Source organism: Paralichthys olivaceus, chromosome 22 (assembly GCF_024713975.1).
Source record: "Paralichthys olivaceus isolate ysfri-2021 chromosome 22, ASM2471397v2, whole genome shotgun sequence".
NCBI lineage: Eukaryota > Metazoa > Chordata > Actinopteri > Pleuronectiformes > Paralichthyidae > Paralichthys > Paralichthys olivaceus.
Genome location: NC_091114.1, coordinates 7,294,842 through 7,729,237, shown reverse-complemented (window position 1 = coordinate 7,729,237; position 434,396 = coordinate 7,294,842). Strand labels below are relative to the sequence as shown.

At 41.9% G+C, this 434,396-nt stretch overlaps 23 protein-coding genes and 9 non-coding genes across 70 annotated transcripts; 9 read left to right on the top strand and 23 right to left on the bottom strand.

Moving 5' to 3' along the window:
* Positions 1-2,863: 2,863 nt before the first annotated feature.
* prox3 (prospero homeobox 3) lies at positions 2,864-13,330 on the bottom strand. Of its 2 annotated transcripts, none has more exons than XM_069518816.1 (7): positions 12,927-13,330; positions 10,359-10,451; positions 7,235-9,087; positions 6,971-7,084; positions 5,766-5,878; positions 5,088-5,193; positions 2,864-3,185 (listed from the first exon to the last, which is right to left on the bottom strand). In XM_069518816.1, exons 3-7 carry the CDS (start codon positions 9,083-9,085, stop codon positions 3,012-3,014), a joined length of 2,358 nt encoding a protein of 785 aa, XP_069374917.1. In that variant the 5' UTR covers positions 9,086-9,087; positions 10,359-10,451; positions 12,927-13,330; the 3' UTR covers positions 2,864-3,011. The 2 variants fall into 2 exon arrangements, with proteins under 2 accessions (XP_069374917.1, XP_069374918.1); XM_069518817.1 differs by having other exon boundaries at positions 6,971-7,078.
* trnai-aau (transfer RNA isoleucine (anticodon AAU)) lies at positions 4,011-4,084 on the top strand. The gene has a single exon. It is a non-coding gene; the product is annotated as a tRNA-Ile (tRNA).
* A 7,466-nt stretch (positions 13,331-20,796) lies between the features above and the next one.
* snx15 (sorting nexin 15) lies at positions 20,797-25,772 on the bottom strand. The gene is made up of 7 exons (XM_020095457.2): positions 25,570-25,772; positions 24,632-24,788; positions 24,152-24,267; positions 23,627-23,933; positions 23,374-23,541; positions 22,787-22,984; positions 20,797-21,373 (listed from the first exon to the last, which is right to left on the bottom strand). The coding sequence occupies exons 1-7, from the start codon at positions 25,666-25,668 to the stop codon at positions 21,234-21,236; spliced, it is 1,185 nt and encodes a 394-aa protein (XP_019951016.2). The 5' UTR covers positions 25,669-25,772; the 3' UTR covers positions 20,797-21,233.
* Positions 23,132-23,213, bottom strand: trnal-aag (transfer RNA leucine (anticodon AAG)). The gene has a single exon. It is a non-coding gene; the product is annotated as a tRNA-Leu (tRNA).
* A 1,102-nt stretch (positions 25,773-26,874) lies between the features above and the next one.
* On the bottom strand, positions 26,875-73,641 carry plcb3 (phospholipase C, beta 3 (phosphatidylinositol-specific)). Its single transcript, XM_069518815.1, has 34 exons — positions 72,997-73,641; positions 60,335-60,421; positions 46,834-46,902; positions 43,626-43,763; positions 43,226-43,305; positions 43,072-43,125; positions 42,677-42,749; positions 41,217-41,317; positions 40,458-40,624; positions 39,286-39,432; positions 38,999-39,156; positions 38,622-38,704; positions 37,906-37,990; positions 37,069-37,216; positions 36,717-36,818; positions 36,554-36,627; positions 36,369-36,465; positions 36,139-36,223; positions 35,598-35,722; positions 35,185-35,336; positions 34,944-35,105; positions 34,710-34,809; positions 34,375-34,479; positions 34,061-34,146; positions 33,740-33,866; positions 33,025-33,066; positions 32,743-32,852; positions 32,483-32,589; positions 31,827-31,986; positions 31,499-31,575; positions 30,709-30,798; positions 30,515-30,572; positions 30,198-30,284; positions 26,875-29,490 (listed from the first exon to the last, which is right to left on the bottom strand). The coding sequence occupies exons 1-34, from the start codon at positions 73,093-73,095 to the stop codon at positions 29,185-29,187; spliced, it is 3,741 nt and encodes a 1,246-aa protein (XP_069374916.1). The 5' UTR covers positions 73,096-73,641; the 3' UTR covers positions 26,875-29,184.
* Positions 73,642-83,212: 9,571 nt separating this feature from the next.
* Positions 83,213-182,482, bottom strand: slc8a4b (solute carrier family 8 member 4b). 4 transcript variants are annotated; one of them, XM_069518202.1, is made up of 18 exons: positions 182,342-182,482; positions 180,038-180,129; positions 126,696-126,943; positions 125,614-125,753; positions 124,877-125,029; positions 124,555-124,782; positions 124,024-124,437; positions 121,362-121,472; positions 120,811-120,963; positions 118,578-118,674; positions 118,214-118,405; positions 117,351-117,543; positions 97,120-97,226; positions 94,420-94,544; positions 93,621-93,656; positions 92,654-92,753; positions 91,934-92,206; positions 86,505-88,953 (listed from the first exon to the last, which is right to left on the bottom strand). In XM_069518202.1, the coding sequence occupies exons 3-18, from the start codon at positions 126,862-126,864 to the stop codon at positions 88,574-88,576; spliced, it is 2,871 nt and encodes a 956-aa protein (XP_069374303.1). In that variant the 5' UTR covers positions 126,865-126,943; positions 180,038-180,129; positions 182,342-182,482; the 3' UTR covers positions 86,505-88,573. The 4 variants fall into 4 exon arrangements, with proteins under 4 accessions (XP_019951211.2, XP_069374303.1, XP_069374304.1 ...); XM_069518203.1 differs by having other exon boundaries at positions 180,046-180,129; XM_020095650.2 differs by lacking the exons at positions 180,038-180,129; positions 182,342-182,482 and adding an exon at positions 167,660-167,798.
* Positions 173,821-185,967, top strand: badb (BCL2 associated agonist of cell death b). 2 transcript variants are annotated; one of them, XM_020095653.2, is made up of 5 exons: positions 173,821-173,967; positions 181,174-181,463; positions 182,123-182,275; positions 182,362-182,582; positions 183,205-185,967. In XM_020095653.2, the coding sequence occupies exons 3-5, from the start codon at positions 182,131-182,133 to the stop codon at positions 183,340-183,342; spliced, it is 504 nt and encodes a 167-aa protein (XP_019951212.2). In that variant the 5' UTR covers positions 173,821-173,967; positions 181,174-181,463; positions 182,123-182,130; the 3' UTR covers positions 183,343-185,967. The 2 variants fall into 2 exon arrangements, with proteins under 2 accessions (XP_019951212.2, XP_019951213.2); XM_020095654.2 differs by having other exon boundaries at positions 181,174-181,483.
* A 492-nt stretch (positions 185,968-186,459) lies between these two features.
* On the bottom strand, positions 186,460-190,337 carry LOC109634774 (glyoxal reductase). Of its 3 annotated transcripts, none has more exons than XM_020095464.2 (6): positions 190,207-190,337; positions 188,784-189,067; positions 188,338-188,483; positions 187,116-187,255; positions 186,875-187,033; positions 186,460-186,786 (listed from the first exon to the last, which is right to left on the bottom strand). In XM_020095464.2, exons 2-6 carry the CDS (start codon positions 189,032-189,034, stop codon positions 186,607-186,609), a joined length of 876 nt encoding a protein of 291 aa, XP_019951023.2. In that variant the 5' UTR covers positions 189,035-189,067; positions 190,207-190,337; the 3' UTR covers positions 186,460-186,606. The 3 variants fall into 3 exon arrangements, with proteins under 3 accessions (XP_019951023.2, XP_069374308.1, XP_019951022.2); XM_069518207.1 differs by lacking the exon at positions 190,207-190,337 and adding an exon at positions 189,738-189,870; XM_020095463.2 differs by lacking the exon at positions 190,207-190,337 and adding an exon at positions 189,703-189,824.
* LOC109634775 (uncharacterized) lies at positions 190,015-205,061 on the top strand. Of its 3 annotated transcripts, XM_069518205.1 has the most exons (11): positions 190,015-190,046; positions 190,213-190,320; positions 191,613-191,658; positions 191,790-191,853; positions 192,179-192,289; positions 192,503-192,531; positions 192,677-192,813; positions 195,287-195,350; positions 204,065-204,197; positions 204,544-204,728; positions 204,818-205,061. In XM_069518205.1, the coding sequence occupies exons 2-11, from the start codon at positions 190,220-190,222 to the stop codon at positions 204,920-204,922; spliced, it is 975 nt and encodes a 324-aa protein (XP_069374306.1). In that variant the 5' UTR covers positions 190,015-190,046; positions 190,213-190,219; the 3' UTR covers positions 204,923-205,061. The 3 variants fall into 3 exon arrangements, with proteins under 3 accessions (XP_069374306.1, XP_069374307.1, XP_069374305.1); XM_069518206.1 differs by lacking the exon at positions 190,015-190,046 and having other exon boundaries at positions 190,207-190,320; positions 191,790-191,865; positions 192,713-192,813; XM_069518204.1 differs by lacking the exon at positions 190,015-190,046 and having other exon boundaries at positions 190,207-190,320; positions 191,790-191,865.
* Positions 205,062-207,139: 2,078 nt separating this feature from the next.
* Positions 207,140-209,957, bottom strand: LOC109634803 (glycoprotein hormone beta-5-like). The gene is made up of 3 exons (XM_020095498.2): positions 209,825-209,957; positions 208,737-208,941; positions 207,140-207,469 (listed from the first exon to the last, which is right to left on the bottom strand). The coding sequence occupies exons 2-3, from the start codon at positions 208,938-208,940 to the stop codon at positions 207,281-207,283; spliced, it is 393 nt and encodes a 130-aa protein (XP_019951057.1). The 5' UTR covers position 208,941; positions 209,825-209,957; the 3' UTR covers positions 207,140-207,280.
* Positions 209,958-211,050: 1,093 nt separating this feature from the next.
* On the bottom strand, positions 211,051-245,812 carry ppp2r5b (protein phosphatase 2, regulatory subunit B', beta). The gene is made up of 13 exons (XM_020095782.2): positions 244,468-245,812; positions 228,763-228,959; positions 227,412-227,513; positions 226,704-226,796; positions 226,176-226,306; positions 224,637-224,696; positions 221,448-221,556; positions 218,258-218,311; positions 217,763-217,813; positions 217,544-217,663; positions 216,820-216,947; positions 216,585-216,686; positions 211,051-215,702 (listed from the first exon to the last, which is right to left on the bottom strand). The coding sequence occupies exons 1-13, from the start codon at positions 244,658-244,660 to the stop codon at positions 215,480-215,482; spliced, it is 1,563 nt and encodes a 520-aa protein (XP_019951341.1). The 5' UTR covers positions 244,661-245,812; the 3' UTR covers positions 211,051-215,479.
* Positions 245,813-247,747: 1,935 nt separating this feature from the next.
* batf2 (basic leucine zipper ATF-like transcription factor 2) lies at positions 247,748-254,778 on the bottom strand. Its single transcript, XM_020095470.2, has 3 exons — positions 254,077-254,778; positions 252,905-253,024; positions 247,748-251,333 (listed from the first exon to the last, which is right to left on the bottom strand). Exons 1-3 carry the CDS (start codon positions 254,164-254,166, stop codon positions 250,368-250,370), a joined length of 1,176 nt encoding a protein of 391 aa, XP_019951029.2. The 5' UTR covers positions 254,167-254,778; the 3' UTR covers positions 247,748-250,367.
* Positions 254,779-255,366: 588 nt separating this feature from the next.
* On the top strand, positions 255,367-260,487 carry LOC109634794 (dynein axonemal intermediate chain 2). The gene is made up of 11 exons (XM_020095490.2): positions 255,367-256,392; positions 256,594-256,755; positions 257,054-257,175; positions 257,264-257,406; positions 257,482-257,595; positions 257,673-257,812; positions 257,922-258,044; positions 258,941-259,164; positions 259,244-259,379; positions 259,476-259,622; positions 260,067-260,487. The coding sequence occupies exons 1-11, from the start codon at positions 256,210-256,212 to the stop codon at positions 260,253-260,255; spliced, it is 1,683 nt and encodes a 560-aa protein (XP_019951049.2). The 5' UTR covers positions 255,367-256,209; the 3' UTR covers positions 260,256-260,487.
* A 1,053-nt stretch (positions 260,488-261,540) lies between these two features.
* On the top strand, positions 261,541-263,962 carry arl2 (ADP-ribosylation factor-like 2). The gene is made up of 5 exons (XM_020095453.2): positions 261,541-261,765; positions 262,002-262,112; positions 262,549-262,711; positions 263,388-263,468; positions 263,598-263,962. The coding sequence occupies exons 1-5, from the start codon at positions 261,701-261,703 to the stop codon at positions 263,730-263,732; spliced, it is 555 nt and encodes a 184-aa protein (XP_019951012.1). The 5' UTR covers positions 261,541-261,700; the 3' UTR covers positions 263,733-263,962.
* Positions 263,963-265,559: 1,597 nt separating this feature from the next.
* On the bottom strand, positions 265,560-265,630 carry LOC138406708 (small nucleolar RNA SNORD31). The gene has a single exon (XR_011240042.1). It is a non-coding gene; the product is annotated as a small nucleolar RNA SNORD31 (small nucleolar RNA).
* A 184-nt stretch (positions 265,631-265,814) lies between these two features.
* On the bottom strand, positions 265,815-265,887 carry LOC138406707 (small nucleolar RNA SNORD31). Its single transcript, XR_011240041.1, has one exon. It is a non-coding gene; the product is annotated as a small nucleolar RNA SNORD31 (small nucleolar RNA).
* Positions 265,888-266,044: 157 nt separating this feature from the next.
* Positions 266,045-266,168, bottom strand: LOC138406710 (small nucleolar RNA SNORD22). Its single transcript, XR_011240044.1, has one exon. It is a non-coding gene; the product is annotated as a small nucleolar RNA SNORD22 (small nucleolar RNA).
* A 389-nt stretch (positions 266,169-266,557) lies between these two features.
* On the bottom strand, positions 266,558-266,627 carry LOC138406706 (small nucleolar RNA SNORD30). Its single transcript, XR_011240040.1, has one exon. It is a non-coding gene; the product is annotated as a small nucleolar RNA SNORD30 (small nucleolar RNA).
* Positions 266,628-266,911: 284 nt separating this feature from the next.
* On the bottom strand, positions 266,912-266,975 carry LOC138406704 (small nucleolar RNA SNORD29). The gene has a single exon (XR_011240038.1). It is a non-coding gene; the product is annotated as a small nucleolar RNA SNORD29 (small nucleolar RNA).
* A 651-nt stretch (positions 266,976-267,626) lies between these two features.
* On the bottom strand, positions 267,627-267,695 carry LOC138406705 (small nucleolar RNA SNORD27). The gene has a single exon (XR_011240039.1). It is a non-coding gene; the product is annotated as a small nucleolar RNA SNORD27 (small nucleolar RNA).
* A 2,237-nt stretch (positions 267,696-269,932) lies between these two features.
* Positions 269,933-275,059, bottom strand: LOC109634713 (cilia- and flagella-associated protein 251). Its single transcript, XM_020095404.2, has 3 exons — positions 274,609-275,059; positions 272,353-273,147; positions 269,933-271,396 (listed from the first exon to the last, which is right to left on the bottom strand). The coding sequence occupies exons 2-3, from the start codon at positions 273,055-273,057 to the stop codon at positions 271,247-271,249; spliced, it is 855 nt and encodes a 284-aa protein (XP_019950963.2). The 5' UTR covers positions 273,058-273,147; positions 274,609-275,059; the 3' UTR covers positions 269,933-271,246.
* Positions 275,060-277,389: 2,330 nt separating this feature from the next.
* b3gat3 (beta-1,3-glucuronyltransferase 3 (glucuronosyltransferase I)) lies at positions 277,390-281,733 on the bottom strand. 2 transcript variants are annotated; one of them, XM_020095558.2, is made up of 9 exons: positions 281,526-281,733; positions 281,031-281,133; positions 280,317-280,497; positions 280,038-280,221; positions 279,789-279,950; positions 279,586-279,672; positions 279,298-279,501; positions 278,797-278,889; positions 277,390-278,265 (listed from the first exon to the last, which is right to left on the bottom strand). In XM_020095558.2, exons 2-9 carry the CDS (start codon positions 281,122-281,124, stop codon positions 278,260-278,262), a joined length of 1,011 nt encoding a protein of 336 aa, XP_019951117.1. In that variant the 5' UTR covers positions 281,125-281,133; positions 281,526-281,733; the 3' UTR covers positions 277,390-278,259. The 2 variants fall into 2 exon arrangements, with proteins under 2 accessions (XP_019951117.1, XP_019951116.1); XM_020095557.2 differs by lacking the exon at positions 277,390-278,265 and having other exon boundaries at positions 278,385-278,889.
* A 300-nt stretch (positions 281,734-282,033) lies between these two features.
* Positions 282,034-293,668, bottom strand: naa40 (N-alpha-acetyltransferase 40, NatD catalytic subunit). Its single transcript, XM_020095560.2, has 8 exons — positions 293,293-293,668; positions 290,167-290,262; positions 287,575-287,627; positions 287,300-287,395; positions 286,647-286,805; positions 286,487-286,570; positions 286,201-286,278; positions 282,034-285,731 (listed from the first exon to the last, which is right to left on the bottom strand). The coding sequence occupies exons 1-8, from the start codon at positions 293,296-293,298 to the stop codon at positions 285,584-285,586; spliced, it is 720 nt and encodes a 239-aa protein (XP_019951119.1). The 5' UTR covers positions 293,299-293,668; the 3' UTR covers positions 282,034-285,583.
* Positions 293,669-294,878: 1,210 nt separating this feature from the next.
* trnal-aag (transfer RNA leucine (anticodon AAG)) lies at positions 294,879-294,960 on the bottom strand. The gene has a single exon. It is a non-coding gene; the product is annotated as a tRNA-Leu (tRNA).
* A 7,583-nt stretch (positions 294,961-302,543) lies between these two features.
* On the top strand, positions 302,544-314,936 carry rcor2 (REST corepressor 2). Its single transcript, XM_020095550.2, has 14 exons — positions 302,544-302,766; positions 305,620-305,745; positions 307,950-308,006; positions 308,575-308,655; positions 309,061-309,113; positions 309,269-309,430; positions 309,541-309,665; positions 310,049-310,115; positions 310,339-310,578; positions 311,390-311,467; positions 311,763-311,820; positions 313,219-313,286; positions 313,519-313,680; positions 313,792-314,936. The coding sequence occupies exons 2-14, from the start codon at positions 305,622-305,624 to the stop codon at positions 314,140-314,142; spliced, it is 1,626 nt and encodes a 541-aa protein (XP_019951109.1). The 5' UTR covers positions 302,544-302,766; positions 305,620-305,621; the 3' UTR covers positions 314,143-314,936.
* Positions 314,937-318,651: 3,715 nt separating this feature from the next.
* mark2b (MAP/microtubule affinity-regulating kinase 2b) lies at positions 318,652-366,010 on the bottom strand. Of its 23 annotated transcripts, none has more exons than XM_069518217.1 (21): positions 364,649-366,010; positions 350,256-350,426; positions 348,694-348,747; positions 346,636-346,684; positions 346,417-346,482; positions 345,955-346,025; positions 345,615-345,671; positions 343,561-343,797; positions 342,199-342,318; positions 340,078-340,207; positions 339,856-339,968; positions 339,237-339,311; positions 338,858-338,915; positions 338,343-338,494; positions 337,055-337,149; positions 333,655-333,798; positions 328,905-329,171; positions 326,278-326,304; positions 323,220-323,258; positions 322,418-322,527; positions 318,652-321,599 (listed from the first exon to the last, which is right to left on the bottom strand). In XM_069518217.1, the coding sequence occupies exons 1-21, from the start codon at positions 364,697-364,699 to the stop codon at positions 321,250-321,252; spliced, it is 2,436 nt and encodes an 811-aa protein (XP_069374318.1). In that variant the 5' UTR covers positions 364,700-366,010; the 3' UTR covers positions 318,652-321,249. The 23 variants fall into 23 exon arrangements, with proteins under 23 accessions (XP_069374318.1, XP_069374320.1, XP_069374326.1 ...); XM_069518219.1 differs by having other exon boundaries at positions 323,220-323,255; XM_069518225.1 differs by having other exon boundaries at positions 339,273-339,311.
* A 3,540-nt stretch (positions 366,011-369,550) lies between these two features.
* On the bottom strand, positions 369,551-374,523 carry krcp (kelch repeat-containing protein). 2 transcript variants are annotated; one of them, XM_020095362.2, is made up of 13 exons: positions 374,147-374,523; positions 373,729-373,890; positions 373,190-373,271; positions 372,722-372,781; positions 372,304-372,538; positions 372,035-372,133; positions 371,797-371,928; positions 371,527-371,714; positions 371,234-371,430; positions 371,016-371,110; positions 370,785-370,839; positions 370,586-370,683; positions 369,551-370,353 (listed from the first exon to the last, which is right to left on the bottom strand). In XM_020095362.2, exons 1-13 carry the CDS (start codon positions 374,506-374,508, stop codon positions 370,118-370,120), a joined length of 2,001 nt encoding a protein of 666 aa, XP_019950921.2. In that variant the 5' UTR covers positions 374,509-374,523; the 3' UTR covers positions 369,551-370,117. The 2 variants fall into 2 exon arrangements, with proteins under 2 accessions (XP_019950921.2, XP_019950922.2); XM_020095363.2 differs by lacking the exon at positions 373,729-373,890.
* A 2,236-nt stretch (positions 374,524-376,759) lies between these two features.
* On the top strand, positions 376,760-382,078 carry cct7 (chaperonin containing TCP1, subunit 7 (eta)). Of its 2 annotated transcripts, none has more exons than XM_020095783.2 (12): positions 376,760-376,834; positions 378,081-378,164; positions 378,255-378,324; positions 378,411-378,517; positions 378,606-378,784; positions 378,904-379,075; positions 379,234-379,398; positions 379,490-379,678; positions 379,806-379,903; positions 380,007-380,139; positions 380,930-381,136; positions 381,263-382,078. In XM_020095783.2, the coding sequence occupies exons 1-12, from the start codon at positions 376,829-376,831 to the stop codon at positions 381,488-381,490; spliced, it is 1,638 nt and encodes a 545-aa protein (XP_019951342.1). In that variant the 5' UTR covers positions 376,760-376,828; the 3' UTR covers positions 381,491-382,078. The 2 variants fall into 2 exon arrangements, with proteins under 2 accessions (XP_019951342.1, XP_019951343.1); XM_020095784.2 differs by having other exon boundaries at positions 376,831-376,983.
* Positions 382,079-382,583: 505 nt separating this feature from the next.
* On the bottom strand, positions 382,584-394,757 carry hspa12b (heat shock protein 12B). Of its 2 annotated transcripts, none has more exons than XM_069518751.1 (15): positions 394,578-394,757; positions 394,372-394,462; positions 392,501-392,564; positions 392,022-392,104; positions 391,598-391,722; positions 391,323-391,509; positions 390,876-390,980; positions 390,587-390,703; positions 388,833-389,010; positions 386,029-386,115; positions 384,896-385,000; positions 384,558-384,816; positions 384,317-384,420; positions 384,010-384,200; positions 382,584-383,936 (listed from the first exon to the last, which is right to left on the bottom strand). In XM_069518751.1, exons 3-15 carry the CDS (start codon positions 392,544-392,546, stop codon positions 383,463-383,465), a joined length of 2,061 nt encoding a protein of 686 aa, XP_069374852.1. In that variant the 5' UTR covers positions 392,547-392,564; positions 394,372-394,462; positions 394,578-394,757; the 3' UTR covers positions 382,584-383,462. The 2 variants fall into 2 exon arrangements, with proteins under 2 accessions (XP_069374852.1, XP_069374853.1); XM_069518752.1 differs by having other exon boundaries at positions 394,372-394,497; positions 394,578-394,716.
* A 5,618-nt stretch (positions 394,758-400,375) lies between these two features.
* Positions 400,376-412,602, top strand: paip2b (poly(A) binding protein interacting protein 2B). 2 transcript variants are annotated; one of them, XM_020095656.2, is made up of 4 exons: positions 400,376-400,655; positions 409,072-409,238; positions 410,286-410,468; positions 410,582-412,602. In XM_020095656.2, the coding sequence occupies exons 2-4, from the start codon at positions 409,083-409,085 to the stop codon at positions 410,636-410,638; spliced, it is 396 nt and encodes a 131-aa protein (XP_019951215.1). In that variant the 5' UTR covers positions 400,376-400,655; positions 409,072-409,082; the 3' UTR covers positions 410,639-412,602. The 2 variants fall into 2 exon arrangements, with proteins under 2 accessions (XP_019951215.1, XP_019951214.1); XM_020095655.2 differs by lacking the exon at positions 400,376-400,655 and adding an exon at positions 403,164-403,392.
* A 1,594-nt stretch (positions 412,603-414,196) lies between these two features.
* Positions 414,197-419,443, bottom strand: nagk (N-acetylglucosamine kinase). 3 transcript variants are annotated; one of them, XM_069518755.1, is made up of 11 exons: positions 418,536-418,781; positions 417,294-418,464; positions 416,853-416,937; positions 416,596-416,694; positions 416,325-416,466; positions 415,835-415,945; positions 415,649-415,761; positions 415,484-415,571; positions 415,318-415,415; positions 415,146-415,224; positions 414,197-414,875 (listed from the first exon to the last, which is right to left on the bottom strand). In XM_069518755.1, the coding sequence occupies exons 2-11, from the start codon at positions 417,320-417,322 to the stop codon at positions 414,673-414,675; spliced, it is 1,047 nt and encodes a 348-aa protein (XP_069374856.1). In that variant the 5' UTR covers positions 417,323-418,464; positions 418,536-418,781; the 3' UTR covers positions 414,197-414,672. The 3 variants fall into 3 exon arrangements, with proteins under 3 accessions (XP_069374856.1, XP_069374855.1, XP_019951015.2); XM_069518754.1 differs by having other exon boundaries at positions 417,294-418,443; XM_020095456.2 differs by having other exon boundaries at positions 417,294-419,443.
* A 205-nt stretch (positions 419,444-419,648) lies between these two features.
* On the top strand, positions 419,649-431,994 carry dok1b (docking protein 1b). The gene is made up of 5 exons (XM_020095380.2): positions 419,649-419,782; positions 427,913-428,236; positions 429,231-429,330; positions 429,447-429,619; positions 429,765-431,994. The coding sequence occupies exons 1-5, from the start codon at positions 419,726-419,728 to the stop codon at positions 431,136-431,138; spliced, it is 2,028 nt and encodes a 675-aa protein (XP_019950939.2). The 5' UTR covers positions 419,649-419,725; the 3' UTR covers positions 431,139-431,994.
* Positions 431,995-434,396: the final 2,402 nt, after the last annotated feature.

Below are 434,396 nucleotides of genomic sequence, written 5' to 3'. Positions count from 1 at the left end.
AGGTCCATCCAAAAGGCAAACTTCACATGAAGGCCTATATTAACACATTTATTTGTCCTCATATGGGGCCAACTGTTGATAGAACAGTATTAAATGTATAGTATAATATGCAGTGGACTATCATGTGGCTAGACTTATAGTCAAAGGTTGAGCTACTAGAGGATTTAAAGATATCCTTGAATTAGTGGTGGCTACTGTCTAAGACTGGTAGCTCCTACATTCCCAGAGAGCTTAATCAGACCTTGTGACTTATGTCATACGACCGTGCCACTTTCTGTGTGGCCCCCGTCGCCGCTTCGAGGCTATTAAATTCACTTCTGCAACTGAAATACCAAACCCACAGAGTGTGCGACAGCATTTCAGTTTGACCAGGTTCTGCATTTATACAGGAGCTGTTGTATTATTACAGTTTCCCTCAAGAGCTCATCAGTTATCTTATTATCTTCTGGAGAATCTGATGGTGTGCAGTCGATAGTAAGACTTAAGGTAAAAATATATATTGTATGGTGCATGAAACACCTCAAATTAATTACATTTCACAGACAAAGCACACACACAAATGCACAGATCTCAGATAAATAAAAGTAGGAGTTTTCCGAGTACAGGAACAAGAATTATTTATAGGGCAAAGTAAATATGAACAAATAGAGCTGTAGCTAAATTTTGCTTTGTAAAAGTATGAAAATCAATGATGTGGTGCATTTCCCTGCTGTGATTGATTTTTCTCAGGGGGGGTGCACAAAGTGATGTCACGACCATATTCAAAGAGGCCTTTTTATTCCAGAGCTTTAACGCCAGTAACTGCTGTACAAATGAATTGGTCACAAAGACGGTCAAAGAATAAGCCAGTTAAGGAACATTTGCATTTATATTTATGATTCGGCTCTGGTGTTCGTATGTGGAACCTTTTCATCTCAAGATAAATACTAAAATACCACCAGGTCCAGTGATAAGACTCCTTTTCTAACATGTTTGGGGGTTTTCTGCAAGAATCTTGTAGTTTGGATGCATTTCTAATATACCAGAGAAACTGTGTGTGTGTGTGTGTGCCGTCTCAGGTGGTTAGACTTTGTCCTGCGCTGAGCCTCTTACAAAGCCATCGTCCATGTATTAGCATCAATGTGCATGTGAATGTGTGTGTTACTATGGTTGTGTTAGATTAAAGGATTAATGTATGATGGCATCAGTGTTGTCTACCAGGAGATAGTGCATGTGTGTGTGTGTGTATGTGTGTGAGACATCACACCAACAGGAGCCTGCCATCACTTTAATTCACTGTTTAAACATCAAAATTCACCACAGCTGGATTGAGGCACAGATATACGATAAAAGAATACAAGCGTGTATGTACAATATAAAAGAGAGAGAGCAATAAATGCAATGAGAGAAACGCACAGGGTTACAATACAAAAGTCAAATATAGGAAACATGCATTTGAAAACAAATCACAAAGAGTTTACATATGGGCTTTTATAATAGACTGAAAGAGTCCTCCATACCTTCTGGAAACAAATATTGATATATACTAAATGTGCAACTGACCTATCAAGTTTAGCTTCACGTTAAACTTATACAAAAGCATAAGTAGTTCAACTGCAAGAGTACATCAAGGAAACAACAAAACATTCATTTTAACCATTTGAAATTCAATATATTGTCCCTCTCTTAACAGAATTTTAATTACAGTTAGATTACATTGTACAAAAGCTTTACAAAGCTCTATAATAATAATGAAATATTAAACTGAGACTGATACACAAGCAAAATAAACCCACTGATGGAACCCACTGACCTGTGACTTGAGGTTTTAAAAATGATTATTTATCGATGTAATGTAAAAACCATGAACACTCCTAATGGAGGGTAATACTTAAATTTGTGTGACTGTTAGGTTTGTTGGTGATTACGCGGCAAATTAGTGAATTTCAGTGCACATGGCTGCGTTCATGTGCACTGAAAGTGAAGATGAGGGAAATGGGACCAGTCACCTTATGGGAGACACTTGTTAGGTTCTTAGGCTGTGGACTTGGTTTGATGGCTGAATCAACGCATTAAAAACAGGTCTTTCATGATTTGTTATAATTTACAATACATGTGCAGGGAATGTATTCAATGACGTGAACAGGGGCGTCGCAACAGGGTGGGGAAAGAGGGCAAATGCCTGGGGAGAACCCCCTTTGATTCTATGATGGATTATGTACAGGAAACTGCAATGACACCATGATCAGAAACCCCCGGATGAGATCCCATTAGCTTCCTGCCAAAGGCTTTGTGATTTTAGAGTTTTGGATGAAGTCGAGAACGTGAGTTTGCACTTAATCAATACTACATTTGCTATTAGTTATGTGTGTGCACTTTGTTAATAATTAAGAAAATAATGATGTGTTTTGGTCGTCATATGTTTCTTGGGGGTGGGGGGGGTCAGCTTTGCTTTTACCTGTGGCCCCCAAAGTCCCTTGAAATGCTCCTGGATGTGAAACCAATGCATGGCTCATGGATTTGGACACATCTGCCAACTCGTGGTGACACACACCATGTTACTGTGACTATATATGTTGACATTTTTTGAATGATATTGGAATTAAAACCTGTCTGTGTTATCAAACCTGAGTCGCAGCTCTATCATTTCACAATCCAACTGATGGCTGGAGAACGTTTGGAAGAGAGGGAACTCCTGCTCGGTCCATTCATACCGGTTCAATGGTATGGTCCCATTCTTTGATAAGTGCAGTCACAAGACTCATCCACAGCACAGGGCTGCGAGTGTGTCAGTCTGCTACAGTCCACGTGTGTCGCTTCCTGTACACTGTCACGCAAACAACATTTTATTCACCTAAATGAGTTTTATTTTTCTACATGAATGAATTATGAGGAACCAAACTGTTCAAATGTTTCCTCACAGTCTGGAATTGTACGGTTTGTATATGGTTGTATGTTGTTCCCGTCTTTCAGTTTGTTTGTGATTGGGCATGAATTTGTGCTTTTGTACCAGATCATTGCAGTCCACTGGGTCAGCCGACAGGACAGCCGGGCAGTCTGAAGGCGTCCGGCACGGGACTATCGAGTTTACAGATGATTTTATAAATGCCTTTCTTCCAGCAGGGGTCGCTGTCTCTGCCAGTCCAAATGGCTGAGTAAAACTCCCTCAGAGCCACCTCGGACACCTCGATGAACCTCTCAGGGACCTGCACACAGGAATCTGGATGTCAAAGGGCAACATACATGTGCGTCTACAGATAAGGACTGGAAACGTATGCACACACTCTGAGATAGAAAAAAACTGTTCCAGTTATATTTTAGGAAAATGTGTCTCCTGTCAACTCCAATCTTTACTTGTAATATTAATATTACGTTGTTATATAAAAGCAACATATTGTTATTGTAATTGTCAAAAATACTCTGATGTACTGAACATATAAACTTATGTTCTGCTGTGCGACTTGTTTCCATCCAACATTTTTAGCCCTGAGTTGCTGGAAAAAACTATACACACATCACAAGGTGCAAAATAAAGCCTGCACACTTCACAATAAAACACCGTTTACGACAGATACATATAAACAGATATATATATAAACATATATATATAACACTACTCCACTGCTCCATTCATCTTTATTGTGTACAGCCCCTCACATTTAGAAGATCGTAGATGTATATTTAAGACAAAACAAGTTTATTCAGTTTTCATAGAGGTTCATGCAGGTTATTGAACAATTATACTACTACCACTACTACTACTACTACCACTACTACTACTACTACTACTACTACTACTAATAATAATAATAATAATGATGATGATGACAATCATCATCATCATGAAGTGAAACTTAAAGTTACAATGAAAAATTGAGCAGAATAAAAACAATAATACGATTAATATCCCAACGCTCGTGTGTGTTGAAATTAAATATGAAAATTAATTTACTGAAAATATATCCAATCTAAAAAGAACAGTCATTTCCATGACAACGGTAAGTTCCTGCCTCAATGCCTGGCGACGTCATGGCCGGTTAGCTCAGTTGGTTAGAGCGTGGTGCTAATAACGCCAAGGTCGCGGGTTCGATCCCCGTACGGGCCACATTGTTTTTGAAGGTTGATATGACGCCAACATTCTACACGATAGAAACTTCATCTGCATACGGAGAAAGTTTACATTTCTAAACTTTGATAATTAACATGTTTTATTATTTATTTTAACATTTAATAAATACTGAGGTGAGCTTCTATATGAACTATTTTCTTCATTCGGTTTAAACTCAGTTCACATTGACAGGATACATTAAACAAGAGCTTAATTTTCACCAGTGGTGAGATGTAACAAAGTACATTTACTTAGTTACTGTATTTAAGTACATTCTTCATGCATCTGTAGATTACTTAAGTAGATTTATTTTCAGGTACTTTTTCTCCACCACAAATATCTGTACTTTCTACCACACTACATTTCTTCAATGCACTGTGGTTCACGTTGTTCTTCATATTTTTAAAAGTAATCAATAACAAGAGGGGAATTGATCCACAGATTTCAGTAGCATCATCTGCAGCCTCTTCATTAATATGACAGTCTGTATTATTCTTGTATTAAACCGAATATACAGTCGGCACTGTTAATGATGAAGTAGACTGTTGCTAAATACTTTAAGTACACAATCAAGTACGTACTAGAAAAGTTAGCTGTGGGGCATTTCCTTTTTACTTGAGTGCAATTTTGTCTATTTATTTGTACTTATCCTCAGGTAAATGTTAGAGTACTTTCTCCACCAGTGATTTTCATACATGTTCAAATGCAAGTTAGCCTGCCTTAGAAGGTCATTTCATTTAAAACAGCAGTTAGAGCTTGTACATCCTATTGATAAATTATTATATACATTATAAAGCATTGATGACATAGCACATATAACCTTGGGGTGATCCTGTGTTCACAAAAAATGCTCTGACCTTCTGCTATTAAAGAAAAATCAAGGTTCCCACTCCATGAAATAAATGCACTGTACTTGCAGCACTATGAGGCTTAAAGCAGCCATCCAAGGACGATATGCATAAATACAAATATGTAGCTGAAGTCCACACACAGTCCATACCTGGTAGATGTTACTTTTATTGTAGTGCATGTTGAGGATGCGGTACAGCTCCGTGTCACGGCCCACTCGCAGCTGAGTCTCTCTGCTCAGACGAGGTGCTCCTTCCCTGGAATACACGGAGAGCAAATTCATTTTAATTGAGCTATTACAAAAATGCATGCTGCAATAGTGTTAATTTCTATGACTTATAATTAACATTTATGTTAAAGGAATTATTAACTGACTATTTTTTACCTCTACATTCACAGTGGTTTAAATTAAACTGGTCTAATAATTACAAAGAAAATATATGTTTTCTGTTTAACACATTCAAAAATAAATTCAAAATGATCTTTAATCAATGTGTCACAATTAACATTAACCTAACTATGACAAATGTCAGCCTCTATGAAAACTATGAGATAAAATGGAAAAAAGTGATGAAGCACAGCTGCATCAGGGAGTAAACCATGATGCTTCACTCTGTTGCATAAAACAGGAAAAGCTAGAACATTAAATAACTGTTTTGTAATGATTTAGCAATTTGTAAAAACATTTCTACAAATGTCCAAATATGCAGGGCAACAAATGCACAGAATCAAATGCATAAATGAAACAGAATCAGCACCAGCGTGTGAGCAGTGGACTATTTTTTGCAGCAAATGAGTTTAACATGAACCAGTGCCAGGCTGAACCCACCGGGTGAGAGCGTCGCGGACAGCCTGTCGTGCGAAGCGCTCCATCTGGATGTAGAAGAACTCCCTGAAGTTACTGAACCATTTAATCATCTGGGAGGTCACGCAGCGGTTAAACTAGACAGTGAACAGGGAAACAGCAGGGGAAGAAGTGAGCGGCTCAGGACAGCAGCAGAGCGCTGGGGCTCGTTAGTTGAATTCATTTCAGCATCAACAGTGACTCGTCAGTTTGATTTCAAAAAGTTACATTTCCACCCTGTAACATTCATCGTAATAAACCAAATATTATTTTCTGTTTTTTTCTGAGAATCATACTATGGATTGTGATTGGTTAAAAAGACACAAGCACCTCTATGACCACACTCTTTATGAGTCACATATCAATAGGCTGGTTGACAGCAACAGCTGGAAATAAAGTAAATATATTGGTATTATCATATGTTTAAAAAAATTGCAGCACACAATTTTTATTTCTAAAGACTACATGTAATGTATTTTTGACCATTTCCTCAAAGTAAAGTTTTAATATATTTTCTTGCTATTACTTACTATTATTTATAATATTTTCTCTTATAATTAATTTTATTATTATTACATTTACAAATCTACAGGCTTACAGATATACCCCCTTTGTGTATTCTCTATTTCAGTCCCTGCACTTCATCGGTTGCAGTGACTCTACAGTATATTGTTTATTGAGAGTGTCAGTAATGGTTATGGACAGATTGTCCTTCTAAGTTGTATGATTTCTGATTAAATTGTCCATCTAAAGTCACATTAACATGGCTGGAAAATGCACAGTATAATCAGTAAAATTACATTTAATGCATTGGTTATGGATACTAATATATATTTTATATAGTTTTTTTATCCCATTATATTTTTTGTTTTCGTTGAAAGTAATTAAACCTTTTTTAAATATGTAACTTTTTTCACTTAAAAAATTTACAGTTACATAGTGAAATTCACACAGTTAAAGTAAACTGTTATACATTATATCCAATATATAGTATGTCATTAAATAATGTCATGAAATCTTTGTAAAAGCATGAATATTGTCTGAATCAGTCAAACTAAAAGTGTCCAAGCCATAGATTCCATTTAACGGTGGCATGGTGAGCTGTAAAAATGTGTTTAGTAAAGGGTAAAACATGGGTTTGAATGAAATGCAGCTCCATGCTGGACAAAGTGCTGCTCCATCATACACACCTTGACATCAGGGAAGTACGTCTTGAGAGTGTTGGAGCTGGGATAACGTGCGTAGAAGAACATGAGCTTGGCTTTCTTCAGATGACAGGGAGACAAGCCCTCCTGGGTGTATACATGAGGCCAGTCAAGGAGATACACACATTACACATTACACACACACACACACACACACACACACACACACACACACACACACACACACACACACACACACATGCAAACACACATGCAAACACACACACAAACAGACACAATAAAGGATATTCCCCCAGCTGTCAGGTAGAGCTCTCCTCCGTCCATCCCTCCGCCTCCTCTCATCCCCCTCTCCCTCTCCCTGCCTCCGTGGGCGTGCCTGGCGAGGGCGGGGTCCAGGTGGCCGAGCAAGGGGAGTGGCGGGAAGGAGGGGTGGGACGAGGGGTGGGAAGAGAACTCCAGGAAGGGATCAGTGTTTAGGTAGTCCTTCCGGGGCGGAGGCATGTGGGGGAGCTGTGTGTGGTGGAGTGCGCGGGAGAAGAGTTGCTGCATGGAGTAGTGCAGCAGTGGGAGAGGGAGAGGAGGAGGGGGAGGAGGAGGAGGAGGGGGAGGCGCGGGGAAGGAAGAGGAGGAGGAAGAGGAGGAGGAAGAGGACGGATGGGAGGAGGAGGGGTCCTTGGCCTGTGAGGTTGGAGGTAAGAGGGGAGGGTGAGAGAGAGGAGGAGGGCGAGGTAGTGATGGGTGATGGAGGGAGAGGTTTGGGTGAGAGGGATTCAGGTGGGAGGAAAGAGGTGGGCCAAGGAGTGGGTGAGACTTCCGTATGTCCGGTGAACGTTGAACAGCCAATGGCATCGTCAGATCTGACGGCTCGTTGCGGTGCAGCTGCCCCTGAGCCTCGACGCCCCCGTTCCTCATCTTCTGGAGCTGCTTCTCTCTTTCTCCCTCCTGCCCTCCCATCTTCTCCTCCTTACCCCTCGTCTTCTCCTCCCCTCTACCTCTCGTTAACAGTCCCATCCACACTCCCCTCTCCCTCCCTCCGTCATTGCCTACATCAGATGGGAGGAAGGAGATGGCAGCAGGCGGAGAGGAAGGAGTGAAATCTGTCGTTTCAGTGTAGAGGCGGAGAACTCGGTCGATGACTCGGGCCACGGCGCTGCCCAGCTCCAGCTTCAGTGCCTGAGCGAACTTCTGCCCGCCCTCCTCACCCTCATCTTCCATCCCTCCATCCCAGTCTCCTCTCACCAGTCCTCCACAATCCAACCACAACCCTGCTCCCTCCATTAGGCCCTCCAAGTGCAGTCCTCCTCTTCCTCGCTCCACCCTCCTTTCTTTCTCCTTTTGCCTCTCGTCTCTCCGCCTCTGAGTGTGGAAGTTTTCAAAAGGGGAAACAGAAAGAAGCGAGAACGACTCCTTTTCAGTCTCTCCATCGTCAATGTCCTCTTCATCATACATCCCATCTGTTATGTCCTCCTCCTCCATCATCACCACATCTCCATCCGCTGCTCCTCTGTTTCCATTCCTGCACCTCCTTTTCTTCTCCTCCTCTGCCATGTGCTTTTCCCCAAAAGCCCTCCATACTTTCTCCTGCAGGAGCTGCAGTCTCTCTCTCGCCTCCTCCAGCTGCTCTTTCAGCTCTTCCCTCTCTCGTCTCCTCCCCTCCCTGCCTCCCACGTGTCTCCTCCCTCCCTCATCAGCTTCTCCATCAGCCTCTCCATCCCTCTGCCGACTCTCCAGTTTCATCCTCTTCACTTTCAACACATCTTGGCTCCACTCTGCTGCAAGAACGGCATCACTGTGCCTCTTCTTCACCTCCAGCAAGCTCTCCTCTCCCTCCAGGACCCCTTTCTCTCGTCCTTCAATCCCCCGCTCCACCTGTGCATTCCTGTCTTCCTCCAAATCTCTGTCTTCCAGGTGTCGGTGTGTGCTCAGGTTTGTGTTGAGTTGTGCTCCACTCCTCCTGGATGCTCCCCCTGGCTGATGGAGGTGGTGAATGAGGGGAAAGCTGGGAGGCCTGAAGGCAGGAGGAGGTCGACCTGCGCTAGGCTGAGGATGGACTCCGGGGAGGTCTGTGGAGTTGAGAGTGGGAGCGAATGCATGAATCTGGGAAGCAGAGTCACCGAAAAGATCTGTGGGTGAATCCATCGCTGAGGGAGAGAGACAGAGAGACAGACAATAATGACTCTTGTTGCTGAAGTTTAAGTTGTTTTGCAGAAGCTTTGAGTGTTTTGCAACCAATTACGTGCAACAATTTCACTGGTACAACTTGGTTCGAGTACACTTGAGTGGCCAGTTCAGCAAAATTACAAATAATAGGTTTACTTTGTGATGGTCTCTCTGTAGTCATGCAGATAGTTTTGGTTTTACTTGGCAAAACATTTTTGTGCTACACAAGATTCAGGGAGAGAGAATGGGGGAGGACAAGCCGCAAAGAAGTTGGGTGGAACTGAACCTATATGTGGGGCTCACCAGGTAGAGCGGCCCTGTCCCTGTCAGTCTAGATAATCCAGAGACATCAATGTGAACAGTTTAAAGAAACTGAAATTGATAACAGTTGATTCTGTGGGTTTGAATTTCTAATTCTGTCGAGGAGGTTATGTTTCTACCTCTGTCTGTTTGTTTGTTTTTCCGCTAAATTATAAAAAAGGTACAATAAAAATTTAATAAATTTCAATTCTGTAGCACCTTTCAAAACTCTGTGCTTTTCAAAGTACAATAAAAGTTACCAATTCATAGAAAAGGCTAGATCCGACTCAACAACATAATAAAACAACTCAGAAAAGATAAAAAAAAGAATACATCCGTCTATACAGGTATGATTTCAACCACTTTTTAAACTGAGGCAGTGATTATGCTGCTCTGATGTTGAGTTTCCACCATGAGGAGCTAAAACCATAAACACATGATCCCCTTTGGTTTAAGCCTGGATCTTTGGGATTTTAACAGCATTTAATTCTCTGATCTCAGGGGTCTCTGAGCAGAGTAAGGGGTTAAAAGTTCTGAAATATAAAGTAGACCTACTACTGAACATATATCAACAAAACGTAGTGGAATGATAAAATAACCCTTTAAATAGTAGGCCTCGGATCCAGGAATCTTGTAACTTTCTTTACCATGATGACACAGGACATTTTTTAAATTGATTGGCCGGGAATTAATTCATGGATCTTGATGAAATAAATCTGATATTTTTAGTGGACTGATATCTATGGGTGTTTCCAATTTGGTGCAGCTTGATTGACTTAAGGGTATCTTGGGCCCTGGTGGGGATATACGCTCTGCTGAGAGCCATTCTAGTTTTCAATTTAATTTTCTGCGCTATGAAATATAAATAATTTAATATAAAGACTCTGTATGGCAACCAAAACCACACAAAAGAATAAATGCATCATATGTCTGGCACATGACTTCTGCTCACCTGGACAGCAAAACAGGTCACAGTTTTATCGAAGGACGCAACCACTTCCACTTTAATATTGAAGAGAATGATCTGCGGCGTCCGTGCATACAGCTGAAAAATATATAAGCACACACTGTGAAAGAGAACACCAGTGAAATTAAGTTAAGACAAGGAACGAAAGGGTGATCTTCTCCTCCCAGTCCTTCAGACTTGAAATGGAGTACTGCAGCTCTGATCAAAAAATGATGGAAGACAGGGAAGGGTGTTAGTGCAGGTCAGCCGACCGGGGACCGGGCTATGTGCTGGTGGAGCAGTAGGTTAACATCTGGCTCATGATCTTTGTCACATATCAGCCTGGTCTCTTTACGCTGTCTTTCCTGTTTCTCTCAATGATGTGGTGTCTAAGAAAGCATCATCGTCACAAAAATACATATAATAAAATGGACGAATAGAGCCACATCAAAGGTCTTAGTGTAATATACAATAATAAACGTGTGGATTCTGGCACTGAGTATAATAAATAAAGGGTACAAATCACTGAACATTAAGAACAGCTCTAGTGTTATTGGATATTTTAGTGTTTAATTCTGCATGGTTTACCTACAATACCTGGAAAAGCTTGTAAAACTAGTTCATTTCACTATTTAACCAAGCTCAAAAACACACATCCCCCATTCCATTTTCTTTTTTCAGTACGTAACCTCCTTTCCCTCTGGACGCCCCTTTCCCCCCTTTCCTTCCTCTCTATCCCTCTCTCATCCTCTCTTCCTCTCCTCCCTCTGTTATCAGTTCGGGCAGCTTGTTAAGCACTGTTTGATCAGAGTATTTACCATCAAATACACACTCTCCCACACACACAAAATCACACATGCATACACATTCGCACAAAAGCGAAAGAGGCTTGAGGGAGGGCTAACAATGGTCAATGGTCCTTGGGGAGTGAAATGGAGTGAGAGAGCAGCATGTACGTTTGCAACCTTGTGTGTGTGTGTGTGTGTGTGTGTGTGTTCGTGTGTGTGTGTTAACAGTAGTCCTACTTAGCTTTGATAACACCCCTAATCCACTTCAGATGGATACACTACTACTCATCCAGCAACAGAGAGATGGCTGGATGGATGATGAAAATGGACAGATGTGAGGACAGACTGAGAGAGGTGCAGTCAGCGGACAAAATTACAGCAAATGGGAACATGCGGGTACACAAACACAGAATTAAAACACACTTGATTTACACTGAAAGCTATAATAATTTATAAGATAGATAGATAGATCAATCGATAGATGGATAGATAAATAGATAGAGAGATAGAGAGATGGACAGATAGATAGATTGACAGATAGAGAGATAGACCAGTGCATAGGTCCCCTGATGCAACATGAAGAGAATAATCCTCCTATAAATAGCTAAATATCAATTATTCAAATGCCCTCTCTTCTCCACTATAATACAGCCCAGATGGTGAGCCGGCCAATGCGCTTATATCAGGGACAGATTAGCTTTTCAAAGCCAGTGGAAAGCTGCACCAAATACAAACACACAACCAGCAACCAAAAACGAAAGCTGTTAACCGCTAGATTATGATTTAAGGACGGTGCACTTGGACAGCTGTGGAGCTGTCACTGGGCGGACAGGAGAGGGGGACGAGCGCTGAATTAAACACACACAACTTACTGGTATTAAATAATGTGTGTTAGTAAATTCTTTTTTTTCCCCAAATTCTAATCTGGGTTTATGTGTTGACGGAACATGTGACCAAGACATAGGCCAAAAGAGGGAAAATCAGAGGCTAACAGTTTACATCTCTAATCTAAAAAATATTGGGCTTTTAGGACTATTTGCACACTTTTATTATATATTACATATATAATAATATATCAACATATTGTCATGTAAATACACATACAAATCATGGAAGTAGACTCTGTGTTTCTAAAATATTCAATAATCTGTCTGGGTGTATAATAGGTCACTCAGCTATATCTATGATTTTGATATCGATTAGGTTATATTGTTCAATCAATCAATCAATTAATCAATCAATCAATCAATCAATCAATCAATGTATCCATCTATCTAATTGCTAATAGCTATTTTGCTATAGCTGTTTAGAGTAGGATTATTGTCTTCATGTTACACTATTTTGGTATTAGGTTATATTGTTCTTTCTTTCTTTCTAGCTATTTATCTATCTCTCTATCGATAAATCTGTCTAATTATCTATAACTCATATTTAGTTATTTATAGGATTATTCTCTATTTGTTGCATGATCTATCTCTCTATATAAATGAATGAATGAAATAACAAATGTCTGAAGCCTGCGCGTGGCAGCATCTGCCGGCTCTGCCACGCGAGAGGAATCCACTGTGGCTGCTCTCACGCACGAGCTGTCACTTTGTGTGCGAGTGCGTGCGCGCGCGCCCGTGTGGCGTCCTGTGACTAATTGGAAGCGGTGGACTAATGTCGCAGAGCAACAAACACACACGGACACACGGACACGGACACGGACACGGACACACACACACACACACACACACACGGATGTTGGCACACATGAAGCTACTTTAGAAGAATAAACAGAACTCACTGTGAGGCGCGGACAGGAGCTCCAGCGGTGTCCACTCACCCCCGCAGCCTTCCACTACCAGCGGCCGCTCTCTGCGCACTCTGCCTCGGTCACTTCAGCAGGCACCGGCCGGGCTTTGGAGCTCAGTGCGTTCAGAGCGGAACCAGCCCCCCTCTCTCTCTCTCTCTCTTCTCTTTTATTTCTTCTTTGTTCCGCAACTCTCCCAAAATGTGACCCCCCCCCCTTATTTACCTTCACGCACCTCTTCTTCACGAGTTGTGTCACTGTGCGGGTTTTTCTGCTTCCGCAACAATCCCGTGTTCATCCTCACGCGCCGCTGCTGCCATCGGTGTGGAGTGGGGTGGCGCGCGGTGGGCGGGCGAGCGCGAGAGCTGTGTCCACTTGACGGTCCGGTCCCTCCCATGCTGGCATGACACACACACACACACACACACACACACACACACACACACACACACACACACACACACACACACACACACACACACACACACACACACTGGAGTCATTCTCACAGATTTCAAATGAACTCTTTGGATAATTCCTGGCAGCAACAGTTTGTTACAGATGGCTGCTGCTTGCTCACCAGATCTTTACAGTAGAAACATGAACAACATCACCTGTCATCCAGATGCAGATTTCTTTTCCTACATCAGGGGCCACTCATTTGTCATTGCTGCTCCCTTCATCTTTATCAGACATATTCTACATGTACAAATACTTTAAACATCGACTTTATCTTTATGTTACAAACTGTTTCTTCTAATCAATCAATGTTATTTTGCTGATGTGTTCAGTTGCACGTGGCTTCTATTGCACTTCTCTCCGTCCTGGGAGAGGGATCCCTCACATTTGGCTCTCTCAGAGGTTTTTATGTTTTTCCCCCATTAACAGATTTTTTTGGTAGTTTTTTCTGACTCTTATTGAGGGTTAAGGACAGAGGATGTTGCACCTTGTGAAGCCCTAAGAGACAAATTGTGACTTGTGATTATGAGCTATACAAATCAAATTTGATTGATGACAAGTTACACAAGCTGTGTCTCAATTCTGCATCGTTCACCGGCTGCATTCATAGGCCTGTTGTGTCGCAGCGGTGCGACTATATTACCAATTCAAAGGCTCGACCAATGCAGCCGACAAATGTGTCCTTCCAGCCCTGAGCAACGAAGGCTCCACAGGGTGAGTCTGTCCCAGCCCAACATATCCCATGATTCATCGCACTTCAGAAATGTTTTTCAAAGAGGTAATGGTGGCAGAAAGTGAGGCGAAAATGTCAAACAGTGTACCGAACAGCTAACGGTACACTTTTTCAACATTTTTAATCAACCGAACAAGATTTTAGCTTTGTTGCTAGGCAACGGCTGTAACGGCGGGACAAGCTGGTGACGCAATAGGTAGACCAGACCATTTAATTTTGGAATGGGCTGCGTGAACCAGGTGTAGACTGGGTCCTCTGCATGGACACAGCTACAGAGGGACCTGTTATATGTTAAACATCCATGCAAAATTCCTGATTCAGAGAGACGCACGTTTACTTTTACCTCTAAAGCTTGGGTTCAAAGCCATGCATTAGTGAATATACCTTAATTGTACATTGTGTTCTTCAAAAAAGATTTTTTTAAATTAACACACTGTTATAATTAATGTTAGCACTGTGATTAGTGAGTATACTGACAGGACAGGGGCACCTCAGGGGGCAATCAGATTTCAGCTCGGCCAGTGAGCCCCCTCCACCCCTGGATCCGCCCCTGCTGTCCATGTCCACTGCTCAAGGTCCAGCAGGGTCTGTCACTGTACATTCACCATTGAGAGGGAGGTGGTCATTCATTAACAGGTTTATCTCACCACAGGAATTTACTATGAGATACAGCACACACAAAATACACACAGTTACAGTATCTTCACACGTCGAAAGTTTTTTTGTTGCAAAAGCTGTATTTTTAACAAAAATAGTTAAGATGGACTTTATTATTCCCAAAGGAAAGATTACAGTATTCAATAGATAACAAGATAATTATACAACAGAGTATTGAGTATAAAAAAAATTATAAACTGTATGATAAGTGAACATACACTATAAAGAGTGAACTTTAAAATACAGTAAAACCAGTGTCTAAAAGAACCAAAGTTACGGGAAACAGTAACTAAACTAAAGTATCAATAATGACAATGATAATACAAGTCAGTGATATGGAAGTAATATTGTGCATGATATTGATAATTAAACTAATAACAAATCACCAGTAGTCTAATCTAATCTGATTCTACAAAAGATCTACTACTGTTAATAAATATGTTTTAAGTTGCATATAGATCTACAGGTGATATATGTGTTAGACATTTGGCAAAATGAGTGAAAAGATGATTAAATAAATATGTTTACCTCCGCTTGTTTGATTGTTAACAGGATTATTCAAAAACTACTTTGACAGAATCCCATGAAATGTTGTGGAGGGGTAGAAAATGAGCATTTTTCATTTTCTCTAATATTATAAGAAAAACATATTTCAGGAGACTGATGTTTATGAGTCAATGCAGTTTGGTGCATATCCAAATTAAAATGGGCCTTGGCAGAGGTATGCACTCCATTGAGTGTGATTTCAGTTTATTACTGAATTTCAACCAGTAAGTAAAACCCTTGGACTACGACATGAAGGTAAACAGCATTCTACTGCATATATTAAGTTTTGAGAGTAAATGGATTTTAAATCAGTGCAAGAAAAATACCCTGTTGATCACAAGCTTTCATTAAAACTAATGAACTTCACAGAAACATTGTGCTTCCAGGAAAACACTGAAGTGGATACTTGACCTTGAGCAGTGCTTCGTTACCTGTTGCAGGGAATGTGTCACTATGAGACCTGCAGGGCCACTTTCCTCTCCTCGCTTAATTCGGTTGCTCTCTCTTCTTATCTCTTTTTGAAGATCATTATTTTAAACCATCCGATGCATCACCTGAAACACCTCCGCCTCCCTGCCCCCCCCTCTCTCTTTCTGTCTCATCACATCTCTTTCTTTCTCTACTTCTGATTAAAAACGGTTAGGCAGTGACTGAAAGGTCGCAGTTGTTATGGAAACGAGGCTGGTAACAAAAGCTGGACACACGGGTACAGAGTGAGGGAGTGAATGATAGAAAAAAAAAAAGAGAGGGGGAGAGATGGTGACAGAGAGAAAAAAAAAGAGAGGGAGTTGGGTCTGCATAAACATAAACATGCAGACGGGAGGAGAGGGCGGGAAAGGGAGAGAAAGTGAGAGAGGTCTGAATAAATCAAACAAACAAAGCGTGCAGCAGTGGGGGGGAGGGCGAGAGACGGCGAGGTCATGAAATGATGGCTCCATCTGCAATAATAAATAACAAAAGATAATACCAGGTTTTTGTCATTCTAGGAAGACTGTCGAGCCACAAAGGTGTGTGTGTGTGTGTGTGTGTGTGTGTGTGTGTGTGTGTGTGTGTGTGTGTGTGTGTGTGTGTGTGTGTGTGTGTGTGTGTGAATGTCAGAGTGGGAGAATGCAATTGATAGATAATACATGGATCTGCTGCACAAGCTTGAGAATACTAAAAAGCACAAATGTTCAAAGAGGCCGAACCAAAAAACCCCAAAATGTGTTCAAATGTGTTAAAGTGTGTGTGTGTGTGTGCGGGGACGTCATCTCTCTAAGGGCCTATATTATGTTAACCACTTAGACCAACATCAAACACTCTCGCTCGCTCGCTCGCTCTCTCGCTCTCACACACACACACACACACACACACACACACACACACACACACACACACACACACACACACACACACACACACACACACACACACACACACACACACACACACACACACTTCAGTAGAAGCATGAAGGTGCCAGCCATATAAATAGGATATCCCACAGCGAGAGATAGAAAGAGAAAGGGACAGACAGAGACAGAGACAGAGAGGGTGAAAAGAGATTATAAATTCAAAAGGGAGACAAAAAAAAATGTGAGAAAAAAGGATGCGGGGGAAAAAAACGGGTATAGAGTGGAAAGTGAAGAGACAGAGAGAGGGCAAGACCAGGAGGGGGGTGAGGACAGATAGATACAAAAAGGATCAATAAATGGCATAAAGTGTATGTTCATTGATTTACTTACATGGCGAGAGTGATGGGGGAGACAGGGGGTTAGAAGGGGGGTTGGAAAAAGCAGGGAAAATAGAAAAGAGCAGAAAGAGGCAGAGCAGGGCACGGAGGAATAGTCGGGTAAAGAGAAGAAGAGCACAATCCAGGAAAAGCCACAAACAAGTCAGAGGTGATGGAGCATGTGAGGCCAAGTTAAAGCTGCGTTAATCAATAGTTTCATATTAACAACGGTTCAGATGACTGTGCATAATGTGAGAGGGGTCGCACACAGTTCTGATACCACAGAGAGTTACACAAATAAAAATAAAAGTACCACATTAACTGTTCTGCTTTACTTAAAGCATTAAATGTGAAATGATTTGCAGCGTGGCCTATGTGCAGTGTCCCTAATGCAACAGTGGAACGCTGCAGAAGATTCTACCAGAAACTCTCTTTTGAATCCATTTCAGGTGTTTCTTCTTTGCCAGCGATGCTTCTGTGCAAGAGGCAGGGTCAAACGTTACGTAACTTCTATGATTGGATTACTGGACCAATTCTCATGATTGATTACATTTAAAAATATGAAAAACAATGTGAACATGTGACACAATCATTGTAAAAATGTGGTGGAGTAGAAAACACAGATATTTGCTGATATATGTAGAGGAGTAAAAGTACCTGGAATATGTTTCAACATTGACTTTTAAAGAGTGTGATTATGAGCACGGTGTGATTCTCCTTGCAAAAACACAAAACAAAATACTGCTTAGTTCATTCTGCATCATCAACATTGGAACCGATTGAAAGCTGAGACTAACTCACGATTCGCTGAGTCTGTGTATCGGCCCGGCCTCGCTACCACGGGTCCATAACCCGATCATCACTGCACACACTCCAAATGCGCAAATGGCAGCCGCGTTCATGTCCGGGACATTTTGGCTTCATTTCTGGTTAGTGGGAGGAAGTGGAGACACGTTGTTCACCTGTATATACAGTCTATGAATCAGTTGCATTAAAAATAACACTGATTATAGGCTACTTACCAGGCCCACAGTGTCAAAGGGAAACAGACACTCAGAAACAGATAACATACGTCAGGCAGAAACAGACAGAGGGAGAGAAACAGATTGGACGAGAGTGCGAGGGTAAGACAGACAGAGAGAGAACGAGTGTGTTTATGTGTGTGTGAGAGGGAGAGATGGGGGTGTGAGAGAGCAACAGAAGTATACTCGAATAGCTGAGGGCAAGGTGACAGAGAGAAACAAACGGACAGAGAGGGATAACAGGCTCATAGAGGGGGGGACTGTGCGTGTGTGCGTGTGTGTGTGTGTGTTAGAGAATGAGATAAAAAAGGAAGAGACATAGGGTGGAAGGGGAATGGAGGAAGTTGAGAGAACAAAAACAAAAATAGTGAGAGAGTGAGATAGAGAGAGAAAGTGTGTGTGTGTGTGTGTGTGTGTGTGTGTGTGTGTGCATTCAAAGGTGTCAGAGTGTGCTATTTGGCTTAACGATGACCCACTGGGCATGTAGGTCATAACGGTTTGTGTCTCAAAGCCATGACTGTATGCCTGTGTGCATCCATTAGTGTGTGTGAGTGTGAGACAGCTTGTATGTGTGTATAAACAGAAGCTAACTAGACACACACACACACACACACACGTAAAGTGGGTCTCTTAACGTGGATTTAAGAGTGTGTTTGGTCAGAGGTTGGAGAAGCAGTTTTTCTAGCCGGTAGGACTCAAAAGATACTTGCGCACACACACACACACACACACTCATGTGCACCCACACTCGCAGTGGATCCAGTTTTGGCGTCCACACTCACACCAACAGCTGCCCTCCATGTCATACATGCACACGTAATGCACCATGTAAAGCACTAAATTATGCACAAATACACACACACCCCTCTCTTTTTATCTCTCGTGATAACGCACACACACACGTATACACACAAAAACACGCACAGACACACACACACAAGGGGAAGCTATTATGCTCTCAGGCTGGAGTGTTTTGATGGTATAATTGCAGTGACCAGTGAGGAAAAAAGAGACAGAGGGAGGGAAGGAAAGAGGGATGGCGATGGAGGGAGAGAAAAAAGAGGAGAGTGCCGACACTCTCAGCATGCTAATGTTGTGAGCCCCCCTTTCATCCCTCTCTCCAACCCCTCTCTATCTCTTTGTCTCTCCATCTTCCTCTCACATCCTCTGCGTTTCACAGGTGCGGCACTGGAAAGAGGGATGGACAGAGAGGTATAGAGAGAGGAGAGGGAAAAAAAAAAAGAGGGATGTATAACAGGATGGACCAATGTTATCTCTCGCTGTCTCCGTCATCCCTTCATCCTCCACAATGCAAAACAAAGCATGTTTGAAAAAAAAAGAGGTATGAGGGGATGAAAATAGAGGAATAGGGAGGGTTAGTTTTTTCCACCCCTTCAACAATGGAGGGATGATCTCTGCTTATCCACTAATCACATCCCTCCTTTTCTTCCTCTCCTCCATCCTCTCTGTTATCTCTTGCTCCCCGCAAACCCTCTTTTTCTCTCATCTGGTGAGAGAAAGAAAGGGTAGTTTTTTCCTCTCGCAGGCCTCCTCTTTTTTTTGTCGCCTCTCCATCTGTTTGTCCTTCCAGTCCTGCCTCCATCCCACTCTGCTCTCCAGAGAAGGGATTCTGCTGCATGGCACTGATCTCTTTCCTCTTTTTCCCTCTCTTTTGCATCCCATTTGTCTCTCCATCAGCCATTCTCCCGCATTGTTTGAATAGTATACCAAAACTTAAACAGTCAGATTGGTCCGACTCTAAAACTCTAATCTCTAAAGGTGAGCAGTTGATAAAATGGATTATTATCTATTACCAGGAATACAGTGTCCATGTGAATTTATTAAATATGTTTCAATCATCAATTAACATACTATCAATTGCAATGAAACGGTTTAAAGGGTTTTAAGGGTGGAAAGAGGAAACAGCTTTATGACCACAATTGGGGAAGTAAAGCAGCACAAGCACAACAAATGGATGATAAATAACGGATAGAGATAACGTGTTAAACTACCATCAGTAATGAACAGATTGCAGAAGCCTGATAGACATGTTTATGATGTTATTTTAACTTTAACTTTCCATTGAAGGACGCTGTTTTACATACAGAACATTTAACACAAGGAAAAAATAGGTGCAACTGTGTTAAGTGTATTTTAGTAACTACATTTGAGATTGAAAAAAAATTGCTCTGCTGGGGAAAGTAATATGAATATGTTCAGAGTTTTAAGTGTTAACACAGATGATGAGGAGTTTCTGAACTGTAGCGTTATCGTTATCATCTAATGACCAACAGCGCCTCTCAGAGGTATTGCCTTGCTACTGCAAATCTGCAACAACTGCTGAATCCTATTGCGAGGCCACTGAACAGTGACATGGTGGCAGAATAATTTGAATTTTGATTACTGACTACAATAGAAAGAATAAATCTATCAGCTGAATAGTTTCAAGTGGATAATTTTCAGATCGATAGCTTCTTGCCTCACGTAAACATACATTTAACTGCAGGTTGAATAACACAACACTATAATTTGTCATCAAAAATAAAATTCTACAAGTTGTATATGGATAGTGATCCTGACTGATGTCATGTCTGACCCCTGTCTGGGCTCAACCTCCCAAAATATCCCAGCCTGTTATTTTGATCATCTGATAACGTTATGCAACACTCTTACCGAGGTTTGGGTGAACCAACTGCTCTTTATAACTTTGACGTAGGAAACAGATATGCTATTCACTTAAATTCAAATCAAATTTATTAACAAAACATTTTTGTGCAAAACGCAAATTAAAGTAATTACAAAGACATTACTGTATTCAACAAGAGACTGTTGTAAAAGGAAGAATTTAACATGAGAAAAAGAGAGAGAGAGAGAGATGAAGGATTATTATTGATTAATCCATTAGGTTTACAGTCAGTTTCAGTTTCCAGCTTTTTAGATTTTGTAAATCAGATTTTTTTTCACTTAACAAACGCAGCTAAAGAAACAGTCTGCAGTGTAATGAGTACTTCAGGAGTGTGTGCTGTAGTTTGTATCTGAATGAGCTGGTGTTTGTGGTCCAGGTGATCTCACTGTGTGTATGTGAGTTTACATGTTGTATCTGCATGTGTGTCACAACCCTGAGCTTTATCTGTGATCCGCCTTCCTTGTAGGAGCAGTGTATATAAATACATCTAGGGTCCCTGTGCATTTGTGTGTGAAGACGTGAGAGTGTGTGTGGGTGAGGAGTGCCTGTCCACCAGCATCTCGGCGTGTTTCAGATACTGGGCGGTCCTTCTCATCACAGACTCCCTGCGCACTGGATCTGGGTCTCCTTAAAAAAAAAAGACAGGAGGATAATGGTGAATATTTCCAGTGTTATTATCAAGTAATTGTACCAGGGTGCCTAATCGGATGTTACTTAATCATGAACTTCAGAACATTTTAAATAAGACCTTGTCATAAAACTTTTTTAAATGTTTATCTGGCAGCGGTGGGATTCAAACCCACGCCCCCGAAGACACTGGCCACACTTCCACATTTCTACTATGTTTTACACTGCCAGACAGCTCACAGGGGAGGGTGGGTTGACTCTGACTCTGCCAAGAATAAATCTAGTCAACGTAAAAAAATATAAATAGACAACACACAGTGAGACAGCACAAAGTACAAATAGATAAACCAATAGAGAGGTGGTAGTTATTAGCTGAGCAGCAGATAACATGCAAACGTTTCAGATATATATACGTCAGAAGGTGCAGACTCAATTTTCAATTAAGGAATTTTCCATTCTAGCTCTTTTCAGAAGTTGTGATCTGCACATAAACTGCTTGTAATGCTAATCTGTTTGTATATCTTTTTCACCTGTCCCATCCAATTGTGATTGGTTCTCAGAGAAGTAATTGTTAGTTATGAATTATAACTCAGTGTTTTACTTATTTCATGAGAAAATTCGCTCAGTTTCTTTAAAAATACAAGACAATACAACTGTTTTTGAAATATTGAAATTAAAATAAACTGGGATAAAGCTGGATTCAAGTGCTCGGACAAAGGTAGTAATAATAATGTACTGTAGATTGAAAGACTAGTCAGAAACTCTGCTGTGTGTTTTCTCAATATACATACTTGTGTCACTATAAAACACTAGGATTCAAATCCATGCCGCAGGAGAGAGTGGAGCCTTAATCCAGCACCTTGGACCACTTGGCCATGCTACCATATTGATTTGATAAAAGAGCAGACTGACCTAATGAGTCATCCATTTGTGACTCAATAGATTTACAGCAGTCACGTTTACCCTTGCTAACGTGGGACAGTACATGCTTAAACAAAATGGCGTTGATCAATTTACTATGAGGTCTAATTCTGACACGCCACGTTTGCTTTGGTGAGCTCAGTCCGTCAGCTGTGCACAATGCATTTATCATGTATACACAGCACATCAGAAGAAGTACTATAGAGTGGATATGGTCGACAGGGCAAACTGCTCTAAACTTAAATGCACAACATAAACACTGCTGATGCATTATTATTTTTTAATATTATTCTGCAGGAAAAATACCAAATTTAACCAACTGGATGATTATGAGCAGCCAAAAAAGGTTCAATTGGCCTTTTACGCTTTGTTAGCGTGTACATCTTTCATCAGTGTTCTGGAAACATTACTATATTATTAATGAACTGAATACTTTAAGATTCCCCCTTCCTTTTTTCACTCGCCCATGTTTCTTAAACCACTCACTCTCACCCTGTACTCCTGTGATCAATATATCCACCGCCGTCCTGTATCCGTGAATGGCAGCGCTAAACTCTCCCTCCTTCTCCCGCTCCATGGCAGAAGTCAGCCGAGTGGCCGCTTGGTTCAAATAATCCTCGTCGCCTCCATGTAGACCGGTTGGCGGCAGTGAGAACAATTCTGAGTGGTCACAGGAGGAACTAGATCTATCTGAAATAGAGAAAAGAGAAAGAGGAGAAAACTCGAAGTGACCAAAGGCACATGTTTTTACAGGAATATATATAATTTGGAATTTAAGACCTTTTCAATGTAATCTACACTTGCAATTACATATTAAACAAGCTTGAAAAATATCCTTGGCAGCGGTGGGATTCGAACCCACGCCTCCGAAGAGACTGGAGCCTTAATCCAGCGCCTTAGACCGCTCGGCCACGCTACCTGTTACTTCTCTAGTTCTGTGAGGAGAATTCGGGCACTGAGCGGATTAAGAGGTATTTGGGAATTAAGCCGGAAGGTGTGTAAAGTCAAAATTACAGAATCTTCACAAAACATTCAGTTTAAAACAAAACTACATGTACTCATTCGTATTTTATTTTCACCTTGTTTATAGCAGGGATCAAAGACGGCCAAGTCATTGTCAGACAGTGGAGCTTGATCTTCTTCCTTTGGGGATGGAACCTGCTCTTCCGCCACAGAGTCGAACAGTGAATCAAACTCTTCTATGGAGTCTTGTGATTTGTGGTTTCTGGCTGGGTCAGGAGATGGCACTGTTGGTAGAGACATGGACCAAAAGGTAAAACCGAGGGAAGACAAGAAAAGGAAAGTACAGACCTTGGTTAAGATTCTGTTTACCTCTGTTATCCAGCTCTGTATCGCTGAGCTCCTCTCGCTCCTCTTGCTCCTCTTGCTCCTCTCGCTCCTCTTCCCTCGGAGAGCCTCCCATCTCACTGTAAGCCTCGGCTGCCACCTCGGGTTCTCCCACCTCTAAACCCAGGTTGGTGCCCAGGTCCTGTGGTAAAGTGGGAGCCTCCCTCCCCTCCTCCTCCTCTGCGGGCTCACAGTCTGAGGCCCTCCGTTTTGGGAGGGGGATGAGAGGAGGAGGCAGAGGCCCGGCGGAGGACAGCGGGGTTGGATCGAGAGGTCTTGTGACCTCCCCGCCCTAAGAGAAGGGAGAGGCATGTGAAAAGTAGAAAGAGTGGACAGATAAAGCAAATGGGCACATGGGCTCACTCTGATATTTTCCAGACACATTGTAAGGAAAAGTTCCAAAAAACTGACTTGGACATTAGGGTTCTCACATGAAGCCGCTCTGGAAAAATTCAGGAAAATGCCCAAGCTTCAGTGCATGTCTGAAAGCAACTTATGAGAGCGTCTTACTCTGAAGAAGTCCTTTAGCTGTGGGCTGTTGTAGAGAGCGGGTATGCTGGTCGTGAACAAGAACATGGCTTCTGCTGCCTTTCTTCTCTCTTCAATCACAGCGTTCTCAAACCTTCCTAAAGCAGAAATACACCACACAGAAACCAATACATGACAATTCAGAGGAAGGTGCTCGTATTCACTATAAAGAAAAAAAGATATAAATGAAACAACCAGCAGAGAGAGAAGTAAGTTAAACCTTACATGTGTTGTTCAAATTATCTATCAACAGGATAACTTCATAAAAGACTACAAACACTGGCGTCAAAATTGAGCTGAATTAACGTCTCTGACATTGTAAAAAGTTTATTATGCTTTTCTGTTATTTATCTAGTCCTTGCAGCTTGCCAAAAAAAACTCAGTTAGTCAGTGATCTTAGCATTTGTGACCATGCTGTGCACCTAGCATCTATAGTGTATCAAGATGTTTGCTTCATATTACCAAACATTTGTGCTCGTGGAAAAGATGGGAACTCCTCCTGTCTTCTGAACAGATTCCTGTGCGTATAGGCCAACTCCCCATGAAGCTTCTTCAGCTCCGAGAACCTCCTCCACACAACCACCTCCTTCACATCTTCGGGATGGAGCTTGGACACAAACTACAAAACAAAGAGGAGAGATTTGATTTTAAGCACAAGACCAGGACTGGCCTCCCGGTGCCAACCAGTTTGAAATTCAAATGAAGGGGCCACTGTGTCAAATGCATATGTAAGTTAAGTTGTCAGAATAAACCTGCGTCGGCTGCAGGATCCCAATTGATGCAGCGGACGAGTTTCTCAGTTTGTGATTCGTAGCACAGGATTTGTGCAACTGCAATGAAGAATTAGAGAGGGCGTACCTGCAAGTTTGCAACTCAAAAAAGCATTTTTCCCCATTGACACGCATGTGAATGTACACATTCCACAAGTGCTTAAGTTGCTTTGCACCAAGAACAACGTCAAACCTGCTGCACAGGTCACGGGTTGGTTCAGATGTCCGATGTCAGAGTACCTTGTGTGTACAGATGAGGGAGTTTGACTAAGCCTTGAATTAGAACCACACAGATGTGATCGTCTTCCATTCGATATGAGACTCGAAGGCCTGTGTCATGGGGCTCAATCACAAGTTGTGTGTTTCACTCCCTGTTCGCCACGGCCTCAGAGAAAAGAGCCATTGTGCATTCATCTGTCTGTGAGAGCTGCAGGGTGCTCTCTGAAATCACATTGTGTCATAAGCTAATAACAACACAAAGGAAGCTACTTTTGATGAACTGACAATATAACAGAGGACAACAATAATGCTCAGGCTAGCTATAGCAGAAAGAAAAACGTGTGAGCTAACACGAGACAAACCATAACAACAACTATGCTTCGTGTTGGGGGTGAAAGAGTAGAAACCAACCCGCGCTGACACTTTGTACTCGGTGTGTCCCTTCTCGTGTGTCCGTGGCTCGGTGACGGAGAAGAAGCGGTGATATTCCTCTTTAGGTTTCCGCGACATGTTCCCTGTTGTTGATAGAAACAACACAAAATAAAAAGCGAAGCTGTCATCAGCTGCCGAGTCCCCCGTGCCGCCCTCTCCTCCACTCACTTCCGGGCTAGTGACGTCGGGGAGTGCGTGATTACGTAGGGTGTTGAACGTCAATTATTTCATTTCATCAACAAATTCAATTTAATTCAATTTCCAATAATATTATTTTAACCTAATTGCTTATTAGCTGTATTCATATATATTAAAAGTCTGCAAAATCAGGCTCCGTGTGAAAAGTCAAGTTTAATAATCCAGTTGCCAATTATTTAGATGTAAATACCACATACTAAAAAACCCTGTGTTATGACATTCAAATGTATTCTTATTTAGTGATGGAACCAACATAGAGGACCGAATCTTGACAACTAAAGCTCATTTTTGGTGTCAATGTTTGCAGAGGAAATAATAATTACTTTGTAAGAGTCTATGCTGGAATTTTGGGAGTTTGGGAGCCAAATTATTGATTCAGGTGAGTAACACTACAGGTGGATTTTAGAAGTAATGGTGGTTAATCTTAAATGACTAGAAGAGAAAAAGGATTATATACACATCTAAAAAACAAAAAACACTCGTTTTGCGTTAACTTGAAGTCGTGTTTTTATTCTGACTTATGCTAAGTCCAATGATAGCTCTTCTTTTAACTCTGTTTTGGTCACCACAAAATCTTGAGGAAAACGTGAATGTTTAGCTGCTAAAGTACCTCTGTATGTTAACCAGCTAGTTGCGACCTGTGTCAAACTAGTGAAGAGTTTGTTGATCAAAATTCATGCTGAAAACATCAGCAGCAGGAGGGACATTTCTGTTTGGTCCAATAAAAGAGTAAGTTTAACACCGGTTTTCAGTAAACCTTAGTGGGAGTTGCATATAAAAGAGATGCTTTGGCTCTACAATTAATTTTAGTGTCTTTTTCTTTTTAATTGAACAAGTCATGATGTCGAATGATCCACTATTATAAGAGCTCATTTATATTTGAGTACTGCTTTTCAGTGCCAGACCTCAGAGCTGCATGCTGATGAATCTGGTTTCATAAAGGTCAAACTCCCAAAATATCATTGACGTCCTTTTACATGAAACAATACAACACTCCACAAAGGACCTGTGGTACATCTAAATACATCAACGTATCCAACTTTCTAAATTTAAAGCCCCTGGCAGTTACCTACAACCAGCAATCAGTATTTTTTCAGTGTGTTTATTTGAGTCAACAGGTCAAAAGATTGTATGTGTATATATATTCATTCATATACAATAGATATTTTTCTTATATTTTGGTCTCCAATCTATTGATTTTTTTTCTGTCCATGTCCATTTGAAGTCCATGTCACAGGAACACAAGGTTTTTTACAAGCAACAAACACAGAGAGTTCTACAAGTGCATTTAAACATGAGAAGACAGCTGAGACAGGATCTGACACCTTAAAATAATGAGGAGTAACTTCTGATAATGTACAAATCGTGTTTAAATACAGACGGTGTTACTTTAAATACTCGCCACTGGATTTAGAATGGCTCGGACATTTGGCAAATAAGCCTTTGGATGTTAGAGGACACTTCTATGGAGGTCATTTCTTGTCTTCATTCAAGAGCGTGGTCTTTACTCAGCGATTTCATGTTCACAGATTAAGTGACACTCAAAAGCCTGCGCTTGCACTCAAGTATACCCTGCTTGTGCTTAAATTTCATCTGCTTGCACTCAGATACTTTGTTGGAAGTGTGTAAGTGTTTACAGGACTCTGCAGGTACACTAACGCACCGACAATAAGGGCCGGGCAATTTAATTTCTCTCGAGTGAGCGCATTAGAAAATCTGAACACGATATAAATACAACCTGCTCTCAAACTTAAAGATTGAGCTCTAGAAAGATAGGGGGTGAAAAAGATCAAGAGGACAAGAGAAAGCACTGCCCCCAGTGGTTGTGTGTTGTTGTTGAGGTCCTCGTGATGAAGACCTACAAATGAAACACCTTTCATAACTGCCCTTAGGCACAGTAAAAACACAATCTTAACTTGTAAGGTGAAAAACTTTTTGCACTGCGAATAATTGAACGCAGCATGAGTTTCAAACCTTCTTCCATCCACAAAAAAACACAATAGAAGGAAAGTTGTTGAAATTCCATTTAAATAGATAATAGTTTACAAGGGGGTATGTGTGCGCGCATATACGAGGAAGAGGGGGGGGTAATCAGACAGACAGGCAGCCAGTGCTCATCGAAAGGAGGGAGGTGACGGAGGACAAGACAGGAATCTCTCAGGTCGTCCTTAACCTCCCCCGACCTCAGCCCCCCTTGTGGTCAGCACTTGTGGTCAGTAGTAAAATTCACATACAGCCAAACATATACACACAATACACAAAAATAGAGTGCCAACAGTTTACCCCTCAAAGTGGACAAGAATGGAAAAGCAACAACCATTTACATCATTTAAAAAATTAAAATAAAAAGCAGAAAAAGGTTTGATGGAAATAAAACCACAGATTTTTAAATTAAGTACCTAACACACTTTTTAAAAAGCATATTTACCCTGATGTTAAATGTCCATATGTTGTTCCTATGTCGATTCTGGAAACAGGAGCTGAACTACAGTTTTCCACGATGGCAATAAGAGGGAATGCTTCAAATTTGGAGGATTGTGAAGTCAAAGCTTGAGAAAAGTGGGAGGTTTGCGAACCTCGAGAAAATTCTTTCTCAAATTGAGTTTGGAGACTACTCCCTATTCAGCCTTGATTTAAGATTAATGGCCAAAAGCTTGATCCTGACCAATGATGCTACAAATCCTGGAGAGGGATTGAGGTGCAGTATAACAATTAAACTAGATGAATGGGCAGCTCAAATCACAGAGGTTGCAGCACCACTTACTGGTCACATACTGACATTACAGCTATAACTTCTGAAACCCTTTTTAAAATCTGGTTAAAACTTTCTTCTTGATATTTCATCTCGGGAACATATTTCTATAATCTTGATCACTTGTGGATAAGATGTTTTGTTCCTGTTTTATTTGTCTGAAGGGGAAGGCATTTTATGAATTGATGACAGTGGTCAGGTGTCGCTACAAGCAAAATATTGCAAGAGTTATCTTTTCTATTACCTTTTCTAACCCTGCTCCTTTCACAATTTAAAAGCTTTTGCAAAGAGTTCAAAACAAATCTGTGTTGTGGCAAAACTGTAGCAAAGCTTACTGACCAGAACAACAATAGAAATGATGCAAAGAATAGGGTATGACAGGATAGAATGAAAAAACAAAAAATTTAAAAACAAATGCTCGGTTATGATTCTCATGAAATCTTCCAACTAATGGCATGATGTGTCATCTGACTGCAAAATTAAAAATATTAAAGCTCTGTAGACACAAATAAAACAGTCTGTAATAAAAAGGAATAATAAAAGGAATAAAATTAGTAAATAATCTATATCATTACTATCCCACATATTAATCATTATAGACCCCAGTTGTATTTTCCTTTTTACACGTAATAGTTTTAGTCACTTCAACTGAACGACATCTCCACCTCCGACAGGCCGGGAGTGGTGGACGAGGACGTCGAGTCGGCCAGCGAGGCGGTGCTATTGTCCATGCTCCTGTTCCAGGTGTTGGGCGTCGAAGGATAAGAGGGTGTGGAGCAGTTGGAGGGCGGCCCGGACTTGGGGGTGGAGCTGCTGTTATTGGAAAAGGGCGAGAACAGGGTGTCCTTGCTGAGACCTTTGTTCTTCAGCTCCTGCTCCAGGTGCTGAAAGATTTCCTCCGGCAGTTGCTTGTACTCCTCCTCCAGTTCCTTCTCTAACTGGGACTTAAGCTGCATATGGCACAACAGGAAAATAAGAAAACATGTTCAAGTGTTAAAGAGGAACAGTTTGAGATTTGTGGATATTTACTTATTTGCTCTCATGCCAAATAAATAGAAAAGTTTTAGGACGCCAGCCAGAGTCTTAACACAAGTACAACCACCTGAGGATGCTGGCAGTCTGTCTCCATGTTGGTTTTTATCCTGAGGTCAAATTTGTTCATGCAAGTATCTGTGAGTTCCCCAGTCCCTGGAATAACCAAATCATTTCTTGAAATGGCAAGTGCGTGGTCCTACACTGTGAGGTTACCTAAAGAATTTCAAACTAACGTATTGCATGCAGAAGTATTACATATCTATAGTATGACTCAATAAAGAGCTGGATAGTTGATATGCTTCATATGTAAACAGTAAACTCATTCTTTGTGCATCATCCATATTTACAAAAAAATGGATGATGAGCATCTTTCTTTATTTTACAAAAAAAGAGAGTGCAATTTAAATTAAAAGCAGATCCAAAATGAAACCAATTTCTACATCATTTACATGAAATATTGTAAAAAAAACATGCTTTTCTTCTTCTAAATCAATGCAACTGATTTAACAGAGTGTCAGTTCAGTAAAATCATTTTTCTCAGTTCAACAGAACTACTTCTGCTCTTAAATGGGTTCAATGAACTGTGGTTGTAGTGTGTGTGAGCCCATGTGTTCTGCCTCACCAGTGGGAGCTCCTCATCTATGTGCTGCAGCACCTCCCGCTGCCTCAGCATCAACTTCTCCTGTCTCCTGCTCTGAGCCTGCTCCAGCTGTAGGGTGAGGAAAGAGAGAAGAGAAGAGGGGGGAGGGAGGGAAGGAAGGGAAGGTTTGAAGAAAATATGGCGGGGAAAAGAGAAGATGCAGAGGAGAATGTTACTCAAGCCATAATGTGCTATAAAGTAGGTACATAGACATTCTCAACGACTGCCAGAGTGTGTGTGTGTGTGTGTGTGTGTGTGTGTGTGTGTGTGTGTGTGTGTGTGTGTGTGTGTGTACTTGCCCCGCGGATTAAGGCAACAGAGTCTTGAATATGTTTTTTGTTGATCTCATTCAGTTCCCTACAGAGTGAGGAGAAAGAGCGAGAGGAAGAAAAGAAAGACAGAAGTGAGTTGTTTAGGCCCAAATATTCAATAATCTAATACTCCAATAAACCTCTGCTCAGCAACACAAGCAAACAAAATGCGAGTGTTTTACGTTTCAGCCTTGTCTTTGTCGCGGCTTTTGGCTTCGCAGATGCTGTTTTGTCGTTTCCTGTCCAGGATCTTCTGGAGGTCTTTTTTCTCCCTGCAGACACAGTTAAACACCAGCTTTACGTCCAAGAGAAGACCAGAGCAACTTTTTATATTTCAGTAAATATTAATAAAAAACTATGAAAGCCTTATTAAAGAAATTGAAACTCTAAGATTTCAAGAAGTACTATGTGAACTCATAGTTTAATCTCAAAACAGGCAAGATATTTTTCTTACATAATAGTCGCAATACTTTGCTTGTAATATTACCACTTTGTTAATGGGATATCACGACTTTATTATCATAAATATTGAGTTTACAATTAGAATATTATGACATTATTATTGTTATATTATGTCTTTATTCTCATGATATTACAACTTTATTATGGTAACATTACTTTTTCTTGTAGTATTACATCTTCCCTATCATGATATTATGATATTATGACTTTATTCTTGTATTATTACTTTTTCTCGTAAAATGACTTTATAGTCATGAATTATGACTTTATTCTCATAATATGGCTATTGTTAAATTATTACAACTTCTTTATCAGAATCATACGACTTACTATCCTAATATATGACTTTTTTTCTTGAATGTCCAAATTTCCCTTCAAGTTCAATTCTGGTAAAGTCACCTGGTGTAAAAAGATCACTTAAAAAAATCTATAAAAGACTCATTATGACAAAAATGATTCATAATAATTAAAAGCAGAGAGCGACTCTGGCAGTGAAGCGTCCTCACTTACCTCTCACACAGCTCCCTGAGCTTCTTCAGCTGAACTGCCTGGCATTCATTGGCTGTGTCCTTTAACTTCTGGAAGGTCTGAAAACACACCACAACAGACGACCACCTGTCAGCCAATCAGTGTGCAGGAGTACGGGAGTGCCACAAAGTGGTGAATTCACTTTTTCCGTCGGAGCGTATGAAAAGTGGAATTCACAGGACGGAGGCCACTGCTGTTCCAAGTGTCACCTTGAGTATGTATGAGGGTGCAAAGTTTGGGTCTCATACACAGAGGTGTGTGTGTGTGTGTGTGTGTGTGTGTGTGTGTGTGTGTGTGTGCGAGACGTCACCTCTTGCAGATGTGTTTGTTGCTTCTCTCTCTCCAACAAGTGAAGCTCTTGTCGTAGTTCCAGCAATGCCTTCAACTGCCACTCCCTCAGCTGCACCTTCTCCTTCTCCAGCTCCTGATCCAACTCCTTCAACTCACGCTGCACTGGCTCATGTGGTTCACTGATCACACACACACACACACAGAAAGACACAGACACAATGAAGGCAGGTGTCACGAGTCACCAGCTTCTCCCGCCCTCTCTCCCTTCCCTTCCTATTTGTCTCCCTTTCTCCCTCCCTTCCCTTCACCATCCCTTCCTTCTCCCTCCCTTCTTACAACAGTATCTATCTCACTCGATATTTTTATCTCTATCAAGGTGAGAGGGAGGAGCCCTGTCGGTTTGTTTGTTGGTTAGCAGGTATTACACAAAAACAATAAATAAGATTTCTGGAAAACTTGATGGAAGGATGGAACATGGTCCGAGAAATTGAGAGATTCTTTGACTGTCACCAATTTCCCAGGAACTAATTCATGCATCTTGATGACACAAATCAGGGATATTTAGATGACTGATGTCTATGACTGTGAGACATTTGGTGCAGCTTGATTGGATGTATGGAAACTGTTTTTTCCATATTTCTCTCTTTACTCTCCCACATATCCCCACATGCTTACTTTTTCTTAATGCTACGTTTGAGATGTTTCTCCATCTGACTGCGTCTCCTCTCGGTGTCGGACTGAAGCTTGCTACTCCGATTCTGCTCCTTACTGAGATTCCACACCTGGATACACATATGAGCAAAAAACAATTTGTTTTGCAACAGGAAGTGACTTTTCTGTATCAAGGTCCAAGAGTTTCTTAACCATCAAATGAAAAATACACATGGTTCTAAATCTGCGTATCCGTTCTGTTGCGTATCTGCCGGAGTGAGTACCTTCTTGAGGTGTTTCTTCCGCAGCTCTTTGAGTTCTTTGCTCTGCTTCTTCAGCAGCTTCAAATAGGACTTCTGCTGCCTCAGCTCCTCGATAGAGTTGACATTGACGTCTGAGACACACAAACAGGAAAATCATCTTCCGCACAAACAGACACTTCTGACCTTTCCCTCCGTACTAAAGTGACCTAACAAATGTTTTACACACAACGCTGCATGTAAAACGTGACACGCAAATGCTTTCACTCATTTGTGTGTGAAATGGATGTGCTGGGATGACCTTACCTGTCAGAACGTTGGCTATGAGGTCCTCCTTCTGAGTTGGTACTATACACATGGATGATGGAGAAAAAATGTCATGAAATACAAAAATGCTCATTGGACACATACGTTTTAAATCATGAAAGTGGGACATTGGGGGACTCACAACACAGTGAAAACATAATGTGCCATTTTTGGAGTGAAAAACATATTTAAACACATTATTGCATGAAATAAATAATGGTCAATATATAATTTATAAAATAATATAGAATAATTGTGCATTAAAGAACACCTACATAGGCATATCACATTATAAACACACATACACTTACATTAAAATGTAACATTTAGGTTTTCATTTCATATTTAGAATTAACATTGACATTATCTTTTGAGAAATAAGTTTACAAATATTGCTTTAAATCTGGTAAAAATTTGAGATTCAAAAATACACGCCACTTTTAAAAAAAAGCTAAATACGGTGAAATGTTATTTTCAACATGTGCCACTTTACAACCAGAACCATGTAGTCATCACAGGCTACAGACTTCATTAGTGCAGCTTCCTTTCATGGAAAAAGATGAAATAGCTCTGGAAATAGAAACTAGTTACAAGAAAGTCTCTAATTACATTTAGGAAAACAAGTGAGTTCAAATACAGATAAGTGGCAGGTGCAGGAATTTAAGTATTTACTCATGTTACGTCGAGGCTGTGTATTGCTCATGGCTGTCTGTACCTGGTGGAGGAGATTTGAAGATGTCGCAGGGTTCCTCCCATGGGCAGGGGGGGGAGTTGTGCGAAGGGGAGGGAATGACTTCACACTCTTTCTTGCTCTCTCTGTCTCTGGGCTGGTTGGGGACATGCTGGGAGAATAAGACCCATTGAGAATATTTACTCCACGTTCAGATATGTAAAAAAGAAAAAAAACAAACTAACTAGAGGGTGTAGGGAAATGCTTTGTTCTTCACACATACACACCTCACATACATTCTGACATCTCAACAAGATTTTATTTGTAATTCTAGTTTGTTTTATTCAACACACAGATGTGTCTTACCTCACTATTGTCCTCTATAAGAGCAGCCAGCTGTGTCTCCCTCTTTTGTACATGACTGATGGGGTTGGCCAGAGCATCCATGTAGTCTGAGAATTAACACACAAAACACAAAAGAGCACCTTAATGTCATAGATATCATCAGGTTCCTTTTTCAAATTTATTATATTTAAGAACATTTAGACAGTGTCAAGTCCCATGGAAGATTTCATACTGTCAGACATCTAAAAACGAACGTAGACTCTGACCTGTGTTACACTGGATGTAAAATAAGTCAGTAAGTGTGTGGTGTGATGTGAGCGTGTTGTTCTTCTCACCCTGGTGCTCATTAGGGATGTAGTCCTTAGCCTCAGTGTAAACCAGCAGGGATGGCAGGAGGAGCGGCTGGTTCAACTCCGTCTTCAGGTTAACGTAGTGGTAACCTGGAAGGAAGCAAGGAAGGGAGAGAGTGAGAGAGAAAGAAAGAAGGAAAAAAGGAGGGAGGAGGAAAGAGGGAGGAAGGGAAGGATGGAAGGCAGAAAGGAATAAATAAATTGCTTCAGCAACGTAGAAAACAACAAACTGCTCTAAATGTGTGTGTGTGTGTGTGTGTGTGTGTGTGTGTGTGTGTGTGAGAGTGTGTGTGTGTGTGTGCGAGTGTGCGTGTACTGACCAGGTCTAATAGCCGACACCGGGAGGATGCGGTGACCGATAAACTTGCCGTTTTCTTCAAACACTGCTATCCTCAGAGAGGCCAGCGTAGGGAGGACCACCTGCAGAGAGAAAGAGCCGGTGTTAAAACCAAATGTTTGTGCTTAAAACAAAAGACAGAAAATGATGGAAGTCGACACAGTGTATGCACGTGTGTGTGTGTGTGTGTGTGTGTGTGTGTGTGTGCACGAGTTACCTTAGTGAAGATAAATACTTCATCATCCCACACGGGGTCCAGTGAATTCCCATTGGACGTTTTGGTTCTGTACTTCCTCTTTGTATCAGCAGGAAGTCCAAATATGTCCACTTCCACATACACGCCCACCTTTTTGTCTGCCAGGAACTGACCTGAGACCACCTGGTGGAATTTAAATCCTCCATGGTTATTAAATCAAAGGATCCCGTCAAACACACGGTGACACATATGAAACACTTACTTTAATTTGGACTGTGTTGGCGACGATCCCGTCCACTATGTCCTCTGTAAAAGGGTCAAACTGTTTGTCTGTCCTCATTAACTCGGGTTTCAGTAGGTAGCCGCTGCGGCCGTTATACTCAAACACCCCCATGTTTAGCTGCATGGGAAGATCTGAGAGGGAGGAGGGAAGGAAGGAGTAAAAAAGGACAGGGGGAGAATTATGGATGGCGATGCTTTAACTTGGCCTCTGTGAGACTTTAAGTTAGTATTTGACAGCGTTAAAAAGACAGACTTTATATTTTTATGTTTATGGTTGATTCAAATTCAATCAAATGCTTGATTTAAAAGCTATTTAAAAAAAATTGGGAAATAAAAACAGTGCATCTGACCAAAACCTCCTTGGTTGTCTGAGAGTAAAATAACAGGACTAACCAAGAGTTTGAAAGTTTAGCGCCACCATCTGGCAACCGACATTCCAGAAGAGCTGAGGCATGTAGTTGGAGCTGTCCACCCGCGTGCCTTTCGGGTAGATTCGGCTCAGCTGGTTCTTATTGTACCTGGAGGAGAGCTGTTGAGGAACAATGCTGGATGTAGATGAAGTCAACACCTATACAGGAGTGTCAAATATGTAAAGCGTCACCCTGCATTCTATTCGTTGGGGGATTTGGACAGAATTGTTGCATGAAAGAATCCGAGAGCAGACATTTCACGTACATACAGTGTGAGATCGAGGAGAAGAGCTGAGCGGAGGTTGTCCCAGCAACAAAATATCTGAGTGCACAGTTTGAGCACAAGCAGAGCAAAACTAAGCACAGGCAGGGACTACTTGAGTTGAGTGTGAGCGCAGGGTTTTGAGTGAAAGCCTTACAAAACCTGAATGTGAAATCAAGAACTGCTGCCTTCGAAGTGAAAGAACAGGCTCTTGAATAAGAAGAAAAACGTTTTCAAGGAATGACAGAGCCTCAAAGGATACTCAACAAACTCGAAAGGGGAGCTCTTCAGCGTGTCCATGCCTTTGGTTTCCACGAACGATGACATCTCAAAGAACTTTTTCCTCTCTGGTGAGAACAAAGACAGAAAATGTGATTATAGGAATGAGGCGGTGTGACGGCACTGATCATTAACTATAAACAAGTCTGTTGTTATCGAGGCGTTGAGGCATCTTCCCATCAGCCTCTCTTTATCACTCCCAACCACACTTACTGGCTGCCACCTCGAAGCTCTTGAATTTGACAGGTTCGATGTAGTTGACGAGGGTCGACATCTCCTCTGTGGCGTTCACCTCACTGCTGGCCGTGCCCTAAAGGAGGCATACACTTACTGATCCATCAATCATCCCATCAGCCAGTCAAACACTCCCATCAGCACCTGCTCCTCACGGCTCTTACCTCGTCAGTGTTCGGCTTCTTAGGCTCTGTCACCGCTTCATCCTCCTCTTCTTCCTCGCTTTCCCCCTCGCCTCCTGGGAGGATGCGATATAAAAGGAAATTATACAAAAGCGGCAGCGAACTCGCAGCCTTTCTAGTCATCCACTCTTCTTTTTCAACCCACCGATGGACTTGCGAGGCTCCAAGTCTCTGACCATCCTCTCAGCCAGCTTCTCCTCCCCGTTGGACAGCAGCTGGCTCCCCTCGCCATCTGTCAACAGGCCGTCTACAACACACACAGAGCAAAGTACCAGCTTTGATTAGATGCCGTTAAAGCCTCTTGTCTTTGCACATCAATGTGTAGCAGCTACTTTAAGCTTTTGTGTATCTTCCAAGACGTCTGTTTCGTACATAAGAATAAAACGTTTGTACATAAAAAACAGATGTGCAAAAACTTGCTTTATCTTAAAATACTAAACCCCACTTTTAACATAGTTTCCTACAGCCCTCCTTCAACTACTGATGTGTCCGAGTACCAGTGTTGGGTAAAGACTCCTCCTCCAGCTCCCTGCGTCGTATGCTACTGCTGCTCGAGGGTCGGTGGTGGTGGTGCTTCTTCTTGTTTTTAATGAGGATCTTCCCCATCATCTCCTGAGGCGACGGGAGCGGCTGACCTGGGACCAGCTAAAGAAGAATAACAAAACAAAGAAGATTTACATTTATTGTCAGAGAGACGAGCAGGGACTATTCTCTGACTAGATTAAAAAAAAAAAAAAAAACTGTGATGTGACTAGAAGGTGGGAAATGTTTAAACAGAAAAGATAAAGGAATAAAGACGTTGACTAATTCAGATAAATAACTTGTACCATGAGGCCCTGGGAACAAGGTCACAGTGGACGCACAGCCACAACATCCAGATTTAATGCTCGCAGGAGTCAGAGAAAACCACAGGGTTCCATAACTCAACTTAAATGTCCCTGAGCTCGCTTTGAATCAACAACAACTTTGTTGTCCTCAAACTTTGAAGTCGGAGACTTCAAGAAAACAAGAAGATAAAGTATTCCTAACTTCTTACAGCGGCATAATTCATCATCTTGTCTTGACCTTTTACCTTGTGTCTGTGTCGGGGGTCAGGGGTATTTTTATCAGCTCTTTATTCTAACATTTGAAGAGCTCATCTGCTTATTGCAGTGTGTTTGATCATATTTGACACTCTGTTTGATAACAGCAGAGAGACGTTCCTTTAAAATGCATTTAGAGCAGACTGAAAAATGAAAGTAGCACATGGCATATGTTGAAAAGGATACATTCCAACAGGAGTGTAACACTGACATGAGACGTGAGATCACGCCTATCAGTTCCACCAGTCTTACCGGATATTTCTCCAGTGGATCGATGAGCAGGGCGTCTCCGAAGATGGTCCGGCAGTACTCAGCCATCTTGGCCTGCTGCTTGGCCCTGAGAGGAGATGAGACATAGGTTAGTGTCTGATTTACTTTCAACAAGGGCCTAGAGAAATGTATTTTATTTTATTGTTTTTATTCATTTTATAATTTATGCTATAAAATGTATCCAAAATGCAGCAGCCTCACTAAATCTACCACATTACTCCGATATTTGCTTCTCTTCATTGGAACAATCTTATTTAAATCACTCTATTTACTCTCTCTTTAAAGACTCATTCTTATAGGTGTGCTGTCTCCTAGTTCTGACTTTAACTATTTTTATCATTTTATAATGTTTCATATTGTCTTGTTTATCTGTTTATCTTGCATTTTAACTGTTTCCTATTGTTTGCCTACAATTTTTTAAATTTCTAACTTAAAAAGCACTTGAAAAGCAACATCAATTATCTACTTTTACTACTATTATTTTTATAATGTCATCTTCTTATTTTGATATTATCCATCTATATGTATTCATTCTTTTTTTATTTTCACAATCAGAACTTCTCATGTTATTTATTCTTTTTTCTATTTTTATAAAGCCCTTTACTGATCAGTTGCACACTTTCTAGGAAATATCTCATTCAAATCCTTGAAGTATAGCATCCAGGCAAACACACATGTATGCTGCTTGTGTGACTTACGAATCGACGTGGTTTTCAAAGGAGAGGATGACGGGGTACGGCGAAGTCTTGAAGGCGCTCTCCGCGATCGCTTCAATCACCTCCTGCAGTCAGTCGGACGAAAAAGAGCGAGCAAATTAAAACTGAGCAAAACTTCTCATTACATGTTCTCTGATTATTAGCCCCTGAATTAGTTCTGAAAATATGAAAAATGTGAGAGCAAATTAAACAAGGGGATACGAAATGTCTTAGTAAAACCTTGGAGAGCTCCATAGAGAATTGTATTAAAGATAACAATAATGAATAGAAGAGTATAATATGTACGTATTTGTATTTAAGAAATGAATCTGTCCTTACAAAGGGGACAAACTCTGCAAACTAAATGTAGTTTCTCTGACCTTGAAGGGGATCTCCGTAGTCATGGTGAAGCCGTGGGTGATGTACGGCTCCTCGTCTTGCGGTCGTCCCTTCCAGCAGTCCAGCTCCACACAGCGGCAGCCGGTCAGAAGCACCTGTCTGTACATCTCCACTGACGACAGACCGGTCAGCTGACCGACTGAACACACAGAAGGAGGGAAAAGATGGTTTTCAGATCCAAAGAAAAAGAACTATAAATGGGTAGATAACAATGTGAAGCATTGGATTTGCATTTTTTTCCCCTTGGACCTGAGGTGTGTGCTTTCACCTGTGAGGTACGTGTTGTGTGAGGAGTTGATGAAGTAGTGTGACAGCGGTTGGTTCATATCGTCGATGATGTCCAGCTGCTCTGGAGGCACGATGCTGTTTTCCTCTCCTCCCAGGTACTGGATGAAAGCCTGCAAACTGATCTGGTCTGCAGGAGACACAGACGACAGAGGTTGACACTTTAACCATAAAATGATGAATTATAAAACAGCGAAACGTGTTTTTTAAAGTTTGTTTAACTGGACTGACCAGCATCTAGGTTTTTTCCAGTTTTGTAATATAAAACTTGCAGCTGTGATAAGACCAACTTTATAAAATACGGAATAAGCTATTTGTTGTGTTAAGAGTCATTGTTCATATGCAAATATGTGCTCAACTCAACTTTTACACCTCCAACATCGATTTATGTTCGACAGGAAGTCCAACTTCATGACATAATGGGGAGATTCGAGAGCTTTTGGCAATGAGGGCCGATGCCTGTGTCAAAGTGCTGTAAACAAAACAGGTGATTTCAGCTGCGGAATTCATCCGTCATGTCCTCTTCTCATGCACCACCCCTCATCTGAACGCTGGGAAAGGTTTCCTTTAGTGGTGAACAAATCTGAACCCGACAATCTCCAGCTGTGTTTTTCATATGAGAAAGGTCAAATCTGGGTGATGTCCAGACATTATTCAGTGTTCATGTCTGAAAACGGCTTTCGAGGGCAGAGCTCCAGTTTTGGTCTCAACATCATTGGCTTCTTATAGATTTTTGGCTTGACAGTTTCCGAGCAAAGCTGCAGACGTTCCCAAGTTTCACACGCATCGGCGGACGACCAGGGCCGGCACATGTAGATGATTCCAACAGAACTAGAAACAGCCTCGATCTGGTCATGGCCAAGATTTTTAGAGGAACGCAACCTGTGCTCCACTTTTGCTGTAATAAAAGTCAAAATAAATTACACCTATAAACCTATAATGATCCACACATTCGCTGCTGATAAACTTCGATTTAGGACGCAAATTATAAGAAGATACAGCAGGTTGGTGCATCCTGGTCACTTCCCTAGAGAGAGATGTTCTGGGATCGAAATAAAGGCAAAAGAACCAGATGCTGAATCACCGTCTCCACAAATGAAATTCACATGTGCTCTGGATGTAAGTATATAAACGCCTTGAATGTAAATGACTAACCTCTATCCAGCTGGCTGTAGTTGGTCTCGTATCTCTCCATGATCTGTCGGACCTGCTCTCGTTTCAGCGGGGGGTACAGCACCTCGTTCAGTCGGGAGTCTCGCTGCGTGTGGTTGATGAAGTCCGTCAGCTGGTCCAGGGAGATGAACGGCTTCTTCTTCGAGCCACTGGAGCGCAGAGAAGAGCGTATTTCAAAAGAGCAAATGCATTGTCGCTTCAACAAAAGGTTATGAGTGTTACTGGGAGACTTTTGAATTTGAACTTCCTGAATTTTATTCAGGGAAAAAAGGGATTAAACATTGATGGGAAAATCACAGTGTGTGTGTGTGAAACTATTATTTACTAGTTCAGCATCTGTTCTAAACCTCCAGAGCTACTGGAGTCTTCCGCGAATAACTCAGTGAACTGGTGTTATTTTTTTTTATACATTACATGCCGGCTATTACCGAGGTCTTCTGAGCAACGGACACAATCTTCAAATTCACAACTTCTCAAAATATATAATTCAGCTTGATGTGAAGCATTGCAGTAACAAAACATATGTTGTGCTTTTAATTTGAAGACAGAAAAAAAACACTTCTATAGTTTTAAGGACATAGAGGGAGACATGTTAAACTCGTTCTGTAGACTGAAGCCACACTGCCCCGCCCCACTGACTGCTACAGAGCACTTGTCACCGGATTATTCACATTGTATTGATAGTGAAAGTAGAACAAGTCCAAAACACACACAGTTTGTCAGATTGGGCACATACTGCACCTTTTCTCGAAGATGCTTTGTATCTCAGGCCGGAGACAGAGGCTGGTGAGAAACTTCTGGAAGGCCTCCCACGTGAAATCATCTGGCTTTAGTCCCTCAGACTGCAGAGAGGGAACACAGAGGAAGGGAAGTGAAAATAAAATGACCAGACTGAGGAATGCAAAGTTAAACACATGTTGCATCAAACATGCCGAATTAAAAATTATTTCTGGTCTCCACTACTGAGTGTAAAGACATTAAACTCCTGCTTTGTTGTTGGATTCCCTCAAAAACAAGTGGAGCAAATTGCTGCTGTTTCCTGCCTTCTTTTACAGACTTTTTTCTAGTTCAATTTTCAGATTTAATGTGTGTGAAGAGAGACAAACGAAAGTGAAAAAACTAATATATATGAAAAAGTATTCTTAACATCAAAGAAAAAAGAGCAATACAATGTCTTGGTGCAATATTTCAGTGTATTCAATCTATCCATCTAATAACACAAAGCTCAGATCTTTCTGTTCCCCCTGTGCATGTCTTCTTCTGATTGACCAGCAGAAGGCAGAAGAGTATGACACACAGAGAAAGGCTGACAGTGCAGTTTGCACAATCTGCTCTCTCATTCAAAGGGAAATGTCTTGTGACTCCAAACTGATTTTTTACAAAAGATCGCACTGACTGATAAAGACACAAGAGACCTTGTTTCACCTACTACACCACAACCCTATGGTTCCTTACTCTGCAAGTACCAGCTGAGGACTTTGACAATACAGTGGATGAGAAGTCAAACTTTGGGAAGACTCATAACCTTTTTGCAATAAACTAATATTAAAGTCATTACAATAATAAAATAATTAACTTATTTATTAGGTCTTTTTTCACACAGTCATATTGTGAATATTTGTTGTTCACTTATATTGTATCAATGTATCAATATATCAAAATAATTTTCATAACAGTTGCTCCTGAGTGAAGGTTGTGCTTTAAAACTCATAAATCTGATGTAGATGAATTACGGTGATATCTCCTCAACATGTTTACACAAACTATTACCTTGTGTTTCAACCACTTGTTACTTTTGAATTAGACCTGCTGTTGACAATGTTGATCTAATATTCATTAACGGTATTAATTTTAAATGTTTGTCCATCAATTGAATATGAAGCCAGGACATAGTTAGCATAGCATAGTGGAGACACAGCGTGCGTCTCTGAACCTCATTATTCAACATGCACAAAAATGTTTCTCTCTTGTTTGCGGTTGATTAAAATGTAAATTTTTAGATCTTCATGCTAGACCCCGCCCCATAGAAGCATTCTTTTTTACCTTCCTGGCAAAGGCATGTGAGGAATGCAACACCTTAGGGTGAGAGATCTGTTGCATTTGTTGTCATGTATGGACACACACACACACACACACACACACACAACACACAACACACAACATAAGTAGCTGTGTGGTCAGATACTGCTTGTGATGATTACTTTGCTATTGAAGAGGCCGCACTGCTCCAGAGCTGTCTCCACTTTCTTCTTATCTGAAAACATCTTGAGAATGCTGAACAACAGAGAGAGAGAGAGAGAGAGAGAGAGAGAGAGAGAGAGAGAGAGAGAAAGAGAGAGAGAGGTTTCCGGTGAGAAAACAACATCGGTCAGTGAGTTTTTCAATCAAGACAGTTAAAAAAGACAAAATACTTTCATTATGCTATCGGATCATTGTTCACAACATAAAAAAAAGGTTCTGAAAGGGTCAGATTAACATGATGGAGCAAAAACTAGAGGCGAGATGAAGACGAGACCAGAGAGAAAGTGGAAGAGAGACTAGGAAGAGGAAGTGAAGGATGCTGCATTTTTTTACAAGTGGTTGGTGTGTTTCTCACTTCTTCATCGGAATCTTCCCATCCTGATTCAACTGCAACTTTAACTTTGTGTACCTGAAACGGACGGATAAACACAGAAACAGTGTATGATCAAAAAATTTAAAAATGACCTAAGCTCTACAGCTGCTCGTGTTGAGACACAGACACGTCTTACGCTTTGAAGAGGAAGGTGTTTCGTGATGCATTCTGGGAAAGTATGTTTGTGGCCAGCTTGAACAGCTCCTCCGTCCACATCTGGAAATGCACACACAAACAAGAGCGAGCTGATAAAACACGAGTTGTTTGACTGTTTGCCTGATGTCAAAGCGAAGAGGAACAGTTTCTATATACAACACACACACACAGGATATAATCCCTCTTTACGACTCCTAAACATGCATGCCTCTATCTCAACATTGTAAAGTAAGTAATCAACATATGGCCTGAGGAAAATCTCAAAAAGACGTGAGGAAGGGGGAAGAGAGGACAGAACACAGGGAGGAAGAGGAAAAAGGAAGAAATATGTAGCATAATATAATTTGAGTCGATTATGTTATCTTGGTTTCCATGGTTACCTTGGCTGTATCTTCATGGATCGCCTGGAAGTTGAGGAAGGAGATGTTGACCAGGTCGTTGCCATGGACGATGGTTACCAGCCTGCCTTCGAGGTGGTTCCCCCTACCCAAGCCGAGAACCTCCCGCACCTTCGGGTCCTGACACACACACACACACACACACACACACACACACACACACACACACACACACACACACACACACACACACAGGTAAGTAAACTCTTTGGGATATTGAATGTAAAATGACACACAAACATTAACACTGGTTTGACATGTATATTCTCCATCCTACATCCGATGGTCGTCCATCTCTCCATTGTCTCTTGAGAACAGTAAATGTGATGCATGTGTTGCAGCGCTCTGATCTCATTAACCAAACGACTCTTTCCTCTTTCTACCACCGACTCCACCGGACACCCTTTCTGTCATGCCTCTGTTTCGTTTCAATTAAACAAATGAACAAGGATGGCTGATGCATCATCTTTAAAAAGCAAGTGAGACTTTAAAGGATCCATTTTACACAAATGTTTAACAAAACAAAACCAGCAGCAACCTTTTTGATTCTGGCCTTTGTTTTTGTTGTGTTTTCTCCAACTAAAGTTCTTTTCAAAGATGAAATCCTTCGCTACGGTTGAAGACTTTCAGAGGGTTGTCTGTGCCTTTAAATGTTCCCTGCTTTTCTCTAACGCCCTCTGTACCAGCCTGGTGACACAATCGCAAAAGTGATACGAATATAACAGGTCAGACTTCACCAAAGGGGAAAGCCACCCTGCGATTTGCATGTAGTTCAACTTTGGTGAACTTTGACCTGTGATATTCGCTTCACATGCGTGTGTGTGTGACGGGGCCCCTACCCAGGCATCCCTGCATCATCTTCAACTGGTTCAAAATGCTGCTGCTGTTAGGATTATTACTGGTTTAAGAAAACGTGACCACACAACACTGATAATTGCCTCACTACATTGACTTCCTGTTTCTTTTTGCATTGATTTTAAGATTGTATTGACAATTTACACAACTAAGCCCCTGTCTATATCAGGGGGTTAATTTTTTTTATAGACAGACTAGTGACTAAGAGCCATCACACTTTTCCAGTACAGGCCCTCACACTCTACATAATACATATAACATCTGTTGCCATAGTCTGCTTTTGAATGCTTTTTTAAATGTACTCAATTTACTTTCATATTTTTTTTTTCACTTATTTTATGGTTTTACACTAAAATTAAGATTTTTAATGTCGTTATTGTACTGCTCTCTTAATTTGTGTGTTCATATAAAACCTGACTGTGCCTATCTATCTATCTTAAGATAATCCACAGACCAAACTATCAGCCATTTTTTATCTGGAACCCTTTCTATCCAGGAATGAATCCTTGTAACTGTTGACAGTGTTCTGCGTGTTTTTTTCCCTTTATTTTAATACTTTTTAACCTGCGTTAACTTTACTTTTAACCAACAAGGTGAAAGAAATGTATACATATATAAAATCTTAAATAAATGTATATGGTGAACTTGTTATTACACAAAACAACTAAATTCCCACCAACATTCACTCTGATCTCTACCAGCTGCAGAGGCAAACATCTGGCTGCTCCACTGTGTTCACCAGATAATCGCCAGCATCTGTGTTCTGTGTGGTGCTGGGCAGGTAGCATACAGTCGCTTAATGAGAGCTTTCCATTGAAAACATCTGCCTTCCGCGGCTGGAAACAAAGCTAATGAGATCAGCCAAAACAGCAAAGTTGCAGGACGTACAGCCAAAACAAGAAGTTGAAAGAAGCTGAAATGCATCTGTGGAGTCGGGTGATAATTGTCTGTGGGTTTTGACATTAGACACATTTTTGATCCATTATTAAATAGGACACGGACCGCTTCAGAACCCGTAACTTCTTTTTTATCCCTTTGTGAGATTAGACGTTTTTTTTACTTTTCTACCGATTTCCCAAGAACAAAATCATGGTTGATTACATTCAAGAGACGCTTGGGCCATGGGGGACGTCCTACATTATCTCTTGAAAGCTGTGTTTTCAGCGTAAAACTATTTCTGTCCACACAAGCTTCTGGCTCTGTATCAGTTTTAATCCCCGTCCATACACGCACGCCTGAAATCGCACATCACCAGACCACTCATGTACACTGGGCATGTGTGCTGGTGCCAACACAATCATAGCTTGTGTCTGACATGTCAGTATGTGTACTGTAATAAAATGTAGAATTTAACTGCACAACAGTTGTGAGCACAACATGGTCAGCAACACTTGTAACTGATTATCCATGTTGCGTTCTACACTGGTATTCAAGGACAATGCTGGGGGTCATGTGATAAGAGCCTGACGAATTAGGTTACATCATGACTGAAAATTGATTTGAGTGTCTACATAAGCATCGTGAGTGTAAAAGTCTCAGTTTCTGCTCGTCCAGACTAAAACACAGCGCTGGAGTTTTCAAACCTAAAGGCTGAGGCGGATATTTCATCCCATGAACTGTGCAAATCAATCCAAAGTGATCTGTACAGCCACATACACTAGTGATAAGCTGTTTAGTTTTTCTGCTCTTCCGACTGCTGCATTTCATCAATTAGTCACATTTCATCACCCCTACACGTCACACAGTCGTCCTGAAAGTTCAATTTTTCATGCAGCGTCAATAATTTGTTGTTTATCACTTTTATTACAGATCATAGCATGAATGTAAAAGCTCTTGTGCTGTGACATACTGACCAATGACTCAGTTCTTCTTTTACAATACCAATCAACATGCTGACACTACGCTCAGCAGAGGACATGCTCTGGAGCCGTCATGCGTTTGAACCACTAATGTGCAGCAGCTTCATATGAGTGTCTCTGTCACGCTCTTACACAATGACTTCCTCGCCAACAGCCACTGGTTATATCACTTCCTGTGTAATGGCCCATCTGTCAGTGGGGCTCATTAGTGCTCCGTCACCTTTGCACCATCACTTGGGAAAGGAAACCCACACACACAGAGGACACACATCTTATAGTGACAGTCACACTTGAGCATCACATCGCTGCTGGTCAGAGGACGTTAGAAGTTATCAACAGCAGGAGCTGACAGCTTCTTTTCTCTCACACGCACGCGCACACGCACACACACACACACACACACACGCACACACACACACACACACACACACACACACACAGACACAGGCAGACAGACACAGACACACATCACAAACCTTTGGTAGTTTGGCGTACTTTCCCGTCCTGGTGTCCCTGATGGTGCTGATGTCCAGAACCTCCACATCCTAAAACACAGAGATACCAAAAGATGTCAGAGTGTGTCACAGAATTTCAACATTAGCATCGGTAACTGCTACATACATGAATATATACGTATTGTTATTATCTAGCGTCACTGTTGACAATTAGAAGAAAGAAAAGATTGAGATTATGGCACATACAGATATCTAACTTCTGAAATGTTTCCTTTATCATCTTAGAGAAACTGGAACAAAGCAACTGAGCAGTTTGCATGTATAATAGCATTTAGCACAAAACACCGTGTGATAAGTTTCAGAATCTGAAATACTTTATTGATCCCAGGGGGGAAATTGTGTTTGTTAGAATTTCCCATAAACTTCTACAGAAACTGACCAATGGAGTCGAACAAAACAGTTTTTTTAAACAGTCTTTGGTGCTGTCATGGAGCTGTAAGCAGGGCTGTAGAAGAGTCTATTTGCAGGAGACAGACTGAGTCGGTGGATATTTTGACAAATAAATGAACAGAAAATGCACTTTTACTTATGACAGGGACAAGCATGTTAAGAAACACAATTGCCAATATAATTCTCTGCCGTTTTGTTTTGTGTGTGAAGCACAGATGGAACAAGAATCAGTTTTTAGACAGATGAAAACAAAGGCCTGTGTTAAAGCTAATTCCTCAAGCTGAAAGCTTGTCAAGGCCTTCTCCTCCTTCCATTAAATCCTCTTTATTTATCTTCCAACAGACACAGACATAAAACACAACCGCTAACTTATTAACCCTGTGTGTGTTTGTGCGAGTGTGAGCAAGAGAGCCAGCCACACACACACACACACACACTTTTGACACATCGTTTATCTCTTGGGGTAAATTTGGATGAGGGATACAGAGATAAAAGTTTGAATATCTGCTAATACATGCGAACAAGCCAAACACACAGACGACAGCACCCTCAACCTGGGGGTTAGGGATGAAAATGGACAGGAATGGACAGGAGGTGGAGAGTGTGGCCATAAACACAGAGGACGCACTGTAAATATGTGTTTAGCTCTACATTCATTCTACACGCTGTTACACTTCATCCACGTCTCCGTGTGGCGTTGCTGTGGAACTTTATGCATTTTAGGCCCAAATGTAATTTTGTTTCATAAAATGTGAAAACCTTCAGTGTTTACGTCATTCATCCTGTTATTCTGCTCACATTTCCTTTCCAGAAACAACCGCAGAGACAAACTCATAAAGTCACTTTCCTTTGGCTCATGTGTTGAAATGTGCATCTTCCTCATTCCTTCTTTCTTTACTTCTCTTCTGCTGTGAAGTCATCGCCCTGCAGGCTGTCTGCTCCCGTGGGATTGGTCGCGAGTAACAAAGGTCAGAAGAGTTAGACCAATTGGATTAAACTCTGTCTCAAATTTTCACCTCCCATTGGCCTGTGGAGAGAACTAACTTCCTGGGGGAATCAAGTGCTTCTGGGTCTATTGGCCGCGCACGCACACACAGTCACACACACACACCTCCACTCCCACAGGCCGTGGTTTCATTCTGCTATTGCCATGGTGACTCCTTGGAGACGACAGTAATGAGACTATAACTGTGACGGCCACCTATGTGTGTGTATGTGTGTGTGTGTGCCATTGACGGTTAGAATGTTCTCATTGCCTAGTGGTGTAAAATGCACACACTAACAGATGCAGCAATATTCACACAGACATATCCTCGACATGCAGGCCTTAACTTGTGAAACATCCTGACCTGTTGAGCAAGATAGGGTGTGTGTATAAATCCTTGTATATGTACATCATGAGTGAATCTTCACCCTAGACGAGTACAAATGTGTCAGCGTGCTATCGGAGCCGCGTGTGAACCTTGTGTGAACGTGAAGTGGAATGTGTGCGGTTTTTTTGCACATAGTTGTTGTGTATCCGAGCACACAACGTGGTGCGTGTGTCCGCGTGAAGGTCGTCATCTCCAAGAGCACATTCCTCACATATTCTGGCCTTCTGCTCAGTTAGCGCATGTGTATCTGTGTGTTGCAGTGTGTAATATTTAGCTAGTCATGGCAGCTGTAGCCTCCATTCATCTCTCGGTGCAGAGCCTGGCTGCAGGCTCCTCATGCACATTCCTAAATTTCCCAGTATGCAATTCTATTCACATTAGTGATCTAGAGGTGCGTTCAAGATGACCTCAGACAATAGGTTATTTCTGTACCGAGTGAGTCAACGCATTGGACAGTACCCGCTTAGTCAATTGCGCATTTAACAATTAGTTGTGGATTTAGCTTGTCCATCTATTCATTAGCAATGATGACGATCAAAGCAGCAATACAACACATCCTGTTCAGGACAGGTATCAGATTTTTACTTTCACTGCAGCTCATACAATAGCTATAATCGTGGTTTATCATTATCATTTTTTATGTATTGTGCCTTAGACGCTGGTACTAAGTTCCCAAAGCAGGATTCAGATATTCCGATTCTGTGTGAGTAAAATGCAGCAGTACTGGAGGACCCTGGATCGCACATTGGGGTTTATCAAAATAGATAGTGGCTAATCAGGCTCCTGGAAATAAGATACAAGGTTGACGTGTGCAGAGATGTTAAAAAGAACGATATACATGTAATAGCAAAGGAGTTGACAATGACAGATTTCTCTCCTCTCATGATATAAGTTGATGTAAAACCCAAATGCAGAATCAGAGATGGTAAGTCATTATTGCCACGAGAATAATGCAAGTTAACATAATCAGCCCCAAAATGCAAAACTTCAAGAAACAGATTTGTATCTTTAACACACGGGGGAAATAAACCTTCCAATACCCCTCAGGTCATTCAATTACAGTAACTTGATTGTTTAATCTGAAAAACCAGCAAGTTAAGAGTTTCCTTCCTCCAAGAAATCCCATAAATACATTCTTTTTCTTTACACTTTGTTTTTATATGGATTATTAAAACAAGATAAAGGCTATAACATGTAATGTAGACACTGTAGAGGTGCTGTAGGGGGTTTGTTTGCTTCCCCCTGCCTTTAGCCATGACACCAAGCTGAATTGGCTCCCGGCTGGAGCGTCATATTTATCTGACAGACATGGGAGTGGTTTTCATCTTCTAATCTTACTCTCTGCAAGAATAAAGTAAACATATTTTACAAAATGCCAGCATATTGCTATGAATAACATGACATTTTCTTACACAGCATGTGCATGCATAGGTACGTACGTTTGACCCAACAAAAACCTGTTAAGTTGGTCTATATTTAGGCACAGGTTTAAGTACAGTAAATGTTCCTCTCTCTCACTTCCTCTCCTCCCTGCTGGCCCGCCGCTCTACTCACATTCATTTTCTCGAGATTAGAAAAATATGAAAGGGCAACTAAACAATCAAGAGAGCACCACTCCTTTCCTGTGACGCGCCCATGTGTGTGTGTATGAAAGATGACCAGGGCTAAATATGTCTCAAATGACCAATCATGGCTCCTATCAAATGGCACACGATGACGGCATATAGAAAACCGATCCTCACGAAAACACACACACACAAACACACACACACAAACACACAGTGTCAGGACATCTCCACCCTCTCTTGGCCTCAGGAGAGGGGAGGAGAGGAGACAAGATGAGAGGAGACAAAAGGAGATAAGTGGTGAAGAAGGGAGATGAGACAAGGAGGTGAGACGAGACAAAAGGAGAGGTGAGGTGAAGAGACGAAAGGAAACAAGAGGAGACAAGAGGTCAGGGGAGGAGAGGAGATAAGATGAGATGAAAGGAAATGAGATGAGGAGAGGAGAGGAGATGAGAAGACAAGACAAGAGTAGACAAAAGGAGACAAGGAGATGAAATGAGAGGTAAGGAGATGAAAGGGGACAAGAGGAGATGAGAGGTGAAGGGAGGAGAGGTAACAAGATGAGAAAAGATGAAATAAGATGAGTGGTGAGGAGATGAGATAAAAGGAGACAAGACGAGACAAGGAGGTGGGAAAAGACGTGAGGTGAGGTGAGGGGACATGAGGAGACGAAAGGAGACAAGAGGTGAGGGGAGTAGAGGAGACGAAAGGAGATGAGTGGTGAGGAAAGGAGATGAGACAAGAGGATAGGAGAGGAGGAGACAAAAGGAGACATGACATGAGAAGAGATGATGAGACGAGAGGAGAGGTGAGGAGACAACATGAGAGGAGACAGAAGGAGATGAGACAAAAGGAGACAAGACAAGAGGAGGAGTGAGGAGAGGAGATGAGAGAAGACGAGACAAGATGAGATGAGGAGACGAGACAAGTGGAGATGAGATGAGACAAAGGGACACAAGATGAGAGGACGGGAAAGAATACAAAAGAAGAGGAGATTTTGACAGAAGACTTTAAAAGGACACAGAAACATGGAGGAACAAAGAGAACAGTTTAATGGCTTCATTGGGAGAGTCGGTAAGGTGTTTAGACAAAGAGACGGATGGAGACACTTAATACCCCTGTGAAGCATAGGACGACCCTATAACACTCTGTCTCACCTCGTAATATTTCCTCTGTATCAGTATAATGTCAGTCTCTCTTTCTCCCTCACTCCCTCCTTTATCTGTTCATCTCCCCCTTGTTCTTTTTCTTTCTTCCTCACTCCCTTGTTTCATATCTCTGGGCTCTGGAGAGAATGAAAATGATGAGGGTAAACACGAGAGCCAATTTTTAGCCACTAGAACTGCTCTGGAGTCGGGTCGGTGAGAATGTGCACAGAGAAGAGAGGGTGCGAAAAAGATGGAAAAGGAAAGAAGGAGAGAAATAATAAAACATGAAAGAGAAATGACATCCAGATGGATGAGGACACCGTCATTTATGAGAGGAGAGGCGAAAAAGAGCTGAGCTCCAATAAAATGAGCCGACACATCGACAAAACAGTTCCAGCAAATTTCTAACATGCAAATAAATACAGGGTGAACAGGGCCTAGCTCACACACACACACACACACACACACACACACACACACACACACACACACACACACACACACACAATCAAAATAGTTGAGGGAATCGTAAATCTTTCACATAACACCAACACACAGATCAGTCGGGGTGAACTCACAACATGAGGCCTGTATGTGCAGATGCCCACAGCCCACTGAAACTTTTCTATTTCCAGTTTTAGTACAAGGTTGTCTCTATTATTATTTTCTGTTACGACAACTTTTTAACTCTTTTTAAGCATTGTAATATTAGCTTAATAGATCTGGAAAGACACGGACAACACCAAGGCAAAGTTCAACAGGAGAGAGAAACATGGCGATCAGATCGGTTTAGACAGATGATTTAAACCACTGAATATTCCTCAGCTTCTGTATGTAAGGATTGTCTGTGGTTAATGTTTACAACTGACAACTTAGTTGTGTCGTCCAAGTACATTCAGTTAATCCACAAGTTTATTTACCGCTTGTACAATCGCACTGTCTCGTCTGACATGTTATCATGACGCTGTGTTTCCAGCTCTCACCGTTATTTGTTTTGATCATGATCACCAAATCTGTGAAGATAAGACGCAAGTTCTCAATAATCTCTTAAAGTTAAGAGGATTTTAGAGAATGCAGCTGATACACACACTGTGGCAGCTACATTAGTTAAGCAGAGACAATAACCCGACACTGTGCCGTGCATACACACCCACACAGAAACACACAAAATATGGAGGAAGCATCTGCTTAAACTATGGATTTGATATCACACAGTGTCTCAATTCGTCTTCCAGTGAAGAAATGAATGTCTGTGCTGTGTCTATGTGTGTGTATGAGGAAGAGAGAGAGTGTAAATGAAGACCGCTCTGTCATGTGCACAAACCGATAGTGTCAACAGAAAATAAATGTGACCAAAGAACTGAAAGAGAGGAGAGAGAGGGGAAACTGTCACATTATCGACTGACACCCTCAACTTCCCCTATCTGAACCGCTCACTGGGTGGGTGGGTGTGTATGTATGTGTGTGTGTGTGTGTGTGTGTGTGTGTGTGTGTGTGTGTGTGTGTGTGTGTGCAGGAATGACCTCTTGCATATGTGTGTGTTATGTAAACCCTTATCCGAAGTTAATTCCTTCTGGGTGTTTGACTTGAGCCAGGGAGATAATCTCTATTAGATCTCTACTTATACCTGCCAACAATCATTCTACTAGCAATTCAGCTGGCTTATTTTTACACACACACATGCACACATACGCACACACACACAAGCACAAGGTTCTGAGTAGCACAAGAAAAACTTTAAGACAAGCTTCGCAGCCTGATATGCCCACAGACACAGTCTGAGGACCCGGTTCATAAGCAGTTTGGATGGTTGGATAGTTGGATGGATGAATGGATGAATGGACCATTTGATAGAGTCACAATAACTTTGCCCCTGGTTCCAGAAAGAAATAATCAGTTTATAATTATCAATCAATACAGAAGATTTAAAATAACCTTGTTTAAGTGTAGGCAGATGGATGACATGATGGCTCCAATAGCGAAGCCAAATCATCTCGATCGCCCCCTGGTGGCTGGCTGCATAATAAGGTCATAAACCCCACCTCCTACATGTTAGTGAAATAGACAGGAACCAAACTAATATGTGAAAGAACACATCAAATATGTTTTGCTCAAAGATGCTGCTTGTCATCTTAAGTAGATTTTTATCACACAGATGTTTGTGTTATTTTTTCTGGTGCAGTAGGTTTTAATATAGATATAAAGAAATCGTTGACAGCTGAGACTAACTCCCAATTGGTCGAGCGCTTGTATCTGTGGGATGTCAATACCGCAGCTCCACTCCACCATCACTACTGCGCAATAACTAGCTGTGTCTCAATTCAGGGGCTGCATCCTTCAGAGGCTGCATTTAAAGACCGATTGCTCTACAGCGGCATGACAGGACTGTCTTACTTTGAAGGCTCCCTCTTGTCGTATCCAACTTCAGCTCTGGTGCTACACAGCTGCAATTAAGGTGGGAGAAGCTGGTGACGATTAGACCGTTTCATTTTGGTTTGGCATTTGAGTTCAATGCTGCCCGTGAAGACCACCTCCTTCACAGGCTGCATCCTCCCCGAAGAATGCAGCCCCTGAATTTAGACACAGCTTTGGCTTCAAATGACTTTAAGACACCCGTAGTCCAGATAGTTTAGCTTAATTTTTGAGGAAGTGGAGGCATCAATGTTTACATACAACCAATTGGTGAACGTCAAACAGCTCACACTAACGTTACACTTCACCTCATATTGAACTAAACCACATTCACTCCAGCTGCTCCAGTTACACAGAATGTGACGACACTGGATTAGCCCCCTGGGGTGTTTGTTAAAATCACGTCACAGCTCATTCACCCCTCACACACTTGAGTATTTGTTTGTGGTCTATGTGTTTGTGTGCTGCCACCCAATCTGTTCAAGGTATGTGAAATCAATTCCACACAATTAGAGGCTAAATTGCAGCTCAATTACATCCCTGGAGACGAGTGTCTAAAAGCCCAGGTGTTATTGACATGACCTGCACACCTTCAGGGTAGGAGGGAGACCAGATTTCAGGGAAAAGGGGAAGAGGTATTTGAGGAGTGGGAGAAAGAGGAGGCATGAACCCCCCCATCTCCTTGTCTGAGCAACTTCCTGCCCACTTTCCCACGCGGAAAGAGAGAATGAGGGAGATTAGAAGTGTTGTTGCAAGAAATTAGGGGGCAATAACTCCGGGGGACCATGTAAGGAAAAGCACTGATGAGAAGAAGAAGAAGTAGAGGGCTGAAGAAGAGAGATGGAGAAAGAGGAGCATGGGAGAAAAAAATGGAGATGCAGAGGTGGAAGACAAAGAGCAAGAGTAGATGGAGACCAGAGAGGGAGGAAATGTCATCCTTCAGTTTATATTAGAGGAAGAACCTTTGCCTCGTCTCCCAGACGGCTACCAGCTGCCCTGAGAAGAGGGAGAGGAAGAACGGGTAAGAGAAAAACAAATTGAAGGTGGATTGGCAGTGTAGAAACATGGCAACAGCTGATGGCAAAAAGTGCAAAAGAAAAGATAGCTAAGTAAAACGGAGCGAGGGGGAGGATTGCTCGTGCTGCCAGGTGCCTCATCTGTGGCAGGTGAGGCTGCAGTCGGCCTGGAGCGGCTCCACAGCACTGAATCAAGCTCCTCTTTGTTTATTGTAAACTACATTTGAGCTGACAAATCAACTATGCTGGGGTGGGGGTGGGGATTAATGCACAAATGTTCTACAAGGTCCCATGAGAAAGATCTGTCGTGGTTAGTACTGTGAGGCTGTGGAAACCAGGCTCTACATGGAGCTGCTTTTAAAAACCGCATGAATCATGGAGGGAATTTTGGAAAGCGAACACCATTCTTCCGATTTTAAGATGCTAATTTGTCAGTAGTCTTCATCTTTTATTTGAGAAATATTCATCCTGCAGCCTTCTTTACCCACGAGAATGTCTGTCAAGACACCTCAAAAGTCTCAAAGTCAGTTCGTCTGAAGGAGAAAGGACAGTGATGGGACAAACACACGGCAGGATTAAGCAGGAGGGTGCAAGCATATGTTACAACAGATGTGTGGATTTGGGATGTGCATGAAGAACTGGTGTGCTCATTGGTTTTAGTGTTTTGGCCTCGGCTGGGCCAACAGAGATGTATTGTCCGATTGGTTTTCGGACACTTGGGCCTTTAACCTGATCATACACTGCAATGTCAGCCCGTTATTGACGCACAGCTGAGACCACCTGTTGGATGCTAGCATGTATTTCTGACGTGTCAGCCATCTGCACCTTTGATGCCCACATCTTCCAAACCACCTGCATGGCAATAAGCTGACGCATCTCTATTTGGACAGTTTGACACATATGATGGAGGCAGCATGTTTCTCCCTTTCAAATAAACTTTGACTCTACAAAACTGTCTGAAGCAGGCCTGGAGGAGCCGACGGCAATGTACAGCGTGAGCACATAAATCTCAATTTACTTGTACAGTGTGAGGGGAAATTTAACAAGAACATTTGTAAAGTCGTGCAGTGTATGTCCTGCTTTAGAGGAAATTGAAGTGGTTACAACAGCTCCCAACCAAAGTGAATAATAGATATCTAGTGTTTATAGATTAACACAATAATAGACTGTATAAACTTTTTAAGTTCATAGAAAAATTGTGTACAACAGCTCAGTTCATCATTATATATTACTGTATATCTTATATCAATAATTGTCTGACCACAATGAGGGCAGGGAAATGCAAGCGGAAAAGAAGAGCATATCTTTGTGGGCAACAAGCAGGAGCCATTTGAGTGCGAGCGCAGGGTTTTGAGTGAATGCGTTACAAAAACTGACATGAACTGACGTGAAAGTCCTGCTCTCAAACTGAAAGACCACATTCTTTCTCTTTTTTAAGATAGACTGTATGTTAAGCTCTATTTTCCTTCTTTATCAAATGGGTCTATGTTACACGAGCACCTTCACAGATTGGGAACTGGCGAATATGCACTGTTTACATAAAGCTATACCACTTGAAGCAAAGCTCCGAGCAGACTGCATGAAGTCACAGTGGAAGAGACTATCTCTCCTTGTCTCTACATCAAATAGTGTCAACCATGTTACACTAACACTCGACAGGGCCGGTATGTTATTTTAGCGGCTCCTGCTGTCATTGCTCTCAACCCCTGTGGACCCCACTTGATTTATGGCTGCAGAACACCAATTATAACTTCTATAAATCCCAAGAGTGCAGCTCAGTTAGATTCAGTTGAACTCTTTTAAGTAAAAACAGGATCGTGTTCGCAATAAGTTTATCTCAAAGAGCGGACAGGGAAAGAAGAACAGTGAGTGAGCGGAAAAGAAAAACAGTGGAGACTGGTGTGTGGTGGGGTGTGTCTCCATCGATTTGCTGCCAAGCCACTCTGTGTGTGTGTGTGTGTGTGTGTGTGTGTGTGTGCGTATATGTCAGCAACAGTTGCTAGTTATCGCCAATGACTCAAGCATTATGGGAAAATCTCACAAACACAGACACGTCAGAGGTCTTGTAAGCTGAGGGGGAGATAACTGACTGAAAAAAGGAAAGGAAAGAAGTTTGGAGGAAGGGAGAGAGAGGAGGAGCAGGAAGAAGACTGTTTAAGGAAAAGGTTGAGAAATCCTGTTCTGACAAAAAAAAGACAGAGACAAATGAAAGACTGGAAAAGATGTAAAAAGATATTTAAAGGAAAATGTTAAACAAAGTGAGGCCGGGGAAGAAGGTGACAAGAAACAGACGGAGATGAGTGAGTGGGGAGAACATAGATGGGAGGATGGGATGAGGATGAATATCCAGATTGATATACACTAGGGGAGTGAGATTAACCAGATTTAAGAGGAAAAGTAAAAGAAATGTAAAAGAAAAGGTGAGAAGAGGGAGACAGGTGATGCAAATAAAGTCAGAGAGGGAAAAAATGAGGCTAATAGACCAATGATGGATGGAGGAAGAGAAAAGGAGGGAACATTTCAAGTGAGTTGTTTCTTTCTTTCTGTTTTAATTGTACACACATATAATAATAAAGAGTGTGTTTCTCCTCCATGTGCTGAGTCCCTCCAAACTCAAATCCACAGGGGCTGAGGTTTAAACCCATATTTATCAGTGTCCTATATAAAATGCCCTGTCACTACTATGTCCCTCTCCCTCCTTCTGCAGTGGGCAGTACTTTCTATCCTCTTTTCTCAAGTTCAGTGCGGTCGCAAAAGTGCTTTTGACGTTTTTAGGTTGCAGAGTTTTGGACATCCTTGCACGTCTTTGCTAGAATACTAAAAATTGCTAAGGAAAAGCAGGACGACGCAAATCATGCACAGAATGAAGGGACTCTCAGATTAAAGCCCATTTTCATCTAAAAGTAATAAGAGCAGCGAAAAATAAAAACCACACCGGAGATCAAATATTTTTGGGCACCTCTATTCAGAGAAAATGGGTTCCATCCAGAATACCCTTGTCATCCAGCAGTACGAGCTGCTCTCATTAATGAGTGCTTGGTATCTGTGTTGCCATGTCCTCTTTCTTTTCAGCTCTGGTTAAAAAAAAAAATCTCCTGGGGGAGCCACGACGCTGAATTCAAAAACCCCTGTGGATCTGCATCAGGGGGTTAAAGCAGGTTTCACAAATAGGAAGCTCAGTGATTTGAACCCTGGCTCATCCAGTTCACATGTCAAAATGTATATGAACCCCATGACCATGAACGCTGCCAGAGATCCTCCAAGAGGGCCTTACGTTTTTCTTATTGCAAAGTACTTTGTAACTTTGTTTTTGAAAGGTGCTATATAAATAAAGTTATTGTTAGAGAAGTGGTGTCCACTTGCCATTTTCTTCGACACGATACCGCTCTAAAGCCACCGCTGTTTGGAAGAACATATTTTCACCTTACAGCGATTCAGAGAAGCGTCAAAAGGAGGTTTTGTGGACGACATGTTTCTCTACGTCTACTTTCCAGATTATGACCAGCGTCATTGTAGAAACTCAGTACACAGAGAAGCTGAAGAAAAAAGCCACACCGCTTGACTGACAAGTGATCTCTGGGAAATACAGTTCAAAAACACCACAGTAATGCCTGAGGGTAAAATACTTTAAAGCAACAATATATACACTATATGCATGTCTTTTTTAGCATTTGAATAAAATACCCACAATTTCCTTCAAAATACTTTGGACGTCTTGTGGCACATTCAAATGCTGCATTCCCGCTACTGAGGTTAGAATTGCGAACATGAACCAGCTGAGCCATGCCAAAATTAACAAAGATGAAAAGCAGTGGAAGAAAAGTCAAATATTGTGGCACCTAAGGCAACAGAGGAGGCATTGTCACTGCTATTTCCCTGCTTTTTATTACTATTATGAATAGATCTAGATTTCTGTCATCACACTGTATCCGAAATAGGGATCCACCGTCCAAAGGTGACATGTTTTCAACAAAATCGCTTAATTAGTTGCATTCAGACATGCACTGAATCCCTGACATTCTCCAGAGGGGCTATATGTGAGAAGGCAAATGTCCGAGTGACAGGCTGCAGACTTTCTTCTGAGTTTCTCCTGTTAGCCCCCTACTAACAACTATATGACGTACAAATGAGCCGCTGTGAGAAAACAGGAGATCCCACAGGGGATTGAGCGAGTGGGGCAGTCGTTGACATTTCTGACACAAGACACAAAACCGAAAAAACTAAAACATCTCAGGATTATAAAGCGGTGCCATAGACGTAGAAAAGTCAAACTCTCGAGATTGTCTGGACCCAGTTCTCAGGAACTTCTCCGGAGTTCATGTTTAAAACAGTTTTTGAGTGCACTAACATGGGGATGTTAGAGCGGAGTAATGGTAAACATTGCTTGAGGACTCTTAAAGATGACCTGTGTTCTCTTTCTGTATCTATAACCAACAGACTGGTCATATATACATGATGTGACAAGTGAACAACCTCTTGTTTCCAGTAATGTGCCTTAATAAAGCTGTTTGCAGTCAGAGTGTAGAGACGTCTAACAATTATAATGAAAATACAATTGACTCTGCGAAACAGTGTCACAATTGCACCTCAGGCAACTGATGGCCTATTATTGTCATACCACACACACACACACACACACACACACACACACACACACACACAGTATAAAATGAGTATTTAAAGTGTGTTATATGAAATGAGAGTGACGTGTGCTCTGGCCCACATATATCAATATGCACAACATGCCGCCTGCACATACTTCCAAAATATGATCATACATCAACGGGTCATTCCATACGTGCCTTTTGAATAAATAGACAGCCAGAAATAAAGAGAGAGACTGCGTGTGTGTGAGGTGGGGAGTTAATTGAGCTGCTATGTATTGTAATTCGATCTGACACACACGCACGCACGCACGATGTTCATGAAAACCTTTGCAAATTTCTCAAGATTGACAATTAAAATGTAGTAAGACAAGATACATCAAAATAAAACACTCAATAGATCTAATAGCACTTCACTAACTACAACAACAATCAAAATGTGGAAATGCTGCTGACTAGTTACATCGCCTCACTGCATAAAAACGAAAACATTACGACACTGATGGCTTATAAACACGAGAAGATTACAAAAAGAGGAGGAGAGGATTAATGGGAAATATACGGACAGATAAACAGATTGAGAGAGATATTAAGACCACAAAGACATCATGGGAGAAGCAGGAACAAGGAGCGGGGGGAAAACAACTTGATAAAACCCATATTGGCTGAACTAATGGACTGGATAAAATCATAATAAGAGACAAGAAGACACAAAGAGACAGGATGATGAGACCAAACAGCTGGATGAAGATGGAGTGTGGGGAAGTGGTAAGGTTAAAGCAAACAGAGAACAAGTGTGATATACATATCCGCACTTAACATGGTGCATTAAAAACCACTGTGGTCTGCTATAGAGGGGCCCATTTAGATTTGATCTCCTCTACTTTGTGATACTTGGCCTACTTTGACACCTACCAGTGTGTGTGTGTGTGTGTGTGTGTGTGTGTGTCTTACCAGGGAGGACCCTCCAGTCCAGTAGAGGAAGAATCCATCTGGGTCAACTCTCAGGGTTACCAGGATGGGATTCCCGCTGTTGGGCTCCTAGACGACAACAGAAATAGAGATGTTAGAACAGGACACAAATACAAGATCCATCCAACGGACAGATAAACATCTCACACGCACACACACGCGCACACACACACCTAACACATTACACAGATGCAAGTGAAGAGAAAGAGTGACCTCCAGTTTTAGAACCAGTAGCCACAGCACAAAATATGATGGTGCCGCAGACAGACGGTCATTTATGGGTTGCAAACAAGCAAGCACGCTTGAAATATCTGTAAGAAAGCATTGCTGTGTGAAAGCAGTGAGCATACCAACTCAGAAACCAATCTTTTAACGTTAGTTTTTGTTTTCCCCTCAAAGTACAATCCTGTCTGATTGTCTGACTGCTCATGTTTCTTTCCCGTCTGACTACTTTTCTTTTTTTTGCAATGTGTCTGTATGCAAATGACCTAGTGAGCACAATATAGGGATGCCAACAAAAAATGAACTTCTGCTCTTATGCAGGAACAAAATAAATGTTCAGTTTGTAATTATTTCAAGGGACACTCTATAGAACATTAAAAGTAAACTAGTTTTGAGTTAGAGACAGTTTTAATTTACTCTGTGGTGCAGCTACAATCTATCTTGAAGTCTCCTGTGTCCATATTGAAAGACAGTGTGGTGCAAAATAGGTCACTCATAACAGCAGTGGCTTTACATGCTGTTTTAAGGTGCCCAATCATGATGAGATTGTAGACAGACTGACTGTGCCTGTGTGCACCTGTCGTTCAGCAGCTGTTTTGATGCTGGACAACTCCCAGTTAGGCCACGATGAAGTTCTCATTTGTGTGTAACATAATAACGCAACATGTCATTAGCATCATCATCATGTAGTCATACGCAAGATGCCATGACGGCACACACACACACTCACGCACACAGGCTCTGTAATTACAGTGGTCATACTCTGGTCCTCCAAACATATCGTCCAGACTTTTCCAGATTGTTTCTTACTACAGCGACAGATGACTCAAGTACACGTCATGAGCATCATCAACGACATCTGATGGAAAAAGCGAGACAGGTTGTGTCTGGCAACCCACGAGCCACCCAAACATACTACCAGAAGAAAAAGGCCGACAAGAACGCTTCACACAAACACTGAACCACTGAGCACACACTCACTAATTCTTATGTGATGTGGGGTGGATGGCGTTCACGTGGTTTGAACAAAGCAGATGTAAAAATGGCCATAGCTTTTACTTTTTGAAACATGAATCACTGCATGAATATGATGCAATTTAATTTCCAATAAAGTCATTGAACTAAAGCCAAGACACATTTTCCAGGACTCCATGAAGGGCTGTAGTGAATGTTACAAATCATGCCATAACAGGAGGGATAACCCATTAACAGCTGTATATAAAACAAACCCAAAGCATTCTTAGTTGTATAACCTTATTAAAATATCAGTTACAATGATGTCAAACTAAGTCATTTCTATGCTTTGAAAGTGCTGGTTTTAGATTTAGCTTTTTATTTTATTGTATTTTATACTATTCTTCATTCTATGTTTATGTATATTATCAATATATTGTATTGCTCTTTGTATAGCTTAGTTTTAACTTTATTGTTAAGCACCCTGTATTGCATCTTTGCCTTTAACGACAGGCGCTATATAAATACAACTTGATTTGATTAGTCCCGTAGTTTTCTCCAAACAAACACAGACAAAATGTCAGACTTATTCCTGAAAGAAGTCCCCATGGTATTATTTCTTGGGGAAGTTTAAACATACCTTAGGTTTAGGCTCCGAGGTTTGCTAACACAGAAAAGGTTTGCAGGAGGATTGGGATCAGGAAGAGAAGAGAGGATGCGAAGAAGATGGAGAGGAGTGGAGCATGAAGAAAGGGTGAGTGTTGAAAAAGCAAAAGAAACAAAAGGTCAGGGGTAGAAGCAGACATGCTGGTAAATGTACAGAGAGTTATTTGACACTTGACTCGGGGCCAACAAAAATGAAGTTACAAAGATTTGTTCGTATAAAAACCCGGTGCAACGTCGGCAGAACTTTAAACGTGTGGTGGACTGGACAGCTACTGTAGATGACTGAACTTGTGAGGAGTGCTTACTCGCTGGAACCAGTGGAAAACTGTCCAACTCCAATTTCATGCTGTGATTATCTCACGGCTGCGACCTGATGTCAAATGTCAGCACCCAACAGTTCTCCACAAACCGGCAGTGAAACCCAAGCTCGCAAATCTGCAGCCGCAATGACTCGTGTCTGTTTATCTTGTGTCTGCAAGGTTTAATTCTCGGCAAACAATAGAAACTGCGAATAGTCCAGATGGTTCCGCTTCCAAAGTGATACAAACAGAACCAACTGCAAAATCTTATAAGCAGAGATAACTGTGCTTTTTATCAAATGCATAAACAGCGAAACATCTGCATATCATATTCCTGGTTTAAAACTACTGGGTAGTAAATGCTACATTCACTAAATAGTTTGGGCTACATTATGCACATTCCTCTGGCAAATTCAATTTAACCAATCCATTCAACAGGCCAGTTTCCATTCAACTTGTATTATTTACAGCTTGCAAACAGAACAATTACATTTGTACCTCTGTTTGATGTTGAGTTTTAATTTGGCTACGCAACATTAAAATGTTTTGAAATGTTATTCCGGTGGACAAATTATGGAAGCAATGGCTATTTTGCAGCAAACGCTTCGTCTGCTATTTACAGTAAGTCCAGTAAATCAACAGGGAAAACGTAGGAATAGAGAACCAGGGAAAAGAAAGATACATCGCGGTCATAAGGTCACGTTCGCCAAAGAAACACATCCCACAAATCCTGTTTTAACTGCATGATAATGAATATGATTTCAACCCAGAGTTTAACCCATTCATACCACACATGTGTTGATGGCACCTGGTAAATGTCAAGACCTGTAACTGTAGACCCACACACTGCACTGCACTGTATCATAGTACGGGACCCAGTCTGGAATTCTAATACAATATTAAAGCCTCACTTGAGATTCAACAGTCAAGTTCACCTGAGATTGATGAAAGAGCGTATTGTATGTGCTTTTAATAAGTATTTAATAATTTTGGATTTGTAAGCTGCTTTTCCTGCAGAAACGTCCTCTCAGAGACAAACCAGAGGAGCTTATAGCAGCTCTATCCAGTTTTGGCATACATGTACAAGTGCATTAGTAACAAATACAGATCTTTAGAAGAGTGAAGATACGTTATCAATAGTGTTTGTGTGTGCAAGAACAAACAAAAATGCTTTAATGTTAAAATAGTGTTGACACAGCTGTCAGGTAACACAGTATGTACCATACATAGGGTATCATAATCTACCTGAGCAGGTTGCCAAGCATGTTTACATGGACAACAATATTCTATATACCTATTTACATGTATCCCTCCCTTGCAACTGGTTATAGATCCACTTCCGATACTGTCACAACACTTAGATGGGGAATTCCAGTTGAACCAGACTCACAAACAGAGGAATGTGATCTACAGACTCATGTGACCAGTTATATAACAACCCATCCACAATCACCCATACACCTCTGTGGCCGCAGGGATAAAGACACCATCATCACTCATATACATGTATTTGCATGTCATGCCTGCAGAGTTTTGCATACCTGCCAGTTACTTTCGAGTGTTGCCTTAAGCTACTGACACACGGAAGTCTATGACTGAATCATACACTCTATCAAGTCCCTTTTATTTTAAAAAATTGATTAAATATATAAAACATGCAATAATGCAACATTTGCTGGCTCTAGCATCTCATCTATGAGGAAGTACGCCTTTCTTGTATTTCTAAACCTGATGTCAAAAAACTGATTTGCAAACGTCAGTCTATCATATCACTGCCCTCCCTTCTCAGTGACAGAATACTCGTCTTCTCCCTGCTCACGTGAAAGGAAAAGAATACAAATATTTCTGGCTACACATAAAAGACGAAGATGTCAACATGAAAAGACGACAGGGCTCTAGAGCTTTTGGCGAGAAGTGCCGACACCAGTGTCGATGTGCTGGACACAAAACGACAGTTCTGCAGCAGAACTGTTGGTTGGACAAAAGAACAATTTGAAATAATCACAAAAACTGCTTTCCTTATTTGACAACATTCTGTCAACCAAACAATTCATAAAAATGTATCAAAAAGGTTAGTTTTAGTTCTACGCCATGTTTTCATCCACTTCTTTCTTTCTAAGGTCAATGTAGCTCCTGTGTTTAAATGTCTTATCGCATAAAAGGTCACTTCAGTTTGCAGTTGAAATTAAGTGTAAAATGTCATAAACCTAAACAGGAAATCATTAGCACATGCCCTCAACACTCATGCACGCACACACACCTTATGTACCATGAACATGCACCCTACGGTGTGTTTTCTGTTTGAGAGTGGGTGGTATGGTCTATAATTGCACCTCACCCCACTCCCTAATTAACCGCCATATGTAGGCACCTTCTCCCTCTCTCCTTTCATTCTTCCTCTCCATGTCAGTTCTCTCCATCACTTTCTTTCTCCTTAATTGATTGATTGTCTCCCACTCCAGACCCCCTCCAGATGCCCTGACCCTCATTACCCGACCACAATGTCTGTCACACACACGCACGGTCGATGGACCACCCTCTGAGGCCGAGGTCAGACAGCCACTTCTTAATGAGACTTCTTGAAAATCATAATCTATGAGAGCATAAACGTGTAGAGAGACCAACATCTATCTTCCTACATCCTGTCATCAACACAAATTGATGTGTGTGTTTTATAGTAAGATATCAGTCAGAAAGCCATGAGTGAGAAATTGATAAAAGTGGCCGCTCCGAGTGTACCTTTGGTCGGCTGTGCTGTGTGTGTGTTCAGGGACAGCTTGTAGGAGTGGTGTGTGTGTGTGTGTGTGTGTGTGTGTGTGTGCGTGTGCGTGTGCGTGTGTGTGTGTGTGTGTGTGTGTGAAAAGAAGGCCAGCGTGCACTCGGTGCGAGGGTGTTTGAGCTGCTGCTTTGGCAACATGGTAAAAGTTGATGACAGTAGGTAACCTTTGGACTCTGGAGTGAGGAGTGGGGCCAGAGAGGGAAAAAGGCTATAGAATATCATACAAAAAGGCACCGTCTATAAACCGTTAGACACAGACATATCCTGCAATTACAACCTCCTACATTTTTCTTAGTGTGATACTTGAATTTGTGCTTCAAAGTCACAATACGCCCTAGTTAGAAATTCCCGGGAAACTTTGTTGCGCAATATTATATTATCAGCATGGTGAAGGCTGAGCAATCCAGATCAATCTTACACTTATTAGCTAGTGCATCACAAGGAGGGAGATAAAAGTCAGACGAAACATTTGCCTGCTTTGAATTTTAAATTTAATTTGAAGTGCAACTGGATAGTATAGTAAAACTGACTGTTAAGAATAAATAAAGTGCTGCTGGTCAAAGAAAAGCACCAAATTAGATTTGGAATTTTTCACAAAATCTAAAAAATCTTATTATGATTCAGAAAAGCGAATATTCCAAAGGTAATGTGGAAAAGCGTTTACTGGTGTGGCTAATTAATTGTACCTCTGCATTGCGGCACACTGGCCCTCATCCACTGGTCAAAAAAACCCATAAACACCCACTAACATTTGGCTTTTGTCTGCAATAGGATTGGAAAAAAATCAGCATTCACTCCCTGGTCAAATGACTCTGTAGACAAGGGTTTTAATTGGCTCCAGTCAGCAGTGATGGAAACATGACACCAGGGTAAAAGCAAGACAAGACAGCGAGAGAGCACCAAGTTGTCGGTGCATTTGTGATGTCGGACTTGACGCACAAGGTGAAGAGTTAAATATTCTCTGGCTCAGGCTTCACAAATGTGAGGATTAGCTGCTTTTCTCCATGTTCTATTGTTACAAAAAAAAAAGCAGGTCTTATCAAACCAGACCCGGCAGACACCAGAAAAGAAGAAGAGGTATAAAGAAGTCGACACGGCAGAAATCAAAAAGTCAAAATCAAAGAGGAAGTGAATCCAAACAGATGGGAAGCAGACAGACACAAGCACAGACAGGGAGAGAGAGTGCTGGAAAGATGAGATATGATTACATGTAGGTTGCACACATCCAATGAGGCTACATGTGTAGTAAATTGAGGTGAAATTGTGAACAGAGCCGCAGAGGAGGAGCGGAGATGGAGCCGTCCAGATGTCAGGCCCACACTTCACATGTGGCTGCGGTTGACCTCCCACCTCTCTCCTCTCCCTGCCCTCCCTCCATCCAGCCCTTGCTTCTCACTACTCTGTCAGGATGTCAGCGGTGTTTCTCAGCATGGCGTCACAACTTCGCACAAGCCCGAGCTTTCTCCCTCCTCCTTCTCTATCCCTTATCTCCAACACAATGGTCCACTTCTTCCATGTATCTAACGTGAAACTAAGCTAACCACTTTATAAAAGCACACATGCACAAGCGGAATGAAAGCAGAGTCCATTGTGCTATCCTGTAAAAGGTCAAAATGACAAAGCACGTCTACTTAGGACAGAGATCCGTTTCTAAAGAGGACAATGGGCTGTCACGTTGCAGGTGTAAAGTGCTGTTATGAAATCTTCTTGCCATTAATCCGGACTCGTGAACAGTGCAGAGGTTATTGTTACCTGCTTATGATCTTTCAAGGCTGCTGCAGTGTCTGTTTTGTCGGGGCCATAAGTTAAAAAACATAAGACAGCAAAAAAGCAGCTGCTCAACACGTCCAAACATGCAGAGGACAAAATATAGAGGAAAACATTTGTAAGAGGGTATAAGTGATGTGTACGCCAAGGCTGTATATTCCAAAATAGTTGCATGTGAACAAAAAATATGACCTAAAATTGTTTCAGTTTACGCAACATAACAACATTAACTCCCATTTTCTAACATTTTACAAATACTGATAAAAGGTTGTTTTTGAATTTTATGACATAAATCAGCAAACTTAAGCGACTCAGTCCAGGCCAAAGCCTTAGGGGACAATCATGAGGGGGTGGAAGGGGGCTTTTCACAGCACCCCAGTGAAATGCTAGCATGGAGGAGTTCATAGCAAAGAAATTTGGGAATAATACGGGTTTTGTCTTAGTTATAATAAGTTGTTAAAATTGCTGTTGGAAAAAAACAATCGTCTCAGTTTGAATTTGCTAAAACACATATCTGACTGTGGAGAGGTGCTGACAGAGGCCGTGGTCACTTAGACTTATTCAACAACCTGGCAGCAGTGCAGAGATATTTCCCTCTGAACAAAATACACAATACACAAACGCGCTTATTCATCTTTTAGATTGGATATGGGTGATGAAAGCAGAAGCTCAGAAAACACCTCGTCAAGTCATTCGTGAAAAGGGGAAACAAGTATCTACCGGCAGTCTGGTTTGACAACATATCACTGATAAACACTGGTGGACAACAGAAATACCCCCAGCGTCCTCAGGTGAAGCCTGGAGCTTCCTTCTAAGGTCCTGATGAAACGATCCCAGACCTAATGACAGGAAACAAGCCTGAAATTCTACATTTTATGGTCTGTCATGTTTCGCTCACGTTTACAGGGGAGCTGCGGCGGTGCCAAAACTTCTACTCTCGAAGATTCGCAGAGCTCCATCAAATAAATGAGCAACTTATGAGGCTGGGCGACTCTATTCAAACCCCCCTTTTTTTTTTGTAATTGTGCAATGTGAACGGAAACAAATTTAAGTACCGAAATGTGGAGGGGGGGGAGGAAATGCTTTTCTCAGATGATTCTGACCAAATAAAACATGTAGGAGTCTCCTTTTGCTTTATAACTGCAAAAAAAGGGAATATAAAGTGCTTGGTTTGATAGAATCTTCATGCACGATGCTCAGTGGAGTGGCACAGCAGCTTTCTGCACAGTGGCTCTGAATGGAAAAGTGGTCTCAGATGGTATAATAATAATGCAAACACTCCGCAAAGCAGGCAAATGTTAACGTTATGTGTTAGGATGATTATTTATTTGACTTCTGTGTACTCTTTAAGATTTGTATCAAAGCACTTCGAGGCACGCTTGACAGAGAGCCAGGCTGCTCTGTAGACAAACTGTCTGTCTGTGTTTGTTTAATTGGTTGTTTAGGAGGAATTTTAACTGAATTCCAGTTGGAATTTGTCTAAATTGAATTGTGGCCGAGGCCGCAGAGGGCGGGGCGGAGCGGCAGTGACTGAGGGAGGGAGGGAGGGAGGGAAATGGTTGGGCTCCGGAGCCTCGCAACAAGCTCCAACAGGAAGTCGTTCAACGTTGAAACACACACCCAGAACAAAACAACCACACACACACGCATGCATATGAGCACACATGTGTACACAAGCCGGAGAGCAGGAGAAAGAGGGTCAATTTGAACTGCATTCCTCCTCCCCCCTATATGAGTCACTGTGTGTGAGTGTGTGCATGAGTGTGTGCATGAGTGTGTGTGAGTGTGTGTGAGTGTGTGCATGAGTATGTGTGTGTGTGTGTCAGTTGATGATCCTCCAGTAGAATTCCCAAGGCCATTGAGAAACAGAGGTTTTGTTGTGAGACCAACAGATAAGACGGGTGACATCGGCTGCTCGATGCAAGAAGAGTATAGGCAACAGGAGAAGAGAAGGATGAATGACGGAAGGAAAAAAGAGAGCATGATATATAAAGGGACTAGAGGTGGAGGACAGGAGATGAAGGAATAAAGCCACATGGAAGTTGGACATAGTGATGGGGAAGAGGGGGAAAGAGAGGGATGGGGTCAGAAGTGGGGTTTTCATGTAAACAAACAGCACTGGCCTGAGGCACCCTCTGGTGTGTGTGTGTGTGTGTGTGTGTGTGTGTGTGTGTGTGTGTGTGTGTGTGTGTGTGTGTGTGTGTGTGTGTCCTAATTCTTTTCTCACTTTGCTAAATCCTTAAAGGAACATAACAAGTTTTTCTGACAGCAGCCCATCTTGGATTATCTAAAATAACCACTCTGTTCCCACCTCTGGACTTACTCCTACACAAACTCTCCTCTAAGGGTTTTACTAGATCACAGTTTGATCAGGTAAGCAATTCATCTTGAATATCAACTATAGTACATTCTGAGCAAATCAATGTGGGAATAAAAACTATTTATACAAGCACATTTGGCTAAAATCTGTCATGCTTCATTTGAAATAGATAACTTTCAGTGTCCCCAGGGTGTCTTCTGGAAAAATAAGGAATTTTAGTTCTATGCACCATTTGTACAAAAATAAAAGTTTCCTAAAGACTTTGACTGTTTTAGGCTAAAAAATAATAACATATAATAACAAGTCTTTTATGAGTTAATGCATGTTTAAGTGTCAGGATGGACCCAAGCAGCAAACGCTCTACTTTCAACTGTTCTCTGCTCATAATTTAACACAAGTTATTCATTGATTGGGTTGAATTTTAATCAAGATAAACATGATTGAATAAGAAAGATAGACTTGTCATAATACAGCGTTTGCACTATTGAATTGGCAGGAAATCCACCGGATTGCTTACGAAACAGTAAAATATGCATTTTTTTAAATAAGCTTCTGTTTGGGACAGTAGCAAGAGGATTAACAGGTAAAGAAACATTAACTGCTGAGTCCATGACATATCAGAAAGTAGAACATGTCTCTTCAAGATGCTTGTTTGGTTCAGCTCACAGTGCAACACTCAAAATATATTTAATTTGCAATGATACAACATGGAGAAAAGCTGTTGTGTGCTGTGTTCTATTGATTTGTTAATTAAATAATATAATAATATATCGATAATATCAATCAATAGTGACGATATCATGGTCTAAACGACTTTAGATAAAAATTGCAACATATGAGCCTTTCAGACATATCGTATTTATCTTACAAGGTAAATAGTGCAGAAAATGTGGATTTATGTTTTTAATTTGGCGCAAAAACAATTAAACTGTAAAATATCAAGCCTCAGTTAGATTTGATAATGACATCTTAAGGATAATCAACAGTTTATGTATATCTATATACAGAAAGATGTATGTATCTGCCAACACATTGGTATACGAAATATTTTACTCTTCAATATCGGTATTTTACACTTTATACTTCAAAATTCCATAGCCCTGGGGCTCTACATGACATCCTGTTATCATACTGATAACTAAATGCTTTATCTCAAGTCACTACTGAGAGAAAATGGGGATGTAAAAGTGAAATAATAATCTCAATCACAGCATTTCTATTACACTGTGGAGTGTACAGTTCCTCTGTGAGTTTGCTCTAAGTTCAGGCCAAGTAGAAGCAGTGTTTTCACAACAGTCACATTCAGAATTTATAGAGGATGTGAATCTGATCTCATGGCTCAGGATGACTGCACTGAATGAACTGCACCTTTCATTTTAGCTCGAGCTGAATAAAGACCCAACTGGATGAAGATCAAATCTGTATCATCTCAGCCATGCATTTCATATAGAACAATGGAGCATTTTGGCATCTACCTTCCAACTCAAAAGTGTCTTTGTTTCTTTTTCTCTCTCATCTCTCCCACAATCCTCCTACCCTGAACTTGATCCCTCTCTCTCTCTCTTTCTCTCTCTCCCTCCCCATTTATCCTCCATAAAACGTTTGTGTATTCTAGAGGAAAAATGGTAAATACAGGGGGAAGACGGGATGAAAGATAGACAGGGAGAAAGATTGCACATGTTTTCAAGTGTTCACACACTTAATCACCAGCATAACCATTTCCTGGGAATTCCCTTTGAGAGAGAGATGGAGAGAAGACAGAGAGGGCTGGTGTGCATGTTAGAGAGAGAGAGAGAGAGAGAGAGAGAGAAAGGAAATCAAAAGGACATGGCATTCACTGTTTGCGTGACAAGCCCCTTCTTTGGAGGCCAGACATACACACTAGTGCACACACATGCGCATCGCGTCATTATTGCAATGTGTGGGGCTCTGCTGCTGAGAAGTTATTTACTTCCAAGTACTTAAGTTGTCCATTTCTTAATGGCCCTTGGCAGCAGTTTGCATGTCTGTGTATTTTGTGCGTGCGCATGTGTCAACACAACACCTGACCTGATATCTGCCAAGTTGATTGTAATAGCTTTATTTGAACTACGCAGACCTCTCCCTGCAGGATTGTGAAGATCCACAGGCATGAACACTTGATGGCACGCACATCTTGCATGTGTCTCTGTTGTAAATCCACAACAGGGCTTTCCAAATGGAAGACACAGGAGTCCAGTTGGAGTCCATCAGCCTCTGAGTTAATCATTGATGGACACACACACCTACTTTCTCTGTGGAGAAGAGTGGCCTTGTGCCCTGTCTGTGTAACAAACACACACACACAGTGTGCACAACTATCCTTGTTAGGACACTGCATTGCCTTTCATTCATTGTGGACAGCCAAACCAAAACCTTATCCCTAACATTAACCTTAAGTTTTGCCTCATTACTTACGTTTACGTCATTATTGTTTCTCTGATGATTTTCCATTGCAATAAATTTTCAAATGCTGATTTACTGTTGTATTTGTTGTCCTTGGTTTTAGATTATATCACTTGCTGTCTGTTTTTTTATATTATATATTATTTTGCCTGTTGCTTCTGGTGTTTTGTATTATTGGATTTATAGATTTGACCTTGTTGCAAAGCAACAGTTGCTTTGAAGGGTGAAATACAAACACAACTATTATTATTATTACCAGGCTTTTGTCCCCATGAGGTCTACTGGTCCTGACAAGGTCAGTGTTTCTACTGGGCAAAGGTTTCACCAGGTTTATTATGGTGAATGACACAGGCAAGTGCATGCCAGCGTTGCTGGACAGCTTCTGAAGCAATATGCGGAAGAACCAGTAGAGAAAAACAATTATAACCTTTAAAAAAGTTTGTACAAAAAGGTGACATTTCTGTGCTTGTGCCATAAACACACGGACTTTTCCCCATACCCAGTTGAGCAGGTGTTTTCTACTCTCCATAGTCCACCAAGGAATGGAGGCACAAACACAGAGGGACAGATGAGAAGGGAAAGAAAGGAGAGTGTAGGAGCTCAACCTGAGACTGAAGAAAACCGGCTTGACAAGAATTCAACACAACACAACACACCACACTACAACACAACACAACACAACACAACACATTAAAGCTGCTGCTGCTGCTGCTGCTGCCAACTACAGGGGAATTCTACTGCAGTATCTGATCAAAACACACACACACCCATGCAAATATAATGGGGCACCTGTGTTCAAGGCACACACACCTGTACACTGCACACACTCATCTCTCTCTAACACACAAACAACCACAAACACACACACATCTATCTCTCTCTCTCAAACACACAAAAACACACTTTTCTCTCTCTCTCTCACACACACACACACACAAAAACACACTTCTCTCACTCACTCACTCACACACTCACACACACACACACACACACACACACACACACACACACACACACACACACAGAGAGAGATCTCGCGTGTCACTTCACAACACCGGGCCTAAACTGTCAAAAACAGGCTGTCACGCCTCGTGTTGACTTTGAATCAAAGGCTGGAGCACTTCTGGATCAATAAACAACACTCTGGCTTATTTCAAGAAAGCAAACTGTGTTTTCTGAGCTGAGGACCAGTTCCAAACATGTCCACCCTCACCTCGTCCCACTTGATGAACTTCCCTCCCCTCTTCAGCGCTTCGTGGACACACACGGGCTTGAGCTGCAGCGCATGGACTCCCGGCTTGGCCCCGGCCATGGCGAGGGACTGCCTGCCCGGGCGCCGACGCCTAAACTCCGGCTGCGGCGAGCTAGACTCCTCGGAAGGAACACAAAAGTCCTCTCTTCCCTCCTTCCTCCACTGCCGTCCTCGTGTCTTCTTTTCCGGGGAGAGGGTGCTGGCAGGGACGCAGAGGCACAGGGGGGGGAAGTTCTTCAGACACCGAGAAGTTGAGGGAGCCTCGCCGAGAGTTTGGAGAACATGAGGAGTGAGACCCACTCAGGACTCGGCTGCTCCAGCGCGCACCGCCGCTATCTTGTCCGCGTCCACGCACCGCGGCGGCGCGCCTATAACTCGCCTTTTATTCTAGGCTTTGATTCATATATTTGTTTATTCATCTGTCGCGGCACTCGAGCGATCCTGTCCTTCCTTCCTTCCTCCCATCTGCTCCTCTCCCCTCTCTCGCGCTCCTCTACCAACTTTCCCCGCTTCCTCGCTCTCTTTTCTCCTCCTCTCCTCCCTGCATATTTTTTTGCAAAGGAGGGAAAGACGGAGAAGATTCCAAGAGGAGAGGGAGAGAGAGAGAGAGACGGCGTCAGATTGAGCTGAGTGAATGAGGGAGGAGGAGGAGGAGGAGGGTTGTCAGAGTTTGTGAAGAAGGGGTGTGTTTTAGTTCAGTCCTCTGCTCGCCTGCTTGTCTGTCTCCTCAGATTTGCACTGACAACTAATGTGAACATGATACTGCAGTGTGCACATGTGTCAAATTTGTTAAATATCTACACACACTTTTCCTTATGCAATCAAACTTTGAACTAGAACATACAGGGTAGATCCAGTTACTGAACATTTTTACTTCTCAAACGTTCAATTGAAAGATAAAGTCAATATTAAAGCAGCAGAGGTCAAAATATCCTGACTTTTGATGAGCTCCTACACTAACTGAAGCCCATGCAACTCCGACAGGCAGTTGGTTTATTGTGTCCTATTTGATGGTTACCTATTTGATGAGCCATTGAGCACCACAGCCTTCAGCAGAAAAGATATGAAACTCAAATATAGACTGCATATAAAGATTGACGACACGTCCCTGCTTCCTACCACTGTCCAGAAATGAAGCCAAAATATCCCGGACATGAACTGCCATCTTGCTCAACTGGAGCCGGAGCCTGTACAGTCATGATCGAGGGATGGAGCACTTCACCAATCATGAGGCAGTCTCAGCTGTCAAAGATGTTTCACCCACATTTTTAAAAATGAACACTTTAATGACTTTAATAAGATGAACTACTTTAAATGACAGACATCATCTTTAAGAAAAATGTATTTGACGTTGTCTCACTTTTTAGTTTAGCCCATGCCCCATCTGCTAACATGGAGGAGATTGAAGGGATTTACTCCAACCGAGATGCTTTTGGCTTCACTTAAAGTGGCACATGATATCTGCTTTTTTTGGAATGTGCAAGGAGTTATGATCACCTCTGTTGTTTCCGATCATGATGCTAAGCTAAGCCAATCAATTGGCCAGACAGATAATTAACTTACCCACATGAGCGTACTAGAAAAATGTTGGGAACCACTGAACCGTAGCATAAATGACATCAAGGTGCATTACTGCCATCTACTGTGTCTTCTTCTTCTTCTCTGCTCGGCCCACCAGTGAAGGGGGCCCGTTTTTCTTCTTCTTCTGTTTGGTTTAATTCGTGGAGTTACTGCCAAACCATCGATTTGACTGCAGGGTGCAGGAGTGTTATCAAATGGCTCCTTTAAGTCTTTGAATCACTTTTAATGCTTTTTAGTTGTTTTCCCGGTTGCTGACAGTGACAGATTACTGCTGCAGTCGGAAATTGTTATTAAAAAATATGTTAGCTGTTATCACAGTTATTGGAAACCACTAATCTGCTTAGAGTTCATTTCAAAGCGACAGGCAGTAAGTGCTAGTGCTACTCCGGCAGCCAGATCGTGAGATTAAAGTCGTATTTTATGAATGATAATGTGAAATTGTGAATTATATAAAGAGGATATCATCCAGACTGGAGGCTCTCAGGAAGTCATCCAGAGTCATCAGGTAACTTTCCCCCAGTGTCAGTGGCAGCGGATCAAGTTTTTAAGAAGCGTGAGAGCTAAGGAGGCTGCACAGCTACAGTCTGATCCCGTCCAAATCCCACTGCCAAGCAACATTACAACTTGGGCTTCTCATAAAGAAAAAAATCACTATGGAGCAACAGATTTTTTGGCAGCCGCTCTCGTTCTCCGACTCCCCTAACTACACCCAGCAGGAATGTCTGCAATGCTGCAGCCTGCTGACTGACTGATGGAGGGACTTACTGTTGGTTTTTCCTTGATCCGAACCATAGAGTGGAGGAGGAAATAAAAAGCACAGGATTCAATCAGACATAATTCATTGTATACACATACATGGTTTGAGATGGGGATGAGCTGTAACTGAGTCCCACTAGACTCTCTGATTAATCTGATCTGGACCCACCACAGGCACAGACACGCACAGACACACAACCTCTCAGGTGACAACAAACAGAAACAAGATGGGCACATGCATATGCATACTTTCAGTGGTGCGGCACACACGCATCAAGCTAGGATATTGTGTTTCTCTGGTGCATAATAAGATGCACACGCACACACACACACCATGTTGGGGTGCATCTGAAGTGCAGGCACCTGTCGTGTCAATAGGCACTGTCCCTGTCCTCCACTCACCCCACTCTTTGTTTCTCTGTCTTTTTTAACAAATACATTCTTTTTCTAGCTCCCTCTATTTCATCATCTACACAAACACTGTCCCTCCTCTGTGTTTTTCTCATGTGGTGTCTCATTCCAACAGGTGTCCCTCTCCTCTGGGACATAAATGTTGCTCATGTGCAGAAATATAAAGTGAGGATGGAAACGATTTTAGATTTTGCATGCTACGTGTTGCTGATTGTATTTTAACAAAAAGCACGCTGAGTGTACCAGTTGTGAAATGTGTGATATGAATGAACTTTGCCTTGATTTCTCACACAGCTGTAGTCGGGGGGGAGGAAAGGGAGAGAAAGTGGACAAGCAGAGCCTAAGGAAGTATCATGCAACACAAAAACCTACACTGGAATGAATATGAGATCTAATCATGGTCGGGCATTTACTTGTTTGTGTTCACTGTGACAAGGAAGCCACTTTATTTGGTCTAAGCGTTAAACGTGTGGAAGCAAGAAAGAAAAAGAAAAGTGAAAGCAGAGGTGGAGAGAAGGAGTTTAGAAGAAGAGTAAGCTCAGAAAAAACTAGACTTGTACTCTGTTTAAAAAAGAGACAAAAGGGGGAGCACAGAGGTTAAACTTGGAAGAAAGCAAGGGACGGAGACACAGGGAAGAGAGAAGATCTCAAACCCCTCCTCTATCCCTCCAATATCTGTCTCCTTCCCTCTTTCTCTCTCTCTCTGGAGTAACAGCCAGATCTTTCTCTCCAACGCAAAGCCAGGGACTCACAAAGACACATTGTATACAGACACACAGGCATATTCACTGCCCCCTCTCCACACACACACACGCACACACACACACACACACATGCACACACACGCACACACACGCACACACGCGCACACACGCACACACTCACACTGGCTTTAATGGGAAGGGCCTGACTCAGTCAACAGCAGCAATAAAAAACCTGATCAGATTACCCTGCGTAGCCCTGCTGAGATGTCGGCCTGGAACCACTGACAGGTCACTGGAGACAGGACCCATCTGTCTCCTCAACATCTCAGGGACATCCCAGGGTAACTGTCAATGTGTTGGGGAGAAAAACTGTCATGTGGGCATCATGCAGGCCAAAAGCTGATTCCAGTTATACCCAGAGGACGATTTGGACTGACATGACCCAAAAAACCCGATTTACTTTCATGAGAGATCCATTCATTAATGTCAACTTTGTCCAAATCAGTTTACTCTTTTCCACTGAATCACTTAATATTGATCATTGGTTATTACTGTTTTGATGCCTTTGTGTGGCTGCATCACAATCCTGTGCTGCTCTCTGGTGGTAAGATGCTCTGACTACATCCCCTGTATTCAGAGCTGGCGAGATTGTGCAAACATCAGGAATGTGGATTCAGTAAGATTTGGCTGCTGCAAGCACTGTGTGTGTGTGTGTGCGTGTTTGTGTGTGTGTGTGTGCGTGTTTGTGTGTGTGTGTGTGTGTGTGTGTGTGTGTGTGTGTGTGTGTGTGTGTGCACTTATCACCAGTAGAAACCTGTGTTAAGTGTGTTTGCAGAAGTGAATCTAATGTACTGTATCTCATTACCTCCCTGTTTTCATCTGCTTTTGTTTGTTAGTTATTTAACAGGACTGAACAGAGATTTCTTTCCACTTTCTTTAACATTGTGAGGCGTTTTCAACATTGTCAACTCAAACAATAATTTATGGATGTTGATGAAAAGAATCAGGTATGTGTAGGGGGCTGATATTTACAAGAACTTTTTTGTGGATTCAAGTAAAAATCTGGATTTAGTGGATTTAAATGTGGTCTCATTCGGGGACTTTTGGGCCTTGGCAGAGGGATGCACTCTACTGAGAGCCACTCCAGTTTTATAGAGTGTTTATTTTGTTTCAATGAGGCCCATTGTGGTTCCCTCCCCAACATTCATTAGATTTCATCACAATTATAATAATTTCATGATACTGTAGAAGGTCAAATTTAACTATATTATCCAGATTTAGACCATTTAAGGGTATGACATAAGACATAATGATTAATTATATTCTCAGAGTAATGTTCATCCATGCCTTTAATATATTATTGACATTTTCCACCGAGGAGCAGTTGTTTCAATATGATACTTTGATTTCTTTTTCTGTAACTCAGTCATTTAACTTTCAGCGTATGCTTTAGACCTGCCCCGACAGAGAGTGCGTCTACATTTGTGGATGTGGAACTTGGCAAGAAATAATATCAAATTAATGATAAATTAAAGCAATCCTGTTGTTGTCACTGTAATCACGGGAACCAAATACAAAGTTTCTATTGTTAAAAACAGAGAAAATGTCGTCAGTTATGAAATTATAATATATCATTTTATTTTTTACGCTGAAACTTGCAAGACCAGATGAGAGCAGGTTTCAGGAAACAGTTCACAGAAAGACCAGATTTACATCTGTGTCACTCCCAATCTTATATAAGAAATACTTCACTGATGAATCAGCTTAAATGACACTTCTTTAACATTATTTGTGAGGAGGCACCTTTGTGGCTAGGATCAAACCTTCTTCCAGTCAATATCACCAATTTAAAACATTTTGTGACTGTATTCATTATCTAGATTGTATATTCAATCAACTCAAATCGTAATTTTTGCAAAATAAATTCCAACATCTCACCAAAATTATATGTTTACATTTCTAATAAATAAGTCCATACAATATTCTTTTGAGATATTTATACATATAGATTATATTGCGAGTAAATGAGAAGGGGAGATGCAGGCCGCCCCTGCACTGACACAAGCTTCAGTTTTCAGTCTCAGTTTAGGCAACACTCTCACTTGGGTTAAAGTTTTGGGAAGAATTGCAGTTTGGGTCAAAATAGATCATTTCGTAATTCTGGTATGTGCAAGTGCTTTGTTGCAGAAAGCCTTGAAGGCAAACCTCTCTCATGGAGCTGAGGCCTCTGGTCATCAACACTAAAAAGGAAAAGGGATGTCTCATCTCTTATTGATTAGTTCAGGAGTATTTTCTGCAAGTTTAATTTTTACGATGATTTTTACAGTCATTTCTCTTGAAGCCAACAACGTCCACGCTCAACCAAGTAAACTCCATTGAGCGTTAGATTTAATAGCTGTGTCTAGGAATTCATTTACACACACACACACACACACACCCTCACTGGCTGCTGTAGACCCCAAGAACTGTCTTTTTGTAATAATCCATCTTTATCCTCAGCCCTTCTTTCTATTTGCTTTGTCCACGTTGCTGTTGCTGGGCAGGGTTCATCTGGAAGTATAATCCATCACAGTTTTAATGATTACCTGCTCAAATCCTCAGTAACCAGAGAGACAGCAGAGTCTCGGAGGAGTCAATTGGTCTGGGAGATTATGTGCGTTTAATCCCAGACGCAGCAACGTGTTGCGAATATCACCTGCGTCTTTTCCAAATGTCCATAACCTCAGGAACAAATCTGTTGGATGTGTCTCTTTTTCACAAAAGCTTTTATTCTCTAATCCGTTCATCATTTCACAAAATTTTACTTCAATTCTTCTCTCCCGTTTTTTGCATTTCATGTCTGTCCATCGGTGAGGGCATCTGTCCATCTGTGCCTTAACATAGTCAAAAGTTCTAACCTTCTTATGCCTCATGTGATTATTTTATGCACTATTGTAGTTTTTTTCTATAGTATACATCATTTAATGCCTCAATGCCTTAACGACCCTAATGACCTCAGTGTGGAAACAATGCATCTGGTTCACAACTGAACTAATGAGACCACTGGGAAACAAAACATACATTAAAGTAAATAACAGGGGGCTCTCACCATGGGGAGATTCTATCACCACGTCAGCACCACTACAACTTACACTGACTGGACAAACACGCCTTCACAATGCTCAAGTGACCACCGCCCCCGCAGGCGCCACAACTACTCCCCGCAGGTCGTCCTGCCGCCTGAACAAAAAAGAAAAAGATAAAAAGAACTAGCAGCACAGAGAGAGTCAGTGAGTTCAGACTATAAAAGGGAAGTCAATAAGATCCCAGAGAATCTGGAACTCCATCAACAAAAATATAAACACTTTTCTTTTCACTTCCATGAGTTAAAGTAACCACAGCACCACTGAGAGTGGCTGGCTCCGTGCTGTGGCACAAACAGGGGAGATGTGAAAGCTGTGGTGTTATTATTTCTATGTTAAAGGTTGAATAAAAGAATTATCCCATGAGGCTACAGAGAAAAGCTCAATCTGGATCAGGCCACACGACAACCAGATGTACAAGACACCATCTACCAGGCCTCAGACAGAGAGACGGTGTCGTGTGTTGTGTGATCTGAGCAAATCATCCACATGTTGCTTCTTCCTGTTTCAAGCTTCCCTTTTTGCCTGTAAAGGACTGAATGTGAACTTTCCTCCCTCGATTAACAGCCACACTGTGTTTGGTGAACACTAAAAGGAAGTTGTTTGCAAAAAGCTGCAGAGCCAATTAACCAACTAAGAAGTGTCAAAACCAGTTTACACGCACAGACAAACATTTGGACCCAGGAGAGGTGAGGCGATCAATGCAGCGTGTCACTTCCTGTCTTCTTCCTCATCCCACAGGATGAATTTGTGTCTGCTCCACCCTCACTCTTCCTCATGTCTCCATTTGTTTATTACTCTCTGTTTGCCTTTCTCCTCTCACACTCTGCTACTCCATCTTCCTCTCCTCTGTGCTCCTCCTCTCCTCAGTCTCTCCCACAGGACCTCTGTGTTTACTCTCCGTCTCCTCGTCTCGTTCTTCTCCAGTGGAGGATGGAGACGAGTCTTGCTGTCGTGGTTACTGTGGGGTTGCCGTAGGAATAACAGCTGCCACTTTGTTGTTTGGAACTGACGGAGAGGAACGAGGATGGGGAAGAAAATGCATCAGAGTTTTTTTTTAAAAAGGTGCAAAACATAGATTGTTTCAAACCTCTAAGTGAAACTTTGGTTGTTTTTTTTCCTCCTCCTTATTCAATTTTTGGAAGTGGAAGTATGGAAATAATCTCGCCTCCCTCCACTGTCCACTGCTCCCAAAGGATCAAATCAGGGAACCGCAGTTTAATATTTTCATCAGCTGACTCAGCAACCCAGCGGTTGTGCGGCTCAGGTCCCAGGTGTTTGCATCTGTTTGTGTGCGTGAGAGTATAAATCTCCAGCAACCTTTCCCCTCTGGCCCGAGCTATAAATATGCTTCTTATGTTGCCAGGTTAGAAAACAGATTTAAAGACAGTCAGTGGTGAACGCTGGAGAGATAATTAACTGTGAGGCTGATCATTAGTGGTGAAAAAGAAATGCACAAACATAGGGAGTTTGCAGGTTGACCTCATTATGCATTTCATAGAGTTTTGTTATGAACGAGCCACAAGGCAAAGCTTTCCGTGTGCCCGTCAATAAACAATTCCGACCCTGAACAATAGAAAGGAACTCTGGGTAAGGACGAGACCACAAATACAAACGAGTAAAGGTTTTCACTGTCATGTGGCTGCAGGGCTCGGCCTCAAGAGATAGAGTGAGGAGTTCGGACATCCGGACATCTGGACATGCCGACGTCCGGAGTAGAACTGCTGCTGAGGTGGTTTGGGCCTCATCTGATCAGGATGTCTCACGCTCTACACATCCCATCTGGCCTTGGGATACCCCAGGAAAGGTGTCGCTACAGAGAGGGACGACTGGAATATCCTGCTTCGTCAGCTGCCTCCACTCCCCAGTCTTGGATATATGCAAACTACTGCAGGCTTAATGCAAGTAGTTCATTTACATGTTCAGCGGATCATCACGCTCCTTTGCACTTATGGAACAACACTGCAGTACAACCAGGACTCCATCATCTTTATGTGCTTATACAGTAGTTGCAGACGTTATATGCTTCACTTGAGTCCATAATCATTTCCAAAATGTCTTTGTAAAAATACTACATCCTCTGTAGACTGTGAACTTCCTATATTAGTTATAAGAGGCCTGACACAGAGGTGGTATGATGCAGTGTTATGATTTAACGTTGCTGCTTTAAACTTGGATTAAGCACTTTTCTTTTTGACCACAAGGGGGCAGCATATGAATGATGAGGTGCAGGAGGCCCTGTAGAGGTGCAGTAAGCGATTAACTGCTGTAGACTTCCAAGGTCACCACATCTGCACTGGTTTTTTTCATGGCCCGTATTCACAAATCACAATTTGGCTTAATAATCTGTTCGAGACATGGCAACCTCTGTTCTTCTGACAAGGGCGAAGAAAGTCTTTTAACGGAAGGACAAAAATATAGAAACCTGGGGGACAAGTGAGGGATCCTTGGACAGAGGTGGGAACATGTGAAACCTAGTTATTGTTCAAATGAACTTGGTATCTTCTAAAAGTTAACGTCTCGTGAGCGTGACATTTCTGCTTTTTCTGTTTATGACAGCTTTTCCCCCGCTGGGCTGAGATGGAGGGAAACACAAAGAGGACATTTCACACTTAAAAACATTTAAATGAGCCGGAGAGCGGATGTGGCTGCGTGGTTGAAGCCCCCAGCAGCTGCACCTCTGTGTGGCTGTGGTTCACTATGCAGACCAGTCTAATTGCAGCACTGATGTTTAATGTACCAACATTTTCCCGGGACGGTTCCAAACACAGATATAAGCCAGGACTAAATTACACACTGACTAATCCATTCAATATAAATACAATTCCACATTTGCTAATTATGTGAAATTAGATTCTTGATTAAGAAAAATATTCCCTGGGAGTCAAGACTTCATCAGTAGAAACCACACGCACACACACTTCGGAGCATTTGCCAGTCAAGTTTTATTTCATCTTGGAGGGGAAAAAAAAGAGCGAGAGAAAAGAAAAGTTCGGTCTTTGTAAACATCTATTTCATTTTTCGTGTCATGTCATTTTTCGGCGTTTAAAAATACTTAAACTCTGTACTACCACATTTTCCAACATCAACACTGTATTTCAGAATGAGTTGAATTCATGCATCGACACACTCATGGATGGAATGATATGAAGAGATGCACGTGTCCCCACACACACACACGCAAACACACATACACACACACAAACACACGAGCGCACACACACACACACACACTGTAAAAAGGTTAAGAGCACACAGTTTATTTTTTTTCTCTGCTAATTTCCTGTTCTACTCTCTGAGGGATCTTTTTTTACAAAACAAGTCACCATAACAACACAAAACAATGAAATACACCAAAAAGTACAATAATAATATAACAAGAATAAAATAAATGGAAAAAAGTATAATACCAATTATTTATATCAAAAGCACTTTGTGACCTCATAAATAGGACTGCGTGATAAGTTAAAAATAAAATAACAGCTTTAAGTGATAAAATATATAGATTTGTTAGGTAGACAGCAACAGAGTGGCTCTATAGAGAGAGAGGGAGAAAGGAAAGAAAAGAAACATGCTGATCATTATAAAGAGGCTGGTTTACACACACACACACACACACACACACACACACACACACACACACACACATACACACACACACACACACACACACACATACACACAAAGCACAAAAATGTGAATACTGAATTTGTTCAATATTTCCTGTATTCAGAAGCCAAATTCTTTACATAAAAGTCTGAACATCTAATAAACAGCAGCAACAGCTCTAAAGACGTGACCTCATCACTGTGTTATAACCACCTGATAATGTTCATGAATGTATTTGAGTTCACATTCAGCTTCACTTAGAAAATCAGTCCCACGGAAACATGCAAATTGATTTCATGATTATTTACAGTGTAAAAATGTCTCTTGTTACTAATGCTGCCTTCAGGTTTATCTGAGTACAAATACTTTTAACAAACAATCTCTAAGATTCAGTTACATTAATGTCACCCCCCCCCTACACACACACACACACACACACACACACACACACACACACTAATATCTACTCTCACAGATATTTCATTTACATGCAGTTATGTCACAGTTTGACTTTTAGACCTTATGGAGTGAGGATGTTTTGAGCGGGCTGTTTTAATTATTGACTCAATATAAAGACGGACAACACCTCTGCTCTTCCTCATAAAATCCACAAATAAGGACAAAATATCTCTGAGACAGACGCCAGCATCTTGTGAATTTCGAGTCTGTGCAGTAAGTGATCAGAGGACGGCAGCGAGATCCGGCCGATACACACTCTCAACCAATCGTGAGACGATTCATCCAGTTTTATAGCATCAAACGACTAATTCAAACCAAACATCAATGTGATAAGAATGACTTCAAATGTATTTGATGTGTATTTTGACTTTTTAGTTTGGTCCAATGGGGCGAATTATAACCTTTACTGCAGCCAGCCAACCGGCGATTGAGCGTGTTTACGTAATTCCATTGACCGACTTGAATATCCATCTCTTGAGTGGATAAATGCATGTGTATAAAAATGTGTAAATGTGAATGTTATTAGTTATAACAGTGCCTCACATACTGTGTGCACACACACACACACACACACACACACACACTTTCTCATCTAATCTTATTCAACAGGTGCGCACGTATGAATCCAATTTCCGGACATTTTGGCATCTAATTCATTAATCTAGCGTATGGGACTCGGCCAGGGACTCACCGGGTGAGCCCTTATAAGGAGATTACTATAACCAACACACAGCAACACACAGACACACACAGACACAATGCATGTAGGCGTGAACACAAAAGAGTCACATGCAAACAAGGGGGGATGAGGAACGCTGTATGATGAGGAACATATGTTGATAATGACCTGCAGAGAGAGAGAGTGAGCGAGAAACTATGTTTTCACATTCAATGACAGAAAGGGCAAGCAAGAAAAGTAAGACACGCACGCGTCTCACACACCAGCAACAGTCAAGAAGACAACGGCTTGCAGATAGATGGTCACTAAGCAACAGGCAAGAGACTAAAAATATGGTTGCATTTCTACACTCACTTAGAGAGCATGCACACGCACAAAAACACACACAGACACACAAGCTCACACACACACACTCAGCTGTCCTCCAGCAAAAGGCTTATCAACCTTTAAAAAGACGACATGTCTAAATCAGTCGTGGCGTTCTTGTGTTCCTGTGGCGTCAGCAGCACTATTATCCTGCCCACTCATTCTTAAACTGGCAACTGTTACACAGACGCTTAAGTCATTGAGAAAAGGAGTCGGGCCTGGCAGGCGTCTTTGGCGTCTCCGTGGGCCAGGAGCCATGACAACATGTGTGTCATGTCAAAACTTGCAAGCCGGCTGATGACCTCCGTCGTGTGGGCTTTTGCTCCTACGTTTAAAAACAGAGGATCTGAATACATCTAACATCTATCAGCAGCCAAGACCGTAGCAACCAGTGAGAAATCTGAGGTCATATCCTGCTCATTTGGACATTTAGAGATTCTACAATTAAAACTTATTAGAATCAATTGGAATACTTCAGTCTGATTTCTCTGCAAGACACTGAAACCATAGTACATTATACTTCCTGTTTACATCCCTACTTCTCAAACTTTCTTTCGGCTGTCATGGCCAAACTCTTTCAAAGACGGTTTAGTTGCGCTGGGGGAGGCCTGGACCTCAGTATTTTAAAAATCCTTGCTTTAGTATCCCTAGGAGCTCAAAGCCAACTTCTCTGTGAGGTGGGAACTTGTTTCTAGACAGCGATGTTAACGAAGAAGTTCCTTTGAAATAGGGCAAGAGCATCATGGCAATTGTCCAAACTCCTTTCATCAGTGAATTGAGGCGTTTTAAGGGAATCACAGAAATCTTCATTGATTTTCTTCAAAAGAAAAATGTGAATATTTCGCTTTCTTTTCTCTTCCATAGCTGTCAGAAAGTGAAGGGAACTGTTGTGACATTTGAGGAAAAGGGTTCAATGCATACAGACGTTGTCACTCCCATGGATCAATGCACCTACGCTCTAAATCCCTGTTTTTTCCACATATTTGCACAAGCGTCGACCTTGACGAGGCAGCATCAGACAAGCCGGTGTCTGTTAATCCCGGTCACGGCTGAGCACACTTTGTAAACACAGCATTTCCATTGGGCTGAAAGCAGCCGGTAATTTGTGCATATTAAACAAGCGGGGACGGTGGGCAGGTAAATTCTTGTTTTCACTCCTCTTTTTCTTCTTTGTGAACAGCAGTAAAACAAAGAAACAAGCCTAATTATTGTTTTCTCTTGGGAGGACTTTCCTTCAGCTTTGCAATCGGCATCGTGGGCAATTGAGAGAAAAAGAAACTGCTCAAACCCTGCAGTTATTTTTCCTTCTATGGCGTCTTTATAACAATGCATTTAATAATAATCTGCACTGACAAGCCGTCTGCTGTCCATTCTGTCCAGCTGCAGTCTTTACCCCTGGGGCAGGACAGGAGGAGTAAGACAAACATACTGTAAATGTGGCTTCGACAATTACTCATACCTCTTTTACACTGAAACTACATGCAGGTTTTTTTTAAAACAAATAACCCCAAAAAAGGTGATTGACTCCCTTCTGATTGCCAGTGGAGGACTTTGCCTTTCAGTTGTTTTCCGCGTGTGTCATGTTAGACGTCGATTAAACTGAGGTGCTCTCCGTCTGCTCTCTCAACAAATTAGCACGTTCTTCCGAGTGTCAAGTCAGACTGAGGATCGGAGTTGATTTAAACATCTCTACTGACAGAAGCCAGATGCTAGCATCTTTTTTTTCTGACCAGTGGAAAAGAGGGCGACAGACAAACAAAGACAAAACAGATGATTTCATATATATATGTGGCATAAAATTATAGTTTCCAGCTACTTGGACTTTCACTTTTTACACACACCATGCCTGGATTAATTAAACTTTCACAAAAACAAAATAAATAGAACATATTTCTGATAAAAGACTCAAACCCATAAAAAAATACCTATGGTCGAGCATGTTTAGCTGTAACGAGAACTGAAATGTACCTGTTCTTTCCAACTACAGCTTGTGGTAACTGCACACTGACAAATAATGGCTGTCTACCTGTGAAGTGATCTGCGACAATGTTCTTCTATCAAATCTTTGGATAACAGAGACTGGTGTTTTTTCAAGAGTACAAAGAAACGTCCCAAAGTTACAACAGCTGCGGAACAAGACACGATATTTCAGAGCTGCCATGCTTTTCCCTCAGAGGACTCGACTCCTCTCTCTCCGTCTGTGAGTCATCTCTGTTTTTATGTTTCTCCGTCGATGGATTTTCCTTAAAACTTCTCCTTGAACTGAAAAAAGGGTCTGAGGGCATTTCTTATCTTCCTCTGGGGGGGGGGGTTTCCTCACAAAGAGAGCGACGTAACATAAATGAAATATCAATGTCTTTAAATGTTTCTAATATCATCATGTACAACTAGAAACACTAGGTCGTCGTTATTCATCATCAAGGTCACAGCCAGTTCTGATTGGTCCTTTTTGTTACATCATTTCCTGCTTTGCTCCAGTTGTCCAGGGAACTGCAGCGTGTAAACAGCATACGTCACAACGTGTAGCGCACAATGCTTCGTCACTGCAGGACAAAAAGATCTTCTGAGGCGGAACTTCTCTAACGTTTCGTCCGTTAAGCCATCCTCCCTTTCTTCCCGGTGCGAATCCAACATCCAACTGCTCTTCTCGACAACTCTCTTCCTCCTCGTAATTTATCTCGTCACACTGTATTAATACTTTTGTTTTTACAATTGCACGGTAACAACATCAACACGTGACGCCATTGAAAATTTAGGGGAAAAAAGAGGGGAGGGGAGGGGAGGGGACAGGGTACGTTTTTGTTAACAACACTTGGCGTTGGCGTTAAGAGGAGAAGGGGCTCGGGATTGGCTCGACAAAAAAAGAGGCTCGGTGCGTGGTGACTACGGAGTTTCATTATCACAACTTTAAGACAAAATCCTACAAGGGGAGGTAAGAGTAAGGCAAGAGGGAGGGGTAGAGGGGTGTGTACAGTCTGTTTGTGAGTGTTTGTTGGCGAGGAGGAATTGGAGTGTACAGTGTATGTGTGTGTGTGTGTGTGTGTGTGTGTGTGTGTGTGTGTGTGTGTGTGTGTGTGTGAGTGTGTGTGTGTGTGGGATGAAGCACAGTGTATTCCAGAAGAGATGGAATAAAGAAAAACAAAAGGTTGTCTTCTGTTGCAGAATCAGTCTATATAAGTGTATATGTTATGTGTGTTGGCAGAGGAGAGGTTAAAAGTCATAAGTCACTGATAGAACTGGATAAAGTTTAACGGGCATCATGGGAGAATCCAACTGTTCCCGCAACAACGAGACACAGTTACGACACAGGGAGCGAGAGAAAGTGAGGAGGGGGTGTAGAGTGTTCTTGCCAATCTACTCTTCATTTCTCTAATCTCTCCGTTCATGTACAGACTTTCAATTTGATTCAGTTTAGTTGCCTCTTGTCCTTCCTCCCTACTTCAACTTTCCATTCAGAGCCTGACTGCGTCTTCTTCTCTTCTACTGGTTTGGCAGTATACTGAAAACAAAACAAAAAGCGCTCTTTAAAACCTACGATTTAATATCAGGTCTTTAGATTATTCTTAATTTAGAGGGTTGATGTATCCCAGACGTTTGGGGTGGGTCTCCATGTCTAAAAGAGTGATGCTAACAAAAATATTTATTATGGACACTGGAGTTTTTACTGGTTTACTGTCAAATCTATTCAAAAGAAAAAAAAAGTTCATGTGTAGATCTGCTAATTCTATAAAAACTACCGTCGCATAACCAGCTCTCTTTCATTCCTTCGTTTGAACATTCCTCCCTCCTCTCTTTCTCTCTTTCTTCATATTGGCAGTAGGTCTCTCTCCCTCCCCCCCTCTCCTCTCCGTTTAAAACTGCGGTAGATGGCAGTAGGCCTCCAGCGAAGCCAGCAGGATGTAAATGAGCCACAGGGAGACGAACAGCAGCGACGTGACCAACTTGCAAGTCCGCGGCCCGCCCAGCTCCCCGCCGGCCACCGTCGCCCTCCGCCGGTACAGCAGCGTCATCACGCACACCACGGCCATGATGGTGAAGAGGGTGACGGAGAAGGCCAGGTTCCCCGGGTCCACCCGGAACGGTTTGCCCCTGGTGCGCCAGGCGACGGCCGCGATGGTCCACGCCACGCCGATGCCGAGGAAGACGTTGACAGCGTTGGAGCCTGTCACATTGCCGATGGAGGCGTCGGCATACTGGTCCTGGATGGCAGCGACTTTGCTGGCGAAAGTGTCTGGATGGGAAAGAATATGAATATTCTTCAAATATACTTCATTATCTTTTATATATACTTTTATCTAGCAGTGGATCAGTGAAGCACTTGAATAGTTCAAGTGAGACAGCCATAAGAAACAAGAAAGACATTTCAACAATGGTGTAACTTCTGAGATGAGATGGCGTCGATATACTTTATCCAGACTTTCTTAAGATGTACATTTTGAACCTTGTATTTTTTTTTTTTTTTAATCAAGTTAGGATATCAAACTAACTAACTAAATGATTCCAAAAGCAGTGTAACAAAAATTAAAACAGGACAAAAGACATGAAAACACTCCCAAGGTTAGAACAACACAAGGAGACAATGTAAAGCAATGGTATGGAAATGAGTCTTATATGAAGAATGTTTTGCTTTTTCACAGCCACTGAGGAAGTATTTTTCATTTCAGTTACATCCACTTGGGTTAAATATATTTTCTACCCATGTTCTACAAATGACACATATAAATCAGATCCTTTTCCAGAAAAGTCACAACTTGACATCAACCCATCATAGAACAGATGTAATAAATACTGCAGGCATACACGAGTGAAGCTCTTTGGTGTGAGGATGATTCAGATTTTTTTTTAAAAGGCAGCGACTACACAACTGAGTTGGCAGGAAACACCAGGGAAACAGCTGCCAGTAATTGTGCGCCTGTCTTGGCTTATTTCTATTTTTAGAAGAGCTGGTGAGATGAGTCTCAATTCTCATTTCAATGTCAGTGAGATTAATCGAAATTCATGAAAATTATCCTCCAAACTTTTCTTTCTTCCGGGCAGTCCTGCCGGTGACAGACCACACAAAAGAAATGAAAAGCGTGCGTGTGTTGTTGACACACAGGCACATGAGATGTGGGTTTTAATCTGAGTGATGAAGCTGCAGCTGACAACCCCGAAGATCATACCCAAATTTAGAAACCCTCAGCATCATAGTTTTTCCTCACAGCCAGAAACATTTAATGGTTCAGAGCCTTCAAAGCAAGCATCCGATCAGCGTTTGCCTGTAATTGCCTGAATCTGCAAATCTGGTGTAAATTGGCTTGATAATCCTTGAGTGCGTCTCTGATGTAATAATGCAGAAATGCTTTTATAACATCTGGAGGAGGTGCACACCAGAGACTGGGGGAAGCTGCAGTAAATGTTTCCAACAACTTTTAAGAGGATCACAATCACACAAACACACTCCGGAGCACGCACTCTCAGTGGAAGTTAGAGTGACCTGCTGGACTTGTCGCACACAAACTTGCATCACCTTGGCCGAGCATACACATTCTCACCCAAGCACACACCTGGGTATGATGGATGATACAATCGTGGAAACACAACAACCCTATAAGAGGATAGAAGAGAGAGAGCGAGAAGAAAGAGGTACGAGAGCAAGTGTTACAGATAAGTGAGGTGGAATATAAGAGTGTGAGGGAAGAACGGATAAAGGCTCGGGAAAAGAAAGTGAATGTGATGAAAAATAAAAAAGATTCAGAGAAAGAAAACGAGAAAAAGAAAAGATACAACGCAGACAAAGTATCGTCAATGTATCTTGTGACAGGCCACACACACTAATGGATATCAAGCCTGGATTTACAGCCTCCAATTGCAACACACAATATAATACTGCTGTTGGAGGAATTGATTCAAACGCTAATTTCCAGAGACCTTGCACCAAGGCAGCAAAGTTATCACCTGCAAGAGTCGCAAAGGAGCTATTTCTATAAATCATACTGCGGGCTTCAATAAAACAGCTGACGAGAGGAAAGACGGAGGGAATTGAATTAAAGCCCTGGGACGATGCTTCCCCTTCGGGTGGAGACAGGCTCTGATGGAGCCGGGGTTTTACAATACAATTTTGATTTGAAGCCTCCACACAGATGCCGGCTGCAGATGAAATGAGATGGAGGAGAGAGGATCAGGGCCTGCTTCTATTTGTTTACTCACCTGACTGTCGCCTCAGAGATTTGAGGAAAATGTGCATCTTATATTACGTTTACTTACTGTTCAATTTTAGTGTGAGGAAACATAAGTTACAATACTGCAGCTATGGTGCATCACTTTTCATTCCTGAAAAGAGGATACAGTTTTGGACATATCTGTGGAAACACCTTCTCAGCTTTATGCTCCAGGGCTGGGATTATCCATCTCAACTGCTAAACGGTGTTTTGAGAGCAGGCTTTACTAAGAGATTCCTTAAAATTCTGCGTTGACTGCTAATAGGTGCATGTCATGGGTTTGTAGCCCACACACGTTGATAAAAGAGTTTTGTTCGGCCTGCAGCAGCTGTTGTAACCATAGACTGCATATGAAGATGGACGACATGACGGCTTCCCAAAGATAACGTTTTTAAATTGCCTCCTCCATATTAATGCACAGGACTTGGATCAAACCAAAAAGTAAAGATTCATGTCAATTCCATTTTTCTCAAAGATGGTTTCTGTCAATTGAGTTAGTTTTCATCACAATGATGTTTACATTTTTCTAGTTTGGTTTTAATAAGTTAGTTCATCACGTCACGATTGACAGATGAGACTGACTGACGATATTCGTTTAACTATTTGTATTGAGACGAGCTTGTACTGAGGCTCCATCCCCTAGTCATCACATTTCTATCCAGGATACTTGACTGAATTTCTTGACAGTGGGAGGAGACATGTGGACCATCTGTATGCACAGTCTATGTTAAAGACTATTGAGATTTGTGTGTGGTTGCATTCAGAGTTGTGGAGGAATGTATATAGTGCTCACAAAGACGAGATTGACAAACAGCTGGTTAATCCTCAGATAAACCATTTAGTCCCCCATACACTAATCAGTGTGACAGTCCCATGGCAGAAAGGCAGAAAAATATAAATGCATATTTCTTTTTTATGTTGTAGAAGTACAACAATGTATTTTGTTTCACTCTAGTGCTTCCTGAATGCTAATAATAAATATTCACACTATGTACAAATATACTTATTCACCTGGCACTGATGTTCCCAGCGCCACAAACACCACGGCGGTCACAGAATCCTTCAGGCCTATCGTGCAGCCGAAGTGTGACGCCAGATCGCCGGTGACCGCCGTCAGGACGCCGATGAGTGATATCGAGACGATGAAGCAGGCCCAGCCGTTCCAGTACTCAGTGGGCGGGACGAAGGCGAACAGCACCTTCCAGAAGACGGTGAGGAAGTGCATGATGTAGTCGAAGCAGGACGGCAGCCGCTCCTCGCCACTCTCCTCCTCATCGTCATCACCTTTCAGGAAGATGGCAAGTGAGACAATTGAAATGAGGAGGAAGAGACAGGGGAGTGGGGGAAAAAAGGAGACAAGTAGTTTAAGATTGACTGAACTGACAGCGAGAGACATCATTTTAACTTGAGTATAACTTTATCCCAATGCTGTAAAAGCTCAAAAGATTGAAGAAATAGTTGAACTAGGTATTGTTCTTCTCAAGTGAGATAGGGCTTTAGCCTTGGCACAGGTTTGCACTCTGATATTTACTCATCACACCTCAACAAACTCAATAAAGTGTTTTTAGTGGGCAGAAAAAACTGGTGAAAGCTGTTTATAGATAAATTTAAAAATAAATGAATTCAACAAATTTGACAAAATGTCGTTACACATTATCAATCGTCTTTTCAAAATAAAGTAAAAATGGATAGAATCGTGTGTGTGTGTGTTTGTGGGAGAGAGAGCTTTACCTGCACTGACAGTAACGGCATTGACAAACTGCTCCCTCCAGCTGCTGCTTCCCACCACCAAGGCCAGGTTTGTCTTCTTGATCAGCTTATCTACCGTACTCTACACACACACACACACACACACACACACACAAAAGTAAACATGCAAGTGCATACACACCAGGCAGAAGAGGAAAGACACAACCCTCAAGTGGTTAATTCACTCGCAGCCACACAGATAGAGGAAAATGCTGATTTCAAGCCTTTCAATTAGCCTCCACGTTTCTACGATACATTAAAAAAAAAAAATCATAACGCTGAGCATTCGAGGTATAGGATGAGCTAATTAATACGATGCTGTGAAATTGAAAGTTCCACTGATGCTCCCTGTGAAATCTAGGGGAAAGCCTTCAGGCAGACCAGCTGAGGTTTTCTTATATTCAAAGCAGCGAGGAAGAGGAGTTGATGCAAAACAGCTTATAGAAGCTACGGAGCATCACACCCGCAGTCGTTATCATAACTCAGCTGACAGGGCTTTGTGAGGAGCCTGCATGGTTTACAATCTAATAAGTGAAAAGCACCATAGAAAAAAAGCCCACCACAATATCAGCACTTTCAATAAGAGAACTTCCAGAGACAACAGATTGTTATGTATTGTCCAATACAGGGACGTGCACAGACATTTTGAGGATCATTGCTCTAACCTGAGTAAAAGGCAACACCCCCCACCCCCCATGCAAGTGTAAGTTAATACATCAGTGCCCACAGGATATTGTTTCCTGTAAAGAAGTTTAGATTTGATTTACTCAAACTTGAACTACTATTAAACTGCTCATATTTATGCAGCCACTAAAATAAAAGGTTTTCTCTCCAGCTCAGCTAAACAGGGAAAACAGGCAGTTGCCCATGCAATTGTATCCATGGTCCAGTAGCAGACAGAAGAGGTAGACATGCAAAGGGAAATTAAAGAGGGAGAAAGATAGTTAACCTTTTCAGCGCTTCTCAAAAGCGTCTTTACTGCTTTCTGCATACGCACACGCACACACACACACACACAAAATGTTAGAAACGGACAAATGCACAAATTAAATAATGAAGTAAACCATATGGTATGATTGATGACATTTAAAGGCACAAACAAAATGATAGATTACACACAAAGAGACTGCAAAGTCATGAAAGCTGAACATGGAAGGCTCTAGCAGTGCAACAACTCTCCATGGCGAAATCACAAGAACCAAATTCTGAACACTCAATAGCTGCAATATTCATTGAATGACTAAGTCAAAATAGTTTTTAATTTACTGGTCGACTGTATCAGCAACTAAGGCCCGTTGTGTACTGGAACAAGATAACAGCTCACTTTGAATACATTATTTTTTGCCTTTTTGCATCATGATGACAAGCTTCTCATTAGAGACTCCATTACAAGCTAACAAAATGATTAATTCATCCTCCCGACTGGGGCGGCTGACATTTACTTTAAATCATTTTACAACTGATTTGCATTTCAAGTCAACTTTACTCTATAGGGGATATTCAACACAACTGATTTGATGGAGACCAAACTGGTGAATGTTGTAATTTCATCAAGACTTGAACTTTATAACAGAAGAGCTGCTAAAATATCCTGAATAATTTCACATTCACTCACATTTATTTTACCATACCTGAAGTGTAGATACACACACACACACACACACACACACACACACACACACACACACACACACACACACACACACACACACACACACACACACACACACACACACACACACACTTACCTTGAACTCGTAGGACTCTTCTATGATGACCTCTACTTGTGTGTGTTCACCCAGACTGGGACAGCCCATCTTCGCCACCTCCTCCTCCTCTGCTCCCACTAATGGCTTGTTCTCATTGGAGTCGCCTGGGAGACCACAGAGATTGTGGGTTAGCAGACTTACGGTGCAAAACTCTCAATTTATTTACTCACACTTATCCCATAAATATGCTCAATACAGGGCTCTGGATTTTATTTTTGAAAATATATGCAATCGGTTGTTAATAATGGTTTCACAGACTACTTGACTACTCGACTAGTCAACTATCAAAACCACCACTCGACATATAACAGACAGGTCGTTCATCTGTGGTTGTAGCTCAGTGCAGTGATACAGCAGTGGCAGTGGCAATGCATCTACAGCAGGGAGTGCTGTTCTTCTTAAAAAGCAGTTAGTGAGTCATCAGCCAAGTTGTCATGCGTGACATTGATGTCGGAGATAAGGACCGGTCACATATACATGTAAAGTAAATATTGCTGGTCAAAGTTCACCATGCTAAGTTACGCTGGGATTTGCCTCGCCCCAGGAAGTGAATGTTATATTCCTCAAAAGCTGATGTGCCACACGGGAATCCGAGCTATCAAGCATCCCCTGCAAACACAAATCCGCATACACAAGGAATTTTATCTATTTGACCCTCGAAACGACCATTCCATATGTCTTTCTCACTCAGTCAGTGACAGTCTTTAATTGAGTCAGCTGTTATCAGTGCCGACCAGCTGTAAGTGAAAACACTGTACAGTACGTTATACAGTGTTTGTGTGTGTGTGTGTGTGTGAGAGAGTGTGTAAATGTCAATCCAGCAGCTCAGTGTCACAAAACTAATTATATTTCTCTGTAATGAAACATGCCCTCTTCATGTCTGCCATCTAGAGTGTGGACCCACCAAGAGTCTGCATGTTAAGAAGGAGACAGATAAAAAATCAATTGTCGACCACTGTGCAGAATGAGGTTTCAAACTCAGCCTGTAAGTGGAGGCTCTATTTAACAGCCACTGCTGTACACATGAAGGAATCTGAAAAGTGACCATAACCTTGTGAACAACCTCTACTGCTCGAAAGAGTAGTGACTTGAACCTCCATGTTGGCAGGTTAACAGAAGTGGCTGGCAGATTCATGTCTATTGGAATAAGCATTCGGCTGTTCATACGCTGGCTACCTGTCGAGAGTGTATCCCGCCTCTCACCTAATGTCAACTGGGATTGGCTCTTTCGGGACGATGCTGCCTATTGTACGACAAGACGTCAACCACTGTGAACACTTTTTAATAGCAGAGCACTGTAAATTATGACAATACCATGCAGTGGAGTTAGTGCTTTAGTATCTGTATAAGCTGTTATCCATCATGGACAATCAAGTGCACCCTCTCCACCACCACCATCTATCTAGTAATATTTGCAAACTGCCCCTTGACAAATAATGTTAATCATACAATGTTAATAGACTCTGGCCGACACTATTGGTGGTAAATCATCTGTTCCAAGTTTACATCAGTTTACAAAAGAAACTCCTGGCCTATAGAGGAATGAGAGAATAACTGTCCAATTTTGTGAGGAAGGACAAAGGAAAGGTTGACTCAAAATGCATAGTAAGTAGCTGCCTCACCCTTCAGGCTGTGGGCCAGTATTGATGCAAAATCTGCATCAGAAATTAAGTGGCAATGTGCAAATACTATTTGCCAAAGTAAATATGCAGGTGTAGTCTTTAAATTCATGACGTTTATCATTTACTGGACGGGTCGCTTTGAAAATCACCACTACATCACTGGACAGGACTTGTATAGGTTTTGCAGATATTTTATAATAAGCCAAAGTTTTGAACAAACTGAAAAGTTGACATGATGATGACACTTGGGGAAAAATTACAGTGTCACCAGTTGTTATAATGCACCCTGAAGGGATGAGTGTCATACCCAAAGAAATTTCATGGCAGTCGATTCAATAGAGAAGACATTTTGCTGAAGACCACAAATGTCAAACTCACAGTTGCAGTAAAGTCAGGGGATTAACCAGCCAGTGTCCTGTCCATCCTTCATATGTTCGGCGTCAACCTTTAATTCAAATGTCACTAAATGCTGATTATCTCTAAAGTCGTGTCAACAGTAAAGAGACAGATGACACTGTACTGTGACAAAACAATTTGATATTTCATTTTTACAGGGCTGAATAGATCTTTAGGCAGGAATGAACTACATATTGTTCATTCTGCTAATTTCTTGCTGCTTAGCTCAGTGAAATCTTTACAGTTATGACCTCAGTACACAGGGAGTGTATCTGGCTATTTGTAAACTGTACAGGATATCACTTATTTATATAAAGTCAGTGGCAAGATATTGAACCAAATACCGATTGGAACAGGTTATTTTTCCAGTGAGATCCAAGTTATGACGATATGTTGATGTTATGTTAAAAATTTCACATTTTGAGTCTTTTAAATCCAAGCCAGGTCCTTAGTGGTTCAAGTAAAATGTTTCCCAACTAAATCTGAGTTTAGATTGGAGGCCTCAGGCAATCGATGCCGGTCTTGCCCTGTTTATAGGAGATAGGCGTGTAGGAGGCCTGGGACTCTGTTGTGTCTGTCACACTCATCAATTGTTCCTGTTCCTGCTCCTGAATTCTTGATATCCTCCTTGAACAACAGCCACAAACACGCACACACTCACCGTGTTTCTGTCCTATCTCCAACAGAACCGGCTCTCCCAGCTCGATGATGAAAGTCTTATTCTTCTCGTACTCCTCATCATCAATAATCTTCACCTCGATGATCTTCCTGTTGTAGAGAGAAATGAGAGACGAGAATGAGTGCATTCCAGATCGTTAACCTTTTTTGTTTTGTGCGCTCCCTCATAACAAAAAGTCATTCACAGCAAATGGGTTTTGTACAACTTATCAAAACACTGAAAGTTTCCTGCCGTCACTCTTTAGTCAGAGGTCATTTCTGCTGCTCAGACACAAAACACAGCAACAAGAGTTAGGTCTTCTACATGACACATAAAAAATGAACAGATTAAATCTGCTCTCCTCTGTGTCCAGGAGATAATAAGGAGTCTCTGCAAAGATGAAGGCTGAAGCCCAAGCCGACATGGCTCAGTGAGACACTACACCAGGCTGCTAATTTGTCACCGGCTGACAGTGATGCCACGCACAGCTCAACCACATTTTCAATTAGGAGCACCCAGGAGAGAGGCTCAAAATGCAGCGCTGAGAGTTTTGAGGGGATGCATGCCATGACCAAATCTTAATAGGTCAAGTGAGAAATAAAGAGGAGCGCACACTGACTGAGAAATGTGATGATACGAGTACATAATATTGAAATATTCTTCAACGAATGTAATATTAAATGTTGTCGTGCTGTTCATCATCTACAAAAGATCTAAAATATTATTGTCGAACTGTATATTAATCACTTGCAGAAAGGCGCATTTGAAAAACAGCATGAAGAAAGATGACATCATTATTTCAGCTCAGTATTCTTAGTATTCTTCCTGAGTCCCATGATGCTTTATTCCTTCTCCATGAAACATTTAAAGAGCCAGTGCTATAAGAAATTTCAATCACACAATGTTTACATCCATGTTGGCAGGCTTGGTGTGTTCCGAGCGTGACGGCCGGCTCAGTGGTGGGATGGAACTGGACTGTGAGGAGGTAGTGACTGAGGTTGAGGGAAATATCATGTTCCACCCCTCTCATCCCCTGAACTGAGGCAGCTCAGGAGCCGTTCACTCACACTCTAAATTGCACATTTTTGAACAAACAGCCTTGTGTATATACAATATTAAAAATTAAAAATGTCTCCCTTGAGCTGCTACTTTCGCATGCTGTTGCGTGATTTCTAAGGAGGATACATCCAAGTATACATCCTTATCTTAATTTTAAAATGTTCATTTTAAATGCGTGTGATATATGAACCATAGTGTTGATGCTTCTAAATAACTCTCATTAATCTGGTGTCTTTCTCGCCCGTTTCACCTCAAGTGTATTGCATCTATTGCACCACTCCATCTGTATCTGACAGACAGAGAGTGTTCATTTCCACCCGGTTGTGTCATCATATGCTTCACTGTCAGCCATGTTGACTCTGACGCCGCAAATAAGCCTCGGTTCAACAGAGAAAAACAGGAGGGAGAGGTGGAGGGAGGATGGGGGCGTGTGTACCTGGGAGGACGTGGAGATGGATGTGAGAGATGGAGGTGTAGAGAAGTGGAAGAACATTGTTTTCATTGGTGAGCTGTCACAGCAACAGTGGATGAAACTGGATGGATTTGCTATTTCTGGCGTCACGTCGACTCCAGGTAACGTTGCAAATGATATCAAAATATTGTTTGGTCAGATGGGAAACAGAAGAGGAGAGAAGCACTTTACAACTACATGCAAACTCATGATTCAGGGTTGTTAGAAACACTACCATTAAATTTGAGCATTCATGTGTTTTGAGCCCATTTATCAGAGGGTTGCTGAATCAACTGGAAACATTAAAATGTTAGCGTATGTTCACACGCGTATGTGTGAGTGTGAGTTTGGAAAGGAAATTCAACACAGGAGAAAATGCTGAAAGAGGAGTATGAGTAATGCATAGACATCAATGAGATTTAGGAAGGGTGATGAGTCAATACACAGTTTCATTTCATTCAGGGAGAACAAGGAGTACGTAAACACACACACACACTGAAGCATCACAATTTATCTTGCCTATTCAAACACAGACAAATCATCTACAGTGATACACACACATGCAGTGGATACTTAGCCTTATTCAGTGTTTTTCATTTTGCACATCGTACTCATTATAGAGATTGTGGTTTGTATGACAGCCCGCCACCCCCACATGTACTCATGCTTCACTGGTGATACAAAAACACACACAAACGCAAACAATTCGGCTCAATGTACACAAAAACACATGTAAATGTGTTCCAACCAACGCTTGGGGGATTCATTACCGTATGTGTGCACTAATCTAGCCAATTTACACATTGCAGGCGACACACACTCACACTCTCTCACTGACTGTAGAGCTTTCATTATTCATACTTGGTGCTGGCTGTATAACAGCACTCCCATCTGTGCCTCCCTCTCTCCATCTTTGTCTCATTCCTCCTTATGCCTCTTTTAGCCCCTTCCTCTCCTCCTCCTTCTTTCTTTTTTATTATTATTTTCTCTTCCTCACATGAACACAAATCTCTCTTTCCCTGTCTCTTATTTGTTTGAGCCATAGATTTCAATATACTTGCAGCTGATGTCAAGGATCTTTGTTTCGGCTAAAACAGGAAGTGTTTGGATGGATTCGGGTGCTTGTGAAAAGCTCCAACATCCCTGACTTTGAGCGTCAGCAGTACTGGTCCTGGGGATTATCAGTGATGGTCCACAGCTTTGTGAGGCTTTGGCTTTAGATGCCAAGTATTAAGTTTTATTTTGAAGTTTTTAGTTTTAGTTTTCTCTAGCAGCTGCTAGTCCTTTAACAGGTACTAATAAAAGCAAAACATCACTCCTTTGAATTCAGCTTGAGTCTGGTTTATAGTCCTGTTAATGTCCATCATTATTTTACTTTATCTTTTTTTCACTTATCTTCTATGACACATTTTATTACTTCTTATCTTTCATCCATACTGTCGTTGCCTTCCTTTGCCCTGATTATATAGCACTGTTGTTTTTATGTGCTGTAGCATCAGCTCATACCCGACACAACCCCAGACCAACTTGAGAAATCCGCCGTTCACTTTTGTGTCGTACCCACAAGGTGTTTTCAGTCTCCACTGCTGGGTAGGCAACAATTTCAGTAAGATTATCACTATAAACAAAACAAACACGAGATGCTGTGAAAATGTAAGTGCACACAAAAATTATTGCAGAATTGGACATGCACCACTTCCTTCCACATATTTATAAAATCCGCTGACATTCAATGATCCAAAAACGGCTTTAGCATCCCATAGAATAAGCACCTGACAAAAAGAGAAAAAACCAGAGAGAAAATATGTAGAGCGCAACCTTGTAACTGTTGAATTTATGCTGTTCTTCCAGCAGAAACAATCCTAAATGCAATAGATCACATCACTCCCACCTCTCTACTATCCCTGTGTCTCTCTGCGTCTCTATATTTCTACCTTGTTACTTTTTGACACCTGCTCCCACAGAAAGTCCTCAGTTGGAGGGTAGCCTCCGTGCCCTGATCTGTCAACAGACTGACACAAAACACACACACCCACACACAACAGCTTCACTGAAGACAGAAATAGACACAAAGAAATGCTCTGGAAAAAAAAAGTGTGAGAGAGTGAAAAAAGGTCAGCAAAAGGCACTGATGATTGAAAAACCCAGAAGAAAATCAAGAAGGCTGTAAATAAGTTTAATGGATGCATTTCATATTGCTGTGCAACGTATGTGTGTGTGTGTCTGACTTTAAACTTCTCACAGAGGTGAATGATTGAATGACATTTTGATTTGGTTAGTGGTGACCTCATCGCATTACTTAATGGACAAAACCTCTCTTTACATTTCAGTCTCCGTCGCTTTCCATTTTCTTCTGGCTCCAATTCTACCTTTGATTTACAGCCACTAGATGCCCTGTGTTTATGTGTGTGCGGCCATTTGTGTGTTTTCAAGCAATGGAAGACTGTCCACTGTATTTTTAGGTGAGAGAAAGAGAGAGAGAGAAATCATCTTAGAGAACCACAACAACAAACAATTCATTTTTTCTCATTGAGTGACACTGATTCTCATTTATATTCATTTTGTTTTGCAATTTCTGCTTCTAACTGAGCCTCTAAATCACACACACACACACACACACACACACATTTTTTGTCATATGGTAAAGCGTCATTCTCGTTCTATTGAGTAAAAGTAAGTAGTAAGTAAATGAGCTTCACCTTGCTTGAACTTAAACAGTAAAATGCTGTTCCACAGTAACTACAGTCGCTATCTATCAGTCTGAAAACTGCTGACGCTAGAATCAGTGGGATTCTGAGCTACAGCCGCTTTTTAGTATTTAGAGATTATATGAAGTGGAAATTGGCAAAATTACAATATTAAGATCAAATATGAAAATAAAGAAAAATTTGATTTTTTTCTGTCTTTGTCGCACACATATGCCCACACACACACTTCAGAAGGAGCAGGTAGGCTGAAAGAAATCCTTCACTCAGCTCTTCTCGTCTAAGCGGAGGCGACACACAAAACAATTTGAGGGAGGCCAACAGAGAGAGCGAGCGAGATATAAAGCTCTTAAGAGGAGAGATATTAGCCCTCTTAATCATATCATGGAACTCAAAATGAGAAACTCCACCAAACACACACTCTGTGTCACCCACAAACACACTCGTGCTAAGTGGTCTCCTGCTGTGGTGACTAATAAAGTTGTGTCTCTGGTGTGTGTGTGTGGGAGACAGAGATGGGTAGGTGCAGGAGATGATTTGAGGCAGAAGAAGAGAGAGCGAGATATGGAAATAGGAGGATTAGGATGTGACAGAGAATGGGTAAGAGAATAAGAACAAAAGGAAGATGAGGAAGTGGCCGGGATATGAAGTGAGCAAGAAAATGCTGTAGAGGTGTGAGTAGAAGAACAAAAGATAAAGAGTTCTCCTGCCTCTCACACAGAAAATTCAATATATTCAGGGGTAAAGGTGACCCTCAGTTAAAAAACAAACGAATGACACTTTTTGCTTCTCCACCAGGTTGCGTTCTTTATATATGAAAGGCAAACTCCAGAAAATGTCTGGAACAAATGTTGCTGACATTTTCCAGACTTCATGCCTGAAAACGGCTTAGCACAGCTGGTGTTTGTTTGAATGGAGCAGATAGGGGGCACTTGGCTGCAAAAATCTGATTGATGTACACAGACAATCAAAACTGAAATGACAGAACATGACATGGAAGTCAAGAAATATGTCATCAATCAGCAAAATCATCTGAGGATCATTGATGAGCCAGCTGCTTTTACACAAGAGACCAAAGTTGGAGCAAAATGACGTGACCCCATCCACTGGGGAGGACGATGCCATGTGATTGACAGCTCCAGACACAACAGGAAAATTGGACCTAGTGAACTGAAGATTTCATGAAACTTAATATCACATTTTTTAAAACTTAAATCTATGTTCTTGCCAGTATTTCAGTGGGTGTTTTCAACTTGTTCTAAATGGTGCAGAGGTAAACCAATAGGTTTCTGAATAGAACTTTGTCAACAAGTGATAACTGGTTAAAGCAGTCTGAAAAATACAGACAAGAAACCATTAAGCCAGTAGACTGCTGCTTTGCTTAATTTGTGTTTTAGAAAAATTGCACGCAATGTTAATGTTATTTGTCATGTAAATATCTTCCAGCAAAGCCACTGTGAGGAACAATGCTCATGAGAGTTTGAATGCTCAACATGACCTAAAAATATATGAAACAGTCATCTCCGGTATGAAAAGACAATTAGTGTGTGAAACCCTGCGCTGAGCTGTAATCCAGTAGATGCATAAGAGGCTCTAACAGAACAGCAACACCTTGATGGAGAACATAAATCCAGCTTCACTCTGACCAACAAAATGTGTGACTTGGAGGAAGTTCCTTTGCGAACTTGACTCTCTGTTGTCGGGATGAGCGGATGAGAGGACGAGGGGATAAGGGGATGAGGGGATGAAAGGATGAGAGGATGAGGGGATAAGGGGATGAGGGGATGAAAGGATGAGAGGATGAGGGGATAAGGGGATAAGGGGATGAGAGGATGAGGGGATGAGGGGATGAAAGGATAAGGGGATGAGAGGATGAGAGGATGAGGGGATGAGAGGGAGCTTGTTAGAAAGTTAGGGAGCTGTATGGTTGGCATGGAAACCATTGAGACAGGTAAACACTGAGTATCATTGACCACTTCTACACCTCATATATCGTACATGTGTGTCTTCGGATCAGCCTTGGATACAAAGTGTGTGCATGCTAATGCCTTCCTCTCTGTATGAGGTTGTGCAGGATTAAGCAATGTCAGAAATCACATGCATATTACCACACACACATGCACGCACACCAATCTGCATGATGTACTGTAATCCAGAGGAGCTACTGCGCTGTTTTCCACTGGGATAGAGGAGAGAGAAAAGGGGGGATGTAGGAGAGGATGATGAAGAAATGGTAGCAAGAAATGGCCAGAGCAAAACAGGGAAGAGAAATGAAGGGTAAGAAATGAGAGGCTCAGATAAAGAAGACGAGCGGCAGAGAAAATGACATGGGTTACGAAAGAAGTAATGGGATAAAAAAAAGGAGGAAGGGGGAAGAGATAGGAGAAGGGGGAGGAAAGAGGAAAAATGGGATTATGTGTGGAACGGAAATAACGAGAAGATGGAGAAACTCTGGTTTTGGCGAGAAATGGGCGTACTGATGAGGGTTGATGCAAAAGATGGAGGTTGAGAAAGCAAAGAATAAGCATTACAGTGACTTCTCCCATCGGGTTAAAAGGAGAGTGGAACCGATAGGAACTGACGCACAGTGTACATATAATGTACATTACACACGCAGCATAGCACGCAATCTGCACGTGAGTGTGTAAGACCGTGTGTGCGCAAAAACACACATTTATATCCTCTTTGATCAAGATCTCTCCCCCACAGCTACTCTCGCTCTATTCATTCTAATTCAAATACGCCCCATTTGCAAGAATGGGTACTGGGTGATGCAGGAGACATAAACATATGACATAGAGTCTATAAATATTTGGGTTAGTTCTGGTGCCACATTTTGATCGGGAAAGTAAAAGAGGCAGCTCGAATCTGCTGATTTCTGTGGCCTAATTGAGAATGCTGCCCCCCCCCCCCCACCACCACTCGTTTTGCCTCTGTATGAATGTGATGTTACTTGGGGAGGGTCTCATGAGGAAAAGACTGCACTTAGCAGTTTTCAAAGGAAGCACAGAAACACATTCATTTACACTTTTCATATTCTATTCATGGGGGAAAAAAGCGGAATTTCACGCTCGCAGTGTGGGGAGTCAGGAATGAAGGCCCGGTGCGGCTCAACATTTGAGGCTCACGACTTCAATCATACAGACCCACAATCCTGCCACTTCTACATGGCACTTTTCCCTCCGAGAGAGGAAAGTATTAGGATCCCAGGGATATCACGGTGTTTTGGGCAGGGAGAATCACTGCATGCCTTTGCGTCCGAAGGGATTCGCTCACTGACTTTCACGAGAGCGCATGAATCCGCAAATCAGCTGAGAGTCTTTTTGATGCGGCTCGCTCATCATGGGTCAGGGGGTTTTGACTGAACACTTTGACTTTATGTAATGGTTTATGTAACAGCTTGTGTTGACAGCCATTTTGTCTCCTTCCAAGGAGGAAGCGGTGAACAGTTCAGTCGTGGAACATGGTACGATCTGAGAATAAGGCGGGAAACCTTCACCTGAACAGGAACAAATACTGTTGCTTGTCATAAGTGAACTAAAATTTAAGATTCTATATTTGTAAAATAAATTGTCAGAGTTTAATAAAAAAACATCAATTTGACAATAAAACTGGACTAAATCTTACTTCACAACAACATCATTAATCCCCAACTATTTCACTTGACAGCGTTTCAACTTTACCCCATCATTTGGCTCTTGCCATGGCGATGAACAAGATGCACAATGGTCATAATGTTGTTCAAACGTTAACGGATGTCGGTTCCGCTCATCCGCCTGCCACAAACCCTTTCAGTGGTGTTCAATTATACATTACCGTTAGTTTCTTTTTTTATTACCGGGCGCTGAGATGCACAGAGATGTGGATGGATGGAAATGTGAAAAGAGAGGAAGAGAAAGAGGGGTTCAGGAGAGAAAACAAAAATGGAAATTGAGACAAACAATATGGAAATATAACAGAGGCAATCCAGTGAATGTAAAGATGAAGAGTGGATTAGTTGATAGGTATGAACAGATGAAGAGATTAGAGCGAGGAAAGTGCAGGGGGGGGGGAAATATTTCAAAGAAAGTAGAGGCTACAGAGAATGCGTAAAAAATTAGAAAAAACTAAGAGAAAACACATTTTATCGTAAGCACTCCATAGTCCTCCTTTCTTTCTTTCTTCCTCATGGGTGGAAAACAAGCAGTGTTGAGGACAAACAGACAAAGACAGATAAATGATTGACAAGCACACATTCTTTTTGATCCCCCCTCCTCTCGCTCTGTTTCGTCTTCTCTCCTGTCTCGTCTGTTCTCATGTATGTTTTAACAATTGTCATCAGATATTTATGTTCTTGTCAAATAAGGGGCTGCCACGCAGATCCAAGCTGTTTGAAGAATGTCGAAACGCACAGACAAAACCTGGTCCATAAGCTTCTGTACTGTTTGTAGCAGACATTAGGACATTTAGTTTTCTTCTTCTGCTCCCCCTTAATAAATCTGTAAGGCTTTAAAATTGTAAGACATAAAAAAATGGAAAATATCCAGAAAATTTGGTCCAGACACTTTCCAGAGCTTGTATGTCACATATAAATCGCAGCAGGAGAATATCTGGGTCCGACTCATTTATAACATAAGGAAAATAACAAGAACATTCAGACAAGGGGTGGTGCCTGGGTAGAGGAAGCATAATGCAGGACACACTGTTTAAATTACAAAAGGATGGTGTGAGAAGAAACGACTGACAAAGCCGTAATATTTATTTTTTTATTGACAACATTACTACAAGCATTAGGATCCGGAAATCAGGTGATATACAGTTTTGCATCTTTTACGAATTAGAAACTTGCGTACTTCCTTGCTTTCATTGTTGATTTTACAATTGGGCTCATTTGGACATTTTCTTGAAATTTGAATGGGGGCTGACAAGAAATGTTGAAAAAAACATGCTGAGAAACTGACTGACATTTGTTTTCTCACAAGCAGCACTTCCGGATAACTTCAGGAATAGTTAAGAATATGCTACACGTAATTCTTTTAAGATATTTGAACAAGCTTTCAATTAAATTAGCACAGATCACTAGATATTCACATAAGCCTGGAGCTTTGGGCCATGGGCCAGTATCCCACTTTGACCAGCAGGAACCAGTCTTGATCGACTAGGATTTAAATTAAAGTTCAATGCTTTGCAGGAGTTTGAGAGAATGAATAAAATTAGCTGTGGTCCTCACAACTATAGACAATCTGCTTTGTGCATAATGGCACCTTGGTTTGATTGACTGACAGTAGATCAAGGTGAGAGCCTTTAAGCAGTGGGATATATATATATCGTCATGCCAACCGCTGCCAAGGCCGCATGTGGCAGACTGCCAAAGGCTTTCACTCATTCGCATGCACACACCCTAATTCTTTCACTGCCCCTGCCACAGTCAAAATTACCACCCCTCTACTTCCCGCCCCTCAATCTTCCTCCACTCGTTTCTCATTTCTCTCTCTCCCTCGTCTCATCCCTCCATTCACCACCCAGGGTACCAATGCTTTGCCTCACCAAATATGAGCCGTTCTCTTCCTCCATTGTTTCTTCCATTTGTCCACCTGCCCCATTTGTTTTAATTCGCCCCCTCCTGCCATTATTTGCTCCTGTTCTTGCTCTCCACCGCTCTCCACCGCTCTCCACCTGCCCTTTCTTCCGCTTCTTGTTTTTTCTCCCAGTGGTTAATTTGACTCTGTTTCCCCTGACTCTGCCTCTGTCTGTCTTTCTGTCTCACCCCCACTCTATTGTCCATTTGTCTTTCTCTCTCTCTCTCTCTCCATTTTCATTTACTGACTGTTCCCAGACCTATTCATCTTCCTCTGACACCTTCACTCTCCTCCTGTGTCCCCTTCAGCCAGCTTTTTTTCTTGCATCACCCACAACACCTGCACTAGTGTGTTTATAACTTGGAGGGTTTTTTTTCACAGACCATCAGGGTGACAAGAGTGAGTGAACCACAAAAAATTATCACTGTGCATCAAGTGGTCATGTAATATACATTACATAATTCACAAAACTTAATGCTATTGACCCCACAAAATATTTTATACTTGTTGGACTCAACAACATGTTTAGTATTAGGACCATATTGAAGACAATCAAGTTAATTTAATGATAAAAAAGTGGTTATATTACAAATAATTTTTTCTTGAGAAACTACAAAGCCCCTTTCAGAGTCAACCAACGATAACCTTACAGTCAACGACTACCAACGATTCCTCCAAATCTGTGTGGTTCCTTCATATAGGCACTTAGAAAAATCTTCACCCTTCAGACCACACCAAGCTGCATATTTGTTAATGTCTTTCTTTCCCTTTCATGCATCTCTCTCCCCAGTTTACGCTTCACCTGCCATTCTCCCCTTTACAGCATTTCTATTTAAAGACCTTTAGAAATGAAAGTCGTCTCTACACTCAGCTTTATTGGCAATGCATTTACGGCACACTAAAGAAATCAATAATCACAACCTGTGCACCCATGCACACACAGAACAGGTGTGTGTATTTAAAGTCATCCCAGAGTTGACCTTTACAATGTGCAGGACAAACTATCTTAATTCCTCCCCTTACTCACTAACACACATTATTCAAACTTCTTCACTCACAGAAATACACAAAACATATAAAGAAACGATAAAGTGAAGGATGATGAAGATGGTGGGTAAATGATAAAGTGGTCTGAAGCAGTGATGCAGTGGAGGAAACAGCAGAGGAGGTGAGAAGGAGCGGATCGGTGAACAATAAGACGGTGACTGTAAGGGATGATATATCCTCCTAAAAAAAGGAAGAGGGAGACAGAAAAGGTATCAACAGATATTAATAAAGGAGAGGAAGGATGAAGTGATAGGCAGATGGATGTTGAGGAATGAGGGAGGGAGATCAGGGCAGAAGAAGAAGAAGAAGACTCTACTGGAAAGAGTACAGAGAGAGAGAGTGAGAGATGTGAGTTGAGATGGAGAGCTTGTGTAAGTCACAATGTCTCCTCCGCAAGCTATTACTGATTTAATCACTCTGACATGAGTGTGTGTGTGTGTGTGTGTGTGTGTGTGTGTGTATCATACCAGATTACCCTGAGCTAGTGCAGTCAAGAACTGGCTCATCACTCTTCCACGGCAGCGTGCATTCATCATGTCAGTTGAGTTTCTCAATCTCTGGGCCGAGACCCCTAACAGGTCATAGCTGCTTCTGGGTGGGTCTCCACTCGGCTGATGTAAGCTCTTACTAACCTATATATCCTCTGTGGGACATTAGCAGCGTGATAGAGCTCAAAACTGAGCTAATACAGCAGGGTTGTGGTGATTCAAATAATTCACTTCAACATGCAAATTTGCAATGAGGACAAATATCGAGCGATCCCTAAATCAGTGAATCACGACTGACGTTGATGATCGCTGCACAGTTATTGAAATGCCAAAATGTAGCTAAGGAATAAAATCAATGTGATTGAGAGACTTGATTGAGCATTGTTATTGTCACCACCTACAATCAGCATATACCTGCTTTTAGAGACAACATATAGCAAATCATTAATATCCAACACCTTTTCTTTTCAAATTAAATAAATAAAAAGCTGATATCTTAACGCTCATTATCTGATTGCACTTGCTACTCAGATAACATTCACCACTTCTGATGTGTTGTAAACTGAGTTTGAGGCGTCATCATCACCTCACTTCACTTCATTAGTTTGACACTAGAGCAGAATCCAATCATGCACAAACAGAGGATACTGCTCTAAGTAAATTGGAAAAGGCCCTCTGACCAATTAGAGGGGGGGTAGTTGAGTAATATAAGGCCATGCATACAATATGTCAGCAAAGAGGATCAATGGAACAGGAGTGAAATGGAAAAGTGGCTTTAGTTGGCAAATTTCTTCAGCACGTGAAATCGAGTCAAATGTGAATAAAACAGTTGGAACTTTAAGCTAAAACAATTAGTTGATCGACAGAATATTGTGTGTGTGTGTGTTAGAAGTTTGTTCAAGTTTGACACAAACATTTAAGATAAAATATTAAGGGTTTGTCTTTCCAACGACATGAATTAAAACACTGAGTCAGACATCTGTCCTATCAGGTTACATTTTTCTGAATACAAATCTGAAATTGGGGGAGAAAACTGTCTACCTCATGGACTGCATTAAGAGACGGAGAAGAAAGAGGGTGCTGTTCTTTACATGCTTTGAGCCCTTTTCAATGGCAGATGGTGGAAGCAGTGACGAACTAATTTAAAAACCACAACCCACATGTTTATCCTCTCACACAGACCGAACATTGGATTTATGGGAAACCTAGTTTTCTTTCAAAAACAAGAGCGCTGGTGTGAAGCTGAGGCCAGTCGCTGCAAAAAAGTGGTACATTTTCTAACGGGAATAATCACAGGGTAATAAATGAATTTATAAAAGCACCACCATGCTCTGCGTGCAACTCTTCACAGTAGCTGATTCAGTCAGTCTGGTGAAAGAGCGTTTTAAAACTTGCGGTCAGACAAAATAAATGAAAGAGCGGCACCCAGGCTGACCCACCCTGAAGCTTCCACTGCACCTCTTTGGTCAATGAACCCAGCACTGAGGCCTTTTAATGTGGTCTCAGTGTGGCAGGGTGGGCCAGCTGAACAGGGAGGCCCCAGGGAAGGAGGGTGTAGCAGGGGGGGTATAGTGGGTATCTCTCTCCCTTGTTGAGGCTCTAATCATGGGCATGGAAGGGCAGAGGACCAGCAGCCTGTTGCTGCAGCTCAGGGTGGGTCTCTGAGCCGTGATTACAGGGTGTGTGTTGCAGCCTACAGGGGTTTGATCACAGGGATATGCCGGCAAGAGTGTGCGTGTGCTTCTGTGTGTGTCGTGGTGTGGCCATGGAGCTCTGACCATAGGGTGTATTTGTGCAAGTGTGTGCATGCTTGGCAGAGAAAATTACTGGGACTGCAGGGCTAAGAAAACAAACACAGGGCTATAAGAAGTACAAAAAGAGAAGACGCGGAAAGGCTGGAGGAGAACAGAAACAGGGAGTGACAGGGATGCTAAATGGCAGAATTGTGTGACAAAGAAACAGAGGCATGGAGGGAGGGAGGAAACAACAACAAGGGAGGAAAAAAGAGCAGAGAGGCAGAGGCAGCAGGGTTACAGCTGTTTTGTATTCATGCATAGTGACAACTCTACCTTTCAATACCCCTATCTAAACCACAGCAATAAATCCTTAACTGCAACTTTAAGTGTCAGGTCGCTGGCTTCATCTTAGACGCACAAATCAATAGACTTCTAAAACGGCAACAATGCAAGACAAAAGCAGAGAGGAGCCAGAAGCAGGGATTAAAAATGGGTAAAAATTGTGTTTAGAAGAAGCCAGAGGTGCTGTGTATGTGTGTGTCTGTGTGTGTGTGATTTTAATACACATCTAGAGAACAACACACACACACACACACACACACACACACACACACACACACACACAGAAAAGCTTCTAAAGTTGTTAAAGATGTTGACTTAAGCTACTTAAATTTGACTGCTCCGACATTAGAGGAGATGAAGAGAAGGGGGAGAGGGTTGAGGAGAGAGAAAAGAGGAGAAACGAGGCCGGGCAGGGAGGGAGAGAAGAGCACAAAATTATTTTTTTCTTTCTTTTCCATCCTTATCTCTTTCTCTCTGCCAGGCATTGTCTCATCTTCTATTCATAATCCATTTGTCCAATGAATGTTTTCCTTTAAAAATGAAAGAACAAAAAATAGACCTGTACCCACGCACAAACACACAGTAGCAGATGTTTTTTGGGTCTGAATAGAAATGTTACAGAATAAAAAAAATAAGAGAAAACGAGAGAGGAGGAAAAATGTTTGGTATAAAATATGGATCTCAATATTTAAACTTTCAGCACGGACACATGGCAGCAGAAAACAAATCTGTAGAAGAAAAGCACAAATCAAACACAACAACTAAGCTCCCTTTTCTACTCTTGTAATTATTCTCTTTGATTCTTTATCTTTCTTCCTATTTTCCCGTCCCTCTCTGTCGTCTCCTCTTTGTTGCGCCTACAATGGTGCGGAGGGATCAAAAGTTGCTAAGGCAACAAACGGAGAGAAGAACGGAAAAAGAAAACCCTGTCATCCATACAGAGATGGAGGAATCCTGACGCTCTGCAGTGGAACGAAGAGAAGGGGTGAAAAATGGAGGGAGACAGAGAAAGCGAGGGAAGTTGAAAGTGTTTATCTGCCCATTAGCAGGCTGCGTTTTCTGAACCTGAAAGGATGTGGGGTGTGTAGGAGAGACAGGAAGACATCAGAGGAGGAGATTCTACGGCAAAGTCCTGAAAAGCTCAATGAAAAACTATGTTCCTACTGAATGTCGAAGCTTCAGGTGCTGCAGCTCTAGACTGTAAAACAGGAATGATGTGTAGGATTTAACGATGTGATCCTCCATGTGACAGGAAAATAAATGTGTCATACCTAAACTGGCCGCTGCAACGTTAAGATATGAGCAACATGCACACATGCTGTATTGGAGGATGGAGAAGTGGTTAGTGGAGTTAGACATTTGAGAAATTCGAAAATGAAAATTGTGGAAAGCACACACACTAATGCATCTATACGTACACGCACCGAAAGACACACACTTGCACACACGGTGTCACACACACGTACAGTGCTCGGCTCTTGGGGGATTTGGAGTTCAAAGAATGTTTTATTTTGGGAACAGCTTTGGGTTAGTCACCCTACTCTGGTGACAGACGGAGAAACAGGTTGCAAATATCAAACACTTTACAAGCAGCGCGACACGCACGCACACACCCATGCACGCTCACACACACAGGCTCACACTCTCACTTTCCTTGTATTTCCTCCGTCTCTCTCTTAATTCCAAGAAACCTCTCACCAGAGAGAGAATGGGCTCTTTAAACCCTACGAGTTGACTTTTTCTTCACCAGCAGCTGATGTACAATCGCAGCTCCTCTGACAGCGGTGTCAAAAACAATAATGCTTTGTGTGGGCTTCATTAACATAACACAACGTGGCAGGATGCTGGGATTACAACAACAGTAGATAATACCCCCTACATCAGAAAACATTATTACAGAGTCTGTCTCACTGAGGGTTGCCTACTGAACTGTGTTGTTGTTTGCATTGCATGAGATTTCTCTATAGTTGAGCATTCATACTGCTTAGCAACCATCACTAGGCACAGCTTGCCATGTGTGGATGGGGCTGTATCTGAGCAAGTGGAAACCCATGCGTCAGCCATTTGAAGCCTCGATTTTGGCATTTTGGCCAGCGCAGTTTTGCAACCCCTTGGCTACAATGTAAAGTCGCCAACATTAATAGTTATTGCAACACTCTTGGTCAGCATGGTTTATCCTCAAGTTCAATTAGGGACACATAGTAAAGGTTAAATGCAGCATCACTTCTTCAAAAACATCCAAAAAGCTGGAGATGGTTTGCAATGTAGGGAGTGCATGCACACACTTATACATGCACACCTGTTTGAAATTTGTAATGAGCAGCCAGGGGAGAGAGCCACGCACACACACACACACACACACACACACACGCACGCACGCACACACCTAACTGTCTGTGTCTTGGCTGTGACTCTGACTTTCAGGTCAGACAAAGGCTAAGAATAAACTGGTCCTGCTGAGCCTCTCTCTCTGTGTCACACACACACTTAGTATACAACACACACTGCTCACTTTGCCTTTGGCTTCTACACGCACAAGCACCCACACACACATATATGTTTTCCCTCCGATTCTTATCCTTCGCTTTACAAATCCCTCGCTTATCCTCCTCCTCGACTCTGTCCCTAGCTTGTTGAAAAAATCATTTATCTCTGGGAATTGGGATGTCCAATTCTATCCACGTTTTAAGGCTCACTTATTTTCAACATACCTGCACTACTTTCCCTGTAATTTGACGGACGGGGCTGCGTGCTGCTTAACAAGCAGTGTTATATGTTTCTCAATGCTTTTAATCTTAGTTACCTAAAGGAGTTGAGACCCTCTTGACGTCAGCTGTCTGTGGTGCCGAGGATAATGGATTTAGAAATATGAATAACAAACAATGAAAGCTTTAATAAAACATTTGGTTTGCTGTCTGCAAATTCTGGACTACTTAGGCTCTAAAACTCACAATTTGGTGGGAGGCACTCATCCATCTACCTCTAAAGGAGACATATTAAGCTATTTCAATTTCATTCTGTCCTCTAATGTATTATAGTTTTTTTTGTCCTTAAATGCACCACAATTGCATAATGCATAGCCACTAATCTTATCTAACCTAATGCCCCCTCACGAAACCTGGTAAAGCAATAGTGGATGGCGACATATCCGACATGCACTGGAACCGGCTGACCAATCACGACAGAGCACACTGGGCTTTAGCGTCAGGTTAATGTATCAGTTGTTAACCTTAACATCCTGTTCACTTCCAATATGTGAGAGGGGGCGATTAAAACATTTGCTTCCTGTGGAGAGGCAAATCACTGGGTGGCTTCACCTGCAGTTCAACTTTGGTGAACTTTGATGCATGTGTATGTGTGACTCGACCCTATTGGGAGGGGGGCCTTAAAGAGACATTTCTGACAGAGGCTGAAAGGCGGAGCTGCAGCAAAGAACAGTTGATGAAAGAGGGTATTAAACCAAATTACAATTATGAACCTGAATATGAGTAGAATATGTAATCTTTAAGAGAATCTTCATTATGGTGCTTTTGGGAAGCATCTATTAACTTTAAAAATGTACAGGTAGCACTTCACTGAAACGGGATCTCTGACCCCTGAATTTATAGGAGTCCTTTTCCTTCTCCACTTCCTTCTCCTCCCCTCAGCTCTTGTCAGTTAAGCTCCAGTGACTTTCAGCTTTTCTCCAAGAATGTTCAGCATCACTTGGCTTACCCCCACCAACCACCACCACGCTGCAGTTTTCTCACACTTTTAAAAAAGATTGTTCCAAAAGTTAATTCCAACAGACAGAATAATCAAGTGGCAGAAAAATATTGGGTTGCTTTAATGGACAAAAAGTAATAAATGAAAGGATCCTGGATGAGTGACATACTGTAGGAGGGACGGAACTGAGTGTAGGGAGTGTGTGGACATTGAGTTATGTCTGGGTTGTGATCCAGCTAAATTACCTTGGCAGTAGGTCCCTTCTGTCTGAGTAAAGAGTTCGACAGAGATGGATGGATGGAGATGATGAGGAGAGGGATGAAAGTGCAGAGAAAGATGGTGAGGTGAGAAATAGAAGGTGGAGAAGGTGAAAAAGTGTAAGGTACGCAGAGAAAGGCAAAAGGGAGGAAAGGGGTGAGGAAATGTCTGTGGAAATAAGTAAAAGGTGGCAGGCAGAAGGGAGGAAGATGCAAATGAAGAGCAGTCACGGGTTTGCAGGAGCGAGGGGTGAGGGAGGGGGAAAGACAGGAGATGACAGGGAGGTGAGGGTAAAGGAGAAGGTGAAGAAAGGAGGGAGCTAGGGAGGAGTGGAGAGGAATGATAAAAACTCAGAAGAAAATCTAAAAATATACACCCACTGAAATGTGAGGGATAGGAGAAAGAGATGAAGGGGAGAAGAAAGAAAGAAAGAAAGCACAAAGCAGGAGCAGCAAGACAGAAAAATAAAGAGGGGAGAGATTTCACGAGAGAGTGCAGACTGAACGAGTGGAGGGAGACATTGGAGACATGAGGGAAGAGAGATGAGGCAAAAACGAGGGGAAAAAGCTTGTGGGATATTTGATAATGAGAGAGGTAGTAATCCACCTCAAGCCTTAATTCAGGAACTGATTGGACCTCTTGGGAAACAAAAGTGGATGGATGGATCGATGGATGGATGGATAGAGATGACAAGGAGAAGGATGAAAGGGTGTAATGTACAAAGAGGAAAAGGGGGAGGAAACATCTGAAGGTGTAATGGATGAATGGAGTGAAATGATACTACAGCATGGCAGGCTGTAAAAAGATGGAGAGAAGGTTAAAAAGAAAAGGCATAAGCATAGATGAGAGTTGACGTGTGAAAAGGGGGAGTTCACACGAGAATGAAGAACAAGGGACAAACAGAGCACTGTAGAAAAGGTGGACAGGGGGAGGGAAACAACAGGAAAAACTGCTAAAGGTTACAGGTGCACAGTGGGGAGGTCCTCCCACTACGCCCACACTCGACCAATCATGAGTCAGTCTTTCAATTAAAACCAAATCAGAAAAAGAACACTTGAGTAGACATCAGTGTGCGACGCTTATCTCCTTAACAAGACGGAAACCATCCGAAAACCATTGAGAAAATGTATTTCACATGTACTTTGACATTTTTCAGTTTGGTCCATGTCCCATCTCATTGTTTACTCTCGACCCACAAACCTTAACTCCATTTGGGGTAAAATATCTCCATAATCCTTTTGTAGCTAACGCTGCAACAGTAGTTTCACTTTCAGCTAATCTAATCGGCTGCAATCTCCACTCCGCTCACATCAGCCCTGTATTTAGTTTCCTGTAGTGACACATAAGCGGCGGACTCTTACTGCGGTACCTGAGGGCAGCCTTGATCCTGCAGTATATCTTCATCTTATCTCCCCGTCTCCTCCCTCCCACTGTAGCTCCTGCTCGCTCCGTTCTCAACCCCTCATGGCCTCACTGTTCACTCGCAGCAGTGATTTCATCAGGAGTAGTACGTGATTACACACACACACACACACACACACACACACACACACACACACAGACACACTGCCCTTGTAATGACACTTCTACCTAGAGGCTGGCTGGTATCAGATGAAGAACTTCTTGTCCATGATGCCATTATCTGAATTTTTGTACGGCACAGACACACACTGGTATACTGCTTTACTTGTGAGGACCCTAAATGACATAAAGAATGTTCAAAGTTCATAACTAGAGTATATACCTAATCCCATCTCTTGCACATAGAGTGTGTATTTTGTATTTTTGTACTTACTATTGAATCGTAAACTATTGTATCATATCTCTCTATTTATCTATCCATCTGTCTTTCTCTCTGTCTATCTATTTATCTATCTATCTTAAACCTAATGCCACACTCACACAATCTTGCAATCAACACATAAAACTAAAAAATGGTTCTTACAAGAACTGCGGTATAAGATTATACACACACTCCATCTTCTTAGTCTTTCTCCGAGGGCGAGCCAGAAACAAACTTTTTGAACAGCCTTGCCAACATTTGCTTCCCCTAAACCCCCAAGCACATAATGTATACACAATAACACACACATCTATACCATTATACTTGCAAGGATGCTCACGGGCATAAATGTGCCGACCATCGTCATGTCATAAGAATAAAACACTTAACAGTGTTCACATGTCCTAACACTGACTTTAACCTTGTGAATCAGACAGCCCCTTGAGGAAGTGTGAAATGTCCTCACTTTGCATGAACACCCTCACTTTTACCTTCTGAAACTCTTAATTGATTCCCATGCACAGAGATGTACAATTCCACACACACTCTCACACATGCACACAGAACACTTGCTTTACGGGCCCCAGGAGGCATTGAGTAAAACTGCGTTCCCGACCACTTTATGTATTGGTCAATTTAACACCGCTAACATCAGCATATTAAAAATGCATGCGCCTAAGGATGCAAAAGCACCTTCGTGTGTGTGAGTGTGTGCAAGTGTACGCACACGCGCTTGCAAGAAGGAGAATGCAGAGTAGCCTATCTTGTAGAGTGGCAATATTACACTGTTCTCTACATAATTGAGCTATTTACTCTGTGAATTCATGTTAAAACGCTCTGTCAACCTACAAGGTGTTTGTTGAACGGGTGGGAATCAGACAGGTAGCACAGAGAAAGGGGATTGTATCATTTGTAATAAAAAAAAACGTTTTTCAGTATTACAAAAAACATATTTTTAAATTGAAGGTGAATTGAGTTTTGTACCGTGTAGACGTGCATTATAGAGCAACTAGGGATATCATGCAAAAAAAAACTTTCTTTAGTTTAATCAAACACGTTCTGGATTTATATCTACAGCTACTGACAACATCTCTGTACTCACATCGTCTCGTCGTTCTGAAACTCCAGCTTGCCAGATGATAGTTCGTAGTCCTCCCCTCCTTTGGCGGTGCCATCCAGCGTCCGATAGGTGACGGCTACGAGGCCCCGGGCCCCTGAAGTCCTGAGCACCTTCACCTCCATCACACCTACACTCTCGCTCACCCTCTGACTGGCGCTCTCAAAGGTAAAGATACCTGGGAAAGAAGGAAAGAGAGAGAATGCATTACTTCCCTGGGGAAAAGCACAGGAGAGATTTGGAAGATGAGGCTGCTATCACCAGCTTGCACTCCAAGGTGTATGGTATATATAGTGAGAGGCTAATAGATTACCACCCACTCTCTCTAGATAAAAGATAAAAAGCATTAAGTGAACACCCACTCATCCTCCCCGCACTTCCATTCTCTTTGGATGTTATTAAAGTCCTGTAAATGAAAAAGTGGATTGCGAGCTGGAACTCTTTAAACATTCCTGTGATACCTTTTGTGGATGTCCTGGGACTACATTCTGTAGCAAAGTGATACAACCAAGAGGATATGACACAAAGCTGAAGCAACACAAAGAAAGCCAAATTATTTATCCATTATATACCCCCCATAGTAATGTTATTAAATTATAAAAAATTGTAATATCACTTCATCAACCTTCTGTTGACAATTTTGTGTTTTGCCAATATAAATCTAAAATTTAAATATAAAGTAATGAGGGCAACTTTACAAATGAAAGTTATTAAAGTTATAGTTTAAGCAAATACTCTGCTAAGTTTAAAATGGCATTGAATATTATTTCTTTACTCAGCCGAGCAATTTCAAGTTTGTGTCATGATTCCATTTAAGTTAGAGGAATTTCCTCTAACATGATTCTTACCTGCATGATCGTCATCGTAGATGGTCACTGTGGCGCTGTGGTTGTTGCCCAGCACAGCTTTAGGGGTGACACTGTTGTCCAGAGGGACGGTGCCGATCTCCGGATAACCAACCAATCGAGGGTTACTGAGGTGGACGTAGAAATACTCATCCTCCTCAAAGATGTCGTCATCAATCACTCCGACTGTGATCTCTGGTAAGATAAATGTTTAGTTATTTGATTTCAACAATACATCCTCAAATCATATTTTTGTTAAGGCCAGCAGTAAAAGATATGCAGTTGTCCACTGCTACTTGAGCTTCAGGCTCAGTGAGATGTTTTTTGAAAATATGCCATGACTCGTTGCTGTCAGTGTTGTTTTTACCTTTGAGGGTCTCCCCAGGCTTAAACATCAGCGTTCCCTCTGCGAACTCATAATCTGAACCTGCGTTTGCTGTACCGTCCTCTGTGCGATAATCCACCTGAGGGAGATAGCGACGCAGAGAGATGGGAAGAAAAAACGAGCCGTCAAAGATGAAACAGAAAAGTTAAAAGGTGTTAAAAAGACCAGATAAGCACAAAGGAAAGAGGAGAAAAAAGATAGAGGAGAGGCATTTTGGGAAGATGGGAACAGAGGGTGAGAGAGAGAGCAAGAAAAACAGCTTCATTAAACCGAGCCCTGTGGTCAGATACAGTCTGATAATAATGACTTTGAAGATAGTACAACAAAACTTTCCCTGTATCCTCTTCCTCCTGTCTGTCCTCTCGCCATCTGCTTGGTTGTTTACCCTCCTCCACCGCACACAGAGCCTTACAAACATATCTACTTTACCTCTAGTCAGGAAAGGGCCATCACATTCTGTCCTCTTTCTTTTAACATTTGAAAAGAAAATCTGTTTGTAGAAAGAGCTGAATCTGCGTTCAATGTTATTGCTGCTATTGTGCTCATCGTCATGCCTCCACTCGATTTTTAGCCCTTCATGAAATGTGCATAAAGGACAAAGCTCTTATAAACTTATTTTGAATACAGCCATTAAGCTGGCTGATATCTCTGAGACTACTGTATTACTGTATACCGTGGCTCCATTGAATTTAAAATATATCACAAGGATTGTCGAGTGATTTTAAATTACATATCAAAGTTACATTTTCATATGATTTAAAAAGTAAAAAGATTATAATAAAAAAACTGTTCCATTAAAAGTGATGTGGATATGGATACATCCACCGATCCACCGATGACTGTGTGTTTAAATGACAGACCGAGTTGTTCTGTTCTGGGATAATCTGCTCTAATTACTATTTACTATACTATGTATGAATGCACATGACTTAAACTACAAAAAAATGCTTTCAAAAGTGTTGTAAGAATTAAAATTGGCTTTGGCTCGACTCTCAGATCGCTATCCACAGATTCTGGTTAGACATCACCAGTACAATATGGCAACACTTACATCCTTTATATTTTGGCTTGTGGGAAGAAGTGTACACATGCTTTCCATCTTTATATTGAGACGTTAGTTCCAGCAGACAACTGTTTTCAGTGACATATCTCCAAAACCCCACAGTGCACTGCCTGCCCTGCAGCAGGCAATGGAATAAGAAACTAGTTAGTTAACGGAGAGGCACATTTAGCAGCTACAGATCTTTCCCTTAGGAGTTCATGGAGTGCAAAACAAAGTTTAAAGGAGAGACAATATTGCAGATTCATCAGGTGAATCCAAATTGAAGCTAGGGCTGCTGAGCGTCTGCTGGATGTGCATATATACTGTACAGCAACTTTCCCTTAAGAGATGACTATTATCAGAGTTGTATGAACAGCTTGTTTCCATTACTACAAGTTACCAAAAACTAGTTTAAATTAGTAGGACCACTTCTTTAGAATTTCACTTTAACAGAGGATAAATTACTATGTTTATTTCTTTGACCTTCATTTGAGGGCATTAAAACAATTCTGTGATTGTGGGTAGATTGTTGGAAATGTTTCCCAGTTCAAGAAGTTGGCCACTGAGTTCATGTTGCCTTGTTGGGTAATTCTGCTGGGAGCATTTCTTCCTCTTTAAAGCGCTGCTCTGACACCACGCCTGAGGAGCCTGTGCCAGGGCTAAACAGGCCACTTGACTTGGCAGCTAGAGCCTTCAGAGGGCACCACATTCAGGCCACGCCATCAGCGCAACTCCACAGACAACACTGATGTTGCAGCATAGTTTCATTTGAATACAAGGGGAGGAATACAGGAGATAGCAAATCCCCTGTAGCAATAGTGAGCAGATCAGCTATCATTCCACTGACACAGTCCATGGGAGGCTTAAAGAAAAATATGTTATTCAGTGTATCAGCCTGCTGTTAAAATCCTGATCAATGAGGCTCTGCAGAAAGATGTGTTGTTTGAGATAAACCAAGAGAAAAGCTGGAATCCAAAACTCTCTAAGGTTTTTTCTCCCAGTTCTCCTCTATTCACCTCTCACCCACTTTTATCCCTTTACCAGCATCACACCGGAGTGTCAAGGCGAGAAGATGATTTGATTAAGTATGATCAGAATAAAAGTGCAAAAGAATAGCGCCCCATTCCATATCTCCCTAATACGTACACTGTCATTCATTCATTCCACACGCACCTTGACGGTAACTCCGGGGTCACCTCCGTGTCTGCCTACGGTCAGTTTCAGGGAGCCACAGTTTTCGAAGCACTGGTACAACGAGGGTTCGAAATCCAACCTGATGGTGTGAGGGTCGTCCTCTTGGGCTTGGGTCTCATGGCTGCTCACCACCTGGAAAAACAACACAGTATCAGTGTAACTGCATTCAATGTCTTTTTTCTTTGATATTTTTTGTTACCATATCATTCATATGATTTATTTTTCAGAACAGTGGTCTGCATTAAAGGTCTGATACAAGTGTTTGCTTATTATGTACAGTGTCATATATTTGAACAGTTCAACAGGGTGATGTGGAGAGAAGCTAAGACAAATAAATCCATCAGTGACAGAAGAACTACAATGACGTGTATTTCCTGGAGGGAGTGATAAACAGATTCAGTGTGGTCTCGTGAATTTTCAGTTAAATGTAGAATGGAGGAATATTTACATTACAGGCTTTTATCGAAAACGACTGAAGATATTGCGTGTGTTTGTGTGTTTGTGTGTTTGTGTGTTTGTGTGTGTCTCACCTTGCGAGCCTGGTCGGCGGCATGCTTCTTGAGGATGTTGCCGGCTCCAATCATCATCCTGGTTGCCTGGATACGATAGAACGCCCTGCTCTTCTGCTGCTGCATCAGGACCTGATCAACAAAACACACACCAAAACAAATTTATCAACAAAGTGATTTATTGTTCCTATCGTTTTAATTTATGACTTAATTTGTTTTCCCTGACTTTCAAACTGTCAGAGGCAATTGAAAGGTTAAGCAGTGAATCTCTCGGGGGAAATTCTGCTCATGCCTCCGCAGGGAGGTTTGAGGTCCAAGGTCACCTACAGATTCACTGAGTTAATTAAGCAAACTTCAAAAGGGTTGAGCCCAGTTGCTGCACTTGGAGATGAGCCATGTGTATTTATCTTGTGGTGTTTGAGCTTGAAAAGGTTTAACGCTTTGGTTTCTTAGCAATACGCTGCCAAGACATAGAAAATAAATGAGTACATGAGTGGAATCAAGCTGAAAAAGAATAATTGGAACTTGTAGAAATCCACTTTCTCTCAGACTACACTGCGAAACACACACTGGACTGTATTCCTCTGGCAAACTTGAAATCTAATGAGCCTTATCAATCTATACTTAATGATTTCAATAAAAAAGTATGGGTGACTAGCCATTTGATATCCTAATGATCCGCCAAATTGAAAATGAAGAAATTGGCCACTCTAGCTTTGGAGATCATTAGATTACATCTGGCATCGGAGCTGGGGAACACTGTGATCTATTTAAATTAAAAGGAAGTGAGCTGGAAACCTTCAAATCTGCATCTCTTTAGATGGAAGGAATCGATAATTACTAGTGGAATTAAAACTTGATCTGTTTTTTTGCTGACCAAGCTGCTCTATCTAAGTCCAATTCCCCCTGACCCCTCAGTGGGGAAAAAAAACCCACTACTTAAATTTTTACTCAGCATTCACCATGACCACAAGAACCTCAATTTACCTTGTCAGGTTTAATCTGTAGGGCGGCTGTCATTCTTATTTAAAGCTCAAGGGAGGAGCTGGAATAGGGAGGAAGCTCTGAATTGCGCTCTTTTTCCTCCCTTCTTTCCTTCTTTTCTTCTCTAACAAAAACTGAAGACCCAGCAATGACTCATGGAGAGGATAAATGAGTAGAATACACACTTCTCCAAATTTAAAGTAACTGTAGTAAAAGTTGCAACATGGTACGACAGCTATATAATAGTAGTTACTTTCTTTTCAACAGATTTTATTCAGATTAGAGCCAAATAACCAAGAGACGATTAATCACTGTGAAACAGACCATTAAACCCTAAATAAGCTAATGCCAAATGTAACCAAAATTACATTTAGAACAAAGCAAGGTTTCGTCACTTGTGGATATCATTAACAAATCAACACGTAACTTGAGGTCCACTTCCTGTAGCTTTTTGCAAAGCTTTTAACTGCATCTCATTTTAAAGCCTTCACTGCCTTCATACATTTTGTGAAATGCAGATGAAAACTAAGACGAAAGGCAAACTTGTTAACCTCAAGTGATTTTTTTCTTCTCAAGCTATAGCTATATTATATTATTTATAAGTAACAGTTCACATCAGCATGTTAGTAGATTGTTAGTGTAGTACTGTGTCCTGCTTATGGTTCATGATGAAGAAGTGGAGTATGAGGAATATCCACAAAAACAACTCCTCTGTGAGTTTGTTTAGATCATTAGGGACTTACTCAGCCAATTCAATTTCTCCACTTGCAGTGGCCGACATAAATAGTGAGATTAATTCTATTTACTGATGCAGTCATGCAAAGATTAGCCAGTGGAATACAACTCATTTGTTAACAGCTCGAAAGTTGCACGGTAACATTTTGAATGTTCTCTGTATAGCAGCTCTACTGTCACCTTCAACAACTGTCACCTTGTTAACACCTCATTGTTGTTACCCTCAGAGGAGTCAGATATGAAAAGTGATGCATGACGTTGTGGCTGCGACTAATTCATTATGTAAATATAGAACTCGAGAAGCTCGGAAACTCTGCGAAACAAAACTTTAAGAGTGAAGTCAACAGAAGTGGAGACAGTGAGTTGAGTGAAATGAAGAGTTGTGTTCAGGTGGCTCATTTTCTTAATTTACAGCGAATCAGCTGTAAGTGCACAAGTCCACACATCCTTTATAAGCTGACACTCCAAACAGGCAGCTCCTCTGATACTCATTTTCACACTGTGCTGCTGTAGCTCTCTCGAATGTCCTATTCAGTTTTTGGTCTCATGAACTCCTACTGCCCATTTGTTTGTGAAGGGAATAGTTTGAAACAGCTTGTCTAGCGCTCTTCAAAATAAAATCAACTGATTTGTGATAGTGAAGCCATTTTCAGACATGAACTGCTCATGTAGGAGAGGAGCAGGAGATTGTCCTGGTGAGACACAGTCACTGCTGCAGGAGAAGTCTGTATTTGCCGTCTTCTACGTGTATGCACCTCCTTTTCATCCTGAGATATTCATCCATTGTGTATTAGAAACATAATCAATCACCTCCAACAACCAGCTTTAGCTCCACACAAACATGAGAGTGGTGTAAATCTTTTCAACAAAAAAAAGTGCATAAGCATATTTACCTTAACGTCTTTTATATTTCCCTAAATCCAAAAGGCTAGCATGTGTTGGTGTGCATATGTAGCCACCTAACCTGATAATTAGCCATCTCAATTAGCTGCTCCATGTCTTTATCCGGGTGCCTCTGCTTCAGCTCCTTCAGCGTCCTCGCCATGTCCCTCCTGGCCTCGTCCTCCTCGTCCTTTGCTCCTCCTTCCTCTGTCATCCCTCCGTCCATCCCGCCGTGACAGTTCAGCGCCATCTGTCCGTCCAGCTCCAGCATGTCCATCTTGGTGAACCCACCTGGACCCAGCGCTCCTCCTCCTCCTCCGTCCATGCCCCTGATCCCTACGTCTGCCCCGCCCTCCGTCTCGATGATGATGCCGCGGTTCTTGTCGGCACGGTAGCGCTTGCGGACATACTTGTAGATGAGGAGACGTCGGTCAGCCACCCAGGCCTGGACCACGCAGAGTGGGAAGTAGAGGAAGGTCAGCACCGCCTCCCATACCTAGAGGAGAGAAGAGATAGGGTTCACACCTTTTTTCCATCCTCTCTTTACTTCCTTACCTTCCCTGCAACACAACTTTCTTATTTTCCAAAAAGCTTTTCCTCTTTCTATCCTCACCTCCACCTCCCCAGGCGAGAAGACACTCAGGATTAAGTAGAGCCAGATATAGGCAAAGATACTCCAAGCTGCCGTGACGAAAAACACCCGAAGGTGTTTGATTTTGCGTGTCTCTCCGTCGGGAACCACATGCACACACAGGGCGATGATGATGAACATGTTAAAGGCAGCACTGCCCACGATGGTACTGGGACCCAGGGAACCGGCCTCGAAATCGTGGCCGCACACCTGCAGGTGCCATAAAAAATCAGATTAGCGAATTCTCATTACATTCTGTATCTGTTAATCTAATGTGTAACCACCCGGGTCATATTGCACCAACCTCAATAACAGACAGCAGGATCTCCGGGGCGCTAGAACCCAAGGCCATTAGAGTGAGATTAGAAACGGTCTCATTCCAGATCCTGACAGTGGTCGTGGTCGTCTCACCGTTTGGCCTCTTAATGGTGATTTCCTTCTCTTGAGAGGTTATGACCTGCAGAGAGAGAGAGGAGAGGAATACATGGAAAAGGAAAGAAAAAAAGGAAAAGACATGTGTCATAATAAATAACATTTATTGTATCAGAAATACAATGGACATCCTAACGTATGATTATAAGTTATATGAGTGATGTGATATCATGTAGAACCCAGAGACTGTACTGTACATCTCCAGTTTCTCTTGTTGTTTAAAAAATGAAGCCAAAACATCACAGACACAGGCGGCACCATCTTGCGCTATTGACATCATATGGAGTCAGAGACTGCGCAGTCTTGCAGATACACACGCTTGACCAATCGTGAGTCTCAGTTGTCAATCATGATGTTTCATCCTGTTTTTTATTTCATCAAATAACTAATTAAAACCAAACTTAGCGGAAAAATTATCACTTGAGCAAACATCAGTGTTATAAGAACTACCTAAAATGAAAGAAACCATATTCGAGAAAATTGTATTTAAAACCCAATATATGACCTTTGATTTTCTTAAAGGGGGACTGTCACGTCCTCCATCCATGTATTCAGTCTATGGGAGAAACCTACAATGGAACAGTTAAATACTAAGCATGTTTTGCCTACCTCTATAGACGACATGAATCGGTCGGCTATAATGCTCATGCCGAGGAACATGTAGATGAGCGCTACGAAATAAACAATGGCCCGGGCCACTTTGTCCCCTACAGAGGGGTTCTGAGGGTTCCACACGGGCAGCACCACTCCTGAAAGGGATAATCAAACAAGAGTTTTGTAACAAAAACATGATTTGGTTGCGACAATTTTATGTAATAATCTCACTAATCCCCCCTCTCTGAGCTCTGTATTGTGTTTTATAATGCTTTAGCACCTGGCAGTTGGCAAATAAATCTGTGTCCTGTTGTTTCCACAGCTTGTGGACAGGTTGCACAGATTAATCTGGCAAAATATAAACTGGTACACTGGTACCACATGATAAATTTACAGCATAGTCGAGTTAAGCTGTGGAGTAAATCCAAAGCATGGTTCTGTATGATATCCATCCATCCCTCCATCTATCCATTATCTACCACTCATCCTGTTAAGGGTTCTTTATGTTTAATAAAGAAACATAACAAATTGGACTGTTTATATCATAAACAGTCCAATTTATTTTTCTCTTTCTGTTGTATATGTAATCGTGGATAGTACAACCTAGAGGGTGGAGGCTATTAAATCTGCAGGGTACTATCAGTGACTAATTTTTAATTCAGTAATGCGGTCCAGCAATATGATTTAATACATCTACTGCATACATTGTAGCATAAATATTACATTAAATCATGAATGTCATGTTTAATCATTGTTTATTAGAGAAGGCGTAATGGAGATTATTGAATAATACAGTTTGTTCATTCAAGAAGGGAAGATGGTACTGATGCATTGTTTCCTCTGAGATTATTCTGTATGTTGTGTTTTTAATTAATATCAATACTAAAGGTGAACTTAACAGACTTCAGACATCATTATGTTTTGTTCTCATGAACGTTGCTGATATCCATTACATAGCTGGTACACAGCTTTTAACCCATTCTCCTACTTAGCCAAACTACACTAGCTGAAAGGGTTAAGCACAGAAATCTATCCTATGTAATTGTGTTAATCCCTCCTTTGTGCATTAAACTGCTCACAGATAAGACCAAACCCACCTTCCTGACAGGCGTCTCCACTGGCTGAGCAGTTTTTCTCTGCTGAACTTGCATGGACAGATGTGGGACACGACAGGAGCAGGAGGAAAGACAGGGAGAAGAAGAGGAGGGATGAGGAGAGGCGGGTGGCGGGAGAGGATGGAGGAGCAGACATGGCGGCCGCAGCCATTTCTGCTGATGCAGCCGGGCCCTCACTGGACTCTACTGGTTTCTACTGGGTCGGCTCGGTGTGGGGTTACGTCCAAGTCCTGGAGATGAGAGAAGAGCAAAGTCAACACTTCAATCATACCACATTTAATTAAATGTATTATTACAAAAACACCTTCTGGGGATGGCACAGCTATATAGAGACATATTATCAGTAATATTAAATGCTCTGTAACAGGCATGATTTTTGTATTCATATTAATGCCACATTTGACATCAGTTTTTGAACATTTCACACCACAGCAGACATCCTGTATTTCCTGTATAACAGTTCACACACAGAATGCAGGTTTATTCCTCATCAGAAGACACATCGATGCTACACAGGTATACGAGGAATTAATGCCAGTGGAGATATGCCTACCATGACCCCCCTAATGGTAGCTGGCTCCAAGAGCAGCGACATTAGTTCTGTTCTCTAAAGATCTTTGCTGTTTGCCTTTGGGGTCATTATTAAAGAAATCAGAAATTGTTTTTTGAGACATAGCTGTGAAGTGCCGGTCACCAATATCTCTAATCCTTCAAACCCATCAGACACAGAAAACATCCTACAATGAAAAATGAAATCAAGTATCGTTAAAAAGGTTTTAATTTAATTCTTTTTTTCTTTTATCTTGTAGTTAGAGCCCCTGCCACTAACTGAGAGAGCTGCAGCAAATGCGCCAATTTCCAGCCTCCTTGCCTTCTGCTAATTTTAAATAAGCTCATGTTCCTCCAATTACAAGGAGGAAAAACAATCCTGGACTCGGTGGCCCTGTCAGCAGAGCCCTATTCTTCATTTTTAGTGGATTTCAATGAAACATGATTGCAAAGTGCTTCGTGGTGGATTAAAAAGCGATCAGAGGGAATGAAAAAGTAATAAAAGGCAATAATTGAAGGTCATTACATCATAGCAAGTCTGAGAACTGGTGATACATGTATAACCAGCATCTGTAATAAAGTTAAGATAATAAAGTCTGTAATGAAGCTGAAGGAGATGTAGCAGGTCCAAGCTGCTCAGGAGATGGGATAAAATCAATCCATCCTGTTTTAGTCCAGACGGGAGAACAGAGAATACCTTGTTTTTTTAACTGGACCACAGAGCAGGCCGAAGACGCACATTCTTAAAGTGGACTTATAACCTTTATAATTGTTTTTGTCTTTTTTCCAGACAATCACGTGGTGTAAAAATCTCGTTTTGTTTCTTAAACTGTAAAATTGTCTTAAACTTGTGATGTAAAAAGGGAACATTGTCGCAGTAATCTAGACATGGTGGGTTTTATAATTGTCTAATAGAGTAGCTCCACATGAAGACTAATGGTACGTGGCCACTTGGTGAGATTATAATACTCCTTTTGCAAGGACAGCTCAGATATTAACTCAGATAGTGAACTTTCTGTACAGCTCATCAGCCAGACCAGGCTGATGACTTAATGCATCCAGTATATAAATTGAGAACCCCAGAAAAACGTCATTCCTTCTCTTGGGAAGATTTCCCTCACAATATAGTTGTGTTCACTTTGCCAAAAAGTTGGTTTATGCAGGATTAAGAGTAGTATCAATAATGTAGTGTGGTATAGTGGGGTCGTCTCTTGCTGTCAGTCCAGATGAAGAAACAGATTCAATATCTGGCCTACGAGGCTGAGCTCAGGGCTACAAAATCCCCGGTGCACGATAAGTGCCTCTTTTACCTCTTTTAACATGCTCTCATATGAACACAAACAGCAACAACAATACAATTTAAACAGATTTTTTCAGTGCTCCCACCATTCCCTAGTGGAAATAATGGCCTTGAATCAAGTGTTTCGTGGGTGAATAATGACACTAGTCATTACAGACTTCTGCGTGTGTGTGTGTGTGTGTGTGTGCAGCCAGCTGTAAATGCTGCGATGCCAGTTTGTCAATAAACGTGAGCTGAGCCGAGAAGAGGCAGCGATGTGTTTCCACCACGAGGAAGCAGAGATAATACGACGCGAGTGACATGAGACTGAAAACTTGGTGGAAGGGCAGTTTGTGTTGGGTCAAATGAAAGGAACAGCAACAGACACACACCAGTGGACACACACACACACACACACACACACACTAACACAACATAGAGACAAATACACAAACTTGATGTTGCTGACCATGTACTCACGCACACTTTCCAAATGCTGACACACACACACACAGACACACTCAGGGTTAGTCAGCCTTGGACGAACAAATTGCTGACCCCATCTTCACACAACAGGCACACACACACACACAAGTACAGTTAGTGTTAGGGGGAGTTGTTGACCCTGTTGTCATCCATCTTCCAGGGTCTCACTACAGTGACAACAACCTGTCACTTCCATACTCGGCTCGCCTTTCTCCTGCACCACCCATCCCTGCTACCAACTCTCCTGTCTCCCTCTTCTGCCTCAGTCTCTCTCCTCCATCCTCCTTTCTTTCTTTCTTTTCTTCTCTTCGGTCAGAAATCACACTTCACTCGTATCACAAACTATTACTTAGACTGTAATTTAAACAATGTGGTCAGGGATCAACTGTTTAACTCAAAAAAGTAAGTAGAAATTAATGTTGGGCATCAAGGTCCAATTTTCATCTATGCTCTTCTGATGTTGGAAAACAAGATTTATTTCTTTGGATCTAATCATCATTTTGATAATCACGCAACAAGAGATGCAGAAACGATCAAAAATGCTTTTATTACCTCATGCCTCCATTACGGCAACAGCCTTTACTCTGGTCTTAATCAGAAAACAGCTATCTAACGATTGCAGTCTGTGCAAAATTCAGCAGCTCGGCTTTTCACTCGAGCTAAGCAATATGAGCTCACTGTTTGTTGGAGGATTTATTTAAAGATTTTATTGATCACTTTTAAGGCTAGTGATGGTCAGGCCCCAGACTATATATATATAGTATATATACATATATATATAAAGCTCTGAAATATCTATATCTCAGCTTTTAATTCCCTATCCATATACCTCTGCACATCTTTGGGCAATGGTCTGCTCTCACTTAATCTATAATCTTAACTCGGGGGGTGGGGGGGAGACAGAGCGTTTGCTATCAGGGCCCCAAGGCTCTGGAATAATTTTGCTTGAGAAAACAAGGCAATAAGGAGATCAGAAAGAAGGAGATAAAATGTTAATCTAGGTCTGGATTAGGCATTTTCCTTAATTTACTTGAGGTGCCAGGTTATTACTGTTCTTTTATCTCTATTATTTTCATATAATTATTTATTTACTTCCTTCTGTATTTTAACCCTTTGTTTTCTTGTTGTGCAGGACCTTGTACTTTATGTTAAACAGTGCTCTTTAAATAAAGTTATTATTATTAAAGTTATTATAATCATCAGTTTGCAAAATCAATGAGGAGACATTGATGATGCTTAAAATGCCCCCTCTCCTTTTTCCTGTTCCATTCTTATTCTCTTGTCTCTTTCCTTCTCCATCTACACCCACTCCTCTGTCAGCCTCTTTCACCTGCTGCTCATCCTCCTATCTCCTCTCCGTCTCCCTCTACGTGCATAAGTTAAACCGTCGTCGCCCTCTGTCTCTTTCTCTCCATTTGTCCGCCTACGCACAAGCTCACCACTTCACGTCTCTAGCACCTCTCCATATCCACCCGCTCAATCTCTCTTTTCACACCTCCTCTCGGCCGGACCTTATCGCACCTAACATGTCGCCCTCGTCTGTAAACAAATCTGGGGCCCTTGTAGCGTACAATATGTGTATTTTCTGGCACAAATATAGTTAATGGTAGTAAAAGGGAATAATGTATTGTACTGGAAAGGTAGTTGTGAAGTATACAGTGTAAAATCATGGATATAGATCCATCCATTCATTATCTCTACTGCTTAGCCCTCGAGGGTTGCGGGGGCCTGGCATTTGGCGAGAAGCAGGGTACTCCCTCGACATGTCAAACCATGAATTCTGAGAGTAAATACACAAATGGCGACAGGGTGCACAGTGCTTTACATCAACGTTGCCAGATTTATGCTACAAACAGCGATTAGTCTGAGTTTCAGAGCCAAGTTAAGAGCAACCTTTAATGACAACACTGCATTAATGGAAGATGCACCATTCATTGAGCAAATTAAAACCAGAGGGAAACACTGAAGGCAGCAAAATGAAAGTTTCACTGTAAATCTGAACATCAGCACAAGATGCACCACTGAGTCATCATCATAAACTAAAGTGGAACATTTGTCGAAGATGGAGCACGTGCTTATCTTGTGAATTGATCCATCCACTGAAACTGCACACTTGATAATACAGAATTCACGGTCTGGACACATTTATTTATTATTCCCTTTTTCAAACCAGTGACTTTAAAGCTGTGTCTTAATGATCCTTGCACATGTATGTATCTATGTATGTGCGTGTGTGTTCCTTACAACAACAGGGCTTTATCTTGTAAGACGTTAATCATCGTGACAGATCATACATGCACACATGCCATGACCTGTCCTGACTTTTCTTGACACTAACAATGATGCTTAGGCACATGTAAGCGTGCGAGCAGACATGTGTGTTAACTTGTGGCTGCACACACACACACACACACAAACTGTGCGACAGCTGCGATCGGGATTTTTCTCTGCTTTCGATCCAACCGACAGGTGTTCAGATCAGAGTGTTGAGCGTGTTTGTGTTGCATCAGATAATTTGATAAATGAGTGCTGCATGTTTACAACACTGTCTCTGAAGCTGAAATGCTTGAAGATATCAATATAATGAGCAGGAAGAAAAGGAAGATGAAGAGGAGAGAAAAGGAGGGATGCTATTGAGAAAGAACTACAACACCCAGAGATATTACACAGTATACATGTCACCAAAACATGTCTTAAGCATTACAAAAAAGTGTCAAATGAACGTTAACATGATATAAACGACCTAAACCTATTTAACCTTGTATGCTATATTTTAACGAATGTCAGAAAAATTTCCTTTCAATTATTTAATGTTAGACCACTGAAAACCTGACAACAAGAACCATACAGAGAAATTACAATCTGTTATTTTTCAGCAATAAAAAAACAGAAAAGACGCCTAAACAATAATCAACAGTGTTGAGGAAAACAAATGAGCTGCCCAGAAAACAGTCGTTAAATAAACCAGACTGATAAAATTCGCCTCTAAAGTGAGTTAGGACACTGTTGAGTGTAGTGTGTGCCAGAGGCGCGGGGGGATGAGATGAAGGCCGACAACACACATATTCACACCCACTGTAAAGCACATCACACACACACACACGCACAAGCTTCGACCCGCTTATTGAAAGCAGTAAGGGCACTGCCCATGGTTGTTGATTCATATCACATCAGCAACGCTTGGCTGTCATTTGGCGCCATGAATCACCAAACTCAAACACACACACACACACACACACACACACACACACACACACACACACACACACACACACACACACACACACACACACACTGCAGAGTCCTGATGATCGTCTCAGGGTTAAATGACATTTGATTCATAACATCTTCACAGGCTCACCTACTCTCATTCGTCCGTCCTGCCTTTCCCTCTCTTCTCCCACCTGTCTTATCCTTTCACACGTCAACTTCTGCCTTCACAAGTCATACGACCTCTGCACTGAGTTGTAAAAAGCTGAATGGAGTGAAGTCAAGTGCGAACGCATCACTGTTTTCACTGCGAATCACCTGCAACCCCCTGAACACCCTGAGGAAAGTGTGAGTTGAAGAGTGCAGGTAGTGTTTTGGTTTTTGTAATATCCCATCCCCCTGCAGATAAAAACATTTTATCTAGCTACAACACAGTGGTGGCTGGACCTGGAGTTATATACGCCCCAAAGACTGCACATTTATCTTGTCATTGCCCAACTGTGAATCGGCACTTCTGTGAACAAAGGAATGTGGAGTGACCAATTTCTCTCACTTGGATTAAGTGTGTAAAACAAGCTTTATATTAACCCATTTATGATCATTTAAATTCCCCCTCTCCTTCTCTATCTCCTCCATCTTCCCTGTCTCCATGAGTTCCTCTTTCTTCTTACCGTTCCAGCTCATCATCTCTCATTTCATCTCTTCCTTCCCCCAGTTGCCTCTTTCCTTCCTCCTGCCTCCATCCCTCCATCTCAAACAAAATGATTGTCTCTGCTCCACAGAGAGTGAGAGCGAACAAGATAAAGCCAGTGTGACTGATCTTGGTCATAACTTTAGTGTGTGTGTATGTGTGTGTGTGTGTGTGTGTGCGGACTGTTCCTTGCGAATTCACTGGAGCTGTGCTGTGTGTGTAGAATTTGCTGGGTGTGAGTGTATGCATGTGGTGTGTGTGCATGCACATGCGTGACTGATCTTTGGCTACAGCTTTGGAAGCTCCAGGCTCGGAGGGGGTGGATTGGTGGTTGTGTGGTAGTGGAGGGGGGAGGCAACGAGGCAGGGAGGCAAACCCAAGAGGGAGCAGTTATTGTGGGGAGAGGGTAGCAGAGTGGCGCTGGCTGCCTGTGGCACACAGAGCTCAAAGAGCTTGGTTTACTTGGTTAGGACAAGATTAGAGGAGAGATGAGGCGAGGGGAGGATGACGCAACACACACAGAGGGGGACAGAAAGGGGGAAGGGAAATAAAAGAGAAAGGTAATGGGGAAAAGAAACGAGGGGCTGAGATAAAAATCCGTGAAAAGGAGGAGATGCACAGAGATTGAGAAAAAGAGGTGGAGAAAGAGAAGCAGAGTGTGAGGGTGTGTGGCTGCGGGATTACAGCTATCGAGCGGCTGAAGAGCTGATGAGATGTGTAATTAGGCAGATTTAAGGGCGATAGTGAACGCGCCCCACTGGGCCGAGGATACAGCTGTCCGAGCATGTTAGAGAGTGCTGCGAAGTGCTGCCTGCGCTCGGGAGCACAGTGCAGATGAAGGCGATGGTAAATGAAGCTCAGTGGAACGAAAACAAAGACATCAGGGATGCGGCCCGGCTGTCCCCTCCGAACACTGTTAAAAGTGGCTGCAGAATGCTGCACATGCATCAGTGCGTTTACGATTAGTGTGTGTGTGTGTGTGTGTGCATCTGAAGAGCAGAGTGAATACGATCTGCAGACAGACTGACAGCTGTCTGTGACACTGACGTCATGTTGAGATGTAACACCCAGAATTAAGAGCATTTGTGAACGTTTTATTCTCATGTATCTCGTGAAACATTCAGGCATTTCTGGTTTCAGTGGATGCAACCCAAAGACGGAGAGACTGGTGCTTGTGAATGCGTCCCACTTGATGCACTTGTTCCTTTACCTCGTTTAACTAAACTAAATAATTAAACATTAAAACATGTGCATTTAAAGACCCATTTGCACCAATGTTGGAACAAAAATGTGTTACTAGTTTCATACAGTTGCAAACTGTCTGCAGTGTGTGCGTGTGTGTGTGTGTAAGTGTGTGTGTGTGTGTGGTCAGTGCCTTGGTGGTCACTCTGTGTTTCTCCCTACAGCAATGTGCTCATCATTGATTGGCCACTGGGCTCATCCATCACTCTGAGAACAAACAAACGTTTTCCCTCATCAGAGATCACAGCTGTTAAGACACAAACATGCGTACAGAGTAGCTGTGTCTCAGGGGCTGCATCCAGGAGGCTTCTTTTGAAGACTGATTTCAACAAAGCGGCGTGACTAGGCTGTCCCATTTCGAAGGCCCCTTCAAATGCGTCCAACAAGCATGTCTTCTTATTGCAGGGAAAAGAAGGACCAACAGGTGGATCCTTCCTGGCCAAATCTGGCCGTTTTTTAAATAGACTATGGTGCCTGCAAACATTTAACAAAAAACCAAGGGGCATTCAAAGTTTCTCGTCGGGTCCAACTTCAGCTCTGTTGCTCGGCAACAGCAATAGGGGCGTGACAAACTGGTGACGCCAAACACGGAAAGCGCCTGCAGACCAGACTGTCTCATTTCGATTTGGCTTTGGACCACGTCGTCAAAGGGAGGTGGCCCCTGAATTCAGTCACAGCTTGTTACTCAGCAAACACAGTGCACAGACACACTTGCACACGCACATAAACATATATGCATGCAACAGTGCACCCACAAATGCAGGTGTACTGTTCAAGCATGCACATTCGACAAAACCTTCTGTGCAGAGCAGAGAGGAGTGTATAGGAGGGGTGACCTTTAAATAGGGAAACTAATCCCGGTTTGACTTATATAAGCCCAGTCTCATTATTTAATAGCGATCCTTCTTATATGCTGTAGTACTGAATATGCTGCGGGCGCGTGTGCGCACACACACATGCACACACAGAATTGCATGTAATGTTTCTACGTCAGATTGAGTCATATGATGTGCAGAAAGTCGGATCAAGCCTCCAGCCAAGGTCACAGAGGTTAAGACTGAGAGAAAGTCTGTATAATTACACAGCTTTTCTGTCACAACATCTCTTCTTCTCCTTATTCCTATTTAAGCTCCATCTCATTGAAAAAACAGTTTTTCGTCATGAGGCTGCACCCCAAGATGGTTTTGTCGTCCCTGGAAAAATGTGAGAAACAAGAGAAGGTGAAAGGAAATAAATGAGCAGAGAAGTCTTGCTGTTCTCTGCTCCCAAAAGAGTCTGGCTGGTTCATTGGCAGCATACAAATCCACCACAGGGTCCCCAGTAAGTGTGGGTTAATATTGTCCTGCATCCAGAGATAAAACTCAACTCTGGTCCTCTCCCTTTACGTCTGTTTCTCCCTGTGTGTAAATCTTTTTCTATGAGGTGATGATCTGAAATGTTTCACTACTGAAACCACAACGCTGCCGTTCTAAAGCCAAAGTTCGCTCTCTATCCTTTTATTTAAAAATAGCTTATTTTTCCCTGTCTCTGCCCCTTCGTCGTCATGCTGCGTGAACATGTGAAAGTTTGTGTAGGCGAGGACATCACTCAGATGGGGTTAAAAGGGTTTTAATGGGCTGTGACATTAATATGGGAGATGATGCATGATATGATGCGGTTGGCTGTGTGCAGGGTTTGAGCACGTGTGTGAGTGTGTAGGTTGTGTGTGTGTTGTGACTGTGTACTGGCTTTCTTTTTAAGGGTGTTGAGTGTCAGTGGCCGGAGGCATAAAAATCTCTGGAGGTGGAAATTTATGTTGTGATAAAAATAAGTCTGATTTTTGCCAGTTGGTGTGCAAATATGTGTTAGGAAATGTGTGCGCTATACAGGACCTGGAAGTCTGGACCATGTTTCGAACCAAGGTTCATGTCTTTGTTACTTTGTTTACATTTGATTTAGTTTTGGTCATACATGAGACTTTTCTAAGACATACATACGTCCTCTCATCACCTATGTGGGCTGTACTCGACACCATTTTGTATGACAAGCCGCTCTATCACCTGAGCCACAGCCGTTGAACTGGAATTTGATCAGGACCGAGACCACCTCTTTTGGTCGGACTAAATTTTCGTCCAGCCAACCGGATCGTGGTCCGAGGCGCCTTTTACGCTTGTTAATTTTGTTCCGACTAAAGGTCCAAAGGTCTGGACCATACAAGGGAGGTGTGAAAGGACCTTATTAAGTCTAGAAGAATCTGCAAGAAGACTCAGGTGTAGATTAGAGCCACTGTACTAAAAGGTCAATTGGAAATATTTCTGATTATGTTGTAACAGTATGAACTAAAGTTACATATTCACAGCAAATGTGCTTGTGTGCATATTATGAGAGTGCTCAGGCAAAATAAGTGTGAGCACCCACAGGGGAAAATGATACTGCTGAGAGATATTATTGGGAGAACTGTGCATCATCAGGCGATGACAGATTGGATCAACTTCTGATCTGTTAAATATCTGACTCACGAAGCTGCTATGTGGATTTTTATGTGCAGATTCATGTTTCAAGCGGCTGCAGGGAAAACAAAAATACATCACATATTGTTGCAAGTGATAGTGAGTAGTCTCATTATCTGCTCTGCACCAGCAAATAAACCTGGACTGAGTTACTGCTGCGGTGGAGTGGTGAAGCTGATAATGAACTCTGCTCTTAACTTAACAATGGAACAATGGCTCAGATTACGTCTGTGGCAACATCTGGCCAACAAGAAGCACATGAGGAGAATGTGTGTGTGTGTGTGTGTGTGTGTGTGTGTGTGTGTGTGTGTGTGCGAGCCAAAGTCACTGAGGGTGAAGAGTTTATCATCGCAAACATCCCCCTTATCCTCTGGGCTTCTATCAGACGGGTGATGCAAGTCCTTCTCTTGCTTCCCTTTCCTTTTTATTTCCCGCATCTCCCACAATCACTTTTGTTCATCTTTGTCCTCTCCTGCTGCTCTCTTTTCCCCTCTCATCTTTTCTCTTTCTCTCTTTACTCTTTTTTCATTTCATTAATTGTACATTTCCATGTGTACAGCCCTTTCCTCGTCATTCACCGAATCTCATTCATCCTCAATCCTCTCTTCCTCCCTCCATCCCTCTAGTGTGTCAAATAACATCAATCTTAATAAAAATGGCTAAAGAAAATCCCCTTGTCACTGAGAGCTTAGAGGAAAGAGAAGGATAGAGAAGGAGACAGGTCAGTCCGTGAGTGAGGAAGAGGACAAGGAAGAAAAGAGGTGGAATAAAGACAGAGAATGCAAACACGGTAACAATAATTGGAAGTTGCATTAATCCCTCCTAATCTCTCTCTTATATTAATAGTGGGTAGTGATGCAGGCACACACACACGCACACACACACACACTTTACCTGTCAGTGCAAACACACTCACCAACATTTTTCCACTCCATCTGCACAAGTACTCTCACTCGTTAAAACACAAACACACACACACACACACACTCATCTGTATCTTTTCACACACTCATAGCATCACCCACTCTTCATGCCATACAGGGATAATAACTTATAGTATCCCATTAGTCACCATGGTAACGGCCAATGTTGTTTTCCACATTCTTCTCACTGTCACTTTTCATTTCTCCCTCTACAAATATATATATATATATATATATATATATATATATATATATATATATATATATGTGCATTATTTTCTCTGTTTCTCCTCTCACCATTGAGCCTGTCATAAATGGATGGATCACTGAAGTGGCACAACCACAAAGATGCAAAACTCACTCCATGATGCAAAACAACAACAAAGCCGCGACAAAAAGACTCAAATTGAAGAGAGAGCATCTCAAAGCAACAACAGGTAGACCAACAAATAGAAAAAGGTGGAAAAATAACCAAATGAAGACAGAACAATGGAAATGACTACAAAGAGGGGCTAAATGACCAATAGCTACAGCTGTATATTAATGAAATTCTTCAGCTAAGGAAACATTCAGCAGAAAAAATGTGAATTTGCATGTGGCCAAAGTGGTCTCAGATTCAAATTTATATTCTTGTTTTATCTTGGTTTTCAGATTAAAGCTGTAAGATTATTTTTCATTTCTTTCCCTTTTTCTCATTTATTTGAAGATCGTCTTTGGGCCATGGAACAATGCAGCCTCTGTTGCTGAGGTGTGGAAGGATGCATGTTGGCCAAATTGAAATGAGACGGCCTGGTCTTCTTATTGCGTCAAAAACTTGTCCCACCCTGACAGCTGTCGCCTAGCAACAAAGCTACGGCGAAAGAGTTCTTGGGTTAATTAAAAATGCTGAAAAGTTTTTTTTTTTTAACATGTGTACTGTTACCTCTTAAGTTGAATAATGTAACCTGTATGGAAGATTGTATATGCTTTGTACTATTTCCTGTTATACTGGGGTGTTGTTTGTTAATATAAGCCATCACTGTTTTCTACAATACCCCACATGTATGTATTGTGTCATTTGTACTAATGTTGTGTGGAATAAACTACAGTAAGAATAATAACTAAGTATGGGAGACTCATAATGCAAATATTCAGTATGCCCAGTCATAAACACTTATTTCAAGATAACATGAGGAGCACAAAGTAGATGTGGAAGGTAAACTCAATCTTTAGGAAGAGATAATCAAATGTGGATGAAGCAGAAAGCTGTGTGCACAGTAATATTTTTGCTCTCAGGATTCACAAAATAAAATGAAAAATTCATGCAGCTGTAACGCAACGCAGCGGAAACCCCCTAATTTCGATGCTGCAAATCTTTGGGCATTAATACCGACCGATGCACTTATTTTTGATTGGAGTGCAAATTGAGCTAATCTGTCGTGTGTAGAGTTGAAAGAAGGGATGATCGGAGAGAAGAAGAAGGAATACAAAGAGAGAGTAGAGAGCAGAGGCAGGCCTGTGTGCTGTTGAGGTGTTTCCACAGTGATTAATGATAAAGGAAAGTTATTATCGTTGTCATTAAGGGTATGAAACGAGTGGGTGATGCACTCTGCGTGTGTGTGTGTTTGTCAGCCAGATGGAGGAAACAAGAGCCTAATGTCAGCAGATTATTCACAGGGAAAACATTAACTGAACCAATTAGATAAGAGGGTTTTTCCGCATAAATCAGACTGTTAAGTGGAGATTACAGTAACAAGTCACTACTCAAACTGGATTTCCTAAAATAAGGACCATTACATTGAGTAGTTGTATAGTGATCCAGTCTGGGCTCTGCTAAGTGCTAATAACTACATTATAGTGTGTTATTAACAGTTTATATATGCTACTTATACATGCTTCATAAGGGAACACATACTCAACAGGTGGATTTAAAGTTTTTAGGTACAGTATGTTTCAATTCACAGGTCCTATGACTACAAAAGTCTTTAATAATCTTTATTTATAGAACACTTTTCATGTATTTGTGTATTTTGGGGATATACAGTCTACAAGTGCGTAAGACCGCGTGAAGTAGTTTGTCTCCTGATCCAGCAGAGGGCGATTACTCTCAGTTTGACCTATTGCATGCCCTCTTGTTTTGTGAGTCCTGTCAAATCCGTTCCAATAGCACTATTTAGCACCATAGGATCAAGTATATGTTTAATTGGTATAACTACCTAATTCATTTGATAAAATACAGCTTAAATCAAAGGCTGCGCTGTAAGGAGTTAGCTTGAGCTGTGACATGCACGCACACAGACACACACGCACACGCACACACACACACACACAAACACACACACACACACACACATCAGCTTCTATGTCCTTCACATGCACAAGTGCAAACAATGACTGTAAAATGCAAATGAATGTGGAAAGACCTTCGCTGTCACAGCTGTAATGACTGGGACAGTGAAGCAATGAGGTTGGCGAGAGTTTTAACAGTTGCAATTAGTGGAGACACACTCCTATAAACACACTGTGGCACAGGCTTAGCCAAAGATGAGCGAGGTTGACAGTTAAGTGCAGTCGGACAGAGGACTTCACGGTCGGGAAGGAAGGGGCGAAGGGAAGGAGATGGAAGTGTTGAGAGAAAGAGGAGACAAAAAAGCGAAAGGGGGAGAGGTTTAGATTCGGAGGGGGAACGAATTTCGTGCTTGGCACTGAATCCTTTCACGGCATTACCAGCGGCAACGCCAGGGAGGTCTGGCAATCAACAGCTGAATGGACCGCCTCAGCTCAAGGTCACACACCTACGCACAAAGATTGAGGACACAGCGCTGTTTGTGGGGACGCACAATTCCAACCTGCTGTCTCACACTCCCCCTTGAATGTTTCATCTTCTAAATAATGTCAACAAGCTCATTTCTACACATCTGGTATCACCACAGTTTAGGGGGTGGTCCGCTCCTCACTTTGTCTTTATTGACTATTTGGGGAGCTCAATGGGGGGGATCAGCCTGGTTAGAGAAGAGTGCAGGACTTTAAATGAGATTCTTACACCCAATTACCACTTTAGGTCCCACTGCAATTTGAACGGGACACGTTAAATACCCATCTGGATGATTCTTAGCTCGGTAAATGTTCCACATTAGCAGTTAGCTCTATCTGATTTATCAAATCTGCACCCTTTTAGCCTAAATGGTGCGAATTGCGGAAAAACGAATAAATAGAACATGTTGCTAAAGCGACTGAATGTCACGTCACAAGATTTTCTGTTAAATCTGATGATGGGCCAGGAAAGTTTTGGATCTTTCTCCGCTTGACATTCTGCTGACTCTGTAAAACATCAGTGGTGTGAAGCTAATACAGCCCTGGAAGACTTTTTTAATTATAAGTGGACTTAATTGCATAGTTAGGGAAAGTAAAATGGGTCATTTTGGAGCAATAGCAATGCTCAGAAGAAATGTTTTCATCACTTTTTGAAGTATGCACATAAAAAAAGTCTTGCAGACAGTGAAGTGGGATGAAAAAAGTTTGATAAAAAAAGCTCATAAATCCCAGATCGCCAGTACAAATTGAAGAGAGTCTTTGGTTTGTTTCTTTTGCAATTATCTTCTGAGGGAAGAAGATTCTGGGTGCCTATCTATGGCCACTTTCAGTCTCGAGAAGAAAAGTGAAGCCAAACTGTCTTGGTTGCCTCCTGGTGGCTGGCTGCAGTATAGGTCATCATGAGGGGCAGCTGCCGACTTTTTGTATTGTATTCTGTGTGCAGCAATAAAATAGCTGAGATCACAGCTCTGTGTCATGTGTGGTTAGTCACGAGATAACCCACCATAGTAAAAATCTGTGTATCAGTCATAAACCCGCTATGAGCAACCATGATCTCACTTTTACTTGCTGCCGTGAAACTGATCTGCTCTCTAGAAATGCACAAAATGAGTGTTGTCTTCTTGTGTTTCACCAGTAAGCTACTGCTAACATGAAGCTGCAGCAGGAGGAAATGTTTGCTTTACATTAGCAGCAACTTAATACAGCAGAATTTTAATTGGAATGTTGCCACAGACACAAAGATGTTATTGCAGATATATAAATTGCATAACTGCAATAATTTCATTAGTGGGCCACAGGCTCAATCAGCATTGTGTTACCTCATTATGCGACAGATAATGACATAGTTAGTTGCAGTTATAAAAAAAGGCAAATGTAAAGGGAGCAGAAATGAAGAATGGCCACTGCTTCTTGAGGTTCATTACCACCTCTACATTCAAATGTAGTTTAAAAATAAACACAGTGAATTTCTTTGAACACACTCCCAGTGGGTTAGGAGCCGTCAACAAAGTAGTGCATCAGGATTTTGCATGTGCCTGACCACGCACTGTTCACTAATAATTACATACGGGATGCCACTTCAGATGAGAAATGATTTCTCAGCAACAACTCAAAAACCAAAGGGCAAACTCTCTGGAGGTCTTCAAGAAATCATAAGCTAACTTCTGTGAATAAAGGTTTTTCTGCAATTCAACTTTAACTGTTATAATCCCTTATAATGCTGTTATGTTTCATATTGACGATAACTTACTGTTTAGACAGACGTGGAGCTGGAGAAAAGCTTTACAAAAGCATCAAACTTGCACATATCTCCAGTAATCTGGATCCCACAAAACTAAACATCACGCCACCAAGCATGTCAAATTTCATGAAGGTGAGGCCCAAAAGTTTGATGATTTGAGATGGACGGCCCATATGTGAGGGGAGGTTAAATTCATTAACTCAAACGTAAGACAGATACAGTATGAGCAAAGTCACTTGTTGGGACACTGAGCTTCAGGCATTTAGTTTAGAGGCCGGAGTGATTCCTGACACGCTGACGAGATGAACTGTGCTCGGTGTGAGGTGCTGGAGCCTGAACTGGCTGACCACTGCATCACTGGATAAACAGCAGGGTGTGGGACAGGGTTCTCACTCACTCACTCACACACACACACAAACACACACAAAATGTCTCATCTCCCCTTTAGAAAAGCTTTATTTGTTAGACATCTCTGACACATAAGCCCCAAAACGCTCAGGAAACTCCCCCCTTTGCAGCAGAACTGGCTATTACTGCAGGTATACATTACTGTAGCTGCAATCTAGATCGGATCAGCCCTCCAGTGTGGTCTGAGCACAGTCTGATTATTCTGACCTCATGTCTGAAGGTCTGTTCAGAAGCAAAGCAAGAGGATGTTTCTACAACTGCGACAAAGTAATCAGTGTTTGAATAAATTCTGTTAATTAACAGGGGAAACAATCGATAGAGGACGAGGCAGAGGGAGGAGAGGAGATAAGAAAACAACAGCTCATATTTACGATGCGGCTGACAACAGGAGAAGCAGCAGAGGGAACGAAGGATAAAGAAAGGAGGAGGAGGTTCTAAAGGATCTGAAGGAGATATACAGCCTGACTAATATGGACAGTGTGCATTTCTTTTTTACACTTTAGTCTTTTTCTCAAGCATAACCACAGAATCAGTAAGACACAGGCCTGACTCATATATATATATAGGCCTCTAGTGAGATGCACAGAATACGTAAAACCCTCCAATCATCTGGGGTGTACGTGCAGACAGACGATTCGAAACTAGATGGACGGATGCAACCTAAAAGTTCATGATCCTCTTGTTGGCCCTCATTTGTGCTTTTAGGAAACGAACTGTTTCTTGCAGAAGCAACAGCGGTTTCCTGTGGCAACCAGACTATAGGTGGCTTCAGCTTTCATGCTGTCGCTTATGTTTCCTGTTTATCACACTGTATATAAACCTTCTTCTTTCACTATTCGAGGTCCCACTCTGAGCGTACATGCTGAGTGTGAAACCCCACTGCAGAGCTTTACCCAAAGACAACTCTGGTCTGAGAAGCTCTTTATTTCACATCTCGAGATAACTTTCCACCGCGCAGGCTTGGAGGACACGAGCTGTTATATTTGACATCTGCAGCCTTACGTGGCACATGGTACATGGATACCCAGTGCATGCCAGTGGTTATGTGATATGCGTTAGTATGCACAGGGATTAAAAGTGATACGGAGTGTAGACAGAGATCATTTGTGATTAAAAGTGCCGCTTGCATGTAGCCTCATACTCTATACTCTATAACAACACTGACATAAAGAAAGAAAGTGATGTATGGGGAAAATAAAAAAAAGAATATTTGGTACTGGTGTGCACGGGTGTGCAGGCAGGGATGAATTTCAGCCACAGCCGTGCAGCACTGTTTGGCCACAGCCCCTCACAGCAGCTCCATTAGCCCAGACCAGAGTAGTGGGACAATTTCACCCAATTTGTCTGGCCTCTAATGCATTCATCTCCAGCAGGCGAGCTTGCAATGTTTAATTTTCAAATGCACTCCATCTCAGATTACAGCATTTCACCATGGCAAAGTGGAACTGATACTGTAGCCGCAAGTATGATAAGATAACCTGTAAGTTACTTTTTGGACGGCTTGAATTCTGACAGCTCAACAAGTAGATAAACAGCTACACCTACAAAAACTACCTGTCTGCAGGGAAACAGGATAAAGGCGGGGGCTCAGAGGAGCACCGTTCAGGGGTTTATGCAAAAAAAAAGGAAACACAAAGGCTGTCAAAGGTCAAAAGTGAAGGTAGAGGTAGAGAATCCAGACAGGGCAGCGACAAGTCTTAAGACAGAGTAACAAACACAAGGAACATGAGGGAACTGAAAATGTACCAAGGAGGTTATGTTTTCAGAGCTGAAGCACAACCTGATCCTGTCTAAGTAATATCACCATTTCACTGTTTTTTAGAGAACTGAAGAATTGAACGAAATAGCATTTTATATAACCTCGACACAGATCTTTGTATTAGATCTTATATCTTCTTGTGAATTTTGAGACAATTGATTTAACAACACTGAAAATGGCTTGAGTCATTTGAACCTTTTGTCGATGTTTTCCCAAAATTGGTCTGCTTTATTTAAGGAGACTTTTTCATGACCCTGGGCTCCAGACAAACCATTGGTGATGTCCCGAAAAAAACATACAAAATTGCAGCAAAACCTATTTTGTACAAATTACCAAAGTAGCCCCCATCGAACCTGCTTATTATGGTCTCCATTGTGAGAGAACATCCTCTCAGAAAAACACAGAGCAGAACTAGTTGACTTTGAGATCAGCCGAGTTTTCTGCCGGACACTCGACGATTCCGAGACTAATTGTCCATTATGTAGGTGGGAGTGTCTGATCCCACCTCGTTCTTGTAATGATAATGGCTTCTCGCAGTTAGCTGTTAATTACTGCTGCTGCCCGCATGTGTCTGAGAGTGTGTGTGTGTGTGTGTGTGTGTCTTTGCTCGTTATGCTGAGCACGCTCGCTTGAGTGTGTGCAGCCATGGGTGAAACCGCCCCTCTGCTGCGGAGAGACGAGGAGAGGGGAAAAAACAGGAGAGATAAAGTTAGATTGAAAGTCTTGCGAACAGGTGGGGTTCGTCCCTGTGTCACCCTGACCTTCTGATTCGTCCACTAGCACGCACACACACAAACACACACACACATTGACGAACACACATACAGAGTGTGTCTGTGGCCTGGTGGTGTCAGAGCAGGTGATTTCAGCAGTCTGCTCTCGACACCACCATCTGGCTTAACTGCAGGGAGCCACTCACACACAAACACACACACACACTATTTATGTCAGAAATAACTCACTTAAACACCATTGCTGACGCTAACAGCACACAGATTGAGAATAAGCACCCTGACGCACGCTCTGTTTCTATAGAAACACAGAAGAAACATTTACAGTAATTACAATATCTCACAGCAGCTTCAAATGCACGAACAAATTCCGCCGCATGAATAATTAATTTATGTTCACATAAATTTAAAAATATATCCAGCCTCAAATCAATTAGGATGCAGATGCCCTACTCTCACAGCTCCCTATATCTCCTCGGTGTCACTGTGCCTTTGCCCACCAGTAAAATATACGAGTCTCCGGAGCTCCTGACCAGGCCCTGCATTAAATTACAAGCACTGAAATATTAAACACAGCCGTTTGAGAGAGTTGTTGCGACCCTGAGCTGCTTTTCCCCAAAATCACTCAGTTAATCAGAGTGGGTGGGAATGGCACATCCCCCCATTTGGCTTTGTTTGGTGTAACTGCTCATTCTGTCTCCCCGACACTGTAACCAAATATGTATCTGACATCCATACTGCATACTAATGGCAAGCAGGGTTTGAGAATGTACTGTAATCACACTGAGGAAAAGACACTCAAAGATGAGGTCCCCTGTATGCACATAAATCTGCTTGTTTTTTGATATTTATATCAAGGATATAGGGAAGTTATTTAATATAAACTGCTAATGGTGGTGAAATTGATACATATAAGCAACTGTGACATACTGGGCTCTGTTTTTAACAATCTAATGGACTAAAGTGCATAAAGGAAGTGCATTAATGGTGTGTCCAAATCCACTTTTACTAGTTTAATGGGGGAAAAAAAGGTTTCAGTGTCTGGTGCATTGTTCCAAATGGTTCAACTGAGTGCCATTCCCTTTAAAGCAAAACTTTGTCACTTTTGACCTTAAAATAGCAGCTTCACATTAGTTTGATGAGTCAGTGACTTAAGGTAGAAAGAATAGCTTCACTTTCACACACCCCCTCACCCTGAATGTCTGTTCTTGCTCTATGTAACTTTGGTGAGCGGGTAGGATCTTCCGTGTCAAGCGTGTAATTGAATGATAGTCGCAGTTTAAACTGCCAGAATCAGGCGAAGCAAGTACAAGAGTGATGCTGAACTGTAGATCAGTTAAAAAGATTTAGAAGCCATTAAAAACCAGAGTTCATCTCCAATATTCACTGAAGGACAGTTAAAATATGAAGAATTCTAAATAGAGTTTGGTGGATTCATTACAGCAGCAGCTCCTTAGGTTCAGGATGCTAAGGATCATGGGTAATACCCCCTGTTTAGTTGCGTTTCAGTTGTCTACTTACAATTGTAAAAGCACACATACTTGTAAAGCAAGTTACTAGTACAGTAAGTAAACTCTACACATTGTGTCACCCACCAGCTCAGAGTTCAAACTGAGACTGAGACCTCGTTTCAGCCCCTGATGTAGATCTTTCCTAAGTGTCACATTAGATGAGACAGCATGTCTCCGACACTCCCATGGCACTGATGAGCAGAGCAGAGTGGAGCAAGGTCGAAACACACCAAGGGCAAGAACAGAAGATATGTGCTGCATGCCAACCACACACACTGACATAAGAAATTCATGGACTGAATTAAAGGCCCACCGTCCGGCAGCTTTTGAGACATTATAGTTGCTTGTATGGCTAAAAATTCTCACTTTTCCTTCTTTCGAGTCACTCTGTCTTTAAAAAAGCCCTTCATGTTTCTATTCCTGAAAGAACTTACTTCAACACACTGTCTTCCAGTGAGTGAAAGAACACAATCATGCCCAAGGGTAGAAGACCTAGGGTTGACCCAGAACTCGAGAGATTACATATCCGATCTGGCCTGGGAACGCCTCAGGATCCTCCAGGGCGAAGAACGTCTGGGATGCCCCACTTGGCCAAGCCTGGATAAGACAATGGATGGATGGACCCAGTCTTTCTTCTCCACTGCCTATTATCATGGATCACTCATCTTTCATTTTATCATGTTTATTTCTCCTTTTTAACACAGCTTGTTTTCCCGGCCAGTTTGATATCCATGTCCATCCATCGCTTCTTTCTTCTTAATATTTCTTTTTTGTCCTTGTTTATTCTCCTCATCGCCTTCCTCTGCTTGAGCTTCATTCAATCTGCAACAACCTTTAGCAGGATTTTCCCCAGAAATAATGACCCTGCTCAGAATCAGTGTTATTGTTCATTAAAGAGCTGGTCTGTCTCCGTTCTTTATCTCCAACATAATGGCCTCCATCTATTCGTTTCACCTTACATCATTACAGTGCTCTAATTAGGTTTCATCTTTTCCTACACACCATAGCAATCATCAATCCATTCTCCACCTCCATTCCTCCTTTTGCCACTTCTCACCCCCCCTCTTCACCACTATCAGGTCTTCAGCTCTTCCAGACACATGTATTTGTTCTCCAATGCTGGACTTCATCCCTCTCTTCCTTTATTTTCATGTTTCTTCTGGCCATTCCCCCGTTCATCACTCATCCTCCATTTCCTATTATCTGTCTCTTCTCTGAATGACAAAGTTTTCTCGTAACCTCTCCATCTTGGACATTTCTTTGTCATTTTAAACAGCCCACTTGTCTTTTCCTTCTATTTTCTTTAACCTCACTTCTCACAAGTCTCCTCTTCCTGGCTCTATTGATTTATACATTCACCAGTGCAGTAAAACAGCACCATCTGCACACATCAACGTCTCCGGAACATATGGCTACAAATGAGACGGCGCATACGTCAAACTCAGCAAAACTAATCATGTCAGCACTGGAATTAGCCGCCTTGTTTAATGATTTAGCACCAATCAAGTAATTTCTAGAAAGAAAGATAGAAAACTTGGCATAACCAAATTTCTGGCGCTTTTGGAAAATAAATTCTTAAATCTGCATCAACATTTTATGGGTTGTTCCCTGACACATATCACATCTCTCCATCAAGTCACGCGGTAATCCATCCCGTCATTTAAGTGTAATCCTGCTAACTAATAAACAAACAAATGCAGAGAAAACATAACTTCCATGGTAAAGGGAATCAAAAAACACAGCATATAACTGAAGCAAGAACCAAAAAACATGAGGAAATAACCAACTAATAAGAGAAAAAAAAACAACGTGACCTCATCCATACTTCTGAGGTTAGCCGCTAATGAAAAAGACATTTTTAATTATTCTGGCCCAGGACATCCTTTGAACCGTACTAACCTCTCGTGGTCTTTGAGAATGCATTTCAATTACCTGCTCATGTATTCCTTATTGATCCTGTGATGGACGAATGCCCGGATTCAGATATTGATCTGAGCCATGATCCATACACACAAAGCGAGAGGCCACTCATAGAGCACATTCAACAGGCATTAGAAAGCAGTTTAAGGGTTATTTCATTAAAACTGTGACTAATTAAATGACCTTTGACCTCTGGGCTATGAGCTGGACTGACAACTCTATTTCCATTTCTCTCCCTTTTAGTGTTTTACTTTAACTTGATTCATGACATCGCCATAAATTATACATGAATAATATCAAAAATCATACAAATTCAACCACCAAGTGAAACATTTATGACATTTCTTGCTCTCGCTCTCCCCCTTTCTGATTCTCTCGGGGTCTGCACAGTACACACACACACACATACGCGCACACACACTCACAGAATGACAGGTGTGTGTGTGTGTATGTGTGTGGACCTATAGCAAAGCAGCAGCGTGCGGACCAAGATTTCCAAAGGTCATACAGGAATATGGAGCTTACTGTCAAATACAAACACACATGTCTGCAAACACCACGCACGACACACACCTTTCTCATGCAATACAACACAGAGACACACAAGATTTAAAAAAACACACACAAAAACATTGGGTGAAATGTGAAATGCATTTTCATTTACATGTACAGGACACTAACACATATAGACACAGATACACACACCTCAGAGTGAGTTGTGGCCCTAATGGCACAATATTGAGTCGTGGGTGACTGATTGACTAACTGACGCAGCTGCCTTTTGCTGTCTGCATTGACAAAAGACAGAGCGATTCAATAATGTTTGTGGAGTCACACACACACACACACACACACACACACACACTGGATGGCTGGGCACTAAAGGTGTTTAAATCGTCTGTACGAGGACATTACACACTTTTCCAAAATGAAAACTTTACACGTAAAAAGAATATACATCCTTGAGTGCTCTTAACTTATTATTTATGATGAAGCAGTTTTACGGTGTATCCAATTCACCTACATTTCTCCCTCTCCTTATCACAATTCAAAGGTTTACACGTATTCACTGAGAGAAGACGAAGAGAAGATTGTCAGCACTCTCATGTCTGTTGTTCGGAAATTATGTTGTTTATGGACTGAAAGACTGAAAGCAGCTATAGCCACATCTAGAAAATCTTTGAAATCATTAGAACACATAACTTCTCCTCAAACCACAACAAGTCCTTTTAAATTTATTTTGGGCCTTAAAAGGGCACAACATGTAAATCAGTGCATTTTAGTAATATTAGTTTTGGTATATCATACTTTGGAGCTTTGGCTTACAAGGCTGGGGGCTTCTCTCTGCCTCTTGTCTACATGCCAAGCAACAAAGGCCCCAATGGGTGGATCCTTCTCGGGGCTAACATGTCCCAAGATTCATTGCCCTTCCTACACAACCCAAAATCCACTCAGACCATAACCACAGAACTCACCACTCCAGGGTGAACTCCCTGGGGATGTTACATGTAAGAAAAACGTGCAGTTGCAATCGTGACTACATAGTAACAACAAATCAAGCTGTCAAATACTTTCTCTGAGCCCTTTTCCTTTCTGCAGTTGCACCATTCAGCCCCTCCTCTTCCCATTTGGCCTCTGGTGCCCCGCAGGAGAGCTCAATATCAGCAGCAAGGCCTGTCTGCAGATGACAGGTCTGACTGCAAGTCATGTAGAGTAGATGTCTTTGCTTCAACTAGACCATGAGGCTTAGCTGCCTGACAACAGGACTCTCACTTTCTAATCACACAGACTTGACAAATTTTTCTCTGAAGACCTAAAAGGGGTTTAGTCTCTAGCAGTGGTCATCGCGTGCTTTGTGCTGTCAGAAGAGGATGGCGATCATGCCTTGGGCACCAATCACGTCAATAGTGTCATACTGTCAGCGGCAGAGCCAGACACAAAAGTGTCACGTCACAGCCTCAGCTTTCTTCAAACATGTCTGTGCAGTCAGACAGAAAAGTAGAAGAAAAAGTTCAACAAACAACAAAAAACAAACTGGGTTAAGTAATCACAAGGTGAACCAGTCACACCAAATGATGAGTGAGTAAGTAGGTTACATTTTGTTTCAAGCCTGTGAGCTGGTGCACTTTAAAACAGAACCCACATTCCACCTTAACGACACCGCTATGGAATTATTATTATAGAGTCTCACGTCCTCAATCCCTGCTGAGAGCAATATACCCCCCACCCAGCACCTTCAGGAGTGCTTTGATTTTTTTTCAATGTGGTGCAGCAGGTGAGTATCTCAAACTATTTTCAACCAGAGCACATGAGCTCAAAATCAACACTGAAATCTGACAGGAAAAACAGCATCAAAGAGGCTGTGCATACCCTGCAAACTCTGTATATACCCTAATCAGGCACTGGTCACTGCTGCTTATATATGGTAATAATGCCATTTCCTGACATCATCAAAATGGATACCATCTAATGATGAATGATTGGTTACTCTAAATAACTTGTAATTCCTGTCTCTAATTCTATTGACTGCAGAATTTAAAGCATTACTTTGCTATATGATGTCATAGTGATATCATGATGAAGTCATTCCTACCATATACTGTATGATGATGTATTATATATATATATATATATATATATATATATATACATATGTGAGCTGCAATGTTAAATTGGACCCAAGTGCAGAAAGCACACCACAGCCGTTATATAGCATGAAGTCTTCTGCCAAGAGAGCAAAGCAACTTCAACTGACCAACAACATTTGGCAACTACAACTGCCTTACACACAAATCTCTCTCCCACCTGCTGAAGTGACAGGACTGACTGAGCTGATGGCTTCTTGGCAAAAGGACCCCAGAGCTATAAATGATGGGTTAACAAGTAAAAGCACAGTGTTTATCATCTGCATTAAGGAAAACTATTAGAGCATATTGAGTAAAAATGATCTAACATGTAAACCTCACTCATGATGCTGTGTGGTGTTCATTAGTGAGGCGAACAGTGTCATTTAAAGGCTGTTGTTTGTGTTGCTGCAAGAAGACACTGTTTATCACAGTTTACAAGGTCCTGTTGTGATGAAAAAGGAAAAGGGGAGAACACTTAAGTGCAGTGTCTTGCTGCTGTTTAAATGATTGAATATAACTGTCACTGCTTACATACTTCCACCAGTCCTTCACATTGGCATGGTTGTTAAACAATGCATCCATTAAAGGTATCATTAGGCTTTCAGAAGCCCTGCACAAATACGGATAAAATTAAGTCAGAGTACGGACAGAGGGCTATGTAAATTTCTGTAGTATACATATCATAAAGCATAAATGAGCCTTTGGACCAATTTTAACCAACATTCAATGCTACAAGTCCTGGCAGTACACAAAAAGTACTGAAATGATTTGCACTAAAAGTGGTGGAGAGATGAGGCATGAAAGATGCAAGGATTTTTAATCACAACACTGGGATTTTGCAACACTTTGATCAATTTCTCAGGAAATACTATTTGAAGAAGCTCACGCCGAGGTTCATGTCTGACAATTGGATTAAAAAGATTCAGTTTTCATGTCAGATTAATGGTTTCGATCCAAACTCAGTCTATACCATGTTGAACCCCAAAAAACAAAACAGACTCATTACATTATTCCTGTGTGTAGGGTTTGCCCTAAAGGCAACCACTGATCCCACACACTCACTAGCTTATTCCTACACACACACACACACACACACACACACTTATATGCAGATACACACATAATCAGGATCCAGCAGCGCATCCTGCAGCAGATCTAAACAACGAATGTGCATCATCAGTATATCACATGCTATATCATCCAATACACTTCTCAGAAATAAATAGGGATATAGTGTGTGTGTGTGTGTGGTCGTGTGAGTGAGTGAGAGAGAGCGAGTTTGTCAAACAAAGGGAGAGAAGAAAGTTAAAGTAGGTCCAAAACTGTTGCCATGGGAATTAATGAGATACAAAAATCTTTAACGTAATCATCATGAGTGTAGAGGAGTGAGTGTGTGTGTGTGTGTGTGTGTGTGTGTGTGTGTGTGTGAGTGTGTGTGTGTGAAGCCGGAACGACACAAGAGAAATGAGAAATCCTCAGTGAAATGAGTTTAGTTCGAGCCCCCCGGCTCCTTCTCTATCTTTGGATCGATGCTGTTTTCTCGCTTTAAACCAGGACAAGGTTTGACAGGGCGGTGGAAGGAGGTCAATAAAAACACACACCATGTATACTGAAGATTTCTGAGCAAATCACCTTTGCGCCTGCCTGTCATTTCTCTTCTAAAATATTAATTCAACTGCTGTTTTTGACCAACAGCTGCAGGCAGCACAGCTCTGAAAGCAGGAAGAGCTTCCCCAGCAGACGGAGTAGCAGTGAGTTTGGAAGAGCATGAGTGGGCTTTTGACTGGAAAGTTGCCAGTTTAAATTCCTTGACAGGCTTTTGATAAATGTGAGTATGTATTGATTTTCTATTGAGTAAAATCAATACATACAATCCCCTTGACCATCACAAGATTTAGAGTCATGGTGCCTTTGAGCAAGGAATCAAATAATTCCAATAAAAGGCAGCTTGAAAAACATGCTTGAGATATTTAGGATAGGTAATCCATCAGTTTACATTTGATAACCTTTATCTTTTTTTATTCTCTGTCAATACATGATATACTGGTGGTGAGAGCCAGTGTGAAAATCATTATTTGTTTGATTTAAGTGAGAGTCTTAGAGTGAGCTTTCTGTCCTTGAAGTTTGCAAATCCACCCATTAGGTCGGGAGGCTGGAACCAATCACAGAAGACACTGAGTGAGAGGCGGAGCCAACATCATGCAGGGTTTACATAAGCCGTTTTTAGACATGACCTCCAGGTAAAATCTGGAGAATTGGATACGGATTACCTGCAGTTCTGCTTTCACACATGCATAAGGAAGCAGCGGGAGGCTCTCTGCACAAAACAACAGCCTCCACAACAGCAACAAATCCCCCGAATTATTCAGGTGAGAGGTGGAGGATGCAGGAAGTGTGCAGGTGCAGGAAGTGACGTGTTAGCTCCGCTGCATAGATCACGTGCATCTGCAGGGTTCAGTGCATGTCTGAGAGCAACTCTACTGAGTCCTACATCCATTCACACTCATAGTCACACCTACGGCAAATTTCGAGTCTCTATTTAACTAAACTGTGGACTGTGAGAGGAAACTGGAGCACTCGGAGAAAAACCACTAAGGGAGAGTGCAATACAGAGAGCCCGAACTTTGATTTGATTCTGAAGCATTCCTGCTGTGAGGTGACAATGCTAACCACTGTACCATGAGCTGGCCCTTGGATTGCAACTGCATTTTCAAAACAAACATGCCAAACCATTCTCTTTTACTGCATTTCCAAAACAAAGGTGCCAAACCGTTCTCTTTTAGGGTTCATGTCAAGCAAGGTTCCAGTTTCTGCAGCTTTTCATACCATACTGAAATTAACTGCAAGTAAAGGCTCCACAACAGCTATCATTCTAAATCTTTCAAGATGCAATGGATTTGATCAGTATCAATATTCATAATGTAAAGGTGTCATATGTGGTGATGTACCCACAGAGAATTATCCCCTGCTCTTGCAGTGTAAACTCAGCTCTACAAAGCACTTTAACTTTGGTTTATGAGCTGCCGTTTTTGAAGCCTTGAGTTTGGCATTTTGTACAGCACCATCTTGGTGAAATAAAACCAGACGTAACCATGTTAAGAGGAGAAGGGGATAAGCCTGAGAGCTGCAGGACACTGTACGCCTGCCAACACCTGCAACCGGCACCCATTGGATCGTACTAGCTGCCAATCACGTTATCCATGCCCCAATGCTGTGCTTGAAACTAGAAGCTATAAACTCCATAGCTAAATGTTTACAGATGTTTCAAATCAACTGAGATGATTTACCTCTACAGAAACAGATTTCATTTTGCAACCAGTGCAGTCGTCCGCTGATGGTCATTCAAAGGCATTTTTGCATTGGCTTCACTTTCCAGACCCAAAGTCTACGTCCATTTTTATATATAGTCTTTGCTTTCAGCTCATTGTTTGCAGCTTAAATGTTTTGGATCAGTCTCACCAGACCTCAGCAGCATCGTTTCCAGGAAGCGGTTGGCAGCAAAACCAGACACCAAAAAAGCTCGAATAAACTCTGTGTGACCCCACAGTACATTACCTGCTCAACAACCACAGAGAAAGGGCAAGCTAATGAACACAGTGGAGCATTCAGCAGATTAACAGCCACATATCGTTCCCAGCACTGGGTGGAGACACTGTTTAGGATCTTTCAGTTATTGTTTTGGTTTACTGGTTCAGTCACAAGGCTCTCATCAACATTGATTTCTGATGCGACAAACTGCTGGATGCATAAATTGGCAAATTCAGCTACAATATGTGAATGTTGTGTTTACAGAACATTCACATAAATGAATATATTTCAATAGATCTGTAAACATATTTCGATAGATCTGTGTCGATGTAGAACACCAGTCTGTGTGTTGATCTTGATGACAATCCCAATTTCTCAAACCCCTAAAATGGGCATGTGCATGTGCATGTGCATGTGCATGCTCATGTGTGAGTGCGTGCTCCAAAGTTCGATTAGGGAGTTCTTGCTTTCTTAAATGGGTCAAATTAAGGTTGATCAATAGATCCGCAGATCTAGAGGTCGATGCGTCCTCACTGAGGGAGGCATGAAAGAGCTTTTGAAGCTTTCGACTCTCGCCCTCAACCAGTGGATCAGAGAGAAACAAGCATTCATTACACAGGTATTCACACACAGCTACTACACACTACAACACACACAAAGCTGACCACAAGTTTGCTCTAATGGTCCTGCTCCCACCTTCATGATTTTTTTCATGCATGTGCTCGTTAAGTGTGTGTACTACTATGTGTATGCAATTTGAGTGGGTGGGAGTGCATGTGAATATCCAGAGATAACACACTGCACAGCATTTATTCAGTCTTTGAAGCCAGTAATTGGCAAGGGCTCATTGTGAGGGTGCAGAGATGTACACGTGTGACGCTTGCATGTGTGGGTGCCTGTATACCTGTGTGTATCAGCGGCTATTATCTACTTTGATCAATCTAAAAGCATGTTTGAAGCTACAATTGAGATCCAAGCAAGCAACAGATTTTTCCTGCTAGTAATGGCAGAGGAGGAAAGGAAAGGTTCTGCACTAGGAAAAACACCAGGCAAAAATAACAGTCGGCAAAGGAAAAGAGCGAGGTAGAGAAAAAGAGCAACGGCGAACAGTACAGAGCAGGAAATGAGAAAAGTGTCATTGGGCCCTTTAGGCTGTACAGGCCACAGAGGTTTGGTCGTATCAGCAGACAAATGAATGGTGAAATGCGTATGAATGTTTCATTCTACCTCTAGATTAGACATACATTAGAGAATGAACTTAATGAACATGGCCTTAGGACTGGAGGTTAATAACTACACTGTCTTTGGAAAGACATGATCAGAGATGAGAGGGACAAAAAAAATAACTGTAGGGACTCAGGGAAAAAAACTTGCATGGCATTCACAGATTGGTGCCCCTGCACGTGTATGAGCCTCTGCATGAGATGTGTATTGTCAAAATGAATTGCTCTGTGCTCTCACTCCTGCAGCGCAGAGAGAAGCCATTCTCAGCAGGTCTGTGCAATGGCTAGTATTTTAGCAAATCTACCAACGTTAGTATATCATGCTGTGTGTAGCAGACTATAAAAGTAAGGTGAACCGTTTTCGGTTTTACACACAGACTGTATATAAAGAACGAGAATGTGTCTCTAACAACCGGAGGATGGAGCCCAGGCGTCGAGGTCCCGCCCATACACATGCTTGACCAATCGCAAGTCAGTCTCAGCCGTCAACCATCATATTTCACCTCGTTTCTATAGCATCAAATAACTAATTAAAACCAAACATACAAAAGAAACTAACACTATACCATACATAATTTATAAAATGGGAGAAACTGTCATTGAGAAAAATGTATTTAACGTGTGATTTGACTTTGCTTGTATTTTGTTAGACGTCCAATCTGCTAACATAGAGGAGATGATTTTTGAACCAGTGCTTCTTATAGGCAGATAATTGACTTTCTATGGAAATGGAGACATGGAAACGTTGTGTTCATGCATGCACATGGACTCTGCTCTCTGAGAGCGCAAGTCATGTTGCAGATGTTTGTATTCAGTATGTGCTGCGTTTGTTTTGTTTTGATGTGTGTGTGTGTGTGTGTGTGTGTGATGTTGAGAGGTACTGGCAGCACAGTGCTCAGACTTCCATCCCTTGCTAATGTCACACACAGCGAGGATAGCAGAGAGCCTGAGGGAGCTAGCGAGCTAAAACACACACACACACACACACACACACACACACACACACACACACACACACACACACACACACACTTCTGAGCAGGCTGTTCATTTAAGTGTTATTTTTCTGCTGCAGGGCCCTGATGACACACACATGTACTCGCACAGAGTTCACAAATAAAAGTCGTCACAATGTTTGAACACACTTACCATGCGTACACACACACACACACACACACACACACACACACACACACGCACACACGCACACACACGCACACACACACGCTCTAAGGGAACCTCCGTTTTTTGCACCACCCACACCCTGGACGCCTTCACACCTTCACCCAAAGCCTCTCTCCATTATTATGTCACAGCCATTTGCGGCGGCCGAGGTGTTTACACCAAGTGACATAGAGTTGTAGCTAAAAACCATAGGAGGAATCGAGATTTTAGGGGATCAGCAATCACTTTATGAACGCAGAATCACCAGCAGCGGACTTAGTCAAACTGACTTGTTTGTGCATCTGCAAGTTCATGGTAAATGCCAGTGACAACAACAGTAACAACAGGGAAATGGGAGGTTTTTGCAAGAGGAGGGCATGAAAACAAAATGATTCTCCTGCCAAAACAAGGGCAGTGGTATTTTACAATGTAAAGATGTAAAATATTCCTTTAAAAGTAAAATTCTGCATTTGATATCCTACATAAGCAAAGGTAGAGAAGCGTATTCACCAAAATGTATTTTTTTAAAAAGGATCAAAAGCTTAAAGTACAAGTAATCTTTCTGCAGAAGTGTTTCTAATCATTGTTTTTGTGTGTATGGAAATTTGGAAAGATTATTTTAAAGCTTTTTTTAAACCAAAATCTGAACTAAACAATCTAAAAAGTTTGGAGGGGAAGTTAAGTCATAGGAATCTGATATGTGACATGGAGTCCATTTTTATAAGTGGTTACAAGCAAGGAATGTTGTAAACCACCTGTTTAATATATAGAAATGTGCTGTACTTTAATAGCATATCATATTTTGTTTAATGTAAAATATTAGTTTGTAAATTTACTAGTAATTGCAGCTGTAGAAGATGAAATGGAAATTTAAAAAGATAAGAAGTATAAAGAGCAGCATACTCAAGTACAGCACAAGTACCTAAGCTGCAGAAGTGTAGAATAGATATAGTTAAATAATAGAATAAACAGAGAATAAAATAAAATAGTATATACTAAATACTATATAATAACAATTAGACACAGAAGCTAAAACTTACAGTGGTAGCATTACATCCACTAGTGTTGTGCTTGAATGAGTGGTGCAAAAAGTGACAGTGCGTCAGCAAGGGCAGTGTATGCAATTGAAACATAAGCAATATCAGTGCACACCAGGGTATCAACTGATATGATTGTTAAATTTTACATGGATTGTTTGCATTAATATTGATGAAAAATGAAGTAGTTCAAATAGACAATCTATTATATACAGTATATGACATGGTACAGTTGTTTTCTCTCCACCTATCACTCTCTACTCCACCTCCTTGTTTTCTCCTAATCTCCTTTTCTCCGTCGCTCTCCCTCCAGCTCCACTGCCTCGTCACCGCTCTCCTCCAGCTAAGAAATAAGTGCACATTACAAGTCCTTTGGCCCTTCGCTCAGCCACACTCATAAAGAGCTGGCACTGCCCTGCACTCTCTCTCCTCCATTTCTTTAATTTCAAAAGTAAATACCCCTGTGGTGACGAGAAATCACTGCTTCTTTAGTCGAATGCCAAAAAGTAGCGTGTGCGTGTGTGTGTGTGTGTGGGCCGGTGAGCGTTGCCAAGAAGCAGTACAGTTTGATAACAGAGCAGATGGATAACATGACTGCTTTTGATTTGTTTGTGTTCAGGAAACGGGAGCGACAGAGCTGTGGTAAAACTAATGAAGTTAAATGGAAGCAAGTCTTTCATTAGCTCTCTGCTTTCCTGTGTGATGAAGCCCCACACTGCCCTTTTTATTTTTCTTTCATTTCACAGGAGCAGAGCAGAGAGGCGGTGAAAAATGCTCCACGGCCTGAATGCATTTCCAAAGAAGATCATTATTTTCGAAAGAAACGATAAAAATGCGGCTTTATTATCAGGTTTACACTGACACCCATGCACACTTAGTGGCTCAGAGAGGACACAAAACTTCCACATGCACGCAGACAAACCATGAAACGCTGCACACTGAAGCAGAGTATAAAGAGAAATGGCTCTGAATTGTTTGGCTTTTTGTGCACCAGTGGCGTGTGAGGGTTCCGAAAAGAGATAGAAAAGCTGGAGATGTGCATTGAGTGTGTTTGAAAGAGGGAAAAAAAAAACTGAGAGGGAATGAGAGAGGCAATAGCATGACAACAGAGTGGATTATGGGTATTTAAGAGGGCCTGTCGTCCACTCCTGCCTGCTACATTTCATTTACTGTTGTTTTCCCATCAATCGCTCCTGTGATCCTCATCCCTCCTTTAATCCAATTAGTCAAATCACCAGACACGACAAAACTTCATCTACACATGTAAACACACAAAACCACCCGGTCCGATGAAGCTGACACTTGCAAGATTTCACAAACATGCACGCACTCGTGAACACACCGTCACACACATCGCATGCCGAGACCCCCCTGCAGTCATGCATGCAACGTGGCTGGACAGCTTGTGTGTGTGTGTGGAGTCTTATCAGATTATATAAACCAGGTTTGGGTTTATGCTGCTGTGCCAGATTATGCACTGACAAAAAGAAGAAGAGGAGGCTGCATGGGCAAGAGAAAGATTGAAATAGCAAAAGGATAGCGGGCACACGAGAGCGAAATGGATGAGTAAATCAGGAAAAATAATGTTAAATTAGAGTTTCGGTACAGAGTCAGCTCTCTGATGATTGAAGGGGACTTTGAACCAGGCAGGAAGAGAGAAATAAGATCATATGGGAGAGGTGGTGGGAAAACTGACGGGGGGGAGAGGTGAGGCATCAGGGCAGAGGTAGTAGACAACTCAGGAGTGTAGCGACAGACAGACAATGGAGGAGGGCACAGGGTGAGGAGAGAATAATGAGAAACAGAGGGGAGAGAGAGGAAGAAAGAAGAGAGGACAGATGACGGAGATGTGGGAGTGGGAGCGAGTGTAGATGACGGGAGGAAAAGAGAGAGAGGGAAGGAAATGAAAATGACAAGAAAAGAGGAGGAAGGTGAAATGTAGTTATAATAAATCGCAATAAATCAAATGAATAATGTCAATTTGATAATTTCTGCATAGAGCACATATGTGACGGTCCTACATTGTTATTAGGGCTCAAGGTTTCACTTATCTCCTTCCAGGAATATAACTCCTATTATCAGGAAAACGTCTCGCTATGAAATATGAAGTAATAATATTAATATCTTAATATCCACTATGAATGAAATGACAACTGTGCGTGCCACCTCAAAGCCGAGGATTCGATTTGTCAGCCAGGGGGCCCTATAATTTGAAAGCAACGTTTAAAATCAAGTATTTATATATAAATATATATATATATATATATATATATATATATAAGTATATTAGTAGCCGGCTCAGCATTTTAGAATGTTTCAGCTTATTTGGTTTTGAGGCCTGTTACCAAAGACTGTATGTAAAGATGGACGACGTGAGACAAGCTCAACGGTGAAGGGAAAGTATCGTGATCAACCCCTGGTGGCTGGCTGCAGTATAGGTCATAAATCCTGCCTCTCACGCATCTCAAAAGCCAAAACTTTTACTTTGAAGGCGGTCAGTCTCTGTTTGAGTCTCTCGATTTCCAGGTTGAATTTTTTTTCACTGTACAAGCTGGAGAAAGAAACAAATCACTCAGAGTCTCTCTGAGTTGGAATGTTCGTCCTCATCCGATGCGACAACAGACGTTAACAGCTTTTAGACAACATCAGCTATCGAACAATAAGATCACACCCAAGAAAATAAGAAATTCTGCTGATGACTATTGTGAATTACTTGCTTCTAATTGATTTATTACTCCGTTCAGTCAATCCGAAGGCTGTCTCATGGCAATAGAGGCACATGGTTTGAGTAAAGCCTGCATGCTTGAAAGTTTTACTTGTGTTACATTTTGCCAAAGAACTGGACTGTAGGCTGAAGTCTGAAACATGAAGGTTTATGGCGAGAGACGCACAGACACAAGCTGAACTTTGGGAGGAACAGAGAGGGGGAGAGACAGAGGGATGGAGAAAATGAGAGAGGGAAAGCAGCACAAAGAGGGTGGAGAGGGAGAGAGGAAAGGAAATTACAGGGCAGAGAAGGGAGGGGAAATGTAGAGGGAGCCAGATGCACAGAGAGAGAGAAAACTGTCAGGAAATAAATGTGTGCTTGAGAAACAAGTGCTTCATCTGTTTGACAACCAGTAGCCACTCCGAAGATTTATTTCTCCTTAAAAAAATGCCTCCTACATCTGTCTTCTTCACATGATGCATGCCACCCATTCAAAAAAGCTTAAAAGGTCAGTGTATTTTTCATCCGTGCCCATTTTCACAGACGACTGGACACGTCTGTGACTGTCCATTTTGCCATTCATGAAATCAAAACAGCAGATTGTGCTGACTCTGGCCTCGGAGAGCAACTGAGAAAAGGACAGACGCTGTTTCTTTTCTTTCCCTCCCCTCATGTCTGTTCCTCCGACTTCCACTAACCATAACCACCTTAGTCATTTCTCTCCTCTTAGCAGTCTCATGCTGCCAAGCCTCACACCAGCCCTGAAATGTAATTTAAGGCAACAACAACACTGCTGACAACAATAATAACATCTCCACGGCAGTCTGCCCTGTGAGTCATGGCACACACACACACACACACACACACACACAGACACAGCGACAGCTACGGACAGATTCACAGACACGGTGAACATCTCTCCCACGCATTGTCGCCAGTTCAAGTGTGTGTCATATGCTGAGGTTACTCCTAAAACAAATGGCTCTCCTTCACCTTGGGCTTTCTATTCTTGGCGGCGGCAGGAAGAGCTGCTCTGCATATCAATGTCCGGCTCATCAAGTGTGTGTGCGTCTGTTTGGAAGTTGACATCTGTCTGATTTAGGTGGTTCTGTGTCGGTCTGTGTGTGTGTGTGTGCGTGTATTGTTGTATTCTCCCTTTAGACGTCTGCAATCATAGCTTTCATGACATGTGATTCACTGAAATACTTGTATGGAAAAGGTGAAATGCATTGTGGGGAATCTGGTTTTCTTTTGTTAGCTCTCTTAGATGCAAATAACTTTATAAATTAGTATAGGCAAGGGAAGTGATATTGAAGCAGATTATAACAGTGTTTGCAATGAAAGCCAAACACTGATATAATCTGCTTCAGACGCTGAGAATTTAAAGTTTTAGTCAATGTTGGCAATTCTGTCAGCTCTTCAGAAAACACTGAGGTTTTAGATGGCTGTCTTCAAACAACAAAACAATTTCAAGTGTGCTTTTATTCTTTTAAGAATGTCAAGGTCATATTTCCCGGATGTTACAACACAGAAGGGCAAAGACACGTTTTAATGAAGAATTGTTCTATCATGGCTTTAATTTTCCATGACACAGAGATTTGCTTTATCCTTTTGGGATAGCAGGCCATGTAGGACTGACCAGTGATGTGAAAAAAATGGAGGGTGCAACAGTTTGAACTTAATGAAATTAGGAGCAGAATACATATGGAGGCGATTTGCTGTAAAAATGGCATAGACAAGTGGATGCAGTGGTGGGTTGGGAACTAAAATCTTTACCTGCTGTGGATAAATGTCTGTGGATGAGGAGATTATCATTTTAATGTCTGGAATCAGTCACAATAGTGCTCATTAGCCTGCGGGCACAGATGCACTCACAGCCAAGAGGGAGAAATCGCAGAGCTGGTGTCCCGTGATTTGTTTGCTGACAGTGGCTCTTCACCTTTAAATGCTTATTTATTTCCAGTCAGTGAATTACGGGGAATATACTATGAGAGGAGTGTTGTAGTTTTCTTTTTAGAGCACTCACTTATCCCTTCACTTGAGGATGGAGACTTATGCTGAAACACATGGGCCTTTTTACTGCATCACATCTGGATCTATTGAGGTACTGTCAGTGAGAAGCTGCCGAGACTGTGATCAACTGTTCAATGTTTGACTTGTTGTTAATTGATGCTTCTGCTTCAAGTTATCTACATTGGTCCATTACTTGAGCTGTTTTCATACATGAAAGCCACACAATGGGGTCTGGACGTTCTGCAGAGTTTACAGAAGGAGAGTCTCCGCTTAGACGGCTTCACAGCAACAGAGAAATTCAAGCAAGGGGCAGCATCAATTCTGCTGCAGAGATCACATGTTTTTGTTGACATTGAGTCAACGCCAACTTTGGCCGTTTTCGCCAAAACATCTTCAGTGTCTTGAATGCGTATGTCTGTTCTTTTTAATGTTTTCTTCTATGTCAGTTTTGCTTCTGTTGTGTGATAGAAACTTCATCAACACGTCCACTCGCTTGGTTTGAATCCTCTGAAGGATCTACTGCTGCGTTCTCACATGGGCTCATTTGGACATAATCCAGACTATAGGGGCAGGCAGAAACAACTCAGGAGAAAGTCTGCAGCAAACTGACTTTTGAGATTTGTGTTCTCACATTCGGCCCCTGAGGAGTTTGTCCAGAGCTCAGTGCATGTCTGAAAGCAGTTTTCTGGACATAAAAAGCTCAAGAAAGCAAGCTATAATGCTGAAGTAATAGTTTTAAAAAAGTGGATTTTTCACACTCTCTGCAGCCACCTTTCACCTGCCGTCTCCGACATTAAATGCGGTTGCATGAGGAGTTTACACACGGCCTGTGATAAATGCAGTGAGTTCAAACACTGACTTTTGCCAAGACTAAAGCAATCCTGCAATATCTTACTGTCCTGTCTCCGATCAAGCTCCCTGGTACTGGTCAATACCGAGACAGAGAAAAACGCTGCGTGCAGCATTCAGCGCTAGAAGCTATTAAGGACTCTGTTCATCATTAGCCGCTTTCCCTGTGAAGGACTAAGCGCGGCGCGTGAGTGAGCGAGGGCCAAATCACTCTGCCGCGTGAGTGCGATCAACGCTGCTACACTGGAAACTGCTGTCCAGCTTGGAAACCAAAACCATTTGGCAATAAACGTGTTAAAGCGAATCCCTGAAGTGATGCTTTGGGAGTGGTTGGAAGCTGATTGGGATGATTGATGTGTGAGGGGCAAACCTGTTTGTCCCCCGCAAGGGAAATTCGGGTGATATTAGGTCGGCACTACTCATCTTTATATATATTTTTTTTAACTCAGATGGTGTTTCCCAGCAGTGTCGTGATATATCAGATGTCATGCTGCGTTTTCTAGTTTTTATGGCCGAATTTAACAAATGCACATTCTGGCAGGCGTGGTAGTCCAAAGTTTTATGGTTTTAAGAACTGCCCCTTGGCCTTCATTCTCAGAACACGCTGCGGCAGTGTAGGCCCGACTTTGTGCCGTAGTTACAGAGGCGATGAACACATATATCACTGTCCTCACATTCTATTGTTACAGCAAATTAATTAATCAACCTGTTGGAGGCCAAGCTTCAAACCCCAAGGCGGGGGGGGACTTGCAGTTGATGCAGTAAGATTAAAATGCCTATTGAAATTATTCTGAATAAGCGGTGATCCAAATGGATGACGGAGATGGAGTGTTGGCTTTAAACATTTAAATCAAACCACTGTTTTAGTGGCCTCAGAGGGAACATAAAAAAACAAATGTATGGTATGTTAAAGATTTGAATGTGTCACCTCTAGGGACCATCTACCACTTCTGACTACATCCCCTTTTTCAACTGGTCAAAAACCCACCAACATCAGGTAAAATCTTGCTTTTGTCTGCAGTGGAAATGGACCCTGCAGTAGACACGGATTTTAATTAGCTCGGGTTCCAATCGAGAGCGATGTAAACGCGACGCCTGGGTGAATGCGCTAATTTGGCAAGACAGCAATGGGAGAGAGCGAGTCAGTTGTCGTGAAGTCAAACATGACGCACAGGGACGGAAAAAAAACAGAAAGGCAATCTCCTCTAAACTCAATGGGAAAATAGTCAATCGCATATTTTAGGTGGTTTACTTGCATTTCAAAAACCTCATCTGCTGATGTTGCTTAAAAGAATCATATGACAAGACACAGCCACAGCAGTGTGCTGTGTAAATATAATCAATTATGCAATTACTGTAAAAACATAAAAATATTAATTGTTCCATCAATCCATTATTAATACTGCTTATCCTCTTGGGGGTCACATGGGCTAGAATTGGGTGAGAGGCTGGGTACATCAGCATATCCTTGTCAAACCAGGATTCGAACCGAGAACCTTCTTTCTCATTTGCTTTCCTTTATTGGGAAATGTATTTTTTCCCCTGCTCCTTCTTTTAATTTTTTCTTTTTCTACTCTCCTTTCATCATCTGCCCCCTGCTGTCCCATTAACAACACAAGGCATCTATCTCCAGGGCCAACAACAAGCCCCCTTCCACCCTGTCAACACTAACGACATGCAACACACACACACAAACACACACACACACACACACTTGAGAGAGGAGGATTATGACCGCGAGGACTTTCCTATCCCTCCCAGCCATTGTACAGACACACCATGCTGACAGAAGTGGGATCCCTAGGTTCAGCAACCGGTAACAAGTGCACAAATAACCCCAGACCAGAGTGCCAGTGATACACATAACCAGATTAACGTGGACAAGAATAGAGGCGGAGACGTGGGTAAAAGGAAGTGGGTGTGTTGTTGAAGTCATTAATGGATTAGATGAGGATACACTCACAGGTAAGGGCAGGGAAACACTGACGGAAAAGTGAGAGAGTCTTGGGTATTTTTGGCACTGGCATAAACACACAGAGACTTAGTCAGTACACAGGCAAGCACTTATTAAGCCCGTACACAAAACACACACGCTTACCTAGAGGCAGACTATAAATGTGACAGCTCAACCAAAATCAATGTCAATATTGACATTTCTGGGATAAGGCCGCTCACAAAATAATGAATAAATGCATGTGCTTTAACTTCCTGACGCCTGGTTTCTTTGCAGTTGTTGACAGTCACAGATCAACCACGATGTTTAAGTGGACAGATGGACAACCTGCCCAAAGTATACAAATACAAAATACATAGAGCAAATACAGAGAGTGGGATGTCGTCTTTTTTTTAAATTAGAGCTCTGATGGAAATTCAATTGAAATCATCAAGTTTCTCTTTCGTTTCCGAGTCTACCTCTTTCGGTGGAACAAAATTTTGGTCTGTTGGTCAGAGGCGTCTTTCACACCTGTTATTTTGCTTAGGGCACAACTCAAAACACCAACCGCGGCTTGGCTTCCTAAATCAGAAAACACTGAAATAAACTTCTGAACCGGTGCATGAGGGAACTGTTGTATCCACCCTGCAGACGTGGCCCACATTTCAGTAACTGGACAGTCACAGCATCGAAGACGCTTTAACACAAAGACTTCATGTTGCTGACGTAAGCTGAAAAATGGTTTGAGATATGCAAATTAATGTTTAGCCTACATTTCCTGAGACAGCTTGGGTCCTTGAATTATTGAGAGGGCGACATATCTTTAATTTATTATTTATCATTGTTGAAAAAAGTCCCCATAACTATCGTCACATTGCCATTTGCTCAGCTATTGCAATAAAACTACCACCGCCATCATCGTCATCATCATTACTTTAATATATATAATCTCACTTATTATAATCAATAATAATAATATCAATCGAATCCTTGGAACCATCATTAAAATTACCATCATTTGCCATTACCATGATAATTATCATCACAATCATTTTCAAGATCATCATTAACACTGTAACGACGATTATCTTCTTCATCATCATCATCATCCCCAGAACTCATCATCTTCATCATAATGATGCACCAGCATTTGTACTGTTTTTATGCTTATTGAGAACCTTTAAATCTTCATCATCTTCATCATCTTCATCATCATCACCAGCATTTTTACAGTTTTTATTTTTACTAACATCATTTTAATATGCTTTATCATTATGCTTTCTATAATCCAGCTGCCATGATCCAAACTACCATCATCACCATCATTAACATAATAACATTTTCCATCATCTTCATCACCACTATTTACTCTATTTTGTTTCTTTTACCTCATCTTCATCATCAAGCTACCCCTATTTTCAGTTATCCTCATCATCACTTATAATTTAGTTGATCTTAATCACCTAATCCCTTTTCGTCCTTATTTTCTTCATCAGACCCACAGAGTTTACTGTCCATACAGTATATATATATATTCCATATGGCTGTAATAAATTTTCACATAATTTAATTACACTTACAGTCTGTCCCTTCCTGCCCTGCACCCTGACCCTGCGCACTCCCTCTGGCCAACACCAGCTTCACAGCCTGCAAAGTCCACGACCCCGTTCGACAGGGTTACAGTCCTGCAACTGAGGGGAAATATCACGGATAATCTCCCTCCAGCGGAGACAGCTCACCGGTCAGGTTCTCCGGTTTACGCACGGACACTTTGCATATTTTCTCAGCGGACTGCGCGCTGGAGAAATGCTTGATTGGAGCGGTACTGATGGTTTCATCTGGACGTGCATTGGGGAAGGGGCTCGGTGGTGTCGCACGCACCTGAGTGATGGAGAGAGAGACCCCCACCGGTCCTGCATGTCTTCCCGGTGTCTCCATCAGCTCATCCTCCACCTGACCTCACAGCTCCGAGCCCCTACTTTACGCACGAACCGATCCGCGCAGACCACCACCACCCGCTGCAATTAACGCGGCTGTCAGAGGGATCGCACGTCTCCCTTCACTCGTGTCACACGCACGGCTCGACAAATGCAATCATTATAAATGCGCGTTAATAACAGAGGTAATACACACGTTTGTTTGCGTCCTCTCAGCGGTTCGGCGCTGTGGAAGAAGCCAGTGTCTGGATCCGTTCATTCATTCACGCGCTCATCCCTCCATCTGTTCATGCTTCCCTCCGCTCAGCCCCTCACCCAGACACCGAATAAACGACCGAGCACGCGCACTTCATCCGCTGGCTCGCTCGCGCGTTATTGCACCCTCCCCTCTCTCTCTCTCTCTCAGTCTCTCTCTCATAGCTAAGGATGGGGAGGAAAAAGAGAGAGAGAGACATGGAGGGAGGCTGAGGAAGGATGAGCTGATGTGAGCAGGAGAGGAGGGATCATCATTGGGCTTGACGGTGTGTGTGTGTGTGTGTGTGTGTGTGTGTGTGTGTGTGTGTGTGTGTGTGTGCGTGCGCGCGATTGGGGGACACTCAATGAGTGTGAACCAAAGAAGTGTGCATGACCAGCAGGAGAGGAGAGGAGAGGAGAGAGAAGAGAAGAGAACAGAACAGATTAGGAGAGAGAGAAGAGAAGAGAGGCACCAACCATGAAGCACAAACTTCCTAGGGACCTTTTGTCCCTCAACTCTCATTTGCTGTTCTGTATCTCATACTATCAGATAAAGGCTTTTATCAACCCCCCCCCCCCCCCCCCCCAAAAAAAAAAAACGAACCCCACTTCATTTACCTAATCAATTTAGCTAGTAAATAATGAATGGAGAAAAGTAGACAACAATTTTGATCACATTACTAATACTAACACGATCAGAGAAGATCCTCAAGATCCAAACTACCTGAACTGTGTAAATCAGTGTTTTTCTTTTCTTCCATGCACCACATGACTGAGCTGCAAGATAAACTCATCATATCTTGACTTGTTCAAAATCCTTTATAGAACATTGTCCTTGCTTTACGCATTTGATTTCACAGAGAATATTCATATATATCCTATCTATAAAAAAAAATATCAAGCATATTTTGGGTACTGATTGTGTGCAGTTCGGAGCAGCTTGATGGGACTTTTGGGGCTTGGCAATAGGTGCTCTACTGAGTGCCATTACGTTTTTGTGGGTGTAATTTATCCCTGCTTGTGTTTATATTTGAAACTTTTTTACTTCATTGCTCCAAGTCTTAACCAGGACTTTGGGACCTTAATGATTAAATAAAGGATAAATAAAATCCATATTTTTTGTGGGGAGAACCTCAAATTCTTAATCAGAGAAAAGGTCAGAATCAAAACTCTAAATACACAAACACTGTCACTGTGAATGTATTTTACTATAGACCCAGAAATATGGCATTAGGAATTTACCTGCTATTAAGTGCTGCTCCACCTCTCCTCACCTTACCTTACCTCACCTCACCTCATCTCTCCAGAGAGGAAGGTGTTGAAAGATGGCAAGGAGAATGTTGTGAAAAGGGCCGAGGACAGAGGACATGAGGACAAATAAGGAAAGGAGGAGGGAGACTGGAAGGCGACAGGAGAGATGAGTGGGATTTGTGAGGCTTTGAAGAAGCGGCAGAAGGGAGAGGAGCGACGAGGTCGGTGTAAATAATGAGGGAGAGGAGTAGTTTTACATTATCAGTCTTTTAGACACAGTTGATCAGAGTTCTGTCTCAGCGTAAAGGCCATGCCTCACGCCGCAAGCTAATTTACACCCTGAAGGGACACCATCGCTCATTCACACAAACACACACACACTCACACACATGGACACACACACACACTAACGTTGAACAATTCCAGCCTAACTCTTACGTACTCTGAGAGAATGCTGCAATCATCCACATCCAAATGTGTTCCAGCTCAACACATAAGTGCAAATGCATAGCTGGATAAAAAAGCACACATGCACACACACACATGCACACACACACATGACAAAAATATGCATGAACAAGCAAGAGCACATAAGCACATGCAGACACTTTGCCCATACACACATTTCTCTGTAATAACCACAGTCCATGCATAACAGAGGATTCTGTGAGTCTCTGCATGTAATATCAAAGCACTTAATTAATGAACAAGATAGTGGGCTGTGCGCTCTTCTCTTCCTTTATTTAAAGGCAGCAGATTCTCTGTTCTATAACTTTTATTAGCCCTGTCCATTGGTTGGTTGGTTTATCAGCAGGACAACACAAAATCTACAGAACAGACATGGAGTGAGAGAGAACCCTTTCAATTTTAGCTTGTTTCACTGCCTTTAACATTTGAAAATGACCTTTTCATCAATTTCTCAGAGAATAATTAATGGATTAATGGAACAGGTAAATTAAGGGGACTAATATCTATCAGTGTGTGTTACTTGTTGCAGCTCAATTGATTTTAAGGGGATTGTTAGGCCTGAGTGACATTCATGTGTCTGTGAATTGTGCATTTGTTTGTGACAATGTTGTGCAAGCTCTGTGACACAGTGGTAATAAAAGTATCAGGCTCTCCCTAACTATTAATACAACCCATAGACCAGATAAAAAGATGGACGACATAACAGCTTGAAGTGAAGCCAAAGAATCTCGATTGCCACGTGGTGACTGGGTGACTAGGTCATAAAACCCACCTACTCCATGTAAGTGGAAGGGACATAGACCAAACTAAAAACCATTTTTCTCAAAGATGGTTTCTCTCATTTTAGGTCATTTTTATCACACTGACGTTTGTTCAGGTGTTTTTCAGCATCCAGTTAATCTAAATACTTTTTTTTTTAGCAATTACAGCAAATACAATGCATCTTGAAAAGGAAATAGAAGAAACAACATACAAAAACAAGCTTGATTGAAACAAGTACATAATACAAATTCACATAACGACAACAAAAGGCTTCAAAAAAGTCAATTAACATTGAAATTATATCTGATTCCAGGTCCCAGCACCTTTTTCAGACTAATATAGCGTAACTCCACATTCCATATTCCTTTCTTCTGACTAACTCTTCCATATTTCCTCTTCTCTCAGTTCAGCATCACACCATTACAGATTCAGTGCCTATTAACCCTCCCCCATCACCTTGTCATGTGTGTCTGTCAGCCTCCATATTCCCAAACAAACCACGATATCTTCAGAGGAAGCTACACGTCTACCCAGTTTCTATGGCAATGGGAGAAAAAGTGGAGCCTTGTGTCTTATACCGCTGTAACATAGCTGAGAACGATAAACGTCCCACAATGCATTGGCATGTTTGAAGACAGCAGTGGGAGCCATTTCTGCCTGCAGGATAATTGCAGTTTTCCATGAAATATTAACTGGGTTCTTAAGCATCACACTTGTGAAAGTGTAAAACATTATAGTCCTGTTCGCTTTATATGAATGTAATGAGTCTTGTTTTATTTCCATGTGAACTCGGTCCAAAAACATTATGTAAAACATTAAGACTTTAGTTCAGCTAAATCTAAAACCACTGGATATATAGAGTATGCACCCACACACTCTATTTCAGAAACTCTGGAGACCATTTATCATTTTATTATTTCCTTGTTACTACAGGCTAGCAAACTAGCTCTAATTAGAGATGCACTGAACGGGAACAGTGTAACACTCCCTTCACCAGTTAAGCTGTCTGGCTGTGGATGCCCACAGCCCAGCTTCTCATTTCAGTAGCGAGAAAAACCTCTTATCTGATCAGTCAAGTTATCGCCTACCAATACTAATTCCACAAACATCTGTCTGTATGTGGAATGCATATCTCATGAACCTTTAAACAAATCGAGTTTACACTTGGCATATCTATATTGAAAATTGCCAGAGAAAGTGCAGTGTCTGTGATTTGGACACCCGATAATTTCAATATTAATAAATATTGAATTAACAGTCGACCAGAGCTCTGTTACACTCAGTGGGGCCGGGGCAGTGTGCCTTCAGTCTGCGGACCAAGTTGAACGTGTCTTCTTGGATAAACCACAACAAAAAACTGAGTCAATCCGTGGGTCAAAAATCGCCACCATATAATTACCCTATACAAGTCGATATACAGGTCTAATCCGTCTCCATTCAACAAACCTATAAACTGTAAGCAACAGTGTTGCATTGTGTTCCAATATCTAACACGTGTTTCATTTTGATCACCATTATTTACTCTGTTATGTGTAGGATTATTTAAAAGATTAGTGTGACAACAACTATGGTGAGGATGTGTGAGACAGGCCAGAGAAAAAAAGGACACAATATCCCAAGGCACCTACAGGCTGGAGGACTTTTTTTTAGTTGGACATCTTTGTCAGAATGAAACGGACACTAGTATGGTGGAGGACCATGGAGGCCCTGATATATCAACCAAAGCTTTTGGATCCAGCCCCTGTAATCCCCAAAGCCAGAGCTCTTGGAGCTGAGCATGGTGTCCACGGTTTCCAACTGTAAAAGCAGTGTTTTGCTATCGAGGGACAGGCTGTCCTTAGATCTGAAACCGTTGCTAAGCCACACTGAAGGGACAGAATGCACACCAGCGGTGATTTTACAGCTGTCGAAAGCACAAGGCTGAACCCCTGCAGCAAAATTAAAAAATGCTGAAAGAAGTTCTAATCATAAACCAATAGCGTAAACTCATGAGAGTGAGCGAGGCTCTCGATAAGCATGCATTTGAAAATTAGCAGTTGCTGGGGGACGTGGGCAATCCACATCTATTCCATGATCCAACCACAATCTATACCATTTATCCTTTAAGGGTCAGCTGTTATTTTACGAGAGGACACCAGCCCATCACGGGGCCGACTTACGGAAACTGCTTTCATGTTAACATCCCACTCTAGCTAAAGAAAATTACAGAGGATAAAAACATTTGAGAGACCATGACATTTATCATCTGACACTTCACACTAAAGCCAAGACGTCACAAACCATATTTGTATTATAAAAGCACAAACTTACTGTATTTCACAATAAATATTACCAAATGTGCTTCTAGTTTTGTTCTGCCGTCATTTCACTTTCACTTCTTGTAATACCATCATTTCATGCTTTCGTAAAAGTATCATAAGGCTCAGAAACAAAACTCAATCACAAATACTAGCACACATGTTGGTGTTCTGAAGGAGCTGGTGAGATTAGAGAAACTATCTTCAGTAAGAAAAGGTTAATAGAGGCAAAATTCCCCAAATCCCATTTCAGAATCCTCCAGGCAGTCGACTCAAAAGTTGAACATGATTACACAGCAGCTCACTAATCAAGCCTTTCTGCTTTGTCTCTACGCTTATAAAGCATTGTGGGCTCCTGATTATTCACGAGCCAGCTCAGACTCTGTGTCAGGCCACCAAAGCTATTGTAAGTCATGCCGAGCATGGTCCACGGGGGAGCGGTGAAACAGAACGAAATGATGATGATGAGGACTGCGAGCAAATGAGCCTTGATCATCTGAAAGGAGTGAGATGAGCGTCGCAGCCACACTACATTACGTCTCTCTCCCACCTGCTGGAATAAGCAGGGTGACATATCCTCACCCGCTGGTACATACATCCACAATCACGCCCGGACACTTGAAATCACACCTATGGATCCAGAATCACATAAACATTGTTTGTCTGTCCACTTGAGGTTTTCAGCACTAACGGCCATACGAAGGCATCAAAGCATCCGTCACTATGGTGTTCTGGCCATTAGGCACGTCATCAATCACAACAAAAGTCAATTGCTAAGTGCTTATGTGACTCTGGGACCGACTGTTGTCGACTATAAACAAACCTTTGGCACAGTCGATATACTGTAGCATTCAAGGCTGTGTCCACTCACCAAAACAAAAACACACACACACATTTTAGCAGATACAAGCATTCAAAGTGAGTGACTCGCCAACATGATACACAGAAAAACACACACAGAGTCAGATGAGATGTGGACTACCTCCATCAGCATGCTGAGTTATTGATCAGTGTTGAAATGGAGCCGCTGATTAATCAGGGGGCAGAAACCAATCAGATCCATGACACACACACAAACACACACACACACATTTGTGATGTACGTCTTCACCACAGATGGAAAGATATTTTCCCACACCATTTCCAAGCTTTGTCTCCACTTCTGCAGTGTATTGCACAATTTGAATATAAAAACTAAAAAGGGGAAGTTGCTGCAGATGAAGTTTCACTACCGTCACTGTGAGAACATCACAAAATTTTTGTAGCACATGTGGGAAATTTTGCAACTCTCAAACCAAATCACTCAGTGTATTACACCGTAAATGGAAAAAACCCACACCCACCCACACAGGGCTAAACAGCAATCCTATTAAGACTTTGCAGTGATTTTCATTCATTGAAGGGAACCTAAACCAACCAAAAGCGCATCACTCATCCGAACCAGGACCTGAGAAATGATGTTTTGCCTCAGAGGGGCCCGTCCTAAATAAAAGTAGGAAAAATGACAACACACACACACACACACACACACAAACAGTTAAATTGTCACCTAACATGAAAACGTTGTCATGTTAATGTGTAATCGCTATAAACAATATATTAACTACAGTATAACCTCATCTCTGCTCTCCGTCTCATTCATGCATGTGCACACACATATCCTCGATTCAAATACACATGCGTGCATCCACCTGTGCTCTTTCTCTGAGTGTGTGTGCCTCATACACACGATCCAATATAACCTGGGGTGTTGCAAGAGCAATGGTACCAAAGTGCAATTCATCATTTCTGTCTCCTCTGTTTCTTCTCGCCTCAAGCAATACTGACCTTTCACTGTGATTCATATCACTATACAAACACACACACACACACACACACACAGACAAGTGTAAAGACTGCACACACATGTTGCAATTTATCAAAGGTTTTTTGTAAACACTCTAATCTAGTATTTTTTGCTTTAAATGATTTTTTGAAGCTGAAATGTATCCGTCCACTGAGTTAATGTCCATCAGTGATATAGTTAAATCATATGATGGCTTTTAAAGAATAGAAGTGGGATGATAAAAAATACATTGAATCCTTGGCATCGTGTTCCAGCTCCGATCCTTCAAATGGCTTCCATCTATCAAAACCTTTATTTTATTATTTCTATTGCAGATTTGCATTGTTATGCTGATATTACAGTTGTTTACTCTTGTTTCTGTTTTGCTGACTGGGACATGCTGGAGCCAGCAGTCAGTGTAAGTTCTCATTAGCATTCAATGGTTTGTTAATGTAATTGTGCTGCTCCCACCGCAGTGTTTTACAGCACTTTTCTAACTTTCCGAAAAGTTCAGTCAGAGTGGAGGAAAACTTGCAGAAGCTGAATGTAATCGCTAAGGACTTTTTTGTGTCCCAGAGTGCCCTGAGTGATGGAAAATCAACATGTCAAATTATATTTCCCAAAAATAGAACTAAAAAATCTACTTTTCCCCTTGATTTTCAGCTTGTTCTTGTTTCTGGGTAGGCTCTTAAGAGTTTTGTTACCACCTGGCTGAGACCAACAAGCAGCTTGTTTCTATCAAACTACATCAATTAAACAAGCGAAATGACGCCATCAGCCAGCAAGCTCTATATGAACTAGTTCAGTCGAGCAACCTAGATACACAAGTGGGGGGGGGGGTGAGATCGGGGGAAAGAAAAAAAAAGAGACAGGGAGAGAGTGAGAGAGAAAGAGACCAAGGGGGACAGTGAGTGAGAGAAGAAGATGGACAAACAGTGAAGGCGACACAAGGGGAGAGAAATGGAGTGAAGGGAATGGGAGAATAAAAGGGGGAGACACTGAGAGTTTGTGAGTTGGTGAAATGAGTGAGATGGGCGAGAGGATTGAGGCAACGAGGGAGACAAATCTACTAATGCAGATAGCGTGTAGTCTCATCTGAGCAGAGAATGCGGCTTGTTTTTGTGCCGTGTTATGCCTCTCCATCCAATTTCCTGTCTCCCATCACTGTCAAAACAAAACAAATAAAATCTTTAAGGAGGATGGATCACTCCGTTCCTCTTGAAAAAGATGGAAGGGAAAACAGAGGCACGGAGCAGAGCCACTGAACGCGTCACCTGGTCGAATAATTATTGTGCGGGATATAAATGTCATTTGCTACAACACAATGACTGTGACTGGCAGGTTGATATGTGACCTGAGGGCCCTCTCATACAAAATTTAAATATGATTAAAAAATATATGCTATGGCAAAAACTGACAAAACTCTTTAAAAAATACTCAGTGTAAAATCTTTATAAATTGCATACTAATAGCTGGATTGAGAAATACTGATATACTAGAAATAATAAATAAATAAAAGATAAATGTATTGAGACTGAAATAATCATCATAAAACATCAAAATGTATAGTTTAACAAATGATGCCAGAGAAAACTGAGAAAATGTCTGTCTCCTTGTTTATGCTGGAAAGGAGGTCATCACTGTCAACAATCTAAGCAATTTTATATACTTAAAAAATGTATTAATTTATATTTCAAACATATTATTTATATAAAATTATATATATCTGTAGCAAATACTTATAGTGATATCCAATCAAATTCATGTAGTTTATTAAAATGTATGGATTATTGTTGCTTCACATTCATCAGATTTATATTTAAGGTACTTTTCACTTTGTAAAAATATCTGTATTTTTTAAAATGTTACGTGTTTACTCTAAATTTCATCAGGAGGCAGATCCAGGATTTTTTTAACATTGCAAGATAGAGTGATTTTAAACATGTTTGAATAATTAATGTCTCTTGATGGAAAGAATCAGGCAGATTAAGGGGAACTGATATCTAAGAGTGTGTGACATTTGGTGCATCTTAATTGAATTACGGGGACAGTTTAGCCTTGGCAGAGATATGCGCTCTACGGAGTGCCATTGTAGTTTTAGAAGTAATCAGTAACAAGAGGGGAATTGGTCCACTGATCCAATCATAGTGGGCAGTTAACATTAGACCCCGCCCCCTGCAGTTGTAGTCAAAGAAACAACTCAAATGGATTCAGACGAGAATACAGCTGAGACTCGGCTATAATGATGTAGGACACTGCTGCATTGGTGAATAGGCTACACTTTGCTTTCACTTTTATTCTTAATACTTAAAAGTATTTTTCAAGCAGGGTATTGCTTACTTTTACTCAAGTACAAAAATGAATGTGGTACTTTGGCTTGAGTAACTGCAAATGTTTGAGTTCTTCCTCAACCAATGTGTCTTTCACAACTGAATTTCCATCTCGTGTTACAGAAAAATTTGATTTAATTGCCACAGGCATTGGAAATGCAGTATGCTGTATATGGCACTGTATGGGGGCTTTATGTTAACTCACTGAGCCATGGCATTAAGTTCTGCTGCAGGCACAGCGTCACACATAGTGCACATAAACTGATTAGCCAACAAAAGCAAATTTACTGCAGACAATCAACGCAGCTTTGTAATAATGCTTAGAGTGGGTGAGGTTGTGCCAAAGCCTTCCCACTGATCTATGATTTAGTTGCAGCAAAGTGTGAGATTCAAGAAATTAAAGGTGAAGGTTTTAAGAATCAGGAACATTACTGAATTGCTTTTTCTGTAGAAAAGAAATATCCATTCTGAATCATTAGACAAGCATGTGCAAGTGTACCCCTTAGCAGAGTTCACATATGGAGCACATATGTTCCAGATCATCCTGCATATACATCTACAGCATCTTTATGAACGCACACACACACGTACCACGTCAACCACATGAAAACAACCAAAAACTGACAATATTAGAGGGTTGAACATGGGCTGGACAAGAGTGTGTGTGGCTCGTGACCAGATAAAGAACAGGCACAGGGTGGGAGCATGTGTGTGTCCTATAAATTCAGGGTAAAGATTAAATATAGCTTTCATCCTGCTTTTTACCTTTTAGCCTAGTCATATTCATAGTGGAAGTCAGATTATTTTACTATTTATAGTTTTTCTCCCAAATAATTTGGGTAATTTTTGCTGAGATTTAATTTGATTGTGTATAAAGATGGACGATGCATCGCTGCTTCCTCCCACTATGTAGAATGAAAAATTCATGCCAAACACTGACATTTTGCACATTTGGAGAGTCTGTTCAGTATTTCTATCAGGGGATGGAGCACAGTAGCGCACTCGACCAATCGTGAGTCAGTCTCAGCTGTTAATCATGAAATTTCACCTTACAAATTAAAACCAAACAAAAATTTGCACTTGAACAAACATCCGTGTGATGAGAAATACCTGAAATGACAAAAAACTTTTTTTTTTAAATTTATTTAACACATATTTTGACTTTTTTTTTCTCGATCAAGATGCTTTGGCTTCACTTGGGGGGAGCAGCCATCTTTATATCTATATAGCTTCCAGGCTTAAGCTAAGCTAAGCTACCCAGCGTCATAGTGAAGCTTAAGATTTAGTTCACAGGTATGAGTGATATCGATCCCAACCCCTTCTTCAACAAACAAGAGTTTTATTTGCTCTGGGAAAAGAGAGTAAGATAGTTCCTCAAACTTTGAAGAAATTCTTCACATGTCAGAAGAACAGATTACATGTCTTGTTGAGCTGGACATTCATGTATTTTTATCCAGCCCAGGAGCAAGCCAGGAATCCATTTTTAGTCCTGAACTGAAGTTTAAGAAGAGCTGGGTTACAGGAGCAGCAGGTTTACACAGGGGCGGAGTGAATGTAATTAGAAAGCTGCCATATGTCAGCCTTGTGATCAGTTATACAGCGAGGGAGCGGTCCGATTATAATGAGCATGTACCAAGAGCGATGATGAAAGGGCTTAGGTTGAATATGTGGACTGGAGGAGTGTATTCTCTTCGACATACTGTACCATTCTAATTTCTTCCAAAATGCTCAAGCATTTCTTCTGCGCTCTTCACCTTAACTCTCTCTTTCTCTATGCACTCTCTCACATACTTCTGTCATGGCTTCACTTCTCATCATCTGTTGCTTTATCTCTCTCTCTCTTTGTCTGCATCTCTCCCTCTCCCCATGTCTGGTGCACACTGTCTGCATTTTAGATGTGCTTCCCATCTTTTTTGAAATTGGGAAACCGAATCATCCTCTCTTTTTTTACACCACTCCTCCCATCCCATCTCTCTCTTCTCTCCCGCGTCAAATAATTCAAAACGTGCTCTGCATCTTCCTCCGCACCCACGCTGAGCTAACTGACTGAACCTGGGTCTGCACAGAGGGGAGAATATTTGAAAGGACAGTGAGTGAAGCTGCAGCGGTGGTGGCAGACAAGCTGTGCCCTGGCACTGAATTGGAAGGAACATTTCGGGAGCCACTTGGATATACTGTCGCATTTGCTCTCAAGCAGCCACACACACACACACACACACAAACACACACACACAGGCACACTCTTGCACACTGAGTGGTGGTTTGGAGACAGTGTGGGCGTGCATACGCCTCCGTTTCCCAAAATAACCGCCAGATGAGGGGCACAGAGGCAGGGCGAGGTTGGTACAGGGAGATATAAATGGATGCTAATTGTATGGCTCCTCCAGATTACACTCAAATCCTGCAGTCGTATACACAAACATGTGTGAGTCCGTGTTTAGTATGCGTGTGTACATGATTCTGCTAGTATATGAGAGTGTGTAAGATCAGCTTTTGTCACTCACACACGCACAGCCTCTTACGCACGGTGGTTTTATGGCTTAAGTTGGTGCATACATGGCTTGACTTTGCCACACACACACACACGCACGCACACACGCTAACACGCACACACAGATTAAAATGGATAATAATTGCATGGTTCTCAAACTGCATCCAAATCCAACCAAAAGGAGAACTCCAGTGTATTATCTCTATAATCCCTCCATAAATACAGTTCAAAAGAAGCAACTCTCAACAATGATCTTCAAGAGCTGCTTCATGCATACGTCAGTGTATGAAAGGCTGACTGTGCAAACTTTGCACTACATGTTAGTCTAAGCTTAGAAACTCACATTTGTTCCATTTGGATGCACTGAATTAGAAAAAGCCCTTTGACATTGAATACGTCACAGCATTGTTTCAATGACTGACTTTGCCAAATTAATTCAGTTTATTTCTAGTGTCTAATATAATAGGGGGAGAGAGCAGAATGACATTGGGGAGGTGAAGAACAGGCTCTGGATTAAAAATGTTAGATAATTACATGGCTGAGTCTCCTGTGTTGACGTGAGGAAAGTGCAAGAGAGCAAAGCAAAGCACATACCCATACAGTGCTGCTTTACTGTAACGGTTCTGTATAAAGAAGAGGAATGTAACCCATTAATCAGCTTTTCAGGGGATGAGAAACACTTTTTTCTGATGATGTCACAATGCAATTTTCATGCCTGACACTATGACACGTTTTTGCAGCAATAATGCTACTAGAGTAATCAACTGCAATTGAAAGACATTCAAAATAAGCTATTTGCTCGTATTGTTTCCAAGAAAGCTCACAACCTGTGACAGGAGGTAGGAGATGAGGCAGTGCGACCAAAGATAAACACTCAGTAAAACACACACACAAGTGAATCAGTTTGTAGTCCTACCTCCCCACCTGCTGCTCATGCGAGGTATGACAGCTAACAACAGCCTGGAGGATTTTCTGTCTTCCATGTGTCCCAGCCATAGGGTCCCAGCACTAGAGAAAGCAGAGAAGATAAAAGAAGAGCTTAACCTTAAGACCTTCGAGGAACTGAATGTTAATGTGATTCCTCCTCGATATGAATCAATTAAAAATAACTTTACCGGATGATTATTACATGTCATGTAATGACAAGAGCAAATCTCACATAAAAATTTATCACAGAAACATTATCATAGTGGGGGGGAAGAGTGGAACGGACTTCCAAAGGCCCAAAGGGGAGGGGGGCCTTAAAAAGCCTGAATGATTATAATATTTTTAATATTATTCATCTAATTTATAAGTGCTTAATGGAAACGGTTGAAACTGGCTGAATAAATCGACTGATTGACTGAAATTTATATCTAAAAATCGTAGAGGCACCCTGAGGTCACCTGCCTCACCCCTACAAAATAACGGTTTAGTCGAAGCGACTGACTGACTGCTGGAGAAGTGGTGTTCAGCATGTCAAGAAAGCAAACGGAAAGTCTGGGAATCAGAAAATAAAAAATATAAAAAATAAATACTAGTTAGTTAGTTGGTTCTTACGAGGTAGGTTGTTCTTCATCTCTGTGTGTCAGTTTGTTTCATTAATGGCAAGATGTAACAAAGTGAGAGATTACACCCCATTTATAAATGAATACTTAATGGGAGGAAAGCTGTATTTTAAAAATGACTTAGGGGGTTAGAAAACTAAGATGGTATTTTTAAGGTCTGTTTTATACTTGAGAAATAATTGAATACATAAAGTAACTGTCGGTAAAAGTCTGAGAAAGGAGGACAGAAATGCAGCGAGATTTCATATTGTGCATAATTAAGCATATCAGATCATTATTACTTATACCAGATGTGGTATGTACTGTTCATTAGTGAGACAAGAAGGGGGCCCACAGATACTGCTTGTGTATAGGGCCCAGAATCGTGTGCTACGCCCCCTGGTGGTGAGTAGATAATGAGTGAATGTTCATGTTTTGGGTGAATTATCCCTTTAATTTGCAGTTGAGTGAATTTGGCTTCACTTTTGGGGATCTGTCATATTTATATATCAATTCTAACACACAGAAAGTCAAGCCTGACTTGTGACGGTGTGAAATCGCGCTGCGCCTCTACCCCGCACACTACGGTCACCCGCGGGGGACAAACAAAGCCCCGGCCCTGTCCTAGCTCGCAACAGTGACGTCAGCGCGCCGCGGCGTTGCGGTGACGCGCGGCGATTGGGTGAGCGCGGAGCTAAAGTGAGCAGCTCGGCGAGGAAAAGATAAGACAGCGACAATAACAGCAGCTGCAGAGGCCGCGGGACGCCCCGCCAACGCAAGCCCACACTCCCGGACTCTCACCGCACATCAACTCGGGTAAGAGACCCGGTGTGAAGGTTAGTTCTTCGGTCCCTGACGCGGTTAGCTAGCAGCCAAGCCGCAGCGGCCGCCCCGCAGGAAGTTTCTTTTGTCCTCCTCAGTCAACAACAACAACAAGCGAGTTGACCGGAGAGGAGGAAGAGGAAGGTGTGATGGCTGGTGTGTCAGCAGTGTACCAACAAGTTAGTTTGAGTAAATGCGGCCGTGTGTTGTAAAAACAGGTCGCTCATCTGTCGGGTTGTTACACTCTGAATACCTTTGGACCGGCTAATATCAGGGTTAGCAGAGATAGCCCGCAGGGTGTGTTAGCCATACAACACATGATGCCATTTTATAAGACTTGTCATGAGCACATGCACTGTTTGACAACATAATGGTTGGACAGCTGTCATGTATTAACAGTTTTATTCTATATTCTCTCTATTGTAGCTTCTTATGATGGAGGTATGCAGGGACAGATGATGTTTTGGTGATCACATGTATGAACAACATGCTTTATGTCTGTTTTCTAGTTCTCCCAGACACATCAACACCACTGTTAACTCCACTGTGATCTCAATAACTCCACATGTGTACAACACGTGTACGTCCTTGTCTGTCATTCACTGTACTTAAAGGTTTATACTGATATCATGTTTCTATTCCCCCCCCCCCAGATGCCTCAATGGCTGCAAACTTCACCATTTCAGACAGCGAGTCGGAGCCGTCGGAGGAGGTAGAGGAAGCAGAAATGAGCCAATCATCGACTGAGCCAGAGCATCAGGTTCTTCAGCGCCACAACCTCACCTTACCTGAGCTCAGAATAGCAGGTAGGAAACCCCAGAGGACTAAGAGTTTCTCTGTGCCTTTTTCTTAATATAATCCTAATCAGTTACCTTTTTCTCTCCCGATGTAGCAACTGGTAGAATCAGGCTGAACTCAGAGTCCCACGCCTCCACTGTCTCACGAGACGAGGAGCTCCAAACCAGGGCGGACGAGGAAGTCGGCACGCCCACCGACGGCGCTCCATTCCGAGGACGGTCCAAGTCGGCTCCCCCTGCACTGTGGGCGGCAAAGAAGTACGGCCAGAAGCTCCGGAGGATGAGCGACGAGTTTGACAGCCTGCTAGACAAAGGGGTGAGAATGGAGGGGTCAAAATACGAATGAGGGGTTTAGAAGGGTTTATAAAAACACAGACTCTAGATATACAGTATTGGCATAGGTGGCAAAAGAGACAAGAATCCAGTGTTTTCTGTGCATTGAAACTATTTGCGTCCCTTACACTGGAATGGTAGCATTAAAATGGTTTAAAAGAAGAAAGAAGTGAGTGCAGTTCGACTGATATGGATGTTTGGTGGCCAAAACCGTTATTAGGGAGAAAAAAATGTCCCATACTGTTATTTTGGGCGATCTGTTATGTTGAAAAATGTGTCTATGATTCATAAGAGATTGTAATCAATCCAACCCTTATGATAAAGAACTATAAATATATTAATATAATAATACATTATTACACAGCCATACATGTACATGATTTTTGCATTGTTTATTCTGAAAAATAATTGTTTTAATATTGGTAAATATTAACTCTGTTAAGTTGTTGGCGCTAAAGGAAAAGGATCAGGTTATGCCAGTTGTGCCTGCTGATCTAGAATGACTTCATCCAATAAGGAAAATATGAAACAAAACTTTCTTTATTGTATTTTAACTACGTGTTTGTTTGTTTTTAAACCTAACACTGTGTCATCGCTTCTTGCAGGCAATGAGGAAGGTGAAGAGTGCCGGGACGGCCAAACAGATGCACCACTCTAAAAGCTGGTGGAGCTACCTCTTCAGTCACCAGGAGATTGAGGGAGAGAACAGCCACCTTGAGAATCACACTCACCGCACTGAGTAGGCACTGAGGGTGGATATAAGAGCAACTTAGGGGAATCAATGGGAACAAGAAGAAGAGAAGAAAGCAATGGGGAAGCCAATTGAACAATTGTGATTGAGAGCAGTGAGCTCTGCTCTGAGTAGAAATGGAAGAAAGGTTGGTTTGATCAAAAGGCTCCAAAGACTCCAAACACAAAGGCATGGCTAAACGGGACAAGTAGTACATAGTACTGAGGTTCTAAAGCCTCTAGTCATGTACATTTTAAAACTAAATTCATATAAATTGTGTGTTTTTTGTTGGTTGTGATGTGAACAACACTGTTAGGCAGCTCACTGTGAACTGGTCAAATGTGAGATGAGCATGAGGACAGACCTGTGGCTTTCCAAACCCACCGTACATACGGATGGAAGGACGGCCAGAGAGAAGAGAGACGACCTCTTTAAAACGCAGCAAAAGAATAAAATGAGGGGACTAGAAAGGTGAACTATCAGTAAGTAAAAGACACTCAACCGTTTCAATTTTCTCACATCAACACTATGCAATATACTGTAGATGGAGAGATAAATGAGCTGAAAACAAAACGTGACTGAGGCCACCGTGAATGCTGTTAGAACTTCCTTCCTTCCTCATTTTCTTGAGGATATGTCAAGTCAGTGTGATGCTTGTTTTAATCCAAATGTTGGTGCTTGGATCGCACAAGATATCACTGTATTGTGCCAAAATAATTTTCAGGCAACAGAAGTGAGGAGAGAGTGTAAAAAAAGGAAGGATCTTCTTTAAGTATTCAACTCAGGGGGCCTTTCTCCAACTTCCTGTTCTGCTACCAGAACTCTTTCTGCCACTGTACTCGACTATCACCAACTGCTTTATATCTCAAATTTATCAAACGAACAATCTTGTACAAGGACAATCTTTGACAATGCAGAAAAAAATATCTTTTGTACAACTTCAGGGTTAGATTATATCGGAGGAAAATGACATTAAACAGACGTATACAAAAGAAAAGAAAGCACAAACCCATATGAATCTATCTTTTTAAATCCTTGAATGAGCAAAAAATAAAACAGACTTAGTAATTTTTATGTGTAAATATTGTGTTAATATTTTATCAAATGGCATTGGATGAGGGGTTATACGTGGCGTGGTTTTAGCTAGAAACTAATTCCACGAGTTCCTATTTTATAAGTCTGGCCAACCCAGCAATAGGCAATGTACAATCCATGGCTGTTGTGATAAATGTTATGTGCTTATTTAAAAGTTGTGGGTGGTGACGGAGTAACTACTGTGCAAGGTTTTAAACACACAAGCCTTTGGGCCCATTTACTCAGCAACCTGTGCAAATAGAAGACGGATTCAGAGAGTTCAGCCCCATCTGCTTCTTGCAATCCTGTCATGTTTATATAAGAATTAAATGTGGGGCGGGTTTTGACTTTGACCTGCATTGCGGTGTGAATAAAATGGGATAAAGCTGTTAAGAGTGCTGATCTAATTTCCTTTTGAAGATTCCTTGGCACATTTACCCAAAATACTACCTTTATTTAAGTTCTAATTGTTCATATGAATCATTATACAACTAAGATCCGCACCTCTAAACAGCTTGGTAATCGATTCGGCTATTTGTGATTTGTTTATCAATATGTGATTATAGGAAATGGTAATAGGTTTGTTCTCCTTGTGTCTTTCTCTCGACTCGTATGGTCGAGTCGTGGTGTGCTCAGCTGTGCAGGTCAAGGGCTGCGTTTGTTATCGAAAAATAACCTTTGCTACAGCTTTTTTTTATACATTAAAAAAACATGTCTAGGACAATTTTTAATCACATTAGAGATCGTGACAATCTGAATGACACCAACCGTTTTTTCTAAGATTTGTCCAAGTGTACTGTGTGTTTTTGTAAGATGATGAGTTGACTGAAATATACGAGCAACCGTTTACAATGAATTAATATCTGGTATAAAGCTCCTAACACAATTAGAATATTCTGTTTGAGTCAAACTGCTAACTCCACTGTTTAATGATATGAGATAGAAACAGCGGAGTCAGGAATGAGTGTTAAAGTGATAACAGTACTTCTAACATGTCACTACCTGTACATCTACATATACAAGTACTGCAGTTAGCAGCTGTGTGGTGTTGTGAACTTGGGACCAGATAAAACTGTTTCGCTCCTTACAATACAGTTCAGCTGAAATTTAAAAGATTATAAATATTCTTATGAACTGCCTTGAACATGCTGGTACCTGCGACGTGACACCACACAGGCGGCCTTGTGTCTTTACCTAATCTACTGCCTTAAATAGTCACAGCTCACTGTCACACATTACTCAAGAAAGAAGCACAATAACGTGGTGGTGCGTTCACTATCGCACTTTTTAGTTGAAGTCGCGTGACCAGTAATGGTTTTGACTTTGAAAACACTTGTGACGGTGAACACACCCCTGAAGAAAAACCTGCCGTGGTATCTTGAGTTCTGCAACCATCCTTAGTATTACTTGAATCTAGAGACGTGTTTCGGAGAAAACTGAATTTTTAATATTCCCCTTTTATTTTTTTTGTTGGATTCATTTTCAATGACTTTTGTACATGTATTTTCTCTACAGCTGTCTAACTTCTGGTATATGCTGTCCTGAATAAATACTTTTAAGAGTGGTTTTCAAGTGGATGTCGTGCAGTTCCTTCAAATTCTCCAGTGCGGAGGAAGCTTTGAAATGTTTTAAATTCCTTCCTATGCAAGAATAGAAATAGAAATTGCTTCTAATGTGGCAGAAGAAAAGAGATTGGTTCAAGATTATGGATTTAGAAGCCACAAGATGCGGAGCTCGTGTTCTCCTTGTGGCTTTTTCCATAAATATGTTATTTCTCTATTTATTCTTGTAATATTATGACATTGTTTTCATATGTCCCTAATGCTCCATCGTAGAAGCCACGGAACTAAATGATATAAAACTGTATTATTTTAAAATATTTGACTATTAGGCAACAAACCAATAGGTATTTTCTAAGAGGGCTCTCAGTTTTGGGGACACATAGATATCAGTTCCCTATATGTGCCTGATTTCATTCATCAAGATCCATGAACTATTCCATGAGACACCATGTTAAAGAAAGTGGAGAAAAAAAGGTCCTAGACCGGCCCCCTGATCCAGATCTGCACCAACATTTAATTGTTTCTTTCCTGACCCACAACACATCCTTCCACCAAGTTTTGTGATAATCCATCTTTTTGTTTTTGTGTAATCTGCTTACAAACCAACAAAAACGCCACAATGGAAGCCAACTGGTGGTCTGTCAAGCCACTTCTGAAGGATCCCAGCAGTACTTGTGTCCACAGTCTAAAGCCGACAGTCGTTCCATGTCTGCGTCGCTCAGCGTGAAGTCAAAAAGCCGAGCGTTCTCAGTTATCCTGTCTGGATTGGAGGACTTGGGGAGCACTGGGACACCCTGCTGCACAGCCCAGCACAACAGGACCTGGAAGTGAATGAAAGTTAAAAAAAAGTATTTATTATGAAACCAGAATAGGTGAGTTTGAATTCAAATACTCTGTGTATGTGTTTACCTGGGCAGGTGTGCGTGCACAGTTCTTTGCCACCTCTGTAACACTGGGATCAGTGACCAGCTCCCCTTTCCCTAAAGAGGAGTAGGCTTGGAAACAAACTCCGTACTCCTCACACAGACTCCTCAGCTCTGTCTGGCACAGACGTGGGTGAAACTCTACCTGAAGAAAAAAATATATACATTCTCTGCACAGGCTGTTTTCAGGGTGAACACAATTCTTTTTGCACAGTTGTGTGTGATACCTGTAGCACTGCAGGGGGGATTCTGCAGGTCTGCATCAGCTCTCTCATGTGCGCGGGTGTGTAGTTGGACACTCCGATGGCCTTCAGCTTGCCCTGGCAATGCAGCTCCTCCAGCGCGGCCCAACTCTGAACTCGGTTGCCTGGATTCAAATATTTATTACAATGCTGTTACTCAAGAACAACCACATTTTAGAGGAGGAATGTGAGACGGCAGTTAAAATCTTATGTCATAGTTAGAGGAGCATGTATTTATAAAGCACTCAATACACCTGAGTCAGTAAAAATGATTTACATTTATTTTTGAAACAAGAGTGGCACTCAGTAGAGCACAAACCAACAGTCCCCTTAAATTCTGAACCTTCTAAGACTATAAAAGATACCTAAAACCTGTACCCTATTCAGTCTAAATTATCTCAGCTACACATTGGTGCTAGTTACAGGTTTGTACAGCAGCAGGAGACAAACCTACCCCCTATGAAACCACATTAAAATCTGCAAGATCCAGATTTTTACTTGGATCATCACCAAATTACACACACTCATAAATATCAGTCCCGTAAATGTGCCTGATTGTTTTCACCAAGATACATGAATTATTCAAAGGGAAATCAGTGAAAAGGTCAAACAATTCCATAAATAAATTCCTTCATCCACCCAAAACTTCTCATGTTTTTTTTTTTAGCCCATTTCTCATCCTTCAGCCAAGTTTTGTGGAAATCCGTTCTGTGTTCATAATCCTACTGACCAACAATGTAAACAATACAACTTACTATTCCCACAGACAATTTGGTTTTAATAGATAAATAAACAGTTGCATTGATCTAAAAGTGCAGTTTCTTAAAAAATACTAAAGGTCACAATAATTACATTCATTGATTAAATAGTCCACATGGCAGAGAGGCATTTAAGAGTAAGTGTTTTTTTATTCCTTCATGTGTTAAGCTCTAGACAGAGCACAGAATTTTTCCTGTAATGTAGACGGCAACATGGCTTGTGTCCCTCAAAAGCACCTTTTCCACTGGTCAAAAAACCAACGAACATTTGGCTTTTGTCTGTAATGTGGATGGATTCAGTCTGCAGTCACTCCCAGGTCAAATGACTATGATGTAGACGCAGGTTTTAATCGTCTCCGATCTACAGAAATCCTCTACAGGAGTAAACCTTTTTTAAACCCGCGTATACAGTACATAAAGTAAAATGTGACTTTATGTGAAATCTTTACCTGGGTTGTGTTGATCGGTCACTAGCAGACCCTGAGTACCAGGCCAGTGGATCAGGTAGAGGTCAATGTATTCCAGGTCCAGCTGCGACAGGCTGTGCAGAGCTCCTTCCATGGCTTTGTCACCCTGATCCTTTGGGCCCAGCTTACTGCATCAGGAAGGAGACAAAGTAAACGTTGAGGGGGAAGAATTTTACCAAATGAAGAATTTAGTGCTGTGTAAAAAGAGCCTAGAGCCTCCATATTGTCTCAAAGAATCATGTGATGTGAGTATGACACCTAAACCTTTAGGCAAGCATTATTCATTTTACTCAGCAAATACAGTCAGATAAAGAAAACATTTAAGGTATATTACAATATTGTGAAAGGGGATATCAAGTGTCACATCTCAAAATAAATATTCCATCTATATGTTCATTGTATGGCAGATATATGCTCATATACATCACCTGGTTATGAATACGTCCTGTCTAGTCAAGCCATATTTGGGCAGGAGCACCCTCAGGGCTTGACCCAACTCAGCTTCATTCTTGTAAACAGCTGCACTGTCAAAGGCACGGTAACCTGCAGCCAAGGCGGCATCCACGGCTCGGTGGACGTCCTCAGCACCCCTCAACTTGTAGGTCCCCAAACCCAGGAGGGGCATCTGAATCCCCGTGTTAAGAGGGACAGAAGACGTGGTGGAGGGCGAGGACGACATCTGGTCTGTTTGGAAGCTTTGGTTAACTCAGCACTGTTAAAGAGGGAGACAGAGCAGAGTGAGGAATGAAGGAAGATACTGGTGTTAGAAAATTAGTAATAGTGGCACTAAAATGGAGCAGTGGTGAGGTTCAAAAGCCCTTACAATTTCATTGGACAAGAGTATGACGATAAAGATCTCTGATCCTTGAATCTTAAAAACTTTATTGATCTCTCTTGTAACATATTTCTAGAAAGGATATTCAAATACAGCTTCTTCACCTTCCACCTCCATTTTTTTTAAATACAATCTAAAATCTACTTCCTGGAACTGGTGGTTAAATGTTCCCTCTGTATAAACATCAACACACTGAGTTTGTCATTGCAGCAGTCTGCACGTGTCTTGTTGTAAATACAGTTTGTTTCAGACAACACACAACGTGCTTCTCTTGAGAAATACACACGACGTCACAATATACCGACAGTGACGCAGTGAGCAAAGTAATGTGACTCCTGTGTGCAGCTCGAAAAGACAGAAGAACCAGTAGAACTGGAACCTGGCAGCCATGGATGAAGGTAAGGACCCTATGGTTCATTTAAAAACACTCGCCTTCACTTTTGAGCTGACTTATTTTAAAATGTAGATAAAATGAATGTCAGAGTTCTAAAATACATATAATTTAACCTTACCGACTTTGAACCGTGGTATAAATGTGAATATTTACAACTTGTGATGATTTCCTTCCTTCCTGCTCCTGCACGTGGTCAGCTGACAGTCATGTGACCGTCTAGGCGGTTTTCTCCGTCACCATAGCGACTCCTGCTCCGGCGCCGCGGATTGGAGGAGGAGGCCGGCCAATCAAATCCGCCCACAGGGAGTGGAAGGCGGGAGTTCAGCTCGTCCGGCGAATCACGGGGCGAGCGGAGCGTTTGATTGACAGGCGTTTAACTGTTGACGTCCTGAAGTTCACACGCGTCTGAGGACAAGTGGACGACGTGGGAAATACAAGGCGCCGTTTTCTACAGACATTACGGTGATTTAAAGAGCGCGCGAGAGAGAGCTTCAATATAAACTGTTAATTGTTTTAATTGGAGTAAAGGTTCAGGTTCAACTGAATGGGTTTTCTTGCTAGCTCCTAAGTTAACTGTACATGTATGCTAACAGGAAGTCATTCATTTGTTTTATTTTCAAACCTCCAGCTGAGCCATGACGCTGCAGACCTTCTCCTTCCCTCTTCCTGAAACTCGGTTCTTCAGAGCTGATGGGTCCATCTACAAGTTTAAGATCCGAGGAGGCAGCAGCTTCAGGCAAGACAGAGGCACTCCCATTTATAAAGCTGTCAGTACTCCTCCTTTAGGGGAGAGAAGGAGGTTCAGTGTGAGAGACTCCGCAGCAGAGCAAGATGTGAGGAGTTGTTCTTCTGGCATTATGGATCTAATCTCCTGCAATCATTTCCCTTTTTATTTACAACAGTAGAGTAAAACAACTCAAGCTCAAAATCCAAAAGACAAACACATAATAATAATAATAACTTGGATTTATTTAGCGTCCTGATTGTTGCCCAAATGCCACTTTACAGAGTTAAAAATAAAATCAGAATGAAAAAAAGGAACAAATCAAGGACAGAAAATGATAGATAGATAGATAGATAGAAAGATAGATAGATAGAAAGAAAGCTAGGTGAACACTGCTAGAAGCATCTTACACATCTCAGATTATTTCATCACCCACCCAGCACTAATCCGAATGATCTATAGCCAATACCAATATTTGAATAAGTGCAAAGAAAACCACATAAGAATTACAATCATTTGTGACGAGCTGGCACCTGTCACCTCTGTGCAGCGCTGGACGAAGCTAGAGGTCAACAGAGAAGTATCCAGAGATGCGGCATTACAGATCTTTGTCAGGAGATCACTCAAAGGCATGCCACATTCAATGCCCTGTCACTAAAGGTTCTCAGACCCTATCTGAGGAGTAGGTGGAGGAGGTCAAACAGGTATGGAGGGATTTATCGGCGAGGAGGAGGATCATGGATTAGGATGGGGGTGATGTGCTGTGCTGTGTGGCAGCTGTGTTCTGTGCGTACTGGAGCCTGCCACGGTCCTTTCTGGGTACCACAGAAAGGACTTCATTGCAGTGTTGTTGGTGGGAGGCGTTGAAGGCGTGGATGAGGGTCTCTGTCCCTTTCTTCCTATCCTCCTCAACATCCAACGCTAAAGCAGTGCAAAACATTCTTCAGTCTCAAAAGCAGTTGCTAGATCATTGATTCTTCTCCCTTTTATCTCCATTCTTCGCCCACACCGGTGACGATTACATGCTGTGACTTTGTCTCGATATTTTGTTTCATCTGCACAGAAAAGAGGATCTAAAGCCCCACAGCTTCTGTCTTCCTTTCAGCAGGGACACTAGAGTCCTGAATGATCATCCAAAGTGTGTTGTTATGTAATGTTAAGTAATGTTTCTGACACTCGAGGATCGGCAGCCTCGGCATAGTATAAGGCTCGGTGCCTCATACTATGATCAGATTTTACTGTATATACTGTAGTCACCAAAACTGGAAATACTACCACATTGTATAGTAATGTGTTTATTTCAGTGGAGAGGAGGAGATGGGAGGAAACTGCTTCAATCAGGAGCTGGAGGTAATAATGACTGCACTGTGTCCCTGTGTCTGCATTTTCATTATGTTGACTCACTGTCATTCACACATTTCTTTTTTTGGTCAAATTCCCAATGAACAGATGCATTCTGACTTTATCTTCTCTGTTTTCAGGACATCATCAGAACTGTTCTCGGCAACCTGGACAATCTCCAGCCTTTCTCCAGCACCCACTTCAGTATCTTCCCTTGTATCCCTCAATGTAACTTCACCAGCTTGGTCGTCCATCAGTGTATTTATTCGTCTATATCCACTGTATAGCTCTCCACCACACTCAGGTCATCCGTTACTGTGATGTAAGGGAATGAGGTCATGCAGATGTACAAGTTTGCACGTTAAATTTTAGTTGCGTATCTGTGTTTCATGTGTAAAGTAGCTGAATAAGATAAAGTGGGGACCAAGCAGTAAGGTCACAACCAATGTTTGGAGTTGAGATCCCTTTCGTGCATGCAGCTACTTGTGTTATCTTCAAATCCCTGGGTTTTCTTAACTGTGGCTACCAGATAAGAAGCGGTGGGAGGGATTATCTAAGGTGATGTGCAAACATGATGAGAAGAACCTGAGAGCCTATCCTTTCATTCTCATCCTCTACCTGGAGAAAAAAACGCAGAATGGTGAGGAAACATGCACAGCACTTGGTGTTGCACCTCAAGATATCTGGTAATTCAGCAGAATACATGGGATAGAAATTCCTATTACCCGATCTCATCCTTGACACCTATCCCTCATCTCTTGGTCTTTAAGTGCAGAGGAAGAATAGAGGTGTCTTTATACAGGTCCATAAGGATGTCTCACATGTACTGTATATATTGTACATCTTGTTTCAGGAAAACACAGAGAGAACAGGCTGAGTCCAGTGAGTTGATTTTCTATTACTCGTGAGAAAACAGATTGTACAGATTCTACTTACAAAATGTCTTGTTTGTTATCGCACTGTCTATCCCCTTTAGATTACATTTTATTTTACGTGCTCATGAGTCCATAAAGTGTGTGTTTTCTAGGAGAGCGAGAGAGAGCATCACTCCTCTGTTTCTAAGCCCCAGTCAAAGCGCAGGAAGACGGACTCACCACTAGAGGAGGCCATACTACAGGACTTAGTCAAGGAGCTGGAGGCTGAGAGCAAGATTTCTGTGGTGGGGTGAGTCCTCTATCTACTGTTCTGAAGAGACAATAAGTTCAGCCACATTTACTTTGTCCTTTTGTCTCATTTAATCTTAAGACTCTTTCTGCTGCTTTCTAGATAAGCGTGGCTGAATGAAAGTGTAAGATAAGATAAACGTTATTGATCCTATAGCAGGTAAATTCACCGGTTACAGCAGCAGATAAAGGCGGTGGACAAGAAAGCAAGTGAAAGTATAAAAATAGATAATAAGATACAAAATAAAACAATAGAAAATAAAGACTACATACATAATGTACACTTTTCACTACAGGTGGAACATTTCCTCAAATGGATTATTGCAGTTTCTGGTCTGTGTGGTAATATTTTATTCCTCTCACATCGACTTTGTGATTGTGTTTGCAAGTTTATTTGCTAATTTTTTAGTCTATAGCCTGATATGTAATATTATATACTTGATAGAATTCGAGATTTTATCCACATCATCCACATTTATAATATATTCTCTCTGTTCAACACAACAGAGTGTGTTTAGTCCGTAGACAAGCTTTGCATCAAGTGCAGTGAGGGAGCAACATCTTTGTCATCATAACTGTAGTGTTTGGTTTGTGACAGGTAAGTTATTGTGACAGCAATAGCAGGTATTAGTGGCTTTAATATGGATGATGCAGTGTGTGATTACTGTATATTCACACACACACACACACACACACACACATTGTGTAGAGATGAGTTTTCCACACACACACACGCGCGCGCTCCAGTGATTGAGTTAGTGAATGAGTTATGAAACAAGACAGGAGGCAAACGGGCGCCACCTCAATCACTCTGACAGTCAGTTCAGTAGGGTGAAACTTATTATGTAAAATGCTCACACACACTGGCAGGCATACACACACAAACACACACTCACAGACACAGATACACACAAACAGGGAAACCCTGTGTTTCCTGTGAAACCTGTGTTCCACTTATGTAAACAGAATTGTCTCCTTTCTTTAAAACTTGACGAACGCACAGTCAAATGCACAAACTGTGTAAATATCCTGGGAAAAAAAAAACCCCGTCCTCGAGCATCATTACCAGTTCACAGGAAATCAAGTTTCATTGAGCATTTCTCATTGAATTACATTCACCACATTGACCATTACATTAACATGTCCTCACAAAGGTGGCGCACATTAGCACGCAGCAGTGCGAGTTCAAAAGTACAGCGCACGTATTGTACAAACACAATTACTGTCCATGTTCAACCCTTACTCTGCGTGTGTGTGTGTGCCTATCTGATGCCCTGGAGGGACAGAAGGTTTGTTTTTGTGTTAAACCTGCTGGAAACAAGGGAACAGAAAAGTACCAGTTATAGAGAACAAGTGTGGACGAAGAACGGACAAAAAGAGCTTTCAGCTCTGTTGTCATGTCTCTTTGTGTAACATTGACTGTGCAGTTCATAACTAAATGCACAGGTAATACTAAATATTATTATAAATGTATGTCTGATCAGTTTACTGATGGAATTAAAAAGTGTGCTTGAGTCCTTATCAGACACGTTTTGCCGTTTATTATTCTTTCTTAGCAAAAGTCAGTCTTCTTTGTTCCTCTCCATACCCATGTGTTAGCTACACACTTGGTGTTTCTTTAGTTAGCCCTCACCATCTCATGCTAAGCCAAATACTTCTCAGCTGACTTCTGGGCTTTCTCGTTGTCCTTTATCAGAGTTTTCTATTATTCTTTCTACTGTAAAATAGAATTTCTAAGCTGTAGATTCTTGTTCCATTCTTTGCTCTGCAGCTTCAGCTTAGTCACGGGAGATGTGGTTTGGTCAGATTCAATAAAACACTGCACTTGATGCGGTGCTCGGTTGAAATTAAGATTTGCCACCCTGACTTTTTTGATGCCCTAACTCATGTAAGCACTTTTAAGTGTAGAAGCACAGTTAAGTCTTGTGATTGTTGAAGTCAGCAGTTCGGTAATCCTGGGAAACTGACCACCTGCATTTCTTCTGTCTGTCAGGACAATCATGCTTTTAGGTATGTCTGGCTCTTTCTACCATGGAAGCTGAGTGGACTTCTTAAAAGCCACTTTGGACAGTGTCTGCTAATGCATGTGAAGTAATGTAGTTTAGACTCTTCATACAGCTCTTGTAACAAGATGAAGTTAAGAGTATCTTAAGGCCTTTGGAGGCCATGCACAAGCATGACACCATCAAATCACTCATCATTTTAAATATTTATAGACAATTATATCCAACAAACCCCAACCTTACATTCGTTTTTATATTATAGATCAGATATATAGAGAGGAGTATTGACCATGTCCACTTCATGAAAAATTCACATGCAAAACTTGTTTTTTAGTCACTTGCTTGATCAGCTCAAATATATTTATATGTTGAGTTCCAGCTGGTGATTATTAGTTAACCACACTTTCAAAGATGTATACAAAAGCAATTGTTCCCTCAGAGTAAGGTAGCTTGGTTATGTGTGACTTTCAGCATGCTGCATGTGGACAATCCACAGGAAGAGGGAGCGGTCAAAGAGGATCCAGGACATGTCAAGGTGATGCTTTTCATTTGCTCATTCATTCACATTCATTCATCTTTTACTCACATTTATACACAGTGAACTGATTTGTCAGTCTCTTAAATGTCAAATGAAGAAGTCAGTTATCTCAGCGCACTGGTGTGTCGACGTAACCCAGTCCAACCGCACACACACACACACACTTGTGGCACCTCTGCCTTTATTGCAGCCCCAGGCGAACATTAGTGCAGACAGGTAGGATAACAAGTGTGATTAAGGTTAATAATAGCATTACATCAGACAAAGAGTCAGACAGAGAGTGTAGGCCACATTTGTGTGTGTGTGTGTGTGTGATGTAAAGCAACATCTCAGATCTGCCCCGCCCCGCTCTCTTCTTGTCCACGTCCCATCATCTCATTTGATCCTTCTTTTTTTTTTACACTCTGACACTTCTTTCCACCTCTTCCATCTACAGCTTTTCCTTTTTTTTCTCTCACATTTGTTTCAAGTGGAAAAAATGATTTAAACTAATTATGTCAGCCCATTGAGTTATTTATTTTCTTAACACTGAGGAGGAAGTGCCAATACAAGTCTACAGAGCTTTAACAAGGATTACGTTGGAATATTGTGGTGATGTCAAGGTGATTTTCAGGGAGTTTGTCACTCATGCACGAATTCAAGAGAAAACTTGTGAACATTTTTGTAAATTAACTGCAATTTACAGTAATAATAATAGATTCACTCCACTTAGAATTAACAGCAGGGTCTTTTTACACAAGAGTTTGAATTCATACAAAGATGAAGAGCCTTTTTTAAACTTCATGAGCTGTGGTTAGTTCAGTAGCCCAGAGTTTTTCTTGTTTTTCTAGCTCTTTGCCTTGGGTGTCAGGTTGGTTCTACCACAGTTAGTCAGCTAGTTAGCTATTAAAGCTTTGCCATGATTTTAATCTCTTTTTAATCCTCATTTAATCCTTTTTTGACAAACTCCAGCTGAAATCAGGCGTCAACATGATGAGTGAGAGTCCAAGTGAAGTGCAGCCGGGGACAATACAGGACATGGAATCAGAAGAGGAAGATAAGGCAGCTTCAGAGAGGTCAGGGTTTCTGACTCGACTGGCCAGGTTAGTGTTAGTGATGGCACAGTGGGCACTAACAAGTAGTATTTCACTTGCATGCAACAGACAGTTGCAGAGAAGTTAGTAGCAGATCTGCACACAGCAGAATAGAAGACTCACGTCAAGTCTTATCTGTAGATTTGATTGACTTTTACACCCACAGGAGAAACGAGCTGATTAGAACTAAGAGAGAAAAAGAAGATGTCAGAGTTTAGGATGGATTGGGGAAATCCAGCTCTGCACAGAAATTACAATATTCCTGTGAAGTATCTGTTCAGGCAAGCTGGGACACCAGACGTCCGCGGGGGGAAACAAGGACTGACTCAAGTACCTCAACGTTGAGGGAACATGTCAAATCTTACAAATGTAGTCTTATGGTTTACCCTGTAGTCGTTATGGTAATATCGATGTACAGTAGCAGCTTAATTGAATGAGACCAAGAAGCAGAGAGCTGCACTCATCATTTGTGCAACTTTTTTCGACTTGAACAGACTTTTAAAATCTCTCGTTCTGTATCTCTTTGCAGCCAAATCTTCCCTTTCTCATTGTTCTTCAGGGACAAGTGAGAGACAGGAAGGTCAAAGTAGTTCAAGTAGTGGAGCCTCACTGGTGTTAGTTTGGTTAAACTTGTTTTGATTTCTTCATGAACTTAAATTTATAGATTTGTTGGTTTTCTTCAACCTCAATAGATTCCTGTTTACATTTGTATGTATCAGTCTAGTGTTTATAACTTCCCCTGAGGTTTCTGCTCATGTTTTCTATTGTACTTGTTACATTTTCCATTGTATTTATTTGTTGGGAAATATTGACGTATTTAACTATTGTTACAGAGATGGAGAGTCTATTTTTCACCATATCTCATTGTAGGTTTCCCTAATACAAGCGAATAAATGTTCTAATTTCTTTGTAGCCTTTTGTCTTTTTATGGTGAGTCGATGTTGGGTTTATTTACATTAGGATATTTACAGCTTTTCCTGAAATATACTAGAAAACAACAGAATATCCTCTTATACTGCATATACTGTATATATTAAAAAAAGCAGGTAAAAAATAGCCAAATCGCTAAATAAATGCCAATAGAACAAAAGTATTCCTCTAAAATCTTGGTATTACCACAGAATCAGAGACCAGAGATCTTCCTCTATCCTTTGTGACTCCATAAATATGAGTTTGGTTTCCTCTACTTTCTAATTTGTTTGTCCGTCTGTTTCTCACAATAACAACACAACAGCTGCAGCAGTTTCTCATTGCATGATCTGCTCTGTATTGTTGACTCTAGATCACTGCGTCTCTGTCCATTTCTGCTCGTGTATAACCTCTCAGCTCTAATTTGTATGCTTATCATGTTTTCCTGTTTTAGCAGGATGGAAATTCAAGAGTGCTGTAAAATTAAAGTGTTGACATTGTTGCTCAGTGTGCAGACTGTCAGATGAGCTAGGAAAACACGTTCTGATGCTTTTATTCTGATTGCTGTAGAACCTTCCGTAACATTTCCACTCCTTCGTTTGTGCATGTGTGTGTGTGTGTGTGTGTGTCCTTGTAAGTGCACACCTGATCACCTTGTGGAAACTCCACTTTCCTCCTGTCAATCTAAATGAGCTAAGTGTTCTGTGTGTGCGTGCATAGTTAAAAGTGTATAAACCCACAAGTATTTATACCTGATGCAAATATACAAAAAAGCAAGGTGTGTGCGTGTGTGTGTGTGTTTATGTCTATGTGTGGCTGCATGCACGTGTCCAAGTGTTTATATATGGAGGAAAACTGGTCAACTCAAACATTATCTTAGAAACAGGAAAACTTTGCCTAATCCTCTCCTTACGTTGTCACAGGGCCACAAATAACACACACATCATTTATCTTAGATTTACTCACACACTCTGACCACACACACAATACCCTGTCAATACATAATGATGCATACACAAAAGATTTAAAACGCACACTTCATATTCTTTCCCTCACACACCAACACACACATGCGCAGATGCGTGTGCACACGCACTGAGATTAAAATAACAGGGCAGAAGTGGAAGCGGACACATTAATGATATTATAGTTATTCAAGACGCCACAGTTTCCAGGGCAGCCGAGAGCGACGGGGCCACTGAGTGATACAAACATCAGTCACCCCGCTGAGTCACACTGGAGTAATGTGTGTGTGTATGTGTGTGAGCTTTAGCTGCAAGAGAGACTCCAGTTTAACAAAGTTCATTCATGTCTCTCTCTCATGATGAGGTGCTGTGGCCCACTCAGATGCAGTCTCTCTACCCCTCTCTCTTTGGTTGGCATGGAATCAGAAGAAACACACACACTGCGGCCGTCCATGCAACTTACAGTCAACACACAAAACTATTAGTGTGTGTAGGTGGGGGGGTTTAAGTGATGATGTCACACATTCCGTTTTCCATTGACATAACTGGATTGGGAATGTTTGGGGTAGAGGGGCCATAAGATGATAATTGTGTTTTCGTTAGAAGGTGCGTGTGTGTGTGTGTGTGTGTGTGTGTGAGTGAACGTGCAGAGCTGGAAGTTAATCCAGCATCGACTGGATCCTGCGTTACTGCAGCCTTGCATTGAAATAGAAGTGTGTGTTGCTCAAACATCACCTGCTGTCATGCAACGTATGTTTACAAAAGACATCTGAGAGGAAAACAATAAGTGAATGACATCATTCTTATCCAGCCAGTGTTCTGTATTGACAGGGGGTTTAGAGGACACGGCTGCCATTATACTTTTTTCTTATTGTCAACAAAACACAAGAAAAGGCCAAATCCTCGACTTGGACTTCCCATCCCGGTCTGCAGCCTCAAAGCAAAGAAGGAACCAAACGTAGACTGTTTATGAAGATGGATGACATGACAGCTCCCCAAAGGTAAAGCCAAAGTGCCTTGATTGCAAACTGGTGGATGTCTCCAGTATAGGTCAGAAATCCTGCCTCCTCCATGTCAGTGATTTGGACATGGACCATAATAAAATAATTGTCGGTAGTTCTTATCACGCTGATGTATGTTCAAGTTCCAGTAATTCTTTTGATGATATTAAAATGTAGGGAGACGTGATGATTGACAGCTGAGATTGACTCACGATTAGTGGAGCGCATGTATTAGGTAGACATCTCTACCACAGCCGATCTGGACTGTACAGACTCTGACTCCAAATGATGGCAGTGATTATTTCCTGGGATATTTTAGCTTAATTTCTGGATCATGGGAGAGAGTGGAGACACTTCATCCATCTTTATATACAGTCTATCATCCCAAATATATGGTTTAATTTTTTTATTAAGGCCAAGTCATTCAGAAAATGGCTTGGCACTGTAGCGTGAAGCAAATGTTCACTTTTGGAGACTATTTTTCCCGTGGAGCAAAACACGTTCGTTAGTCTGATGAGTAAACGTCAACAAGCAGGAGTGAGTCAAACTAGACAAAGTGTTTTGTTTATGATAATGAAGGAACATGTCACTAAGCGCAACAGAGTGGCTCACTGATGTGTTTTTAATAGCTGCTGGACAACAATGGAGCGCTGTGGCACAGAGGAATAATCTATAATCAAGCTATGAGTCCCACATGACTCTGCCAAGGCCCAACACACACTCATAAATATCCCCATTATAGTCCTCATTTGGGTTTTTTATCAAGATCCATTCATTAATTATTGAAAAATTGACAAAAATGTCACAAAATATCACATAAAAAAAAAGTATCACCTTCCTTGATCAAATCTGAATGCAGTCTTTCCCAAGAATCTGTCCTCTAAATTTTTTAAAGATTGTTTATTCCTGCTAACAAATAGCAATTAAACCATAACCCCCTTTGCAGAGGTAATAGAAGTAATATGATAATAGGAGAAATCCATTGTACAGTATTTTTATTTCAGTACAAACTGTTGATCTGTAACTGTAATTCAGGCTTAAAATGTCAGTTTTCATAAAACAAGTAAAAAAAAAAAAATTTGCCAGAGTAATATGAATATTCAACCTTTTTCTGAAGTAAAGTAGATTTTATTCTTGACATTCTTTCCTGACACTTCCTGACATCTGTTGTTGATCTGTTGGTTCTTGTATGTCATTAATTTGTCTAGGTTGAAATTCATTGAAGTAATAGATATATAATTCAAATAAGGTTTGTATGGATTCTATAGTATAAATAAAAAGATTTAAAAAGCAAAAGACAGATAGGAAACTCTTGAATTGGGCGTGTTTCTCTTTCCGAACATTTCAAATGCACAAAATTAAAAGGAGAAAGATTATTTGACGTCCTAAGGAGTTTTAAAGAGTAAAGCTGAGTGATTCAGGATTGACCGAAAAACTCAAGCAATGATAAAAACTGCATCTGAAATCTGATCCAAAATATCTCGTGATGGAGTCAAATGTCCGCTCTGACGCAGCTCCAGCTGCTGCTCAGGCGACTGCGATTGTATTGTTTGGTGAGTTCTTCTTAATTCAGTTCAACTGGCAGATTCTGTTGAGGACAAAGAGTCAAGCCATTTATTTTTATGGCCCAGTATCAGTGGGCTGCAGTGTCTCAGTGGGTTTCGTTGGCAAACTAATGCAGTGACTCCCAACCTCACCTCGGGGAAGACATGGAAAAACTCATTGAGAAAATGTAACCTCAGGAGAGGAAGTTTAAATAGAGGAACCCCTACATGCACACGCGCGCACACACACACACACACACACACACAGTGACATCTAACCAATCCCACCCCTCCTCCTCTGATGGCTGGGAAGCTTTTCCAGCTACTAAGTTTGTTCCTTCACCGTGAAACCCTGTTTCATTTGGAGACGCACCAAGAGAGGACAAAGGGAAGCTATTGTGGGTCTTTGGCACCGCGTTTGAAGATCTAGAACCTTTGAGGAGTGACAGTGATGCTCGTCAATGTTCTGATCTGACAGTCGCTGACCTCTGATGTGTCACTGAAGCCGATGCGTACGTGCTGCGACAAATAATCAAATTAAAAGAATGTCTTTACCCGCTGGAGTTTGGAGAGGAAGGTTGCTAAGCTGACATCCTCTGTTCAAGACAAAAAGTAGAAGAGAAGCAGAGTCAGGCGTTCCCCAAATATACCCAGCATGTGCCACACACACACACACACACACACATACACACACATACTGAGAAAAAGAGTTGACCGAAAACCACAATATCTTCTGACCCGACCCTGCCCTTCCTCCTGCAGCCACAAATGGAAAACCCAGGCAGTGTGTGTGTGTGTGTGTGTGTGTGTGTGTGTGAGATCTCCCATTCAGTATTTTCATTCCCTGCCAGTGTGTATCAGGCTTAAATTATAATTTGTGTGATTAAATATGTGTACATGCTTTTATGTGTGCCTCCCTGCATGTGTATGTGTGTGAGGTGAAGCTGTGTGTGTGTCTGTGTGTGTGAGGTGAAGCTGTGTGTGAGGTGAAGCTGTGTGTGTGTGTGTGTGTGTGTGTGTGTGTGTGTGTGTGCTCTCACTGTTGTGGCCATGCGTTGATGGAAAACCTATCTAGTTTTCCTCTGTGTCACAGCAGCAGTCCCCCTGAAGGTTTAAAGCAGAGTGCGAGGATGGGGAGGGTGGAGGGACGCGGAGATGTTAACACACTCTAGGAGGAAGACAGAGAAGAAGTTCAAGGCCATTAGAATATTGCTGGAGAGTGCTTTGATGCACAGGTAGGGCGAGTGGTGGAGAAAGACTAAAGAGGGAGCTGTAGAAAAAAAAAAAAAAGGCTCAGACACACTCAGCTCTCTTATTGTGGGTGTGCCCAGAGCTATAAGTGCCTTACCTGTGTTACTTATAGCCCTGCATGAGGCTCGGAGGAGACACACACTCACACACACACCTGTCTGTCCACACACCTGCCCTGCGCTTCAGACGCTGTGCTCTTCACTCTACATCTTCAGGTAAGACCCTGCTCATTTTTTAACACCTTGGATACATTTGAAATGGAAGGAACAGATATTTTAAACTTGATTCTTGCATTCTTAAAGATCTTTGAGGCTTTTTTCTGCAAATGCAAAAATATAGAAGTTTAATTAAGGTGAGATTTTGTACATTTGGGAGGAAATGTTTCTTTAAACCCATTCACCTGTTTGAGGATTTCACATTTTGCATGTATTTGCTCTACAGTAACATGACAGTAACATGTTGCAGTTTTTGGAAAGCATCTTTCAGAGTTTCTTTTAACATTGTTAATAATTCAGATAACATTTTATAAAAGTTAGCATTATTTTTTCTGAATTATAGAAATAATATTATACAATATATTATATAAAATGTATTGTTCTCTTTCAGTGAGGCTTTACATCCAAATCAGTAAATTCCATATTTGCATTAAGATGCAGTTTATCCAAACTACATTTATTGTATCTGATGTAAATTTCAAATGTTTATTGTTTGTGATTTGGTTTGATGGTTTGAATCCTTCATACAACTGAAGTGATGAGTGGATGAGTGACAGGGAAATATTTCCAACTCTTTCTTTCCAAATATTTCATTTGATGTTTCTTTTAGAAAGGATGCATGAGTTTTCACTCTGGATGTGGTTTTATAGAAACATCTTCAGCAGTATTTAATGTCTTTAAGATGCACGGTGCCAAATGTTGGAGCAGCAGCTTACGACACTGCGGACAAACTTTGTGTCTTCGTGTTTTAAGTTCCTCTTACACAGATCTTTTAAAGGCAGCATTGATAACATGATTTTCAGAAGGTGTTCCTGTGTTTCAACAATCCAAACTTTTCCAGTGTGTTCTTGGTGGTCTCGAATGCCCGCCCTCCCACTGTCATTTCCCAAAGTGGCGTGTCGTCTATTACAACCCACTTTCCTTGAAAACCAAACCTCCGGGCGTGGAAACGGCACATAAGAGGAAAAAGCCCCCCACCCCCCAGCTGACATGGGGTTAATTGGCCTCACACACTCACACACACACAACGACACTTACACACAATCCTGACCCGTTAATTTGGTCTTATACCAGCAGCGTAAATGGCGTCCCTAGGGCTGTTCCGCCATCGCCACAGCGGTGATTCCCAGCACTCCCTGGGCTGGAAAGAGCTGCCATTTTAGAGGGCAAGGGTCAGGATCAGCAAATTCTCAGGAAAATATGACTTTATTGTTTACACACGTGCTGGAGTGGGGGTGCATCCACGTGCGTCCATGAACACTCAGCACCATGCATGCACATGTGCGTGTTCCTGCTTATGTGCGTTCATGTGCAAAACAACAAGACACACGCACAGGATCCTTCACCTGAGTGAGACTGTTATAGGCGATAGGCCGATGAATCTGCCGTCATGTTCTCAGCTACGTGCACATTCGCACGAGTCGGGGAGAGCTGTGTACACATGTGTCAGCAGGTAGCTGTTAAATGAGGCAGATTGAAAAGCTAAAGACAGTTGGCTATTGTTTTTATCCACACCGGCTGTTACTCAGCTGAGTGACACGCAGCCAGACACGCAGGATGGGAAATCACCTTGGCCCGATGGAGACGGTTGCTCAGGGCAACGCTTTGATTTCAGGGCAAAGTTCAACAGCAGGAGATCATATGTCTTTGAGATCATGGCTCCAAATGAACTTCTAATGAGTTCAAATTATTATTTGTATAAAGACGTTAAACTTCTCTGGAGTCTTATCACTGCTCTGTTTTGACCCTCCAGGCTGCCGTTCAGATGACGCCGTGCGTGACCTCACACCTCTGCCTGCTGGTCTTACCAGTGATGTCACTGCTGCTGCTCTTATCTCCCATTGGTTGGAGCTACGATGGCCTCGCCCCTGGCTGTCACCTTTACCGTGAGTTACACACGAGCACACAGGAGTACACCGTTTTAAGACCCCAAATCTATTCATGGGGAGCAACAGGGTTTATGGGTAATGTGGTCTTGAGAACGTTATCATCAACAGTTCAGACTATCGACATATAAATATAAAGATGGATGACACATCTTTCTAGAAATCTATAAAAGAATTCCGAGGATACAACCAGCGCCATCTTGTGCATTTGGAGTCTGAGCAGTTGCGATGGGGGGATGGAGCAGGGGTAGCGAGGTCCTGTTGATACAATGGCTCAGCCAATCTCAGATGTCAATCATGGCTCAACACACACATAAGCTCATTCGCCCTCTCTCTTCCTCTCCAGCCTTCAACGTGACCATCCGCAGTGACCGCCGCAGCACGTGTAAAGGCACCCATCTGGTCTACGCCTGCGTGGGCTACTGCGAGTCCAGCGCCTTCCCGTCCAGATACTCCGTACTCGTGGCCTCCAACTTCACCCACAACATCACCTCCGCCTCACGATGCTGCACCATCAGCAAGGACGCCAAGGTGAGGAGCAGAGGGAGGTGACTGGATGTGCGCCACAACACAGAGTTTCAAATGTTCTTATTCATGGCCTATTGCTCGTCTCCCCTCAGGTCAAAGTTCGTCTGGACTGCCCTCGTGGTCGCCACCACGATGAAATAGAGATCCTGACAGCGAAGGCGTGTCGCTGCGACATGTGCCGCAAGTCCCGCTACTGACATATCATGACAGCATGCTGTGTCACAGTGGGATAACAACCAACATTCCACTTCACTGATTCAACAGTAACTATCCTTCATCTGTCTGTGTTGGCTTTTTTTAAATGTTGAAAAAAAATTCACTTTAACTTCAAACAAATTGATTCCACCATGTTATTCTCAGAACCAGAGTGTCCTTCATTTGTTTTTGTAAAGAAAATCAAAAGAAGGAGAGTCCATATAAAATTGGATCTGGATCACTTACCCAGTGCTTTTATATTGAAATGCAAAACTCACACTTTTGAATGTCCAATAAGACGTGTGGGTGTACTGATGTCTTTGTGAGGCTGCAGAGACCTTATGGAGTGAGGACATTTTGGGAAAGTGAGGAAATTGTGACTGGTCCCCACTTTCTCAAAGGGCTTTTTAAGGGTTAAGACGCTCAACTTGGCAGGCGTTTGCAAAAATCTAAACTTTATTGACTTAAAACTCTGTTTGCCGGTGGACAAAGGGCCTGAATGCAGGCGGAAAAAATTGTTTTGCAAAATATTAGTGTGTAAGTTGTGACGGTTGAGGCTAGGTCTAGTGCCCTCATTAGATAGAAGTGTTTTGTTTGTTGTGTTAAATGTGATGTGAGGGCGGCTCTTGTAGAAAACTTGATCGACACGCGTGTGTTCCAGTATAAACGTTCTGTCACAAAAAGTGAAACTTGGCTTTACAGTTACATGTACACAAATAGAAATGAAAAATATTCACACTCATTCATACTCAAGCACGATGCAGACTCAATCAAATTCAAACTCTTTCATACTGAATTATATATACATATCATATTATATATAGTTTATATTGAAATACAGTGTAGTCCAAGCACAGTGGTCTCAAACTTTAAAAGACCAGGCTGTATGACAACATGAATAAAAACAAGTGAGGCAGTTATGTCATCTCATCATTGACTTGTTTGAAATGTCAGCAAAATTCACTATATCGTCAGCGTTTGGACTCAAGGTCATTTAAATACATAGTTCCATTATTTGCAATAACCACTAAACCCAGACACGAGACTAAAGAATGTACAAAATTTATTTATATTTATGAATTTGAACTGAAAGACATTTTTGTAAATAATAATATCTATTGATGAAACCAAAGAATGTTTGACAAATCAATGAAATGAAAAGAGAAAGAATGCACTGTATAGTTTGTGATGAATATGTATTTTCAATAAATTTCTATTCTGCAACTGTTCGTGGCTGATGTCGACCTTTGCTTTATCTTTTACACAAACACATTACAATAACTTATTGTATTAACATGTGTGGTTTCATTTTAAAAAGCAGACTTACGGTTTAGTTGGCAGGCGAACTAAAAGATCCAAACTCAAATAACTCCAAAAAAGTGTAAGACCAAACTTGGAAACAACAGTGAGCAGGGCTGAAACATTTGGAAATCCAACACGTGAACAAACAAACTGACAAAGATGGAGGAATGATTGAACTCAGGTGTGACTCATTACAGCAGGCGGAGAGAAACAGAGGAGCAGGAAACAAGCTGCGTCCGAAATCACTCACACTAACGGAACAATATATACCATCATGCATTGGGCTCGCGGCGGAGAGGAGAGAATGTACAGATCAGCGCATCACCGCACAAACTGTGGCAAACAAGTTTATTTCTCCTCTTAAAGATGATCATTCAACGTGTTTTCAACCTAAAAGTATCAATAAGAAGTGTAAGATAGATGTTTAAAATCTGTTGTGGTATTTTCTTTGTTGTTATAATCCTGCCTAACACCATGTGTAAAGTGTCAACACACAACAGATGCCCCCAGTGACCTCACCACTGCCATCTCTCTGTGAATGGTGTTTGAGTCACGTCATGTTCAAGTCAAATCTTATTCATTCGAACAATAACATGCACAAATGAAAAGGTGTTGATTTGAGACTCAGTGTTCAATTAAATGTCCTAAACCATTTTCACTTTTCTTCTAATTTACTTGATAGTATGGACACACTAAATACAAGTAGTTGCCCACAGTGGCTGGTTGGTAACGTGGCCTGGTTACACAGATACAGAAGAATAGTTGAAACACAAAATGCATGTGACTATAATGAAATAGTAAATAATGAAAGCTACAGATGATGTGGTGTTTTTACTCATATGCATAATAAAAAAGTGTCTTTATCTGTATGTGATTAAATCAAGAATTAGTAACATTATGACAAAGGATCACAGATCTTGTATTTTAATATTTTTATTCCTCCTTTCTTACATACAGACACATGAGTAATGATACACACAAGGCCTTTAGTCATCAAGTATCCTTCTTTCAAAAACTCTCCCTGTCATTAAATGTGAGATTCCTGCTGTCATCGCCCCTCAGAAAGTCTCACACTCTGTGTCCTGTGTGGAGCAGATGGCACAGTGGCAGTGCAGGGCCATGGGATAGTGGTAGAGCGGGGAGACGTTGGGCAGGCAGCCCGGCAGCCGCGCCGTCATGTGGCGGATACGGCTGTACGTGCACACGCGGTGGTGTCGCTGGATGTAGGGGGGATCCGGCACAGGTTTCTGGAGGGTTTACATACACACAGAGGGAACACAGATTACTAGAGCGTCTCTCTAATTTACAAACAAAAACTATCAATGAGTTAGGTAAAACCAGGTAAGATAAAAGTATGTTGTCTTCAGGCAGGGTGCTCCACAGCCTCAGAGCTTTTATTTTAAAAGCTCTCTCCTCCTTATGCTTCAGAGGAGAGTCTGGAAAAGTCAAAAGGCCTCTACTAGAGATTCTTGAGGTAAAAGATCTGCTACACACTGAGGATTTAAAATGTTACGTGTCTTATAAGTCATTAAAAGAACCTTAAAATCAAGGTGATATGGTTAAAAGCCTGGCAGCTGAGGTCTGTACTGTCTGCATGATGAGATAAACGCAGGTAAAATAGTGTCTGTATTTTCAGGAGCAGCTGAGGGAAAACCTTTTTGGACTGAAAATGAAATGTTGAGTTTGTTTACGTCACTAAATAATTGTGCTGTTATGATTTTTGTTTTTTCTTCTAATTATGTTGCTTATTATCTATTTTTTGTCACCATCCAATCACAGCGCTCAGGCTGCATGGATATTGTTAGTTCCAGAAACGATGCAACAACTAACTCTGTCAGACTCATCATTAGTTATCTTGCTTTATATAACATTTGTCCACTTTTTGTGAGAGTGTGTTGAGGACATGAACTTGTCACTGTCTTCATCCGTTTTTTGTTTCTAGCTCCACCCAAGATTACAAGATGTGCAAGCAAGTCCAAGGCATTAAATGTAGCGGGAAGCCTCCAGATGTAGAAAGTGAACCTCGAGAAGATTGTTTCTCTGTTTTGTCAGAAAAGCGTGCTGATGACACTCTGCACTGACGCTCCCACCGTGAGTCATCGCCACTTGTTGCTGATTCAGAGCTTTTCTCCTCTGAAGACAGAGGTCTGTCTGACGGCATTCCTGACCCACTAAACTTGGTTTTTCAATTACTCTTGAGGTGAAATTTGATTCTCTGCAGACGAGAACACGTCCAGTAAAAGTTTGCTCACCCTCCCCCAACTTGGAGGGACGTGAGCATCTTTTATGACAGTAGCATATGGGTCGGAGCTGGGAGTGGGTCATCAACCTCCTTATGGTTTGGGTTGAGTCCTGGGTCATTAATCATTCATTTGATTTCTCATCCTTCCAGTATAATGGAAGCTTTCAGAAATAGCAATGGAAAAAAGTGGCACGGATGCTCTGTCTCTATACTGTGTGAGTCCATGTGTGTGTGTGTTTGTGTGTGTGTACACGTCATGTCTGTTTTGTTACCTCCCAGGTGTGGCAGCGCCCCCAGCAGGCCTCAGTGGTGATGCGTAGTCCCTTGCAGCCGGGCTTCTGGGCCACGAAGGAGAACTCTCGCACGGCGCAGCCTCGGAAGCCGTGGAGCGCTGTCGTCACGACAACGCACATCACGGTTGCCTTGGCAACCAGGAGGAGGAGGAGGACGGAGAGGGGCAGAGGATGGAGATGCATGCTGGGTAGGGTGGATGGATAGAGTAATAAAGAGAGAAGTGTTAAGTAACTTTGATGGAGGAAAATTATCATTATCATTATTATCGTATGTCTTTTATTCATCAGCTGCACATGATCAACCTGAGGAAAGGGGTAATTTTTTGATATCTTTACATTGTTAGCAAAGAAATCAATATTAAGTAAAGAGAATTAAAATCATTAGGCTTGAAATAACACTGTTGCTGTGAATCAATGACATAAACCTGAATATATACTAAACATTCAGGACGAACTCTAAAAAGGGATAAATGTTTACATATTGACAATCTATCTGTAGAAGATGATCCGTATATAGTGTGGCATTCAGCACGACTCACGCCTCCCTCTAGTGACTATTTTGGCCACTGCAGCCAACAGCACCACTGATTAATACACTGTAAAAAGTATTAATTGGCAAATTTAACAGTCAAAAGTTGTACCTCCAAAAGAAAGAAAGAAAGATTGAATGCAAAACCATGTTAAATCTGACATGGAGGTTACTTCATGTCGTTCTGTTGAAAAGCAGCAGTTTTTCTCATTGTGTTTGAGTTGGAGACGACACAGACCACTCAAACTGCACTGAAACAACTGGAGACGCCTGCAGAACGTCTCACTGACATTAAAATGCTTTCTGCATGAACAGAATGATGTGGAATCCTTACATAAGCTCTGGCACTACTCACACCACACTGTTCACTGTGACTATAGGCTATGAAACTAAACTCATTCTATGTAAAATAGCCTATTAACAATAATGTTTGCGACTAAGTCAATTCAAAGTCTGTTCAAATGGACTTTAAGTTGCTAATTTATGTTATTAGTTGCTGTATCTTAATGGACGTTTAATAAAAAAAGATATATCTCACCTTTTCGGCTGAAGATCTCGCAGAGGTTTGAGCTGACTCCTGTGTGTGTGTCTCTCTCTGCTCAAAGAACCAGTGAATGGAACCAATCTGTCCTTGTTATTGTTTTTAGAAGGCCATTGGGGCGGACGGACACTCTGACATCATAGCAATTACAATGAAATACCATTAGAGACCCCAAGCCAGAAATAATGGATACTCCCTGGAAAATACTGATGCTTGTCTATGTTTTCTTAACCTCGGCCTGTATCTCTCTGCATGAGCGTGTGTGTGTGTGTGTGCAGTTCTTAATCCAACTAGTTGACTCCCAATGATGTCAGGAAGGTCTGCACTTCACTTGACAAAGGACTTGTAAATAAATAAACAGAAGAAAGGCAGTTTTTTCTGGGCAATTTAAAACCTATGAAATCATATAATTATATAAAACGTAGATTGACTATGACTAAAAAAAGCAGCATCATGCAGGTGCTGTGTGGTTGCTTTATCGGAACTGTTCTACTGAGAAAAGCTGCAGGGTTGCAGCAGGAAATGAGGTGGTACCAGAGTCATTTGTGGTATTAATGACAAAACAAGCTAAAAGAGGCAAAAATATGATGATTAAAACACTTGAATATCATAATGGGGGGGGGGGGGGGGCAGAACTACCTAAAATAAGAAGAAATAAGAAACCTTTATTTGACGTATAATTAGAAATTTGTTTTGGTCCATGTCCCATCCACTGACACAGAGGAGGCTGGGTTAATGACCTATACAGCCGACACCAGGTGGCGATCAAGACAGTTTGGCTTCACTTCTGAAGAGCATTCATGTCATCCAACTTTATATAAGCTGTGTCTCAATTCAGGGGCTGCATCCTTTGTAGGCTGCAAAGACAATGAAGGCCAGAACGAATTGAGACAGTCTGGTCTACAGAAGACCACCTTGAAAAACAGTTTAAGTTCAATGACCCCTGATCAGGACACTGGACAGGGGAGGATTCACATGTTGGGCCCCTCATTTCTCTGGGACAGAAGGACGCACTTTAAAGGGGCCTTCAAAAAGGGACGGTTTAGTTGAGCCGCTGTGACGCAATCATCTAGTCTTCAAATACACAACAAGTTTTCTTTTACATTAAGTCAAACAAATATTGGTAAGTGATTAATATTGAAGTGATGACATCATGGTTCGGGTTTATACTCAGCTGCAGAGACAAACAAGTGTGACACAATAAAAAGCACAGACTCTCTGAGTGTTTTCTCAAAGTGAAGTTTCATTTTTAGCACATAGTTTTTTTTCCCCTCCATTCTACACCCCCTGAAATGTTACCTACAGCAGTAAGCCTCTCTACATTCAAACCCCCCCCACCACTGTGTTGGTCCCCAAAATATACATCTTCTTCTTCTTCTCCTGCATCGTCCCTAAGCTTTTTCTTCAGCACAACAAACACAGACCGTTGGGCAGACAGTGCAAATCTAGAAATTTAGTGAAATTGCTACGTAATGCGGTTGTAGGTTTTCGGTAACATCACATTTCCATTGTTACTGTTGCTCTGACTTATTGCCATTCTATCGTGTTTAACTTTATGTCTTGTCGTTCCTCTGTCGTTCTCCTCCTCTGCATCTTAATCTTTACTCGCTGCTTTCATTAAATCCAGTCGACTCTCCTCTCTGATTTAAAGTTTTTTAAACCGGGAGGAAATGTCGTCTGATGGCGATGGACGGCCAGAGCTCTCTACGCACCCTCTCTTTTCTCTTGCTTCCTGTTCTGGAGCGGCTCTAAAATGGACGACGGAATTCCAGAACTGAGGAATAGGCCTACTATTGATATCGATATCACTGAGATTTCTAGAACAGTGGGAGCTGGGGTTCATTTTTTCCCCCCACGAGTCAGCAGACTGACTGACAACAATCAAGAGGGTTGGTGAATAAGCTATAGCCAAAAGAAAATAAAACAAGCTCAGTTTAATGACAGTGAGGTCACGTTTTGTCTCTTTTCGGTTGTGTTTTTTTGTAGCTTTTTTTTTTTTATGCCTGAATCAAAACAATTATTGAAATCCAACTAAATGGAAAGGTTGGTTAACGGTGTCTGCAGGTGCAGGTTTGGAGTGAGAATGTGGTTACACCTAATCCATCAGCGTACATCATTGTGGTGCTTAGAGAAAACACCCAAACGGAGGGTTCAGTTGATCTTTCAGACAAATTTATTATATTTTACTGAACTTATTTTTGTATTTGGCACTGCTGGCTTTTTTTAAGATAATGATTCATCTAAATCCTGGGAATCTGTATCAAATGTGTAAAAAACCTTCAAATTTTAGCTTTTCTCCAGAGCTTTCAATCAAATTGTTTTCATCAGCAGATGGAGTTTGCCCAGTTGTCATGGAGATGGATCGACTCCATCCCCTGATGAGCACCATGTGATAATGAGCTACAGATAAGAGTAAGTGAACCTTGAGTTTTTATATTAATGTTTTCCAAGGTCGACAATTTGAATTTCGCAATATTTGATTTGTAACAAACGTTGTAACCTGCATGATGGATTAAGTACCTGCAAATAGAGTGAAACATTTGAAAATAGCACCCTCTTGTGTATGAGGGCGTGGTGGCAAATTAGGTGTAACCACAGCCGGATATCACCAGAACGAGTCAACCAAACTTAAAACATGCATGACGAGAATTTTTGAACAGCTAAATAAAACTTTGCATGCTGATCTGAGGCCTGCCACTTCAATGGATTTCAAAACCTTGTCGACTCAGGCGTGATGTGAGGTGAGCGTTTTGGAAAAAACTGCTGGTCGGAAAGAGTTTTTGAACGTTTGGTTTATGAAGCAGCCGACGGGCGCCTCTGCGTCTCAGGCGTTAAAAAACAATCAATAGATTAGTTTAACGATACATTCGGATTCGAACCCTGCCCTTTAGGAAGGAGACAAGGTTAGAGATCGTTCTCTTTCGCTCTATCTACGCACATCTCCGGCTTGCCGACTCACTCACTGGTTACACACCAATGCTCACACACACACACACACACACACAAACATACGCACGTACACAACCTAACCTTCATCTTCAAATAAGGTTACATTTCCTGATCAAATAGAAAATAAATAGCATCAGTATCAGTTTTCCACAAAATGAACAAGATCATACAAAAACCCAAAAAATAAACAACATAATTACAAAGCAAAAATCATTTTTTTTTCATCAAATAAATGTACACAGAAAGTACCTTTAAGACAATGTGAATATCAAGGACGCAACAGGAGTAAAAACGAGTGCGGGGGGTAAACGTGTGAGTGCAACACCCACTTCTTGTTTAACCCCCGAAAAACACAGATTATCCTGAAAGAATGAAAATATTGCTAAAATAATTTTTTTCAAATTTTTTTGGACCCTCTCTCTCATCCCATCACTCTATCATAATAGTCAGACAAGAATAAACAGATTTTTGTTGGTTCACACCGAAAAAGTTATCGTCATCATCATTGTCGCAATCTAGCAGTTTCAGGTCTGCTGAGCCTAAAGGAACAGACGCTCTGGGTTCTGAGATCCAACTGGATTGTGGTGGTTTTCTTTTGGTTTGAGACACGTATCGTGCACGTCATTCATCGTCTGGTGGCCGCTGTGTTGCATGAGACGGGCTGATCTGCTTGGATTCTGTTTGGTTGTATGCTGGGTTGATCTAAACCCAACTCTTAACGAAGACATTCAGAAAAAAAGCGTATTTGTGTACGGAAGCGTAAAAATGAAAGGAGCACGGTGATGTTTTTGACCGGTGTAGGCGCTATGGAGTGATGTTTTTGTGAGTGGGTCCTCCTCCTTTAATTTGTGTCGATGTGATTAACATCTTGATCGACAGTAGGGGGCACTGTTAAACTAGGGTTAAGCTGGATGGATTGGTAAATGTGCACGCCAACTGTCACGTCAACAAGATGTCTCCCCTTTGAGGCGCAGTGATTCAGGGCTGTCGCTACGGAGAAAATATGACCATAGCACCAGAAAAAGGCAAAGAAGAAGAAAAGGAATCACAAATAGAGCAGTTTTGGCACCAGCTTCCTTTCCTCCATCAGGCTTGTGCCCTTCTCTGCCTTGACAAACCAGTTGCCGAGGCTTTTCCACAGTTTCCTGCAGAATGCCATTAATGTCGTTCGCAGTCTCTTGTCTCCAGCTCTATCCATTTAGAGCCAGGTCAAAAAGGTCGGGAGATGCGCTAGCAGCCGAAACGACGCTGTGCACCGACGGAGATGACGTCATTTCTGGCTCACAACAATCCGCGGGAGGACAAGAACAGACACTGCCCCCATGTAAAGAAAACAAGAATTAAAATGTAATAATCTAAAAAATTGGCTTTACAAGGCCTCACAATGTGATTTGGTAAATAAAACGGTGCCTTTGTTTGGAAGAAAACAGCTTTGAAAAATGTACAGTATTGACCTTTAAACTTGGAAGTTTTGGGGGGGGGGTTTACGCAGGCCACCCACCATACCACCGACATCGAACATTTCAAAATAAAAGAAAAACAGCCACCACAAATCCAGTCGCCTCTTCCCATCTTTAATGTCTGTTAAAGGGGAAGGCCGCTGAATTTCAGCGCTCACATTATGGCCTCGTTCATTTAACATGTGACGTGAGATCAGACTTTGAGCCGGCCTTCCCCCTTCGTGGTATCTGCTACACTAGTGTTTCTCCCTTAATACACTACAGAAATATCCAGAGACATATGTATATATATAAAAACATTATCATCATCATCAGTAGTACTTAGTAGAGTAGAGTAGTAGTAGTAGAGTAACAAGTAAGAAGAAGGAACATTATTGTACTTTATATCATTATCATCATCTTTATCGGTTGGACCTTTTTGTGGGACCCGACAGAACAGGAGCTGAGTTAGCGCCAGAACCAGCTGTGTGAGTCAACATGTACTGTGTGTGTGTGTGAGTGAGATATTTTGGTGCTTGAATCAGTTTGTTTGACCTGGATACACTCTGTAGCTCTATCTCATATTTACAGCAGGTATGTGTGTGTGTGTGTGTGTGTTTGTGTGTGTGTGCGTGTGTGTGAGAGTGTGTGTGTGTGTGTGTGTGTGAGTGAGAGTGTGTGTAAGTGTCTGTTCTGCGCAGCAACAGTGTTGGGACCTTTGTGTGAAATTGCTTCTTTTGTTTATTAATGTATTGTGCTATCCACGCATGAAATAAGCATCTGTGAGCAAAAGATAAATACGAGGCCACAGTACAGACTCGGTTGGTTAAATGTTGGGACAAGTTAGATGTGTGTTGAAGTCGGTTAGTGTTGCACCAAAAGAGAAATTTCATCTCTTGTTTTGAGGCAGGGTATGAAGCAGGCCAGAGTTTACCGTTTTAAGCACCGACCTGCAGTTTAATAAACCAGCCGTTACCTTTAAATGACGGTCTGCACTTTTGAACGATATTCATCTTTTGATCCGCAACGTAATGTGTGTACAGCAAAAAGTGAACCAGTTTCACACAACTCTGTCCAGAAAGAGGTACGTTTTTATTTTTTTTACCTTGGATCACTGAGCTTGTGCGCTCGATGATGCAAGATAGAAAAACAGAGGATTTGTTTTGTACCTTTCTCTGTCTCCCATCACTAAACACCATCAACTTCACATCTTCTCCCTGCCCCACCCTGACCCCTGTGTTACGCAATCGCCTTAGAGAAGCACCTAGGTGGCGCTCTCCCCGGAAGAGGCCCCGCTGGGTTTGGGCTCGGGTTGGTCGAGGTGGGCCGTCTGCGGGGAAGACGGGGTCGGCGGGTCCCCTCTCTCGCCCCGCTCCTGGAGGTTACGCTGGTTCCGGGCGGCCTCGGTGAGCATCTGCATGCAGCGCTCCTGGTGCTCCTCAAGGCCTCGCCAGAGCTCGGTGCGTTCCCTCTCTCGCTTCATCTCCCTGGAGGAGAGAAAAAGAGAGGGATGAAGAGAGATGTGGTAGGAATAGAACCTGATGAACAAGCCAAATGATGCATCCAATGACTGTGAGGCAACACGTTTAGATTTCTCTCCCTTGACTAGCAGAAGATGTTCAAGAGAAAAAAGGAGAATGAGTTGAAGAGAGAAAATGCTTGGAGAGGAGATTGATAAAAGAAGAAAGGTATAATAATTTAAATATTAGAATTATTTTATAGCCCTTTAAATTAAAGGAATCGTTTGCTTTCTTACAAACTGTCACAGAAAAATGATGAAGCACAATTTGTTTTTTTTAAATGCTGAAACTTTTCTTGGTGAATATCAGCATGGCACAGCAGTGGTGTAACACTCACAAAGGCCTTTTCAACTTTTGATCATTTCAGAGAGACAGACATGTTATAAATAAATCACTGGAATTTCTTGTTTTTTAATGATTTCACAAAAAAATCCAAACCTTAAAGATGTGGGTTGGGCCTTCCACCCTTAAAAACATTGTCACCACAGGTCTTTAGACAGGTGCCTGGGATATGTGATGGATTTTAATTTACAAACCCAAGAGAGCGAGCGAGTAGGTAGAAAGAAAGCACATATGATTGTTTTCAAAATGTGGAACTACTCCTTCATTATTCCCCAGTAGTATCCTCTGTCTTGAGTTTGAACAAGTGGAGTCATGATGTGGTGTGTGTTCAAAAGATGACCTAAGTGATGCATAGTTTACAATATGAAATACAATGTGATGGATAATGGAACAAACACTGTCGAAAGCATGACTTAAGAGCCTCCGGCTTCTGCCTCTTGTTGTCACACTCGCACACAGACGCACAAACACACACTCGTGCACACAAAGTGAGTGAGTCATGCTCACTTCTGTTTCTCCACTTTGTAGGAGGCAGTGAGGTCATCAAACAGCTTGCTGTTCATCTCCATGAAGGTCTTCAGCACATTGTAGATCAGAGACACGATGGTCCTGGAGGGACAGACAGAACATAATCAATCTGATTGGTCGTGTGGCTCATGGGATTGACCAGAATGACCAGAAGCTATGAATGGAGTCATGAGTTGCACTGATGTGTGTGTTTGTGTCCATGTGTGTCACTGACTGGTTCCAGTGCTCCTTGGAGACTCTGTAGAGGGTGGCGAACACCAGCGGCAGGATGACTTGACAGTTCTCTTCTATCAGACTGAGGATGTATTCGTTGTTCCAGAAGTAAAGGGCTCGCTCCGCTACCTACACACACACACAGACTTTTTTAAACATTTATATCTAATATGATAATAATATGAATTAAGCTAATCTAATATCACATGATATAATATAATATCTTAATATCACTGGACTACACTGATGTCCCTGTCTGGGACACTTTAACTTCCCATGGCAAATAACGGACTAACTGTACTTTACACAATCCCTCCCCTAATATTTTTTTATATTATAATTGTGTTTCCTATTTGTATATATTATGCTTGAACAGATATACCACAGCAAATTCCTTGTATGTGTAAACCTGCTTGGCAATTAAAAAACGATTCTGAATATAATATAATATATCTAAACAAGGCAAAAAATAATTTAATTCAGTTCAAATTTAAGGGCCAAATCATTACATAACAAGGCCTTCAAATATTATATGATAAAATAACACAATATAATATGATATAATATAACATAATATGGAGGGATTATGTTATAATTTTAACATGAATAATTGATTTGTGTCACTATATAAGTGATCATTTTCTAGAATTTTGACCCATATTTTTAGATAACACTTAATATTCCTGCATGGTCTGAATGCAGACAGGGGTGTATGCAGTGTTAACCTGGAAGTGAGGGCTGGAGATACAGGCTGAGATCTGTTTAAAGAGCGGCTCCTGGACCCTGATGAACTGAGACGGCTCGATCACATCCAGGATCTCCTCGATCTCCCCCAGGAACATCACCTAACACACACCACGCACCAACACCCAATTAATACCACACAATAAAGAAAATAAAGCTGTTACGATGTCCATAGAGATTTATCTCATCAGCTTTCTCACCTCTTTCTGCGTGCAGGTTTTGGGCCAGTACTTGAGCAGCCCTCTGATGATCTGCAGAGATAAAAAGTGTATAACGCTGCAGTGAACTTTACATTTGTGAACTATTCAAAGTGTAAAATGAGCCGTGGTTGATTCAGGGAATCATATGAAGACCGATTGTCAGACAGTAAACAGTGAATTTCTCCAAGCTTTTTTATGGAAACAGTAAAGTTCTGGGCCCCAAAACCAAAAGAATGATCTAAGAAATGTTAAAACGCAGAGTTTATCACTATGAGTGACATCTTTTACCCACTGTTTATATGAAAAAGATCCTTTAGTGCAGCTTTAAAACTTCCATGGAACTTCTATGATATCATCTGACTTTTGTCCAAAAAGCATGACAACAAAAATAAAGTAACAAACCAGAAACAAACAAAGCCGAATTATCATTTGAATTTAATTAGCAAGTGTGTTGTTGCACGGTCATTATGGTAAGGTAATAAAAACCAGTCTTACATATTCAGTGACTGTAGCATCTTTCTCCATAAACTGCACCACACAGTAGGCCAGCTGTAAGGACAGAATAGGTGAGGTTAGAACATGCATACCAGAGCAAACACACACACATTCCCTAAAGCTGTCAAAGAGACAATAGGGACCTTAGCAGTTATCCCTCAGGATTACACACTGCTAAAGATCGGAGAGACAAGTTTTCCAATGAGAGATGTGTGTGTGTGTGTGTGTGTGTGTGTCTTGTTCTACATCACCTCTTGTCTCCCCTCATATGATCTGCAATCATTTCCGATTATTCTGCGAAAGTGTGTGTGTGTGTGCATGTGTGTTTTGCGGTTGCCCCCTTCGCCCAGGGCCGGTTGCCGTGGCGAGCGGGGCACCGTGGCGACGGAGACTGTGTGTGCGTGTGTTTACTTCGGAAGGAGTGATGTCACACACACAAAGTCCCTCAAGGGCAATGTGAGATAGAGTTTAGACCTTTTGTCTCTGCCTCTGTCTTTTCTCTTCATGCCTATTTATGTCTTGTTACGGACTCTTATATAAATACGATAAATAGGATTATTTGTTATTAAAATAGAAGAACACCGGATTTTTCCAGTTTTCTATTTGCACACAGGACAGGCAGCACATGATGGTTATTGGGAAAATGAGTTTTGTTTGTGTCTCCTTTTTCCTTGACCTGCAGCTCCATCGTCTGTCTCTCTGGCGTTCACATCTTCCACACATCTAATCTTTTTTTTTACCTTCCTAATCCTCTTTCCTTCATACCGCGCACCTTTCTTCGCTGACTGCACTCCAGCTGCTCCCTAACTTTCCCGTCCTTCACTCACACCACAACATGATAATGGCGGCAAAGAGACAGAGGGTGCGGAGGGAGCGCTGAAAGCAGGGATGTCAGGCTTGAATAAAAAGTAAAGCAGGAAAAAGGCGAGGATTAAAATCAAGGTGCTGCACGGTCAAACTATTTAAGGCATTAGCGAGGCATTAGAGGAATGGCTCGGGGTAAATATGATGTTGGATTCTGTTGTCAGGACAGGCTTTGTGGGAGCGCGGGGCCGTTGGCTGAGGATAATGGACGCCGTAGTTTTTTTTAAAGGCTGAGATTTTACCATTATTGATTTGTCAAGGTGACAGGTCAAATTAAGCTCTATTTCTGGAGTCATTCTAGAGAGCCTTTTTACAGTTCTTTCACTTTATCAGGTACTGTACAAACACTGAATTATCTTCACTGGATTAACCCTTCACAACCCTAAACAGTGGGAATGACCCGTCGTGATACCAAGTTAGTTCAACTAGTAAAGATGGACGACGCATCTTCACTTCCTCCCACTTTCTAGAAATTCAACCAAAATTAACCCAGATTAAAACACAACCATCTTGAAAACAGAGTATGCACAGTATCAATCGCTTGATGGAGTTACAGTATCAAGGCCCCACAGAAGATGTTTTGTTGCTGAAACATTCACGTTTCTGTGACCGAACCCTCAAGATCCCACCAATACACAGGTTTGACCAATCATGAGTCAGTCTCAGCTGTCAATCATGATGTTTTCATCTCGTTTTTATAGCATCATATAACCAATTAATTATTAAACTTAAACAGAAACAGAAATCGATTTGACATGTAGGTACTTTGTCGTTTTAGTCTGGTTTATGTCGCTTTGGCTTTACTTTAGGGGAGGAGTCCTGTTGTCCATCCTTATACACAGTCTATGGTTTTTACCTGGAAAATGAAAACTACCTAGCCTAAAATGCTAAACGTGCATAGAAGTTAGACATTATAAAGAGAAGGGTGCGTTAGCTGTCTTTATTTCGTGGGTCCAGCTGTGGCGTAGGCGAATGGCCAGACTGTCAAAACTCACAGTATGGAGTCGTCCTTAAACCTCAGCACACACGTTACTCTGCACAAAGTCACCAACGTGCAGAGCCACGGGGTGACATGCAAAAGTGTTAACGGGACCAAGCAACGGAAAAAAAGTTTGTGTGGCAGTTGGAACGAAAATAGCCTAGTGCATACGACAGGGAATATTACACCAATCAAATTAGAGTACCTGGAAAACACTAACCTATGGCATTCTTTCACAGCACAAAAACTCTAATTTCTTTTTAAAAGTAATTACGTACACAAGTTGAAACATTAAGGGTATGTTTGTCAGTTTCTTAGGAAACAAGCAAAAGTTCTATTGCTTTTTGATTTGGCACCATGATTTGTAACCATGTTGTGGCTCCACAGCTCTAACAGCTGTTATTATAATAACGTAATATGAATATAAATGGGAAAACCCTTCACAGGCCACAGGAAGGATGATTCAAGTGTGTTTCACAGCTCTGAGAATCCTTTAAGATTATGAGAAGGTGCGTGTGTGACATTATGTTTGTGATATTTAGATATTAGAAGTGGGTCAGTCCTGTGCAGCCGCACCTACTGAGTGCAGCACTGCTGCTGTCCACGAGCGCCGTTTCCCCCGTGACCCCGTCAAACTGAGCGTGTGTGAGTGTGAATAATGTATGTGTGTGAACCACAGGGAGAGAGAAGCGGAGGAGAAATGTAGGGCACGGTGATGCTGAGACCCAGAATATTCAAACACGCTACCGCCCACAAACACACTACAGACCAGTTTGTGAAGAGCAAACCCTCTGCATAATCAAATACCGTGTGACAGGAATAAAATGCAAGGACACACACACACACACAATAGAGTGGCCACCGTCTGCGTCTGTGCACCATCCCAATCACACATACTCACACACAGAGACACACCAAAGGCACACATTATCTACTTCAAAGACAAATTCATCTTATGCAACATTATCTGACTCAACTCTGCCTCCTAGTGGTGGATGTGACACACTGAAGAAACCACTGACCACCACTGCTGAGATTTTATGTGAATCATATTTTATCACATCATTTAATAAAGATTTCCCTTACATATACACGTTATATTCAAGGCAAATGTTGGCAAACTGTTACATGAAACACAAGAGACACATTCTGAATAGCAGAGTTTGTTGATGCTAATTAGAACCAATCCCCCGGGATAGAAGGTACAGTGCAGGAGCCAATAAAGCCAGTCACACACTACAGCAGGTGGAGGATTGGAGTCTCTAAAGACTTCAGCAAATAATGATAGATACCTGCATTTTTAAAAGCATTTATAAGAGAAGAATATTTTAGGGTTCTATCACTGACCTGTGCATGGAAGATGGAAAGGGACTTTGCCGTGTGTAGTGGGATGAGGACCCGGACCAGGAACTGCTTATGTTCGGCCTTCAGAGGCAGGGCGAAGCCATTTATGATGCTGTGGAGGAGGAGACGAGGCAAGAGGTTACAGTCACAGTCTGGGGTGCATGGATTTCTTTGGTTTTTTTCTGGCAAAAACAAAAATATGAAGTTTTTCACAGTCAACATGACCAAAAACAAAACTAGCACAGAACGCTGCTGTAAGGACCATTACTGGTTCAAGAAAACGTGACCACACCACACAGATTTTAGCCTCGATGCATTGGCTCCCTGTTTTTTGGTTGCATTGATTTTAAGATTTTACATATGACCTGTGTATATCAGGGGTTTTCTAACTTCCCATGAGCCTGCACACCATCTTGAATCAGCTGATAGTCTTCTGGTTGTTCCCAGAGCCGGACTATATAAATCACTTAGTATTATTTATCTATATATAAAACATATTAGATAAAAAAATACAATACGTAACTTTGGCTTCTAGGGGGTCCCTCAATCAGCCAACGATAACAAAATAATGTTTTTAGACATTTTATTTTTTAATCGTTACATATTTTTTCTCTAAAACAGAGAGAAGCGGCAAATTTCACATTTGAGAAGCTGTAAAAAAGTGAATGTTTGACATTTTCACAGAATAAATGCCTTGAATTTAATAGCAAACAAGTTGTTTTGATCGATTCAGGCAACCAATCAATTGATCAATCGACGGTTGCAGCAGGCAATCCAGTTCAGCTGTTAGACAACTGAAAACGAGAATAAACCATGATGTCATCCCTACTGTGACAGATAATATTCTTCTTGCGATCCAACTCTTTTATCTACATCACATTTTACTCCAAAGACTTCACATGTGCATCTGTCTGTGTGTAGGAGTCTATTCTTGTGCTCTTGAGTCCATTTCCAAGTGACTGGACGAATGCGTGGTGTGTTCACTACTCCACTGACTGATATGCAGCCTCCAAGAGGAACAGCAGAGCGGTGGAGGAGTGGGAACTAAACTTGGAAATGATGCCTCTTATTTAGCAGTGAGCTGTTTGTCAGGTTTATGTTTGTGTGTGTGTCTCAGTCGCTCTGACACACAACACACTGTCTGTCGGCCTTCGTTTTCTAACAGCATCTTAATCTGTCTACTAGAACATCCATTCAATCATATTTCTCTCCTGCTGTTCCTCTAATCTGTCTCTGCCTCCATCTCACCACTTTTTCTGAATGCCTCTGTCTTCTTCCTGCCCTCTCTCTCTCTCACTTTTTTGTTCAATGCATCCTCCCTCGCCCATCCCTCTCTCCTTCTCTCCATGTGTGGGAGGAGCTATAAATACCCCTGTTACCACCAACATGAATACAAACCTCTCTCTCTCCCATCCTGCTCTCCCTCCTCCCACCATCCTCCACATCTGACTCACTCACTTTTTCACTCACTCATCCTCTCATCCCTCCATCCCTCCCTCTATTCTCATCCTCTCCACTACCTTCCTCCCTCTTCTCGCCGTTAACCCGTGATTGGTCGGACCTCAAAATTCGCCGCGCATTTTGTCCATCATTAGCGGCTGAAATGGCAGCGATGGGTTTGAAGAAAAATTGGGGTTTTTGAACAAATCTCTTCGTCCTTTATGTTAGGGTTAGGACGAAAGAGAAACATTATAAATAATTGAAGTTGTGTTATTGAAAAAGCATTCAAAGTACTTCAGTCTAAAGCTGTAATCTCCTGAAATTGCCCTGAGTGGCTGTGGGCGAGAACACAAATGTCGGTTGAGGACATTTTTTTGTACCATTTCCTGCCAGTCCCATGTGAAATGTCAAGAAAATGTCCGAATGAGCCCATGTGAGAATACAGCAAGACGATTTCTGGAAAATTCACAGCGTGCGTGTTGATGACGGTTCCAACACGTGACGGACGCAAAACTGGTCCCATACATATAGAAGATGCCATCAAACTTCAATGTTTACGTGCTGGAAACAAAAATGTGCTCCTGCAGGCTCAACTCCCACCTAACCCTGAATGTTCCAGACATTTTCCTACAGTGAGCGGTCTCCTGGTGTGTTCCACATTTATAAAAGACAAAGTCTGGAAAATGTCCAGACCCAATTTTCCAGCCATTTTGCAGAGTTTATGTCCGAAAACAGCTTCAATCAGTTTGAATTCTTTCTCCTATGTTGAACATGTAGATTATTTAAAAGGCGTTTCTGTCTCATCAGAGTCGAACACTTTGCTTTGTACCTTTCACACTCGCTCAGTTACATCCATCCATCTTCTATCTTGTCTCTAAGTAAATAAGCACATTTAATTTCCAGACACTGGGAAACACACAGTGCAACAATCATGTCATGTTTACAACAGGTCACCACTATAGACAATGATATGTACACGTTTCACGGTTTGAACAACTGTAATCATTCACAACAAAAGATATTGACGGATAAAAGTGCTGCATTTGCAACTTCATGCTTTCTGCATGAGCACAGGGAGACAGTGCATGATGCCTCTGTCTCATCAGACTGTAGGACACTGAAACCTGATGTCCTGATACAGTCGTGTTGATTTACTATGATGATAAAGGCTACCAGGGTTAAACTCATGTAGTGTAGCATCATCGTGAACAACCTGTCACAAAAGTATTCATATTTATAGATGTTCGTAAAGAGCTGCAACTTGAAATAGCAGAGAGCCTTGAAGAGATTTATTATACAAAGTTATGGTAAATGGTCTTTATTTATTGGTCTTTTCTAGTCTTGATGACCACTCAAAGCACTTTACAGTACATTTTGCCATTCACCCATCACACGCACTTTTATACAGCGCATCTATGGGCAGCACTTTTTTTATTTCTATGAGGGGCCATTCAGGGTTCAGCATCTTGCCCAAGGACACTTCTGCATGCAAATGTGGAAAACTGGGATCGACCGCTCTACCCCTCAGCCACAGCCGCCCTTATCTCCATTATTGTAAACTATAACATTATCAAGAATGTAGCTAACCAAGAACAATGCACAACCACATACAACATGTGACTGGATATCAACATCATTGTGGAAACTTTTCTTTCTGCTGAGTTTGTCTTGGATTTCTTGGATCAACAATTGCAATTTCGTTGTGTGTGTGTGTGTGTGTGTGTGTGTGTGTGTGTGTGTGTGTGTACCAACCTGCCGAGGATTTCCAGCAGCTCTGCGACTCCGTTGAAGTGCTCAGTTTCATATATGAACCTGAAACATCACACACGTGCAAAGACTTGTGATTATTTATCATTAAATCAAGCATAACACTTTCTGGTCATATAAATAAATGCAGAAAGAGTAAAACATATTCTGTTATGTTTGCATAAAGTGAGCCATGCTCAACCATGTCCTGATACTCCTGTCTATCTAAAGAATTTATCAATTTCCTGTGTAACTTCTGTGAATAGAGAAAAAAAGACATTCGGTCAGACTTGAGGAAATATGCTTGCTCTGCAGGTGTCAGAAGGCACAAACAACGACACCAAAACCAGTGAAGTGAAACATAAAACAGAACGTTTCAGCATTGCAGCTCCCCGTGTTTGATTTAAACTGCAAACACAACAAAAGACAACAGTTTAGCCACACGCTGAAGGAAGGGGCTTGTAAGACACAGCGTTTTTTGTTGGTCGGAGCTGGTGATCGTTTAATGAGATTGTCCCTGCAGGATGATTCAGTTCGCAGCTCAGATGCAGGATGAAGATACGCGTGCAAACATTTATGTGCATGCCGGGCAGTATACAGCTTTCTGTTAGAGAAACATTTCAGATGCAAAGAACCTCAAGTATCAGGCTACATCCATACAAACACGTTTTTGTTTAAAAGTAGTGTCTTCAAACTAAAACGATCTTTGTCCACAAAAGCGTTTTGGAAATGTTTCAGGAGTCAAAACATTCCTGCAGCACATTCCTGACTTCTAAAGCCCCACAAAGATCAGACTGAATATATGTTCACTACATCACACCACAAAATCACAACCATTCATTTTGGTTTTAGAATTTTGTTTATTGAAATAATTTTGAAACCACTCTGTATTCTAAATGAGGAGCGCACATTTGGTTTGTCATTATCAGCTGTATCAATTATTCATTCTTTGTCTTTGAGTTACCTTGTAAGTTCTCCTTCCTGGTTTAGCCAAGAGGTGCAGCCATGGCTGGAGCCTGGGTAAATACAGCAGCTTGTAAATGGACCGGACCAAGTGCTACATCAGCATGGGGGGGGTCGGGGTTTCTTTTGATGGGTATTGTTGTTTCCTCCTACCCTTTGAAATGGTTCGATCAGCCCTCTTGTCTCATTGAGAGCAGTCCTTTTGAGAATGCCCAGTTTCTAATTTGTTTATTGTGGGTGAAATGAATCGCATCTTTTGAAAAGTCATCCTGTGTACATTCGCCCCAATGCTTGATCCCTGACAAGATATTTAGGAGAAGTCAAGTCTCAGGCTTTTAGTCCAATTCGCTCCTCATCAAGCTATTAGTCGCAACAGCTAATGATATCACTTAATAACCACTGGTGTGAATTTTGTGCTCTTAAGTCTTTAGACGCATTAACCTGAAAAATACATTAGAGAAATCAAAGAGGCAGCATTTCTCCCTGCTACTGTTTGCTTGTTTTATTTTTAAATTGATGTTAAAATGCTTTAAGTGGCACCTTTGAGTCATGCATATTGTATTAATAGACTGCAGCCTGTACCTGAGGAAGATGTTGTTGATTTGTTTGCGGATGTAGGCTCGGAGACCCAGTAGTTTTCCATAGACACGGTGCAGGATGGTCTTTAGGTACTCCCGCTCCCTGGGGTCCTCACTGTCGAACAGCTCCAGGAGCTACACACACACACATACTGGATAATTAAAGACACAACTACACTGCAACTGCATTCATTCTCTAAACTGCTCACGACAACAGCCAGCTCCGAAGCCCAAAGTGATTGGAATATTTGAATATTTGCTGGAGTATCTCTCTCATTTTTCATTACATGGCCATTAGAGATACTGTATATTTTTACCAGCCACACAGCAATAAAGCTCCTCATCTTTTTCTAACATAAGCAGGATATTAAAGATAAATGTTATTCAACAAGCACTGTGGCATCTTTAAATCATTTCTTTACGTGTGGACCCAAATCTGGATACAAGCAAGTAGGTATGTTTCAAATGAGAACTTTGTTTATCTTAGAGCGTGGAAATTCATTTTTCAAGAAGGGAGAAGAGACAGACTCACCTGCAAGACAAACTTCTGGTCGACATAGCGTTTTGCCATGGAGGGCTGGAAGTCTGGGCTCTCCAGGAAACGCAGAAAGAACTCATACACCAGCTAAAGGTTGGAAAAGAAGCAGAAATTACAGTATGTCTATTTGCTTCTTTACATAATTCCTCCTAAAACTACAATAATTATTATTTTTACACTTTAGTTTTCACAAGGCTTAAACTAATGAGATGAAACCTTTGAATCGATGAGCTTTAGAGGGCGCTGCTGAGGTTGTCTTAATGCTATGGACAGATATGAGTGTGGGATCAATCCTCTTATTTAACTCAAGAAAAACACTGGTTGATGAAACAGTTTTGTTTTTATAAAAACTGCTGCTTTAACTGATCCAGTGGAGCTCAGGCTCACAAACAGTGTGTTTATGTGTCGATAGAGGCTGTACGCTGCAATAAAGGCAATGCCTGCTGGGAGTTGTGTGCATCGCACGGCATTGTCGTCCTCCAGAATATAGTATGTAATATATAGTAGGGCCTATTTTTCATGGCACTCAAGGACACGGCATTGTGTTCCTCTAAAATAGCAAATCAAGTGCGTCTCAATGATTCTTCAGAGAGCAATGCCAGAGTCAACACTTGCACCTGTCCTTTGTCCTTTTTCCTCTGTAAAGAAAATGTATGAAATGATGAAAACATATATCACAAAAAGTATTTGCGTGTAATGTACCTGCAGATGAGGCCAGGAAGCTTCCAGTGTCGGCTCATCTTCTTCAGGGTCAAACTCTGGATTCTCGCTGGGTGGGAGAGTCCGGAAGATATTTACAGAGATCTGGAAAACCAGAGCCGAAGAGAGGAGAGGAGAGGAGGGAAGGGTAGAGTGGTGGAGAAAAAGTTTAGCAAGAGCAAAATGTTTTCCTGCTACACTACACTTACACAGTAACTGAACGTTATTGTTCGTGTTGCTTAGGTTCTATGCGTGTTACTAAAGGATTCCAGCAGACGACAGAACTCAGACGAGACTCAAGCCGATTTTTCAGCCACTTCCAGATTTTCATCTCATTTCACCTTCATTTCTGAGAACGAGCACAATTTATGCACCGAATAGACGCAGGATGCATGAGGCAGCCGTGACGCGCATGTGCACTTGTAGTAAAAATCAAGTTTATCTTCGCCTCAAGGGGAAATATCAGGTGAATCATGCAAATTGAAGAAGTGCTACAGTTGTGGAAAGTTGGTGGAAGTATTGTATGGATATAACAACACAACTGTCCAATCAAAATGAAGAAACTTTTGCATCTGATTTAAAAAATAAATTTTAAAGACAAAATGTGGTCTGGGCCTTTTGTCGGCCATAATTGATGATGCTATCTCCTCCTTCTATTATTGGTCACCTAATAATCTAAGCTTTTGAAAGCCTTCGACCACACATTTAAACCCCACCCACTCTCCATCCACCCCACCCTGCATCCTATCAGCGTTTTCACATCCTCTGCGAATCATCCTCTTGCTTGCTTACCCTCCTCTCCTCATCTCTTCTTCCTCTCCTCCTCTTTTTACATCCTCTGGGATCTCTGCTGCTCCGTTACTGTCCACACTCTCTACCACATCCCCACTCTATCTTTCCTTCCCTCTCTCCCTCGTCATCTTTGCAGCCTCTGCTTCTTAGCACCCTTTGCAAATGTTTTCTCTCTCCTTTTCTTCCTGTCTATCCACTCCTTTCCTTCCTCTCTCTTCTCCTCTCTCACGACCTTTGTTTTTAGCCTCTAGTGACTTCTCTTTGTCCCCTTATATCCCTGCTTTCCTCCTCCTCTTCTCCTCTCTTTTCCTGCTATGGTCCGAGCCTCCAGCTGTTGGATTTGATGAGGATTGATTCATGTGTGGAAATATATCTCTGGCTTTCTATATTTCTTCTCCCTCCATCCATTTTGCTATTGATCTATTTACCCATCCTTCATGACCATTGTTTGTCACTGTTTGTCCTCAGATCTCAGTTCACATTTTCTTTTGGATACTTAAGCTTTGACTTATTTCTCTTTCATCCATCCATCCCTAACCTCCCTCCTCCTCCTCGCTCCTACCATCTTTATGGCCTCTGGGTAAAGAGGCTCTATGAGGACGCCTCTGCTGGTGGCCACACTCTCCACCAGCTCGTTGAGCGCCGCACGTTTGATCTCCTTCCCCTTCAGGTCGGCCACGCAGTCCAGGAAGTCAAACAGCACGCAGCACTGCTGCAGCTTCTTGCAGAACAGGTCGTGTAGCTCTGCCACCGGGGCGTCTGGACGGGAAAGAAAGAAAGAGAAGGAGGAAAAAGTTAGACAAGGGAGTTAAAGGCGAAACTTAATGGCGTTCCTGAAAGTGAATTGTGTGATAACATAAGCTGGAGTATGTGTTCTACAGGCTCGATCTTCTCTCAAAGGTAATGAAGGAAAGAGACTATTACTCCACAAATACATTTGTACACAACCACACACACACAGGGGCGATCATCCATGCACACATGTTCACACACACCCCAATAGAGGGTTGTGTTGTGTCTCAGTCCTATTACCTGTCAGATTCACTCCCCAGACCTGTTTGTCACAATGAATCAACCTGCTGCCGGCCGTCACATTAAAACCTTGCAGCTCTGAAAACTCCACTTTTCCACAGGTGTAGAGGAAGTAGCCGATATTGAGGCGGCTAACTGAGCTACTACAATGAGTTTTAAATTGAATCCACAGGCCTGAGGGAGTGTGGAACTCAGCAGAACAAAGCACCATGCAAAGTTAAAAAAAAAACATGTTTAAAAATGAAGTAAACACCATAATAGACATTCACAGGCTTTGACAGCAGCTGAATTGGAATGTATGGTTCTTTTTTCTGAAAACCCAGATGACTGATGACTCAATAGCTAAAAATATCCAGATTTTAGATCCTTATATATATTGTATAAGTGAGATGAATGGGAGGTCAGTAACATAAAGATTTCTGTAGTATATTCATGATAGAAAAATACTGGCCACCCCCACTGGTCAGCATGTTAGTGTGTACTGCACTAAAACGGGTGAAATACTTGAAATAACTGACACATTTCAAAAGACCCTGGAGAAAATGACACTAAAACTTAGTGGAAAAACATGATAAAACACTGCAAACAGATTTAAAACACAGAACAGGCATAGACACGTACAGGAATCAATGGCATGAATAAATTATATTATATCATTTTTTAAAGTAAAACAAGGTCAGCAGTCATTTTTACAACCCAAAAGTTGGTCCTTTTAATGTGTACAAGGCAGAAGTAAATTATTATTAAGGCTTGTAAACTTGTATTTAATAGTACTAGAAATGTCCATAATAAAGTTGTGCATGGCAGAAGTGAGTGCTTTATTAACTAAATAATAAAATTGTATTATATCTTTACTAGATATGTCCTTGATAAACAGCTGTAAGTGGGGGAAATCTTTGCATGTACACCTTGTAAGAGCTGTCAGAGCAAGACAAGACAAAAGGCACAGAGAGGATATGACGGCTGGGAAACAGTCTAGACTAACTGTGCAGTTGGAAGGAGGATGATCTACGGCTCCCTCAAACACACACACACACACACACACACACACACACACACACACAGCAGGATGAGGATTAGATTTAACCCTTCTTAACCCCCAGGTGGGAATCAGAGGAGGGGTGAGGAGGGGGTCTGACTGGAGCTCTTCCAGCCCCAGACCCCCTCAACTCTTGTGGGCACACCAGGACCATCTGCTCCCTTTGGCACTGAGCTGCACTACAAAAGGAGGAGGACGGCCCTTTGCTTCATGTGTCACACATTATTTTATATTCCATTAATCATGACGAACTCAAAATGTGAATGCAAAAATACATTTCAATCTTCTATGTTCCTGACCTGCATAAAGTCCCTCTGTGACTGTTCTGTACTTTCCTTTATGTCCATTTTACATCCACTGTTATCTGTCCTTAGTGAGCGACCAGTTCGTTCTTGGATCGCACCCGTTTCTCAGTGACTGGATGATTGTGTGATGGAAAAGTTCTCACTATTTTCTGATTCTGTCGTGAAAAACAAGTGTGAAAAAATGAAGAGGGCGAGCGATTCTGACTTTTTTTGGGAGAATAAATATGACTCTAACTCTGCAGTCCACAAAACCCCTCTGGAGCTGTCTTCTGGCTGGTGGAGATAACTGAAGTCAATCCTGAACCTTCATCTTCACCTCTTCTTTCTATCCTTTTTCACATTCCTTCAATCTCCACCTCCTTTTCCCTTCCTCCCTTTGCCCCTTCCTAATCTATCCATATCCTTTCTATCTCTTCGTCCTCTCCTGTTTTCTCAAAGCTCCCCCATCTCTTTTTTTTCTCCCCCCCTCGCTCTGAAGACGGCCTGTGAAGGGGAAATAATCCATTTTTAATGGACAGTAATTGTGTGAAGATGTGCTGTGACCGAAAGAAAAAATAAGAACTGAGTGAGGTGAAAAAGACGAAGGGAAAGATATGTGGATGCAAGTGGAGAGCCAGAGTGAGGGAGGAGGTGAGAAGATAAAGAGAGAGACGGGAGATGAAGGGAAGCAGAGGACTTTGCGGGTCATGTGAAAGCGAGTGTGGGAGAGTGAAGGAAGAGAAAATGAAAGAATCAAACTCAGTCGAGAAACACTGGTTTCCTCTGCTGTTATTAGGTCGACGTGGTTCAGTCCACACTCATTCATTCACAGCTTTTAATATCATGTCAGTGCAGTGACGAGAATATTAACTAAGGCCTTAATCACAGCAAGTGAGTCATTTATAACATCAGAGCTATTTTCAGCTGTCTGACAATCCAAATTGGTATTTTAAATAAGTGCTGGGACAAGATGTAGGCGATAGAATTTAAAGACTTTGTTTACCTTTGTTTAGTTCACCTTAACGCAGAAGGATTTAAACTTCCATCCTCATGTGGCAAAGTTACACAACCAAGATTGTAAAAGCATGTTAAAGGAGATGGGAGCAGCAACTCGCGCTGAGTTTTAGAAACATAAAACATACAACATACAACGTCGCTGCAAAACTCACGCAGTGAAAAGACACAATCCCACTCTCTTGTTGTCTTGTGTAACACTCAGCAGTGCCATGTAATGTCCAACAATGTCATTCAATTTTGGATTTATGAAATAGAGCTGATAGGAAAGAGGCTGAAAATAGTCAGAGGGGAGACAGGTCGCAAAAGCAGTTTAGAAATCTACCTACTGAAGCACTTTGATTTTTATAGACACATCAGAGGAGAGCAGCGTGATATTTTTTTCGAATAAATAAGAAGATATTTAATTGCCAGAATCTAAAGGGAGTTGGGTGAGAAAGTATCTTCCCAAGAGTGAACTGTATCAGAAGCAAATTTTGAGATGATTGGTTTCTACTGATTATGCAAACCCTTTAAAGTGTGTCCTAAATGCATATTTTCTTTTTTTTTTTAAAGATCAGTAGTTTCCTAAAACGGTGAGGCCATGTTATTTGTCACAAACATTACTCAGAGTAAATAGAGCATTTGTTGGTGACTATTTTCAGTGTTTACAGCAGCAGGGTGGTGTGTGTTTATGACTATGTTTTTTGTAATGAAGGGAGTGGATTCAATAAAACAACAATGGGGCTTTATGGCACAGAGAAATAAACAATATCAGGCTTTGGATACATACCAAAAAATATAGACTAACCCTCACCCTTTAAATAGACAGGGAGAGAGGCCAATAAACAAAAGACAACCTGAACCAAAGAGAGGGAAAAGACAGCATGTGACGTAGAAAAGATGGAGGAGAGGAGAGAAGAGTAGAGGAGGGGATGAGGAGGGGAGAGGAGAGAAGAAGAGAGGAGAAAAGGAGCAGTATAACATACAACTGAGCAATGCCAGCTCCCTGCATCAAAACACAGACGCACACATACAAAGGCACACACACAGCTGCACAATTCTAAATATAGTCCTGCTAGAGAGAGATGGAGAGTGGAGGAGGAAGAAATCCGGGGAGGAAACAGAGGGGAGGCGCGGGGAGCGGTATAGGGTTAAAAGATGACATCATGTGCCTCCTCCTCCTCCTCCTGCTTCTCTCACATCGCTCCATCACAAGGAACCTCCCTTCTTTCTCCTCCCTCCATCTTTCCCTTCCTCTCCTGCCACCCATCCATCTCTCCCAGGGCTTTTTTTTTTTTAAATGAGCTCTTGTCTTTAAATAACAGTTATTCTGTTTGGGGCTGAGTGTGTGACAGAGAGACAGAGAGAGAAAGAGAGAGAAAGAGAGAGAAAGAGAGAGGAGGACAGTTTCTGTTTTAGCTTCCATCCAAAGCCGCCTCTGCACCTCTGTCATTTAGCACACACTGATGTTCAATGCACAGATACAGTGACGCAGAGAGGGACAGGCTGAGGGAGGGGAAAGGGGAAGACAGAGATGGAGAGAGGGATGGATGAAGAAGGCACAGAAGGAGCTATAAGAAATGAGGCACCATGCAGCGTAGAAGTAAGGGTGGTTTAAATATCACCTTGAGGGGTTTGAGTGGCAAACTGCAGGTCCATCTGTAAATGATCTACCCCCCCCCCCATTAACACACAATCTATCCACGACATGACAAACTGTCTACGTGCAACACATGATGCATTGCCCTGCTCATAAACAGCATGATTAGAAAGAGGAAAGAGGAGGGATGTTATCACGTGTGATTGACTGCATCCTCCTCCTGCCGCCCGTCTTCATATTTTCACAGAAGTGTAAACAGCAATTTACCCGCTGCGAGAGAACAAGACGAATCGTCCCGCTGCTTTGAATTAGAGCTGGGAAATTCTTAGAAGTAGCCGCTGGCCGATGGTACTGAGAACAGGTAATGAGAGCGGCTGGGTGTCTGCACGTAACATGTACACGGGGTTGAACGTGTTGATTGTTGATCAAGTTGAGAGACTGGAAGGAAACAAGCGGAGACTTAAGACTGGTTGGTGTTCTCTGCTCGGGATGTTCTGATTTGTTTCCTCTTGGTTCGTTTTTCTGTCTGTCGGCAAAAGAGGAGGAGATGTCGCCAAACCAAGAAAAGATTTTTAGGCCATTTGGTGCCAACATCAGCCAAGAAACTTGTCTGGATGTGGAATTTCCACTTTGCTTTAAAAAATAACAAATAAGTCCAAATTCTATGGGATGTTTGCAGGGTCAAAATGAACTTCCTGTAAACTATAGACATCACTGAAATCACATCGTCAAAAGTAGCGTACGACAGATGGTCACTAACCGAGCACCGTATACCACATCTATACCTTCTCCCTCCGGCGATTCTACTGAGTTGTGGCAGTAAAACGTGTAATAAGAGAAGATCTGCACATCACAGCACACACTGCGGCAGACAAAGGTTTATTGCTACCACAGAAAAAACATATTGCCAGATGATTGGAGTTGAACCCTAGTGAACAAAAGTGACAGCTACTAAGTTCACCTCTCTCAGTGACAAAGAGAAATCCTGAGAGCATACTCTTCTATAGTTAGCAATAAATACATCCCATTCATTTCATTAAAAGTATTTTACGGTGTTTGAGCTACTGCACATGATTCGTCTTTTTCAATCCACATTCTCCTTGACCGCAGGACGACTTTCAGGAATATGAGATATTAGATATTCTCCTCTGGAAGCAATATTTGCCGTGCGAGATGTAAACACAGAGTGGAGATGGTTAGTAAACAAATATGGGAGGCAGTTATCCCAGCTGGAGACATCCTCAACATTTGATTAGCAGCGCACTTGTGGAATAATAAGAATCTTTGCTTTGTAGCGTATACATCAGGTATGTTGTTTCCCTGCTGCTGCGATGGTTCTCAAAGAAGAGAATAAATAAAATAAAAAATAAATATATAAAATATGTATTTTAAAGTAAAGGTGATTCTGGTTGTTATTCATTGCAGCAAAATTCACTTTCTCGCTCGTATGCTCCGTGTCCGATCACTCATCCCATCTAAAACAATTCTTCCTTCACAATTTGCCTCAAGACTGATTCACCGCACGTCACCTCTGCGAAGGGCCGGTGTTTGATTTTCTTTGTTTGTTGAGCATTGCAGAAGCAAGAGAGCATATTTCAGAGTGAACGTCCTCGTGGTGATTCAGTCATTGAATTTATTTTCCTCAAATTCTGCATAGGAATCGTTTCTCTCTCCCCATGACACACCAGCAGATCATGGTTATTGCATGGCCGGTTGTTTCTTGACACCCTCTCCCGCTGCAATATCCTCTGCCTTTTTTGAAAACATTTTTTATCTCTCCATCTCTCCATCCCCTCACACAGCTCCTCCCTGACCTGTCAACTTAATGTTCCCTCATTTCCTCTTTCCTCATCCACTCCATTCCTTTCATCAGCCGTCTCACCACCATCCCCAACCCCACTCTCCCTCTTAATTGATCTGAGACAGTCACCGAGCAAAAAAACTACTCCGTGCCTTCTGTAACCTAATACCAGGCCCATCCAGCCAGCCTCTCCCTTACACACACACACACACATACACACACACACACACACACACACACACACACACACACACACACACACACACACACACAGAGTCATTCAATCTCCCACATACAATCTGTGTGTGAAGGTGACTGTTTTACAGTAAACAGCACATTTCCAACTGAGCTCGCCATACACTCATTATTACAATGTGGACAAACACAAATGCTGGACAAATAGAAACGAGAACACCCACACAGATCAACATGTGCAGAGGGCTCATGTGAGGTTATGTTACATTTTGCATCGACGATGTGTCCTTTGTGACAAATTACAGCACGGGGGCCTCAGGAAATGAGAACAATAATATCTAAGCTGGAAAATACACCAGGTCTCTGTCACATGCAGTAACTTGAGCCAGTTTTTTCCATGTGAATCATTGTGTCTGCTGTGTTTCACTGTTGCAACATATAGTTTTGACACCTTTACCCACTGGTCTTCATGAGGAAGTGTAATATATGAGGTTTGGTAGTGTAGATACAGCTGTATAATGGACATTGCTGGATCATTTTGTTATGTGAACACTCATTTCTATCACCTAATTGTCATCGTGGTCATATCTTTCAGCAAATTAGCATAAGTTCCCTTTAACTATCATGTTACTGTTAGTTAGCACTGTTCCATGGGCTGTTCTCTTGTCCTGTGTTAATGCTCTGGAGCTACTTCACAATTATTCATTGTCATCAGTGAGTCCTCCTCAAACAGTTCTACAGTATACTGTCACTTTTCTAATGTTGGTGTGCTGTACGTTGTGTGCAGAGCTCTTAATAAACAGTCTACGGTGCAGAGTGAAGTCAGAAAACGGTGTGTTCATCCTACCTGGTTTATCTGCAATGAACATTTTATAGTCAAAGTTTTCTATAAAATGAAACTGAATTTGCTCTATTATTATTCACGTGTGTGGATTACATATAAGTTACAAAGATTGGCTTCACTGTAATTCAGATCACTATGAAGCATTGCAGCAAGAAATAGAATCCAGTGCTTTTACTTTGAAGACACATTGCGAAAGAGAGAGTGATTTAATTCATGTTTGAGCGACTGAGTGACAAAATTTGATACTGCACTTTTTCGGAACATTAACAATACACATACCAAGTGTGATGTTATCAATGGTTCTTGAGATATGTGTTCTACTTACAGACAGACAGATATTTGTGCTATTAGTACACAGTTTACTATACAAGAAGGTAGCACAGCAAAATTCAGTCTCGCATCTTTGCATAATATGTGGCTCTACAAGCTTAGAGACATACAGGCCCTATTCAGACCTGATATTAATATTACATCCAATGAGATCCAATCACAAGTGGACAATGCAAAGTACATCTGTTTACACCTGGTGTGAAAATGCACAGAACAAATGAATGGTGCATTCAGGATGGATAGTGCTTCCTCCATTTCATTTGTACACTCAAGCATTAGCATTGTCATGGTGGTTCGCTTTTGGTCCTGACTTCTATAAGCCAGACTTCAGCACTGCTTTGCACCTTTTACAAGGCCGATACAACCTCCTTCTCATTGTGCTCCATTCTAATTTAAGAGGTGGTCGTTTTATAAGGTGGATGTTTTTCCTCTAATCCCTTCTTTGTTAGTGAAAATGGCCCATTTCTTGAATGCATTATGAAACACAGTGTATTTTTGGTCTTCTGCTGACAGCACTGGCAGCATTTTAAATCCATTTCCTATCATCCCATAGAAACTGAAGGATTGCTAGAGCTCACTTTGATGTGGTAAATACAATCCAGCGTTCTGATAGCACAATCAGGCAAAATGTTTACGTACAAGGCTCTAAGAAAGCCCTGTTGCAAATAAGGTTGCCGACTTGCTGGTCTGCAACATAGATCATTGTTTCCTATTTTAAAAGGGATTATGTTCACATAAACGGATGCATAACCATTTTCCCTAAACTGTGTAACAACATTTAATTCCTCCTGAAATTCCTCATCCTGCTACCTGCTCCCCTGAGCGACATTGTCCGTAGTGCTCATCTAATTCATGTTTAAAGGCTTTTTCTGATGTTTGAACTAACTCAGCAGATATTAAAGTCTCAGCTCAAATAACATCCTTTAGGTCCTGACAGAGTTATCTGAAGCCAACTCAGCAGCCCTTTGAAAAGCTGCTACTGCTGCTGGCAGTCATGATGGAAGTGTCAAGGACAGGGAACTTCATGCATGGCCTTTTAAATAAAGGTGCATTGTGGAGGATTTAGGTGGTGCTATCATCAGAAACTAAATATAATATCCATAGTTGTGTTTTAATCAGTGTATAATCCCATATAACTAGTAATAATAGCTATAATAATATATAGCTGTGTTACCAAAGAATGAGCCCTTTAAATCTACAATGTGAGCGAGTCAGCCATGTTTCTACAGGTGCCCAGAATGGACAAAACCACATAGACTCTAGAGAGGGACCATAGCTTCTCCTACATCCTACAAGGGGGAAGGCAAGACATAATAAACAACTTCAACATATGTGCCACAAAATCCTCCACACTCTCTCACAAATGGAGCCCAACAGGATTAATAACATGTGACTGCAGAGGGCACTGTTGTTTGATAAAAACGGACAGTTTTGCTTTATGGTTAGAAAGTTACTGGTTTGCATCTTTTCATTAATAGCATTCCTATTAATTTTTTTTTCTTGACCGAGGATTCCGCACAGCGTACTTGACATGAGCGAGTCAATTTGTTTTTCAGAACAGTAATCAGGCCTGATGCTGTTCTCACACTGGTGTTGGAGATAATAATAAACAACTCGGTGTTCAATTTCGATGAGAAAAAATCCAACACCGCCTGTAAGAAACAGCCGTGGTTAAAAAATTTGACCTTTAACATTTTTTGGGCTTCGTTGCCTGACACAATGTAGCTTTTCCTTTAACTAGGAGGACAGAACCATGGAGCCTCTCATGACACACAGTTTACAGGAATAGCTGTAGTATGATTGTCTTGTGACTTCTAAATACAGATACATTTTTTTGCTATTGCACTGTTGTGCCAATACCCTTCACGATTGTCAAAATGGCAACATGAGCCGAGCGGAGCTGTTGAGCGGCGCATGGCGGCAGAATGTGCTGCTGGGCTGAGCAGAAAGTCTGTTTTGTGTATTTTCTCTTTGGACTCATGCTGCGGTGATGGCTGGGAGCAACGCTGCTCGTCAAGACAGAGGAGAAACGTGTCCCATGATCGCCCTGTATGTAAACCCCCTCTCCACAAACACACGCTCAGGCCTTAATTAATAGAACAACTGCACCCCTCAAAGGTCACTTTGTTCAAGAATAAGGTCAAACATATCCACAACCAATATCCCTTCTATGCAAGTTGAATCACAGACAGTGTTTTACTCATGAGGAACTGAAGTAATTACAGGTCCATTTGGAGTCAGGTGTAATTCTGGTGATAATTCTATCCACGTTGTTGACATACCTACATACCTACTACGGCGTCTCCCCCTGTTGTCATGACATTTACATGCCACGCTGACATTAATACCTCGGACGGCAGTGCTTATATCCGCGTCGATAAAGTGTTTCCTCCCTCAGGTGGAGTATGTTCTCCCAGATGCATTTACTCTGTGTGGAACATATTTGCACCTGGATGAGTCATACTTAGTGCAACACGAATCAGAATGCAAGCCTGGTGGTCAGACGGACGTAATGATATTTAGATTGCAGTGCATGCTAAATGCATATAGAGCGTCTATTAATGTGTGATTTTTGTGTTTTTTGCATTTTAAAACAAAGTGTACGCAGCAGAGGAAGATTAGGGAAAGCCAACAAATAAAAAAAGGAAATTGAGAGCAAGTCTATTTCAAGGTCAAAAGCAAGGAATCTAACGCTGCCTTGCATGATCGGTTGGTAGACAGAGGTAGCTGGATCAACAATCTCGAAAGGAATCCAGTAACAATTCTTTTGTTCAAGACTAAGGGGGCATAAATCATAGTCACGAGTTTGCTCATATGCTGACCCAATGTCAGGCTTGAATGTGACCTTAGCCTGGTTAGTCTGCCAGCAACAGTGCGATACCCGTGACCAGGTAGCCCGACTGGTGTATGTGGTGGCCCCAGGGATAGCATCCTGGCTGGGGAGGAGCGCTGAGCTTTACCGGCCTCCTCTCTGGTTTAGCCAGAGAGCTGCAGTGTGATCAAAGACACGGAGGAGGAGGAGGAGGAGGATGAGGAGAAATCCAAGCACCAACGTGAACAAGATTTTACCAAAACACACTTTGTGCATGTTTTCCAAAATATAAACTTTGACTTCTGCCTTTCAAGCCTTTTTTTCCTTCCCTTCATGCCATCTGTTCTGATTCTAAGAGAAACAGAGGAGACAACAGCCAGTTGACGATACTGGGCGAGTTTCCACAACCATCAATCAACCATCTTTACTGGACACCATCCTCAAGTATTTTAATATTCAACGTGACGATTGAGGTGTAAAGAGAAGGGGAAAGCTTTCACCTGTGTCTGAAAACATTCTTCGTATCCATCTGCTTGTTTCTGTAACTGTGTGATGGCAGATATTAAATATTGTAATTTGCCTGGGTCCCAGAGAGACACTACGTTTATCAAGCCCCGGCGCCTCCGTGTGACTTAATCATCGTCTCATTTGGGGCTTCGTCTGGAAAAAGTTTAGCTGTGCTTAAATTAAAACGAGGGGATATTTAGATAATGAGAAATGAGCAACCAGTTGAAAATGGATTATTTGACCACTCTCAAAATTTTGCAGGATGATTTGTGGTTCGATAAACAAAACCACAATTTACTGGAAGGCAACATAGTGTGGGCATCCAGAGAAGCTTTTACTAGAAGGGTGTTTTGGTTTTATGAATTTGACTTTGACCTGAAAGGTCATCATAAATTCTATGTTTTAGAAAAGAGGGTCATTTAAACCATCATACTTTTGGTCCACACAGTCACGGATCTTAATGAAATTTGATGTGCTAATTTGATCACACGAGGAAATTATGCAACTGAAATTTCATGTGTCGCTGATCCTAATGAAGGGAGATTTGAAGTGTTCATACCCATAGGTCACAGATAAATGGTTCTCATATCCTTTTAAATCTCCCTTCCAGCTCATATTTATCTAAACAGACTCTGTGATGTGGTGAAGCAGCAGTGATTCCAAGTTACCAAGATTTGGCAGTCAGGTAATCTCAGGTTCAGTAACAGCAAAACAGCAACAACATTAAAACTGGAAGCAAAATCACTGTATCACTGCCTGGCTAAATAAAAAAATCTGTTCACTACAAACGTTAAGCAACTCCATACCACTTCATGGTTAGAGGCCATTTTTCAAACCAATGCAATAACAACCTTACATCTATCTCACTCAGGTTTTCAACTAGTTTAGTTTACATTATACATATTTCTATATTTGATAGTTCCTTGTGTTTATATTGTATTTTTGATTATCTTTTCTGAGTGTGTGTTTCACTATTCCCTTCATCATAGTGGGACTAATAAAGGACTATAATATCTTATCTTGATTTTCTCATGTCAAAAAATATATTTTAGGCGATGTAAAGTTTATTGCACATCATTTTGTATCTTATTGATTAATTTCAGATTTCTAGAGTTTTTGTCCTAGCGGGGATCATGTTTGTGGCAAATAAACTATAGTTAAGATATCGTGAGGATGAGACGACTAAAACACACAAGAAAACCTCAAGTCTTCCTAATAAATGGCAAACGAACTTCATGCTCCTCGACCATTCCAACTTGCTTGCTGCACTTCAAGACTATTTTTCGCCGAGCACGTCAGTGATGAGTGCAAGCTTTAAAATAAATGTCTCATTCTTTCTTGTGCTCTTGGTTGATATTTCAAACACTTCGGATGTCAGATCTGGAAAGACACAAGCTATGACTGTGTCGGTGGCTGATTGAGGACACTGCTGATGGGAAAACCAGTGTCTAGAAGATTAGGTAACAGCTAGAGAAACTGGACTTTTACACCATGCATAATACATGGGACAAAAACTAAACAACTGCAAAGGAACAGACTAATAAACCGACCCGTTTCATGACTCGAACCAATCCACTGAAAAAAATCCACCCAGCACTCACTTAGAGGCACGAGGGGAGGATCCACCCTCCGTTACTCTGGCACCGTTCATTCCATATTTCCCTCAACATTTATTGGTATTAAAATACATCTAACAACCTCAAACATTTTCCACAGTTGCTTTATCAGGTCTAAGAGCACAAAAAAAAGGTTTAAGATGGTTTCACATGCTACTAAAGACAGATCTGCAAATACATACTGTGACTGCATTGCATTGTGGTCAGCGGAGGCTGGGAATCACAACATCTCATTCTTCAATGATTGGTTTTGTGCTGGTTTGATGATATTTGATTCTTATCAGCTTTTCTTTTGTCCCATCTTCTTTACTATGTCCTTCTTAGTCTGTTGCATATTTCAGCCTGGAGCTTCGAGCCAGACTGGAGCTTAAAACCAAAGAGATGTGCCATTGTTAACAGGAGAAGAAGTTCAAATTAACAATGGCAATGTGATTCCCCGGAGGGCAAAACACCCACAAGTCTGTCTACACTTGGCCTATATACACTGCCTGCTACAGACTTTCCCACATCACCAGGCTTTTCTCTTGCACTGCTGCTGCAGGATCTTACTACCACTTCCTCCTGGGGATCCAGAAAGAGTGCCGCAGCGGTGCAGCAGGCATGTGATAACTAGCGCTTCTGTCTGTGAGGGCTACAGCAAGTATGTAGAGGTCTGAACCAAAAGGTGCCATAAAGACATAATGAAAGCCCTCCATCATCGTGCAGCACTCATTCGTCTCCCATGAGCCTGAGAGGAAGTCAGAGCAGGGGAAACAAAGTATAAAAACACATAAAAGGGGCAAGAAACTTGTGTCTAAAAGCAGAAAGGTCCTCTGAGCAGATGGGGTTAATGGGAAGTGAAGCAGGAGTAGCCTGATAAAGAGGGGTTAGAGCCATAAATGAGGGCTTTGAATGTGCCCTTGTACGGCACACATGGATTAGACGGACAGGAAGAGAAGACATGCAAGTTGAGGAAGAGGCGTAGATAAAGAATACAGCAAAGGGGGAAGGAGCATTGAGGGATGTGTCTGAACCAAAAGAGATTTGATTTGGACATATCTGAAATGTTGAACACAAAGACTAGAGAAAATATCGTTTTGAGGCTAAAGCAACAAAACGATATTGAAACAATTGGGGCCACAAGTGGCAGTGACACGATAATGGACAATGCTAACATGTATAGCATAAAAGTGGCAAGTGTGTAGAAGAACCAGTGAACTGACATAGCATCAGTTACACAAGAAAATCCAGTCTGTGTTGTTTTGAAAATAGCTCAAAATAGTCCGGAACCCAAAGGGACGTCTAAAAAATGTCTCGATTTATCAACCATATATTTAAGACTTAAATCTACCTACTAATTCCACAAAGGTCTGTCTGTCTGTCTGTCCGTCTGTTTGTCTGTTTGTCTGTTTGTCTGTCTGTCTGTCTGTCTGTCTGTGTGTGTGAATGTGAAAAGCATAACAGACATTTGAGTTTAATTTTATGAAAAACACTGACTATAAAATGTTCATTGCAGATAAACCTGGTAGGAAGAACACGGCATTTTCTAACTTCACTCTGCAGCATAAAAGCAATTAAAAAGTGACAGTATGTTGTAGAACTGTTTGAGGAGGACTCACTAGTGACAAGGAATATTTCTGAAGAAGCTCCAGAGCATTTACACACAGCAAGAAAACAGCCCATTCCAAGCGGAGTGGTTTAGAGCAGGCACTGTTCTTGTATATTCACTTTACAACAATTCAAAACTGAGAAAATCCTCACATCTGTGAAGCTGAATCCAGAAAATATGTGCTACATTGCCAGAAATTAGTTTATCTGTCTCTATCTGGAAAAAAAAAAAAGAAATCCTATTCATCTGCGATTGTTCCATGCCAAACTCCACCCAGGCCTGTCTGCAGGTTGGTAGGTATATATGGTGAGCTGCAGATGATGCTATATTTGAAAAAGAAAAACAACCTTTGCAATTACAGCTATGGCAGCTACATAACCGCAAATGCTGCAGCTCGTCTCGGAGACGTCATTTCTTCCCTCAAAAAGCCCATTTGTACAAATGTGTTCCTCATTTTTGATTTTACGAGGGACTTCACTGTAGGAACAAGGATCCACAACACTGTGGTGTGGAAGGGCCTCCTGATAATGGGATGATGGTTTTATGCAGCGTGTAAACTGAGATCAGTGACTCTGAATACATGGATTTCAACTTGAACCTTTGGATTATCTAACTCCTATAGCCCCAGTATGAAGCATAACGTCCTCCAAATAAAACTCAACATTTCATTATCAACTAGATCACGACACAAGAAATAAATTCTGTTCAAGCTGTATGTTGATCTGATGATTGTTGGTAAAATATTGGATAACAGGAAGCAAAATTTGCTATTTTTTACTCTATCATCCCTGCTACAGTTTCATTACCTCTGCTAAGGAAGTTGTGTTTTCATCTGCATTTGTTTCAAAAATCAGCCATGTTGAAAGACTGATGTGTATGACTTTATTCGATTTGGTGCAGATCCAAATAAAAATCTGTGTTTAAGAGTTTGAATGTGGTTTCATAAGGCGACTCTTGTGGGCGAACATGAGTGCGATTCTTGTTTTCCTGCAGTATTCATATTGATCTTTTCTTCAATACCTAAACATGAATTTAATCAATCAAGTAGTCAGAGTGACTAATTATTACTAGTTTCGTAATGTGTTCTTTTCTCTGTTTTCGTGAAAATCTTAACCAGAAAATCAAAACAAGACATCTAACAGCATCATTTTGGATTGTTGGAGACAACATCAGATCTTTTTTTGAGTATTAATAGACAAAATGCATCCAGATGAATCCCATAATTCAACGATGAAAACTTGTATTAGCCCTACAGCAGAATATTCCAACAACCCCTTAAAGAGTCCTGAACCAGACTGCATGGCTCCTGTCAGGCCGATCAATCCAAGACAACACTCTCACCTCTGTCAGGACAGAGAGGACAACATGTACCAGTGGACACATGATAATACAATATACAATCCACGAATAGACCTTCTCCACTCCTCTGATTATTAAATATGTATATCGGGAAAAGTTAGTGAATGTTCTTAATGTAGAAAATTTTAAATAATAAACAATAAAGTGGAAGTTTATGGTGACCTCATAGGCTTCACTCCTCATGGTTCCACTATAATACTCAAATTGTTCCTATACGTGTTCTTCCTGATGTAGGACCACAGGAGGGCTGCTAGAGTGCCTCACCTTTGAGCAGGGGCAGCGGGGTGAGCTCCACCAGGGAGCTCTGGTAGCGGAACTGGGACGAGCTGTGGGACCTCCTCTGCCGGGCCCTGCGCATGGACCGGCGCGGGAAGCCGTCCACCTTCTCCGCGGAGGGCACCGAGAAGCTGGTGGTCGGCGAGGACGGGCTGGATGGGGGCAGCTTGGTCGTCTCCATTGTGGCTGTGGACTGCTGTGGATGGCTGCGGTGCGCCTTTACGCGTACGGGCGCGTAAAAAGAGGCGTTGGAGAGAATGTATACACTTGGGTGAAGTGAGGGGAGGATGGAAGAATGTGAATAGGCTCTCTGAATCACCGATGGATTATCAATTGATCAAAATGAAAGAGAGGCTTCGGGGGGAGGGGGAGGAGGGGAGGAAGGGGTGAGAAATAAAGGGGAGGAGAGGAAGGGGAGAGGTGCAGTGGCAGAGGAGAGGTGGATTTTTTTCCTGGATGCCTCGGTGTCGGTATCAGAGCCGGAGTGGAAATGTCAGCAGCAGCAGCAGCATCTCTGGCTCTTCCTCTTCTTCGTCTTTACGCACGGATGAAAAATCGCGTGTGTGTCATCCCCGTGGAGGAGCAGCCTGCACAGCCTCCAGATGATGCTCAGACATGCAGGCGCGTCTCCTCACACACACACACACACTCACTCACAGACACACACACCTCTGTGCTGCTGTATTGGCGTCACACACACACACACACGAGTCATGGGCCTGAATCAGGATGTTTCTGATCCTGATGTGAAATCAGAAAAAAAGAATAATCGATTGACCTCCTGCTGTGTATCCACATGAAAAAAACAAAGCAGCAGACTCCAGGTCAGTTTACAGCCTCTTGGTGGATGTTGGTATCATGAAATCATCAGTCTGGGCCCACCTCGGCTGCCGCATCACTGTCGTCCTCCTCGTTTTTAACGCATCCTCTGTCGACCCTCACATGGGCCGCACCTTCACACGAGCTAATATTATTATCAGAAGAGGTTATAATTATCTCAGGTGATGTAAATGTCGCGGTTCCTCCTCCTGCTCCTGCCCGTCCTCCAACCGTATCAGGGCGGGGAAACAAACGCTGCCTCACCGCGCCGACATGTGCAGGTCCTCCGCCGCTCCGCTCCCGTCTGCGTCCCTTTACCTCCCAACAAGAAACGGGGGAGGAAACGCGAAAAGCAGCCGCTCCCCCCTCACTCTCTCTCTCTCTCTGGAAAAGAGGCGAAGGCCCGTGTTATACAATAGCCCCTCGTCTGTGTGTGTCAGACTGACGCGCTCCGCTCCTGTTCCCCCTTCTCGGTTCCCGTTATCCGGTCCGTCCTACGGCGCCGCGCATTGCTGCGTCAAGAGGCCCACAGTGAGGTGAGGAGATTACAGGAAATGGGGCGTCTTTGCTTTCAAAATAAAATAAGGAGCGGGGGGTGGGGGGGTGGGGGTGGGGGGTGATTAAATTTAAGCTACATGCAGTGGCGGATCTAGGATTTGTCTAAATCAAGTGCCTTAAAGGGGCCTAGATTTAACATCCATGCACAATTCCTGATCCAGTAAAGTGCACAATTTAATAAATCCATGTCCACACACACACACACAGGCACACAATTGTTGAATTTAAATTAAGAACCTCTATTCCATGGGAAACACTGCAAAACATGCATGCAGGTGATTTTTTTGTGAGCTTGCTCGAATAAATATCCGTTGGTATGATGAGGATCACGTGTCTGTATCATGGTTATTTCGGTGGGTGACTTAAATGTGCACACAGAGTCAGGAATTGCTAGATGGATGTTGGACATATATTTGGCCCCTCTGTGTTAATTGTGGCCCTGAATTAGAAAAATCCTACATCTGCCACTGATGCGACCCCCCTTTCGGCTCCCTGACCCCTGGTTTGGGAACCACTCAGTTATAGCCTCTCTTGGAGCTGGTGGACATAGGAGAAAAATCATGAGGGACGTTTGTGATGTTTTCCATATCATAGATTTTCCAAATTTTGCCTCAGTCTACTTGATTCCCGAGTGGGGCAAAAAAGTAAGGATTTTATTTTGATAGAATGACCGGATGCTTTCTGGTCTCACTCAGTGTGACTTGCGACGGTTCCTGAGCCTGAGGTGCTGCAAGGAGAGAGAGAGAGAGAGAGAGAGAGAGAGAGAGAGGCTCCTCACTGCGGATGACGCTATAGGATGGATTTATTTATTTATTTACACATCAATGTAATTGTCTGGATGTGATGCTCTCAAACACGTGCGTCATAATGGTGTGTCGCGCGCCTTCATCACGCACATCCCGCAGTATCACCTCATGGCCAAAACCCGCGTGCGTGGCTGCTGTTTCACGCTGTTATGAAATGATCCTGATCCTCTGGCAGCAGACCCCCCCCCCCCCCCATTTTCCTCGCTCCCTATCCGGGGTGAGTGCGCGCGCGCATGTCGGTGGCTGTAGTTGGCTCTTAGGACCAAGTGCCATCCATTGTTCTTCTCTCCACTAAGCCACTTGCTATCTCTCTCTCTCACACACACACACACACACACACACTCACACACACTCCCTCACACCTTGGCTGCAGTGGATGTGTCAGAACCCTAAACTCACCATAAACACACCCCAGCCTTATTATAATCATATATATCCAGCAAGGGCGTGCGTAATGCCATGCGCCTGCGCTCCGTGGCCCACTCCTCTCTCCCTCTTCCCCATCCTCCTCAGTTTCCCCTGTGCTGTGTCTCAGGTGAGCTTGTGGGAAAAACAACCAGCACCGTGCGTAAAGCAGTGAGTGGTTGGAAGAGAAGACGCAGAGCAAAGGGGAGCGTATAGCTCCACCTGTGCACGTCACCCGAGGTTATTCTTATACTGGTTATTCTTAATCTAGTCACCCAGTGTTTAACAACACTATAATACCTGTGTTGTCAGCAGCCTCATGCAGCAAAGAACTGAGACCCTATTGAATAGCTTCTATTAAATCCAGACTCAAAACTTGTGAATAAATCACAAGAAACTTCAACTAAACTATTTTAACAAATATGAGATCATAATTTAATTTAATTGTATTCTTTTACATATTTCTGTTATTTTAAATCTTGTGTTTTTTAAGTGCCCTTGTCCTATTCTGTATTTTTATTTTTTATTTTTTTCTACCTACAATATCTTATTCTATTGTATTTTTATTGTATCCAAATACTGAACTGTTATGACGACCTAATTTCCCTTTGGGGATGAATAAAGTAATCTATCTATCTATCTTAAATCTATTTTTGATTCAAAAAACGAACTTGTACATATAGTTTTGAAATGTATTTATTTCGATTTCGTCTCTGTGTTGTCCCTGCAATGTACATAGCACCTTGAATCTAACTCTGGGTACGAAATGTGCTTTACCTGATATTCAAAATAATACATTTTATTTGTATGGCATTTAATGCTCCAAGTAACTTTACGGATTACACAAAATAATCCCAAAGCAGCTAAAGGGAATATATATAAATATAAAATTCACATCATTGTCACACATTTAATATACAGTAAGATACACATCATAATCAAAACATTTGGAGCATACTTGAATACACACTGTAGGTGGCAGCAGAGATTTAAGCTCCCAGGTGCTGATTTTACATACAGTGTATATAATGTGTACTTTGTTCACCATCTAAGGTTAGCTGCTAAGATACATACCAGCACAAAACAAAGTACAACTCAGACTGGATGTTAGACGTTTTGCAAGTGTTCCATCATGAACCGCAAGCATTGGTCAAGTTCACATTTTCACCAAGTGACAGAGTAGGTAAAGTCAGGGGATCATCAGTTATTACAATTATCCCTGAAGGGGAAATGGACAAGTGTAATGAATTTTCCATAGCAACCCATCCCGTAAATGTTGAGACGTTTTAATCAAAAGCAAAAATGTCAGCAATCATAGCACTAAAAGAGGAATTCAGTGGTGGAAGTTGCAGCAAAACTATTGGATGTATTTAAATCATGTTTCTGTGTTTTTAATTTTTAAATGAATTAAACTTTTAATTTGTAAGAAGGGAAATGTGTTATGTCATCTTTCAATATAAACACAGTGATAATCAAACTGTATAGACTGTATACAGTATTGGAATAGCCTAATACATTATAGATTAAACAGAATTTTACCGCAATGAACATTTTATTGCTATCAATATATTAATACATAAATACAAAAGAAATACAACAATGGTCATAACTCCCATATACAGACCCCAAACCTTCCTCTACAGCTACTGAAGCTGCTACATGGAATAAAATGTTCAATAGAACTATAGATATATAATGTGTAGAAAGCAGAATAATCGAATAAATCATCATCTGGAAAACCAAACTCAGAATCTTAATCTTAAACTTAATCGTTATTTTTCTCTGGTGATCATAGGTTTGCACTCCCAGGGGTGAGGACGCTGGTGGGCCACCAGATCTGTGTCCCCCCTCACCGCCATCGTCATGCTTAATGAAGCTACCCCCCACCTCACACTGCGTTGCCCCCCCCCCCCCCCCCTTTACAGATCTGAGTAGGTCTGTCGTCACTGTGCTGCACATGAAAACACGTTAGTTTCTAAAAAGCTGACTGATGATCTTTTACATACATTTGACTGCACATAAGGGTCTTATCACAAAAATTGAATTCATTGCTGCAATTCAAACACCAATTTGTCCACTAGAGGGTCCAACAACCAACAGTATTTATTAAGAATAATAGTGACATGGCACATTTTTCTTGCATAAATAAATTATTATAAGCTGTGAAATATGTTAGAAAGTTTTTTTCAACATGGTAAAACAAAGACAAGAGTAAAATAAGATACTTTCCTCTTGTTAAATCTGGATGAATGTCACATGCAGCCAGTTTGCAGACTCTGTGGTTAACTTTGGCCCTGTCATATATTGCAGCTGCAGGCACATAAGGACATTTTCTCCTTTTCCATGAAGTGGTGAGGAAGTCTTTACTCCACCTCTTTTTTAAATAACAAGTCAAAGTTTAGAGTGCTGAGTCAGTGTTTGTCTGAAAGGAATGACACCCACTTATACATTTTTACAAATTTAAAACTGAGAAAAAGTTTCCCTTGCTGGATTTGAGCTGGACTCACAAGCTTCTTGTTTACTGAACAAAGCTTTGCCTGTTATCAAGGAGAGATGGAGTATTTAGAAGCTGCAGGAAATTAGTTTGAGTTTCCTTTACGCAGTTGTTTTTTGGGAAAGGATTTTATGATTGTTTATTTAAGGATTATTTGATTTTGAGCATTACATAGCTTATGGAAACCATCATATGTTGTCGTCTATAGCTCTGGTCAATCTGAGAAAAAGACAGTTATAGTGTTGTCATCAGGGTTAATCTCAGTTTGGGCTTCAGTGATATCAGAAAGCTTGTGCTTTGAATGAAGGCATTAGGTTCAATAAACATGTTTTATAAAACCAGACGTTGAACATCTAATCAAACATTCTACAGGTTACATTATGGGAAATGTTAGACAGGGCATTGTTGGAACCTAACCTGAACCTTTGAACTAAGTATCCAGATATTTTGACCTCTGCTTTTTAAATATTGGCCTTTTCTGGGTCTCTTAGTTGGATGAAATTGCGAGAGTATCCCTTTAGGAGAAGAATGACATGATTATGAGCAACAGCTCAGACATAGGTTCATTTTCTGATGCCAGTTTTCCATAAATAACTGCCAACTGGATGTCAGATGTAAAAATCTCTCTGGAGAAACCGTGTATTTTACAGTGAGTTCTATTGGAAGATAGTAAGAAATCTGCCTGAAAGAAATATGAAATCTAAATCATAAGAGTTCAATTAAATAGTTTTAATGTAATGTAAAAATGTCAATTAGGACATTTTAAATAAGGACTCTGGTTCTCCATCACCATGTTACACGTAGTGTTATTGATCACTAGTTCCAGTTAGGATCCAGTCATTGACCTCTAGCAGCTCAGAAAGAGAAAGGTCAGTTGAGGGATCGCCTGGTAGTGGCAGCAAGGGCGGAGGCTGAGCGTCAGAGCTGCTGCTGCTGTTCAGAGGGCTCGGGAGGGTGAGGAGGGAGAGCAGAGATGCTTGATTGGGTGTTTGTTGTCTGTAACCAAAGGAGGCAAGAGGCAGCTCCAAGTTAGCATGAGGCGACAGACCAGCAGGATCCTGAAGAGTTGGTGGTAACAGTGGACTCGAGATGTTTGGATTTCCACTGTGCTGACCCAGAGGAAGCTGGGGCACATTCATGGGACACAATTGGGATGCTGGGCCTCCAATTTGTCCCACCAAATGTTGGAAAGGGGGCACCAAAAGGGTTTTTTCCATTAAAAAAGCCTCCAATGTTCCTGACTTAAGAGGAGGAAAACATGCATTTGCAGGCACAGAGGAGATTTTGTGGATGATGTCTCGCCTAGTTTGAGGCTGAGCAGCTGCGGTGTGGACACTGGAGGTAGTAGAGGTTGAAAGGACGCTGGTGCAAAGAGGCGTAGCCCCTGTCGGACTTGTGGTGATTGGAGGCTCTTTGCTGAACAAAGAGTGATGATCTGGCATGGAATAAGGAAGAGTCGCAGGGCCGGAGGCAGACGAGCCAGAAGACAAGGAGAATGTTGGAGGAGAAGCTGAGGATGAGAGCTGGGCTTGATGACCCAGGCTGGAGGAGCCCAAAGAGGGAGCAGTCAGAATGGAGCTCAAAGCCTGGGGAGCGAATATCGATGGAGGGCTGGAAGTGCTCTGACAGCCACCTGAGACGGCCTCAGACGCTTTGAGGCGGCAGTAAGGCTCATGACGTGCCAGAGCTTTCATGTAGTGGTTGCGGTCTTTTTGCAATCCGGCGATCTCATTTTTGAGGGTGCAGTTTGATTGCTCAAGACGCTGGAGCTCCTAAAGATGAGAGAGGAGAAGGGAGGACAAACAGTTAGGTCAAGCTGAGTCAGGTATATTTTTAGCATTCCTCAGAGTGGACCTCATCAGCCATAAAAAATGGATTCATGACACACATCAAAAGACAAATAACAAACGCAATCACATCCCTCCCACACAGCAAGTGTGACCCATGCTGTAATAAAACACTTGAGCGTGGAAACACTAATGACACGCTTCTTAAAGCATCTTCCTGAGGGCTGTAATAGAAAGTACAACAGCCATAACGCAGATGATGTGTGGCCTTAAACCTCAAAGGAGAACTGAAATGTTACTCTCAAGTGACAGCCCTGCCAGTTCAGCATGACAGGAGGGTGTGGTGGTGAGCAGGAAGGCTGATTCCTGGCTGAACACAGTTTAGTAAAAACAGGGAGTTATAATGTAGTTTTAGAGATATAGACTATAAATAAAGATGAACATCGTGTCTCCACTTCTGCCTGAGCACAAAAATGAAGCTGAAATATCCCGGATACGGAGTGGAGCTGCGATATCGAGGGCACGCCGAACCATCTGCTAACATGGAGGAGGTGAGGTTTAAAATGTTAAATGAACTGACAAGTGATCCCTTATGTCCCCTTTAAGGTCAAGGAGAAAAGTAGCAGTAGTATATATACAGATATGTATGCTGGCCGTCGAAACCATGTACTTTCGACACACTTTCCAATGTTAATAAATCAAACCTAACCTGAAGGTCACACAGCAGAACTGAACGGATAAGAAGAAATAGAAAATGAAAGATTAAAATCACAACTCTATTGAACTGTGCTGTTCAGAAATCTGTAATCACTAATCAACAATCAATCAACCTGCATTATGTATGAAGCTCCAACCAGCAGATCATCCAATTACGAGCAAGACAGAAAATATGTATATTTACCAAGAGGACAAAGAATTATTTGAATCACTTTATTAATTCTTCTTGTGAGAAACAACTGACAACATCACAGTTGGATTTGAAGATAGTTTTCAGTGGTGCTGACAAAATTGTTGCATCACATCCAAAGAGAAGCTCTATTCAGTACCTCAGAACGAGCTTCATTTACCTCTCAGGGAGGAAAAAGGTCAATTGGGAAGAAAAGATTTTCGGGTCAGTTGTTAAGATTAGGATAAGACTCCAGACAATGAATAGGTTTATGTAAAGGTGACCTATCACAATATCTATGACATTAAATGAATAATGAATTTGTTTAATGAACTTTGGTTAAAATGAAATAAAAGTAAGTTTCAAAAAGTTATTAAATTGATTAAAATAAAATCTATTTGTGAAAAACAAATGTGTGCCTGGGGGCAAAGAACATACATAATGCAACAAATCATTCAGCTTCAAGGTTGTGTGTGTGTGTGTGTGGGTAGAGGGTGTATGTGAAAGGGAGGGCAAGAGTGAAAGTCCTTCTCATAAGGCTGGCTATTTACAAGAAACGGCCTGCTGCCAGATTACACAAGACACACACTCTGGTTATACACTGAAAGAATGATAGACAGAGCCAACAGGTGATGGTGGAAGGACCGATAGTAAGAGAAACGTTTCAAACCTCGTGAAGTTCGTCAGCTCTCTCCGTTTGCTTTCGGCGGGTCTTCCTGGCAGCCTCTCTGTTCTTCTCTTGTCTTCTCTTCCCTGTGTTTCCCACCTGTTGTCCCTCTCCTTCTCTCTCCTGTAAAGATTCATGCAGACACAGTAGACCATCAACACTGACTCTGTTTAATCACTTTTTTAGATGTTGGTGTTTTCAAACGTTTTAATGGTTGATGGCCATGAGACAAACTAATCACATGAATGGTCATGAGGTCGCTCAGTTCAATCAGGTCAATAAAGAAACAGCAGACCTGGACATGGTTGAGAGGAACTTCATCCAATAGACATGAAAATAAATGGTCATTCTTCTGACAGCGTTAAATTTAATATGACTGATTGATTTGGACACTTCTGTTAACAAATAACATCCAAACTCTATAGGAACAACAGCCCTGTCCTCAAACTGTAAGTGCATCTCAGCAAAACAACTAAAAGTGTGTTTATGGCTACACTTGACAAGGATTAAATTAATTTGATGTATGGATTAGCACTTTCTCGTTACCTATATGAGATGATGGGTGCAAAGCAGCAAGCCTTGAACAAAATAACCCATCTGACAGGTAAGTTAACTGGTGCTACCAGTTCCATACACAATATTATAAGATGGGGCTAGTATTTTTAAATCTGAAATATGTCTGTATTAGTACTAGGATCTATTTTCATTTCACGTCTCTCCTTTCAGTTCACTTTTATGTGATGATTTGTAAATTGGCTGATTGCTAATGGGAAAACCATGGCTAATGGTGTGATTACATGGGTTTATGTGTTTAAGGCTTAAATTGATTTGTTGTTGATTTTTGTCTTTTGATGTTACCTATTACTTAAAACCATGCATACAGTTTTTTGGAATGACTCATCCTCTATCACTTCCTATTTCATCTATCTGTTTCTACATTGTCAAAATCCCCCTAAAAAGAAAAGTCTAATAAACAAGAAATTAGTGGATCAGAGATAAAATGAATATCATAACGAGGATCAAATGGGTGCTTTAGTTAAATTATCAACTTCTTTGACAGGGATATTCATGAACGGTAAGGTACAGTTGCTATGACAGGATGTGACATGATTGTAGTCGATTGATTGATTGATTGATTGATTGATTGATTGTTGAAAAGGAGAAAGAGGACTCACCGATCCGGCTGTGTTGCTGTTGCTCTCCTCAGCTGACAGGGAGCAGGGGCTGCTGGGTCCATCCCTGGTGTCCATGAGTGAGGGGGACATCTCTCATCCCCCCCGTCCCAACTGCAGCAGCCTGTTGGACGGGCGAATGGCTGCTCTTACACCGGTAGCTTGAATCTCGATCCACATCCAGCCCGGATCACCCGCGCGTCATGATCGCAATTACGCACAGCCGGCGCTTCTTGCTTGCAGCTTGGACCGACTTTTGAATGAGTGAAAATGAAAGCTTGAGAGTGTAAATGTGTGGTGTCAGCGGTGCAGACTAGTTCCCGGTGGGTGCTTCGTGACTATGTAAATGCTTTCAGTCTGAATAGCAGCTGCTTATGTGCCCAGGGGGTTTGACGTCTGACGCAACAAGACGCTGCATCTGCTTTCAGTTTCTCTTTATGTGAAATTGGCCCATTGCAAGTCAAGGGTGTCGCATTCAAGTGCGGCATGGTACTTTCAGTTTTCAAGCTTGTGTCGCTACACCAATGCAGCCATTTAAGTGGCTACTGTTTTTTAAATCCTGATTTTCGAAACGAGATGTTTAAGTACATGAGTTCAATTGCATCGAATAGCCCCATGTTCCAATTATGAACGTGTGGTCCACTACAGTACAAATCATACCTGATTATTTTCGACTGTACTTGGAGGCATCAAGACAAATACAAAGGGGGATTTGTGACAGGAAGAGCTCCGCTTGACCATATTAGGAATACAGCTGGGCCCGCCTCCGTGTGCAGGGAATTCCAGAAAAGCTTTTGCTGGGAAATCTCTGCCCACTTGTTCTGAACAGCTTTAAACAATTTTAAGATAAATGATTTCAGCTGCTTCATTATTTGACAGAGAGCATGACTCAATTTGTAATGAGCAAAGTAAAACAAAGGTTTTACAAATATAACCTGCTGTGTTGTTGCGGAACTAGTTTCTGGCAGGGCTGAGATTCAAATATATAGATATATAAATATATTAGTATTCTATAAATGTATCTGATGACTGTTTCCATTGGTTATCATATGTTAAATGATTTTCTGCTGACATAAAAAACTAACATTTTTCTTTACAGTATATACAGTTTCTATGACTGTTGAATTGAATAATAATGTCCAGGCCATATTGGGCTGTAAAAATGTCATGTCAGTCGATATTGATAATTATCACAACAAATGTCACATTATCATTTCTTTCAAGTTTAAAGTCTGAAGGTTGTAGCTTCCAATTCTTCTTTATGGGCACAGAATGACAAACACTTGATGAACAGCAAAACGTTTTATAAATCTGTGGTGGATTGATCATGTGTTATACCTCCTCACTGACAGAATATGTCACTACAATAAACAATGCTATAATGTTGCTTTATTTAGTTATTACGTTCTGCATTTGCACAAATACTCATAAATAATAAACATGAAAATTTGTATTTAATAATTTTTCATGTCTTTCTGTCATCAAATGCAACTTTTTTTTTTTTCAAGTTGCACTTGGTAACCGTGGTGGAGATGTACTTGAAATTACTGGTTAGCCAGGAAAGTATAAATAACAGTTTGCTTCAATATCAGTACATTTCACTTTATTTTAACAGGATAAGCCCGCCTGTATCAATATTGCTGTCAATGGAGTCATTGTGATAAAAATGTATACTTTGGTTTATCACAGGCTCAGGCACAGTCAGACTGTAGCTGATACTTGGAATACTGTCTCTTACATAGTTCTTACATATCCAAAGCAGCAAGATGATGCATATGGATCTAATTGAAATGTAGCTTTTCTTAATTAATTTTGAGTCCCACCCCCGAGAGCTAACAAACTATCTAATAATCTTTAATGAACCAGAATATATCTCATTGAATAAATCACAAACAGCTTTAGTTGCTCAGACAAAACTGCTCCCCAACATGGTTGGCTTTAAAGGCCGCTGCCTCTATACAGTTTGGCAACAGAGGCAGTTGCCTGCAGTGTGACATCAAAGGCAGTTTAAAAGCCAGCTGCCATTACACATCATTGCCTGTTTCTGTTGACACCGGATGTGCCTCTACGAGCTACCGCTGCCTTGAATTGAGTTTGCCCTTACTCTATTCATACGATAGAATACTACCAGGTTCCATGGAGATCGTCTACGTCTACACGAAACTTCGCAAGGAGTTTGGCCGCCAGTGTCTGTTCTCGGACCGGCCTGCTGAGCTGCTGGCAGACGTGCTCCCGGAGCCGAGTCTAAGTCGGGAGTTCATCACCACAACCCCCAGAGATCAGGCCCAGCAGGTGTACCGCGAGATGTCCGAGCACCAGGTGAGACTCACCTGCTCATAGCAATGGAAATTAATGTTAAACTTACAGACGATATGGCCAAGAGTAAGTAAGTAGATGATACACAGAAGGAACACCAGCAGTGACTGGACATGACTGGTTAATACCACTGGAGAAAGAAATAAATGTCTTTGAAATGACAGGTGACATATTACGTCTGTATTAAAAAGAACAATTCTACAGGTGAACACGGAGCACTTTGAGTCGGCCAGCATTGGGATCAACCATGTGGAGGGGGGTTGGCCCAAAGACATCAACCCTGAGGATATGGAGCAAACCCTCCGTTACAGGAAGAAGGTGGAAAAAGATGAGCGCTACACCAACAGCATCCTGCAGCTGGCCAGTGTAAGATCCAATTCCACCCAGTTCAATTCAGTCCACATCTACCCACTTTACCTCAGTCCACATTCATGCAGTTCACCTCAGTCCACATCAGTCCACTTCCATTCACTTCCACCCACTTTACCTCAGTCCACATCAGTTCAAATCCACCCAGTTCACCTCAGTTGACATTGAGTCACATTTGGTTTGCTCTAATTTACTTTCACTGTGAGTTAAGTGGCTGTCAGCAGATTAGAAGAACGTGTCTACAGCTGTGACGTCACTACATAATTTAACCATGTGATCTCATGGTTTGGTCCAGGTAATGGAGCACTACATCAGACAGAACAATGCTGTGGACATCTACGAGGAGTACCTGGAGGAGGAGATGGAGGTGGTGGGAGTTCAGGAGCCACCATCCGCCAAGACCATCAATGTTTTTAGGTGCAACTTTCAACACATTGATGAACAGTGACCGATTAATCGCTGAGGTTGTTTTGTTCATTGCACTCCCTCTCCTTTGTGCCTACAGAGATCCTAATAAGGTGAAACGTACCATCACAGGGCTGTCATGGCATCCCGACAGCGGCAGAAAGCTGGCAACCGCCAACTCCTGCCTCAAGTTCCAGAAAGCTTCCGAAGACATGAGCCCGGACTCCTACATCTGGGACATTGGTGGGTCAGAAGGCAGCTGAATTTAATAGCACCACAGATTCCAGTCATTTCACAGATGGATGTTTTATGTTTCAGAGAACCCAAACAGACCAGATATGGCACTCACACCGACATCTCCACTTATCTGTCTGGAATATAATCCCAAAGATTCATACACTCTGGTAGGAGGTAGCTTCAATGGGCAGATTGGTACGTTCAGGTCCAGACTGACAGACAGTGATTTTCTGTCGGTGACAAGGTTTAAGATGTAACTGTGTTTGTTTTAGCATTCTGGGACACCCGGAGAGGCAGCCATCCTGTGCAGTTTTCCCCTCTGGAGCAGAGTCACAGGGACCCACTCTACAAAGTTGTCTGGCTGCAGTCCAAGACTGGAACTGACACATTCTCTGCCTCCACGGATGGACAGGTAGACTCATGATTGTTTGAATTAGCATATTAGGTTGAAGAGGTCTAAATAGGACCAGGGAACTAATCTTTAAAAAAAACTAATATTACAAGTCTCATTTCTCTGTCAGATTCTGTGGTGGGATGTTCGCAAGTTGAGCGAGCCCACAGAGCGCCTGGTTCTAGACCTTGGCAAGGAGGAGAACCTAAATCGAGCTTTAGGAGCCATCTCACTGGAGTTTGAAACCACCATGGTGAGTTTCTGTTATTCTACCCAGCATGGAGCTCAAGATGGGCAAGTATATGTTGTGTGTCCTTAAGCACCGTTGCCTCACAGCAAGGTTCTTGGTTCTAATCCTGGTTCAGCCGGAGTCCTTCTGTGTGGAGTTTCCCCCACAGTCCAACGACATAGAAAATAGGGTTAGGTGAGAACAATAGAGTGAATGGTTGTTTTTAGTTAGTTTAGTTCTTCTGTGTATTTTGGCCCTGACATGGGCTGGAGGGGCCGCTACCAAGGATGAACCAATGTTCAATGGGATTAGCTACAGCCCCCCTTTGTCTGTAAATTAATACGATGGTTATAGATCTCAGTGAGCAAGTGATGGAATTTCTGCCCAGTAATAACATAAAGATTCAAAATGATGCAATTTCTATTTGTCTCACATTACCAAGGAGGGCAGAAAAATCAAAACCAGCTTTCATCACACGATTCATTAGCAAAAAGCAGAGGAATGACTTATTAAAGAAAATTGTAGAGTAAATTAGTCATGATAGATGAGATCACATATAAATTACACAATGCGAAAATATCTCAAACAATAGCTCCATTACACAAAGTAAAGGATTCATTAGATAATAAGAATTCCCAGTAGAGTCGATATAGATCCATCAAACTAGTAGATTACAGTATTTTGCACTTAAGTATAAAGCTCATAAGAAAATTTTGCCTACCAACTCCCAGAAAAGATTTGAAATTTGCCATTATATCTGTAAAGGAACAGAGATCTTTAAAAAAACAACATTCAGAACATACTTGATGCAACGTTGCATTAAAGGAATCAGCAGTTCAACAGATTAAAACTACTTTTAACAGTTTAATCTCAGACCCTGTGTTTCTGACTTTGTTACTCTGCCCTCAATTTCTCTGCAGCCTACTAAGTTCATGGTGGGGACGGAGCAGGGTATCATTGTCTCCTGTAACAGGAAAGCAAAGACACCAGCTGAGAAAATAGTAAGTACGTACGAAAGTCACCACGGGCCCATCTACGCCCTGCAGAGGAATTCCTTCTTTCCTAAAAACTTCCTCACAGTGGGGGACTCGATTGCCCGGATCTGGTCTGAGGACATCAAGGACTCATTCATCATGCAGACCAAGTAGGACTCAGACCCTCCGCTTTACATCCTACTCAGTTTGGGTCAAACCAGATTTTAACATCCAGTTTTGTTTCCTCAGAAACCAGATGGCATCCCTGACAGATGCCTGCTGGAGTCCAGTCAGACCCTCGATCTTCCTCACAGTTAGGATGGACGGTGTCTTGGATGTCTGGGACATCCTGTTCAAACAGAACGACCCCACACTCAGTCTCAAGGTGCCCTTATCCCCCATAAATAAAAGTAAATGTCATTTTTGTGTGTCCTTAATGTTGTTGTTTGTTGTCATCCTTGTTGTCCATGGTCATCCTCAGGTGTGCGACAAGGCTCTGAACAGCCTTCGCATTCATGATAACGGGCGTTTGGTGGCATGTGGTTCTGAGCAGGGCGATGTCATGCTGCTGGAAATCTGCTCTGAACTGTCGACAATCCAAAACAACGAGAAGAATCTGCTGTCTGCTGTGAGAAACACTGAAACACCCACAGATACATGTTTAATTCCCTAATCTTAGCTTTTGGAAAACTGTGCCAAGGGTGAACATGTTCAGAAACTCAATGTCAGTTGTAAAGCCCTTTTAAACTTAGATTTTTGAACTCAAACTCAACTCACTCAAATTTACAGTTTATCTTTCACTTTATTGAAAAACAGTTGCATCAGAATCCATTCTTGATGCAGAACGAAGGAAGAAAATCATCTTTATGATAAAAACCAATGTGGACAGGGCCTCAGAGAGAAAGTGATAAAATTGTTAGAATGATCTGTTATATTCGGGTTCACGTACTGAAAGGAGTGAGGCTCAGGACAGTTTACTTTAAATGACAGATGTGTAGCATCCCACATGTTCCAATGTGTAGAAGAATCAAGTTGAAACATCTCAGGCATCATTGTGTTTCTTTAATTCCAGATGTTTGAGCGCGAGACAAAGCGAGAGAAGGTCCTGGTGGCTCAACAGAGAGAGATTCGTCTGAAGGAGAAGGGTCAAATGGAGCAGGGCAAAGAGGAGGAAGGAGGTCAGGAGGAGCTAGAGGAGAGTCCTGAAAAGCTGATCGCCAGAGCCGAGAAGGACTTCTACAGCATGATAGAGATGGAGTAGAGGAGGAGGAAGGAGAGGGAGGACAAATCAAACCAGATGCTTTTTTATTAATCTCCTCGTTTGCTTATTTCTTTTCTTTGTGCTCCTTTGTCCTTGTTTCTTTTTTTTTTTAATTATTTGTAATCTCAGATTTTTTTAATCAGACTTTTCTTTCCCTGAGAAATTTTCAGCTATGTGCTGAAGTAAAAGTTAGTAAAAAAAAACTTGGATTTTTCTGGATCTCTCAATTTGACTGAAATTGTTCAGACTTTTCACTCTGCAGCCGTAGTTCTACTAAGAAGCCACAGGGGGGCACTGTTTCAAAGCAAACATCATCAATGACTTTTAAAGCACACATGGGGATAAATGATTCAGTTGCATCGTTTGTAAAAAAAATATTTATCAGCAGCTATTCATATTATACATATTCATAGTTAACTGTTAGTCAGAGAATTTGAATCCCCCTTCAACTGTTTTGATCATAGTTTAACCATTTTTATGTCCCTAGCAGGGTTATTATAGTTAACGAAAACTAAGACTAAACCTAGCAATGAAAAAATAATTTAGTTAACTGAAATAAAAATAAAAATGACAATTACAAAAAAAACGAAAACTAAATAAAAACTACAATGAACAATGCAAAACTAACTAAAACTAAACTGAATTGCAGATAAATTCAGCTTCGTTTTCGTCTTCGTTTCCCTCGATCACTGCCTGTCCTGCAGGTGATGGTTAAAGAATGAAATTAAAGGACTTGATAAACCATATTTGGTGTCACACATTGTTTCATCCTTTTTCAGCTTCTCAAAGTCAAGGCTTTCTCTTAATACCAGAAAAAACTAAGACTAAAACTAAATAAAAACTAAACTGAAAGTAGTCGATTCCTCAAAATAAAAACTAAACTAAAACTACAAAATCACTTGTTGAACTAACAAAAACTAAACTGAAATAAAAAAGCAAACTGAAAAACTAAATAAAAAGCTAATGAAAATTTCAAAACCATAATAACCTTGGTCCCTAGAAAATATAACTCATTGAATAACATGAGAGATTTGTGTGATACAAATATTCTGAAGTTGAAGGAGTAACAATAAGTCTATTTTAAATGTTCTTATGGATGTTATTTAACTTAGTCATTGGAGAAAGACTGCGAGATGCAGTCATAAGGAAAACATCAACTCAAAAAGTAAATCAAACTGTTAATGGTTTAGATCATAGACTGTATATAAAGAGGTTTAGATGCAACATCTCTAGGTGGGTTGATCATTTCACTCAGGCACAGCGTCAAACACACTGAAGCTGATGCGGCCCCGAAAGACCCCAAACAGCAACAGAGGCGGGTTCTGTTAACAGCGGAAGTGCCTCTACGAGCTACCGCTGCCTTCCCGGATGCTGAACATCTTTCACATTAAAGTCTTCATCTGTAGTCAACCATAACACAAACAGCGGAGCGGGACACGTCTACGATGGGTTTACTGACGATCCTGAAGAAGATGAAGCAGAAGGAGCGAGAGATGCGGCTCCTGATGTTGTATCCTGTGCGTGACGGGTTGTTGAGCTTAGCAGCTAACATTTGAGCATCCATACGACAACGTTATTACCGCTTCATTTGCGTCAAAAACGCAAGAATCGCGGGCGGTAGTTTACACACGGTTCTGTGCTGTGCGGAGCTTGTTGCGTGCGTTTTGTGCTGTATCATGCTAGCTGTTAGCGAGCGGTGAGTCTGTCACGTGTGTATTGTTATTGTCTTTAACGTGGCTCGTGCAGAGGTCTGGACAACGCGGGGAAAACAACCATCCTGAAGAAGTTTAACGGCGAGGACGTCAGCACCATCTCCCCCACACTGGGCTTCAACATCAAGACCCTGGAGCACAGAGGGTAACACACACACACACACACACACACACACACACACACACACACACTGACAACTTCAAATGTCTGCTGTGAAAAAGGCCTGCAGCTTAAACTTTTGTTTCACAAAATCCTCCTGCACTTCTTAAAACATTGAGGTCATCGATCATCACTGCTTCTGCACGTGTCTGTCAAAAGCCCCTCATACACAGTGTGGGCAAAGTACGCAGTTGTCTGGGGTCCCTAGTCAGGAGGGGCCCCCTTGAAACAGCTGAAGAGAGTAATCCACAGTAAAAAACAATTTTGTGAGAACCCCCTTAAATTCTGTGATTAGCTTTGTAAAGGAGACGGCAGCAAAACTATAGTGGGAACCCCCAAACAACACCCCATGCTACTAGTCTTTGACATTTTCTTGTCTTACTACAAAGTCCTCATGGTCTCTTCCGTTTGTGTTTTCTAGGTTTAAGCTGAATATGTGGGATGTAGGAGGTCAGAAGTCGCTGCGTTCCTACTGGAGAAACTACTTTGAGAGCACAGACGGGCTGCTGTGGGTGGTGGACAGCGCCGACAGACTCAGACTGCAGGACTGCAAACAGGAGCTCAGTGCACTGCTAAAGGAAGAGGTAAACGAAATAATACTGGTGTTACAAGAGGGTTTTTGCCTAAGTTGAAACACCAACAGAGAACTGAAGATAGTTCCCTTAAAAGAGCAGGACAAGGAATTACAATGTCTTGAATTTCATTCATGTTTATGTTGTCTTACCAACATCCCTCAAAATTTAATGAATCATAAAAACATCGAATGAATAATGTGTCCATCAATTTGTTGTCCTGTTATGAACAACACTCTCCTATCCATCTATTGCTGTCCATGTAATTTGGTGAACACTTTTGAAGGAGGCTTATGGGGTTCAGAGGTTATTTTAAAAATCATCTACACAGAAGTATCAGTGTAATATTTGTCAAGCTCGCAGAATCATTGAAATCAGAGTAGTGGGTTTGTGAAAACATGACGTAACTGTCGACAGGTCTGTTAGCTGGTTTGCTGTGTGCGTACCAACAAGGTGAAACGTCTCCATCAATATGACACTGAATGCTCTGACATCTTCGCTGTATTAGCAGATTACCATTACTCATCAGTTTAATTTGACCAAATGTCCCTTTTTCCAAAAACTGTTCCTGAAGCAGTACACACTCAGACACCAGTGTGAAATCCCAGTCTTGTTCTGTCACGTTAAGGAGCTTCTTCTTTGCATTTAACACGTCTGATATGGTTCTCGTCCTTTTCCTCCCCTGCAGAGGTTAGCTGGTGCAACACTGCTGGTATTTGCAAACAAACAGGATTTACCTGGAGCTCTGTCTAAGGAGGCGATTCGAGAGGTGAAATTAACACTAGCGTTGCAATGATTCCTCACTGTGTTTCACTTGTGTAACACTTCTTTGTCATATTACACTTGAATTGTCTAGAAGCAGCACATCACAATCTATATTGTCACTTTGTTGCTGCAGGCTCTGGCTCTGGACGAGATTAAAAGCCATCACTGGTGCATCATCAGTTGCAGTGCTGTGACGGGAGAGAACCTGTTAACTGGAATGGACTGGATGTTAGACGATATCTCTGCAAGGATCTTCAATGCGGACTAAGTGTGTGTTTATAAATCAGACATTAAAACACAGCGGCCTCCTGCGTTTGGTGACATGTGACATGACTCCAGAATAATTTAGAAAAGCAGAAGTTAAAAAAAAAATGATTCAGATAGACAGACATTTGAAACTAATGTATTATATAATTTAAGCAATGTAATGAGTTTTATACTTTGTTGGTGCCTGACTCGAATGTTATCGACACAATAAAAGATCACTAATGCACAGAAGAGCTTGTTTGTTTCTGGCAGTGTCTGTTTCAAGGAGCGTCCACATTAGTGATGCACTTCACTGATAGAACTTCAGTGTTGTGTTCCCTGTTTTACTCTCATGCTGTTTAAAGCCAACATCCCACAAGTGACAACAGGACTACATGCTCTACATTCACTCAGTTTGATTTTATGGCTGACCATTTATTAGCACCATCATCTTCTGACAGTCACAAGGTTCAAAGGTTCAAAGGTTTATTGTCATCTGCACAACAGATACAGCGTACACGTTGGCAATGAAAGTCTTAAATCCCAGGCACCTCAAGCAACTCGACATGCAAGTGTCATAAAATAAAAGATAAGAGTAACTAAAAATACATTTGGACGATCCATACGACAACGTTATTACCGCTTCATTTGCGTCAAAAATGCAAGAATTGCGGGCCGTAGTTTACACCTGCCTGTTGTTCAGTGCCATAGTAAATGGTTCTGTGCTGTGCGGAGCTTGTTGCGTGCGTTTTGTGCTGTTTCATGCTAGCTGTCACGTGTGTATTGTTATTGTCTTTAACATGGCCCGTGCAGAGGTCTGGACAATGCGGGGAACACAACCATCCTGAAGAAGTTTAACGGCGAGGACGTTGATTTTATGGCTGACCATTTATTAGCACCATCATCTTCTGACAGTCACAAGGTTCAAAGGTTTATTGTCATCTGCACAACAGATACAGCGTACACGTTGGCAATGAAAGTCTTAAATCCCGTGTACCTCAAGCACCTCGACATGCAAGTGTCATAAAATAAAAGATAAGAGTAAGTAAAAATACATTTGGACACATTCTGTCCAAATATGCTCAAAATGTAACACTGGGTTCTCCAATGAGATGCTTCACTACAACATATTTGACATGGGACCTCTTCCTGAATGCATGTTCATTACTGGGTTTTAGATGGATTACAGTTAAAGTTTAAGCTGTCAAGTTTAACAGATTAGAGACCCAGAAATATTTGCACTTCATTAAAGTGAAAGTTGCCAAACCTCACTAAATTTCAAACTAGGTAGTGACAACACGTATTCAGCAATTGAGTCAGGTCTTTGTGTAATAAGTGAGCCGATCCTTGAATCTTTAGAGAACTACAACACACGTCTAAGTATAGAAAACCTATTAAAATGAAATCCTGACACTTAATACAGCATAACACATACAATTTAAATTGATCAATGTTAAATTTAAACAGACAACCTGAGCTCACAACTTGAATTTTAAATGTTAGTTCCCTCATCTTAAGTCAGGCTGATGGAGGTGCAAAGTAAAGCTTTACCTTCTCTGACAGACAATACACGCTTTATTATTTCCACAGCTCTCAAATAAGAAAACCATTTATGTTCTCCCAAATTAAACCAAAAGCAAGAGTTCGTTGGATGAATTTTAATGTGCTGGTTTAGATACATGATTTACATGAATGAAAAAACTATGCACAATAACTGCATGAATCTTGAAGGCAGAACACATGGCTGATCCTTCTCCTTGTGGATGACCAGGTTGAGTCCTGACTCTGCAAAATAAGCAACAACTTAGAAAAAGATAAAAGCCTCGTCATGTTTAATACTGTTAAAAGTTTTAATCAGAGAAAACCAATCAGTCATGAATTCTCAGACTGGGGCGGTAACAAAAGCTCATCATTTCCAGATCATGCTAAAAGACACATGAACACAACCCAACCCTGGAGACGCACTGTTCATTTACCTGCAGCACAGTCAGACATCTGTGTCCAACACTGAGGAGTGAGACACCATCTCCAAACCTGCAACAGGAGACAGGGGTTTAACAATCCAGTTTCATTTGTTTAAATGACCATGATTTTATTTCTTAACTTGTGATCAGAGAAAACCAATCAGTCATGAATTGTCAGACTGGGGCGGTAACAAAAGCTCATCATCTCCACGTATCAGTGATGGCACAGATGAGACACTTACCTCTGGTACAGGCTCAGTCATCACTCAGGTCAGTGTTGGCTTCATCCTAAAATATGAAGAAAATATTAAGATTCACATTATCTACTTACATCATAACTTCACACAAGAGTCATGAGATTAAGGCAGTTTCCAGTCAGACTGTTGGAACCCCAACAGATCTTCCCCTTATTGCCAAGGCAACACCAGTGGGTCCACCTTTTCAGGTTCTGGCGTTGAAAAGGCGTAAGACATGTGCGGGTGTCATCACGTAGGAAACTGGGCGCTACACTTGACTGTGTCCATCTTGCTTATGAGATTTAGGTGTTATACAGCATTAAAAAAAAAGTCTAATTTAGTTTACCATCATAGTCATTAGAGACCACACCTGTACTTCCTTATACGCATTGATTTATATTCCAACTTAAATGTGATTGTGATTCAAATCTTGTCATTCCTTCATGATAATGTGAGTGTTTGATATTTAATGGTCATCTAGTTGGCCAACACAAAAAGTAAACCTGCCTTTTCACACTTCCCAGAGAACAGACTCACCTGGCTTGATGAAGGCAATTTCTCCATCAGAACCTGTAACAGACAGAACACATCTAAGGTCCAGGCACAAAATTCTGATGCTTATGCTACTAAACATAGACCTTCATGTTATGTGTCAGATATTCCATTTCTCAACAGCAGTTCAGACGAACGAGATTCCAAATGTATCTCATCATTTTCAGTCGGTCTGGGACCAAGTCCACCATGTCTAGATTCTGAAGTGATGAGCAAACATCTTACCTTCAATGAGAACACGCCAGTCTTGCTGCTGAAGTGGCATCGGATTATCTGTTGATGGGAGACAACGGTCAATAAGGAGTACAAGGAAATCACATGCATTCCTGCTTTGATTTAAAAATAGTGTTGTGTAGACTTTTGGTTTATATTCATTACTCAAAACATGTTACAAAATTCAAGGCAACAAAGTTATGAAATCTCACTAGCAGTAGTTTTAAAAAGATGCAGTTGCTCAGATGTTCGTGTCGTTTCACATTGGTTCAAAGTGAGCTAAGTTCATCATCACTGGAACTGCATCACTATAAGACAGGGGCAGAAAAAAAAATACACACCAAAGACTCCGAAGACTTCATTGTGACTCCTCTCCAGGTTTCCAGTCCAGAGTGGCCCTGTAAGAGAAAGTGGCTCTTGAGTAGAGTTCAATTGTCAACATGTTGGACATTACATTCAAATGTTTGATCAGGGCTTTGGTGATAACACTGCCATGAGACATTAGTCGTCCAATGTTTGATTTAATGTTTTCATCCTCTCAAACATCCAGAGATGCGTTGCCATATATAGAATTTGTGTAAGATTACGAACAAAACCACCAGTCATTGAACACATCAAGGAAACAAGTAGTCCTAATTTCAGCTGACAAACTTCTACATTTACAGTGTATTGATTTGCGCCATCCTTCTCAAACATTGAAGGGAATTTGAGTTAAAATAAGGATTCATTTCATTACTGGCAGACTTGGGAGCAGAAGTGGTTTGTGTTCTCAATCTTAAATTGCAGGAAAAGCATTTCTGGTCCTTTCAACAATCACTAAAGCGTAGATAAAGACTTACATGTTGAGGCGCTGAAGGAGCATCCTTCCACAGTGAGATCAAACACCTATGACCAGAAAAACAGTCAGTGCACTGCATGCTGAGAAATTAAACAGTTTTATATCAACTCAGGGTAATCAGATTATAAGATGGCATCACTGGAATCAGGCATATGCTTGTCTATTTATAATCATCATGTTAAACTAGTCTTGAATCACTTGGAATTTAACAGTAGAACACTCACCCCAGTGGGCTCTCTAGCTGCTTCTAAGACAAAGCTGACCAAACCTGCAAAGAAAAATCAGGGTTAGACATAAATGGAAGTATAGCTGGAGTTTAATATTTAACTCTCATGATAATATAGCACTCTCATGTCACAACAATGTGGGTGCTTAAATCCTTTAGATTTAATCTTTTGACTCCTGAAGGGGACTTGTGGTCTCTTTGAGCATGTGGGGGTTTAACAAAGTACTCCACAGCTCTCATCGAGATGCATTTTGAATAAAACAATAAAGCCACAGCTGCATGGTGGAGCCCATGTGCTGCTCAGAATCTGGTAAAGGAGTTTCTTCAAGGCTGATTCGGTAAGAGAGAGTTCTGGGATCATCACAGCAGCACACAGAGCTCCAGAACAAACATTATAGAAAAGGCTCAAATCAAAGCAACCAATTTACCCTGGATGGGTCCAGCATGGAGTCCTGCCACAGTCTCCTCCCCCTTTAAGATGGAGAAAATAATGAGCATTTCATGGGATGATAGCTTCACATGTGCACAGTTCAACACAGCAGCGTCATGCTTCTCAGTATCTTTAGATCAGGTTTCCTCAAACAGATTCAGTGAGAGAGTTCAAATAAGTCATCACTGTAGCATGAGGCTCCAATGATGCGCCATGACATTCAAACCACGTTCACTTTATTAGCATCCAAACACCAAGACATGAACATTACAAGTTTCCACTAAAAGGTAGTAATCACCTGTGCAGCGAACACTTCCTGGATCGTTCTCCATCTGAAAGAGACAAAGTGAAGAAGAAGTTAACGAGGGTGCAGGGAGAGCTGTGGGCGGCAAGCACGTGACCGCTGCGTGCAACGTGTTCAGGCCCACATGAGTTGGCGACATGTTTTATATAAGAGGCGTCTCACATCAGAAATATAAAAGTGCAGTCACAGTCATTCAGTACAGGTCTGTGAAAGTATCATCATTGAGAGACAGAACGTGGGCCGAACGTGCAGCGGCCATTACACAATAATCGCTGGAGTCTTCTCCAACAAATATCATATAATGCATGTAGGAAACATGTTGCAGTTTGTGTAAATACAGTTTATCACACGACAGTAACATGTTAAACCGACGGATGGTAAAGGATTGAGAGGCTAGAGCTAAATTCTAGCTAGCACGCTAAGTTGCTAGCTAGCACCAATGAAACAGCGTTTAATGTCATAAACACTAGCTACAAGTTACGTGCTAATTATAGAAGCTATTATCAAAAGTGCAAGTAAGTTCCGACAACTAAAGAAAAGTCATAATCTAATGAGAGGAGAGAGGAGAACGTGAAGAGTCTTACCTCGACCAGAGCAGAGAAGGAAGTGGAAGAAGAAATGGGTCCGTCTGCCTTTTATCTCCGGCCTGGCGGACTCCTCCCATCCGGTTAACCGGATAGAAACGCGGATATTTCCCGCGGATATTTCCCGCGGCTTCATGAGGCTGAGAATAAATTCAAGAAAACAACAAGAAAACTTTTTAATGTGAATTAAAATCACTGTTTAAAAAAAAATCGAAGTAAAAATACAATTTCAGGAAAGCGTAAAAAGTTCATGTGGTGCGTCATTTCCGTTTAGAAAAAGTAGTATTATTCCCATCCACTAGATGGCAGCATTCGTGGTTTTATATCCTATAATGAATACACCATAAAATAATCTAAAGTTAAACAACTGCTCATTTTGTAGAAAACAATATCTTGGATGATGAGAACTTAAAACACTTTTACTTTATTTTACTGCTACACAAGTGAATACTTTCGAATATTTTCGAAATAAAAGAGCCAAACATTGTCAGTCAGCACAAATATACATCCACACATATTCTATTTTTGTATATTATTATTCTTAGTGTATTCATTTATTTCTTTGTCTTTATTGCTTCTTCTTTATCACTTATTCAACAACCCATATTTATTTATTTATTGTACAAACACATGAATTTTGACAGTGGATTTCTAGGCATCCACTTTCTGAGTGCCCACTATGAGTTCAGTGGAGTCACATCTTCTTGTGACTTGTGATTGTTCATAGTTTCATGGCAACTGTTGCCATGGTTGCCTTATGATGGCATGAAGCTGTCATTTATTATAATTCATTCATAAAATAATAGCTGTGACAATAAACACAAGCTTCTCAGTTTATCGTGTATGATTTACTATTAAAATGAAAATACAACCACTAGAATAAATTCAGTCTTTATTTGATTAGGATATAAAATAAAATATATTATATAAAAATTAATGCATTATTTAAGAACAGTCATTAAAATATGATAAATTATCTCCTGTGACCTTTTCAGTCATCGGGGATGACTAAGTACACTTGAGGCAATATTAAAAAAAACAAATACATAGTGGATAGCAGGAAATTAAAGAAGGTCTATTGTAAACATGGTTGTTTTTACATTAAGGGTCAGTCATTAACTCTTCTTAAATACTGTTTGACATGTAGGTTGGGGTGATTTTCAGATCAGAGCACTTTTTTAAAGAGAAAAACATGAAACAAACAATGAAAAGGCAGTGGATGCTGTTGCTGTGTTCAGTACAGGCTCATACCCCGGCTATAAAAGCTATCTCTCTCTTACTTTCTCAAACACACTCATGCAAACACTCTCCTGTCTTGTTCCATCAGGTTAAATAACCCTCACCAGAACTCACACTAGGATAAACTTTATCTCACAAGTAAATCAAACACTGTCAACCTGATATTGCTTGTGTATTACTGTTAACACACATACATATATAAATGGAGGAAAACTTGTGTTAAAATCGGTTAAAGTTGATGAAAAGCTTCAATTTCCACACAAATATTAACGCACAAATTAGTGTTTAAATGCTTGCTGGCTGCATTTGTATGTTTGTCCTCCTCTTTGATGACTGATAAGCTGCCTGACAGCATTAAATGGTGCTGATTACAAAACAGAAACGTGAACATCATCAAAACTAAAGTCCACTGATCAGTCATCGCTACTCTAGAAGTTTTCCATTCCTTTTGCTTACACATCAACATGTTAGTTTCATTGTGTTAAAACAAAGGAAGCAGAGATTATTTGTAATACAAGCTCTTAATCGTGGACTGGATCAAAGACATTAAGACAGTCAGAGTAAAATCAGGAATCAGCAACGTAGAAGAAGGGAACTAGAGACAGCTGAACTCAGTCATATTAAGACCGGACTTTAAAATTCCAGCCAGTCTCATAGACTTCAAGGTAAAATCAACCATCTGGCTCCTTCAGCTCCTACAGTGAAACCGTAAAAAGCAGTTTGTGTGCAAAGTAGTAACCCCCATTCTATGAGAAGGCAGTAAATGTAATGTTGAGTAATTAAGACTCAGTAACTACCATAAATAATTCATATTTCTGAGGCCTAATGCAGGACTCAAACACATCATGTGGCTGATGGCACAGTCATAAAAACCAGGGTTGTCCATCACACATTCAGCGTAATCATGATTTGATATTAGAAATTGTTTATCGTCATGTCAGGCCCCAGAACTACTGGAATTCAGCTAACACGGTGCTGTGCTGCTGTTTCTTCTTTAATGAAGGCGAAGGCGACGAGGATGATGTCACAGGTGTGAGCGTGACGCTGTACAGGTTGGTGATGAAAGCCTCCCAGCCACGGCGAAACGCCCGGTCCAAGGCCTGATGGGAAGAGGAGGGTAAAGGTTAACAAGGTCACAAATACAGAGATAAGGTTGACCTTGAAATGATCACTGTGTGAGAATGAAAAGGCGGAAGGAGGAATTTCCTTGAAAGCACAGCTTTGTTTAAAAAAAGCAATTCATTTTGTTTATTGGTTTTCGTGCCTGTTTATCCTCTTGTGTCGACATCTTGGGATTCACTGCTGTAAACCAGATAATCTGACTTCTGTTCCCCTCAATGATACCAACACTTAAAAAATGGAAGCTTGATTTTCATTATATCCTTATCACCCTCACCCTCACACACAGAAACTTCTGTTCCGAGGAGAAACTCGCTGGAGGTCAGGCTGGGAGGCCCGAGGGTGGAGCTGATTGGTTGTGACAGTGGAATGTTTTGGTGGTGTGGGTTTAGTAGGCGGGCCGCGGCCACCGTAATTTGTTCCACGGATCAAAAGACGTGACACGGGACAGGAATGTCACCTCTGTGCTTGTGCTTCCACGGGAGCGGAAAATCTTTAGGAGCATGAATCAGGTGAAGGTACACTAATCACCCGTCCACCTCTTTATACTGCTTTACACGTATAAATTAATTAAACCTTTATTGGTTTTTCATGTCGTAAAACATGACGTAAAGGAAAACTCCTGCTGGGGGAGGTTACTTAATATGTTGGTGACATGCACTAGTGGCTGCTGTACTTTGACCCCAGTGGCAGTCTGTTATTAAGGTGATATGACGGTTTCCATGGTGATTAATAGCCCAGTATGCAGAGTGTAGAGGGAGAACTTTACCCTCTGTTCAACAACCTTTGAGGAGTTATGTAACGTTCAGGGGATTAAAGTTTAACCAGACGGGGGAGGCTTCACATGGAATTTATGTTAATGTAGAGAAGGCAGAAGTTAATGGGAGAAAAAAATAAGAAGCAATACAAGAGTCGCTTTTTGTCTGTTCTCTCTCACCTTGCGATAATTCTTCATCGTGATCCTCTTCACCACCTTCATCCCCTCCTCTTGCTCTCTCTTCATCCTCCCCTCTTCTTCTCCCTCTTCCTCTCTCCCCCTCTTCTTGTCTCTGATGAGGACCTGGTCGTCCTCGTCATCCCGAGCCGGGAAGTGGACGATTGTGGGCTCCTTCTCTCTTCCCGCCTTCTCATTTTCTTCCTCCGTCTTCTTCAGCTTTTCCATCTCGATCTCGATCATCACCCTGGTTCCCTCTGGGACGTTGGGGTCAGCCTGGCTCTCTGTGTCCAGGCCGGGCCTCTCGGCTCGGGCTGCATCCTCCTCGGTTCTTCCTTCCTTCTGCTTCCTCCTGGAGCTTCTCCTCCATCTGCTGCTGCTGCGGCTGGGTTTCCTGCACAGGAGAGTCTCCCCATCGTCCTCCATCATGCCTTCATTGAAGTCAAATGCTTCAGCCTCTTCCCTCTCATCTGCCCCAGAGCTGGGCACCACACTTGAAACCGGGGTACTCATGGATTTCCCTTCTCTGCTGCTGTCTTCCATCCCATTCCCTCTCTCCTCTGCTTCACTGCCCCTCACCTCCTCCCCCTCTACAGTGGTCTCAGGCTCATCAAGGCGACCGTAGAAGCCACCGGATTTGTCCAGAAACTTCGGGGCACGGATGGAGCCCCTGGTTGAGCTTTTTCTGGAGTTCTTTCCAATTGTCATCCTTTCTCTTTCTGTCTTGTTTCTCTTTCACCTCTTGTTGCACTCTTACCTCTCACACACTTCTTTTCCCCTTTTGTTTTTGGGTTACCACTGAAAAAGAACAGAGATTAGTTTAATACCATTACATAATCTGGCTTTTAACCTCGCTCTTTGGGTCTCCTTCTTTCACACTCGTAATCTCAATCACTTAATAACAGCTACGAGAGAATTTCATGTGAAACAAAGTACAGGGAAGGTGATAGATGCATGAAATGAGAAATGTTGCGAGTATATGTGCAAGCGTCTGCATGTTTTATGTGGATATGATCGTGTGGATGATCTGCTATAGACCATTGCAGATTTGCACCTGTAGTTCTACTCTTGATATGCGTGTGTATGCGAGTGTGTGTGTGTGTGTTAGCCAAGAGATCAGGGTCAATGTTGCCGGGGTTGTGATGATAACTAGATGTCAAAGATGAGAACGCAGTGAAGATAAACACACAAGTGCACAAACACAGACTCAGACTTTGACACTGATTTAACCAGTCGGACCTGAAACAGGCATCTTCTATCACATTTTTAAAAAAACTTTATAAACCAACAAATTATCGACATTACGTCCAAATTCAAGGCAGGTGACAAGAACACGGAAAGAATGCATAAAACATGAATAAAGCTATGTACTGAGGAAAATAAATATTGCTGTCTTCTATCACCTGTCACGGACAAACCCCTGCTGTGACATCAGCAATTTGGTTGTTACCAAAAGTGAAACATTCTTTTCAGTTTCTGCCCTTGTGATCTTACATTTTAGTCATGCACAAATTCATACCTGATGACATATTTCACTACAATCCACCAAGATCGAGTTTGTTATTATTTATAATATGCTGTCTTTTGCACTATTACATTTTGTGAAGCACCTCTGGTGAAAGGTGCTATAGAAATCCGGGTTATTATAATTAACTATACAGCAACCAATGTAAAACTGCAATTTATTGAAATAACTTTCAGAAATAATTGATGACTTTCTTATCCAGAGCAAGATGAGAGGATGAATGTCACTTTCACGTAGAGATTTAAAGCTATAGTCAACAGCTGGTTAGCTTAGCTTAGCACAAAGACTGGAAACAGGGGCAGTTAGCCTGACTCTGTGCAAAGGTAAAAAAAAAAAAGGGACAAATAAAAAAAGGAGTACAGATGCCCCCAGGTGTGGGCTACATCTCACATAACCTGTCTAACCTCACCCAGTCTGCCAGGGGCTGAGATTATTAAAGTAAGGATGAGGATTGATAGAAATAAACATCAGCAAAATAAAAAAAGAAAGAAGGAATAAAGAAGGAGAGAGCAGAATGAAACCAGATGATCTATCGAGAAAACAAGCACAAGAAGACTGAGAGGAGGAGAAAAAATCAATCGAACAACCTGCTGCTTATTGTAAGAATAATCAAGGGAGCTGTAAAGAGAATACTACTTTCTTTTCTTTCATAAAATTACTTGTCATGACACATGTCATCGACACTAGCGGTGAGCAAAATGGAGATTTTTCAGATAAAGAGAAACACGTCTTACCTGATATCTTGCTGTTGTCTTCCTCTTGTAAGTGTGTGTGTGAGAGAGAGTGTGTGTCAGCACTGGTGAGCAGTGGCTCCTGTGTGGGTGACTGAGAGCTGGGAGCTCAGGATACTCCCCTAACACACAACGTCACGGGTCGACCCTGCCCGAACCTGCACTCCTGTCATCACCAGAGCGAATGAACAGACATGCCAAAGGGACACACACACACACACACACACACACACACACACACAGTGAAAACTCTCACTAACAAGGACCTTTTGTCTTTCTCTTTCTTTTATGCCTTCTGCTCCTTTTTGTTTAACCACACACACACACACACACACACGACCTCTCTGCATCCTTAAGCACACAACGACTTAAAGTTAAGAAATCTATAACACTAATAAGAGCTGAAGGGACAAATGTACTGCGGCCTACACACCCTTGTACACACACAAACACACACAGGGGTTCTCAAAAGGTTTAACTTCATACCACTGAACAAACTTCCTACTCTGATATCAGCAGCCATCAGTCATTAACCATGAACGTCCTCAACCTGCGGCAAACAGACGTGACTCCAACCCAGCTGTAACCTCAGAGGCTGCAAACACCACACACACACACACACACACAGATATTTTACATTCAGTGTAACTTAGAAGGTGTTTTTATCCCCCTCATTAAAAATAGCACATTTCATACAATCAAAGTAAAACACACATATACACACATCAATACAAGCACGCATACAAGGTAAGGGCTAAGTATAGCACTAAATAAGAAAAACAGGAACTGAGGAAACAGTGTCTCACTAATAGTCAGGACTTGTTTAAGTGCCCATAGGCAACTGGACCCAAATAGATGCCCCACCTCTCATCCAATAGGCCTCCTCAGCCCCAACCCCCCATGTGTTTGGATGTTAAACACTGTGTTTGGGGGGTGCAGAGCGTTTGTCTGTGTGTATAATCATTTTTGTAACCTCTTCAGGTGCTTATCCAGCATAAACACTGACCTTGTCAGGACCAGTAGACTCAACTGGGACCAAAGCCTGGTTCTAATGAGGGATGATGTCATTCCTTAGCTCCTGGTTAAGGTTAGGGTAAGGTATGATTTAGAGTCATGGCACAGGTTCGGGATAAGGTTCTGGTTAGGCTGTCCACAATGAATGGAAGTTAATGAAAAGTCCTGATAGGGATAGTCACACTAATCAGCATGTGCGTGTGTGTTTGTGTAATCATCTCCATGACAGCATACTGAAGTCAGCTTGTGCACACACACCTTCTTGTACATGCACCCACATGCATACTTTGCAAATGTGAAGACACAGCAACATTTGGACACATGAATGGAGTGTGATATTTGTTTTCTATGAATTAAACTATGACAGTGTAGGTGATGATAAAATGTAAAAGTTGCAGACGGGAACTGAACCAGTAACTATTTAAGTCTAGTCTGCAGGTGTGTATGTTTAAATGCACTTGAATCATCGCGGATGAAACTCTGGCATCTGGCTCTCTGACTTCAGCTCTTAGTCACCCCCCCGGTGTACATTCATCTTACGAGGCCTGTGTGAGTGTGTGTTTTGTGAGGAGGCAGACTCTTGCGTCCCTAACACTCCATATATGGTCAACGAGCGGGCCACTTCCCTGCAGAGAGGGCGGATCAGCTGCCAATCACACAGGCCTGTAAAAAACCTCAGCTGTGTTGAGGTCGGACAATCCCCCACCTGTGTGGGAAATCACTGCTGACAGCGGTGGATGCTGGGAGCAGGTTGCCATGGACACTGTCGAGCAGGGACATGTCATGCTCTCTTGGTTGTTTGTTTCGATGTGGTGAAACTGCAGAGGATGAGACAGACAGAACTAAGTCAGACAAGTCGAGCGTGACACGTCCCATCTGTGCCTCAGGCTGCTGGAGTGTGTGAGCTGACACACTCAGACAGGGAACAGGTGTGCTGCTGGCTGGGCTTCAAATCAGGGAAATTGAGGAGCCAGTCGAGACAGACGATGGACTTCTAAGTCAATTCAGCATTTACTAAACAAGACGGCCTCAGAATCCAAAATGTGATGATAGAAAAAAGTTAATGAATACAGAAATTCATTTCATCTGCAGCAGCACAGAAAGACTAGATCTGTTTTTATTTGTCTGGAAGAGAAATCGTTTCATCAAATTTCACACACTCATAGATATCAGTTCCCTAAACACACCTGATGTTTTTTTCATCAAGATCTAGGATATATTGCAATGACAAAGAAAGTGAAAAGAATCCTGGAGCCACACCAAACTTTTATGGGTTCTTCCCTGACTCATACCACATCCTACCACTGATTTTCAAGTTAATCCATCTGGTTGTTGTGTAATATTGCTGATGGACAGGGGAGAAAATATTGGCTTAGGCAAGGGAAGATACACGGGTTTCTAATTCAAGCTCATTCAAGACACTTAAAGCTAGGCTGTGACTTTTAAAAACAACTTCTATTTTGGCCGTGTGGCTCTGTTCATGAGATTCTGTGTAAAAAACCACTGAGTAAACAGGATACAGATAGTCCCTGAGCTAACAGACAAAAACTGAGGATGTACAACATTTTAACACATGAACCCAACAGTCCCCTGTAATTCAATCAAGCTTCCTGAATTTCTTCCATGAAGATTCATAAATTATTCTCTGAAAAATTAATAAAAACAATAAACCAGAGTCTGTGTAGTTGCTGCATTGCTGTGTTTTCCTCTGTTAAGAGAGAAAAAGGCCAGAACCACTAACGTTTGAAAAGAGGCAAAGACAAAAATACGTTTTCCATTAACTCGGTTTATTTTGCAGAGCAGGGACAGACATGATCACGTTATACGAAGTAGAGAATATTACAGTAATAAATACATCATACACCAGTAGAGAACTGACTTACAGGCACTAATTATACAGAAGCAGACACTAGCTGTTTTTACAGTATAATACAACAGTAGGTGAGGAGAAACGTTTTGTTACTTCACTGTTTGATTTCTGAAGAAAAGATAATAAAGTGCACAGAGTAGTTTGATTTATACATAAAAGCTTTTTTTCAAAACACTGCAAGTGAAATCGAACAGGGATTTTTTCTTCCTATTTGAGAAAGTGTAATATGGACGCCATGTTTTGTTTAGTGTTACTGCATAATGACTTAAATGTGTGTCAGTGGTGATTTCTGGATGGATTCCACCAACTATGTTTCCAAAAAAGCATCACGAGAAGCATTCACATATAAATACTTGTGAGAAGAAGCTGTTGTGTTATGATTGTGGGTGTGGAGCCTTTGCATCTCTGTATTTGTTTTGTTTGTGTTGTGGTATAGTGTCGCAAAGTTGTGTTTGTGACACAGATGTATGAGCACATAATAAAAACAAGGCAGCAACTAGTCACTAGCATTTGTTCACTGTTTTGTTTTTGTGTGACTGTTTGTCAGGAATCTTGTTTACGCTGAAAAACAAGCTTTGCCCCACAGTAATATGTAGAAAGAATATGCTCATGCCTCTGATGGTGATGTGATTTTTTTTTGTCTTGTGACTAAAAACGCACCTATAATGGCTGAGTGCATACTTACGGATACTTATTACACAACAATAGAGGCCATGCATGAAGAAATGCTCCATGTCAACTGCGTCTCCGTCAGAGAATCAGTCAAGATGTTAGAACTGATAAAAGTTGAGTACAGATACAATCAACAGAGGGAACAAAGACACGAGGTGGAACAAGACATGATGTGACTCAGCTGGAAAAATATCTAACTGCTGCCAGAAATTAGTTAAACCGACAAATCTTACAAATCTTTAATAAGATTCCTCGAAATGTACCAGTGGAGCAAAATTGGAAAACTGGCGCCCCCAATCAGGCAAATGTCTGAACTCGTTCTCTGTACTGCTGAAGAAAGATGTCTAACTAACTAAAACAAACGAAAACCCTGATATGTACACTAACATACAGTTACAACAACACACACACAATCATTCAATATATACACACACACGCACATTGACTACCCGACAGAACAAACAAACACACAAGCAGTTATAACCAGCTTCATTTAAATATCGCCTCTAACAGATATTTTTAAATTTTTACAGTATTTACAAGGCAAGTTTGCATATTCAGCATTGAACAGCAGAAGGAATTAACAATGTGTGTGTGCGTCTGTGTGTGTGTGTGTGTGTGTGTGTTCCTCAGACCTCCACAGCAGGGTCTGAACCCAATCCCTGAGCCTGCAGAGCCTCCTCTCTCTTCATCTTCGGTTTCTCCGTCCGCGTGTGCCACACCAGCACCTACAAAGTGTTTGAAAACTAACATGTTAAACACACCTGAAAAACATATCACGTGCCCACTCGTGTAAACTGGGAGTGCACGTGCTGGTGTGAACAGTAATTGCTCGAATAATATCCATGAAAGCAGTCGCATCAATAGAAAATGCAGAATTTAACTGCACAAGAGCTGTTAGCAAAGACAACAGGGTCAGAAATGCTTGTAGCTGATTATTCATGATGCGCTCTACACTCATAACCAAGGCTAATGCTGGTTGTCACATGTGATTGGAACCTGACGAATCAGCGAAGGTTATGTTGTGACCGAAAAGACCCAATCAGCAAGAAGCTGTGAGCGCCAACAAGAGGTGAGGCGTTTTCGAACGTAATAGTGTGGGTGTAGCCGAAATATCTGAATTTGGTTCCTCATACCTTCGAGCAGTTGTCCGCTTTGGGCTCCAGCTCATCCATGGTAACCAATCCCTGAAGAAAGCTGCTTTCGAGGAAACCCATTGGTGCCTCTCCATCGAAACAAGCCTCTGGATTGGCCAGGACCAGTTTGAGGGACACAGCAAATCCAGCCATGTCCATGGGGAAGGGGCGACTGGGACGCCAGCCGGTGTGGAAGCGAACCACCTGAGCAGAATTAACACAAAACACAAATTAGAAAGGGATCCTTCTCTTCCACCATTGACAAACTAGAGATAGGAAAGCACTCACTTTTCCTCCTTCAACCACTGGCCTCTCATATTTCATCCCTCCGACCAGCCCCACAGGCCACACAGACACTCGCTGGGTACTCCTCATCTGAGACGAGACAACAAGATATTTTTCTCATTTACTAACGGGACATTTTAAACGCACACGCATAGCGTCACAGCATTAAACTTTGTAGACATCACGAACACAATTGCAACATCCACCTCTTCAAATATCGGTAGGCTGTACGTGTTATCGTCATCAGCGAAGTAAACCACTCCCTGCTGGTTATCTCCGCCTGGCTGAGCCCTTCTGTCCTCTCTGAGCCACCGTAGACCCTCATTCCTCTGCTCGACTCCACGGGGCTTCAGCCAGCTGGGGTCGCCCTGAGGAGCAGATTCAAAAACAAAAAAGACAATAATGTTATGTGACAGATTGATTTTTGACTCTACAATTCACCTGACTCTGCCCACCTCCTGGAGTTTGCGGTCCTTGGCAGTGGGCATGTGTAAGTGTGTGAAGGTCAGGCCGCTCTTCACCAGGAGGTCTGTCACCAGCGGCGTCTTATGAGGCGAGTCTTCCACCACAATCCAGTGGAGCTGAGGAACGTGGAGGAACGTCTGGGACAAACGAGTAAGCTCAGCTTTCTGTACCAGCCTGGAAAGACAGAACATTAAAAGGAGGGTGTGTTTGTGCGTGAAGGGGGATGTATAGTAGCAAGAGGAGGGGGAGATTGGGGAAAAGAGGGCTACCTTGCGTATGTTGGGGTGATTACAAAGATGGTGGGCAGAGAGGGCTTGACTGCCTGTTTCTGGGGCTGTTTGGTCGCCTCCGACTTCCTCATCTGCTCCTGAAGACGGTGCAGCTCCCCCCGCAGCCGAGATATGGTACGGTCTTTGGGCAGGTCATGCTCCGTGCAGTCGCAGCGTTGACCTGCACAGCATCGGGGGGGTGAAAACGGATGAAGGCAGAGGGCATTTTCAATATTCTAGACTTTTACTTGTAGCCTGGGGGAGGATCAGCCGTGCATCGTGAGTGTTTTACCAAAAGGTAACGGTGTCTGTTTACTGAGTGATCTGATCACAAGTGACGAGTTTTTAACCAGTTTTAATTAACAGATGTGTCTGTTGATGTGTATGTGCGTGCATGCGTTTGTGTGTTCGTGCGTGTCGGCCTCAGCAAAAGGGATGAGAAGCTGAGTTGGGAGGGGCTGATGGAAGGGAAGAATCCACGGATGTAAAATGACGACATTTTAAAATAGGATCAATCATGGTGATGAATGAATCAACGTATAGAACTGAGAAGTGTAAAAATATGAGTGATTCATTGCGACACTGTAGCAGGTCACAGGACCTCAGCTGAGGAGGCGTGATGGGCTCTCATTGGGTCTGGACGTTTACTTAACGCTGAGCACTTAGAGTAATAGACTACCAGGCCTGAACGCGGTCTGTGAGCCGACCACTCACCCAGCTGCATCAGTGCATAGACGAGGCCCAGGAGGGAGACCATGAAGTAGAGCACGAACACCGTCTTCAGCTTCAGCTTCATCCTTGTTGCCATGGTGATCAGCTGAAAGGAGGACAGTAATGGACGTGTTAAAACATCGTGAATCAAATTGTGTTACTCTCAAAGGATTATTGGATTATATTTCTATTTAATTATCGGCTCTCTGTTTTTAGCATTTGGAGATTGCAATGATGGGAACAGTCTGATTCTCGTCCAGCACTCAGCACTTTGCTAACGCGCTAAGACGGCTAATGTCCCTGCTCAACAACATTACGTTTCCTGTCACGACGAGTGCAAAACGTTCAATCTCAAAATGTAAAGGTTTCCGTGCGCTGTTACCGAGAAGACGTGATAACCCCTCGAACATGAGGATACACCAGTGCAAGCTAAGCTATGTTAGCCTAACAAACAAGTTTTCACAGGAAATAACTCGGCGGTTGTTTTCATGAGCTCACCAGCGGCGGGAATTCGTGGAAGACGAGAACGAGCGGCTTGAATCATGAGCTGAGGAGTTCATGTCATGTTGGACAGATGGAAGCAGAAGCACCTCAGTGCATCACAGCGTCCATTCATTCCGTTTAGCTAGGACACAAATATACCAACATCTTCCGGTTGCGGTGCACCGCTGTAAGGAGTCCCCTCGGTTCGTAGGCTATCCCTAATAGTTCCACATAAATTCAAACTGACTCGGCAGGAGAGATTTTCTAGTAGTTTTCCTTACATTTCATAATTTATAAAGATTAAAATACACATTTTTACAGTCGCAAACTCATGATTATCCTATATATGAGATTTTGAAGGTATATATGTATTTTTTTTCATTTAGCGAAGATGAAAATATACGATTGTCTCTAATGTTCCTAATTTACATTAATTTCACGACATTTTATTGCTTCCGTGCATATTCATCTGTTTAAAATGTAAACTCATTCATCACACGTAAAAAAAACAAAAGGGCATCTCTTGAAAAGTCAAACAACTTTCCTTTATTTGTAACATACAAATAAAACACTGACAAGGCAGAATGACTTTCTTTTCCCTTTCATTATCGTTTATGGACAAGACTTTTTAAACACTCACTCTCAATCATGGAAGGTTTTTGTTTTTTTTTAAACATGTTTAAAAAAGTGTTTTACTTGTAAAAGGCCAAGAAATGAAAATGAATATGGATTCACAACAGCTTATATATATGTATATATATACATAGAGAAAAGACCGGTAGATAGATCTCTAATTTTGTGAGGGTATGTAACCATTTTCCAAAATAAAACTTCTCAGTGACTTTGAAATAAACTAGCAACGTTTAGGCTCATTTATCAAGTTAGGATATTTTCACAAATGTATTTCTGGTTCAAGCGAGCCATCTTTTATTTTTTACACAGCCCACTTATCTGGATTGAATGTAACCACAGAGCACGGATCCAGGTTCAGTTCAAACTTTGTGTCATAATTTCTTTCAAGCCATTTCACATCTCCAAGAACTTCTTCCTTTACTTTATCACAAGTTATGCAAGAACTAAACTCATCTCGTGAACAGTAGTGTTATTATTTTCTTAGTTGTGTAGCAACTCGTAAACTTTGATGGTTTTAAAAATCAGAATTAATTTAAACAAGGTACACATAAATTGACTCTAGGTCCGAGCTGCGGCCAATTCAATCCAGCTAACACCAAACTGACAACATGGCTGTTAAAGTAAAACAGATGAGGTTTGATTACGTTTGATTAACCTGAGAGAGACTGTCAGTCGGTTATAAACTACCACTATGTACAACATCCTTTTTTTACTGTAACCTATGTGGTACAAAAAAAATGAATTACTGTACTTATCAGAAGGCAGTCTAGAACAAAAACAAGCAATATATTGTTTAATTGTTTTTCTTGTTCATGATCGGAGTTCAAACAAGCATGAAACACCAACATGTTGTCTACAGGTGCAGAATATTTTTATATGACTATTTTATTGTCTCCACCAGGTTTGAAACAAGCACAAACGTTCACCTCAGGTTCCAGACTTCGTACTTCACAAGGGTTTTTTGTTGTTGCGTAATGTATTTTAGTATTTCGTTCTCAACATACTAACCAGGCAATAATCTGTATGAAATCTCAAGTGGTCAATGATTAGACCAGTTTTAAAAACATCTCAAACCGTATCTAGTTAAGGCTCTCTCAGCCACATCAGACGGATGAATATTCCCATCCTCTGTAGTGTAAAGAAACATCTTTTCACTCTTCCAGCCCACACGTAAAGTCCTCGCAAACTGAATACAGTTCTGAAATTAAAGGGTTTTACTTATTTTTTTTTAAATGGAGGCCTTTAACCCAGCTGACAGGCGCTTGAAACTGTCCAAAAATACCCTGAAGGTTCTGTAAACAGATATGGAATCGACAAGGTTGAAGTGGTTACAGCAGCCTTTCTGGGTTGACTAGTGAATCCAAAATCCTCAGTGGAACTCCTACACCGCACATCTCAGCAGCTGTACAGTAAAACTCCACTCAATGCTAAGATGCTCATACCCCAGCATTACCTTTCAATTTCACTCAATCAGCCCTTTCACATACGTCTAACATGCACAGGTTTGTATGAGACATTACAGTAATGCTAAAAAGAACCAGATGAGGACTTTAGGTGCAGGTTTAAACAGTGCAGCTACCCTTCAGAGGCAGCATCACTGTTGTGGAATCCACGTTAACTATCAGTTCTGTTTAACTTCTTTAAAATCTTGTCATGCAAGCTAATGACAGTGGGCTGGGAAAACACGTCACGATTGAGGTAAAGAGAAGAATAATGACCATAAGAACAGCTTCAGTGCTCTGCGATTACTTCTATCATCCGTCTACTCATCCAGCCTTCTGTGCTCCTTAATCCAAGGAAAACAGCATCCATCCCCTTCCATGAAATGAAGTGGTGACTATCGATTCTCATCCACGTTAAAGCAATATGATTCGCTCATGCTAACAAAATATATAAGAAGGGATGGAAGATGGTTTTAGTAGTTTTTTTTAAATACAGCTAAAAGTAGCATCAGCATCAACTTGTTTATCATCAGTACCTCTTGGAAACAAAGCGAACTAAGCGGCAAACAGGAGAAATGCAACTGTACAAAGGTGACTCAAGATGAGAGCAAGCTTAACACATCTGCCGTCATCCATTAGCACCTTTAGGACACGGGAGGGAGGACAGAGAGGCACAATGAAGAGGAGGTGGTAGAGAAGCATGGGATTATTTTTAACAGAACTGAAAATGTGGCAACAGGAAGTGAATCTCCCAGGAAAAGATGGTGGGGGATAAAGGGTAAAAAAGTAAATTTTTCAACCCATGTCCTTGATTATGAAATATGAGAGCTTAAAGCATTATTTACTTTGTGGGTTGGATGCAAATTCACCACAACAAATGAAAAATTAAAGGTTTTTTTTCCTCAGTCATTGGGAGAAAGAAGTGGTGTCAAAAAAAGGCAATCTTGAACATCTTGTCTCATAAGTTATAAAAAAATAAAAGCAGGGGAGATGTCTATACATTTAGTTATCACCCAAAGAGAGAAGGTGGTTCGTGCTAATTGGGTAGTGTAACCATGTGATAGTAGCATTGTGGGCAAATATGCTTTTGCTAAAATAAAATGTAACAAACCATATTAGCATATTATTCGTGTTAGAATACAACGGAGGCTTCTGAGACTGTTTTCAAGGGCTTGATGATGCTTCTCACTCACGACAGCCGCGAAAAAGACAAAGAAAACCAATACATCCTGGTGAAAACGTGGTGTCATATACGTAGAATACACGAGTATGTCAAGAGAGTTTGTGGTGATAAGAGTCGAGACTGGTTGGGGTGGGTGTGTGTGTGTGTGTGTGTGTGTGTGTGTGTGTGTGTGTGTGGTGTGTTTGTGTTATGTGAAACCATGTAATTTCCATAGCAGAGTTAATACATCACTTCCTGCCTCTGTCTGCAGCACCCGGCTGCTCTTATTCTCGCCTGAATAATGTGGAGGATTTGTTGCTGTTGGGAATGTGCAGAGAACCTCCCACTGTGTTGTACATGTGTGAAAGGCAAACTGTGGGTAAACACCGTAGCCAATTCTTTGAATTTTACCCGCAGGTCATGTCTGAAAATAGGAGATGAGAGCAAGATGGCATGAGGTTAACTGTGGCTTGTGAAATAAAGTCGGCAAACAGCTTTTTTTTTTCTTGATTGGGAACTACTGATAATCATTAAGTGGGAGAGAAAAGATGAATTGGACATTGAACCAAGAAGTAGAAAACGACAAACAGGAGCTATGTGTGAAAGCTCACACTGCATTCTGCCTTTGTAGCGGGAAACAAAGAGACATGTGAATCTCAATGTGACATCAACATCTGTAGCCAGGTATTCCACCATCTGTTCATTTTAAACGGCCGTAGAGATGACCATTCAAACTCAAAATGTTTGCAGAATAGCAGGCAGCTCAAGCTTTCACACACAGCCTTGAAAGTTGCTGGCTTTTTAAACCAATCAGAAAAGGTGTAACTGGAGTCGAATCAGTGGCAGCAGCCACCGCAGTGCCCCCCCCCGTGGGTGTGTCCCGCCGATGCCTCGCCGTGTTTGGTCCGCCGGCTCAGGATCTCATAAGAGCAGTCGTCACCACAGCAACCGGACATGCTCGGCGAAGTTTCGTCGATCTCAAACCTATAAAAAGGTGACATGAGAGGGGTTATGTTACTAAGGATGAAGGAGGCCGAAGAGGTAACGTGAAAGGGGAAGAGTGATATTTCAGCATATGAGCCTCATGTATACATGAAGACAGCCATCAACACTTACTACAAACTACTACTGCTGAATAACAAGAAATGGTGCAAGGTGTGCAATTAAACATGCGCTCAATCGATTCCAGTGTAGCATTTCCAAAATTAAGTTTCAGCTTTGTGTTTTGGTACAAATAAATGTACAGTTACACCCATACTCCTCAGGTTGTGTACCACTGAGGTTTTGACCTGTTGCATATATCTCCATTTTATTACAGCCACCCTTGGTTTTGTCTTTTATTTATATATGAACAGATATTTTCATTGCAGATTGATGTTAGATGTTAGAAAAATGAAAGGCATGGCACGGTCTTTTTTCTTTTTTTAAGCTCTTATGGAGTCAGTATACTTACTGTAAAGCATCTCTGAAGAACTGGTAAGCCCCATGGTTGTGTTTGAAAACTGTCAACATCACTTTCTTCATCTGTGTACTGGACAGAGAGCACGAGAGCAGAAAAATAGAGAAAGTAAATATAGTTTGGTGAGGCTTTTCAAACTGATACGAGCCTCAGAGGTAATTGAAAAGACATGAAACACATCTCTACACATTAAATCACTCATCCAGTTTCAAAAGAAAAAGCATCCCCACACCACACCATCTAATTTTCACACTGCCATTAGGGTAGCTGTAGTTTTTACCTGTTAGCAATGAGCTGTAGTATCTGGATTAGGAACTTGCCGAGTCCTTTCCTCCGCACTCTGCTCTCTAACTGCACCTCATAGCTGCAGAATCGAGCAAAAGGTTTAAGTTCTGATAGACTTGTCCTGAAATCTAGAAACTTGCGGAATAGGAGCTTACCAATATAAAACCTCCTCCCCGCACTCCACATCGAATCGGAAGTGAGAGAAGGCCACAGGGGCGGAGTCGCCGTCACGGGCCAGCAGGTACCACGCCCTCTCGTCGTTCATCTCCTCCCTCTTTTCCCTCTCCTTCCACCCCCACTCGCTCTGCTCGTACCTACGGCGCAGCAGAAAGAAAACTTGTCGACCCAAACATGACCTGCGCTCCTAATTGTTCCCTCGCATTTCTCGGCATCATCAGCTCAGAAAGGAACCAATTTCAAAATTGAAGAAATTGATGTTGAAACGTACTGTGTGCCATTTGTTAAATTAACCCTAACCCTTCTGGCACAGCGAGAGCAGATAAATTGTGGTAATTTCTCTGCCTGATCTCAAATTTGTCTGCATTACTTGTGCTCTCCTTTCCTCAGGCTCCTCGTTGTGTATGATCTAATTCCTACTCATATTAAAAAACAGATCCACATCTCACTCTGCCCCTGTTTGATGTCACTTTACAATTCTGCTCCACACTTTGAATTTCTGGCTTGTCTGCACTTCTTCCCAGCTCTAATCTACAATGCATATCTATGCGAGTCTGTCCATTCATCTCTGGAAACAATTTGGTTCGTGAACTACACTTATAACTACAACAAGACAGAATGGGCTTCTTACAGTGTCTGCATGTTGGCTCTGGTGAGTTCGAAGGCCCACTCCACAGACAGTGGGTTGAGGGTGGTCACTCGCTTACACTCTATCTGCAGGTTCAGCCTAGACAAGAGGACAACAAGGTCATCAGCATTAAGAATGTGTGAAAAATGTGTGCACAGTGGGAGGGAGACAGAAAACCACCAGCAGACCAACTGTCTCCTCCATGTGGCAAATGAAACAAGTATGTATTTCATGAAATTCTAAATGAGTCCTTTGTAGCCATACAAAGCAATGCGTACCCGTTTCTGTCGTATTTTTTGAAAGCTGGGAAGGCAGCCAGTGGATCATCCAGCTGTGAGAAGAAGAAGCAAAATTTTCTTAAGAGGCTTTCATAACACAAACTTCAAAAAGTCTTTCCCCTTCTAAGATTTAGTTTTGATAGATTGAGCTCCATAAAATGAATGATCCCGTCAGGAGCAACTTGTAAACATCTTTGAGTTCTGATCTGGACAGAGGAATCTAAAGTGTTTTTTTATGGTTTTCTGAAATTTTATTCACAAACCATCCATCATGAATACCACCTATCCTTTAAAGGGTACAGGGAGGCTGGAGAAAATCCTAGCTGACATCGCACGTGAGGTGGGTTACATCCTGGACGGGTCGAAAACGTATCGCAGGGCTAACATAAGCTGCTTTCAAACCTGCACAGAACTCTGCATAATTTCTGGACACTCTCCGGATGGTCTGTATTTGAGCATGCAACTGCCCAAGTGTGAGCCACTGGACTTTGGCCAGCCCCCTGGTAAAACTTCTGGAGATTTTCCAAAAGAGCCGATGTGCAAACACATTATGAGATCCTCCACGGGATTCACCACAAGTGAGCGGTTGGCTGATGAAGTTTCTGACATGGGACAGATGCAAAACATAAGGAATACAAATATCTCTGCACGAAAAAGAAGCGCCTGCTGATGCTGTGTAGATTTCTGTGTTGTATTGAAAGCATCTGACTGACAGGGGAATCTCCTGCTGCTTTGGTCATGTGTGAATGTGTATGAAAACAAACCAGCATTTGAACAAGCAATGTTCTTGCTGTGAGGTAATGAATCATTCATTACTTTAATCATTATTCATGTTCTCAAATAAAACTCTTAATTTCATTGAAAGCATGAATTCACAAAGAGTTACAGTGAAAGAGACTAGAACTATGTGGATCCTAAATTCCCCAACTGTGGCTCATACAGGCAGAGAAATAACAGAGCTATTAGAGTTACGGGGCCTTTAGTCAGTCATAACTAGCATCCACAAAGTCAGGTTTTCCTTGGCCCAGAGAGTATAAATTATCTCAAATTAAGAATACCTCTTTTCTTGTATCATGAGACACTGAGGCCCAGAGGTCCAGACACTCAAACAACCACATACTTTCCAGTGATATTCTGCAGGTTACTAAGTTCTGCTGTTGTCTGAAAACATTTTGTTCATGCTCAAGGTAACTGCCCACCTACTGAAATTAAATGTTTTGGTTTTCAATATCCTTATAATTTAATAACCATTTTACCATCTTAAAAAGCTGGATGATTACAATGTTCATTTAGATATTTTTCTAATATTGAATGGCTTCAAATAATTACAATTTAAGTACAACTGAAAGATCTAGCAAAATAAAATGTCTCACTGTTGTGCATTACATAAAACAAAACTAATCTAAAAGAAACCTTTTATTTGATAGAAAACTATTTTAAAACAATTTTCAAGATAGTATAATGGTTCAGATATCACATTTTGAGGAGACCCTGGGCTTTCAGGTTAACAGTTCTGTAACTTTTTGGTTCCAGATCCTGATAACTCAGGGAAATCAGGTCAGCAGGTAGCATCATGTGGAGAAGCAGCAACAGCTATCTAACAAAATAAATATCTGTTCAGGCATCATATTTATTTATTTATTCATTTGAATGTGACATCCCTGCTTTTGACTTTTAGATACAAATCTCATCAACACTAAACGGAAGCTTAAATTTGGTGTTCCTCTGAGCCCCCAGGCCTGATGACTGATCCATCCACACTTCTGTTTCATTTAAAGACTAAGTAGAACCTACAAAGATCACGATTTCTTTGGCTTTTTGTAAGCAATGAATGTGCCATTTGTTAATTTCAAACAACAGCCCAAGTCCAAATGTGTTACTGTTGGCAACAGCATAAACAAAAATGAAAGTTACTTGGGGTGAATTTCTTGCATTCCTTCTCTGTTGGCACATCGACAGGGGGGGGGACAGGAGCCAGAGAGCGAGAACAGCACAAAACAGTAAGTGGCCCATTTTGGGACAAAGTGACACAGAAAAGTTGCAGTGAGCCTGGGCCAGCCTGTTCTGTTGAGAGCTTGTTGAGGAAGTGGCTGCGGCTCAGCTCGAGGAGAGTGTGAGAGCTTTGTTCTCCTCCAGGCTTCAGCACAGCTTACTAATGCTCGAGCCCACCTCCAAGCTGCAGGAGCTGTCTGTCTGCTGTGTGTTCTGTTAGATGGGCAGGATTTAATATTGCCTATTAATTATGCATTGAGAAACATATGGCACTGCATTCTGCTTTTCATTTCAAGAGCACATCAATTATTGGAGTAATTAGGGCAGGGAGGGCACAGTGAAGGTTTTAAATTCTAAAACATCATGTGTTAGAGGGCCATGTGGTGGTGTCTTTATGTCAAGCATAACAGATACAAAGAGTGCTTTTATTTTTCTAGATAATGCATTGTCATTGTCATTATCAACTGGCAGGACAGCACAACCAGAATATTTCTCTCTTTTATTGCAGTAAGAAAGACGTTTACACCCTAACCTCTTATTCTCACACACAAAAAAAGTAATCAAAGTTGATAATAGCTGCCTCTCTGCAACCAAAGTTACCTTATTGGCAGTCTCCACCTTTGCACAGACAGCGTCCATAGCCGCCCTCTCCTCCAGACGCCGGGCCTTCTTCTCCTTTGCTCTGTTGGACTTCCTCTGGACACAAGAAATAAGGAAGAGATGAATATAGTATTAATATGCAGAGATGGAAATACACGTGCAGTACTTTTCAGTAAAGCATCATCTGACCACCTCTCACAGACAGAGTAAATCACTGAATCCTCTTAAAGTCTTATTATATTTCATAACTTAACTGTGATGCAGCTGTTGAAAAGTGCTGATCGCCTTCTTAAGATACAAATATATGAACCAAAGAACCCATAGGATTGCATCCCTGAGATGGTGGACAACCTTTGCAAAGTTAATGACCATACTTGAAATACACATTTAGTGAAATAAATTTCATAAGAGGAATGGGTGCAATAAAAAAGTCAAAATAAAGAAATAAAGTACAGCCATGATCCATTAATATAATTTACTGAGATCTTTTGCTCTTTCTGTCACTTCAATTACTATTTCTCAAGATCAATTCTACATTTTAAACTAATTATTTCCATCTTGGGGCTGTAAATATAATTCAGTATTCCCAGGCTCTGGTTTTGTACGATACAGATCTTCATTGTGTCTTTAGTGTGTAAGTGTGAGAAAATTTGGAATTTCAGCACTGAGGTACAAAAGCATTTTTCACATAAGACATAATTGAAAAACCTGGTGACAAACATCAATGAGCTCAACCCATGACCAATGAAACAAGTCCTGGTTTCAGCCAGTGTTCTACTCGTGTTAACTTCAGTTTTATATTTAATACCATGCATGTAAGGTATTGAGATTTTTACAGCCATAACTTAAGAACAAATTGAAGGTGGGAAATTAGTCCCACCTGGATTCTGCAGCTGTCTTTTATCATTAGTAGAAACTATTAATATGCTTTTTCTGTGTGTGCAGACCTCATTGTAGAACCTGCATCAACATGACAAACACAGACTTTCTGACCCAAGAACACAAAAAGACCTCAAAACCTCAGAACTAGTGCAACCAGATGTATCAAAGCAAAACAAACAAATGTAGAAAGGAATGCATCACTTAACAATGGAAAAGAGAATCTTACTACTATTAAAAGCATGATCTTTCAGTCTATAAAAACTGCAAAATAACAATAGAGAAGACAAAAATAATTCACATCAGGAGCTTTTATGAACAACACTTGTCAATGGGGTGTGAAACACTGGTGTGTTTATACTGTATGGCTGCATATTGCTGTCAGTGTGGGATTATAGTATTGGAAAAATCCTGTGATACTGATACTCTAATTTAACCGGATCCTGGCTTCGTGTCCAGTGCTTGTGTCAGCAATGGTGCAGCTATAATTCACACAAATAACTCTGGCTGCATCAATTTTTTTTGCAACAGCAAGAACACACACTAACAACTGCTGCAAATGTGTTTCTACAGTAAACCAAGATAAATGATTAGCAATCTTTAACTATTGACATCTGTGATTTATAGACAAGATGAACAGTCAATTACAATGAAAACTTGGAAGGATGCAGTATGGGTCAGGAATAGGACCTATTAAAATTAGGTGTGGATCTAGATCAGGGGAAGGATTCAGACTTTTTCTCCTCTTTCTTATGGTGTCTTTTGACAGTTACACTATTTCCCAGGAACCAGGAAAATAATTCAAGGATCTTAATAAAAACCAGGCATATTTAGAGGACAGATGTCTATTAGGGGACTGTTGGAGCATGGCAGAGGTATGAGCTCTACTGAGAGCAATTCTAGTTTAAAAGCTTCCACTGGTGAAATGAACCTGCCTGATGACATATAATACTGCATAGAAATAACCATGTTGCACGTCCGAATTTATACAGGAAGTGGACGTACTTACTCGATGAAATTAGAGCCACCCCCTCCAACATTACAGCAAAGGAGATATTAATCTATGGATATGCCATTTGTTCAATTGGTGTGACTACTATTTCAGTCATAAACAAACTAAATTGATTACAAGACAAGATCTGGGTCAGGATCTGGGTTAGCACAGAGTAATTTTAGATTACTTAGATGATCTACTCAGTCTTTAATCAAGAAAACACACTGAACATTATTGGTCTCCACTCCCTATAATGTGATGCTGTTCTGTTTTACATTGTACATCAACTACATTTGTGTTCATACAAAAAAATAAATAATTTGAAGATGTTACCCCATGACCAGACAAACTTTCTAGATTATGGGAAAGTAATTACAACCAAATTGCATTACTGTGACTCAGAAAGCCAATCTATTCACAGCATGTTAATCAAGTTCACAGGGACATGTTTACACTCCTAAATGGAGGCATCATGGACAGACAATGGCTAAAGAAAGAGGGGGGGGGCAGGCAAGTTAGAAAATTAGCTGAATTCCTCAATTAGAACCAGACCTGAACAGAGTTGAGAGAAGGAATGCGGTGAATTGCCAACTGTAGCTGAGAGCATTAATTCAGTACCAAGCACAGAGAGGCTGCAGACTGTGCAAACACGTGGATTGGTTTAAGAGGAGTGAAAGTGGCGGATGAAGTCACGTCTGCTTAAACTTGTGGAAACTAACTCCTAATGAAGGCCTGGTTAGTGCTGAGTATAATGCTAACCCCCACAACCAGCATGGGTGTGTGGTAACCAGGCTGGTTAGCACGGCACAGTTAGTAAAGAAAGATGTGTACACACACACACGTAGAGTTGAGTGGTTAGCATTCACAGCTAGCAAAGCACTCGTCGAGAATGTGGCATTCCGGAGTGGCTACCACAGCTAGCATGCTAACAATGTCACAGCACACGCCGGTGGGAAGTTAACTGTGCACAGCGGCGAGGACAATACTGACACAATGCTAAGAAAATACCAGGTGCAGTGCGCGTGTGTTAGCCGAGGCTAGCTGCTGCTGCTGCTACACAAGGCTGTGTGGAGGTAGCTACACGGCTAGCCAACACCTTGAGCTACATCCATCCACCACGGTCTCTCTTCCTCTCCTTTCCCGTCCTCCCCCCTTTCTTTCCCTTCCTCTCCCTCGCACCTCCATAATTCAGCCTCCCACTCAATAAAAACAACATTTCATTGTGTGTGTGAGCAGAAACAGGAGCAACTCACCCCCATTTTTTTGGCGCTGTGTCTGCTCGGCTCCTCCAGGAGAAACACGCCTCTATTGTCCCCGCGCTCCGCCGCTGCCGAGTTATTAGTATCGTGGCCACAGAGACGAGGGGGCCACAGTCACATTAATATGACAACGGGGGGTGGTGTGCGGCCGATGCTAGCAGGCTAACACACCGAGCGGCGGCGGCGGCGGTGGCCGAGCTCGAATGTTCCGGGAGGAATAAATAAACGAGGATCGGACTGTTTTATTTCGCTTTACTCGGTTGGCGCCAAACAGCGAGCGGCTGAACACACGGTCTGCTCCTCTGCCCCTTTCTCCGCTCCGCCGCGCCGCCTTCACGTGCTCCTCCCCAGCTCAGACTTCTCACAACCCACCGACACCCACGGGCGCTCCAAGGCCGTGACAACACTAGGGCTGCTCTAAAACTAGGTGGGAATCCACATACAGTGAGTAATAATAAATACATAATTCATTAATTAGAGGAAATTGTTGCAGTTCCATTTACAAGTATTCTTGTTTTAAATCAGTCACAGCAATAATACATTTTTATTTTAAAAAGGTCAGCCCTTCTATTGCTGCCCTTTATTTCTTCCAAACCTATACTACGCTTCAGACCGAATAGATACAATACAGGTAGTCATTTATCTTAAAGTCTAATATTTTACCTTTAACTCTAATTGACTGTGTGCACCTTGCTTCCATGTGGAAAAATGTAAAGGTATACTGTGGGGAAGTCACACTTTAGGCCCTGCAGGCACATCATGGCCTCTCGTCATACATACAGCTGAGCTGAGCCACAGCCAATATTTCAACTCATCCTGTTGGAGTGTGACTCCTGTCTGCATTCTTTATCCTCTGTCTGTAAACTTGTAGATATGAAACTCTTTTCTGCATAATGAAGCGAAAGGCCCCCCTCCCACCTCCACACACCTCTAGATCTAGTTTTGTTGTCGGCCCAGTCACCTTTTTAATATTTTGGGTAGTTTATCTTTTAACAATGCCTCACCTTTTACAAGATCACCAAAGGTTCTGTGTTCAAAAGGTAATACGATTAAAAAAAACTCCTTTATTAGTCCCACAACTGGGAAATTTGCAGTATTACAGCAGCAAGAGTCAAAAGACAAGCATGCAATACTAAAGTGTAAGATCTGTAATCTGCAGAAGACTTAAACTCAGCTCTCGGTTTGAATGTAATGGAATAAAAATTAAAATATTTCCCTTTGAAATGTGGTTGAGTAAAAGTACAAAGCCGGAGATAACAAAATATGATTAAGTAAATTGTGCTCACCATAGACTGTACAACATTTACTGGATTAAATGTACTTATATCCCATCATCAGGCCAGAGTACACATGACAGTGAATGAATTCTATTATTATTTCATTAACTCACACATGTTGCACAGTAAAATATTACAGCCAGTCAACATGGAAAACATTTCTCACCCACACGTTTGGTGTGAAGTAGATACGAGTGTCAGTTCAATGTTGTGAGTATTTCCTGTACTTTCACCATGTTGTCTACTGATAACGTCACGTGACACTTGATATTAGAACGATTAATCCAATATAGAAAAGTTATCTGGCAGCGGTGGGATTCGAACCCACGCCTCCGAGGAGACTGGAGCCTTAATCCAGCGCCTTAGACCGCTCGGCCACGCTACCGTGCACAACGACGTTACCTGGTACTCAATATTCCCACAGCAGTTGAACGCGTCATTGTACTTATTATTTTATTATCATTTCTTCCAAATGCCTTACTCTTTGTAGGTCACCCCCCCCCCACTCTAAAATAGGTTCAAACTGAGGTGATGGGATGCAAGACATAATAGTACTGCAAAATAAATTCAGCAGTGCAAATACTTTATAGCTAATATGCAGATAATATACAGATGTGAGAAATATTGTTCATCCTCAAGAAAAGTCAGATAGTAGCATTAATAATAAGAAGAAGAGGAAGCAGAAGAGGAAAAACTCTTTATCTTACATTCACATTGCAATTGACATATGCATGCCATCTAATTGACTACTGCACAAATGTCCTTATCTGTGCATGATTTATTTAGTGACTGCTCTCCTATGGAAAGGCCTACAGTAATTTGAATAGTACACAGTCAGTATGAACATTTAGCACAAAACAAAACAATAAACATTTTATTGCTCAAAAAGCTGATTATTCAAGACAATAGTTGTGTGATATCAGTACCTCTGTTTGCACTGTTTCATATAAGTAATGATGAGGTAATTTATATGCTTTTGGGGATTAATTCGAACTAAGTAATTAGTCTGAGTAAAAGAAAACATTGCAGGAGTATATAATGTACTCTGATTTCCACAACTGAAAACAGAGGCGTCAAATTCAATCATCATGACGGAAAATTATACTTTTTATTGGTGCACAAAAACTGAATCTGACTCTGCTCATTGACATCACAAAGTATATTTATTTTGAATCCAGTAGAAAAAGGTGACAGTGTCCAAATGGTTACAGGTCACGTCCTTGGTATGTTTGGGAACACAAGAACCTATAGCGCATTGTTTTATAATTTTGCAACAATGGGCTTTTAAAATGATGAGTCTTTAGGCCACAAAAATGTAGAAATGCATAAATGAATAAAAATCTAAATTCTCAATCTCAACACATACCTTAGAATACACATCATTTTTTGATGTACAATGAATTTTATTCATAGAAAAGTTCATAAAATTTTGAGAATATGGAGACTAATAGGACATTTGACTGCATTTGCAGGTCTCCTTTGTATTAGCAGTTATTATAAATCCTTAGTTAATGGGTTACAAAGTGGGGTTTTGTGATTTATGATTACATATTTCAGATGTCTGATGTCGACCAAGGTTCTGGTGTAATAAAAAACATTGTGTATTAAACAGTGTATTCATTTTCTCTCTCAGTTTTGCAGGCCTGTGGTCAAAGAGGGTCCCATATCCTGCTCAATGTATGAAATGCTAAAATAAATAAATAAATAAATAAATCAGCTCATAGACTTGAAGCGGTTAGTGGCAGAGACCACTAGGTGGCAATATTGAGTATGAAATGACCCATTTTCTATTGCTGCCCTTTATTTCTTCCAAACCTACAGTTTAGCTTTAGACATAAATGATGAGATAATACAGTAAGAATAGTCCTTTATCATGAAGTCTAATGTTTTACTATTTTCACCCTTGACTCCAAATCTTACAAACAAACTCTAATTGACTGATGAATGAATCTTAAAACACCCTCCACCATTACAGATATCAATGCACCGTCTTTCCTTAAGGAAAAGCAACCTCAAAAATATAAAGGAATACAGTGTGAAAGTCACACTTAAGGCCCCTGCAGGCACATCATGGAGCACATGGTGTGAGGAGAACTAAAGGAGAACTGAACACACACTGAGGACATACACCATGTTTTAATTATTCAACTATAATCTTGAATACAGATACATAGGTATGACAAAATAGATATAGAAACAACACCGAGGATTACCTTTACAACATATAAATAATATAATATTATTATAATGTACACAATAAAATTAAACAATATACAGGAATATTAAAGAAATATAGTGACATTTCTTCAGGATTAAAATTAGCTCACAGATATTTATATTTTACACATTTGATGAATTCTTCAGTAGAGCTGGAATGAATGATAATTAGTGAATTTTCCTCATATCAGCTATCTAAAATATCACTTTTTTCAGTCTATAAAATGTCAGCACATATTGAGGAAAGTAAATGTGATAAAGTTTGACATCATCAGATCCTTTGATGCCTTTTTCTGAACAGCTGAAATAATTGATCATCAAAAATAGCTGAAATCAATCATCTGATCGTCTCATTGACTCAGCTCAGCAACACTGTGTTGAGCAAGAAACAGCTCGAAAACATTGTTCTAGTTTGCTAATTTTATGAACATTGCTTGCAACCATGAATTGATGATATTGCTCCATCAGTTTCTTAGAACCTCACTGTAAAAAATGTTACAATGTGTAGCACCACTCCAATCCACATAAGTGTATTTGGATTTCTGTTCAAAAGAGTCTGATAAGGACGCATCTCTGGGCTCTAACAACATCATGTTTATCGACATATGTTGGGTGACAGACATTTCTTTGTCTGTTGTCTTTTGGTGAACAAAACAAGACAACTTTCTTCATATAACCGCATTCACTCATATAACATATAACACACAAAACATTAAATGTTTCTTTTGTGCATTCACAAGGCTCCATGGTCACATCTATATTGTTTTACCTCTGTTCAAATGTGCAAACACAGTCTCTGGTAGACAAAGATTCCCACTTCAATTCTTCTCTACATATTGGGGTTTTTCTGCAAAAGGGTTAAATATCACTAAGGAGCCCGCTGGCCGTGACTGTGAGCTCTTGGTTTGATGGGATATGAGATGGCCACCATCAGAAGCCTACCCACTTTTCCATAATGCAAATAAAGGCCTTGTCTGGGGGGGCCTCTCCCTCTCTCACTCTGCATCTCTCTCACACAACACACACACACACACTCATGCAGCAGCTCTCCCCAGCACACAGATGGCCCAGTCTCTAAACCCCGCCTACAGTCTTTTGTCTTCAGGGAATCTGTCTCTGGCTGTGGGCAGAAAAACTATTTATTCCATGTGTCGGTAGGGGGCGCGGCGAGGGACAGGCAGTTGAGACGGAGGCCCAGATTCTCATTGTATAAGTCTCTCTCTCTCTCTGTTTCTGCAGCTGAGACACAGCCAAACATTTCAACTCATCCTCCAGTTGAAGTGTGACTCTTTCTCCTCCTGTCTGCATTTTGTCTTCCTCTGTCTGGAAACGTAAATGTAAAAATGAAACTCTTTCCCCCCTCAAGTGAGTGTGTGTGTATAATGAAGTGGAAGGCCCCCTCCCACCTCCAGTCACACACACACACACATAGCCACATGCATGCTCACACATATCCCTTTATATCTCATGCTTCAGCTCAGCAGAAAGAAGAAGATAGATAGATAGATGAGGAGGGAGAGGATGGGGGGTAGATGAGGAGGAAAGAACAAGGATGAGGATAAGTGGGAGAGATGAAGAAGGAGGGAGAGAGCCTAGGAGGAGAGAAGCAGAGAGGGGGAGAGAGGGTATCAACAGATGCAGTGAGGAAAGTACCAGAGGAGAATGGTGGATGAGGGATGAGGCATTGCTCCACACAGAGAGCCCTGCAGCACAGAAATGCACAACACAGAGTGGACGTCATCTCCACACGCTCTGGTTATTCTGCTGAGATGAGAAGTCATTGCACAGTGTTATCTACATTCGGCATCTCTGCAATAATTGGAGATGATTTATGGCTGACAACTTTCATATGTAATGGTTAGGTATGAACCAAATGGTCACGAATTCCACAAAAAACCAAGATAGAATCTAATTATTCTGGATTTAAGTGGCTTCATTCTGTGGTTAAATTCCTTTTCATTGGTCTTTATGTTCCAATAATAGCATTTTATTACAAATAGAAGATGTGCTGGATTATATCAGAAAATATTAGATGTTTTAAATCAAACATACTAATATTAAGGTTGTTTTGTGCAATGCTAACAACTGGACCTGGGATGACAATATTGTGTACAATGAAACTTTAATGTGGATACTGATTAACAATGATGATGACGGTAGATTTTCGTGACCTTTTAACAAAGAATCCAGTTATAAAAAGCAAACTAACGATTGGATTTCCGTGATATTTGGACTAAATTGCCCATTCATGATCGTCAGAAGGTAAACTATCATGCTTTTGGTGACTTTACACCACAGCGCCGTGAGGAAACTTTAGGATCTGGCTTGCAGACTGAGCAAAATTGGGATCCCCTTCTATTTTTGCACACCCTGTGAACCTTAGTTCTTCACTCAGAGCAAATTCTAACAGATTATATCTCGTATCAGCTTACTTGCTGATTGCTGTGGGATTTGTTGGATACATTCTTGCTGCCAAATGTTTTTTGTTCTTTTAAACTCTTGTGTGTGGGGAAACCAGAGTTTTGAAGTGTAAACCGCTCAATTGTGGACAGTATCTGCGCTAAATACAAATTATCTCTGTTTTTAAAGTTGGTAAACACAAATCAACATGCATCACCAGTTTATTATTTATGGGTACCAACGCACAAAAACAATTGCCAAATATATATTCTGGGGAGTTCAAAGAGCAATTTGAGACATTTTGTTTCCAGCTATGAGCAGCTGTTCAATTTGCTTTGTGTAATGGATTGTGGGAAATGTGTGTGTATAAACGGTGTATAAAATCTGGTTTCTTTAAGCATTCATGAATATTTTTTAGAGTGGTTTTGTTACTTTTCCGGCTTGAACACACCACAGACTCAAAACATGCATAGAAATAATGAGTAGTATGGAAATAGGAAAGTCCTCTCCATTGTGCAATTTGGAGAAATGCAGCCACAATTGATATCTCCAAACTCAGAATACCACAATGGATTGTGTGATAAAACAAACATTATGATTTCAGGTACATTTCCTTTAAAGATTACAGGCCTTGAGACCTTAGATATATACATTTTGCAAAAAGGGCTCAAGTCTATTATGCAGGAATTCCTTGTCTGTGGTGCATCATGCTATAAGCATCTTCCCAAGGGTGAGCACTGACAGATACACAAATAAAATAAAAATGTACTTTGATTTCAGATAAGGTGATCTATTTAGGTCCTAAATGACAACACTGTTGTGCTATATGGTGCAACGTCTTTGAAATCAGTCTGAAATCATCATAAAATAATGAATATGCAACGTCAAAGAGCATCATTTCATTGTTCTATTGAGGAAAGTATTGCAATACAAAACATTTCAACATGCACCATGGTACTGCCACTATGAATGCAGCAGGAGGAGTTCATTCTATCACATCTGATTCTGGAGCATGCATCTCCTGAGATAACAGAGAAAGTCAAAGACTTCACAGGAGGGAGGGATGGAGGGATGGGAGTCAGGGTGAGGTGTAAAGGGAAGAAATGAGGGGAGTTGTGTGGAGATGTGGAGGAAAATGGGGGGAAGTAAAGGAGGTAGACAGCAGAGAAGTGAGAGGAGCAGAGAGACAGCCAAGAAGAAAGGAATGAGACAGGTGGAGAGAGAGAAGGGGGAGGATGAGAGGGGGTGAAGAAAGAAGTGAAAACAAGAGTGAGCTGAAGGGAGAGTGGGAGGGACGCTGAGTTCTGAAAGATCGAAGAGACGCCGAGTGCAAAGAGGAGGGATGGGAGGAGAGAGAAGGATGGAGTGACGAATGGAGAGGAGGATAGAGGAGGAGGAGGAGGAGGAGGAGGAGGAGGAGGAGGAGAAGAAGGGAGGACTGAGGGAGGAAGAGGAAAAGAGGTGAAGAGGGGAGGAGGGAGGAGGGTAGCAGTTGTTCATTAGTAAGGATGTGTGAGGGACTGGAGGACTGAGCAGGAGGAGAGACAGTGGAATGGTGAGTTTCATGGACACTGACTAATGAGAGGAGAGGGGAGGAGAGGGGAGGGTAGGAGGCGAGGGAGGGAGGGAGGAGGTGGCAGGGATGAAAATGAGACTGGATGGGGGGAGGAAGAGGATGAGGTGGGAGGGAGGAAGAGTGGAGGTGAACGGAGCGAAACTGCTTTACTGTGTCACCGTAGGGGGAGAGAATGGGGGAGGGGAAGGGAAGAATTTGCACGTACACACACACACACTGTTGAAATCGAAGGCAATGTGAGAGAGAGAGAGACACAGGAAGGAGGAAGAGGAGGAGTGAGGAATTAGATGAAGGAGGAAGAGGACGGAGAAAGTATTGGTGGAGGGAAAGATGGATGAGCCGGAGGCAAATGGAGGAGGTGCAGAAAGAAGTGTGGAGAGGGGAAAAAAGGTGGAAAACAAACAGGAGAGATCACAGAGGAGATGGAGATGAGGTGGGGAAAAGAGGAGAAGTGGGATGACAAAGAGGAGGTGGAGGGAGAGAGGAGGTGTCGATGAGAAAGTAGTGAAAGAGAGAGAGAGAGAGAGCATGTAGGCTGTTACATGTCAGCAGCATGGCACTTGTGAACCATGCGTGTGTGTGTGTTCCTGTACTTATATATGTGCGAGGACAATTTTCAGCATGGCCCCTACAGAGTGAGGACATTTTTGCAAAGTAAGGTACATTTTGACTGGTCCTCACTTTTTCAAAGGGCTGTTTGAGGGTTAAGACTTGGTTCTAGGGTTTGGGTTAGAACTAGGTTTAGGTTAGGATTAGGGTTATTGATTTAGTTTGAATGGTTGAGGTTAGGGTAAGCAGCTAGGGAATGTATTATGCCTCACTAAGATACGTGTGTGAGAGGCATCTTATTGTGCTTATTGCCAGCATCAGGTGTGAGAAATCCTGCTTCGACTGAAACGCTCCCCATTCTGTACACACACACACACACACACACACACACACACACACACACACATTATTCCACCTGTGCACTTACACATAGACATTGCTGCACGCACACACACACACAGAGGGCGATAGAGAGAGAGTATAAGAGAGGAGAGAGAGGAGAGAGAGGGAGAGAAAGAGAGAGAGAGAGAGAGAGAGAGAGAGAGAGAGAGAGAGAGAGAGAGCAGAACTCCATGAATTTTGAATTGTTCGACATCTTAAATAAAAATGATTTGAAAAGTGCATTGAGGCTGTTTTTCTGAGTCATCGTCAGGTCATGGGGCGAAGTCACACGCGTGCTCTTGGGGACACGTGCACTATTATACGCGTGCACACACATGCGCGCGCACACACACGGTTGAATCGCACCCCCCCCTCCACCATGCATACATCAGTGCAAGTCTGGACAGCCTGTCTCAGCACAGAGATGCACAGCTGACGAATCCCTCCGCCGACACACTGGCAAGTAGTCCCTAATTTATGGGATTCTGATGGATGGCAGATTAACAGACTATAACTGATAAATAACTGTTTGTATCGCATAGAAATATGGATGTTTACACGAGATTAACTCGGATTAATAATCAAAGTGCACACCAGCAGGCGAGAATATTAAAGTCAGATTTGTTTTAAACTAGGCTTTAATTGAGATGAGCTGGTAAGATGCACTCTTATGTGTTAAATAAGATGTTTAGCGATCAAACGACAGAAACAGGAGTGCACTACAGTTAATAGTTTTGCGGGACTATTTTTCGTCAATCCAAACGGTTGGTTGGTTGGGAGAGGCGAACGCATCCGGGCGGACGTCCACCTCACTTTTCTCCGGGTGTTGTCCGCCTCCCCCGGCACACACTCGCACACACGTACACACACACACACACTAGCGGCTGCATCCATGTCTCCGCGCCCGTTCACTTCATTGTACTGACCGTGTGCATCAATTAAGCAGGAATTAAGCCGTTTCGGGGCTCCGCGGGTCGCTCGCAGCACTTCCAGCGGCCACTGCTCGCCACGGACGGAGCCGCAGAGAAGTTTGGAGTGCGGGAGAAAGCGGAGGGAAGCGGAACGCAGGTACGGTGCCACTGTTATCTCCCCACTTCCAACTATTAACGTTACTCATGTAGCCCCGCAAGCTAGCCCGCTAACGTTAGCATCCCAACTAGGTTTGACTTCAGCCTGCACTTTGGTGAGAGGGAGGAGGAGGGGGAGGGAGAGGGGGAGAGAGAGGGGGGGTCGCCTGTTTTATTTCTTCTTTTATTATTGTTCAACCACCAGACATGACTTCTTGGAGCAGTTAGCACCTAAATGTCCCGGAACCAGCGACAAGTAGAGTTACAATAACCCGGAGAGCGAGTTTTTCCTCCACAGCAGCAGCAGCAGCAGACAGTAGCGTCAGTAGTAGTAGTAACAGCTACGTAAGCGTGGGGGAAAACAAAAGGACTTCAAAGTGTGACACAGATAACTGCTCAGCAAAGCTTGGAGAATATCGACTTAGTCAGAAAACGTGGGCTCAGGTAAAACCCCGGCTCTGAATCCATCGCCTCAAATGATTAGTAATGAACCATCTGAGTCATATACAGCCATTATTATATGAAAGGATGCTTAGAGAATAGTAATATTACAGTAATATTACAATTTTACACGTGCCAAGTAAAGATGCCACCACAAGGTCACTCTAAACTTAATCCTGAGACCCACGAGTATATTATTAGTCACGTTAAGGCTATTTTATAATTTTTTTTGAAGTTATAAGTTCAAATGATGCATCAAATAGGAGAGGTGCATTAGATGACCAATGTACACATGTAAAATGCATTAAAAATGCACACATTATGAATATATGAAGTTAAACTAATTCGATTACGTTTGCAGTGTTGATTATTTTGTGTATCATACCATAGATCCTCTATCTTCGATCTTCTTCTATTGTGACATGTGACAAAAAGTTCTCCATATGCTATACATGTCATATGCTATCGTGGAAGTCGATTACAAAACACAAGTGGTCGGTTGAGCAACACTTATACTAACAACACATAGATCCTGCCTAGCCTGATTAGCTCTCGTGTGTTTTTCAGTATTAGTCCGTATAGCTCATAAAAGTTGATTGTTGTGGCAGAGATCGAGGCTACCGTCCGTCGCAGTGTTCGAGGCTACGACAGCTCCCTAAAGAAAACTCTTCCTGAGAAAGTTCATTAAGCTTCTCTCTCATTTGTAGTTGATTCACCAGACTTCAACACACATCGATGTTCTGTAGATTTAAATGAGGTGAGATACGTTTATGAAGATGTGAGTATGTCTTCCCCCCAAGTGAAGTTAGAGGAGGGCAGCTGTCGTAGTTGCGGGGGCCACTGGGAGCAGCGATCAGACAAAGACCCCCAGAGAGGCTCAGACACTTGTATTGTCTACCCGGAGTTTGGTAGATGTGGTTTAATCTCTCTGGGCTGTAAACGATGTTGCCCCCTTTCCCCCTTCCAGCAGCGATCGCGTTTTTAATATGTCGGATTGTCCCTGCTTGGTTTCAATCAGGGCGCATTTGAAGTAAGCAAACTGGGGATGAAGTTGCTGATGTGCTGACGAGGGATAAGAGCAGTTTTAGGAAACTGAATTTGGTGATTATTACCGACCCGATTTGCCTCGTATCTGAGCGATATCTTGTATTTGTGGTCACCTGTGTACGCGGAAGGAGTTCGGATGCGTTGCTACTTTCCACGGTGCGGAGCTGTGTCCTCAACTGACCGTCTAGTCTTTTGTGTAACTGTGGCACTGAATGGTCCGGAGATACAGAGAGAGACAGAGAGGAAGAAAAACGAGGCTTGGTCACGCAATAACACAAACGTGACTGTGGATGATATGGGAGCCCCCTTCATGCAGGATGTCTCTTGTTATCCATGACACGTTTTCCCCATGTCGTTAGTCAGATGCTGCCACTTGTCACTAGTTTGGAGCATTAGTTGGCTTTTGTGTGTTTTCAAGGATTTCCCTGGCCTCATGTTCCTGAAATGGATATAATTGTATAATTGTATGTATGTATATGATGGTTTGTGTTGTAGGGTGTGCTTTGACTGTGGCTTGATTTTTGTGATACTTATATATATATATATATATATATATGTTCATGGTGAGGTACTGGAAACGATCCCAGATTAAAAATAGGCCCATCACATTTAGACATGGTAATGGTGTTACTTAATATGTATGGACCAGTTCAGTATGGGTCATGTCAGGACAAGGCAGCAACATTTTGTCCTTTTTATGATGATTTAAATTTTATATTGATCTAATAATGTTTCCCCCTTGTAATCAGTTGGTCTAAATGTCAGGCAATAGGAAAAATTGCCTATATCTCTTCTCGATACCGATTATGATAGCTGGACCATCTGTATCAGCCTATAGGGAAAACTTGGATAATGTATTTGCTACTGACCCTGTATGGAACTGATGATTGTTACAATTGTTTTTTGGCTTGGATCTAGTTAAACTCTTTGAAAAACAGATGTATAGAGAGAATGAATGCCATAGTACATCTTTTAGTATCTATTTTTGATAGTCCTAGCTGAAGAAGTACACAAATAAATAAATCGGGGTATACGCAACAATTATTTTCTATAAATTGCTCGAAACTGAAGTCTTGCATCTGGTATTGTATTGTGGGACTTTCCAGCGTGAAATATTACCAAAATGCTGGGCTTTTAGCTAACTCTGGCAAACGCTATACTACCAGAAATCACTTCTTCGCTGCTCTAAAAACAAAACTTCCCAGTGGCAGTACAGCACAAATGCAGTTCTGAAGCAGTGAACTGGTAGAGGGTCATTGCTCTGTATTGGGTAGATACCCTGAGATGAAGTCCTGTGAGTGGTGTAAAGAGAGGAAGTCATATCGGTGCATCCCTAATTATGTGTATTGTGTGTTTTTTTGTGCAGATATGCCTTCAGTGATGGAGCGCTCGGGGGCCGGGGTCCTGTCCAGGAGCAGAGCCAAGACTGTAACCAATGGCAACAGCCAACCACACTCTGAGGAAGAGAGCAGCGATGAAGAGCATGCTCATGGTAGACACATGTTAAAATTTAATATAATATCTTAGTTCCATAAGTTAAGAATTGATTCATCGTGTAGCTACATCCTATCTGTGCATGGGACTCTAACCTGAAGCAATGTTCTTATATGCAGACATTTCCATTGCACAGCTACATGATGGCAGCTGTTCAGTTGCATGCGTTGCATTGCTGCAGTGCTTCTTCAGGCCCTGCACACTGCTTTCTCTCCTCTGTTGTACCCTCCGTCTCTCGTCCACCCCCTTCCCACACTCCTCCATCCTTGTCATCTTCTGCCCACATGCATCTTTCCTTCCTCCGTTCTCTCCTTCACTCACTGACTCTCTGTTGATCTTTCATTGTGTAACCATTATCTCACCATGCACACGGACAAGGGACACATTTTTAGACCAAACACAGCAGTATAAGTGGAATAGTTAGGGATGGCTCTAAAAACACTTGAATACCCAGATTATTGCAACCACTACATTCATCCACCTCCTCCTCCACCACCATTCTTCTTCAGTCTTAACATCATCTCCTCCTCTTCCTTATCAATGTGTTTCATTTCTTTCTCAGGCAGCATCTCCTATTCGGCCTTCTCCCCCCCTCATTTCTTACCATCTACTCCAGTTTCTATCATCTTTTTCTCCTCCCTTCCTGTCCTCTGTCCCTGTGGAAACAGTAATCTGCCTCTTCCTCCTCTCGCTCTGCTTCCCTGCTCTTCTCTTCATTCCTTGGCTTCCAGCCTCTCCCTCCATCTCTTCTACAGCATTTTTTGCTAGCCTCACAGCAGCACTGATTACTTAATGTCTGCAGACACATTGTCATTCTCTCCTTTTTATTTCCCTTCAACTGTTTGGATTTCTCTCATTTAGATGCCATATGGATGAAAATGTTATGATGAAAATGCCACAGGTTGAATTGTATCATGATTAAAGTGACCACAATGATCATCTTATCATTATTGTTATGAATATTATTGAGGTAAAATGTGCTGAAATTACTAAGTTTACTTTACACTTTAACATACAGCATTTTTATGAAACAAGTATCAAGCAGCACTACTTTACACAGCAAAGGCCACATAGTTTTAAGGTCATTTAATAAGTGTGTACATAAAAAAACAACATGAGCTGTGTCTGTATCTGCCTGATTCCCCTCAATATGTAAATAATTGATTGATTGCATCACACGTTAGCAGCAATTATTCAGTGCGGCACATCACTGCTGGGAAAAAGTAGAGACCAATCACTCACAAGAAAGTGCTGATGTATGAGGGAAAAAGTCACTTAAGTTGGCAGCAATGATCAACTCTGTTTACCCTGATCCCACAAAATATTAATTTAAGTGTAAAACACTAGGTTTTTTTTTTGCAGTGCCAGAGGTCTGTTTTGGAAAACCCATGCCTGTGGTTTTCACAGTCATAAGAGGATTTTTGGCAAAATAAGGTGTAATTCACCAGTTTGTGTCAGACATTGATGGTTTCCTCATGAACCTCTGGTACTTAATTTGCTGAAAGGGAACTTTGTTCCATCTATTTGATTTTTTTTTTTTGAGAAACCATGTTCCCATCCTCGTTTGTATTCCTTCCCTTTGTTCAATCCTTTAAGTTTGCTTTGTATACATTATTTACTCTTTGCTCCTATGTTTATCTTCCCATTTTTTAACCATCCCTTGTTGGTTTTCCTTTCCAACTCTCCCCAACATACTTTTATGCTTTTTGCCTTTCTCCTCATTTCTTCCTGCTCTCTATCTCTTCATTTCTCTTACTTGCCTCTCTTGAAACCAATTTTCTCTTTGTTTTTGAGAAAGCTTGTACCCATCCTCTTTGAAAGCAGTGTAGTTCAACGGTACACTTTATCAAACTGATGCAGTATTTTGTCATTGAGGAAAAGTGACCTTGGTGTAACTCTACTTCTGAGTTCATATGCAGTCTTCTAACGAACTTTGCTTATCCCGAGGCAAAGCCTTGATAAAGTAAACCCGTTAGAGGGCTTAGCACATAATAAAATAGAAGATGCTTATCATCCTCTGTGTTTGCTGTCTTGTGTTGCCCTGTAGATGACTCCTTCTGTCTCCTCTGTTATCGTCTTATAATCCTGTCTATCCAGCTCTACTACTTCTAGGGAAATGTCTGCCTTGCTACTGGAATACTTGTCCCCCCATCCTCTTATCTGTCTTTATCTGTCTCTCTAAAATGCTGTCTCTCTCCACAGACAGTATGATCAGAGTTGGAGGAGACTACCAGGCTCAGATCCCAGAGTTCAAACCAGGTGAGCAGGCAAAGAGGAAAGGTTTTGAAGAAAGGAAGGTGACAAATGGAGAAATAAAAAGGCAGATGAATAGAGAGAAGCAGGAAATTGGGGTTGTTAAAGAGACCTTGCGCAGAGGACATTGAAATGGAGGAGGGAGGAGAATGCAGATGATGAGACAGATGAAGGTCAAATGACCAGAGTTAATGTGGAAATTCAGGAAAATGGAGAGATGGAAAGAGATCTTTTGCAAAATGTCTAAAGTGAGGTGCTTCCTTTCCACAAAACAGATGAAGCTAAAGTTTTAAATAATTAGTGTTAGTTGCAACACCTCTTTCTGGGGAAGTTTTTGTTAAGTAAATAAAAGTGTTTGCGCTGCAGTAAAAACTCAAATGGACCTCAGATACTTTCTTCTGTAGCTATTGTACATTGAATGTTTTTTCAGTTTTTTCCATTTATTCCAAATGAAGATGGAGCTGAAGAAGTCATCTTAAAGATCTATGGATTGAAAGATATTAAATGGTGTAAGAGAAATCCTCCATGTGTGGATGTAATGTCTGAAAATGTGTTGTTTTGTTTTCATCACTAGACAGTCCAACCCGCTACAATGAGAAGGACCAGAGGAGCATGTTGGTGTGGTGTCCTAACAGTCAGCTCTCTGATGCCATGTGTAAGCTGCGCACACACACACACACACACACACACACACACCAAACTTACCTTACTTTTACTTCAACTTGACCTTCAGTTTAGTGGCTAGTCTTGACCAGAGAATAGTAATTAAAACTTTCAATCTGTTTGTCTCTCAATGTGCTTTAGCTTGGTCTCTTCACCTCCATCTTTCTTCTCTTCCTCATTTGTATTCATTCCCTTTCTTCAATCCTTTTTTTTGCTTTTTTTATTCATTATTTCCTCCTTTGCTCCTTTCCTTATCTTCCCATTTTTTAATCATCCCCAGGTGTTTTTCCTTTCTAACCCTCCCCACCATACCTTTGTGCTTTTTGCCTTTCTTCTCTTTTTTCCCTTCATTCTTCTTTCTTACCTCCTTTTAAACCAATCTTTGTCTTTATTCTAGTGGATGAGTACATCCTGATGGCTAAAGAAAAACATGGATACAACATGGAGCAGGTAAATTTAATCTTTCCTAATTTCCCTAAAACATCTGTTTCCTCTACATTTTACAACTTCAATTTCATTCCTGTTGCCTCTGTATCTTGTCCCTATACTGAAACAAACCTCTCCCCAAATTTCTCCGCTCTCCCTCTACCCTCATGTTCTATCAGGCCCTGGGCATGTTGCTGTGGCACAAACACGACGTGGAGCGCTCACTGGCCGACCTCGCCAACTTCACCCCCTTTCCTGACGAGTGGACATTGGAGGATAAAGTGCTGTTCGAACAGGCCTTCAGCTTCCATGGCAAGAGCTTCCACCGCATTCAACAGATGGTGAGAGACTGGGAGAAAAACACAAACACACCCCAGCAGTATATTTAGTACTGTATTGTAAGTATATTTGAATATTTAATACTCCATCAACCGGCTGTGTTTGTGTGTAGCTGCCAGACAAGCTGATCTCCAGCTTGGTAAAGTACTACTACAGCTGGAAGAAGACCAGGACCAGGACATCAGTGATGGACAGACAGGCCAGGAGGCTGGTCAGCAAGAGAGAGAAAGATGACAGGTATGACAATCGAAGAAAGTTTAATGATCCCCTGGAGGAAACTGAGTGTGTTGGGTGAGGAGTGAGAGTAGAAGGGAGGGATGAATAGGGAAAAATGTATATATATTAGAGGAAGGAAACAAATTCTCTCACACACAAGTTACCTGATTTACAAATCTGCCTTGTTAAATGACACTTGATAAGCATGTCAACCTGGGGAAACAAGAGAATCATGACTATAGATGAGCTCCTTCGATATCATTTCTTGTCGGTTTCAGTTAAAAAATTTGATTTCATTTCAGGTAATAATTTAAAGCAAACATAGTTTTAATTGAGATAGTTGTGAACAAAGCTGAAGCATGAGTGTATTTGGCTTAATTTCTCTATTTTCTTTTGTGTTGCAGTAATGATGAGTTGGAGGAAGGAGACCCCGGCAGTGACAGTGACTTTGAGGTTAACAACAAGAAAGAGGTAAAAGATAGAACATTTTACAGCGATTTGACTGCATGAGTATGTGTGCAGGCTTGTATAAACACATTTAAGTTGTTCACGAGTCACGACTTGCCTGAGGAGATCAGCACAGCCAAATCAATGCTGGCTTTATCCTTCAATTTCATCTTCATTTATTATGCATAAATGTAACTCTGCCCTTCTTGTTGCTGGTTTTTATTTTGTGATTTCTCTGTCCACAAAGGCAGTGAAACAGAACCCCAGCAGCACTAGCTCTGAGAAGCCCACCCCCAGTCGCTCTGGGCCGATAAAGAAGGAGAATATTGGGGCCCAGTACCGCCACCACCCGCTCCGAGCTCGCCGCAGACCACCGAAAGGCATGCACCTGGAGCAGGGAGACATCATGTCCCTTTCAGCCTCTCACGATTCCGGGGTGCTGTCTGTACGACAGCTGGACACGCAGCTGGTGTCACTGAAAAGACAAGTATGTATGGCTGCTTTCATACATGCACTGAACTCCAGATAGTCCCCTGAAATTATCTGAAGGGGCTGTATGTGATAACGCAAATGTCCAAGTGAATTGCTGTGGACATTCTCCGGAGTTTTTCCTGCCATGTTAAGATATTGTCCGAATGAGCCCTAGTAAGAATACAGCAGGACATATTTCGCAGGATTCACCACAAATGAACAGTTGCTATCGTTTCCTACACGCGATTGGTGCAAAACTTAAAAAAAAAAAAAACAAGAATACAAACACCTCAGGATGAAAAAGAGGCACCATACATGTAGAAGAAACAGACAAAGATGTTAACTTGGAAAGACAATAATGTTTGAGAGCTTTTGTTGATAAGGGATGACTCCTGTGTTGATGTGCTGAAGAGGTCTGACTGGAGAATCCTGATACATTCTTCATATGTGAGGACCTAATGAATCAGACTACTGTGCTGGACGTACTTTCAATGACGAAAGGATTGTAATGTGTCTTGAACTCTGTAGTGAGGGGTTGTTTAGTTTCAATAATTAAAAAAAAATTGCTTGACAACCAGATCAGGATTGTTGGGGTTGCACATCATACAGGGTATGAGGAGCAAGTGTGACATGACCAAAGAAAGTATATTGTGCACCATCACTGTTGACGTTTTAAAATCACAGCTACTTGCTTTGTTTGAGCAGTGACAGAGGTGACTTACTGCATGTTAAAAGTAAGAGACGTTTCTTTGTGTGTCTACTTAAAGCTACAGATTTATCCCAATTATCTTACATTGTCTTCTCATTTTTTCCCTCCTCTCTTTCAGGTTCAGTCCATTAAACAGAACAACAGTAGTTTGAAACAGAGTCTAAATGAAGGTGTTGATGTGTTCAGAGCTGCTGAGGTAAATCGTTTTCTTCACTCCTGCCTCTCAACATTTTCTTCCCTCATCTATCCCTGCTTTGATTTTTGTTTCCTGAATCTAATGACTTTACTCAGCTCGCCCCTCTCCCCCTCGTTTATTCATTCTGCCCTTCCCAAATTCCCTCCAGATATAATTTCACCCCTTGTGGGACTGAGATTAGTCTTTATCTGCTCTTTGCACTCATGCTGTCATTTTCACCTCTTTCTCCTCATCTTTCTTACCACCTACTGTACCCCTGTCATGCTCTAATCTCTCTCCTCTCTCCCTTTCTCAGCCTGCCCCAAAGATGAACTCTCGTTGGACCACAGAGGAGCAGCTCCTGGCTGTGCAGGGTGAGTAAAGACTGCAGCATCATCTTCCACGCCCTCCTGTAGAGTCACCTCAAAGAGCCAAGACTGCATGTGTTATTTAGGTTAAAAATAAAAGTCTAGGACCCCCTTCAGAGCTGTTCTTTTCTGAGTGATCCAATCACAAGTGGCAAGTCCGAGTTCAGGTCTAAATGCATCTGATAATTCAGACCACATTGGTGGTATAGGCCACGTGGCCACATTGTTTTAGCTGCAATGTGTGAATGGAAATGCATCCTGGGCCACATATGAAGAACCGTCTCCCTAAGGTGTCACTATGAATCAAAACATAATTTTACTCTTCTCAGTGTCCATACGTTAATTTGTCTGTTGCCACGGCCACAACACTTAAAGCTACATATGCAAGCACGAGATTCCTTCAACCCCTCTTCTCTCTCTCTCCTCTCTCTCTCTCGCCTGTGCCAACAGACACACGCAAGCGCAGTGATCCGACACATCTGTAAACTGGGACTGGGTACAAGCAACATAATTTGGAATAACATACGTACTTAACACTGTCCACTTGTGATCATATCTCTCAGGATCTATTTCAATACCAGGTCTCAAAAGGGCCTATGTGGTTTGATTAACAAATTTTTTTGGCCGAAACTCAAGAATGAATGTGCTAATTATGACAAATCTTTCAGAGAACATCTAATAAGGAAAAATGATGAAGTGACAACATCTTAAATATCAAAAAGCTTTGTCATTCAGAGACACACAGTTGATCTATAGAGGGGCATCTAGTGAGGAGAACTCAGAGGAGTTAAGAGGAGGATTCATGGCTAATGAGTGTAGGTGCTGTTTGGCTGTTGTCATGGCATCCAATGACAAAATGATGTTAATGAATAAGTTCTGAATGACTGATGACTGCACCTTTTCGAAATGGAAACTTGCAGTTTTTTAAATAATTCACAAGAGTAAACAGTAACTCACCACCGGGTTAACATAGGAGTTAGAGATCAGTCAGTCAGCCAAAAGTCAAGGTTTCCACAGTGTTTAGAAAAGAAATCTCCCCACTTTCCCTTTGCAGCTGCTGTCAATGCACCTTTGAGCATTGGATCCACAGCTACTGCAGCTGTGCAGCATTAACAGTAGGAGAGAAAGTGAAAGATCTGAATGTGTGTAACGACGTGAGGGCGAAGCAGGTCAGGCCTGTAAAAGAGCAGGTGCACTGAGTCAGCCGACCTCAGCTGAAGGTTAACAGAAAACACACGCGCCAACAAGCCTACATCCGTCGTCCGTGTGTTTCCTCACACTGCACCATTTCACTGACGGACAATAAGCAGCCATTTCTGCAGCATTTTAAGGCCAACGAAGTGCCTGTGAGTGACGCATAGAGACAACATGGACCTGATGGGTTTCCTCTCTCTCTGTTTCCAGCTATCCGTCGTTATGGTAAAGACTTTGCAGCCATTGCAGAGGTGATAGGAACCAAGACGCCAGCTCAGGTGAGCATCCTCTCCCACATGTTGATGATCATTTCTCATCTCTGGCTCTGACCTCAGTCTAGCTTTGCACTCCCAGCGAGCTGCCTATCAGCTTTTCATCTCTGTGTAGTATAATCTCAATTATCCCTCCTCTGATTTGTCCATTGTCGGCCTCTGTGTCCTTGAACATGGCACATTCTGTTGTATGGCATTTCTTCTCAAACCCCCCCAACATCTTTCTCATTGGGTTCAGGTGAGTTCGTTCTTCGTGAGCTACCGGCGCAGGTTCAACCTGGACGAGGTGCTGAGGGAGTGGGCGGCCGAGCAGGTGGCCACCAGCCGCGACCAGAGAGACCCCAGGAGGAGCGGCGAGGAGATCACGGCAGCTACAGATGGAGGTGCAGAGGATGACGAGGTGAGGCCTTTCAAAAAACACACGTGATGTTCTTTTCTCTGGTTTTCACAGAAATGATCTCCAACTGCTGCTCTTATCTCACTTCATCCTGTCTTTGCTAATTGTCCTCAGGTCAAAATGGAAGACTTTCCCTCAGACGCTGCCGACAGCTCCTCTCCCCCCTCCTCCACCCAGACTCCTTCATCTTTCTCCCAGCCTCCACCACTGCTGCGCCCCGCGCCTCCCTCGGCTCCCCCCAGCCTCCTCCGCCAGCCGCCACCTCTCCAGACTCGCCCACTGCAGAACCGAGCGCCCCACAACCACCCGCCACCTCCACTCATCCGTCCTGCAGTGACCTCCTCCTCCTCAGGGAGCTCCAGCCTCAAGGCTTCTCCACCCAGCTCCTCCTCCTCCAGTACTGCAGCGGGGCAGATGCCTCCGTCACTGGTCGGGCTCAAAGTGGAGCAGTCCAACTCGCACTGATGACACACACACGCACACACGAAAGTAGGAGTAGAAGTGCGCACACACACACACACACACACACACTAGCATGCAGACAAACCCATTTCTCTCTTTTTTTCTCAGAGAAAATTCCTTCATCTAGTAACTGCAATGCTCCCAGCCTTTGTCTCTGGGAACATTACACGTCACATGACACGTCACATGACACATCACACGACACATCACACGATCAATCAAACATTCTCGGGTCCCCAAGGTGACGTCTCAGTTCTTAAAAACGTGGCAGGAAGAGGGGCCCAGCAACAAGTCCACTCCATTGGTGATCTGAGGCCCCTTCACTGTACTGACACACACCTACCTCCAGACCATTGTTCTCTAGTGTAACACACACACAAACACACACACACACACACACACACACACACACAAGCTAAGAACACACACATCTCCCTCATCAAAAACAAGACAAAGACACTGGATCATCAAGCTGTTGAAGCCATGACCACAGAGAGCAAACCCACCTGCCCGTCTCCATGGCAACTGTTGAACATCTGGATCGCGGAGGAGTGTGGCTGAACACACACACACACACACACACACACACACACACACACACACTCGCACACACACGTACACACACGTACATACTGTAGGTGCCACTAGGCAGGTATCAAGTCATCCAAACAGCCGTCAGGAAAAACAAATGATAGATGGAGGGAAAGAAAAAAAGAGGAAGAGTTTCTCACATCTGAGCCAAACCTGGAACTCCTGAGAGGTCGTTAAATTAAAACTCATTTTGACAGTGTGAAGAATTATGCCTTTCTTTCCTTGCGTGCTTTAAAGCTCTGGCCCTCTCAGAGGAGGGAGGAGGTCTGTTTTCAAAGAGCTTCATCACGAGAGCTGTGAGTTTACTGCTGTCTCTCTCTCTATCGTGGAAAACCCGAAAAAAACAAAACAAAAAAAAACAGAAAAAAGAAGAGCATGAGACCCCACCTCTCGCTCTCCTCTCATAGCCATGTATTACTAGTATTAACTGGAGTGATGTTTTCCTGTTTCTTTGACTAGACTTTTGAAGGTGAGCTCTAGATAGGCAGTCAGTGACTGTACGTAGTTTAGATTATTATGATGATGATGATAATTATTGACTGAGCACGAAGTCTCCTTCGTCTGGACTGTGTCGGACATTTCAACAAGCCATGTTGCCACAGATCATTTTCGTGTTGGAGGTTAACACTGGTCGCTGTGACGAGCACCAGAATAAAACATGAGCTTCTGTGTAACGTGCGCACTCTCTCACTCTTTAACTGTCCTGGGATTATTCATTTGTTTCCGTGTACACTGAACAAGAGGAACGAAATGTTTTGCCAAAGTCTTGTTATTGCTTTAAAAGCACATCGTCCCTCAGTTTGTCTCCAGAGAAGAGGCAGACGCTGCAAAATGTCGTCTGGCTTCCTCCACCAGAGACACGAGAGGGTGACGATATTATAAATCAGGTTGATTCAGTTTCCTGTGGAGGGTTGACTAGATAAACACGTCTACAGGGTCAGATTGATGCTAAAGCCAGCAGACGGCTTACTTAATCAGAGCTGGTTGACAGCGAGACTGGTTCTAACTAAAGGGTTAACATCTGTCTCACAGCAAATAAGGGCACAGTCTCACACATGCAATCGTATCAGCAGTGAACCTCCAACTCCCATTAACTTGTGATCTGTGGGAGCGAGGGAGTGAATAAAACATTCACTTGTAACTTCGGTGAACTTTGACCCGTGGTGTTTGTTTTGCATTTCCCTGTGTGACTGGGCCCTGAAGCTGTGACTAACACATTCATTCTGTTTATTTTGTGAAAATAACCTGAAAAATTATACTTCAACAGATTCAAAAAATGAATTACGAGTGTTTGCTTCCCTCCGGTCCTGCTGGTCGTAGCCTCAGCTGACGCACAGACGTGAAGAGTGTTAAGTTTTCTCTAATGTAGGTTCATGTTTAATCCAAAATATCACTGGCTGCTTGTGATGACTCAGTTGAGTGTTTTGTTGTTCAGCACGTGAAGGTAAATTCCAAAAGTGAATTCCTTTTTTTTTTTTTTTTTTCAAAGAAGCACTGACGACTCGGTGAAGTCGTCTGAGTGCACTTGTTTAAGGCAGCTTTCTCTCTGGTACTTTTATTAAAGTCCGGCCTGTCTGGGCTCAGAGGGAGGAAGCCCCGAGGGGTCGAAGGGCAGGTGGAAGGAGTTCATTGCTGTAACGTGAAAATCGTTTTCGACAACAAACTGGAAAACGCTGCGTTTGTGCAACAGTGCAGGCTTCTGCCTCAGAAACGCTTTTTCGCCTCGTGACGCTCTGATTATCAGGCAACTCTAGAAAACAACCAAACTGTTTCTCCTGAAGTTCTTTCTCCTGTTCGTCCCCTGCTCGATCTCCCCTCACATTCCAGTTGCCTGTGTTATCATTGCCTTCTCAAGCAGATCTGTGTTCAGTGCTGCTGCTGCTGCTTCCACACAGTCTCACATGGCCTGCGTTTGTCAGCAGAGGCCTTCAGGGGGCGGAAGCAGCTCATCACTACACTTTGGCTTTAAAGCGTCTCGCCTTTCCCCTATGCTCGGACTCGTTTTGTTTTTCTTCCCTTTGTTCCTTTGTTTGAAAAACTGCTTGTGTGTACTGTACGTGAGAAGCTGTTTACATTGTGGAAACTGAACTGTTTGTGTTTGACAGATGTTTTTTTTTTTTTTTTTTTAGAATAAAGAAATGACCAAGTGATGCTTTTCCTTTTCTCTTCATCGATAACATTTAAAATGTTTTAGCCTAATTCACACCTACAGGCGTTCAGCGTGCACCTGCAGTGTGCGAGCGACACATCATCTGTTGCCATCTGTCGACTCCCAACAAGTTCGACCACCTGCAGCTTCCACATTCCTGAGCTGTGGACACGAGCACCACTGAGAGCATCGACCGGTTTTACGACAGGACCGTGTTTACTCTCCAGAAACAAAAAGACAAGAGACAATGACAAGATGAGCTGAACCCAGACAAGTGTTTGTGAAATGGAGGAACAGGACAAACGGAAAAATCAGCACCAGGCAAAACAGGCAGCTGCTTTCAAACATCCCAGCTTCACTAGGGTTTAGTTTCTGGATCGACTGCCCCATTGTTATAATCTTAGTTTGTGTTGAGCATGTTTATTAGTGTTAAATCAAAGTTGGGATAAAACTAAGCACTATTCTCATTACAGGTCAATCTGCAGATTATTTTTTTGACTAATAAGATTCTTATTTAATGCAATTTAAATCAATTTTGATTACTTTCACTTTTCCTCGTGCTACTGTGAATTTCCTTCACAGAGAATTGATCGTATATTTAAAGAAACATATTTTCGCTTCAGAAAAGTCTGAAGATTCATCTTTTAACATCATAAAAATGAAGAGGACGACAAGTGCGTGACCACAACCCTCAGACATGACGGGTGTCTTTGTAAATGTTCTCCAGCATAATCAACGCTGTCACGTTTCCTACACTGCCCACAACTGACAGTTACACTACAATGGAGTTCACACGACGTGTCACATTGTCTGAAAATTGGAAAAGCAGTTGCCTGAATAGATCCCATTGATAATTCAATAATATTTACACGGCTTCACTTCTACTCTTCAACATCTGCACAGCAAACTGTCCATCACATGTTTAGTTTCTCCCTCTTGTGTCAAAATGAGGCACCAGCTGATACAGAGGCCAAATATTTCAACTTTCATCTTTTTACTGAATCTTAAACAAACATCAGAGTATTGGTCCGACAGCTGGTTGAACATGACATCAACACTGTGGTCGACATGGAAACAGGAAGCAAAATCAACTCAAGATTCATTTAGCGGCTGTTCTGGTGAACAACAGAAACAGGAATGCATTTATTTAAAGTCACGTTCACACAGAGTCATACTGCACGTCTACCGGCTGTGCTTTTCTATCACACACCGTTCACACGCTGCCAGCACCATGGAGACAATCTGAGGTTCAGTATCTTGTACAAGGACACTTCAGCATGCAGGGATCAAACCACCGGCAATCTGGTTAGCGGACGACTCGCTCTACCTCCTGTGCAGAACCACAGTGTGTTTGTTTGTGAGCAGGATTATATAAACACTGTAAACGTCAGGAAAGAATCCAGAAAACTTTGGTTCACTTTCTTTAACACTGGAAGTTTTTTTAGTGAAAAGAATCTGACATTTTGGAGACGTGTGAAAATTTGGTGCAACAGAAAAAACTGAATCAAGAAAGACGTTAGACACACGATATATGAAACAGTGATGTGAACATGTTGAGCCCAGGAGTTTAATCTTTTATTCTCACTCTGGGAGAAATCTGGAAAACTCTGGAAACTGTCACCAGCTCTGCTGAAGACTCCTCCTCCTGCTGCTGCTGCTGCTGATGAAGAAGAAGAGATCCGAGTTAGACCTTCATCACTGCTACTAAAAGGACACAGTGGAGAGAGATGATCATGTAACTTCATATCCAACGGATTTCAATAGAGTCAAACTATTATTATATCATTGTTTTTATTACTATCATTGTAATTTTTCATCATTTTGTCTTTGCACAAAAAAAACAAACAAACAAATAATACATTTTTCAGGAGTTGATCACCCCTCCCAGCCCCCGAAAACCCACCACTACAGTTACAGTTTGCTCAAAAACACATTTAAAATCAATGTAAATTACAGCAATGTAAAACGAAAACAAAAAAAAAGGTAAAATAAAATCAACCCTGAAAGAGATAATATAACAGCAACAGCCAGAATAATAATTAGAATCCAATACCCAGCACCTTAATACAATGATCAACTTTTTAAAAAGAAAAATTTGACGTATTAAAAACTGAAAGAAAAACAAAAATAAACGACAGTGTGTCATTGTGATAGAAAGAAAGAAAGAAAAGTTAAGTTAGGTGCGACCAGCTGACGGGACTCAGCCCTGCCCCCCCTTTCTCTGACCCCCGCTCACGTGTCGTGTGTTTTGTTCTGCTTCGACAAACTATTGTGGAAGAAGTGACTTCTATTGTGTGTTTTTTTTTTTTTTTTTTAAAGAGAATGTGTGCTCTGATATGAGAAAGATCTTTCGTGACATTCAGGACCGATAACGCTTAAAAAAAATGGTCAAACTAAATAAAAACAGATGAAAAATTTAAAAAAATGGCCGAAATGGAAAAAAAAAATGAGCGAGCAGTAGTCGTCACCACCTTCATCATCATCGTCGTCGTCGTTAAACACATCGATAACTCCTGCGCTTTGTGTTTAACCCCAAACATTACGAGCTCTGTGTGTGTGTAGGTGTGAGAAAGGTGCATTACACCGAAAAGGCAGCAATGATATGATCTGACACAACCAGTCCACCCCCCCACCCTCCCCCAAAGAAATCTTATCTGTACAAACCCCCAAAAATTTAAACGACACAAAAATATATTATCAAATTAAAAGTTGAAGAAAAAAATAATTCACCATTTGTCGTAGTTTCTTTTTGTTATTTTTTTTCTTCTTCTTTCTTTCCAGTGATAATTAAACTCACACACACGCATACTGCTTTGTTACATACTCCGATGACGCCTTTTTGTTTGTGTGGTTGCTCTTTGGGAACATGTGTAGCGGAGGGGAGGGTGATGTCGGGGGAGGAAAACAAAAAGAAAAGGGGGAGGACAAGAAATGTGTTGGTTCAGGGTTGACATTCTGGATATGAAGGCGTGATGCCAACCAAAGTGATACCAACATTTAAAAAAAAAAAGAAAAAAGAACAACACACAAATTCATCATCGTTCCAACGTTTATGTGCTGACGTATGTAACGAAAACAAAACCCCAACATTTAATTCTTCAAAGAAAGGCAACGTAAAATCCATCAATGACCCCCGTCCACGAACTGTCCGTCCCTCCCAGGTGCCGATACGCCCCTCTTTTCCAGTGCACAACTCGTTTTAAAAGCCATAAAATAAGAAGAAACTAAATTCAAATAAAAAAGTACGGGCGTAAAGAGTTGCAGCCCGTACTATAGATGCTGACAAATAAGTCGAACTGGCCTCCTCGGACTGGATGGTCGCGGAGAGATAAAAAAAAAGAAAAAGAAAATGAACAGGGAGTGATGAGGTGAAAAGATGGATGTGTTTGTGCCGAGTTCAGTTTTAGTTATAGGGAGAGAGTGAAGGTGAAAAGGTGTGAGTGTGTGTGTGTGTGAAGGGAGGAGGTGGAGGGATGGAGGGAGTGGAGGTTTGGCGGGCAGGTGGAGGGTGGGGAGCGTCCGTTAGCCGACAACAGCAGAGTTCGTCGGTCCAAAAACCATCTGGAGTTGTGCGTGTGTGTGTGTGTGTGTGTGTGTGTGTGTGTGTGTGTGAGTGTGTGTGTGTGTGTGTGTGTGAGTGTGTGTGTGTGTGTGTGTGATAGTGGGCTTCAGTCCTGGCTCAGTTGGAGTCTGTTCGGTTTTGGACGACAATCACAACAAATTCAATCAAAAACTCCTTTCTGAGTTTCCCAGCGAAATAAGGCTCCAAACTTTCCGTCGTTCCGAGATTCAGAGAGAGAAGAGACGTTATCCTCCGCTCTCCTCCGCTCTTCTCAGTTTGTCCTCCATCCGACCCGTTTCCCCCCTACCCAGCAGAACCGTGCAGAGAAACGGAATAAATAGCAGGAAGAAGTGACAGGAGCGGTCAAAGTGGGACTCCTTAAAAAAAACAGAGAGGGCAGATCGAACATGCAGAAGAAGAGTGGAACGTCTAAGTAGAACGTGACCAAAACAAAAAAAAATATAATAATAAAAAAAAAAAACCCAGCAGGGAGAGAGAAGACATCGGTCTGTAAGTACTTCACAACTCAGAGGAAATCAGCTCAGAGTTCCTGAGCGCAGGGCCTCGAGAACGTAAGGAACAAAACTTCTAGAGAGAAATGTTTTCTAGTCTCAGAGAACCAATAGCCCTACGTCAGACCTGTCTCCGTGACAATCATGTTATTTTTTAAAGTGATCCCACCCTTTAGCTTACGCCCTGACTTCCGCAGCGCCCCCCCCCCCAACGCACCTACAGCATCACCTTCATCCTCGCCATCCTCCACCCTCCCACCTCCACCCTTTAATCTCCCCTGGCTGCTCCGCCGCGCTCACAGTTTGAGCTCGTTGGCGATCTTTGAGGCAATGTTCTTGAAGGCGATGGACGTGCCCGAGATTCGCTTGAAGCGCACGCCGTTGAGGGAGAGCCGCGGCAGCTTGCACACCTCCATCTCCCACTGGACGAAGTCGTCGCGCGCCGGGTTGCCCGAGACGCACAGCAGCATGTAGCGCTCGCGCAGCTCGTACTCGCAGCTGTTGGAGTCCAGCACCTTGCGGATCTCGCGCATCATCTCCATGGGCTCCATGGACGACGTGGTCTTCATGGACCAGGTGAAGCGCAGCGAGCGCGGCTTGGAGGACTCCTTCTGGCTGCCGATGGCCGGAGGGGTGCCGGTGCCACCTGGAGAGAAGGATGAGAGGGGGGGGGAGGTGAAGGATGAGTCATCCAGAGGTAGAATGGACGGAGGGAAGAAGAGATAATTGCAGAGTAATTCACGAGTGGTGATTAAAGCCAGGAATAGAAGACAGAATGAAGAGAGAGGAAGAAATGTGAGAAGTTAAAAGTGAAAGGAGAACATACGTGACAAGAAACAGAGGAGGGAAAACAACGGAAGGAGAGACGAGAGGAAAGAGGAAAGAGGTCTTTCAGTTTGACACTTTCAGATTTTGTTACACGTTCCAGTAAAAACCCTTCGCTTGCACTAACACACTCACTGCTTGTGCTCAAACTCTGCACGGTGTTTTCTAGCTTAGACGAGTTTCCTGCACTTTTCACTTCTTCTCACGTTCGAGCTGCTTCTGTGCACATTTTAAACGTCTGCACACTTTGTCAAAGTCAAGTCAAAGTTCCACCAACAGATAGAAGGCCAGGTAAAGTGATGACGGATGACATGGCAACAACAAATCCATAGAGGAGGAGAAGAAGAAGTGCAGGAGCAGGGTGTTGAGTGAGATCACTGCAAAATCTGAACGTTAAATAAATAAATCCTGGATAAAGACAAAGGAAATAAATCCACAGATGAAGAAAAAAGGAGACAGAAGCGAGGAGATGATGTTAAACAGATAAAAGCTGCAATGAATCTGAATTATAGTTGATAATTGCAACAGAATTAGAACATGAGAAAGATTTCAGGCCGTGACAGATGAAGTGATTTAAAAAAACAAGTGGTTCAGTATCACACTCCTGTGTTAACGGTGTGAGACGGCGAAGGAACGCACCGGTGTTACCGGATCCTGGCGAGGAGTTGTTCTCGTCGTTGTTGGAAGAGGAGGAGAGAACGCCACCGGAGGTTTTTTCCGACTTGTCCACCGTGCTGCTCAGCATGGACCTGGATGAAGGGATGGGAGGGTGGAGACAGAGGAAGGATGGAGAAAAATGGCGATGAGAGAGGAGTGTGGGAAGAGAGAAAAGAGGGAGACATGAGCAAAGAGAGAAAAGAGGAAAAGTGTGAGAATTGTTTTATTTTAAAGTAAAGACAAAAAGAGGGGACGGAGAGAAGGGATTGAAAGATGATGAGGTGTAAATGAATGAAGACAAAAAGCAAAACAATGTAAGTACCCCTGTGTGTGTTTGTGTGTCTCGGATCACAAAGATGTGTGCGTATTCATATCTTGAGTGTGCGAGATATTTTATTTTTTACTTGCACACAAACACACATTTGGGTACTTGGACTCTGATTTCCCCTCACACACACACGCGCACGCGCACGCACACGCACACACACACGCACACCCCCCACCATGCAGGTCAACCTCCACACCAACTTTCCAGGATGCTCCCATTCATTGATAATCTCCCGCTCCCCTGATTGGTTAAGCAGTTACCACCATCACCAATTAATTATAGAGGACACCCCAGCTTGCCGCCCCCCCCCCCCCCACTCTCCCAGCCATTCACAACAAGCTCAAGAGATCATCTACTGATTGGCTCCAGTCTACAGATTGGCAGGCAGTGGGGGGGGGGGGGGGGTTTGGCAGAGACTGCGGGGTTTGGGTTTTTTCGGGCTGTTCTGTATCTCACCTGCTCCCCTCATCCCGACCCTCTCCCTCATACGGACTCCTCGAGAAAAATCAACACAAGTTTAGTTTTTTTTTTTTTTTTTTTGAAGGCCTACAGGCCAACATCTGGGTGACAGAGTAAAATCAGCTGGCTGAACACGGCGCCCGCTGCTCGCCATGCCTGACTCCATGTTCCAATCCCCCCGCTTAAAAAAACCAGAACCTGTCGAATTCGATGCCAGCATGGCAGGTGGGAGAGTCACCAGCCCACAATGCATTGCTGTGGGAGCTGCTTTAGGTCCTGATGCCATGCCGTGGCTGTTTGTTTCTCTGTTCGCAAAAAGTACAGAACAGATTTTCTTCAAACTTGGTGGAAGGGTGGGGTACGGGGTTTCTCAAGATATGATGCAGAGAACTTTATGACAAGGCACAGGTAGCGTGCAGATATCTATGACCAGGTGGTCATTTGGTCATGTGGATTATTTGGGGGGTGATCTACACTACAGCTTCAGCTGCCGGGTATGGGTCCAAATGTTTATAGCAAATAACCTCAAGAACTAGTTTATGTGGAGAACTTGTACAACCAGCAGAAGAAGGTGATGGATGGAACTGAACTGAGTGAGAATGGAAAAACAACCGTAACTGAAATGGAACCAGTTTGGTGCAGTCACAAATATGAGTTTGAGAAAGAGCTCGAGAGCTCAAAATGTGAGGATTGATTTTAGAGCAGAACTGAAGTGCTGCAGCAGAATGGCTTGGAATAGAGTGGGATGAACTCCAACAAAAATGGGACGTTGGCAACAAAATATGAAATGGAACATTTTGGACTGGGATGGAATGGTATGGAACAGAATGGTCGGCATGGTGAGGTCGGGTCCTGTGGCTAAAGCACTGTGTTAATAACTATATTAGTAACAGCGGACACATACACACCGGCTGTTTATACTGTTTATAACACAAACACACTCCCTGAAAACCTAACCAACATTATTTTAACTGCAGCCTGTAAAACGCACATGTAACACAAACCCAAATATTCTCTGTCATCCCAGCAGACATGACGCACACAGACAAAGTGCAGGGAGACAAGCAAACAACAACAAAGACACACAAAGACAACAGCAGGACACGTGCAGACAGTGAATGGAAAGTGACAAACACACACACACAGACATGACAAATTCCAACAGGTCATGGTCTTAAATTCTTTCTGTTGAGAAAGAAATGTATCATTCCTGTTTTGCCCCATTAAAAAAAAAACATTATGTAAAATACCTCCTGCAACAGAAACATGGTTAAAAACAGCACATGGTGAATGAGATGTGGAGAAGTGGAAACAAATGATAACAATGCTTAGATAAATCCAAAACAATAAAGGCAAATAATCTGTGCAATTTTGCATGCCCAGTGGTGAAAAAGCTAAATGTGAAGGGATGCAAAATGTCACTGAATTCCAAGGGAAAGTAAATAACTGATAAGATGATTGTTTGATCCACTACGTTTAGGAAAAATCTGAATCTCTTCTTCTAATCACAGCACAATAACATATTTTATCCCATATTTATAAATCCACTATCAATTTACTACATATTCAAATGAGAAAATCCCTTAATAGCCTAAAGAAATTCTTATTTACACACAAACACTGAAGGTAAAAGAACAGAGCTTAAATAATATTACATCTTCCAACCACCAGGTGGAGCAATGGTCCAGATTAAAAAGGAAATTGCTCCACCTGCTGGTAAAAAGCAGCCAGCACACTCTGTGTGTAGTGTTTGTGATACAAGGTTATGAAATGTGTGTTCAGTGTTCAACGTGTGGTTAACACTTACATATAGTGCAACTATCTACGTGGAGGAAGTGACTGTGTGTGTGTTTATGTAAATGAGGGTGTGTTAGTGCAAATATATATTTGTGTGTGTGTGTGTGTGTGTGTGTGTTCAGTGCGTTAATGTCTTTTCCAGCCAGAGTAGGTCAAAGCCATCCAGTTCTGTTGTTGCTGCTGTTAGAGAGCCAGTGCCACAGTGAGAAACAGAGCAACAAAAGAAAGAAACGGAAGAGAGAAAGAAACGAGTGCAGCCTCAAGAAAAAGAGTGTAGCCTGAGAAACACTGCAGCCCCGTCCCTCCTGGGTCCTCTCCTCCTCTCTACTTCCATCCATCCATAACTACCAACAACAGTCAGGGACATATTATTATTATTGTTATTATCATTATTATCGTGACACTACACGCTACCTTCCCAGTGGGATATTTCACAATATAAAAGAATAACAACTTCTGTCTTTATGGCCGAGTAAATTTCCTTTGTGGTGACCACACTGGTGACGTGAGCAGAAAGGTGAGATAAGTGATGGTTTGGTAGTTTTAGCTGGAATATCTGTTAGCAACGTTAAACACATCTCCTATCCATAAGCTTCTTTCAAAATAAAATAAATACATATATAGGAGTTTGGTGAGTGGGATAACAATTGTTATTTTATTATTACAGCAACATTTTTTTAAAGGTTTGGACACAGTTTTCTATTGGGCTGAACAGAAGGATAACATCTGCATGTGAATCTAAGAAAAGCAAAGGGTTAAGAGCAGGAAGGGACTGGTTTGATCTATTACACAATTACAACTCGACCTAAATCTGTGGCGCTATAAGGGGGATGGATACAAGCTCACACAAACTCTACCTGATAAAAAGTGGTGGTGATTGGGGATGAAGAAGAGGTGGGTGGGACGATGGAGGGACAAGGAGGAAGAGGTATTATTGTGCCGCGTGATGATGGAGTGAGTGAGTTCAATGGGTGAGTGGGTGAGGGGGGTCGTTAGTAAATAATAATAAAATAAAAATAGGCCAAAACACAGCACTCAAAACCAGAGGGCTCAAAAAAATACAAAGTAAAAAAATAGGGCCAACCACAGAAATAAATAGGAGAAAAGATGAGGCTCAAGGCAAAAAAGAAGGTTTCAACAAAAAGCTGCACAAAACACCAAAAGGGGAGGAAATATATAAATATATATGTAAAATATATATGAGGAGAAAATACGTATATATCAAGGGGTTATATTTAACGTTGGGGATGTTGCCTACCTTCTCGGAAACCTGAACGAGAGATTTCTACAAAAACAAAAGAGGGATAAAGAAAGAAAGAGAAAAAAAACAATGTATGTATAAAAACGTATATATTTGTTACGTTCCTGTAAAAAGACAAGCTGCCCTCTTGAGTAGCAAACCTTTAAATTAAAGCCCAACATGAACCTCGCTCAGTTGGGACTGAAGCAGCAAGCAACATTAAAAATAAACAACAAAAAGAAAGAGTCAGTGTTGCTGTGGTGAACCGTCAGACTCCTTGTGTTTCAATTATTAGTGTGAATGTGTGAAAATTATTAAAAGCACAGCTTTACATCTTAGGGGGATTTAATGGGCTCTGTGGGAAATTCCATTATGAGCCCACACCCACCCGTCTGAACATAGTCACCCCCCTCACTCCCAACATGAAATCAAGCGCTCTTCCGCACACGGAGCGCTCCTGGGCGATCCTGAAAAGAAGTGTTGGTGAGGTGAAAAGTTTAAACGTGATAGAAAGACCGACCAAAAAAAAGAAAGATAGAGACCCAACACTTCTACACAGACAAAGACACATTTCAAATGAGAAAGCACAGATTAAGCAACAACTTAATCTTCAACGCACTTTGAGAAACATAATCTACTCCTACACACATACACACACACTCGCAAACACACGAGATGTAGTTGCAGTGCGGAGAACCATCACTCTCCATACTGAGGGAAAAAGTGCAGCAGTGAGGTTATATGATATGTTAATAAAACACACAGCTTCAGTGGATACTTGTGTGTTTGTGTGTGTTTGGTCAAAATGTACAGATGCAACACAATCTCTCTGTCTCCACCGCCTCTAAGACCAGCATGCCAAGTTGAGTGAGTATGAGTGTGCGGTAGTGTGTTTGTGTGCGCGCATTCATGTGTCAAGGTGTCCCCACTAGCGGTATTTATAGTTGAGGGAAAAGTGATATCTCCGGTGTAACCATGGATACTGCCGCCACAGAGCTACAGTATCTCTGAGTGGGAGGCCTGGAGAGTGGCTGTGCCTGTACCTCCGCCTCTTCCACACACACACACGCGCACAAACTCAACACCAACACCCACGCATGCATGCGGGCATTGATCATGCTCAAATCCTGTCTGTGTTAATAATCGAGCTTCATCCCTGATACAAAAATAAAAACGCCCTTTCTCGCTCACGTTACAACACGAGTTCCTCCAGTGCTGGTTAATGACGTGACTCTCAACCTTAACGACCCTCTCAGATTTTCATCCTTTTATTGCTCACAGTTCCTTCCTCTTTAAATCCCCACTTCCTGTCACTTCCCGTCACTTGCTCCCCTCCACTCTTTTCATTCTGACTGATACTCCTCGCTGCTCCTCTTCTCCATATCTCTTTATTCTGATGCGACGACACAGTCTTCATCACCTACTCACATATTATTCAAGTCAATCACTGCTCATTATTTACTAAATCAACACATTTTCTTTGGCCTTGTTGAATGACATAATTCCCCACTTCCCTTTGTAAGAATCTGCTGAAAACTTCGTCTCATCTGTAATAAATGGGACTCATCAACGTTACACATAAATTTGTATTTTTGTTGTGTATCTCATTCCACTGCGTCTCAGATCTCCATTGTTGTCTATAAAATATTAAAAACACATCAATGAGCCAAATATTAGCTCTGGGAGACATGTTCCTTTTTCACATGGTCACTGTAGTTAATCTTGTTGTTTAGTTCACATATGAACATTACATTCTGCTGCTATAAATTCTCACTAAACCGACAAATGTGTATTCATCTACAGCTAAAAAACACTCCCCCAGAATGCACTGGTTCTTCCTGTTTGAGTAATGTCTGCTACAAACAACATTTCCCAGCTGTTGTGTGTTATTTTGACAGTAGGATGAGGAAGAGCACAGGTGTGAGGAGGAAATGAATGTCTGGCACTGTTGAATAGAGCAGAGTCATCGCTAACGTGAACACCTGGGCCTGTCCTACTGTGAAGATATATATAAATATATATATATATATAAAAATATGAAACCCTGCAAAATATGCAAATATCATTAGTCACTGTAAAGACTTGGTTGTTATGAGAGCAGTAACTGCTGCAACCTGCAGCAGAGGAGATGAAAACTGGGCCAGACATGGAACCAAAACCAAAATTACTCCTCACATTGCCGTAGCTCCAGACAAAATTATAGAGACTACACAGCTGTTCCCTGACTCTCCCTTTCTACTCCCTGCAGTCCCAGATCAGCACGAGTTAAGTGTTAGGGATGAGATGGGATCAGCCCCCCTGTACAGAAATACTGTGATGACACGGATATACAGAACAACATTCCTGAGAGGAAGTGAAGCGACTTGTAACGTAAACCTAGTCATTTTCTGCTCTAAGTTGAAACCTCAATACTCAGAAAAAGACTCCAACTGTACTTAAGCTACAAAGCAGCTGGATAATAAATAGAACAGTCGCGAACAACTGTTTTCAATTTACAAGACTAAAAATGTTGTTCTTCTGCCTCCTAGCTTTTCCCTTTCTCTAACTTCCTGTTCTCTGTGCACCAAGTGCAACCACAAAGTATAATTTCAACTATTCAACCATCCCCTTCTCCCAAGCTTGTGCCTCTCTTTTCTGCCACTCACCTGCGTACAAACTTGGATGTGAACTTGCTGAAAATCCCAGTGGCACCATGTGTCCTCCGGGCCTGGCTGTTGCCGTGCGACAGCGACGGAGACGCGGGCCCGCCGGGGTAGGCGGAGCTCTGCTGGTCCCGGGCACCCCGCTGTTGGCCAGCGTGGAACGTGCTGCGGATGCCCACCCCCCTGGAGAAGTTGGTGCGGTCCGAAACGGCAGCGCTGCTGATGTTGTGGGCAGACGGGGAGGCACCGGGCACCCGCTGCGGTGGAGCACTACGTAGGAGAGTGGGGATAAAGAGAGAGAAGGGAGGAAAATAGAGGGAGGGGTGATGAAGCAAAGGTGATAGAGAGGAGCGTGTGGAAGAGCCGACAGGTGGATGTGGTGAGGATGGAATGAGAAGGGAAGGAACATAGTGAGGTGTAGGAGGGGATGCATGAGGAGAGAAGTAGGAAGAAAGGCATAAAAGAGGGAAAGGGGTGAAGGAAAAGAACACTGTTAAAAACAGAGACTAGAAAATGACTTCTTCAGTGCTACTTACCTCGGTGTAAGGTCATACAAGTGTCTACTGTGTCTGTTCAACATCTGCTCACCATTGTTTAACAAAGCCCTAAAATGTGCTAAATCAATAATTAGGGTCACATAAGGTTGGTGACACACGTAGAGACAAACACTTATAGTTGGGGATAGTTCACAGAAACATGAAAATCCACATTATCTACTCACCACAAGGCCGATCGAGGAGTGAGTGAAGTGTTTGAGTCCATAAACACACTTGAGGAGTCTCAGGGGTAAACAGCTTTACAGCTGAATCCAATACAATTGAAGTCAATCTTGACCTAAATCTCCTCTGGTAGCCTCCTCGGAGTCCAGTTCACGTTAGCACGGGCACACTGGAATCATGCACACACTTGTGTGACTATGTCCGCGAGCATCGTCACTTCCGGTAGTTGGTGTATATGTCCTAGTTTCGAGTTGAATATGATTGTTGGGGCTTGTGGACACTTGGATGACACCACACGAGCAGTATGGAGGAATGTTATGTTTTTTTCTGTTGTTTTATTAAATCTGAGGAAGAGGTCTCCGCCTTGGCTGAAACACTGTTTACCCCTGAAACTCCAAATGTTTTTGTGGACTCAAACACTTCACCCACTCCTCCATCAGCATAGTGGTGAGTAGATAATGAGTGAACTATCCCTTTTAACCTCTCTCACACAGACAGACAGACACACACACACACACACACACACACACACACACACACACACACACACAATTTATTCAGCTCTTGCTTTTGCTTTATAAACCACCAGACAGCAATTGCAACATAAAAGTAATTGCAAAAATACAAACACGAAGAACACACAAAAGAAAGACAAGCCGATGAGTAGAAGTAAAGAAAGGTATACGTGAGGGTGATTCACTGTAGAGGGCTGCAGAGGACTAAGAGACATGCATGGCAACACAAATGTTGCAGTATGAAGTTTAATAAAGAAGCTGTTACTTAATTTAAGAAGGCAGATAAATAACTCTTAAATAGTTAGGTGTGAAACTATGAATATTTTGTTTTCTCTCATTTTAGTCACAACCATTTACAAAAGTTTTGTTTAAAGGTCACTTACATTAGAAATTGTCATCAGCCATCAAATCTAATATGCAACACTAATGGTCTTACATAAAATAATTGCTGAGAAAGCACAACTGTAGAAAACAATGGTCCTGTGCAGACCTCTAACACACTCAAAGAAAAAAACAGCATCACTTTGGCTTCTGTGAGGAGCAGATTAAACATGACTTCTTTCAGTGCGACTATGCTGACGTTTTCCGCTGTGAATTCCAGAAACACAGAGAGACGCGCATGCACACACATGTCTCATCTATGAATACAGAGGAGAGTAAGGCTGGATCCTGCTAATTAGTGGGAACCAGTGACGTAGTTATGAAGATGTCTGTTGATTAGGAATAAATAGATTACACTTAGAGGAAGTTTTCAACATATGGAAAGATTTTTCATTGTCACTTACAGATTTAAGGTGAATGGCAGTGATGGATTGTAAGCTTCTGATGCAGGCATGTTATACTGTGGTGTGTTTTATGACGTAGTGTGTCTTAATGGAACGGCTCAATTGATTTGCGTAGATTGCACCTCTTCATACAAATGCACAGACGCCTGTGTACAGCATCGCCTAAGACTGTATATGAAGACGGATGACATGATAGGTCCCCAAAGGTCAAGACAAATAAATTTGATCCCCACCTGGTGGCTGGCTGCAGTATAGGTCCTGGTGTCTGAATCCTTTCACATGAAATACAGCTTTAGACATGAAGTTATAAAGCCATGTAGAAAGTGTGTTCTGCCACAGAGTTACTGGTTATGCACGTGTGGCAGAACCTCAATACCATGGCTCCATCCCTGACCCACAACATGCAGATGTTGACTCCAAATGATGCCATAAGTACAAAACTTCAGCACCCGTATCCTTGATATTCCAGGAAGTGGAAACATGTCGTCCATCTTTATATACAATGTATGCGCATCACGTTTTCAAGGCCGCACTTAAATACTGGCGCTTTAAAATGTAAATTCATGGGCTGTGAATTTGAGAAGTTTTTCAGAAGGGTATCTGGGGACAGCTGGATTAAACAGGAATGAGTGGGACTTGAGGACACAGACTATGTTCTGAGAAAAGGTGCCTAATCCCTCACTCGAGGATACAGTGTTGGAGCGGTACCTTCTCTCCAGCGTTCCCAACCAGGTTCTGAACAGCCCAAGCTCACTGCTGAACGACGCATGCAACAGAACGAGACTTCAACAAAGAGCAGACACAACCACATACAGCCAGAGGGCCACCTTGACATTTGCTCTGCTGGAATCTCAAACCTGACATTTGTGGAGTGGTTGTTTTTTTTTTTTTCTCCAGTAGACAACTGTCACAAAAGGCTGCGGGGGTCTCTGTGTGAGCAAGTGGAAGATCAGCTCAGCCTCAGACAGTATTTAGCGTAGAGGTAGAGCTGAGGAACATATTCAAGGACCTTTCCACTCGATTGTGACAGATGGCTAGCAGGAGAAAAAAGAGGACTCAAAATATCAAAGTAGCCCATCAAACAGATAAGCAGGTGAGCAAGCCAACAAAGCAACACACCAACAGCACACACATACACAGTGTCCACACAGATGACCAACAAGATAACCTGTTAGTTAATTCGTCACAGCTTAATTAACACTTATTGAATGAAGACAGGGTTTTCCCCAGCAAATTCATAGCTGAGGTGGATTCATATACGTAGAGACATCAACCTAATAAAAAAAGGGTCGTGGGAACCTTGATGTAACTCTGCTTAACACAGGAGTGAAATTCAATTCTACCAGCCAGGGAAAACCCCAGTCAACAGAGGACACGTCATATGACCAAATGAAGGACAATTATCAACACAGGGCATGCAACAGATTCAATATATTTTCACACAAACATCAAGACAACACATTCACATTTTGCCTGATTCTTCCCAGAGCATCTGCACTTAAATAAAGTTGAAGTTACAGTAGCCGAACTGTTTATATGGTGCCCCGGGAGGCCTGGTGGCTTAGAAGCTAAGATCACAAAAGTGACTGTATATTCACTTTTTTTTCACTTTAATAATAAAACATGAACAGTAAATTGTTCATGCTGATAGTTGTACCCATAATATTAGGGTTGTGCTTTAATTACTTTCCCTGCCAGGAAATAAAACATATAAAAGAAGTACCACTGGTCTGTCAGAGGTACATTACACTGACAAAAAAACAGCTAATCTAGTTCCCAAGCTGTGATTGTGCAGTATTGGTCCGCTGGGTGAGTGTGAGCTTTGAGCAGGACTGACGACGTAAAACAAGTTGAGCTTGCACAGTTTTCTGAGCTTTGCCGTCGACTTCTTGTCTGTTGCTAAGTAACTCAGTATGGCACGTCTTTGTTCGAAAAATTGACTGAACTATAACTCACTGCCACTCAGATAAGATAGTGTTGTGTACCGTCCTTGCTGCTGAACTAATGCTAACTTTGCTTCCTGGTTCTGGCTTGCTATAGAGAACAGGTCAGACATCTGACTTTTTTTTTTATAAAATATATCAATATATTTCTTTTTATTCACTTGAGCTAGTGATTTTAGGTTACTGAAAGACAATTACAAACCGTAGAGGCAAATAAATATCTGAGAATAAATCATACATAGTTATATTGAAAGTTATATTCAGTTATTATTTGGGAACGTGTGTTTGTGTGAGTTGGCAAGCAGAGCAGTTTGTGTTCACACCAACTCTTTGGGGAGGAAAAATACACCTCTGATCAAATTGACAATTTCGGGAGACAAATATTTGCCAACAGTTTGCAACTGTGTGCCAGGATCTGTTGCTGTGTGATTAAAATGCAATCAAAATGTTGGTTTTTCAAAATAAAATACAAATTTAAAGTTGGTGCCCCCACTTTAATGAAAGAGCAGTGGATGGAGGTTTTAGAGCCAACAAATCACCCTTCTTCAATTCTTCTTTTTCCTCTTTGTCCACTGTGGGAAGGATGATGATCTGTGCTGAGTTAAGTGGTTCGTAGTGAAGGGGGCTGCGGGAGCTGTGAGAGTGAGTGTGTGTGACTGTGTGTGAGTGTGTGTGTGTGTGTGTGTGTGAGAGTGTGTGTGAGAATGTGTGTGTGTGTGTGTGTGTGTGTGTGTGTGTGTGTGTGTGTGTGTGTGTGTGTGTGTGAGAAAGAGAGTGAGTAAGAGACTTGCCTGGGCCGTGGTGCGTGCAGGTCAGAGGGGCATGGATGATTGGAGGAGGACAAGGACTTGTGGTGACGGGGACGCGAGGAGGAGGAGGAGGAGAGGACGGCAGCGGCTGAGGCAGTGGAGGCGCGGGAGCCCGGAGTGTTTAGGCTGGGGAGGGGGGAGGATGGGGGAGGAATAGGAGTGCCCCGCCCGACATAGATAGACACACACAGACACACACACGTATATGCATACACCCAAACACACGTAAGTGACACAGGAAACACACACCATACATACATAACATCAAACATACATTCCAACATACACATATAGGCAAACACAACATGGGCGGGGTTTGTGTGTGGGTGGACGGAGAGGTGAGGTGGAGCATGGTTAGAAGCAGCACTTAATGAACACACACTAAGGGAGGGGTGGGGGAACAGAGAGCACAGGAGAGAGAATAGAGGAAGTAGACACTCAAGACAAACAGAAAACACGTAGAACAAGAGGACACAAACAATGAGGAAAGGTTGGTCTTTTTGTACATTGCTCCATCCTGGTTTTACAAAAAGAAACCATCTTTGCATGTCATATCTGCCTGACACAAAAGGCAGAGCACAAAAGACCAACTTTGACAAGAGACTGAAAACACTCTATGAGACATTATGTGGATAAAGTCAGATCGAAATGCAACATTTTTTGCAGTAAAGAGAATAAAGATACCCCTTTAAATATATAAATACAATTATGGGTTTATATACCCTTTGTTATAGGCATATACATATAAAGAAATTCTCAAGATTATCCTGTTTGGGTGCCAAGTAAAATAAGCCCCAACCAAATCCCACATCTGTGTGTAAATATCTCAAAGAAATGGCTTTTTAAATTTGATTGCTATTTTTAACATCTGATTTCAAATTTTTGTGAAGCCCACTACATTGCATCGCTTGTATGGAGCCCCCGAAGGTTCACAGGAAGAATTCTTTTTTACTTCCGCATTCCCTCACAATAGTTTCCTGTTTCCATCATGCAACACTGTCATTTCATTAAGATGCACAAGTGCGCAGTCATCTCTATCTGTACAGTAACTGGCTCACACATATGGCTCAGAAGGAATAGAGGAAAGGAATCCTCATAAAGATTCTTGCTGAGGCTCAGTAGTTTAAGAAGAAATGTTTTTGTTAATATTTTCTATTCTTTTATTATGACAGTGTCTGAAAGAAATCTTCATAATCTGATGGTTGTCATAATCTGCATATCAATCCACAGTTAAGTCATTAGCAGCCTATAATAAATGTTTCTAGTTTATATCTACATAACTATCACTCAGTAAAGTGCTGGGTTTCCATGGAGACAAGCACATGTTCGACAGGACATAAAGCTGTTTTAAACTGTCATGGGACGATCACTCTGACCTCCGTTTTATAGGCTTGACCTGGTCTTGCAACTTCTGCCTGTCAAGTGCCTGACGACTACTTTTTGAAACTTCCCGTCATTTTCATGGTGCACGAGGTTCTAAAACTAAATCAGGCAAAAACAACACAGGCTATTTCCTGAAGCCTTTCTTAATCAGAAAAGGGTTGCTATGGGCTACAAAGCTCTGCACGTTGCTGACGGCTTGGACTAGACTTTTTTCCACACACAGAAACAAACAGTAAGAGACGGGGGAGAGTGGTACGACAGAGCGAGGGAGAGAGATAGCTTGAAGAGAAAGCAGAGGAATGAGAGAGAAAGAGAGGGACATTTAGGGACACCAAACAGCTGCTAATTACAAAGAAAACAAACACATAGTGGAGAGGAAAACACACACTCTTTCTGACAGGGATTAGCCCGGCTAGTGATGGAAAAATAACCAAATTCACTGGACAACCCAGTGTGTGGCAACCATTTGAGCATGTATTAAATGTATGTTGAAGCCTATGTGTGTCAATGAGTTTGTATGTGTAGAGCCTCAGTGTGTCTGTGGATATTTTTGTGTAAGTGTAAGCCTATTAAGAGCCAAGTACAGGCAGCATATAGTTCCACTAAGAGTTAATATTCCATCACAAGTCTTCCTAATCTCCTTAGAAAGAGAGCAGAGAAAGAGAGGAAAGATTAATATAAAGACATAAAAGAAAATGGAAGGTGGGAAAAAAAGGAAAAGAAAGGAGGTGCCAAGAAAACGCGAGTGACTTGAGATCCAGAGGGACAAGAGCTCAGACGCAGATAAAAGAACGGATGAGGAAAATTAGAAAAGGAGAGAAAGAAAAAGGGCAGAGTTGGGAGAGGGGGGAGGGTTTAACAAGAATAGTAGCCCAAACTTCAAGCATTAATGATGATCAAATAAAGTAACTTAAAAATAATCAAAGCGGATGACAACCACTAAGTTAGCAGAGTGCATTATGGCTAACAGACCCACAGTATTAAAAAAAGCAATGCTGTCTCAAATGACCACTTCGCTGCATGTAGTGTTCAAGAAACGCATCGAAAGAACAAGGATCATTTCAATCATTACTTTTATCATGTTTTGTGATGGACACTATTGTGGGAACGAGGGGTCATTTGAGAATAAAGCAGTAATGACAATGACCACTGCATCATTGTAGGAATTAGGGTTTGGCTTAATGTTCAATGCTTAAAAAAAAAACACACACACACACACACAAAAAGCTTATGGCTGGTTAAAGCATGAGTGATATGAGGGTAGTTTATATATACGCGCTCCTGGGCAACAAATTCAACGACTCTGAGGGATTTTAAATGAAATAAAGCTTGAAAGTGTGTTTTTATGGCCTTAATGTGAAGATGAAAGTTCACAACCAACTCCAGTGCGACCGAAAGATAATTTTGTTCAAGGTGAAGTTGTTTATTGTGGTTGGGCAAGAAAGTTGGAGGAAAAGTTTAACAAGGAAGGATAAAATGAGATAGGGCGGACTTAATTTCTTAAAAACACAGAAATCGTTTGAAGAATAAATTAGGGCCACTGTGTGTCATCCTTTGCATGTGAGAATGTGTGTGCGTGTCCAGCGAACCCTGCTCTGCTCTGCCTGGCAGGCCTCCATCAGACCATCTCGGGTAATCTGTAATCTACTGGAGGTTTGGCCTAAATACCCAAGAGAGCCTGATTTCCTCATCCAGGAGGGCTCACCCCGCCCTGGGCCGCGGGCCTCCCTGAGCCAGCTGGCAGTGCTCTGGAGAGTACCAGCAAAGGTCTGGGATTCAGTCGCTGAGACAGCTGTGGCACTGCTTCATTCACAGACCATAATGAGTGTGTTTGTATAAAGTGTGAGCTGGTGATGAAGCAGCGCTGCCTCGAAGCAACTAGTTGGGTTGCCAGTGACAAGCGACAAAGAGTGTATGTGAGAATGACAGTATGTGGGTGCGCTTGTCCTTGTCTCTATGAAAACGTGTCTCTTTTGTGATTGTGCGTCATTATGTGTACCTGTCCTTGCCGTTCTGGATGCCCTGGCTCAGCGTGGCTCGCTCTGTCAGAGGAGAGTTCCGACTGCGACCAGTACCGGTGGACAGGATGCTATTCTGTAGGAAGAGAGGAGAAAATGAGAAGAGGGTTAGAAATATAGGACTAATTTCAACTGAGGATATAGTTATGGACAGTGAGGGATCAGCGAAGGGAAGTGACATTAAAGGTGACCAATCATTCCTAGAACAGCCTCGAGCCAGCAATGACTTTAATTACCTAAAATTAATTAAACCCTCACCAAATTGTGCCTTAAGAGTATTGACTTTAATGAATTCATTTTTCTGCAGCTGCTGAGAATTACCTGCACAATCACGCAATTATAAAACCCATTTACGGTTATCTCAGTAATATTAAGTTGTCATCTAAAGCCAATGCACACCTGCACGGTTGTTTTCCATGGCCCTGACTGATAAAAAGCTGTGATCATGTGGAGGTTGGGTGGAGCAGAAGTCCATAAACTATTAAAAACAATAGCTGTTGTCCCACCCTTGTAAGGTGTGACAAAACTAACAAGGGAGTGAGAGACATGTCAAACAGGTAGATGTCCATACAGTCTGGGGGTGGGGTGTGATCAGGAACCTCAAGGAAAGACATCCTTATAAGAAAACACGGGGTGGGAAACCACAAAACATCCATTCTAAACCCTTAAATCTAAGTTTGATTTTTTAACACATTTGCTGGCAGGTGTCATAAGAAGTGTAAGAAGGGCCAGAGGAACCATCCGAAACGTTTGATAAAATTAAATACGCAAGAGCTGTTCGAATACCAGAATAGGAAAGGCCTCAGACATTGCCAAAAATATAGAGTCAGGAATCAGCAAGTACGCAAATCATTCGTTTGCAGCAGTCGCACTGCTCTTCCACTGGCAAGTGCTGTTTTGAGAGCAACAAGTTGTGATTTTCAAAAGTGTAGCATCAGCCAGAGCTAGCTAAAATGTCAGCAATTAGTCCATATATTATGCTGGAAAGTCCTACGAGTAAAATGGCGATTCCATTGTTTATCTTAGCATTTACGTTATGAGGGATACATCCATTTTCCCTTCCTCTATGCTTCAACTCCAAGACCATTTGAATTTCAATATTTTGGGGAATGTATATCTCACACACAAACTTGACCAAGTTCAGAAAAATAAAGTGCAGTAAATCGTATCAAGAAAAAGACAATATGTAAAACTGTAATTTGTATTTGATGAAAAAATCTCAGTGTTGAAAATGTCTTGTATGCAGTGTGTGTGTGTGATTGGTCTCACAGTGGAGGGCGTGGCACTCTTCTTGCGGTCAGAGGAGACGAGAGGGCTGGCCGGCACCTTGGTAGTGGAGCTGCCTGACGAACCCTTCCTCCCAGAATCCTCAGCTGCAGTCCGGTTGTCTGCTTGACCCCCCCTCTTTGAGTAGGAGGAGCCTAGGAAATAGAAAGAGAAAGAGGGAGTGCATCAGACAGCCTGTCACTTGAAGCTTCCTGCAACTCATCTGTCAAAATCCTGACAACACTATTTCTAAACAGTCTCACCTTCTTTCGTGGCTTTGCTTCATTCAATCTGCTCTGCCAGCCGTCCTCCGTTCTTACTTCATTCTTTATTCCACTATACAATCAACCCTCTCTGCTCCACCTCCTTTCTATTCCCTCTCCTTCTTCCCCTCTCTTTATAACATGGCTATGGTTAGTTGTGAGAGTTCTTTTCAAAAACTTTAGTTGCTCCTCATCTCCAAGCACAAACACACACGAGCCCCCCCCCCAATCTCCTCAGACACACACAAGTCTCACCCTGGTCAGTGGTTCTGCGGTTCTGAGGCTTCTGGTTGGATGACACACTGCGCTGTACCTTAAAGAGACAAGAAGGACACGGGTCACTGTGTCATCCTTTGTGTCACAGATTGTTTCCACTCACATATTGGGATTGGGATGTATACAGACACTTTTCTCTAATCCATAGAGCTGTTCAACCATTAATGCAAAATCTTCAAGCATGCATGGAGGCAATGGTTGCTGTCGATACTGTGTGTGGGCCTACAATCACAAACCTCAAAAGAGGATAACATCAAAGTAGATTCACAGGTTGCTTATGTTGTGATCACGTGTCACTGCCTGGAGTCGGGAGACCTCGTTACGTGTTAGCAGAAGATTATATGTGTTCTCATTGTACCTTGTGAGGCGGGGAAGGGGCATTTATGTTGCTTACATCACTTCCTGGTCGAGGCTTGATGCAACCTTCATCCAGCTGAGGAAGAGAAACAAGACAAGTGTGTGTCAGGAGCAGATAAATGCAGAGATGCTCTGGTGTGGATACAACAAATAGCAAGGAATAAAACGAATGCTTTAACCAATCCTCAGACCTGGTGTGATGTTTGCGTTTTCAAGACGTGACTGATGAAATACATACAAAAGGCAAAATGCATCATGGGAAATATAATTTGTTTGTTAGCGCCCTTAGCTTGCAAAAAAGTTTAGAAAGTAGCCTTTCTGACAAGGAGAGGAGATCTCGGGAAGTTTGACGGCTATGTTGGTCACTTAAAAAACCAACAAACCTCAATGATGAAGTTATGGGAAACTGTATTGACTAAGAATGAAATAATTTTATTTCATGTCTGCATCTAATTCAGAGGCTGACATATTAAGTTTTTTATAAACGTTGGCAATTCTGTCAGCTCTCAGGTTTTAGGTGGTCGTTTTCAACAGGTATTAGAGTCTGTTTTTATTCAGTTTCCCCAGGTCTCAATGGGTTAAAAGATCAACATAGAGTGAGTGTAAGAAAATCAGTGTACCTCAGAGTTCCTATAATCCAGTAGCAGGTATGTAGCCATTACATCATTGTACTTCTGGTTCACCAGCGAGTCCTGGATCTCCTCCTGAGAGAATCCCATTTGCAGCATGATGTCTACACGCACAGAAAAAGCAGATTATAATTACTCCACAGTTCTCCGAAGGACACATTATCCTTGTGTGTGAGTGAAAAAAAGAACATATGTAGAAAGGAATGCATTTACCTTTTTTCTGTGTGTCTCTGTGCCTACCTGTCCTCCTGGGGTCCTTATAATCTGGCTGGGGCTCAATGTAGGGTTTGAGTTCTTCCTCCTCGTGGCCTACATTCATCCACCGGTCCCTCATTATCTGCTGCTGGGAGCAAGCCAAACAGACAGATACAGGGAGACATGAGATGTCAAAGAAGACGAAAGGGAAAAAGCAGAGCAGGGAGGAAAGGTTAAGGGAAGAGGGGATGGCAAACAAGGAGGATACACCATTACCATTTATTCAGTAGGGTTTTTCTCACAGCATCAGTTAGGTATTATTGTCAATGTAGAAATAAATCTTGCTTTAGAACTGAACTACAAGTGTAACATTCAGATGTGCATTCAATTCAAAAGGGTTTTCCCTGGGTTTCTTGCAGCTTAGGTTTAGCTCAGTGTAGCCTTTACTCAGCTGAATGAGTGACTGTAGATAGTCTATTTTTCTCAATGCTCTCACATCATTATTTTCTCTGACATTTCACACTTCAAGCTCATCATCTGTGATGGACAGAATTCTTGGCTTTACGGCCGATATTTCCTCTATATCTTCCTGTAGTAAAGATGTTGGAAGAAAGTAGGAAGTTGTTTTGACTATTTCCTCTTTGGCAGCAGAACATGTTACACCAGTCTTAAGTAAACTCCTGCAGGTTAAACTGGACCAACCAAACAAATGAGGATGGTAAACTCTGAAAGACTCACAATAGACAAATATGAAAACACTCACCAACCCAGCAACATTAAGGCTACAAACAACCCATAATGCAACACTCCACCGTGGTGATGTAGTACTCTCTCCATTCAAAAAAGTATATCTGCTTTAATGAATAAACACATAATTGTAACAGCTGCTCTTTAAAGGCCAGAGAAAGTATCTATCTATCTATTCACACTTGGCATAGGTGCAGTGTTAGGGGCCAATTTGGATTTAGACACGGGATATGCTCATTATCAATAATGTTTTGAATAAACCAATGCTCTATAGCAGTGGCGGCTGGGACTCAAAGTAACTGACGTTGTCAATCACGAAAAGTGTGTTTACAACAACAATTGATTCTCCAGTTCAGGGTTCTGCGTACTGAGTCGAGCTTCACTGAACTTTGAATAAAGAGATGAAAAGCTCTTTGTGAAGCAGTGGTGGTGGTGCAGCTTCGGGTACAGCGGCCTGAGTCCAGCAGCTGGTCTTCAATTGACGCGGCTCAGTTACTGCAGGTCACTTTTACAGTTTCAGAAATAAAACTACAACCAGTGTTACCACAGGTCAAGCAGACAGCCCATTATAAACAGGCATTGCATTAGTTGTCTTTGATTAAGGCTTTCACATGGACAGACTGACCAATCAATTTCAACATTTGAGGATGAACTCCTACAGATGACCCATCTTGTTTTCAAGGACACCCTTGGACACAAAAACATGGATGATGATCACGTACATGATTCAAACAGATTGTGTCAAGTAAAAATTATGGCAAATCGCAACAGGGTTCTATCAAAACATAATGTTTCACAGATAGCTTAATGAAGATTTATGCAAATGAAACAGTCACTTGACTGATTTCTAACACTAAAGCTTGAGTTTACTTTACAGTGCTGCTTCTACAAGCAAATGTTATTAAAAATCATCAATTATGTGTTAATGTTTGATTGTTTTTTTCCTGCTTTAAAGTTCTATCTTCCATCTAAAACAGTTTCCATTCATCCACCTTTAGTTCAACCAAATTCAGCAAGTCATAAGTTCTTAACTCACAAGTATTTACTATGGTTTTAAAAAGAACTTTACACTTCAGCAACAAAGTCACATATAGCTGGTGAGGCAAGTCCAGGTATAGAGTCCAGCGCTACGTGTGATGCAGACAGAACTACATTAAAAGAAGGTTTACTATGTTTTTTTCAGTGTCCATGTTTTATCAATTCAAATATAAGGAAAGTCTTGTTGAACATGAGAATTAAATATAAGAGTAATCACATGGCATAAAATTGATTCAAAAACACATCAAGCTATTTTAAAAACTACCCAGCTTCACTTTAATCCATATGCTTCCAACAATGCAATCCAACAGTGTCTTGTGCTTTGTGAATGAGTGTGTCGATGCCTGCATGTACCTCGAGGCTGCCTCTTTTCGAGGGGTTCAGGATGAGGAACTTCTTAAGTAAGTTTTCGCAGTCAGTCGACATGTAGAAGGGAATCCTGTATTTGCCTCGCAGGACACGCTCTCTCAATTCCTGGAAGTGGAAAAGGGCACGACTTTAGGTTTTGTAGGAGGAAAGACTGACAACCACAACTATTTACAATTTGATTGGTTGTCATGATTGTGTTGTGGGTTAGGGTTAGGGCAAATATTGTCAATTTTTGCATGTTTTTTAAAATCTACATCTCATCTGTATGCAGCTACTAACATCTCTTTCAATATAGTTCCCTCCCTTTCGGCTTGAATTAGCTAAACTGCAACATTAGCTGCGGTTACACCCACAAATGATTAATAGTTTAGTTAAACAAGTACCTCATTCACTTAACCAAAAGCTGGTCAGCATCTAAATAAGCTACTATAAAAAAATAATGTGACATTAGGAAACAATTTTTTTAAATTTATTTTCTGGTAAATGCTTTAAACAACAAATATGATTAAGTTGATATAAGATATTTTTCAGCTTCCATAAAATCACCTAGCACAAATAGTTAACACTGAATTAAAGTGTTAGCAATTTACTTCATTGGACATTGTTAATCCCGCTGGAAGTGTCTCATTAATTATCACTTATTGAGACACTGGAGGATAAGGGCATGTTTAAACACTATAATGCACAAAACAGGCTTTCAATGAGCTTAGACTGCCAGACACAATTTTCAGAAAAAACAAATCCTGAAATTAAAATGTCAAATTAATTAAATGAAGTGCTTAAACACTGACGTAATAATTTCACACTTTTGGTGCGTGCATCACACATAAAGACAAGGATTATATTTTATTATAGCACCAACTTCAGCACAGCACAAAGTAATAAAAACAGAAGACAGTGAAGTTAATTGTTAAATCATTAGTAAACCTAGAAATGTAGAAGTCAATGTCTGCACAGCAAGAGGTAGTGCAAAGGCATATTTAATGAACATCGATGTGTTTTGCAGACATGTTAATATCAATAGCATCACATTCAATGTCATATCGCCCACCAAAAATGTGTCTGCACTTCAAGAATGAGTCATTTGGGTACTGACTGAATGCACAGTGTGATAGGTGGTAAGAATAAACCGTTATCAGAAAGTATTGAATCCTTTATCTTTTCTATAAAACCACCAAAGTCAATTTAAAAAGTACAAGTCCACTTATTCTTGAGTTCAGTTTCTGCTTTCGGTAGAGGAACAGGAACAGAAACCAGCATGACAAATACGGCAACCACCCACAGAATACAGACATCCACTTATGTAACATTAACACACACACAAACACTCGCTCTCCTTTCCCTGACCTTGAGGTTCTGTCCATCAAAGGGCAGCGATCCGCTGACCAGTGTATAAAGGATGACCCCCAGACTCCAGACGTCCACCTCTGGCCCGTCATACTTCTTTCCCTGGAAGAGCTCCGGGGCAGCGTAGGGCGGGGAGCCGCAGAACGTGTCCAACTTGTTCCCCAGAGTAAACTCATTACTGAAGCCAAAGTCCGCTATCTTGATGTTCATGTCTGCGTCCAGGAGCAGGTTCTCTGCCTGCAGACAGACAGACAGACAGATGAGAGTGTGGTAGAAAGGAAAATGAGACAGAAATAAAGACATAATTATGATGTAGAGTGCAGGAGGATGTGGTGGGAGAAAAAGATACAGGAGAAAATGAAAGATAATCAATGTGCTGGGATTTATTTTTCGTGCGCCAAGAAACCAAACAAATACTTGTGCTTTGTGTATTGCATTACTGTGATATTTGGGTATTTTTACACTTGGTCAGAGGAACATTAACTTTGTAGCAGAAGAGTTTGACAAAAAGGCAAAGATATTTTCTGACATGCAGAAATTACACACTGCACCTCATTACAGAGACTCTGTCTGAAATACAACTTTCTCTGGGGAAAAAACAGGTCTTTTGTAAGAGAGGGGGTTTTAAGAGTAATGGCTTGGGGCCTGCAAGTAGCACACAATGGGCAAAGTGAGCTAGCACAGTTTATTCATCTGTCTCTGTGTGTGTGTCTCTGTGTGTGTCTCTGTGTGTGTGTGTGTGTGTGTGTGTGTGTGTGTGTGTGTGTGTGTGTGTGTGTGTGTGTGTTCCTGAGCCTAAAGTGAGCCAGTGAGCAAGGAGGCAGGGGTTGCCTAGCAACAGGTGCACTCTCCTTTTCACTTGCTCTGAATACTCCGCTGCCTCTGTGTGTGTTTAATACATCACTGACATCATCTGTAAGCTCTGACCTAATAAACAAACAAACACTGGCTTGTCATTAATTTGTTGGCAGAATTTATCTATAACTCATTAACATTTTTAAAGTTTGGGGAGCATTTTAGGCCTGTATTTGACAGGACAGAGTTAGACGTGAAAGGGGAAACAGATAGAGAGTGGGGGTGACATGCAGCAAATGGCCGCAAGCTGGAATTGAACCCGGGCCATTGCAGAGGCATGAAGCCACAGTAGTGCGGTAAGTCTACCAGCTAAGTTATTAATCATTAATATTTTTAATTGGCCAAACAAAATGTAACTGTGATGATGTGGTTTTTTTTTTTCTTCAAACGACAGCAAAAAAAGAGCCACTACTTTTGTAGGCACAGTGTTTTAAACCTTAAGTAGAGCATGATTAAACCGGACAGTTTTTTTTTTTTTTTGCATCTTCGGACAGAGAGTGAATAATTTTGCATTTGCTATAAAATGTGGTCTCACCAAAATTTGCTCTTGCAGTGTCAGGCCCAGTAGAGTTAAGCCTGTCCTGGATTTAACATCGCAACCCCCCAGATCAAGAGTGATTAGGATAATGTGCAGGATGGTACGCATTATAATAATGAGAACTGTCTGTCCTCCAGAAACCTCTTTTTTCCCATGCTGCCCTTTTTTTGGATAAATGATTTTTGATTATTAACCATCATTGCCTGCTTAAAGTGCAGCAAATGTTTCTTGATCCAAAACAAAAATCTATTGAAAAGTAAAAAAATAACCATGAGTGGGACTTTGGGATGAAAGGTTCCTGTTTGATCACTGTAACAGTAATCATGATAATGTATTGAGCCTGCTGACACAATAAGAGGATTTTTAACTGCATAATACTAAGAAGTAAAATTAACCGGAAATAATAATAGATCAGTGAGTGTGTGTTGCTTTTGTTTATTGGCACCCATACTGTGTATCAAAGACTGGGAGTAAAATAGAGACAAGGAGAAAACAGGAGACTGTGTGTGTCTGTGTGTGTCTGTGTGTGTCTGTGTGTGTCTGTGTGTGTGTGTGTTTAAGTCATCATACTTGAAAGAGAATGACATCTTTGTGAGGCTGCTTGTGCTTTAACACTCAATGTAATTCATGAATGTGTTTGTGTGCATGTATTTTCTCTCACCTTGAGGTCTCTGTGTACTATACACTTCTGATGGCAATACTGCACCGCTGACACAATCTGCAGATTGAGAAGTGAGTGAGTGAGAGTGAGAGAGAGAGAGAAAGCCATACAGGGAGAGAAAGGATGACAAAATGTCAAGGTTGAATCAGTGAGAGCTCCTCATTAGGATTTCATCAGAATACAATCATATGGATTTATTATGAATGGAAAAAAAAAAGTCTTCCCTAGTGCTAATGGTAAAAAAAAATTCCTTCTGCTCCCACCTGCCACAATTCCACAAATACAGACGAACTCTACACTGACGATACACACACAAAGAACTTTTCCCCCCAGCACACACCTGTCTGAATTTGGCACGGGCTTCTTTCTCTTTCATCCTGCCGTGGGCCACCAAGTAATCAAAGACCTCTCCTGGGAGACGAGAGAATGAGGAGGAGAGAAGTTTTAGTGTTGGAACCGAACACTGGTCTCCTTAAGGACATAGTATTGGGTCAATGGGACGCTGATCTGAGGGGTATTTTGCTTTAAAAACAAGTAGCAAAATTGTAATTAAGGACTGGAATTTAAGACAGAAAAACTGATTCTCAATTTAATCTGAGAACATAAGCGTAAAAGAGCAGGTCTATTGCGAAGAGAGGATATTGCAATTTCTAAAAAAAAGGCCTTTGGACAAATATCTTATGAAAGACTCGAGAGGCTGTACATTAAAGAGAGGTAGCATTTTTTGTTTGATGGGAAATATATGATAAGATCCGAAGAGTCGGGCCTCAGGGGGAATGATTTCACAGTGGCACGCACTTACCTCCACTAGCATACTCCATTACCAGGTACAGTGTCTTCTCTGTCTCGATGACCTCAAAGAGCTTGACTAGAGGTGGAGAAAGAAAGAAGGAATGAGAATTGGAGGGAAAGGGGTAAATGAAGTGGCGGGAGGCAAAAGGATTATGAATGCATGACAAGTGATGTCTAGTTCTTAGTGAGTAATGACAGAGTGAAAAACTCACGTGTCGGCGTAACTCACCTATGTTGGGGTGATTCAACATCTTCATGATCCTCACCTCCCGGAAGAGCTGTTAGAAAGCAAGTCACACAAAGTGCTGTGTCAAATACACTTTCAGATGTCAGGTGGTGGTGTTGTGAGTTACATTTATATTCAAAATGTTCCTGTGCAAATAGTGTCAAAGATATTTAGTGTCAGTTTATGTGCACAAATGGACATGGAAGGAAAAGAAATAAACAAGTTTCTTAAATTGAAAAATAGCTGTTTTAGAAAGACTCCCCATTCAATAGTTGTAGAACAAAATGACACACACAATGAAAACAGTGTTTATGGACATGTGAGTCAAATTACTCGAAGGCAAGCAAAAACAAACACTGCCTGTGGTGACGCAACAGCAGCGATTCAGGCAATACCGGTTTAAATCCAGGGTCTGTCAAAAAACAAATGTAGGATCACAGAGTTTAACCAACAAATGAAAGGTCTGATTTGCCTTGAGCTACCTGTAAACTCTTAACAAGATGAGAGACAGGCAGAAGCACTCAACAAAAAAGTACTAATTCAACCGAAGTCTACCTCAACGCCGTCCGGACTGTTCCTTTAATAAAGACATGAGGGGACGCTTTTCACTCATTAGGAATCTATTTACTCCGAGTCAGCAGATAAAGTCGCTCTGTGCTTCCTGGATGTTTTGGGGGCAAATAACCTGGAAGTCACACTGTAGACAGACACCCAGTTGGAAACTTGCTAGGCTGGAGCTGTTGTGTTGCAAAACAATCAAAAAAGCAACACAGAGACTGTAATATTTAAATATGTAAATCAGAGCCCTAAAGCTGAGTTTAAGCCTATCCTAAAGTAAGCTATGGTGACTGTGTGTAAACCTCCTTTAATGCAGAACTGAATCACTAAATCTGGCTTTAACAACTGGTGACTGGTTTTCTTACTGCCCTTAAAAAACCATAACAAATGAAATGTGTCCTTTTGTCTGGTAAAGATTAGCTGAACAACTTTTGATCTCTAAAATGATTAAACTCTGATTGTATAATTATAGTATGAGACCAGGGCATAGCCAACATCCTACCAAGGAGCTTATGTTTTAGTCTGTGTTTGTTAATTTGTCTGTCTCTTTGAAGTGCTTACTGACAATAAATGCTAGGGACTATAACTGTTGTATGTAAGTAATTGGAGAGTTGCAAGTTACTTTTTCATGCTCTGTCCAGTTTCAGGGTGTTGAATATAAACTAAAAGATGCTGGATGAAAGTTTCAGCATTCATTTGAGTAGAATACTGTTAGTTGGGGATATAACTTGTTTTACACAAAATGTAGCGGTTCAAAGGTAATTCGACAGCAACGGGTAAAGTCAAACAACACTTTCATATTTAATATTTTGTGTAAAAACCTTTGTCAGCCGGAAATATTTGACCCACAGACATCAACAGACTCTTTGGATCTTTCCTGGTGATCCTCTCCCAGGCCACCTTCAATTCCTGCATGTTGTGTCTCTGCCTTTAGCCTGGTCTTTGGCAAGTGGAATGCTTGTAATGTGATAAAAAGGGCCACATCGCCCACACAGTTCTTTCTATAGTGACGTAGACCTTCTCAAATTGAAGCTGAGACTCATTTATTTAATTTCAAATATGAAGTGCTGAAGCTCAAAGTCTAAAGCACAAAAATGTGTCACTCTCTACATCTCAACATTGCACGCTTTCGAGTGATTTTGCACCCAAGTGTGTATTCTATAACTTGTGTCTGTGGCTGCATGACACTTAGTGTGTGTGTGTTCAGTGTGCAAGAGTACATGGTTAGAGTTGTGCGTGTAAGTGGACAGACTCCACCCTGCTACGATCAAAGGAAGTAATTGCAGCTTGTTTCCTGTAATTAAAACTCTCTCTGAAAACTAGACCACTTCAGAAACAGAGAGGGAGGGAGAGAGAGAGAGAGAGAGAGAGAGACACATGGGGCAGGAAGAGTGAAAACGACTTCTGAATAAAGGGATAAGAGGGACTGAGTTTTGGATTTTATTCCTGTGCCCGTGTGTGTAAGTGCATGTGTGTGTAAGAGAGAGAGCTAGAGAGACCCACCTTCTGCAAACTGGAGGAGTTGAGCTGTGTCTTATCAATGATCTTTACAGCCACCTACAAGCAAAACAAGAACATATTCATCTATTATTACACTTTTATAATTCATTCAATTATTCATTACACTGGCTCAATGGGTTTGACACATCCCGCTCACAAAAAATTGTTTGAAGTTTGCGCAGTTATCCTTGTGAGATCTTCCAGTCCACACTTCTTTGTGGATGGCCGAACCCATAGCCTCAACCATAACCAATTCCAACCCTGACCTTCACCTCACCTCCTAACCTTAACCCGGGACCTTAGAAATGACTTTTGACCTGGCTTTGGTCCCCATTAAGACTACTAATCCCAATAAGAATGGGGTTTTTACTGGAAAAGGTCCCAAAGAAGTAACCTGTAAAAACACACATAAACAGTACAGTGCAATCTTGCACCATTAAGTGATAAAGGCCCATTCCCTGCACACGACAGTTATATAATAGGGCAGAATACAGGGACACACAGAGCTGAAGCCGGGTTTTACCTTTATAATATCAAGGTCTATAGTTCAGAACATCATAAACATAAAGAGATAGAAACATAGAAATGAAAGTAGCAAGCTAGGAGACACACGATGTGAGAAAAGATAACTTAAAGAGAGAAGGCAAGGAAACAAAGAATTATCTCTTAACGAGGACACAGGAAGAGGGAGGTCTACTTCTCTCTCTCCCATTTCTGTCTTTTACTGTCAACTAACCCATTTCTTCCACTCCTCTTTCTGGTTGTACTTGTCTGTCTGACTCTTTCATGCCCTCTGACTCTCCCTTGTTTTCTTTGAGTGTGTGAGTGTGTGCCAGCAAGTCACATGGAGTGTTATCAGGGTGTCAGGCACAGGGCTGTCACACATTGACAGAGCCCGCCTACCCTTGGCTCTCGCCACACAGGCTGAGAGTTGGCTTGACAGGGCCTCAGACAGAGCCCGGCATGGGCTCACAGCGGACACTGCTTCGCTCTTAAAGGGACAGAGTGCTGCGTTACATCACATCTGGAATTCACAGTGAGCAAGAGACATTTAGGCTTCTCTATTCAGGCAGACAATGGTGATCTAATCTCCTGCAGCAGATGTACCGTCTCCAAAGCCATGCGAGCCTCAGATCAGACCAGACCTACTGTGTATCACAGCATGAACCCTTCCCTGCTCTCAGTAAGCAGGAAGGAAGATTAACATTTAGACATCCGCTAAACATTTATCTTGTTTTTCTACTCAGGGCTATTTAAAAATATGAAGCTCCTTTTCTATTCAGAGTAGTATTTGGTGATATACCAGTCAGCAACACCACTTAAACCACACTTGCTAACAAGTTCTCAGTGACAGTTTGTCACTGTCTTTATCAGAACAATCAACAATTTATTTTTGCTTAAAACAGCTTTCTTAGCCAAACAACAAGACAGATTATATTTAAGTAAAGATTCTTTCTCCAGAATGTGACTTAATTGGTTAAAAATAAAAGTCTAAAAAGTTCAGAAGGTTGGAATGACGCTGAAAGTGGAAGCAAGGGTTTCCAATCATGTATGCTCATGCCTACCTCTTTTCCGGTGAGGACGTGTCGTGCCAGCTTGACCTTGGCGAAGTTGCCTTTGCCAATGGTTTTCAGTAACCGATAGTTACCGATGTGCGGCTGGTCATCTGATGTGGTCGTGGCGACGGAGTTCCGACATCGAGGCATGCTGGCGCGGCCAGATGACGGCTTGGTCTCCTGTACAAATAAAAAAAGGCAGAAAACACTGTATGTAAGCAACAGCCAAAACTTGAAAGCTTTTGAGTATTTTATATATACACATGACATATACTCAACACTTCATTACAAAAAATGCAATTATACCCCCAAAAAAGCACAGAACACATATTTCAGAGAATAAGCACTTGCACTGGCCACGTTCTGTGTTTAAGGTTCTGCATTATCACCTAGAGGCAAGATTAAGATATAGGCTTGGAATAGACAGCCAGTTCTCAACAACTATCTTTGTAGTATTTAGCCTGGCTTAATATTAGGGTAAGTGCACATTGGGTTTCAGATCAGGATTGGTAAAATAAATGAAAGTAAAGGTAAGGCAAAGCCAACAGTGTGTCATTCTGTGTGTTAGCATGTGTGGGGGTATTCAAGAAGGGTTAAAAAGTTTCTTGTGAATATCAAATGGTACTTTTTCCTAAAATGCATGTTCCACGTTACCCCTGCTCCCTGCACTGTATTTATGTGACTTTACTGGAACACCACTGAACATACATCGCTGGCGTGATCCTTCGCATGATTCCAGCTAAGGCCAGTAATGTATAAAAGTTATTTTTAACAATCACTCTGCTTCAGTTCATCTTACAGCAGACAGTAGGTCTTTGGAGCTATATACACACCCACAAAAAGAAAACAAAACCTTGCTGCGCTGGCAAGTTTTGCATGGCTGGCAACTGCGATTGGGTTTCAGCTCCAGGAAAGGGTCACAGCAATTGTGAGTGTGTCTATGTGTGTGTATGTGTGATCTGAGCAGACAGGTGACAGGGATCAGGGTCAGAGGAGAGGACGACTGGCTCCAGGGTGACGAGACGCAAACACACTCACACACACACACACACACACACACACACACACACACACACACACACACACACACACACACACACACACACACACACACACACACACACACACACACAGACTCTAGCTGTGGCACAAACAGCACTGCAAACATACAAGAATGCACCCTCGTGCACGCAAAGGTGTGGGTGCACAGTCACACACGCCAACATACACAGCAGCACAAATCACACAATAACACGCATCTCAGAGATTTGACGCCAATGAGAGACGGTTCAGTGAAATTCACACTGTTGTTGCAGTGTGAGGAGGTTCACACAAATCATCTCTTTCTCCTCTTATGTTGCTCCAACAGACTAGTCATTTCATTCGCTCAATTATCTCTCTCTGGCTTGATCAAATTAAAAGCTTGCTCCGTCTCACAAATTACCCGCAAAAACCAAATTTTTTATCAACATCTGCCTCCCTCCGTTACCAGATCTTTGGTCATGGGAAACAAGGATTACCATGATTACTTCATTGTGTTTATTGGTCCAGATGGTATGATCTAATGTCTGCATTTAAACACCCTACCCCCAACAACTTAATGCTGACAGTGCAGACCTGCATATAAAGTATAATTGCGTAGATTAAGTCCGAATACAAGGGGGGAACTGGGATTAAAAGCAAATGACAGTTACATTAAACCCAGAGGAGAGGGGAAGGGCCTTATGTGGCCTTGTCTGAGGGGGAAGCAAATGATTTTTATTTTGGGATCATGTGGGGGAGAGAGACAGACAATATGTCATACATGCATACTGTTTGACACAATGAGACCTTTTCTGACTGGACAAAGCTGATAACAGTTGGGTGGTCCTAACTGAGATCTATGTTGATCTATCCTCCACTGTCACTCACTTAGCGTTTGCTTTGAGCTCATTGGAGTAATGTTGTCCAAAATAGAGCTTGGAGGTCAGATTTTGCCCTTAACAAAACATTTGTGTCTCCCAAGGTCTTCTGGAAAGTGATATTCTGTTTTGTTGCAGTTTATAAAACGTGTCTGTGAGATAATATAAAAGTAATAAAAATGTAGGTAGTATTCAAGGAGCGCAAATGTAAAAGGTAAACCTTCCTCTAACACCTGATTTCACCTGAGAGAGACAAAATTTTCAGTCTTTGGTTATGTACTTGCTTTAATGGGTCAACCACCCAGGAGTCATTAGTCTACTGAATTAGAAGTCTATTTAGACATTATTTTTTAGGAAAGTTTTACAAAGCACAGCAAGTTAAAATTCATTCACTCTGAGATCTTTCACAGTCCTCAGCGCTTTGGTCTACCTTCTCTCCTATCCTCTTTCATGTCAGACTATTTTTGTCTTCTGATTCTTCCTTCATTTTTGGGCAGCTGCAGGCTAAGCAAGCCACCCCCACCACCAAACACACTCACCTCTCCCCTCAGTTATAATTATAGAAGTGTTGGAGGACAATAAGTGACATCATTGTTTTGTTCTCACATTACGCTCTGATGCTACTTGTAAATCATGAATGCCATATGAGACATGCCAGCGCACACAGTTTAGCAGAGCACTTACTAACTTAGTGCTCACTGAAACTGGATTTGTTAATGACATTTACAACTGATCTGATGACAAAGACACGAGTGCAACCAATCACATGTTAGTTTTGAGCATCGGGTTCAAGTGACACAATTGGGGGAAGTCAGCAAGATGGAGCAAAAGTTTTTCACTGTGTGCACAGAATAATTGAAGAAATGTCTATCTTCACAAGATTCTGATTTTTATTCTGATGTGCACCAAATTGCACACACTCAAATATCAGTCACATACATATGTCTGATTTTTTAATCAAGATAAAACGACCTATCATGCACTGTTCCTGGATCCGCACCAAGATTAAATGTTTTTTTCCCTGACCGATACCACATCCTTCCACCAATTTTCATGGAAATGGGTCAGGTAGTTTTCTCATAATCCTGCTAACAAACAATCCAACGCAGGTGCAAACCCAACCTCCTTGGTGGAGGTTATTATGTAAGGGCCATTCCCTCTGTTACTTTTCTATCTGTCTATCTCTAAAAACTGATTTCATAAACATGGCATGTAATCATCTGATTTATTTTGCATGTAATGACTGTTTAATTACATTTTCAATTTGGCTGCTGTGTATATACAATTTTTGCCACCCTGCTCTTTCTGATTCCCAGGCTGATTCCAGACCAGTTTCGACAGCAACCATAATTCACAAGCGCAACAGAGCAAAAACTAAACCGGGCTGCCATTGGCTACCGTGCAACAAGTCTGTTGCATGGGGGTTGAGCTTTCTTGTCAGTTGCCAACCGTGTGGAGAGACCATTAGTATAGTGTTTATATCCGGCCCAACAATTCAGACCCCCTCCCAAAACACACACACAAAGTGAAAACTTACTGACATGATGTTTGCAGCTGAGAGCCATTTACTGCCACACTGCAAACACAAGCATGTGCACATGACCCCCCCCCCCCCACACACACACACACACAATAATGTTAATCCACGGCAGTACTGGTTGTGTTTTGACTCGGCCCTCATTATCACTGACCTTTACTAATCTGAGTTCTGGGAGGAAGCCACTCAGATACAACCAGATGGAATTTATCACAGTGCAGTTCACAAAGTAACCCGAACAGAGGGTCGCACATGAAGTGAGTGCTACACAATACTATCAAGAGACAGCTGAACCCAAACCCAAGATAGGCAAACACAGGCAAAAACGTCATCAGCAGCGGGGAGGGAAAAAACGGGGTAATAAAAGGAGATGTGAACTGAAAACACACTGTTAAACCAGGCTAGGCTTAAACAAATTATCTTTACAACATTAAAAAATACTCTCTTAGGTCTTTCCCGTTTCCAGCAGTGCAGATCAGTTACCAGCAACAGGCTTTCAAGCTATTTTCTTAACATATTCATTAATCTCACATTGCCTTAGTCTGCAGTCATGATCAAAAGTCACATTTGTCCATGATTGTTTAATTTCCTTGCCTTTTTAGAGAAACTCAGATGATTCTTTTCTGGAGGAGACAAAGACTATTTAAAAAATGTTGTGCAAAATATGTCAAACCAGTTTTGCATGAAGTTCTAAAATAAGTGTAATTACAAACACCCTATTATTACTCCAGTTAAACAATATTATAATATGGCCACTTAAGACAACCAACAGAATGCTGCCTATTATTTGAAGTTGTTTGTGCAAATCGCTTTTTAAAAATACCACATCAAAACCTGCTGTTAACAATAAAATGTAATCAAGCCGTTCCCTCTCATTTGAAATAATTAACTACTCTGTTCCTTCCTGTCCAAAGTTGACCTCGTTTGTTACTGCAGACTCAGAGGTAGGGCTTGACGGAACACTGAGGTGAGGAGAGCAGAAACCCACGCACTGCAATGTAGTTGTGCATTTTAGATTGAAACATAAAGTAGTGGTTGAAGACAGACATCACTGTGACCATGGCGGCTGTCAACTAAATTAAAATTAAGTTGCAAATCAAGCATTAAAACTTGCACACTGCCAGAGAGCATTTTGTCAGATTTACATTATGTGAAGTAGGGTAGTGGCAGCAATAGGTGTTACCAATGTTACACAGCAATGATGGCACAACTGTCATTTTTATATACTGTATATAATAAATCTAGTTGGTTCATTTTGCCATATCAGCAGTTGAACCAAAGTTCATAAAGAAGTAATGAATTTGTTTTTCGATGCTACAATTATGGATGTGATGAGAGGAGAATTGGTGAACAAGAAAATTGCAAAGGATGTGGTGTCAAAGCGAAAAGCAGAAGTATTTATTTGGAAATATTTCAGATTAAACCTAAATGCCGAGATCAAACCTTGTAACGTTAATGGGGTTATCTGCCTATGTTTATCTCATGAGGGGGGCAGCACCTGGATATAACGTATATAATGTGTACACACATCCCACAAGAGTGAGGTTGCTGCCAGTGGAATAAAAATTTAAAGATCACAGTCAGATCACAAGGTGTGCAGGTGTTGTTTTGGAATGGAGGGGTGACCTCCTGGGTATCAAAATAATCATTCATAGTCTTAATCATTGCAACTTTAAGAATTATTCGCAATGCCACTGGTCCAAATTAAGATGATAATTAATTACAATATATTGAGGGAGTCAGTAAATCATGAGAGAAGTGTTCTAAGTAACACTGCCCGTTAACATTCTCCCTATGATGTAATAGGAACAGCTATTTATTTTGAAAGAGCAACTGTCAGATCGGAAACTCTCAACACTCAGCTGGCCGACCAATAGTGTAACTTCAGTCAGGCAAACGGCACTCAGCTGACCTATGGTGGAACTTTATCACAAACTAAAATTGGCTTTTATTCCTCAACAGAAGTCTGGGTAATTTTCACACAGCTCATAGAGAATCATTATGCCTCCAAGAACTCATTTTGGTCTGTCCTCCGATCACTTCCAGATAAACAGCTTGCAATTTAAGATGCTTTTTAAAGCAGAGCTGTTAACAAACTCAATGAGATCGGTTCAGATTCTGTGGAGGGTAATGGCAGATCTGAAGAGACTTAGGCTAACCCAATGATGAAGAAACCATTTGTAGTAACATGTAAGCCTAATTAGTGTCCTGTACTTGCAAAGGAGAAAACTGTAAGGTCAGGCTGACCCTGTGAGATCATTACAGGAGCTGCTGTGATGTCAGCTTAGAATCGTCGCTATAACATGCCTACATATAATATGACAAAACCTGGCTTTCTATAAATGAACCACCAGCAGTAATTTGCTGTTAAGACGAGTGTTGTTGAAAGCATGATTCTCGTTTACCCTTGATGAACTTATTTGTTAATTAATCCTGTCCAAATTGGCTTAACGTGACTTTAAAAGGAGGTAACACTGATTAAAAACAAAAACACCTTCAGCTTTGTTATCTGCCTAATCAAACCGCTCATCACCAATATCCTTGACAACAGCTGAATCAGTGTTTTGTTTCATAATGGGAAAAACTGACAGTGTGACACAAAAACATGAAGTTGGATAAATACATCCCTATTTAAATAAGATTTCAAGATTCAGTCCACAATCTCAATCCAATATATACAGAAGATTTTTCCCTTCTTTGATTTTTCCTTATCTATCAAAGATATATGTAGAGCAAACAAGCTCAGAACAAAGAGGGTCTTTACTGGATACATAACACAACCACATAGAAAAGCTGTTGCATTATACTGAAATTTGTGGGTGGGAGGACACACACCTCCCAACTCTAGGTCGTGATGGCAGTGTTGCCATGGAGATTTGTCGCTTGCTGAATTCTGCCCTCTATCTCAATATTGGTTTGTATTTCTTTAATCTTTCCTTCATTTTGTCTTGCTCCCTCCCTCCCTCCCTCCCTCCCATCACTTTTGTTCCAACCCTGCTATTCATATGTTTATGTTTCTATTTATACTCCGCTTCAATGCCGAGACGAGTTTCCAGAAAAGAATAAATGTGACAAAGACAGTTTGTAATCCTTAAACAGGAGCATACAGCGTGCACAGTCCTAGTTTTATCATACAGAAGCATAACTTCTTTTCAATTGTCACTTTGCTTGCTTTATCATAACTCTTACCTAAAAGTCTAACAGCTGCTAACTGGGACTAGTGGCAAATTATAACAAAAAACCTAAAAGGGAACAATCTGAGGAGATCTCATTTAAATAAACAATTCTAATGAGAGGGAAATTAAAAAGTTAAAAAGCTGCCAAATGCCAGGAAGAAATGCTACTGCACCTGTTTGACAGTTCCTCTGATTAAACACATCATGAAAAGCTAGTTTAACAGGACCATGGTGTGCAGTAGTTGTGAGAATAATGGTCAAGGGATGGGAATAAAATTAACAAATACAGACAATTTGAGCACAAAAGCTGACTCAGTTCAGTTTCCATTTATACAAAATGCAAGACAGACAAAATAAAAAAAATACAATGAAATGAAAAATTGAAATTCAGCCTATGGGTGGTTGCTTTCTGTCAAACCATTTCTTGCACTGCTTAACATTACAACATGCTTTTTAATGCATATATGCATATAGCTTTAATTTACCGCCACAAGAGTAAAATCAGATTATGTTTCTTCTTCAGCCACATTCTTTTATCTTTTTTAAAAACACGTTTTAGACTATTATATATGCACTTAAATGACTCATCTGATGATTTACACAGTGGATCTCAAATACTATTTCATCATGCCGTTTTTAATTTAAAATTCCTATAATGGGCCAAAAATGACCAGTTGGATCAAATCCTTTACCCATTACATTAAACTGTGCCCATCACAGGTAACTATACAAAGCTACACAACTATCCAACGTAGTGTTGATATGTGCCTCCAGATGCACTGGCTTCAGTGTCAATGCAATGTTCAAGAGAAAGTCAGTTAACAAAAGTGAACTGCAGAATTTTTCAAATCATAACTTGGTTAACTTCTTGCTTATATGCTCCTTTCTCACCTCTTCTCAAACTCTGCAGGACAATATCTAGTATGCAGTGGAGCTAGCATATGCACACTAGCTAAGCAAACACACAAGTAAATTTGTGAGAGGCCCCTTATTTTAGCGAGATGGTGTCACAGTGGGTCACAGTTTGCTGTGAATGTCGTGTCGTGTGTGTTCCCTTGAACTGGATTACCCAGACTCCCAAGGTATGTGTACGTGTGTGTGTCTGTATGTCAAATTAATTCCTGTTTGCTCTGTTGCTGTCACAGTTTGGACACATTGCACAGCGCTTCCTCGCATTAGTTCTGCTGCTATGCTCAGCGAGTGAGAGCAGGGATGGGTTCCATTTTGGATCTAGTTTCAAATTGGTAAAATGCCAGGATTTGTCCTTATCAAATCTTTCATTCACATTCTCCATGCAGTTAGTCTGTTTTGTCTCTCTGACACTACAGGCATCAGCAAAATAAGGATGACGACATATAAATGTGTGATACTGAGGTAAACAAACATGCGGACTCACTTAAATGTTCGAGAGTCAATGAAATAACTGCAAAATGCTGTATTTGTGGGGAGTACTCATAATGAACAACAAGTCCTTTGTTTAAATATTTATCAAGTGGTGGCATTTTTGATCATTTGAGAAGCTGCTCTGCCTTTCTCCACCACCAGTGTTATGTTACATCACATTCTGTGACCTGCACAGTGGTGCGACAATGAACTCCCATTCAAGTGATACTAACTACCTCGGTGGATGCAAAATCCTAGTGATTTACTCAACTGATAGTACTGAATACTGAAATACAATTAATAATATTTTCACTGTGTTGTTTTTACTCGAGGTGGCAGAGTGGTGCAGCGGCGATCACAGTCAAGTCGCAGCAAAAAGGCTCTGAGTTCAACCAGCTGAGGCCTATATTTATGTTTGAATGTTCTCTCTTGTGCCTGCGTAGATTTCATCCCATAATCCAAAGACATATATGTTAGGTTAATTACATGTCAGCCATTTTGTTAACTCGCAACTTGTCCTGGGTGTATTCTGACTATCAACTAATCTCAGAAGGGGCTATTTTGCATTGCACATTCAGATATTATTGTAGATATGTAATGATTTGGGCTACACTTTGTGTTTTTTACTCAATTAATTGATCACAACATGAGACATAACAGGGTTGCATACTCAGCTAAACAATTTCCTGTGGGAACACGGAAATAGTGGAGCTGAGAGTAAATTAATGGCAATGGGCATTCGTCGGACCATTTAACCAAAGCAACTAGATCTAGAAACACAAATCTAGAAAATGTCAATTGGAAAATACAAATATTAAATTGTGTTAGTGGATTAGATTTAAAAAAACGGTTACATCTTTTGGGTGTAAACTCTAAAGGTGGTGAATTATATCCTGATCATGCTGGCTTGTTTGTTCCTGGTTTCCACAACATGACTTGAACCTCAGATAACCTTATTTTGCCTCTGTGATTGAATTTCTGAATCAATGTGACTCAGCAGAGATCAGAAAGTTTCCACCAATAGACGCAGCTAATCCTGCAGGATAAGAAAGCGGCTGGGTGCCTACATGCATTTTACTCTTGATTTGATATTGAGATTGCGAAGTAGGTGAATCAAGTTGTATTGTTAGAACCACTACAGCAAAGTAGCTCTGACACAGACATTCTTGGCCTTGGGAAATATGTTTTGAATGGTAGGCAGCGTTACTACAACTTGGGTGCAGCACTTAGTGTACAAACAATGGCTATTTGAACATTTGCCACCTGTCTTAAAGGATTCTGGTTCTGATTTGTCTTGATTTTAGACATTAACCAATATATTTTGACTATCTTTCATATTTTTTCAATAGCCAAATCTTTTGTTTAAGAACAAAAATCTTTAAAATTTATTTTGGTTTGAAGTTGATCTATTCCTGCATATTTTATCAGTTCTCAAATGTGTTTATTTACCATTCCCTAGATATTAAAGCACCCTCATTGGATCACAGGGAGAAATCAAAGTATTGATAGTGAACTGAAACAGAAAGACCAAATCACATTGAAGCAGTGAGACAAATCCACACTCCTTCACCTGAATGACGTCAACTCCTTCAAATCGCAGGTCTACAGTTAGCTGCCACACCTACCACTCAGCTCAACTGGAAAGGCCTGTTCTGCCCTGCTCCCTCAGACAATCCAACACACACACAAAGCACTGAACTTCACCACACTGTTGGTTAAACAACGAGGTAGCACCTGTCTGTCCTATATTTATGTGTGTCCACTGAAACACCAGGTATAAATGGCAGAGAACTCGCTAAATCAAAATGTAATTCTATTCCATTTAACAGCTAACTGCAAGTATCAGTGTGTGAGGGAAAACTGAAGGGACTCTCTCTCTGTGTGTGTGTGTGTGTGTGTGTGTGTGTGTGTGTGTGTGTGTGTGTGTGTGTGTGTGTGTGTGTGTGTGTGTGTGTGTGTGTGTCAGGTTCTCTGTTGCTAGGGCCCTGGCTAGCTTTGTCTTTCTGTTCATCTGCCTAGTGACTGGTCTGGTAAGGAGAGAGGCATAATTTATGGTTTCCTGGGCGTAACAGCAACGTGTACGTGTGCACATGCACGTGCATAGCTATAGATTGCTTACACGATGACTCATACAAGGGGGAGCATGAATGAAGGACAGGCAAAAGGTGAACATTGAAATTATTATTTTTTTTTTTTAAACCATGTCTGTTTGCCAGCATACCTTTGTCAGTGCACTCACACATTTGGGGCTTCTCTCTGTCTCATCTGTATTAAATTTCCAGCTCACAATCTTGCTGGGCGAGAATAGATTAGATTAGATTAACTTGGGCCGAGTGATAAGAATTTTTCTTTATTTTGACTTAGGTAATTAAATGGAAGTTGCACTAAGCATCTCTCCAGGCCTACAATCAAATTCAGCTTTCAAAAATGGGAGAAATTAAGGGAAACAAAAGGAATACAGTCTGTAAAAATGAAAGCAGAAGTCATATATTTCCTTTCATAGGTTATCTTATCCCACATTTTTATGAATTCACTTTTAATTTGGAATTGAGGGCCCTATAATAAAATGTATTCCAAAGGAATCCCACTGAACTCATCTCCACCTTTCCTGCTTGATAAAGTAGCACACAAACAGGACAGTGTTCAGTAGGTGGCAGTTGGTTTATTCTTCTGACTTTCTTTCAGATTTTTCGTTCTTTTTCATTTTTCTGAGAACTTTTCCTTTCCCTAACTGAAGGACCCTGGCAGATTGTACTGTTTACTATAAACCAGGTGGATAATATTAACTTTTATGCCCTGATATACACCACCTTGTGATTTGTGCTATATTTCCTGGATCCTTGTTTTATTTCCTTGAGGGATGTGGGGCCCTGCATAAATAAACCTTGGGTAAACACAGTGTAAACATTAAATAAATTCCAAAATGAAGTTAACTTGTTTGGCTCTGCATGACCTCTGCAGTGAGGGAATGTCTCACTTGCACAAATTAATAGTTTAAATCCCTCACACCTTAGAATCCTGCTTGCTCAGTAAGTGAGTAACAACGGAAACAATGAAATAAGAGGATGAAGTAACAATTGAAGAGGCCAGACAGTTTTTCAAATTGTACTAGTTTGTCTTCTTAGAGACCAGACTATAAGCGAATAAGACCGTGAACATTGTAAAACAGGAAATCCGACAATAAAATGACCATGTCTGGGGGAAGTACACAAAAAGAGTACAAACTGCTAGAAAACATTAAGCAATGCAGAACTGCATTTGGAACAAATCTGCTGCAATAATTTTATATAAAATTATTTCTGACATATTTAGCACTAGATTATGTACTAATATGTACTACTAGTGTTTTATACTAGTGTCACACCAATAGTGTGGCACATTCAAATTTTCTATTCAGGTTCCTTGAGGTCACAGCCATTACCAAACCCTGTGTAACATGGCAGCATTTCAAATCATTGTCACTCAATGCATCTGCCATTTCACACTGTCAGAAAGACATCACAAGTCACTTCTCTATGTTTCTCAGCGCTCTTATGATACGTACCCCGCAACTGATTATGATAACAGTATCTGTCTTGGTCAGTAAAAACCTTTTCTACCCATTCACACTAAGTTTGCTAGTCATGTGTAAAAGAAGCTCAGTAAAGTAAATCATTACAAGTTAGCATTAGGCTAACTTGACATCAAATATTATTAACAGTTTCCCCCTTCCAAATAGCACACTCACTAATCAGATCAAAACACCCTCTCTGACAGGAACAGAGGCCTTCCCACAACACTCTGTCCATCCTCATGTCCTGTGCCATTTTGTCCTGTATCTTGAGACCCGACACCAAAGGCATTCTATACATGGCCTTCTAAACAGACTGCGTTTGTGCGGACATATCCATCCATGACCTTTTGCCTACAATCCCACTTAAGGACTCCCCATGACCCCAAACTTTTTCTTCTTTCCCCACCCCTGAATCCTCTCTGGATGCTGTGGGACGAGGAAATGCCCACACAGGCCAACAACAGCACTACAGCCCAAAGATTTTTAAAAACACACACACTGTGTTGGTACAGGTGTATCTCTAAAGGGTGCAGATAGAGGGCCGACAAGGAAGTTCAGTTTGAAGGTTATTAATGATTACTACCCTGCACTTTGGTTTATACTTTAATTAGCCTGCCTGTACAACTGTGAGAGTAAATCTCACTTCAATTTTCATGTGGCTTATGTCAAAATGCTTCACACTACAAGGTACACCACCAGATATGTACGATTATAACTATTATGATATAACTATATTGCACGTGTTGCTGCTGTGGCCAAAGTAAAGCCAGGTCTATTTTAATTTGATAGACTACTGTTTTTCACTACAGAGGCCAACACGTCAGTGGTTTCTTGAATTCAATGCAGAAGTCTGACCAAACTGTAGGTTTGTGCTCATGTGTCTGTAAATGTGAGTATTATACCTATACGTTTAAAACATGCAAACTTGAACACGGAATAAACCGTGAAACACCAAATGAAGTGTGTGTGTGTGTGTGTGTGTGACAGCTACAATAAGGAACAGTATCGTTTTTCTGTTTCAGATAAGGGTGTAGCCGTGTCAGAATATGCATGTGTCACTTTGTGTAGATTTATTTGCTTGCATCTACCTTCTTACGTACCAGTCTGACCAGATCTGCTTTTTCTGTACACTTTAATGAAAGCAGGGATCCACTTCGTCGGACAAACACACACTCACACGTAGTGAGATCACGGTATCAACACACAATTTCCGTCAGCGTTTGCACAAGAAACAACAGTAGACAAAATCTTTGAACCTTTGAGTCTCCTGCATCAAGACGTTTTCCTATTGGCAGGTGAAAGCAGATCTGAAGTCTGTTTGGATTTACAGCTGCTCTTTACAAATCTGAAACTCAAAGTTACTTACTCATTTTTCATAAAGGCTGGAGCCAATGCTTTACGTGTGTAAAATTACTACATTTTTGTGATGCATCGCTCATCAAAGCTATTGACTGTTAAATTAATCTGTCACCACAGCCACATTAATATATTTACTATACTTTTAGATACACAAGCAATACAAATATAGAAATGTGTGAAGCTTCTCACACGCACTGAAAACATGTAATGGCTAACTGTCAAGATGTAGAGACACAAATGTTCTATTTGATTTGCATATCCAATTTTTTTTCTTTCATTTCAAGAGACAGATTAAAACGTGGTATGTCATCAACTGTCCAAGTAATGCAAATAATGCTATGTGTAGTTAAGATTTGTATGTATGCGCGTGTGGCTTCTTCGTAATTCATCTCTAGATTAAACTGCCTGACAGGTTTAAGACAGATTCTGTATTCTTGGAAGAAGAGGCCTTATATTAATGATTTACAATGTACAGCCAAGGGGTTTCTTTTAAGCTTAAAACATGCTACCAAAGCTTTTCTCTACTCAACTGAATGGACACATGAAACACAGACTCTTACTTAATGTCCTGAGTTGAAAATCCTGTTAAAATGTATTGATTAATTAGCTTTTATGGACAGAGGTCAGGAGTTCTAGGGCAAAGTAGGTTGTGTGTTGCTTGTAAATGCCTTCAATACCCCAACTGAACCCAAATAAGACACGTTTCAGCCTAACATCTGGATGCCAATTGTAATAAAACCTATGCTTTTAAGTCTACATCTGCTCCTGTAGTGCTGTTTCACCACACGATATGTTGTCTGCATTAGCATCTTAAAACTTTGGACGTCCGTTTTCTATGATCCCATAGCCGCCAATGCTTCTTTATATCAAACAGGATTTTTCTTCTTTTAAGGTTCCTGTGTCAAGACTGTCCAGCACAAACACAATATATCAACTTTCTTTCTGGAGAGCACCACCACAAGTCCATGCCTGCACTATATAACATGCAATTAAATACTAAAATATATGACATGAAATGTAAGGTCTCCAGCTATTTTTTTTACAATGGATGTTTAATGTTTCCAAAGGTTAAAGGTGCATTTAGCCCACACACTTGTATAGAAAGTTAATGAGGCACCAGGCTTATATACTGTGTGTAGGTGCCAGGCTTCTCCACTGTCTCCAATCATCTGGAACTGGCGGACAGGGTTATCCCTATTGCCACAGGTCTCATTGATGATAAGTCAAGCGGGAGGACATGCCCCAGCACACAGACTCAACATGAGACTAAATTTGATCTCATATTCTGCAAGGAGTGGGAAACCCAGTGTGAGTGCGTAGGCAAGCTGGTGAATCACTGCTGTGTGGCGAAGACAAGGGAGACAGAGAAAAGCAAAGAGACGCCAAACTAGGCCTCCCTCGAAAGCAGATGAGAATGTCACACATGGGTGTGTTAATGGGTTAATATCAACTCTAACACTGTTTGGAAGAGTGATCTTGAATGTAGATCTTACCTGCCCGGTCGAATTCTCAATGACTTGCACCAGTGGGGGCCTTGTTGACATTTTTGAAAGACTTGGGGGTTGCCAAAAAAGGGGGAAAGGAACAGTGACACAAGAACGATTCTTCAGTGTCTATTGTGCATTTAAAACGTGGGTAGCTGGTGGTGGAGGTAAATTCCCAACAGATGTCCAGTGCTAGCCAGCTAGCAGCACGACAATTCACCCGTGAATCAACAAGTTGGATCCCACATCAGCGGCTAGCCGAGTTAGCCAACTAGCTAGAGACTAGCTAGCAGCGACCGCACGTCCCATGTTTGTCAACAAGCACAAAACGAGGAAAAGGGAGAGCAAGTGTCTTTTTTTCAGCTTCGGTCCTGGTGGGGAAACATTCAGTTTCCAGTTAGCATCTGACAGCGTCGAGGGTGGCTAGCGAGCTAACAACCTGATGCTGTGACGTTTTCGGCAGCTAGCTACTTGGGCTAGCTTGAAGAAAAGTTGGGCAATGGTTGCACTGCACAAGACAAGGTTCAATTAGGTGGCTAACATGCTAAGTAACGTTGCTAACTAACGCCGGAGGAAGCTGGAGCTGTCGCCGAAATCGACAACCAACTTAAATCCAACGTTGTTTCTGATAAACGCACTCTCGTCGTCTATATTTGTCTTTTTTTTTTCAAGAGGCTGAGATGTTTCCTTTCTGGTCTGGGGTCCAAAAACTTTCAGGCCAAAGTTATTCCCGGCGAGGTCTCGACCTTCCCAACTCACACAAAACAATCCAAAATGTTCCCAGCGTGATATCCAAGGTTAGGGTATCCGGGGAGGGAAATAAAAGCAGCGCTGTGGAGAGTGGTCACATGGCAGAGGAGAAACACGAATTAATTTGCTGTGCTAGCTAACTGCTTGGCCGATATTAGCCCATGTAGCTAGCCAATTCAGTGTTTCTTCCCAGGCAGAGCTAGCTAGTTAGCTTATCCTCCGGCGGACGCGGCGGCGGTGACTCGCCACGGAGCAGCCCACCAAACTCAAAATCCACGGAAATCACCGGCGCTCTTCCTCCTGTGGCGTGATTGGAATAAGGTCGTCCGCCTCTGCTGCACTGCAGTGAGGCGATACACCAGCTCGTCCTGTCGGTAACCGCCGACTGCTGCTGTTATTCCCCGCGATCAGGCGACTGAAGGGAGGATCATCAGGTTGTAAAATCCATGATCTGTAGACGGGGGGTCTTCTTGTTTGGAGGTGTGTGTGTGTGTGTGTGCGCCACGGGCGACAGGGGGGAGAGAGGCGAGGAGCTGCGCCCGAATGCAGACTATGCGCACGATCCTGCCCTGATACCGGAACAAGCTCGCGGCAACATGGCTGCTTGCACCACGACTGAAGGAGGAGGGAGGGAGGGAGGGAGGATTCGTCTGTGTTCGGTTCCACTCGACTTTTTCTCCGAGCCCCGAGGTAACTTCCAGGTTTGGCGAGTGGCAGGTGCAGCGTCACCAGAGAGTTCTGAGTTCACAAGGACAAACTCTTGCATTTCATTGGTTTGCGCATAATTCCCACAGGACTCCTCCTCAACTGAAACATATCCCCCTGAGACTCCTGAGACTACTGGAGATAAACCCCCAGGGGCCCTCAAGAGCCCTGAATTCACCTGCATTTGCTTTTTATTAGACCATCACAATACAATACCATCTGGGTCATTCTTGAGCACTAAATCGTGTTGCCCTGTCTTACAGAGGGGCCCATAACTTGTCCAACATCCATGCAGAATCCACCAACTCTCAGGTGAAAGCATACTTTCTATAGAAGGCATTCTTCTAAACTTAGTGCCAGGCTATTGGTGGTCTTTTATCTCTATTATAACCATCATTATGTGTGTACTTCCTTCTGCATTTCAACAATTTGTTTTCTGTTGTGAAGACCCTTTGTATCTAAAGTCATCATCATAATTCCGGATTCAGTCAGATGTACACTTAAGTAATTTCTTGTTTACTGTTTGCTCTATATCTTTGAGCAAAGTCATGTATAATGAATATATTAAAAAAACGAATTCCTTGTTCAAGCACATCGTGAACTTCTAAGAAACTTTTGCCCTTGGGTGTCAAAGACAACATAATTGATGCTTATAATAATAGATACAGAATTTGAGGTATATTTGGCTGATGTTACATGTAATTAACCCATTGCCAACAAATATACTTGTGTTGGTAGTAGAATGAATAGTGATTCCAGGGGCCAACAGGTGGAGAGAGCCAACATCCTGGCTGCCTCTAGCCAACTTCAAAAAACGTTCATGTATCTGTGGTTAAATATTAGAGCAGGACACAAATGAGCTTGTTAAATGATTGGATTTTTGTTACCACTTAAGATCCTCTGGCTGTTTGTGGTTTGATTTTAAGCAAGATTACACAAACTCTACTCGATGAATTTCCAAGAAACTTGGTTGAAGGATGTTTTATGGGTCAGGGAGGAACCCATTACATTCTGGTGTGGATCTGGATCAAAATTGTGTTGAACACTTTCTCTGTTTTCCCAGGGAATAACACAAAGGTGTGTTTAGGGGCCTGATATTTATGAGCGTGTGAAATTCGGTGCAGCTTGCTTTGATTTAAGGGGACTTTTGGACCTTATGTGCCCAACTGAGTGCATTCGTTACTATATCATAAAATGCCTCCTTCTTTTGTTAATTGAGATAAGATAAGACTATTAATCCCAAAGGAAATTCTTGTGCCAGCTTGCTCCAAGATTACAGCAGAACAATAGGAAGTAGAATAAAATACAGTAAAACACACACTGTGAAGAATTAAATCTAAAATACAAGTTAAGACAAAATAGTAAAGCAGATCTAATCACTTTCTGTTGCTTTATGTAATTTAACTGAGGCCATATCCAATTATAAATACACATTGTGTTTCGTCACCACAGCTGTAATGATAGAGCATAATTTGTAAATATGTACCCATGCAATCCAAGTGTGACTGTGAGATGCTGACAGCTGGCATAGACATTTTCAAGTTACTTAGCAACAGCCATGGACTGACAAAGATAATATGGCTGCTGCTGCTGCTGCTGCTGGAAGTGGTGATGTCTGAACTCTTGTCAGTCAGGAGGTCTGCGGAGACCGCTCACAATACCAGATATTCACCGTTTACACAATGCGAGGATGTTGGGGGAGAGAAAATAAAAAAGAGAAAAAAAAGAAATCAGGAAATGAAAGGGTTCGTTAGTAGGAGAGTGGGAGAGAATCCAACTGGCAGGATTTCCCGATGAATCAAGGGAAAAACATCCCCCTGATGATGGAGGGAGTGTGCTCAGTATGCACCATAACAGGACACAAACACCTCTGTCTGTAACAGTGTGTTCATGATCATTACGTCTATAAGAGACTTTATTATGACTTGTCGATCAGGGTGCACTCATTCCAAATGCCTCTTATTGTTCACTCATTGTGTTGGAGCCGGTCCAGTCTGACGGTGGATCACAGGAGAGTGCACGTCACACACACGTTCTGCTCTCAACTGCACTTTTTCTTTTGGAGACTCTATTAAAAATATCATTGATAAGTGTGAACATGTGAACCAGTGTCTGAAATGTGTTGAAGTGTCGCCATCTGCTGGACGCCTTTCCATCTGTCTATCTACCTTCCTCCCTCCCTCCCCCTTCTGCCTTTAACCATCTTTAACTCCTTACCTACCTCCCTCCCTCCTTCCTTCCTTCCTCTTTAACTCCTTACTTACCCCATTCCTTCCTTCGACGCTCCTCATTTTTTTCCCTCCTCCCTCCCTGCATAACCGTCTACCTCCCTCCTTCCTTTCTTACCTTCACCTTTACCTCCCTCCCTCCATAAGTTCTTACCTCCCTCCCTCTTTACTCCCCTCCCTCCCTCCCTTCTTTCTTAACCTTTTACTTCCCTCCTTCTCTCCCCCTCCTTCCTTAACTTCTTACCTCCATCCCTCTTTAACAATCTCCCTTCACATTTCTTGACTTCTTCCTCCTCCTTCCCTCCCTCCTTATCTCCCAACCTCCCTCCTTACCTTTTTACCTGTCCCTCTTTACCAACCAACCAAGATAGATTATTTCCTGCTGAGTCACATAAATCTTCTATGGAGAGGAAATGACACTGAGTAGGAGGCTGAATAGCAAATTGTATCAGTGATGATTTGTGTGTATTTTAAGTTTCATTGGACAAACATTTAAAAAACATACCAGCCAACCTGTTAAAGGAGCCAAATGTATCTGGCCGGAGTGCAACTCACTGTTTTTTTTTTTATATGTAGCCAGTGCTTTTCCCCATAGTGGTTGGCAACCTACATTATACTCCTCAACACACCTGATACATCATAGTCAGTCTCTCCTCCTCCTTAAAACAGTATCCTAATTTTCTACCACAATGTCGCACATGGTCAAAATGCATTGGAACATGAAGCACTCAGCTGCCACCACTGACTTTTAGAATGAGCTTGTTATGAAAGAATAACTGATTCTGAAAGATTGTTTTGGTGAAATACAGTAGCTGATAGAAAACCCTGTGTCACAGTGTAGGCGAGAACGATGTCAATGGCAGCTTTAGTCCTAAGAGCGAGGACGATCTAAGAACACTTATACACAGAAGCTATGAATTTACTGACCTATGTAAATGTCCTAGCACCAAACACCAGGTGGTCTGTACTGTGCTAATGTTCATGACACTATTATTAGGTATCCAGCGTTTACAGAGATAATCCCCCTCAAGTGTCAAACCTCATCTAATTGGCTAAGTAGTGTTTCTTCTAGTTTTATGTCAGACTTACAAGATGGTTTTATACTGCAATGGAAAAAGGTGGAAAACTGAGTGTAAGTAGGTTTTACCTCCTCTCCGTCTTTGTCCATGTGACTCACTTTCTTTGAGGGATGTTAATTTCCAGAATAACATGATGCATGAAAGTGACATTGTGGAAATTCAACATTTTATTAAGTTAAGACGAGTTGTGATAATTACAAAATCACATGCAAAAGCTGAAATATGATGGTGAACTTGAAAATGCAGTTGATGCACTGGCAGCATTTAGGAGGCAACATATGCTAAATGATGGGGACGAGTGAAAGCCTCATGAAAAACAGAAAGATGCAATTTATGAAAATAAAATATACATTTATTTTACCTGAGGAAGAACTCAAGAAGCTTTAAACTATGTACAAACAAATGGGGAAACAATCCTTGATCTGAAATTAAGTCTAAAACAAAGATCAATGTTCCTATCATAAAAATATCACCTTCTTTAAAGTTTGTTTTTAAAAAGTAGAAAATGTCTTAATCATGTTTTTATACTGAAATACAGTATCTGAGATCTGTATAAAAAGAGATGCCCATACATTTTTCCAAAACCAAATCCCATTAAAAACGGACAGAAGAAGGGGATCATTTAACAAAAGAAAAAAAAGACAAACTATGGGAATATAAATTATAAAGGGGGGGGTGGTAGCTTCACATCCAGTCAGGGAGACATGACCTCTGACTTACTCTCTTTCACCAGCACCGAGCAGTTCCTCCACTGCGACAGTCGACAGGTCGGAGAAGAAATGGCCCTCATTGTCTCCGCCTCCAAACACCAGCAGAGTTCTGCCGACGATGCCCACGTCCATGTCGTTGTCTTCCTCTGAGAAGCGGCTCGCTGTATCCATGGTGATGAGGGAGTGCCCCGCCCTGGGGACGGACATCTGAGGGAGGGTCGCCTCTGTCCAGCTGTTGGTGTCTGGAACACAAAACACCCTCGCATCAGTTATATATTTTATAGGATGCTAGTTTACATGACACCTTCCTTTATTTGCCCAAATCCTACATATATGCCACAATATTGGTGCACAATAGACCCAGTGTTTAAAGGAACAGTTCAACAGAGAAGCCGCTGTGTGCAAAGGTAAGAAAACTGCAATAAACTACACACTCATTGATATCAGTTGGAGTAGCCTTGAGATGCAGCTCACCTATATCGAAGATGAAGGTGTCGCTGAGAGCGTTGTTTCCGTTGTACCCACCGTGGATCAGAAACTTTGTGTCTGAAAGCACAGCACTGCCATGCCAGCTGGAACACACACACAATTGAACACATACTGAGGTTCAATACCCAGCCCTAGTTACCACCGGGTGTGTAGATGTATGGTACATGTGTGTTAAGTTGCATACCTGCGAGGAGAGGGGGCTTTCCCAGTTGTTTTTACTGCAGAAAACTCCATCAGACCTAAGAAACACAACAAGATATTTAACTTAATTATTCACACTGATTTTACACACTATACTTACACCTGTTTCCCAATACAGGCTCCTTGTTTGTATGTAAAGATAGATAGATATACATCAGATGTGCATGACACTAGGAGTCTCCTTTATGAAGCAGCTGGTATAAGTGTGTCTTACCAAGGTCCAGCATATACATGTCATTGTAGCACACAGGAGTGTCCCATCCACCAAACACATAGATCTTCCTCTCCTGCATCACACACGCAGAGTGACTGAAAGCACAAAAACCAAAGAGGGAGTTAAAAAGCTGGAGAAAACTGTGTTTTAAATGTGTGTTTGAAAGAAAGAACGTCAGCCAGAAATACTGCAATAACATTTGGATCAACAGATCTTACCCTGAGCGAGGGGAGGGTTTGTCGCCTGTCACAATGGGTTGGTACCAGATGGAGAGGTGGGGATCGAATATGTACAGTGAGTCACTGCAGCCATCGGGCTCCGGGTTTGGACAAGGAAACACCCCGCCCAGCACAAAGAGTTCACCCCGAAACATACTGCAGCTGTGGTAGGCCAGAGGGGGAACCTTACCCTGAGCCTGAAGGAGAGGAGAGGAGGAGAAGGTCAAGAAAGAGAAGATTAATTAAAGTTGTCACTATACAAATCAATTAAATCAAGATCAACACACACTCACCTCCACCATAGTCCACTTCCAGCTCTGGGTGTCCAGGATGTGAACATCGTTGAACCACTTCTTGTTTTTAGAGCCTCCAAACACAAAGATCCGCTTTGAGTCTGGGTCGTAGACGGCCGTGTGGCCAATCCGGGCCTCAGGGGTAGGACCCTCAGCCAGAGTCTCTGCTGCCACCCAGGACAAGTCCTCTATGGGACAGAGAGTATAGACTGTGACAAGGATGCACAGGAAACTAAATTCTCCTTCAACAGGAGCTCTAAAGAAACTGACCTGTGCAGAGCTTCCACATGGGATCTTTGCAGAACTGCATCCTGGCTCCCTGTCCTCCGATCAGGATTGCTGTCTGGGTGTCGATGGGACACAGAGTCTGGCCCCATCTGCCTGACGGGCTCACTAGCACGGCTGCACAAGAACCAGAGATTTGACATTTCACGTGTTAAAAGTCTTAAAAGAGTGAACAAATATGACATAGAAGTAAAGATGAAATTGTGTGTGATATAAAACTCACCAGTCTGTGTGGGAGTCTTGGCCTGCCTACTCTTCATCCTGGCTGCGCTCTGAGGAGGCGTCCTACCCACAATCCCCTGCGCCTCTTCTGCTACATTAGCTGCAGACAGGAGAGTTGATAAAGAAATGATTCACTCCTCCACACTGGAGTGTCTTTCGGACTAATAATCATTAGAAACTCTTTACTGTTTCTAGCAAACACAGCAAAGACACTTAGATATATATTCATGGTCACATTCTTTCCATACATCTGTCACCTCGTGTACCAACCTGCCGCCTTCGTCTTTGCTGCGTCTCCACCACTGATGAACAGCTTCTGCCCCCCTTTGCTTTGCCCTCTGGCTTTTCGTACAGGTGTGGTCTTCTCCACCGCACCATTTGGACACACATTCTCCTCCTCCCGTTCCCTCTCCGCCACCTTACTCTTAGCATTGTCTTCCTCTACCATGCATCCTCTTTTCCTTTTGCCGTTGAGCTCTCGAGCTGTGAGGGGAGCTGTGGTTTCCTTGAAGAGAACAGTATCTACTCACTTAAAAACTATTTGGGTGTGTTTGAGATATGATGAAGTTCTGCGCCATTCTGGGTTGGTATTGAGGGAAATGTAGGAAAACACAGAGGGCTGATAGTTCTTGATTTGTGGCTCAATTGCTTAATTCCTCTAAACAACAGCAGGTCTTTATCATCTTACCTTTGGTGTGTATTCCTTCACAGCCAGGATGAGTTCTGGTTTTGACCAATCTGCTTTTGTCTGAGAAAAAGAAATGTACAAAACATGTATATTAACTTGTCCGTCAATAAAATAAGCCTTAAATAGACAACTACATTTTAGTATTTAAAGTTTCTTATGGCTGGAATGAAACCGTGACTGTTTGTCATGGTTGTTTGTTTACCTCGTCACACTTTTCCACACTTGTTAGGGTTTGTCACCTTTGCCAAGGAGCTCTTGTTTTCATTAGCACTATTTGTCTGTTAATTATCAGGATTACACAAAATCTACTGGACAAATTACCCTGAACCTTGGTAGAAGGATGTGGTGTGGGTCAAGGAAGAACCAATTAAATTGTACCACGGATCCAGATCAGGGACCAAGCGTAACGTGACCTTAGCTATAGGTGTTGTTTTAAAGGGACTGTTGGGCCTTAACAGAGATATTTACCAAGTTTCCTCCCTCCAAAGAGACGTTCAGTGTGACGCTGTCTGTCCATGTGTCCTCCTCCCACTGCTCCCATGACAGGCACCTGAAGCAGATCAGATACAGAACTCAATGAAAAGGTCACTGGTGAATATGAATATTTCGTAGCTCCATTGGGCAGCACTCATCTTTTATGACAGAAATAAAGTAGCCACGGTAAACAGCACTTTCAAGTAACTCTTCCAATGCCAAGTTAATGTTCTGTATCTTATATAAATCTTTATTGACCAAATCTAAGATGACACACACTAAAAAGTAAAAGAAGGGGAACATGAGTTCTTACATATCCTTCTTTTAACAGCCCTGTATGTTTCTCCGTGTGATTTTTGTGTACAGGCTGTTTCAAATGAGTTGCATGAAGGAAAACTGATCAATCAACCAATCTATGTCTCCATCTAACGTGTTCATCAATCTACGTGATAAACATATATAATCATTTCGGTAACATCACATCGTTTGTACAGTGCTCACGACCACAACACAGGATGGGGTGTGAGCTCTACCTGTTGTACGGGGTCAGTTTCCCCATGGTGATGGGGAAACGATCTGCGTCGTTCAGCTCCACGTTCACGCACACCCTCTCCCCCCAGGGCCCGCTGCTGAACAGCACCACTTGATGGACACTTGGTGGAACTGCAGCGCACACCCTGCACGACCCACTGGCACTGACACACAGAGATAAAAAAATAGCTGATTATTGGTCACTTGTTACGAATATAAACGCGGCACGACACGTGAAAGTGTTTAATAGGATGTGTCTCACAACAAAGAAGAAGCTAACCGACATTTAACACGGCTAATTCAAAGAGGCGCCAATGAGAAACAACACATAGACCGTTAGAAAGCAAAGCTAATGCTAACTAATGAGTCCGCGGGACCAAGGGGAGCAGCTAGCTAAGTGTTACAAGCTGAAGTCGTTACCTTAGCAGCCTTTGAGGCGGACCGTTCACTCCGAACACCGCGTAAACTGCGAATTCATCCATCTTCTGCGTTTCCCTCCAGCAGCAGCTCCTCCTGTCGAAACGTCTCTGACCTCCACACTTGATTCTAACTCTGTGTAAACGATCACACCCGCGGTTTTCTCTCCGTCCTGCTCCGTCCACTCGTCTCCCGCCACCGCCGTGTGTACACTTTCCAAACTCCGCGCGAACCCTGGGTAACGCGCGGTGTGCGCTCGCTTTGTCGCTCAGAGTGTCCCTGCGGGAGGAGCCTGCGCTGTCGGACACGCAGCGAACGGCGGACGAACGGTAGCCCCGCCCACGCGGCGTGTACTGATAGAACATTGAGCAGACTGTGAGATGAGACGCACGAGATATAAACCAATCAGAGGCCTCCGTACAGTGACACTGCGTGACGTCAATGAGGCTGCGTTCAACACCTGTTCAACACCTGTTCAACACTTTTATTTCAGGTTTGAAAATTATACATTTTACTGTTTTTAAATGTTTTATTCAACTATATTTGTTTAATTTCAACTTATTTTTATTTTTAAAAACTGAATTTATAATTGTTCGTATTTTCTTGTGTTTATTTTATGCATGATGCTGTTGATTCACCGGTTTCCCTGATAGGTTTCCTTACTTGATAATATTAACATTCATATTAATATTGATGACAATAAAATAATAATAATATATAAATTGATGATTCAATCAGTCTGTAGACTAAAATATGCATTTATTGTAAACGAACAATCGAACATAATCCAAAAACAATTAGGTACAAAGACGAATTTAAAGATGGAGGATAGAATTTTTATTTGTCACTTGCACAGAGATGCAAGGTCAAATATGTAGTGAAATGTGAGGGGGCGTTCTGTTTCTGTGCAAACATACTGATTGATCAGCAATAAAAATCAAATCAAATATCTATGCTACTTACTTGCAGATATTCTGCCACTGTCAATTTGACTTGAACACCAGAGGAGACATCGCTCAGTGTCCAGTCTGATCCCCACATATATGCTGCTGATTGTCATGCTACGTGTTTCTGAGGGCAGCCTCATTTCCAAACATACCCTCAACCCAGCAACAGGTTTGTTGTCTGAACTCCTCTTCACCTTCATGGTATTCCTGGAAGGAGTGCGACCCTGTCGAAGAATCTGGAGGAGCTGCGGCTGGCCTCCTCATTCTCCTCACCACCTACCTCCTTGAATTTCTTCTCTGCGCCCCGTCGAACCTCTGGCTCGTCTGTCACATCCTCAGGAAAAAGTGAATATCCACACATTAGTGTCATGTAACCAAGAGCAACTGTATCCCATAATGCAGCCTCAATTAAATGGCCTGATTCAAGATTAATAAATCAATAGAGGTACTTTATTGTTATGTTTATTAAATGTGTGATTCTGCTGTGATTATTATTGGTTTTGAATCTGAAGGTCAAAGGTCTCCGGTGTCCTCCCTGCTGACTTCTTCCTGCTCCACCTGGCCCTCACCCAGTTTTCCTTCCACCTGGTCGTGCCTGTGTTTTTTACCAATCACCTCCTGTGGCAGAGCATGTCCGTGCTTGCCGTGATCACCGTGATGACCTCCATGGTGCTGGTCATGAAGCCACTGCTCCTCTGTATGGTGTGTGTGGAGAGGTACATGGCCGTGGTGCGACTATCTACGGTAAAAACACACACACATCGAATGTCCTTACACAAGGAGATGACGAGACTCTGATTATACAGCACAAACCAGAGCTGCAGACTGGGGCCTGAATCTGACTTTCCTTCAAGTCTGTTGATCTAACTCCCCCTTACCTCCCTCCCTCCCTCCATCTTTCCTTACTGCCCTCCATCCTTACCTCCATCCCTCCTTACCACCCTCTATCCTTACCTACATCTTTTCTTACCTTCCTCCCTCCTTATCTTAATCTCTCCTTACCTCCATCCATCCTTAACTCCATCTTTCCTTACCTCCATCCCTCCTTACCTCCCTCCATCCTTAACTCCATCTTTCCTTAACTCCTTACCTCCATCTTTCCTTACCTCCATCCCATTTACCTTCTTTCCTCACCTCCCTCCATCCTTACCTCCATCTTTCCTTACTGCCCTTAATCCTTAACTCCATCCTTCCTTACCTTCACCAACCAAAACTCCATCCTTCCTTACCTCCTCCCCTCAATACCTCCTTACATCCAGTCTGACAGAGAAAATACATTTGCCCTCCTTCACTTCTCTTGTGTAATAAAACAGACATGACGTTCAAATAAATTCAAATAAAACTTTAATTGAGAAAAATTTAATGTTCGTGTCATAACGAATCTTATTGTTTTGAAGTAAAAATGTATAAGATGAAATAAGAGGGAACAATAACTAGCCCATGAAATGTAAAATACTGTTTCAATAAGAATGAATGAATTTAATTTCTAAAGGAATAGTGAAATGTAAATGATGATGATTATAATTGTTATATAATACTCCTTTAACAACAGCACAAGGCTGCACAATGCTGCTTCGTAAAGAACTCTGTTTTATTCTCATTTTAATTGGAAGTTTCAGATCGTTGCCTAAACCTCGCAGCGCGATGTTGTTCTTGAACGCAGCCTTCAGCGGCTGTCGCTTCCGAAATGCATTGTGGGCCGCGGCACCGGTAAAAGCTTCTCGAAGGAACTGCAAAGATGATGGTGAGTTAGCTAGCATCCATGCTCCAGGCTAAAACCTCACAATCCACGTCCATCGTGCGCTTTGTTTCCCACCATCCGCTCCCGAATCACTCCCCGTTTATCTGATTGTCTGTCAGCAGCCTCAGGAGGCGGTTATTTTAGTGAAGATGGTTCGTTTTAATATTTAACAGCTAGCATGACTGCGTTAGCATCTCAGGATCACCCGGTGTCAATGGGCGTAGACGATGCTAGCCGCGATGCTAGCTAACATGTCTGCAGCTAGTGCGTCTAAAAGAAAGTGTGCTGAGTCGATTTATATGCGAATAAGTATTTAAATGATATTTTAATATATTTCAATACCATTAGCTTGTACAGCTCATGTAAGCGTAGCAGTATTAGCTAGTGAGCGAGTTAGCTGTGTTGTTATAAGACCATTGTTTGAATGGCTGCATTGGAAATAGTAGTTTTACTGTTAAATATGAAGAATGATCCAGCTTGAATGTGTTGCTGCGGTGGCTCTGACGTCTCTGTACGTCCGGAGAAGCAGCATCTCATGGCTGAATGTGGGAGGATGATGCTGAGAGACAGACAAAGGCCTTGTCAACAGTAAAGCTTGTCTTTGTCACCAGTCATGTTCAGACAGTGATAAATATAAGTCTTTATCAAGAAGCTGTTTAATCTGTAAAGTTTGACAGTGGGTAACAAAAGCACCACACCCTTACAGTAGCTTCCTCAGCTTGTGTATCTCAACCTTCTTAAGGCCTAAACGATTGTAGTGGAGCACAGTGATGAGTAATCTAGTTCTGCTTTGTGAGACTCAAACAACTATTAGAATATGGAAACATTCATGGACAATATTTTACTTTAATGAAGCGTGTTTCACTGTTTTTAAAGCTACAACTACTAATTCTATTTTTTTTTATTTGCTGGGTGATGCATTGGACAATTTTATTTGTAACATTACGTTTTATATTATTGAAACATCGTTATGGTGAACAGTGATGACATTATTCTATTGGTCATTAATTCTGTTATGTGCTGTGGTGTTTTCTTGTCAGCTTTGTGTTGAACAGCCTCCTTGCTATTTTATGACCATGGGGAAGTTAAACAATAAGTAAGCTTGAGAATTATAAGTTCCAGTGACAAGTGCTGGTGAAACAAACTTTGCTGTTTCAAGTATATATATTTTTTTGGGTGGTTCAGCGTACTTGATTTCTTCAGCTTCTGTCTGTGACATTTAACCGTCAAATCATTTGTTCCCCTGCAGCCCACACCAGTTATCCTGCTGAAAGAGGGGACGGACACGTCTCAGGGCATTCCTCAGCTCATCAGTAACATCAATGCCTGCCAGGTCAGAAAGCAAGCTCTGCTCTCAATGACTGTGTGGATATTCATTTCCTATCTATAGCACAATTTAACATTGTTTGAATTTTAATTTCAGGTGATTGCTGAGGCTGTCAGGACCACCCTTGGGCCCAGAGGGATGGACAAACTGATGGTCGATGGCAGAGGTGGGGACAGAAAGTTGAATATTGAATGGATTACAGGAGTCGTTACAATTCCCTTAAAATAAATGTGTGAATGCTGTGTTTTGCAGGAAAGGCCACAATCTCTAACGATGGAGCCACCATCCTAAAACTGCTGGATGTGGTTCACCCCGCTGCCAAGACCTTGGTAGACATCGCTCGCTCCCAGGATGCTGAGGTGAGTCTAGATGTGGAATCTGTCACAAAGTAGAAACTTTTATGAAGAAAATTTCCAACTAAAACCTCCTCTTTTCTCCCATCCTCAGGTAGGGGACGGCACCACCTCCGTCACTCTCCTGGCTGCTGAGTTCCTGAAGCAGTTGAAGCCGTACGTGGAGGAGGGCCTCCACCCTCAGACCATCATCAGAGCGTTCCGCACCGCCACCAACCTCGCTGTTAACAAGATCAAGGAGATCGCTGTCCCTGTGAAGAAAGACGATAAGCAGTGAGTGCCCGCTTTTTATTTACACGGCTGCCATGTATTACCTATCTATCTTATGAGGAATACACTTTTTACATTGTGTCTTTAAGTTGTCGTTTTCAAATGTCCTTGTTTCATCTCAGAGAGCAGAGGCAGTTGTTGGAGAAGTGTGCCGCCACAGCCATGAACTCCAAGCTCATTGCTGGTCAGAAGGACTTCTTCTCCAAGATGGTGGTGGATGCTGTCATGTCTCTGGATGAGCTGCTGTCTCTCAAGATGATTGGCATCAAGAAGGTCCAGGGAGGAGGCCTTGAGGTTGGTGTCTTGAGTTCAGCACTTGAAGCTATGTCATGATGAGATTTGAAATAAAGCTTTCATAAAAATAAAAAAAAAGGCAGTAAAAGAAAATGCAATTCCCTCTTCCTCCCTCTGTTTGGGACTCTCTCACCTCACTCTCTGTACTAACTCTGCAGGATTCTCATTTGGTTGCTGGGGTTGCGTTCAAGAAGACCTTCTCCTACGCTGGGTTTGAGATGCAGCCCAAAAGCTACGAGAATCCAAAGATTGCTTTGCTCAATGTGGAGCTGGAGCTGAAGGCAGAGAAGGACAACGCTGAAGTCCGTGTGAAGTGTGTGCAGGTATGAAGTCCACAACACAGTAATTAGTATTTCAAACAACGACCCAAAAGGCTGTGTATTCTATGATTTCTCCCGTCTCCTATTTGTGCAGGACTACCAGGCCATTGTGGACGCAGAGTGGAACATCCTGTACGACAAACTGGATAAGATCTATCAGTCAGGAGCCAAGGTGGTTCTGTCAAAGTTGCCGATCGGTGATGTGGCCACTCAGTACTTTGCTGACAGAGACCTGTTCTGTGCTGGCAGAGTGCAGGAGGAGGATCTGAAGAGGACCATGATGGTAGGACTTCCACAGTTACACACATGCATATGTATGTGTGTGTGTATATATATATATATAATTTGGATGTTGATGTAATAAGTAGTTTGAATAATTCCTGACTGACTGTGTGTTATGTGCCCCCCAGGCATGCGGCGGCTCCATTCAGACCTCAGTAAGCAGTCTGACAGATGACGTCCTGGGACTGTGTGAAGTCTTTGAGGAGGTCCAGGTTGGAGGAGAGCGGTAAGAGGGACCAGTTCAGTTTTGTCTTTTTTTTTTTTTTTTTTACAGAACAACTTCAAATGACGACTCCCCCACAGCTCACACCTATCCTGTCTGTCCGCAGGTATAACATCTTCAAAGGCTGCCCGAAGTCAAAGACGTGCACCATCATCCTCAGGGGCGGCGCGGAACAGTTCACAGAGGAGACAGAGCGATCGCTGCACGATGCCATCATGATCGTACGCAGAGCCATCAAGGTCAGTTGATATGTGGAGACAATGAGTGGCTTTACCAGCAAGTGCACGAAAGCTCAATATGTGTAGTCACAATAAGAACAGTGTTCGTTATGAACAGCACTGTGTTACTGCTGATTCCACCTGTTTGACTTGTGTTAGTTACAAAGTCTGAGAAATCTTTTGCACCATGTGATTGTACAAAGTGATTGTTATAGAATTTATGGGAACATGTTAAACTGTAAGTTGTGGTTGGTTGTAGCTAATAATTAGTATCTTGGTTTTATGGGCAGAACAGTTTCTTGCAAATGTAATTTATTGTTAGTTGAGTGGTTGCCCTCGACTAAACGGATGTGAGTTTGGATGACTTACTGTTGTTAACATTAAAACAGTCCACTATTATTTTGTAACTGTCTAAAGTGAATAATCAGGCTGGTGTCATTGAGTATTTTCAGTTTTATGGTTTATGTTTTATAGTTACAAGTTTGACAAAACATCAGTGCGTGTTGTGCAGGATAGTCTGATATTTTCAGAGAAGAGCCTCAGAGAGGTTACACGATGGATGTTTGTCTCAAGAACCTTTCAAGCAAACAACCCATTCCAAACATGCACGTTTAGAACAGGCAGTGCTCTTTTTGGTACATTTGACAAAGTGGGTTTCAATCATTGTTGCAGTATACTTGACTCTTGTCTTGCTTTTTGTGGAGATGCCAAATGGCTGGATCTTTACTGATCCAGAAACGTGATCCACTTCAATTTGTCGACCACTCTGCACACTGATGGCAAAAGCTAACCGTAATCAACTCGTTTCCAGAACGACTCCGTTGTTGCGGGTGGAGGAGCCATAGAGATGGAGTTGTCAAAGTACCTGCGGGATTATTCCAGGACCATCCCTGGAAAACAGCAGCTGTTGATCGGCGCATACGCCAAAGCCCTGGAGATCATCCCCAGGCAGCTGTGTGACAATGCCGGCTTTGACGCCACCAACATCCTGAACAAACTGCGCGCCAAACACGCACAGGTGAGATGAAATAACACGCTCACTGACTCTTTCACAACACTGAGGAAAAGTACTCGTCATAGTCATTTACATAGTGTTCCTTTAGATTATTGTATGTTTTGCTTCATCTTTCTCTTCTCGTGTTAGGGTGGTATGTGGTATGGGGTGGACATCAACAACGAGGACATAGCGGACAACTTCGTGGCCTGTGTCTGGGAGCCGTCCATCGTGCGGATCAACGCTCTGACAGCAGCCTCAGAGGCCGCCTGCCTCATCCTGTCAGTTGATGAGACGATCAAGAACCCCCGCAGCTCTATGGATGGACCTCCAGGTGCCGGCAGGGGGAGAGGCCGCGGTAGACCCCACGCTCACTAAGGGACAGCAGGAAGAAAACCCCATTTTATACTGGTATTAAAATCTAAATGCAGGGAGACGGTCAAGGTACATTTGAATTAAGATTGTGTTTAATGTGTCTCAATGGGTTTGACCTGAATTTGGATTTCAATTCTAGATAAAATGAGGTGTTGTAACCAGTCGTACACGTTTGCGAGTTCATCCTTCAATTTCATGACAGATTCTTTAGACATTGTCAAAGACGGCTGACGTCTCTCGTGTTGTCTTTTTCCATCTGCAGATTAGCTTTTAGACATTTCACGCGCTGTTTGTTTCCGCCTGCGGCCATGTTACTGGGAAATGATTTTGAAATACAAGAATGAGATCAGTCCCCCCCCATTGGTTTTGAAACAAACACACTCCTGTCAATTGAAGGTCGGCGGCTCCTCTCTGACCTGAAGGAGCCGTTCTGTCATCTCCAATCTGGTTAGTTTTTTCTCTGTTACGTGACAAACTGTAACATGAAAAATTGAGCACTGATGTCGAGCAGTTCTGAACCGTTCATTGTATGCGCTGTGGGAAACTATTTATTGGACCATTCTTATCAATAAATTCACAGCTGAAATCAAACTGTAGTCTGTAAATGTGTGGGGAAGTGATTGATCATTGTCAAAGGAAATAGGCAGTACATTTCACTGTGGTTTTATTTTATAATCTAGAACAACTTTGTCTCTGATGACTCTGTTGGCTCCGTGCGTCTGTGTTTTGTCTTTGGAGAGTGATACAGGCATATGGAGAACAGAGATGCACACTAGTTAGTAGTTAAAGATTTAATAATCACTAATCTGTGCTAATGAAAGGCTCAGAAGGACATGTTGCTGCAGCAGAAACATCTTTAAATGCAAAGTGGGGCCCATATTCTATAGATTATCCAGGTAACATCTTATTTCTGAGGGTGGGTTAAAAATTGCATTAATATCAGCGTAGGAAAAAAATAATCCATCCCTTAATCATTGATAGACAATCTGATCGCCAATCATCACAGACCTAGTGAGTGTATTTGGAAAAAGGTACGGTCATATATAATTGGTTCAGGAGGAGCCTTTTTAACCTGCACAATGAAGAGGAGATTGGGTGAATGTTCAGAGCATTCATTGGGATTGCAAGTTCTGTTTTAGTTTATTCATAACCATGGATACATCTTAATACAGCATACAGAATATAAAGAGGTCATTTTCTGATTTTGACTTGACAGGCTGATGTCTTCAGGTTTAAAAAAAAAAAAAAAATAGAAACATACAGGGTAACATCAGTCAGACATGGAATTTAAATTATAAATGAAACTCTTCTTTTTAATACCCTGTAAGCGACACATTGAAATCACAGTCCTTCCTTCTACATAATTATTCTGACAATTTCTGTATTCCAAGATTTCAGCTTGTAGTTCAATGTTTTTACCACTAAGTGGTGCATCATCACAATGGCGCTGAAGAGTCAAAGCTCCAGCTCAGGTAGTGGCATCAAAATCTCATATGTTGAGTATTGAAATAGGATTTAAATGAGGTATTATTAAGTGTATTAGAGAGAAGGCAATTCACGTTAACATTTATTTAATACGTATATGAGTGAGCGTCACTCCAGGTAGTTTATTGATTCAGACGAGTCTCTCCTGTAACTGATTTATAAATGTCCCCAGAGGCTGAAGTTCTCATGCAGGCTGGATAATCTTTCAGTACCTCACCTGTTCGTCTCACTCCGTTGAAGCCAGAGGGACATATTTGTTTTTAGAGAGCATGTCACGGTTGAGTTGAATATTCATTCTTTTTAGTTCCTCTCATGATGTTTTTTCTGCTCTAGTGGTTAAATGAAAAGCCTAAATGTCATGAGTTTCTACTCGGAATCCAAAGGTCCTCGCCTTCCCACAATAATCGGGGCCCACTCCCAAAGTACCGCTTTTTCTAAAATTATCATCCTCAAAATCAGTTACTTCCTCGTCTCCACTTCCTGCTCCTCCTCAGTTAGACAGGAAGTCTATGGAAGCCCGCACAGAGCGGTTAGACATGACGTCAGCGGCTGTAACTTTGATCTCTGTGTCCCCAAACTGCATGGATGCTCTGATCTCCCTCCTCTCCTGGCCTCCTGCTCCTGCTCCCCCCACTGCGCCCAGCAGAGGCAATGGCTCCGGTAGGTCTAAAGTTATCGTGCCACATTTCCTGACGCCAGGGTCAGAGATGTACGTGATGTCGTCTGTCGCGCTGCAGTAGATGTTGATGATGATCTTTCGTTGGCCCAGGCGAGCGGGCGTGTAGCTTCGCCGCACGACCTCACCCAGAGCCACCGACTGGTCTAGGCACACGAAGCGGTCGAGGATGTCGGTGCACCACTCGCGGCCTTCTTTGATGAGGAGTTTATCTCGAGGGTGGCGCCCCTCCACAAACCGGTTCAACACACCAACGCCGTAGGTCAAGGGGCATCGACGCACTCGGACCTGTGATGGAGAGGTCATCAGAACGTGTGTTGAAAAGAAACGTCCACATTAACAGAGTGTCCAGAACTCTCACCACAGTGGGATCCAGCCCGAAGAGCACGGCGCCTTTCAGTATGGTCAGGCCAACATCGTGCGGGATGATGATGCGGCACGTCCTCCCAAAAGCCTTCTGGACTGCTTTCTGCAGCATGGGCGACTCTGCAAAACCTCCAACGAGGAAGAGGAAACGCACGCCACGTACCTCCGGCTTCACCATCAGCTCCTCTGTCAGGGGGACAGGGCATTCATTCCAAACATGAAAGAGAACCTGTGGTGAACTTCAGTTGTCAGGAAAACTCAATGCTGGCATTTAATTGTTTGTCCGAGTGTCTGTGTCTCACCAATGTGTTTGACAATATTGACAATAGTGGGCTGGAAGAGCTCGTTCATGGCCTCCTGCGTCAGTCGCAGCATCCCCTGGGATGACCACTTCACTATGTTCATACTGACACACACACACACACACACACACACACACACACACAGGAGGGAGACAATGCACAAAATTACTCCAGTGTTTGAAATATCCACTCACATGGACTCACAGAACACTCATCTATCTCAAACACACACCACACTCACTTGCTCCTCCTCAGTGCAGCCTCCACGCTCTGCCCTCTGTGCCTCTTGTAGTAATCTATGAAAGAGAAGGGCAGCGAGATGTTGAGGGCGTTAGCCCTGCCTGGAGCTGCTGTCCGCTTCCTCGCTTCAAATGCAATGGTGAGGTCCACCCAGGCGGCCGGACGCTTGGCCTTGAAGCTCTGGATGAAGTCCTCGCCAAAGATCTGACACAGCATGGCCTCGAAGGCCAGATCCACGCCAACGGCCCCGTACGGACCGCCTGGGGGAGAGGGGAGAGCGTTGGAAACTGCTGGAAGTGTGGTTGTTTTTTGTTTTAGTAGATTGCAAAGACAAGTTACCAGAGGCCTTGTAGAGCTCTTTGAGTGTGCCCTGTGGCTGCTCGATCTGATGGACGGTCAGGTCAACCGTTCCTCCTCCACAATCTGCAACAATGTACCTGTCACCTACACACAGAAAACACAAACACTTATTTCAGAAAATCAGTTTTTCTTGATTTGGATCATCAGTTTGAATCCACTGTAGGATAATGTGGCTTCATTTTTGTGGAATGCTTTCAGTGTGTGTGTGTGTGTATATGGTTTCCCTCTGGAATTCTCCAACCAGTGGAGACTCCCAAACATAAACAACCTTCAGGCATCTGTGATTGCTCTGCACCCTCTGAGTGTATGTTTGGTTCGATACGATCGGCAGCGAGGGCGGACTGCAGACACGCCCTGAATGTAAATTCTGCGTATTCGAGTGAGCGAGAAAAAGCAAGAATGCAAAAAGAAAAGAAATCAGGGATGGATGAGAGAAGAAAATAGAAGAGAGGAGGAATAAAACAGGGGTTGTGTTCCTTCAGTTTATTTACAGAGCAGAGAAAGTGAGTCTCATGGGTTTGGTCCTTCCTGTGTGTGTGTGTGTGTGTGTGTGTGTGTGTGTGTGTGTGTGTGTGTGTGTGTGTGTGTGTGTGTGTGTGTGTGTGTGTGTGTGTGTGTGTGTGTGTGGACAGGAAAGGGAGCAGAAAAGGTCCGCAGGAACACATCGTTCCTCAGAGTTTTGCCATGGTTTAAGTAAAAGAAAAAGTTTTGTGAAATCATTAAATTAGATTGTCCCTTGTAAATGCTGTACCCATGAATAACAGCTGGGTTTGGTCATGTAGAATATGACAGAATTGTTATATGATATTATGGTTGTTTTCCTGTAGATTAATGAAAGACATGTTTAAATTATACAACCGAAAAATGTTAATGCCAGAAGCAAATAGATTGTTTATGGAACATCAATATGCAGAAATGTGATTAAAAAGAAAAACAAAGTCAAATTTAGACTTTAAAGAGGACAGAGAGAAAATGAAAGTCAGTAGAAATGTGAGAGTAGATTTCTCTGCTGATTGTAGTCAGGCTACTGGGGGTTAAAGGTCAAAATCATCAGTATCTCCCTCCGACATGTGGGGTCTTTTTGTCTAAGATACACACACACACGGCCTTACCAGTCTGCAGCTCCGACCACAGGTCTCCGGTTCCACTCTCCACAAGGAAGGTTCTGCTGTGTCTGGATCGCCTCAGCTGCTCCCTCGCTGTAACACACACACACACACACACACACAAGATGAAATTTAAGTCAGTTAATTGTACTTGAGAAACTAATCAGTGAAACTGTTGATAAGGAGGATGAACAGCATTTTTGAACTGAAATATTTGACTGAAATATTTAAAGTCAAGTTAACCTATAGAGAAATTAGGTGTCCATCTTGTTTTAATTTTCCATGCTTCATTGAGAGCTTCAGGGCAAAACAAGGATTTCTGGGGGCAAAGGTTGGGCTTCCTCGCCCCAGAAATGCTTTAGGCCCAGCTCTTCAAATTAAAATACATTTTATGGATTCTCTCCAGCTTTGGGCTCTATGTGACATCCCATTCTTTGTTTTTCTGGATAAACATTGTAGGGTCAGACACTGAAGCTTGTTTTTAACCAATATTCAACACAAACAAAAAGAGAAACAGCTTCATTTTCCACCTAATTAAGATCTATGGTTTTGATTTTAAACCTCACTAGGCTAGTAAAGTTTAAACTACTGTCATAATCCAGCAGATCATGACATTTTATGTGGCTAAATAAATAAAAAGTCTTTCAATTCAAGTTAAGCAAGAAAAGATCTACAACAAGAGTCAATGTGTTTTGCATGACAAGAGCAATTTGTTAGAAATGAGGAACACAATTTGTTCTCAACTGGCAGGTTGAAGATGTGGACGTAGGCCAACGAAAGCAGAACACGCTCAAACACATGTGACGGAGACACAGAATACCTGACAGCCTGTTTGACAGAGCAGATGCAAGGAAACGCCCCCGTGCATGCAAGTGAATGCCCGAAACGAGAGGTAATGGCTTTATTATGTGGAATAGTTACAGATCAAAGACGTGAGAGGAGGAAGGAGGAAATAAAAGAAACCTTCTCTTTTTGGAAAAGGCTGCGAACGAAGCTGCGGTCCTGATGTTGAACAGATTGATTGTAAAGATTACAAACAATAACCTATAAACCCTTCATGAAACAGGAGGTAATACGTGTGTGCGTGTGTGTGTGTGTGCATATGTATGTGTGTACAATGTAAATAAAGCTGAACAAAGAACATTACAATCATACATGCTTAGATTCCATCTGTGTGTGTGCGTGTGTGTGTGTGTGTGTCTGTGTGTGTGTGTGTGTGTGTGTGTGTGTGTGTGTGTGTACAGGGTTGACGAATGGAACGTAAGTCTGGAAACCATTTACATGAAACAACAGAAAAGAAAGAAAGTGTGTTTGTGTGTCTCAGTGTGTGATTTTTTTAATGACTCCCCAGTGCTATCTTTGGAGGAGAAATGAGGTGGAAGAAAAAGCTAAAGATAGTAAAAACCATGATGGTGATGCCAAGTGTGTGAGGTATGTCTGCGAGCCTGCACATGTGTGTGTTATTGTATTTGTATGTGTCGTGGCAGAAGAAAAGAAAAGAAAAAGTTACTTCTGCTTCTCCTGTACTATAATAAGACGTTATAGTACAGGAGAAGCAGAAGTAAGTTTGAGAGAGAGAAAGAAAGCGAGAGGCGGGGGGGCGGGAGAAAAAACAATGAAAGAGAGTGGAGGAGAAGGAGAATGACAGGCCAGGAGGGGGTGAGATCATAGTCTCCCTGCACCTTGTTCCAATTACAATATCCTGTGCTCAGTGTGTGTCTCTTTGCATGTGTGTGTGTGTGTGTGTGTGTGTGTGCGTGCGTGTGTGTGTGTCACTGGCTACATATGTATAAGTGGTTCTGTGCAGGGGATTTTTGGACGGCATGTTCACCACTGAATTATGCATCGGTCTCCTTCTTTCCCAGCCTCCAGTCACTCTTTGTTCATTCGCTGCACTTTCCTGCAGTTTCTTTGCAGTTTTAGCGAACACTTTTTTTCAAAGATTTGAACTCACTTTTGGCAGCTTAGCCTTTTTAAAACATGAATAGAGCTATAAGTTTGTCTTGTTATAAATTTGCCATTAAGCAGTTACAAAACCAATATGTCCAAAAGCACTTGGCAACAACCAGAGCTAAAAAAAGCATTCCCATTGAAAAGTGTATACGGAGATAATATGTCATTATTGTTTTCACAGCCAAAAAACAACTGGCATGTTGTAGAAAATACATGCCCATACTGCCATGATACAGAAATAGTGATACGTTTAAAGGTAGAAATGTATTTGTACACACATGACGTTCATCAATTTATATAATAAGAGGTTTTGTTTATGTATCCTTGCAAAACGAGTTAACTCTATTGAAGCCTGTTTTATGATGTTTCTGACGTGAGTTGCCGAGCTCTTGACGACAGTCAAAGTTTCTTCCCCCACAGTATTAAGTTAATTGAATAGTTTCCCTGGTAAATATTTAAACCTCAGAGGCTCGTTACTGGTTTTGCAGAATGTTTCTCCTTTATGTGAATTCAAGGGTCTATTTCAAAACTGCTGTTTCAAAACTGCTCTCCTCCATTTTCTACCACTGTTCAAGTCCCCCCCCCCCCCTACTCATTCTTAGTTCTTTGAGAGTCTGCTCGATATGACACATTTGGCCTGTCCAAAGTTGTCTGTGTACAACTCACACACACATACAAGCACAAAACCACAATCCCCCAAGTTAAGCCAAACAACAACATTTCCAGGAACACACTGCGGTTTCATGCTTATGCTAATGACAAAGTACACAAGAACACACACACACACATGCACGCACACACACACACACACACACACACACACACACAGTCTCTCTCTCTCTCTCTCTCCTCTCCACCTTGTCTGAAGCTGGAGTCGAAGGCCCGGGACCCGTCCATATCGAGGCCATTCGTGATTGGCTGCATGCTGAGGTCAAGCACCTGGTGGAGGCGGAGCTTGCGGCAGTAAATGGACGCAGCCTCCGGTTCCAGAGCAATGAGGAGCTGCTCCGGGCAGTCGGGGGACACCAGTCCGGCCTATGGAGGGAGGGGAGGGACACAGAGATAGAAACTGAGAGAACTGAACAGGAGTGAAGAGTCAGACATATAGGAAAATGCTTCCATGCTTCTTGCAATTTTGTTGGGTTTGTAATTATCATTTGGGGGCAAGTGTCAAGTCCTAGACATTAAAAACAGTGGCTAAAAGTTATGTTGAAAGAGGATGAAGACAAGAAGAGGAGTGAGAGGTAGTTCTAACAAAACAAACTGGCATTATATAGTTTACGGCAACGTCAACAAAAAAGATGAGAGGAAAAAAGAGGACAGACGAGGACTCCTGGAGTAAAACACACACAAGCCAAAGGACAGCTGTACAACATAAACATATGGAGGAGCATAAACACAGGGTTAAAGGTGGAGAAGGGAGAGAAGCTGATGTGAACAGAGGAGAGGAGAGGAGAGGAGAGGAGAGGAGAGGAGGGGAGAGGAGAGGAGAGGAGGGGAGAGGAGAGGAGAGGAGAGGAGAGGAGGGGAGAGGAGAGGAGAGGAGGGGAGAGGAGAGGAGAGGAGAGGAGAGGAGGGGAGAGGAGAGGAGAGGAGAGGAGAGGAGGGGAGAGGAGAGGAGAGGAGAGGAGGGGAGAGGATGGGCATAAGTTTTGATGTATTGGGAATAAATTTGAGTGGCTGGAACGATGTGTGTGTGTGTGTGTGTGTGTGTGTGCAGGGCGGGGGTCTGGACTCAGCTTCCTGTGTTTGTTCGCCGGTCTCCCTCATTGTTCGCCTCCTGATGACATCATCAGCAGCAGGAAGTACACACACCCACGACAGCATCAAGCCAGGAGCCAACTCAGGGTGTGTCTGTGTGTGTGTGTGTGTGTGTGTGTGCATACATACGTAGTGTGCATGTGAAAGTATGTATGTATTACACTATTTATGTATGCACCAGTGTGAGTGACTGGCAGACAGCTGATAATGGTTAAGTGCAGCAAAAGAGAATAATGAAAGCACGACATTACGAGTGAAAGGTTGTCTTTCCCACGAACTGTTACATACACACTGCACAGTGGGACTCACAATCACAGACACACACGTCAGCCCATTCTCATTGATGTGTATTATGATAGGACCCCCTGCATCCCTGTGTATGCACAAACACTTCCTACAAGTCACTGTGATATCTGCAGGACATGGAGGAGGGGTGTGTGTGCGGATAGTAAATTATCTTCCATGGAAACATTAATCAGACAATATTTTTCAAATCTTTTCTATATCCCTGTTGTTCTTTCTCTTTTTTAACCAACACACACACACACACAGAGTCTACCGCCGTCAATAGCGTAAGCCAACTACCAAGTAATAATTTATTATATAATGATCTATAATAATTTTTATATAATAATTGATAATGATAATAATAATTTGGACAATGTTCAAACTAAAGGAAAGATATTTCATAGTTGTTACAAGTGTTACTGTGCAGTGTTAATTTATTTCTGTGATTTAAAGTACGAATCTCGGGATAAATTCCTATTAAATTAAATTAATAAACTAAAATATGCCTCTGTATGCACTAATCTATGCACAGTATCTGTCAATGTGTGTGTGTGTGTGTTACCAGGTATGCGGCCTCTCTCATGAATTGTTTGGCAGGTTGTCTCCACACCGCGGGGACCGTGATCACCCATCTGATCTCCTCTCCCTCCAGCACTGATGAAGACTGGTCCTTCACCTCCTACAACAGAACCCCCCCCACAAAGAATTTATTTCTAGTACAACATTAAAACAAGGAAACTAATGTATATCAATTATAAAACAATCTGAAGACGTTTCTTTGGGTGGTTTAAAATCATCTCAACAGAGAATCTGTGAGCATACACATGTACAAACTGAGCTTTAAAGCGCACCTTCAGAGCATGCTCCCTGAAGAAGCGCAGGGCGTGAGCGAACACCTCGATGGCCCTGACCTTGCGTCCATTGACTGCCTCCAGCTCTGTCTCCATGGTGAGGTCCTGTATGAAACACAGCCACAACTGCTGCAGCAATACTGCAAGAAGAAACCCACTACCTGATACTTAAAGACAAACTTAACAGCAGATAAACATTTTTTTTTACTTCTGAATTTGCTGCTGTGATGGAAAAGTGTACTCTTGGGTGTGTTAGTGCATGATCACTGTTCGGTGTGGTTACAAGTATAAATACTTTTTTATCCAGGCAGCAAAAGAGTATTTTTGTAAATGGTACATTGGTTAAGTTACTCTTTTATATTTTAGTTTTGTATTATGTGCAAGTTAAAAGCTTTTTGTCACTTTTACTGTTCTATTTCTTTTTCCCTTTAATTTTCTTCGTCTTACACTTGTGCTGTGGATCTTCATTTTAAATTTATCGAAGTAGAGCCAGTGCCGGGCCTCTTCCGGGTCCAGATCGTGGTAGAAGTCCCGCGCAGCAAACCCAAAACTGTGGAACCGCAATTCAGGAGTCAGCAGCAAACACGTTGGGCTCTTCTGATTGGCCACTCCAGGGTCGCCGCCCTCCCAGCGCCTGCACAGATTGGAGGAAAAAAATCTGTAACGAAAAGAAAGTACAGAAGAAGAGAATAGAAATGAAGAAAATGCAAAGAAAGTCTTACTTCATCATGTGTATGGCGTCTGAGTCCTGTGTGAAGCTGAACGCATAGCCGCTGGAGGTCGTCCCGAAATCAATCGCCACGACGACGGAGAATGGGCAGGCCATCCTAGGTCTGACCTCCACCCTCTGAGAGAAAAACAGACAGATAGAAGAAGTTGAAACTAAATTTACATATTTGTGGAACTAATTATTCCTTTCCCCTATTTCATCAAAGTGTCAGTGTGCATGTATTTCTTTCCCACAGACTGTAGCCTTCACGGAGCACTTCACTTTAAACTGTAAGTGCAAGTGCTATTATAAACCACTAATAACACTGTGAAGTGGATGTTGGTTTACAAGTCATGTTTAAGAACTCTATATTAAGAAAAAAAAGTAGGAAGAGGAAAGGGTGTGTGTCTGTGGCCAATGTGTGTGTGTGTAGTTACTGGTGAGGATGAGGGCGTGAGCGGTGTGATGCTGCAGTCATTTCTCGCTGTGGCAGGCGACGAAGGGGCCGATAAATCCTCACCTAGAAATTAATTGAGTTGAAGAAGAGAAGAGAAAATTAAAATGTAGCCACAAACGTGTTTCAGATGTGGTAGATGCGTCACATATATAATAAACTACAGCCAAAAATGAAATTGTGTCCATGGGGAAACTGATACAACTACTGATACTAGCATGTACACATGCAGACAACACCTTATTTTTCACCGTGGAGATTAAAACACACTTGACCTGAGGTGGAATGAGTGGAATGAGTGGAATCTGATGTGAGTATATATAAGTGGGAGAGGGACATGTGAAGGTATTCACACTCCAAAAGATAACGAACGAGGAGTGAGTCATTTTAACCAGGATGTTGTAGAACTTTAGTGTGTGTGTGTGTGTGTGTGTGTGTGTGTGTGTACAGTGTGTGTCTCACCTGGGATCTGCAGGCTGTTTGTGTCTGGCTGCACCATGTCAGCCATCTTTACAGGAGCCAGGGTCTGCAGAGAAACAACATAATGCAGATAAGATAATCGATACGGAAAACTCTTCTTCATGGCTTATAAACCTGATTTCCGTCCATCTGTCAAATTTAAAAACAATATTCGCCTCCCTTTTGCCTTTGTTTTGGTTTCCACATTCTCTTGAGGAAATGATCAATGTAAATGCTTCACAGTAGTTCACATTGAGCCAGTTGCTAAATCTGTCTCTCGGATATTTGCTGCTGGGCAGTTAGATAACGTTGTAGCACTAAAACCTAAACAATGAGCTAAAAGATGCTAAATGCTCAATAAGACTGAGGGGAACTGCAGAGAGAAAATAATATGTGGGTTCATCACTACACATAGTCACGTGAAACATTCTTAACATGAAATATTAAAGGTTCAGTGTGTCAAATTTAGTGACATCTAGTGGTGAAGTTACAGGTTGCAGCTGAATACCATTTCATTTCAATGAGTTGCAACTGGTAAATGATGCCAATAACAATACAATTTTAAGGCAGATACAGAAGTGATGACAGAAGTTATAGAGTTGATAAAATACTAAGTGGACAATTTATTAAAGATTTGGGCAAACAATTATTGCATTTTCATTCCATTGGTCATGGGTGTTGTGCATATTTGACCATTTTACTCAAGTACAATGGCAGAAAATAAATATAGCATACAAGTCAGCAAACAGACATTAATCAGCCAAGCAGGGGAAGTGAATGAGACACACCCCAACAACAGCAACTGTAACTGTAGGTCACTGGTGGTTTGCAATGGGAAGCTCATTTTTTTATATTTACATTAACTTGTACAGTATTTTACTGACATATGACACACACACCCAAAAGTAAGACATCATTAAGTAAATCAATACATTTTGAAGTGAAGAGGTTTTTTAACATGAGGTCAAGTTTAGGATTAGGTCAGGTTTAGGATTAGGCAAGTGGAAACTATGGTCAAGGTTAGAGTCTCCAGGAAATCAGTGTTATTCAATGAAATGTCCTGGTCATGGAGACACAACTGTGTGTGTGTGTGTGTGTGTGTGTGTGTGTATATTGAATTGCAGCGCCGGGAATCATTGGATCACAGACTCTGTGATCTGAGCCGGAAGCAAACTAAGAGTTCAATGAAACAAAGATGTGTTTGTTTAAATCAGATTTGCGTGTGCGTGTGTGTGTGTGTGTGCGTGAGAGAGAGAGAGAGAGAGAGACCATACTTTTGTTTGACATCCTTGACTTGCATACATGCACGCTACATATGTGTGCGTTCATTCAAACATATGCCTAAAACATTTGATTATATCGTGTGCTTATGTATGTTTCCAGCTGTCGTCCCTGCACTTTGATGATATAACCAGAGGATGAAACTCCACATCTCCTTCACATTCTTTTTTTCTCTCCTTCCCTCTGCTTTAACTCTCTCATCCATTCATCTCATTAAACCCTTCATGCAGCCCTTCAGCCCCCCCCCCGTCCTGCAGTCTCTACCTTTGTCTCCCTCTCTCAGGCGCACGACCAGAGTTTTGCAAGGGATCAGCAGAACAAGCAGCTCAAACTCCCCTGAGATGTTACATTAGGGACAGACTGCGCAACGCACTCCACTTTTATGCACCATTAACAATGGAGCCCTGTCACTTTCAAGTATGTGGAGAAGTTTTGTGCACATTAGATTTACTGGTGCACATTTGTCTCTGAACCATTAACACAAAATATTACAAAAGAACAACTCAAATACAAGTTACACTATAAGAAGAGCAAGCAACATACAATACAAAGAAATACTTTTAAGTGCATTTCCTCCTCTAATGTTAACTCACCACTTTGGAAGCAGTTGCAACACTATGCCCTTTTGATGCCTCTCTCAAAATGTGTCTCCCAAACTCCTGCAGTCTGAAGTTTGGAATCCGCCTCCAGGGAAGAGATGAAAAGGAAAAGGAAGAGTGCTAAAGTGTGACAGGGATACAAAAGGATGCTTTTGTAGAAACGCTCCTGTTGAAAATGTGAGATGTCTCAGCTCACTTACAGGCAGGTCTCCCAAGATGGGAAGTTGTGAATCAGAGGGATGATCACGATGAGAAGTGAGGAGCTGCAGCTTCGAGAAGGGAGATAATGTTCCTCTGCTTTTTCTCAGTAAAAGTCCTTGTTTTTCTTAATGGAGTTCGATATGGAGCTCTGGCTCCCTGCAGCCAAGCTCAGCGTCTCTGCGCTCTGTAAAGGAATGTCAGAGAGAAGTGGTGACACACACACACACCAGTTGCATTAGAGGGAGGGCTGTGGCAGCGTATAGGGGGGTGGGGGGGTGTGCTCGGGATTTACCTCTGAGGGATATTGCTGTGTGTATGAGGGTGGAGTAATCTTGAGCGTATCCCGCTGAAGTCATCTTGCCCTCTCTTTCCCCTCCATCCCACTCCCTGCATATCTATCCTTCCTCTGTTTAATTGGCTCTTCCTATCTTCCTCCTTGCTCTTCTCCTTTCGTCTTGTCTTAGCTTTATTTCATGCTGCCCTCTAAACCTTTGCACAACGTTAACGCGCGACTTTCTAACTTTGCAGACAAAGGCAGGAAACGACCAGGTGTTTGGGTCAAACTGACACAGATGGGATCACACAGAGGGGAAGAAAACAGGTGACTTGCTCCACATATGTCCGTTTATAATTAAAGTTGAGTTTAACTTGTCAGAAATGTGCTGTCTTTCCGGGAGTTCGATGAGAAGAAGGATGTGAAGACTGGAAACGGGGGGGGGGGCAAACTAGCCGGGCTTCATCTTCGCCTCAAACAAGATGTAATGTGTCAGCAACTCAGCCTTGGAGATCTTGGCCAGAAAGCAAATATGTGTATTTACCAAAACGTCATGCTGTATTGCCTTAATGAGAATGAAATTAAACCTTAAGCAGTAGATGAATGCATTTGCTGCACTCTTTCCTGATGTCTGAAAAGTGTTTTCTTATGTTCCGAGTGTGTACATTTGTGTGTGTGGATCTTGTGGTCCACATCAACACTGCAGGGATCTGATTTCTCCCCCACTAGAGCAGTGATTGAAAGCATACATTAACCCCCAGTTCTGGTAACGCACACACACACACACACACACATGCACACACGCTCACTCCCAACGGGCAAAGGAAGTCAGACCTCTTGGGTATATAGAAAAAGGGCCCCTGGTATATACACACATGTCCACATACACTCAGTCTCCTTGTCCTGTCAGATTTCCAAATCGAATTAGTGTGTGTGTGTCTACGTGTGTGTGTGTGTGTGTGTGTGTCTGGAAGCCATTACCTGGCATGTCTCCCCTTGCCCCTTGAAAAATCAAGAGGCCCCATATGGATCCTGCCATCACCTTTCTCTCTTTTTCATTCTCCCTCTTTTTTTCTATTTAATGCCTCGTTTATTGTTCTCGTATATCAGTCCCTCTTCCCTCTTGTACGAGCAGTTCTTCCTTCCATTCTCTCCCTCACATTTCTCTGTTTGATCCATTTTATTTGACACCTTGCTCGCACTGACCTGCTATCGCTGTTTCATATGTTTGGTCACTTGCCGGAAATTTCTGTTTAGCAATAGGCCCGATGAAACCCACCGGGGACACTAGGGGGTGAGGGGGTTTTGGGGAGTTTGGATTCAAAACTTCTCTGTCACTGGAGAGACCAAATAATGACACATGACCGCTATTGAGACGCAACCTCGCCCTCCTCCTTGGAGGTCCAGACGGAGGAAGCCTGACGCAGGAAGTGATGGAGTCAGGTGACAGGAAGGAACCCCTGGGCTGCATTCCTCTCATGAATTCCACATTATCTCTCGGACATCGAGCAACGGAAACACACACATGAACACACACACGCACACACAGCGCAGGAGTCACTGTTCTTCCTCCAGCCTCTCTAAATAGCTGCGGCCTGAGAGAAAACCTGATGCTCGAAAGCATCAGGTTACTCTGTCACTGATGATGTTCTTGTTTATAGCTTTCCTTAGTGTTCACCACAACACACATGTATGTCAGTGCATATACAGCTGAGACAGAACTATCTCAGCTTAAGGTCTGGGCCATTCTGGAGCAGAAGATGGAGTCTGCTGTGTTGTCATGGAGCTAAAGACGTTGAGCTTCTCATCCATGACGGCTCAAAGTTGCTTCGTGACTTTTTGGGGAGCGGTTGAAGACTCAACGTTTGTCGGTCTTGATTCGTAGACAAAACTCACTAAGAAGTCCAAAAGCTGTTTGGAATAACAAAAAGCAAGTTGTGAACCATGAGAGCACCAAACATGAAGTGTTGGGCTTGAGATTTCTGATCTTTTGTACATTTAGAGGCCTCAGAGCTGTTGTGCACATTTAATTTTCTGCAATCAGAGTCAGCGATGGTCACAAATATTCAGACATTAGCAGTGTGGTACAATAATCTCCTTGTACAAATATTGTGTAACTTTTCTTTCCACCATTTCTCAAGCAAACAAGGGGCCCAGAGTCTGAACATGTGAGGGCCACACTGTAAGAAAAACACACAAGTGGGAACCATTAAAGGTTGTCTGCATGTACTGTGTGACCCGTTGTTTTCTTTAAAGGTTTCTGGAACAAATGTGTAGTGAGACTATATTCCGTATTCGCCAACGTCCTGGATCAAAGCTAACATACTGTGCTGCTTGTTTCTTGCTGTGCCTTCACAGCACCTCACTTGTGACTGTTGACACGACCTCGGACTATGAGCACTCGGTACGTCCTGGAGTTTGTGCAGAAAATAATAAAGGCAACATTGTACCTTTAAATGCATATGGGTATGTTAACGCGCCACTTCCTGTTCCCGTGCACGAAAGGGTGTCTCTCAGTGTGTTCATGTGAATGTGTTTGTGTGTGTGTAAGAGTGTGTGTTATTTTGGACAACCTTACTTGTGCAGCCTGGGGTGGGGACCCAGGGCCACAGGAAAGGCTGGGGTAGAAGATACACATATGCACACACACAAACGCGGACACACACAGACACACACACACACAGGTTTGTGTGCTCATTAGGACTTTGCATTGACTTTGCATTTGCAGGCTAACCAAAACCATTGGTTCAATCCTAGACTCCCGGATTCCATGAGCCAAAGTGTGTGTGTGAATGGGTGGATGGCAAAACTTTAAAGTTTGTTGGACGAGGCCCTGGTCCCCATGAGATGTTTATGCTGGAAGCACACACACAGACACACACACACACACACACACACACACACACACACACACACACACACACACACACACACACACACACACACACACACACGCATTCAGTAATGTTACAGCCCTCTCACATGAAGTCTGGACTATTGTGTAATCAAAAGCAAGGGGGGCAAGAGGAGAGAGAGGAAGGGAATTTATGATTTATGATTCTACAGCAGAGACGGAGGGTGACATTTAAAGGGGAGAGAGAGAGAAGAGGAGGAAGGGAGGGAGGGAGGCATCATGTAACAGTATTGTGGAGAAGGAAAGTGGTGGAAAAGAGTTGAAGTGGAGCACTTCTTTATGTCTGTAACTAGAGAGCGAGTGTGAAAATAGTTTGTGTGAATGCATTGTATATCAGTGCACTCTCATGGCTCAATGTGTGGGAGTGGGCCGTCTACTGTGGGCACTTGCATTAAAGTTTTTATCAAGTGGAGATTGGTGATAACGGCCTCAGCCATGTGAACTGAGGAGAAACTCCAGCTGAAGTCTGACCCCAGAGTTTACGAAACATATTTGGCTTCTGTTTAGATGTGTGTGAGTGTTTGTGTTTGTGTGTGTGTGTGTGTGTGTGTGTGTGTGCTGTCTGCATGTAATCACAAGGAAACAAGCCATTCCTGCAGCCTTTTATGAGTTTCCCGAGGAGAGGTATCACAGGTCACTATGGATAAATCATCTGCAGACATACAGTACAGGCTGACTCTCTGAGGAACATCTGCCGCTCGTCATCTCCGTCTCAGTACAGCACGTCCATGCATCTTACATGCAGGTGGGACTTCGCAGAAAATCGTTTAGCATGTTGGAAATCTGTTACAGTGATGATTTATGGTGACTGTTCACTCCTGTGTTCACAAAACAGTGGTTTAATGCAACATATACGCACAAGAATATGCATTCCAGTCACATTTAGCATGACCATTGAGTATACTGCTCTGCTCCTCTATTGTAGAGGACTTTATATGGTCTGTACCACATCAGACATTAGTGTTTATGGGGTTGGGATCAGGCTAATCCTTGGGTCTAGTTACAGATGTTCAGATCCACATTTACAGCCGAATAGCAATGATTCTGCTGGATGCAGTGTGAGCTACAGTTGCCCTCTGCTGTCTTTTTATGGTGATGCACCCTCTCATTGTGTCCTTATACACTGCTGGCTGAAAGTGTCTCGTCCTTTCTGGTTTTCAGAAATGCACGAGGACCTTGAGAGTCGATGGCTGGGTTATTGCATGTGAAAGCTATAGTCAAGTATTGTTCATGTCACCTCAGTGAAGATGAGCAGGGTAAAGTGTTCAAGTTGCAAAAAGGCACAAATCTACACGGCTTTACATGCTGCCAATAAATAATTATGAATAACAATATCCACCTGAGAAACATTAAATTAAGTAAATTCAGACATTGAAATGTTCTATGATTTTCATTATTATGCCACAATAGAGCCTCCGTGTTCTTAATGGGAGAAAGTATTTCCGATCCAGATGTGCTGTCATCACTAAAACATCTGCTTAGACCAGTCTACCACACATCACGTCTTTAACGCTTGGGTTTACTTTATTATTCATGTGTTTATTTATGATACATCTTCAGGTGTCCTTTGGTGTAAAATGTGTTATTATTGTTGTTACATATTTTTGTATCATCACTCAATCCACTGCCACAACAGGATCATTAGATCAACCTGGATAAAGAGGCCCATCAGTTTATGCTAACACATGCTAACAAAACACCACAAAAGGAACAGTGAGCATTTCCAATTTAATAATTTACATAGACAATTTGTTTGTTGCTGTAGCATCTCATCTCACAACAGTCACACCCTGGATCCCACTGTGGAACTATTGTTATTGTTAACTTGTTCTTATTGTTGTTATCTTATTGCTGCTTTACTCCTGTGATCGAGTCTGAAGTGGGATAGGATTGCTGGAGATGGGAAATGATGACCTCCTTCTAAAATTGGGGATGCATATGAAAATGTTTTTGCGCTCTGTCATGCGATGTCGCCTCAAAAACATATTGGAACAGAATAGATAGTCAATTTTCTGCAGTAAAACCAATCATATGCATTTTCTTAATAATGTTGCGTGTTTAATAGCAAATAGGATATTATATTTCTGATAGTTTACAAATCTTCTTTAATAACTGAATTATTCTGGTGGCATTTTCAGACTTGCATGGCACCTGAGAATAATGGAACTTAATGGTTTGGGGTTTCCTCAGCCCTGAAAACTATGGACAGATTTGTAGACATGGTGGGGAATGCATATTTTGGTTGTTTCAAAAAAGACAATATCGACTTGCAGGAAGCCTTTGTATATATGGTGGTATGCTGGATATACTGTCTGTTGATGCTGGTATCAGTGTTTGTTTTTGAGTTTGATTGTATGTTTATATGTGTATGAATAAATAAAAAACTTTATTGATAAAAAAAAAACAACATAAAACTAGAACTGCTGCAACACAGGTGAGTCATAGTCAAATAATAACTGTTCACATGGATCTCCACAAAGAGGCTGCAGAGAGACATGGGTTACATTTTGTTTACTTACATGAATGGGTAGTTGGGGCGGGACATGCGGTCGTCCGGGCCAATAGCATCGCGAGGAGGCGTTGACCGATGGCGGCTCCAGCCAATGAGTGAACGCTACAACTGGACAAACGCGACCACGACGGTTATGTTTTTCAGTCTCAACGTTCAAGAAGCAAAACACTGGATTCATCCGCTGTTCGGCCAATAACAGGAGAGAAATAACAACCGAGACACGTTTTTGTTTCCCCCAGAGGAGAAAATAAGAAAATTATATTCTCTGCGCTTTTTTCTTGAAGACATCCGGGACCGGAAAAGAGCAGTTTTCACCCCAGTACAGACAGCTTGTTTGCGGATCCCCCCCCCCCACCCTCACTACTTGAAGTTGTGTGGTGAGTCTGTTGTTGTCTGTTGTTGATCTTGATTAATCATTAAGAAAAGAGAGAGAAACAGAGAGAAAGAGCAGGGATTCAACAACCAGAGAAACCAACCGTCAACAATGTGAAGACACACGCCGATAAACGGTCTGTTTGTGGTTACATGTGTACATTTCACGTTGGCTAACACCAGCACAGCTTTAACACTGGGTTTTAAAGTATATAAAGTACTCTGCAAATACTTCTATGAACTTCCATACACTGTCGAGCTCGTGAACACAGCTCTTCCCTCAGATCAGAAACACATCTGTGAGGGTTACGGACACACCGGGTCATTTAGCAACCCGTTGTTTTATCACTACAACTCCTCAGTCCTCCACATCGAAGCTGACGAGAAGCGATCGGATCGTTTGTAATCGATTGACAGAAATACTCGTGTTTCCGAAGCCACGCAGGCATTTGTGTTCTTGGAGGAGAGCGAACACGGGGGGTGGTGGGGTGTTGGGGGGGGGTTGCTCTCGTGCTGCGTTCACGTACCAACCGTGAGCCCTGATCTTTCAAACTCAGCGTTACTGTGACGTGTAGCGCGGAAGCGATTGGTTAATTATTTGATTAGCCTGGATCATTGTTTCCCGACCTGTTTGATTTATGTCGCCCTTTAGGGATCACATGTCTGCTCGTGACCCCTCGGCCTTTTCAGGCACTGCATGTTTTTGAGTTGCAGTTCAACCAGAAGTGATGCTTAACTCCCTCACAGATTGGTGCACTGTTGATAGTGTGAAAGGATAAAACCATCCAGTATTTTTATTCCAAATGAAGAATTAAATGTAGAATCAGGACTGAGGGTCATCTCTATTGGATTAGATGTTAGAATTGAATTATTTGGAACTATTCATGATTTGATTTGTGCGCAGTGAGCAGGTTAAATTGTTAAAGTTTAAAAAATGTGCCGCCTCTTTAATGTCTTTGGTATTTAACAGTAGCAGAAACAGTTGTTGCAGGTCCTCCATGTTTTTACTCTAATGTCACGACTGAATGATCAGTCACATAAGTTCTTGACCGTATCTCATTATGAATAGACTCCTGACTGGTATTCACATTCGTCTTTTTTTCAATGTAAGGCTGCAAATCAAAAGTGTTGGACATTCTTTGTTGGTTCGAGAATAGGACAATATATTTTTCTCTGATTTTGGAAGAAGTTGTTGCAGGCAAAAGCACCAAAAGATCATGCCTCACTTGCTGCTAGGCAACCGTGTCGTCAGCTGTTGTCAGTCACTCAGTTAGCTTAAGTAATGACATTAACCAGTGGAACTTCAAACCGGAGAGGAAAGGAACACAATATCTATTCCTGGTGGTGACACACAATGGTGTCTATTTCTGTTGTGATATTTTGTGTTGATTAAACGGGATAGGGGAAGAAAAAAACACATTTGACTTTTTTTTCTTAACACAGAAAACTCCTGGCCTTTTTTTCATCTGTATGGACACCAGAGGAGAGAGGGTCAGTGATTTATAGTGTTTTGGTGCTCAAAGTGCATCGGAGCTGGATTTTGTTCAGTCTGAGGATCCATCATCTTATCATGCACTATGAGCTTTTTGCATTTTTGGTTTGTTTTTCAGTTGCTTATCACGTGCACTGTCGACCTGCACAACTACACATTCATATTAATCAGTGTCAAAGCCGGTCATCCTTCAAATAGACATCAGCATCTTCCGAATATGTCGGATGATTTCAAAATATCTGAACTAAGGCTGGTGGATATAGTTACTATCACAATATAAATAAGTATATTTGTCAGTATCAGTATAGATCAGGATATGCCATGGTAAGAAGATAAATGTATTCTAGTGTTATGGATCACACCAGACGAAATTCTGAAATCAAAGCATCTATCTTTTAGTCTTAAACCATTCATTTTGAACGTAGAATAACAATAACACAATTATGTGGTAACAATAAGATAGTGTCGATTGGCACTACAATCATCAAATATCCTATCTGCCATTTGAGGTATTGACTGCGTACTTGTATGATGAGTACTTATATGACGAGTACTTATATGACACTTTACAACTTATTGATGCATTATTAAAATGTTGTGCACTTATATGTTATGTACATGTCTACATACATCTTTACACCAGCGTTCGCCGACAAACAGAATTTCAGTTCCTGCTAAAGTTCTTAAACGAAAGAAAGAACTTCAAATGCATGAGTTCTTATAAAAGATAACAAAGAAATTGTTAATATATTTGCTAAACTTGTGGAAAAAGCAACATCCTCACAGTTAAAATATGTGATAAAAGCTATTTTAAGTATTATATTTTTTTAAATCCCTTTTTTCTACTAAGAAAACCATTTTGACATTCCACATCTTACTTTTCCATCGCATCGACATGATCCTGTTTTTATGATTTCTTCTTTTTTGTTCTCTTATACATGAACAATAAGTAAATGGCTGTTTAAAGAATAAATCGTGATCATTCTTATTTTTCACGCTCGCTCACACTGAACGTGAAAAGCAAATTCCCACGCTCCTTGAAGCCCCTGGACGCAGCAGCAGCCCACGTGACCCCCCTGTAACGTTAGCAGAGGTGGCTAACGGGATTTAGCTGAGTGGAGCTACGTCGCAGCAGCAGCACGGAGCAGCGGCCGCACGGAGAGAAACGACGAACGCACTCTTCGCGGTGTAGTTGCGACAACTTCGAATAACGTCACACTTCGAGGCGAACACCGGGATCACGATGCCAGGTAACGCGGGGCGCGGGGAGCTCGACCCCACGCGGCTTTGTGTCGTGTTGCCCGACGGGCTCTTGTAATCCCCGCAGCGGAGGCTTGTGTTGTTGACCTGCCTCCGTGATGCTGCCATGCTTTAGCATTAGCTTTTAGCTTTAGCAGCGCGCTAGCTCGTAGCGGAGCCGCCGACTTTGTTTGGCCTCTAGCATCCGAACGGGAGCGGAGTTTGACCTCGGTGCGCGGTTTCTGTGTCGCAATACCCCGCCGTACCTCCATGTTTACACGCCGCGGGTGTTTTGGAGTCGTTTCCACGCTTCCCCTCGTTGTCACTTTATTGTAAAGAACTGTTTTCGCGCACCGAGCCGTCTACCCTTTGTTGTTGCTGGATTAGCATTCACCTTAGGCCCGTGCGCTGACAGCTACCTATGTGCTAGCCACCTAGCATCACCTCGGCTAAAACCGTCCAATCCACTACACCAACTTCCCAGGTAGGCCCCGGACACCTGGATTAGCCCCGTTAGCTGCGCAGAGATGTTAGCCGGGGTGAGCCACGACGACGCTCCCATTACACACAGGACACTAACTGTTGCGTTACATAATGTGTTATGAGGCGGTTTGTTCCCAGCATCTTGTGTTCACAGGGATGGAGCTGCACACACCGCTCTGTGGTTCTCTGGGATCCGTCGTAGATTTGACCTGTTTGAGATTTTCCAGCTTTTATTCCCCCTTAGGTACACGACGTCTCCCGGGGTTTGTCTACACTGTGACTCACACGTGTGGAGTTGGATATTGTGAAATTCGTATGCATCCCTTAAGCACGGTAGCTGTTTTTGTTGTTTCAGCTGCTTTATGAACACTGGTGTGAAACAGAAACGGTGAATATAACTATATAAACTAATGGTTTTAGTTCCGATGAAGCAGTATATCTTTTGTTGTCTTTGTTAATTGATAATTGTGTGAACTGTGCTTTCTATTTCCAAAAGCCCATAGTGAAATCAGGTTTGTCCAACCAAAAACTAGATCTAAAATGTACTGATTGAGTAAAGCAGGATAAATGGTTCCATTAAAGAAACCGTCATGTCATTGATGAGTTTATAATATACTCAGAAATGATTGAGTTCTACATCTCTCTGCGAAACAAAGTATCCCAGGCTCTCTCTAAAGATCATTCAAAGTCGTCTGCAGACGTAAACAACATTTTCACATGTGCAGTTTAATATTTTTGACCATTAGGCTCTTTTACATACTATAAGTTCTCAAGCATGTTTTTTTGGGTCGCTTTGACTTCAACTGCCTAAAACAGTTTACAGCTGGACTGAATGAGGTGATTTGAAGAAATATCTACACAATATTTCATTATTTTTTTCATCGTTTGCTCATAATTTGCTCTTTGAGAAATTAGTGTAAAATGTTGTCCAATCACCAGCTCTAACCCTAAAGATATTCAATGTACTAATATACCAGGGCATAAATCACAACTGGCACAAACTTTCAATCACTTGTCTAAATATTTTTTGAGTTAAACATTTTCTCCATGATTTGTCGGGAACCGGTGAAAACTAAAGATCAAGGTTCCCAACAGCTCAATTTCATTGTGTCGGTGTTTCAGATCACAACATAAGAAATATTTACATATTGCAACAGCTCAGTTAAAAAAAAAAAACAGGTTTTGTGAGTTTATCAGTATTTTAACATGTTCTGTGTTGCACTGCTACAGAACAGCTATGTACTTTCCCACTGTTTACCCATAATTCTCATCAGATACGATCATATGGCACTCTGCTTGTTTGATGGGCCATACTAGGCCCTGCTAACTAAATATTACATGGTGACCAACACGCTGTTATGCAACGTGTACATGTTAAGTGCTTTGTGCGGTTCATAATGGCACAGTGCTCACTGTCTCTACTTTTATTTATAACAGTTTAAAATGTGCCACTGTGTCGTCTGAGCAGAGAAATGTTAGCGCCACTAACTATTGGCAGCGGTTGGAAATTGATTTTAGCGCTAGAGTTCACCTGATAATTCTCAAACTTAATTTTTTCTTTTGGTCTTTATTCAACTCAGGAATGCTCATGATTGTGATATTTGCTGTTCACAGCTTTGTTCTATTTGAAATGAGAGAAAGAAACAAGAGGAGCAGCAGATCCTCATCATAATTGCTTCTCATTTTTTCCCGGCAAAGTTTGTGTTGTTAAAACTTAATGGAACTAGCACACACTCCCACAAATGCCTTAAGCACTTTGGACTTGCACCTTGCTCAGACATTCTCTCTCTCTGTTAGCCTTTTTTAAGATTCTGATGTCTTCTTTAAAAATCACTGCGCTGAATAATTAGGCTGCGTTATCATTGCCAACACATAAAGACACACCTTCCTAGTCTGCTAACCTACTTAGATTATCCATGTTTGTTTGAGATGTGACCAGTGGATGACACTCTCCCTCAGGTCACACTCTGCCTTCATGTGTTGGATCACAGCGACCAAGATGGAAGCTGCAGGAACATGCGTCAAAGTAACACAATGTTCTGACTTTGGACATCGGGTAACGGCATGTGTGAAGATACACTGGGTTAGGGGAATCTAAATCATTCCTTGCAAGTCAAACACACAAATGTGTGCATGCGTGTGTGCACGAGGCTGACCCTGGAGCTGTGTTCACGGCCCCTTTTAGATCCTTTTTTTCCCTCTCTTTCCCTCCCCCCTCTGTGTCCACGGCGAGGCTGCAGTTGAGTCATGACAAGTCTGTTGGAGCTGGCTGGCAGTCTAAGGATTATGTCATAGTGGTCATATCTCATCGTAGAGGTAGTTCTGTGTCTGTGCCACAGAATCACTGATGGACAATCTGTTTTATTGCCCCTTTCACACAATTTAATGTATGATACTTCATTATGAAAGTATTGAGTTCTGTATATAAGCACAGTTAACCCTCTGAGAGCTGACCTCCTGTGGGCAGTGAGTGCTCATAATTAATATAAAATAAGAACTATTTGCAGCAGAAAGCTGAAGCATATGTCTCATTTCATCACATCATATACTCATGTTATTATTACGTTAAGTTAATTGCAGTTAACCTGCAGTGGCTGCAGCAGAACAGAGAAAATAGGCATATCTCAAAAAATCTACGTAGCTCAAGTGACTTACTGAAGGTTGGCAGATATTTGGTTCGTGTTTCTATATTTATAAATCTTTTAGATGAGCATTTGTTGTGTTTATTTAGCACAATATTATGCATATGTAGGCCTTGTCTGACCGTTTCTATTGCAGAGTTCAAATAGTCCAAGTATTTCTTGATCAGTTCATCTTTAGCTTTTGGATTTTCAAACTTTTCAGCCCCTGATCCCAAAACTGTACCAGAGTCGTGGGACTCCCCAATTATCCCAAAGGTTGTAGATTTAAACATCTAAACATCATGCATGTTGCAGTGTTTATTCTATTGCTGCAAATTGGCCTTAATGCAACTGATGCTGTCACTAATTTGTCATTATCACCTTATGGGTCATGTGGAGATCAAGAAAATCAAAATGCTAATATTTTATTTGCATATTTTATGTTAAATGTAACTTATAATTATGACTAAAATGTTTTAATTGTTTTTAAATTGTATTTGCGACCCCTTCTCTGTCTGGTCACCCCTCAGGGAGGTCCGACCCACACTTTAGCTCAACAGTCAGATATCATTTACCCACATGGAATTTCATGAATAAGATTGTGTTTGTGTTACAGGCATTTCATTGTGCATGAGTAGGATTTTCCTACTGTGACATCACCCTGTTTCTGTGATCGGTGGACTTTCACTTAATGTTGTTGACTCTCAGACTTGTGCAAGTGAAGCTGCAGGTCTGGATATGCAACATTGTTGCTGCGCTGGAGAGTCCACGTCAGATAAACTGGTTGTATCGTGTTGCTTTGTTATTGGAATTCCTTGTGGTGTGGAAGACGGCCAGCTAGAGGAGGAAAGGCCAAGTAAAACATTCAGGATGTGCAGTGTTTTCAGAGCAGGTGTGGATGTTCAGCTAGGAGATTGTGTCCAATATTTAGCAGCAGATCATAAATCCACACGGAAAGGTCATGAGAAGAAAGAACTACAATATTTGCACAAAGACAACTTTGATTTTTGTATTTGCGGAGAGTTTTCTTTTCTCCCCCTTAAGATGGATCCTCAGTGGATTTAGAGATTCTCACTCATTTGTTGTATTTGTACAAAGATGAGCACAAGCAGAGATTTTTAAGTTTATTGTTATTCTTACCTTGAGACAGGCTTTGTTTATCCACCCAGTGAAAACATGAGATAAGAATCAATAAAATGGAAGTAAGTTGCATGTAAAGGAGGCTGCAAATTTGATGATTAAGTCATTTCAGCAGAAGATGCAATGTGCAGAGAAACATTAGCGATCTCAAAGTAACTCTATAACCAACAGCAGGGCTCCAGACTAACGTTTTACATTGGTTGCACTGATGCGCCTAACTTTTTCATTAAGGTGCACCAGCACATAATTTAGATACACCCAAAATGTTTCACTACGCCCTTTGGCACTGCAATAACACTCCTATTATACCCTTGCTTGACAGTTCCCTTTTATGTTGTTTGTTTTTAAGGCTCGGTATCACCACAGATTCCCAAATCAATTCAAATCCCAAAGGTTTTGATTTCCGATTCAATATCTATTCAGTCAAGGATATTTCATTGTACAATACTAAATCTGCTAGTATATGAAACAAATTCCCAGGACTAAAGCTGTAAACTGAACAAGGATGCCTCTAACTTGGTGTGTTGAAAATATTTCTGTAGACCTTTCACAATAACACAATTTATTGGGAAATATTTTGTCCCAGAAATTATTGCAATACATTTTATTGTTGATGAGAAGTTTTGTTTTTCTATTTGTTGCAATATTTGTGATGCATCTGTGACCGGCCCAGCTGTTGAGCAGAGTGATTGACTAAAAGGCTGATGCAACATCACAAAAGCATTCAGTTAAATATGTGTTTTAACATGGAGAAAAAAGTACTTTCTTGTATTCAAGCTTCTGTGGGTGTGTAACCTCATTTATTGTCTCAATTGTTTTTTTTAAATTGTTTTTTTTACGTAACAGTATTCCTACTATTTTTTGTAATGTTCTGCTAATCCACCTCTTGCTTGGATTTCAATTTCATTGGACTTTTCTTCCTTCACGAACTGAAACTTGACAGAAAACTGGGACGTTCTGGTGATGTTTGTGTGTAAGTGATGTCACAGCGAGTGAGTGTTGCTGCAGGTCTTCATGGTGTCTATCTGCACCTCTCAGTGTGTGTCTAAAAACTATTTATATATATATTAGGTATATGTTATTTCTGGAGACGCATTTGAGCAGGACCAGTCCCAGATATTGGTGTCGTATTCAGTTTTCAGCCCATGAGATATGGAAAAGTGTTATTTGGAGGTTTTATTGTTTTTGCAGTTTAAAGCTGTGGCTAAAATGTAACTGAGGCGCTGCTGATTTGTTACGTTTGGATCCAGGGCTGAAACTTCAGATGAGAAAATATCAATTGAAGTGAATGAGAGTAGAAGTAGATGAGCCAATGTTATGTCTTCCAAGGAAAGAAGAAAATAAAGTGTTTAACCAGAATTTCTTTTACCATGGCTTTGTACGTTAACATGAATTTTGAGTTTTTCTCATGTCCAGTTTTTAATTTATTTAAATGTACATTTCCAGAGCCGGCTGAGATGAGCGGTCCAGAGGTGGCCAAGACACCGGGAGGCGGTGCTCCGGGCAAGGAGGGAAAGGAGCCGGTGGCCAATGGGCATGCAGGAGAGGGGAGCGACGCCAACCCGTTCGCCGAGTACATGTGGATGGAGAATGAGGAGGAGTATAACAGACAGGTGTGTGTGCTCATTCTACATGTTGTTATGGGACACTTGTTGTAAGAAGACCCATTTGTAAGTCGCCAATGAAAGCCCCTGATTGGTGCTCAATTGGCAGTCTCTCTGCTATTGATCTTAAACATGATTAGAAGGCTCGTTAACGGGTTGCGAAATCCGATCCGATTTCCAACCTGCTGGAAATCTGATTGGAGTTGGCGGAGGCCCTTTCCGGCCCCTCCAGTTGGTTTTCCTTTCAGCTTGGACTGGTCGGGTTCCCGAGGCGCACTCCATTCTTAAAAACAGTAATGTCCACTGAAGCGTTTCACCTCCGTCAGTCTGATGCGTCATTCTGTAGCACGTTGACACAGAGGCGGAGAAGGATAATTGTGATTCACGGTGTCTCTTCTCTTGTGTTTTGTGATTGAATGTCATTTGAAGACCAGTCGGGGGTTTCTCCTGTTGAAAGATCTTCCTCCTCCTGCCATGTTGCCCTTACATGCCTGTCTTGGTTCTTCTTAAAACCTCTTCCGCTCTTTCCTTCACTGACTTAAAAATCTGCCATTTTATCTTGATTTCTGCTTCCCCTTACCCTCCATTATTATCCTCCCAGCCACTCTCTCCCATGATTCTCAGCGCAGACAATGTCTGATAACACACAGACACTCCCTCACTCTTGCTTATCCCCTCCCCTTGTTGTCATGTGATGCAGATGTTTTTCATCCTTGTGTATTGGACGTTATTTGGACCCAACCTTAATCCCTTGAGTCACATGATGAGTGTTGTATGGGTGGAGGTGTGTCTGACTTTGGAAATCCATCCTCCTCCAATTGCTGATCCCCTTTTCAGCTCCCTCTTTCTCCACGTCATGTCTTTTACTCTCACTCAGATCGATGAGTCATCCACTTTCATGCCGCCACACGTCTTAGTTTTTACGAAAGCTCCCACCTACTTTTGATGCAAATTCACTCTTGCAAACCAACCTCTCCATGTTTTTCTGTCCATCCATCCCAATGCTCTTCTCTGCCCCTTGATTTTGCCACTCACTTGTGTTTCTTGTCTCCCCAGGTGGAGGAGGAGCTGTTGGAGCAAGAATTCTTGGAGCGCTGCTTCCAGGAAATGCTTGAGGAGGAGGACCAGGATTGGTTCATCCCGTCGCGTGACCTCAACAACCAGGGGATGGGGCAGCTGCAGCAGCAGCTCAACAGCCTGTCCGTCAGCGATCACCACAGCAACCTGGAGGAAGTGGCGGTGAGACACAGATGTGTTTAGTTTCACATTGAATTTTTCTTACGTCACTTTGGTATTAATCATTGACAGTTAAGGAGTGTTTTCTTACTCGCCTTTTCTTTATTGTCCTGCAGAGGAAGAGCATCTTGAATCCTGAAGCGAAGGAGTTTGTTCCGGGGAAGAAATACTAGGAGTCCCCCTCACCCCCATGGAGCCTCCACACACACATACACACACACCCACACACACCAGTCCTCAAATGTTCTCAGAGACTCTGGAGGCCACGATCGCGGACACACTGATTCTCACACATACACACACATGCACACACTTGAAGTCAGTGGTGTGCTGGCAGGCCCAGTTGGGGGGTGGGGGGATTTCTTTTTTTTTCTCTTTTCTTTATGTTTCTTTAATCTTTTTATTTCCTGTTTGTTTCTTGTAAACTGAGGGACATTGGGAACAGGGGTGGGGGAGGGGTGTAATAACAGAACAGCCCCACTGCGGGTTCCAGCTCATTGCATTTCAGACAACGCCGCCGATGTTTCGCAGAGTCCGCCGAGCTCATCTAAGTCCCCTTTTGAACCGAGGCAGCTACCAAGGAGTGATGCCGGGGTAAAACGTAAAACGAAACCAGAACATCTAAAATAAAATTCATTCACACTCTCGTTCGTCGAGGGTTTCCATCACAGTGAGCTCAGAGAACGACTCACACTTCAGGGGACTTGATGGGCATCTGCTGCTGCTCTGCAGAGTCATCACGGTCAAGCAAACCCACCAAAACATTTGCTCCAATGATGTCATAAGTTCCCTGTGACATCACAGCCCTTGTGCATCAAGAGATGCGCGTCGTTATTTGTATCCGCAGCGGCTCCGTTCCAAACCAAATACAGACCCTCCCACCCTCCCTGTGCACTTTGTGTGACCAGAAAAGACGTGGACACGTGTACTCATGGATGAATTATTATTTTTCCCAATTTATGTGGAAGTCCATGTTTCTCTTTTGTCCAGTTTATAAGAACAGAGGTGTGAGTTTCCCATTTATGCATCAAGTCGAGCTTAGCAAGGAAAATGTCAATATAGAGGGATGGTCAGGGCTTTTTGAACCTTAAATAAAATTCAGTTAAGTCGTTTCTATGTTCGTCGTTTCAGTCTTTGGTTCCGTTTGGATTCACGACATGTATTGAACAACCTTGTTACAGGGGAGTGTTTGGTCTGGAACACAGCCACTGCCTCTTTCTGAAAGAACAACTTGGTTTGTCCAGCGTCAGATCAAGTGTGCATCTCCAAAATCAGGTTTTCAAACAACCTCTCCTCTTTTCTTCTTTTTTTTTTTTTTTTTTTTCCCCCGTCATGTTTTTTGAGGACGAGGTGTTTTGTGTCTCTACTGGGTACAGTAGCCTGCGGTGTCCATTCAGTCCTATTTGTTGGAGGAAACGTTAAGAGGCAGTATTGCTCACAAGCCAATCAGAATAAAGCAGTATGGGACACGTGGCTGACGGCATGGCCTCTTTGCTCATCTTCTCTTTGCAGGTTGACTGTTTTTTGAGGAAGTTCGTCTATTTAACCACTGAAATAGTAAGAGATTATGATTTTCAGGAAAGCCATTAACAGAAATCATTAATTATTGACTCAATTCTTCGTCTTCTCTGCAAGCTTGGCTTGGAAATTTGGAGGCAGTGTGGTCACAAGGAGAAATCTTGTGATCTTAACATCAGTCGTTTTTATACCGCTGTTACTTTGTGGTATAAACAGCGACGTAAATGTCTCCTGGGGTTCAGCAGACACTCGGGCACTGGCGTTCAGCCTCTGAAAGGTGAAAGCGCTTCAGTCTGTCCATCCCTGCAGCTCGCAGACAATCGAGCGCTCGAGTGTCGTGTTGAAGCCGCGCAGCAGAGACGCCGAATACGCGGTTAAAAAGGGGAACTTCCTCACAGTGCTGGACCACAGATGTCGAATGGCACCCTGGTGAAGCCAATAGGAATGTCCGCCAGGTGGATTGTACAACATGGAAATCATTTTTGGTGATTTTTGTTCGAGTTAGATGACAGAAGCCGTTTAAGGAAAAAAAAGAAAAAGAGGTCCAGAAGACACAGAGTATGAATTTCAATACAAATAAAAATAATGAAAAAAGATGAATAAAGATGTTAAAGACAAATGACTCAGTGTTGCATGTTTTGTCACATTGTGATACAGTGGATGAAAAGTGTGGTGAACCCAGATGCTTTGTAAACAGTGCTACTCTTACTTTGTATACTTCAGTGCATTTAAAAGCAAGTTTTTTTATTTATTTACGTGTACTCAAGTAGAAAAGGCAATGCAGTACTTTAACTGTTGAGTACATTTTGGTGTATTTTACTCAAATGTTGGAGTACTTCCTCCACATTCATTTCTCAATTCACTCAGATTTCAAAGCTGCGTTTTCCTTAAATCTATGTAGTGTTTTTTAAAGTCGTATTAATCTTGTTTTGACTTCAGGACGGTGCCACATTGACTACACATGATCCATTTGAGGATTAGTCGGTCGACGTTTGAAAATGTGGACGCTGTCTGCGTTCATGCCTGAACTGCAGCACCACCTCACCACAGAACCGGATCTACCTGAGGCCTTGATGACAGATGTCAGGACAGAGAGTCTGACACCAGCCGTCACTTACAAAGATGATGATGGATGCTGATGGTTAAACCAGCACAGGCCCTGATGACCTCTTGAGGCATTAGGGAGGACTGCAAGATGCCCTCGTGTTACTGTCCAATCATCCTGAGATAGCATGGATCAGAAGATAGATAGAACTCCTGCAACGGAAGAGTTAATATTATCACAGGTAATAGTTGGGATCTTTTCACAGCTCTTTCCTTCAGGCTTCCAGAGGAATGACATCCTCACTTTTGAGTTGAGTGGTTCAGGCTCTCAACAGGCCTGTGTCCCCCTCATCCACAGTGCTCGAGAGGAGCAGGTGGACAATACTGTCTGTGGTAGAAGAACAGGACGGTCACAGGAGTAGCCTCATGAAGGTCTTAACATGAAGGATCATAAAGAACTTCTCCTCCTGTCGCCTTTACACTTTAAATGTGCATATAAATGTGGATTATAATTGATTTCTGTCTGGAATCGAGTTATCAGTGTTGAAAAGCCAGTAACCAGATATGAACCTGGTTCTTCTGTAGACGTGAGACCTGAAGAACAAATCTCCTCACAGATCAGCAAGAGGTCTCAGATTATTAAATTTACATTCACTGGATTTATCAACTAATAAGATCTTAATGTGCAGGAGTTAAATACCCCAAACTGTTAAAGGTAAATTGAACTCTCCCTCCACTACCAAGTCTTATATGTATACAGTGAGAACCCCAAGTTTTAATACAGTGCTTAAGAAAAGTACCTAACAAAATATAATTTGTATAAATAATGTGTGTACATGAAAATCACAGTTGGAGATGTCAACAGAGCTGTGAGCTGCCATACACAGCATGTGTGTGTGTGAGTTGTGCTGTTTTTAATCAAACTTTGTTTAACCAGTTGATAATTATTCTATTACCGCTGCTCCCTCCGCATTGTTTCAGTGGTGACTCCTGTTATGTGCAAACAAAGCAGAAACGCTGTGAAGCAGTAGACAAGCCTCTGGAGCAATGTGACATGGGTCAAGCTTTTACTTTTTCATGTTACACTGAGAAAACCTGTGAAGCAGCCTTTCACCTTTTCTCCAGTTCTCCTCCGTTAGACACAAAGTTATGAAATCCACTGGCTCCTATAAAGTAATGAATCATATTTATTATAAATCTGAACGATCAATAAGAAAAAATGTGTCTTACAAAAGCAAATGATTGTGAATAAAGACACATTCAGGAATAGCTCAGCACATGTGGGCCCAGGTAAAAAGGCAGTCAAACAGCACCATCTGGTGGTGAAAAACAAGTACAGAAAGCCTGCAAAACAATGAACGAAGTGCTGATTTCTTTTTAAGGAACTTGAATTATCTTCAGAGTTTATGTGCAACCCGGAGTTTGTTTTAAAATCAACGCTGTGTTTTAGTACACAAGTCAAATGTAAACAAAGGTGCAAAGATTTGGCATTATTATAAAATGAATGAATCACATTCTGGAATATTTTCAACCACTTGTATCATGAGATGCTACAACGTTGTTACAGTCATCATCGTAATTATTACTATATCTAGACGTCATCTAGCAATAATGCTAGGTCGGTACATTCTCCTCCCCTGCACTCTCATTGGCTGCTGCTGAAGGTGTGTCTGTAGAAAACGTCGGCATTGGCTGCGTAATCCATGGTCAGCGTGGCGCCTAAACTCTGAGCTCCAAGACTGGCGCCGCCGAGAGCCGAGGACTGCTTCAAACTCAGGAGGCTGTATCCACGGAAACGGCCCTTGAAGTGCTCAGACGATGCGAGTTTATCGAGGACCTCTGTGAACCCTGGTCAGAGAGAAACAGGAAGTGAGAGTTCATCACGACAACAGCTTAACTTCACGCCGTAGCAGACAGTCGCATCAGATGGGGTCGATACCGTTAGCTTTTGTAAGATGCACAGATTGGTTTATCTATTTGAAAAACTGTTTGCCACTGAAGCACAATGAATCCTGGGATATGTCGGCCTGAGAAGGATCCACCCGGAGCCTTTGTTTCTTTGGGATGAACGGCCTCTGAAGAATGCAGCCTCTGACGTGAGGCCCCAGCGACACTGACCTGGCTTCAGAAGCTCCGAGCTCTTCCACACCGAACCGACACACAGGATGGGCAGGCCGAGGTCACCCGTCAACAGAGGCTGTCAGGAGACAAAGAGGACGTGAAACTCGTGGAGTCAGTGTTGCTAGTGACAACACACCTCGATGTTGTTGTTGTTGTGTGAGGGCGTTACCGCTTGTGCTGCAGGTAACACAGCTTCCACATGTTTTCCCAGGACTCTCCCAGCCTGAGTGAAAACATACTGACACAGAGCGTCCCCGGCCACCGCACCTTAAACACAAACACCATTTTACTTTATTTCTATTTTCTACTGAGCAGGAAGTGATGGCACCAACTACCTTCAGCCAGCTTCTTGCAGAAACCAGCAAAGTGGGACTTCTGGAAGTTTCTGTAGAGGTGCGGCAGCATGCCCATCAGATCTGACACCTGGGATGAATTTAATTCTAGTTACTACAACACCCTGACCAGTTTAAAGGTTTAGAAGTCAGTTCTTCTTCTCTGACCTGGAAATATTCCTCCATGGCTTTTGTGACATGGGTGATGTCATGAGGAGGAGCGACCAGGCAGTCTTTGGCATCAAACACCGTCTTCACCGCCAAATGAGCGATCCAGAACGCTGAGAGACAGAGAGGTGAATCAAACGTGACATTCTCCAATTTTAAACATTTGTTTGCGTGTCGCTTGGTTACCAGATCCTTCATCACCCATCATGTGACCCCAGCCTCCGCAGCCGATCTGCGAGCCATCAGGATTTACTAACTTGCAGTTGGAGCCGGTCCCTGATATCAGCACTACACCTCCTGCAGAGAGAAAAAGACACGGGAACAACAATGACGTCTAGATGTCACTGAGCTGTAAAGTTAGAGAGGTATAAATGCTATCTCTTATATAGAGCCACACCTGAGGAGGGTAAAGTATCAACCTTTGCATTGTTAAAACATGTTCAGGTCATGAACAGGTTTCTTTCAAGTGAAAATTGTAGAGATTTTCCAGCAAAACTTATTCCTGAATACTTGATAATGTGCATATTTAAATCCTACATGTAAAAACTGTCAAATGTTTTGTTCAATCCCATGTTCTGAAATTTGACATGGTAAAAATAATTCAACTCAAAACCCACATTACAGATAAATATTTAATACAGTGTGAATGTAGCCGACTTTTAAACTGGCTAGTTACCACGATCGCTAGCGGTTGCCATGGCGCCGATGGCATCAGTGGTGATGAAGTAGTGCTGGCTGAGACCGGGGTAGCGTTCCTTCATGAGAGCGATCAGTTTTTCGATGGCGTCCTTCTGCTCCCCTCCACTCAGAGACATGCCCTGACACACACACACACACACACACACACACACACACACACACAGACACACACACTCTTCTTTATAAGGAACTTTCATTCGAGCTCAGTCAAAGTGGACATGCATTAGTGTGAGATCAGTGTGACTGACCAGTGAGCACAGTGGTGTGTTTGGATCCAGTCCGGCCTCCACCTTGGCTCTCTGGACCATGTCATTGATGGTTTCAATACATTTGTCCACCCCCACCAACTGTACATACACACACACACACACACATACACACACACACACACACACACACACACACACACACACACACACACACACAACATCTTTATGACATCAGAATTTGTATTTTAAACAATAAAATTGAAATCAATTAAGTCCCCGTCCCTGTCTCTGCTCACCCAGTGGTTGGTGGACGGTCCCTCTGTCTCTGCCAGGATCCTCCCATCTCCTGACACCAGAACTGCCTTCGAGTGGGTCCCTCCACTGGACACAGAGGACAGAGGACAGGTTTGGTGAGACAAACACTTCACACCATCACGGCCACAACACAAGAAGCCATCAGGGACATGAGATGAAAACTCACAGAGGAGCGAGCAGAGACTCTCTATATAATATAAATATATAATATGTATATATGGAGAATTTGATTTAAATGCATACAGACACAGTAACTTTGAGATCAGCAGCAACATTTAAAGTGGAAGTGGTCACGAGACCGGTTCACTTCCCGCTGCTGCGCTGCAAAGGCGAACAAAACGATAACAGGAAACAGGAAACACTAACTTTCACTGACATCTTGTAGAAATATGAATGTTTGTGAGTATTTCAGTCTTTCTCACCCTTCTACTCCACCGAACACTGACGCCATGTCCCGGTTCCTGTTGGCGTCCTGTCCAACTGTCCAAATATCGCGAGAGGAAGCGGCTGAACCCACACCTGCAGTGCAGATTCCTGACCAGTAGGTGGCAGCAATGTCTGTGTTTTGGTTTTTCCACAGCAGTTCGAGAAATGAATCTTTGAGCCACAGTAAATGTTGCTGTTGTAACTGAGTATTATCAATTATGTACAGTTATATATATCATGTATTATTATTAGTAGTAGCAGTCTTGATATTATTTATACATCAATGATTATGACTATGATCATACTTTATTTACTATACCATAAACCAGCGGATCAAGACGAGTGGGTCAAATCAAAATTTTAAATCAAATACAATTGATCAACTATTTGAAAACACCGTATTTTAGCCAGTAATATTACAACAGCTAATATTACAACAGCTAAATATACTACTAACATTCCAAATAAAACCATGCAAGTACTCACCATTACTCAGCCACCCACTCATATCCTCAGTTATAGCCAGTTACATCACATGAAGTACTGCAATGTGTACACTAAAGTCTCTGGTGGGTTGTGGGCTGAATTTGGAAACAGCTGCTATATACTACATCTATATTTACTAGTTTATATTTGGTACAAAAGTATTATGAACAAATTGGACTCATAACATGAATGATGATATTAGTGTGCATATATTAGATTGTTAATCCTGATGCATCAGTGGAAGGGGTCCCAAACCAAAATGTTTCAAACTTCAACATGAGCTTATTATGTTTTGAAAATAAAATCTTAAGAGTAACAGTAACCAGTAGTTGTAGATGTCCAATAAAATGTACCAGAGAAGTCAAAAATGTCAGTCCCCCAGTGCACATACTTCAAATGTGCAATCTCCTCATGCACAGTACTTAAGAACTTGTACTTTCCTCTTTCCACCACTGTACGTGAGCACAGGACATGTACAGATATTTGTTCTCTACTCAAGGAACCGTGGCCAGCTAAAATCCCATTTAATGTCCTGACTCATGGTCTAAAAATCTGCTGTGACTGTCAAGAACAATACTGACAGAGATGAAACACCATGTGGTTATGGGCCTGAAGCAGGGACAACAACAGTAGGTGACACTGTGAGCCAGCAGGAGGCATCTGCAACACATTAATATGGAGCTGCTTAGAAATAACTATCATTCTCTGGCAACTGACATGTGTCTGTGGTTCATATATGTTAAAGTACTTACTGTTGGTATAGGGAATCATAGCAGCGTTCTATGAGGTTTATAGTCCAGCTGTAAACTCCAACACTTTATTATCATCATATATAATATAATCATCACCTGTGGCTCAGTGCATACAGTTAATGTATTTGTGTTAGAAAGTGAGTGTGAGTGTGTGTGTGGGTGTGTGTGTGTGTGTGTGGGTGTGTGTGGGTGTGTGTGTGTGTGTGCGTGTGTGTGTGTGAGTCAGAGCTGAAGTTACACAAGAGTGAGGAAGAGGAGGAGAGGCTCAGCACGCGCCACTCACTCCTCCTGCAGAGACATGTCAAGTCCCACAGAGTCACTGTAGTAACAGATGTCAGCCTTTCACAATAAAAGTTTAAAATAAGCAACCTCTTTCATTTACAAGCTACAGCTTAAGTTTTTCTTTAATGCATTTTTACAAAACGCTCTTGCGTTCCCTTTGTTTTTTTGAAAAGTGCTTTAATATATTCTGATATAGTCTACATACATTCATACATTATAAACCCTAAAGATATGTGAACATATTCATACATACTTCCCCAAATCTCTCAGGTTACCAACAAACACAAAAAAGAACACAAATAAATAATAATAATATACGTTTTCTAGTTTATATCATAGTTACAAAGTGCAATTAAATAAACACATTTGTTCTTGATCAAGTTACCACAAATAAAGAGTTCTACTTCAGATCAGATAAACCCGGCACATAAATGAGGACACAGCTCAGCTCTTTTCACCCTGTGCGATAATTATCCACATATTTTCTTAAGCTTAAAATAAATCCTTAATGTTGCTATTTGAAATTTTAATGTTGCAGAGTTTATTGTTTTATTGTGAAGGCTGTAAGCGGAAGTCTAAGTGTAACATCTCGAAGGTGATGTTCCGGTGCAGCCCTGCAGGAGGAGAGAGAGAGGGAGGGAGAGAGAGAGGGGGAGAGAGACCCGGTGACAACACTGAAGACCTCACCTCAAACTGTTCTCCGCGGACCACCCGGACCCTGTGAGGAGCCTCTCCACGGCCCACCATGACACCCTGAACCCGCGCTGCCACAGCTGGAGGGAGCGGACGTGACGGAAGAGGGAAGTGAGAATTAAAAACACCAGCCAACGATAAGTTCTGTCCTCCAGCAAGTTCGAGTCAGAGCCGTGGATTCTGGAGGGAGAGCAGCCTCTGGAGTGGGAGTGGGCATGGACACCCACGTTAAGGAGGGACAACTGTATGTACAGCATCAGAAGTTTGGGAAGGTAAGAGTTGGATGGTTGTTCTGCTCATTTGTTAATTAATAGAGTTCATGCCTAATAGAATGTCCCTTATAATGAGTGTCCTGAGGATGCTGGATAACACTGAGATGATTGAGACAGAGAACAGCAGTAAATATGAGGATGTCCATTTCAGGAAGCTACAAACAAGATGAAATACATTTGAATGAATGTCAGGGTAGGAAGATAATCAGTGTGATAAATCCTCATGTGCAGAGAGAGACGCTACAAACCCTTTAAAGTTTCTCTTGTGTTATCAGTGTTTAGAAGTCACACAAATATGCTGATCCCAGTTGTAACCCTGTACAGAACCTATGTGGCGTTGACCGAGCACACACTGGTGCGATTAGAGCCCAGTCACTGTGCAGAGAGAGGAAGTCACTGAAGTGTCACTGATCTGATCTGGACTTGTTTTGATGTGGTGGTTTGGAGAGAAGCTGCTGTGCATCTGTATTTTAGAGAGAGAGTGTGTGTGTGTGTCTGGTAAAACCCTGGTGCACGAGTAAATGTCACTAATCGAAGTGAACTAAAGCAAGTGGCGAGGAAAGTAGGTGCGATGGTTGTTGCTTTTGTGTTTTTAATGTATTTTCTTCAAATTTAAGACATCAAGACCTGTGGAGATGGAAAGTTGAGTTGAGTTGGAGGACGTGTGTTTCCACTTCATCTGCAAAAGCACCTTTTTGTCCTCCCTGACTCGGTTTCATTTAGTATAGATCACATGCTTGGACTGGATACTGCGAAAAGGACAGTGATAACACTTGTGTGTGTGGGTGCGTCTGAGTGTGTGTTGCAGTTCATGGCCTCACTGCAACCTTGCCTTTGGTGTCAGAGCACCAGCGCCAGATAAGAACTCGCTTACTCTTTCAGATTGGTAAAGAGGGCCTTTGTCTATCCGGCTCTCTCCTCTTGGTCATATGACGCGCACCAACAAAACACTCTGGCCCTGTTTCCTGTCCTGAAATCACGGCTCCACAATACATGTTCAAGCCCCTGCACAAAAACACAGCTTCAGTAAAGTGGAACAGACAATGGACAAACTAAACTTCATCATTTCAAGGAAATAATTTGCACAAATATAAAAAAACGCATGAGAGGAGAAGTGAATAGAACAGGAAGCTTGAGCGTTGCTGGCTGATCTGTCAGTGTTGAAACTGCTGCAATGGTGAATTATGCAACCGTTAGTGCTGCTAGTGGACGTACACGCTTGCGTATATAGGCTCGGTCCTGCGTGCACGCTCGGAAAATGTGACTCAAGAGTGGAGGATTCTCTTTCTGACTGCTCTCTCATGACATGTCAAGTAATGGCCTTCATTACGGAAATCTGTTTCATATATTGGTTTTTTTGGATCTACAGTGCATAAAACAAGTTACTGAACTACTTCTATTCATTAAGAGCATTCGGCTGAAGTTTAAAAAAGCAAAACCCAACTGATGTATCGATTGTTTATGTTGCAGATGTGAAATCTCTTAGTTTACAGAATAAACACTGCAAGAAAAAAAGTGCGTTTCTGTTTATATATTACTTAAACATTTATTCAATCAAGTTATGGTTCTAATCGGCCGATACTTCTCCATCAGAAATGTATGTTCAGGCAACTCATGTTCAAATGAGTTCAACAGTAGAACAGGTCAGTCACCTAATCACTCCCCCAGATATGATTCCATAGATACGATGGGAGTGATCGGCTAATACTTGTCACCCCCCCATGGGAGCCTATAGGTGGATGTTGGGGTGGTGGAGGGGCTGAAGCAAAGGGAGTGAATGGAAATCTCCCCTGCTTATATCCACCACTTAATAGGGCGAGTGTGTATCATAGATGATTGTGGAGAATGAGGTATTGCACATGATGTACGTCACATGATGTACGTCACATGATTGGAGCAGCGCAGCTCAAGTTGGCTGCCTGATCTGGCTCTAAGCGTCGCTCCATTCTTGCCAAAATCCATATTGATAGTGCTCTAATGAGAAGTGTGTTGTTTTAAATAATCTATTAAAGAAGTCCATAATGTTCATGTTCTGCGTCTCATATCTTTGTTTTATTTGGTTAAGTAATGATGTGAAAGATGATATTTTTGGGCACGTTTCTAAAACATTAATGGATTATTGGAAAAAGAATTGGTGTGATTGTTTTTTGGGTCATTTATGCCTCAGTTTGGTGATAACTTGCAGAGCGCTGACAGGAAATGAGGAGAGAGGAGAGACATCTTTGACCTTCAAGCCAATAACAGCTACCAACTAGTTGCAGCCTTAGTATCTGCACTTGTTAATTTCACTTGGTGCACGAATATTTTCAGTTTAAATAGTCAATATTTGTTATTCTTCAAACGGAATTAGATTAAAACACTAGATTAAACTCGATGCTGCGGAGGCCGAGATTTCCTGTGTGGTCAAGGCACTGGATCCTACATCGCCCACAATGCAACTCTGCACCCTTTCAAATCAAACCATCCCTCCTTCCTGAATGTCCACTTCTACCAAACTGTATCAGAGACCTTCTGATAGATAACCCTGATAATGTCACCTGGGTTGTTGTTTCACCGCCAGAGCCGTGTACAATTCCTGTTGATGAGTTAACTCAACTTCCCTTTCAAAATAGTTGAACTGAAACATGGAGATGTGAAAAATGAGAAGCACGGTTATCTCATTGTCTCAGACTCCTCTCACATACAGGAACACATTTGCTGCCTCTTCTGAACTGTGACACACATGTAGCATGACAAAGATTTTCATGATAATATGTACAGATTATATGCTTTTGGCCTCATGCTGATGTCGGCTCGGCTGCCGTGCGGTTATGGTTCTGCAGCAGCACTAAAGACAACATCAGCTCGGCGCTCGCCGCCACTTGAAAAGACTGGGTGTGTCAGGATAAAGTATTTAACACACCCTGAGGCGGCTACATTTAAACATCAGTGTTTCATGTCTGGAGTAATAATGCCCTAATGGATTTATGGGGCTGGGTGTCATCAGACACTAAATCATACTTTTTAAAGAAAAGTAACACCACCTCATTTGTAGTAAGAAGTAACCTGACGTAGGAAAGTGTGTAATCGTCCGTATACACTCTGCACCAGATGTATTTTGAGGATGAGTGGTGTGGTTTTGTAATTTGGTGATGAAGGAATGATTAAGCTTCTTCAGAAACAAGAATCACACAGTTCTTACTCACTCTTTTACCACTGTAGTTTTCTGTCCACAGCCTCATTTCCTTTGCTTTTTCCTCATATGATTCCATATGAGTCCAGAGAACAACTGTAGAGGCAAAAGGCAGATTTTCTGCTGTTGTATGAAAAACGGATAATGAATGAATTTATATTTTCACGAGACAATCTTTTTAATCTCACTGCAGGGTTTGTTCTTCTTCTCCTTCAATAGTTTTGATATTGCTTCGATCTTATTCAGTTTCCCACACTGCTTATCAAACCTGATTTCCACTTCAAAACCCACATTTCAGCATGAATGAAACAATGATATTGTACAAATATTGTTTATATTAATATTTAATATTAACAAATATAGTTTTTCCATGAGAAACACTGCAGTATTGCACCACGCTGTTAGAACTGCTTCATCACACACTTCCTCCATTACAGACAGTTTATTTCAGACAGTGGTGACTCTTCATCTGTCATGTTTAGCCACAACTTTGAGTGCTACCTCTGTTTGGACATAAACTGAACAGTCTGTGTTGATCGTTCTGTCTAGATGTGAAACTACAGATAAAGAAGAAAATACCTTCTTTATGCAGATTTTTAATGCTTCGCCGCAGTTTACAGTCAATATATTTAACAGAAGGACAATAAGTTCGCTTTTTCTGTTATTTGCCTAAACAAGCTCCTTTACACTTCTAAGTTTGATAATGGATTCATTATTTAATTCATTTTAATACAAGAATCCCCCAGACTGTCTAGTTTCTGCTTCTGATATGTTAATATTTGCTAAAGGGGAAATCAATCAAAATCCAATCATCAATAATAATCAATCATTATTTGCAGCTCTACCAGTGGTGGAGACAAAACGTTAATGCTTACTGTCAGTTACAGCTCCACCTCGTCATCAGTACAAGAAAAGAATCACTGCTAATATTTACATTTATACAAGAGGTCGGGATGTTCCCGCTTCCCTTGCTCCTCTTGTCTCTCCGCCGCGAGCGCAATGCATGATGGAACATATTTTGCTCGGTTAGTGACCATCAATAGTAGCCTAATTTTTGACGATGCATTATGGGAGACAATACGTGCTCCTCTATCTGTGAACTGCTCAGTGATTGGTCAAAGTCTCAGAGCCTAGCTTGCGCTCAGATCACCTGATTTACTGAATTGTGGCTCAATAATGCCGGAAATGTGTGACCTTTAATCATTTTATTCTGAAATACATGACATAGTAACAGTTTCTCAAAATAACACAGTGGTTTGAACATGCAAAATGTGATGTAAACTCATAAACAAATGAACACGCAGAGCGGCCACTGAAGACACAACAGAATCAGTCTCCTCGTTGTTGTAGGAGGAAACTAAAACACAATTTCACAAGATGTCTGTCCAAACTGCTCAGTGACTTACTTGTGTGGGGTTTTTTTTTTTTTGAGAACTTTATTTATATATATTTTCCAGGTTACAGAACAGTGAACATATGACAACAAATCAACCCTACCCACCCACCCCTCACAAGGCCAAAGAAAAACATCAGATACATAAATAATAATATGAGAATAAAGTACATGTGAATACACACTCACATATACAGAATCACTTATACCATGAAAGAGAGAATTGTGTGGGTTTTTTATGTCGCTACAAACTGACAGAAGGTTTCACACGTCTGCTGAAAGAATTATGCAAGATGGACTCAAAGTCACACCACTCCACAGCCATCTTGTTGACACCCACAGGCAGTTAGTTCACGTTTAACAAAGCAAGGCTCCTATCTACATGAAAGAAGAGAGGAGCAACGGAAAATCAGTCGGAGAAAGTCGTCAGTCGTCGTTGTAGCTTTCGCTGTCCTTAATAATTTCTATTTCAATACGGGAGTGTGTCACCGTGACCCTGAAGCCAGTGTGTGGTTTTTGGGCAGTGAAAGGGTGAAACACAAGCACACACACACACACTTGTATCAGATCTAATTCTGTTGTGTTCTGGTGAACAGGCAGGACATCAGTGAGGAAGTCTCCCTCCCTCCGTCTGTCATCTCTCTTTTGCATAATTTCCACTCGGTGTATTTGGGGATGATAACGGCCTGTTGCCTTATATGGAACAGCAGTTTCACATGCAGGAAATGTGTGCTGCAACAGATGGTGTAGAACGGACCAAGGGAATATTGAAAACAATACAAACAGATGCACACACACACACAAACAGTGAGAAACACCTGGGTGCAGAAAAAGGAAGTGAAGCGAATCCTGGAGAAAATGAAAATCCCACACGTTTCCTGTCCTTTCTGGCAGTCGTTGTGCTCGATGGTTAGAAACTGATGAAGCTGGTTTTCACATGTCTGTGTGTGTAGAACGTGTGATGCAGGTTTACAGCCATAGATTGAGGGTTAAGTATTGGTCTGTGGCTGGAACATCATGCTAATGCTAAAACCACACCTAAAACTGACTCACACGACTCTTGTTTCCATGCTGTGAGTATTTGAATGTCATGTTTGTACTTCTGTTCCACAACACCTTTTTTAAAGAGCAATAGTGACTTACAGGAACAACCGAGTCTTGATGTTTAAGCCGAAAACTTTGTAATTAATAAATGTATAAAAGACATACAACCAAATACATAACACTTAAATTAAAATAATTATTTAACGTGAAATGTAAACATGAATGCAGTTCTTCTCTGATATTTCTGTGAAAGGTTGATATTTCATTGGCTAATCAATAAATCAGTTGGTTTTAACAGTCAACAAATACATATCATCAATATCAGCTCCAGTTAGTTGCTGTTACACTGGGTACACACAGATCTGAGAGCTGCTTGTAGGTCATGTTCATTTTCAGATGCATCGCTTGATGTTCAAACGTAAGCTCACTGAGCAGGGATCATTTCAGGACCTGTAGTCGGAGTGTTTCTTCCTCTTCGGATGGATTTTCCCTGCTGGCTGAATGATTTTCAAAATGCTGACCTTCCTGTCACAAGCTCAGCTCATTGAATGCAGGAGGGGAAACACACACACACACACACACACACACACACACACATGCGCATGTCCAGAGGGTACGAGGGATGATGGGGACTTCCCAAATAAGTTCATTTTTGTTGTCTAGTGCAGTTTCTCCATATGTGAACTACTTTCTCTAGTGATCGCACATTATCTCACATATATTGTGCCACCGTGTCTGTTGTTACGCTGAACATCCGGAGTCTAAAACCCATTTGCTGTGTGTCTTACTGCTCAGTTTTGTGTCATGTTGTTTGGTTGTGTCCCTGTTTGTTGTCCTCAAGGAGAAATGTGCCCCCCCCCCCGTCATCCTGTAATGTTTTTATGTGTTAGGGACCATGGGTTATGGTTTGCATCAGGTTATTCTTTAGATGGAAGTGGTTTGAAACATATGTTTGTTATTTATTTAAATTAAGGAAATGTGTCATACTAGTAGTTATAGTTTCATATTTATAGAAGCAGGTGCTTTTTAAAAAAACTCCCGGTGGTTTTTCATTCACACAATCTCGAGCAGCACATATATCTAAGTTTCAAGTTTGTATTTGTGGTATGTAAGCTAACACAGGGTCAATAGTACAATTACCATTAAGTCAATTTGAATCATCTAGAATTCAATAAATAAAATAAAAAGTATCAAATACAACACCATATACATTAGCGATGTGTATACTGTAGTATATGGATATATTTTGTAAAGAGTGTTGGACATAAATTGAGTCAGAAGCCTGATGGCCTGGTGGTTACTTCAAAATAAAAGCTTGAAATGTGCTCAACATCCCAAACTAACGATCTAACAGCATGAGGTGTATCTTGTGTGGTTATTTCTGCTCTTGGGTACAGATTGTGACTAGCTTTTGTTGTCTAGACTAAACATTGGATCAAATAGTAAAAATCAGACCACGACCTTCTTTGATTGTTTGGGGGGTGAAATGATTCTTTTCTCTCTGGCAAGTGATGACTAATGCCCTTAACTGTGATTCGCTGCTGGTGTGTGGAATAGATCTGAGTCAAACTCCGGTGGATTTATCACCACATGCCTCCTACATGAAGCCCCAGTCAGCAGACTCAGAAACACTTGACTCAATTCTTCTGTGGACGTTGACATTTTCTTTTCTTTTCTCTGTTCATCCATCTTTAATAAATTGCGGCCAACTCTGCATTTTCCTTTTCGTTCATTGCTGCCTGAACAAACCACATGTTAGATATGTTTCCTTTCTCAGACAGATAGAAAGGAAGAATCACACAATTTCAGTTTCAAAACCTCCTCGTTTTCCTGTCATCCTCTTCTTGATTTGTCTACTTTCAGTTTTAGTTTAAAAGAGACGCTATGATGCTTTCTCTGTTTTTCTCTGTTGGGTTTTGTGTATGTAAAAACTCTGCAAAGCCCAAAGTGGTAAAGGGAGCTGTAATGAAATGAGGAGTCTCAGCAATGGACAGTTTGAGGATGTATTTTCAGAACGTCAGAGCCTGTAAATCTATCAAATAATATCTCTTTTGAATCTATTCATATACAAAATGCTGGTTTACAAATGACTCGATGGAGCAAAGGTATGAGATGCTTTTTGTTGTATTACACATGACAGAAGTTACTTCATGAGAAATAAACATTTTTGAAAAATTCAAATGAAGAAAAAAAAGATTCATTTTAAATATAAAAAAATATCTAGAGTAATTAAAGACGATTTAACAAACAGGAAGTTCAAGTTAAAGAAAATCAGTATGGTAAACTAAGTCCAATTTTGTTTTATGTACATTTCTGGATCATGACCCAAAACAAACAACATGTGAAATAGAAAATAAGGCTCTAAAACCAAAACGTTGCCTTCAGGCTTTCTACAGGTATAAGGTCAAGTATAGAATAAAAAAGTTGGCTAATAGTCTCTGAGTTCATCACTATGATGAACTTACACAAATAGTTTTGATATGAAAAGAATAATATCAACTTTCTCTCTTTTTCTCCTTAGAAATGGAAGAAGAACTGGTTGGTCCTATACCCCGCCAGCCAAAATGGCATCGCCCGCCTCGAATTCTACGACTCGGCCTCGGGCGGCGGGGGCGGGGCCAGCGGGGGCTCGGGAAGCGGGTCCAATGAGAAAACCAGGAAGCTGGACAAGAAGATCATCCGCTTGTCCGAGTGCATCTCCATCCTGCCGGCGCTGACGGAGAGCTGCCCCAAAGACAACATGGCTGCTTTCTGCGTGGAAACCAACGACAAGACGCACGTGTTCGCCGCAGAGAAGAACGCCGCCAACGACTGGATGAATACCATGTGTGACATTGCATTTCAGGTATGTCTTCTCTTTTCCCCCTCCTTTAGCTTCAGGCATGTGGATGTGTGTGTCATACAAGGCAGGTTGACTGATGCCATTGTGTGTTTGCTTTAAACAGTGTTTGCAGTCAGTGACACTGCGCACAGACATGGGCCGATGCGTGTCTTTAACATGAGTTTGTGCTCTCATTGTCTCATTTTGTGAATTCAAACAAAGAAATATTCTGAATTTGTTAGGAAAGAACTGCTGCTTTAAATTTTTTTTATTTTTTTAAACAATGTCTGCGTCAGTCTGCCAAATGTTCCCACAATGCCCCGGAGGGTCCTCGCAGGCCACAACTATTGTGTGAGCTAACACGCACATACACATGAACATAACATATCTGCAGAAAGGAAACCAGAGGGAGTTTCCTGGAGGAAGACTTCAGCCGCTTCACTCACTGTTGCACACACTAACACTAACTCTTCATTCTCTCTCCCTTTCATTATATCGCTCTTTCTCTGTCCTGTTTCGTGTTCATACTGAAAGCTCCCCGCTTCTTTATCTCTATAATCTGAAGAGCAAACTTCTGCATGTAAGTTGAAGAATAAAGGGTTCAGACGAGTGGTGGTGCAGCAGACAGAGGCAGGATGTAGGTATTTATTCTGCTGTAGAGATCACGCGTTTTTGTTTTCAGCACATCAGCTCTCAACACCAAAAGCTCTCTTGACATCTAAGTCAGTGACCTCTTCGTGTATAGCACAACTTTTTCATCCTCAGAAGTTTGTATTATTTTTTTTTCTGTTTTGCATCAGTTGCATGTGAGAAACATCCTCAACGCAACCTCTTGCTTGCGGTGAATCCTTCGGAGAATCTCCTGCTGTTTTCTCAAGTGAGCTCATTCGGGACATTATCCAGAGTTTTGAACTAAAGGGCCAGCAGGAGAAACTCCCCTTACTCGGACATCATGTCCAGAGATTTTCCGGAGTTTAGTGCATTTCTGATAGCAGCTTCTGTGTGTCTTTGTCCACAGGGAGGCAGCGGAAGCAGCGGCAGTACGGTCGCAGACTCTAATGGAGGACCCCAGGACATGCAGATGTCTGAAAACCTCATCTACTACACCAGAGATCAAGGTGAGGATAAGACAGACTAACATTATTTCAAGATTTCAAGAAAACGTTGCATTATAGAAGAAAAAAGAATTTAATCAACATATGAGTTAAGCATATCCCTCATCCTCTCCTCGCAGTGAACGAGTTCTGGGTGAGCGTTCAGCGCACCGAGGCGTCGGAGCGCAGCGGGCTGGCGGGGAGCTACTGGCTGAAAGCCGAAAGCGACGTCTTGATCTTGAAGGAGCCGATGACCAAGAGGAACGTCCTGGTATGGCCCTACAAGCTGCTGAGGAGATACGGGAGAGACCGGGTGGGTACTGTTGAGAAATGATTTTTGACAACAGCTGACAAGCAGGATGAGGAAGCTTGTTATATGTAGATATGTATTCAGTCACATGAACTGGGACACACATTCAACTCTGTTAACTTGCCGTAATTTGTCCCTCACTCCACAGGTAATGTTTTCATTCGAGGCTGGTCGGCGCTGCGACTCGGGCCCCGGCAACTTCACCTTCGAAACCAAGCAAGGCAACGAGATCTTCATGCTGGTGAACCAGGCCATCCAGTCCCAAAAGGCTCAGGCGGAGGAGCGCCACCTCAGCGGCCCCTTCAACTCCGACCCAGACTGCCCCTTGTCGCTGCAGCACATACGCAATGCTGCCACCGTGACGGGGAGCGGCGACAGCAGCAGCTGCAGCAGTCGAGAGGCGGACGGCGATTCAGGCGGCAGCAAGCCGGGGTCTGCTGACGGCGTGCTGGGGAAGAGAGAGGTGGGAGACGGAGGGGGAAGTGGAGCAGGAAGTGGAGCAGGAAGAGGGCAGGGAGGTGGAGCAGCAGCAGGAGCAGCAGCAGGACATAAAGGCAGGAGTTTACCAGAACCACCAGCCATGTTGGGGGGTTTGGGAGGGGGAGGGGCTTGGCACTCGGCAGGAAAAGGTCTTTCCTCAGCTGAACACACAGGACTTTATTCTGAGCCAGCTGACTCGGTCCGTCTGCCTCTGTATGGTGCTGACTGCCTATACTCAGACCCGGTGGACAGCATCAAGGGGCAGAACCAAGCTAGCAACTCATCCACCCCTCCAGTGCCCACCCCACGACTCCGACCTGTGGGAGATGAGGCCTCGGCAGGTGGTGGCATCCAAGGGGATCATCACCACAGGAAGCCACCTGACCTGTATTCACATGTGTACGACCAGATCAGCCTGGAGTTACTTCAGAAAACAAGTGGTCTGAGTCTGAACGGGGTGGCAGGGGGAGGAAGGGGGGCGGGAAGAGGGTTGAACAGTAACAGGCGACCCCCTGGAGGCCAAGCAGAGGGCGCTGCGTCACCTCCTGCTGTTCCCTTGGAGCACATATACGATGAACCTGAGGGCTGCGCCAAAGGATGCGTGAGCGCACCCACGAGTTTAGAGATAACTATTTACAGTGAGGCCCGTTTGGAGCCTCACAGCCAGAAAAGACAGGAAGCGGTTGTGGCCCCGTCAGGACTGGAGGGGCATTACAGCACCCCGTCCCTCGGACACTCCCCGCCGCAGCTCAGCCCGAGCCGTGTCACAGCGCATCCTCCGGCAGCTGTGAGGGGGCGAAAACCGGTCACTGCTCCCAAACCAGGAAGGGACATATTCAGTCGGAAGGAGCCAGTTCCACTGCCCCCTGGGAAACATTGCGGTAATATGAACAACAACAACAGTTTGGGAAGAAGAGGAAAAGGGAATGAGCTGTACAGTGAGGTGTCCAAACAGAAGCCTGTGAGCTCCTGGTGTAGCCAGCACCAGCAGGTGCCAGTGAGACCACCTGATGTTATCTATGACAACTTGGGAGATATTTAACATCTTTATTCTAGAAGTGGACTGAACATTTTTATCCTTTTAAAAAAGAGATGAAGAATAAAATGAGAACTAAGCACATTTTCTCATTTCTTCCGTCTTTGGACTGGATTAATTATTTGAGACAATCGATCCCTTTGCTGTGGATTAGCTCACAACTATGAGAAAACCACATCATGATGGTATTTTATGCAACCGTCGTCGGGCCACCCTCTGTGTGTGTGTGTGTGTGTGTTTAAGAAAGAGGGAGAGTGAGTGTTTGTATGGCGAAACCCATAATTGGTGTACGAAGCCACAGTGTAGTCGGAGAAACAGAAACCTTATGGATTTGCCAAAAAGAGCTCGGCCTACAGGCTTCACTGCAACAAGCTGAGAGAGCGGCTTGGTATGAAGTGACTGGGAAACTGTTGCTTTACTGTTTCTCCGCAGTTTGGGACAATGTGACGACAACGAGCTGTTCTTTGGAGCTTTTTTTTTTTTTTTGCGTGCCTTGGACTTGGAACTTTTTTGTTCTCTGGACTGATGACTTATCTCAAATCCCACCAAAATAAAGAGAGATATAGAACATTTTCAGCCCAGAACACTAATATGTGAGGTGGTTGCACCTTCAGATCCACATGTTGGAAAAACTTCTCTGTTCCTGTTTTGGAGGAAGCATGAAAGTGGGATTTTAGGACCCTATGTTGACGTACAAGGTTCATAAAGGAGCTTTAGATTTAAAGTGGCCACTTCCTGCACAAGATAATATAATTTTATGTTTCTATGTACAGAGTAAACTAACCAACCCCCTGTAATGTGTCAGTACAGCTGTGCTGTCTGTGAATATAACTAAAAATAAAAATTTCTCTGACAACATAAAGCAACAGACTCCCCTAAATGCAGCATCACTGCTTCCCCTGTGTGTTTTATCTCATCGTGAGCCAATTAGACACAGTTATCTTGTGTTTGAAAAGACTTTTCTGTTCTGGAGCGAGCGGGACAGTGAAACAGTCTGACCTCATCCTTCACTTCCCTCCCTCAGCCACGCTCTGTTTTTGTTGTTACAGGCGGTTTCCAACCACTTAATCGCACCGTTAAAGTTGAGCCTCGAAAAACGAAACAAAGACATCCTTTCTTACTTTTCCTGTCTTTCTTGCTTCCTTTCTTTTCCTCCCTGCGTTAATTCTGTTGTCGGGTTGCCGTGGTGACAGTTAATGGCGGCCTGTTCGTGTCGGACACGCCGTGCATTTCAACTGCAGCGAAAATGGGAAGAGGGAGGGAAAAAATGCAGCGGAGAAAAGGGGTAACATGTTGGTGATTATCCTGAGCTGAGGATGAGGACGGGGAAAAGAAAGGGATGTAAATGAGCAGAGAGCAGATGAAAAAGAGGCTGACGTGATGAATGCTGGCTGCATGAACCTGTCTGCGTCTGGTTGGCTTACAAACCAGTACAAACTGTTCCCTTCACTGCCGCCGCCGCCGCCGCCACTGCTCTTCATCCTTACTTGTCCCTCTCTTTTATCCCCCCCACCTGCTGCTGGAGAACTTTCTGGACAGGAAACGTCTCTAAAAAACTAAGTGACTTGCAGAGAAGAGGGAAGAAAAACAGAACTTCTGCCTTTCTCATTAAACTCAGGGTGAACTTATTGAAAAGGCTCGATGGGGGAAAGAGCGCACACACACACACACTCACACGCACACACACACACACGCATGGTGGTGCTGTTTTTATGCTTCTTTATATAACTCATCAGTTCCTTGTTAACATGTCCAAAACAAGCTACCTACTCAGTCTGGTGTGTGTGTGTGTGTGTGTGTGTGTGCGCTGAAGACTTGGACCACATTCTGGTTGACACTTTTCAATTCGGGCCAAATCACAACACACTTTATCTCAAAGCAGACTTTATAATATTCTAAAAAAAACCGACAGTTCCCACAATGAGCAAACACTTGGCGAGTGTGAGGAGAAAAAAAAAAAACCTTCCCTTTACCGGGGGAGAAACCTTGAGCAGAAGCAGGACTCGGTGTGAGGACTGTGAGGGGAGGAATGGACAGAGAGGAGAGTGAGACCAGGAACAGTTGTGTAACCATAACACTTCAGCTCAGACTGGTTGTTAGGATGAAAAAAATAATAATAGTGATACTTTTAGATGTAATGATGTTATTAATGATAGTAGCAGCACAAACCTAATGACACTTCAGACACTGCTCTTAAGTGTGTTCACTGGAATAACGATCATTTCGATGTTTTTTCTCGTATGCGTTTATCATCAGGATTTAACATTAAACTTTGGTGCGAGTCCAGCAAAGTCTTTTTACTTTCTTAATGGGCACGGTCACATATATGCAAATGCAAAGCAAACATCCGGGGTCAAAGGTCAACGAAGTTGGACTGCCACACTGCGATATGCTTTGCCGCTCAGATGAAGTGAACGGGACGGCCCTTTTTCAACATCTAGTGAATTTAAATGTGGTTTCAAAAGGGGACCATTCTAGTTTGATATTGTGAATAATGATAAGAAGTTTGTGCTAAACTGAAGTAGATTTACTCAAAGCTGTAGCACTAGTTTTAAAAAAAAACTGTTTCTACTATTTCTAGGCTTCAGATGCCCTGACTTCCTGTTGTTGCGTGGCAGCCTCACATTAACGACAAGCCTCTGCACAAAGCTCCAGCTAAAAAACTAACTTGTGGTTGTGGCGTCGTATTTAACGGACACATGTGAGCGTGGTATCTTCACCTTTTACTCAGGGAGACAGTGGAAAGACCTTCTGTAAAGAGTTTCTTCTGTGTAGCTTCGATGAGTCTGAACACAAATACTGACAGAAAGTATCCGGGCTTCTCTGGAGACTGTGAACTCATCATGATTTAGATGCTTTAAGACAATTCTTAATTTGAAATATCACTTGAATCAAATTTAAATAGAACTTCACCAAAACAAACTGCTCACTTTCTGTCACCAACCCCTTCCTCACATTTCTCTCCTCATCTGCTTTGACCTTTTACACATCTGCAGAAACAGTTCAACGACTGCCTGATGTCTGTGTCTGTGTGTGTGTGTGTGTGTGTGTGTGTCTGTGTGTGTGTCTGTGTGTGTGTGTGTGTGTGACAGCTACAGACAAGTCTATGTTTGAAAAAGTACGAACACCCCTGTTGGTGTCAAGTTTCTTCAGCTCGCATCGCTGCTGCCCTATCACCTTGTGTGTATTCCTGTGTGATTGTGCCTGTGTGCTGTGTGTGTGTGTGTGCTCGGTATTAATATCTGTGCCTACATGCTGAAAAAG

Coding starts and splice junctions, on each gene's coding strand:
- prox3 (XM_069518816.1), bottom strand. CDS start 9,085: ATGGATTCACCCACAGATCTTTTCGGTGACTCTGCTTCCCAGATTCAT. Junction 7,085..7,234: donor TCTACCTGACAGCTGGGGGA/ATATCCTTTATT, acceptor GACTGGCCTCAT/GTATACACCCAGGAGGGCTT. Junction 5,879..6,970: donor CGTACTTCCCTGATGTCAAG/GTGTGTATGATG, acceptor TTCACTGTCTAG/TTTAACCGCTGCGTGACCTC.
- snx15 (XM_020095457.2), bottom strand. CDS start 25,668: ATGTCGCGGAAACCTAAAGAGGAATATCACCGCTTCTTCTCCGTCACC. Junction 24,268..24,631: donor TCCACGAGCACAAATGTTTG/GTAATATGAAGC, acceptor TTTCTGCTTTAG/GAAGGTTTGAGAACGCTGTG. Junction 23,542..23,626: donor TACAGAGCTGGATAACAGAG/GTAAACAGAATC, acceptor CTCTACCAACAG/TGCCATCTCCTGACCCAGCC.
- plcb3 (XM_069518815.1), bottom strand. CDS start 73,095: ATGGCCGGGGCCAAGCCGGGAGTCCATGCGCTGCAGCTCAAGCCCGTG. Junction 38,705..38,998: donor CTACGGAGATCCCCTTCAAG/GTCAGAGAAACT, acceptor GACTGACTGCAG/GAGGTGATTGAAGCGATCGC. Junction 32,853..33,024: donor CATAGCCAACGTTCTGACAG/GTAAGGTCATCC, acceptor TGTGTGTCTCAG/ACGTCAATGTCAACTCTATC.
- slc8a4b (XM_069518202.1), bottom strand. CDS start 126,864: ATGGCTGCGGCCGCCATGTCTGCTCCTCCATCCTCTCCCGCCACCCGC. Junction 97,227..117,350: donor TTTCAGAACGACGAGACGAT/GTGAGTACAGAG, acceptor TCTCTACAACAG/GAAGATCATCGAGGTGAAGA. Junction 92,754..93,620: donor TTTTGAGAAGCGCTGAAAAG/GTTAACTATCTT, acceptor GTGTGTGTGTAG/AGTACGGTAGATAAGCTGAT.
- badb (XM_020095653.2), top strand. CDS start 182,131: ATGGCTGCAAACTTCACCATTTCAGACAGCGAGTCGGAGCCGTCGGAG. Junction 182,276..182,361: donor ACCTGAGCTCAGAATAGCAG/GTAGGAAACCCC, acceptor CTCCCGATGTAG/CAACTGGTAGAATCAGGCTG. Junction 182,583..183,204: donor ACAGCCTGCTAGACAAAGGG/GTGAGAATGGAG, acceptor CGCTTCTTGCAG/GCAATGAGGAAGGTGAAGAG.
- LOC109634774 (XM_020095464.2), bottom strand. CDS start 189,034: ATGTCGTCCTCGCCCTCCACCACGTCTTCTGTCCCTCTTAACACGGGG. Junction 187,034..187,115: donor TCCCCCCTGCAGTGCTACAG/GTATCACACACA, acceptor TTTTTTCTTCAG/GTAGAGTTTCACCCACGTCT. Junction 186,787..186,874: donor GTGCACGCACACCTGCCCAG/GTAAACACATAC, acceptor ATTCACTTCCAG/GTCCTGTTGTGCTGGGCTGT.
- LOC109634775 (XM_069518204.1), top strand. CDS start 190,220: ATGACGCTGCAGACCTTCTCCTTCCCTCTTCCTGAAACTCGGTTCTTC. Junction 192,814..195,286: donor AGCAAGATTTCTGTGGTGGG/GTGAGTCCTCTA, acceptor TGTGACTTTCAG/CATGCTGCATGTGGACAATC. Junction 195,351..204,064: donor AGGATCCAGGACATGTCAAG/GTGATGCTTTTC, acceptor TTGACCCTCCAG/GCTGCCGTTCAGATGACGCC.
- LOC109634803 (XM_020095498.2), bottom strand. CDS start 208,940: ATGCATCTCCATCCTCTGCCCCTCTCCGTCCTCCTCCTCCTCCTGGTT. Junction 207,470..208,736: donor GGCGCTGCCACACCTGGGAG/GTAACAAAACAG, acceptor TAAACCCTCCAG/AAACCTGTGCCGGATCCCCC.
- ppp2r5b (XM_020095782.2), bottom strand. CDS start 244,660: ATGGAGACGACCAAGCTGCCCCCATCCAGCCCGTCCTCGCCGACCACC. Junction 224,697..226,175: donor ATCAACAACATCTTCCTCAG/GTACAGGCTGCA, acceptor GTGATGTTTCAG/GTTCATATATGAAACTGAGC. Junction 216,948..217,543: donor TCTCCAGCCCTCACTTCCAG/GTTAACACTGCA, acceptor GTGTGTGTGTAG/GTAGCGGAGCGAGCCCTTTA.
- batf2 (XM_020095470.2), bottom strand. CDS start 254,166: ATGTCCCCCTCACTCATGGACACCAGGGATGGACCCAGCAGCCCCTGC. Junction 253,025..254,076: donor ACAGCAACACAGCCGGATCG/GTGAGTCCTCTT, acceptor GAATCTTTACAG/GAGAGAGAAGGAGAGGGACA. Junction 251,334..252,904: donor GAGCTGACGAACTTCACGAG/GTTTGAAACGTT, acceptor TCTCATCTTTAG/GAGCTCCAGCGTCTTGAGCA.
- LOC109634794 (XM_020095490.2), top strand. CDS start 256,210: ATGGAGATCGTCTACGTCTACACGAAACTTCGCAAGGAGTTTGGCCGC. Junction 256,393..256,593: donor GCGAGATGTCCGAGCACCAG/GTGAGACTCACC, acceptor ACAATTCTACAG/GTGAACACGGAGCACTTTGA. Junction 259,623..260,066: donor AGAAGAATCTGCTGTCTGCT/GTGAGAAACACT, acceptor CTTTAATTCCAG/ATGTTTGAGCGCGAGACAAA.
- arl2 (XM_020095453.2), top strand. CDS start 261,701: ATGGGTTTACTGACGATCCTGAAGAAGATGAAGCAGAAGGAGCGAGAG. Junction 262,113..262,548: donor AAGACCCTGGAGCACAGAGG/GTAACACACACA, acceptor TGTGTTTTCTAG/GTTTAAGCTGAATATGTGGG. Junction 262,712..263,387: donor GTGCACTGCTAAAGGAAGAG/GTAAACGAAATA, acceptor CCTCCCCTGCAG/AGGTTAGCTGGTGCAACACT.
- LOC109634713 (XM_020095404.2), bottom strand. CDS start 273,057: ATGACAATTGGAAAGAACTCCAGAAAAAGCTCAACCAGGGGCTCCATC. Junction 271,397..272,352: donor CGATGAAGAATTATCGCAAG/GTGAGAGAGAAC, acceptor TCTTCCCATCAG/GCCTTGGACCGGGCGTTTCG.
- b3gat3 (XM_020095558.2), bottom strand. CDS start 281,124: ATGGCAACAAGGATGAAGCTGAAGCTGAAGACGGTGTTCGTGCTCTAC. Junction 279,673..279,788: donor GCCTACCGATATTTGAAGAG/GTGGATGTTGCA, acceptor GTCTCGTCTCAG/ATGAGGAGTACCCAGCGAGT. Junction 279,502..279,585: donor CAGTGGTTGAAGGAGGAAAA/GTGAGTGCTTTC, acceptor AATTCTGCTCAG/GTGGTTCGCTTCCACACCGG.
- naa40 (XM_020095560.2), bottom strand. Junction 287,396..287,574: donor AAAAAATACGACAGAAACGG/GTACGCATTGCT, acceptor CCTCTTGTCTAG/GCTGAACCTGCAGATAGAGT. Junction 286,571..286,646: donor GGGGAGGAGGTTTTATATTG/GTAAGCTCCTAT, acceptor TCGATTCTGCAG/CTATGAGGTGCAGTTAGAGA.
- rcor2 (XM_020095550.2), top strand. CDS start 305,622: ATGCCTTCAGTGATGGAGCGCTCGGGGGCCGGGGTCCTGTCCAGGAGC. Junction 308,007..308,574: donor GATCCCAGAGTTCAAACCAG/GTGAGCAGGCAA, acceptor TTTCATCACTAG/ACAGTCCAACCCGCTACAAT. Junction 309,666..310,048: donor AAGAGAGAGAAAGATGACAG/GTATGACAATCG, acceptor TTTGTGTTGCAG/TAATGATGAGTTGGAGGAAG.
- mark2b (XM_069518217.1), bottom strand. CDS start 364,699: ATGTCAACAAGGCCCCCACTGGTGCAAGTCATTGAGAATTCGACCGGG. Junction 338,495..338,857: donor CCGCAGAACCACTGACCAGG/GTGAGACTTGTG, acceptor TCTATTTCCTAG/GCTCCTCCTACTCAAAGAGG. Junction 323,259..326,277: donor TCGTTCAGGTTTCCGAGAAG/GTAGGCAACATC, acceptor ATTTTTCTCGAG/GAGTCCGTATGAGGGAGAGG.
- krcp (XM_020095362.2), bottom strand. CDS start 374,508: ATGTTCTATCAGTACACGCCGCGTGGGCGGGGCTACCGTTCGTCCGCC. Junction 371,929..372,034: donor CAAGACTCCCACACAGACTG/GTGAGTTTTATA, acceptor GTTCTTGTGCAG/CCGTGCTAGTGAGCCCGTCA. Junction 370,840..371,015: donor CATGTATATGCTGGACCTTG/GTAAGACACACT, acceptor TGTGTTTCTTAG/GTCTGATGGAGTTTTCTGCA.
- cct7 (XM_020095783.2), top strand. Junction 379,679..379,805: donor ATCTGAAGAGGACCATGATG/GTAGGACTTCCA, acceptor TGTGCCCCCCAG/GCATGCGGCGGCTCCATTCA. Junction 379,904..380,006: donor GTCCAGGTTGGAGGAGAGCG/GTAAGAGGGACC, acceptor GTCTGTCCGCAG/GTATAACATCTTCAAAGGCT.
- hspa12b (XM_069518751.1), bottom strand. CDS start 392,546: ATGGCTGACATGGTGCAGCCAGACACAAACAGCCTGCAGATCCCAG. Junction 392,105..392,500: donor AAACAGCCTGCAGATCCCAG/GTGAGACACACA, acceptor ATTAATTTCTAG/GTGAGGATTTATCGGCCCCT. Junction 391,510..391,597: donor GACGCCATACACATGATGAA/GTAAGACTTTCT, acceptor CAATCTGTGCAG/GCGCTGGGAGGGCGGCGACC.
- paip2b (XM_020095655.2), top strand. Junction 409,239..410,285: donor AGGAGGAGTATAACAGACAG/GTGTGTGTGCTC, acceptor TTGTCTCCCCAG/GTGGAGGAGGAGCTGTTGGA. Junction 410,469..410,581: donor GCAACCTGGAGGAAGTGGCG/GTGAGACACAGA, acceptor ATTGTCCTGCAG/AGGAAGAGCATCTTGAATCC.
- nagk (XM_020095456.2), bottom strand. CDS start 417,322: ATGGCGTCAGTGTTCGGTGGAGTAGAAGG. Junction 415,946..416,324: donor GGCAACCGCTAGCGATCGTG/GTAACTAGCCAG, acceptor TTCTCTCTGCAG/GAGGTGTAGTGCTGATATCA. Junction 414,876..415,145: donor CTCGGAGCTTCTGAAGCCAG/GTCAGTGTCGCT, acceptor CTCTCTGACCAG/GGTTCACAGAGGTCCTCGAT.
- dok1b (XM_020095380.2), top strand. CDS start 419,726: ATGGACACCCACGTTAAGGAGGGACAACTGTATGTACAGCATCAGAAG. Junction 428,237..429,230: donor TGTGTGACATTGCATTTCAG/GTATGTCTTCTC, acceptor CTTTGTCCACAG/GGAGGCAGCGGAAGCAGCGG. Junction 429,331..429,446: donor CTACTACACCAGAGATCAAG/GTGAGGATAAGA, acceptor CTCTCCTCGCAG/TGAACGAGTTCTGGGTGAGC.